Source organism: Balaenoptera musculus, chromosome 1, assembly GCF_009873245.2.
Source record: "Balaenoptera musculus isolate JJ_BM4_2016_0621 chromosome 1, mBalMus1.pri.v3, whole genome shotgun sequence".
Lineage (NCBI taxonomy): Eukaryota > Metazoa > Chordata > Mammalia > Artiodactyla > Balaenopteridae > Balaenoptera > Balaenoptera musculus.
The window spans coordinates 108,061,937-108,579,871 of NC_045785.1; the positions used below are offsets into that span (position 1 = coordinate 108,061,937).

A 517,935-nucleotide genomic window follows, 5' to 3' on the forward strand; every position below is an offset into this window, starting at 1 on the left:
GATTATACATAGTTTTGTATATGATTCCATTTTCTTGCCTTTGTTGACTTACTAGCTATAACTCTTGTTATTTCAGCAATTGCTTTAGGCTCTAGAGCAGACATCTGTAACTTACCACAGGCTGCCTTCAAGTAAAGTCATACCAGTTCACATTTCTCCCCTGCCTGCCTTTATGCTTTTGTTGCCATGCATTTTACTTTGCATATGTTATAAACCCAAGGTTTATAACCATCCAAATAATAACAATCCAAGGTTATTACTTTTCTTTAAACTGTCCCATGTTTTCACCAGCCCTGGGACTGGCTAGACCCTGGCCCCGCCCACTAGCAGCCCAACACAAGTATCAGGACACCCAGAACCCCCACAGTCAGCTGTGTCAGGAACCAGCCCCACCCACCAGCACTCTGACACCAGCTCTGGGACTCTTGGGCCTTGCAGCCAAACCCCAGGACCCCGCTCTGCCCACCAGTGGGCCAGCACTAGCACTAGCCCTAGCACCTGGCTTCACCCACCACTGAGCCAGCACTAGCCCCCACCCCCCACCCCCATGGGGGTTCCACAGCCAGTTGCCTCTTGACCCAGCAGTGACAACTAGCGGCTGCAGATTCCAAACGAGGCAGGGCCTGACAACCGAAGAGACGGGGACCAACTAATCCTACCAGACCATGCACTGCAGTCAGCCAGGCACAACAGAAGGACCCATGCAGCCCACATACAGGGCACCCCTAGAGCATATAGATCTGGTGATGAGAGGGTAGTGGGCTGCTGGTACCCACAGGAAGTCCCCTACAAATGGCCACTTCTCCAAGGTCAGGAAATGTAACCAACGTACCACACACATGGAAATTAAAAAAGTACATTAGGCAAAATGAGGTGACAGAAGAATATGTTCCAAATGAAGAAACAAGATAAAACCACAGAATAACTAAGTAAAGTGGAGATAGGCAGTCTACCCCTGTAAAAGTTAGATTTTAGAGATGCAGAGAGCAGAAAAGAGTCGATTCCCAGAGCCCAGGTCTGAACGCAGCTCATCACCCTTCACCACTCCCCGCCTGGGCGACGCTTTGGGCTCTGAGGCCAAGCCACAAGGAAGGTATTAGGCTGGGTTCCATCCTACTCTAGCTTTAGCGCTGTGTGCAGCAGAGCCAAAGTCATGCTCTCTTTCTGAACCTCACTTTCCTTATGAGTCAGGGGCAGACTTGGTTCTCAGCAGGTGATGATGAGTGGATCCGTCTACTTCCTGATCTCTGACCTGGCTCCGGGGGCTCTCCTGATAACTGCACGTTACCAGCTCCTTTTCCTCCCGACCAGCTCAATTCGTGGAGCCTGAAATTCTTCATCTTCGTGTCTGGCTCGAGCCCCTGGTGCAGAGTTGAATTCATCCTCTTTTTTTCTGTCACGCAAATCAAATTGTTTCACAAGTGTGCTGGGGTGAGGGAAAGCCAAGGTTGCTTCACAGGGATACATTTCTTGGTTTTCAGAGACAATACGTGTCAGCGTGTAGAGGAGATTTAGGCGCCAGATGAGAAGGTGAAGGGATTTCCAGATTTAAAGATAACCTGAAGTCGGCCTTCTCCTGTGCCTTCCTTGGAATGTCTGTGGCCTGGTCTCCAAAGTGCCTCAGAGCAGAGAAAGGAGGGCTGTTTCCTAGTGCTGAGGAGGCTTCAGGTGGTAACGGAACTCCTCCTGGGTTTGGGGAGAGAGAAACGCAGCTACACATTCTGCCACAACCCATCCCACTCGCCCCCTTTCTGGTTTTTAAACGTGAATGTAAGTTTCAGGGAAAAAAAAAAACAAAGAGAAGTAACTCTTCGTTGTTTCCGCCCGGTTTCGAACCGAGGACCTTTCGCGTGTTAGGCGAACGTGATAACCACAACACTACGGAAACCACGAGAGAAGGGCCGTCTAAAGAAACTTCCAAGAAATGTATTATGTCTTGCCACGACTGGCTCACCAAAAAATTTGAAAGGGAAAGGATCCTGAGAGCACCTGCGATCTCTCAGGCAAGTACACTGCAGCTCCCGAGAGGTGTTAGCTTAGGGTTCCTCACCTCCCGCGAAGCAAGGTCCCTGGGGCCCCCACAGTCTAGCTTCGGGCTCCCACATCCAACGCAGGGTCTCCAGTTCCTCAGCCTAGCGCCGGAGTTCAGGGATCCCCCCGGTGACTCCCCAGCTCCCTGAAGCCGCAGGAGCAGGGGGTTAGGTGCGTCTAGGCCTCAGGCGACCCGCCTCACAGCAGCGTGGACACCGCCCCTCTTGGCTGTAGACCCGAGCCTTGGTGGCCCTTTTCACGGAGCTGGCGGTCAGTGCGCTCGGCTCTCGGAAATGAGCGGTGCTTCGAATCCACCCAGGACCCATAGGAGTCGCCCTCCCCTCCCCCTTCCTCCCTCCCCCTGCCCCCTCCCTCCCCTCCCTCCCCACCTCCCCTCCCTCCCCTCTGCTCTGGTGCGCCTGACCCGCGCGCTCCTTCTTCGCAAGCCCTTTCGCAGCAGCGCTTCTCCAGCGTTGTCCCCGGGCAAAGGGGCTTCCTCAGGTTCCTGCCTGCCGCTGTGGCTTATTCTAGTCGTCTAGTTGAAGTCCAGTACTTTAATCACACTTTCACGTTTAGCAGGAACCGTAGCAAAGGCTGACGTCTCAGGTCATTTGGCTGTCAGAAAAACATCGAACATCAACTCAGGGGAGAGCCGAATAAAACACCACCTGAAGCTGCTCTACAGCCTGAAGAGAACAGATTCCAGGTTTCTGAAGTGGCAAGAGGGGCCTTCTCACGAAGACAAAGCTTCCTCCTGTCCTTGGAGGACAGGTCCCGCAGAAGCTGGTTTTGAAGGAGATGCCAAAGGAAAGGAGCAACAGTGGCCCAACCAGTGATCTTGAGTTGAGATGTCTGTAAGTTACTCTCAAATGGTGTAGCAAATCATGCATATGGAGAGAGAGTGAGAAAGCAAGCGTGGGAAAATGTTAACTGTGAGATTAGGTACAGAATAGACAATGTTAGTATTTCAACATTTTTGTATATTTAAAAGGTTTTATGTTTTTGTTTTCTTAATGAGTTTTTCGAAGTTAAGTCCCAGGTGCTCTTTGGATGAAAACTCTATATGTGAGACACTAGGTTTCTGAAATAAAGGAAGAAAAGAGTGGAGGGCAGAAGCCCTGGTGGTTCATCACATTTCCCCTCCCCCACATGAAGGGTGCCTGGCAATAGGAACCCTGAGGAGGGTCTTGCATCGCCCTTCTGGCAAACTCCCTCTGTTCGGGAAGAGGAAGATTTAGCACAACTTAGAGCTTTCCTGACCTGGAATCGAATCCGGGCCGCAGCAGTAAAACGCCAAATTGTAGCTACCAGGCAACCAGACATAACAAACCTCCATAATTTGGCTTCTCCAGTTGAGAACTGTAAGAGTAAGGTTAGATTTTTGAGAATGGCAGAGCAGAAAAGGAGGCGATTCCCAGCGGCCCAGGGCTGAAGGCAGCTGTGCCAGGCTCCCAGCCCTTGCGCCGCTGCTCATCACCTTTTACCTCTCCTGTCCTGGGCGACGCTTTGGGCTCTGAGGCCAGGCCGAAGGGTAACAGGCTGGGTTCCATCCTGGTCTAGCTTTAGCGCTGTGTGCGGCAGAGCCAAGGTCACGCTCTCTTTCTGAACCTCGGTTTCCTTATGAGTCAGGTGCTGACTTGGCTCTCAGCGGCTGATGAGCGATTCCGTCTACTTCCTGATCTCTGACCTCACTACAGGGGCTCTCCTGATAATGGCACGTGTAAGGACTCCTTTACGTGCCCCTACCAGCTGCAGTTCTGGAGCCTGAAAGTCGTCTACGTGTCTTTGGGTCGAGCACCCGGTGCGGAGTTGGCTTGGTCTCTTTTGTTCCGTCACGCAAATCAACGTGTTCCGCAAGTGTGCTGAGGTGGGGTAAGCAAGTGAGCTTCACAGGGATAAACTTCTTGTTTTCAGAGACAAAATACGTGTCAGCGTGTAGAGGAGATTTAGGCGCCACATGAGAAGGTGAGGGGATTTCCGAATGTAAAGATAACCTTAAGTTGGCTTTGTCCTGTGCCCTTCTTGGTCTGTCTGTGGCCTTGTCTTAAAGTGACACAGAGCAGACAAAGGAGGGATGGTTCCTAGTGCTGAGTAGGCTTTCAGGCAATAAGGGAACTCCTCCTGTATTTCGGGGGGATAAAAATACAGCTGCACGCGCTACCTCCATCCATCCCACTCGCCCCGTTTTTTGGTTTTTAAACGTGAATGTTAGTTTCCGAAAAAAATCCACTTGTTTCCGCCTGGCTTCGAACCAGGGACCTTTCGCGTGTTAGGCGAACGTGATAACCACTACACTACGGAAACAGCTCCCTCTTGCCTTCTTAAAGACACATCCAAGAACTGTATCTCTTGCCACGACTAGGCACAAATATTTTCGCAAGGAAAGGACCCTGGGAGCACAGGCAAGCCCTCAGGTAAGGAGGCTGCAGCTCCCGAGAGACCCTGGCTTAGGGTTCCTCGCCTCCCCCGAAGCGAGCTCCCTGGGGCCCCCCCAGCTTGACTTCCCGATCCCGCATCCAACACACAGCTATGCACCGAGTGCAGGGGTCGCCCCCGCTGAATCTCCAGCTCCCGGAAGCCGCAGGAGCCGGGGGTTAGGTGAGCCTGAGCCCCATGCGACCTCGCATCTCAGCAGCGTGGACACCGCCCCTCCAAGGCTGCGGACCCGCGCCTCGGTGGCCCTTTTCACGGCGCAGGCGGTCAGTGCTCTGGGCTCTCGGAAATGATCGATGCTTCGAATTCACCCAGGAGCCATAGGACCCGCCCTTCCCTCCCTCCACCCCTCCCTCCCTCCCCTCTCACCCCTTCCTCCCCTCCTTCCCCTCTGCTCTGTTGCGCCTGGCCTGCGCGCTCCTTCCTCGCAAGCCCTTTCGTAGCAGCCCTTCTCCGGCGTCTCCCGGCAAAGGGGCTTCCTCAGGTTCCTGCCGCTGTGGCTTATTCTAGTCGTCTAGTTGAAGTCCAGTACTTTAATCACACTTTCACGTTTAGCAGGAACCGTAGCAAAGGCTGACGTCTCAGGTCATTTGGCTGTTGGAAAAACATCGAACATCAACGCAGGCCGAGCCGCGCTTCCCGGCCTGTATTGACTTCGTTTGAAGACCAGGCCCAGCAGAAAGCCGCGAAGGACGCAGGAGCGGTCCACGCCGATCTCACGGTTGTGCATTCCTCCCTCATCGTACTTGACATTCTTCTTGAGGAACAGTTTTGTTTTACCTTTTACAATGTCTGAAACGTCTTTTATTTGCCTTTTATAATTTTCCACTTCAACAGGTCATGGAGAGCGATTTTTAACCTAGGAAGACAAAGAGGTTTTAACCTAGGAAGACAAAGAGGTTTTTCCAGAAAGCCGGTGTCTGGAGGGGGTTTCGTGTTCACCTCACAGCACACGGCCAGCAGGCAGAAGACTTTCTTTTTGCTGAAAGACTTTAATGCAATGTTGTCTGTCTGTGTGTCTGTGTCTCCCTGTCTGGTTTCCTTTAAAAGTAAAGCTTTACAAGTTTGGGGAAGCATGTGCCATTTTCTCCAGCGGTTGCTTTTCTTCTTTCTTAGTGTGGCGGTTACCGCGTTTCCTTCACACGTGAGGTTCAAGTGCTCCGACCCCGAGGAAGGCGCGGGCAGCGTGCGCACTGACCCCCAAGCCGTGGGGCTCTGCCTTGTTCCGCGTCGATTCCAAGTGCCGTCGAGGGTGCGACCGGACTGCAGCATCCTCGCCAGCGCTGGAGGGCTGAGTCCCCAAAGAGGCGGACTTGAAAATAGCTTTAGATCAGGACATTTCATGAGATTTCCCCCCTTTTCCCTCCCCTCCAGGTTCCAGTTTTCACCTCCCACGCGGAGCCAGAGGAACGGAATCGCCGTCTTTCAGTCGCGTCCGGCGCGCTGCCGTCCCACGTGGACAGGACGAGAGGGCGGTCGTCCTTTCCCCGACAGGGGCGGAGGGACAGCGGGCCCCCGAGGGACCACAAACACACGCCCGCGCCGCTGGGGCCCCCAAACCCGATCAGGCGGCCCCTGGAGCCTCCCTGCAGCCGCAAGGGAAGGCGCGGGGCTCCAGAGCCGGGAGAGGAGCGCGCTGAGGGCACCCGGCCTCGCCCCTGGCCTCGAAGACGGGCCCGGAAGAGGGACGCAGCCCAGGAAAAAGCGCAAGGGTCGCCCAACGCCCCCATCCGAGGTTCAGGGTGAGGGAGCCGAGCGTTACACTGATTTCCCCGCCTTTATCAGGAGAGTCGTTTGCCCAAGTCCAGAGTCGCGAAAAGGAGGGACTGTGTAGGCCGAAGTCCACCTGACCGAGAAGCAAACACGAAGTCCTAACTAATTGCATGTGGGGTCTGAGGAAAACGCTGCGTCACAGACAACCCTTGGTCGGAGCCTTAGGACCTGGAGTTGGCGTCATCTAAGGCGGGAGAACGGCAGGCGCCGCAGGTAGTGAGGGGAAGACCCGGAATCCAGGTCTGGGCGCGCAGCCTTGCTTGAAAGCGTTTTCCGTCCAGCCGTCCCCGATCCTGCATCCGCCGGGTGTCTTTTATGGTGTTGGGAATCCCGGGGTCTCACCCCGCCCGCCTCCCCTCCTGTCTCTACAGCCCCTGCCCCGGCGGCTGCTCTCCACACGCGGTCGCCTGGCAAAGGCGCGGCTCCAGGGCAGTTCTGAGGTGCGGCCCAGATGGGGCAACTCGCTCGGGACTTGCGGCCCCGGCGGGCCTCGCGGGCGCGTCCACTGTCCCGCAGAGTGCTCGGCCTTTCGTGTGGGGCTCCTCTTTTGGAGAAAGCAGGGAGGGAACGTTCTTCGGGTACAGTTCCTTGGAGGGAGGTGCGGCACTCGGAACGGGAGGGCGGGAGATAGCAGACACTCATTGTAGGCTTCCTATCATCACTTACAAGGAGTTTGCATGCAGTTCCCTGGTCGTCTAGTGGCTAGGATTCGGCGCTTTCACCTTCGCGGTCCGGGTTCGATTCCCGCTTAGGGAAGCTCGTTTTTGAGGCGTCACACGCAGCCGCCTTTACTTCTTCCGCAGAAGTGTGCTGTGCCCCAATGTCCAGATGCAGTAAAGTCTCTGTACAGAATCCTTAGGCCATTGAGGTCGGTCCCCATGGTCCAAGGCATCTCCCACGCTGGGAGAGGGGAGATGTGATGAGCAGCCTGGGCACTCCCTCGCCTCCACTCCTCCGGTCATCTCAGATACCTACAGCCTCACTTTCAGTGTCCATCTAAAGAGAACTTGGGACTTGAGTACCAATAACTCCTTTAAAAAACAAGCAAAAAAAACCTACTTTGAAACCTCCGAAAATTTGCAAGAATAGTAACAGCATATGTTCTTCCCCTAAATGCACCATTTAACATTCCCTCATATTTGCATTCTAACTCTCTCTCCATGTACATGATTTGTTACACCATTTGAGAGTAACTTGCAGACATCTCAACTCAAGATCACTGTTTGGGCCACTGTTGCTCCCTTCCTTCGTCTCCCTCAAAACCAGCTTCTGCGGTACCTGTCCTCCAAGGCCAAGGGAAGATTTTGTCCTGGCAAGGAGGCCCCTCTTGACCCGTTCTCTGCAGGCCATAAGAAGCTTCAGGTGGAAATTTATTTGGCTCTCCCTGACAGTGCAGGCCAGAATGGCGTTGAGCTTTTAGGAACACAACTAGGCTGTAATCCGCCCCCAGAACCCGCTGGCCTGCAGACTCTGCTTGGTTGCCTTGGTGGGCAGTGGGGTCTTGGGTCAGCCCGAGCGCTAGAACCGCCTACCTTGGGAGAGACCCTTCAGGGAAGTGCAGCTGCCCCCTTGGCTCTTGCCTGGCTTTCTGTGCCCTGCCAGGATATCATTTTACTCATTTTTTTGTTTATAACATTTTTTATGCATACAGTATTATATTTCAACTTCTGTATACACTACAGTGTGCTCACCATCAAATATTTACTTTCCATCTCTTGCCGTACAGTTGACTCCCTTTATTCACTTCTCCCTCCCCCCTCCACTCTTCCCCTCTGGTAACCATTGCCCTGTTTTTGTACCTATGTGTTTGTTTTTGTATGGTTCAGCTTGTTCATTTATTTTAAAATTAAAAAAAAATATTCCACATGTGGTGAAATCACATGGTATTTGTCTTTCTTCGAATGACTTATTTCACTTAGCATAATACCCTCAAGTCTATACATGTTGTAGCAAATGGCAAGATTTCACCTTTTTTTTTAAGGCTGAGAAATTACATGGCTGCCAAACCTCTAAGCATTCCCGTGATTTATCAGTATGAAATACCTTCATTTCTTTCTGATTTAATGGTTTTTCTGCTCTCTGAATGTCCTATGCTCATGGGTATGTGCCAGGTGACTATAAGCTAATAAAGGTGATCAACACAGCACCTTCTATGTTTATGGGCTTAATAAATAAACTACTAATTATAACAGTGCACAGACTCCCCTGTGGCTGTGAGGCAGGGTGAGGAAAGGGAAGCAATATCAAGACAGTTATGTCTGGAACAAAGCAGAGTTCAAAGTGCCCACAGCACATAGCCATAGAAGGGGCTGGCAGGGTGACAGCTATGTTATTCCAGATTCTCCAAAAAGCAAATGCTGAGCAGGATTAAATATACACGGACTATATTAGGGAAAATACCTATGTGAAAGGAAATAGGAAGGTACTTAGGAAGGATGGGAGACACCTTAGAACATGAAGCAAATCTGACTCTGAATAAGGAAGACAGGGAGAGAAAGTATCCAAGACTGCCTGCCATGAAGTCTAAATTCATCAAAGTTATTGTGGAGTCACTGAGCCAAAGTCAGCCAACAGAGAGTCCTATGTCTCCCAGGAATGGGTCTGCCTTTGCATCCTCACTGCACTCAGCTACTGGCAGGGAGCAGCCCTTGGGAGATGTGGCCTCAGAGATAGATTTTAAAGCATAGCTGGGTCCTTCAGTCAATTAAGATCTGTGTATTATGAAGGTCTATAAGGCAAATTATCATGGCCATCATAGCAGCCAAACCCAGAATAGATAGATGTAAGACTACACAAAAGTACTAGTGATTGGCAAGTATGGGGAACAGAAATAAGTACAGTGGTAGAACTGTCACCTCTCCTTCCACTTCTGTGAAAGCTACTGTCACTCACCTTTTGTTTTACCTTCAGTTTGAGCTATAAGTGGCAATAAGGAATAAGTGGACCCAAGAACCACAGATGTGATTACTTCTGTGTCCTGGGCTGATTTCATGAGACAAGTCATCCTGTTGACAGCATCTTGATTAAAACTATTCTTTTTCAAGTACGGCATTGTTTCTTGCTCAAGCCAGCATGGAATGTAAGCATGTACAACAGTGACTGAGACAGAGGGCTGGCTCTTATTGTGGAAGGCAAGGAGAGCAGGAAGAATGGATACAGGGAAGACATAACTAAACACTACTATATATATATATATATATATTTGGCTGTGTTGTGTCTTCGTTGCTGTGCGCGGGCTTTCTCTAGTTGCAGTGAGTGGGGGCTACTCTTCGTTGCGGTGCACGGGCTTCTCGTTGTAGCTTCTCTTGCTGTGGAGCATGGGCTCTAGGTGCGCAGGCTTCAGTAGTTGTGGCTCACGGGCTCAGTAGTTGTGGCTCGCGGGCTCTAGAGCTCAGGCTCAGTAGTTGTGGCGCATGGGCTTAGTTGCTCCGCAGCATGTGGGATCTTCCCGGGCCAGGGCCACTGCGCCACCAGGGAAGCCCACTATATTTTTTTTAAAAAGAAACTTGGGAATTCCCTGGTGGTCCAGTGGTTAGGACTCTGTGCTTTCACTGCTGAAGGCCTGGGTTCGACCCCTGGTTGGGGAACAAAGATCCCACAAGCTGCCTGGCACAGGTCCCCCTGCCCCCATCCCCACCCCTATCCCCCCAAAAAACTAAATATGTAAGGAGATTGGGTTGCTGAGGGCAGTATCCACATTTCTTTTGAAGACAGGGGAGATTAGATTGAGAAAGAATACTGAAAGTATAAGAGAAGGGCTAAGAATGCCCTCCTGAGAAAGCAAAGAAGATTGAGCCCAGAGGGATGTGATAGTGCAAAAAAATGGACGCACACCACATGGAATAAAAATTCATGTGAAGGCACTTTGTACATTTCAATGTACCCCAAAACAGGATAGATCTTATATATAATGAATATGCATTGCCATTAATTCAGTGATTCTTATGTTGCTTGGCATTGTCTCACTATCTCACTCACTTAATGCTTCCAGCAACCACATGAGGTAGATTTTGTTATTATGGTGTTAGAAATGAGGAATTTGGGACTGGCTTAAATACCTGAGAGCCTACATTGTTTGCCTAAAGCAAAAACCAAAAAAGTAGTGGCAAACCAGAACCTCCTGCAGATAGTGGGGACAAGCAGCTGTAATTAATACAGCAGAGGCTCATGACACCTTATTTGAATCTTTGGGGCCAGATGTTTTTAAGATGTCGGAATTTGTTATTCTTTTAGGAAAATAATATAAAGCACAGCCTTTATATTGCACAACCCCTCCAGTGAGTACTGGGATCGTATCCCACAATCAAATACATGTATTGGATTCTAAAATTGTAGGCATCACTTGTCTTGCCCTAGTCACTTCCAGCTCATGAAATGAGGGCCACTTCATTTGGAGTCTTCATCTGGAAGGACATTCATCCTGGAAATACAAGTTCTCCTGTTGCTTCTCCTTCCAGTTCTATGAAAGCTACTATCACTCCACCTTCTTTTGCTCTACCTTCCATTTGAGCCCTTGAAGCTGGGACAGAGAGGATAGCAGAGCCTCCTCAGGAATTCCATCTCCTTGGAGTGTTCTGGTGAGCCCAGGTTGGGAAGGGGTAAAGGAGGGGGAATTCGGGTTCTCATCACTGCAAAGCAGTCAGCTGGAAGGTGAGCCCAGTCACACCCACACTGATATTGAGATCTAAAGCAAAGGTGGAGGGAAGCAGCACTATTGGTATCTGAGGTGAGCTAGGGCCATATAATGGCCCCTGGGGTGACCTGCACTTATCTGGGTTCAGTGAAATAAGAGTGGCATCTAAATTCAGGGAAACTGAGCTTAGTACTGAGGCATCAGGGGATGTGCCAGGTTTATTTGTGGGAGGTTGACGGGGGTTGAAGAGAGCTATTGAGATGGTGTGAGTGCCTTTGTGATAACCTACCGAGAAAGGTAGCATCCAGTAAAGACAAGCACATAAAAACTATGCAATAGAACTATTTAAAAGACCAAGCCATGAATATCGATTAAAGAATCATAGAACCCTACAGTTGGATTGTGCCTTAGGCATCTAGCAAGCTCTCCTTTCAAGGATTCACTCTCAGACATTCTTCATGAGGAAACATCTACTCTGGTTTTGAATACTTCCAAGGACAGAGAGCTCTCTCCACTATGAGGCATGCTACTTCTGTCATTGGACAGTTCTAGTTGGTAGAAATGGCTCTCATCATCAAGTCCACCTTGGCCTTCACGTCACTTTCACCTACTGGTGTTCATTCTGCCCTCTAACTCCATAGTCTAATTTCATTTCCACATGGCAGCTGTTCCAATATTTGATGATATACTGTATTCAGAATCTTTTCTTCTCATGTACCTTTTTTCATGAAATACTCTGTCATCCTCTGAAAACCAGCAAAACTATGTCTCTTAGTTGGCAACTAGAAGTTCTCTTAAAACCGAGTTATGCCATGACCAATATAGAGCACATGGGCCTAAATTTTATCCTTGACTCAGCTCTCTGGGCATTCTTCTGACCTGGTAAGTTATTAATATGGCTTAATTTGCTCTTGGTGAACCCATTCTTCTTATCAGTGCCCATCTTTTCTATGTGCTTACATGTCATCTAATTAATACCAATCCATTTTTAGTTTGAAAAAGATCAAAATAAAATTTACTCTTCTATATATATTGAAATATATTATTTCTACCATTCTGAAAATTGGACAACTGCTATTTTCCAGGCTTGAGGCAACTCTGATCTTCATGACTTTGAGAAGCAGCTTCTGTCATTCTGTTGAATGGAGTGCACCCGGGTCTGGTAAATGGTCTTCATTATAAACGTTCAGATTTTATCCTACTATATTTTCACATGATAGTTTCTCTGTTCTTTCCAAGCATGTAATGGGGGGTCAAGGAGTCCCACGGCCCCACTCTTAATAGCTCCAACCTTTTCCCAGCATTGGCCTTTCTGGTCTAGTTCTCTGAAATAGAGATAGCTAATAGAGAAAATGTATTTTTTCCTTTAACCTTTGCTATGAATTTCAGGCCATTCTGGGTTTTATTCTTTCCTGCCCAAATTTTACTTTTTATAGACACTCAATAAATATGTGTAAACAATTTTTAAATAATAATTTATTAACTTGATCCATTCATTTAAAGGTAATGTCTGATGCCTCCAAGTTTACACCCACGAATGCTGTTGGATAGGGCTGGAAAATCTGGAGAACATATCTCTAGACCCTCCTGTTGTCATGTCACAAGATGTCCTTACCAGAGCCAGAATAGTGACTCTCAGTGTATGAATGAGGGGTTGCGAGGGAGACATCTGGAGCTGGCTGTGCAGTGCCTGGGGAGGGAGAGACAGAGCTGCAATGAAGTCTGGAGGGACTTAGGGAACTCTCTTCACTGACTGCTCCAAACAGAAACTGACATTCTTTTCCCTCCTTATTCACACTCAGCTGGAAATGGGAAAGGGAGAGAAAGAGACACCAAGCTGGTGTTCAGTTCACAGCCAGCGATCCTCTGGTTATCTGCAAAGATGGGAGAAGGGACTTATACATGAAATGTGAATTTCTCAGTGCTATTCACACCTAGAGCTTGTGAGTCTAGGGACTTGTAGGTGGGATCTCACAAGAAGTAGCCTTATCTAGATTGGGCTGTGTGGGTTTGGGCAATTTTTGTACTCTCCACCCTCTTCTCTTTGATTCTGCAGCAGAGTATTGCTGTGGAAAGGAGGAATATGGAAGTGCCCTGAAAACTCCAGCTGGCTTCCCTGAAGGCCCTTTTCTTGTTATAGAGCTGAGGCATGGACTCTGGGTTCTAACCATGGAAGCCAAAGGTGGATACTGTCTCAGGGAATAAAAACAACCCAGTCAAGTCACACATTTGGGTAACAGATTCTTTCAAGGATATAGTTCCTTGCATTCACCAAAGTTTCAGCCCTAGCCAAACAGAAGACCTGGGAGCCTCATGCACTGGGACAATAGTATGATGTGGCTGAGTCCATGACGGGCCACACACTCATGTCAATGGCTGCAGTTGTAGAACAGGGTCTTTCCCCCTAATTGGCTGCTGCTGTGATGTTGTAGGGGCTCTGGTCACCATTTTTCTGATCATGACAAGGGAGAAGGAATGTGGAAGTACTGGTCTTCCAGCAAGAACATCTGGGTGGAAAGTGTGGAAATATGGGCCACTTGCATGGGGCGGGGGAGTGGCAGGTGCTATCCAGGGCATGTGGTAGTAACATGAAGGTGGGATGTGGTCCTCCCTCTGCTGAAGTGGGCACCATGGAAGCCTTGGCTCTACCATTTGACAGTCAGGCCACAAGCCCAGGGGCAGCACCAGGTAGTATAGGGAGTCACAAGAAGGGGCATCACATCAGACAGCCCTGAGGATGAAAACTAGCCCTGCCTGGGGCAAGCCACTTGGGGTCAGTATTTATAAAGTAGGGACAATAGTGCCTGTCCTGCTTCCCTCTCTGGGCTGACTGTGAGGAAGAGTGGAGTACTGCACACCAATGTGTTTTATAACTGCAAACCTATATGCTCTCTTGAAACTCCCTAGATGTGGACAGAACCAGGAGGTTTTGGTGCCTTTCTTACTTTTTCCTTGGTGAGCATTGCTGAGCACATATTCCAGCCTCTCCTGCAGGCGGTCATTGATGAATATGGATTCCTCCAGGCGCTGGCGCAGGTTCCGGATCTCAACAAGATTCTTTTCCAGCAGGTCGGCCCCTGTTGCATACCACCAAGACATGGGAAAGGTAGGAAATGGGGAAGGCTGTCACGCATGGGCAGGTGGGGGGTTCTGCCCAGGGTCTCCCTGCAAGATCCCTGCCCATATCTATACTTCCGTCAACTTCCTCCTCACACCTGGGCACCCAGGAAACACCAGGCAACTTCGTTTAAAGAGCTCCTGGGCTCTCAATCACAAGATAGCCCTCTGTTAGAACTCCACAAGGCCTCCTCCCAGATAGAAGCTGAGTACACCTGAGGGAGATGGACACTGGGCTGGCGAACAATGGTGAGAAGCCGCTAAAGTCCTCTAGGTAGGACTGGCCTGACGATGAGAAAGTGTGTCTACTTCCTTAGGCAGCAATCCAGAGGGCCTCCCTCTCTACCTCAGACCTCTCTTACCCTATGATCCATGACTGAACAACCTTTAACATCCACTCACTGATAGAAAGACTAAGGTAAGTGGAGATGAAATTAGATCAGGCTGTGAATAATGAGTGACACTGAGTGTTTTCCTTTGGTGAGAAGTGACAAGGAAGAGCCTGGGGAGGTATCAGGGCCTGAAGGAGGAGTGAGAGAAAGGAACACCTTCAAGGAGAGAAAAAGATGTACAAAGGAAAGGGTAGAAAGACCAAAATTAGCTTCATCCACCAGGACATCTTGCTTAGAGCCAGGTTTTTCTCTGAGAATTTCAAATGTTGTATTGTTGCACTGTCTGCATCCCAGAAACTGAGCTGCTTCAAGGCATTCCTCTACACAGCTGTACCCCTAGCCACTGGGTGCCAGCATGCCTGGCTCCAAACCCAATGGCAAAGTTTGAGAGGCAGGACTGGCTTATAGTTGTATACAAAGTGTGTGTGTGTGTGTGTGTGTGTGTATAGAAATAGTCTCCCATCCTGCAATAGCCCTTGACCTAAGGAAGACCTACCTTCCCCATGGAAGGGAACACACAAACGTGAGGCAACTCATCCTCCCTACAGAGTGCCTCAGAGTGCGTTCCTTTATTGTCCTGCCCAGAGTGAGTCCCTAGGTAGGGGAAATGGGAGAGGCATGTAGAAAGGACCAACACTGAGCTGGGACTTCATTCTCTGGCTGACCCACGGGATGTTGCCTTTCATCTTCTCACCCATTTCTGTGAGCCAGGGTCTAACAGAGGAACAAAACAACATATGGCCAGGAAAGGAATGTGTCATTCCTGTCAGTGGGCTCTATTTTACCAACTGCTCCTTTGTATTTTACCAGAGGGCTTGGAGTTGGGCTGGTATAAAGAGGAGAAGGAGGATAGGTTCCCAGATGCATTCATCTTCTGAGGCCTCATCTCGTCCCATGGGCCACTGCTGCCATGAAGCCCAGGGTCTGGTGTCCCACTCAGCTGTGTGGTGCCACTCAAAGGATAGAAGGGCTGAGCAGACATGGCTTCTGAATGGTTGCTGGGCAATGAACCTGAATCAGCAGGAGTGGCTGGGCTGACATCTGTCCAGAAAGGAATATGAGTGAGAAACAAACTGAGAAGTCAGAAATGAAGTGTTTTAAAAATAATTATACTGGGTTGAATAGTATCCTCCAAAAATTCATGTCTACCTGGAACCTCAGACTGTGACCTTTATGGATATAATTAGTTAAGATGAGATGATACTGGATTAGGGTGGACCCTGAATCCAACATGACTGATACACAGGGGAGAAGACCACATGACGGTGGAGGCAGAAATGGGAGTGATGCATCTTCAAGGCAAAGGATGCTTCCTGCAACCACCAGAAGTCAGGGAGAGGCAAGGAAAAGGGAGCATGGCCTGTTGACGCCTTGATTTCAGACTCCTAGCCTCCAGAACTGTGAGAGAACAAACTGCTGTTGTTTTCAACATCCAGTTTGTGATATTTTGTTACAGCAGCCTTAGAAAACTAATGCAGTAATTCGTGGAATGAAGACTAAGGTGGATATCAGTGACCTCCAGCCTAGTGCTGAATATCAGCTAAAAACTCATTTCTCAAGGACCATAAATTTCACCCCAAGGTTACTGGCATTCCTGGCCTATGATATCAAGAAGTAGTTGTTAGATGTAGTGTCTGAGGGTCACAGTGCACACACAGGAAAAGTACAGGGGCCCCTCTCCTAGCTCCCTCTATGATCCCCAAAATGCTGGAATGTTCCCAGGGAGGTACTTCAGAAATGTCTCCTCCAATAGCAGGACTCATTGCCAATCGTATAAGTCATGAGACTAAGGAGATGAAGCAATTTGCTGGTCTGTGAACAGGTGATCCACTCACCCAACAGTCTATGCTCTTGCCAGCAACAGAGCAGCTAGTCCTTCCTGAGGTTGTTCTGTACTGCGGTTGTTGGAAGAGGATGAAGAAGGGAAAATGGCCTCTACTTCTGGCGGATGTGCAGAAAACCTAGACAGGGTGGCTCACTCCTGGTGGCTCCCGCTCCTCCTGCCTCAGCTTACGCTGGACGCCTTCTGAGGCTGAGGGAGTGTCTGAGGAAAGCAAGTGGTGAGTTGCATCCCACCCAGAATGGCTCATGAGACTGTAAAAATAATTCTTAAATATAGCTGATTGTCTGGCTCCTGTCCAAAGAATGACTGGGGTATTTCTGCATGGGGGATTGTAGAACCAAACAATATATGGTATCTTACGGCTCAACGATGCTATGAGAACATCATCCTGTCCTTTGCTGGCTCCCTTTAGAAAAAAACCTGGCTAGGTGGCAGGGCCATAATTCAGAGAAAAGTTCAAGAGTCGCCGCTTTCAAGGATTATTATCAAGGTCCACAGAGTAGTCGGGTTTCTCCTCTAAGCAGGGAGGAGTGAGGTCCTATTTCCCTCAACCAAGCCAAGTTCCTCTAGGGAACTGCCTACTTAAGTCAGTATCCTTCCCCAGTTTACATAATACCAGATGTAATTAACATCACAGTGAAATAAAGAGTAAAGCCTTCAGTTCAAAGCCTCACTTAAAGTAGGAACTCAATCAAGATGTGATTCCCAACCCCTTTCAAAGCCCCTTTATCCCCTCCCCAGAAAATCAGCTTACTCTCAGCTAAGAGCGTAGGAGGGTTCAAGTCTGTCAGTTAACAGTGATCAGCGTTTTCTTGTCCCATTCTCCCCTGGCCACACAACACAGGGAACGTGCCCTACACGGCATGTGGAAAGCAGCAGAGAAGAGCCTCCTGTGAGAGGAATTCAGCCTCACGGTGAAGCTGCCACATCTGCCACACACCATTTGTTAACTACCCTAGAAATTTTGACCCCAAAAGCAAAGAAGGAGTAGTGATAAGCCATTGCCCCTCTGAGAAAATAATGACTTCAGATGGGAAAAAGAAGGGCTTCAGTCTCCCTCAGAAAAGATAGGAATAACAGAAAATAAGGCTGATACTTTCTGAGAGTGCCACTCCAGCGGCCACATTTTAATGTGGCCATTCTTACAAGTAGTGGCAGGAATTGCAGGTAAGGAGAAGGTGTACTTGCCTTTCTCCTGCTGTCCCTCAGGGCAGTGCTGAGGTGGAACCAAGTGCCTATGGGCAACTGAGTCCAAGGATGCACTCAAAACTCCCATTGGCCCTTGGATGATGTCACATACATATCAAGGGCAGCCTGTTCATTTATAAATTCATGGGTGGAAGTGCAATGTGTCTAGGGTCTTGTCTCCTTTGCAGAGGCTAGGCCTTAGTGTGGGGCATAGGGGCAGAAAGAGTGGAATGGGGAAAACCCTCGCTCCAGAAGCCTAGAGAAAAGAGGTGTGCAAAGGAGTGACTCCCTCCCTGCTTGGTCCCTGAATGCTCAGGCTGCAGTTCAGTGGACAGTCTAAGCTTTAGGGTCAGGCAGGCTCACAGTGAACGTTACCCCAAGCTGGGCTGTCTTCAGTAAGTTCCCTTACTTCACCAAGCCTCAGTGTCCTTAGCTGTGCTGTAAAATCAGAACACCAGCACCAACTTAAGAGGACTGCTGTCTTGATTAAATGAAGCAACATATGTGTAGTGGTCAATAATACAAGCATAATAGGTGCCCAATAAAGGTGTACTTCCTGTCTTCCCTCGGCTGCTATACTCGTGAGGAAACATTATGCTGCTTTGCTTCTCAGGGTAAAATGAGAAACAGGAATAGTACCAGGTCAAAACCCATTATGGCTTATTCATGCCTAAAATAGTCAGTTCAGATAAATACAAAAAAACAAAAAAAAAAAGCAAAAAAACCCCAGATATAGCCAGGGACTAAGGATGGTTTCCTGGTCCCTGGTTGTTCACACCAGAATCTGACTCATACAGTTGCCTAAAAATTCAAATGCTTTTCTCAGGAGGGAAAATAAAGAGAAGGCTTAGCAGGAGAAAATGAAGGTTTGATTTTAAACTTACTCTCCTCCTCCTATCCCTAGCAAGGCTACCTAAGAGCCCTCCTTGGGGAATTCTGGAGAGGGGCATGCTGGTGATGGATTCAGCCAGTCCCAGTTACTGATGGTTTAGAGGATATTACAGCTGAATTATTAGAATGATGAGTGGGATCTGTAAATCCACAAATGATAGAGAATATTTAGTGGTGAATAGAAAATAGGAACTGTGGCTGTTTACCCAAAAGACTCCAAGATCCGAGGCCCAATGTTAATGATATTTGCATCCGTAGTCTGAAACATGACGCGACTGTGTTGCAGTGATGAGGAGCATTTGTCCCCTCCCGTTCCCAATTCATGACCCCTCCCCTCAAGTCCAACACCATGTATGTGCCTGATGGGGTCTGGGGGCTGACGACGTGTGGGACTAGGAATGGAGAAAAGCTATCTGACACCCTTGGGGCCTGTGCTCAACACAACACAACACAGTGGATCTGCAGGGTCTGGCTGCCAAGATGCCTCCTCTTGGTCTAGACAAATAAGTGGGCACCCAGAAACTGGAGGCTCTCTGGATACTTACTGGCCACATCCACTGCAGGGCGCACTTCCTGCTCATCAGACAGTGGGGACGTGCTGCTAGAGGAGCGATGGGCAGCGGACTGGGCATGGCTGCTGGAGCGGGTCTGGGGCCTAGTCTGGGGCCGGGCATCCTGCTTGGTCTCTAGGACTTCCGTCATTTTACCCTTCTTCTGCAACTCCCTTAAGATACTAAGGGGTAAGAAAGACAGAAGGAAAAGTGAAAGTCACCCGAACACCACAGCTGTATTGACCAGGGGGCTCACAGGAGAGGCCCCAGGAGTCAAGGAGACTGTTCCTTTAGGGAAGAAGCCAAACAATCCATTTCCATCTGGGGGTAGAGAGTTGGGAGGCAGGAGAGAACAACAGTGTCCAGTGCCTTGGCCACAAACATCCTGAGAAAGACAGAAGACCCATCAGGCTCTTTAACACTTACGGTTCCTTCACAAGACACCCAGAGGCACGTAAGATTTCAACGTACTCTGTGACATAATCCATTGAATAGTATTTAAAACTGCTTCCTGAGGCAATGTTGCCTTCTGGGTGTCTTGTAGTTTCTAGACCTCTTTCCCTAAGTATAGTTATACACAGTATAAATCTATCTATGTCATATTTATAGTATAAAACTTTTTTCTTTCAAAGAAAATTTGTAGCCATTTAACATCTGCCAGCACTCGTTGGGTCACACTTGAAGATATCAGATATAATCTCACTCCAGTTTTTAAAGATCTAGGGGAAATCAGAGGTGATCCCTGGGAGTACAGGAGACTCCTAAGACTGGAGAGTTAGGCTAGAGCAGCTCTATATTACTAAATTAGTGAATTAATACGAGACTTGGAACCAAAAGAAAAATAAATTAAAAAAATAGGAAATGAGACCACTTTGTCACTAAGGATACATAATGGTGTAATGGTATAATCAGCTGTTTGTTTTTTTTACAGAGGGTGAGAGCTCCTGCTCCTTTGATCTTCTGGCCTTTGCTCTAGATACTTTACCAGATTATATCTTTCATAGCCCCTGAAAATTTGGAGTTACCTGAGGTTCCGCAGCACCTGTTGTCTTTGATTCTTCTTACTTATACAGTCATCTGAAAAGCAAATTAAAAAAAGGACCAGTCATAATTTAAACAGCTCTCATTTACCAAATACAAACACACACTGGGTTCTCTCTCTGGGATCAGAGACACATAGCTGCTTGACACTCAAGTCCAGGATACTCTGAATTTTCTCAGGAGACACTGGGTTGAGTCTTTAGAGAACTTGTCTGGCAGACTTTCCTGAACCCACCATGAAGATCATCATCTCTACTCGCTCTGCCCTGAGTCAGAGTAAAAAGCTGAAAGTGTCTCTTTTCCCACAGATCATGGGATACTTGTCCAGCTGGCCTCTGGACCACCCCAGCCAGAGCCTCCAAGTCCTGCCACAAGGCTGGTTCCCAGTCCCGTGTCTGTGTGTCCCATCACAGCTTTCACGCAGAACCTACTCCTGCCTCTGTAGAGGTGACAGACATCCCTGTCCCACCTCTGCATCTGCCACCAAGAGCCTGCACAGTGGCCTCAAGCCTGCTCTTACTATGTGCCCTCAGGTCTCCGGGCAATTTTCTATGTAAAAGGCTCCTGAAATAAATATTCCACAAAAGGTACTAATACATAGAGCGCCTAAACCATTCCCAAATCAGCATGATTCTTTTATCAGTCTTTTGAAGTACTTTGATTCACATTGTTTATTTGATCCTAAGAACAATCATGCAAACTTTAGGGGCTGGTATTATTTGACCTAATTTTTTAGGTGAGGAAACAGATATCAAAAGGAATATGAATATGTCCAGAACTAGTAATGATCACATACAGGCTAGAGCAAGAGTCTTTAGATTCCTAGTTTAGGGCTCTTTTCACGACAACCAGCTGCCCCTACTACACCTCTCTTTCTGCCAATTAGTTTCAGATAAATGCTGTCCCCCCACTGATACCTCCTGCCATAGCAACCATATTCCATGAGAGATGGAGGAGCTGGGAATCACCATGGCCTCCTCAACCCTGTGTGCCTCTCTGCTGCTCCTAAACAGCCAGTCCTGACTCTGGCCCCAAGATGGTGATTACAAAGCAGGACCCCAGATTGAAAAGTCACTTGTGGATGAGTGTGGGCCTGTGTGAGCGTAGGTCCTTGAGAGGGACGAAAGGCCCTCCTGAGCCCTGGGGCCCGATTACCTGTGTTGAATTTGCTGGCCAGGCTCTCCGCCAGCTGGCTGCCCTTGGCCAGCTGCTCACGGAAACGCTGCTCCATGTAGTAGTCGATCTTATTACTACTGAGGAGCTCTTCAAAGGTCTTCACTGTGTTCTTGACATGTTGGAGGAGAAGGGAAGAGACAGCCCTCCCAATCCTCATCTTTTCCCGCAGGTGGGTCAACTCTCGAGCCTGATCCTGGATCAAGGAATATTTCCTAAGGTGGGAAAGAAACAGTAAGGGTGGAGAGGGGTGACTGATAGATTATGGCACTTCAGCAGAAGGTGCTTTGAGAATTTCACCGGAAGAGCCTCCACGCTGAACTCTAGCACGTGTTTAGTGACCGGAATGTGGTAAAGAGAATGATGGAAGGAAAACAAAAGAGTTTCTCTGTGTAAAAGACCCCTTCTCAGATCATCTTTCTCCCTACCCTATACTTCTGAAAATGGCTTTCTTCTCTAATTCTACTGCAAAATCTGCTCCCAGTTCCTCTCTTCAGCTTATAATCCACTTCAATACAGTAAACAAAGCTAGGTGTTAACTGAAAAGTTGAAAGGAAAATCATTATGTGAGAGAAGAGACCACTTGTCTAGGCAGCGGGATTCTTCTTTCACCAGAATGGACCTATCTGTGTCTTTTCCATAGACAGCCAAGGCTTGATTGGCAAGACATCCTCAAGCCCTTAATTTAATCACTATACACTATTGCTTCTGTATTCTCCAGTGTAACTGCTACAGTTTTGCCCGTAGGGTTCAAAAGAATGATCTGAAAAATATGATCTCCAAAAAATGTTCTGAACTAATTTAGAATCCCATGATATCTTGGCCAATATAACTACTATTTGTTACATAGAGTAGAAGAGAAGGTTTTAGTTTATCTTGTTCCTGAGGGAGGCAAAGTGGTTAGATGTATGAGCAGGAATCAGCAAGCCCAATGCACTCTGTCCTCCCACTGCAAACTTGAGAAGTCACTTTACTACTTTGTGCCTCAGTTTCCTTATCTGCAAAGTGAGAGTCATTTAACTTCTTTGCCTTTTTAGAAATACGGTCAGGATTGAAATTTATTTTAAATGTTGGGATGAGTAGAGCAAAGCCTATAAAGCATTTAACTTATCAAAATGAAGACAGATTATCATTCATTACTTTGGTAATGGTGAACTTATAAGACCAACTTGACATCCTCTGTGTTTCTACAGATGTGGCAGAGCAGAACCAATGGCTTCTGATTTCACCATTTTCTCTTGGAGACCTAGGCAGTGTTGTCTGTATCCTGCCAGCAGGAAGCACAGGTGCTATTTGTTTTCTGAGAAGCGGAAATCTGCCTGAGGCCCAGAGTCGCTGGTCTGGAACAGGCAATCCAGGTGTTGGAAGGAGCCTGAATGGGGATCAAGGCAGGTCAGGTAGCATAAAACCCCCTTTGAGCCTTTTAACCCACCCTATACTTTATTCACATTTCTGTCCAACAATTCTCATGTCATTAAGCAGCTATACTGGTTACTAGGCTAAGAATTCTTTCAGTGCTGGGAGTTTTTTATTCATCTTATGCACACAGGCAAACACAGAGGGGGCTCTCAATAAACAGTTCTTCAATAATGGAAAAAAGAAGTGCTTGCAAACCTCCACTCATCTCTCCCTGTGTTCCTGTCCTAAGTGTCCTCTCAGGGAGCCTATGGATTCTCCATTGACGCAGAAAACCCTTCCCTTAAGAAGAACCCTGCACTGGGCTTCCCTGGTGGCGCAGTGGTTGAGAATCTGCCTGCCAATGCAGAGGACACGGGTTCGTGCCCTGGTCTGGGAGGATCCCACATGCCGCGGAGCAACTAGGCCTGTGAGCCACAACTACTGAGCCTTGCGCGTCTGGAGCTTGTGCTCCGTAACAAGAGAGGCCGCGACAGTGAGAGGCCGGCGCACCACGATGAAGAGTGGCCCCCACTCTCCGCAACTAGAGAAAGCCCTCGCACAGAAATGAAGACCCAACACAGCCAAAAATAAATTAATTAATTAATTAATTAAAAAAAAAAAAAAGAAGGACCCTGCACTCACTTGTGCGGAGGTCTGTGAAATGGGATTGTCCTCAGAAATTCATCTCAATGGGTGACAGCTTCTTAGGAAGAGATGGCCTTGTCCTACACTCTTTTCATCTGGGCTTTCAAAACACCCAGAGGTTAGAACAGTTAGACTGTTCTGTTGAAGCTATCTAATTCGTATAATTTTCTTCCCCACCGGTTTGAGTTTCTCCATGGAAGAGACCAGATCTTATTGATTCCAGGTGCCTAATATGGTATCTAGAAAATGATACATTCAGTAAACATTTATCAGCTATTATGTATAAAAGCCTTTCTCAAATGTAATATAAGTACAGAAAAATACTATTATTACTGCTGCTTCAGACGCATTAAGGATTTAAGCACACTGCAAAATCTCAGAAATTCTACTTTGATTCAATAAGCAGATGACTTACTTCTGTGTTCCTCATCTAGAGAGAACTCAGAAGTTAATTCAAAATATTTGTTACAACTGGTTTATAAAGGCCATAAGGCCTCGTGAGATACACTTCAGTTTTCACAAGGAAAGGTACATTACCTAGGTCATGATTTATCTGTAAAAGGACACTTTCTGTCTCCAGAAAGAATAAGTACCATCCCAAGTAACCCAACCTATGACTAAGAACTTAGAGGTTTCCTCAGACCTGCAGGATATTGACAAGCCAGGATCCCTAACTTTTCCTTGTTAGCTACTCCACTCTATGTAGGAATTGACTAAAAATAACACTCAGGAACCTCTTCCTTGGGAAACAAAATACGAGAAAGGCTTTACTGAAACTAACGGGCTTTACAAAATCCTCCTGCATTGGGACCGGCCACCCCCCCAAACCCCGCCAACTACACTAAACCTTTCATGCTGTTTGTTTAGGAATGTAATAATCAGGCTTTAGAAGTTCTTATGCAAAAAACCTGGAGGAAAAAAATAGACCTATAGCCTACAATTGGGTCCAGTGGCCCGGGCATACCCAAATTGTTTAAAGGCAGTAGCTGCAGCCTTTAAATTCCTTTGTGGAATCCTCCTTGAAACCTGTTCAGGGAAGTGAATTAAATTTACAGGTTCCTCATGTTGTAGAAAGTTTGCTAAACATTGAGCATACACACCATTTCTTAGCTAGTAGATTAACATGAGATTCTACTTCTGTCTCCTAATCTGAGCATTCTTTGCTGCCGCTCTTTAAACCCTGTTACCTGCCTACGCTTACCTGACAGAGAGAGACTCAACTGTGCTGAATTTGGCTCCCCAAATCTAACTCCTAGATGAGTGTTACAGAAAACCCTATTAGCCAACCCAGATTTAGTACTCCGTGTTGGTGGCTCCTATGCCACAAATTCTGAAGGGGAACATCAAGCTGCATATACTGTAACTACTCAACACGAACTGTTAGAAAGAGGAGTCCCTTCCTCAGTTTAATTCAGCTCAACCTACAGAACTGTTTACCCTCATTTGAGCCTGTGAATTGGCAAAAGAAAAAACTGCAAATATCTACACTGATAGCAGGTATGCCTTCAGAGTAGTCCATGGCTTTGGTATGCTCTGGGAACGGAGGAGATTTTTAAGTCCAGTGATACACCTATAAAAATGGACCTCAGGTTGCTGACCTCCTCTCTGCACTATTATTGCCCTCACAAGTTGCTATCATAAAAATTGAGGCTCATACCCACTGATCAGACCCTGAATACCAGGGAAATGTGATGGCTCACTTTCATGCTAAGGCTACTACTCAAGAAATTACTAAGGTACCAAAACTTTGTAATTTAAATGAACTCCATAAAATGGCACATAGCCATTTTTCCTGAATTTCCACAACCTACCGTCCGCAGTAGAGCCAAATCAGATTACTTAAGACAATTTGTGTAATAGGCAAAAAATTGTATCTGATGCTGAAAGATACAAAAGTGTCATGAAGAAGGATGAATATTTAACATAAAAAAGAGGACTTTCGGAGGGCCCAAATGGCTGTCTGGTGCTTCCTGAATCCCTCAAACTACCACTCTTGCAAGCACTTTACGAGACTACCCACAATGGAATTGACAAAATGACTCAAATTATGAAAAAATATTAGTGATATGGTTGTTCTACATTAGTAAGACACGTTTATAATAAATGTTTAAACTGTCAATCATATAACATGGGTAAAACCATTAATGTAACTCCAGGGGCTGCTCCCCCACTGTCTGGACCATTTGAATATTTACAATTAAACTTTTTCAATTGTCTCCTTTAGGGGCTAGCAATATGTACTTGTAATGGTGTGTCTAGAGGGATAGAAGCTTTCCCATGTTGGAAAGGTGATGCCAACATTGTAGCCAAGAAATTATTAGAAAATGTTTTTCCATTGTGGGGAATCCCAAATGAAATTTCAAATGTTAGAGGGACTCACTTTACTAGACAGGTTTTAAAACAACTAACCAAGGTTATTCAAACATTATAGCATTATCATTGTCCCAATCAGCCTCAGTCTTTAGGGAAGTTGAATGTACCAATGGCATTCTAAAATTTAAATTGGCAACACTGACTGAAAACACAGGAATACCTTGGCCTAAAGTGCTACCCTCAGCCCTCATGACAATGAGGTCAACACCTTTTGGGAAACATAAACTACCACCCTTGTGAAATCACCACTGGACAACCAATGCCTTTGATAAGAGAACCCCATGCACATCCTGCCCTTGTAAATTCTAATATGACCCAATACTGTAGGGCACTAACACAATATTCAAAAGCTTACAGTCAACAGGTCAAGGAGACTTTCAGAGATCCTTGGTCTGATAAGGACTTTGTATCCCTTACACTGGAACCTGGAGACTAGGTATTCTGGAAGAGACATCAATGCAAAACACCACCTGAACCTTGATGGAAAGGGGCCTACCAGGTTTTTAAAATTTCTCACACAGCAGTTAAATTACAGGATATTGAAACTTGGATCCATGTCTCTCAACTGAAGAGAAGCTTCCCCGTACCACCACCAGACTCTTGAACTTGTCAACCTTCATCTGACTTAAAATGAAAGATTTCCAGGAAAAAAAAAAATCTTCCCTCAAAGCAGATGACAACACAAGGTAGACAGCTTACACCCAAGATCACAGAACATGATTCTGCTGGATTCCCCATTCTCTTCCAGGACTTATTTTTATAACAATTATTGTGATATTGCTATTTTACAAACACAAAACATTCAAACTCATTTTCCTTTTTCTGTTAGGGATTTTCTCCACCCACTAAGGTCCACCATTCAATGCATACCCTACTTTACTAATCAAAATGATTGTTATGTTATTATTATTTAAGTGTAGCCACTTAAATGCTCAGGGAGCCCTCAGTTAATATTAGAACCAGGTTTTACACACACTTGGATGACAGGAAAAATGGCCTCACAGAAAGATTTAGTATCCATCCTTTGGCCATTCAGTTAATACTGATGGCCAATTAATCTGCCATTGAGAGGAAGCTTCAGAAGCCAAAGGATGGCTGTAATCACTGTAAACTTCATTGCTGGCAATCTGTCCCTATGCATAGAAAACCTTAATGGTACTGGACTTGATTTAGGACATGTTCTGGACTCACTCTTTAATCACACCCTTTGGTTTGACTCAGATGATGGAGACTGAACTCCTATATATAATGACACAGATTTTAAAATAGATAATGACAATGAAATCTTTGATTATGCTATTAAGAAAATTACTGAAGCTAAACTCAACCAAATCTGCAAAACAAGAAAAAATTACATTGGGCTGCATCTTGTAAGTGCCTTTGAAAATCATAAACAAAACTTAAGCTGTTCCCCCAAACTGGCATGAGGTGGCCAGTTTTAACCAAACCTCTATCATTAGGAAACTCTAATGCTATAACAAATCACTGTAAATAATAAACAGCCTCTGCATTCTTACTATATAAGCTATCTTATAACAATATACCTCTGAGCCTCATTCTAACTGTCCGTTTAAGAGTTCCCAGTTCATGAACTGTTTTTATGTGCACAATAAACTCTTACTAATCACTATTTTTAGTGATCCAATAGTTTCAATGTTGTCATTTCTGGATTTTTAACACTCAGTTCCCTCTAACTTTCTCATTCACACCAACTTTGGCTACCCATTCCCACCTCACTGCCATCATCTCCATCCTTCTTCTTGTTATTCTCTTTTTCCAGCTAAGAAGGTGTTTCTTCTCCTATCTGCTCTTTCAGCTCTATCTCAGGATATAATATTAGCATAGTGTTCCTTGTAAGAAACACACACACGACACACAGATATACATCAGAGGCCAAGGCCCAGTCCTGGCTGCATTTACTAAGATAACAGACCCTTTAACATCCTAGTCCATCAAGAGGTATAAAATACTAGTTCAGGAAGGGACTTCATCTTATTTTACAGATGAAGACATTGAGGCTCACAAAGAATAAGAAAGATATTTGACATATGTCAATAATATCTGAATAAAGCTGAGGGGGGATATATCTGAACCCCCATAATTGGTTGGTGAAAGAGCCATCATTAAAAATTTTGGCTTCAAACTCCCAACCTAGTATCTTTATCAGTATCATGCATCCTCTTCTTCTGACTTTCAGGGGTCACTGAGATATAAATAAAGCTAATTCTACTTTTAAAACAAGGCTCTTTTCTGAAACACATTTATTATTCTGGATTCTATAGGTCTATTATTTACTCTCAGCCAGTTCCCAAATAATAAATAGCACTTATCACAATAACAATTAAAATGTATCTAGGTAATTTTTTTGCATAAAAGCTGTTTTTTTAAAAACATCAATAAAATCAATAAGCCTCTGGCCAGGCTAACTAAGAAAGAGAGAAGACACAAATTACTAATAACAGAAATGAAAGAGAGGACATCATTATAGATCCCATGGACATTAAAACGATAATACAGGAATACTATGAATAACTCTAATCCCAGAAATTTGATAACCTAGATGAAATGGGCCAATTTCTTGAAAAACACAATCTGCCAAAACTGACACAAGAAGAAATAGACAATCTGAATAGAACTATATCTATTGAAGACATTGATTCAATAATTAATAACCTTCCAAAACAGAAGGCACCAGGGCCAGATGGGTTCACTAGTGAATTCTACCAAATATTTAGGGAAAAAATTACAACAATTCTCCACAGTCTCTTCCAGAAGATAGAAGCAGAGGAGATACTTTCTAACTCATTCTATGAAGCTAACATTACCCTAATATCAAAACCAGACAAAGGCATTATAAGGAAAAAACTACAAACCAATATCTTTCATGAACACATGTGCAAAAATTCTCAGCAAAATATTAGCAAATTGAAGTCAACAATGTATAAAAAGAATTATACAACACACCAAGTGAGATTTATTCCAGGCATGCAAAGCTGGCTCCAACATTTGAAAATCACCTGATGTAATTCATCACATCAATAGGCTAATGAAGAAAAATCACATGATCTTATCAATAGATGTAAAAAAAAAGCATCTGACAAAATCCAACACCTATTCATGATTAAAACAAAATAAAACAAAACAAAAAACTCCCAGCAAAATAGGAATAAAAAGAAACTTTCTCAACTTGATAAAGAATATCTACAAAAAAACATACAACTAACATTACACTTAGTAGTAAGAAACCAGAAGCTTTTCCACTCAGATCAGAAACAAGGTAAGGTTATCCCCTCTCACCACTCCTCTTCAACATCATATTGGAATTCCTAGCTAATGCAATAAGATAGGGAAAAGAAATAAAAGGTTTACAGAATGGAAAGGAAGAAATACAACTGTCTTTGTTTGCAATGACATTATTGTCTATGTAGAAAATCTGAAAGGATCAACCAAAAAACTCTTGGAACTAATAAGTGATTACAGTAAGGTTGCAGAATACAAGGTTAATATACAAAAGTCAGCTTCTTTCCTATATACCAGCAACATATAAGTGGAATTTGGAATTGAAACAATTCAGTTTGCATTAGCACCCCCCAAAATGACATATTTAGGTATAAATCTAACAAAATGTGTACAAGACCCATGTGAGGAAAACTACAAAACTCTGAGGAAGGAAATCAAAGAAGAACTAAATAACTGGAGAGATATTTCATATTCATGGATAGGAAAATGCAATATTGTCAAGATGTCAGTTCTTCCCAACTTCATTTAAAGATCCAAGGCAATCACAGTCAAAATTCCAAGCAAGTTATTTTGTGGATATTGGCAAATTGATTCTAAGGTTTACATGGAGAGGCAAAAGAACCAGAAGAGTCAACATAATATTGAAGGAGAAGAACAAAGTCAGAGGACAGACACTACCAACGTTAAGACTTACTATATACCTATAGTAATCAAGAAAGTGTGGTAGTGGTGAAAGAATAGACAAATCAATAGAACAAAATTGAAAGCCCAGAAACAGACCCACAAAAATATAGTTGACTGATCTTTGACAAAGGAGTAAAGGCAATATAATTGAGAAAAGACAGTCTTTTCAACAAATGGTGCTGAACAATTGGACATCCACATGCAAAGAAAATGAACCTAGATACAGACCTTATACCCTTCACAAAAATTAACTCAAAATAGATCATAGACCTAGATGTAAAACACAAAACTATGAAACTCCTAGAAGATAATGCAACAGAAAATCTAGATGATCTTGAGTTTGGTAATGACTCCTTTTTTTTTACTTTTTATTTATTTATTAATTTATATTAACATCTTTATTGGCGTATAATTGCTTTACAATGGTGTGTTAGTTTCTGCTGTTGGTGATGACTCTTTAGATACAATACCAAGTTTTAAAATTTAAAACTTCTGCTTTGCAAAAGACATGGTCAAGAGAGTAAGAAGACGAAGACAAATCACAGACATGGAGAAAATATTTGAAAAAGACATATATGATAAAGGACTGTCATCCAAAATACACAAAGAACTCTCAAAACTCAACAATAAGAAAACAAACAATTCAATTAAATAATGGGCAAAAGACCTGAACAGACACCAAAGAAGATATACAGAGAGTACATAAGCATATAAAAATGCTCAATATCAATGTCACCATGGAACTGCCAGTTAAAACAACAATAAGATACTACTATACATCATTAGAATGGTGACCATCTAGAATACTCACAACACTAAATGCTGGTGAGGATGTGGAGCAACAGATACTCTCATTCATTGCTGGTGGGAATGCAAAATGCTATAGCTACTTTTGAAGACAGTTTGACAGTTTCTTACAAAATTAAACATATTCCTACCATATGATCCAGCAACCACACTCCTCACTATTTACCCAAATGAGTTGAAAACTTATGTCCACATAAAAATCTGCACACAATATTTATAGCAGCTTTATTCATAATTGCCAAAACTTGGAAGCAACCAAGATGTTCTTCAGTAGACAAACAGATAAATAAACTGTGGTACATCCAGAAAATGAAATATTTTTCAGTTCTTAAAAGAAATGCACAATCAATCTATTAAAAGACATGGAGGAATCTTAAATGCATATTACTAAGTAAAAGAAGCCAGTTTGAAAAAGCTAGATAGTGTATGACTGCAACTATATGACATTCTAGAAAAGGCAAAACTATGGTGACAGTAAAAAATCAGTGGTTGCCAGGGATTAAAAGGGAGGGAAGGATGAATAGGTGGAGCAGAGTATTTTTAGGGCAGTGAATAATCATTCTATATGATACTGTAATGGTGGATGCATGTCATCATACTTTTGTCAAAACCTATAGAATGTACAATACCAAGAACGAACCCTAATGTAAACTACTGACTTTGGGTGATAATGATGTTCATCAATTGCAACAAATACCAACAAATATACGACACTGGTGCAGGATGTTGATATTGGGGGAAGAGGCTATGCATGTGCGGGGTCAGGGATAGGTATGTGGGAACTCTTTGTACTTTCCACGAATTTTGCTCTGAACTTAAAACTGCTCTAAAAATAAAGTCTATTTTTTAAAAAGAATGATCACAAGAATATAAATTTTTAAAATGAATGATCACAAGAATATAAATTTTTAAAATGCCTTTGACAAAGTGAGTGTAGGCTTTGTGAATTGAGAGTCTAGGATTCTGACATTATTTCTGCCAAAGGCTACTGTGCAACTGTGATCAAGCAACTGTATCTTTGGGCCTGAGTGTTCTCAGTTCTAAAATAACTCTCAGGTTATTTTAGCTCTAACATTATTCTCTGGGTCAGTGAAATTTAAGTGGTACATATTGACAGTGACCCAATGGAGCATGAAGCAAAATCTAACCACCTCCAAAGCTGCACTTCAACCACTAAGCAAGTCAGTGATGATCTAGTATTTCAGTAACTGGTGCTCACAGGTAACTGTATAATAGATTATCCCCATATTAATTGAATGCCTTCCAAAAGTTACAGGAAAACAGCCATTAAAGACAGACTGACAAATCTAGCCAACAGGCCATTATTTGGCAATTTTGTAAGCTTATTTTTAAAATTGAGCTGATCACACTGTAGTGTATACAGAAGTAGAAATATAAGATTGTACACATGAAAGTTATATAATGTTATAAACCGATGTCACCTCAATAAAAAATAAATTTAAAATATTGAGTTTATCCAAATTGCCATTCTAGAAACCAGGGACATGAGCTTCCAAGAGAATGGGGTGGAGATGGAGGAGCCTCTGTGTAAGTCTACCTCCTCAGGCACTGATGTGGGTCAGCTTTCACCACCAAAACATCTCAGGTAACAGGAGATTCGTATGTGCTCCCATCAATGCAGAAAAGAGCATTGACTCTGACTGGAAGAGTTCCATGAAATCTCAAGCACCCATGAGATCATATATTTGGTGAATACATGCATTGTTAGTTAGAATAAAACCAAATTACTCTGAATAATATAAAGTAATTAATAATAAGAATACAGGGACTTCCCTGGTGGTCCAGTGGTTAAGACTTTGCTTTCCAATGCAGGGGGTACAGGTCTGATCCCTGGTCAGGGAGCTAAGATCCCCCATGCCTCACGGCCGAAAAATCAAAACATAAAACAGAAGCAATATTGCAACAAATTCAATAAAGACTTTTTAAAAAAATGGTCCACATCAAAAAATCTTTAAAAAAAATTAAAAAGTCAAACACAACTTGGTTCCGTGTTGTGGACCTTTTTTAAAAAATAAAATAAAATAAAAATACTACAGAATTTTCTTTAAAGAATTTCCAGGAAGGTCTTAAGAGAAAGCACTACAGTTAAGGTACAAAGCCTGAATACAGACCCTGAAAGCTGCTACGATAGCAATGACTTAATTCTGACAGAAGAAGTCTCTGAACAAAGAGTCTCTTACCCACTGTGGGACACAGAGGAGAATCCTGCTTTCTCAGGCTGAGTCTTCCGCTCATTCACTCCCCTCTCAGCAGGTCCCTTCTTCTCTAAGGGCTGATGCATCACAGTCTTCAGTTGGAGCATTTTCTCACAAAGAACCCTCTTACTGCCTCCTTTAAAAGGAAAGATAGAAAAGAAATGCATCTGGGTCTCCACAATGGCTAGACTTTCCTCCAAAGCTACCTAGAGGAATCAAAACAAAATAATGGTTTAAAGAGGCTGGATTACTATGAAGGGTCCCCTAGGAGCATAAAAATCACAAGAGCAGAACCTACAAGAAAGTAAACAATGAAGCCTACAATGTGCCCCCTGGAACAGTTCTTTATCAGCCATGAAGACCCTGGTGATCCACTGGGTTGAAGGAAAGATGCAGCAAGTAAGGGGAGACGCTGCTTGCTATGAAGAGGAAGAGGAGGGTCCAGAGAAGCTTTAGAACTAAAAACAAGCAAGTAAACAAATGAAAATAAATGGGCTTTAAACTGGGCTAAAGGATGAGTATTTTTGATTCTTACAGTTGAGATAAAACTCCCTGGGAGTGTCCCTTCAGAAATCAGAAAGCCTTTTTATCATCCCTAAGTTTTTTTTTTTTTTTTTAAACATCTTTATTGGAGTATATTGCTTTACATATCCCTAAGTTTTGACAGTCATGTAGGCAGAAACAAAGTTTGAGATGTCAGAATTCAAATCTCAGTAACTGGGACTCAACAATAGCACCATGGGAAGGACTCAGAGTGTCTGGTCTCAAGTTGTAATCCTAGAATTGGAATGTGGAGGTAGCTACAGAACCTGAGGAAGCCCTGCTTTCTGATGGCCCGCCATACCCAACACAAGGCTATCTGTTTCTCCCTGGATGTCCCTATCAATAAAGACCACCTCTCTTACCAGCCAGTTTTAGTATCTGTGTATTCTTTTGCTCATACTACCAACCAATCAATTTCTAAAGAAAAATCTAAGCATATTTTCCTTGTTCAATCTTGCTGTTGCATAGAAAACATCAAACAAATAATATTTTCTTAACACCTTTTATTTTCTTGAAGATAGTTTCAATAAAAACAATTCTTGTGGCTTTTCGTAAATGAATTTTTTAAGGCTTCTAGTGATTCTCACCATTTCTCTTTGGGAATTCTCCAGATTTTGCTCCTTATATTCTTTTAAGAGCATAGTGATCAAAAACTGGAGTATATGTTCTAAGTATGACTAATAAATTTAGCATAATGATTTTTCATTAATCATAATCTTTTCATTCCATAATAATTAATATATCCCAATGCAATGTTGGATTTCTTTCCCTTGAAGTAGGGAAACACGTAGGGATTTCATTTAACAAGTCAATTTTAACTTTCTGAACTCCCACCCTCACCCAACTTTGCTACTTAACAGATGATTGTTTTTGCATTGCTTTTTAAAAAAATCTGTATAAACATTATACTCTACTAATGTCTGTTTTGAATTGAATTCTGAATCTACAATTTACTTTCCACTTTGTCAAAGCCCTTAAAATATTTTATCTCCTTTAATATGATTAATGGATACTTAATGTTGGTGCTGATTTTAAAAATCTAACAGATTTATATATTCTTTCACTCGGGTCTTGATAGAGTTGCCTGGGCTGCCAAAAAGCCATTGGAAATGGCCCTTGACAGAGCCCAGTAAGACCTAGGCCATGGAATGGAGGGAATGGATGGCAAATGCAAGCAATAGTTTTTAGTGACACAGCAGCTGAGACTATAAAGAGAGTCACAGGCAGAACAGGAGTGAGAGGGATTACCTTGTTTCCCACTTCCTAAGCCTCCATTTCAATGGTGTGCTGATAAGTGTTTAACAACAAGCACTCCTGGGGATAAAGTCCTGATTTGTAACATTTGCCTATCTCTGTGGAGTAAATACTCTCACTGTGGCCAATTTTAAGCTCCCAATGAGACATCACTGAATACAGAGGTGGGAAGGGATGCTAAGTAGCACACCGTGATATATATAGATATTATATCCACCACATAAATACTATAGACATACCACCTCACATCCATTAGGATGGCCACTATTTAAAAAAAAAAAACCAAGCAAATGTCAAGGATGTGGAGAAATTGGAACTCTTATGCACTGCTGATGGGAGTGTAAAATAGTACAGCTGCTATGGAAAATTGTATAACAGTTCCTCAAAAATTTTTTAAAAATAGGATTACCATATGATCCAGCAATTCTACTTCTGGGTACATACCCAGAAGAACTGAAAGCAGGGATTCAGAGATCTTTGTACAACCATATTCATAGTAGCATTATTCACTATAGCTAAAAGGTGGAAGCAACCCAATTGTCCATTCAGCAGAGGAATGGATAAACAAAATGTGGTATATAATACATGCAATGGAATACCATTCAACCTTAAAAAAAGGAAATTCTAATGCATGTTACAATATGGATGAACCTTGAAGACATTTTGCTAAGTGAAATAGGCCAGTCACAAAAGGGCAAAAGATTCTACTTCTATGTGGTGAAATTCACATTTTTTTTTAAGTGGGTACGATTCCACTTACCTGTGGTACCTAGAATAGTCAAACTAATAGAGTCAGAAATAAGAATGGTGGTTACCAAGGGCTGGGGGGAGGGAGATATGGAGAGTTATTGTTTAATAGGTAGAGAATTTCAGTTTTGCAAGATGAAGAGTTCTGTGGATGGATGGTGAGTTGTGATAGTAGCATAATAACATGAACGTATTTAATGCCACTGAACTGTACACTTAAAAATGGTTAAGATGGTAAACCTCAAGAGCATAGATAATAGCAAAATGCAAAATAATTAGGAAGAAATGAGTTTTAATATTCACAATTTAATATTCACAATAACATGAATAAATCCCTCCAACACACTATGTTCAGCAAAGGATGCCTCTGGACAGAATGTTTTTGAATATCCAAAACATAGCTATTTTAATATTCCTCTGTGTTACTCATGTATGATTCCAGTTAGTTCCAGGCCGGCAGAAGAGGCAAAGCTAAGTTGTAGGCATAGAAATCAGAAGAGTAGTTGTTTCTTTGAGGTATTTTCACTGGAAACTTACATGAGGGAAACTTCCTGAGTTGATGTTCTATAGAACCTGGTCTGGCCAGTGGTTAAAAGGGTATGTACATTTGTCAAGATTCATCAAGCTGCGCACTTTATATACATGCATTGTACTATTTGTAAATTATATCACAATAACTATTGTTAGCAGTTCTAGAATTTCCATTTGATTTTTTAATAGATTACTAATCTCTGATGTAAGTTTCCATCTTGTCACCTATGTCCTTGAACACCTGAAACATACATATTTTAGTGTTCCTATCTGGTAACGCCAATAGCTTAATCATATTACGAGTCAGTTTCTATTGTTTGCTTTTTTCCTCTTGGTCTTATTTCTTTCTATGCCTGGAAAATGTGATTGGATAATGGCCCGGATGTGTGAAAAACAATGGAGACTTTGAATAAAGTTATTGGTGAGGGGATATTATAGAGGGGCAGATTGCCTCAATCTATTCCATGACTAAACTGATTTACAGTTTGTTTGCCCTCATGGGAAGTCTTAATATACATCTGGTTTTTCCAACACACCTAGGCTGCTGCTTTAGGGCTCCCATCTGAGAAGCACCATCTCTTTGGAGGGTCCTGAACTTCAATTTATATCTATCTCCTTTGTACCATGGTACCAATGAAAACTGCTCTTCTTTCAGCTGTACTCTGCTTTCTTTCATAGCTTCTTGCCGGCATAGAGCTGCATTTGCAAATGCTTTGAGGGGAAAGCCTTTACCAAGTGTCCAGCTCACTTCCCAATGCACTCCAGGATCCTGGCTCCTCAAGTCTGAATACTTGGACAGCTCCACAAGCCTTCCCTGCCCCCTCTCCAACCCCCTACTCCTCAATTCCCAATCCCTGATCCCATGAGATTACTTAAAGTGCTACTATTTTTTTCTGACTCTTAGCAGCTGCCCTCTACCCAGCTTCTCAGCCTCTTGTTCCTTGCCAAGAACTGGCAAATGCCCTGAGGGGAAAAAGCAGAGAATTGGTTTCATTCCAATGAGCTTCACTCTAGAACTGGCTCTGTGTGTCCTAACTGCATTGGTAGCTTTCCAAAGACTTCAAACAGAATTCCTTTAAATCAGATTTTATCTACTTGTTTTCAGGGTGTGTGCTGGTTTGCTACAGATACTCCATCATAACTGAAAGAGGAAATCTACAAATTCCAGGTAAACTAAAATTTCCTACTTTGATTTCTTAAGGACAACAAAAAAGAAGGGGTCACTGATACATACCTGGATTTTTCTTATAATATTTGCGTAAGTCTGGTTGGATATTAAAAGCACTTCCTAGAATCACGTGCAAAAGACTTTCTACCATGAGCTGAAAAATCGTCGTGCCTGCATAAGGTCCAAGGATTTGATGAAGTTTGATCCAGTTCCCTGCTGAACTGTCTGCACTTCAGTTAGATCAGTATCAAACCTTGCCAGTAACCAGTTTTCCAGATATTGGTCACTAATATGCGGGAGAAGAGGCCAACCAAGCCACTAAACATCCCTAATTTATTCTAGGGAATGTTGAAAGTCAGCAGTGGTACAGTTTGAAGTGGAAATAAACGGCTTAATAATAATAACAACAATAACAGCTTTCTTGGAGCTTTACTGTGAGGCCAGCACTGTTCCTCAGTGCTTTACTAGGTAATAACTTATTAAGTTCACATAACAATCCTAAAAGATAGTGTAGGATATTACCACCCCTTTGCTGCAGATGAGATCGCTGAGGCACTAAAAGACTGAGCTAATTTTAAGGGTCCCATCCCTGTGACAGTGAGAGCCAGCACTCAGACCCAGGCAGTTTGCCTCCAGAGCCCCTCCCCTTGGCCACCATGCTCACGGGTAACTGAGAAGACTTCACTAAGATTTGCATCCCCTCCTTCTTGTTCAACCTCCAAGATTTCAAAGAGAAAAAGAAGATTGAAAGGAAGGCTTACAAAACACTCAGAACCAATTAATGAAAGAAGGAAGAAGAGGAGAGAGAGAATAAAAAAACCCATTTAATCTTCCCCAGAAACAGACTCCATGGTTCCAGAGATGATGCAATCACATCTCCCAACCAGAAGTGTTTATGGGCCTTGATTCTTCTGGTCTGAACTCGGGAGTTCCCTTAGAGGGGCTCCTAAGGGTAACAGTGCATTTTGTGTTCATAGGACAGAGGGGACAGCTGAGCACCCCCATCTTCTTGACTTAGGGACGAGGGAGTGCTCCTGGAGGGACAGTGAGGAGGGAGGACATCTCATAAAAAATGAGACAAAATCATGCTTTTCTAAGTTCATTAATGAATGTAACACTTTCATATTTAGCCATGTTCATGTACCTTTATCATTGAAAACAGTGTTTTCTTTACATTGATTCACATTTTTTTTTACTCACATGGGTTGCCTACTTTTTTGTTTGCTAGGTCATTTAACATATTTCTTATGTTTATTTTCAAGCCCTTGTATAATGGTCCAGCATCTAGGCCACCCGGGGGTTGTCTCTACTGACTGATGTTTTCTTTTGATTATATGTCACTTTTTTTGCTTCACTGTGCCTCTTGTAACTTTTTAATATGTGCCAGACAGTGTGTTTGACAGTGTAGAGACAGAAGTAAATATTTACTCCCAGGTATAGACATACCCATTTTTCTATCAGGCCTCTAGTGTGAAGGGCTGAGTCAATCTAATGTGTCTGTCTTGAGTTGGGTTTGGTTTTGTTTGATTTATTAGATTTGGTTTTTCACTGGATTCAAATGTTTTTGAGTAGGATCAGAATTTTTTTTCCAGCTGGGTTTGGGATCTGAGTACCAGAGAGACTCCGGACATTTTTAAAAATGCATTTCAGCCCAGCAACCAGCTTTTCTGAACCACGAGAGATATATTTCTCCTTTACAGCCTGGCTTTTCACTTTCTGGCTCATAGCAGAGATCTTTTTGCTCTTCAGTTCTGCTGTCAGCTTTCTGCAATCTGCTGCTTCTTCCTGCTAGTCTTTAGAGGATCCAAGGTATATGAATGTAAACTCACATTTTCATTTAAAAAGTAAATCATGAGTATTATAAATGTGTGTGTATGTATTTGTATGTTATGTGTCCATATTAATAGATAGTGTTAAAAATAACTCAGAGACAGTTATGAGTACATAATTTACTCTCATATATGAAGGAGAACTGTTGATCTTCAAATAAAGCCCCCTCCCACCCCAGCCCACCAAATATATTAAAACAAAATAGGTGAGGGGGAGAAAAGAAAACACAACCAGGGAATGATGGATTTCTCTCTCTCTCCCCTTCCTTTTTTTCATAAGCTGATATTCTGGAATCTCTAAAAGGACAGTCTGAGCAGTCTGCCTTAGGAACAATTTCACTGGTCCATGGGAGAAACCAATATCAGTGATTTTGGGGTTTTCTGGATAGCATTGAAAATTTAGCTAAAAATTGTGCATGACAAGTTATATCTGCCAGTGCCGTCTGTTGGAACCTCTGTATTAGTTAGACCAGGTTTGTGCCATTTTCTTCTTCAGAATTTTTAACCTGCCAGCGTTTAGTCAAAATTCTGCTTCTAATGGAGCCAATTTGACTATGGCAGCCTCAGTCTCTTTTTGATACATAATAATCAGTAGGATGTTACCACAGGATAATGGTTCTGTACCAACATTTATACACATGAATATTAGTGGAAGAAGTATGAGTAAAATCACAAATATCATAAGTAATTTGGAATCAACTTCATACCTAATTTTCCAGTTCGCCTAGGCCTAACTAAGAGAATAGGGCTCCAGAATCAGTTTGGTCAACCTTAGCTAACAAGGTAAACTTTTTAATTGACTGATTGATTAATTTTTTTAAGTCCTTAGTTCAAAAAGGTAAAATAGCATTTGTGTAGCTGGCCAGTAAATAGTAAAGGGTAATTTCACAATTATGGACTCTTCTAGGTAACACATTTATGCTAATTTGTAGAGTATCTAAAGCTTGAGCTGTTTTATTTATTTGAACCAAAGTCAGTGATAAGTTATGGGTCACGTGTTCTAGTTTAAGAACAATGAGCCAGAGTAGAAATCCTCATAAGTCACAAACTGGTGAAATCTATAGAGTCTCAGATCATATCTTTAGCATGTTAGGTTCTTAATTTTATATAAATAACTGCTTTTTTTTCTGTTGTTAGAATGGCCAGACGACAATGGTCCAGGTGGCATTTTTGATTTGGTGAGCATGGGAAAGTCATCTCATTACTCAAAATAATTAATAATAATAATAATAGTAATAATAACTTCAGGGATACACATAGAAAAGGCACAAAATAATTATCTATGAAAATTGAAAGGAGCCAAATACTCTCTGAACTTATAAACAGTAACATTTACCTTTTAAAAAAATACTTAATTTCTCTTATTTTCAATTTATATAAGTGATTGTTAGTATACATAAACCAACCTAGGCAGTACATCTTTTGAATTTTTAGAGACCTAGTTTGTCTATTTGCTCCAGAAGAGAATAAATTATACCAATTTGTTTCCTAATAGTTGCACAAGTGACAAAAGATATGTGTACAAAAATGATGACTACAGCATTATTTGTAATCATAAAACCATGAAACCAACCCACTTTAAAAAACAATGTGTAGGGCTTCCCTGGTGGCGCAGTGGTTGAGAATCTGCCTGCCAATGCAGGGGACACGGGTTCGAGCCCTGGTCTGGGAAGATCCCACATGCCACGGAGCAACTGGGCCCGTGAGCCACAATTACTGAGCCTGCGCGTCTGGAGCCTGTGCTCCGCAACAAGAGAGGCCGCGATGGTGAGAGGCCCGCGCACCGCGATGAAGAGTGGTCCCCACTTGCCGCAACTAGAGAAAGCCCTCGCAGAGAAACGAAGACCCAACACAGTCATAAATGGAATAAATAAGTAAATAAAAGAACGTGAATTTCTAAAAAAAAAAAAAAATGTGTAAAAAAAAAAAAAAACAATGTGTAAAGGGTACAAACAAAGGTACAAACAAAGGAAGAAATGCCTTCATCAAAAATAAGGCAGAGGATAATAACAATGATTGAGCAATTACTAAATCCAGGCACATCTGGCTGGTAAGGTACTATTTATACAGTTAAAAAAAAATGAAGTACATAAAATTTGTTACTAGCTCAAAGAGGAAAAAGATGATTTCATCCAGAACCAATGCTCTTAAACACAGGTTACATCAGGCCTCTCTTGTTCCTGTTTCTAGGAAGTTCGTGTCTCCCAATTGTATATTTCTTCCCAACAGATCTTCTGGGAGGATATGAGAGGACAAGAAGTCGCCATTAGATGACAGAAAGGTAAGTGAGCAATTCGTTGATACCAGTTTGGATATTGTAAAAGATTTACACCTTCTCCTGGTATGATGGAATGACCAAACTTTGGGTAATGGCAAAATGCACTTACGCCACAGAGACACAGTAAACTTCCTATTTTCATTGTAATAGAGAGTGATCTCTCATTTAACACAAATGGATTCCACCCACTTTCTGCAATATGACTAGGCAGGCTCCAAAGCCTCATAAAACTAGGGAGATTAGATCCACAAATTAAGTTGTTTGTCACATTTGAAGCTGTTGTGTAGGGTGATTCTGAAACCAGGGCACCTGAATGGTCTCACCCTGCCTTGACCCTCACCAGCTTCAGAAATCAGTACCCCCCTCTCCCCAGATGCCCAGGGAGGGCACTCTCCTCACCCAACCACCAGCCGAGTGGGGCCCAAGGCAAGCTTAACACCCAAGGAGCTCATTTAGGACTTGTGGAACCAATGCAGTTTGAGAGTCTGAACATACAAATAGACAATGGCTAGATGGTAGAGAAATATAGAACTCTGATCCACAACCTGCAGCCACCCGCCCAGGAAACCAACACTTTCTATCTAACAATAAACCCTCAGGAAGCTAACCTGCTATAAGTCAGATTTGTAGGAAGTCAGACTGTTATCTCTAGTAACAATCCAGGAAGCTAAACAATAAGTTCTGGAATAATTGGCTCAAAACGGCCAGGACTTCATTAATAAAGGATAGTTTCCCTAATTTTTATTCCCATTGCAACTTAGAACCAACTAGAGAAAGCCAAATATGCACCCCCAACCAGTCATATAGGATGCCTGGCTTCCAGTTAGTCCACCTACAGCTTCTCCATGCTGACAGCCTCCAATCAGGGCACACCTGAAGCCTTCCCTTTTTTTCACTATAAAGCTTTCCTACTCCTCCGCCTTTGAGCCTCTGCTAAAATGCAAGTAACCCTGGCTGACTCCCTTGTAATAATAGCAAGCTCTGAATAAACTGCCTCTGCTTTTCTCATTTGGTTGGTATTTGTTTATTTCCATACATTGTAGCCTTTAAGCTTTTAGTCCTTTGAAGAACTCTGAGAGCAGAAATAGAAGAAAGGTTTTTCAAAACGGAGAGTCTTATTTTAAAGGGCTCTATTTTGGTCAATTGATTTTGAAGTGTGCAATGTCCCACAGGTGGGACAATGGAGGGGCCTACAGGGCACCATCTGTGCTGCTTGAGCTCCATGCATTCAACTCAATTGCATTCAGTCTCAGTGGGTGGTGGGTCAGTGGGTGGGCATGGGGAAAGGTTCAGGGCCAAAAGGGAAACTTCAGGAGGAGGAAAAGAAGAAGGGGAGGCATGGTCAAGGACAACAAGACCTCCCAGGAGGCTTGTGTAGAGACCCAGGCCAGATCCTGAGAGAAGAGAACTGTTTTTATTCTGTATCAGAATGGGGAGGGAGAAATGGAGAGAGAGGACCTGAAAGAGAGAAATGTACAAGAGCCTGTAGTTGTTTAAGAACAAAGTTGGAAAACATTGTGGATGTTTTCACATCAAAAATATTAAAGGACAGGGAGTGGTCAAGATGCTCAAGGAACTCGGGAGAAGAACTGATGAACACAGTGAGAAGTTTAACAAAGAGTTAGAAAATATAAAGAAGAACCAAATAGAGCTGAAGAATAACTGAAATAAAAATACACTAGAAGGAATCAACAGCAGATTAGATGATACAGGGGAATAGAATAGCAAACTGAAAGACAGAGCAGTGGAAACCACTCAAGCTGAAGAGAAAAAGGAAAAACAAATTTTAAAAAATGAGGACAGTTTAAGAGACTTCTGAGACAATATCAAGCATACTAACATTTGCATTATACGGGTCCCAGAAGGAGAAGACAGAGAGAAAGGGACAGAGAACATACTTGAAGACATAATAGCTGAAGACTTCCCTAACCTGGGAGAGGAAACAGACATTCAGGTCCAGGAAGAACAGAGAGTCCCAAACAGGATCAACCCAAAGAGGATCACACTAAGACACGTTATTAAAATGGCAAAAATTAAAGATAAAGAGAGAATATTAAAAACAGCAAGGGAAAAACAAGAAGTTACATATAAGGGAACTCCCATAAGGCTATCAGCTGACTTTTCAGCAGAAACTCTGCATGCCAGAAGGGAGTGGCATGATATATTTAAAGTGATGAATGGGAAAAATGTAAATACTCTACCCCACAAGGCTCTCATTCAGATTTGCAGGAGAGATCAAAAGTTTTACAGACAAGCAAAAGTTAAAAGTGTTCAGCACTATGAAACCAGTTTTACAAGAAATGTTAACGGAACTTCTTTAAGCAGAAAAGAAAAGGCCACGACTAGAAATATAAAAATTATGAAAGGAAAAATCTCATTGGTAAAGGCAAATATACAATAAAGGTAGTAGATCAACTACTTATAAAGCCTAGTAGGAAGGTTAAAAGACAAAAGTCGTAAAATCATCTATAGCCACAATAAGTAGTTAATGGAAACACAGAAAGATGTAAAATATGATGTCAAAAACAGTAATCATAGGAGGAGGGGAGTAAAAATGCAGGGTTGTTAAAATGAGTCTGAACTTAAGAGGTCAGCAACTTAAAATAATCATACATAAATACACATATAAAGATTACTATATATAAACCTCTGGTAATCACAAACCAAAAATCTATAATAGATACACACACACTGTTATTTTTAAATGGGTATTTGATACATGTAAAAGAAATAAACTCAGTTAGAATCTATTTTAGCACTGTAAACTGAATTGGTTTAAAATCAACATCACCCAAAGCTCAATGAGTATCCACAGTGTCCAGGTTTTGGTCTTTAATACCATTGCCCACAAAATGAAGCAGACTTCTTAAAGAAATGACTACTTCCAGGAATGGTGCAGGGGAATTACAAGGTGAGCATGGGAAAGCTTGGACCAGAAAGCAATGCTCATTAACAAACTATTAGGATCTTTTCAAAAACACATAGCCAGCTTTAAGGAATTCCCAGTGGCATAAGTTGTGATAATTTGAGCATGAAAAGGAATTGTGATTTTTGTGCAGGGGTCAGTAAACTATGGTCTACTGGCCAAATCTGGCACACAGCCTGTTTTTGTAAATTTTTTTTTTTTTTTTTGGAACAGAACCAGGCCTATTCATATATGTATTATGTATGGCTGCTTTTGTGTTACAATGGCAGAGTTGAGCAGTTGTAACAGAGACCATATGGCCTGCAAAGCCTAAAATATTTACTATCTGGTACTTTTCAGAAAAGAGTTTGCTAACCGCAGTCTAGTGGATTAAAAAACAGAATATTGGAGTCCATAAATGATAATCAAAGAGATGAAGTCATTTGCATGTTGAAGTACTTAGGTTCAATGATCATGATGTCTGTAAATTCCTCAAAATGGTTCAACAAGAACATATAATTAAGTAAATGTAAACCATCTGATTTCTATCTTCATAGATTAGTGTTGACTGTTTTGAAATTCACATAAATAAATATACTTTTTGTGTGTGTCTGGCTCTTTCTTTTCATGCAACATAATGTTTTTGATGCATCTGTGTTTTTGAGTGTATTATTTTGGTGTTGTTCATGAAGGTTATTCCTGTGTGTGTCCGTATCACTGTTGATGGATAATTGAGCTATTTCTAGTTTTGGCTATTGTGAACAAAGCTGCTATGAATATGCTTGTACAATTCCTTTCTGTAGACATGTGCATTCATTTTTCTTCAGTATATACTTTGTAGTAGAATTGCTCAGTCACAGGGTAGGTGTACTTTATTAGAAACTGCCAAAACAGTTTTCCAGAATGACTGTGCGAGTTTACCTTCTCAACAGCAGCAAGATATAAGTTATTCCACGTTCTTGTCAGCATTTGCCGTTCTCTGTCTTTAAAGTTTTACTTATTCTTATGGGTGCATAAAGGTATCTCATTGTAGTTTTAATTTGTGTTTCCCTAATAAGTAATGATATTGCACATCTCTTAGGTCTTTTGCCCATTTAGAAATTCTCTTTTGTGAAGAAAGTCTATTCCAGTATTTTGCTCATTTTTATAAGGCTTGGCTTTTGTTATTATTTCTATGAGTTCTCTATACATTCAATACTAGAGTCATTTTCAGTTAAGAATATTGCAAATATCTTCTCTTAGTCTGTGGCTTGCCTTTTTACTTTATGGTGATTTTGGCTGAGCAAAAGTTTTTAATTTTGATGAAATCTAATTTCTTTATTTTTTCTTTTATTGTTAAGGCATCTTACCCTAAGACATCTCTCCTAACCCTAGGTTGTGAATATATTTTCCTACATTTTATTCTAGAAGCTTTAATGTTTTAGCTTTCAGCTTTTACATATATGATTCATCTCCTGACCTCAGCATAATACTTAATCACTATAGAATCCATAGCTTGCTTGCAGACCACCAACCCAGACTCCCCAAAATTTTTACAACCTTTGATGTAAAAACATTCACAATAGTTTCCTGCTCTGCTCTTTGATAACTACAGATCCTTGTACTTCCATCTCTCACTCTTTCTTTGGCCCTCTCTTTCCTTCTCTCTCTTCCTCTTATCCCTACAGCTGAGAAAACCAGAAAAACCTAAAACTGAGAAGAAAGACCTGGTCAATCGGTGCTCAGGAGCACAGGTTCCAGTTTGTAAAACTGATTCAGCCCTTGTGTGGCCTTGGACAAGTAACTTAAACTTTATGTGCTTCAATTCTTTCTTCTGTAAAATGGGCCTAATAGGAGTAGTCTACTTCATTCCACCATTGTTAGCTGTGCCTGAATTTAGTAGCTACTCGATCAATAATGTTATACTTAGTAGAATCATCATTTTCATTGTCATTATCCTCTGCATTATTTTTGAAAAACACTGTGCTGATATTTTGCACCTTAGTTTTACGTCTTCGAGAAGTTATTGTAAATGGAATAATGGAATATGAACGCTGTTGTGTTCTGCATAATGGCTCTGAGTTTTATTCATATTGTTGAGTATATCAAAAGTTTATTACTTTTTATTGCTGAGTAGTATTCCGTTGCATGGATATACCACAATTTGTTTACCAGTGTCCTGATAATGGACATTTGGGTTGTTTCAAGTTTTGGCTATTGTGAATAAAAATGCTATGAACATTCTTGCTACAATTTTTTTTGTATGGACATGTGTTTTCATTTCTCTTGGAAGAATATCTAGGTGAAGTGTTTCTGGGAACAAAAGGATATTTATGTAAATTTATGTTTAAATGTGTAAGAAATTGTCAAACCAAAGTGGTTATAACATTTTACAGTCCCACTAAAAATGTATGAGAATTCCAGTTTTTCCACATCTTCACCAAGATTTGATGTTTTCAGATATTATAATTTTAGCCATGCTACTGAGTGGAGTGGTATCTCAATGTAGTTTTAATATCTGTTTCCCTGACAGCTAATGATATTGAACACTTTTTATGTGCTTACTAGACATTAATATATCTTCCTCTTTGAAGTGTGTTTAAGCTTTTGCCTGTTTTAAAAACTGGGTGTTTCCATTTTTAATACTGAACTGTAGTAGTTCATTATATATTCTGGAGACATAGTCTTTGTCAGATATCTGACAGATATCTCTTGTAACTATTTTCTTCCAATCTGTGACTTGACTTTTCACTTACTTAATGGTATATTTTCATGAAAAGACTTTTTAATGTTGTTAAAGCCTAATGTTTCATTGTATTTTTTACTTCTTTCTGTGTCATATTTAGAAAACCTTTGCTTACTACCAGGTCATAAGGATAGTCTCATGTATTTTCTTATAAAACATTATAGCTTTAGTTTGTATGGTTTGATCTATGATCCAACTCAAATTAGCTTTTGTGTATATTGTGAGGTAGGGATTGCAGGTTTTTTCACGACATGGATATCCAGTTGTTCCAGCACTATTTATTGAAATGATATTCCTTTACCCATTGAATAGCTCTAGGGTCTTTTTAAAAAAATAATTTGACCATATAAGGTGGGTCTGTTTTAGGTGTCTCAATTCAGTTCCATTTATCTATACATGTATCCTTTTGCCATTCCCATACTATCTTGTTTGTAGTAATAAACAGCTTGATAGTAAATCTTAAAGTCTTCCAGGTTTGACTTTTTCACACAGCTCAACAAATTTTGAAATGTGTATATACTAAAGTAGCCACCATGCACATCAAGATATGCTGTCACTTAATCCCTCTCATTTAATTGTAGGATACATGCCTTCACGTATTATGGCTGACCTGTTAGCCAAAGATCCTCTATTGCAGCCTCCAGAGAAAAATCTCCAGTTACCTTCAGAGCTGATTGAGAGACAAAATATCCCCAACATTCAACAATGAATCTAGATTTTTTTTGAAAAAAAAGTTCATTTTCCTTACACTCATGAATACAATGTTTGATTTGCAATTTTCTATTCTTTGTAGGGACAGTCCCCTGGAGGGCCTACCCTAATTTACTAGGCTGATTGTTGAGTGTGGGGTTGCAAATTAAAGGCTGAAGTAGAATTTACTTCTATTGTATAGAAAAGATGATGGGGAGATGCTGAGGAAAGGCTTAGGGAAGAGTAAGCTGGAACTAGAAAGTTGATATTAGGATCTTGCAGTGATTGTCAGATTTCGTAGAAAGAGGAGTTAGATGCTACCTATCCAAAGGCGGAAAAAATGTTGGTGGAAAAAAACAATATTTAAAGGCATTTTATTAGGCCTTGTCATTTATATATCATCTTTCCTTTTCGTTTTTGTAAAATTGGCATAAAGCTGGCCTCATGTGTTTGTTATATGACTTCTGGAATGTGTATTTTCACTGAAATCTATTAAAATTAAAATATTCATTGTGAACGTCCTAGATTTATCTTTTTTTTTTTTTTTTTTAGATTTATCTTAAGTTCCACCAACAGTGCACTTAAAACAAAGTGGTCCCAACCTAAGGGACAAACCTACCTGGCTGAAGTGCCGTTCCTGGGTCTGTGCCATTAACAGTAGTTGCTTTCCCTAGTGTATTGGTTTTCGTATTTCCCCCACACCTGAAAGTCGTCGTTCAAAACCAGCCATAAACCGTTTCCTTTGCTAAAAGATTTTAAAGTACTCTTACCCCAAGTAAGTGCATTTAAAAAATTGACGTATCTGTTGCATCCTTGGAATCCATCAAAAGCCAAGGGAGAGACGTTCAAGTGCTACCAGTTCAAGTGCTGCCCATCTGGGGAGGCAGAGGGACTGCTTACTCGCTGGCCGCCTGGCCAAGGTTGTCGGCTTTGGCTCCAACTGCTCACGGGAACTCGACTCACCTTCACCAGCGCCGGGAGGACCGGGTCCCTGCGGACGCCGACTTCATCTTCAGGGTGCGTTTAGATGAGGAATTCGCATAGGATTTCTTCTTTTCCCTTAATCTGTTTTCTCCTCTCCCTCTGTCTCTTCAAGACCGTTTTTGGATCCTGACTGGACAGGACTTAAAGGAGAGGCTGCCCTTCTCCTACAGGTCTCTTCCTGCCCGGACGTTACTGCCCGCGAGGGAGAACGAGAGGAGCCGGGAGGGCAGCGGGTGCCCGAGAACCACAAAGTCGCCGCGTGCGCCCGCGCGCACCGCGCCTCTGCGTCTCGCGGGCCGCGGGCAAATTGAATCAACACCGCCGGAAGCTTCTCCGCCGGCGCCACGCAAGGTGTGGGGCTCCCGACCGGCGAGAAGGGACCCCGCTGAGGCGGCCCGGCCCTGCCCACGGCCCTCAGGACAAGCCCGGAAGAGGCCGATTTGGACCGGCGGAGCCAAGAAAAGTCTCAAGCGCGGCCCGGCCCCACGCTCCCGAGGTTAAAGGTCTCAAACCCCGAAGCCTTGGCGGACCGAGCGTCGCGAGTTGAATCGATTTCCACGCCTTTATCAGGAGAGTCGAGGGCCAAAATCAGACCAAGAATAAGATTGTGTGGATCAAAGTGCGCAGTTAATCAGAAAGGAAAAACGATTTCTTAACTGATTAGGTTGTGGATTGTGAAAGACCGGCATCAAGTTTTTTTGGCGTGAGCACACGAAGGATGGAGTTGCCCTCAACTAAGGTAAGAAAACTGCAGGTGCAGCAGGTTGTATGGGGAAGATCCGGAATCCAGTTCAGGGCCTTGGAGCCTGATTTGAAAGCGTTTTCCATCCAAGCCGTCTCCGTTGCTACATCCGCCTGAGTACATTTGGACGATGGAGATGCCGGGTCTCGGTGCGCGGCCCCTTCTCACCCCGCGCACATTCCCTCCCGCCTCCACCGGGCCCCTCGCACGCTCCCCGGTCACCGGTGACCTTCTCTCCACACGCAGCCACCTCGCAAAGACGCGTCACCAGGCCAGATCTGAGGTGCTGCCAGGATGAGGAAACTCGCTCGAGACTTGCAGACCCGGCTGGCCTCGCGGGCGCTCGGAGCGTCACCTGCGGGCTCCTTTTTTGGACGAAGCAGGCAGGGAACGACCTTAGGAAAGGATTTCTGGAACGACGGGTGACCCTTCCGGCAGACTCAAGGCCTTCCAGAGCAAAGGGAAAAGGTCCCTCTAGTCAGAAGCAAGGAGAGGAGCTGTCGACTTGCAGTTCCCTGGTGGTCTAGTGGTTAGGATTCGGCGCTTTCACCGCTGCGGCCCGGGTTCGATTCCCGGTCAGGGAAGGAGGTTTTGCTTCCTACGAGGTTTGGCTTTTTCTAACTGCTATCATTCGTTTTTTTCCACGACTGGAGGAGACATGGGGTTAACTGTTTACCGAGAATACATTCCAGAAAGTGAACAGCTAGGTGAAATGTACTATGAATTTAAAACTCCCATATGCGGGGACCACCAAAGTATAAATCCAATTACATGCCCCAAATTGTATGAGACAATTTTCTCCCCCACATTTAAAACCAACACTAGAAATTATCAATCTTTTAGATATGATTTTGAACTTTATTTACCATCAATCTCTTCACACTCAATTTCCCCATAGTCTTTTAAGTCCACAGGAGACAAACTAAAAGAATTCAAGACTCTTTCTCTGTTCTCTTCTGTTTTGGTGTTCACCCTTCCAGGTAAGATAAGTCGCAATAAAAAATGTAAGCCTGGCCTTTTTGCTTGCAGCGGTCTCACTGGTTCTAAATTTTGTGGATATGGAGCTGTAGCTTGGATAGTTTCATGCGTATACTTCACCTTTAGGAACTTCACAGACGTGGTACATCGGAGGATCCCTAGGTCCATCTTTGGAAGTGTTGGCAGAAATAAACACCAGAAATAAAAGTAACAGCTTCTGAAGACCAAAGACTGGTTGGAACCACAGCAGACTTTTTTTGTTGTTGTTGAAGTGTAGTTGATTTACAATGTGGTGTTAGTTTCTGGTGTACAGCAAAGTGATTCATTTGTACATATATATACATATTCTTTTTCATGTTCTTTTCCATTATGGTTAATTATAGGATATTGAATATAGTTCCCTGTGCTATACAGTAGGACCTTATTGTTTATCTGTTTTATATATAGTAGTTTATATCCACAGCAGACTTTTTAAGACTAGAGAGGAGTTGTTTTCATAATTTAATTTTCATTTTGATGGCCACTTTATCTATTTTGATGAGGACATTAGTGGAGGGAAATTTCTTTATTGGATCATTAATTTTTCTATATTGTTATTTATCTAAAGGAAACAATAAAAAATTTTACTATAATGGTGATAATAACAATAAAATTTAATAATAAGATTTCACATCTTACATTATTCACATTGATGTAGCTGGCTTATGCTGTCATGTATTGCCCACTGTATAACATTACCTGATGAGTATATTCAAATATGTAGTAATACGTACTATTTTGTATATATTTTACATATAGATAGATAGATAGACAGATAATGCAATTATTTATAATTCAAGAAGGGAAATATAATGGGAAGGTGTTGGTAACCTCTTAGGTAGTGTAGCCCTGAAATTAACTGATTTTATGCCATGTTCTCACATACTTTAGAAGGCTATGCTATAATATTAAAATGACATTCCTTGGCCAGTTTTGTTGCCCATTTCCTGACCCAGCATTAAACACAGGAGGGGTGACAATGGGAAGAAAATGGCCTTTTGATGGACTTACCTAATCTCTCTCTTTTATTATTACTTAGAGTAACATCAGAAAATCAAAGGGAAGTATTTATGTAGAAAAGGGACATTCTCTGCTCTTCCTCTTCCCCAACCCTTAATACCCAATGGGGGAGCAAACACTTCTCATTCTTCACAATCCAGGACAGATATTGAGCTTCCTTTTCTAATTGTTGAGGTCACAGTATATTAAAACATCATACCAAAGGGTGTGGTTATTACTGCTGCTTTCTACCTGAGCAGCAAAACTTCTAACCCAACTGGTGTCAGGGAGAGGTTCCAACCATGCATCCGCATTCCATCTGCCTTCTTTCTGGCCCTCTCATAGGACTTGCACCATCAGATTCATTTGGGGAAGTTTGGTAAAGGTTGTTTTGTGCTTAGACAGAAGGAAAAACCTCTAAGACCTCGAACTGACCCTTATGTTCTGGTCTAGTTTACTGGAATTCCATCTACTATGGCACAAGCCCTACCAATGGAAGTTTGTTATTGGTAATAACCAGTACACTTTGCTACTTTTCTTTGTGTACATATCTCCCTCAGGGACCCCCCACACCAACCAGCAAACCTAAGTTATTGGCAGGTTGAGATTTGGGAATTCTTTGGTCCTCTAGCCAAACACCACCAATTAAGTGCTCTAATTCCACCATTTTTTTAAATTACACCCACCATATTTTAAACACTTTATTTTGGAAAGTCCAGTTTGTAGGCAATGGAGATTATTACTTTAATGTTATTTCTGTATTTTTCAAATTTGAGCTATAATGGAGATTTCTCATCAAAAAGCATGGAGGCCAGAAGACCGTGGAACAACAATTTTTACTGTAAAACAAACAGGTCAAACTTTGGCAGGAGTTATAAGTCTAGCATGCAGTGGTGGCTTCCATATCAGAAATACAGAGTTCTTTACTTTTTGAGAGAAAGCAGTTTTGGTTTTTTTGTTTTTGTTTTTTTCTTTTGGCTGCCACAGGGATTGAGAATGGCCAGAGGGATTGATCCACCTAGTTCCAAGTAACTTTACTTGACAAGAAAGCTACTTGCATATTGGGGTTTATCAGTCACTCCTGCTAGTAGCAGTCTGATAACACTGCAGTCAGAGCTGTTGATATTTAAATTTTTGACTCGTCAACCAAGAGGATATTATTTACACGGTGAAACTTTGGACATTAGAGGGTACAGGCACTCATGCTAAACTTTGACCCATCCACTGGTGGCAAACCCCAGGGGAGTTTATCCCATTAGCACTTTTTTTTACACATGACAGTACCCTGAACAGAAGAATCTCCTTTAACACTTTAAGATCATTCATAGTATAAGCATGTAACTCACTAATTTCAATTACACATTTTCACAGCTATGCGTTGAATTGACTTAAAGGCCTCACTCATAACTTTAACTTTGTTTTTCTCTTTAATGCAAGTTGTACCCAAACTCTGTCAGTTGAATTCACACTCTCTTTTGCAGGAACACAGACCAAGGAGTTTAACACTTGCACTTGATGAGTTACAGCAGCAGCCAAGAGACCATTTTACGCCCTTGACAGAAAGTTCAGGAAGTGCAAGGAGGTGTGACCAGTCTGTGAGGTCAGTTGGAACAGTGGGAGGCTTCTTATTATCTGAGGTCAGGAGGAGGAGAAGAGAGGGACTGGAGAGCATGAGGGTGGCAGCCCCACAGCAGTAAGCACAGCTCTGCATTTTGGTTTTAAGAGGCTGTCTACTCAGTCTCAACAAATTTTTAGAACAACTAAAACACTGTTTAGGTGACTGTTTTCGATCCTTCCTTGTCACTGCCCAGCCTCTAAATGTTCATTAACTCGTGGGATAGTTGGAGGATCCTTATTCCCTCCCCACTCCTGCTCATACCCACCACTTGGGGGAGAACATCCCGGGGAGCCTTCTCATATCTCCTAACCTGGCTTACACAGACCCTTCTCTCTTTTCTCCAAGAAGGTACTGTGACCTCACTGGCCCTACCCTGGGCACCAAATTAGTCAGGCAGTCTAGCAGTCCCTAGACAATGGTATAGTGGCAGCTGCTAGTCACACTTCTGTAGAATTGGTCAGTAAGGAGACAACAATCTCAAATGAACTGAAGTAGTTCATTATTTACACACACAGCATAAGCAAATGTAGCACGTTGTCAGCTCCCCACATCCATAATTCCACAAAATCACACCACACTGGAGGGATCAGATGACAAGAAGACACAAGTGATGGCTTGCTCTGTTACGAAGGAGCCAGTTTCCATGTTACAGCTGAGTGGTTTTACAGCTTGTAGTTGCGCCCTAGGAGGGTGGGGGCAAGGTTGGAAATTTCTGTGTCTCACAAAAGCAAGGAGGCAGGTGAGAAACTATCTGCTGGTAGCCTGTCCCAAGGTAGGGAACCTCCTATAAGAGATCAGTGAGAAATAGCCTTATGATAGCACCTCACAAGACTGCCTATCTTTCCATGTTCCGAGGCATTCAGCCAAGACTTGGGTCAGACTCCAGTTGAGCCTTGCCTATGTGGCCTATGTGGAGAAGTATAAGGTCACCGGAGTACCATACCAGAGCCATTCCCCTGTACCATGAACCTTGAAAACGAGGTTGACTGGACATGACATCTTTGATTTGCACTTTCTTTACATAAGTTCCTTGAAAATACTGCTCCACTCTTGCCTTGCTTTGTACGTTGGTGCTCATCTAATTCTGTTGCTTTTATAACTTATTTCACAGTTTTGCCTGGCAAGCCTAAGGATGTTTTCTTTATTTTTGTTTGTTTGTTTGTTTTCTTTATCTTTAAAGTCTAAGAGTTTTACTATGATATTGTCTTGGAGTTGATCATCCTGGTTCAGTTTTCCCCGATACCTCATGAGTCCTTTCATTTTGCCTCATCATATAAGTAATCTATCATTTCTTTTTTATAAATCAAGTCCCCTAGTTTGTTCTGTCTAAAGCCTGATTCTTGTATGTAACACATTACAATTTTTATTCAACAAATACAGAGATTCCCAAACAAGTTAAAACAAAATAGTAAAACAACCCTGATGATTTCAACACAGTATGCCAGTTTAAGACTTAAAAAAAAAAAAAAAACCCATCAGTTTATAAACAAAATGTAGAAAGACATAATGTCAGAATAAGGAAACCTTTGAATATGAATAATTTATTATTAAAAAGAGAAATGTAGCTGGCTTGAAAATAGGTTAAAAAAACTTAAATTTTAAGCTATTCTTAGGTAAAAAAATTTTGGAAGATTAATCACCAAGTTGTCTTTCTAACACATTAACACCCATTACTTTTAAATGGCAGTCTTTCACAGGAGCTTCCTAATGTGTCAAGAGCTATAAAACAAAACCCTATAAACAGTTGCCAGATTCTCAGTTCATTTTCCCTTTAAAAAAATATAATTTTCAGGCTAACACCTGTTGACACACATAATCAGGTACACGGGATCCTTCCCTGTGTTCGGGACAAAAATTCTACCACTGAACCACCAATGCTTCCCTTTTGTTACACCACAGGCAGAGTAATTAGAGTGTCCAGAAAGACCCAGCAGTAGTTCCAAAAGAAGCTTTTTATGGTGCTAATAGCTAACAAGGACACCAGAACAAAAGGTTTTTAATAGGAGACTTATCGTAGACAAAACTATAAATAACAAAATATCTGATTTATCTGATCAGACTCTTAACTCTGAAAAAGATTCTGTCCAACTGCACAACAGATTCTGATAGAAGAACATCAGAAATTCATCCAGGTTCTTTGTTTCTGTTCCTAAATCTTCAATTGTCAACCTCAAACTGTTGCCTGAGAAGGTAAGCTAACTTGTAGGTTAAGTAAGGTACAATTCTAATCCAGGAAAGAAATAGGAATCAGAATCAGAATTACAATTAGAAGAAAGAGGGGGAAAGGGGACAGAATCAAGATAGAGATAGTGAAGAGATCAATTTTGGTTCTTGGAGTTGGTCCTTTGAGGCTATTTTTTTTTTCGTGAAAGAGTAATGATCAGTCTTACAATAATTATAATAATATGTGTCTGTTTTTTAAGGTGCATAAAACATTTGAATGGGTATATAGTATGAAAAGATTAATATTGTTTGCAATCAATATTTAATTTTTTGGGAGAATTCAATTTCCTAAATTAATAGGCTTTGATTTATTAGCTGTATGAGGCATAGACTATTTTAAAGAAATATTGATTGTTAAAATATTAGCATGGTGATCTTTTGGTGAAGTTCAAATAGTATAGAGGTTTCTTTCCTCAATCTTCCCTGGGGAAATTAAACTGATGAAAGGAGCCTGGGGAGCTCCCCCACATTTTGGGACTTAGGACTTTTTGAAAGACAGGAGCTATGACCTGCAAGCATGCTTCTCCTGCTGGGAAGCCAAGCTAGTTCCAGGCTGAGTCATAAACTTGTTTTCAACAAGGAAAACAACCATCACCTTGACCTTGAAGAGCTTTGACTCTATCTGCCCTCTGCTCAACACCCAAGACACACACAAGCTCTGGCCAACATGCTTTCAGTTACCACCTACATCAACCAGATCTACATTTATTCCCACATCCCTTTCTAAACTACAAACCTATACTTCCAACTCACAACTCCTAATTCACAAGTCAGTGCCTCATATGCGTCTTGGAGTCACAAATGCTAAAACTCAACATACCAGTGAGTTCCCTGTCAGCATCAGTGAGTTCCCTGACACCACCCTCTGCCTCAACACTCTGTGATCAGACCCAGGTACGGCATCCCCAAAGGAGTAGTATACTGTCCCGTGTTTCAATCCGTCAGTAAAACCATACCCAGACCTCTTCCCATCCCTGCCTAGTACATTTATCCTCACCACCATCCAGCCTGTTGCCCATACCAGATCTTACTATCCTTTTTGGATAGACTCTCTCATCCTCCCAGCACAGAAGTTTATTTCCAGTATAATTAATAAATAGTGCTTAAATTTATAGGATTCTCTACAGATTCACCTCCACTTCATTACTATACCTTTCCTCTATCACCTCTTACCTCCATTAATCTAAGCAGATCAAAAACTGGCCTCCGTACAGCCAGTCTAGTCTACTCCAGGCCCTTTGCCACACTGCATTCTGATTGACCATTCCGTGGCATAAATCTGGACATACCTGTACCTAAATCCACGTCATCCAAGACAGTAGCCAAGCAACAGTAGTCCTCCCTCCCTTGGTCATTAGGGCCCTGGAGACTGTGGGAGGTGCTGCGAAAAGAATTGCAATAGGGGTTTCCCTGGTGGCGCAGTGGTTGAGAGTCTGCCTGCCGGTGCAGGGAACGCGGGTTCAAACCCTTGTCTGGGAGGATCCCACATGCCGCGGGGCGGCTGGGCCCGTGAGCCACAATTACTGAGCCTGCGCGTCTCGAGCCTGTGCTCCGCAACAGGAGAGGCCGCGATAGTGAGAGGCCCGCGCACCGCGATGAGGAGTGGCCCCCGCTTGCCGCAACTGGAGAAAGCCCTCGCACAGAAACAAAGACCCAACACAGCCAAAACTAAATAAATAAATAAATTAAATTTAAAAAAAAAAAGAATTGCAATAGATCAGCCTCTGAAGTTAGTGGTTTCTGGACTTACGTTGGCTTTAAAACATTTACATATTGGAGAAGCAGAAGTCTCTGACAGGGCTTGGAAATTAGGAAGCAAGGATAAAAATGAGTCACTGTGCTGGTACACCTGGCCTTTTGACTTTTCAGTTTCACCAAGTCAGTTTCCTAGCAGCTGGAGTAAAGGCCTCCAAAAGGCCCCTGTAGGAAGTTCTCTGGAGGAAACATTCTGAAACTTGGTCTTACGGGAATTCTTAGTAGTAAAGATCAGAGGTGTCCTAGAAGCACAGAGGTCTTCACACAGGGACAATTTTGGGTTCCTCAGGGGAGAATTTTTATCCTTTAGAGGGAGCTGGGTCCTACCTGCAGTTCTCTTCCATCCCAGACCAAGCTCCAGAAACAGTGGGCTGCTTAATGTGCTGGAATCTGTGCAGTCACTGAGTCCAGGGTGTGGACAGGTGGCTCCATTTCTTTGAAGAATCCTGGTAGATGAAGTCCTAGGACCTGCTGTTGGTTGTGGGAGGATCAATCTCATGAATTACTGGATGTGTTATGATCTGTGAAGAACACCTTAAACTAAGAATACTGGTGCTTCAATAGCAAGCATTTTATCTCCCACCTGAGTGACCCAAGTTTGATTGCAGGCCAAAACGTACAACTGTTTTTCTTCTTCTTTGTGCACCATAGTGGCTTCATTACTACCTCTATTAAGTCTTTATTGCAAATGCAAGTCTCATCTTTACAAAGATCCAACAGGCAGGGGCAACACAGTCAGCTGAGGTAAGGGAGGGAAAGAATAAAATGGACAGTGTTTTGGGAACAAAAATTGTTGAAGACCGTTTCTAAACAGTAACGTGACAGCCTTGGGACTGGGATAGGGCTATGATCATGGAAAGATTAGTGCCTGGCATGAGTTACACAACTGTTCCTCTGGGGTGCATCTTCCAAGGCAGGAAGTAAGTTCTGGTGTGTTGCTGGGACATGTAACATTTGGAGCTAAAATCCTTTCTACACTCATGTGTATAACCTCTGACACCATGACATCACCTACTAACAAATGAGTGTCCTAGAATATGAGGAATAACTTTACTGTGTTTCTGTCTTTGGAAGTTAGCTTTGGAAAAAGATCAGAAGATTTCCCTCCCTTGTCATGCCTATATTATTCTGATTTTCTCTTGTCATGATGCATGTAAATGTATCCCAAGAGATTTGAGGAACATAGAGGAAGTCTCACCCTCTCCTTTAGGTTGCCATTCCATAAACTTTTCTTGAACCTCCTGTTATGTTACACTGGACCAGAAAGATGAGGAATTTGGCCAATAAAGACATTTCTCTCAACAGGTCACTGTACAGGTCACCACAATATCACAAATGGTCAAAATCGTACATTAAGTTAACTTTTGGAACCTACTATCTGAGAAGTCAATTGTTCATTTTGAATTCTAATTATCTACCTCTTCTAACAGCCTATCAGACAATTACAGTCAACTTAACAGAGGAATATTCAGAACTTCTGACTTAGGTGGGCACAGCAGATACAGAACAAAAGCTGTTTAGAATGAGAGAGAAACGGAAGTGTAGCTCTAGAAAGTGCTAAAGGCAGTCAAAAGCCAATCAACTTTGACTGCCAACCATTCAATTAACAGCATAACTCCCTAACTGACTGACCACATGGCCAGTCCTCACAGATGAGACTACATCAAGTGGTAATGTGGACAGTTCACCTGCTGAAACAGAGAACATGTCCACCTTATCTGTACTCTGTCCAAATCTGCCAGCTCCAGAAGGCTGAGAGTGCAAGAGAGTGTAAGACCTCTGCTTCTTTGGTACATGCATAGGAAACACAGGAATTTAGGGGATAGCCAAACAATAAGGATGGGGAAATTGGCCTCACCAGTTTTGGTGTTATGAAGAGACAAAATTAAGAGGGAGGAAGGGATAATGTTTGAAGTTCTGTGGGGTGGTGGAAGACTATTCTGGTCCAAATACCTCCTGCTATTGGCCCAGTGATAAGTGAAGCAGTTGGCATCAGAGAAGCCACAGAAATGGGCATTTGATTTACTATGGGAGGCAGAGACGAAAGAGCAGCAGAAAGCTGGACAAGAGCAGGCAAGGAGTTTGGCACTACCATCCATCCATCTGCATGCCAGAGACAGTGTCATCCTGGGTTTTTCCCTACAGTCTCCCCTGACCCTGGACAGTTGATAACCTAAGATTTGCCTAGGGAAGAAATTCTGAGGGCAGGCTGTGGCATGGGAATCATCCTAAATTATAACATGACTGTAATTACATACACAAATTTTAAAGATAAGGTATCTTTAAAGGTTTATTAGTTTATTATGCCTTTATAGTTGGAGGGTGAAGAAGAAAATATCAAAGTTCTTTGTCTAACAAAATGACTCATGGAGATTAATTTATATATCATTACCCGTAATAACCAATTAGCATAAAAGGCAATTAGAAATGGATGGTTGTATTCCACAAGAGACATATTCTGAAGTCATGTTTTTTGCCTTAAAGTCTATTAATGTAGCTACTTTTTGGTTAATATTTTCAATAAAGCTTCTTTTTTCTCCTTTTGTTTTCAACCTTTCTTTCTGTCACTTTATAGTTTTGGTATATCTCTCAAATACAGCATATAGTTAATTTTTAAATCCAGCCTAGCAATATTTATTTTTTACTGTATAACTTAATCTCCTTAAATTTATGTAATTGTTGATATATTTAATTTAAAATCTATCAGCTTTATCTTTTTCTATTTGTCCTCTTTGTTCTGTGTTTCTATTTCTCTCTTGAGTTTTTTTTAATTGGTTATCTTTTTAAACTATTATAACATTATGTTTTTTATTGTTTTATATATACTTTGCTTCAATTTTTTCCTTCTAAATTTTTAATTGTACTTCACTTTGTTTCTATTCTTTTCATGGTTAGTTTAAAAATTACAATCTTAATCCTTAGTTTATCAAGCATAGTAATAATTATGACCCTTACCGTCATACTGAACAGTATAAAGACCTTGGGATACTTTTATTCCATTTAGTCTCACTCTGCATATATTCTGTTATCATTTGTTATAGTTCTAAGCATTTTTAAACCCCAGAAGACTTTTTATGTATTTTTATATGGCCAATGTTAATTTAGATTTATCTATGTATTTACTATTTTTCTCTTTTTTTGTGTCTGTCTTTCCATGTGGAATCATTTTCCTTCTGCTTGAGAAACGTCGTTTAGAGATTTCTTTTGTGTGGGTCCCTGGTGAAGAACTGTTTCAGCTTTTTTTCTCTGAAAGAGTCTTTAGTTTTCTTTAATTATTGAAGACTATTTTTATTAAGTATAGGAGCCTAGAAGCAGTTACTATCAGAACATTGAAGATATTTGCATTTGATTTTTGCTTTTCAAAAGTCAGTCAATAGTCTAATTGCTGCTGATTTTAATGTAACCTCTCTTTTTTCTCTGGGTGTTTGTATAATTTTTGTCTTTGTTTTTGATTTTCTGCAATTTTAGTGTGATCTCTCTAGTATTGATGTCCCTTTATTTACCTTATATGGAATTGGTTGGCCTTCTAGAATCTGTTGGTTTGTGTGTTTCATGTTGTCTCAAACATTACTTCTTCTAATATTACCTTTACCCTGTTTTCTCTCTCTTCTACTTCTGAGACTAACTAAAAAATAAGGTAGACCTTCTCACTCTATTTGCTATTTTTTCACTTATGTTTAATATTACTGTTTTTCTTCTTGTTCTACATTTTTAATTTTTTCTTCTTCCCGATCTACCACTTTACTAATTCTCTTTTCAGCTATGATTGCTCTCCTGTTAAATTCTTCCACTAGGTTTTAAATTTTAGTTATTTTTATTTTGTTTCAGAATTTCTTTTTTTTCTACCAAGTGAAGAAATCGTTTCCAGGAAGAGGGAAGGATCAACTGTTGTTGATAGATTAGATAAATGTTGATAGATACATAAATGAAGGTAAGAATTGACCACTGGATTTAGCAAAATTAGTCATTGGTGACCTTGCAAGAGCAGTTGCAGGGGAGTGATGGGGATAAAAGCATGATTTTAGTAAGTTCTAGATCAGAGACTGAATATGCAAATGGACAATGGCCAGATAACAAAAATAGAACTCTGACCCACAATTTGTAGTAACCAGCCTAGAAACTGACCCATTATCTACACTAACCAGCCCAGGAAGTCAACCTACTATCCATAAGTCAGAGTTGTAGAAAGTCAACCACTTTCTCAGCAAACAATCCAGGAAGCCAAACAAAAACCCTTGTAATAGCCCCAAATGGCCAGGACTTGATTAATAACTGACAGCTTCTTTAATTTTTGTCCCTGCTTCCAACTTAGGACCAACCAGAGAAGGCCAAAAATGCACCTTTAACCAGTCATATAGGACATCCTACTTCTACAGCTGGATTCTGGAAGCTGTTAGCCTGCCTACAGCTTCCCCATGCCAATAGCCTCCAATCACAGCATACCTGAAGCCTTCCCTTTTTGCCATAAAGCTTTCCCACTCTTCTGCTTGCCTTTGAGTCTCTACTAAACCCAAAGGATGGTGGCTGACACCTTCGCTATAGCAAGTTCTGAATAAATAGCTTTAGCTTATTCTCATTTGGATGGGTTTATCATTTTAGAATTTCTGTTTGACTCTTCTCTAAGGCCATTCTGTCACTTTTTATAGTTTCCATTTTGTGGTTAAAATGTTAAACCAATAAAAAAAACAAATGTTTCCCCTTCTGCATGACAATTTGACCTTTAATTAACCTTCTAGGTCTGTTTTCCTGGAATCTTATAAGGGTGAAAGATCAACTATATTACTAAAATACATTGCTGATATAAAAAAAAAAAAAGGACTCCTGATTGACACCTGGACTTGGAAAAATAAGCATCTGGTGAGAAGCTATACTTTGAGCTTCCTTGAATGCAGTGACTCTTGTAACTTGCATAAACCTTGCATGGACACTGGAAACTATGATATTGTTACCTGAAAACTGGGTTCACCTCTTGGTGAGTGTTGAGTCAAAAGACACAACCAAGCTAAAGATTGAGAGAAGGAACGGTTTGTTACTTGCAGCAAGTAAGGAGAATGCCAGGGATCCTTCCCAAAGCAGTGTCTCCCCTCCCAAGACAGCAAAATTGGAGAAGTTTTAAGCTAAGGGTATATGCATATTCATAAAGGAGGTTGGGCAGCCAACAGGATCCAAGCTTTAGTTTACTGAAGTCAGGAAGGTCAGAAAAGGCCAACCTCATCATCTCTTAGGTTCCTGTTGAACTGGTGGTTGAGCTTGGGGGGTAGGGGGGTGGTAGGGGGTGTTAAATTCTGCAAATCAGCTCAAGAAAGTGCTTCAGGCTAGTCTTTACCATAGAAACAGAACTGGGAGTCTTTCCACAGATTTATTATCTTTGCTATTGTTACTTCTCTTGCTTGATATAACAGTTTGTTCTTTTGTTCCCTTAAGATCATTATTACTGAGACCTGTTCAAGGGCAAGCAGTGTGGCCAGGCTTAGATCACAAAATGGCTTAGGCCAAAAATGGCTTCTATTATGTCAAGAAAGCCATGCCTGGTTTTCTTTCTCCAGGGACCCCCCTACCCTATCTGCTTACACTGTGAAGTTTTTGCAAGAGATACTGGTTCCTGGGACATGGAGTTTCAAAGCCAGGGTGGCTCCACTATATCTTTTTCCCTTACACCTCACTCTTCATCTGTCCTGGAATGGAAAGTGAGGGCCAGAGAACCAAGATAATATCTCCTGGGTGGCAGTGCAGACTGCTGCAAGGACTACTCCCACAGAAGAATAATGCCTGAGACTGCCCTGCCAGGAAGCTGTAGTTCTTATCTTTTATCTTTCTGAGTAGACTGGTGCCATGTGTGGCCTATGAAAGTCTTGTGATTCTGAATGTTTAGTTGAAGCTAAGAAAACTCCCTAATAGGCAAAATTCTTCTAAATTTTCAATTAAAACAAAATTTTTTATTGAGGTATAAGAGATACACAACATTGTATTAGTTTCAGGTGTACAACATAATGACTCAATATTTGTATATGTTGCAAAATGATCACCACAATGTCTAATTAACATTGATCACAGAATTTTTTGTCTTATGATGAGAACTTTTAAGATTTACTCTCTTAGCAACTTTCAGATATGCAATACAGTACAATTAACTATAGTTGCCATGCTATATGTTACTCCCCATGACTTATTTTATAATTGGAGGTCTGTGCCTTTTGACTCCCTTCACCCATTTGCCCATCCCCCACTCTCCACCTCTGGCAACCACCAGTCTGTTCTCTGTAACTATAAGCTCCGTTTTTTTTTTTCTATTGAGATTCTACACAGAAGTGAGATCACATGGTACTTGTCTTTGTCTGACTTATTTCACTTAGTATAATGTCCTCAAGGTCTATCCATGTTGTTGCAAATGGCAAGATTTCATTCTTTTTTATGGCTGAGTAATATTCCTCTGTGTGTGTGTGTGTGTGTGTGTGTGTGTGTGTGTGTGTGTGTGCACTGAATTTTCTTTATCCATTAATTTGTTGATGGACACTTATGTTGTTTCCATATCTTGGCTATTGTAAATAATGCTGCAGTGAACATGGGGGGTGCACGTATCTTTTTGAGTTAGTATTTTCAGATTTTTCACTTGTTTCATGAACAATGTAGACATCATTGTTTACAGTCTTTATGATAAGTCCAATATCTCTATTATTTCAAGGGTCAGTTTCTGTTGCCTGAAGTGTCTGCTGGTCCTCATGCATAGATCTAATTTCTTTGTTTTCATTATCTTTGAATATGTGCTACATGTTGTATCTGAAAAAACAGTTTTGTAATAATTTGAGACTTACAGTGAAGGCTTTCCTGCCAGGCACCTGGGAACACTCCCAGCCTAGAACAAGCTTAAACCAAGTAAAATGTGTGAAAGATGCTCTAAAGTTAATTGTATTACAGAGGGGATGTTTCATTTCTAGCTCACCTTCATCCTAAGATTATAGCCTTTGGGGTCCTAGCTTTTTATAGGAATGCATTTCTGGTAGACACCCCAACTTATGCAGAGCCTGATCTTTTATTTCTGCTCTATTAGCCACAGGAGGCTGTCACACCAAATTTGCAGGATCAGGAAGTGCCCTTAGCAAAAAGTGTGGCTTCTATTCTTGTTTATGTCTCTGGCTTCCAGTTTTTCCTTACTTTAGACCTGGTGATTATCGTCTAATCATGACCTTAATGCATTTAAGAATATGTTTTCTGTATTTTATCCAACACTTATTTGTTTTCAGAAGGAAGGTTAATTTAAATATTATAGCTACTATTACCAGAAATGTATCATCAACTTTTAAAGTATACTAAATGCCTCAAAAAATAAGGTCATGTTTTACTGCTATGGCTCTGACTTAAATCTAAGTTGCTAACACCACAAGATGGAGTACAAATCACAGTTCAACCATTGTAAAAACTATCAGGCCACTACAAATACAGATTTTATTACAGGAAATTACTACAGAATTTTCTTTCCCCTCTTTTTCTTAACTCATTCCAGCTATCAGTCTATTCTGGGCCATGCAATCGAAGGCTTCAGTCTCAAAATCTAACTTTTTTTCCCCTGTGGATCCCCCAGATGGCAATCCTATACATGTTCAGACTTTACTTTGGATAAGAAAATCAAGTCACATCATTTAAAATTAAACTGTTTATTTTTATTATGTAATTAGAAGAGTGTAGTAGACAGATGCACATGTATATGTTGGCTAGAAATTGAGATAAGTTTGCACAAGTGAGAATCAAGAATGCCACCACAGAACCATCGGCCTCAACTTCACTTGTCTGAATAAGATGGCATAGCCTAGTTTCACCACAACTGAGAGCACACTATTTGGCATCTTCCAGTGTCCTTGAAGTTTTTAATTACCTGCCAGAGGACAGGCCATGTAGAAATAACGAATGGTGCCAGGTTCCAAGTGCCTTCAAGTGACAGAAATAAAGATTTAAATAAACAGAAGCTGAGTTTGCAAAGGAAAGTGGGTCTGCTGTCAAAGGATTCTAGAGTACAAAAGTAGAGGGTTTACTTAGGATTTCAAGGAAGCAATAGAGAAATCTTCACCAGTTTTTATCCTTGAGATCCTTTTGGTGGTTGTGACCCTACAGTGGGATAATCCTAGGATCGTTTCCAACCCTAAGGATATCTTAGGACCCAAGAAACCTAATTTCTGGCAATTCTGACTATCATAAAGCCTATTCAATACGTCATTATCTAATGTTGTATCTGGAAATTGTTATTACTATTGTTTCCTATTTGAATGGTCATCTCATTTCCTGCTTCAAAATGGTATCTAGAAATAATGGCTTAGGACCACATTCTCAATTTTTAGGTGAAAAGTAGTCTCTGGAGACATCAGACACAATAAAATACTCCCTTAAATGACAGTGAAGTATATGGATTGGGAATCAGGAAAGCAAGAGTGTTCTCTTAGGAGATAGAGAAATTGATAGAGCAATTGAAATTATGCCATCCACCCCTTATGTGCTATGTAGGAGGGAAATTCTTGCCTTACCTAACCAGTAGATGGAGCTACCAAGATGAAAAATAAATTTTGATCTGGTTCAGCTCTTTTCTGACCCATATGCTCTTGAAAATTTGAAAACATTTCACTCTTTTTTCTTTTTGTGTTTCAATGTAGATAGTTTCTTTTGATTTATCTTTAAGTTCATTTTTAAGTCAAAATCTTTCAAATATTGGCAATTTCATATGGCTCAATATAATAGATTAACCTAATGGGCAAAATTCAGATTTGCTTATACACAGCTTAATGACATTTTTTTTAAAAAAGACTTTTCCAATTTACTTACATTGACAGTGTGTAAAAGTATCCATTTTCTTTCATTCTTTCCAACCTGATATTATCAATAATTTTTACAAACCTGAAGAGGAGGTTGTGGGAACTCAGGGGGCAGTCTTGTGGGACTGAGCCCTTACCATGTGGAGTCTGCGCTTTGAGTAATTAGTATCAGAAATGCTTAATGTGCGGGGAAAACTCATACATTTGGTGTCAGAAGTGTTGTGAGCAGAGGAAATAATTTTTTTCTTTTAATATGTGTGAAGGAAAAACCACCCTTAAACTCATTTATCTTGGGGAAGAGGGGGGGTGCCACAAATCTGACACTGGAAATGGCCTTTCCCCATGTGAGTCTTCTGAACTGAACCAACTGCCATCCATTTGAGCTAGGATAACAATATTCCTAACCAAAACAGGGAGAATAGTGATATGATCCCAGGAAGTCCTTGTACTCCTAGACGTCTAATCTTATCTATTTCATTTGGTCTTATAGTTCATAGTTTTTGAAACTGTAGAGACAGAACTGAAGACTGGGCCATGTTTGGGGCAGTGATGTCTCTAAGATCAAAAGAACCAAGACTTGGATCTAGAAGTGAGTAGTGGAAAGGGAAAGTATATGGTTGTAACTTAAGAACCATCTCAATCCTCCCTGAGTTAGTATTTGTCATCCTCTTACTTATGCTGCTCCTAAGAGATTCCATTCAAGCCTCTGTGGCTCAGCAGTGGGCACAAACATAGCTCTTCTCCTTCCAGGAATAGTGTTCAACAGAAAACCTTGACATAAACCATGCACTGTGTCTATATTATGCCATCTTCATGGAGTCAGGTGAGAAGGCCAGAGGATCCAATCTGAAATGCTGTGACTTAAACAGGGTCTTTATTGAGTTCTACTGTAATATCTTAAATTATAGCTGTAAAAAGAAAAGCCTCCCTATGTCCCTTTTGACAACAATAAGGCTGTGCTTACCCTCTGAAAAGTCAGAAGAAGATTAATACAACATTTACTGTTACCAAACCAAATGAGTCCGCTCACCCGCACGCAGTAAAGCCAATCTACTGACACCGGGTTGTGGTGAAGGAAAGTGCACCATTTATTGTAAGGCACCAGACAAGGAGTCTGGGACAGCTAAAGCTCAAAAAACCTGAACTCCCCTATGGGTTTCAGGGAGACATTTTTAAAGACAAGGGGAGGGAGGGGGGTCTCAGGGTATGTGATCAGCTCGTGCACAATTCTCTGATTGGTTGATGGTGAGGTAACAGGGCTGTGTCACAGGGGTTAACATTATCAATCCTCAGGCTCCAGTAGCTCTGGGGGCTACGGTGCTCATGGTCATCAAGTAGTTAACTTCTTCCATTTGGTGGGGGTTTTAGCATCTGTAAAACAACTCAGGAAATGTGCGTCAGATACTGTTATCTATGTACTTCAGAGAAAAACTAAAGATTCTGTGACTGCCATATGGCCAATTTACTGTTTAAATTCTTATCAGTTCTCCTGGCCTAACTGCTATTTTTGCCACTACATGTTCACATCCTTTCAATCATTAACTCTTGAGCCAGGATTTTGTGACTGAGGGGAGGCCTGGGAAACTACAGCTTTTCTACAAAAAGGAGGCAGGCAGAGGACAAGGTGGTGAGGGGTCTGTCCCAGGAAAGTTCTATAGGGTCCTGCTCTGTTACGTGCTAAAGAATTTGGAGTTCATTTCTGAAGGTGACAAGGAGCCACTGAAGAATGTTAAAGGAGGAGTGAGTGACTCTCCCACTTACCAGCTGCGTGGCTCTGGGAAAGCCATCTCACCACTGTGAACCTGAGTCTCCTAGGGTAAAATAGGGATAGACGCCTGTCGTCTGGGCTGATGGCAAAGAATGAACTGGCTCATGACCATGAGGCATCCAGCTCAGCCCTGGTATGCAGCAGCTTCTGGGCAGCAGATCAGATTCTGTGTGATCCCTCCCTGCAGAGAAGAAGCTTTAAGGAGGCCAAGCAGGGCTGTTCTGTGGCCCAAGGTCCCTGGTGTGGGATTTGTGGGTGAACACCTTTGAGCAGACTTCCTTCTAGGGCACTGGGAGGACTCCTTTGAGGCTGTGCTTGCTGTGCTAACTTATCTCTTGGAGCAGCAGAAGATGAAAGCCTTTTTTTTTTAACACAAGAGAACTCTTAGCTTGGGGTTGGAAACCATCTGCTTTCTTCTATTGGTGAGCTGCAAATTCTAATGATTATAATCTATTAAATACTTACAGAGCACCTATTAATACCTGGAATCTTCTGGCTACTGGAGATATGTCAGGGACCAAGACAGACAAATTTCTGCCCTCATGGGCCTTTCATTCTAGTGGGAAAGGCAAATAAAATACAAGTAAAATGAAACTAACAAAAAATTTTTGGTAAGTTGTAATGAGTGCCTTGATGGGAAAAACAAGGATCTGAGTGAGAGAAGAATCGAAGTAGAAAGTCAGGGAAGACTACACTGAAGAGGGGACATTGGAACTCAGACCTAGAGGAAGAAGAGGAACTAGGGTTGCAAATAAGGGAGGGACTAGGAGGAAGCTTTCTGGGTGGAGGGAAAAGCACATGCAGAGGCTGGGAGGTGGGGAGGGGCTTGGTCTGGGATGGGAATTGAAAAGCACCAGTGTGCCTGTAGCAAGGGGAGCACGGGGGAGGGGGACTGGACATTCGGAGAGACAGTTTGGCTACATATCACAGGAGTTAAGAGCGCAGGCTTGGGGAGTGAATCATATTTTCTCTGCCGCTCATTAGCTATGTGATCTTGGCCATGTCACCAACCTTTCCAAACCTCAGTTCTCATCTGGAGAATGGACTCAAAAGGAATACCTGCCTCCTAGGAATATTATGGCTATAAATGAGTAAATACTTAGCAGAGTGCCTGGCACATAGTAAGTGCCCCACTCTTGTTAACTATAATTATTATTAATAAGTGGAGGGTGGGTTGGAGCCAGACAGACTTGTGTTGAAACCTGGCTCTGCTGCATGATTGCTTTGTGCCATAGGCAAGTAAGCCTCCGTGTCTTCTGTTTCCTCATCCATAAAATGGACTTCATATTCCTATCCTGGGTGGGGGTAGGTTGTTATGGGGATTATATGAAGTGATTTATGTGCAGCCATCCTGAAGGTAGGAGCCAACCTCTCAAGGTCTTTTAATTATTTTAAAGTATTTTCCCGAATATATCCAGCCTCTTTTTAAACACTCAAAAAAGAGACAGACAAAACCTTAATGAGGGAGTTCCCAATGCAGGGGACATGGGTTCAAGCCCTGGTCCGGGAAGATCCCATGTGCCACGGAGCAACTAAGCCCATGTGCAACAACTACTGAACCTGCACTCTAGAGCCCGTGAGCCACAACAACTGAGCCCGCGCGCCACAACTACTGAAGCCTGCGTGCCTAGAGCCCGTGCTCCACAGCAAGAGAAGCCACCGTAATGAGAGGCCCGAGCACCACAACTACAGAAAGCCCGCGTGCAGCAACAAAGACCCTATGCAGCCAAAAAACAACAAAAAACAAAAAACAGGGAGGGCTCATTTGACTTGGAGTTTGTTTTTACCAGCTATATCACTGATTTGCACATATGTGAGTATTCCTATCAGTTTAAAAGCATATATACATACACCTGGATATGTTTGCCTTTCTGTGTGTTTGTCTTAGTACGTGTGATCCCATTAACAAATTAGTCAGGAGTTAGAGTGTATTCGTTTCTTATTGCTGTGTAACAAATTACCATAAATTTAACAGTTTAAAACAACATACATTTATTATCTTTCCATGGGTCAGGAGTCTTGGCACAGCTTGGCTGGGTGCTCTGCTGAGGCTGCAGTCAGGGTGTTGACTGGGCTGTGTTCATTCCAGCAGCTCTTCCAAGTGCCCATGGTCATTGGCAGAGTTCAATTCCTTGTGGTTGTAGGACTGAGGTCCGCACCTTTTTTGCTGGAGGCCAGTCTCATTTGCTGGAGACCCCCTGCCATGTGGCCCTCACAAAGGCCCTCTTAACAACATGTCAGCTCATTTCTTCAAAGCCAGCAGAAGTCTCCTGCAGTCCAGTCAGCTAAGACAGTCTCATATAATGTAACATCATCATGGGAGTGACATCACATAACCTTTATCATATTCTGTTGGTTACAAGCAAGTCATAGGTTCCAGCCACACTCAAAGGGATTATACAAGAGTGTGACTCATTGGGGACATCTTAAAATACTGCCTACCACATAGAGTAAGCTATTTTTGTCCTAACCAACTTCTGAGATCTGGAAAGGAAAGATAAAAAGGGGCTGTGTGCATGGCTGCCGGTAAAGATTACTTTTCTTCCCAGCAAAGCTAAAGATATTTGAGGAATGGGAGATAGGCCTCAAATTCAGCAGAGCTCTGAAGTTGGAATGTTACAAAGAGAAAAAAGATAAGCCCCTAGGGTCCAGCTTTGGCTTCCTTGTACCTCTGCCACCATATACACATGTTTTGGGTCCACATTTTCCAGATTGGCTACTACTCCAGGTCTCGCAGAGTCTTCACTGAAGGGGAACCTCTGGCTTGAGGTGTCATGGATGGAAGAATAAGCTGGTGTACAATGTACTTTTCTACCAAAATGGCAAAACCTTTAAGTTTTCTCCTCAGAATTCTGAATTCACCATTCTGAAAACCAACCTGAGTCACAGTGGCATCTAGCACTGTTCAGGCATGGGAAGGCATCGCTACACATCAGCAGGAGTATCTATCACTTTATAAAAGGTATTGTATCTGAATAGTCATAGAGCTATAGTTTTAAGAACCAGAGTAAACATCATAAATTATCACTTCAATTTACAAGTGAAAAAACTGAACTCCAGAGAGGTAAACCGCCTTATGAAGGCCACACAATGACCAGTGGCCGGACTGGGATCAGAACTGAGGTCTTCTGGGTCCTTGTTCATTGCTCTTTCCAGTACACTACTGTGCCACATCAGTAATTCCAGGAGCTAATGTCAAGGCCATGGCATAGTGAGAATCCATTTCATCAATTTTATTTTAGTTGCAAGGAGTGGTGACTCACTCAAGGTAGGTAGGAGAGTTATTAGAAAATAACTCAATGGAATCTCATAAAAGCTCCATAGCCAGGAAGACATTAGGATGTGGTTATACTTTCTGTCTATCTCTCAAGGACCCCGTGGCCTCTCTGGTTCCACTTCTCTCTGAACATCTGCTAACTAAGCAGTTTCCTCTGTCCCAGTTTGCATGTGGCCCTTGTTGTTACTCTCTCATGGCCTTTTATCTTAGTACTCATAACCACTAGCAACTTTTTTCTGTCTGAAAAATAGTTCATTCCTATGGGAAAGAAATTCTTGTCCCAGATTATTTATTTATTTATTTATTTAGCCACACTGCGTGACTTTCGGGATCTTAGTTCCCCGACCAGGGATCGAACCTGGACCCCCTGCAGTGGAAGCGCGGAGTCCTAACCACTGGACCGCCAGGGAATTCCCCCAGATTATCTTTTGAGGTAGAAACAGAAGTAATGAGTCACTGAACTGGCTAGTGTAGGGGTCAGTGTCCACTCCTGGTCAACCATTACCAAAGGGCATGGTCATATAATAACATGGCTATTCAGGGAAGCATGGACTGTGTAGAGGTGTTCTCCCCAGTAGAATAAGGGCAAACTGTCAACTGTAAGTACGTCTATGAGGAAACCCCAAATGACTCTCTGCTAGAAGTGGGGAAAATTATGTCTTATAGATGCATTCTCTAGGGGCAGGTTTCCCAAAGGGGGTGGGAATGTATCTTCTATTAGAAAACAAACAAACAAACAAAAAACCTTGACACTGAAGCAGGCCACCCTATCCCTATCAACTTTTTCTTTAGAGCTATTTCCAGCCCCAGTGCTGAGATCATCCTTGTCATTCCCCCTCCTAGAGGGGAATCTGGTCAACCTGAGCTGTGAAACAAAGTTGCTCCCACAAAAGCCTGGTTTGCAGCTTTACTTCTCCTTACTTCCCTTGTGGGAAGCAAGACACTGATGAGCAGGAACATATCCTCTGAATACCAGATACTACCTGCTAAAAAAGAAGACTCCGGATTATACTGGTGTGAGGCTACCACAGAAGATGGAAATGTCATCAAGCACCGCCCTGAGTTGGAGCTTCAGGTGTTTGGTGAGTGAGAATGATGGGAGCTGACTGGCACATGAGGAGATGCTCCCTTAACTCCTATGGGACTGAGGTCTCATGACACCTTTTTCATGGCTCAGCCAGGAAAAACCATGAACAGGTCTTTCCACTCTTGATTCAAAACTTCAGCATTCTCCTAATAAACTTCCTTAAATTTCCTTCCCTTTCTTTTTCTTTGTTTTCTTTCCTTCCTCCATTTATTTCCATCCTTTTGTCCTTCCTTCTTTATTTTCTCCTGCCTTCTCTCTCTCTCTCCCACTCCCTCCCTCCCTCTTTCTCCTTCTCCCATTCTCCTCTCTCTCTTCCTCCTTCTTTCCCTCCCTCTCTCTCCTCCTCTCTCACCAATAATCTAATCAACAATATACTGACTTCCTCCTATCTCTTGTCATAGGTATGGGGATATAAAGACATTGGGGTGCAGTTTTTACATCAGGGAGCTCATACCGTAAATTAGTGAGATAGGGATTTTGTGGATTGCACATAAATACTTGCCCAAGTATCTCTATATGGCTGAGGTGGAGGGATTGTGAGCTCCAGAACAAAGACTGTCTGGGAAAAAAAGTTTATCTTCAACCTAAATTCTAATGATTAAATGGCATAGAAATAGCAGTTGTCTCTGAAACTAGGGAGTAAGTCCACCGGCAAGGCCCTGGCAGTTAAGCTCTTAGGAGGAGCCCGCCGCCTGTCTATAACCATATAGCCCAGCTGGAGCTCCCTCCTGCGCCTAAAATTACCAGTCTCTGCCCTGGGTACAGACATATCAGGTCTCAGCCAAGCTTCTCTTCCAAACATAACTCAGCCAGATCCCTCTGGTTTCTAAATAGCATTTACTCTGTCATTTTCTTTTGCAGGCCTCCAGTCACCTACTCCTGTCTAGTTTCGTTTCCTTTTCTATCTGGCAGTAGGGATAATATTTTTGGTGGACACTGTTTTCTGTGTGATAATACATAAGGAACTACAAAGAAAGAAAAAGTGGAATTTAGACATCTCTTTGGGTTCTGATCATGGGAAGAAGGTAACTTCGTACCTTCAAAAAGATAGATATTTAGAAGAAGAGCTGAAATGTCAGGAACAAGAAGAACTGCAAGAAAGGACACACCAGGAGAAGCCCTGGGAGGGTAGGCAGTGGCAGCAGCGCAGTGGGTCCCCACAGATTTAGACAGTCCCTACCCCTCTTCTCTGTGTATAAGCGCAGGCCACAAACGTCCAAAAGTTGAAAAACGCTAGAACTGTGAGTCCCATGGCATGTAACTCTTAAATAAAGCAAACAAATGAGGTGACTTCAATGGAGATAAACTTGAAAATTTGGTAATCAGGGATGATTTGAAGTGAGACCTACTCTAAAGAAATTTTTTGAAAACTTGGAAGTCAAGTCTAGCCTGATTATCCTATTAGGGTAGTCTGAGCAATAATTTATTTCTGGGGACAGGGTGGAAAGGTAAGTGTGTGTATATGTAAGAGATTAAGACAGAGAAAGAGAGACAGAATGAGAGGGAGAGAGGGAAACAGTAAGAGAGGGAGGATATGAGGGAGACAAGAGGGAATAGTATAGGAGGAAACATAACCCATAAATGGTTCTGAGTGACTGAGAATGAGAGAACTCACACCTCTTGGTGCTCAGGATGGTCCTTTCATGGCTTTTCTCTTTAGCACACTGGCGTCCATACATCTTACAGAGATACAAGGGAGTAACTCATGATGAGAAATGAGTGCATTATTTTTGCCCTTTCATTTGAGGTTTTCTCATAACCTCTCTGTGTACAGAGACACCAGGGGTCCTGCTTATCTGTCCGAGTCCCCTGCCCCATATGAAGGCAGAATGTAACCGCTGCTTTCCTTAATAAATTAAACCCAGCTCTCCAAGTATGGCACTGCACATGGGGGAGGGGCAGTGATATCATAAAGCCCCAGCTCCTACTTCCAGAGAGTTATTTTACCCTCTGATTTTATAGATGATTCAAGATCTACTACTCTTCCACTTGGACAAAATATTTTCCTGTTACTCTATAACACAGCTGAGAAAAAAATGAAATATGTGAATAAGACTTTGCTAAAGCTTAGGAAAAAAACAGAAAGGGTATAAACAAGCCTAGCAACATAATTCTTAGATTATTTGGTTTAATAAAATGTAGCTTATCTGCCAAACAACGATGCGTCCCTGCCCAGCCTCTGTCCTGGTTCCACATGGCAGGACTCACCTGTAACACATCCCCTCCAACTAGAAGCACCTTCAAGCAACTTGGGACTTGAAGCAGATGGAAAAGCACGTTAACCCACTGCTTTCCTAGTCTGTGGACAATGAGAATGTTCTTTTCCCCTTCATCTTAAGGAAAAGTACAGAGGAGACCTTCAAGATGGCAGAGGAGTAAGACGTGGAGATCACCTTCCTCCCCACAAATACATCAAAAATACATCTACATGTGGAACAACTCCTACAGAACACCTACTGAATGCTGGCAGAAGACCTCAGACTTCCCAAAAGGCAAGAAAACCCCCATGTACCTGGGTAGGGCAAAAGAAAAAAGAAAAAACAGAGACAAAAGAACGGTGGGCGGGGCGGCGGCGGAGCTTTGGAGCCACGGAGGAGAGCGCAGCAACAGGGGTGTAGAGGGAAAAGCAGAGAGATTCCTGCAGGGAGGATTGGTGCCGACCAGCACTCACCAGCCTGAGAGGCTTGTCTCCTCATCCGCCAGGGCAGGCGGGGTCTGGGAGCTGAGGCTCGGGCTTCAGAGGTCAGATCTCAGGGAGAGGACTGGGGTTGGCTGTGTGAACACAGCCTTAAGGGGGCTAGTGCGCCACTGCTAGCTGGGAGGGAGTCAGGGAAAAAGTCTGGAACTGCCTAAGAGGCAAGAGACCATTGTTTTGGGGTGCGCGAGGAGACGGGATTCCTTCCCGGTGTGCCCACAGAAGGCAGAGCACCGCCTAAACGAGCTCCAGAGACGGATGTGAGCCACGGCTATCAGCTTGGACCCCAGAGACGTGCATGAAACGCTAACGCTGCTGCTGCAGCCACCAAGAATCCTGTGTGCAAGCACAGGTCACTATCCACACCCCCCCCGGAAGCCTGTGCAGCCCGCCACTGCCAGGTCCCGTGATCCAGGGACAACTTCCCCGGGAGAACACACGGCGTGCCTCAGGCTGTTGCAATGTCAAGCCAGCCCCGCGGTGCAATTATAACTACTGTGCCCCTCCCTCCCCCAGGCCTGAGTGACCCAGAGCACCCTAATCAGCCGCTGCTTTAACCCCGTCCTGTCTGGGTGGGAACAGATGCCTGAGGGTGATCTACATGCAGAGGCGGGGCCAAAACCAAATCTGAACCCCAGGAGCTGTGCAAACAAAGAAGAGAAAGGGTAATTTCTCCGTGCAGCCTCAGGAGCAGCAGATTAAATCCCCACAGTCAACTTGATGTTCCCTGCATCTGTGGAATACCTGAATAGACAACAAATCATCCCAAAATTGAGGCTGTGGACTTTGGGAGCAACTGTAGACTTGGGGTTTGCTATCTGCGACTGATTTGTTTCTGATTTTTATGTTTATCTTAGTATAGTTTTTAGCGCTTGTTATCATTGGTGGATTTCTTTACTGGTATGGTTGCTCTCTTTTTAAAAATTTCTTTTATTTTAACAATTTTTAAAAATTTATTATTATTAAAAAATTTTTTTTCTTTCTTTTTTTTCCTCCCTTTTCTTCGGAGTTGTGTGGCTGACACGGTCTTGGTGATCTGGCCTGGTGTCAGGCCTCAGCCTCTGAGGTGGGAGAGCCGAGTTCAAGACATTGGACCACAAGAGACCTCCGGCCCCACATAATATCAATAGGCGAGAGCTCTCCCAGAGATATCCGTCTCAACGCTAAGACCCAGCTCCACTCAAAGACCAGCAAGCTATAGTGCTGGACACCCTATGCCAAACAACTAGCAGGACAGGAACACAACCCCACCCATTAGCAGAGAGGCTGCCTAAAATCATACTAAGTTCACAGACGCCCCAAAACACACCACCAGATGCAGCCCTACCCACCAGAAAGACAAGATCCAGCCCCCACCCACCAGAACACAGGCATCAGTCCCCTCCACCAGGAAGCCTACACAAGCCACTGAACCAACCTCACCCACTGGGGGCAGACACCAAGAACAACAGGAACTACGAACCAGCAGCCTGTGAAAAGGAGACCCCAAACAGAGTGTGTTAAACAAAATAAGAAGACAAAGAAATATGCAGCAGATGAAGAAGCAAAGTAAAAACTCACCAGACCAAACAAATGAAGAGGAAATAGGCAGTCTACCTGAAAAAGAACTCAGAGTAATGATAGTAAAGATGATCCAAAATCTTGGAAATAGAATGGAGAAAATACAAGAAACGTTTAACAAGGACCTAGAAGAACTAAAGAGCAAACACACAATGATGAACACAATAAATGAAATTAAAAATTCTCTAGAAGGAATCAATAGCAGAATAACTGAGGCAGAAGAACGGATAAGTGACCTGGAAGATAAAATAGTGGAAATAACTACTGTGGAGCAGAATAAAACAAAAAGAATGAAAAGAATTGAGGACAGTCTCAGAGACCCCTGGGACAACATTAAACACACCAACATTCAAATTATAGGGGTCCCAGAAGAAGAAGAGAAAAAGAAAGGGACTGAGAAAATATTTGAAGAGATTATAGTTGAAAACTTCCCTAATATGGGAAAGGAAATAGTCAGTCAAGTCCAGGAAGCGCAGAGAGTCCCATACAGGATAAATCCAAGGAGAAACGTGCCAAGACACATATTAATCAGACTATCAAAAATTAAATAAAAAGAAAAAATATTAAAAGCAGCAAGGGAAAAATAACAAATAACATACAAGGGAATCCCCATAAGGTTAACAGCTGATCTTTCAGCAGAAACTCTGCAAGCCAGAAGGGAGTGGCAGGACATACTTAAAGTGATGAAAGGGAAAAACCTACAACCAAGATGACTCTACCCAGCAAGGATCTCATGCAGATACGATGGAGAAATTAAAACCTTTACAGACAAGCAAAAGTTAACAGAATTCAGAACCACCAAACCAGCTTTACAACAAATGCTAAAGGAACTTCTCTAGGCAGGAAACACAAGAGAAGGAAAAGACCTACAAAAACAAACCCAAAACAATTGAGAAAATGGTAATAGGAACATACATATCGATAATTACCTTAAATGTAAATGGATTAAATGCTCCAACCAAAAGACATAAACTGGCTGAATGGATACAAAAAAAAACACCCGTATATATGCTGTCTACAAGAGACCCACTTCAGACCTAGGGACACATACAGGCTGAAAGTGAGGAGATGGAAAAAGATATTCCATGAAAATGGAAATTAAAAGAAAGCTGGAGTAGCAATTCTCATATCAGACAAAATAGACTTGAAAATAAAGACTATTACAAGAGACAAAGAAGGACACTACACAATGATCAAGGGATCAATCCAAGAAGAAGATATAACAATTGTAAATATTTATGCACCCAGCATAGGAGCACCGCAATACATACGGCAAATGCTAACAGCCATAAAAGGGGAAATCAACAGTACCACAATAATAGTAGGGAACTTTAACACCCCACTTTCACCAACGGACAGATCATCCAAAATTAAAATAAATAAGGAAACACAAGCTTTAAATGATACATTAAACAAGATGGATTTAAATTGATATTTATAGGACATTCCATCCAAAAACAACAGAATACACTTTCTTCTCAAGTGCTCATGGAACATTCTCCAGGATAGACTATATCTTGGGTTACAAATCAAGCCTTGGTAAATTTAAGAAAATTGAAATCATATCAAGTATCTTTTCTGACCACAACACTATGAGACTAGATATCAATTACAGGAAAAAAACTGTAAAAAATACAAACACATGGAGGCTAAACAATACACTACTAAATAACCAAGAGATCACTGAAGAAATCAAAGAGGAAATCAAAAAATACCTAGAAACAAATGACAATGAAAATATGACGACCCAAAACGTATGGGATGCAGCAAAAGCAGCCCTAAGAGGGAAATTTATAGCAATACCCTCCTAGTTCAAGAAACAAGAAAAATCTCAAATAAACAACCTAACCTTACACCTAAAGTAATTAGAGAAAGAAGAACAAAAAAGCCCTAAAGTTAGCAGAAGGAAAGAAATCATAAAGATCAGATCAGAAATAAATGAAAAGGAAATGGAGGAAACAATAGCAAAGACCAATAAAACTAAAAGGTGGTTCTTTGAGAAGATTAAAAAAATTGATAAACCATTAGCCAGACTCGTCAAGAAAAAAAGGGAGAAGACTCAAATCAACAGAATTAGAAATGAAAAAGGAGAAGTAACAACTGACTCTGCAGAAATACAAAGGATCATGAGAGATTACTACAAGCAACTATATGCCAATAAAATGGACAACCTGGAAGAAATGGACAAATTCTTAGAAAAGCACAACCTTCCGAGACTAAACCAGGAAGAAATAGAAAATATAAACAGACCAATCACAAGCACTGAAATTGAAACTGTGATTAGAGAATGGACTTGGGGATGTGGGGAGGGGGAGGGGTAGGCTGTGACAGGGTGGGAGAGTGGCATGGACATATATACACTACCGAGCATAAAGTAGATAGCTGGTGGGAAGCAGCTGCATGGCACAGAGAGGTCAGCTCGGCACTTTGTGACCACCTGGAGGGGTGGGATGGGGAGGGTGGGAGGGAGGGAGATGCAAGAGGGAAGAGATATGGGAACATATGTATATGTATAACTGATTACTCTGTTATAAAGCAGAAACTAACACACCATTGTAAAGCAATTATACTCCAATAAAGATGTTAAAAAAAAAATCTTCCAACAGGACCAGATGGCTTCACAGGCGAATTCTATCAAACATTTAGAGAAGAGCTAACACCTATCCTTCTCAAACTCTTCAACAATATAGCAGAGGGAGGAACACTCCCAAACTCATTCTACGAAGCTACCATCACCCTGATACCAAAACCAGACAAAGATGTCACAAAAAAAGAAAACTACAGGCCAGTATCACTGATGAACATAGATGCAAAAATCCTCAACAAAATACTAGCCAGCAGAATCCAACAGCTCATGAAAAGGATCATACATCATGATCAAGTGGGGTTTATCCCAGAAATGCAAGGATTCTTCCATATACGCACATCAGTCAATGTGATACACCATATTAACAAATCGAAGGATTAAAAACCATATGATCATCTCAGTAGATGCAAAAAAAGCTTTCGACAAAATTCAACACCCATTTATGATAAAAACTCTCCAGAAAGTAGGCATAGAGGGAACCTACCTCAACATAATAAAGGCCATATATGACAAATGCACAGCCAACATCGTTCTCAATGGTGAAAAACTGAAACCATTTCCTCTAAGATCAGGAACAGGACAAGGTTGCCTACTCTCACTGCTATTATTCAACATAGTTTTGGAAGTTTTAGCCACAGCAATCAGAGAAGAAAAAGAAATAAAAGGAATCCAAATCAGAAAAGAAGTAAAACTGTCACTGTTTGCAGATGACATGATACTATACATAGAGAATCCTAAAGATGCTACCAGAAAACTACTAGAGCTAATCAATGAATTTGGTAAAGTAACAGAATACAAAATTAATGCACAGAAATCTCTTTCATTCCTATACACTAATGATGAAAAATCTGAAAGAGAAATTAAGGAAACACTCCCATTTACCACTGTAACAAAAATAATAAAATACCTAGGAGTAAACCCACCTAAGGAGACAAAAGACCTGTATGCAGAAAACTATAAGACACTGATGAAAGAAATTAAAGACGATACAAACAGATGGAGAGGTATACTATGTTCTTGGATTGGAAGAATCAACATTGTGAAAATGACTCTACTACCCAAAGCAATCTACAGATTCAATGTAATCCCTATCAAACTACCAATGGCATTTTTCACAGAACTAGAACAAAAAAACTTCACAATTTGTATGGAAACACAAAAGACCCCGTATAGCCAAAGCAATCTTGAGAAAGAAAAACGGAGCTGGAGGAATCAAGCTCCCGGACTTCAGACTATACTACAAAGCTACAGTAATCAAGACAGTATGGTACTGGCACAAAAACAGAAATATAGATCAATGGAACAGGATAGAAAGCCCAGAGATAAACCCATACACATATGGTCACCTTTTCTTTGATAAAGGAGGCAAGAATATACAGTGCAGAAAAGACAGCCTCTTCAATAAGTGGTGCTGGGAAAACTGGACAGCTACATGTAAAAGAATGAAATTAGAACACTCCCTCACACCATACACGAAAATAAACTCAAAATGTATTAAAGACCTAAATGTAGGCCAGACACTATAAAACTCTTAGAGGAAAACATAGGCAGAACACTCTGTGACATAAATCACAGCAAGATCCTTTTTGACCCACCTCCTAGAGAAATGGAAATAAAAACAAAAATAAACAAATGGGACCTAATGAAACTTAAAAGCTTTTGCACAGCAAAGGAAACCATAAATAAGACGAAAAGACAACCCTCAGCATGGGAGAAAATATTTGCAAACGAAGCAACTGACAAAGGATTAATCTCCAAAATACACAAGTAGCTCATGCAGCTCAATATCAAAAAAAAAAAAAACAACCCAATCCAAAAATGGGCAGAAGACCTAAATAGACATTTCTCCAAAGAAGATATATAGATTGCCAACAAACACATGAAAGGATGCTCAACATCACTAACCATTAGAGAAATGCAAATCAAAACTACAATGAGATATCACCTCACACCAGTCAGAATGGACATCATCAAAAAACCTACAAACAATAAATGCTGGAGAGGGTGTGGAGAAAAGCAAACCCTCTTGCACTGTTGTGGGAATGTAAATTGATATAGCCACTATGGAGAACAGTATGGAGGTTCCTTAAAAAACTAAAAATAGAACTACGATATGACCCAGCAATCCCACTACTGGGCATATATCCTGAGACAACTGTAATTCAGAAAGAGAGAAGTACCACAGTGTTCTTTGCAGCATTATTTACAATAGCCAGGACATGGAAGCAACGTAAGTGTCCATCGACAGATGAATGGATAAAGAAGATGTGGCACATATATACAATGGAATATTACTCAGCCATAAAAAGAAATGAAATTGAGTTATTTGTAGTGAGGTGGATGGACCTTGAGTCCGTCATACAGAGTGAAGTAAGTCAGAAAGAGAAAAACAAATACTGTATTCTAACACATATATATGGAATCTAAAAAAAAAAAAAAATGGTTCTAACGAACCTAAGGGCAGGACAGGAATAAAGAGACAGACGTAGAGAATGGACTTGAGGACACAGGGAGTGGTAAGGGTAAGCTGGGACGAAGTGAGAGAGTAGCATTGACATATATACACTACCAAATGTGAAACAGATGGCTAGTGGGAAGCAGCTGCATTGCACAGGGAGATCAGCTCAGTGCTTTGTGACCACCTAGCAGCATGGGATAGGGAAGGTGGGAGGGAGACACAAGAGGGAGGAGATATGGGGATATATGTATACATATAGCTGATTCACTTTGTTATACAGCAGAAACTAACACAACATTGTAAAGCAATTATACTTCAATAAAGATGTTCAAAAAAAAAAGAAAAGAAAAAGTACAATAATCATCATCTCAATAGAAATACAACAACTCCAACATTTGTATTAAAAGAAATGGTCATATATTATAGTAGGAGCTTTATTGATTGCCCATGTTTGATCTTATAGACTGCGGAAACAGAAATGAGGAGAATTGCAGATAATTAGTTCCATAGGAAAGAGGCCCAAAGACCCTCTATAGAGGTACTGTTTGTAGAAGACTCCAGCCTAAGGAATTGGGAATTGAAGCAGGAGTGACAGTCACACTCAGAGGAGACAGTTATATTCTACCCACACTGGGTGGATAGAATTTCAGGAAAAGGGCTCCCTGGGGACAGAAGGCTTGGGGCAGACATGGATATAGACCTGGGGTAAACTGTAATGGAGCCAGTCATCTCTAACGCATCAGGAAGTACTTCCTCTTTCCCCATGCTTTTCTTCTGTGCTTCCTCTCCAGATTTTTCTACACTTGTATCTTTGTCACAGTATTTTCTCATGTGTACTTTAATATACTTTAATAATTGATTTGATTAAGTCAGTTTCTTGATTGAACAATTTGCACCTCCATCTACCCTTACTTCTGGCATATAGCTGTGCCAGAAATAGGTTCTTGGGGTCCCCCAAATTGAGGCCTACCTTCCTGTTCCCCAAGGCTTGGTGCTGCGTCTGGTCAAGGCCTGGTACCACCTCCTCCTTTCTTCAGGTGAGTGTCCAGCCCTCCTGTTTCCCTACAGGGGTTGAGTGCCCTCTCCCTGGCACTTGCCCTATCTCTCTAAGAGCTCACTCCTCTTTATTTTTATTCCATCCAGTGCGTGGAAACACACAGAAATCACAGGATCCTGTTGAGGAGAGAGGCCCAAAGGATCCCTGATCCCTTCTTTGCTCACCATACTCCATCTTTGGGGAAAGCCTGTGTATGTGGGCTGGGGTGGGGGTGGTAGACTCCATGGTGGGACCAGGAAACCATGGGAAGGAAAGTGAAAGGTTCTCTAGGTCTGCTCTAGAGACAAATTAACAGGTACCCACAGGGAAACTTTACCTCATGGTCTCATTTTTTGAATCACTAAATCCAATTTGTTTCTGGCACAAAGACAATGCACTGATTAACCTGAATCTTCACACCAGTTTTTCAGTTTGCAGACAGGGGCACAGCTGAAAAAAGTCAGAGATGGCTGCTCCCCCCAGCCTTCGGAGCAGGCATGATCACTGGAAGAGAGCCATTCTGTTTCTTGTGCTTTGTGTGCCACCATGTCAGCCCTGTGCCCCCTCTGCGTACTCCAGATGCCACCTGCAGGCAGTTCTCCAAAATGCCTCTGATTCTTGAAGGCTCCTCTGCTGTGTGAACTAGCATCCAGGGAAAGCCAGAAGTGCTTTTGTAAAAGCTGGTATCAGCTTTTACTTACTGGAGGCTATGAGAAGTATGTTTTACGAATCCCCTTTGGGAAATGCATTGAAAACCAAGTTTAGGCTCCAGATTATGTGCAACAAATTCATCTGGCCACCATCTTGGCCACTAATAATAACTTAATGCATGGTTATATGTTTTAGATTTATAATCAGATGTATCTTGTTAAACAAGCTTAATTGGTCTTTTACCATCGTAAGAACAAAAATTCTAATAATATTACTTAAATCTTTTAAAACGTAATATTTAAACAAAAATATCCATCATCTTAATATCATCAGGACAAATCAAGCTCTTACATGTTTTTAACACAATGCTCTTTTCAGAATAGCTGAGCACATTTATTGAACATTTAACATCACATTATGTATTTTTAAGAATGTTTTTGTTTTTGAATATACGGTCAAATCCAAAATGTACAAAAAACATATACAGTTAAAAATTTCCTTCCATCTTGGACTCCTAGCCCTCTGTCTTAGTCTGTTTGGGCTGCTATAAAAGAATACCATAGGCTGGGTCACTTGTACACAACAGAAATTTATTTCTCACAGATCTGGAGGCTGGGAAGTCCAAGATCAAGGTGCCTACAGATTTGGTGTCTGGTAAAAGCCCAATTCCTGATCTATAGATGACTATCTTCTTTTTGTGTCCTCACATGCAGAGGGTGAGGGTGCTATCTGGGGTCTCTTCTATAAGGGCACTAATACCACTCATGAGCGCTCCACCTTCATGACTCAATCAACACTCACCAACGACCCCACTTCCCAATACCATCACTTTGGGAACTAGATTTCAACATATGAATTTGGGAGGAAACACAAATAATCACTCTATAGCACCTTCTAATGTCCCTTCCAAAAGATAATTACTATTGGTTGTTTTCTGTCATCTCAGAGATTTTTATGCTTTTATAGGCAAATAAAGGGAGACATCCTTCCCTCTCTCTCCCTTTGTACACAAATGTTAGCATAATATACACACCATTGCACCTTGCCTTTTTCAAATAACTTATCAGGAGCAGTATTTGCTCCAGAGCTCCTCAGCAGGTCGATCAAGGCTGTCAGGCCTTCACTGCAGTCTGATTTCTTCCTCTGCCCAATCCTATGTCTTCATTCTTCCTTTCACAAGGGTTCATCCCTAATAATCATCTTGTACCCTAAACTCTATCTCAGCCTCTGCTTCCAGAAAGTCCAACCTGAGCATTTTGTATGCCACTGCAACAATTTATAAAGTCTTTGGAGTCTTATAAGACTTTTCAAATAACACTTCTAGGGACACATTTATTTTAACAGAGAACAAAACAAGTTGTTAACATTAGAAAATATGCACCACGGCTCCACTGTGCACAGGAGAATAAGCTTGATGTTCCTGTGAATGTTCTTGGTTTAACACCTTATTAAATCAGATTTTCTTGAGCTGGTTTATGATGCAAAATGTTCTCTCTCCCTCTGTCTGTAAGGGAGAGGGAACATCTTCATTTGTTTCTAATTGTACTTTTATGAATTATGAAGGCTTGCATTTTAAGGTCAGGGTTTGCAATTTCACTAGTTAACATTAGAAGCAAAATGCAAGCCTGCTAATTTTATTTGTAGAATCAAGAAATGGGTCAGTAAGATTTTATTCAACACTGGTGAAACAAGCACCATACAGCATTTTATTCTACAGTCACCACCACTCCCTATTGTCACACATATCAATTGCTTTACTCACCGGCATAGGTGTCCCCCAAGAGTGTATGAACCCACAGGGATATATAAAGATGTTCTAACAGGTACATTGGCAATGATAGTTTAAGGGAATCAACCCCCAAACATCAACTTCCATAAGCACTCTTTCATTACCTTGTGCAGCCTAAGAACATGCCTGTTGTAAATGCTTGAAGCTGGTTCACCTTTTCCACCTCCTCTTTCCCACTCACCCTTCTCCCAGTTTACAAAAGAAAGGCATATCTCTCACCCATCCCAAATCATGATACACTACCCTGGGGATAAAAAAAAAAATCTCTGAGTGTACCAAAGAGACAAAGGAACTATAAACCAGAGGTAAGTTTTTGTGTCTTTCTCTATTTTATACTTATGGGTGTTAGGGGAAAAGTCAGGTATTAGAAATGGATATGTTAGCCCATGTTGAGATGTTCTGAGTCCTAGTATACTGTAGAGAGGTAGGGCAAATTTCATGACAATTTTTATTTAAAGACCTTGCCTCTTTGCTCTGTTATTTAAAAAAAAAAAAAAAAAAAAAGATGCTTGGCTCTGAGGTGAAAGTCCTCTGAGAGCAAGGCAAAGAAATTGTAAGTAAGAAATATTGATAACAACCGCACCTTATCTAGGACAACAAACATGCACAGCTCTATACCTGGTCTGTTCATCTATGAATTAGGCTGTATAAGAATAGGCTAGGGTATGTTAAGGCTCAAACAACTCCAAAATCTCAGCACCTTACACCAACAAAGTTTTGTTGTTTATATTACACTGGGGTCAGCTGAGAGGGAGGAAGAAGACCAGGCGTTGTGACAGAGTGAAAAAGAGTTCTGGAGCATCTCAAACCAGAAATTAAATGCTCCAGCCAGAAGTGACATGCAACACTCCCACTTCCAACTCACCGGTCAGAACTGGTTACATAGCTCCACCCAACCACAAAGAGGATGTAAAATCCTAAAGTAAGCTAAGGCAAGAAGCTGGAAATATTGTGAGAACAGCATAAATGCCATCACAAAGAGTGATATGCAAAAAGCATGCTGGGAAATATCAACTGACTTCAAAGAGCAGTCTTCCTGCATTATCACCATCCTCAGTAAAGAGGTTGATCTCATTCATCCATGACTAAGTCTGTTTCTCAGCTGAACAGTCTGCATGATTTCAAAAAAACCTGAAAAGCCCTTTTACTTCTAACAGATCAACATTATATCTTCAAGTAAAAGGAATGTATTGAAGGTAAATTGGTGTTTTCCATTTTCTGGAACAATTTAGAAGGGATTGTCTCATTAATTTTTGCCAAAAAAAAAAAGGGGGGGTGTACTAGATAGCGTAAATCCATATTTATATTTTTACTTGGTTGCAAATCTGCTTGTTATCACTCATCAGTCATTTCTCTTCCTAACTGGGGCGTGTTAGTAGATTCTATTGTAAATCAGCTACTTACCAACGATCATTAATACACTTTTTTAGCTCCACACTTACTGGCTATAACCGGGCTCCCGGATGGACAGACCATGGCGGTAGCTCTCGGATCCGACGAGGCGGCAGCGTTGTGCGTATCCCACGGAAGGCCGCTGGCGCCACCCTGTGGTGTCCTGTGCACATTACGACCTTAGCTCTCCACAGAAGCCGCAGCTGCCAGTGAGCGTGGACTCAGCGGCGCGGAGGCTGGCCGGGTGCACGCTTTCTGTAACCTCCTCCCAAAGTCCCGTGAGAAATACTTGCTTCCCCAGAGCCGGCAGTGGCAAGAAATTAGCTCTGGTCAGGTCGGCGGCAGAGGCGGCGGGCGGGTAGAAGAGAGAAAGGGGTCGTGAGTGTCAGATTCGCCCCGGTACCCAAAAAAGCACCCAACTCGGGGCCTGCTCCTTAATATCCGACGTAATTGTTTGCTCGGGGCCGGCAGGTGTGAGAACCCGACTCCCGAATGAGCCGGGTGGGCACCTGCAGCGGAACCGCGCAGCTGAAAAACCCCTTCGTAGGTCAGGGGGGATGGAGGGAGGGCTCGATCCTGCTCGCGGACCTGGCGGCGGCGCCACCCCACGGCCGCTTGTTGCGGTTGCAGCCTCGGCTGCCGCCTAGCGCAGGTGCTGCCGGGAGGCGCGGGGGGCGCGGGAGTTTGCGGCTGGCGGTGGCCTCCGCGGGGGCCTGATTAAGGGGAGGGTCGCTGGCCGTCTGGGCGAGACCCCAAGAATAAAGGCGGCTGGAGGCGGTGGTAGCAGCAGGGAGGGAGCAGGTGGAGAGTACGAGACGGCCGTCCAGTCAAGCCCTGATGACTTCCTTGCTGGTTCCACCACCATCAAGAGCCAGGAAGGGACCCCGGGCTGGCAGAACCTGCAGACCTGTGGGCAGGGAGCCCCCAGCCTCTTCACGGGCTGCTCTGAAATGCATTTGGGAACCATGGAGCTTCTCCCTCAAGGGTCCAAGGCCTGTCCTATCCCGGAAGACAAGTTTCCAGGACTGAGAACAAGGGCCCAGAGGGGACTGATGCAGCTGGCTGGGAGAGAGGAGGAAGGTGGGGTTTTCCTTCCTTCGCTCTCAGACTCAGCAGGGACAACACCCAGGGCCTGCTGGACCTATCGAGGCTTCATCTTAGAAGTTTAGAGCTTCATCTGAGAAGCTCTTGGGCCCATCCTGTAATCCCCAGGTCTGTTCCAGACCTAAGCACAACTCTCCAGAGTAGACAGTTACGGAGCTGAACAGGCAACTGGGTGTGAGGAGAGTGGTCATTTCTCACCTTCCAGGCTCTGTAGGATGAGCCCTAAACTCATTTGGGGACCACGGGAGCTTCTACAAGAGTCCAGGCCCATTTCAGAACACTCAGAAGGTTCCTAGCCTGAGAAGGAATCCCCAAAGTGGATCGACTGGTTTTGGGTAAAACAGGAAGAGTTGGTTCCATTCTGGGTCTTTTCTGGCTCCCAGACTCAGTCGGGAGAAAAACCAGTGCCTTCTGGATTTAGAAATTTTCCGCCAAGAAGCCAAAGATAGCCAGACCTATCCTGTAATTCCAAGTCTAAGAATTAGACACTGGAGGCATAGCTGGCTGGAAAGTGTCTGGCAGTCCTCACTGCCACCAGAGTTAGTTGGAGACAGACCCTCAGGGGTAGTAAGGGGACAACAGTGGGAACAAGAAAAACAGTTAGGAATCCAGGGGAGAGAGAACTGGACTAACGTGGTAGCAGTAGAGGTGTTAAGTAGTCATATTTGGAATGTACTTTGTAGGAAGTGCAAAAAAAAAAAAAAAGCTTGCTGATTGATTACATGTAGGGAATATGGGGAAGAGAGGAATCAGATACAAATCCTAGATTTGGGGCCTGAGCAATAAACTGATTCCATAGACTGAGCTGGGAAACAGCAGGAGCAAATTGGTGGAGCAGGGGAGAGAGAAGTAGCAAGAAGCAAAACTTTTGTATTGAACATCTTAAGATTCCTGTTTGACATTTAAGTGTAACTGTTGGGAAAGCAATGGATACATGTGTGGAGCTTAAGGATCCTGAACTAGAGATAAACTTTTGAGAATCATCATATATATGTGGTATTCAGAGCCATGGGACTAGAGAGACAATCTAAGTGGAAAGTACAAATAAAAAACAGAAAAAGGTCTCATAGCAATAGTAGTATAAAAAATGAAAGACCCTACCTAAGAGAGCTGTATATTAAGGTTAGCAATGGAAAGCAGGATGTCAAAAAGAAAATGCTAGTACGTTGAAAATCTGGACCCCCATGAGGTCTTTTAGGTATAGACTTCTTTGTTAATGCACACTGGCAGTAAAATTGGAGCCAATAAAATTGTTTGCTGCCCTTTATTCCTCATATCTTTGTTTGTTTCTAAATATGGTGTCAAAACCCCAAAAGGGTAAGAAGTTCATCTTCCTGCCTTCCCCTTTCATCTTCATGTCACACTAAGCACATATTATTCCTTAACCCTTTGACTTAGGATACAAAAGAATAAATTGTGGAGAAGGAGCATGTGTAAAAGGGAAAGATGCCAAAACACGGTATGTGAGTTAATAGAGATAGAAAATCTCTAAGAAAGGCTAGAAATAATTGGTTTACACATTCTAGAGAAATAAATTCCCCAAATATGGTGTTCTCTGAAAAGATAATTTTGAGGAAGCAATGATCTCCAGTGAAACAGCAAACATCTGGAGTCTGGCTGTAACTTTGAGGACAACTTCTGCACGGGCAGGAAAAAAGCCTTGAAGAAAAAAAATAGGTATGTACAATGGGATTTTAAGTATCATATTCATTTTAGAAAATAATATTTTCTAACTTTAAAGCAATAATTTCTTGAAATTTCACAGGCTTTGGGCACAATAAACTAGAATTCAAATCTTAACCTTACACTTAATAACTCCTTGTATTGCAGTTTCTTATCCCAATTACCTCTCTTTCTACTTTGAAATCTATATTCTGGCTCATAATATCTAACTTTTATGGATTATTTTTATTTACCAAATACTCTTTCATTTGCCTTGCAGGGGTTATTTCACTTAATCTTAATAATATTTGTTGCTCTCATTGCCTCATAATATTAGTAGGTGGCTTTTAATATTTTTCCATTATCATGATCAATTTATATAATAAGTATTGTCTCTTCCCCCAGTGTCTGGTAAAACTGTCTGGGCCTGGTGCTGTTTTTTTGTTTTTTGGTTTTTTTTTTTTCTGGTGCTGTTTTTAAGGGTAGATCTTTGCCTATCTTTTCAGTTCCTCCTATAGCTAATTTTTTATTCAGGTATTCTACTCTTCTTGAGGCAACTTTGATCATTTGTACTGAAAAATGAGTTGTCTACATTTGTAAATATCTGTATCAAAATATACATACCATTTTAATACTTCAATATCTAATTTCGCTGATGTTATTTGTGTACTTTTTCTTTCAATATTAAATTTACCAAAGGATTAACTTTTAAATTTTCAAAGAACCAGATTTTGGTTTTATTGATTAATTCTGTTTTGGGGGAGTGAGTGGGGAAGTATGATCTATTCCAGTGATTTCTATCCTACTTTATTCCTTCTACTTTCCTCAGGTTTTATTGTTCCTTTATTAGCTTTTAAATATAAAGTTTAATTCATTATTTTTAATAGTTCTTATTTTCTCATAAATGCATTTAAAGCTATGAAGAGGTCCTCTGACCTCTTCATATAGGTTTTAATATATAGTGCTCGCTTTGTTTATTTCTAAAGACTCTATAATTTTTATTTCGATATCTTCTTTGACTATGTGCTTTTCCCTAACAGTATAGATCAAGGAGAGTATTTTTAGTTATTTCATTGCATTATGATTAGTGAATATATCTTGTATGGCTTCAGCTTATTCAACACTTGTTGAGTTTTCATTTGTCATCTCACACATGGTCAGTTTTGAATCAGTATTGCATGTGAATTTCAGTATAATGTACTTTTTCCATTTTGGATACAAGATGGTGTAGGTATAATCTTATACTTATGATTACTTTTGTTAACTATGTTCTTCAAATCCTCTATATCTTCAAACAAGTTTTAGTCGATTTGGTCTTTTAATTCTTGAGAAAGATGTGTCTGTGTTAACATAATCACCACTATGACTGTTGACTTATTAAAAATCTTTGTTGTATGCACATGCGTGTGAGTCTATGCATGTGTGTGTACCTGTGTTAGATGCAAACAATTTTTTTTACATTGTATAATTTTAAAGCTTTATTTCCCCTCCCACAATTAGCAAATGGGTTTCATATTAGTTCAACTGGAAGTTTTCGTCCTACAATTGCCTTTCAAGTGCAAACAATTCTTGATCACTGCTTAATGGATTTCTGCTTTTCTGAATACGAAATATCCCTCTTCTAGTGCTTTATAGTCAGCATTTATACATATACATTTTGTATATACATATATATTTAAACTTACACTTTTCTAACAACTTCTAGAATAATAATATCTATATCCTCCTAAATATAACATAAATATTAGTTAGCTTATTTTATTTCTCTTCATTCTCGCCATGTCAATATCATCTGGAATTTGAAGTCCAGATTTTCTTTTCAATTTTTTAGGATCTACACCAAAAGATGTGTATATTTGAAATCACTAACAGTTTTGAGCTCTTGTTTCTTCAAAACAGTAGACAAAATGTGGAGCAGAAACCATAGATGTAAAAAACTCTGTAATCACAGAGATACCTAAACAAAAATCTTAAAATCCAAACTTGAGTCAGTAATCAAAACAGAGGGAGATTTCAATACAGACATGATGGATAAAATAAATTAATGCTTCTTGTATGACCCAGGATATCACGAACAATGTCACCTGTATCTCTAACCTCACAGTACTTTGTATCTATCATTTATAGCACATTTCTTTTTAAATTTGTATTTCAGGTAACTTGGTATATGTATTATATTGCTTTGTTATTTGAACCTTTTCTGCTTCATTTATTTCATCTCTCTCCTATCACCTGATTTCTAATTTCTCAATAAATTTATTTAATTATGAAATTAGATAGATGAATAAATACCAAGTATTCTAAGCCTTAAAGAAATTTTTCTAGAATCTAAACTTATTTAGACTTAGCAATATATTTTACTGGGCACATGGCCCCCTTCTGGTATCGCACATCTTCCCCTTAGAATCTTTTCTGATTCTTGCAGGAATACAACTCCAGAAATTCTTTCAGGGAGGGCCTGAAAAGTCACCCACACTTAGATGATAGTTTGGCTGGATAGAGAAATTTAGTTTCAAAATTATTTTCCCTAGATTTAAAAAAATACCGATTCATTGTCTTCTTATATCCAGTGTTGTCCAAATGAAAAGTCTGACATAATTTGATTTCTGTTTCTTTGTGAGAATTTTCTCTGGGTGTTTCTAGAATCGTCTCCTTAACTCTTGTGTTTTGAAATTTTATTGCCATGTCTCTAGGTAAAGATACTTTTAATTCATATCTATATGCTCTACATTTAATGGGACCTTGCAGTCTGAAGATATATATTCTGTGAAAGTCTCCTTTTCTTTATTTCCTCAGGACCACCATGTATGACACTTGGGTTGTGCACTGCACAACTGCAGGGGATACCATTCACAAAGATTATAATTTAAATGGTGCTCCTGAAGCTGTGCAGTGTACAATCAGCAAACCTTATTTGGTAGACCTGTATTTTTTTTTTTACATTATTTCTATTCTCTCCTTCTAAACTCCTATTGGGTGAATTTTGGAACATCTGAATCTATCATCCATGTCATTTAACTTTTTTTCATATTTTCTATCTTTATATCTTTTTATATGGCATTGTGGGGGAATTTCTAGGCTTCATCTCTCAGCTCCCCTATTTTCTCCCAGCTGTATTGATTCTATTCTGGACTCAGTCCTACTGTTGAATTTTTGTGTCAATAACCAAATTTTAAATTTCCAAGATGTTTACTGTTCTTGCACTCTTCACTCTTAACCCATTTGCCGTCTTTTTTGTCAGTTTTCTATCATTTAAGGAATTTGGGGTGCAAAATGGGAAGAATGCAACATATGTTTGGAACACTATCTTGAATTAGTAGATATTTCACTGTACATTAGAGATGAAAAACTTACATAGCACTCAACAGGAGTTCCCTACTATCAACGGCAACTAACAGTTATTGAAATGTTGTGTCAAGCATCAGTCTAAGAATTTTTATATGTATTTACTCATTCACCTTTCAAAAAAACATTATAAAGTAAGCATTACTATTATTCTCAATTTAAAGATGATGAAACTAGGGAATTCCCTGGCGGTCCAGTGGTTAGGACTCAGCACTTTTACTGCCAGGGCCCAGGTTCAAACTCTGGTGGGGGAACTAAGATCCCACAAGCCATGCTGCGCGGCACCCCCCCCCCCCAAAAAAAAAAGATGAGGAAAAAGCATAGAAGGTTCAAAAACTTGGCCTAGTCACACTACTGATAAAGAGCAGGGCTGGGTTACAAACCAGGTGATCTGTTTTATGAGCCTGCGCTCTTTACTAATACAATGGCATACTCAGATTTTAAGAACACATCATCCTTCTACACTGCCAGATTATGTATTTACTTTGACACCTCTGTGCTGTTGTGGGGCCCTGCTACATGGTTATCCACCAACTCAATCTAGAAGACTCAGTCATGCTTGTAATTCATGTACGTATATATTACTGTTTTCTCCTGTCAGGAAGAATAGTCAGAGTTGTTTTGTTTTACTCTTATAGTCGCTGGGACTTTGCTATTTCCCATTATAAATGATTTGCATATACTAATCCAGAAAGATTTATCTATTATGCCCCTTCCTGCCTAAACACATCCCACAATCATAAATACAATGAAATTCCCTTAGACAAATGAAAAGATTCCTTCCTTTTTTTTCCCCTAGGCTAAGAATTGAAATTCCAATTCTACCTTGGTTAACTTTCCTGCTAATCCTAAAATTGTGTTCTCTATGCATACTTGCTGTTTCTGAAAAAAAATTAACTTAAGAATAATTTCTGGGGACTTCCCTGGTGGTCCAGTGGATAAGACTCCACGCTCCCAATGCAGGGGGCCCGGGTTCGATCCCTGGTTGGGGAACTAGATCCCGCATGCATGCCACAACTAAAAAGTCCGCATACCGCAACTAAGAAGCCTGAGTGTGGCAACTAAAAAAAAAAGATCCCCTATGCCGCAACTAAGACCTGGCACAGCCAAAATAAATAAATAAATAAAATTCAAAAATAATAATTTCTGTTGCCCAGTTCCTTGATATTAATGTGAAAAAATTGTGAAAATCAAAATTCAAATACTTAAAAAGACATCACAGGAAAAGTTCCCTACAAAGAAGCTTATATAAGCAAAATCATTTGATTTTCATATTGCAGCAGGGAGGAGAAGGAAGAAGCCTATGAAAACAAGGATATGCTCCCTCGCTGGAAGTAATCTTATGGTGGATGCATATACAAGTTAATCAGTATGCCTTTCTCCTGCTTATTCTACATGTTATAATAGGGGTCTTGAGTAAGTAGACATGCCAAACTATAGGAAATATACATCTCCAGAGAGAAATTCAAGTAATTTAAGGCCCATCCCTAGGATTGGGAATTTTATTAAGAACACTGAACAACCTTTGTCCAGGGTTATATCTGTGGTGTGTCTGAACTCTGTTTCACATTCCCTCTTGGCCTAAGGAGTTTTCCTTCAATGCATTTCAAAATGATAATCCCACTAACTGGAAACTAAGACCTACACAAAGCTCAAACATCATTGCCAACAACAAAAAATAAAGCTGATATCTTTAGGTATTTTCTGTTCCCCTGAATGTTAAAAACACTGATATCAAAAGAGTGATATGGATTTTCCCCTACCTTCTGATAATTTAAAATTATTGCCTTTGATCTTGTAAAACAACAGAGATAAATTGTTCCTTATTTCATTTCACAAATCTGCATCCTCCATTTTTTGCCACAAGAATTCCTTCTTCTGGGTGCCTTGTGCTGCCTCAGTCCCAAGATCAACTGAGATCTTGATCTGTCAATCTCTCTCTCTCTCAAAATACTCAGCCAGTCCCAAGCCATTACCTCTTTACCATCCTTGGGACAATAGATCAGCATCCAGGTTTGGATCCTTCAAGGCAAAATGCTAAAGAACTGCTCAAGCTCTATTAGTTCTCTTACTTTGCTCTGTTTCTGGTTTTGGCCATCTAAAGCAAAGTTCCTTGGATTGGTTGATAGTGATACTCTCTAGATTCTTATGCTTCTTTTTAGCAGAACCATCTGAAATATCTCATCTATTGTGTAATGAGTTCTTGGTCAAAGAAAAGAAATATTGAGGTCTTGGGACTGCCATCTTACTTGTTTACCACTCCTTGGACTGTAGTTTGAATAAGAAAGTCTTGTATTCTTGGGGAAACTTTCATTCCTGAATACTGACAGGAACAGGAGCTTCATCTTGAAAATACTGAGAGGAAAAACATGAAGTACATTAACAAGCAGAAATGAAGAACTCAGAAGTCATCAACCTGACTCCACCAAGCCCATTTTTGAATTTCTAATTAAACATTTCCCAAATATCTGCACATTCTCCTTTTGGTTATAAGGTGTGTCCTTCTCTGTGCTACCTGATAGTATGCCTTAGATCATTTCTATTCATTTGGCTTGCTCTTGTGTTAAATCCTCAAAATTCAGAGCTTTCAACTCAGAAATCAGAAAGAAGTATTGAGATGAAAGTATTTCATTTTTTTCTGAAAGCATTGATGGGAAGTATTGCAAACATCATCTGATTTTTTTTTTAAAGGTATTTGCCAAAGATTATATTGGTCTTTACAGAGCACTAGTAACAGACACTAGAAATAAGGTATTTTATTATTTAATTCTTTTTTTTCCCTTTTGGGACACATAGCTGATATTTAAAGATTCTACAGTATCAGAGGCCCAACAAGTAAATTGTGGCATTGCCTTCTTGGATGTTTTTAAGATAAAGAAGGTCTTACTGCTCTACTGCAAGATGCTTAGAGAGTTGACTCTCAAATCACTAGAAATCTCTTAAAGCACAACTTGTTGGGAAGGAAATGTGCTCTGGAGGTACAAGGGTGCTCATGCAAGGGCCTTCCCAGCCACAATAATGGGAGAAACACTGATCGAATATTTGCCATGTTCCAGCTGCTGTACTAAGTGCATTAAGTACATTGTCTCATTTAATCTTCACAAGTCTTGAGGGTAGGTTCCATTATTTTCCTCATTTTACAGATGAAGAAATTGAGGTTCAGAAGAGTAAAGAAACTTTCCCAAGGTCATATAGCTCTTAGGTGGGTTAGCTGGGACTCAAAGCTAATGCCCATCACTACTACAGTACACTGCCTTTCAGCCAGTATCTTTTGACTTTTATAATTGGTTTGCTATAAGGGGTCCATGGCCAGAGACCAGGGGGTGGCCTGTGACATAATAAATGTATGTTTGATCTCTTCCCCCAGTTTCTACCACAGAGCTCCTAAAACTCTTGTAATTCCCTGAGTGATAGGGGTGCTAAGAACATCGTTTGTTCTAATATTTGGTCTTTGACCCCAATTCCTGACATAGAGCTCCTAAATCCCTTGGAATTTCCAGGATAATAGGAGCATATTTTGTTCTAATGAGACGACTCTTGGTGGACTCCTGGGTAGCTTCAGGACAGGGGCTGGTCACCAGAAAGGCCAGGCTATGATTAGAAGATTGAAGCTGTTAACCCCACACCCCCCATCCTCCAGGGGAGAGAGAGAGACTGGAGGTTGAGTTAATAATGCATCATGCCTTCTTGATGAAGCCTCCATAAAAACCCCTAAACTATGAGATTCAGGAAGCTTCTGGGTCAGTGAACACATCCACATGCCAGGAAGCCACATGGACACCCCAATTACACGGGGAAAGAAGCTCCTGCACTCAGGACACTTGCCCTATGTACATCTTCATCTGGCTGGTCATCTGTATACTTTACTATATCCTTTATAATAGACTGGTAAACGTAAGTGTTTCCCTGAGTTCTGTAAGCTGTTATAGCAAATTATTGAATCTGAGGAGGGGGTTGTGGGAACTCCTGATTTGTAGCCAAGACTGACAGAGGTGTGTGTAACCTAGGGACCCACTACTTGTGATTGGCATCTGAAGTTGGTATAGAGGGTGGGGGGGCAATCATTTTGGACTGAGCCCTTAACCTGTGGGGTCTGTGCTAACTCCACGTAGTTAATGTCAGGATTGCTTGGTGTGGAAAACCCACATACTTGGTGGCCAGAAGTATTGAGAATAGTAGAGGAAACAAAAGTTTTCCTTTACCCTCTTACTGCTTCTGAGTTAGTGTAGGTAAGTATCCGTAAATACCCAACAACTTACACTATGAAGCTTCTAAACTGATTTGTGGACCAGGTGTCTGCAACTGCACCTAGACCTTCACTCTGTATTGTGCTGTTCCCCATTCAGAGGGCAAAAGATTTTTAAAATCATTTTTTGTTAAAGCCAACTCTTAGAGTTCTGCATCTCATAAATGCAATCCCACTGCCCTCCCTCTCCACCACTCCTTCCCTCATCAATCTATTCATCCCATCAGTATTTACTGAGTGCCCACTCTATTCCAGGTACAGCTCGAGATGATGGGCATAGAGCAGTGAACAAAACAAAGTACCTACCTTCATAGGACTTACTCTGATAAGGTAGGAGGAGAGTCAGACAATGTATTGGTCGGAGAACAGTCTAAATTATTGTGCCAAATATTAAAAAAAAAAAGTGGCTTAAACAAAATACAAGTTTATTCATCTCTCATGTCCAAGGTTAGTAGAACAGTTCTGCCATTCTCATCACATGGCTTCTGTTTCTGGGCCCAGAGTGGTTGCCATAGTTCCTGTCATTGTATCTGTAACCCAGCCAGAGGAGAGGGTAAAAAGGCAAGGGCAGCACATATCTATTCCTTTTTAGGACACAAACTAGAAATAATATGTATCACTTCCATTCATATCTCATTGGCTCAGAACTTTGTCTTATGAAGAAACCCAGATGCAAGAAAAGCTGGTAAATTAGCCTTTAATTGAGAAGCCATGCACCCATAAAGCAGGGGGTTAAAGTAAGCAGAGAAGAACAGCTTTTATGGGTAGCAGTCTCTGATTCAGTAATAAACAAATAATAAATACATTAGTATTCAGATGATACACGGAAGAAAATTTAGCAAGGTATGGGGACAAGGAGTACCAAGAAATGGGGGGAGAGAGGGAGGTGGGCTTGCTATCTCAAATAAGTTGGTCAAGGAAGGACTGAAGAGTGATGGAAGTTTTGAGCAGAAGCCTAAGAAATGAGGAAGCCAGTCATATAAATATCTGGGGGAAAAGCTTTTCCAGAAGAAGAAATGGCAAGCACAAAGACCCTGAGATAGGAGGGCCTTGGTGTATTCGAGGTAGAGCAGGGAGACAAGTGTGATGAAACAGAACAAAAGGGAGAGTGGTAAGAGAGGAGGTGGATGTGGGCCATTGTATCAGTGTGGACCTTCTCTCTGAAGCCATATGGGGATTTTCAGTTGGGCAGGATGGTGTGGGAGTGACATGATCTGACTTAGAGGTTTCAGAAAGTTTACTCTAGCTGGTTTGTGGAAAATAGAGTGAGGGTAGAGGCAGAAGCAAAGAGACCAGTCAGAAAGTCATTGCAAATACCTGGGAGGTGTGATGGTGGCTTGGAGTGGGAAGACAGCAGTGGAAGTGTCGAGTATGGTTGGATATGGGACATTTTAAGCCGACAATATTTTCTGATAAATTTTATTTGGGATGACTGAGAAAAGGCTTATTCCCATACTTTACTATAGTTATACCCTCTGCAAAAGAAAATGAATCTCACAGGGAACAAGAAGATAAAATTTCTCTCAAGCTAGGACCATGGTGAACAAAGAAAGCTTCAGCAGGTTTGAGATGCTAGGAGCCAAGTACAATGTGACTTAAATTGCTTTGTGGGCAAGAGGGTGGGACAGCCAGAGCTTTCCAATATAATGAAAAACCCTAAAAAATAGTCTATGTGAAAATTTTAAGTTTAAAGAGACATATTAAAGTGAAAAGAAAATGTTACAACCTGGATGAGGAGTACAGAAATAATGACACCTAGTCACAGATTATAAAGGGAACGATGAATTCCATCTACAAAAATCAGATGATTAAAAAGTTGAAAGATGTTACAGTGAAAATTGGGTAAAACTAAAACTTAAAAAAAAACTTCCCAGAGGACACTTGATATAATTGGTCACAAATAAAATTCCAGGTGCACTTCATGGACTTGGGAAGGAGAGCACCTGTATATCCCCATCACCTAGCACAGGGTCTGGCACATGTAAGTTCTCACTTATAGAGTGATTTTTCCTACCATAAAGTGTGTTGTATAATGATTTCTTTTCTTTCAACTAGAAATTTTAGATTCTCAGTTGAGTCATTTTTCCCTGGTCCCTTGTCTGATAGTCTCTAGGGAAAGATGACTCACTGAGAATCTTAATTTCCCAGTGAAAGAAAGAAATCACATACAGCCCACTTCATGCAACTTTTAATTAGATGTAAATTTGAACTCCTACATTATAAATGAATAAAATTCATTTTAAGCACAAAGTCATGTAAATTCCCCCAAGTTTAACCAGGAATGGCTTAATTTCAAAACTTGATTGTCAAGTGAATTGGAAGCTAAGATTTTTCCTTTTGCCTCAAGGGTATATTTTATTTGGTAAAATATCCAGCCTTTTTCGGGATTGGTCTTGAGTTATGCAAGTTTTGAACTGAGAGGGCCTTAGAAATTCATCCCACATGTTAACTGTGCCCTTTTGTACACCATGCCCCCAAAATCTATTCTAAAAAAATACACCTGAGAACACTAAAAACCACCTCCCCAGTCCCCCACCTCCAACGTGACCTTAACAGGGAACTTCAGGAGAGGCACCTGGAAGTATGTTTAGCAACCTTGGAGGTGGGTCCTATAACCAGGAAAGTTACAGAACCAAGACAAGGTCCTTGCCCTGGAGAAGATAATTTTCCAGTGGAGGAGTGTAAACAAGCACAGTAAGTTAAGTGCTGCTCAGTTTTCACCAAAAGCAGGGTAGGAGTGGGGAAGGGTTTGACCTAAATGAGGATTAAACCCAGAAGGGAAAAAATCCTGAAGGAAGGGAAGTCTTTGGGCACTGGGTCTCTCAACCTTGGCGCAGGGTCAACGTCATTCACCAAATAATTCTTGGTAGTGGGGGCTCTCCTAGGCATTATAGGATGTTTAGCAGCATCCCTGGCATCTACCCACTAGATGCCAGTAGCACCCCTCTCCCCAAGTGATGACAATCAAAGATGTCTCCAGATATTGCCAATATCCCATGGGGGGGGGGTGATGGGGGGTGGGGGGGCGGAGGGGGTGGGGTGGGAAATCTATCTGGTTGAGGGTCACTGGGCCAGGTTGGGATTTACAGGTAGGCCAACATACTAAAGCATTTGGCGATGTTGAAAGTTTGTGACAGACACCTAGAGGTATATGTTAAAAATAGATTAAAACATTAAGAAACAGCGGGAACTGGGGAAACTATAGGACTCTCTATCTGTACTCTAGAATAAAATAAAACCCAACTCGCTTACTGGTTTAATAGTAAGAGACAGCCCTTCCCCGCCCCTCTGTACCTAAGCTCCCATTGAGGACTCAGACTAGGTAGGAACCATCTTAAGGACCAATCACTTGTTACCAGCAGCAAGACACATACCACTAGCTGGCGCCACTGGACCATGGGAGGTCCTAGACTTTAACAAGGCAACCTTCAATCACTGTCCCAATCTAGCCCCAAATCCAAAAAGCACTCGTGATCACGGGCCCAACCTACCCAACCAACAACTAAACCCACCTTTTATCAAGTGTTTACAGCCACTTTCCCCGATAACTTAAGTGGCTCTGAAAAGAGCCTTTGGGGTAAAATAAGATGTTCTAGTTCGTCTCTTGCACGCTTACTTCGAACTGGTGTATTTGGTAACCGCCTTGGTACCTTCGGACACGGCATGCTTGGCTAGCTCGCCGGGCAGCAGAAGGCGCACAGCTGTCTGGATCTCCCGGGACGTGATAGTCGAGCGCTTGTTGTAATGCGCCAGGCGCGACGCTTCGCCCGCGATGCGCTCGAAGATGTCGTTCACGAAGGAGTTCATGATGCCCATGGCCTTCGACGAAATGCCGGTGTCTGGATGAACCTGCTTCAGCACCTTATATACATAAACAGAATAGCTCTCCTTCCGGCTGCGCTTGCGCTTCTTACCGTCTTTCTTCTGCACTTTCGTGACAGCCTTTTTAGAACCTTTCTTAGGAGCAGGAGCAGATTTTGCTGGATCCGGCATTTTCGCACAGAAGAATCCCCACACGCCAGTAGAAGTAATCCCGACTACACCGAAACAACCTGGTTACGCGCTACTTATAGAGCCTGTATGCAAATGAAGACTAGCACAGTATTATGTTTTTATTGGTTAATATCCAACAGTGTCGTCATAGAGGGGCGGAGTCCATGTAAATAAGGTTCTGCTCGCGCTCCCTTAGTGGCCCTTAGAACAAATGTCTTGTTAACCAATCAAAATGTTCCATTTCACACTAACCACTAAATTATGTAAAAAGTAGTTTCACCTGTTTGTGGTCTTTTGTTGTTAATTGGTTTTCACTTTTACTTGGAGATCTGAAGCGCCAGCTAAAGACAAGTTAACTTTCTCTTATTTTTGCATCATTTTACTCCTCTGTACTACTTTGTGGAAGTTTGTTTCGTTCTGGTTTTTGCAACAATACCTCAGCCCACATTTTCTTTTTTTTTTTTTTTCGCGGTTTGCGCCTCCTGTCTTAGGCAACGAGGAAGATGGGTTCTTACACATCTCGGGACTCTTGCCCCCATTCTTCTTAGTTGAAATCCCGAGGAACTACTTGGGGATCGAGGATTTTACCTAACATCCTGCCTAGTTCTAGTAACTGTACAATCGGGCTGAAAACCCAGATTGCCATCCCAACAGTTATCACATAATGACGGCCTTCTAAAGTGTCACTTAATTTCAGTATTCAGATTTGTGCTAACGTTTTGTACTAGCACTTTGGAACGCGTTACAAACGACTGGTAGAGCAGATTTTATCCTCTTGCAAAGTTTAGTAAGGTTGGCGCTCTGGACTCAGAAATCAAGCCAGCAAGTAAAAGCAGTACTTGACCGACACGACCCAGACCTTGCCTCTGGTGCTCCCTCTAGCGTCTGTCTGCCTTAAAACTCCATAACCTCACCACCCAACACGGGCGAGACTCCCCGACCCACTTTACCCTTAACACTTGTGCATTAGGAACTCACCAAGCTTAAAGCTGGCACAGCTGCTCTTTATGAAAACATGGGTGGCTCTGAAAAGAGCCTTTAGATCGTCTAGTTTAAAACGCGTGCCTTAAGCCCGCTCCCCGCGGATGCGGCGGGCCAGCTGGATGTCTTTGGGCATGATGGTCACTCGCTTGGCGTGGATAGCGCACAAGTTCGTGTCTTCAAACAGCCCCACCAGATAGGCCTCGCTCGCCTCCTGCAGCGCCATCACGGCGGAGCTCTGGAAGCGCAGGTCGGTCTTGAAGTCCTGCGCGATCTCGCGCACCAGCCGCTGGAAGGGCAGCTTGCGGATCAGCAGCTCGGTCGACTTCTGGTAGCGCCGGATCTCGCGCAGGGCCACGGTGCCCGGCCGGTAGCGATGCGGCTTCTTAACGCCGCCAGTGGCCGGCGCGCTCTTGCGGGCCGCCTTCGTGGCCAGCTGCTTCCGCGGGGCCTTGCCACCGGTCGACTTGCGGGCAGTCTGCTTCGTACGGGCCATGATATCTCACTCGTTTTATTCAGCGGCCCCTAGGCAGTCTTATTTATAGACATAGCCTCGTCTTGATTGGGCCAGAAAAACTAGGAATTTCCGAAAATGTAATCTCATTGGATAGAAATCAATCCTATTTACCGGGCAGAAGATTGTTATGCTAATCTTTTATAACCTCCCCTTTCCAGTACTTTTCTATAATCTTACCGATCACAGATTTTTTTTTTTCAGACCTTTTCTTTAAACTGCTGTAACGTTTGTAAGAGTAATTTATAAAGTGTTTTTACACGCTTGGGATTTATATATTAGCAGGTTCTTTCGAAATACAAGCATGCCCTAGGTTTCAGCCTGCATTTCTACTTACTAGTTACTGTAACTCCTCTCCCATAGCTAACATTTATTTAGCTCCTGACACCGAGCCAAGCAAGTTAGAGTTACATTATGACTGAGGTTCAACAAAATATGTGGTTGAAGGAACCAAAAACTAAACTTAACGTTTACCTGATTCGGATCTCTGCCAAAGCTGCGTGCTGACCGGTACCAATTTACAGAGTAGAGCCTTCAGCCTTTTCCCCTTGGAATGCGGTTTCCTCCTCCTCAATCCATCAATGGCTAATTTGGTCCTATAGATGGAACGCTTTAAGTAACGGACGATAAGACCAGAAATATTAATTTCTCCTTTACAGTGGTGAAGAGTTTTAAATAAAGTTGCTTATCAGTCAGATTTAAATTTAAAGTGTGAAAGCAAATAAATGTTTCGTTGATTACTGAGTTGCTAGCATATTTTCTTCAATAAAGTGTTTTCTGATGCTTAAAGTTTCATATCTTTTCTATTCTCTGTAAGGAAATTGAAGATCCTTTGCCTTTTATTTCATATGCTTTGAAGAATTTCTCGGAAAATTACATGTAATAAAACAGCAGTTATGTAAGGTTACCAACGCTTTAAATTGTAATAACTGACATAAAAACTTTTACTCATATGCTTATTTGATTAGAAAAACATTACTGCATCCAAATCTTATAAAATCTCAAGCCTGAGAACAAAAGCAGCCCCAAGAAGCTCAAAACTTACCTCTGTGGTGTCAGTATGAATGACCATCTTCCTGAAGTCAAAATAAAATAAAAGTGATTTTGAAAGGATTTCCTGAAAATTAAACACAAGATAGAAACTTACCTTTATAACAATCTGTGATGTATGGTTGCCTTAGAAGTCACCTTTAATAAGAGGATTCTGATTCATATTAGAAGTCTCCTTAGGCAGCAGCAATCTCCTGCTCTAGGGAGAAGAGCCAAAATGTCAGCACAAAAGTGTAGCTGATGTGAACAACTGTTACCCCCTCCTGTGGTGGTTTTGTAATGATGTCTTACATATACAGAGCACTACTCAGTATTGTAAAACTCTCTACATACACTATCTCAGTTAATCCCAACTCTGTGAAATAGATGTTATTTTCCTCATTTTACAGATAAATAAACTGAGTCTCAGAGAAGTTATGGCTCATCCTGGATAAGCAACAAGGCCTGCATAATATACTAAAGCAAAAGAATGAAATTATAATGGATTTCCAGTTTCATCAGGCTTGGAGTATATTTTAAAGCACTGAAGAATCTTCACAACATACGATCGAATTACTCAACTGAACTATTCCCATCAGAAGAGGAAACTACCCCAGGGCAGGTGTCGATGACAGTCCAAAGCTGCCCAAACAAATGACACATTTCTTTGAAATGGTCTTTTTTTTTTTTAAGTGTATGCACTCTTGGCCAAGCTGTATGGATGTGTTCATTTAAACAAGAAAAAGATTCTCAAGCTATTTATATAGAATCTAACAGTAATGGGACATATATTACCTTTATAATGTAGAGAATAAGAAAATTCCAAGAGTCTTCCTCTGGCTTAATAAAGAAATTGAATAAGAATTTCTACTCAAAAACAGTGATGCCAATTTAAATATTAACTCCGGGGCAACAAATCAAATAAGATTATCAGGATAGTATATCATTATGGGTCGTAGGTAACATTTCTCTGAATATAACAATCTGATATATGGTTGCCTTAGAAGTCACCTTTAATAACAGAATTCTGATTCATATTAGTTCAACTTCACCTATTCTCCACATTGGACAATAGAGTGATACTCCTGTGAGCATTCTCAATACACCACTTTATCAGAAGCAAGTTTATAATAAAGAAGAACCTCTTGGGCTTCCCTGGTGGCGCAGTGGTTGAGAATCTGTCTGCTAATGCAGGGGACACGGGTTCAAGTCCTGGTCTGGGAAGATCCCACATGCTGCGGAGCAACTAGGCCCGTGAGCCACAACTACCGAGCCTGCGCATCTGCAGCCTGTGCTCCGCAACAAGAGAGGCCACGATAGTGAGAGGCCCGCGCACCGCTATGAAGAGTGGCCCCCGCTTGCCACAACTAGAGAAAGTCCTCGCACAGAAACGAAGACCCAACACAGCCAAAAATTAATTAATTAATTTTAAAAAAAAGAACCTCTGCTTTGCTGCAGCCGTGAGGAAGAGGGAATATTTTTCTCCTTTAATATTTCTGAAGTTTCTTTCATCAGAAATAATAAGAATCTGCAGTTTTGAGACAGCACTGAAATTTCACTATTTAGTACTGAGGAGGGGAAGAAAAGTGATGAGAAGCTTAAATTTTACCATAGGGAATAAACAGGCAAAAGAAAATGTTAGTAAGTGAATTATTAGGCATATAATGTTTTGTATGCACATGTGTTTCTTTTTAATACAAAAGTAGTGAACTAAATTAAAATATATGTTTCAGAAAGACAGTTTGTATTTAGTTTTTGACTTCAAGCACCGCCAGGGCTTCAAGTACCCCATTTTGAGACTGAATCTTTGGTTTGTGGGTTAGTCAGGCCATGTGCCTTCTTCCCTTTCATTTTGAGTGGCCTGCAGCCCTAGACCAAATTGAGAAGCCATGATTTTGAGCTTTTTTTCTTACCCCATTCTGAGCTAAACTCATTCCCCCAACATCCTACTCATTGATAAACACTTCCTCTTTTCTACCAGTCCTTAACACTACTGCCTATACTGTACAGTGAGGGGTTGTGTAGGGGAGGAAAATTTTTCCTTGAACCCCCTTAGGGTCCCTGGCTGGGTCTGAAAATTAACAAAGATTAACAGGAAAGAGGGGTCAGGTAGGCCTCTTAGGGAGAGTAAATGATTTTTAGGAAAGATGAATGGACCCTTAGAATAGATGGGAAGTATGATACTTTGTGACAAAGTTTGAGTGTGGTGTTGACTTCTAGTCTCCTCTCCTGTGACAAGAGTCAATCTTCCCTGGTTGATGAAACCACCTGGGGACGGGATTTCTGTCAATTGAGTTCCTTTCCAAAGATCTGTCTTTAGGCAGATAAGGGGAGTTCAAAGAAAGTCTGTCCCTGCATTTGCTGTTTTTCAAAGTATTACGGCTCAAAATAATCAATACACCAAAGCAGCATATTTTGAGGTAGCATGTCCTGAATTCCTACAGTCATGTTTTGGGGTGGCATATGCTACTACCCTTCAACATCTATTGTGAATTCCAGGGTGTTGATTTAGGCATGTGATGCATGGTGGCACCATCCAAAGAGCAGAGAGAGAACCCCATTCTTATGGGGTGGGGGGAGGAGAATATATTCCCTCAGCCCCCACGAGATTCATACCTTGGAGATTTTAAGTTTAAACATTTTGATTTTTGGAGATTTTGAGTTTAAAATGACTAAAGAACAACCAGGAGAATCTACATGTCTGGAGCCTGGAAGTTTGGATAAAGATATAGATTTAAGATTCATTAGCATATAGAAGGTTGAGCTAAAGGAGAGCTGAAAGAAGGAACATAAGTTGTTTTTTGTTGTCGTTATTTTTTTAAAGATATCAAAAAAATAATAATGTCTCAGAAAAAAACATAATTATTTCTGATGCAGAAACCACATCTCCTCCTGTATTCTACAGAAGGCCCTGGTAATGAACGTGTTATCAGTAGAACCCCGATTTCATAAGGAAGTTTCTGGTAATGACTCTCAATATGGAGCAGATGTCCTCTTGTGAAACCCAATCCAGCAAACTTTGCTAGCTCCATGTAGGGCCTCAGTTTGGGCACTGAATTCTGGCTGAAAACAAGGGTCGGATTTAGAGGATCTGTAGAAACGGAGGTACAGAGGCCCTTCAGTCTTCTTTCTATATATATATTGCTTCTTTCAGCAGAGCTTTGGATGACAGTGAGTTGGATTCACTGACCTCCATGTTAGAAGTCTTGCAGTATACAGACCAATTTTCCTAGGATCTGATTTCTTCTAGATGAGGTGAAACTCCATGCCTCATATCAACAAAACAGAGACGAGACTCGGGAATTACGGCGCTCTCCCTGCTTCCCCCTCCACGCACATCCAAGGTGCCGCTGCTCTTGAGATCGCCTACCGGGTTTGTCAGTCTAATTGTGGGAAACGCCTTTGCTGCAGTTTTATGTAACCGTGGTTCCGAAGCCTGGGATCCTTCTGTCGGTGTTGTACGCGGCGCTGGTGCTCTGTTCTCCTTTCCGTCTCTGGATTCCATTTGCTCTTCCTCTGGTCATCTCCACTATTCCTTTCTTCCTAGCCTAAATTTAATGCCTTCTGGGGGCACACAGGGAGAGAGACAGAGGCGAAAACAGCGACGGGATCCGGAAGCTGGGATCCGAATTCTCCCGGGGACTCTGGCAAATAGATCTTTTAAAAGATTGGAGTCCGAGGGGGGAGGCGCAATATAAGAGTAGGGGATTAAGAGATACAAACTACTATGTATAAAATAAATAAGCTAGAAGAATATATCGTACCGCACAGAGAATGTAACTGGTATTTTATAATAACTAAACGGAGTCTAATTTATAAGAATATTGAATCGCTGTCGATACACTTGAAACTGATATAAAATTGTAAGTCAACTATACTTCAGAAATAAATAAGTTAAATATAAAAATAAACGGTGAGAGTCCATTAGAGGGAGCTGTGGAGGGTGAAGGAGGGATAGGGAAACAACAGAAAAGAAATGACGAAATGTCGAGCGGGCTGGGCCCATTTGGACAGCTTCCCGCCCGCGCGCTTTCGGTTTCCAATCTGGTCCGCTACTCTTGTATATCAGGGGAAAAGCCGACCTTGCTTGTCTCAAAGGTGTTTTCAGACCTCATCTGCTATGTCGGGGAGAGGGAAGGGCGGGAAAGGCTTGGGCAAGGGTGGCGCTAAGCGCCACCGCAAAGTTTTGAGAGATAACATCCAAGGCATCACCAAGCCCGCCATTCGGCGCCTTGCTCGGCGCGGGGGAGTCAAGCGCATCTCCGGCCTCATTTACGAAGAGACCCGAGGTGTGTTGAAGGTGTTCCTGGAGAATGTCATTCGGGACGCGGTCACCTACACGGAGCACGCCAAGCGCAAGACGGTCACTGCCATGGACGTGGTGTACGCGCTCAAACGGCAGGGACGTACCCTGTATGGCTTCGGAGGCTAAGCTGCAGCTTCTGTGCTACGTGACAATCTCAAAGGCCCTTTTTAGGGCCAACCACACAGTCATCAGAAGAGCTAGACACTTGCCTGAAGTATAGGTAACTTTGAATTTGGGGGTTGGTTAGTAGTGGGACCAGGAGTCTAGGAGGTACCGATGCCCAACAAAAGTGCTAACAGCCCTGAAAACCCGAGTCACTTACCAAAAGCTGCCTTTCACTTGCCTGCCTCAATTTTTGCCAACCTGAAAGGCTATACGTGCTCCAGATTTAAAGCGTTTTTCAGTTTGCTTTTGGGCGTGTATCATTTGTAATCGTTGGGCCAGACTGCGGAAAGTGGTGTGTGGGGGCTTCACTTACCAGGTCTACAGTGAGGGACTGGGCTGGGCGGCTTAACGCTGTGCTCACATTGGGTAACTGTGTCATTACAGTCTCCTCACTTCGAAAGGTGCAAAAACACTAGCAAAACCAAATCCACTCACCAACCATTCAAAAATGAAACAAATATAGGTTGTTAGACCAGAGATGAGCTCATTAATACAATGCTTAAGTACATCTGGAAATTATCTGGCTAGCGTATGAAAAGTATTTTTGGTTTCCTGTGTTTTTGGTGTTAAAGGCCCCTCACAATTATCTGCTGAGAGTAGTGCCTGTGCGTGCACGCGTATGCTACATTTAAGGGAGAATTTAGTTTATGAGGTTTGTCGTTCAGTGATAACATTACAAAGAGACAAATGCAGAAGCAACTAAGTATGAACCTTATATAAAATCTGAGCAAACTATATAACCTTAATGTGAAAGCAAGTCTTCAAGAAACAGTTCGGGTATGTGACTTTTCCATTAGGGCCTGTTATAGCCTAGAGTAAGAGACCGGCAGAAACATACCCACCATCAATACAGAAAGCACAATTTAATTTTTGACAAGGCAAAAGCAAATTCTCCTTTATATATATATGTGAAGCCATTCTCTATACTATCACTTCTAAATCACCTTGATTTGAATTGAAATGTAGGTCCACGCCTCTGGTCCTTAAACCTAATTATAGTTTTGCAGCTATTACATTTGCAAGTAAAAGATTTTTTTTTGGTGTTCTATCTAGGCTTATGATTTTACAGCTAAATTTGGCTTGTATGTAGCCAAGAAAAAATCCTACAGAAGAAGTTCTGTCGGCTCCCAAAAGATAAGCCAGCTATTGCTTTATTGGTCTCCACACTTGGCAGCTCTCATTAGCATCAAACACTTGGTGAGCTAGGTTTAAAACATGGTGCTTAGCAATGGAAATGCCAGAAAGTCAAAGCATGTGAGACTTGCCTGTAAGAGCTTATTATCAGAATAGGGGATAAAAATAATACATAAATACATACATATACAATACATACATACTAACATACACAGCCCAAAAGTACATGGTGGCACATATTCGGTATGATGAGAAATGTAGCCGATGATTACCATAGGACTCTTAACACTACAGAAGTCACTGGCTGCTGGGAAATGAGCAAGCTTGGCTGTGGAAGTCGGGCTTGTGTCAGACTGTTAAGAAGGAACCGAGGGACTTCCCTGATGGTCCAGTGGTTAAGACTCGGCGCTCCAACACAGGGGGCCTGTGTTGGGAGATCCCTGGTGAGGGAAATAGATCCCACATGCCGCAACTAAGACCCGGCGCAGCCAAATAAATAAATATATAAATATTTAAAAAAAAAAAAAAAAAAGGAAGGAACCGAATGCCCGGCATCCTATTAAGAGATACAGTAAAGGGGAGGGGGAGGATCAGGGGGTGAGAGGCAAGAATAACATTTGTGAAGATGTCCAAGTGAGAAATAAATAAGAGGATTCAATGGTCAAGATGTTTCATCTTCCCTTTAAATCAAAATCTCAACTGCAACTGATGGCATTTGTATTTCAAATATCACTGTGATTTTTTTTTTTTTAACTTTAAAGGCAATGCAGATTGAATATATCTGATCCTCACTGAGATGCTCTGGAGAAGGAGATATCAAAAGTTTGAAGAGAAACCAAAGAATAAAGGAAGGGGGTGGGGGAACATGTCCATTATCTAAACTAGTGGTTCTCAAAGTGTGGTCTCTAATCTAGGAACATCAGATCACCTGGGACTTGTTAGAAATGCAAAATCTTGGACTCACCCCAGACCTATAGCATGAGAAACTATGGGAGGTGAGGCCTAGCAATTTGTATTTTAACAAACCTTTCAGTTGATTCTGAAACACATTAAAGTTTGAGAACGACTGATCTAGGTAACAGTTTTTCTTTAAATCAAACAAAAATATTTAGAATCTGGGTATATATTGCCCTAATTTTTTACCATAATGTTAAATTTTGCTTTCTTTGATGGAAAAGAAAAACATTAGGTGAATGATCCTAATAAAATTTTTGTAGGACAAAATATTACAGGAGGAAAAAGTTAAAATAGCTTATTTCCTAAAAGCATTTGGGGCAAAAAAGAAGTATGAATAAAAAATGTAGTTAGCTTGTTTTACTAAATATTATTGGTTTGTGGGGTTTTTTTAAATTTTATTTTATTTATTTTTTTATACAGCAGGTTCTTATTAGTTATCCATTTTATACACATTAGTGTATATATGTCAATCCCAATCTCCCAATTCATCACAGCACCACCCCACTCCTGCTGCCTTCCCCCCTTGGTGTCCATACATTTGTTCTCTACTGGTTTGTGTTTTTGACAGTATCGAATTTTGTAATCAGTGGATATGTTTCTTTTTTTACTCCTAAATTTCTCCAAGATCTTGTCCTTTAACCATTAATTATTAATTAATTAACCATTAATTATCTTCTTTACCGTGATTTTAATAATGATCCCTGTTCCCCCCTCGTCTACTCCATTAAATACTATTATAATAGGACATGACTGAATCCTCTGTTAGTCATATCCAGCCTGTGAATATTGCCGAATTACAGTATATGCATTATGCATATTTTTGTGTTAATAAATGGCTTTTTTGTTGTTGTTCTTAACTATCTGTAACAGTGAGGAATTAATGCTCTGATTTGCTTTTTTGTTTTGCTTGTTTGTTTTTTAATTTTATTTTATTTGGCCGTGTTGCGGGGCATGTGGGACCTCAATTCCCTGACCAGGGATTGAACCCATGTCCCCTGCATTGGGAGCACAGAGTCTTAACCACTGGACCGCCAGGGAAGACCCAATGCTCTGATTTGCTAACAAAATAATTTCCTTCCCATTTCTACCCCTGAGTGGCTCAAATACTCTCTGTAAGCCAGCCCTGGCTGCCAAGTCTTTCCTTCCCTGGGTGAATTCAGGACTTCCACTAGGATATATGTATACAAATGATTCTTGCCCAGTCTGCATGTCTACTTCCATGACCATGGTCACTTAAGTGTCCCACTGGCTAATCAGACTTCACAATGGACCAGTTTGAAGTCTTACCTTTCCTTTCCAGGCTCCCTGTTTCTCTGAATAGCAGCATTATCCTCTAGAAGACTGGATGCTCCTGTCATCTTTCACAACATTCTTATTTGCTTCCTTTGAAACCTTTTACTCCGAACTTTATATTCTATCTATTGATGAACATGTTATTTCTCTACTTGAGCCAAAAGGATAGAATTATCATTAATGCAGAATATTACTAGTATATATAAATATGTATGGATGTATAGAGAATTATCAGGAAGAATGTTCACAAAAATTTGAGTGATTTATGGATGTTGGTTTTTGTTATAGTCATTGAACATTTTGAATTCTTCGGATGTCTTAAAATAAGAATGTACAATTCCCCGCACCCCAGACAATCAGAAGATATAGATAGATAGATAGATAGATAGATAGATAGATAGATAGATAGATAGATGATACATAGATAGATAGGAAGATAGTCTGGGCTATATGAACCATGGCAAATCTTAACTTTGCCAAAGTTCAATTTTCTCATACGAGTGGCCACCAGCCCTTCATTTCCTTTTCTACCACCTCACAATGCAATAAGACTGAATACAAAAACTTCCCAACCATTAAACACAAAATCCAAGTAGCAAAGGAAGAGAAGAGGGGGGAAAATCAATCAAAGAAACACAAATCCAAAATCAAAACCTGACTGAGGAAAATTCAATCGTGAGTTCACAAAGTTTAGCCCTGAGCAGGGATTCTGATTGGTTGGAGAGGGCCCACGGCCTTAAGAAAGAAACTTTGCAGGAAGATCAGGAAACACTTAACATTTTGCTCATCCTGTCTAAGAGGGACTGTGAGATTCAGAACTAAATAACAAACTGACCAAATTTAATTGCTAATGTCCAGAGCCAGTTGTACCAAAACTTTTAGATTGGAAGCTTACAGTTTAGCAATACCTATCAAAAAAACCCTTCAGATATACTGAAAATGTACCCCAATTATATGTACAAGGATAATAAGTTGTAACAGTGTTTTTAGTGGCAAAAATCTGGAAAATACTTAAATATTAATTAATATGAGTCTGGGTAAATAAATTAAGAAATAACCATTAAATGAAAGCTGTGCATCCTTTAAAAAGAATAAAGCAGATTGATTCAGAGGCACTTTTATATCTGTAAGAGTTGAGATAGAAGGACTTCATATATATATCTCAAGGTCATGCCCCTTGCTTTTTTCACTTTTATATAAAAAATATATATATATACTTTTTTCACTTATATATTTCACTTATAGATAAAATATATTTTTAAGGAAAAAGAAAACAGAGGGCAGGATAGTGTGTCTTCTGTGTAAATTGTCTTAAAAGAACATTGGTAAATAAATAGAACTGTATTGGTAAATAAATAGAACATTTTTCTGGAAGTACATATAAGAAATCTGTAACAGTTGTTACCATTATGAAGAGGAAATAAAGTAGGAGACTGGGAAGAGGAGGATTTTGCTTTTCATTTTATTCCTTTCTATACTGTTGGATTCTCTCTCGAGTAAAGTATCACTTTTATTGTGTGTGTGTGTGTGTGTGTATCAACAGAAGTAATCTAGAGAGTAGGATTATGAGCCATGTTGTTTTTCCTTTGTAAGTCTTTATTATAAAAAACACTCAATGTTTTAAAAATATAGGAAGTGGGATAAACCATCTCAAAATGGCTAGCATAGTGCCTGGCACATGGCAGACAATAAATATTAGTTAAATCTTAAAAACTAGAGTTTCATAAATTGAAAAGGAAAAGAATTCGCTAAAAAGAATTCAATTTTATAAATTGAAAAGGAAAAGAATTCACTACACATATGTCTATTTTTCAGCAGGCAGTCCTCTGGGTGATTTTCCATACCAGTGTTTTTTTTTCAGCTGGGCTCACCACACCCTAAAGAGATGAATCTTGGAGAACCTTGAAATCAGGCAGAGGAGATTAGACACAGTAGAATAGAGCCTGGAGATCTCTGTTGATTCTTGAGCAAGTTGAGAGTGATATTTTGGGAAGTTTGGTCTGGCTGAGGTGTGCAAGGTGGACTGAAGGGGACAGAGAATTAGAAATTGAAATGAGTTAGGAGGCTGTTGCAAGCCTTATAGGGCCCTGGACAAGAATGGTGGCAGCAGGATTGAAGGAGAAAATAGATGGAGATGGAAGGAGGCACAGCAACCTCTGGTTTCTCTAACCATGAAGTGGCCATTGGAGTTGAATTTAGATACCACTCTTTGATTTGAATTAATTTTTATTTTTTTAAATTTATTTATTTTTAATTAATTTATTTATTTTTGTCTGCGTTGGGTCTTTGTTGCTGCGCGCGGGCTTCCTCTAGTTGCGGCAAGCGGGGGCTACTCTTCGTTGCAGTGGGCGTGCTTCTCATTGCGGTGGCTTCTCTCGTTGTGGAGCATGGGTTCTGGGCATGGTCTTCAGTAGTTGTGGCGCGAGGGCTCAGTAGTTGTGGCTCACGGGCTCTAGAGCGCAGGCTCAGTAGTTGTGGCGCACAGGCTTAGTTGCTCCGCGGCATGTGGGATCTTCCCGGACCAGGGCTCGAACCCGTGTCCCCTGCATTGGCAGGTGGATTCTTAACCACTGTGCCACCAGGGAAGTCCCTGAATTAATTTTTAAGCAAGAGAATAATGAGTAATAGTTCCCATTTATTGAATACCTACTATGTACCATTTATATAGTTTGCATAGTTTACAAATCTTCAGAACAACCCCAAAAGGTAGTTATCCCCATTTTCAAAGCAAGAAACTGACGTTCATGCAGTTTAAATAACTTGGCATTCTCTGATACATTATGATGCTCCTGAATCTTACTAAAATATTTGTCTAAAATTTCAAAACCCCAAATAATCTGAGGATCTTTAATACATTTGCTACATTTATTTAATAGAACCATATAATATTGATTCTGGAAAAGACCCAAGAAATCATCTGATCCAATTTCCTCATGATATTTTTCCTCTGCTTTTAGGACAAAACTCTACTCTAGCTTCCCTTCCCCACCAGATCCCTAAGTGGTGTAGATTCCTGAGAGGCCCCTTCTTTGATCTCCCTATAAGCTCTTCCCAAGCACTCCCACTGGTTCTTCTAGCTCCTCTGGGCAGATAGGAAAATCCAGCTGGTCTCTAGCTCCACCTCCAGATCCACAATCCCAGCTGCCTGAAGGACATGGCCACTTGCCTCTGCCCGGTGCCAGCTCTGACCCAGTGTGGCCTGAACGCTTCAGCAGCTCCCCGTCCCAGGCTGCCTGTTCCTGTGATGGTGGCCTCATCCTCCCAGTCGCTCAGGCAGGAAGGTCTCGAGACACCTTTGATTACTTTTTGCCATAACCACCTCCTTCTATCCCCATCCAGGTTCAGGTGATCTTCTACCTGCGATAACATCAAAACTTGCCCTCCAGTCCATTGCTGTGGCTGGTTGCCTTGTTCTCCTCATGCTCAGCACCTCTCATCTGCGACATCCCTGAGGCCTGGGACTTGGCCGCCTTCCTTGGCTGCTGCTCACTTCTGACTCCTTTTGCACCTCCACTACAGATTAACCCTCCATGTACACAGCCCTGATTATGTTACCCACCTGCTTAAGGCATTGCCCCGTTTGGGCGTTCCCCACTTTTCTTACTCTCTTGTCTCCATTTCCCTATCTTTTCCCCATCACCCCCCACAGAAAACCATTCTACTATGTTTAAAGTATCTTTTAATTTCTATGTGTGATTGCAAAATCTATTAATTTTAAAATTTTCATAAATAATATTCTTTTAGATCTCATGTCCTTATTTCTCTCAGAACTATGTTTTTAAGATCTGTCCTTATTGTTATGTATCCATATAATCCACTGTCTCTTACTGCTGCAGAGCGCTCCATGGAGTGTGTCTACCACATTTTCTCTATCAACTCTTCCAGTGATGAATGCCCACATTGTTTCTAATGTTCCATCATACTTGTCATGGTCTCTGATAGACCTGTGTGAGAACTTCTTTTGGATGAATACCCAGAAACAGAGTTGCTGGTTCCCATGATGTATAACCTTAATTGGCCTAAGAAGTACCAGGCTGCTCTTCAGAATGGCTGCCCTAGGTCACACCCCACCAGCTGGGCACCAACCACCTAAGCCCTCCATCCTGGCCAACCCTTAGCATTATTCAACTTTCCATGACTGGCCAGAGTATCAAGTATAAAGTGATTATCTCATTATTGCTTTAATTTGCCTTTCTCTGATTACTAGTATTTATGAGCATCTCTACATAGGTATGTTAATTTTGTTGCTTCCTCTTCTATAATCCCTCCCCCTACACTGTTTACAGAGTGAAATTTACCCCCTCCCCAGTTTGGCATTCAAGACCCCCAATAAGCCGGCCTCAAAATCCCACCCCTGAAAAGTCATTTCCCATTTCTGGCCTTGGACCCTGTGGACCAGCCACCACTCACAATTCTCCTTGTCTTTTTCTTGAACCCCACCTCAAGTTGTCCTACAAGAAGAGCTCCGTGGGTCCCTCGGTTAAAACTGACCTTTCCCTCTGACCTTCCAGATAATTCATCTGCACCTTTCTCCACTGCCTACCACGGCTCACCTTCATTACAGTGCATGTCTGCTCACAGAGCCTAAGGACCTGGTTCCCATTTCTGCAAACTCATATACATGCTTCCAGCTATGAACAGTTGCCAGGCTTCTGTTTAAATATTTATTTATTTATTTATTTATTTATTTATTTTGGCTGCACCGAGTCTTAAATATTTATTTATTTATTTATTTATTTATTTATTTCTTTATTTCTTTCTTTATTTATTTATTTATTTATTTTGGCTGCACCGAGTTGTGGCATTCAGGACCTTTTTAGTTGCAGCATGGGAACTCTTAGTTGCGGCATGCATGTGGGATCTATTTCCCCGACCAGGGATCTAACCCAGACCCCTTGCATTGGGAGCACGGAGTCTTACCCACTGGGCCACCAGGGAAGTCCCAGCCAGGCTTCTTGTTGAACAAAACAGTAAGAATTTTTTAGTTTGAGTGATGATTTTACTTTATTCTTTGTAATTTTCTCTATTGCAGTGGTTTTCAGTTGCAGGGTGTAACCCATGAGCAGGTGATAAAATCAATTTAGACTGCTGTGAGGGTAGGTCTCTACAGTGACAGGAACACAAAATTTTATTCTATTCCTGACTGGATATCAAAAACGCCACTAAACTTCCCTTGAGATTCATACAGAAAGACTTCCTGGATGTTAAGGGTGCCCAGACTGGTAAAATAAAGCAATGTGATCTCAGAGGCAGGCAGAGGATGTGGAGCATTGACACCTGACACGAAATTGCAGTTTCCAGGGTCTGCTCAGCTGCTCCTGAACCTGAGATGCTGGACAAAGTCACTCACCAGAGAACCTCAAGCTGTACCTCAGAGAGCCCTATGTCTGTATGTCCCTGAAAGTTTTACCGTGAGGATGGATGAGATGACGGGTGCAAAGTTGGTGCCCCACACAGCCCTTGAATTCACTACTTCTTAACTCAGAGTACAGACCTAGGCCCTGGATCCACCCTGCATTGGGGGCCTAAGCAGGTAATAAGGGTCTAGGCAGAGACCCAGAGGCATGCTCTGGAAATTGCTGTGACCCTGGAGCAGAAACACACAGCAACCTGTAGCAGGAGGGGCCGCAGTCCCTACACTGCTCCCCCCTTTTCTGACACATCTCAAAAGACATAACTAAAGCTTAAAATACAAACAAACAAACAAAAAGTAAATATCCTTCCTTTTCCCTCTCCCGTCTGTGATTTCTCACTATCTCTATAATGAATGCTTTTAACCTGGTACTGTGCTGAGACAAAGCAGAAAACATAAGTCTTGGCCTTTTCCAAGTTCAGATAAGTGACTGAGAAGGTTAAGAAGAGGTGTCACCTAAGACCTGTACAGCCTTTGTATCTGAGCTCCATGGGTCAGAGCCTTTGTATCTGTGGGGATGGGCTCTACAAGACCTTGCCCCACGCCACTGCCCACTAGAGGCCTTGCACTTCCACCTCCCAAATGGTACAAGAATCATCTCTAAGGCCTCCATTCTCATTATTTCCTAACAGTGGGTAACTTCCTCTCCCCAAAGGAGGACCATGTTCTGCCTGTTTGATCTCTTCCCCAAACTTGAACTCAGAGCCCCACTTCTGTTCTTTCGCTGAGTAATCCAAAACCTGAGGACCGACTTCCCACATGTCTGAATAAAACATGTAGAGACACTACCAAGTCTGGGCAGAGAATCCAAACACAGGTTGAAGCTTTTAGAGATTACTTCACGGAGTAGAGTGAGTCTCACTGTGAACTCGGCAGGAAAGAAGCAATCTGTTTAACGCCCAGCTCACGAAAGTGGCCTTAGGACCTGTACAAACACCCTTCCATCCAACACCCGGGTTTTGATTAGAAGCAGAGGGTGGGAGTGAGGCCCCAAATTACCGACACTTGAACCCCAAAAATGCCACATTTCCCCCGGCAGAAACGGGGCGGGACCGACCGAGGTGGCGATTTCCCTCCGGAGCTGGAGAGCCACGCGGGGCGGGGCCCTTTCCGGCGGGGGTGAGGAGGTCAGACATGCGCGCGGCTCTCAACTGCCTGAAGGCCAGCCCCCACGCGCTCAAGTCCTCGAATCCTGAGCGCCCCCTAGTGACTCCGCCTGGTCTAACCTCCCCCACCCCCTCCCCCTCCCGGGACAGATTACAGTTCTGGGCCACGGTCGACTAAGAAGACGCCCTAGAAGAGCTCGACCCTACGGGAGGACCCGTGGTCGCCTCCAAGAAGCGAAACTGGGCGCCCTGGCCGCGCCCAAGAACGCAGCGACAACCTCGCCAGTCCAGAGAAGCCGACTGACCAAACTCACTCAAAGATCTTGACACCCCGGAAGGTGGCCAGCAAGCAGGGGACTAGGCCGGATACCTGGCCTTTCTTTAGCCTATCTGTTGGAGCCTAACGCTCTGCCCGCTCTAACGGCCTCTCCTCCCGGGGTATGCGAGGGCCCGCCGGGAGAGCACGGACAAGTGGCACAGCTTCTTCCAAGTGCAGTTGTGGGTGGCTCTGAAAAGAGCCTTTGGATATGATGGAACCTCGAGCCGAGCGCACACTGCTTAAGCCCGCTCCCCGCGGATGCGGCGGGCCAGCTGGATGTCTTTGGGCATGATGGTCACGCGCTTGGCGTGGATAGCGCACAGGTTCGTGTCTTCAAACAGCCCCACCAGGTAGGCCTCGCTCGCCTCCTGCAGCGCCATCACGGCCGAGCTCTGGAAGCGCAGGTCGGTCTTGAAGTCCTGCGCGATCTCGCGCACCAGCCGCTGGAAGGGCAGCTTGCGGATCAGCAGCTCGGTCGACTTCTGGTAGCGCCGGATCTCGCGCAGGGCCACGGTGCCCGGCCGGTAGCGGTGCGGCTTCTTGACGCCGCCGGTGGCCGGCGCGCTCTTGCGAGCCGCCTTGGTGGCCAGCTGCTTCCGCGGGGCCTTGCCACCGGTCGACTTGCGGGCAGTCTGCTTTGTACGGGCCATAGCGAAACGAGACACGAGCTCACCGGCGCAACGCTGCACAAGGGACAGGAACCGGGATCCAGCCCGCCGCAGCGGTCTTTATAGGCACAGTCTTTTCCCGATTGGGCGGGACAATAATTGAAAGTCCCGCGCTGGCTGTCCATTGGCTGTGACGTCATCGGCCCTAGCGCCACTGATTGGCTTGGGCAGTATCCCCCCCACCCCCGCCCCCCCCGCCTCCCTGCCTCCCTTTCTACTGTCCAGTTTGCCAACAGTTTTCCCTGCCTTGTTTTTCCTTTCTTTCAGGGTGAGAGTCAGTTTTGAGCGCAACTGTGTCAGAATGTTCCTCCTCAGCCCTTCGCTCCCTTGGAACGCGCTACCCGCGAAACCCTCTTTCTACGCTTTCTAGCTCCCGAATTGAACCTCAACCTTCTGTTTGGCCCCGCCGCCCCCGGAACGCCTTGTTGCCTTTTCCGAGCCCCCTAGCTTAGTTGGCATGACGGATCGTTGTGTGGTTTTTGGTTTGGTTTGGTTTCCGCCTTTCCGTGCTTTTCGGATCGGAAAGTTATCTGCGCCCCCCTCCGGCGCAAGACTCCGCCTCCGAAAGCCTAAGTGGGGACCTGTATCTCCGCCGCGAAGGCGCCTTTTTTTTCCCCTTTGAGACAGTCGACTCACTTAAGCCAAACTCCAGGTCCGCCACACTCCCGAAAACTGTCCGTTCCCCTAACCGACTGGGGTGAACCGGGCGTGGACGTGTGTGAGAGAGGGAACGTCCCCTTGGTACTAGACCTCAAGTGTTGGGCAAAGGCCTGGGGAACAACTATAGAGTTGCTCACTAGGCATCCGACTCCGAGTTAAGGCATCGCGGGTCGCCTGACGGAGTACTTAGAACTGAGTCGACCCTGGCGCCTAAGAGGCTTGCTACCTTGACCTGAGCTAATTAATCTCCTGGATTTACAACCCGTCCCCCCCCCCCTCAAGCAAAACACCGGTAAGGTACTCAAAGATTCCAGAGGATGGGCGAAAGGTACTCCCTCCCCCTCTGTACCCCTGGGCCGCACGTCTACTACTGAGAAGGGTGAAATTGAGCAAAGCAGGTGCTGGAACAACTCTTTATTTGAAAAAATGGGTGGCTCTGAAAAGAGCCTTTGATTTCAGAGGTGCCCCTTCGAGTACGGGGCTTGGGAGGGCTTCCGGAGACCGGCCTCACTTGCCCTTTGCCTTGTGGTGGCTCTCCGTCTTCTTGGGGAGCAACACAGCCTGGATGTTCGGCAAAACGCCGCCCTGGGCGATGGTGACTTTGCCCAACAGCTTGTTCAGCTCCTCGTCGTTACGAATAGCCAGCTGCAGGTGACGAGGAATGATGCGCGTCTTTTTGTTGTCTCGAGCCGCGTTGCCCGCTAGCTCGAGGATTTCAGCGGTCAGGTACTCAAGAACTGCCGCCATGTACACAGGCGCGCCAGCCCCCACCCGCTCGGCGTAGTTGCCTTTGCGCAGCAGGCGATGCACTCGCCCCACCGGAAACTGCAGACCTGCGCGGGACGACCGCGACTTCGCCTTGGCGCGGGTCTTACCTCCTTGTTTGCCACGACCAGACATGACGCCAACAGGCACTGCAAACTGCTCCCCTTTGATGGCTAACAAAATCATCCTCCACAGCGCCGCTTCACCCTTTTATAGGCAGAACGGCGATTGTCTACGGAGCAATTTGATTGGCTACAGCACAGCTTTGTCCTGATGACCAATAGGATAGCTCAACCAGAATCCACTCATTTACATAACCTCGTCCCCCTCGCAAGAGAGCCACTGAAAACTCGCGAATCGCAACGCGGCGTAATCCGAACCTTAATTTGCGTACAGCCTCTATAAGTACCGAGTCGCTTCCGGTAGCCTCGGTGCGGCTGTTGTGTTTGCGTTCGTGGTGGTCTCTGCAGCTCGTGCTTGCCGTTATGCCTGAACCGGCGAAATCTGCCCCGGCGTCCAAAAAGGGCTCGAAGAAAGCTGTCACCAAAGCCCAGAAGAAGGACGGCAGGAAGCGCAAGCGCAGCCGCAAGGAGAGCTATTCCATTTACGTGTACAAAGTGCTGAAGCAAGTGCACCCGGATACCGGCATCTCGTCCAAGGCCATGGGCATCATGAACTCGTTCGTCAACGACATCTTCGAGCGCATCGCAGGCGAAGCGTCGCGCCTGGCGCATTACAACAAGCGCTCGACCATCACGTCGCGGGAGATCCAGACGGCCGTGCGCCTGCTGCTGCCCGGCGAGCTGGCCAAGCACGCCGTGTCCGAGGGCACCAAGGCGGTCACCAAGTATACCAGCTCCAAGTGAGTTCCTGCCGGGATGCGGCGCTCGGATGAGGCGCCGAGCCGCTTGACTTTCCAAAGGCTCTTTTCAGAGCCACCCACTCTCTCAGTGGAAGAAGCTGTCATGTTGTTTTACACAGGTTTTTTGTAGCTCTACTTTGCTTTTTTTCCTCACCTAGTTAACGTTAAGAGCGTTCACAGTCGTTAAGTACGAACACAACCATTTCTTTCAGAAAAGTGACGGAGTATTTTTACCTAGTTTGGGAGAATCTAATGGGGTATAGATGTGCTGTGTTTTGTCAGAACTCTTGAAACTGTTTCAATGATGTTGCTTTTTATGAACTTATGTATGCAAGATAAAGTTCGAATATCAAAGGTGCTACCATCTGGTGTTCCCAAGTGGTAAACAGTCGTGGTACTTAATTTTTTGTATTGTGTGGTCGGTGTTGTTTACAAAAAAGGGATAACTCAACTTTCACTTGGTGCTAACAAATTCCTTGCGTTTGTGTTATTCACAAGCACCTGCGTACCCAGTTTATGTGTAGATTCCCCAACAGGGAAACTGGAGCTTGCTTTTGATACCTAGGAATTAACCATTCTGGTGGTTTTTGTCTGCCTCATCTTAGGTCAAATCACATAAAACTTGACTAATACTCGGTGATAGTGTTCTCTCCAGAGAATTACCTCTTAGAAAAGCTTACCCAATTTAAAAGATATGTCCATACAATGGAAATAAGATATGCATAATTTCCGAAGCAGGAAAATATTTGAAATGTTCAAGGAGCAGAAAGCCCCAATATAGCTGGGAATGCAAAGGAGACTGGCTTCAGAGGTTAGTGTCGGTGCTTTGGGAACCCTTGGATTGCTTTCTGTAGGGACATGGATAACAAGACTTCATTAACCTTAAAGTAGATCACTGGTTGCTATGGTGAATCATAGATCCTAGATTATCCATAGAAGCAAGGGAACCAATTAGGAGGGCTATTACAGTGTTGCAGGCTAGAGCAGTGACTCTTACAGTGGCTTCTCTTGTTGCGGAGCACAGGTTCTAGGCACGTGGGCTTCAGTAGTTGTGGCACGCAGCCTCAGTTGTTGTGACTCACAGGCTCTAGAGCGCAGGCCCAGTAGTTGTGGCACATGGGCTTAGTTGCTCTGCAGCATGTGGGATCTTCCTGGACCAGGGCTCAAACCCGCGTCCCCTGCATTGGCAGGCAGATTCTTAACCACTGTGCCACCAAGGAAGCCCCTAGAGCAGTGACTCTTAATTAAAGTCTCTTCTCCAGACCAGCAGTATTAGCATTACCTGAGAATTTATTAAAGGCAGAATCTTCAGACCCTAATAGTTTGTGTTAACGAGCCCTCTGGGTGATTCTGATGCATGCTAAAGTGTGAGAACCACTGGGTGGTCTAGACATGCTGGATTGGAGAACAGTGACAGTAATGGAGATGGTGAGAAATGTTGTGATTACGATTATATTTTGGAGGTAGTACTGTGGATAGGAGCAAAACCCCTAGATTTTTAGCCTGAGCAACTGCGTAAACAGTGGTGCTGTTGATTAGGATTGAATACTGGGAGGAGGGATAGATTGGGGCATTGAAGGGAGATCCAGAATTCTGATTTAAGATTGAGAACCTTTAATATATGGAGTTGACATTCAACATTCAGCTCGATAAATGGAGTTGGCAGTGTGAGAGATGCATCTAGGGCTCAGCGAAGAGAACACGAACCTGCTTTTAAAAAAAGTGCACAACCTAAAAATTGAGAAGTATGTTTTATTCGGTGGACTTAGCTGAGGAATTAAGCCTGGGATACAGCCTCTCAGATCCAAGGGACTGTTCCAAAGAGGTATGGGAGGAGCCAGGATATATAGGAGTTTCTGATGAAAAAAATAACCAAACATATAGTCGAACATCAAAAGATTACTGCTAATCACAAAAACAGACATCTCAAGTTAATGATTTTAGTGCTTTCCTAGGTATGGGAAGATACAAGAGTTTGGGCTTATTGAAACCATTTCTTTGATAGGCACCTTAACTACGTAGGGCCATTATTTTGTTTTTCTGCATCCTGAATCTCCTCAGGGTGCACCGTCAGGGGTGGCTGCAGTGGCTGAGGGCTTTTTGGCCACAACATCTTTTGCTTACTGAAATGGCAGGCGACATTCTTTGTCCACACTCTAAACACAGCAGTGGGGATGAAGGCTATCACCTTATTCTTCTAGACTTTATTTTTCCTTATATGTTTCCTTAACGTATTCTTTGAGATTTGATTTCGTATGTGTTTATGTAGTATAACTTAGTAGTTGATAGCCCTATAATGTATGTTATTGACTATGTAGCATTTTTCTTATTCTGTTTTTCTAATTTTATGCTGATTTTCATTAAGGAACTCACCTTTCTCAATCCCTTATGTAGGTGGAGCTCAAACTTGACTGCCCATAGGTACCTGGAGAACTTTTAGAAATACTGATGTCTGGGTGCCATCCCCAGAAATTCTGATTTAAGTGATTTGGGACACAGTCATCACTTGGAATTTTTAAAAAGTTCCCCAGGTGACTCTAATGAGCAGTCAAGTTTGAGAACCATTGCCACATGTGTTTCCCAGAAAACAGATCTTATCTACAGTTCTTAGTGTTGGCATGATTGGTTTAAATGTAGTCCCAACCACTTCCCACACTGATTAGCTCAGGAATCTAGACCAATCTAATCAGCACAAACATTTCAGAAATTGAACTACTGGGAATGTAGATTGCTCTTATCTTTTGGTAAAGAATCTTCTTTGCTTTCAGGAGGCTGCAGCAGAATGTAGTGTTATGTGGGTGTGAAGGCAAGAATGATTGTAGACAACAGGAGGGCAACTGCTGAGAGGAAGAATTGGAAAGCTGAGCCACTCATGGAGTTCAGCCAGCCTCAGAGCCCTACTTGGATCTTGAAATATTTGAGAAATAATAATTTCCCAGAATAAAAGGAAAGATGATAGACCTTTTATCTTGGAAGGTCTCAAAGAGACCAAATAGGGTAGATAAGGAAAAATAGAGGTGCTCCAACTACACATTTGGACTAAATGTCCAAGTTTTAAAATCAATATTTGACCAGGGCCAAAGATTAATATTGCCATTAAAATGAAGGACAGTCTAGGATTTTTAAAAATCTGAAATTTTATTTAAAAATTAAATAATTCTATTATTAAAAATTTTAGTTTGCATTAGTTTCTTAGGGCTGCCATAACAAAGTCCCACAAACTGAGTGGCTTAAAACAATGGAAATTTATTCTGTCATCATTTCTGGAGGCTAGAAGTCTAGTCAATGTGTTGGCAGGCCCCTGTCCCTCTGAAGGCTCTTGGCCAGGATCCTTCCTTGTCTTTCAGCTTCTGGTAGCCCCAGGTATTATTTGGTTTACGACAAACCCTGACATTTGTCTCAATTTTCTTCCTGTGCATTTCTATATATATATATTTTTTTATTATAAGGACACCTGTCATACTGGATTAGAACCCACCCTAATGACCTTATTTTAACTTGATTACATCTACAAAGACCCTATTTTCAAATAAGGCCACATTCTAAGGCACTGGGGAGTTAGACTTCAACATATCTTTTGAGGGGACACAATTCAACCTATAACAGTAGTCAACAGCGGGGGGTAGGCTGAATAGGGCTCCTAAATATGCCCACATCTAAATCCCTAGAATCTGTGAATATTACCTTAAATGTCAAAGGGGACTTTCCTGGTGTGATTTTGAGATAGGGAGATTATGCTGGATTATTTGGGTGGACCCAAATGTAATCACCAGTGTCCTCATGAGAGGCAAAAAAAAGCCAAGGGAGGAAGAAGGTGATGGAAGCAGAGAGATTTGAAGATGGTACGATGCTGGCTTTGAGAATGGAGGCAGGAACCATGAGCTAAGAAATGCCTCTCTAGAACCTGGAAAATGCATGGAAAAGGATTCTCCCCTAGAACCTTTGGAGAGAGCAGTTTTGAGACCCACCTGGTGAAACTGATTTTTGTGCTTCTGATCTCCAGAACTTTAAGAGAATAAATTTGTGTTTTAAGCCACCAAGTTTATAGTTATTTGTTACAGCAGCCGTAGGAAATGAATGCAACACCTTTATAGCAGGGGTCCCCAACCCCCGGGCAGCAGACCGGTGGGGGTCCACGGCTTGTTGGGAACCGGGCCGCACAGCAGGGGGTGAGCGGCGGGCGAGTGAGGGAAGCTTCAACTGCCGCTCCCCATTGCTCGCATTACCGCCCCCCACGCCTGTCTGTGTAAAATTGTCTTCCACAAAACCGGTCCCTGGTGCCAAAAAGGTTGGGGACCGCTGCTTTAAAGGATATTTTTTTGACAATTGGAGAAATTTGAATATGGATTGCATATTGGTTAATATTACTGAATCAATATTAAATTTTTGGGGGGTAATAATGGTACTGTAGTTATATAGGAGAATGTCCTTGATTTTAAGAGAGACATGTAAATAAAGTAGGGAAAAGAATGAAATTTTGCCATTTGCAGGAACATGGATGGACTTGGAGGGATTATGCTAAGTGAAATAAGTCAGAGAAAGATACTGTATAATATGACTTATATGTAGAATCTAAAAATTACAACAAACTAGTAAATATAAAAGAAGCAGACTCACAGATACAGAGAACAAACTAGTGGTTACCAGTAGGAGAGGGGCAATTTAGGGGTGGGGGAGTGGGAAGTACAAACTACCGGATGTAAGATAGGCTCAAGGATGTATTGTACAACACGGTGAATATAGCCAATATTTTGTAATAACTGTAAATGGAAAGTAACCTTCAAAAATTATGTAAAAATTTTAAAAAATGTTAAGTAGGGAAAAATGTCAAGATGTTTACAACTGATTTTCAAATGGTTCAGAAAATGCAAATGCAGCAAATAGTAACAATTGGTGAAACTAGATGAAGATAATGCTGGTCGTTGTACAGCTTCTTTCAACTTTTCTATAGGTTTGAATTTTACAAAACAAAAAATTGAGAAAATTTTAAAAACTTGTAATCAGACTTAATAAACTAGTACAGAAAACTTTCATAGATGTTAATTATTCCATTTTATTTTTACAGTATGTTAACTGATAGAATTTCAACATATGAACATATAAGATTTTTTTACTCCATTATATTTAAAAGTCTTATGTATGTTTGAGAGTGATCATCTATATATTAACTAGAACTCTGAATGATATCCTTTGTTCATACTTTGCTACAATTATTAGAGGTAACTGATTTATGTGGTTGCACTAGCCAAGGGATGCCCAATTAACATTGATTTAGACATTCATTATTCTGCCTTCTAAGGTTGGAGGTTGAAACTGAAGTTGGATAGGGGATTTTAGTGAAACACTGAGACCACAGCTAGATATGGAAAAAACCATATCTAGACATGTTATAACGATTCTAAAAGCATCCAGAAAAAAAAGGATAGATCACCTACAAACGAGCAAGAATCGGGGTTTTAGAATCTACCCCTTTGTCCTTTCTCTTCCTTGAACTCCAGTTCTCATATTTCGTATTCCCAACGTGGGAATTTGGTATTTCCTATTTGATATTTCCACCTGGATAGCTACCAGTAGTCTCAAAATTTTGTCCAAGACATTATTCTAGGCTTTCCCCCTCCAAACCTACTTGCCTCTCGTATCAGTAAGTTGCAGCTCTTTCCAAGTGCTCAGTCCAAGAACCTGCAATTAATCCTTGATTCCGGGCTTCCCTGGTGGCGCAGTGGTTAAGAATCCACCTGCCAATGCAGGGCACACGGGTTCAAGCCCTGGTCCGGGAAGATCCCACATGCCGCGGAGCAACTAAGCCCGTGCGCCACAACTACTGAGCCTGCACTCTAGAGCCCGCGAGCCACAACTGCTAAGCCCGCGTGCTACAACTACTGAAGCCCGTGCGCCTAGAGCCCGTGCTCCACAAGAGAAGCCACCGCAACGAGAAGCCTGCACACCGCAACAAAGAGTAGCTCCCGCTCGCCTCAACTAGAGAAAGCCCGCACGCAGCAACAAAGACCCAATGCAGCCTAAAAATAAATCAATAAATAATTTAAAAAAAAAATCCTTGATTCCTCTCTTTCTGTCATAACCTATATACAGTTCATCAGTTTCATTTGAACTATGTCTTGACTACTTTTCATCATCTCCACGGCTACCACCCATCTCTCTCCTGAGCTATTACTGTAGCCCTTTTGATATTCTCCCTGCCTCTACTCTTGCTCACCTATAGTCTATTTTTCAACATAACATCCTGGGTGAGCTTTAGCTTAAGTCGAATAATGTCATTACTCTGATCAAACTCTCCAAAGGCACTCTAACCTACTTAGAATTAAAGACAAAATCTTTGCAATGCCCTAGAGGCCACTCAATGGCATACATAATGACTCTCAACTACCTTTCTGATCACATCTCCCTGCAGATCTTTCCTTTGCCCACTGTGCTTTAGCCACAGTGGCCTTGCTTATTCCTTGAACTCCTCAAACTTGTGCCTGCCTCAGGGCCTTTGCACTTGCTGTTTTTTGTTCTTAGAATACTCTTCTCCAAGATATCCTATGGCTTACTTTCCTTCTTCATTCAGGCCTCTGTTCAAATATTAACCGAAAGGAATAGCAAAGTGAGACACGACGTGTGTCTAGACTAAAAATTGTCTAGATGAAATGTGGATGAAAAATGTCACCTGCCATATCAGTAATCAAAGGATGTTGTGGCCATCAAGCCATCAGCCGCTGCAGCCACCTCAACTGTACACCCTGAGGGGATTCAGGATGGAGAAAAACAGGAGGTTAAGGTGCATATCGAATGAATGATTTCAATCAGCCCACTCTTTCACCTTCCCATAGAGAAGTGCTAAATTTATTAACTTGAGATAGTTTGGGTTTTTTTTCATTAATTAGAATTCTTTTGATGTTCAACTACCTGGTTTGTTTTTGCAAAAGTGGTATATATTCTGGTTCCTCCCATACCGCCTTGGAACAGTCCCTCAGAGCTATCTGAAAGGCTGTCTCTTGGGCTTAGTCCTCAGCAAGTCGCCGAATAAAACTTGATTCTTAACGCAGATTGTGTTTTTTTTAGTCGACTTATAGATTTTCTATACGTGCTGGGGCCTGGTCAAGGTATTGCTTTTTTTTTTAAACAGTAACATTACATTTAGTTTCCTGAGCTCAAGAAAAATGCATTTACAAAGTATTGACCCAATGTAATTGCTGCAGAGCAACCACTGCGTAACTTTTTACCCCATCCTCCTGAGTAGATTTACAGTGATCATCACCCATCGCTAACCGTTTCACTGGAAAAGGCAAGTTACTTGCATGAGAATGAACAATTACTCTAGCTAGTTCTTAACCGATCGACACAATCTGGTCCTACCTTGGGTTTTTTCCTTTATCCTAAGGAAGAGAGCAAATTTACACTACGAAAGGAGTAAGTGATACGGAAAAGAACCATAACAGAAAATGAAAATAAATTGGATAACAGCTTCTTCCACTGAGAAAGTGGGTGGCTCTGAAAAGAGCCTTTGGAAAGTCAAGCGGCTCAGCGCCTCGTGCGAGCGCCGCATCCCGGCAGGAACTCACTTGGAGCTGGTGTACTTGGTGACCGCCTTGGTGCCCTCGGACACGGCGTGCTTGGCCAGCTCGCCGGGCAGCAGCAGGCGCACGGCCGTCTGGATCTCCCGCGACGTGATGGTCGAGCGCTTGTTGTAATGCGCCAGGCGCGACGCTTCGCCTGCGATGCGCTCGAAGATGTCGTTGACGAACGAGTTCATGATGCCCATGGCCTTGGACGAGATGCCGGTATCCGGGTGCACTTGCTTCAGCACTTTGTACACGTAAATGGAATAGCTCTCCTTGCGGCTGCGCTTGCGCTTCCTGCCGTCCTTCTTCTGGGCTTTGGTGACAGCTTTCTTCGAGCCCTTTTTGGACGCCGGGGCAGATTTCGCCGGTTCAGGCATAACGGCAAGCACGAGCTGCAGAGACCACCACGAACGCAAACACAACAGCCGCACCGAGGCTACCGGAAGCGACTCGGTACTTATAGAGGCTGTACGCAAATTAAGGTTCGGATTACGCCGCGTTGCGATTCGCGAGTTTTCAGTGGCTCTCTTGCGAGGGGGACGAGGTTATGTAAATGAGTGGATTCTGGTTGAGCTATCCTATTGGTCATCAGGACAAAGCTGTGCTGTAGCCAATCAAATTGCTCCGTAGACAATCGCCGTTCTGCCTATAAAAGGGTGAAGCGGCGCTGTGGAGGATGATTTTGTTAGCCATCAAAGGGGAGCAGCTTGCAGTGCCTGTTGGCGTCATGTCTGGTCGTGGCAAACAAGGAGGTAAGACCCGCGCCAAGGCGAAGTCGCGGTCGTCCCGCGCAGGTCTGCAGTTTCCGGTGGGGCGAGTGCATCGCCTGCTGCGCAAAGGCAACTACGCCGAGCGGGTGGGGGCTGGCGCGCCCGTGTACATGGCGGCAGTTCTTGAGTACCTGACCGCCGAAATTCTCGAGCTAGCGGGTAACGCGGCTCGAGACAACAAAAAGACGCGCATCATTCCTCGTCACCTGCAGCTGGCTATTCGTAACGACGAGGAGCTGAACAAGCTGTTGGGCAAAGTCACCATCGCCCAGGGCGGCGTTTTGCCGAACATCCAGGCTGTGTTGCTCCCCAAGAAGACGGAGAGCCACCACAAGGCAAAGGGCAAGTGAGGCCGGTCTCCGGAAGCCCTCCCAAGCCCCGTACTCGAAGGGGCACCTCTGAAATCAAAGGCTCTTTTCAGAGCCACCCATTTTTTCAAATAAAGAGTTGTTCCAGCACCTGCTTTGCTCAATTTCACCCTTCTCAGTAGTAGACATGCGGCCCAGGGGTACAGAGGGGGAGGGAGTACCTTTCACCCATCCTCTGGAATCTTTGAGTACCTTACCGGTGTTTTGCTTGAGGGGGGGGGGGCGACGGGTTGTAAATCCAGGAGATTAATTAGCTCAGGTCAAGGTAGCAAGCCTCTTAGGCGCCAGGGTCGACTCAGTTCTAAGTACTCCGTCAGGCGACCCGCGATGCCTTAACTCGGAGTCGGATGCCTAGTGAGCAACTCTATAGTTGTTCCCCAGGCCTTTGCCCAACACTTGAGGTCTAGTACCAAGGGGACGTTCCCTCTCTCACACACGTCCACGCCCGGTTCACCCCAGTCGGTTAGGGGAACGGACAGTTTTCGGGAGTGTGGCGGACCTGGAGTTTGGCTTGAGTCGACTGTCTCAAAGGGGAAAAAAAAGGCGCCTTCGCGGCGGAGATACAGGTCCCCACTTAGGCTTTCGGAGGCGGAGTCTTGCGCCGGAGGGGGGCGCAGATAACTTTCCGATCCGAAAAGCACGGAAAGGCGGAAACCAAACCAAACCAAAAACCACACAACGATCCGTCATGCCAACTAAGCTAGGGGGCTCGGAAAAGGCAACAAGGCGTTCCGGGGGCGGCGGGGCCAAACAGAAGGTTGAGGTTCAATTCGGGAGCTAGAAAGCGTAGAAAGAGGGTTTCGCGGGTAGCGCGTTCCAAGGGAGCGAAAGGGCTGAGGAGGAACATTCTGACACAGTTGCGCTCAAAACTGACTCTCACCCTGAAAGAAAGGAAAAACAAGGCAGGGAAAACTGTTGGCAAACTGGACAGTAGAAAGGGAGGCAGGGAGGCGGGGAGGCGGGGGGGGGGGGGGATACTGCCCAAGCCAATCAGTGGCGCTAGGGCCGATGACGTCACAGCCAATGGACAGCCAGCGCGGGACTTTCAATTATTGTCCCGCCCAATCGGGAAAAGACTGTGCCTATAAAGACCGCTGCGGTGGGCTGGATCCCGGTTCCTCTCCCTTGTGCAGCGTTGCGCCGGTGAGCTCGTGTCTCGTTTCGCTATGGCCCGTACAAAGCAGACTGCCCGCAAGTCGACCGGTGGCAAGGCCCCGCGGAAGCAGCTGGCCACCAAGGCGGCTCGCAAGAGCGCGCCGGCCACCGGCGGCGTCAAGAAGCCGCACCGCTACCGGCCGGGCACCGTGGCCCTGCGCGAGATCCGGCGCTACCAGAAGTCGACCGAGCTGCTGATCCGCAAGCTGCCCTTCCAGCGGCTGGTGCGCGAGATCGCGCAGGACTTCAAGACCGACCTGCGCTTCCAGAGCTCGGCCGTGATGGCGCTGCAGGAGGCGAGCGAGGCCTACCTGGTGGGGCTGTTTGAAGACACGAACTTGTGCGCTATCCACGCCAAGCGCGTGACCATCATGCCCAAAGACATCCAGCTGGCCCGCCGCATCCGCGGGGAGCGGGCTTAAGCAGTGTGCGCTCGGCTCGAGGTTCCATCATATCCAAAGGCTCTTTTCAGAGCCACCCACAACTGCACTTGGAAGAAGCTGTGCCACTTGTCCGTGCTCTCCCGGCGGGCCCTCGCATACCCCGGGAGGAGAGGTCGTTAGAGCGGGCAGAGCGTTAGGCTCCAACAGATAGGCTAAAGAATGGCCAGGTGTCCGGCCTAGTCCCCTGCTTGCTGGCCGCCTTCCGGGGTGTCAAGATCTGAGTGAGTTTGGTCAGTCGGCTTCTCTGGACTGGCGAGGTTGTCGCTGCGTTCTTGGGCGCGGCCTGGGCGCCCAGTTTCGCTTCTTGGAGGCGGCCACGGGTCCTCCCGTAGGGTCGGGCTCTTCTAGGGCGTCTTCTTAGTCGACCGTGGCCCAGAGCTGTAATCTGTCCCGGGAGGTGGGGGGGGGGGGGGGCTGGGGGTGGGGATGGGGGAGGGGGGCTGGGGGTGGGGCTGGGGGTGGGGGGGGGAGGTTAGAGCAGGCGGAGTCACTAGGGGACGCTCAGGATTCGCGGGCTTGAGCGCGCGGGGACTGGCCTTCAGGCAGTTGAGAGCCGCGCGCATGTCTGACCTCCTCACCCCCGCTGGAAAGGGCCCCGCCCCGCGTGCCTCTCCAGCTCCGGAGGGAAATCGCCACCTCGGTCGGTCCCGCCCCGTTTCTGCCGGGGAAAATGAGGGACTCCTGCAACCTGGCTGCGTGTTGGAAGTCGGTAATGCCCGGGCGTCACTCCTCAGCGAAGAACTTAGCGGAGGCCATTCATCCCCTTACTCCACCCTCTCTTTCTCAAAACTCCCGCGCGGGCCTGAACGATTTCGCCTGTTATTTTAAGCCCTTGACATTCTCACTTTCCTCAGCCTTGCTCCTTTTCTTTCAAATGCCAACCCCACTCAGACAAGTACCGGTAGCTCTGTGCAGGAATAGACCAGAGGACAAGGAAGGATCTGGTGTCTGCGGCATGGCATTCAGTTCAGACAGTCGGGTGGGTTTGACCGGCCTGAGCCCAAAGGAGCAGCTGTGGGGAAGAGGATGGACGGCCGGGAGCTCAAGGGCCGCCATAACCTAGGCCACTCCCCGGGGACTCGGTCTTGTCGGTATTGTTCTCGGCTCCACGGCAGGAGACTGATTCTTCCTGGAAGACATCCCGAGAGGCATAGGCGTGAGGTCTGTGTGGTTATATGAGACGTTATCCAGGTCAAGGCGCTCAGAGTTCAAGCTGTGGGAGGCACTGAACCAATGGAAGGCAGAAAAGACCCTGCTCCTCTCCCTTGCACCCATTTGCTGGCCCCAGGATCTGTAAGGGCAGAGATTTGACGTTGTCTCAGAGGGGCAGTTCCTGCACCAGATGAGAGCAGAAGTCTAAGGTCTCTTACTGTCTTTTAGGAATGAACCTGTTCAACTGGGGGAGTGGGACAGTATCTTGTAGAGCCCACACTACACAAGACTCAGATAGGAGCTACTATGTGGGTCTCAGATGACATCTCTTTTTAACCTTGATCATTGCTTGTTTGCACCTGGAAGAGGCCAGAGTTTGTGTTTTTGTTGTCTCAGCACAGTTGATAGATAAAAGCATTACCAGAGATGGGTGAGAATTCACTGAGGGGAATAGAAACTAAAGTAGACATACTTTTGAAATCTTTTTTGCCCTTTGCAAGGAGTGTGGGGAAAAAAAGAGCAATGTGGACTGCAGCTTCTCCTGACAGTGGGTCCCCAGTTTGCAGCCCCAGGCTCACAGAGATTTTCAGAATAGGCCCTGTTATGGGCTGAATTGTGCCCCCCAACAATTCATATGTTGAAGCCCTAATTCCTTGTACCTCAGAATGTGACTGTATTTGGGGATAGGACCTCTAAATAGGCAATTAAGTTTAAAATGGGGTCATTAAGATGGACCCTAAATGAGTCGTGTCCTTATAAGAAGAGGCAATCAGGACACAGACAACACGGGGATATCCACGTGAGGACACAATGAGAAGGCAGCCATCTGCAAGCCAAAGAGACAGGTCTCAGAAGAAATCCAACCTGCCGACACCTTGATCTTGGACTTCTAGCCTCTTGAACTGTGAGAAAATAAAATTAGTTGTTTAAGCCACGCAGTCTGTGGTATTTTGTTATGGCTGCCCTAGAAAACTAAAACAGACCCAGGGTCTCATTCCCTGCTCAGACCAACACTGCAAGATGGGATCCTCAGGATCTATACTCTGTGAGATATAAGCAGAAGCAGCAGTGACTCAGGGCTGTGCAGGGTTGGCACATTTGCACCCAGCATCTCATCCACTGAAGTTTGTTTTCAAAGAGGCAGCCTGAAGTTCTCAGACAGTGAGTGACTTTCCAGTATGTCTGAGCCATTAGTGGCTCAGCAGACCCCTGAGCACATAGATTTCCATGTCAGGGCTCTTCCTCCCCAGGATCATACTCCCTGAAGGGATACTACATCAGATTTAAAAGCAGATATCTAAGATCTCCCTGTGGCCCTGAAATTTGCAGTCAGCCTGGGCATCTGTCATGGCTAAGGCAGGTCAGGCGTTCCTAGCTTAGCAGGAATGTCTATATCCTGCCTTCACCCCCTCCTCATTTTTCTACCCACCTCTGTCCTCCTGCCACAGCAGTGGATTGCTCACTCACCAAACTCAATGCTTGCAGGGTGTGGAAGGATAATGATGAAAGAAAGCAGAGAGGGAGGAGCACTGGTCTCTTGCTGGTGGAACAGGGGAGGCCCTCCCTGGTTGGTCTTTCCTGGTTTCCTGTCAAAGGTGAGCCCCTTAAGGGCAGGGCCTTGTCTGCATCATTGATCCCTCTTCCAGGGCTGCTACACAGCCGGGCTCTGGGCCTCAACCATGGAGGTGATCTCTACTCAGCTGACAGCCCCCTGCCCTCACATGGGGCCAAGAAACAACAGGCAGTGGAAACAGGTGTGTACACACTCACTTTCTGAGGAAGTGGGCCTGTCTGACCCAATCCCTCTCACCCAGTGGAGAGTCAGGCCTTAGCAAGACACTGCTGCCTCACCCATCAGCAGCTGTTTGGGGGATTTGCGCCACAAGGCCAAGACAACAGAATCTGGTTCTCACTGTGAGCCTGTTCTGGGAGGAGTGAGGAGTTCTCCAGTGCCTTCAGGGCTTCCCAAACTGCCACAGGCATTTTAGCTTTGACACCTTTGGGGTAATAGGACAAAGATGATATTCCTGCCACTGTTGTGTGAAGGTCAAACTTCCTAGGCCTAATAGAAAACTTCTGGAATGTCTTCATTGGTTTGAAAACCTAGGGTGAAGTAGTACCCAATTTTTTTTTTTTTTTTTAATTTTTTATAGCTACTTTTATTTTTATTTATTTATTTATTTTTGGCTGTGCTGGGTCTTCGGTTCGTGCGAGGGCTTTCTCTAGTTGCGGCAAGTGGGGGCCACTCTTCGTCGCGGTGCGGGGACCGCTCTTCATCGCGGTGCGCGGGCCTCTCACTATCGCGGCCCCTCCCGTTGCGGGGCACAGGCTCCAGACGCGCAGGCTCAGTAGTTGTGGCTCACGGGCCCAGCCGCTCCGTGGCATGTGGGATCTTCCCAGACCAGGGCTCGAACCCGTGTCCCCTGCATTAGCAGGCAGATTCTCAACCACTGCGCCACCAGGGAAGCCCAGTACCCAATTTTTTTAATGTCAGTATCAAAATTTAATTATTTTAGGTACTTAAGTAATTTTCCGCTTTCAGATTACAAAAAAGAAAATCAAGCAAAAAGAAATTCACGTTCTTTTTAAAAGTTTCATCATGTCCAGCCTGTTTCCAGAAAAAGTTGGTCATGGAACTGGATTGTTTATTGGACTTTGTGTCCTTTAATCAGAGCTGTTGGTGGCCTCAGTTAAGGCAGTGGCTAGGAGTGGACAGAGATACAGTGATGGACTTGAGGGAATTGTAGAAAGTAAATTTGATAAGATTTGGTGATTTAGGTATTTGGAGAATGCAAGTAAAGGAAGGAGCCTCTCCTTGGCTTGAGAAGCTAGGAGATAATGGTAGTTTTTCACTAAGGTGGAGAATGTAGGGAGAAGAAATTGCTTTTGGAACCAAGAAGCTGCATAAAGGCCCTTCCAACATTGAAGTTGAGATTCCTGTCATCCATCTAGGACACATTCACTAAGAGTTAGGAATATTAATTTAAACAGCAAAGGGGGTCAGCTGGAGCTACTTTGGGGGAAGCAGATAGATAAGGGTAACAGAAGGCAAGGAATGAGATGAGATCTACCCAGGGGTCAAGGAGAAGAGAAGAGGACTGAGGCAGTCATCCTGGGCAAGCAGGACCAGTGGTGGGGCTGGTAGATGAAGAGAACACCAAGAGGCAGAAGGAGAGCTGGAAAGAGAAGAGGACCACCAGGAGAAAGTATCCCAAGGGGCAACTGTGGTCATCATAGGGACATATTGTACACTGAAGTTCAGAAATAACAACCACTTATGCATTAAGCTCAGTCACTTCTGACTATGCTTTATATTTTGTATCTCTTTTAATCACCATGACAACCCTGCAAGGCAAGTAGATGTTTTATCATCCTCATTTTAGACTGGAAAGCTTTGAGTATTTTGCCCAAGGTCTCACAGCTAGTGAGTGCCAGGACCAGGGATTCTGACCAAAGTGCTGGGACTCCAAAGTTCATATTAAGCAGAAAACACCAAGTAAAGGGCACATACTGGAAGCTGGGAGGGGAAATGACAGGAGGTGCCTGACTGAACACAGGGTTGAGGGCCTCATTGCTTCAGTGGACTCTCTTCCTCCTGCTTACCCAGAAATCCTGGCTTCTGAATCCTCACTCAAAAGGACCCAGTATCCAGGCCCCTCCCAGCTCTCAGGGAACTCTCAGGAATTTGCAGGCCAACAGCAGGTCTGGAAGGAATTTACTGCAGGTTGGCTCCAAAAGAGGGCAGAAGGTAGCTTCCCTGGGCTGTAACCCTTGCCCACAGATGACTAAAGCCAACCATTAGCCTGCTTCTGGTGACCTTTGCTGAGGGCAGAGTTCACCACTAGTGACCTGCTTAATAGGATCAGTGCTTGAAGGGAGGTGCTTTAGAGAGGGGTTCATATTTGTGGTAGACTGAATAACAGCCCCCCATTAGCATGCCTGCATCCTAATCCCTGGAATCTCTGAATATGTTACCTTATATGGCAAAAGGGACTTTGCCAATGTGATTAAATTAAGGACCTTGAGGCAGGGAGATTATCCTGGATTATCTGGGTGGGCCCTAAATGTGTCACAACAGACCTTATTAGAGGGAGGCACAAGGCTCAGTGGGGAGAAGGTGATGTAATGACAGAAGCAGGGATGGGGTGATGAGGCCAGGAGCCAAGAAATGCCAGCAACCTCTAGAAGCTGGAAGAGACAAGGAGTGGATTCTCCCCACAGAGCCTCCAGAAGGAATCAGTCTTTCTGGCACTTGATTTTAGCCCCTTAAGATTCATTTTTGGCTTCTGACCTCCAGAACTACAAGAGAATAAATTTGTGTTGTTTTAAGCCACTAAATCTGTGGTAATTTGTTAAAGCAGGAATGGGAAACTAATACACCATCCTGTATTCATGAAAGACACTAGGTTCTTTTTATTTGTGGGAAGGGAGATTTGAGTGTGATAAGAAGCAGAGTATACAGTGTACTTGGAGGGAAGGTGGGAGGGAGGGAAGGGAGATGGCAGTGGAGAAGAAAAGGCCTCAAGAATGGGAGACTTGGTACTCCACAGCTATCAGACTGGCCCCTTCATGAGCCCCTTGACCTGCTCAACCCAGAGTTCCTCAGGGCATCTCCATCTTCGCAAGTGGCACTGATGGCCTCTAGACACTGGTTGACCTCTCCCAGCCATGGACGTCTGTAGGGCTCCCTGAGGCCATACCAGGGCAGGAAGAACCCAGATTTACTCCACTGTGGTCTGCAGCACTGGCAAACTCTTCTTGCTCTTCAGGACAGCTCACACCCAAACTGCTGCAAGGATGCTGTGTTCGTTTCCTTAGGGCTGCTATAGCAAATTACCACAAACTTGCTAGCTTAAAACAAGAGAAATTTGTTCTCTCACAGTTCTGGAGATCAGTAGTCTGAAATCAAAGTATCAGCAGGGCCATGCTCTCTCCAGAGCTTCTAGGGGAGAATCCTTCCTTGCCTCTTTCAGCTTCCAGTGTCTCCTGGCGTTCCTTGGCTTCTGGCAGCATCACTCCAATTTCTGCCTTTGTCTTCGCATGACCTTCTTCCCTGAATCTCTGTGTCCAACTCTCCCTCTCCTTTCACTTATCCCACCCTCAATCCAGGATGATTTCATCTCAAGACCCTTAGTTACATCTGCAAAGACCATATTTCCAAATAAAATCACATTCTGAGCTTCCGGGTAGACATGAATTTTGGGGGAGGACACTATTCAACCCACCACGGATGCTGAGCCCTGAGCCCCTAGGGCCCTCTGGAAGCAGGCCCAGACTTCCCCTGGTTTCCCTCTGTCTAGGTGCCCATGAACTCTCCACCTCCAAAAGGCCATCTGTCAGTCGCTTGCACCTGAGTATTAAAACTAAGAGCAACAGCTTTGCATTTTTACTAATGCTCTCTGTGCCCATGAGTGTGGAGGCTAGAAGAGAGGCTGTATCTCCACTTGGGGAAGTCCAGGCTTCAGGGGCAGTGCAGGGAAATGTCTTTGGCCCTTGGTTAGATGCCTCTGGTAATCATGAGACAGCCTGAACTGTCTGGGCAATAGTAGAATGTTCCCAGGTTCATTTGTCTGGGAAAAGCTGGAAGAGAAAAGATATGGAGCTAGAATAGGAGTTCAATGTCTCAGTTTCAATATCTGTAAAATAGTGACAATAAATGTAGACACCTCATAGGATTACCATAGGGATAAAATGAGATAAATACAAGTAATGCAAAATACTTAGAGCAGAGTTTCAACATGGCAATAAATTAATAATTATTAGTCAATTTAATTAACATTATGATAAACACTAATTGATACAAGTCCTAAATCTTTCCTTTGGGAACATTACAATAATGTTGTAGAAAGAAAGACTAATACATAGGAAAAAATTGGTACATTATTTAATCTCTAGATGATTAGCATCTTGAGATTCTGCTAGACTGTGGCCCAGACATTAAGAATACTTGGGTTCCTGAGTGCCTTATGAATCACAAAAGCCATTCACTTATGTCCTCTCATTTGATTCCACAAGAACCCAGGAAAGGAAGAAGAGGTTTGTTTCCCTGTCTTACAGTTAAGAAAATTTCTGGTGAAGATGAGGCACCTGGATACGTGGGTCACCCAGCTAAAAAGTAGCCAGGATGGAATTTGAGCCTAAGTTTTGTGTTTTAAAATCTTAAAATTTGTATGGAGACACAAAAGACCCCAAATAGCCAAAGCAGTCTTGAGGGAAAAAAACGGAGCTGGAGGAATCAGACTCCCTGACTTCAGACTATACTACAAAGCTACAGTAATCAAGACAATACAGTACTGGAACAAAAAAAGAAATATAGTTCAATGGAACAGGATAGAAAGCCCAGAGATAAACCCACACACCTATGGTCAACTAATCTATGACAAAGGAGGCAACAATATACAATGGAGAAAAGACAGTCTCTTCAATAAGTGGTGCTAGGAAAACTGGACAGCTACATGTAAAAGAATGAAATTAGAACACTCCCTAACACCATACACAAAAATAAACTCAAAATAGATTAGAGACCTAAATGTAAGACTGGACACTATAAAACTCTTAGAGGAAAACATAGGAAGAACACTCTTTGACATAAATCACAGCAAGATCTTTTTTGAACCACCTCCTAGAGTAATGGAAATAAAAACAAAAATAAACAAATGGGACCTAATGAAACTTAAAAGCTTTTGCAAAGCAAAGGAAACTACAAACAAAATGAAAAGACAACCCTCAGAATGGGAGAAAATATTTACAAACGAATCAATGGACAAAGGATTAATCTCCAAAATATATAAACAGCTCATGCAGCTCAATACTAAAAAAAAAAAAAAACCCAATCCCAAAACGGGCAGAAGACCTAAATAGACATTTCTCCAAAGAAGACATACAGATGGCCAAGAAGCACATGAAAAGCTGCTCAACAGCACTAATAATTAGAGAAATGCAAATCAAAACTACAATGAGGTATCACCTCACACCAGTTAGAATGGGCAGCATCAGAAAATCTACAAACAACAAATGCTGGAGAAGGTGTGGAGAAAAGGGAACACTCTTGCACTGTTGGTGGGAACGTAAATTGATACAGCCACTATGGAGAACAGTATGGAGGTTCCTTAAAAAACTAAAAATAGAATTACCATATGACCCAGCAATCCCACTACTGGTCATATACCCAGAGAAAACCATAATTCAAAAAGACACATGCACCCCAATGTTCATTGCAGCTCTATTTACAATAGCCAGGACATGGAAGCAACCTAAGTGTCCATCAACAGATGAATGGATAAAGAAGATGTGGCACATATATACAATGGAATATTACTCAGCCATAAAAAGGAATGAAATTGAGTTATTTGTAGTGAGGTGGATGGACCTAGAGACTGTCATACAGAGTGAAGTAAATCAGAAAGAGAAAAACAAATATCGTATATTAGCACATATATGTGGAACCTAGAAAAATGGTACAGATGAACCAGTTTGCAGGGCAGAAATAGAGACAGAGATGTAGAGAACAAACGTATGGACACCAAGGGGGGGAAAGTGGTGGTGGGGGTGGGGGTGTGATGAATTAGGAGAATTCCAAAAAAAAAAAGGAAGAAAGAAAATGAACTAAGCAAAGAAGCAGGTTTTGAAAATATTATTCATGAGTTTGCTTCCATTAAAACCAGGGGGAAAAAAAAGTTTTGTGTTTTACTTTTTTTTTTTGGTATTAGAGTCAGTGTTTCAAGGAAAAGTGATATACACAATAGATACAAATAACATCAATACATGTACTGTAGGGGAGGAAAACTAATTTTCCCTCTGACCTTTTGAATTTTTAGGTGAGACCCCCATAATAAAAGAGAAATTAACAAGAAAAAAGCAAACAGAAGTTTACTAACATGTATACCTCATGTATACATGGTAGATACTCAGGAAAAAAATGAGTAACACACCGAGGTGGCTTAGAATTCAGACTTAAATATCTTTCTTAATAGGGAAAGAGGACAGGGGATACAAGCCTCTTAGGGGAGAATAAATGACTTTGAGGAGAAATGAATAGGCCCTAGAAGAATAGATGGGAGGTATGATAGTTTGTGACAAAGTTTGTCTGAGTGTGGTCTCGACTTCTGGTCTCCTATCCTGTGAAGAGTCAATGTTCCCTGGTCAGTGAAACTCTCCAGGGAGGGCATTTATGACAATTGAGTTCCTTTGGAGAATCTGTCCTTAAGCAGATAAGGGGAGTTCAAAGAAAGTCTGTCCCTGCATTTCGTGTTTTTCAAGTGCCTACAGCTCAAAATGATCAATATGCCAAAGTGGCATATTCTGGGATGGCATGTCCTACGACCCTTTCAGTACAGTAGAACAGACCTCTCCTGACCTCAACCCCCAGTAAGAAACACATTTTACATGGCCTCCTAGTCACATTCACAAAAGAATATAAATTGCAACAGGTTTCACAAAATAATACTTACTATTTGTGATATACTCTGATATTTTCTCTTCTCTTCTTCTTAAAAAAGGGAGAAAAATGTGCTCTCTATCAAGTAAATCGATTTCATAACCCACTAATGAGTTACAACCTATAGTTAGAAAAACACTGGCTAGAGGAAACTACAAAGAATAAAGTATAAATCATCTTACTTATTCTTTAAAGTCAATATTTCTCTGAACATGCCTTCTGAATCTTTCTGTTCTTGCACACATAACCTGATGCCTGTCTTTATGGGGAGGTGATACCCACATGAATAGCAAAAGTGGAAGGCCTATTGTGGTGGATGATAAAGAGAGTGCAGGTTGAGCTCTGTGGGAGCTGAGAGGGAAAGGTCAATTCCAGCTGAACAAACAAGGGAACCCTTCCTGTAGGAGGTAATATTTGAGGTGGGTTCTCAGGAATATTTAGGATTTGAGATATGTTTAGATTGGGGGCTAAGGAAGGTGGTGTAACCCAGGCAGAAGGGAGAGTGAAAACAAAGAAGAATTGTTGTTGGACCACAGGTAGCATGGACAAAGGGCAGTAATGAGAAATGAGCTTTTCATACTGGGGACATCAGGGACCAGTTTTAGGGGTCTCAAATGCCAAACTATGGAGTGGCTAGGTTTTACTCCATAAACAATGTTGGGAAAAGTCTATAAGTAAGCAGTATACAGAAAAGCAAACACAGAAGCTATCAAACTCATGTAGAGATGCTTGAACTCATTAATAATCAAAGAAATGAAAATGAAAGCAAAGATGAGATATCACTCTACACCAGATAGTCTGGCCAAACTTAGAAAGTTGGATGACCCAAGCGTTGACCTGGAAGTGGTCTCATGGGAGTCCTGATGCCTTGGTGTTGGAAGTCTGAGCCTTCCATTCTGGAGGGGAGCCTGGTACTACTTCGTTCAATAAAGAATAAATAGACCCTAGTAATGAGAGTTCTTATCCAAAAGATATTATTACATAGGTCCATAAGGGAAATGCACAATGATGTTTATTTATAACAGCATGTTTGTGGTGATGGGGAACTGGAGCAAACGTGGATGTCTGTCAGCGGGAGAGTGGGGGGTAAAATGTGGTGTTTGCACATCCTGAAGTTCAATGCAGCACTTCAGTCAACAGAGTGCATGTTCACATCACAACATGGATAGCAAAAGAGAGATGCAGGTTTTTTGTGGGAGTTGAGAGGGAAAGGCCAATTTTTAACATATACGTTAGAAAGGGGGAAAGTAAAAAATAGAATAAAATATAAAACACAATACCACTTACATGCATTCTGAGAAAGTAGACATTTGCTAGGACTGAGAAAGTAAAAAATCTGTTCTGCCATTCATCAGGCTGCAATGAACTGCAAAGAATTAGTGACAGAATTAGCAGGAAACACAAGTCCCAAGGACATGCTGTAGCTATAAAGAGTCAGAATCCCCTTCTTTGAGGGACCACTGCTTTCTTATTCACTGAGAAACTTTGTTCTCTTAAAAATCATAGATTATCAGAACTTTTGCTGTGTGAAATCATATCAGTAAGAATGAAATATCCCCCTCCTGCCCAGAGGACCTAAGTCACTCTGACACAGAGAAGCAGCCTTGGTTTTCAACCCAGGTACAAAACTTCAAACAAGAGATTTCTAAACACAACATTCCACCTTTATCTAAACTTTGTAGTTTCCAAGGAAACAGGACCCTGAATGCACCTGAAAGCCTAGTTCTGATGTCCATCCTTTCACACAGCCCTGCTTTGCTTTAAGCCCATCAAAACTCTATAGTTTATCCTTCCCCACAGCTTACAATAACTCTATGTTTTTCTTTTGTTGGTGAGACACCTCACAGTTTTTGGTGTGTGCTCTCCCTCCTTGAAAACAAGTCAATAAACTGGGCTTGTTAGACTAAGTCTAACTGCTAACTTTTTTTTTTCCCTTAGAGTTGATATAACTTATTTTAGCATTCCTAAATTGTTGATTATTTCTAATATTGTTAACTGCTGTAAATGCTGCATCAACATCTTGCTTCTTTGACATTAGTGGTGTAGTATAGTGACTAAAAGGAGACTGAATTTTTATCTTGGCTTGGTCACTTGGCTGATAGGATATGATTCTTGCTGATATGACTGTGTGACTATAGGCACATTACTTAACCTCTCTGTGGTTCCATCTCTACATCTGTAAAATGGAAATAATAATACTACCTACCTATGGGGTTATTGTGAGGATAAAATGACTTAATACATGTAAAGTGTTTAAAACATTGTCTGGTACCAAAGAAGAGTATATAAGCAATAGGAACGGAAAAAGCATATGCCATTCTAGTTTAACTTTGCATCTATTTAGTTAGTAGTAAAGTATGTTCTGCAGCTTTTTAAAATGTTTGTTTTGAAATAATAATAGATCTACAGGAAATTGCAAAAATAGTAGAATCCCATGTACCCATCACTCAGCTTCCCCCAATGGTGACATGATTTAGAGTTGTAGTACAATATCAAAACCAGGATAATGACATTGGTACATTACCATTAACTAGTCTACAGACCTGAATTACTTTTCACAGTTTCTTTAAACTGCATTCATATGTGCGTGTGTGCATGTAATCCTGTGCAATTTTATTCCATGTATAAATTCTTCTAACCACCACCACAATCAAGATACAGACCTGTTCAATCACCTCAAAAGAACTCCGCAATTTACTCCCAACCACCTCCTACCTCACCCCCACCCCCTGGAAACCACTAATCTGTTCATCTCAGTAGCTTTGCTATTTCAAGAATGCCACATAAGTGGAATACATAGTATGCGAGGATAATTATTTTTAATGCATAGAAAGCAATACACTTTTTGCAGAAACACAAAGAAGCGAAATTAGAATGATTGTCTGAAAGGGAGCAAATAATGAACATAAAAAGGAATAATAAATAAGAACAGGGGAAATGGTTCTATTAAATGCATACAGCAAATATAGTAAGAGATCCTCAGATTGTTTGTGATTTGCAAATTTTAGAAAAAAATTTTGAGTAAAATTCAGGAGCATCAATTTATTCTGCAAGTCTCAGTCAGGATAAAGATTTAAAGGTCAGAATAATCCTCCCAAAGTACTGCTCCTGACTTGCTCAGTAACCCACACCAACTCTCCCAGGCACGTTCTACACATTGTCTTCTCCACCTGATTTTGTTTTGCTCCGTGACCCAGTCTCCTAGCCTGGCTGAGGACCAAATCTGTAGCCGAAGCCTCATCAGTGAAGTTGACCAGTCAGGAAAATCACTTCAGAGAATACCTTCTTTAAAGTGGATGTTCACAATTTAAAGTGATTGTTTTTTTCACAGGATTGGGACTAGTGGAGTCCCAGCCCCAGAACTGTAGGTCAGCTCATAAATCCCAAGGACTTTTGGAGTGTGTTGTTGTTGTTACTACTGTTTAGGTTATATTATTAAAGATTTTTAAAACTGTTTTTCACAATTAACTAAAACAAGTTAAGGATCTGCTGTGTGCCAGGCACTAGGATAGGTATCTGAAATACATTATTTTCACCAGAAATATTATCACATCACTCGGGCTTTTTTTATGGCCAATAATCCCACATTGCCCAAATAACTTACTTCTGCTGACAGTGTTTTTAAGTGCACATTGATCAAAAATTCAAATGATACTGAAAGATGTAAGGAAAAAGTAAAAGCCTCCTTCTGGACTAACCAAATTCCTCTCCTGATGAGTAGCCACTATTATTAGCTTTAATATGTGAAATTCCAGAAAAATGTTGTACCTCTTTACCAGTGCAGACACACCAATACGTACACACATATCCTTTTTTACTTATACCAAAAGGATCCTACCACTTTCTTTTCACCTGCTAATAGATATCTAAGTAGTTTCTATGTGTTTATTATTAAAAATAATACTGCTTTCTCTTAATTCCAGCTAATAAAGGAGAAGTGCTAGAATATTATTTTGCAGCCCCTAGTGATTTAAAGGATCTAAGTATTAAGCAACAATAGGTGTTGTTATCACAAAAAAGAAGCAATTAGCCATTATGTCCCCTGATATGAAAAAATATATATATATATGTGTATATATATATATATATATATATATATATATATATATATATATATATGGCACTATCTATGAAGTACTCTTGCCAGGGAGTGGAAAAGTGAACCTAAATCTAATCAAGCCTCTGATCCAACTACTAATTTACAGGAAATACAGAGACAGAAGATCATGATAAACTACATCAGGAAGTAATTGGCAAAATCAGAATTGGGAAAACTCTACAGGAAAAACAACCCAGTTTCTTCAACAAAGAAATTACAAGAAATAAAGAGATGGATGGGAAACATACATTAGAGTTGAAAGGCATCAACCAACCACGATGTGTAGATTTATTTGGATTCAGATTCAGATAAAGTACTTTTAAAAGATATAAATTAGATTAGATAGGTAGATTAAAATTAAAAATTTGAGCACTAACTGGATATTTGACAAATTAAGGAACTATTGTTAATTATTTTAGACATGATTTGGTACTATGGTCCTTATCTTCTAGAGACACATAAGGAAATTTTTATGGATTAAATAATATGGTGCCTGGGATCTGCTTCAAAATGACACAGGATGGATGGCCTTGAGTTGATAATTGGTTTGAGCTGATAACTGACCTTGAGTTGACAATTGTTGATGTTGGATAAGGGGTACATTGGCATCTGTGTATATGTTTTAATTTCTCAATTATCAAGAATTAAAAATACGTTTTTTTAAAGCTGCTATTTACAATCCCTGCACAAATATCTTAGAGTGATTTGCTAGGGGGGTTTGTTTTGTATTCGTATATGAAAAGAGAATTTTGATAGTTATTGTGAAGTTACCCACTAAAAAGTTTGCACCAAATACTTCTCTCACCACTAGTGTATGAGAATACCTCATTTCTCTAGCCCAGCCAGCTCTGGGTATTGGCAAAGCTTTGCATTTGGCCAATTATGAATCTCACAGTCCCCCTCAGGACCTCATGGTCCCCTCAGAGCATGATGGTGGCTGGCATCAGCTTGGATGGCCTGATGAAGTCATTTCCACATGAAGGGAAGCCACTGAAATGAATGGACACTCTTTCGAGGGTCAAGGTGTCATCTGCAGCAGAGGCTGCTTGAACGGATACAGATGTTTCCACAGTCACGCTGGCCCAGAAGCTAATTGGGTTCTTTAAAGTCCGTTTCCATATGTCTGGGCTAATCCCTCAAGGTCTGGCTCTACCTGCCTACCTCCTCACCCTCTAAATACTACCCATACTAAATTTCTTGCAGTTCCTCCTATCTTCCTGAGCTTGCTGTCTTTCACTCTCCTTCAAGTCCTTCTTCAGAGAGGCCTTCCTTACCCCATCGGTGTTAAGTTAGGCCTCCCTCCATTACACTCTCTATATCTGTACTTCTCCCATCTTAACACGTGTCACATTTTATTATAGTCACTTGTATAATATCTATCTTCCCTTCTAGCCACTAAAAGTCCAGGAAGGCAGAAGCCACTCTGTTCGGTTTAACCTTAAACCAGATTGCCTGCTATCTAACAGATACTCAATAAATCACTGAATGAAAGAATGACTTAATTATATCATACCTAACAATGCTCAGGAGTCAGAGGAGTGGTCCTAGAGAGCCTTTCTTACAGAACTTTATAATAATAATAGATACTTGGTAATTATTTATTAAATTAGCAGATACAGATTTTTCAATCACCCGTATTAAATGAATGATTAAACCTATTCTCCCGAGCCACAGGGACAGTCTTCCAGTTAAGGGTCATTGTCTGAAACCTGAACAGAGCTGCCCCTCAGGCTTCCTCCCTGTGCCACAACCACTGATTAGCCATATTGTGAGTTATGTTAGCCCCCCTTTTAAAGGAGCGGAGCTCCCCAGACCATGCTGTGAGACCAAATATGGTATAAGAACTGCTGATAGTTTTACATTTTTTACTCTCATTTTTTTCGTTTGAAGGCCAAACTGAGTCAGCGAGGTAGGCCACCGTCTGTGCTTTAGATGACTACTCTGGCCACAAGACATAAAATGGATTAGAGACGTTCTGAGCCTCGGAGAACAGAAGTGAAACCCTAATACTTTCTCCCACTTGAATAGAATAAGTATTTGTGTATATGGCTCATCCACCATCTGAGTTCCTTCCCAACTGAAGGCAGAAAGTTTAATGTGCTCATCCGTGGAACCAACACGACACGAAGTTGGAGTGCATTAAAAAGTGGAGGGCTTCCCTGGTGGCGCAGTGGTTGAGAATCTGCCTGCCAGTGCAGAGGATACGGGTTCGAGCCCTGGTCTGGGAGGATCCCACATGCCGCGGAGCAACTGGGCCCGTGAGTCACAATTACTGAGCCTGCGCGTCTGGAGCCTGTGCTCCGCAACAGGAGAAGCCACGATAATGAGAGGCCCGCGCACTGCGATGAAGAGTGGCCCCCACTTGCCGCAACTAGAGAAAGCCCTCACACAGAAACGAAGACCCAACACAGCCATAAAAATAAATAAATAAATAAACCCAAAAGTTTAAAAAAAAAAAAAAAAAAAAAGTGGAGGAAGGGGACTTCCCTGGCGGTCCAGTGGTTAAGACTCCACGCTTCCACTGCAGGGGACGCGGGTTCAATCCCTGGTCGGGGAACTAAGATCCCTCATGCCATGTGGGGGCAGCCAAAAAAAAAGAAAAAAAAACTGGAGGATGGACTGGGAACAACACAACTATCGATTAACAAGTAACTGAATGACCAATTGCGGCTATACAATGGAATACTACTCAGCAACAAAAAGGAATGAACTACTGATACATGCACCTAAATATATATGAATCTCAAAACAATTATGCTGAGTGAAAGAAGCCGGATACAAATGATACATTGTATGATACAAACTACCTATAATGACATAAAGCAAACCAGTGGTTGCTTGAGGGCAGGGATGGGGCCAAAGGAGGACATTGGTGAAGGGAGCAGGGGGGAAGAATTATAAAGGGGCACTAGGAAACCTTTATTTTGGGGGGGGGGGGATGGATGGATATGTCCATTATTTTGATTGTACTCATGTTCTCATAGGTATATATGTATGTCTAAACTTAAAGCATACTTTAAACATGTACAGTTTATTGTATGCCAATTATACCTCAGTAAAGTTTTTTTGTTTTTGTTTGTTTGTTTGTTCAAAGAAGAGATGAGGGTGGTAGAGAAATTAGTTGAGAGGTGTCATTTGAGGTGGAAGATTATGGCCTTGGCTTGAAAGAAAGCTCTGGCCAAGCCAGAAAGAAGGGGCAGTCCAGTCTAGCCCTGAGAAAGAGCAAACGGGTTTAGGGGAAGGTGACTGGACCATGTTAACTAGAGCAGAAAACCTGTATAGCAGTAGGAGATAGAGCTGTGGAAGAAGGAAGAGGCAGATTATGGAGGGCCTTGAATATCAAGCTTTTTAAAAGTGTGCATTGGGTTGTAGTTCCACCATTTACTTCCTAAACAACCCTGGACAAGTTATTTAACTTTTCTGAAATTCAATCTCCTTTACCTATAAAATAAGGATGGAACCCACCTTAAGTGGTGGCTGTGAAGATTAAATGAGGCAATGCTTGTAAACCACTTAGCAGAGGACAAGGTAAATATTTATGTGCTCAATAAGTAGAAGCAATTATTATTATAACAAGTATTGTTATTAACTCCAACTTAAGCAAATGTATACAGATGTTTGAGAAGGAGAAACATCAAAGAGGTTCTTTAGGAGGATAAGTCTCACTATCACTAATCACCTCCCCTCCAGAGTTAAAATACCAAACTCTAACACCTCCTTCCCCATTCTCACTCTGTAACTTCCTTCCTAGTAAACACCATGCCCAGGAGGAGCCCGCTATCAGTAACCAAAGCTCTCTCACATTAGTAAAAGTATTTCAGCTGGTGAGCCCTACAACTATGGGGACAAGTTAAACTGAGCTGAACTATGGTCTCTGGAATGGAGAATGAGAGCACCCCACCCAAGACTTTCAGCCACCACCACCACCACCATAGACTTATATCCAGGGTGCATGCTGAAAATAAAGCAGGCGGTGTTTCTTTTTATTTTAATTTTAAAGCATAAATATTTCCCCAAAAATCCAGGTTTTTGGAGAGGGATCTTACTTTCTCAAGTCCGTTAAAAATTGAACTAAGAGTTTATTCTCTGGAGAGTTTCCGAGAAGCCTTTCTGTGCCTCAGTTTCCTCATCTGTAAAATGGGACATAATAATGGTAACTATTTCATAAGGTTCTTGTGAGGATTAAATGAGTCAATATGTGTAAAAGACCTAGAACATCGTCTGGCATACAGTAAGTACTGCAGGTGTTATCTGAACTTTCTTAAGGACTTTATTTCTTCTATCTTGTTTATAGTGCTTCTTCTTTGTGGTGATTTTTGTTTGGTTTTGTGGTCATGTATTTTTCAATTACTGAGCATTAACAGTGTCCTCATAACAGGCTATTTCAGCTCCAGTACACTTCTGGAGTAGAAGTAAGTTTGGTTGAATGGTTTATAAATATTCATCTTCCAAGTCAGAGGCACTCAGCTTTTCCACAGACCCAGTAGTGGTTGTATCTGTTCGTTTCATTTAGTTAAAAACTATATTGCAGATACAATAATCCAGCCAAGCTTTTAAATTAACTGGTAACTTTATTAATAACAATAGCATCTACACACATCTGAAAACACACATGTAAGAAACATAAGATTTATTCAGTCTCTGATAATGTCTGGAGTCCATTTGGATTCATGAAACCCCTGCAATTAACTACAGGACCCCTTATCCAAAAGCAGAGTTGAATAACTCATCAGACCATCAGTGTCTTTATCAGCAAAATCAAGGCTTGTACAGAAAGATTCAACGTTCTGTAATTACATGAAGTAAAACTAAAATACAATTGTCCTCGCATCTGAGGATACAAAGGTGGACAAGGTTAGCTGCATGATCAGTGGACCAATCACTTTGCTTCTCTCAATCTCGTTTTTAAAGGGATATTAATCTTGTCTATTGTACAGGGTCTCCTGAAAAGCAAATGAGATGGTGAACATAAATTAAAAGCTCATCTCCGTGAGGAACAAAGGATCAGGATGGAAGGAGGATGTCATAAATAGAGAAAGGAAAATAATTTCCAGTGACCAATGTTCTGAATTTAATGAAAATCCAAGAGATTAGGCCAAACTGAGAAGCATAAAGGAAGGACAAAACTGCCACCTCCCCCTTAGCGCAAAAAAAAAAAAAAAAGAAAAAACTCTTAACAAAGTCCTCCTCCCAGCTGTTGCCCTGAGGTGACCACGGACAGACTTGGGGAAGGAGCTCCAAAAACATTTCCATTTTCATCACGTCTTCACATACATCTAATGAAAATGAACCGCACCCATCCATCCACGGAAGCGATTTAAAAAAGGAGTGGGAGAGAAAAATTAATTCAACAAATATTAATTCAATAAGTATTGAAGTGTCCACTGTGTGCCCAGTACTGGTTGGCACCGACGATATAGAGGAAAACCAGACCAGCAAAGTTTCTGTTAAGGGCTTGAGGAGAAAGACCGTAAACAAGAATATAAACGAACAAGACAATTTCTGACCGCTGCTAGGAGGAAGATAAAATAGAGTGAGGGACCAGGACAGGCAGGAACGAGAGGCACAAACTCCTGAGTGGATGACTTGGGAAGGTTTCTGAGAGGTGACGTTTGAGCCCAGACTAAAATGACTAGTGCCTTACAGTTACTTGAGACCGAAACATTTCAAGATAAGAGAATTAAATGCAAAAATGATCCACAAACCAAAAAATAACAGGGATTTCAAAGCACCAAAGTGAGCGGTGGAAACCAGAATCTATGAATTCTGGAGCGGCGCGAGATTTTGAATATTCATGTCGTCCAATCAGGGAAAGGCTGAGACCAGGCAGCGCGGGTTCCGTCCTAAATACCCCGAACTACTGGTATCCACAGGTCACGTCGCAGGGCATAACTGGTGACTGGGCACCCAAGCAGCTGCCAAACTCTCGGGAGAATTCTTCAGGGCTGTGATGCAGTGTTCGCAGGACCCGGGCTTACTTATGTTCTGGGGTCCTTTCTTAAACGAGGATGGCCGAAATCACTCACTTCGTTTTAGAACACCGATGAAACGTACCCAACAGAGCCACCAGGACACAACAGTCTACGAGGAGAGGGTGGGAAGGAGCAGTCTCAGTGTCCTAATTTAGAACTGACTCATAGGAAATCTAAGCAGCACAGTGAGGAGTTAAGACTCGGCCTAGATTCAAAAGCAAAGCCAGTCACGCGCCGGGAACCTCAAGTCATAAGGGCCTAAAAAGCTTCGTGTGCCATTTGCCATTACTTTTAACCAACTAACGCAACTTACTTTGTGAGAAGAGACTGAGGGCAAACAAGTGAACAAAGCTCTTTTCTGGTGATTAGGTGGGTGGCTCTGAAAAGAGCCTTTGGAAAGTCAAGCGGCTCGGCGACTTGTGCGAGCGCCGCGTCCCGGCAGGGACTCACTTGGAGCTGGTGTACTTGGTGACCGCCTTGGTGCCCTCGGACACGGCATGCTTGGCCAACTCGCCGGGCAGCAGCAGGCGCACGGCCGTCTGGATCTCCCGCGACGTGATGGTCGAGCGCTTGTTGTAATGCGCCAGGCGCGACGCTTCGCCCGCGATGCGCTCGAAGATGTCGTTGACGAACGAGTTCATGATACCCATGGCCTTGGACGAGATGCCGGTATCCGGGTGCACCTGTTTCAGCACTTTGTACACGTAGATGGAATAGCTCTCCTTGCGACTGCGCTTGCGCTTTTTGCCGTCTTTCTTCTGAGCTTTGGTGACAGCTTTCTTCGAGCCCTTCTTGGGCGCGGGAGCGGATTTTGCCGGCTCAGGCATTGTAGAATACAACACCCGTTAGCAAAGAAAAGTAGTAGGAGAATGGGCGGGCCTGATCCTTTTATAACCACCGTATGCAAATTAAGGCTCCAAAAGTCTTACGTTTCCATTGGGCCATGTAGAGACCTTGCGTTATCAGTAATAGCTACGTAACAACACCGACTCTTGACCTTATTGGCCATTTCTGGAGCCAATTTAGGACCAATGAAAAATTCGTTCCTGACCCCACCCCTAGGAAAGCTTATAAAGGCTTTCCAATTGCTGATCTTTCAATCCTGTTTGTTGCGAGAATCTGAGCTCTAGGCCTTATAGCGTGATTTTTAATTATGTCTGGCCGCGGAAAGCAAGGAGGCAAGACCCGTGCTAAGGCCAAGTCGCGCTCGTCCCGCGCTGGCCTGCAGTTCCCGGTGGGGCGAGTGCACCGTCTGCTGCGCAAAGGCAACTATGCCGAGCGGGTGGGGGCCGGCGCGCCCGTCTACATGGCGGCAGTCCTCGAGTATCTGACCGCCGAAATTCTGGAGCTGGCGGGCAACGCGGCCCGAGACAACAAGAAGACGCGCATCATCCCTCGTCACCTGCAGCTGGCCATCCGCAACGACGAGGAACTGAACAAGCTGTTGGGCAAAGTCACCATCGCCCAGGGCGGCGTTTTGCCCAACATCCAGGCCGTTCTATTACCAAAGAAAACCGAAAGCCACAAAGCCAAAAGCAAATAAATCCAGACAAAGTAAACCAAAGACCAAAGGCTCTTTTTAGAGCCACCCAAGTTTTCAAAAAAAGAGCTAATGCGCTGTTTCGTGATCAGCCCTTCATTTGACACTTTGGTGGCTCTTAAAAGAGCCTTTGGGGTGAATGGGGTTGGTGTCAAGCCTCCTAATTACTTATTCTTGCCAGGCTTGTGACTCTCCGTTTTCTTGGGCAACAAGACTGCCTGGATATTGGGCAAGACGCCGCCCTGGGCAATTGTGACACCCCCGAGTAACTTGTTGAGCTCTTCATCATTTCTCACGGCTAGTTGCAAATGGCGAGGGATGATGCGTGTCTTCTTATTGTCTCGGGCCGCGTTGCCGGCCAGCTCCAGGATTTCCGCGGTCAGGTACTCCAGCACGGCCGCCAGGTACACTGGCGCGCCGGCCCCCACTCGCTCGGCGTAGTTGCCTTTGCGCAGCAGGCGGTGCACTCGCCCCACGGGGAACTGAAGGCCAGCACGGGATGAGCGTGACTTGGCCTTGGCCCGAGCTTTGCCTCCCTGCTTTCCGCGTCCTGACATTACGGCTAAAAATGCAGTTACAGCTTCTTTTTCAAAGAGAAGGATGTGGCGAGGATAACCCATTTGATGTAATTTATAAGAGCTACCGGGAGGGGTGAAGCGAAGTGGTTTGATTGGCTAAAAGCTGAGTCCGATCGAACAGCCAATAGGAAAGCGGAAAGCAGACTCTTCGTTTGCATCTTGTACTACGAGGAAATGACGGCCTTGGTAAGTACCTACCAATCGCTGTGAGCCACATTAAAGCCCCTTATTTGCATGCCAGGATTTTTAAAGCGAAGGCTTTCAAACAACACGCTGTTTTGTTTTTTAGTGAGTGGCAATTTTTTTCCAGCTTAAGAGTGGTAGGTTTTTGTCCACCAAGGGAAATCCCAAGAAGGGCCCAAAAGGACTGCAGAGAGCCTCCGGCAGATGCAGAGTTACTCCCACTCAAGGGTACCGAATTCTGAAGCTGATTACCCCCTTGAGCCCTAAATTACTCTCCAAGTCCCTCCCTTTCTGGCTCGTCAAAGCCAAACTTCCTTAGAGACTATGGTACTACTAAGGCCTTCGCCTTTCAATTTACTCGTTGCCTGCGGCGTGGCTTAGCCCCATGCCACCCGCCACTGCTCCTCGGACTCCAGTTTGCCTGAGGGCTAGCATAGAATTAGTCATCCTCCTCTTTACCTCCCGACGGCGTCCAAAACGGCCTTGAACCTGAAGGCGGCTTTCCCTTGGCTTTCAAAATGTCGCCCTTCGTCTTTCCTCATCCTGCTTCTGTTCCTTTGCCCTTTTTTTTTTTTTTAACCTATTTATTTATTTTATTTTATTTCTCTCCACCCCCACCCCTCAACTCTGGCAACACCAAATTCCTCTGCCGGTCTTTAAATCCCGGTGTCCAGCTGAGCTCTGCCTCCCTACTCGCCTCTCCCCCACACTCCTCCATTCTTCACTCTTCCCGAAGAGTCTTACCCAACTCCATGCTTTCAACTAACATCCAGATTTGTTTCAGAAGCTCAGACCCATATACGTAACTGCTGACTGGATACTTCAACCTGTTTGTCCCAATAACTCGACCTATCCAAAAGCAAACTCATCCAGACACCCCCCACCCTCCTCTCTTTGCTCTCTTTACCTGAATGGCACCAACAATCTTCCAGGTACCTAAGCCAGAATCCACTGTTCCCTGCATCTCAACAGCATATCAAGTGTTACTTCTTTAACTTCAGCCTTATTCCTCCGTGATCCTCTTGTTTGCCTCTTAGACTTCAGCAACAGCCCCTAGAGACTCCTTTGTGTAATCCTCCACATAGAAATCATTCCTGAAAGTTCCATTTCTTTCTCCTCAGCTTCCCATCCCTGGGAGTTCTACATCCCCACCCCATTTTCACCCTTTCCTGAATATCCCATAAAGCTGAAACCGCTGAAATGCGTCTGGGGGCTCCGAGGAGCTTCAATTCTTTATGTCTCAGCGCAGAAAGAATTCAGCGAGAGGCAAAGTAACAGAAAAGTGATTTATTAGAATGGGACACTTGTGAGACTTCCCAAGCGGCTGGGTGAGAGGGTGCCGTGCTCCGAGAACTTAGTGGGCTACAGTTTTATAATCAAAGGAAAAGTGGGGAGGGGGAAAAGACCACCTTCTTCCTCATTCTTGAGTAGACGTCAAACTTCCAGCATCAGCTCCTCCTCCACGTGGGGGGGGGGAGGGAGGTTCTTGTCCCTACTTGGTCAAGTCGGGACTGTCATGGTGCAATGGAAATGAGCAAAAAGGCGCTCATTTACTAAAAATGGTAAATCATCTCAGGTTTCAGTATAATGTCACCCTTTCCTTTTATTTTTTGTTTTTAGTGTGTGCAGAGAAGCATGTCCTTGGAATCAGCTTACTGAGCTCACTGGGCAGGATGTGGGTCTCATGCCACCACTGTTTTATTGTTTTGGGGCACGTCTCATGCTTCTGTTGCATAGTTTTGTTGCTACGCAGGCCTGCTTGATTGAGTGATCATTAACTTAGAGTGGTCTCGCATACCTTCTTCTTTACTTACAATCCCCTAGTGGGATTAACTGTTTAATTACCTACTTTGTCCCTTCACTATGTCCCTATCAAAGACAGGAGGTAGAATGCTACAGAGAAAAGAATAGACTTAAATTTTTCTCCTTGAGCTCTTTTCTAGTGTTCCTCTTTTATCCTCACCTTTGTTCAACTGACATTTATTGAGTACATGCTACCTATCAGGCAATGGGTATACAGATAATTGAGACTAGTACAAAGAGGTCTGTAATGAGATGCCTCTGGAAAATGGAGGAAATCTGGTGAACTCTGTAAGTTAAAATTAGTTAATATCAGCTATCTGTAGAGCTTACCCCTGGTAAGATGCTGGTATAGATTTGTGAAGCACCCAAGTACAGTCAAAAGTAATGGGAGTGTTTCCTCAATAGTAGGATGCAACTGAAGATAATTCTAGCCAAAAGGATTATAGCATTTCAGAAGATGCACGTGTTAATAGAAAGATATGGTCCACATACCATCTAAATGGGGCAATTACAGTAGGAATGTGTTGTGCTTCTCTAACACTAAGAGTATGTGTCTGCTAGACACAAAGGTTTAGGCTATTACAGAAGGTTCCTTGGTGAAAGCATCAGCTTGTTCTCATAGTCTGGGTGAAATGTTTCTGAAGACTATCCAACCCTCTTAGCTCAGGTTCTGCTCTCAATTAACAACTTTCCAATTATTCTACTTTAGGATAAAAATATGAGACTGAGAAGGGGAGAACCAGTATGGGAAGATATATCTATCACTAGAAGTTAATTAATTTGCATTCTGACCTATTCATCAATTTCTTGTGTATTTTGTTAGTGTAACTCTCTCCCCAAGAAGCTCTGGAAGTTCTAATAGTGTCAAATTTTCAGCCCTACAGAGCACAGAACAAAATACAGTAGTAGGGACCCCACAACAACTCTGGTACCCTTCGAGGCCCTGCATGAGGGGCCAGCTGACCTCCCGCTGTCTTTGATCTCTGATCTCCTTTTTACTTCTATCACAGTGACCCTGTGCTGTTAGGAAGGGTAAAGGGAAAAGAGATTATATTAAACCTTTATTATGAGATAAGCCCTATGTTAGGGGCTACCTATGAAGTAGACATACAGTCGTACCTCGTACCTCGGTACCAGGACCCCCAGTGGATACTAAAATCCAAGGATGTTCAAGTCCCTTATATAAAATGGTGTAGTATTTGCGTATAACCTAAGCACATCCTCCCAGATGAAGTGTCTCTAGATTACTTTTAATACCTAATACAGTGTAAATGTTATGTAAATAGTTGTAAATACAATGTAAAACTATGTAAATAGTTGCTAGGGCAGGGCAAATTAAAGTTTTGCTTTTTGGGGACTTTCCGGATTTCTTTTTAGAATATTTTCCATCTACGGTTGGTTGAATCCTCAGATTCAGAACCCATGGATACTGAAGGACGACTGTAATTCCTTCACAGATAAGGAAACCAAGGCTCAGAGGCGTTTAAGCACTTGCTGAAGGTCACACAGCCACTTACAAAGACATGATTAGAACCAAGGTCTGCCTGACTCAAAGACTGTGTTCTTCATCCCTCCAAGCACACTACTTCACTAACTAGATTATGGGTTTCATGAAGTCACTTAATTTACCCAGCCTTGCTTCCTCCCTCTGTTGCAGAGAGAGGGAGAGCTGGAGAGCAGGAGAGTTAGAGAGTGAGAGAGCATGAGAGAGGGATGGAATTAGACTTAATACTTTAAATTCCATCTAGCTATAAAACCTTATTAGGTAAGTCCAGATAGGCCAATATCCTACAAATTTTATCAGGCTCAATTATTATCTGTTGCTCCCCAGACCTCCCTTCCCAGCATTCTTACCAGAGCTATTAAAATATATAACAGAGCAGGCCATTTGTAAATGTCATACACCATCACAAACAGGCTGGATCTTATCTCCTTTAACACCTCTGGGATTTTTAACCAAAAGCAACTGAGTTGGGCTTCCCTGGTGGCGCAGTGGTTAAGAATCCACCTGCCAGTGCAGGGGACACGGGTTTGAGCGCTGGTCCGGGAAGATCCCACATGCCACGGAGCAACTAAGACCGTGCGCCACAACTACTGAGCCTGCGCTCTAGAGCCCGTGAACCACAACTACTGAAGCCCACGCACCTAGACCCCGTGCTTAGCAACAAAGAGAAGCCACCACAATGAGAAGCCCGTGCACTGCAACAAAGAGTAGCCCCCGCTCACCGCAACGAAGAGCCAACGCAGCCATAAATAAATAAATAAATAAATAAATAAATAAATAAATAAATCTATTAAAAAAAAAAAAAAAAAAAAGCAACTCAGTTCCTAACCAGGCAATCTAGTTAATCAAACATTTAGGGCATTCTAGGTCCATTCTATCATTCCAGCCATACTCCTCTCCCTTCCCCTTTTCTTACACCTTTCCTCAACTCCACCCCCAGCCCCCTCCGTACTGAGCTGCACATCATTCATAAGATGAGCAAGGCCTTTCCACAGCTCCCTGCCATTGCACATAAAGTTGCCCTTGGCTAGAATGCTTTCAGCCTCCTCTGGACCTGCAAAATCCTCCCCATCCTTCCAGTTTCCACCCAGATATCACCTCCTCTTTCATGAAGCTTCCCTACTGTCAAACACACAGCCTCAGTGTACCCACATCTCTTTGTTCATATCCTGCTGATAGCATTTAAGCACTCTGCCCTGTGTTTTGACCTTGGTCTCACTTCCTTTCTGTGACCACTTCAAGGGAGAGACCATGTCTTCTTCACCTTTAAATCAGGAGTCCTTTATTCCTTCTACCTGGCTCTTGGTAGGGTAATTAAATGTTTTTTGCATAAACAAATAAAACTATACTCTTAGAGAATTAGCATCTTCTTCTCTAAAATATTTCTCTTTGGTCAACAAACCACTCTCCAAATGCTAGCTAGCTATCAACAGTAGACTGTGGTAGCCAGAGTGACAGAAAATACAACAGAAGCTCATCAATCAAATAAAAATCATATACCCTACCATAATAGAGTTGTTAGAATAAATGAGAATTAAATATAAAGAACCTAGTACAGAGATGGAACCTGAGACGCCCAAATGCTGGATTAGGAGGCAGAATAGCTTAGTGGTTAAGAGCTCAAATTCTGCAGCCTGACTCTCTGGGTTTGTTTACCAGATCTGTGACCATAGGCAAATTACTTACCTAACCTCTAAGGGTCTCTGCTTCCTCAATGGTAAAGCGAGAGTAATAACAGTAGCTACTTCATAGACTTGTTGCAAGAATTAAAAGAGTTCATAAATGTAAAACATTTAGCATAGTACCTGTCGCCAACAAAGCAGGGGCATCTCAAAAATTTGAACGAATTTGCCATTTCAGAAATAAATATTGAGTTTATCCTATGACCACTCCTGGATATACACCAAACAGAAAAGAATGTTTACATCCAACAAAAAGCACGTACAAGGATGTAGTATATTCATATAGTGCAATACCACACAATGAAAATGAAAAAATTACTGCCACACACACGGATGAATCTCACAGACAATGTTGAGCAAAAGACAAACACAAATGTATTCATACTATGTGATTCTATTTATAAGAAGTTCAAAAACAGGCAAAACTTATCTATGGTGCTAGAGGTTAGAATAATGATTAACTGTGGCAGGGTGGTATTGACCTCCTTGGGAGCCTTCCAAGGTGCTAGAAATTTTCTGTATCTTGATATGGTGTATTCCCATGTAAAATTAAGCTGTACACTTAAAAAGTGTGCATTTCTTATGTGTAAATTATACATCAGTAGGGACAAATTAATTTTTTAATGAACAAATAATGAAGTAATATCATAGGAAAAAGATGAATACTTTGTTGGGCATCTTACTCCTCACATTACAGATTAGTGTTTATTAGTTTTCGTTTTGTTTGAGGCGGCCACCATAATGTCTCGGTGCTTAAAGCCTCTAACTAAGACTCTTAATCTGACCATGACAAACCTTCACTAAATAGTAAATATTGTCATGACTATGTTTTTATTAGAAACAAAGACACTAAACTTGCCCTAGGGAGCTTGCAACTTACAAAGCTTTCATTTATTTTTGCAACAGGAATAATAATGTCGGCCCTCTCTATTCACATACTAGCTCACTATCCATCCGGTACATTTTACCGAACACCCAAGTATGCCAACAGTGAGCCTGGCATAACACATGCAGTGAATACATTGCCTCTGGCCAGATCTCTCTTTCCACATGATTGGTTTCCTCTAGTCATTCAAATCTCTGTTTAAATGTCCCCTCCACAGCAAGGCCTTCTCTGACCACAGCCTCCCACCATTCCCCGCCACTGTCACTGGATTAGCAAATTACAAGGCCGTCACCAAAAACAAGTCCTTCTTAGAGATTCCATCTCTTTAACAGCACTCTAGTTGATTTACTTCTCTCTAGCCTGTCTCCTGCCTTTACTCAGATTATCTTTCACCAGACTACTGCCAAAGGCTTTTCTCCTCTTCTCCCTGCTTCCACTCTTCCCATTCCCTTAATATATTCCTCATACACTAGCCAGAGTGATCTTCTAATAGAAAATCTGATTCTTTTCTCACTTTATTCTTTTTCCCAGGTGATTTCACTCCCCTCACTCACTTCCCCACCTTCCCCCCGCCCACAATCTCATTTCATCTTCAGCAACTCTTGCTTCACATGCGCTTCTCAGATGCTAAAACTAGTAGACAAAAGCTTAATGAAAAACAGAATAGTACATAGACTCAAAGTATCTCCTACAACTACAAAGGGAAAAAGAAAAATTTTACAATTGAGAAAACTGAGAGATACCACCTTAATCAATTAATCAGAATTATCATTAACAATGAGACAAATTGAATTATATGCCCCCATATGCTTCAGTGAGAGGATTCAATATCACTTCTGCAGTTTTCCTGCCAAAAATGTATAGCCTAAATCTGAATCAGAGTGAAACATTCGACAAACCCAAGTTGAGGGATATTTAACAAAATAAATGGTCTGTACTCCTCAAAAATGTCAAAGTCGTGAAAGACAAAAAGACTAATGAACTATTACAGATTAATGGAGACCAAAGAGACATAACAACTGAATATAGCATGTGATCCTAGATTGGATCCTGGCCCAGAATTTTTTTTTTTTCATTCTATATAAAGGACATTATGGGACAATTGGCAAATTTTGAGTAAGATCTGTAGATTATACTACTGTATCAATGTTAATTTCAAGAATTTGACAATTACGTTGTGGCTATGCGAGAAAATGTCTTTTTTTTTTTTTTTTTTTACTAAATACATATTAGCAAATATATATTAGAGCTCTTCAGAGAAATAGAACAACAGGATATATATGGAGAGGGCAAGAGCAAACAAATGAGAGAGAGAGAGAGAGAGATTTATTATAAGGAATTGGCTCACATGACAATGGAGGCTGACAAGTCCCGAGATCTTCAGGGTGAGTCAGCAAGCTGGAAATAACAGGAGAGCTGATGGTGTAATTCCAGTCCAAGTCTGAAGGCTTGAGAACCAAGAGAAGCAATGCTGTAGTTCCAGTCAAAGGCTAACAGGCTGGAGACCCAGAAAGAGCCAGTGTTTCAGTTCAAGTCTGAAGGCAGGAAAGAAGCCAATGTCCCAGTTCAAAGGCAGTCAGGCAGGAAAGAACTCTCTTTTTCCAGGAGGGTTAGCCTTTTTGGTTCTATTCAGGCCTTCAACTGATTGGATGAGACCCAGCCACAATAGGGAGGGCAATCTGCTTTACTCAGTCTACCAATTTTAATGTTAATCTCGTCTAAAAACACCCTCACAGAAACACCCAGAATAATGTTTGACCAAATATATGGGCACCCTGTGGCCCAGTCAAGTTGACACATAAAATTAACCATCACAGGTAGTTAGAGGTAAATGGACTTATCTCTGAAACTTACTCTCAAATGATTCAGAAAAATAATTATATATGTGTAGTTAGATACATAAAAAGAAACAAAGCAAACATGATAACTTGTCAATATTTGGATAATCTGGGTATCAGGGTGAGGGGTATACAAGAATTATTTGTACTATTTTTGTATTTCTATAACTCTGAAAGCACTTAAGAAAAAGTTAAAAATAAAATACACACATATAGAACCATACATCCAACATGACATCTCTTCTTGGATATCATAAAGACACTTCAGACTCAAGTCCAAAACAGAATTGGGCACCTAGTCTTTCCCTTCCCCACCCTTCCAAACCTGTGCTTCTTCCAATATTCTGTATCTTAGGGAACAAATGCCATCCATCCAGATGCACAAACCTGATAGTTATCCTTCATACTTTCCCTCCCATAACTAGCCCATTACCACATCCTGTGGGTTTTACCCTCCCAATGTATATCTTATAGCCACAATTTCTTTCCATCTCCACCTGCATGACCACCAGCGTGGTCCAAGTCATCATCATCCCTCACCTAGACTGCTACACTAACCTCCCAACTGGTCTCCCTGCTTGCACTCTTACCTCCTCTACAGTTCTCCACACTGCAGCCAGGGATCTTTGCAAAATAAAAATTTAAAGATGGCTAAATGCAATGCATGATGCTTGACTGGCTTTCGAAAAAGAAAAAATTATAAAGGCACTAATGAGACACCTGGGGAAATTTGAATGTCAACTATATATTAATAATAGTATTGAACAAATATTAAACGTCTAAGTTGTGGTAATGGTATTGTGCTTATGTAGGAAAATATCCTTGTCTTAGGAGATATACGCTGAAGTATATAGCAATGAAATGTAAAGATTTTCGCAACTCTCAAATGGTTCAACAAAAATGATAACAATATTTTTATTATATACACACATTCAAAGAGAGATTAAAAAGCAAATCTGGTAAAATGTCAGTAAATATAGGTGAAGAATAAATGGGGTGCTCATTGTACTAACCTTGCAATTGACATTATGTTAAATTTTTTGAGTGTGATAGGGTATTGTAGTTATATAAGAGAATATCCTTGTTCTTAGGAGATACATACTGGAGTACCTAAGGGTGAAATGTCATGCTATCTGCAACTTATTTTCAAAAAAAGTATAGAAATACATTTTTAAAGTATATAGGTATAAAGTACTTAAACATAAAAGTATATATGTATAAGTATATAATATATAAATGTAAAAAACAGTGAAAGGTAGAGGATGCTGTTTTGTACTATTCAACTTTTCTGCAGATTTGAAATTTTTCAAAATTAAAAGTTGGGGAAATACATATATGGAGAAATCTATAAAATATTAGGATACAAAATAAAATACTGGTTAAATTGACGAGTTATATATCATCTTGGAAAAATCTCATCCTGTTATATCCCCGCTGAAAACCTTCCCTAGCTTCTTACTGCTCCTAGGATAAAAATAAAACTGCCTAACGAGGCCTTCTCCCCACAGGCCTATACATTCACTCAGCTTCCCATCACCATCATCTCTGCTCCGTGGGCTCCAACCATATCTAACTACACCCAAAGGAACCACTCCCCCAAAGTTCTCTCTCCTCCTGGCCTTTGCGCGTGCAGCTACCGCACTAGGAGGGGCTGAGAAAGGGATTTTTGTGCCTCTTGTAAACTGTTTCCTTAAGTTTTCTCTTCTCCCCCAAGTCTGGATGACATGCCTCCTTAGCATCCTGCTGTTAGTCCCATCACAGCCCTTAGCACACAGTATTGCAACTGTCCGCTCATTGGTCCATCTTCTCCAATGTTCTGTAAACTGCCTGAGGACAGGGCCTGTCTTACCTCCCCAGCCTCCAGGACTGGTCTGGCGCACAATAATTATGTATTCAATAAATGAAACGGACTTCCATTTTCTTGTATGTAAAATAAAGGTGTTGGGCTAGATGATCTACAAGATGTATTGTCAATAAAATGAATCGAATAATCTCAATATCAATTGCACAGAAGTTCCCGTTTTCTTTACAATTCCTCAGGTTCAGAGCCTCCCACGACCTCACGAGTCGGGCGAAGTAGAGACTACAGTTCCCGTGAACCCTCAGGGCACCACGTGGTGCCTGCCGGGTCTGTCGCGTAGCGAGGACTCCATTTCCCAGCGTGCCTCAGGACGCGAAGTCTGCGTTTCGCCAGGAACGTCAGGAGTTCCGGTCCTGAGTGGGAGCTGCGGTAGAGAAGACTGAGTGCAAGGTAGAAAGGGCCCAGCCTGGGGTTCAGAGGGGACACAGGGACATTGGCTCAACCAAAAGCCCGGAGTTGCACATACCCTAATCTGCAACCTCCAGCTCATTCTTTGCGAATCCCCTTAGTGAGGAACGTGCCTCGCGCGCGGGCTCTTTCTAATCCACCGCCTCCCTTCAGCTGCTCGCGGCTGGAGACCAGATTCCCCCACGTCACACAGGGGAAAGAGGCGGTGCCTCGCGTCTCACTGTCGCGTCTAGGCGGGCTCCCAGTGTGGACGTTGGCCGGGGGGCGGGGGCTGGGGTGGTTGAGAGACTGGTCTCTCACAAAGAGCGAGGCCCTGACCCTCACTGCTCCCGTCCTTGTCTCTGCCGTAGCTGATGTTGAGTGGGCAGCTGGTCGGAAGCCTGTTCTCCATGGCTGGCCGCGTCTGTGTGTCCCGGGGCAGCGCCAGATCAGGGGCCATCGGTCCCGTCGAGGCCGCCATTCGCACAAAGTTGGAGCAGGCGCTGAACCCCGAGGTCCTGGAGCTGCGTAATGAGAGCGGCGGCCACGCGGTCCCACCAGGCAGTGAAACCCATTTCCGCGTGGCCGTGGTGAGCTCTCGCTTCGAGGGACTGAGCCCCCTGCAACGGCATCGGCTGGTCCACGCGGCGCTGTCAGACGAGCTGGCTGGGCCGGTCCACGCCCTGGCCATACAAGCGCGGACCCCCGCCCAGTGGAGGGAGAACCCTCAACTGGACACGAGCCCCCCCTGCCTGGGCGGGAGCAAGAAAACTCGAGGAACTCCCTGAACCCTGAGAGAGAGGGAGGACCGGGATCCAAACGGGTTGGGTGAGAATAAACTACTGGGGCCTTCTTCCCTTCAATACAGTCTGGTATTTGTTAGAGTTGAGGACCTGGGCCCCATTCAACCGGCATATACAGGTTCTCTGGAGACAGCAATTCATTTCACATCAAGGTCAACCTAAGGAAAGCATACAATCACTCACTACTGCTCTTGCCCTGGACTATTAAGGAAAAGCTGCCCAGTTGTTTCATGTTAAATTGTGACTAAGGAACCACCAGACCTTATGAGTTGCAAGTAATCCTGTACATTAAAAGAAAAATTATCATATGAGGTGAATTGCTGTGTTGTTAAAGGCCTGTTGAACCAGGGCTACAGATGTTCTTGGGAGAAGAAAGATACTTGAAGCCTAGCATAGTCAGGAAGGGCTTCATTAAACCAGAAAGAAAAGGAAAGTTGTTGCAGGCAGGGGGAAGAGCCCAAGCAAAGGCATAGAAGCTGGACTGGGCAGAGAGTTACTGGACAAGACAGCAGTTACAGACACATTTGAACTTCAGACTTGGGGAATGTTTGGCTTTCTATCAACCTGTCCATTTCCAAAAGGATTTACATTTGTTTGTGAGAAAAAAAACGTAAAAAAAAACACTAAAGCAGTGAAAAGATTATAATCTGGGAAATGAGTATAGAAGGGGGAGAAAACTGTACATAACCCTTTTTCTTATGAGTCTTCCAAACGTCATAATTCTGAGGGGAGCTCAAGTAATGTCTAGATAAGCAATTTTCTGATGATCTCAATGTGGAGATGGAACTTAGTAAAGAGAAAGCTTGGTTAACATGTATCAACCATTTCTGGCTAAAGAGTTTAGACTGCATCTGGTTGGGCAGTAGGGAGTCATTGAAGGGTGTTGAGGAAAGGATGCCAAAGAGCATTTTGGGGCAGATTGATCTGGCAGTGACGTGTAAGTGGGTTGGCATAGGAAATAGGCACAGAGATTAACCAATGGTGAAGGCAGAACCCTGACCTAGAGGTCAGCTGTTGAAATGGAAAGGAAGGAGTCGATTTGGGAGCTACCATTTTTTAATTTTTTTTTTTTTGGTAGTAGTCTTTTTTTTTTAATTTATTTATTTTTGGGTGTGTTGGGTCTTCGTTTCTGTGCGAGGGCTTTCTCTAGTTGTGGCAAGTGGGGGCCACTCTTCATCGCGGTGCGCGGGCCTCTCATCATCACAGCCTCTCCTGTTGCGGAGCACAGGCTCCAGTCGCGCAGGCTCAGTAGTTGTGGCTCACGGGCCTAGTTGCTCCGCGGCATGTGGGATCCTCCCAGAACAGGGCTCGAACCCGTGTGCCTGCATTGGCAGGCAGATTCTCAACCGCTGCGTCACCAGGGAAGCTGAGAGCTACCATTTTTAAAAAGTCAGAAAACGGCTTGATTACAACAGAAGTGGACTAGAGTGAGAGGAGAGTCAATGGTAAACCTCAGGCAGTACTTTTCAGATTTCCTCACAGATAAAAATTCCCAAGGGAGCTTGTTTAAAATGTGGATTCTAGGTCAACTCTCTTCCAAAAAAGGATTCTGATTCCACAAGTCAGGAATGGAATCTGGAATCTATATTTTTAAAAAACACACAAAAGGATTTGGAGGAAAGCTGGTTCTATTCTCAAGAAATATTACTCCAAGTTTTTGTTTATTTGTTTTCATTTTTGGAGTTTTTAAATTTTTTAAATGTTTTTGTAAATATTATTTTATTATGGCAAAAACTCGAGATCTGTCTTAACAATTTTTTTTAAGTGTGCAATCAATACATTATCACTGACTATAGGTACAGTGTCATACAGCAGATCTCTAGAGCTTAATCATCTTGCTTAACTGAAATTTTATGCCTGTTGATTGGCAACTCCCCATTCTCTTCTCCTCCAGCCCCTAGTAACCAACATTCCACTCTGATTCTATTTGACTATTTTAGATAAAGTGGAATCATGCATATTTGTCTTTCTGTGACTGGCTTATCTCACTTAGCATAATGTCCTCATGGTTTATCATAGCAGAATTTCCTTTTTTAAGGCTGGCAAGTATTCCATTGTTATGTACATACTATATTTTCTTTATCCATTCATTCGTCAGTGGACGTTTAGGTTGTTTCCACATCTTAGCCATTGTGATATTTTGCAATGAACATGAGTGCTAATACCTCTCCAAGATCCTGATTTCAATTCTTTTGGATAAATACCCAGAAGTGGGATTGCTGGATCATATGGTAGTTCTATTTTTAATTTTTTGAGGAACTTCCATATTTTCCAGAGTGGCTGCACCATTTTGCATTCCCACCAACAATGTGCAGGGGTTCCAATTTCTCCACATCTTTGCCTACACTTTATATATATATAATAGCTATCCTGACAGGTATGAGGTGGTATCTCATTATGGTTTTGATTTGCACTTCCTTGATGATTAGTGACATTGAGCATTTTTTTATATATACCTATTGGTCATTTTATGTCTTATTTGGAAAAATGGCTATTCAAGTCCTTAGCCCATTTTTTAATTAGGTTATTAGTTTTTTTGCTATTGAGTTGTAGGACATTACCCCAAGTTTTCAAATCTAGGCGACTGAGGGGGCGCTCCATCTGTAGAAGTGGAAAGGTCAAGATAGAGAGGCCAACTCAGGAAGTAAATGTGATGCATCATGTTATTCTGGCCTTCAGTTTAGAGAGAGAGGAGTTGTTTTTCCATCTCACCGTCTTCCCCTCCCAGGACTGTCTCAGAGTTGGACGTAGGTAGAGGCAAAGAAGCAGACATAGATTTTAAGGATTTGTTTCCTTTTTATTTTTCATCAATATTTTCATTTTTTACATCAACAGAGTTGGGTTTAGGGTTCCCCAGGAGAGTAAGGGAGATGGATGGGTCCCTCCAGGGGGTTGCAGGGGAGAGGGCTGCGTCCAGAAAGTGAAGGGTGAGGAAAGAGGGCACACACTCGTACACTGGGCACTGGAGAAGGCAGTCCTTTGAGCACAGACATCAAAGAGTTAAACAGTCACCACCTGGTTCAGTGTTACAAAATGGGAGTGACCATAGGGTGGGGGGCACCAGACACGGCATGAGGAGGGTGAATTTGGATTTTCTTTTTTTATTGTTGTTTTCACTTTTTTCCTTTTAACTTTTTTTTAACATTCACAAACAGCTAAAAACTACGACACATCACAGCTACGGTGGGGGAAAGGGGGCACCAAAGAAAGCAGCCACACAGAGTAGGGTGGGGCAGGGGCAGCTTAACCTACAGGGGCTATCCTGTGGAAAGGGTGAGACGGGGAGACTGAGGCTTCTGGTCCCTGCATTAGGAGTCCCTGGCTTACTGCCTAAACTCTTCCCACTTTACAGGAGTTGCTGGGAAGGCCCCAGTTCCTGCCCCGCCCCAGCTCCTTGTGCTTTTGATCTGCTGGTTGGACCATATGACTGGTTTCTTTCCCTCCCCCGCTCCCCTGCCTGTGAGGGGACAGGCTGGAGGTGGGAAGGCTGCTGTGCTGTGCCTGTCTGTGCTATAGCGGGTAGAGCCTCTCATTCCAGAGGAGGCCTGTGCTTCTTGAGAGGAGGGGAGGAGATGGACCTTGTCAGGTGCCCTCAGCTCTCCCTAGACTGTGGGACTCTTATCCCAGCCTGGCCTAGGGCTCCTCCCACCCAGGCCCGGCACAGAAACAAGATTAGGGGAGGTACTGTGGGAGGCAGGGTTGTGTGTGTGTCCACTGAAGTTACCCTTGGCTTGTATCTGAGGACAGTATAACGACACCCCCACCTCACAGCACGCACACACACACACACATAAATGTACACAAGCACTCACACACACAGTCCTGCTGAGCTGCCTCAGAACTTAATATATAAATAAATAAGAATCAGAAAGCTAATTTCATAAAATTCAGGCTTCTTGTAGCCCAAATTGAGAAGGAAATGGAGGCCAGGGGGCTGAGGTTTATTGCTACTCCCCCAGCATCCAACAGGAGGCGTGAGAGGGCACTTTACGCCCTTACGACTCTAAGTTCTTTTGGTCTGTGGTCTACACTAGGCCCCCGCCACCGTCATAGCCACACGCCTGTGCTTTCACCAGGGCCCAGGCAGAGGGAATGAGGGGGAAGGCAGGAAGCCTGTTCTAGAGTCCCAGGCGCCGGGAAGAGCAAGGGCCTCTCACTAACACTGGGGAGAAGTGTGGGGCCAAGCCTTCTCTTGGGCGAAGTCAAGGGCAGGAGGAGGTGGGGACAGGACTGCACCCCAAACCTGGGATGGAGGAGCCTTCCCTGTAGTCCCTGCCCACGGGGTCACGCACGTGCACACACATACACACGCACACACACGCACACACGGCTAAGACACCAAACGGGAGCGGGGAATGAGGGCTCTTTGTGGCCAGGATGGCAGGGCAGGGAAGGGGAAGAAGGAATTGTTGGTCTCACAGTGTGCCTGCCACCTCCGAAGCCCCAGAGACTCTCACTGCAGCACCTGCCCCCGCGTCTCGGGCAGCTTCAGGGCCAGAGAACTACCAAGGGCAAGAGCAGCTGAGGCAAAGAGGATGGGGGCGGCCTTGGTGATTCCCACAAAGGATGTGAAGATGCTGATCCCCAGCACAGCTGCCAGCTTACACAGAGCATTCAGGAAGCCGAAGGCTGTGGTCCTGCTCAGGAGTCCCCCAGCACAGCACGCAGGATGCAGGGGCCCGGCCCAGGAGGGAGACAAAGGAAGAGGCATGGGAGGGTTTGTGGGGGAAGGGTGGGTAGGTGGGAAAGTGAAGGAGAGACGGCAGGCAGTGTCAAAGAGGGAGAGGAAAGATGGAGAGATTAGAGAGGTGAGGGATGCACATCAGGGAATACAGATAAATTGGGAGGCAAGGGGGAAAGGACACCAAAAAATTAGGTTAATAGTTAAGACTGCAAGGAGTGAATATAAAAGCTACCAACTTGTAGAGGAGAAACTCAAGGGGAATATGTACCCTTTTACCCCTAAAGATGCTTTTCCCAATCAGCCCCCTTCCTCACCCCATTTCTGTCCTGTCCTCTGAGCACTAAACCTGCTGCCCTGCCCCTACCACACTCCAACTACCTCTTGTCCGAGGGGTAGAGTTCAACAGTCAACACGTCCAGCGCATTCCAGGATGCAATGCTGACCCCCCCAAAAAGGCAGAGCAGAGCGATCATGGCTGACTCGCTGTTCCCAAAAGACAGGAAGAAGCAGGAGACACAGGACATCACGCTGGAGCCAGCTAGAGCCGGGGAAGGAGAAAGTAGCATGAGCCTGGCCACAGCCCACACTGTCCTGTCGACCAGCGTTGAGCGCAGCCCAGGATGAGACTCTCTTTTTGCCAAGGTACCCAAAAGAAAGGCTTTCCACTCATCCCCAGCCTCCCTTATAATTGTCTTATTAACAATTCAGTACCAACCATTTCTTCAGTGCAGGCTATGGGCCAAGCAACTTGATGGTTTATACGCATTGCTAATAAGTCAACCTCATGAGACAGGTACTATCATCACAACCATGTTGCAGATGAGACAGCTGGGCTCATAGAGGTAAAGTGACTTGCCCAAGGTAGGCAGTGGAGCTGAGATTCAAAACCCATGACCTCAAAGCCTGTGCCCTGAACTTGCTATTCTGCCTACCTCCTACCCCCAGAAGAGCTTCCCCACCAGACCCCTCCCTGTCCTGCAGCCACCCCCAAGCAGAAGACGTGAGAGACAGAACCTTCTGTCTTAGCTTCTGGCTAAGCTTTCCACAGACTAAGCTGAGAAGCCCAGTGACAGCCTTCCCCTTCCCCCAGCCCCCTAAACAGTTCGGACACACCACCAGCCAGCCTCCCCGCCTTACCAAGCATCCGGAGCCTGCCAATCTTGTCCATGAGCAGGGCAGACACAATGTTCCCAGGAAGCACAGCCAGCGTCCCCAGGAAGCTGACGAAATACACCATGTAGGCGCCTTCACCTGTCCCTGTCACGTCCAGTGGGCAGCCCTCCTTGTTGTGCAGGAATGTGCTGTTCACGAGACGGCTGTTCACAAACTTGTACTCAAACAAGTCTGGGGGCGAAGGCCAAGACAGGCGGACAGGGCAGATGTGAGAGGGAGCTGCTACTGCTATGCTCAGGGCTCTGCCTTTGAGGGCGTTAGCGGGGATGGCTCTCAGAATCATTCAGGGCGCTCATGGCAAAGCATCAGATAACATCACCATACGAACTAGAACTCTTTACAGCACAAAATGACCATGGTCTACCAAATGAAACAGTGTGGCTGGCTGTTTCCCAGTTTTCTCATTAATAGTGTCTGCTTCTTTCCCGTTCATTCTTTCTGTCTGCTCTAGCTGACTATAAGCAGTAGCAGTGCCATGAGTTTAGGATGAATTACTGAGCAAAATATTAAAAATCCTATCCATTATTTTTTCCTGCAAGGTGGGAAAACTCACCCAGTACTCCATTTAGAGGTGGGAAACCTCAGTCTAGCTCACAAAACCAGCCTTTCATGTGCATACAATTTGAGAATCACTGTTAAAGAAATGGATTAAGGCACTGACTCCCTTTTCTCCACCAAATATCCCTCTTATTGTTTTTCTGTTTCCCAAGGACACTGTTTTGAATGATTTTTTCCCTCTTCAAAAATGCATTAATATCACCACACTGAGCTGTTTCAATTCTAGCCAAAGGCAAAGGAACTTGATGTTTTTGTCAGATGTTCTATTTATCACAGAAAAATGTTCAATTTCCATTAGATTTTTGTAATTATTGGTAGTAGCTAATAGGCCCCCATACCGCCTCCAAGGCTCCAGAGAGCTCAGCTTGAGAACACTCAGTTAGGAAATAAAGAAGGCTCCTTTTCCCTGGCTCAAGATCCACCCAACCCTTTAGTCTGTCAGCCACTAGCCACCCCACCTTACCAGTGTTATAGAACACGGTGTTGATGAACGTGCAGTTGCGGAAGAAAGTGTTGCTGGATGTGACATCCTCGAAATAACACTCCTCAAATAGGGAGTCCTCAAAGGACACTGACTTCAGACGCAGCCCAATAAACCTGTAAGGCCAGGATGATGAGAGCCACTTTCCCCTCATCCTTATACCCTCCTCCAAGACTCAGTTGCTTAGTGAAGTAACAGGAAGCTGCAGCGCTGAGGAGAACCACGGCTCTTTGCCCCCAAACACCTTGTCTCCAAATCCCCAGACTCACAAAAGAGGCAAAGGGTAGAAGGGATGGAAGGAGTGAAGTGTAAAGGTCCCCACATACTTGTCATTGAAGTACTGTCCCCCTCGGTGGATCTGATTCTCCAGGGTGAAGTTAAAAGTCACATGCTCTACACGTTCCCCAGGGAACACTTTGGTGCGGGCTGCATAGTCCACTGCTTGGAGATGGCGGATCATGTCGGGAAACCAGACAGTCAGGCCATAGTAGCTGAAGAGTCAAGGGCAATGGAATCAGACAGGGCTCAAGGATCAGAGCCACGCAGTCCAGAAGGAGGGCGAAATAGAGGAGTCAGCTCATGTTAGGACCTTGCTCACCTCCCCAGCGTCATCTCTCACCTCATCTCATCTTTCACCAATTGCTGTGATTCTGGGGGACTTCAGATTCTTCTAACCCTCCCACCATATTATTTCTTACCTCCCAGGCATTTGCTCTTCCTTCTGTTTAAAACAGTCTCCCCATCCCACCCTCAGCCTATCTAACTCCTATTCATCCTTTAGGACTTAGATCCCCTCCCCAGCCCACCCCAGATCTGGGCTGGAAAGCCTGCTCATGTGTTCCAGAAGCACTTCCCCCACCATGGCACCCATCACACTGCTTTACAGCTAGTTTTCTCTAGCTCCCGGACCAAAATGTAAACTCCATGAAGACCGGGACCATATCTATTCCATCCCATCAGAGTACCTGGCACAGAATAGAAACTAATACTGTTCAGCCTGTAATATAAGTTTGTTGGATTAATGAGTGAAGTATAGGGTGGAGGATGAGAGGGGCTCTGAAAAGCACCTTCCTCATTATTCATCCCCTTCACTTCCATTTTCTCCACCTCTCTCCCAACCCACAAACCATCACATCCACCACATACCACCCGCCCCACCCACCTCCTCACCTGAACGACATGGTGAACCACACACCCATCATCATCAGAGTGATGCGGCGATACTCTGGACCAAAACAGGAGAGGAAATTCCCCCAAACCTAGGTGGAACAGGACAAAGTCAGACAGTGGCTGCTAGCCAGTAGTTTTAGCACCTAAAGATCCCCATTCTTCTGCCCTACCACCTCCCTTCAGTTCACGCATCACCCCCACACCCAGGCTCAAGCTCTGCCTTCCTCTCCATCTCTCCCACTCCCTTCTTTCTCTCCACCATCCCATACCCCATTACCTGCCCTCCCAGGCTCAAGGCCCGGACCCCCCAGCGCTGGTACCAGGTCCCTGTGTCTGACTGGATCTCAATCAACTCATCCTCCTGATGAATTGTCTTAATATGGGTTACCTAGGGTCAAGAGAAGGAGCGAGCAGTCACACAGTCTGTACTTTCCACCCCTTCCAGGTACCTCAGTTTCTCCCGCAGTAGCAAAATGGGAGGCAGGAGGTGGACATGATACCCTGAGGGATCTCGTTGAGGGAGAGTGTGGCCAGAGTTGCCTAGGAAGGTGGGTGGGGACTGCGGGAGGTATCCAAAGAGGGGCCAGGTGGGGGCTTGGAGGACTGAGGGGGAGGACTGTGGCTTACTGAGAAGACTCGCTCAGGATGCCCCTTGGCTCTCATGTTCGTGTCATGGACCTGCTTCAGTACCATCCAGGCCTCATCATGTTTCCCGTTCTAGAGCCACAGACACAATCCCCATATCCAGGTTAGCCCCTCCCTGACCCAGGGTTATAGACTCCCTCCCTCAACCTGGCTTATGGAATCACAGGACACAAAAAGGCTCCTACCCCCAACCCCTATGTGCCCCTATGTGACCTATGTGCACATCTATCATCCACTCTGCAAGAGCCCAAGCAGGAGTACAGCAAGATATCATCAGACTTGGGCAAGAGTGGGGGCATCCAGGGTCCTAACCCAAGTCTTAGTGAATCCCCTGGTCCAATGGAAAGAGAAAACTGAAAACAAGGGAAATGATGATGGTGGGCAAGTATGTAGTCAGAGAAGGGGCAGCATCCTAACCCTGCTGGATCAAGATAAAGTTGGAGGGGGAAGGGGTAGGCAGTAGATCCTCTTTTGAACTGTAAAGTCAGGGCCAGGGCCAGGACCTCTGCCTGCAAAACCTTAAGCCACCCATGGTTGAGCAGGTCCCATGGTTTCTCCACCCACAGAACTCCTCTGGAAATACATTCTAAGACAAAGGAAGCAAGATAAAGTCCCCCAGACTTTGGACCCTGTGAGGAAGGAAAGCAGCCACATGGACCAAACCAAACCCACAGTGGGTGTTTGAATACAGGAGCCCCTGCTGCCCTTCCCCCAGCCCACCCCCAGCCCCATTCACCTCCAGGAAGAAACGGGGGCTCTCAGGCTGTGTGGTCAGAGCCCCAATGGCAAACACAGAAGGAAAGGCGCAGACGAGGACAAAGACCCTCCAGCTGTGGAACTGGTAAGCGGACCCCATCTGAAAGCTCCACCCTGGCAGGGACAGAGTCACAGCATCAGCAGAGAGGCCAGAGGCTGGAAGGTCCTACCACAGGGAGCACAGGAGAGGAGGGAGTCTGGGGTGCATCTTCTGGGGGCTGCTCACCGTAGTGGGGGATGATGGCCCAAGCCATAGCAGCTGCGTACACTCCACCAATCATCCAAAACATGCAGAGCCAGCTCAAATGCTCCCCACGTTTCTCCTGGGCCAGAAACTCCGAAAAATAGGAGAAGACGATGGGGATGGACCCTCCAATCCTGGAGGGCATTGCAAGAATTCAGCATTGGAAAATGGCCATATTCTTGATCCCCTCCCTGCCCCAGTGCTCTGGATCCCCAAGTCCCTTTCATCTTCCAGACCTTTTAAAGAGACTCTCTCTCACATGTGCCCTATAAGCTCCCTTACCAGCAGCCATCAAGCACTCATCCTTGGGAATCTGGGAAACAGGCAGGCAGGTCTCGGGGAATGGGAAGGAACAAACATTGAATCTTGAAGATGACTACAGAGTTGGAAGGGAGGGAAGATAATTACAGAAAAGAGGGGAAATCCCCAAAGGAAAAAGAGCAAAGAGGCATCTGAGGGCACATATACGGGAGCAGGCCAGAAGACAGCTTGGAGACAATGCAGAGAGTACATGCAGGTGGCTGAGGAAGTGTAGGAGTTGGGTGGGTCAAGACTTCAGAGTTCTGGCAGGTGGGGGTATTAACGAGGTCTGTTATTGAACGTAGGAAATATTTAGACTCTGGGAAGGGGATAACTCAAGGGTCCACAGGTACCCAGGGGTGAAGCTGAGACCCACTAGGCCTCTGCATGGAGCCAGGCTCAGAATGGAACTAAAGCATAGGGTGGAAGACTCAGGAGTGAACCACGCATGGAACGGCATTCTGGACAGGCAGTAGACAGGTCCTGGACAGGGAGAAGCTGGCCCGAAGATGGTGGGAAGAGAAAGGAATTCATTCATTCAACTCACACATATCTGAGGTGCGTCTGGTGTGCCTGGCACTGTGCTGGGCCCTAGAGATATAACAGTGACCAAGACCCAGCCCTGCTCTCCAGGGGCTTAGGAAGTGGACACTCACCCGACGCCAGAAAGGAGGCGGCAGAAAAGGAAAGTGCCATAACCCTGGACGAAAGATGAGAAAAAGGCGAAGACGCTGTTGACTGAGAGTGATATGAGCAGACACTGTCTTCGACCCAGCCGATCAGCCAGCCCTCCCCAGAGGAAGGCTCCCACCATCATGCCCAGGTAGACAATGAGGCCTGCAAGGAGGAAAACAGGGGCAGAAGAGGTATGAGCAGACACATTTCAATTCTCCCACTTGCCAAATATTTAAATGAGCTGAAACTGCAGGAGCATGGATGGAGGATCTGAAGGACTTCTAGAAGCTAAGTCTACCCAGAGATGAGAGCAAGTGAGAGAAGATGAATTATGTGAGCAAAAATGGAAGGCCATCTCTGCAGGCCAGGGGTTCAAAGGCAGGGGTGCAGGTATGGGAGATCCCTAGAATTCTCTTTCTTTCCCTCATTCCTTCTTGCTCGCTCTCACTTCTCACTCTCTTGCTGTCACACACACACATGTACATGCACACACATACATGACACCCCCATCTCTGGCTTGCCTGGAATGAGGAATGGATCTGCCTAGATTCCCGGACCCTCCCAGGGTCCCCTCTATTCTTTCTGCCGTGATGCCCTCAAAGCAGCAGGAGGTGTCTCTTATGTTCCCTGGGAAAGAGGCTCCATTGCTTCAATCTTCCCAGGAAATCCCACGCACAAAATCCATCCTTTACTCTTTCCAGCTCCAATACTTCTGGTCTTAAAACTCTCCTGTTTCTTACTTCCTTCATAAAATCAGAGTTGGAATTGATCTTAAAAGTCATCTACTCCAAACTCTGCATTTTATCCAGGCCCAAGCCAAGCCCCAGGGAGAAGGGAACTGCCCAAGATCTCATGGCAACTTGGCGACAGAGCAAGACCTGATCCCTTCTGAGTGAATCTAGGGGATTTCCTCCCTCCAGGTCCCCATCAGGAAGGGCCATTAAGGACCACTCGCTGGCCCCTGAACACTCCCAAGGCTAACCAAGAGCAAGTGTGACCAGCTTCTCTGGCTGAAGGCAGAGGATTCTTCCCCCACCCCCACCACCCCAAACTGACTCTCCTCATGTAAACCAAGGAATTTGGATACTGACTTCTTGTTCCCCCAAAAGGGGAATGGATCAGGATAACAAGAGGGAAGGCTCTGAAGAAACATTAAATGGGGGCCCATCCCACCATGGCCACCTCCTGCAGAACTAAGCAGACCACCACCCAACCACTGGCCCCAGCCCAGCTGCCCTCCCTCAGGCCTCTCTTGCACAACCAACCTCACCATGACCCAACCTCCAGAGGAGGGGGCGGGGGTGGGGAGTTTGCAGAGGAACCCTGAAGCCTCTGGGGCATCCTGGGAGCAGGGTCCTTAGGAGCCCAGTGGTGAGGACAGGAGCAGTTCTCAGGAACAGGAGTGTTTCCAGAGTTTGGGGCAGGACGGGGCTAGAGTGCTCGTTGAGAATCTTACCCAGCATGCCTTTGTTGGAGTCAGACAGGCACATGTCCTTCTCAGCACTGGGCAGCACGAAGCCCACCACAAAGACCTCGACACCATCAGCCATCAGCGCCAAACCAAGCACGAAATACAGTGTCCACTGGAAGCGGCCGTGGCCACACTCCCGTAGGATGGCTTCATACTGCTGGGCCAGTTCTTCCCGTTCTTTACGCCGCTGTGCCTCTCCCCGGCCCCCAGGGGGGCCCTCCCCGTCACCCAAGCCCCCCCTCACTCCAGCCAGGGGTGCCCCATCTGCCATCCGCTCGCCTTTGCCCCCAGACTCTGCCCGGGGGATGCCCTGATATTCCCCCTCGTAGATCTCGTCATCCTCGTCATGGCCCTCAGTGGCATCACTAGATGCGCCACCTTCCTCCTCATCCTGGGCCCCTTCCCCGCGGTAATAGCCGTCAGCAGAGGCAGGGAAGTCATCATCATCGTCCTCCTCCTCAAAGCGGGAGTAGGATCTCCGGGAATATTCATCCTGGACTCTGTCCAGGCCCTTCACCACCTTCTTGGCTGCATGCTTCTTGACTTCCTTGGCAATGTCTTTGGCCCCACGGATGAAAGCTGCCCGGTCTCTGAAACCCTCTTCCATGATGGGGCTTTGGGAATACTTCACCAGATCTCCCACACTCCTTATTCAGATTTTGCTCAAGGACTCGTGGAGTCAGAAAGACCCTGTCCCCCTGTTACTTAGATGAAGTGTGTTCGAGTATCTTTGAGTACAGAATAGGAGAATATAGGGCCCGGCCAGTGTGTGTTTAGGAGGGGAAAGGAGGGAGAGGAGCTTTGGCCCACACCCAGTTCAGTTGGGTGCATTGGGAAGGGAGAAGGGGAGAGGGGGAACAGGAAGGGGAGGGGGAGCCAGGTTGCGGAGGCTAAGCTGGGGAGCCAGGATAACTCAGAAAAGGCTGCTACTTCTCTTCCAGGAGCCTCTGGAGATCTAGAAAAAAATAAGAGGGAGAAAAAGGAGGTTGTGAGGCCTAAGACACTGAAGAAGGCCAACATAGAGCTCCTGCTGACACAGAGCCCCACCTGGGCCATGTGTGACAGAGATGGTCTCCTTGCCTCAAGTCCCACTCGGTAAAAAGGGATGACTACCTGGGCCTACTATGGGCCATTCAGTATAAGCCCCCTTACTTTGACCTTGGAGACTAGACCCATGGGATTCGCTCCAAAGTCACAGTCATCTACCCAGAGCCCTTCTCCCGACCCCCTGCCCCACATCAAGATCAGACTTTTTGCTTTACCACCAACCTGCCAAGAACACCAGAGGAAATAGAGAAACCAGAACTACCTACTCCAGTCTGGTCTGGGTTTCTTACTGAGGGCGGAGCTTGGGGAGAAGGTAGAGAAGGAGCACTGCGTCCTCCAACCTATTGCCTTCAGCCCACTGATGGCATCTGAAGGTGGGGCTTCCACAGTCCTTCCCTCAGGTTTCATGTTTATAGGCCTCACAGGGAGGGGTCTTCTCCCAACATAGCTCAGTGGGTGATAGCTCAGCTTCCAGAGTCAGACAGACTTGGGTTTGACTTCCTGCTTCAGCACTTACTAGCTAAGTGACCATGGGCATGTCTCTGAACCTCCAAGCCTTAGTTACCTCTTATTTAAGCAGGGAAAAGTAAGGATTAAATGACATAATGTATGTAAGCTCTTTACCATAATACCTGGCACATAAAAATCGATGAATAAATATTAGTTATTACTCTTTGTGGTGATAATAATGTACGGAGATGCCCTCTACTCCTTCACAAGATGCCAGAACAAAAGCCCTGTGGATGCTCTTTAGGGTGAGCAACAGAAAAGGATACTGGCAAGGAGAAAGCTGGTTCAGGGCAAAGCACAGGACAGTTACACGACATGCGTTGAAATCCCAGCTCTGCCATTTACTAACTGATTTTGAGAAGGTCACTTAACATCTCTAAGCCTCAGAGTCCTTATATTTAAATTGGGGATAATAATCTCTATTTCTCCAAGTTGATGTGAGAATTTAATCTCACAATAGACATTCTATTAGTTTCCTTCCTTCCTATTAGATTGAAAAATGTGAAAGAAGCAGCAAGCAGCAAGGGCAAAGCAGGGGAGTCATACTTGGATGCTATTGTATCCTCCCAAAACAGAGTCCCAAGACCCCTCTGTCTGTGTTCAAACGAATTCCAGCAGCTGGACCCACATTGTCTCCCTCCAGACAAACAATGGAAGACTCACAAAAAGGGAGACCCGGAACCTAAGGTCATGGAAAAAAAGGCACATCAAAATCTAAGAAAGAGGTGATGACTGGCTATTGCCACCTTCCTTCAGGATGTCATAAGTAGGCCCCCCTTTCATTGGTGGGGGTGGGAGTGGCAATGACTGATCAAACACATACATTTCCAACATGGGGGTCTAAGGTCTATAGTTGCACCTCATTCCCCCATGGCCTCCCTTCCTAATCCCCCTTAATCCTTTCTGCTCCTCCTCCAGGAGTCAAGGAAAAGGGAGTCCATAAATACCGCATTGCGTAGGAGGCTGATGTAGAAGAAAGAGGGCCTTGGACCTCCCCACCACAAAAGACATCCTCCAGAGGCAGGCATAGGAGAACCCCCTCTTTCTTCACAGAAGCAGAGGAAGCAGGACTAGATTCTGATCAGAGATCATTCCCCGAAAAACATCCTGCCTCCTTCTGCTCCCACCCATCCAGGGCCTTCATTAAATATCACACACACACACACACACACACACACACACACACGGTGGCCCTGGCAAAGGGGGTAAGTAATGCTATGTAGTTCAGAAAGAAGCACTGGCAAGCAGAGTCCTACCCCTCAGGTCAGATGTGGGCACTGGACCACGATGACCAGAACCAGTGACCCCTACATCACCTTCTTTTCTTTGTGGTTCAGGACCCAAACCATCCCCCACGAAAGAAAGGGAACAGTGGAATCCCCTTCATGCATGCAATTTGCTTGCCTCTCCTTTCTTTCCCAACTAGAATCTCCCTCCAAACTCTGAAGGAGGCAGATGGACCCACCGGGAGCCATGCCCCTTGTTCGTTAACACTATCCACCCCTGAGAGGTACGGGAAGGGTAGAGAAGGCCCCCAGAGCCACAGCAGGATACGATGGCTCAACAGCCGGCTCCCCCAGGGCCAACAAGCCCAGGAGGTCAGGAGGGACAGAAGGAAGACAAATTCTTTGAGCTGGTGAGGAAGTGGTGTTATTTTTAGCCCCCAAAGCAGCACAGGGTGGCTAAGCCTGTGGGAGAGGAGACAGGACTCGGAGAGGTGGGGGTTAAAGGAGACAAGATTCAGGGTTACAGGGCCCTTTAAGGTTGGCTGGCTTCACCTGACCGGAAAATGTGCCCAGGAGATTTTCTGCAGAGGATGGAGGGAGGGGGGAGACTCTGAGCAAAAGCTTCCTTTCAGGATAACTGAATCAGCCCTGGATAAGTCGGGGAGGGTCCAGAAGCCCCCTCCCCCCATCAAAACCCCTGACTTTGGAAGCCACCTGGATTCCCCAACCCACCCTAGCCCAGGTGACAAGGTCGTTAAGAAGCAGTCACTTATCAAAACATCCATGGAGGGGGAGGCTCTGGAGCACCCCTCCCCATTACAACTGGGTGATTGAGCCTCGGTCCCCACCCCAGGACAGCCAAGGCTGCACCTCCCCTCCCTACATGCTACCCTAGGGTTAGGAAGATGGAGTATCTGAGGGAAGAAGATCAAGGTGTCAGCTGAGAATGCCCAAGACGGAATACGGAAAGGCAGGGGCGCAGGGGGAGAGCTCCACGCGCACACGCGCAGAGACTGCCCCTGCCAGCATCTGCGGCGACCGTCCCCATCCCGCTCCGCTCTGGTGTAAGAGACGAGCCCCTAGAACTGACTGAACCGATTCTCTGAGCGCCTCCCCTCACCCTTGATTCTGCTGCTGGACGAGTGCCTACTCAACACCCCTTCCCCCCACCCCGGAGCAACTGCCCCCATCCCCCGCCATCCGTGCCCCTAAGCCTATTCATCTACCACCTCTACCTACCCAGCGTTTCCGTTCATCATTCCCTCCCCTCCCTCCTTCTCCTGCCCTTCCTCCCCCCCCCCCCCCGGGCAACTCAAGTCCAGGCGCACAGACTGAGGCAGCATCCATTCTCTGGCCCCAGCCAAGGTCATTTATCACTCATGGGGGGAGGCAAGGAGGCGGGGGAAGATGAGTTGGGAATTGGAGTTTGAAGGAACCCTGTTCCACCATACAACCCCCCAGCCCGTTAATATCTGAGGAGGGTAGTAGGGACTTGGTTAAGGTAGAGAAAAACACCCCTCCTCCGTATATATATATACATATATGAAATATATACGCAATGTTTTTTTTTCTCCTTCTCTGATCAGCACAGCAACCACAATAAACGTCCATTCAAACCACCACCAATTCCCTCAGCCTTAAAGAGGGACGGTCACCCTTCCCACAAGCAAAGCATCGGAGGATAAAATGGCTGCAAGGCAAGGCGAGGATGCTTCTGCCCGGGGCGGGGTGGAGCCGAGAGACTGAGAGAGGGGTCTTACCTGGGCTGGGTCCCCCGGATAAGGGAGTCCGGGTGAGGGCGGGGGTCCTGGCCGTGGGGCTGGCGGCAGCGGCGACTGCTCCGGGTACCAGGGGAAGCGGCAGCGCAGACCTGCCCCCCAGCAGGCTCCGGCCCCGCCTCCGCCCTCCCCCCCCACCCCCCAGCGCCACTGAGCATCGGGAGAGACCATTGTTGGGGGGGGGGCGATGGAAGAAGAAAAGAGGATGGGGAGGGACTCGGGGCTCCGCGGAGAAGTGTTGACGGGGCTAGGTGGGCTGTCACAGGGACAGCTGGAGATGACACACAGCCCCTTCCCAGCCCCTTCTAGTTAAAGACTAAAGGATCTAAGGAAAGTAAAACTGATATCAGGGAGGCAAGTGGGAAGACAAAAAGGGAGATGGTGAACGAGGCAGCCCCTTCCTCAGCGGCCCAATCCCAGAATGGCAGGACCGACGAATTTCAGGGGCTCTCTCTTCCTTCAGATCGCCTCCCTTCCCCTTCCTCACGGTTCCTAGCCAAACTCCTTTGCACAACCCTCTCCCAAATCCGGAGTGCTCACACTCCAAGTTTACCTGGCTGTTTTAGAGGAAGCAGGAATAACAAGGTGTGGTTTCTATCCCTAACTGCCAGAGGCAGAAACTCCTGGATCCCTGCCATCTCTTTCCAGAAACAGTCCAAATTATTTATTTCCAATGCAGACCTCCCTGTCCTCCATTCTGCTGGCGACAGCAGAGTTTGGAGAAGCTGAAGCGGTTTAACAGGCCTGACCAAGTGGGCATCTCCCCTTCCATTTATTTGCTCCAATGACTCAAAAAAGAACTCCCTCAGTACTCTTCCCCACTTTCTCTTACTACACACACGCGCGCACACACACACACACACACACACACACACTTCTGCTTCCAGGGCAAGGAGTGAATTGGTTTCAATTCTTTCCTTTATCTTTCCTTTGCCCCTGTACCAGTAACCTGGGCTTAGAGATCTAAGACATACCACTTGGTGAAATCTTTGCTCCAGAGGTGCGGGGTGCAGGGTGCTTCGGGGATGTTCATACTGAATGTGTCTACCTGTTCTAGGTAAGGTCTTGGGTTATCTGCCCAGAGCACTGACCAGGGGCTCTGACTTGGGTTCTCACTTCTGATAAGCTGTGGGCTCTTGGTCCAGTTCTCTGCCTCTCTGAACCTCAGTTTTCTCATCTGGAAAATGAGGGGCTTGGACTAGATGCTGTATCAGATCCCTGTGATTCTGTTCTCCTAAACATGGAGGTTTCAAAATGCTGGGATATGTTACATGGAGAGGGCTGGCAGGCTGTGTCCCAAGCAACCTCACAGATGGCATTTGTGGTGTTGAATTTACCACTGACAAGGATGTGGGCCTTTGGAGTTTCGCATACTCCAAAGCTACATCTTGGAAATACTGTTTTGTGCCACCAAACTTTACAATTTACTAAAATATAAAACCATAATACATAAGCATTAATTTACAGTGAGAAATTTAACTGTCACTCAGACTGAAGGAAAACTCATGTCTGCATGTCCAGCACATTTTCTCCCTTAAACCAAATCAGAATAATAATGTCAACATATAAATGCACAATGACATAACTGACTGAACAGGAGTAGTTGTATCTTTAATGGCATCTGGCCATCCCCAGCAAGGAGTCGTGCCAATGGGTTCAGAAAACTCTTCTTGGCTACAGTTCTCCACCCCCATCTCTAAGCTATGGGCAGCCTTGCCAATGCTCCTGGACTACTCTAACTCTGCTGGTTAAGGCACTCTTTCCAGGATGGCTCTTGGAAAGGCTGTGCCCACGTGGGCCTCATGCACTCTCCCTTTACTGGCTAGCATTCACTGCTGACCTCTCTTCAGGTTGACATATTCTTTATTGAAATATGTTAATATTTTCAATTAGGTTATAGCCAAGTCCTGCTGGCAGGGAGCCATCTCTTCTCTTTAAGGTAACTTTGCATACTCTCTACTTATCCATTACTAAAATAGAAATCTTGTACTCTTAGAGAAAGGTTGTATATATTTTTCAAGTTCTGAGGAAAGACCATCATTTTTCCCTAGAACCAAGGACCCATGCACCTCACCAGCTGCTCCTTCACATGTCCCTTTTCTGGGTTCATTAACATTAGAGTTCCTTAGGGGCTCAGTCCCGGGCCCGTCTCTGCGTCCACCTACTCTCTTCTCCTTGATCACTTCAGGTAGACCCATGACCTTAATGCTGCCTATATGCTATTAATTCCCACATTTCTATCTCCAGTCCAGACCTTTCCACCAAGCCCAAACTCAGAATCACCCTCTGTCAATTCAACATCATCACATGGGTATCTAAAAAGCATCTCAAACTTAACAGACCATAAACAAACTTCTGAACGAGTTCCTCATCTTTTTACCAAGGTGTTCAGGCCAAAAACCTTACAGTCATCCTTGTTTCCTTTCTTTCTCTTATCCCTACATCAGCAAGTCTTGTCGGCCCTACCTTCAAAATCTATTCTGTATCTACCACTTCTCCACCACTGCCCCCTAGTCTAAGCCACCATCATCTCCTTCCTTAGCTACTGCAACAGCCTCCTAACTGGTTTCCCTACTTCCAATCTTGCTTACTTAAAACCCATTATTCTCAGCAGTCAGGGTGATCCTTTAAAAACAAATCAAACCTGATCTAACAAATACGCTCCCAAGAGAAATGAGTGCGTATATCCCATAAAAAGACAAGTACAAGTATTTTTATAGTAGCTTTATCCATAATAGTCAAAAACTTCAAATGTCTATCAGCCAAAGAATGGTTAAACCTGGATAAACAAATTGTGGTATATTCATACAGGAAATACTATGTAACAAACTTTTAAAAGACAGAACTACTATACACAACTGCATAAAAAGATCTCACAAAATATTGAACAAAAGAAGCCAGACCAAGAGTACACACTTTATGATTCCATTTATGTAAAGTTCAAGAAAAAGCAAATCTACTGTGAGAGAAAATAGTGGTTACATGGTGGGAATGTGCTACATTTAAATCTAAATGGTGGCTAAAAGGGTGCATACAGATGTAAAAATACACTTAAGAACTGTGTGTCTTTCTGAATGCATTTTATACTGCAATTTTTTTAAAAAAGCTTTAATGAGATCTTTCCACTCTCCTTTCCTCAAATCCTCTAATGGCTTCCCATTATAGTAAAAATTAAATCCACACTCCTAACCAAGATCTAAAAAGCTGTGCATGTTCTGGCCCCTACCTGCTCCCTCCAACCCTCTTTCCTAGGTCTCTCCCAGGTTTCAACTCTGCTTTACCTTCACTGGTCTCCCTGCTGTGCTTCCAACACGCCCACATCTGCGGACCTGGGCACTGGGGGTCCTGCTGCCACTGATGGGAACTAGTCTAGACTTGTTCTTACCTCCCTCCACCAGACAGCTCTCCTCCACAAATGGCTTAAATTGGGTGTGGGAAATAAGATTATGGAGCAGGAGGTGATCAATGAGTGTATAGTAATGATGGTTAACATTGTTAGAGCATTTACCTGACTTGGGCACTTTTCTGACCACGTTACATTGATTAACTCACCCCACCTCCTCATTAACCTATGAGATGATCACCATTTACAGATGAAATTGAGGCACTGATTAGTTAAGTAGTAACTTGATATAATCACACAACTCAAAAGTGGCAAAACTAGGATTTGAACCGAGGCAATATAGATGCAGAGCTCTTACTCTTTTTAAATGCATCCATTTTAAGTGTATAGTTCCATGTGTTTTAACAAATGTATACATCCATGTAAACAACCTTTTGATCAAGATAAAGAACATTGCCCCTAAAAGTTCCCTTGTGCCCTTCTGCAGTCAATCTCCCCATCCTTGGCAACCACTAATCTCCTTTCTGTCACCGTAGATTAGATTTGTCTATTCTAGAGTTTTATATAAGTAGATTCATACAGTATATAGGTCTCTGGCTTCATAGCTCTGGGTTTCAGCGATTTCCAGGGTTTTTAACCACTGCCTTATACTACTTCCTGGTGTAGCTTCTTTCACCACTTACCTATCAAATTGGCTACTCCTCAGGACTTCCCTGGCAGTCCAGTAGTTAAGACTCCATGCTTCCACTGCAGGGAGCACGGGTTCGATCCCTGGTCGGGAAACTAAAGATCCCACGTGCTGCGTGGCATGCCAAAAAAAGTTTTTTTAAATTGCTACTCAACATCAGCCACCCATCTATATCCTATCACTGCTTTTACACACCCCACTCCAAGGACACGAGATTGTCAGAATGGGGAGTGTAAAGAGGGACAAAACAGGGTCAGTGACAGCTCCTCTAAGATACCATAAAGTTCCAGTGAGAGATGCTAACAAGTGAAGCACCAAAATTCCTATCCTTGAAGAGCTTATAATCCAGTTAAAGAGAGGGGATAGCTTATATAGAAAGCCAATAAGTCGCAAGGCAAAACATTCATTCATTCAACAAGGACTTATTCAGTAAATATAATAGTATAATGTGACTAAGCAATTGACTCTGGAGTTCAGACAGATCTTACTTCATCTACCACTTCTTAGCATGTGACCTTGGTCAAGTAAATTAATATCAGTTTCCTGATCTTAAAATTGGCATAACAGCAAAACCTACCTAAGGGGTTGTTTTGAGGATTAATTGAGATAATGCATACAAAACACTTAGTACAGTACCTGGCACATAGTAAGAGTTCAGTAAATATTAGCCATTATTATTTTTACAATTATTGTATATGTCAGGCACCTTTCAACACTCTCGGAAGATACAGATTAATAGAATGAGATTCATTAAAGGTTCTTAAGGGATTCAGTTTAGTGCAGGGATACTTAGACTGGGATCCATGAAACTTCTGGAATTTTTGCTTCAGGATATTGGATATATATGCATGTATGTATTTTTTCTTGGGTAGGGTCCACAGTTTTTATCATATTCTCAAAGGACTGTCCCATGACCTACAAAACACTGAGGACCCATCGTCTGGCGCATGCATTCTCAATGGGGGTGGTATTGCCCCCCCCCACACAAGAAGTCAAAAATTGGTTCAGGGATGGGAATCTTAGATATTACAATGTTTATGTCCTTCCAAAGGGCCATAGTACATATGCAGAGACACAGCATATTGGTGATATTAAAATTTCACGCATAGGGGGAGGGCAATTAGGAAAAAATGTCGGGTGCGCAAAAACTAAAAAACAAACAGATGTGCAAACTGAAGTACCTAAGTGTACAAGCAATACTAGCTCTGTTCAGAGAATTGCTGAGTACTAGAGTCTGAAAGAACCAGAGGGCGGAGAGATAAAGGAGAGTTTAGGGGAGTCAAACTCAATGAGTAGAGGAGGCACTCAAGAATCATTGAATGAAGAAAAGCTCAGAGGTTCTGAGAATGAATGCCTGAGAAAAAAAGTGGCTCCACAGAGAGAAGTAGAGAATTCAGCAAAGGCACTAATTTACTCTATGATGGTGTGAATTCATCAACATGATATCAGATAACAGCAGAAAATACCGCATGTGGGAGCTCCCTGGTGGCCTAGTGGTTAGGATTCCGGGCTTCCACTGCCGTGGCCCAGGTTCAATCCCTGGTCGGGGAAGTGAGATCTCAGAAGAGTCCATTCATTAGATAGGTAACCTGAAGACAGAAAGGACAGAGACTGAAACAAAGCCTCCCACCACCTGGGGCTGCTTCAGTGCTGTGCCAGGTTCCAAGTGCTCCTGGGACCTCAGCTTATGACCACATACAGCAGAACTCTGTTTGAAATTAAGAGGTCAGTTCGTCCCATTATGACTCAGAAGACTGGCATCCAGTCATGATGTGAAATATCACGTCTAATCTTCCCCCAAGCTTTTTTTTGGCTGCGCCACGCGGCATGCAAGATCTTAGTTCCCCGACCAGGGACCGAACCCATGCCCCCTACAGTGGAAGCGGGGAGTCTTAACCACTGGACCACCAGAGAAGTCCTTCCCCCAAGCTTTTGACATATGGAATCAGACATCCACTAGACGTCGCAACCTGCATATCTCACAACACACCTCAAAGTCGACATACCCAAAACTGAACTTACCGTTTTTATCCTGCTCCCCTAAATTCTTCCTGCTGCATATGCCCATCCTTGATGCCACCCTCCCTTTCATTCACTGTACCCAATCTAATACCAAGTCCTAATTTGCCTTTTAAATATCTCCCCACTGCATCTTTCCCTTTTCTTCCCTACTTGTCACAGCCCTCATTTAGCCCTCTTCTCTCCCCTGAATTGTTGCCAGATGCATAACTTGTTACCTTGCCCCCAGTCTTCGTCTCCCCCATATCTACTTTCTACAGTGCAACCATGGTTCTAAAACACCAATTTGTCATCCCCTTGCTTAAATCCCTACTGTGGCTTCCCATCATGGATAGCAGCTTCCCAACCAGTGTGCCTTGACAATGATGCTCAGTTATTAATTCCCTCAGCACTTTGGACTGCTAGGCAGAGCCTGGGATAGCTAGAATTCTTAAGCCAATAGCCTCAAGCCTAAAGAACACTCCTCTCTTTACCTAAACGTGTTGTTTGAAATGGTTCTGTGCCCTGATGTGAAAAAGGGCTGAGAAGCACTGATCTTTGGGAGCTCCCTAACTGGCTCTGACCTCATCCTGCCGCCAGCACCAAACAGCGTTAGCTTTAGCGAATTATATACCATGCTACTCGTCAATCTCCGCTTCTGCTTAGAAACATCCCATCCATCTGGAATGAGCTTCCCTTCATCTTTGTCTGAGAAGCTTATAACCGTCCTTTAAGATTATATTCAAGTATCACTTTTTTTCCAGGAAGTTTTCGTGGACTTTCATGCCAGGTTAGATACCCTTCCTTACGCTCCCCAAAATATTTTGTTCCCTATGTGTCAGTCTACCCCCTCGGTAATGATCAGACAGCAGAACCGCCTTGCTCATCTTTGCATCTTCAGCGCCACCAGCACAGAGCCCTTGTATGTACCATGTTACATGAATGGGAATGATGCAAGAGAACAAGAGAGCCAGGCTCACCTTTTCTCTCCTAGAGTTTAGTTCGTGGTTACATAAGAGCTTCAGAGAAGGGGGTGATATAACAGGATTAAATGTGGCAAAGAACAGAATAGGCCATTGGATTTGGTCTAGTTACTGCTCTAGTTACTGAAAGTCTGAGCACAGATTTAAATATGATGGAAATCAGGTCTGGAAGGACTGAGAATGAGAAAAAAAAATAGGAATAAGATACAAATCCCTTACCCAAGATACCTGATGGTATGAAGAATGAAAGAAAATGACGGCTTACTGAGTTCCTACTGTCCCATTTCAGTTGTTTTGCAATCATTTAAGACATTTATATGGTTCCAAAGAAAACCACATTAACACAGTACACTCAGAGAAATCCAGTTTCCTCCATATCCCTTCCCTTCCCCCAGTGGTAACAACTTCCAATAGTTTTTGGTTTATCCTTCCATTTTTAAAATATAGACAAATGTATATATTACGTGTCACCCCTTAGATAAGGAAACACACTATACATTCTGTTCTGCATGTTAGTTTCTTCACTTAACATATCCTGGAGCTCTCTCCAAACAGTATGTAGTCTCCCTCATTCCTTTTCTACTGCTGCTCAGTACTCTACTGTATAGATTTACCAGTTTATTCCACCATTCCCTTACTGATGGATACGTGAGTTGTTTCCAATCTACTGTTATTACAAATAGTGCTGCAATAAATAGCTTTGTGCATGTTACTTTACATTTTTGCCATCATATCTCCAGGAACTTTACTTCTGTTCTCACTTAATACTCACAATAACCGATGCCATGGATACTGGGTCTCCATCTTATGTATAAGCTTGATGTAAGGAAACAACTGCTGTAGTACACAGCAGTCCAGCAACTGCAACAGCACATTACAGAATAAGCCCTTAAAACATGGAATAAACACCCTCACTCCTACCTTACCGTCTTCTCCCAATATACATCTCTTCTTAGAGAAAAAGAAGTTATTTTGCCAAGTTAAACACCACAAAGAATAAACAAGGAGTTTAGTTTTATTTTCTCTGTGCATTTGCAAAACACTCAGGACCAACACAGAAAAAAATAAAACCTCCTGTGAAAAAAATTACACTTACAAAAGGAGGCCTGAGAGGGATTAGCGCCTTAGCCCCTGGGAGCTACAGCAACTCTGATTGGTCCAAGGAAGTGAACAGATATTGGGAGGCTATAACAGGAGGAAAGGCAATGAGAAATCACTGAGGGAGAGGGCCTCGAAGTGGGCCTCGAGGGGGAACTGGAGGCCGGGGAGTGGGTCTGGGTGGAGGGAGGGGCCCCCGCTGGTAGCCGTATGGTGGAGGTCGTGGAGGGCCAGTGTATCCATGAGGGGGCATCAGTGGAGGAGGTCCACGCATACCATGAGGAGGCATAGGCCCTGGGTGACCTGCAGGAAGAAAAGAAAAATTTAGTAAAAACAGGAAACAGGAGACAGTTCACACTGGGACAATGCAGAGAGAGGACAGACAGGGAGACAGTGAAAAGAAATCTAAGAAAGAAAAGTAAGGAAGTGGAGGGGATAAGAGGTGTGACAAAAGAAGCTGCAAGAATGCCACGTGAGGATGAGGGAGGTGGCTAGAACCTACTCACCCATGGGAGAGCCGAATGGAGGCCCTCGGGGGGGCATGCCCATTGGAGGAGGTCCAGGATGAGGCATTCCAGGTGGTGGTCGGGGTGGTGGCTGCCCCCCAGAGCCAGGGGGCCCAGCATGGGGGTGTCCTAAGCCATGAGGGCCATGGTGGGCCAGCTGCATCTGAGACATCCCTATGAGAACAAAACAGACACAAAGAGAAAGGAGACAAAAGGAAGTTAGACAAGAGGGCAAAGAAAACGAGACAGGAAGAGAAGTAAATGGAGAAGCAAGTGACATCAGGGAGAAGAGCATGGAAAATAAGGCTGGGAAAAAGTGCCCTTATCCTTGACTCCATTCCAAGAGAACAAACCAACCAACTCCCTGCCCCCTGCAGCTCACTTGCTCCTTCCATGATTTAGGCACTGTAATAGTGCTGCAACAGTACATGACGAATGGCGTGATTATTCTACTGAGTAGGATTTGGGAAGGTAACAGAGATGCTGTCTGAGCGAAGATCTAATTCTAAAGGATGAATGGGAATTTTTCAGGTGGACAGCAGAACGGGAACAGAACATTCCAGGCAGAAAAGATTAGCATGTGCAAAGCACGTGCATGATCAACAGCATAGTATGTGAAAGGAAAACCAGTAACTCAGTAATCAGGAGCAGCGTGCAGTCATAGGAGTAAGGGGCAGGAGCCAGATGGTGAAAAGCCTAGAATGCTATGGTAGTGAGTTTGGGTTTCACTCTGTAGATAAAAGGGAGCAACAGAAGAATTTTGAGCAAGGGTGTGTGAACATCTGTATTTTAGAAAAATTACTCTGTGGAAGTCGATGAAAGGTAGAGATAATTAGAGTCAAAGTGTCAGGATATTACTACAATAAATTAGGTGTGAAATAATGAGGATATGAGAGCCTGAACTAGGGCACTGGCAGTGGAGGTCGATGCCAGATATAAATAAGACTTGGTATTAAGAGTGGGGTGACAGGGAATAGTCAAACATAGCTCCTAGATTTCTGAATCAAGCACCTGAAAACAAAACTAAAGAAAGAATACGTTTGAAGGGGAAGGGCAGAAGAATGGAGCTGTCCATTAAACAGCAAGATTAAGGTTATGGAATGTTAATAACCATGGAACAGAGATACAGATCTAGGAGGCATCAGTGTACAAATAATGGAACTATGCAGAAAAGAGAGCCAAACACAAAAACCTAGGTACAAGCAGAGAAAAAGGAGCCTATTAAGGTGGATGAGATTGAGGATTCAGAGAGATAGATGGAGAATCCAGAAAAATCAAAAGAGACAAGATTTTCAAACAGGAGGACATGGCCAGTTTCAAGTATAGCAAAGGTCAAACCAGATAAGGAGCAGAAGTGTCCCCTAGACCTGGCAATTAGGTCACTGCTTTTGGGTGGAATTCAGAGGAGAGAATGGAAGTAAAAGTTAAAGAAACAAAAAATAGCAAGTATAGTTATACTCTTTGGTAAAACTGAAATACGAAATGAAGACAGGATGGTAGTTGTTAAAGTAAATAAAGTATCTTGTATTTACTTTTACAAAAGAATGTCTGAAAGGAAGGAGAACTCTGGGACTATTTATTCTTGCTGAAGGACAAGCAGCAGCAGCGTAGTGCTGACAGAGCTCCTCTACCAAGCTCACCCCGCTCCTTCCCAGCAAACAACACCCACCTGGATGGGGCATTCCACCCGGTGGGAATGGGTGAGGATGTGAGTGTCCATGTCCAGGATGTCCAGCCCCTGGGGTTCCTGCTGATGGGGGGCCATGTCCTCCAGCTCCAGGAGGCATAGGTGGTGGGGGCATGGCTGGGGGTATCCCAGGTGGAAGGGCTCCAGGAGGCGGTACTGGGGGTGGGAAGGAGCCAGGAGGAGGCATGCCTATAGAGAAAATATAAAAAGAGTTAACGACAGTGAGAAGCGAGTGCCTTTAGAGAGCCTGTTCCAATCTGGCCTCTCCAGGAAGGATGATCTTTCTCCCTCCTCCCATCTCTCTAAAGTCAGAAGCGATGCTAGATGACTCAAACAACACCTTCTGGAGAAACTCAACAACTTGCTTCCCTCCACAATCATCACCCCTCAATCCTTTTCTTATCACTTACTGACTCAATGTCCCTCCCTTTCCAGGTTCTGTTTCCTTCTCCCTATCTGCCAGCCCCCCAACCCAAGACAAACATATTTTTTATCAAAAGCTTTACCTGGTGGAGGAAGCCCAGACCCCAGTGATGATACCACAGGATTCGGAGCAGAGGGTGGAGGGGGTGCATCTGCAAACAGCTGATGAGGGCGGTCAGCCTGGGAGAGTGGGTTCTGTGCTGCCAGAAGTCGTTCAGCGGCTGAGCCATGACGCTCGCCCTTGGAGTCCTTCTTGAAAGCATAGGACACGGTGATTGGGCGGTTACAGAGGTACTGCCCATTCATGGCCTCAATTGCTGCATCCGAAGCATCAAATGAAGCAAAATTAATAAAGGCATAACCTTTGGAGTTGCCTGTGTCAGGGTCCCGCATAATCTTGGGGGTTTGTAAGATGACCCCAAAGGCGCTAAAAGTATCATAAAGCAACTTCTCATCGATCTCTGGGTCCAGGTTCCCAATGAAAATGTTGGCCCCCACATCCAGGTTTTTGTTGTGAGCTGATGCCTTGTTCACCCGTATTGGTTTCCCATAGAGTTTGATCATGTTCATGATCTTAATGGCATAGTCAGCATCTTCCTCACTCAAGAATTCCACAAAGCCATAGCCTGGGGAAGCGGAAAAGAAGAGATTAACAAGTGATTCAAAATGAGGTATAACTCATTTGCCTTCTGAAGCACAAAGAACGAGAAATAATAACCTCACTTCAACTGAGAATGGTTCCAGAAACAAACTGTGAGTTAGGCTTAAGAGAAAAAAATCTTTAGTTTGCTCATTCCAAAACAGTTATGAATACTGCTGGGGGCCTCCTGGAGCAGCCTGTCCCCTCAAAACATAACTGCAATTCTTGCCATGTACTCACCTTGGTGCTGACCAGTGACTCTATCCTTTGGCATGTGGGTGTTGACTACTGGCCCTGCCTGGAGAAATAGCTCCCACAGCAGTGGTTCGCTAACCTTCTCATCGAGGCCCCCCACATAAACAGTGGCATCTGGAGGACAGGATTAGGAGGTTAGGGCAGATAGGAGAGGAAATAGGGAGGTGACGGGAACATGAAGATGGAACCCAGGCGGGGGATTTGGGGGTGGAGACAGGGTATAGGAGCAAAGAGGGAAAGAGAGAGAGAAAAAAAAAGACGTTAGCTTAAGCCCTGACACCTCCTCCTTTCCAGAAAATAGATAACCTTCTTAAGTCTAACTTAGAGTTCTAGTGCAAATTCACTTCGTAATTTTTCTTTTCCTTTTTTTTTTTTGAGTGGGAAGGCAGCAGGGGATTGGACATAGCATCACACCTACAGGCCTCAGCCTGCACCCGTCCATCCCGTCCCCAGCAAGCATCGGGGCAGGTCCGGCACCCTTCGGAACGGCCCAATCTCCCGCCCCGGAGGAAACACTGCTGGCCCTAATCGGAGCCCCCCAAACTCCCTGAGTTCATTCCGGGCGTGTCCCCTCCAGTCACCCTGGTTCCGCTCGGAGATCGGCCCTGCCGCCATGGCGAAAGAGCTCCCGCCGTCTCCAGACAACGATCCCACCCCCTGACCTCAGTCACAACTTCCACTTCCGGGGCGAAGGCGAACGTAGAGGCGGTGGGCGGGGCCTAGGCAGGGGAGGAGCCGGAAGCGGCCGCGGCCATCTTAGGAGCCGCTGATATTTGAAGCGGCAGAGGCGACGGTGTTTGAAGTTCGTCTGGGAGTTGTTAGGGCGGGGCAGGCGAGCGGAAACGCTCAGACCCTCCTAAGGCAGTGCTGGACGTTAAAGGGTCACACTGCTCCCGAAAATGTCAATTCAAAACCTGAGAGAACAAAACTTCACTTTTCATGTATTTTGTAGCCTTCTTTCGTTTCCCAGAGAAGGGTGTACTGAGGAACCCCCCAACGCAAGGCGTGGAGGCAGCTGTCCACCCCGACCCGCAGCCTTTGGACAGATACGGCCTCACAGCCCCGGCCTGGGCTTGAGGTATTTCGTTTTTCCTCAGCGAGGGGATTGCGGAAGGTCTGAGCTCGCCTAGGCGTTATTGCATAGAGAGTGAGGGGAACCTGAGGCTCAGAGGTGGAGTGATAGCAAAGCTGAAGGGTCGTTGACACTGAAGCCCAGAGTCCTCCGTCTCAACGTCCAGAGCGCACCCTGACGCCCAGCAACGTCTGGGTGTGTTTTGCCCCATCTGCACGGAAGAGAGAACCCAAATTGCCTGTGAATTCTGCAGAGCCTCCCCTGACCCATCCCCTTATTTCCTTAGTAATAATATGGTCGGTACCTTCCTCTCTTGGGTCACACCCCCTTCGCCCACCCCCACCACCACTCTCTTACCTAGGTTCCTTTATTCAGACACAAGAAACAGTGCCAGCAGCGTGTATAAATATTGTGCTTTAATGAACTCCTTAAATAGAAATGTCACGACAAAAATATACAATTGGAAGAGACAGGGTGTCTCCCATACCCATAGAAAACTGTAAAGGAAGAAGTAGAAATCGGAATTAAAGGAGCAGCAAGAGGAGGTGAGTAGGAGGTCTGTAGGCCATCTTGTTGACACTGATATATGGTATCTCTGATCTCACAATTTACCAGCTCAGTATCCAAAATTTCCATCCAAAAGGGATGGCATTGCCCTGAAAAAAAGATGCGATCTTATTCTGGATTGTTTTGTTTGTTTTTGTTTCTTAATTCTTCAAATCACAGGAAACTATTTAAACCAAGCAGGGCAGGGTAAGAGTTGGATAAGGTTAGCACCACCCATCTGCAATGGAAACTCAAGTCAGTGAGCTTGTTTAAGGGCTGGTGTGTGAAAGCTGAGGCAGCAAGACCAGGTAAGAAAAATGGAAGGATTAGACAAAACTCTCCCTCACCCCAGACCACCCTCTGCCCTGCCCATGAGAAAGCCAGCAATTTCAATGGGACTGGGAGAGAACGGTATTTGGATTTGTTTTCTTGGAGTGATCCTCAGGAGATATTCTTGGTGTCCATTTCCTTACTAACTCCTGAAGATGGGCTAGCTCAGCCTGAAGGCCAGAGATCGTGGGAGCTGAGAGTCCCATCTGGGGAGGGGGTGAAGAGAGGCAGAGAGGAATATTATTTTAGCTGTAGCTCTCTGGTCCTGGCATCCTTAATTCTCTTTCCCCCTCCCTAGTTTCCGCTTGATATTAGTCGCAAGCAGTTTCCCCACACTCCCAGACCTATCCACTTTGATACCAACAAGAATGGTACCTCACTTCCCAGACCCCCAGCCCTTTCCCCTTCCAGCTCCTGGAAACATCTGGTTTCTCCTAGAACTTCTGGTTCAGCAGTCAGGCCCCTTCTCCCACTCCCAATCCCTGTTTTTCCTTCTCACCTGGACCTCAGGCCTTCCCCTCAGGTAGCAACGTCTCCAGAGCCTGATTTGGGGTCCCAGATATCCAGGCAGCAGCAGCCCCGGGGGTAAAGGGCAAGCTCCCCAATGTGAGGGGAGCCCCCACTCCTGATCAGCCAGGCTTTCAGAGGAGATAGCAGGTCGAGGGAGCCAACGGGAAGAGACTGCCAGCAGGGAGGGACTGTCCCGCCAAGGACAGAGCTGATTCAGGGGGGTCAGGGCCCCTCTAGAGAAGAGCCACAGAGAACTGGGGGGCCCAGGAACCATGAAGCTTGGCTAAGGAGGAAAGGGAAATCAACTGGCAACCTAGAAAACTGATGACCCCAGTTTCCCCAAACTGGCTCAGGAAGGAATGTCCAGCTGCCACCCACTCAACACTGCACGTGTGATCAAACTACAAGCCTCCCCCCGAGAACTCTTTATCTGCTCTCCTTATTAGCCTTCAGACTAGGCCTCAGGACTGATTAAAGTTGATTTTAGGGAAACAAAAATGTTTGCGTGAGACAGGAAGACTAATAAGGATGGGGAGGACAAAAAAGATGCCTTATGTTAACTTTAGGATTTCTGTCTTCCTGGGGACAGTCAGGGACTATAAATGACAGCTAACAGAAGGGGAGTGAGGAACTCAGACACTGTGTCTTTTCACTTCTCATCTAGTAGGATGAACCTGTGAGAGAGTCAGAAGAATTTAGGAACTTTAGACACCTCACCTGCTGTCTAGGGAGCCAGGAATCTGGGCAGTGTTCTGGGTCATAGCCAGGATTATGGAATTGTAGTATCTGTTCCTTGCTATAGCGTAAGTCCCAGTCCCAGACAGATAGCTGTGGGTTAACAGAGTTCCCAGCTGGGGGCTGGGAGTACCCCGCAGTATAGACTTGTGTATAGGTGTTGAACTGGATAGAGGAAACAAGAAAAGGATGGTTAAACAAACAAAAATATATAATCCTTCTCCCAAGTCTAGAGAGAAATCATGAAATTCTCATCTCTTAAGAATCAGATACAGGGTGAAAGTCCAGTCCTGAACGTGAGCACCAACCTCCCCCTTTCCCATCCACAGACCTCACTTTTCATAATCAAGACTAAACTTCAGAGAGTAGTGGGTTTTTTGGGGGGGGCCGCACTGCACAGCTTGTGGGATCTCAGTTCCCCAGCCAGGGATTGAACCTGGGCCACGGGAGTGAAAGCCCAAAATCCTAACCAGTAGCCCACCAGGGAACTCCCAGAGAGTTCTTCTTAATGGGGGGAAAAAAAGACAAGTCAAAAATGGAAGTCACTGACCTGTCTATTCTGCTTTCCACGCTCCCAGGGAGTGTCTCTCAAGAATGTAAGGGTGTCGGGAACCCTGACACTGTCATGAAGAGCAAGAAGGAAGAACTCAGAGAATTCAAACTCAGCTGGAGACTGCTGGAGGAGCTGCCAGACGCAATCAAGGAAGAGGAGAAACACTGGGGCCTGAGAAGAGGGAAATTAAAAGAGGTTGGAAGGGGTTATGGGGACCTAAATGGGGAGGATGACAAAATAACAGGGGATGAGGGGCACAGGAACAGAGGACACTAAGGAGGTCAGGGAGTGGAAATCTCAGCTGAGGTAGGGGGTTGTGGTCCCTCACTCACCTGGGTCTCCCTTCAAGCTTAGCCCAACCTCAGAACCCTTTGGACCTAATTCACCTCCGATGGATTTTACTATTTACTTTTCTCATCCCCGTACTTCTTAATAATATTCTCCCAGTACCCTCCCCAAACATTCTCACCTCTTCACTGGCCCCAGTTCCCCCAAGTCGGGTCAGGAAAGGATGTCCAGCTGCCACCCACTCTCGCTGCACTAGTGATTGGAAGCCAAGCAGTGTTCGGGCTTCAGGGGCTGAAAGCAGCTGGACGAGTGAAGAGAGGAGGCCATTGAAATCACGGTCACCGCGCTCTGGGTGATAAAGAGGGATAAGGGACAAAGAAGGAAGGGCAAGAAACTAGGGCAAAAGAGAGTGAGAAAAAGAAACATGGCAAGAGGAAGTGAGCAGCACAGAGGAGGAAAGTTTGGGGTAAGTAGGATTGAGAGGGCACATAAAAGTGAAGAGAAAACAAAGACTTTGAGTGATTCACTTCATACACTCCACTGAGTTAGAAATACCCAGCTTCACATGTAGGAAGCAGAATCATAAATGTCCAACCAGCTTCCACATTTTCCTTCCCACCCCAGCCCCAATCCCCATCCACTGATGGAAGGACAGGAAAAGAGGGCTGAGAACCCCTCTGTTAGGGACCACAAGCTTAGTGGGGAGGCAGAGGTAGCACTGAAGGATGAGTTAGAGCTGATGGGTAGTTCCTAGCAAAACGAGAGGATGCTAGCACTGGGAGGGGACAAGGAAGCTTTATAGGTCTCCCTCCCTGAGCAGAATCCAGTCAGGTGAGTAAAGAAAAAAGGCGAGGAATGGAGTGGGTTGGCCCAAGAAACTCACCTTGAAGTACTACAGAGCGAACCCTGGATGTCACTAAGACTGAGATGTCACTGGCCTTTCGAAGACAAGACCTGGAGGGGTGGGTGAGGAAGAGAAGGGGAGAACAACAAGCCTGGAGGAAGGGAATGATGGGTCATGGGATACAATAGAGACAGACTCCCAATTCCTGCCCCCTCTCCTTCTAAGGAGCAACAAATAACAGTCTTCTTGGTGAACCAAGGAGAAGAGTTAATGGAAGACCATTTAGGAGTCAGAGGGAGTACCTGACGTAGTCCAACCATCGTGTTCCATCCAGAGCTGAGAGCCATTTATCCTCAGCCACAGATGAATCTGAGAGAGAGTAGAGGAGTCAGAAGGGCAAAGAGATCAGGAGAACTGAGGGTTCAGGATCCAGAATTAAGAAGGGTTAATAATAAGTTGGGTAGTGGTTGCTTAGGTCTGGGGATAGGAATGAGAAGTAACTATAAATGGCTATGAGGTTTCTACAATTAAGTTGTGGCGATGGTTGTACAACATTGTAAATACAATGAAATGCATTGAATTGTACACTTAAGATGGGTGAAGGGTGAATTTTATGGTACATAAATTATATCTCAATAAAGCTGTTTAAAAAAAAGAATATCTTGGGGTCAAGAAGACAGGAAATCAGTGAGTCTGTGGGAGATGGGAGTTGAGTAGAAAACTAAGAATTATTGGGTTGAAGGGGTACTCATCCATAGCAGGCAAAAGGGTAAACCAGGTTAGGGTCAGCAGACCTAGAGATGGGGTAAGGGGTCAAAGTTTATCTCACCAGGCAGGCAGAGGGCCCTCAGCCTCAGGTGGGCAAGTTGGACATCTGCAAGACTGGGGAGCTCATCCATAGTGTCTACCAGGACAACGTCTGAATGCCCAGCCTGGAGCATCGACTCCACTACTCTGGAGGGGAGAGAGTCAGAAAGTAAGGGAAGGTGTCTGCCCTGAATATCTAACGCTTGATTCTTCTCATCAAACCTCCCCTCACCTGATATCCTCCTTGTTGGGGTCACTGGCTGTATAGAAGCCGCCACAGCGGAGAAGATCACTACCCCCAGGGTGATGCCAGGACAGGCGCTTCACGTGGATGAGAGAAGGATCACTGAGGGAGAAACTCCTAGCCCCACCCTACCCTTGCCCCCACACTGACCTCACAGGGATCCCCTCCCTCCACAATGACCCGTAACCTCCCACGACCCTCTAATTCCCAACCGTTACCCTCACCCTCACACTGACCGGTCCACGGCCCTGATGGAAGTGGCCAAATGCTCTCCTGACCTCACTGTCCAGAGTTCGATTAGGGACCCAGAAGTAACGAGGGAGGCTGTGAAATTGAGAGTTATGTCACAGCTTGGCTCAGTGACCTCATTATAATGCAAACCTGTTATTACAAGGAAGCTGCTTAGGAGGGGATCATTCCAAGGGATCTCAAGTTTAGAGATCTGGGAGTTAAAGGGGATAGCTTTGCGGATGTCCTAGGAGGCTGGAGTTTGTGGGAAGTCCTAGCTTTAGAGGATCGGAGAAGTGTGGGAAGATTGAGGGGGCAGCAGGGGTTGGGTGGACTGGGGGATCACCTGGTGGCTACGTCGAACCTCTCGTTGACAGTGCTGAGCCTCCAGCCCCTGGCCCCCTGCTTTTTCCGCTCAATCTCCCAGTCTTCTGATGTCTCCAAGAGGGGAATAGGTGGTTTTCTGGAAACAGAACTCTGGCCTAGGGCAGGAGGGAGGCACAGAGGAGGAGGAAGAGGAACCAGAGCCAGCTCAGCTCTTTTGTCTTCAGCCAGCTTCTGCTTTTTCAGACTCTTTACCCTTTCCTTATCCTAAAGCCCCCACACTCACCAGCCTTGCTCAGGGTTATCCCTGCATACTGTTGGGCTTGACGGTTCTGAGCTCTGGCTTGGACAATGGCCATGGTCACCTGTAGAAGAAAGGACATCCCATCCTTTGTCTCAGACTGAAGTGAAAAGAAGGAAATAGGGCTCATGTGTTGCTCCACTGTCTCTGCCGCCAATAGAGAAGAAAAGTGAAGGCAATCCCCAACGAAGGGAGCTTCCACAGGTCATGGGGACTGGAGTCAGGGGACACATTTAGGACCACAGAATGACAGAATGGTAATTCTGGGAGGAATCTTGGGGATAATCTTATGCAACCCTCCCTGTTTTTCAAAGGCAGAAACTTGTCCGCAGTTACACTCCTGATAATTGGCAGAGCTGGGCTAGAATTCAGGCCTCTTACTCTCACTATACTATCATTTTAGTCACTCCTTGAGGAGAGAAGCAGAGAGAATGATGAGAGGGATCTTGGGAGACAGGGGACTATTGGGAATTTCCAGGGAAAGGATGCCAATGTTCTAAGGGGAAGAGGGGTCCTTGGGCTGGAGGCCTCTTACCTGAAAGGCCTGCGGCTCTAGTCCTCCAGCCTCGAAACCAACTCTGAGTAGCCGGAAGTCTTGGCCATGAATCAGAATCTCCTCAGGGATAAATTTAAGCAGGGACCCGGGACGGAGGAGCTGGACTCGGGACAGGCCATTCACTGAAGCCAAGAGTTAGAGAGCGGTATAGCCATGGATCAGGGTCCCTCTAGGAGGAACTCTTCCAGCCCATCCCACTCCATCCACTCAGGCTGTCGTCTGAAAATAAAGGAAGGATGAGGAGGGGTTCCGACACCGCCAGTGAGCCCCTTCACCAAACTCCCACACTTACCAGCCTCTAATCGCCCAATGTTGGCCAGGGAAAAATCATACTCACTGCTCAGGGGAGTCTCCTAGAGGAAGCACATGAACTGATGCTAAAGACATCTGAAGTCTCATTCTTTGTCCTACCTTGGCAGCCCTAACCTCCCTAGAGATGGTCCCCATGGACAATCCCTGATACTCTCAGAAGACAGCCCTTAAGCATAACTCTCACTTTCTCACTTCCTGTAATGTTTTATCTCCATCTTCTAGACTCCCCTACCCACTTCCCACTAGTTGTCCTTTGCACTGCCCTAACCTTCTCACCTCACTCCGCTGCCATCCACAGGGCTGGAAGGTGACTCTCAGGTTGCTGCAGATCAGGGTTCCAGGCAGTTCAGGTTCCAGCCCTTTCCTCACCCCTGGGGCCCATGCTAGGATCTGCTCCCCTGCAGGGCAAGAAGGGAAGCCAGGTTATGACTGTTCCCAGTGTTGCACACACTCGTATACACCCACTCCTCTCAGACAGGAGAATCTAAAGAGGGAAGATTAAGATCCTCCCCTAGCCCCACTAGAATGAAAGCTTAGGAGGAGAGAATTTATATTCTTTTACTCTAGAGCCTAGAAAGTGCCTGGGGCATAGTAGGCACTCAAATATTTATTGAATAAGTAAATGAGAAGAGGAGTAACAGGGTCAAGAAAACAGAGGGACCATCAAGGTCCAAGCTCCCAGCCAGCCCTGGACAGAGAAGAGAGCAAACCTCAGGCAGAAGCACTTTGAGCCAGGAGAGGAGTACAGAGGTACCTTTGGTGAGGTTTGAAACAAGGTCTGAGGAGCATGAAATTTGGGGGAGTCTTTGGAGATCAGAAGTATTGGAAGGGCATTATTACCTGGGAGGCATCCAGAGGCCAGGCAGCTGCCAAGCTGATGACTCCTGGGCTCTGGCATCCCACTCCCCTGGACAGACTTTGGTCCAGAGAGCTGCGAAGGGTGTAGGGTTAATCCCTAGGCCTCTCCAATCCTGGGGTCTGGGGTTACTTCAGCAACCACTTCTGGAGGCCTACACTCAGACACTCAGGAGAAACTGAGATCAGTGGCTGTGGGGAGCTCAGCACGGGGGGGTTGGCAGGTAGTTAAGGGAGGGGCTGGTTAATGGATAATGAGACAATGAACTTGAGACTGCAAAAAAGACCAAGCTCCATCAACTGAGGTTGATATGAGACACACCCTCCTCCTCCTCTAGATCCTTTTCTTCCCTCTTTCTCCACACCATTCCCATTCACACCCTCTTGCCAACGCCCCCCCTCGCGCGCAAGCCCGTTTCCTCTCCTTACCCCCATCTCTGGCTCCTCCTCCTGGGGGGCGATGTTGAAACTCTGGCCCCGGCCCCCCCACCACATTTCTCTGGCTCCATCCGGGGATGGAGCCGTCAAGGGTGGGAAACCTCGAGGATGCTCAAGCCCCTTGGGGAGAGGCTGAATCTTGTATATGGGAGGAGGGAAGTCAGGGAGAGGGGCAGGAGGGAGATTCAAGGGAAAGGAGCATTTGAGGTGCAAGGAGCACGCTTTGGGGTCTTTTGAAAGGTGTGTCCAGCCCAGCTAGAGAAGGCTCCTCGGAAACTTCAGTCGACTCTGGAGAGGGCGGGAGAGATGCCCAGCCCCTTAAAGGAGAATACACACAATTTTGGAAAAGTGGAGAGGAAGTGGAGGAGCCTAAGAAAGGTGAGGAAAAAATGAGGAAGTGAGAATATACCCAGATTCCCTGCTTTACCCCAAACCCAGATCCTATTGTCTTCCTGTTCATGAGCATTGGAGACTGTTTGAGGGGAGCAGTAATGCCAAGTATTAAACTGGAATCATTGGGCCACTTCCCTGGACTCTCACTAATGGCTTCCCTGGGAAGCTGTTTTTGTTTTTTTGTCTTCTTAAAGGGGGTGGGGGTGGGGGGAATGTTAAAGTAGTGCAGACTTCCTTGCTGCCTCCCCTTACAGACCTAACAGAAGTAGTTGAGAAGAAATTTATTAATGGAAATTGGCCCTCAGGGGATTTTTGCCTGGGGAGGGAATTAGGGAGGGGGGTGAGTTAAAGTGTTTTTGTGTATCCTTCTCCAGAGAGCATGAAACATATCTCATGTGAAGGGTCCAGTGGAAAAGTAGGGAGAGAAATTGAAACATCTGCAGGATACAGACACAGGTACAGGTATGTTTACATGCAAGTTCTGGTGGTGGGGGTGGGAGGCCCAAGGAAAAGATCTTACCACTTAATCCAACACACACACACACACACACACACACACACACAACCAACCATCTGGAAACTAGAGCCCATTCCAGGTACAGGAGCCCTCCCTCCAGCCCAGACATCAGATCTCCAAGTTAATGATTCATGTTAAGGACTTTGAAGGCTGAGGGTTGGAAACCTCTGTTAAGTGCAACAGTCCCATCCCCCCACCCTCCCCCTTGCAACCCAAGAAGCAAAGATGGGTGGGGAGGGCACTAGGAGGGAAGTAAAGGAACTGTAGGCGATGGTGACTGGGGGTAGGAATGCAAAAATCTACCTTTAGGTATGAAAAAGACAGAAAATAAAATACAAAGTAATGAATTCATGAGCTGCTGTTTTATTGATTTTGAGTTTGTACAGAGGCAGCAATTCTTAGGTGGGGGCCCCAGTTTTCCAGTGACAACTCTCTCTTTCCCCCCCAGCACACACACCCTTCCGGCCTCAGCTTTAAAAGTTCCCTGTCTTGGCTGCAACTGTGGAAATAGTGAAGATATTCCGAGGCAGGGAGTCAGTCTGGAACAGAGAGGCATACACCTGCTAGGAAGGTAGCCCAGAAGCCTGATTCTAGAAGTCTTAAAAGCTACCAAGCCCCGCCACCCCCACCTGCATTCTATCAGCCTCAATCTCCTGGGGGGAAGAAAATATTTCCCAAGGTCTGTGGCAATAGGAAGAGCTGTGTACCACAGTTTCAAAATCCATTAACCACTTTCCTTCTCCCCACCACCCTTCATTCAAGAGCCTCATTCTATTCTTTAATACTTGAGGTGTAGGAGCAGCAGAGGAATACAGAGAAAAAACAGGGGAATGGTGGAAGGTCAGAGGCAGAAAAAAGATGGGTGACTTGGATCAGCACCTAACCAGGAATGCAAAGGGGGCAGCAGCTGAGGGTTAAGTAACAGGAGGACCCCCTCTGTCCATTCTACACACACCCAGTAGAGGTTTAGTGGATGAAAGGAAGGGTGAAGAGGCAAGGGGCTGTATCAGATTTTTCCATTTTCAGAATCCTGGTCTGGTTGCAGGTTTGTGCCAGGAGTGAAGGCTGCTGGGAGGGGCAGCTAGAGGAAGGAGGTGGAGCTGAGTGACTCACAAGATGAGTCACAGATCCAGTTATAAGCACAGAAAAGAGGCCAAGGTCCTCCCCACCCCCGCTCCTCTCTGCGCCACTGTCAGCCAGCTTCCCTTTCTCTTTTCTACTGCCCCTTACCCAAGTGGCCAGTGAAGGGAGGTGGCATGGAGAAAGTCTCCATGGGGGATGTCATGATATTTTGCTAGTCAACTTAAGTTCAGGGGGCAAAACAGCCTGTAATTTGCAGACCAGGTATCTACAAAGTGAAAGAGACAGACTGCCTACATGAGTCACTGAATCTGTTGTTGAAGGGCCTGGAGGGAAAAGGAAATTAGAAAAATCTGGGGTGCAGGTGATTCCAGGCCGAGAAGGGGCTTCTGATTCTGCCTTCTCACCTGTGGTTGTGTGTCTGGGGCATTGACTCCTTAGAGAAAGAAGAGGACACAGAGTCCAGAGGTGTCTGAGTAACTGGGGACAATTATCTTTGAACCTTCTTTATTGGGAAAGATAAAATGTGACTGGAACCTTGGACATGTGGCTGTTTAGAAAGTAGTAAGAATAGCAAAAGCTAGGTTCTCAGAAGTCATTCAGAACCAGCTCCATTCTTTTCAGCTCAGTATCATTCCCAAATATGCAATAAAAAGTCATTGCTAATTTCTGTTGTGTTGGTCTGTGAGCTTTAGTTTCACTTGAGAAGAAACAGCCAACAGGAGAGGGAAGGAACTTCCCTCCAGGCCCTGTACAGCACTGAGTTAAACACCATCTGCACTCCATAAAGAGACTGAATCTTTAAAAAAAAAAAAACAACAAACTTTTAATATAATCTTTTACTTTTGTGGTAGAATCCAGTGTGAAGGAAAAACGTTTGGTTAAATCTTGTAACTCTCAATAAAACCAGCATAGATTAAGGGAGGAATTTGGAGGCCTCTCCTATAGTATACTTGCTCCATCAGGGCTGAGATGGAGAACTTAGGGTGGAGGGGTAGCACTGTCTTAAATCAAAAGGGGAAAAATAAGAGCCCTGAAAAATCTTCCCTCTCCAATAAAAACCTCAGTAGGTTCCCCAGTGCCTGGATTAAAGGAACTAGGTGCACTTATTTAAGCCTGAGAGATGATATCATCCCTCAACTAGGGTTGAGGGGTCTGCCTCCCCCCTTCACCCACACCCTCCTTAACTAAGGAATTTGGCTCATTTTGAGTGCACATCATGTACCCTTCTCCTCCCTTTTCCCCAACACAGTAATTGCATGAGCTTGCCTCTTCCACCCCCTCATCCTCCCCAAATACCATAAACCAACCAGAGTCTGTCTTCATTTTGCAGGCATTATTTTTTCACCACCCTCCCATTCCACAGCCCTCTCAAAGGATGAAGCAAAACAAACTTTACTCATCCCTATGGAAAAACATCCATTGACTCAGGGTCCCTCATCTTTAGAATAGAGAGGGTGTTGTTTTTTTTTTTAATGTGTCAATAAATAGTTACCTTCCCAAATTAAAAAAAAGAAATTTATTTCTTAATGAAAAAGCTAGAGGGCCTAAATAAAGCCCTATTTTACCATATTCACCCCTAGGCCACCCACCAGAATTTCCACCTTTTTTATTTGAAAAGAAGTCAAAAGCAATTGGGATTGGTTCACTTATAAATCAGAACAAAAGCAAACATGACACAAGGTTTCAGTTTTTGTTCATTTGTCCTCAGTTTTTAAAAACAAAAGTATTAACTAGAATCTAGTAACAGATCAAATCCAAACACAGCAGTCCAGTGGAGAATCAACTTTCCTGGTTTTATTCTCTGGGAAAGTCCCTGGTCTGTTTCCATTTCTATTGGTCCAGGCCAAAATCCTATGATATAGATGGATGCCTATGGGAAAGCTAGGTGAGCTATGCAAATTCTCGGTGTGAGTCTGAGCCACCTGTTGTTTGGGTGCATGTTAGGGGACGAAGTTCGTAAGGTGGTGGTCTCACCAGTGTTGTTCTAACCCCAGAAACAGGGTAAGGTGAGCAAGGCACTCACTTTGGGCACAAAATTTAAGGGGTGCCCCAAAACCCAGTAACCAAGATACTATTTTAACACAGTATATTTTGAAAATCAAAACTAATGTAAAAAAATCCACAATGAATAAAGTATCAAAATTTTAAATAAAGACAGGATTCAACCCGTACTTGCTCAATTCAGCGTTCCTTCCCTCACTCTAATCCCAGTCCTGTTGGATTCTGTCTTTTTTAAGATTCTGATATTTTGCTCATCATGGATTTTTTGCATTAATTTCTTAAAATACTGCATTAAAACAGTATTTATCTTGATTACTAAGTTTCTGGTATCTCCTTAAGTTTTGAACCTGAGGGGCGTGCTTGTCTCACACTAGTCCCAGTCCTGCCCAGAAATATATACATACCCTCCTTTGGAACCTATCTCCTTCGACCTCATTGCTTCCTTAACACCAGGTTTGTTTTCAAATAAAAGCCTAAGAATTAACAGCCATGGAAATTATTAAATCAACAATCAGATTTAGAAAATAAGTGACTTTTCAAGTTTGTTGAGGAGAAAGGAAACTTTCTAAATTGTGAGCAGTTCCAATGAATAGGACAGTCTTGGCTGGCTTTGTTACCAAGGGGGAGATGGGATGACAACTTTCCTGATTGGGCAGAAGCAACACAGGGCAAACACGAGTTCCCCTAACACGCACACCCAGCCCATGTCTGCCTTGGATCAAATGTGGGGATTACATTCCACAGGATGGTTTATGAGTACATACCTCAAAAGAGAAATCCAAATACAGAAAAATAGCCCCAATTAACACTCTGGACACTTAAGTACACTTATTCCCCTTCCTCATATGCACCCAGGAGTGTATACAATTGCATAGTTGAGTTTTTTTCTTCCCCCAGAAAAAAAAAATTTAAAGAAAAGGGAAAATTGGCCCAGGATAGGTCCTCCAGTTTAAAGCTCTTAGAAATGGTGCTGGCCAGAGCATAGGCTGTCCAGACTTGTGCTTTGTGCAAAATGCAAAGGAGCTCCCCCCTACTGTGTCCACAGACCCACTCCCACCCTCCGGGGAAAAGGATGGGTTGGGGGGCGGGGGAAGGGGGAAATCCAAAGACAGATCAGCTCATTGGGAGTAATCTGTGATCTGTGGTTATAGTTCACTAAAATATATTTCTCTACCTTTTTATAAATTGCCCCTAACCCCTACCCAAGTTTCAACATCAGTCCTATTATCAAAAATATCTCTTCTTACAAAGTATTTTTATTATTTTAATAAACTAACCACAGATTAAGGTCAGCTATGGCTTAACAAAAGAAGCCAGGATGTTAAGTTCATTCTCCAAAAGTAGAGAGGAAGGAGAAAGAATCACTTAAATAGGAGGAAAAAAAAAATTTTTTTTTAATGTTTTTGCTTGCTGGGGTCGTTTTGTTTCTTTTCTTTAAAAAAAAAAAAATTCCAAAAAATAAGTTGCTTTCTACAGAAACACAGCAGCAGAGGATGGTAGTGCTCTATTTAGGTTTTTGGTTTTGTTTGAAACAGTCCGGCCAAAAGTCTGTCCTCCTCCCACCCCCCTCCCAAGGCGCACTCAAACCCCAACATGTGGTTATTGCTAGTAGTTAAAAAAAGATCACCTCTGCACCAATTCACCTGGAGAAAATTCAACACACACAGCTGCTCTTCGCATCATTCTCTTGCCTTCCCCAGAGGGAACTTCTTTTGTTGTTGTTGTTTTTTAATAAAATTAAAGTCTTAAAAAAAAATCACAACCTTCTTAGCTCAGCCCTCAAAAAGGATGAGAAAAAGATAGGGGGCAATTGGCAATCTCCTCTCGAACTAGAAGGGATGACAGATGGCTGTTTAGAAGGAAATCAGACTCAAGAGGAAGAAGATTCCCCTTTTAAGTTCCTCCCTTTCCCATCTCACTAAACTGATTTAAGCCAGCCCCCTCCTAATAAGCATCCATAAGCACACATTACTGCCTTGTCTTTCCAGATCCTTCAGGAGGAAAAATTTATCCAACACTAAATTTCTACCTTAATTCAACTCAATAGCAAATTTGACTAATTTCCCAGTTTCCCTCCACACTCGCAACTCCACCACCATGTGCTTTTTTCCAACCTAAAAGAACTTTGGTCTGTTTTCTCTTTTATTGACTGAGAACCTCCTTTGCCAGTTCCTCCCCCAGACTTCTGCCCACCTCCCCACCCCCTCACATCAAATCTTCCCTTACACTTTCCCTTAGGTCCTGGGATGGACCCAAGGGGTTATGACACAGAATTACGATCTTTCCCCCCTTGTACCTCCTCAGTACCATTAAGTCAAGATGGGCAAAGGACCAGTACAGCCCTTGAGGCACCATCCAGCCCTGACCTGCTCTTGCCAGCCTGGCAGCTCTCCAGAGCATACACTTAAAAGTTTCTGGCCAGGCTCACACAAACATTACTGCATTTGCCCCATCAACATGGGGGCTGGGTCTTATGAGCCAATTAATTAAGCTTAACTTTCTTTGTTTAGCCCCCTTGCCCTCCAAGGTTTCCCCATTCAGAACCTGTGCACCAGCAGCTCCCCACCCAGTTCACGTTCCCTTCTCCTCAGTTCTTCCCTGTAACAGCAGGAGCAGAAGTTGTTTGTCTCAGGGTGTCCATAGAAGCTGCAGTTCGGTTGTTTGCATTTGGTCTGGGTTGGGGGAAGCCCCCGGGGACCTCCAGCCCATCCATCTGGCTCAGGGGGCTCTCTGTAGCCGTTGCTATAGGAATCAGCCACGCGGAAGTGGGGTGGTAACAATGCACCCCTGTGAACTCCATCCTTGGAGTGACTGCCTGGCTCCAGAGAAGGGATGCTGTCCTGATGGGGGTAGGGTCGCCCAGGAGGGCACTGTCTGGGGAAGGTGGCATATGGTGGCAGGCCCCCCCCACATGGCCCCCCTGCCATCTGCCTCCGGGGCTCCTGGCAGTGGACTCCACCCCCAGAAGGCCGAGGGATAGTAAAGCCACCAGGGTAGCCAGTAGACAATGCCACCGCCTTGGACTCTGCTGGAGGAGCAGTCAGCAGCTCCTCCCCGCCATCTGGCTCTGGCTTTTTGGCTGGAGGAGGCCCACTCCCTACCCCTCCATTCATGATCTTCCTCTCTGCCTCCTTCTGCTTCTGCTCTGCCAGGAATCTCTCCTCAGCATCAGAAAGGTAGCGTTGGATCATCTCCTCCTGATATTGGTGACGGTGACCCATCTTCAGGGTTCCAACAAAAATAAACTTCCCCTCCCCTTGCATTGCAATCCTCAAAATGCTCAGGCTTTGCATCACCTCCTGGCTATACTTGCTCCCTCCATTACCAACAGACTCAGATGTGGGCTTCTCAGTTACAGGCCCATCCCCAGCTGCCTCCTCCTTGCCACCCTTCCAACTCTTCAGTGAGTTTTTCTTCTTCTTCTCCAGTGTCTCAGTGCCACTGCTTACCCCCGACCCTGTTCCCATCCCTCCAGGCTTAGAACCCTTGCTGTGCATCAGGCCTCCCATGTTCTTCTTGAGCTTGCTGCCCAAGGTTTTGCCAAAGCTGCCCAGTTTGTTAGCCACAGAATCTGCTCTTTTCTTGTCCTTTTCCCGATCTCGTTTTGACTTCTCTTTCCGCTTGCTGCCCTCATTGCTGGCAGAACTGCTGCCAACTGACTCCTTGTCTGATTCCCCAGACTCAGGAGTGGACCGGGGCTCATCTCCAGCTGAGGCTGTCGGGGACTCAGGCTGGGCCAGGGGAGCCTGGAAGAGACAAGAACGTGGCTGACAGATATAGCATGGATAAACAACAAGGTCCTACTGTATAGCACAGGGAAGTATATTCAATATCCCGTGATAAACCATAATGGAAAAGAATATTAAAAAAGAATGTCTATATGTGGATAACTGAGTCACTCTGCTGTAGAGCAGAGATTGGCACCACATTGTAAATCAACTATACTTCAATTAAAAAGAATTTTTTTTAATTAAAAAAAAAAAAAGAACGTGACTGACAGTTATCCCATTGGTCTGGGTTGAGGGAAGGCCCCAGGAACCTCCAGCCCATCCATCTGGCTCACGGGGCTCCCTGCAGCTGTTGCTATAGGAATTAGCCATGTGGAAGGGGTGGTAACACCCCTATGAACTCCTTCCTTGGAGTGACTGCCTAGTTCCAGAGAAGGGTTGCTGTCATGACAGGGGAAGGGTCACCCAGGAAGGCACTATCCTTCCCCAGCTCATCAGCTCTCCCATGAACCAGGGAAAGAGGTATCTAATATCTAACTTTTATCTCACCCCCTGCAATTTGATGCCCTTCTGTAATAAGGAGATACCAAAATGAAGCCTGGATTTTGCTCTTCTAGAACAATGAACAACTATACAAATACATGGCCTCTGGGTGAGGAGGGAGAATATTCTATAGACACTAGAATGGCCTTTATTATAAATTTCTCTATGCCAAATTCTGCTCAAAATTAATCTCAAGGAAGTCTTGAATAACCACCCCAAGTCTTAACCATTCTGCATCCCCTCAAGTTCTAGACATTCAGCACTGGAGTCCATCAGTTGGCCCTTGCTCCTGTGTTCCTGTTCTATGGATAATAATGACATCCTCAGAACCTACTGTATCAGGAGCTCTTTAAGCTATTCTGTCTCCTCTGGTGCCCAACACAGAGGTCTATGTACAGAGGGCTTGGAACAAAGTAATAACAATCTCAAGTTCACCAAAAAGTTCAGAAAACTTTTCTTGAAGAATGTGTTTTAGTATCAGAAAGAAGAGCCTGGCTGGTGAGAAGATATAGAAAACAAAGGGCACTAACAGGTAGAAAGGCAGGAAAAAGTGTCGTTTGGAATTTATCTGATATTTTCTAGTTATTCCTAACCTTGAATCATAAGCCACTACTCAGAAGAGACTCAGAAGGAACCACCACCAGATTTCCTTGTTCTCCCTGACATGAAAATGAGGACATGCAAGGGTGGGGTGGGAGGAGTCCTCACCTGTGCATCCGAGGACACTGGGATCCACTTCACATTCATGTAGCCATGCAGCAGATGCAATTTGACCTCTAGGGACAGGATTACACTGTGAAAAGGAGAAAAAAAGAATTTCAAAATACTGTGACCTTTAAAAAGCAGAGCAGTGTAATCCATTTGGGAGGTAGGGTGGGAGAGGGCTACATGGCTGGGAACTCAGGGTTGAGTTTGAATTAGGGCTCCACCAATTACTAAGCTTTATGACCTTGAGCAAGTCACTTCAACCTCCCTGAAACCCAGGGAGGGGTTGATAATGGGTATAGATAATAATATCTATCCTGCAAGGTTGCTGTGAAGATTAAAATAGTATTTGAAAAGGGCCCAGCACAGTGTCTGGAAACTAGGAAATACTTCCTAAACAGCAGCCACTATTATTGTTGTTGCTGTAAGTATTACTCATAAGGAGCTTTTCATAATTAGGTGAGAACTTATTTAAAAAGCCATAAACGCTGGGTTTTTAAATCAAACCGTCTCAGTGGGGTTCAGTTTTAGGAGCCCGAAGAAGGCGGCACTGGCTAAGAGGTAAGGGAGGAGCCTTTACATTCGTAAGCTCTTATGGGAAGTTTGGAGGCAAGAGGAAGCCAACTTCTGGGAGGTGGCAGGGGGGCGGAGAACATATTTTTCTTGCTGTTTAAGTTCCAGAAAGGCAAAAGCCCAGAGCAAACTGTTTTGGTCAGCTATTTAAAACCCTTCTCATTTGGGCTGGGAGAAGTGTGATTTGATCATCTTGATTTTCTGATCACTGTTTTGGGGATTCTGCATGAACACTCCTCATACTGTAAGGAGATCCCAGGATTCCCTTGTCTTTCACAGGGAGAAAAGGCAGCTGCAAGAGTCCTGGTGCCCAATCTGTCTCCCTCCTCTCCATCTTCCCAAAGACACTGGAACTAGGATGCGACTGTCTTTGCCTCTGAGCTGAGGAAAAGTCCCCGGGAGACAGACATCGTATGTGGAAGAGATCGCAGCTACAAGGCAGATAGAAAGGCTAGGCTTGCCTCACCTGGCCAATCGGACATTGTCATTGTCATCTTTGCCCCACTCCCAGCCCTTTCCAGGGTCCACAGCAAAGTGCAAGGGCAGCAGCTTATTCTCTGAATCTGTAAGTGGGATCACAGCTGGGAAGGAAAGAAACATGATCAAGGAGTCTCTTTGAGAAGAGAGGAAGGCAACTGAACACAGACTGACTTCAGTGAAAAGGAGGCTGAACCATACCAAAGGTCTCTAACTGCAGTCACTTCTCAGTTCGTAACATGTGAATTACCTTAGCATTTAAAAACTTAACAGGCAGGTTTTCCCTTGTAACCCAGCACACAATTTAGGCCACTAATCTCCATGACTTCCCACCAGTCAGCTAGCACCCATGATGTTCTTGCCAGTTAACGGAGATTCAGGGAATTCAAAGTCATTATCAAGACAAATATAGCAAAGCATCATTTGGAAGGTACTATGAGCTTACTGTATAAGCTCTTTACTCCAGAGCAGGGAATACAGGCTGTGTTTTTCTCCAAACCTTTTTTTTTTTTTTAATTTTAAAACCTCTGTATATCTTATAGCTTAGTAAAACCGTATCAACATGCACTGTCTGAGCTTGCATGTCACTTAATTCTTTCCTCCTACATTCTCTCTCATTTCAGTTTTTCGAAGTGAAAATAAAGCAGACCAAAAGACACCAGAGACACAGACACTGCATTCCGCACCTTGTTCCTTGGCATTCTCCTTCTGTTCCATGGACACAAGTGCAGAAAAGTGGGCCTGATCGTAGGCGAGCACCAGAGGGGAGCGGTGACACTGGCTGGCTGGAACCTCCAAGGGCAGATAGATTCCCCCAAAGGGAATAGGGGCGAATGCTGCAGGAAACCACGGAGGTTATTATTAAGGCTATATTCTTGCCTAGTGGGAAATCCCTCCACCCCACTCTGCCAATTGAGCCCCCCTCTCATTCCAACCCATGTTTAATAATTCTTTCCTAAGAAGCCACATCAATTAACCTCAGCTGCTTTACTCTGAATCTCATGAGAATTTTGCCTTGCTCTAATTTATACCTTGTTTTTTCCCCAAGGGTCTATATAACCCCTTTCCTGCCCTCCTTCCAGTGCTTTGCCCAAGGCTCTGCAGATAGGGCTGCTCAGGGTACAGTGAGGACTGACTGACTCACCTTCCCCGCCAGAGTCCCTCAGCATGGTGTCTGCCACAACGACTATGGGCCTCCTAAGCACATGGGCAAGGACGAAAACATGGAATTCTTCTAGGCTCTCATACACAGGCTCTTCTGAACTCTCCACCCTAGAGTGGCAGGAGGCGAGAGAGAGGAAGGAGTGCAGTGGAAGGGAGAGGGAAGAAAACAAAACAAGAGACCCATGAAGACCAGCTCTGCAAAGAAGAAAAAACAATGTCCCTTCCTTGTTTTCCAGTCTTAAGGCTGCCACACACACAGCTGATTATTTTATGCTACCATGGCTGTTTCTACTTTCGTTTCACAGATGGGGAAATACAAGAAAAGAAATATGAAGGTTCAAGTAGTTTAGGAATCGGCACGTAATCCCTCTCTTAATACCCATCTTGTTCAACAACCTTCCCCAATTCTTTGTCCAGTAGCTCAGTGTACAGCTGTGTAGCTTCACCCTGCTTATCACTTCATGCACCACAACCACCCAAACATCACACTCCCCATGTCCTATCAAAAAAGGACAAAACAAAACACAACAGGAAAGAAACAAAAATCCCTCCTTCTATGTTCACTTACTTGAAGAACAGCCTCACCCATCTGCTTAGTAGCCTAATCAGAAATCTGTGAAATATTTACTGTTCTTTATATTTCATCTTCAATTAATCACCTGGCTTGACCAATTCCATCTTTTAAGTGTCTCTTGTAACTGTCTCCTCTGGCCTATCTGCAACCCACCACTCTTGCTCACACCCATTACTACTACTCCCCTCCGCTTCATCATCCACTCTGCTGTCAGTGTGTTCAAATACATGAATTTGCTCCCGTCACTCAAAAACTCACAATTTAGTGGCTTCCTGCCCCCTAAAGCAATGTTATTCAACATTGGGTGCTTGCTACAAATGCAGATTTCTGGGCCTCACCTCAGTCCAACTCAACTGGACTTCTTTAGGGTGGAAGTCCAAAAATCTGCATTTTAAACAATCCTCCCAGATTATTCTTATGCCCAATAAAGTTTGGATAGGTTATAGTTTTTTAACTTTTTAACTATAGAAAAATTTTAAATTTTAAACATATTCAAAACTAGAAAGAATATTATACTAAACTCTCATGTATCCATCACCCAGCCTCAACGATTATGAACACATGGTCAATCTTGTTTCACCTAGACCTTGATATATTTTCCTAGGGATGGCCTCCACACCCACGCCACCCCACCAGATTATTCTGGAGCAAATCCTAGACATCATATAATTTCATCCATGAATACTTCAGTTTCAGTCTCTAAAAAGTAAAAGACTCCTTTTAAAAATGACCACAATACCATCAATACCACACTTTAAAAACTTAACAATAATGTAGATATTATTCACATTTCCCCAACTGTCTTATAAATGTCCATACATTCCAGCTGGTTGATGTGTCTCTAAAGTGTCTTTAAACTTAGGTTCTTTCTCCCTTTTTGTTTTCTTTGTCTTTATTTATTGAGGAAACCACGTCATTTGTCCTGCAGTTTCCCAAAGTCTGGATAGAATACAATTTTAATTCCTTAGCATGGCACACAAAAATCTGGACTGCCTAGCCTCATCTATCATTCTGCGCCACATACTATATATTCTGGCAATACTGAACTACCTGTATTTCCTAGAATGTACCATGCTGTTACACCCTTCTGTGCCCTTGCCATGGCTTCTCTCCTCTCCTTCTAACATCCTCTTAGCACAGAGCTCTTTGGACACAGAACTCAGCAAAGATTATTTCCTGCTCCTCCAGTTAGACATACTTACCCACCACAGTTGGCTCCATTGGTACCTAGATGCATGCGGGGTTCACTTGAGGCAAGCTTGATCAGCTCGTTCCATTCCTTCTGCCACTCATCCTCTGTGTATACCAGCCCCGACTGTGTGAAAGACAGGCAAGGAATATCAAGCAATTAGAGGCTAGGTTCAAGAGGCAATAGCCATTCCAACTCACTCGTGTTACTCTGCTCCCTATTCTCTTACCACTTGGCTAACAATTTGTACTACAAAGTCCAATCTCTTCTCCCATTTATAGTCAGGATCCATGAAAGAATGTCTATGATCACTCACGCTTCTTCCATTCTTTTCTGACCCATTGCAGTCTAGCTTCTGCATCTGCCCTCCAGCCTATGCCCCCTCCCTCACCCCCACAAACTACTTCACCTAACTGACTCTAGCAAAGACAATGACCTTCTAATTGCCAAATTCAGCAAACTCTTCAGTTCTTATCTTTCTTAGCCTTCATGTGGCATTTGATCTCCTCAAACTTTCTTTTCGTTTAGCTCACACAACACTACTTTCTCTTACCTCTCTGAACTCTACCTCAAAAATATTGATGTTGTGTCACTGATTTTAGCCTTGGTTCTTTCTAGGTTATCTTTTCTACTACTATAATCTCCTCTACTGCTATCTACATGCTCAGGATTCAAAAATCTTCTTCTCCAGCCCAGATTTCCTCTTAATTTCTATGTTCACATCCAGCTGCCTACTGAAGACTGCCACCTGCCCATGACTACCTCAAACTCTGTGCAGTCAAAACTGAACTTCTACCTCTTCAAAAACCCTCTCTTCCTTTTTTCCTACCTTTGTAAACAACACTATCACCCAAACACCCAACTAGAAACCAGGGGGTTATCTACGACTCCTCTCCTTTCACCCATCCCATACCTGGATCCTTTAGTCAACAGTTATTAAGCATGAACTACTGCAATGGACCCTTAATTGGTTTTACTACTTCCAGTCATACATTCTTATGATCCATTTTCTACAATGCTACTAGAAAGATTTTTCTAAAATTAAAATCTGATGATGTTTGCTTCCTGCCACAAATTCTTTTAAGACCTGTCATTACCTATTAGATACAGTTTAAACTCCTTAAGCATAGCATACACACTCCGCTTCCTGGCTCCCAACCCACTTCTCTAATACCATTTAATTAGTCATAGTTCCTTGAATGCACCGTGTTGTTTTATACTTCTGAGCTTTTGCCTAGGTTGTTCCTTCTGCCTGGAGCAGCCCACTCCATATCCACCTCGTGAACAATTTCTCAACTGTCAGGAAAGAACTCAAGTATCACTCCTCTATGAAGCCCTTCCTAAATCTCCCTGGTACATCAACCACTCACTCCTTCCTTTGTGCCCTCCCTCCTCAACTGCTATGTAGACTTCTATCTTAGAAGTCATAACCTGTTACTTTGTTGCAATTATGTATTTACATGTCCATCTCCTACTACTACTCCTAAGAGGCAGGACCATGTTTTATGCAATATGCCTAGTACCTACTATGTGATCAGTAATCAGTAAATACATGCTCAGTAAAACTATTAATTTTTATTAAAGGAGCGGAAGGCGTAGTACAAACAATCTTAAAATACCATATTGGCTTTAGGATGTATATGATGATTTGGAAGAAAATCTGTATTATTAATTATATTTGGCCTATATAAGTGTTAAAATGAGTTTATACTTTAAACACACATTGACATAGTAGAAAGGATCACACTGGAAACATGAGAGGTATCAGAACAAATATAACAGGAATTAAAGAGCTATTGTGACCACATTTTACTTTAACAATAAAAAAAAAAAGACAACGCTATTTTCAATGTGTAAAGTTCTATCACAGATTTTTTCAACTAAAAATACAAAAGAACAATGCACAGGTTATATACGGGGTGCTCCGGTCACTCTGATAAATGGTCCCTGATACACATTCATGAGGATCTGCCTCCCTCTTGCTCTCACCTATTTTTGTTTGCTGTTTTCATACACACAGCCACTAGGTGGTGTGCCCTCCTAGGCTGAAAATGTTCTTACTGTGTTTTACCACCATTTTCAACAACAAAACAAGGAGGCCTGGGAAATCAAAACCAATTTAGTTTGTTTGGTGTTTGGTACTGGCTAAAAGTAGCTCCCCAGTCCGTCACCCCCTTCCCCACCCCACTGTAATGCTATGAATGGTCTGAGCTAAAACAATTATCTCGTTTCCATATGGAACTTTCAATGTGCTGAGAAAAGGAGGAAAAAGATAGCTCCTTCAGTATCTACTATCCTCCAGGCATGTATTTCCATTTGAGGACTTTGAGAGGGAATAGATGGCTGACCAAGAATAGAACTTGGGTATTTCTGGGTCTCCTGGCTAAATACCATCATAATCTAACCCCACCTTTAAAATAGTAACTATAACAGCTTAATATAGCTGGAATTGGGCCTACCTATCCTCTGACTGTGGCTATCATGTCTACTTTACTAGCTGGCATGACCTGGTTTGGTCTTTTCCTGTCTCTGAAGTGGTCAAATCTAAGGTTCAGATATAGCCTGAATTCAACAATGAGGAAGGCAAACTCTAGTCTGGCTCTAGCTCAGGCAAAAAAAGCTCTCCACATAGTCCAGCTCAGCTCACCAGACTGCCAGGGGGTTTGGTGGCAATAAAGAATGCTGTTTACTTGGCCTTGCCCCTGTGCATTTCTTTCCCTCAGGAATCTTCTGGGGCAGACTGGCTGATCAAAGACCGGATTCTAATCTTAATATCATCCTAATTTTAAGGTTGAGTTCTTTATTTTTGAGAAGGAAACATAACACATTCTACTTCCATATTTTAAATCTTGAGAACATAAAATTCTAATAACTGAAACAAACAAAAATCTGTTAGTTCTATATTATGGCCAGTTATGATAGAGCAATAAAAAGAGAGGGAAAAGAAGCTGGAAATTAAGTTTCTGAAGAGATATTCCCATATCAATGCCAGAAACACCCAGCTTTATATACATGGCAAAAATAAAAAAGATATACACGAAGAGCAGGAGATAAACATAGAAGACAGAGAACCAGGGCAAAAGGAAATAGGAAGATTCATTATCTTTATGTAACTGTATAACGTCATTATTAAAGGGAAGGGAATCGGCAAACTTTTTTCTGTAAAGGGCCAGACAGGAAATATTTTAGGCTTTGCGGTGGGGCAATGTGCAGCTTCTATATTCTGCTGCTGTAGCACAAACACATGTAAATGAATTGAGTTGGGGAGGCTGTGTTCCAATAAAAATTTTTTTTTAACAAAAACAGTTGGTGGGATTTGACCCACAGGCCATATTTTGCCCAGCCCGTAATAGGGATGGAAAGTACAAACAGTCCAGTGTTGCTTTTTTTCTTTTTTTTTTTTTTTGGCTGCGTCGTGGTGGTGGGGATTGAACCTGGGCCATGGCAGTGAAACCGCCAGAGTCCTAACCACTGGACCACCAGGGAACTTCCCAGTGTTGCTTTCTTATACGAAAGCAGCCTCAACATTTACTAAATCCCTGAGAAGTACCAATTAAACTCAACTCAACATCTGCTGAACTTCTAAGAAGTACCATTCAAACTCATGCTTTTACAATTTTTTAACAAATAAACTGAACATATGAAAAACAAACAGTATATATGGCCAAAACTATTTTTATGCATTTACATTTCTATAATGGTTGAAAACATAAGTCCTTAAAAATTGGTCTACCCTTATTATAAGCAAAAAAACCAAAACAACACAAAAATCCTACGAGCATGTCATATTTCATTTTGCAAAAGACTGCCACTAAAGGCTTATTGAGTGCCTATTGGATAGAAAAGCACAACGTTAGGTACCTCCTCTACAAATCTCCACTTCCCCACACCAGTTCTCATAACTCTATCAGAAGGCATGTACCCTATGGTGGTATCTGAATTTTCAACCATTTCCAGGATTACAAGAGGAGTAACACTGACCTAAGCACCTAAGTAGGAGACATTTCCTACTGGTAGGCACTGAGCGTTTCCACTAGGTAACTCTGGGAAACAAGGTGCTCCTGCCCAAGCTCCCTCACCTCTTTATTCTGCTGAGTTTGCTGCCACCTCCAGCGCCGTTTTAATGCTTCCTTCTCCGCTCCCTTCTCCATTAGTGCATACAAAGCTTTCCGTAGCATCAAGTCCCGATCATGGAAACCCCACATCCCTATGGCAAGAAAACATGATGGTTAAGACACCCTACCTTGACTCAACTCCACTTATTAATTATGATACACAGACCCTGGCATGAAGGAAATCAGGCTGAAGCCCAGGTTCAAAGAAACCCCTGCTGTGACTTGGGGGAAAGGTAATCAAGAAAGAAAAGATGTTCCTATTCTGGAGGTTCAGAAACTTTGAGAACCTGAAAGTGGGGGATATACCACATCCTACAAACTCCTGACAAGAAGCCTTTACTCGTGATACCAAGTCTAACAAATTAAAATACAGAGTGGGAATTCCCTGGCCATCTAGTGGTTAGGACTCCTCGCTCTCACTGCCAAGGGCCTGGGTTCGATCCCTGGTCGGGGAACTAAAATCCCATAAGCCTCGTGGTGCGGCCAATTAAAAACAAATTTTTTTTAATAAATAAAGTAAAATACAGAGTAGCAGCAGATAAGATGGGTCTGGCACATAGCAATCAGCATCAAAGCTTGAGGGGTGGTTGGAAAATGGGGACTTTTTTTAAAAGCTAAGGCAAATAATATATTGAATTATAAATAGGCACAACAATTTAAAGAAAACAAGTCAATAATTATGTAATATTTTTGTATGGTGACAGATGGTAACTACACTTAACATGGTGATCATTTTGAAATGTATAGAAATATTGAATTGCCATGTTGTATGCCAGGGTATAACAGTGTTGTAGGTCAATTATACTTCAAAAACAGACAAACTCATAGAAAAAGAGATCAGATTTGTGGTTACCAAAGGCAGGGGGAATTGGATGAAGGTAGTTAAAAGGTACAAAGTTCCCATTTACAAGACTATTGAGTACTAGGGGTACAATGTACAACATGATAAATATAATTACACTGCTGTACGTTATATATGAAAGATGTTAAGAGAGTAAATCCTAAAAGTTCTCATCTCAAGGAAAAAAGAATTTTTTCTATCTCTTTAATTTTGTATCCATGAGATGATGAATGTCCACTAAACTTATTGTAGTCATCTCATAATGCATGTAAGTCAAATCACTATGCTGTATAAAACTTATACAGTGCCGTATGTCAATTATATCAATAAAACTGGAAAAAAAAAAAGAAAGAAAAAGAAAAATACATTATTCTAGATTAGACATACATTAAAAAATAATAATAAGTTTCACAGGGGACTGATGAAAACGTATCTTTTTTATATACCAAAAGAATAAATACTTAGTGGAATTATATGCATACACATACAGTATACTGCTTGCTTACTGCTGCGCATTACTTCTGGGGGCCAGTTCTCAGAGTGGCCTATGTACTCCATACGATTCCTCAACAAGACTGAAAAACCGGGGCAGGGCTCTCTTCCATCTCCTCCTGCGCCAGTGAGCGCGCACGCACACGCACACACACAGCCTTGCTCTGAGCCATCACTTCTGTCTGAGATCAAGAATGGTTGGATAGGGCTTCCCTGGTGGCGCAGTGGTTGAGAATCTGCCTGCTAATGCAGGGGACACGGGTTCGAGCCCTGGTCTGGGAAGATCCCACATGCCACGGAGCAGCTGGGCCCGTGAGCCACAACTACTGAGCCTGCGCGTCTGGAGCCTGTGCCCCGCAACGGGAGGGGCCGCGATAGTGAAAGGCCTGCGCACCGCGATGAACAGCGGTCCCCGCACCGCGATGAAGAGTGGCCCCCACTTGCCGCAACTAGAGAAAGCCCTCACACGAACCGAAGACCCAGCACAGCCAAAAATAAATAAATAAATAAAAATTAAAAAAAAAAAAAAAAAAAGAATGGTTGGATCAAGTCCTTCACATGAGATTTAACTACTGCTTCCTTTCTATGAGGGAATGAAGGACCATTTTCAAGACTCACCAAGAGAGGCTGCGTGCAGGAGGCAGTTTCCATCTCCAGTAGTTGCCAAAGGAAGGAGCCTCTGACAGGTGGGGTCCACACTCACCCACCAGTTCAAACGCCCTACAGAAACAGGAGGAAAAGGAGAGGAGCAGATGATGCATGAAGTTCTCCCTACTTCCCTATTTCTAAAACAGACTCCAAATGTGCCTCCTCTAGGAAGCCTATCCAAAATCAAACCATCACTCTATTACTCTGTGTATCTTCTTCACTTATATCTGGTTCATCAGAAACTGGTGAGCACAATTGGTTAGATCAGTGGTTCTTAAGTAGGGACAATTCCGTCCCCAAAGGGACATCTGGCAACGTCTGGAAATCTGTTTGGTTGTCACAGGTGGTGGGGGGATGCTACTGTCATCTAGTGGGTAGAGGCCAGGAAGGCTGCTAAACACAATATAATGCACAAGGCAGCTCACATAAGAAAGAATCATCTGGTCTCAGGTGTCAGTAGTGCTAAGATTGAATAACCCTGGGTTGGATGATGAGGCCTAGGTCATAGGTCGAAATCTGTGTTGGCTACTTGGTCTGGCTCTGATTTCTTCACTCTGGTCAGGAGACCAGCAGACACTGTAGCAATAAAGGTCAGCACAAATCTATCATCAGTAAAAGAAAAACAACCCAACACGTATATTCAAAGTGTCATGCAAGTATCATCTGCATATATGACAGTAAGCATGTCACCATGTATGTGGTATGACTTTAAAGACATGAGCAATAAGACAAAGTACTTAAAATACCCAAGAAAATGAGTCTCAATTCTGTAGTCATCCTACAATTGCTGATCCATTACTTATATAAGGAAAATGTTTTATGAATGATGCTTAAAAGTTTTCTTAAATTACTGGACGTCTACTGAGAGAAAAACTGGCCTATAATCACAGCAGTCAGATAAACTGCTTACTACTTAAAAAATTGTAAATAGATGCACACGATTAGTATAGAAGGGCACAAAATGAAAAACAAGACTTTCCTTTCTGTGCCCCCACCTCCCACCCCCCGTCCTTCTTCCATGGGAGGTTTTTAATAACTGACTAGCTTTCCCAGAAATCCCAGCTGCCTCACCCATCATACCAACAAATTTTAAATATAATTTAAGACAAACATAATTGTATAGGTAAATAAATCTTTTGGGAAAGGTTCGTATAAATAAATGTGACTTAGTTTAATCATCACTGTGCATCATCTACAGCTTTGGTTCTTTCTGTCTACAAGGTGTTCCAGAGCCAATTATAATTCATTTGTATTTTTTTCATGTACTGATTTTTAGGTATTGATTTGTAGGCCTTTCACATGTGTATCTGGTTTTCCTTCAATCAAACAGGAAATTTCCAGAGGAAAGTGTCTTATTTGTGTCCTTTCTTTAACTTGAAGAAGCACCTAGCTCAGTACATGTCTCTCTGACTGACTGCCGAGTTTGACTGCAATCAGTCAGATCGCAGGCTTAGACTGGAAGCTGCTTGTCAAGCCCAGCCCCTCCGCGTGGCTGCCTAGAGGTGGAGAGCAGAGGGAAGAGCATGGGAAAGGAAGTGCTCACTGACCTGCCTGCTCCAAGGCAACCAGCATGGACTGCTCAATGAGGTCTCTCTCTATGAAGCTGCGAAAGTCTTCATTGTACACAGTGAGATCTGGAAGCTGGAAGGCACAGATGGGCATTTCCAGGGGGTGCTCACTGCTCCCCCCACCCCCACCATTGGAGGAGACATGGGACCGGGCCAGGGAAACAATGCTGGAGCTGGCGTGGGAGATGCCCCTAGACAGGCGTTTTTCTGCAATGAGAAATGGAGTCACCTTAGAACAAACACAACCCACTCAGAGAACTTTCCACTCATGAGGTGATGGTTACCTCTTTACAAGATTTCCAGTCAGGGAAAAACTGTAAGTCTAACTGGCTACCAAATGTCATGACCCTCTTTCTCATGCCAAATACAGTTGGAGAAACATAGAAAGTGGCATTTTCACAGGCACTCACATTAGCACCAAATATACGTTCCTCTTCCTACCCTTTTGCCTGAACTTCTCTCCACGACACTGTCTTGTTCCACTTCCATTTCCCAACATAATAGGGACCCTTCATTTGGCAACTTAGTCATTGTTTGGTGGGAGGAAAAGGGAATAAGGGAAATGGAGTTTCATTTGGCTAGACTGAGTGAAATAATCTCTCTGATAATTTTCAGGGCCTTGGAGAATGTAGAAAAGGATTTCCGTTATAGAAAATTAATGACAAATCTTACACATTCAGGAAGTTTCTTATCTACCATCAATAACATTTATTTACATTATTTACTATAACTTTTCTTGATACTCATATTTATCAGAAATTTATAGGTAGTCAATTCTTACTTAACATACTACAGAGGAAGGCGGTAATGTAGATAGTGCCCCAAATTATTTCATTTGTTTTGAATACATGGCACTTATAATTCTCTAGCAAATATTCCATTGTGATCATAATTTGCTCAGTATAGGATTAAAATTCATTTGCATGGCTTGAGTTATATATAATGACTATCAGAAAGAGCTACAAATTATATTGGGTATCAGGTCTTAACCCAATATTTGCCAGGGATGATGCACAAAGTAAGAAGTTAGTCTAAAGTTATTTTATAGTGTTATTTTTTAAACTCTTTTTAAAGGTATTTTAAAAGTACCACATGCCCATGGTAAAAAATCAAACTACTACCAAAAGGTTTGAAGTGTTACAAAGAAATGTCCCTCTCATTCAAAATTCCTGATCCCTTCCCCAGAGGCGACGTTTTGTATCCTTCTAGAATTTTTTTGCCGTGCCGTGTGGCGTGGTATGCGGAATCTTAATTCCCCCACCAGCGATTGAACCCATGCCTCCCTGCAGTGGAAGCACGCAGTCCTAACCACTGGACCACCAGGGAATTCCTAGAATTTTTTATGCACATAGAAGCACAAATAACTTTTATAATAATTTTTAAAAACATAAACAGGAACATGCTATATATACTGTTCTGCATCTTACCTTTCTCAATAGATTTTAGAGATTTTTCCAAAATAGCACATCAAGTTCTACTTAATTCTTTCTAACGGCTGCCAAGTATTCCATAATATGGATTACAATTTATTTAACCACTCCTCTACTAATGGATAATTAAAAGTTGTTTTCAAGCTTTAACTTTCAAGCTTTACACTACATGTCTTTGTGTCTATTTATGAATTAGGTATGTATGTATTTATTTAAAAGTATACACACCATACACAGACACACACACACACAACACATATATGATAAATTCCTAGAAACAAAATTGCTGAGATAGAGTATACATGCATTTAAAAATTTTGACAGATACTAATAAATATGAACAAAATGTCCTCCAAAGGGGTAGATGATAGTGATCCTTTGAATTCTATCTTTATGTGTACCTTATCTCAACAATTAGATCGTTATTCTTCTTCCTCTGTCTCCTTGAAGAAGGCATTTATACAGGATGGCTCTCAAGATGCAGAAAGTGAGGGGTTCCAGCATCTGGACAGACTGAGGTCACCTCTGAACATTTGGCTGGGGAGGTGGGGGAGGAATGGAATCATCTCCAAAGCATCACTAAATTCTCTGACTGGTCAGCAGCTGCCTCCCTTTCTTTCTACTCCGCATACAGAAACAGCCCTCAGCACCCCAATACCTTGAACGATGTCATCCTGCCGCTGTAGGGTGGGTCGGGGAGGGCGAGTAGACTCTCTATCAGAAAACCCTTTCTCAGGGGTCCTGGAGCCACCACTCCCCTCACTAAACGGTGGGGGCAGGTTCCCAGCATGGACCTGACGTAGCTGTTCAAAATCACTGAGGGCGGCACTCACATCCCAGTTCTTTCCTGTCAGGACACAAAGCAAAAAGTGAATTGGGCGCTGAGAGTATAGAAAAATTGAGGAAAGATACAGAACCATCATTCTAAGCATCCTATCAAAACCAGCGAGCATATACTCATGCGCACTTCAGTCATTCTCCTTTTCCTTCCCCTACTTTAATTTCCTTCATAACAAACACTTCAATCTGGAATACCACAACTTCTTTATTTACTTACTGCCTATTTCCTAAGAAAGCCCCGTGTGCATACAGAATTTGTCTCTCTGAACTGAAAGGGCCCTTGGAGACCTAGTAACCTCATTTTACAGATAAAGGAAATGAAGCCTAAAGAAGTAGAGTTACTTGCCCAAAGTCACAGCTACTTCACACCAGGGCCTCAGCTGGACTCAAGCCCAGGTCTCCTAATTCTGAGATCCAGAGAGTTCTGAGCCTAGATGTGCTCTGGGGCGTCCTAAACCACCTGAAACTGTATACAAAGTTATAGGTATGTGCATTTTTCTAAAGAAAGAGCTTATAGCTGCCATCAGGTTATCAAAGGGAATTGTTAATTCCCCTCAAATTTAAGAATCACTACTCTGCTGAAGAAAACACCTGAAGGATAGATTTGTCACAGCAGATTTTTCAGTTGCTTTCTCTAGTTAAATTAGTCAATAAATAACATACTGCATAATTGTTCACACTTCTTTTTGTTCTATTCCATTTGTCACCACCTTAATTCAATTCCTACATCACCTAGTGTCCCACCTCCAATCTACTCTAAAGGATCCCATGAGATTAATCTTTCTACAGCACAATTCTGATCATTTCAGTTCCATAATCAAATTTTTAGTGGCTTACCACTGCCTACAGAATAAAGTTTAGGCTCCTTTGTCTGACGTTCAAGGCTTTCTATGACCTAGCCTACTTTTCTAACCTTTCCTCTGTGCTTCAACTTCCCTGGCTATGAAAGTGGAGGTGATACCACATAGGATTGTTAAGAAGATTAAATTAACTGAAAGCACTTAAAACAGTGCTTGGCACACAGAAAGCATTATATATGTATTTACTGCCATTGCTGTTATGCTTCTTGTTATAATTCTCCAGTTAAGCTGTATTAATCATCCATGCCAGATGAATTGACTTCTGAGCCATTAGATTCACCACTTGCTCCAACTCCCTTTGCTCACTCTGCACTCTGCATCAGTCATACTGGCCTCTTTGCTGTTCCCAGAAACGTGCTAAGACTGCTCCCACCTACAACCTTTCCACCAACTATTCCCACTGCCTAGAAGGCTCTTTCTCCAATATATCTACACAGACAATTCCTCATCTCCTTCAGATATTTGCTCAAATGTCACGCTCTTAATAAGGCCTACCCTGACTACCCAACTAAAAATCACAACCTACCTCATCATTCCCCTTACCATTTTCCACAGCACCTAACACCTTATACTATGTACTTTACAATTTACTTGGTTATCATGTTTATTGTTTATTGACTATCTCTCAGGCTAGAATGTAAGGGCAGAGATTTTTGTTTGTTTTGTTTCGTTCAAGCATCTAGAACCTAGTACGTAATAGGTACTCAATAAATATTTGTTAAAGAATGGAGGACTTTTGTTCTGAACCAATGAATGAATAAATGATTTGTCTTGAGCACTGGATAGTTATCTCCAACTGTCTGCTAAAGTCCTTAAAATCAGGTCCTCCTAACAGTCAACAGTCTAAAACTGAATGTCCATCAACTTCCCTCCTAAAGCTTGCTTCTTCTCCTTCTTCTATATTCCCTAAATCAGTAAAGGCATCACAACCCCTCCAGGCCAGAAACTACAGTCATTTCAGCTCTTCACCATTCCCCAGACCCCACTCCTCCTCTTCCCTCACTACCTATTCAATTCTCAAGGTTGTCTGTACCCTTGAAACATTTCTCAAATCTATTCTTTCTTGTCCATTTTTATTGTCACTACCCCAATTCAGGTCCTCCTATTTTCACCTGGTATTTTGGGAGGGGGCTCCCTAGTCTCTCTACTCTTAGTCCCTCCACTCTATAATTTGTTCTTTACACTACAACCAGAGTTAACTTTCAAAGGAAAAAGCAAGAGACAGAAAGATAGAGACAGAAAATGAGGAGCAGGTCCTTTGGTTCCCTTTCTAAATTATACGTTAAATCTACCCACTTCTGTTACCACTGTAGTCCAAGTCACTATCACCTCTCACCTGAACTATGGCAACATTCTTAACTGATTTTACCACTTCATCTCTGGCCACCTTCAAATCGGTTCCATATCTTTTATCAGTGCACTGTTCAGAAACTCAAACCCAATCATTTCACTCCCCTGATTAAAATCCTTCACCAGCTTCCCACCGAACATACACTGAAATGCACAACCCTTACCATGGCCTACAAAGGACCCCCATATTCTGCTTCCTGCTTATCTAACCAGCTTCCTACCACTCTTTCTTGTACTACTCTTCCTACCTCACTCACTGTCAGTGCCAAACTCTCTCCCACCTCAGGGTCCTTGTATAAGCTACTTTTTTTACATAAACACTCTGTGCTACATCCCTTTGTCTTGCTACTCCTGTGCATCCTTCTGTGTTCAGTTCACATGTCACCTCTTCAGAAAAAGCCTTTCTGCACTCTATATCCAAATTAGGTTTCTGTCTTAAACTTCCACAGCACCCTCAACTTTTCTTTCATAGTATGAGGGTGTGTGCACATGGGTGTGTGTGAGAGAAAGGGAGACGACATGCAAGCATTAACTAGTAACACACTTGTTAAAAGTCAGACTCTGAAACCAGATTGCCTAGGTTCAAATCCTACTTAACTTCTTGGACCTCAGTTTTTAAGCTGTAATACTGGGATAATAAAACCTATTTTACAGAATGGTTGTGAGAATAAAGTAATATATTTCAAGTGCCTCACACATATTGAATACATAGAAGTGTTCAACACATGTTACAAGAGGAGGAGAAGGCATTTGAGCTGAATCCGGAAGGAGGAGGAGAATTTCAAGAGAATAATGGAGGAAAGGACACTGCAGACTTAGGAGATAACTTAATATGATCAGGGAAAGGAAACAGGTCAGGCCTGGCTGGAGCACAGGAACTGTGGGAGAAGGTAGTAGGAGATGAAACTGAAAATACAAGTTAAGAGCAAAGCCATACTGAATTAGCAAACTAGAATTTAAACCCTGATCTTCTGTTTCCAAACCAACACTATTCTCACAGGTGGCTAAGTAAATGTCATATTGCCACACCTTACTAAGGGCTAACAACCTAGAAAATTACCTATGTGTGCTAAGAACTTGCTCCTTTCCCCACAGGCTCACCTATTTGCGTCATTATATATTTTCACCAAAAAGCATCTGTTAACTATGACTCCAAACAAAGAATCCTACTGACATGATGCCAAGCCTAAAGGACCTTAAAATCTAGAACATTCACACTTACGTATACATACAGATATAAGTAAACAAAAGCAGCTAAATGAAAACATTAAATTAATCCACTCTATATAGAATGACCCATACAAGTTAGGGAAGGAAAGACAAAAAACATGAAAATCTAATCATTTATACATAAAAAGGAAGTCTTACAGATGTAAAACTATGGTTTTAGTGGACTAATATCAGATTTCACTTGCATTACCTGAGCTTAAATTGACAGTGGAGAAAGCTACCCAAAAATTCAAGGTGAAAAGGGAATTTTGCATTTTAAAATTATGGTGGGTCATACACAAAGTAGATTATTAGAAGTAACTTAAATGTAAGGCCTACCATACACAAAGTGTCTTTCTGATCACGTTAAATGTTCCAAATCATCCTAACAATAAATATCACATCTTATTTTCTCTCTTCTCATTCTCCCCCAAAGACTCCTTACCTTCCAGGAGATCTCGGGCCAACCCTGGCTCTGCTCCTGTGGAACGGACAAAATCTGACAGGACAGCATCCATGTCCAGGGTCATGTGATCATTAAGTACTTTCAGGCAGCTGATGTAGGGAGGACATAGATCAAAATTCAGGCCTCCACCTGAGGAGGAAATAAACACATAAGGCCCAAATTACACTGGAACGGGATGATCATAGCCCAATTTCAGCAGCTTCCTAACCAAATGGGGAAACTAACTATCCTAGCTCATTCATTTCAGTAGAATTTATTATGAAGAGTAACATTTAGTTTCCTAATTTCTCATTAACATTAGTTTTTTTTCCTTTCATTATATAAGTTTCAGGTGTCTAGCATTACAGTTCAACATCTATAAACACTACAGTGATCACCATCACAAGTCTAGTTACCATCCATTACACACAGTTCACCCATTTCACCTATATTAATTTCTTAACTACTATATTAACCACAAAACCATAATACCACTCCAAATAATGCTCTTCCTTACCTTTCTAGAGTATTACATTTCTACCCATCAGTTTGCTTATCCAAACTAATGGAAGGAAGCAGCAGACTACCACCCTGAAGAATTCCCCACCTGCATTATTCTCTTACATAGCGCCTGTTTATTTCCTTCTTGGCACTTGAAATACCCTGAAATTATTTTAGTTGGTTGCTGTCTAGCCTCCTCCTCCAACATAAAAGTTTCTTGAAAGTACAGAGCTTGTGTGTTTTGTCCACTAATGTATCCCCAGCATGTATCCCTTGGCACAGTGCTTGGCACACAGCTCTCAGCAAACATTTTACTGAATGAATGAATACTATACACTGAATAACTTTAGAGTTGACTAGTATTCTGATGCTAGCTGAGGAAATGGGAGGAGCAAACTGATATCTAAACTCACTCAAAATAGGGACTTCCCTGGCGGTCCAATGGTTAGGACGCTGCGCTTCCACTGCAGGGGGCATGGGTTCGATGCCTGGTCGGGGAACTAAGATCCTACAAGCCAAGCAGCGCGGCCAAAAAAATTAAAAAAAATAAGACCACTCAAAATAAAACAATCTGCGATTATGCAAAGCAGAGTGGAGATCCCAAAGGTTCATAACAAAGGTCAATCTTTGTCCACTAACTTCATGAACCCAGGAAATATGCCTTTCTCCACTCAGGACAAATGACCACCAAGTAAGTTCACCTGAAAAAGATCGCTTCTTTCAGATTTGACTTTGGCAGAAACTATGTCCCTGACCTGTCGGCCTGGCACCAATCCACATTCCTCTGAAGTTAGCAGTCCCAGCGGAGGGAGCAATAACCGAGTGAAGAACAACTTCTCACCAAAATCTGCCATTTCAGACAGGTTTACAGTTCTCTGTAAAAGAGGACTTGCTGGTACAGTCACCAGGCACATACCTGCCCCACCACACCCACCAGTCCCCTGCTTTGGCGGAATGCCAGAAGTAGAGTTCTCAAAGGCAACAGGGTGGCTCAGGTGACTGTCTCTTCAGAAGCATCTCCTTCTAAACAACCTAAACTCTAAGGGTGATTCTCAGGTACTTTTTCATCACACCTCCCCTGACCCCAAGACACAGCTTCTTTAGTGGTGTGATCAGATCCTAATTATCTAAATTCCTTAGAAATAGTAAGGCAAATAGACAGCAGTGATTTGTGGGTTATAAAACCAGCAGGCCACTAACTTAATAACTTCATGTAGAATTTTTTTTTTTGGAGAGAGATGGCAAAATAGAAAGTTCCTTCTTGTACTGTTCCATGAGTACAAGAGGTCCAGGAGCAGAGGGACATGTTTAATTCCTATTTGTAGCCGCAACATCTAGCACAGCATCTACATTACTGTCGACAGTCAAGAAATGCCTGATGAATAAATGATTAAATGACTAACTGAACCTCCACATCAGCCACCACCAAACCAATCAATTTGAGGCTTAACTCAGAAGATCAGAAATGTGAGGGTGGGACTTCCCTGGTGGCGCCGTGGTTAAGAATCCGCCTGCCAATGCAGGGAACACGGGTTCGATCCCTGGTCTGGGAAGATGCCACATGCCGCGGAGCAACTAAGCCTGTGCGCCACAACTACTGAGCCTGCACTCTAGAGCCCGCAAGCCACAACTACTGAGCCTGCAAGCTGCAACTACTGAAGCATGCGCACCTAAAGCCCGTGCTCCACAACAAGAGAAGCCACCGCGTGAGAAGCCTCGCGCACCACAACGAGGAGTAGCCCCCACTCACCGCAACTAGACAGAGGCCGCACCCAGCAATGAAGACCCAACGCAGCCAAAAATAAATAAGTAAATAAAAACAAAAATAAAATTTTAAAAAAAACATAAAAAGAAGAGAAATTCAAGGGTACCTCATCTTTCACATCACCCCACTATTTCTAATGGTCTGTCCCAGTCCCAATCCATCTCTCAAAGTTTTACAAACTCTCCTTTCTAGAGACATCAACATACTGTCACTTCCACCACCCTCATATCAGAAGAGTTCTACCTACACTTATATATTTAGCTGGGTGACTTTGGTCAAATTACTTACAGGGTGTCAGTTGCTTCTCGTGTATCCTAGACTTGGATTCGATGACTTCTAAGATCCTTCCCAGGTTTAAAAAATGAACTTCTTTAGTTCACTATAGCCTCAAACTATGATCCTTACATTCTCTTTTGGTCTGCATATTATCAATGTCTAATTTACTTCCATTTTAATATCACAACTGTCAGAGAAGACTACCATTACATAAAGAACTTTTGGCCTAAGATACCTCAAATTCAAAATGTTGTTATTAAACAACTTAGTTCCTCAGATAAAATACTTAAGAATTAAATTCCTTCAAAATTCACAGATGAATGAGTGGTTTCCCTTTCCTCTAATACAGACAAGAATTCCTTCTTCAAGCCCATTTTAGTCACTGTCTTAGGTCACAGGGCATGGTAGCAGCCCAAATAACTTAAACACATGAATAATCCAAAACCAAGAGCACAGCTACAAAATGAATTTCAACCTTCTCTCTTAAAAAAACATGCAAAGGAACTTGCTAAAGCCACTCTAATAACTTACTGAAAGGATGTGGGAAATATACAGTAAGTACACAAATAACAATCAACAAAAAGGTACTCAGCAGAAGAGAGGAGTTGATTAAGCCACAGGCTTATAGGCAATTTCCCAGCCAGCCAGAGGCTTTTGAGTGAGAGAAGCCAATGAAAACCATCAATGTCATGGCATCGTAGACCTCATATGTCAACATAGTAGGATATTCTTTTAAAAAAATATTTTTTAAAAATAATTTCCAAAAAACAAGAAAGAATTAATTCTGAGTAAGTCATCTGCAAAATAAATAAATAAATAATTTCAAGGTCCAACATTATCTAGAATGACTTGCTCAAAAATTTGAAGCACTAAACCAAACTTCTGGGCAGCCCATTCTTATATTTGATGTCTCCAGGTGCATGCCATGGACTCCACTCTAACCCCACCCAACAGGTGAGGACTGCAGCTTTTGTTACATCACTACCAACACCTGGCTTGAGCTTCTTAAATTCCAAATGGGAATATCCAAGGCAATGACTAAGACTCACAGTCCTTGACTCTCAGCACACAGGAAGGAAAAAAAAGAAAACAAAACACTGGCTTTCAAACTTTCAAATGAAACAGAAGAGGTACTCAAACATTTTTTGATTGAATGGTGTTTAGACAAATCTAAATTGGAGTCAAAATCCTCCAACCTTCCAATTGGTGGGACTTCAGGGATTATTTAAACCAATGTCTGCCCCAATGCAAGAATCCTTCTATTACATCTCTGACAGATAAATCATCCAGTCTCCACATGAATACAAGCTCTGATGGAGACTCATTTCTTTGCCACAATGTCCATTTTATTGTTGGACAGCTCTAATTGTTAGAAAATGCTTTTTTAAACTAAATCACCAGCCCCCCTCTCTCTAACTCTCACATAATGGTCCTTGATCTCTTCTCTAGAACAATAAAATCTACTCCCAGGAATGATGGAATTTTCATGGAAAAGGAATAGATATAGCATTTCTTTCCGTAAAAATTTGTTGTAGGTCAACACTGCAATGTTATCATAAGCCAGCCAGTGCCTTTTTCTTTTCTTTTACAAAATTCTTCCTTATATCAATACTTGCTTTTACCTGTATTCATTCATAAATGTTTATGCTGACCCTACAGTACAAACTCAACAAGTGGAATAAATGAAGTCATGTACCTTGTTTAAAATTCAATTCTGCTGCTATCTTTGCCTCTAATCCCTACTTCCACACTCCCATGCCCTCTTGAAGTGATGACAGCAATCAAGAATAAAAACTAGGGCTTCCCTGGTGGCACAGTGGTTGAGAATCTGCGTGCCAATGCAGGGGACACGGGTTCGAGCCCTGGTCTGGGAAGATCCCACATGCCGCGGAGCAACTAGGCCCATGAGCCACAACTACTGAGCCTGCGCGTCAGGAGCCTGTGCTCCGCAACAAGAGAGGCTACAATAGTGAGAGGCCCGCGCACCGCGATGAAGAGTGGCCCCCGCTTGCCACAACTAGAGAAAGCCCTCGCACAGAAACGAAGACCCACACAGCCAAAAATAATAATAAATAATAAATAAATAAATTTTTTAAAAAAAGAATAAAAACTAACAAGTTAATATTAAGTAAGCACTTTCAAAAACACTATCTTATTCATTAACAACAAAACCCCTAGAGCAGGCTTATTATTCCCAGTTTACAAGTAGAGAAAGGTATAAGGTTTGAAAAGTCAGGTGGGTTACCCAAAGTCTGAACCCAGATATTTTGAACACATGCTCTCTCTACTGTACCATGCTGCTTCCCTAGGGACTAAGTCATTACTGATTCCCAGAACTGCACTGATTCTTATCCATTCAATTCTTTCACCATAGGAAAGGGCTGTGCCTATCTCTCAGTGTTTATTAATGACTTAGACACCTGCCTTATATTTTCCTCAGTTCAAATCCTACCACCTTCCTGAGCAATTTCAACACCCACCTGCATAATCCATCCAACATTTCTGCCTTAGAGTTTCATAATCTCATCAAATGCAAAGACCTCCATCTCCACTTCAACAACTCAGTCCTGGACCCTGCCATGCCCTGAAACCATTCCATCTCTAAATCTTCAACTCCCAACATCTTACTCTGGCTACAACCTCATCTCCCTCCAGCTTTTCCTTACTACTGAACCTGCTATCTCACCTCAAGACATCCTCACCTCAGACTAAGACATCCAATTCCTTAACCACCTTATTCATTGACTCAACAAAAATTCATGGAGTGCCTACTCTGTGTCAGGCACTACGGTCAGGACTAGGAACACAACCATGAACTAGACATAATCTCTATCCTCACAAAGCTTCCAGTATGGAGGAAAAAAAACCACAAAATTTCACAATTACAATCATAATAGGGAAAAATATTGGGGGGAGGGGTGTTATAGCCTATAGGGAGTCAGGAAAAGCTTTCCCAAGAAAGTGACATTACACCTAAGAACTGACGAACGAGTAGGCATTGGAGACAAACTGAGAAAGAAAGAATGCTCTTAGCAGAGGAAACACATATCAATGTTCTGTGGCAAGGAGGAACACAGAAGTGAAAATGGTGCAAAATGAGGATAAAGAAAGGGCCTAGTGGACCCTAATGAAGATTGAGATTTTATCCTAAAAGTAATGAGAAGGCTTTGAAGGGTTGTAGGCAGGGATAGGACATGATCAGATTTATATCATTAAAAGATCACCTTGGTTGCAGTGGGAAGAATAGTTTGTAGGGAACACAAGTGGATTTAGGGAGACTTGTTTAGAAAACTACTGGAAAAGAGATGATGGTGAGCTAGACTAGGATGAGAGCAGAGAAGACTGAGAAAAACAGATAGATTCCACTTTGCTCCTTCTTACCTACCTGAACATAAACACAATGAGTGATGACTTTATTTTCCTGTAAAAACTTATCCTTATCCTTCCATTTCATTGGCCCAACCTGGATGGACCCCACATTCAACTTCTCTGCTACTAAATAGGGCTACTGCACAAGACAAGATCAATTATACTACAGAGCAACGTGACTACAGATATATGGTGTTCCATCTCATTCCTTTCAATGAAACACTGCAGTCTTTTGCTTGACTTCGCTACCTAACCAGTCTTCTCAGCTACTACCCCACACCTTTGCCATTCTCCCTGAGCCTCCCACCAAAACCTTATTACCTCCCTTACTCCTGGTAGATGACCTTCCCTCTGACTTCACAGAAAAAATAATGAAACGAAGCAAGAGAAGTTCCTTCAGGTTTCCTCCTCTGCCCTACCTGCTGGCTGCTATTCTCTTCTTCCCTGCAAAACTCCTTAAATTAGCCTACAGTCACTGATGCTACTTTCTCATCTTATGGTCAGTCCTCGACCTACTAAAATGGGCTTCTATAGAAAGACAATGGCACCACTGTCTTATAGATAAGATCATCACCATCCTCCTTACTGCTTATCTAAAGTATCTCTTTGTAGGGACTTCCCTGGTGGTGCAGTGGTGCTCAAGCCCTGGTCCAGGAAGATCCCACATGCCGTGGAGCAACTAAGCCCATGTGCCACAACTACTGAGCCTGCGCTCTAGAGCCCATGAGCCACAACTACTGAGCCTGCGCTCTAGAGCCCGCAAGCCACAACTACTGAGCCCGCGTGCTGCAATTACTGAAGCCCGTGCGCCTAGAGCCCATGCTCCACAACAAGAGAAGCCACACAATGAGAAGCCCACACACCGCAATGAAGAGTAGCCCCCGCTCAATGCAACTAGAGAAAGGCCGTGCGCAGCAACGAAGACCCAACGCAGCCAAAAATTAATTAATTAATTAATTAATTAATTTTAAAAAATGCATTCGCAGTCCCCAACTCTTTCCAACTCACCCAGGAATCCCACAGGTACTTCAAGCTCAGCATAAAAAAACATGAGCCCATTCTCTATCTCTGTCCCCAACCCTTACAAGCTATTCTTCTTCTGGTATTGCCTGTTCTAGCAAGTGGTACCACCATCCCTCCTATCACTCAGGTCACAAGCCTGGGAACTACCCTGGATTTCTCTGTGCCTTATCCTCGCTCACAAATAGTCCTTTACTAAGGTTTACTAATTTTAACCTTAAAAAATTCTCAAATCCATCCAACACCTTCAGACGTTCATAACCTGGACCCCAGTAAGTAGCTTCCTAATTTCTCCCTCTTCCTCTCTCCAGCCACTTTTCACAGTGGTTGCTTGTAGAGGCTGATCAATCTAAAATACAAATATGATAGTATTATATCCCACTGCTCTGAATTCTTTATTGGATCCTCAGTGACTAAAGCTTAATATCCAAATTCCTATACATGACAAACGAGGCCCTTCATGATCTGGCTCTACCTAACCCTCCAGCCTTATCTACCTCCCATCATTCCCCTCCTTGTACTGGTAGTTCCCCAAGCATATACTATGTGCTTCACATTTCAGTTCCTTTGTGAATGTTGTTCCCTCTGCCTGGAATGACTCCTGGCCTAGCAGGTGAATTCTTATTTCTTCTCTAAGGCTAACTTAAGTACTACCTCATCTGCAAAACCTTCCCTGGCTTCTCAAGTTAAAGTGCCTGCTTCCTCCTTGGTGTTTCATCTTGTACTCTACCTCTATCATATTCTTTATCACACTGCACAGTATTTGTGTTTATTTACATGTCTGTCTCCCCACTAAACCATGAGCAATTTGAGGGCAGGAATCTTGTCTTGTTCATCCTGTATTCCTAGCATCCAAGCACCTGGTAGGTACTCAATTTTTGTTCAGATAAACTGAATTCTACTTGTACAATTTCCCACTACACACACACAACAGTATTGTCGATAATCAGATAATGTGTTGTAAACAGGCAAGTCATCTCAAAGTGTTTACAGTGTTGTAAACGCTGCTCATCTCAAATACATTTGCTTAAGATTGTAATATGATCTTATTTGCAACAGATTTCTCTCCCTAAACGTTTAGCTCAGATTAATATTAAAACCAGTCTGCATGATCTGAGTGCCCAACTACTTAGTAACAGAGAAAAGTGACTTAAAATTAAATACCGACTGTAGATAATACAGCTATGTTAAAATGCATGAGAAACTACTGACCCTACATTCTCTCATCTACAACATCCCCCAAAGTGTCCACATTCTCACACTATACCCACTCTCCTGGTCCCACTGATGCATTACAGCTGTGTCTGAGTACTCTCCAACTCCTCCCCAAACTCACTGGAAAACCACAACATTCAAGACTGTCAAGAATTTTCAAAGGTCAGCAACTCCTCCACGTCTATGATGTCAGTCCCAAGGAATCCAGACAGGGAGAAAGAGAAGGGACAGAAACCCTTAGACTTTCACACAGTTCTTGACTAGGTGGGCGGGAGAGATGAAAGACTGTCTTGGCAGATTGTTTTTAGTTAATATACATCCTTCCAAGTGAAAGAAACAGAATATAACCTTCTTAGAAAAAAAAGAATTGACCGAGTTCCATACTAAAGAGACCTATGTATCACTAAATGTTATAACCCAGAGATAATAAGATGGGTCTAAGTGGAAGAAAAGAAGGAAAAGGAAGTAATATGTGTTAAAGTTTTAGACACTGTTTTCATTTAAACTTCCAAACAACTCTTAGAGGTTTGTCTGTATTAACGCCATATTATAGATGGAGATGCTAAAGCTCACAAAGGTTAGATAATCTACCCAAGGTTATACAGTTTGAAAAAGTGGTAGAACCAGAATCTTTACGAGTCCAGCCAATCTGACTCCCAAGACCAGACACTTGCACTAAATCACACTTAGTCCAGGAAGGAGGACTGAGGAAACACAGGCAGTCCACCATGTGCAAGTCTACCCTCACTGCTTCAACTCCTTTCAACTCCACCTGGAGAGAGAGAATAGGCTCTGGATTCAGACAGATCTAGGTTCAAATCCCTGATCTACTACTAACGGTGGTGCAATCATGGGTAAGTAATATGACTGTTTTGTGCCTCTGTTCCTTGGGGGAAATACCTACACTTCAGACCTCTTGTTAGGATTAAGTAACTTAAGATATGAAAAGCCTTTAGGGCAGTGTCTAGCACACAGTAAGTCCTCAAAAAATGTCAGTTGCTTTCTTGCCTAATTCCCTCCCACACGCTCTGCCTCACTCCACTGTATGCCCAACACAGCCTCTGTATCTCTCCTTCAGAAGCTCCCCCTACTTCTCCAAACAAACCCTCCAGTCCTACAACTGTTTCCAAGGCACAGTCTTAACACATACACACTGTACGTGCTCTATCACTCCCATTCCAGTGTCTTTCAACTCCTCAAGTCCTCAAGAAAACGTCGTAAAGGGAACTCCCTTAGTTGCATCTTCTACCAGATGGTCCCTCAAAAAAAAGAGCAAAAGAAAAATGTCTGTCCTCTCCTAGAGGTACAGACATAGCTAAATAGCTCCTTCATCCCCAAATCTCCAGGAACAGCAATTTCACACATATTGACCGAAATTCTAATGCCTTAATCTACCAGCCCTATCTCCCCACCTTACTATACTCTCCTCATTCCAGATTCAAAGACTCTATAATATTCACCTAATCTCATGCACAATGTCTATTTTTTGGATAACTGGAAGGAATAATCCTACTCACCCTGCACAATTCTGAGATGTTTTCTACCTCCACTACAGTGTATACTTGGGGAATGTCTATTTTCTCCCCCAAAAACAAACTTAAGAGAAAAAAACTTAACCCGATCATATAATTTACCACTCCCAAAACAATGCTATTGTGTATACACACCAGTAAGGACTCAAGAATTGGCCCCTGGACTTTATCACTACAACTGGTATGCGTATGAGTCAGAACAAGATTTAACTATTTCTTTTCAAAAGTTTCTAGTTTTTTATCGGGCTACAAACAGCAAAATAAATTTCTAAGAGACAAATCCCATAAATAGCCAAATGCTAATATACAAATGAGACAGAAGTTCACAGAGAATTCCTTATGAACTGGTATTTATTTGTCTTTTCAGTGCTACTGATAAAAGGCTCCCTGGATTACAGTTATTTGGGAAATTTAATAATTTGGAAGGCTTGTACAATGGAAGTGACCTTTGGAAAAATAAGGGCAGAGACAGTCACAGAGAAAGTCTATTATTATAATATTGGCACAAGAGTAACTTGAATAGAAACAGAAACCATGTTAATGTTTATTTTTTTTAGTTCCAGACCAGTATGTCTATTTGCCACACACAATGAATTTTTTCTTTTTCCTTTCAGCTAAGGTCGAGGATAGCCCAAGGTTTGATTCTCAGTAAGTTCAACTTTTAAAAGAATAGCCTGTAAAAACAAAAGTTCTACTGAGCCCTTAAAAATAGGACTTCCCTGGTGGCGCAGTGGTTAAGAATCCACCTGCCAGTGCAGGGGACATGGGTTCAAGCCCTGGTCCAGGAAGATCCCACATGCTGCAGAGCAACTAAGCTGGTGTGCCATAACTACTGAGCCTGTGCTCTAGAGCCCACGAGCCACAACTACTGAGCCCGCATGCCACAACTACTGAAGCCTGTGCACCTAGAGCCCATGCTCCTCAACAAGAGAAGCCACCTCAGTGTAAAGCCCGTGCACCACAACAAAGAGTAGCCCCCACTCGCCGCAACTAGAGAAAGCCCGCGCGCAGCAATGAAGACCCAATGCAGCCAAAAATAAAAAATAAATACATAAATTTATAAAAAAAAAATTCTCATTACTGAACTTTTGACATGAGAGAAAAATAAATACTACAAATCAACAGAGGCTAGTCTAATAGCAAAACACACTATTTCTCTAGAATCAACCCTCAAATATTCAGTAGCTGACAACCTTCTCTCCCCTTCTTGATTCCTAACTACTGGTCATTTCACTGTCAATTACAGAACTTCCATTCAAGGGTAGAAATAGCAGAAGGGAAAAAAATTCCAATTACTATCCTATCTGAGATTAGTTATCCACAGGAAATTAATTCACTTTGTAAATTCCTTCTGATAAATCAACTTCCTTCAGAATACAACTACTAATTTTTACAAAAGCCTCAATCAGAAAATGAAATTTGCCTTTTATAAAATGATATAATTCAGTTCAAAGAAAGACACTTTTTATTACTATTATTATTTTTTTTAATTCTCCACCTGCAAGTTCCACTGTTCCATCTTTCCTGGCTGTATCTAAACCTCATTTGAACTCCCATAGGTACAATATGTGAAAAATTCACTGGCACTTGCTGTTATCATATACTGCCTTATCATATTAGTTGGCCTTCGGGGATACTTATCTCGCCAATCTGACTAACAGTCATTCATTCAAAATTTACCAAGACTGGTCCACCACCGCCTGGGGATACAAATGAAGAACAGAAGCCAGAGTCCTACCTTCAAGGCACTCCAGTCTGGTGTGAGAAATCTAAACACGTTTTCAGTGCCCAGTGGGGTAGGAAGAGGTATTAGAAGCAACTAGTTTACCTTGATGGGTTAGGGAAGTTTCTCAAACTGAGTCTTTAGGATGTGTAAGGCTGGAGGACAAGATACATTCTAGGTAGAATTAAGATCCTTGAGCTTCAATAACAAAAAAACAAACAACCCAATCCAAAAATGGGCAGAAGACCTAAATAGACATTTCTCCAAAGAAGATATACAGATTGCCAACAAACACATGAAAGAATGCTCAACATCATTAATCATTAGAGAAATGCAAATCAAAACTACAGTGAGATATCATCTCACACTGGTCAGAATGGCCATCATCAAAAAATCTAGAAACAATAAATGCTGGAGAGGGTGTGGAGAAAAGGGAACTCTCTTGCACTGTTGGTGGGAATGTAAATTGATACAGCCACTATGGAGAACAGTATGAAGGTTCCTTAAAAAACTAAAAATAGAACTACCATACGACCCAGCAATCCCACTACTGGGCATATACCCTGAGAAAACCATAATTCAAAAAGAGTCAGGTACCGGGCTTCCCTGGTGGCGCAGTGGTTGAGAATCTGCCTGCCAATGCAGGGGACACGGGTTCGAGCCCTGGTCTGGGAAGATCCCACATGCCACGGAGCAACTAGGCCCGTGAGCCACAACTACTGAGCCTGCGCGTCTGGAGCCTGTGCTCCGCAACAAGAGAGGCCGCTATAGTGAGATGCCTGCGCACCGCGATGAAGAGTGGCCCCTGCTCGCTGCAACTGGAGAAAACCCTCACACAGAAACGAAGACCCAACACAGTCATAAGTAAATAAATAAATAAATAAAATAATAATAATAATAATTAAAAAAAAAAAAAAAAAAAAAGAGTCATGTACCAAAATGTTCATTGCAGCTCTATTTACAATAGCCAGGACATGGAAGCAACCTAAGTGTCCATCATCGGATGAATGGATAAAGAAGATGTGGCACATATATACAATGGAATATTACTCAGCCATAAAAAGAAATGAAATTGAGATATTTGTAGTGAGGTGGATGGAGTTAGAGTCTGTCATACAAAGTGAAGTAAGTCAGAAAGAGAAAAACAAATACAGTATGCTAACACATATATATGGAATCTAAGAAAAAAAAAAAAAGGTCATGAAGAACCTAGTGGCAAGACGGGAATAAAGACACAGACCTACTAGAGAATGGACTTGAGGATATGGGGAGGGGGAAGGGTAAGCTGTGACAAAGTGAGAGAGTGTCATGGACATATATACACTACTAAACGTAAAATAGATAGCTAGTGGGAAGCAACCGCATAGCACAGGGAGATCAGCTTGGTGCTTTGTGACCACCTAGAGGGGTGGGATAGGGAGGGCGGGAGGGAGGGAGATGCAAGAGGGAAGAGATATGGGAACATATGTATATGTATAACTGATTCACTTTGTTATAAAGCAGAAACTAACACACCATTGTAAAGCAATCATTCTCCAATAAAGATGTAAAAAAAAAATTAAAAAAAAAATAAAGATCCTTGAGCTTGGCACCTTTCTTTTATACCTTTAAAAATTCTAAACAGGCCTAACAAACTGCTTGGCACATAGCAGATGCCCAACAAATATTTGTGGTTCTAAATTATTCATGGTAGTCCATGTGTGTAGTTAACTAAGAGCTCATCTATACCTAAAATAGGCTGGTGAATATTTACGGGTTTCAAATGTCACCATTCACCCCATAGATATGTAAAATAAAGGTCTATATGAACAAATACATTTGTACAGCTGTCTGTTCACTAAGAATAGCTTCTCTTTCGCTGTAATTTTTTGTTTTTAAAGCACTTTCACAAATATGGCCTCATTTAATAACAATTTTAAAAATTATATACCCTTTGAGATTTTTAATCCCCTTTTCTGATGGAAAACACATACACAGAGAGAAGCTTACAAAGCTTGCGTGATACCCAGATAGCAAGGAGCTTGGACCTACATATTCTGAATTTGAATACAGGGTTCATGTCAGTTCTCCAGGGATTTATAGCAAAATGAAATCAGTCTAGCCATGCAAAGTCCACAAGCTGAAGAACTCTTTAATACTTTGCTTTTATAACTACTATCCACATTCACCCACACTGTCTACTAGCCACCACCATCCTCCCCATCCCCCACCAATCCTGCCAACACACACCTATTTCTATTTCCAGGTTAGAGTTAAGAAGCAGAGGAGCTTCCCTGGTGGCGCAGTGGTTGAGAATCTGCCTGCCAATACAGGGGGACACAGGTTCGAGCCCTGGTCTGGGAAGATCCCACATGCCGCGGAGCAACTGGGCCCGTGAGCCACAACTACTGAGCCTGCGCGTCTGGAGCCTGTGCTCCGCAACAAGAGAGGCCATGATAGTGAGAGGCCTGCGCACCGCGATGACGAGTGGCCCCCACTTGCCGCAACTAGAGAAAGCCCTCGCACAGAAACGAAGACCCAACACAGCCATAAATAAATAAAATTTAAAAAAAAAAAGAACACTGAGAACCAGGTGGGTGAGTGAGATTAAGTGACTTGCCCAAAGCCACACAGTTAACTAGCAAGAAAACTGTGTGTAGAACATAAATCTGTTAACTCCCATTCCAGAAATCTTCACTTGACTTCATATATATTGATAACTTTCAATTCTCCATGTAATCTGCACTGTGGATTGATATATGAAAACATCTTTTCCTCCTGCCACCCAGATAAATCTCTTACTTCTACAGATGTATATCAAAGAAAAAAATGTGTACCTGGGAAATTTAATCACTTAAGCAAACCATATTGGAGAAGGGAAATCATCTATAAAGAAAATCATGAAAACATGCTCAAATCATCATTTTTGTTTTGATCGTCACCACTAAAAATATAAGTTGGATTTGAAAATACTGTATTCTTCTAGCCTTATATCCCTAAGGTCTGAAGTTCTGTAAAATTTAAGTTTTATAAAATTATAAAATTATGTATGACATAGGGAGAGATTTTTTCTTTTTCTTTTCTATTGATAGTTTGAAGCTATAATACACTTCTCATATGTTAAGAAATCACAGCAATAACTAAATTTTGAACAGAATAAAACATAAAAACCAAGAGAGAAAGCACCAACCTTTAACACATTACTTCTCCTTGTCCAAAAATGTAAAATGCCTGGAAGCATCAAAGCAATCACTTTCCTCGCATTCACATTTATTCACGTTTATTTGCAGAAAAGCTACATTTCTTCTTCCTCTTAGGAAGGGCCACCATCAGCACAGCAGCACCGAGGTCACACAATTCTCCCTTATGAAAACTTTAACCTCCTGACTCAATCATTCAATAAGCACTTATTAAGGACCCGCTCAGTGCCAGGCAGTCTGCTAAGCGGAGGGGACACATCATGCATCAACTAGTAAGGCATTATCCCTGCTTTCTAGAAGTTCATCTAATGGGCTGGTTCCAGAGAAAACCCTAAGATCGGTATCAGCTAACTTCCTTTATTCAACAAAGATTTACTGAGTGCCAGGCACTAGAGACAGAAAAGGATGGCAAGGAAATTTTTAAAAGTAAGAGGTCTTTTCAAAATTTACTGAACAAGTTGCTCTTTTGGATTATAAAAATCACATGTTCTTCTCTAAGAACACCAATCATCAGAAGTTGACTGTAAAGGCTTTTAATGATAACACCTAACCAAATATTTTGGTCAAAGGCACTGTTTCCTCAATCTTCCTACACTGGGAGGCCAGACAGATACTATCCTGGACCAACATAATTTTGTTATTTATTATAAGATCCATAATATAGGAATGTGGTTGATCTTACCAATAAACTGGGATAAGTTGTTTCCTATGTAGACAGATGGTTCCAGTAAAATGTACTATAAGCCTCTAAGGTCAAACAGATGATAAATCCTGTTAAATTTTCTTGCCACCACAGAGCACATCAAAGTAGTATAGGTAACCCTTCACGAAGACATAGCACCAGGCCAAGTTTTCAGGGTGTCAGGTCTCTGCTTTTCCTTCTCCCTTCCACAAAAACTACAAAAGGTATCAATTAGTACACAAGTCATCTGGCAAATATCCCATTGTCCTCTGAGTTCTTCTCCTTGAAATTAATCCAGGAAACCAACCCCTGTAAAAATGAATCCCATTCCATTAATATTTTTAATGTTATTATTAGTAATGATGGTGGTGGTGATAGCAACCACTAGCTTTGTGGTTCACAAAACACTTTCAAATATATTATCTTATTTACTAAAAAAAATGGAGAGGGGATAAAAGGAAACATCATAGGCAACTATCTCAAATATCAAAAATCAAACCCCCCTAGATAGCTCTAGGGCTTCTGGCTAAAGCAAAGTTTAACTGGAATTGAAAAGCAAGCATTTTTAATTCTACCAAAGAGTCAAGAAGTTATTTCTATCAAAAAAGCAAAGGGTTGACTCTAGCAAAGCAAAATCACAAATAACCCCCTTAAATGCTAGGCCTAACTGATTCAATTTATAAATGTTAAGTCTCAGCAAGAATCTGATATTATAAATCTTTGTTACCCCAATCCCTTTCCCAAATGCTTTACCCACAGTTAAAGGCTCAACAAATACTCTTCTAAAGAAGGAAGAGTTAATGATGAGGCAGCTGCCCTAGGAAGACAAAGTGACAATACTCAGCATTCAAGTATCTTTTTAAGATTTAACTAACGTTTATTGTGCATCAAATCAAGTATCAAGCACTAGGCTAGACACACCCACATAAATCATCCATTAACCTCATGAGCCATGCCCAGATATTCCTGGAATCCAAATACTAAATTGACTGGATCCCCAATACTAAATAGTTTTGACACTTACAACCTTGATCCCACCTTATTAATCCCTAGAATTCAACTCCTACTGGAATTTAGCTCATCACTCTCACAGACTTAAGCATCTTTTAATGCTTTCTGCTAGGTAATGCTCATGAAAAAACTCCCTGTGCCTGTTTTTAAGCTCCTAACTCCAGAATACCACTCATTCCAGATATGGCACATGGCGATAATGGCCATAATCTAACAAGTATTCTCTTGGATCACACTTGCTAAAGAATAAACCTAAAATGCTAACAAAACTGGATTTCAGCTGGGCAGAAGACATTGAATATTAACAGTCTTCTCAACCTCGAGACTATTTTCTAATCCTCTGAATACAGAAAGTCTTCTCTGTTTGAACGAACTGTGGAAAGCAAGTGTGACCCAAGAGTCACATACTCATCAGAAAGAACCAAGGGAAAAAGAAAAAAATATTCCAACTGGCATGACCACATCACAAGGTTAACAACACATTACTCATCATTGTGCTACAAGAAAGAACTTGCAAGCGGGCAAGGAAGTCAAGGAAACAAACAAAACTCTCCCAGTGCTCAAAGCATAAACACATCCAAATGCCAAAGCAGGTCTCACTGTCCAGTTCATGCCCAGGTATGACTGGGTTCAGAGAGAGTGGGTAGAGGGGAAGAGAGAAAAAGCATTACTGTGCAGGTGTGCTTGCCAGCACCAAGGCAGATTTCTTTCTCAGATTCATCAAGAGCCTTTTTAAAAAGAAATACTGGGGGAACCCACCTATTTTTATAGCTTGATTTGTGCAATTACAGAGAACATGTAGTATATGTAAACAGCAGCATATTGTATTGATAATAATTGTTGCAGATATTCCCTTTGGAATCCATCGGTTCTATACCTAAATCCTAGCTCTGCCACTTTCTTGCTATGTGACTTTGGGCAAGTTATTTAACTTCTCTGTGCCTTAGCAGGGACCTCATCTGATATTCATTGTGATATCCCTCAGCACCTTAAACAGCGCCTAAATATTCTGGTGAATTAATATTTTATTAACATAGTAATAAATACTTTGGATGAATTACCTGCAAGCAGGTATAAGAGTATCTACCTAACTTACGGAATTGTTATCAGTATTAAATGAGGTGATTATATAAAACACTTAGTATAACTCAGGGTAGGGTCTTCATCATTAAATAGCCAAGTTTTCTTCCCTTTATTCCCCAGGCAGGTCAAAAGTTATAAAAGAAGAGTCATGGCAAGGATTAAAATGGGATAAGAATTGTAGAAGCCAAACATTGGAATATGTTGACTACAAGGGAGCTAACATAAAATCCAGGAATATTTAATCTTGGCTGATGAAATTACATAACAGTGTCAGACCCTTATAGTAGATACATAGTGTTAGCTGATCCAGAAAATGCTATTTTGCATCTGCAGGTATCTGTTACCAGACAGATAAAAGCCTGGTAGAAAGGAAAAGAAAAGGAAAGGAAAGGAAAGGAAAAAAAGGGAGTAAGAAGGAGTCACATCTTAAATATACCTGACTACATATTTAAAAACAAAACATAAAGGATTCTTCAGAAGGCCATTCAATTCTCTAAAAACACACCATTAGCAAAAATACCCTATTGATTCACAGTATTTACTGCCCTTTTTAGGTAATAAGATCTGTGTAAGGAAACTGTTCATAACTGCTGACAGGGTAAATAAGCCTGAAAGATTTGGGTCCAAAACTCTCCTCCAAAAAGACTAATGTGGCCTTTGAGGCTACTTCACCTATAGTCTGTAACCAAAGCAACCTATCTACATGCAGGGGGAAGGACTATTTTATCTTGAAAATTGGGGGTCAGGGAATATATGCAATTAAATCCAAAATCTGAAAGAATCTTTTTCCTTGACTGTGAAGAAGTGAAACTCAGAAGAAGATAGCTCTAAGAAACCTAGATCACTGTTACATTAAGTATACACATTTAGTGCCTAAATATAAGGAAAATCTATGCAGAACTGAAACAGCTTGTGGTTAAACCTCATCATAATGTGGTCTTCAACTTCCCATTTCACTTCCAGGCATTTGCTCTGTGTTTTTAACCACCTGACCGACCTCCTCTTAAGCCGTATGATATAATAGAAAGAGCACTGAACAACAGTCAAAAGAATGGGCTCTACACCAAGTTCCACTACTTACGAGGCATGCACACCAGCCACTTAAACTCTCTGTATTCAGTATTTGAGTGTTGGGCTAGACTCAGTGCTTGCTTCCACCAGGGTATCCCTTTGGAGAGTAGACCAGAAACCAACCAAACCCAGCTCCCCTACTGCTATAACCCAGAATAAAAACATGAGCATTGTTCTTATCTATCCCTTTCCCATAAAAGCAGTTACCAAATTCTATTTAGTTTTCTTCAAATCACTTGAATCTCTCCCCTTTCTCCATTCCCATCACCCCTGTAGAGACTCTTTTGTAACAGTCCTCTAACTGCTCTCTCTTTCTCCATTTCACACCACACGGCTGAATCAATTTTCCTCAAATACTATTTATATATACAATTCCCTGCTCAGGAATTTTTCACTGTAAGAATAAACCAAACTCCTCGGCCTGAGATTTAAGGCCCTCTCCAATTTACCTAACTCTCCAACTTTATTAATCTCATTGCTCTCCTAGGTGAAACACTATGTCTACTTGTTCTGCCCCCCAAGCAAGATGGGCTCAGCTCAAAGTTCTCATACTTTGAATGTTTCCCCTCTATAATCACCCAGTCTTCTCTCTTCTCTAAGGCCTAGATTATCCTAAGGGTAAAAATTTTCCCTACCCACTCCCTCTAAACTTCTGTATAACTCTATATAACTGTACCCCTCACTTGACACGTAATGCCCATGACTCTGTGTTACTATTTATCTTTTTATGCAAACATTCAGTCTTCATAACTTATTAAGTTCTTGATGACTTTAACTCTTTCTATACCTGAGGCCTAACTTTTCAGAGGGCAGATATCTAACAAAATGTTTGTTGTTGAGGGTAACTACCTTGAACAAGTCATTTAAATATTCTGGGCCTCATTTTCCTCACCCAGACAATGATGACAATATGTAAATTTCCTTTCCATTCTAAAATGCTATGTGAGATTATACATAATACTACATAGCCTGTATTTCTTTTTTTCTAAATATGTGTGTGTAAATATATAACACTATGTCCTATTTTAACCCAGAATATAAATTCCCAAGGGGCCAAGTCTCCTACTACTTGTTTAGTTTATTTACTGGGTAACACTTCCTTGGCATCTCCTTAGAGCATCTTGTCCAAATTCCAGTACACAGCAGGTGTTCAGTAGAAAGGAAATTATAGTCTCAGCCAGACAGCAAACATCAAGGGAAATCTGCGTAGATGATTTTTTTCAATCTTAATTTCCATAATGAACTAGTATATTACCAAAAATTACAAAGATGATGTGAGAGAGAAGGAACTTAATATTAAAACGAGAGGTCATCTTGTGTCAAACAGCTAGGAATTTATTTTAGGCAACCAAAGAAACTAGGATGCAGCAAATCTTAAGTCTAACTCTCAAATTCTATTTTCAGAATTCTGAGGAGTGTGGGAAGTCTCTATCCCTAGACAGTAAACAGGGACCAAGTATTCTTCATATCAGATAATCTTGTCCTTAGTACTGATGGAAATTTTCAGAAAATGAAGAGTCCAAACACTCAGCCAGGTGAGCTCCTAGTTCAAGGAAGATGAAAGCAAACACTCACAAAGGAACTCATTAGAGCAGCAAAGTTTTTAAATGAGAGCATGCTATCCAAAATATTTTTGTTAGTAGCATTATATTTTCCCATTGTCTTGCCTCCATTCCTCACTTAGGACTATCTTCATGTAAATATCAAGACTTACTCATTCTAAAGCCTCAGAGGAATTCTTTTCTTTTCCTTTGAAGTCAGTTATTAATGATTCAAAAGGCACTAGTAGACCAACTCATTTAAAATGACCTAACTTTTCAAAGAATTATTTTAGAACACAAAGCTGATACTTTCAAAGCTGACGTCTATATATGATGTTTTCCAAGTAGGTATGTGGCCTGGATACAACTTTGATATAGTTTAGGTACAAGGTTTATAAAGAATTCTGAGCCAGGTTTTGAACGATGAGAGGAAACAGAATCTCTTTAAATTTTTATACGTATCCCTTTTTCCCATTTCTGTTCCTCAATCCTATTCTATAATATCTGCTAACTCTCGCTCTCTACTCTGTTTCTTTGCTCTTTCCCCTGACTTCTGCATTCCTCCTCGCTCTTATCCTAAGAACTGTTTGGAGAACCATGGGTAAGAATCTGGTGCCAGCAGCGAGGGCTCTTACCCTCTTCCCTGTTAAGTCTCCAAATATCAATAAAATCAAGGGCCACAAGCAATTTTCTCTTCCCACCACCAGATCTCCCTTATCAAGACTAGAGAAGAGACATGGGGGTGGCAGGAAAGGATAGTGGGGCAGTCATTTACTCAAAGGAACTGTAAGCTCATTAAAGCCAATTCAATCAATTATAGGTAGCTACTGACAGCCTAAGTTTTCATCTCAGCCTTATCTTCCAGGTACTCTGGCCTATAACCTTCACACATTCCCCTACAACCTTCCCAAATATACTAACTGTGCTGAGAAATAAGAACATTTTATCAAAAATTTGAGCTAAAGATAACTACAAAAGATAATCGGTTGTAAATTAAAGTTCAGAAGTGCATTTTAGAATTATAAATAGATTTGGGATTAGCCCTCAAAAAGGTCCATAATAATGTTCTTCAGAACCCCCATAGGAAATCAAGACGTGACATGTTAAGTTTAATCACAGTTTAAGCAATAACTATTAAATATAAGCTTAAGCAATAACCATTTAACATAATAACCATTAAACATAATAACCGTTTAACATAACAACATAAACATAAGTTTAAGCAATAACCATTGGTGATATTTTACTTACTTTACCTCTAAAATTGCAATTTCATTATAGTTCAACTTAACATTTAATTTCTTCCTGGCGGGGGGAGGGAAGGGCTTCCGTGAGGCCTAAACAATGTTATACTGATACTACACATTCCAGAATTAAAAGCTTAAAAATATTTTGCTGAGATACAATCTGGTCTCATCAATAAAAAAGGTGCTGTTAAAAGTATAAGTACATATATATGTACAAATGTGTACATTATTTAGGCTTTCTTTTTTAGAGGCCTAAGAATTCCTGTTTCTCAGCAGTATTTATTAAGTGAACAGATAGGCTGCTTTTTCCCAATGCCAATATAAATCTCCAGTGAAGGTGTCAAGACCTTGATGACAATAGCAGAATTTGATAGCTAGTGAAATGAGTCTGGCCACAGGAGCACATTGCCTCAAATGCCATCAGGATCAATTCCCAGGAGTTTCCTCATTGGGATGATATCACCAATCAATTCCTATTTCATTTCTCAGGGAATGTTTGCTCTCATCTCCTACAGAAAGTTAGTCTTGACTGCTCTCAACTTTTATGTGCATTTCTATATAATTTTCAGTGCTGAATGTTTCTTTATAAGCTTTATTTTTCATCAGGGTCACTATACCGCTCATAATTAAACAGTTCACCAACTCAAAGGACTGTATTTTTTTATTCATTAATTAACCATTTAGTCACTAATAGCGACTAAATGCCTACTATATTTAAGTTACTGTGGCAAGCCCCTGAGGGATACAAAGATAAAAGAAACTACTTATCTGCTTTCAAGGAGCTCACAGTATAGTAGAAGAGCCATGCTAAGGGCACAAATAAACTAAAATACAAGAATATACAACTACCACCAGATCAGTACCAATAAAATGATAGGCAGATTCAGAAGTAGGAAAGATCACAGCCTGCAGGAGAAAAAAAAAATCAGGAAAGTTTTCATGGAAGACAGGGTTTAAACTGGGACTCTGATGGGTAGGATTATTTCATGAGGCAAGTGGGGAGGGCAGTGGAGGAAAAAGGCTTCAAGATTACGTGATTAAATGAACTAGATCTACATGTACACAAATGTGAAAAACAATGTTGAGAGAAAAGGTTGCAAAAATATACATGCAGTATGACTCTATTTATGATTTCAAAATAAAACTATATGTTGTTTGTGTCTATATTACACATTTTTTTAAAAAGTATAGAACATGAAATGGAATGATACATAACAATTCAGGCCAGGATTCATTTCCCAAGAAAGAGGAAGGGGATAAGGATGCAGAGTAGGACTCTGGCTATATCTAATACCTAACAGTTTATATCTTAAAGAGAGTGAGAGATCTAAAACAAATGTGACAAAATGTTAATATCTATTAAATTTGGGTTGTGGGCTCAAAATTGTGTTAGGGTTTTTTCCCCTGAACTTTTCTAAATATTTAAAATATCTTAGTATTCAAAATTTTTAAATTAAGAAAGGGCTGGGTGGAAGAATAGGGGAGTCATTAACACAAAAATAATCAGGAGCAGGTTGGTTCCCCTAAACTTTAAGGGAACAGTTGATAAGCTCAGTTTTAGACTGAAGAGGGTCCTTCAGATCCCCCACATAGTGTGCACAAAAGGCACTTAGAACAGAGTGAGGTGGAGGCTGACATATATGGACAGAAAGGAAGTTTTTATTGCCATCCTAGGTCAGATAACTGAAAGGAGAGAGAACCACCTTCCCACGTAGCTTAAATGCCGTGTAACCAAGTTATCTGCCCCAAAACAAAGCCAAGGAAACTTCCAGTTACATAGGAATTCAGATAAAGACTCACTGTGAGTAGCTATTCTATGCCGCCTCTCTCCCCACCCCTCCCCCAAACACTCATAAACAAAAACGAAATGTACCCTTGCCCACTTGAGAAAGAATTAAGAATTGGCAGCTCTGCTAAAGTGGACAGTATCCAATCCAAGGCCCTTCTCTGGAGATGTTGACAGAGCCCAGAGAAAGGAGTAGAGAAATCATAATTCAGTTAAGTTTCGATGAAGACTTACCAATGGAAGGCATCCATCCTTCCACATCCCCTCATGTCCCAACTTTCCCCAGGGGAATCTAAGGACCTCTAAGATGTCCTCTAACCTGTTCTGTCCTTCTCCAGCAAAAAAGACTAAAACACAAAATCCAAACTCTTACTTCACACTTTAAACCCAAATAATTTACCTTCACAAAAATCCAGTGAAATTAAAAACATGGGGAAGAAAGATTTAGAATCCAAGTATAATGACAAATCTTGTTTTTTAGATATACTTTTTGTCAGTGCCCAATTTATCATAGCTTATTTCTTTTACCAAGGTTTCATTGGTACAATTTAAAACTAAGTTTAAAAGAAAACTTGAAGGCAACTTAGCAGGAGAGAGAAATAATACATCTGCACACACAATAACACAAATACCTTGACATTCTTCTACATCTGAATCACTATCGCTGAAGAATCCTAACATCCTATTCACTCCACTCCAGGGCATCCAACTGCCCCAGGTCAAAGTCCCTATTCTCCATGGTACTCTCAGGACAGATCTTCCTCAGTCAGACCTGGGAAAATACCACTGTTCACTTCGGGCTAGTAAAAAGGACAATGGAGTGAAACGACAGAAGTCCTTCTGTCTTCTAGCTCAATGCAGTGTGGCAGAATGGAACAAACACTGCAACGGGACTTGTGAGGGAATGAGAGAGGTGAGCTAACATTTATTAATCACCTACCACATTACAGCCACTGAAGACTGAATTCCAGACCAAGCTATCACTTCACTACTTCTGTGATCCTAAGTAAATCTCAGGTATTCCATTTGAAAATCAATGAGGGAGACTAAGAAAGCGTAACAGTCCCTCTAGTCCTCTGATTCCATGATTCCACAAACATGATCACTCAACAACAAACGTATTACTGTTAAACATAATAAAGTTATTTTAAAAGTCTTTTGCTTTGTTCCTCTCCAATCCACCCTCTATATACCACTAACAAAATCATCTTTCTAGAACATGAAACTTACTTTATCACCCAATGCTTAAAAACCCTTAAATGGCTTATCATTTAGTGTAGCACAAGATAAAGCTCTCCATGATCAGCCTTACCTACTTCTCCAGCCTCTTCCCTGCCCTCCAACCCTGTCCTCCAGCCATAATAATTACTTAAAAGTTACCTGAAGAAGTCTGACTGTTGCATTCCTTTAAGCTTTTGTTCATGCTGTTTTCTTAGCCTGGAGTGTACTTCTCTCTCTCATCTGTAGGGTATATCCTTAACTCATCTTTCAAGACTCAGCTCAAATATCATCTCCTCTGGGAGGCACTTTCCAACCTCTGAATGTCCAAGGCAGAACTGACCTTTAGGCCCCCACTCTGCCCCCTACATACCTCTATCACAATACCTATCACACTTCATTCCATCTATATACTGACACATCTCTCTCCTCCCACTAGACCCATAACCTCCTTGTAGATTGAGATCTTGTCTGACTCATCTGCTTCCTTAGTGCCTAAGACAGTGCTTACAAGAGACATTCAATGGATATTTGATGGAGTGGGGAGCAGAGGAACGGAAAACATGAAAGGAGACAGAAAAACTCAATTAAGATGGCCTGAAGAGTGGAGAATAGTAGTATTTATCAGTACCACTATCTTTGGCCTTCTGCTCTTTCCCTACACTCTAGTCTTCAGAGAGCTTATTCATTTTCTTGGCTACAGCTACCACATCTATGCTGATGAACTGCAAAACCACACTTTCAAGCATTATTAACCCTCACCTCTCCACCAGCTGTAGGTTCTTCTCTAACAACTGGAACAGCTTTCATTTGGACGTTTCATTGCCACTATAAATCCAAAACATCTCAAACTGAACTCATCATATTTCCCTAAGAAATGAGGAAACCTCCCTAACTTCTTTACCCCAGTCAGTGTCTCAGAAACCCAGGCTTAAAATGCTATCGTTATGTTTGATTGATCACTCTCCATCATCTTCCACATCCAGCCCGCACTGATTTCAATTTTTTCCTTCACAATCTCTTTGTCACTCTTTCCCCTCCTTAACTCACCCTCCACAACTCTAGCTCAGGCCTCATCACTTCACACATCCCAGCTGCTAATCTCCCTTCCCTCCAAGCCAATCTATTTCCCAATATCATCATATTACAATCCTAATAAAAAATTCTCAGTGGTTAGCTATTTTCCATCGTTTAAGATCTAAACTTATAAGCCTGACTTTTAAGACCCTCTACAAACATAGCTCCAGACCATCCTAACCACCTGTGTTTTACTACTATTCACTGCGACTCAGGTCAGTCTCATCACTGCCCCAAGAACATTCCAAGTACATTCCTGCGCCCAGGCTTCTGCTTGATCCCTCTCAGCTCCAAAATTAAATGTTTTTGTTATTTGCTTCATTTTCATTTCTTGTACCTAATACATTTTCTTTTTAAGATCTGGAGTAAGTTACAATTCCTCTGTGACATCACTCATAACTACCTGAGTACTCTTCTCCCAAAATACCTATGGTATGAGGTCTGTATTATGAAAATGATAATACACTTTCACATTTTAAAATTTTCTCTGGCATAAAGAGGCTCAATAGGTATTCATTCCTTCCTATTCCCCTTACTCCCAACTAGGCTGTAAATTCTTCAAGGGCACAAAACTGTCATTTTTCCTAATCCTCCGTACCACTTAGTAGAACTAAATTCACAGCAGGTCACTAAAGATAACAGCTTAGTAGTCTCTCCTATCAAAAACTATTTCTTATAGTATAAGGTATGAGATAATCCTAAAAAACACAGTTAAAAATAATCCTGAACTAAACTGTATAAATTAAGATGCCTGATTTTTCCATCTCTGAATTTTAGCTCAGTAATACTTCAATCTCCTGACTTAAGTGGTAAATAATAATCCTGTGCCCATGACATCACAAGCACATAGTTTGGTAATGATTATGAGAAGGCTGGGGGTAGGCAAGGATGAAGGAAAGCAAGTCAACTGAAAGAACAAGGATGGAAGAACAGCTGTGTGATTTTTTTGTTTACTTCTTAAGTGTGGACTTCTCCCCATTCCTTTTTCTTTTTTTTTTTCTTAAATTGGCCACATTTTCAAACAAGTTTACTTCAGGAGGAAAAATCTAATAGATTTTCAAAGGAGCTAATATCTGAAGACCCTCTACAAAGCCCAAGTATTTCGAAAAAGCCAGCTTAATCTTCAACAATGCAGTATCACGCAGTAGGACTCTTCCAGATATTGTGAGTAAAGACTTATTCAGGCTGCAACATAGGCATCTTCTACCAATAGCTCTTAGGAATAAGGCAGACAGCCTGAGGCCACATTGGACCCACACAGATTTTGAAAAGAAATTGGTCTTCATTAACATACTCAGTATAGCCCAGTCTTAATTACCCTCATATGGACTTCTCATTTTATGGATTTCTGAGGCAAAATCTTTAATTCAAGACTGACGTTTCTTCACCATCAGTATACTTTCCTCACTATCAGGTAATTCAGGCTTAGAAATGCAAATTCATTTCATCAGTATGATCCCCAAAACACTAAAATAAGTCTGGTTTTTAAAAATAATGCATTTTCAAACCAAGAAATTTCTTTCTGAAGTTCTGAATTACCTAAACTAGTGCTCCCTACAATAGCAGAGATAACTGAAAGTTCAATGCACTGGAAACATGACACTGTCCTTACCATAAGCTCTTGAAGAGAATCCAGCCATAGCCTTGAGACTTCCCCACAGGTTGGTACATCAGACAGTCACAAGCAGAACTCAACATGGTGAGTAAGGTGTGTAAATACAAAAATTTCTACAAGGAATCTTATGTCTCCTGGCTGATCTCTTTAGGCCAGGATGGTCCAGAAGAGAAGTACGAGAGTCACAATTTACCAAGAGTCACAATTTACCGGTGCCTGACTCCTTGTCCCTGAGTTCTTGGATCAGAGGGCTCAATACTTCTCATTAAATTCATCCTTTGTTCAAGGACCTACAATGACTCTATTGACCCTTTCATCAACACCCAACAGAGTCTGGCCTCTGAGTCCCCTCCACCCCCTCGCCTGCTCTACCCATGACTTGACCAACCCACATTTTCTCCAGTCACTCTCATTTATTCTCCCCACAAACACAACTTAGTCATTCATACCATCATTGCACACTGTACATTCTATACTTTCTGCCCAGAAGATCTTTTATCTCCTTTTACTCCTAACACAGAACAACTATTTTATTTAGTTGAATGCTCACACCTATTATATAGATAAGGATGGAGAAGTAAATTGCCCTATATAGATAAGGATGGAGAAGTAAATTGCCCAAGGTCACATTAGTAAAAAGTAGAACCACAATTTGAACCAAGATCCATCTAACTCCATAGCCCATGCCTCATTATGACTCTAATCCATAGCCTCCCAAGTCCATTTCAAATTTTACTGACTCAGAAATCTTCCCTAATTTACTTCATTCATACTTTGTTACTTCGAATTTTCTAGTCTCTACATACTTCACTTGTAGCACATTAAACTTGGTTTTGTTTTTATGTTTTTTCTTAAATGTTAAAGCTTATAATAGTCTGCTTTCTCATTTACATACTGCCTTCCCCAACATCACCCTTGTCCCAAGGGCAAGAACACCTGTTTTTACACCTTTTATATCTCCCCAAAGCCTGTCACTGGCACTTGGAAACTGCCTTATCCACAGGAGTGTTCAGTCATTATTCAGCAAGGATTTATTACTTAAAAAAAAATCAACTTCCTTCTTCTATCATATTAAAAAATCAACTAATTTCAGGCATTCATGATAAAACTGTCCTGCATCTACATTCTAGTTACACAGATTTTAATTGTCTGATTTATCAGGGGCTGTTGAGAAGATTCCAGGCTGCCATTCCACAGCTCCTAAGTTTGCATAGGAAAGATACTGCTGAAGTCACACTTCAAAGCATTGTTTCAGGATTTTTCCCTTGATGGGATGAATGTCTGGGGTAAGAAGAACGCATGCTCCCTTATAAAGTCCTCCGCCAGCATACTTAGCATGCTTGAGACATTCAGGAGCTCTAAAACTTTAACAAGTGGCACTTAGTGCCCTCATAACAGTCTGAAAACTTATTTTTAATACTGAGTTATTCCATCATAATTCACTTGGTTACATATATATTGAATCTCAAAATTCCAAACAAAGCCTTCTGAGAACTGAAAACAGTGATGGGCTATTGGGCTGCCCTACACTTATTCCTAGAGTTTATTCACTCCTTCAATCCCCACCCCCAACCCCTGGAATAATATATGTAGTTCAACTAGGGGAAGTTGCTAAATACAGATATGAATTGAATTTGCCAGATATCATCACTAATATTGGCACGAACTAACTCATAAATTAAAACAACTATTGATAGTCAACAGACTCTGGAACAGCATGTGTGATTTTTAAAAATCAGATATTACCCTTCAAATTAAATCATTTTCAATAGGGGTCCCAAAAGAAAGAGATTAACGAAATGAAGCTTCAGGAAAATTTTCACGTTGTTGGTAACATAACTACACAAAGTCCAACTAGTAATTAACAATCATTACTGGTCAGCCTGCCTTATACAAGTCAGTAGACAGCCCTTTCTTTGGCAAAGGTTTACTTTTTTTTTTCACAAAGGAGTCTTTGGCATTAAATGAAAGGGATAAGTCAAAGCAGGCAACAACAACAACAAAAATAGTAATAGTTTGGAAACTATCTTCCTTCCATCTTTCCTTCCTGCTTGAATGCGTACTGTCCAAAGTGGATATCTGTTCAACTCTAAATTATTCATGTTAATGGATGATTATCGGTAGAAAGGTGCTGATAATCCGAAATGGAAAAAATCGAAAAATAATCTATTTCAGTTTTGGAAAATCTTTTCAGCGTATTTATCATCTCAATTATTCCTACCATGAGCTAATTTGTGTATTCATTTGTAATCTCTAAGTACATAGTAACTGGCCACTAACTCAGGGAGGTGCTCTGAGGCATGCTGGGTAGCTAGTGGAAATTAGAACAGACCGGTATTCAGCTTCCAGATGAGCAACATCAATTTCATTTATTTTACAGTTCTGTCCAGCCTTCAAAATATCAATAGACTAGCACAGCAGGTTGGTTACTAACCTTTAAAAGAAAGGCTCGGAAAAACAATGAGGACAAAGAGTATAACTGTTTGCCCATAATGTATTCATTTGTAAATTATGCACAGCAAATGTTTAATTACAAGTCTGATTCTCCCTAGGCACCCAGCATAAGCCCCTGCTGTCTTCTCCATCCCATCAAGAATGCAATCTCATTTATTAGGAAAGAAAGTTTCTGTTTTTTAAAGTTATACAGTATAGAAAATGTTTTTAAAAGATTTAGGACTAGCTATCCTTTTGGACCTGCCTTATCACTACCTCTTCTACTTTGTCCTTTCCCACTTTAGAAATAGGTTGAAAGACAAAGGGATCCAGCGTCCTCTAAGATCTAAATATACAGTATGAGAAGCCAAAGACTGAACAATTACCCGTTTCTGATTTTCTATAAAGTATTTTATACATATATGTACTAAAAGTCAACTAATTTTTGCCTTTGCATTCATGAAAAGAAAACTCCCTGAAGAGCTGGGGAGAATCTCTTACAGAAAATTTCTTTGAACTTAATTTTTATATCTGTATTGTGCCCAGAGAAGCCACCTGGGCTCCAGAGAGACTACCTAGACCGTGGCGGGGGTGGGGCGAGGGGGCAGGGGGTTGAGAAAAAGAGAGAGGAAGAGAGAGAAGGAAAGACGGAGGGGAAGAGAGAGGCGGAGAGAAGAGACTCAGAGCGCTGGTCCTTGTGAGCCGACAAGCTAAAAATACGCCGTCCCAGTAAACAAATCCCGTTCCATCCCGACCGGAGCCACACCGTTAACCTAGTAATTATGAGAAGAGGAGTGAGATCACGCAGCCCCCGGCTTACTCATCATCAGCTTCTAAAGTTTCCATCGGCTCATGGCAACTTTTCTTTTTTCTAAAGTTCATAAGCCTGCCCTAGAATCAATCTCTCTCTCTCACACACACACACACACACACACTTCTTTTTCGCTCCCTTCCTCCATTACTGGACGCACCTCAGTTTGGCTATCGACAGGGGAGAACAGCTTGTTTTCTTTTTACTTTTATATTGAGACTTTAAAATGAACTTTATCCTACAATGAGGGTAGTACCCTGCACTCCTAGCCACCTTAAAACTCCACCATCCCTCCCCGAAAGTCTAGCTGACAAGGGAGGACCGTCCAAACTGCCCAGCACAGCTGAGGAAGGGAGGCCACGAACGGGGAAGGGGGGCTGGGAAGGCGGGACGCAGGTGAAAGGGAGAAGTAACCGGGGAAAGGTTGGGGCCAAGCAAGGAACAGTCAGGGCGAAGAGGGGGTGCCGAGAGGAGATGGCTCAGGGTGAAATATAATCAGAAAGGAGATGGGGGACAGTGGCGATCAGAGGGTCAGAGTTTGGGAGTCTGAAGAGGCGGGAGGGGCGGGAGCAGACGGGGGAGGGTGACAAGGCGGGGGCTCCGTTACCCTCGCGGCTCCCGGGGCAAGGCCCTAGGCCGGGGCGGAGCGCGGGGCCCGGCTGCCTCTCCTCATTCCTCTGCTGTGACCCCGGGGTCCGGCCGGCCCCTCCCCCGTCGACGATGGAGGCGGAGGCGGTGGCAGAGACTGAGACCGCGGCTGTTGTTCCGCACAGGATCAGGAGCTGGAGCCAGACGGGAGTGATCTGGACTGGCCTCCCCCAGTGGCTTTTTGCCTGCTCCACACTCGGTCGCCACTCCGACTCCGGCTGCTGGTTCAGGATCGGTGGTTTTCGGCCGTCCGGCCGGAAACAAGCGCCAGTTTCCGGCCGGAGCGGGTTGGTGGTGACACCCAAGCGGCCCCCGGGCCTCCTCCCGCCCAGCCCCGCCCCGCCCCACCCCGTAGCAGCCCCGCCCTTAGCGCCACTCCCCTAGCTGCGGCCAGATTGGCGCTTGCCCCGCGCGTGACCCTGTGTTTTCCTGGCCCGTGTACCTAAAGCCCCTGTTCTGGAGAGTTCTTGAACCGAAGCTGGAGGGCTACTGGGTGGCCTCTTGAGACTTTGAGGTGTAGTCAGTCGGACACAGCCCTTTGGGAAGAAGCAGAAAGAGGCGGGGTAGTTCTAGAAAGGTGAGAGGGATGAAAATACTTAGAATGAGAAGACTGAAATTCTAGTTACTCTACATGATCATTCTGGACTGACCGGAGGAAAATTAACACTTCTTCCAAACCAATCTCCACCCAGTTAAGCACTCTCCCTCCTTCACTCCTGCAGTGAACATAGTGTAAGATGTTAGGGGGAAACCCGAACGAACTTTTTGGCCAACCGAATACTTTTCTCTGTAAATATTCAATATTTATTTACTTGCGTAATGATGATACCCTATTGACATATCTGCCTTAGACTGTTAGCGCAAGCAAAACAAGTTATGTAGTGCTTTTTTGGTAATGCCTATTAACAGCCTTGTACAACAACTATGCTGTAGCATAGTTCAATTCACAAATATTGAGTCCCTACTACGTGCAAGGCACTGTGCTCATTGATACTGGGGACACAAAAATGAATAAGACATAATTCCAGGCATCAAGGGTCTTACGCTTTAGCAAAACACATAAAACTGTATTGTATACGGCAAAACTCACATATGTGCTGTGTGATTTACAAGGACCTATGGCTATGGGAGCATAAGCCTTGCCTGGCACATAGCAGACCTTCCATATTTGTTGAATGAATAAATATTAGACGAACGTGGACAGTTTCAGGTAAGAGACATTTAATAAATACCTCTTTATGACAAACACAAAATGGAGCCAGCCCCTGCTATAATCTGACCAAAGAAATGCTAAATTTTTTTAAAGTTTATTTATTTTATTTATTTTTTTTTTTTTATTTTTTTTTTTTTTTAAAATAAGCATTTATTTTATTTTATAGCTACTTTATTTATTTATTTATTTATTTTTGGCTGTGTTGGGTCTTCGGTTCGTGCGAGGGCTTTCTCCAGTTACGGCAAGTGGGGGCCACTCTTCATCGCGGTGCGGGGACCGCTCTTCATCGCAGTGCGCGGGCCTTTCACTATCGCGGCCCCTCCCTTTGCGGGGCACAGGCTCCAGACGCGCAGGCTCAGTAGTTGTGGCTCACGGGCCCAGCTGCTCCGTGGCATGTGGGATCTTCCCAGACCAGGGCTCGAACCCGTGTCCCCTGCATTAGCAGGCAGATTCTCAACCACTGCGCCACCAGGGAAGCCCTATTTTATTTATTTATTTTTGGCTGTGTTGGCTCTTCGTTGCTGCGCGCGGGCTTTCTCTAGTTGCGGCGAGCGGGGGCTAGGGGGCTACTCTTCGTTGAGGACTCTAGGCGTGCGGGCTTCAATAGTTGTGGCTTGCGGGCTCTAGAGCTCAGGCTCAGTAGCTGTGGCGCTGGGACTGAGTTGCTCCGCGGCATGTGGGATCTTCCGGGACCAGGTGCTCGAACCCTTAGTCCCCTGCCTTGGCAGGCAGATTCTTAACCACTGTGCCACCAGGGAAGCCCAAGAAATGCTAAATTTTAATTCAGATTCCTAACATTGTGGCAACTGGTTTGCATTTTCAAAATGTTGTGCCCATTAGGCCTATTTAAAAACAAATATTACAGTCAACTTTTCTGTCCCCTCACTACTTTCTGAAGTCCTCAGTTTCTAAAGGGAAAGAGGGGAGCATAGACACTTTAGAATTACCCAGCTCAAGACTAGACAATTGACATCTGAAACAAGAAACTTCCTAGACAGCTATATTTCTTGGGAATATCCTGGATTTAGAGTTAAAGATTTAGGGCCTAGGGCTATACCAAGGCCAAGCAGATCAGAGTACCTAGCATGAGGCACATCCAGGACCAACAATACAGGTTGGCAGGCAGAGGCATTTGGGGGACAAGCATGTGGGGACTACAAATTTTGGATACTGTTCAGTGGCAGATTTGAGGAGGAGTAGGATGAGACTTGGTCACTGAACTCCATGGATCACACCCACCCCTTGCCAGCTAAATCTGAGGTAGGAGGAAAGGTCCACAGATGAGGAGCCTCAAAATTCTAAAGCTGTCTTGTTTCACCAAGGCCCTCCCAGGACCAGGTTATGCCCATCTGTTAACTATGTCTTTCTAGTCTTAACTCCACTACTGCAGACTTATTATGACCAGGTGTGACGTTCAAAGGCATTCTCCACCACTCAGTACAAGGCCGACTTTTACTTTTGGCAGTGACTACAAAAAGTTTCCAAATTTGAAAGCTGGGCCAAGTTGCTGGCCAAACTCATTTAAGTGACCACACTTTATAGGCTTGCCTGGAAATTTAGGGGCCAGGAAGTGATGGGGTTGCAGTTGCTTTGTGCCTGTTTCTTGCTCTGACCATCCATCACTCATTGTTGTTTGTGCAGTTGCTCAATGGGCTGCTTGTTTTGGGTCAGCCCAGGCTGTATGGGTAACAGTGTGGTCAGCTGGGCTGGGAGCCAGGCCACCTGGGTTCTGGTCCCAGCTCAGCCAGCCCCTAATCCATTAAGTGATTCCCTATTCCTATGTGTCAGTTTCTCTGCCTAGAAGCAGGGGACCTCTTTTGTAGTGATGTGCAGCCATTCAGGCTATCACTATGCTAAATGCTCAGAAGCAGCTGTCCAGTGTCATTGTGGGAAGTCAGAACACAGGTGATTATTTTTTGCTGACAGGTAGAAAAACAGTAAGGAAAGTAAAAACAGCAGAGAAAACCCTACCAGTATACACAGGGCCACACAGCCTTATCTGCCATTCAGTACAGAGTTCTCCTCCACCCTAAAGGCCTGTTTACTCATTTTAGCAATTCTAAGGGCTACTCCAAGGAGCTCCCTGAGTTTTCACTTCACTTTAAGCAAGAGCAGAAAAAACAGAGCTTTGCCTTTCAGCAGAGAAACTAAAAGGAGAGATTATTTCAACACCTGGGCTAATGGATAGAGTAGGGGGAAATGTTCAGAGAAAGCTATTTTGCAGCTAACCAGGAAAACAAAAAACAAACCAAAAAAAAAAAACACCCGGCAATTGTTTGCATTTATATGCTTTTGTGGTAGAACAGAAAACCAAACCAAAATAACTTCCTTTCCACTACCACTATAATTTAGACCAGTGGTTCTGTGGAGTCTTAAAAACTACATACCGTATGTGCCTAGGAACCTCAGATGACTAACTCAGAATTCTTAGGACTGAGGACCATGAATCTATATTTTTTTAAAATATCCACAGTTCTTATAAAGTGAAACGCTTTCCTACTCTGTGACCCAGCAATTCCACTCGTAGGTATTTACCCAATAGAAATGAAAACAGATGTGCACAAAAAGCTTTTACGTAAATGTTCATAGCAACATTATTCATAATAGACCCAAACTGGAAACATCTCATATGTCTACCAACAGAAAAATGACAAATACACTAATCAAACAATGGAATACAATTTTTAAAAAATAAATTCCCTTTAAACACAGCAACATGGATAAATCTTAAAATCATTTGTTGAGAAAAAGAAGCCATTTATATGAAATTCGAGAACAGGCAAAAGTAACCATGATGATAGAAATCAGAACTGTGGTTGCAGGGATTTCCCTGGTGGCACTGTGGTTAAGGATCCACCTGCCAATGCAGGGGGACATGGGTTCGAGCCCTGGTCCGGGAAGATCCCACATGCCGCAGAGTAACTAAGCCCATGTGCCACAAGTACTGAGTCTGTGCTCTAGAGCCTGCGAGCCACAACTACTGAGCCCGAGTGCCAGAACTACTGAAGCCTGTGCACCTAGAGCCCGTGCTCCGCAACAAGAGAAGCCACCGCAATGAGAAGCCCGCGCGCGGCAACGGAGAGTAGACCCTGCTCGCCACAACTAGAGAAAGCCTGCACGCAGCAACAAAGACCCAAGGCAGCCAAAAATAAATAGATTTATTAAAGAAAAAAAAAAGAACTATGGTTGCATATTGGGGGGAAGTGGGGATTGAATAGAAAGGGGGCATAAGGGAACTTTTTGAGGTGACGGAAATGTTCTATATCTTGATGAGGTAGCTGTTACACATGTACATCAAATTGTGTACTTAAGATCTGCACATTTCACCGTGTGAACTTTACCTCAATTTTAAAAATAGAAAACAAACATCTTGGGTTCCTTCATAACACTTAACCAAGTTATAAATTTACATTTACTTGTAGATTATTTCATCGATATTTGATTCATCAGTTAGATTGCGAGAAGCTCCACCAGATATGTTCACCGTTTTATCTACAGTACTTAGCATAGTGCTTTACCCATGGCAGTCATTCATTAGATATCTATTGAGTGAATGAATGAATGAATTGGCAGTTGAGAACCGTTGCTTTGGCAGTACATATCAGACTCTATTTTATAATAGAGTCACATCTAGACTCGTAATAATATAACTGGGTCTATTTCCAGGCCTTCTATCTGCTCGCATACCATTGCTAGATTATGCTTCCTAAAATGTTTCACTGATATTTTCTCTCTTTTCAAAAGCTGTAGCAGCATGTTGCTTGCTTAACCAGTGTCCATCCCCCTTCCCCGCCCTTGCTTATAGAATCCTGATCATGTTTAAGCAGCCATCCTTCCCTATGTGACCATGGGCTTCAGGGGAGATTGACTCCAGTGGAGGGGTGGGGGCTGAGTGGGAGGGAGATGGGTGAAATACTGATGGATCTAAACCAATCACGGGGTTCCATTCCCCTTGCCAGTACTTGGTTTAGGAATATGATAAAATTCTCTTCAATGTGAGATTTGAGGAAATCTGATGGACTTCCTTGCTCCTACAAAGAGACAAAGAGAAATAAGAAATGATTCCCTTTTGCTGCTGAGTGTTGCTGGATTTGGAACTGCTGTTCTGTTCGGAGGACAAGGTGACATACTAAGGATGGCAGAGCAAAAAAAATGAAAAGAATCTGGGTCTTGGGTGAACTGCTGAATTAGCCAACCCTCAGCTGTCCTCCTTGAAATTCTTATTATATAAGAATACGTCTTCCTTATTGTTTAAACAATTTTGAACTTAGCTTTTCTATTGCTTGTAACGAAAAGCATCTCAGCTAGTATAAAGCCATCAACAATTCCTCGATATCTATAGGATAAAGCCAAAATTCCTCAGTCTGCCCTGTAAGATCCTATACAATCTGACCCCAGTCTAGTACTAACTCCAGAATGTGGCTTGCTAATTTCCATCTCTCCAGTGGTGTTCTGCATTCTTTACCATCAATGGTAAATATTAACAACCAGCTCTCCAGGTGGAAAAGACCCTGATTTATAGCCTTTACCAATTTCCATTGTGTAAATATTTCTAGCATGATATATTTCATGCCACTAATATGATGTCACTGAACACAGAGTCAGGAAGAGACCTGCAATCAACACTAGCAAGCCAGTTAAAGCACTCTACCATGCTACTACCCACCTTCCTTTCTTCTGTCTATAAGTTTTCTCCCTAGAGTTCAAGGCCCAACCTGTATCATGTCCTTTTAAAGACTTCCCATAAAATCCTAAACTATAAATGGCTTTACCAGTCAACTGGAATCTTAACAATTGCCTTGAACTGTTAGTCTTCACAAGCATTTGCTCATCAGTCAACTATTTAATCAATTACTTTAAGAACCTAGGAATAATAAAACAGCAAGAGAGAAGAGTTCCGTGATACCATTTAAGTTCCCACATCTTCTAAAGGGTTCCTAAGATTAGGCACTAGGGGAACTACTAAGCAGAAAATCCTGCCTCCAGGCCCTAGAAGTAGTAAAGATCACTGGAGGTACATTGTTGTAAATAGAACCTATCAGCTCTCAATTATTGCAAGTGCTGGTCCCCAGGAGAGCTATGTTAGGACATTAACTACAAGGCTGTTGGCAAGATTTGGGCTTGTTCCTATTCTGGTCCTGACAAATCCCCTGAGGATGTAATAATGGGAGTTTAAGGCCATCAGAGGCCTAGCAACAGGTAGGTAAAGAAGAGAAGCCAGTTCCTGAGGCTTTGAAGAGAGCAAGTGCTACCTTACCTGATTGGAATGTCATCCAGGTGGGTCAGCCTCATCTCCACCTCACAGGTGACACACCCTCAGGTTTGGAGGAAAAGCAAATAATTAGACTGCCAACACATTGGCTGAGGCAATGAGGAGAGGCCGGGGAATGGAGTGACTAAGTCACTCTGTCCCCTGACTAGGTCAGCACTGGGAGGCAGGCCAAATTCAGGCTACTGGAAACTGACAGAGCATTCAAGGGATAGGAGATGTGAGACTGCCCCAAACTCTCCTTTTTTAATGAGACAAATGGCCCATATTGAGCTCTGTGGGTACTGCACACTAAGAATGTTTTCTAAATTATAAATATGTGCTTCCTTCCTGCCTTGGAGAGCTATCATCCAGCTATAAGTGGTATAGTTGAGTGACTATAGGTACCCTCTGACTATCGCTTTCCAGGTTACTGAACTGATCAGCATTAGGGTTTTTCCCATGTTGCTTATGGTCTGTAGACAAGCCTGCAGATCATAGCAGCTCCTCATAGAGAAGTAAATGGATGATAGTTTTTTCTGCTGGAAAAAAAAAAATCTGGATTTGAAAAGCGTCAAAATGTTACCTTAGGTTACCCTTACCCTAGCATGTTAGGTAACCTTCCTAGTCGAAGAAGAGATGAAATCCTGAGGTCAGAAGAAATGAGAACAAGACCAAGAACTAGGGAGATCCACGGATGAGTAAAGTACTCTAGGAGCACACAAGAGAAAAGTGTAAGGCCTGAGGGACATTGATTATGAGAAAACATTGACTATGGGAAAAGAAAGGAAGGAAAACTGAGGGGCTGAAAAATGAGACCTGCTCGAAGAAGGTTACAAGTGCTAATCAGGGATGCTGGCCCTGCAACAGTGTTTAAGTGGGCTAGCTTCCCCCAGGCGGTGCCCTTTTTCTCCTCCCCTGGGGCAGAGATCACACACAAGTGGCAGCTCTGCTCTTACTTGCCAGTAAATGATACTGAATATAGCGCCAGAACGCTTGCCTCCTTATTTAGATCCTCTACAGGAGCAACAAAATGGGAATTAATACCATTCAGTGAATTCTTCTGCTATTTTTAGGCACCCACCATGTGTAAGGCATGCAAAAATACAATCATAGTCTTTAAGGAGATTTCATGAGCAAGACCAGGCATTAGAAGTCCAAATCCTTCTCTGACACATAGCCTTCACCTAATCCAGAAAAAAAAAAGGAAGGTGGGACTTCCCTGGTGGCGCAGTGGTTAAGACTCCTCACTCCCAATGCAGGGGGCCCGGCTTCGATCCCTGGTCAGGGAACTAGATCCCACATGCATGCTGCAACTAAGAGTTTGCATGCCACAGCTAAGGAGCCCTCGAGCCGCAACTAAGGAACCCACCTGCCACAACTAAGGAGCCCATGTGCTGCAACTAAGACCCGGCACAACCAAATAAATAAATAAATATTAAAAAAAAAAAAGGAAGGTGATGTAGACTATAAAAGGACAATGTGGCCTTTGACTACAGACATTCATTCCTAAAAGAAGCTGAAAGGGCCAATTCTTACTGCCCGTACTGTACATTCTGTCACTGATTTCCTGCTTCCTACATGACTTCCTTTTGATCTTTAGTTTCGTCCTCGCCTCCTTCTCTAGATGAATAGTATTTATAGGCCCTTATGCAGCAAACTGCTTCTAACACTCAGATAATGGTGGTTACTTCTTAACACTGAAGCACAGCCCAGTGCTCTGGCCTATTCTGTGGGATACCCCTAGCACTGGACATACACACATCTACAGTTCGGTTACACCACAGACTCAGTTTGTCACTAGTGTCCCTGCTTAAACCTAGGTTAGTTTTCTTTTAATGTCTGAATCTATTGTCAATACCTCTACATCGAATCATTAAATCTATTGCTTTCACCCAATTCCCACTGCCATAATCCTAGCTCATGACCTCTGACCTAAGCTACTGTAAAATAACTCCACCACTGGTCTCTTGCCTTTCATCTCTCTCTTCTGCTACTATCCTTCATGCCCTGCCTAAAACTAAGGTCTGGTCACATCATTCCCCTGTTCAAAAACCTTCAATTGTCCTTGAGGCAAAATGTATCTACTGCCAATAATAATAATGATGATAATTATTATTATTATAGGTATATTATAATATTAAATTAAATATTATAATTCTATTACATATATTATTATATTATAATCATACTATCATATACTTATAGAATACGTTTTTTTGGTCAATGTGGTTGGCACTATACATCCCTGAGGGACCAAAAAAATTCAAAGAGCTCGTAGATTACTTTGTGATCATTGCGTAAACTGAGAAAGAAAATATGTAATGTTATTTAAAACCAAAATTGACTACAGCTGCTGCCTTTTAAAGGCAATGATGTAATTCATATAGCAAACAAAAATTTCTTCACACTGCCTGCTTCCCCTCACAGAAATGGAAGAAGGGAGTGGTGGCCTTTGCAAGCCTCAGTTGGTCCTTCTGAGTCTCAGGATGGGAACTAGAACTGATGATCCACAAATTGGCATGACACATTACTGAGTCCTTGACTCTAACAAAAAAAGGAAAATAAAATTATAAAAGGGGAGCCCTGTGGAAGGGGATCAGGAAAATGAGGAGTCTTTTTTATTTATTTTCTGTCTGTACCGTGTGGCTTGCGAGATCTTAGTTCCCCGACCAGGGATTGAACTCAAACCCTCAGCAGTGAAAGTGCAGAGTCCTAACCACTGGACCACCAGGGAATCCCCAAAGCACCTTTAAGGGAAGAGAAAGGAACAAGCAATATGGCAGTATAAAACTTCTTCATCACCTCCAAATCTTCAGCAAAGCTTAACACATACACAAATATCCTGTGCGAGGAGTATTTTCTGGGGAAAATGAAAGTGGTCATTTCACATCTTGGGGCAATGTGGTGGAAAACAGCAACAGCCCACTATAGATGGTGAACAGATCCATCCATTGAACCAATCAGTAACAAGCAAAGGCATAAGGCACACCCCCACCTCCGGAATTCCAGGAGAGACTGAGGGCTTTTACCATACAGGAGAATGGGCTTAAGGCAGTTTCATTTGAATCTCACTGGTATCTGTACAAAAGCACTGGAACCTTCACAGAAACATGGGTTACGATTTGATGAGAGATGTGTATTCCCTTTTGACTCCCGTTCCCTGTGAGTATTCCGGGGGCCCAGTGGGTGCTCAGTGCCCACCACATGAGTACTAAATAAATACCTATCTGATAATGGTGTTGACATTTTTCATTTTCCTTTCATTCAAAATGGTCTGCTCAGAGGCCTGTTCCATCATGCGTTTTCTGTTCCTCCAGCTGTGGTCAGCAAGCAGTGCTCCCTCCCTCCCAGTGTGACTGTTACAGGGGCCACCGCCCCTCTACCCAGGGGTGGAATCTGCCACGAACCCTGAGAACAGTAGTATTCTTAAGGCCTTCTCCTCAGTGAAAACAAAACGCCATGTCTCTTCCCCAGACTTATTGCCACCCACATTCTTTCTTCCCCTGGGTTAACTTTGCTAATAAGAAAGGTCCCAGATAATTAGTAGAGGGAATTGGAATCAAAGAGAGAAATAATGGAAGATACCATCCTTGTGTCCTATTTAGTAAAACTAGTATCTGAGCAGAATAATTGGTAACCTCTGTGTATTTGGAGGGAAGACAGTAGACAAGAAAGGAAGCAAAAGACAGGGGCTTTGTAGTAGAGTAGGAATTATAAAGGGTGGTTCCCAGGTGACAAATTATACCACCCACTGGGCTCATGCAAGGGGCCTCTGCTTTGAGCCCTGAACTTGAAAAGGTACCATTCTAACCTTCCTCTGATGGCCATAGGATTCTGTAGAATCAGGAGACATATGCATCTGGAGCCTAGGACCCACTTCTAGAGCACATTCTGGGTGCTTGGGAATCTGGAATTCTTGGCCCAAATGTCCTGAGCCCGCTTCCAGGGCCTGTGTGGGCCTCTTTCCGGGTCAAGATTCCTGAGGGTGATCACCAACACCAGTGGGCCAGATCCTCCCACGCTGCCGCACCCCAGGCCACAACCCCAGGAGTCCAATAATTCTAAATTTGAACCTTGCCTTCCAAGTTGTTATGCACATATATTTGTTAAGGTAGGAAGATAAAACATATTTTATCTAATAACTTGTTAGCTCTATGCATAACTTTTAAATATTTAGGCATATGGTATATGGGCCTCTATTTGTACTCTTGCCCCATGTCTACGAATGTTAAGAGTGACCCTATTTAAAATAAAGTGCTTGGGACTAGAGAACTATATATTTAAGAGAAAATATGCTTCCCTGCTATTGATTAAAACTTGACTACAAACCTAGATTTTTATTTACAGCTACTGATTTATCTGGAAATTCTTCTCTAAGGTGAAGTAGACCCCTATCAAATAATTGTCTGTATCTAAAAATTATACTTTCCCCACACATGTTTGGTGTAACAAAATAATTATGGGCACTTGCTGATTTCTTAGTTTCCAAACAAGGGCTTGGGTCCTGGCCCTAATCTGCCTTGTCTGGTCCTGCTCTGGTCTCTGCTGGGGCTGCTGCTCCCATCTTTTCTCCTCTGCTTGGCCTCAGTCTCCCTCCTTCCACTTCCATCAGCCTTCTAATAAAGGGAAAGTCACATATTTTTTAAGTACATAGATTAAAAGATTTTTATTCAATAGCAAATGAATCGACTCTTTTGTATTCCTTTCTCTCAAAAGAAAAAAAATCTAACAATTTTTTTTTCAGTGACTCAGAGTTTCCCCCTTTGGGTCATATACTTTTAGTAGGAAATGCTCTGTTTTGCTCTAATAGTGTATTGTAAGGCTTTTGATGTCTGATTTTTTTTTCCAGCGGGGGTGAGGAGGAAGGCAGGCCAGACTTGGGCAGGGTCCCAGAGGCTAGGAGGACTTGAGAAAGGTATTTACTCACAGCCGCTGGGAGTGAATGAAGCCAGAGGGTGAGTGTAAAACTATATTAGGGAGGTCTGGCAGGGGTTAATTATTAATCTGGAGAAGCAAAATCTTGTCATCAAGTCCGAGGGGCAAATTCAGAGCCAAAAACAGAAGATGAAGTCAGAGAGCAGGAACTCAGTAAACTCAAGTACCATGATTAAGGCAGGTATGAGGTGAAAGGGTCCAGTACAGAATGAAATAGACTGAGCACCAGAGCTCCCTGGTATGGGATGAGCAAACATGGGCTAAGCCCAGGTCAGGTTTAGTGAAGAAGACATGACAGCAGCAGCCCAATGGAATCCAGGCTCTAGTGCTCAATGGATACTTTCAGATGATGAAATCCATTTATTAATTAGTCAACAATATGTATGAAGAATATATAAGATGTATTAGAATAAGCATATGGCCAGCAAACTCAGCAGCTTTCCTGAAGAGAGGCAAAAGGGAGAAAAAGGTGTGAACGTGGACATTTAAAATTCACTAACATTATAGACACAGTGGTTACACTAGACTTTCTCTTGCCACCAAATACAACATCTGACCCAGTCATTTCAACAGTTTCGACTGTTGTTAAGAAACAACAGTTTCTTATTCCAAAATGAAGAAAAATCTAGCATATCTCTCTCTTTTTAAAAAAACTATTCTTCCTGCTTCCCTGCCCCAGCTTCTGGAACTCAGAATGGAAGTAGTAATGAGTCAGAGTTAGTTCCACAGTCTTCAACTGTAACCAATACTATAAAGCCTCATGCCTAAGTCTGAAGCAGCTGATCTGGCTGAGGGAGCAACTCCAGCCCTTGGTACCTGGAATTGTGTAAAAGAGCCACGCCCACACGTGCTCATGTGAACAGAGCGCGTACTTCACATGGTTCTCAGACCAGCAACAGCAATCACCTGGGAGTTCATTGGAAAGTAGACTTGTGGGCATAGACAGATTCCACAGGCCATATAATGACATCTTATCACCATGTCTCTAAAACAGGCTCCGCAAACCACAAACAATGGATGGGAGTCTGTCCCCTGGGCAAGTCAGTCAGGAGTCACTCTCCATTTACCTTCAGTTTTATTCAGCTATCTAATATTTCATCGGATTCACCTTATGTCCAATGGTAGGTATATTTTTAAGAACGTAAGAGAAAAAGGAAACACCTCAAAGTGCCCTATTACTAAAAAGTCCAAGGAGTCTTTTACTAAAAGGCCAGAACATTATCTGCAGGAGCCTCAGCTAAGGGACATTAGTATCCAATAAGATTTTATTGTTTGCCATCATTGTGGCAAGAGATTTATACAATTAAATGATACCTGGCTGTGGGGAACTAGGCACTAGAAAAGACAGGGAGAGTTCTCTTACCCGGTGTATTGTGTGAAAGCAGAATCAGGAAGGGCTATTGACTTTAAATACAGAAAGGTATAGTAACCTGACCTAGTGACATCCGTACTTCCTGCTTCCTTCTACACGTGTTAGTGAGTGATGACAGAATTTAACTACTTGAGCCGAGAACTATTTCCTTCCTAGTTGTGACACATCAGTTAGTGGTGGGTCCTAGGGACATGAAAGGCAATTATTTCTCAGTGGAGCACCACTACTTAGCATATTAATAAAAAACACTTCACAAGCATTTATCTGCATAAGGCAATGGAATAAATATTCCATTTTACAAGTCAAATCTAGTCCCTGCTTAGCTTTTCTAAGCCCCTATGATCTATTTTAGATCACAAATTATAAGTCCCTTCAAACAGAGCCATTTTCATTTTTATTGTCAAGGATGAGACCACAGCAAACAATAATGTCTGAGGTAACAGTTTTTCTGGCAGGAGCTTGTCCCTGATTATTGCCTCTGCACTCTGGGGAATAAAGGATCTCACAGGCTTATGAGGGAACATTAGCTTAAATAGGAGGAGACCAATAAAGAGGATAAGGGATTTGAGTACAAGGTGATAAAGCCTAGGAACAGAGGGCTTGATGAAGAACACTAAAGAGGGTTAAAGATATTGATCTGTATGCTGCTTTCCATGTTATTCACAAAAGCTAGAAAAATTATTTTTGATCTTTTAGGAGTTTAGCCTGAATGACATTATATGACAAGAATTGTAAAGACATAAATATAGCGATTTGAGAACAAATATCTCAATAAATAGAAATAATTGCAGCTATCATTTTAGAGTGTATTGTATGCCAGGCACAGAAAACTAAAGGACTGATGATGGTTTTCTCACTTAATCCTCTCAACAATTCTTCTTTTAACCCCAAGTCTTCAGTGAAGTTTTATAAAACACCACAACCTGGTCTGAGCTGAGTTGCGGAAGGTCCATCGTATGAGCGACCTCAGGAAGGAGTGACTGAAACCAAGGACTCAAATGTTTCCAGGATTCTCTGCAGCCTTCATCATGAGTCAAGTTCTTTCTACGTTTGAGCTTTACTCTCTCCCAGCACAGACTGGCTTCTTTCACACAAGAGGGAGTAACAACTCCAAGAGCCACACGTCTCACAGTGCTCCCACCACCAGAGAAGATCTGAGACCAGCTTTCTCTGGCCAAGTTAAAAAATCTGGAAGAAGGGCTTTTATTGAACCACAGTGGGTCTGGTGCCCATTATCAGACCAATGAATTATGTCTAGTGTTGGGGATGGTGAAATATTATGTTTGAGTCATGTGTCTGGCCCTAGACCAATGAGCATGGCCAGCTACATGGAGTTATATAAGAACATGGAAGCCGGGACTTCCCTGGCAGTCTAGTGGTTAGGACTCCATGCTTCCACTGCAGGGGACACTGGTTCAATTCCTGATTGGGAAAAGGGGATCCTGCAGCATGCAGTGCAGCACAGCCAAAAAAAAAAGAACATGGAAGCCTCCATAAGAATTACATGATTGGAGAAGGCAACGTGGTCAGGGGCTTATGTTCATACTTGGAACAAAACAGTATAGGGGAAGCAGAGTGGGGAGAGTCTTACAGGGCTGCAAGGGGATCTGGAGAGCTCTGGAGCAACAGTGGCCTTGAGTGAGAGCTTTCCAGTGTTCCTCAAAGGGAGGAGGAAAAAAATGAAGAAGCACATGTTCTTTTAGAATATTTCCTAGACACTGCACACAATAGTTCTGCTTACATCATTGGCCAGAATTTGGTCACATGACCACACCCAGCTGCAGAGAAAGTTCATAAATGTAAATATATTATTTATTCTGGGTAGCCATTTGCCAAGTTAAAATGAGAAATTCTTTTACTAAGGAAGAAGATCGGAAGGAATAGTAGAAGAAAACTAGCAATATAAGCCATCCAATGAATATTTACTATTTTGCCTGACTATAACAGTACTTATCTTCTTCGGGGAACTTTTTCTCTCCAACTGCAACCATGTGATATTGGAGGGGCTTGCCAATAATAGTATTCCACTTCCCTGGCCACAGAGATGAGCTGCTGACCCAAGTTCTTTCAAATGTAACATCGCCATCCACCTTGACCTCAGTGATTAGCAGAAAGATGACACATAACCCAAATTCAACGTATCAGAGACCCTCCCTGGAATTTTCTAGTTGGAATTTTCTTAGGTTGTGAGGTCATAAGAATATAGCTCAGGGCTACTTAAGGCTGTGCTTGAAATATGGTGACCGCAACTTAAAAGATTAAAGCCAACACAGAGAAAGAAGCAGAGGTGAAAAGTGAAAAGAAAGAAATGAGGAGACCCTGGATGATATCTAAGCTCTTGGAGCCAGTCAGAATGAGAACAACTCGACTCCTGCCCTTTCTTCAGTTTGGCAATACGAGCCAATACATCCCCTTTCTTGCTTAAGTTCATTCCATTTGGCTTTCTGTAATTTGTAATCAAAAGTATTTTTGTATTTAAATTTAAAATATTTAAAAATTTTTAATGTCTAGACAAAGCTGTACTGTATGCATATACAGTGTATGCCATTAATGGTGTGATGAGCTTCTGCTTAAATAATCTTTAACTTTCGGGCTTCAGATAATGTAAATCAAATATATTGTGTTCTATAGTATTGTACTGAGTGCCTTCTATATGCGATAGGCACCCTGTTAGGTTGGTTCCAGGGATATAAGATTATGCCTTTATCCCTATCCTCTGTAGGGCAGAGGAAATAAATAGTTACAATAGTATAGAGATAAGTAAAAGGTGGGCAATGGTACAAAGGAAGGAGTGATCAGCTGGACATTTCCAGCTTTATTTATCAAAGAAGATTCTTTATAATAATTAATTGACTACTCTACTAGTCTCCTCCAGTGCTAAAAGAGTAGTGCTAAGACAAAGTGCATCTTCTTAAAATTCCGAATTAGAAATAGTTCTTTTCCTTATCCCTTCCCTATGAAATATATAAATTCTATTCTATTCTATCATGAGAGATTTCAAGTAGAAAAGAAACTTCCTCAACTAATTTGATGAGTTCAAATTATTAAGATGATTAATTAGCCAAGACCAGAAGACATTTAAAATTTTTATTTATTTATTATTTATTTTTGGCTGCATTGGGTCTTCGTTGCTGCACGCGGGCCCCCTCCAGTTGCAGCGAGCAGGGACCGCTCCGTGCTGCGGTGCGCGGGCCTCTCATTGTGGTGGCTTTTGTTGTTGCGGAGCATGGGCTCTAAGCACGCGGGCCTCAGTAGTTGTGGCACACGGGCTCAGTAGTTGTGGCTCACAGGCTCCAGAGCTCAGGCTCAGCAGTTGTGGTGCACCTTGGCAGGTGGGATATTCCCAGACCAGGGCTCAAACCCACTGCGGATTCCCAACCACTGCGGATTCCCAACCACTGACCAGGGAAGTCCTCAGACATTTTTAATACAGGGAAAATGCAACCAGAAATTTAAGTTGAATTCCTTCAGATAGAAAAATTAAGTATTAGATAGTAGGTAATCTTCAATGATATTCATGTTTTCATTAGGTGACCTGTACATAACCATTCTGCTCAAAAGAGTTATTTGTTTAAATCAAACAGGTTTGGCAAGGCTCTAGGATACAGCTGTCAACTGTGTCCTTAATTCAACAGACACCGTGAAACTAAGCACAAGGAACCAAGCAGGCAGCAGCAAGCTCTAAAGAGTCTGGCTTACACTATAGTAACCACTGGAGTAAATCCTATCAAGATCATTTGGCCTAGTATAAGGTTGTGTGAGGTCTATATTTGAACTGTGACTCAGGTAAAGTCTTATTTCCAGCAGATAGGTAACTGAAGTTTGACCTATCCCTTGAGATTGCTTTAGATTTGTACTACTAAATAGCTTAGATAGTATTTTAATAAGTATACTTAGTTCTACTTATTAAGATACTTTAATAAGTAGAACTTATTAAAGATTCCAGGAGAAGTTTCAGAATTTAACCCAAAGCAAATCTAGGAACACATTTATTTACAGCTGCCTCCAGCAGAGGTTGTTCATTCTTTCAGGCTCCACAGTTCCTGAAGACAAGCAATTTGGTATTAGCATTCTTCTGGCTTCCCATTTTTCATATAAGGAAACAGAGGATCAGAGTGATTTAAGTAAGTCATCCTAGGCCAGATAGCCAGGAAGTTGCAATGGGTTCTCCAAAGCCTTTGCTCTATTTACTGCACCACATTGTCGTCTCTGAATTTTAATTTAATTTAATTTAATTTATTTATTATTTTTGGCTGCATTGGGTCTTCGTTGCTGCATGCGGGCTTTCTCTAGTTGCGGCGAGTAGGGGTTACTCTTTTTTTTTTAACATCTTTATTGTAGCATAATTGCTTTACAATGTTGTGTTAGTTTCTGCTTTATAACAAAGTGAATCAGCTATACATATACATATATCCCCATATCTCCTCCCTCTTGCGTCTCCCTCCCACCCTCCCTATCCCACCTCTCTAGGTGGGCACAAAGCACAGAGCTGATTTCCTGTGCTATGCGGCTGCTTCCCACTAGCTATTTTACATTCGGTAGTATATATATGTCATTGCCACTCTCTCACTTCGTCCCAGCTTACCCTTCCCCCTCCCCGTGTCCTCAAGTCCATTCTCTACGGCTGCATCTTTATTCCTGTCCTGTCCCTAGGTTCATCAGAACCATTTTATATTTTTTTTAGATTCCATATATATGTGTTAACAAACGGTATTTGTTTTTCTCTTCCTGACTTACTTCACTCTGTAGGACAGACTCTAGGTCCATACACCTCACTACAAATAACTCAATTTCATTTCTTTTTATGGCTGAGTAATATTCCATTGTATATATGTGCCACATCTTCTTTAACCATGCATCTGTCGATGGACACTTAGGTTGCTTCCATGTCCTGACTATTGTAAATAGAGCTGCAGTGAACATTGTGGTACACGTCTCTTTTTGAATTATGGTTTTCTCGCGGTATATGCCCAGTAGTGGGATTGCTGGGTCGTATGGTAGTTCTATTTTTAGTTTTTTAAGGAACCTCCATACTGTTCTCCATAGTGGCTGTATCAATTTACATTCCCACCAATAGTGCAAGAGGGCTCCCTTTTCTCCACACCCTCTCCAGCATTTGTTGTTTGTAGATTTTCTGATGATGGCCATTCTGACTGGTGTGAGGTGATACCTCATTGTAGTTTTGATTTGCATTTCTCTAATACTTAGTGATGTTGAGCAGCTTTTCATGTGCTTCTTGGCCACCTGTATGTCTTCTTTGGAGAAATGTCTATTTAAGTCTTCTGCCCATTTTTGGATTGGGTTGTTTGTTTTTTTGATATTGAGCTGCATGAGCTGCTTGTATATTTTGGAGATTAACCCTTTGTCAGTTGCTTTGTTTGCAAATATTTTCTCCCATTCTGAGGGCTGTCTTTTCGTCTTGTTTATGGTTTCCTTTGCTGTGCAAAAGCTTTTAAGTTTCATTAGGTCCCATTTGTTTATTTTTGTTTTTATTTCCATTTCTCTTGGAGGTGGGTCAAAAGGATCTTGCTGTGATTGATGTCATAGAGTGTTCTTCCTATGTTTTCCTCTAAGAGTTTTATAGTGTCTGGCCTTAAATTTAGGTCTTTAATCTATTTTGAGTTTATTTTTGTGTATGGTGTTTTTAAAAATAGTTTGCCCATTTATTTTCTTGTCTATGTAGATCATCATGTCATCTTCAACTAAAAACAATTTTCTTTTTACAGTCTGTATGCCTTTTATTGTTCTCATGTTATCATATTTGTTTGCCTCCCAATGAATGTTGAATAGTAGTGATGAATTCCCCTGTCTGGAAATTCTTCTAAAGTTGCACTATTAAGTATAATGCCTGTGTATACATTAAGAACTCTTTATCAAGTTAAGAATTTTTCTTTCTATTCCTTTTTTGCTAAGAATTTTTATTATTTATTCAGGAATGGGTGTTGAATTTTATCAAGTCATTTTTATCCATCTACTGAAATGATCTTTCCCCTTTTAGTACATTAATCTAGTGAATTATATTTATAGACTTTCTAATATTGAACTATTCTATAAACGTGGAATAAATCCTACTTGGTCATGATGGATTATTCTTTTAATACACATTTGGGCTTCCCTAGTGGTGCAGTGCTTAAGAACCCACCTGCCAGTGCAGGGGACACAGGTTCGAGCCCTGGTCCGGGAAGATTCCACATGCCGCAGAGCAACTAAGCCCATGCACCACGAATACTGAGCCTGTGCTCTAGAGCCCATGAGCCACACTACTGAAGCCTGTGCACCTAGAGCCCATGCTCTGCAACAGGAGAAGCCATGCAATGAGAAGCCTGTGCACCGCAAGGAAGAGTAGTCCCTGCTCCCCGCAACTAGAGAAAGCCCACGCGCAGCAACGAAGACCCAATGCAGCCAAAAATAAATAAATAAATATATTTATTTTTAAAAAATACGCTATTGACTTTATTTGCTAATATTTAAGATTTTGCACTGTGTTAATAAGTAAAAATGGCGGATAATATTCTTTTCTGGTGCTAATTTGTATGTTTTTGATATCCTGGCTTTGCCAGGTTATAAAGTGAACTGGAGCATTTTCTTTCTTTTTCTGTGCCTTTACACTAGGCTAAGTTATAATTACTTCTCTGTCTTCAATGTGGGAATATAAGCTCAGTGAGAGCAGGAACTGTGTTTGTCTTGTCATCTGCAATCTTCCCAGTACCAAGAACAGTGCTTAACAGCTGGCAGGGGCTCAAAAAAATTTGGATAAAGGAAGCTCTCCCTGCACATCTAATGTACAACGATGGTGACTATAGTTAACAATACTGTATTATATGCTTGAAAGTTGCTAAGACAGTAGATCTTAAGTGTTCTCACCACACACACACACACACACACACACACAAATGGTAATTAAGTGAGGTGATGGAGGTGTTAACTAGCCTTATTGTGGTAAACATTTTGCAACATATAAGTGTGTCAAATCATCACCTTGTATTCCTTAAATTTATACAGTTATATATCAATTATATCTCAATAAAGCTGGAAAAATATAATAAAGCTCTCCCCACTTTGACCTCTCAAGGTACATAGTATCTTTTTACTGTAGTGATCATCTTCTAGTACTCCCTAACCTCGCTTACTAAGTTATAGACTCCTTAAACAACTTTTAATTGTGTGCCTGATTGTGCCTAGCAAGGAGGAATCTAACGATTATTTGTTAAATACATCAATGAAAATTTTAAGTGATATGGAAGAGCACTGTAACATCATATTTTAGATGAGGTATAGGGGCAGGCCCAAACAAAACTGTTCTCCAGCAATAGCCCCCTGCACTGCATTCCTCATTAACCTAGTCTTGTTCTTTCTTGCTCAGTGCTCTTCTGCTGTCCCAAAGAACCTGTTACTGATGTGCTTTCCCTTTCACCTCCATAAAATTTACCTGTCCTATTTTTTATTTCCTCAGGGCCTGAGGTTTCAGCCAGCAAATCAGACAAACTAATTTTCATTAATGGAGAACAGTAATTAGAGAAGCCAAAAGGAGCACACGCTTAGGCAATAAATGTGCACTTTTAATAAAATATTGTGCTTTTTCTGATTATAAAATACATATATTTTTTAACATCTTTATTGGAGTATAATTGCTTTACAATGGTGTATTAGTTTCTGCTTTATAACAAAGTGAATCAGCTATACATATACATATATCCCCATATCTCCTCCCTCTTGCCTCCCTCCCACCCTCCCTATCTCACCCCTCTAGGTGACCACAAAGCACAGAGCTGATCTCCCTGTGCTATGCGGCTGCTTCCCACTAGCTATCTATTTTACATTTGGTAGTGTATATATGTCCATGCCACTCTCTCACTTCGTCCCAGCTTCCCCTTCCCCCTCCCGGTGTCCTCACGTCCATTCTCTATGTCTGTGTCTTTATTCCTGTCCTGCCCCTAGATTCATCAGAATCCTTTTATTTTTTTTTAGATTCCATAAATATGTGTTAGCATATGGTATTTGTTTTTCTCTTCCTGACTTACTTCACTCTGTATGACAGTCTCTAGGTCCATCCACCTCACTACAAATAACTCAATTTCATTTCTTTTTATGGCTGAGTAATATTCCATTGTATATATGTGCCACATCTTCTTTATCCATTCATCTGTCGATGGACACTTAGGTTGCTTCCGTGTCCCAGCTATTGTAAATAGAGCTGCAGTGAACATTGTGGTACATGATTCTTTTTGAATTATGGTTTTCTCAGGGTATATGCCCAGTAGTGGGATTGCTGGGTCGTATGGTAGTTCTATTTTTAGTTTTTTAAGGAACCTCCATACTGTTCTCCATAGTGGCTATATCAATTTACATTCCCACCAACAGTGCAAGAGGGTTCCTTTTCTCCACACCCTCTCCAGAATTTATTGTTTGTAGATTTTTTGATGATGGCCATTCTGACTGGTGTGAGGTGATACGTCTTTGTAGTTTTGATTTGCATTTCTCTAATGTAAAATACATATTTTTTATGGAAGACATTTTAACTACCAAAAAACATAAAGAAAATAAAAACCACACAAAAAATCTCAGAGAAGAAATCATAACTTTTTTGTGTTAGTATAGCATAGTAGTTAAGAGCCCGGACTCTACTGCCTTAGCTTGAATCCCACCTCTACTACTTTCTAGCTGTGTGACCTTGAGCAGGTTACTTAACCTCTCTGTGCTTCGGCTTTATCATCTATAAAATAGGGGTAGTGATAGAATCTATTTTTGCCCTGAGGATTAAATGAATTAGCATTTATAAGGTGCTCAAAAGAATCCGAGACAAATTGTAAGTTCTATGTAAGTGTTTGGTATTGTTGTTTTGGCAATCATTCTTCCAGATAGATAAGACCAACCAACAGACAAGAAAAGGATAGGTCTATAAAAACATGTTTTTAAAAAAATATTGGAATCATCCTTTACTATACCACTTTTCTTATTTGCTTTTGTCACTTAAAAGTATACCATGCATTGAAATAATGCCATTTGCAGCAACATGGATGGACCTAGAGATTATCATACTAAGTGAAGTAAGTCAGAAAGAGAAAGACAGGACTTCCCTGGCGGTCCAGTGGTTAAGACTCAGCGCTTCCACTGCAGGGGGCGTGGGTTCAGTCCCTGGCCAGGGAACTAGGATCCTGCCAGCCGCACGGTGCAGCCAAAAAAAAAAAAAAGAGAGAGAGAAAGACAAATACCATATGATACCACTTTATGTGGAATCTAAAATATGGCACAAATGAACTTATCTAGGTAACAGAAACAGACTCACAGACATAGAGAAGAGACTTGTGGTTGCCAAGGGAGAGGTGGGTTTGGGAGGGATGGATGGGGTATTTGGGATTAACAAATGCAAACTATTATATATGGAAGGGATAAACAGCAAGGTCCTACTGTATAGCACAGGGAACTATATTCAGTATCCTGTGATAAACAGTAATGGAAAAGAATATGAAAAAGAATGTATATATATGTATAACTGAATCACCTTGCTGTACAGCAGAAATTAACATTGTAAATCAACTATACTTCAATAAAATAAAAATACTTTTAAGTATGCCATGAATATTTTCCCACATTTTAATATTCTTCAACAGTAGGTGTCTCAAACTGGTAAACCTATGGGCAGAATTCAGACTTCACCCTTTTTTGGCCAAAAAGTATTGTTTTATAATTTGAATTTTAATGCCTTAGAGTGGTGCACGAACTCTCCAGTTTATCATTGTCCTCACCACTTGCTAGAGTCTCATACTCAGATGCTTCACACATTTAGTTTACTGGCTAAGCTTTTTATACCCAACATGATTTTTAGTAGTTACATATTCTTTCATTCTATGACTAGGCCATACTTTACATAAGCTGTTTCTATTGTTAGGCTTTTAACTTGTTTCCAACTCACTATTGTAAATAATGCTGTGAAGAACATCTATAAACACATATCTTTTTATACATCCTTGTCTCTTTCCCTTAGAAAAATTTCCTAAAGGATAGAAATGCTGGGTTAAAGATCTTTAGTACATATTGCTGAATTGCCTGACCAAAATATTGTACCGCTTTACCTTTCCACTGGCTCATTTCCTTGAACAGCTATTGATACTGCCCAGAAAAGGTCTACTAAACAATAATAAGCATCATTTAAATGTGGCCTTTTGAGGACAAAATATTTTTTCCTCCAGCTGGCCAACCTCATTCTTTTCCTTGCTGTCCAGACAACTAAGTGAAATGGTCAGAAGAAGATAAGAATCTTAGCTATGTCCTTAACTGATATCAACATTACCCAAATGTCTCTATGTCTCAAAGAACTTGCCAGTGGTAAATAATAGGAGTAAGATATGGAATATCTTCAGTCTCTCCTAACCTCTATCATTAAGGTATGAAATTACCATCAGTGTAATTATTATTGTAATCGTTAATAACAGCAGCTATCATCTACTGTACACTTTATTATGTTGAGGGGCTGTAATATAATTTCAGTAATCCTCACAGTAGCCCAGGAGATAAGTATTATTTTAAGTATTATAACAGATAAAACTGAGGGTCACACAGGTTAAAGAAACTCGTTTCAAGTTACATGATCATCGGTGGCAAAGCCAGAATGCAAGCCTTGCTAGTCTAACTCCAAAACCACTATACTAAAATGTCTCTAAGAATATTGTTATCAAAAATAAATCTCTTTCATTAAATGCTTTTAATTTCTCAAAAGGATTTCACATATATCATTTGGTGCTGATGATAATAAGTCTGTGGAACATAATGAAGAGACCTCGTGATCAGTTCACAGATTAGGTAACTGCAGCCGTCTGTTGCAGGATAACAAGAAACACAACATCTCACATGGTCATTACTCTCCATTAAGGTCATAACCAGTTCTATACTTGCATTAGAACTTAAAAATTACTCACATCAGCACTTTGAGTTAGATGTAGATGACAGCCTTATAGATCTCCCACACAATTAGGTTTCTCCTAGCGGCAGCAGGAATGCCAATTACAGAATTATGACAGGAGTTCTGGCCTACTCCAAACCATCCTCGTTCAGCAAGTTTGTTCTTTTTCTGTTCTCCAGCTGACAGAGCTACTTTAAAAAAAGAAATCATTTCTGCAAACATTCGAAGCAGCTCAGCCCTCTGGCTTTTAGCATAATAGGACTCTGTCAGAATAATCTAGAAATCTGTTTTCCAATGCTTGTATAAAAGTTCCTAAGTTTTTTACTATAAATTTTTGGGGGCTGTTATGGCATTAGATTAGGCCAAAAATATAAATATAAATGCAAGCTTTGACTTGTCCAAAATAGCATATTTTATTTTTTTTATTTACTTAGGGGCCTTTAAAAAATGTCAATATGATTTAGAGTAATAACAAGGTTCATTGCATACTTAATTTTAGCAGCTTTCTTCATAAGATCAACACACAATAAAATGTCATATTAAGCTTCTGTTTCAGTGCTCTCAATTTTTTGGTCTCAGGAACACTATACGCTAAAAAATTATTGAGGACTTCAAAGAGTTTTTTTATTATGTGGGTTATAGCTACTGATATTTACCATATTAAAAATTAAAACTGAGATATTTCAAAACTACTTATTTTTTTACTTTTATTTATTTATTTATTTATTTTAACGTCTTTATTGGAGTATAATTGCTTTACAATGGTGTGTTAGTTTCTGCTGTATAACAAAGTGAATCAGCTACACATATACATATATCCCCATAACCCCTCCTTCTGGCGTCTCTCTCCCACCCTCCCTATCCTACCCCTCTAGGTGGTTACAAATCAACGAGCTGATCTCCCTGTGCTATGCAGCTGCTTCCCACTATCTATTTTACATTTGGTAGTGTATATATGTCCATGCCACTCTTTCACTTCATCCCAGCTTACCCTTCCCACTTCCCGTGTCCTCAAGTCCATTCTTTACCTCTGCATCTTTATTCCTGTCCTGCCTCTAGGTTCATCAGAACTTTTTTTTTTTTTTAGAGTCCATATATATGTGTTAGCATACAGTATATGCTTTTCTCTTTCTGACTTACTTCACTCTGTATGACAGTCTCTAGGTCCATCCACCTCACTATAAATAACTCAATTTCATTTCTTTTTATGGCTGAGTAATATTCCATTGTATATATGTGCCACATCTTCTTTATCCATTCATCTGTCGATGGACACTTAGGTTGCTTCCATGTCCTGACTATTGTAAATAGAGCTGCAATGAACATTGTGGTACATGTCTCTTTTTGAATTATGGTTTTCTCAGGGTATATGCCCAGTAGTGGGATTGCTGGGTCGTATGGTAGTTCTATTTTTAGTTTGTTAAGGACCCTCCATAGTGTTATCCATAGTGGCTGTATCAACTTACATTCCCACCAACAATGCAAGAGGGTTCCCTTTTCTCCACACCCTCTCCAGCATTTAATATTTAGATTTTTTGATGATGGCCATTCTGACTGGTGTGAGGTGATACGTCTTTGTAGTTTTGATTTGCATTTCTCTAATGATTAGTGATGTTGAGCATCCTTTCATGTGTTTGTTGGCCATCTGTATGTCTTCTTTGGAGAAATGTCTATTTAGGTCTTCTGTCCATTTTTGGATTGGGTTGTTTGTTTTTTTAATATTGAGCTGCATGAGCTGCTTGTATACTTTGGAAATTAATCCTTTGCCAGTTGCTTCGTCTGCAAATATTTTCTTCCATTCTGAGGGTTGTCTTTTAGTCTTGTTTATGGTTTCCTTTGCTGTGCAAAAGCTTTTAAGTTTCATTAGGTCCCATTTGTTTATTTTTGTTTTTATTTCCATTTCTCTAGGAGGTGATTCATAAAAGATATTGCTGTGATTTATGTCAAAGAGTGTTCAGACCATGTTTTCCTCTAAGAGTTTGATAGTGTCTGGCCTTACATTTAGGTCTTTAATCCATTTTGAGTTTATTTTTGTGTATGGTGTTAGGGAGTGTTCTAATTTCATTCTTTTACATGTAGCTGTCCAGTTTTCCCAGCACCACTTATTGAAGAGTCTGTCTTTTCCCCATTGTATATTCTTGCCTCCTTTATCAAAGATAAGGTGACCGTATGTGCATGGATTTATCTCTGGACTTTCTATCCTGTTCCATTGATCTATATTTCTGTTTTTGTGCCAGTACCATACTTTCTTGATTACTGTGGCTTTGTATTATAGTCAGAAGTCCGGGAGCCTGATTCCTCCAGCTCCGTTTTTCTTTCTCAAGATTGCTTTGGCTATTCGGGGTCTTTTGTGTGTCCATATAAATTGTGAAATTTTTTGTTCTAGTTCTGTGAAAAATGCCATTGGTAGTTTGATAGGGATTGCATTGAATCTGTAGATTGTTTTGGGTAGTATAGTCATTTTCACAATGTTGATTCTTCCAATCCAAGAACATGGTATATCTCTCCATCTGTTTGTATCATCTTTAATTTCTTTCATCAGTGTCTTATAGTTTTCTGCATATAGGTCTTTTGTCTCCTTAAATAGGTTTATTCCTAGGTATTTTATTCTTTTTGTTGCAGTGGTAAATGAGAGTGTTTCCTTAATTTCTCTTTCAGATTTTTCATCATCAGTGTATAGGAATGCAAGAGATTTCTGTGCATTAATTTTGTATCCTGCAACTTTACCATATTCATTAATTAGCTCTAGCAGTTTTCTGGTGGCAGTTTTAGGATTCTCTATGTATAGTATCATGTCATCTGCAAACAGTGACAGTTTTACTTCTTCTTTTCCGATTTGGATTCCTTTTATTTCTTTTTCTTCTCTGATTGCTGTGGCTAAAACTTCCAAAACTATGTTGGATAATAGTGGTGAGAGTGGGCAACCTTGTCTTGTTCCTGATCTTAGTGGAAATGCTTTCAGTTTTTCGTTATTGAGAACGATGTTGGCTGTGAATTTGTCATATATGGCCTTTATTATGTTGAGGTAAGTTCCCTCTATGCTTACTTTCTGGAGGGTTTTTATCATAAATGGGTGTTGAATTTTGTCAAAAGCTTTTTCTGCATCTATTGAGATAATCATATGGTTTTTCTCCTTCAATTTGTTAATATGGTGTATTACATTGATTGATTTGTGTGTATTGAAGAATCCTTGCATTCCTGGGATAAACCCCACTAGATCATGGTGTATGATCCTTTCAATGTGCTGTTGGATTCTGTTTGCTAGTATTTTGTTGAGGATTTTTGCATCTATGTTCACCAGTGATATTGGCCTGTAGTTTTCTTTTTTGTGACATCTTTGTCTGGTTTTGGTATCAGGGTTATGGTGGCCTCATAGAATGAGTTTGGGAGTGTCCCTCCCTCTGCTATAGTTTGGAAGAGTTTGAGAAGGTTAGTTGTTAGCTCTTCTCTAAATGTTTGATAGAATTCACCTGTGATGACGTCTGGTCCTGGGCTTTTGTTTGCTGGAAGATTTTTAATCACAGTTTCAATTGCAGTGCTTGTGATTGGTCTGTTTATATTTTCTATTTCTTCCTGGTTCAGTCTTGGAAGGTTGTGCTTTTCTAAGAATTTGTCCATTTCTTCCAGGTTGTCCATTTTATTGGCATATAGTTGCTTGTAGTAATCGTTCATGATCCTTTGTATTTCTGCAGTATCAGTTGTTACTTCTCCTTTTCATTTCTAATTCTGTTGACTTGAGTCTATTCCCTTTTTTTCTTGGTGAGTCTGGCTAACGGTTTATCAATTTTGTTTGTCTTCTCAAAGACCCAGCTTTTAGTTTTATTGACCTTTGATATTGTGTCCTTCGTTTCTTTTTCATTTATTTCTGATCTGATTTTTATGATTTCTTTCCTTCTGCTAACTTTAGGGGGTTTTTTTCTTCTTTCTCTAATTGCTTTAGATGTAAGGTTAGGTTGTTTATTTGAGATTTTTTCTTGTTTCTTGATGTAGGATTGTATTGCTATAAACTTCCCTCTTAGAACTGCTTTTGCTGCATCCCATACGTTTTGGGTCATCCTATTTTCATTGTCATTTGTTTCTAGGTATTTTTTGATTTCCTCTTTGATTTCTGCAGTGATCTCTTGGTTATTTAGTAGTGTATTTTTTAGCCCCCATGTGTTCGTATTTTTTACAGATTTTTTTTCTGTAATTGATATCTAGTCTCATAACGTTGTGGTCAGAAAAGATACTTGATACGATTTCAATTTTCTTAAATTTATCAAGGCTTGATTTGTGACCCAAGATATGATCTATCCTGGAGAATGTTCCATGAGCACTTGACAAGAAAGTGTATTCTGTTGTTTTTGGATGGAATGTCCTATAAATATCAATTAAGTCCATCTTGTTTAATGTATCATTTAAAGCTTGTGTTTCCTTATTTACTTTCATTTTGGAAGATCTGTCCATTGGTGAAAGTGGGCTGTTAAAGTCCCCTACTATGATTGTGTTACTGTCGATTTCCCCTTTTATGGCTGTTACTATTTGCCTTACATATTGAGGTGCTCCTATGTTGGGTGCATAAATATTTACAATTGTTATATCTTCTTCTTGGATTGATCCCTTGATCATTACGTAATGTCCTTCTTTGTCTCTTGTAATAGTCTTTATTTTAAAGTCTATTTTATCTGATATGAGAATTGCTACTTCAGCTTTCTTTTGATTTCCATTTGCATGTAATATCTTTTTCCATCCCTCACTTTCAGTCTGTATGTGTCCCTAGGTCTGAAGTGGGTCTCTTGTAGACAGCATATATACGGGTCTTGTTTTTGTATCCATTCAGCCAGTCTATGTCTTCTGGTTGGAGCATTTAATCCATTTACATTTAAGGTTGTTATCGATATGTATGTTCCTATTGCCATTTTCTTAATTGTTTTGGATTTGTTATTGTAGGTCTTATCCTTCTCTTGTGTTTCCTGCTGAGAGAAGTTCCTTTAGCATTTGTTGTAAAGCTCATTTGGTGGTGCTGAATTCTCTTCGCTTTTGCTTGTCTGTAAATGTTTTAATTTCTCTGTCGAACCTGAATAAGATCCTTGCTGGGCAGAGTAATCTTGGTTGTAGGTTTTTCCCTTTCATCACTTTAAATATGTCCTGCCACTCCCTTCTGGCTTGCAGCGTTTCTGCTGAAAGATCAGCTGTAAACCTTATGGGTATTCCCTTGTATGTTATTTGTTGCTTTTCCTTTGCTGCTTTTAATATTTTTTCTTTGTATTTCATTTTTGATAGTTTGATTAATATGTGTCTTGGCATGTTTCTCCTTGGATTTATCCTGTATGGGATTCTTTGAGCTTCCTGGACTTTATTGAATATTTTCTTTCCCATATTAGGGAAGTTTTCAACTATAATCTCTTCAAATATTTTCTCAGTCCCTTTTTTTTTTCTCTTCTTCTTCTGGGACCCCTATAATTCAAATGTTGGTGCATTTAATGTTGTCCCAGAGATCTCTGAGACTGTCTCAATTCTCTTCATTCTTTTTTCTTTATTCTGCTCTGCGGTAGTTATTTCCACTATTTTATCTTCCAAGTCACTTATCTGTTCTTCTGCCTCAGTTATTCTGCTATTGATTCCTTCTAGAGAATTTTTAGTTTCATTTATTGTGTTGTTCATCATTGTTTGTTTGCTCTTTAGTTCTTCTAGGTCCTTGTTAAACGTTTCTTGTATTTTCTCCATTCTATTTCCAAGATTTTGGATCATGTTTACTATCATTACTCTGAATTCTTTTTCAGGTAGACTGCCTATTTCCTCTTCATTTGTTTGGTCTGGTGGGTTTTTACCTTGCTCCTTCATCTGTTGTGTATTTCTCTGTCTTCTCATTTTGCTTAACTCACTGTGTTTGGGGGTCTCCTTTTCACAGGTTGCAGGTTCATAGTTCCCGTTGTTTTTGGTGTCTGCCCCCAGTGGGTAAGGTTGGTTCAGTGGGTTGTGTAGGCTTCCTGGTGAAGGGGACTGGTGTCTGTGTTCTGGTGGATGAGGCTGGATCTTGTCTTTCTGGTGGGCAGGACCGCATCTGGTGGTGTGTTTTGGGGTGTCTGTGAATTTGTTATGATTTTAGGCAGCCTTTCTGCTAATGGGTGGGCTAGTGTTCCTGTCTTGCTAGTTGTTTGGCACGGGGTGTCCAGCACTGTAGCTTGTTGGTCATTGAGTGGAGCTGGGTCTTAGCATTGAAATGGAGACCTCTGGGAGAGGTTTCTCTGTTTGATATTACCTGGGGCCAGGACGTCTCTGGTGGAGCAATGTCCTGAACTTGGCTCTCCCACCTCAGAGGCTCAGGCCTGATACCTGGCCAGAGCACCAAGACCCTGTCAACCACACGGTTGAAACACCATCTGTAGGCAGCCTCTTCTTCTCCAACTTGTCCGGATGAGTGGCAGGAGAGATTCATGAGCTGAGATGCTTTGTTAACTGGTGGTCACACTGCCGGTACAAGTGGAAAATCTGTATCAGCCAAACCTTTAAAATAACTTGTAATAAGTTTTGAGCTCTATAAATATTTACCTATTTAGCAAATGCTGGAAAAAACATCAGAAACTTCGAGGATGAGGCCAACTCTCTGTAAGTGTGTCGTTTCTGTTCCACGTGATCATAGATCTTAGCAACCTCAGCATACGATTTTTTTTCTCTTCTTATTAAGTCGAGAACCTTCACTTTTCACTCAAAGGAAGCACTTTACACCTTCTCTTTGGCATATCTGAATTGCCAGCATCGCTACTCTTGCAGTTTGGGGCCATTTTTAAGTCAAATAAGAGTTTCCTGAACACAGTGCTGCCATAGTGATACCTCAACAGTTCATCTGGTCAAAACTACTTATTAATTCATTTTAAAATAAACCCATTATATGTTAACATAGACAACGTTTTAAGAAAAATAACTAAATTTTTCAAAATAAAGAAGAGGATGGCATTGTTTTACATTTTTGCAAATCTCTTTAATATATGGTTTAATAGAAGACATCTGGATTCTCTCTCATATCTCTTTTCCATTCAATTTGTTGGGATATGTTATTTTAAAAGGTTAAAATAGTTGAAGAAAATCCAGCCTCACACAGATGTATAGTTATAAAAAGGAGGAATATTTCAAGGGTTTCTTCAAATAATTGTGGATATTTTTCTTTGATACTACACCAAAACTCAACAAGTAGTAGTTTCTAAAAGGCTAGTTGCAATATGGAATCTGAAAGCATATCAATGAATTTTTCACACTCTGTTACATTAAAACCCATTACTCTATCTTGCACTTATTTTGTACTGGTCATTTGAAAAATACTGAGCCACTGAATTATGCAGATCTTCCAAATGTTAACACACTTCATTGTATAATATCAATATATTACATTTACGAATATAATCTCATTAGAAAATCTTTAAGTGTGGGAAGCTGTCAAGTTTACAATGGCAGATACAACTTTCCCAAAATTCCTGTATTTATTTGAAAGCCCAGATTTTATCATTGGCAACAAATTTGGTCAGTTGTTTTCCTTGAAGTGATGGGCTCAGTTTGCTCATTTTTGAGAAAATACCTGCCATATACCCATGTCTCAATATCCATAGACTGTCAGACATTCTTTCAAGTAAAATGGTGTTCCATGACCAAAAAAGTGGCTAGTTCAACTCACAATTCAAACAATTGCACAAATGCTTTTCCACAAAACAACCTTCATACCTTGGTATATAGCAGGAGTGCTTATGTTCACCTATTTCATCACCCAGCATATCAAAAACACATGTACTCAGTGGTCGAAGTTTAATAAAATAAAATTTCCTGCTTCATCAGCAGTCTTAAGTGAAACTGGCATTTCTTTCTTTCTCTTGCTTTCTCTCTTCCTTCTTTCCTCTTTCTTTTTTCTTTCTTTCCTTCCTTCCTTCTTCTTCCTTCCTTCCTTCCTTTCTTTCCCACCCTCCCTTCCTTGCTCCTTCTCTCCTCTCTTCCCCTCTCCCTTCTTTATTTCTGCAATTGCCTGGCAGTGAAGAATATAATGACTACAAATAGTATAGTTTGGTGCCATTGCTTAATTTGTGTTAAAGGACTAACGGTTTTATCCACAATTGCTTTTGCACCATCAGTGTAATATCAACAGAAGGGGGAAAAGGGTACATCATGTCTAAAAATTTTTTGAAAGTAGTTTAACCTTGCAACTCCTATAGTCACCAATATACTATACTACTATAGTAGTCACCAACTACTATTGTCAGTGATACTCTTGCTAACTAAGGTCTACTGATTAGCAACCTTAATTCCATCTGCAACCTTAATGCTCCTTTGCCATCTAACATGACATATTCACAAGTTCCAAGTATCCTAATGCTAATGAGAAAATCTTTCAGGAGGAGGGCATTATTCAGCTTACCATAGTGAGCTCCACCCTTGAGTTACCATCCCAAAGAGAAGCAGGCACCATAGCCCAATGCCACTATTACAAGACCTTCATATGCTTTGTAATTTCCCAGTGTTTGCTCTTTGTGACTCCCCAAAGTGGTTTGTAATAAAAATTTTTAAATGAAAAAGGCCTGGGAGGAATGATAAATACAGTCTTCCAATCCAGAGCTAGGCTTGGAAGAGATTGAGCCCAGTGGTGTTGCATTGGGGAAGAAAAAGGCAGCCTGAGTCCCCGAGGCCAAAGCCTCAGAGAGAGGAACACAGGGTGCAGGTGTGGGTGGCATGGGTGCCCTCACTTACAAAATACAGTGACATTTAGAACATCTAATGTCCTCTTACACGGAACTGTCAACTGCCTGGGTTCCAGTTTCTAGAAAAGCAACATGCCAACCATATCCCTAGCACTGGGGTTACCATATTTGTATGTTTCTGCTAGCTCCCTTAGGTTTAAGTCTTTTTTATGGTTGCAGTATTAGTAGGTGCTCAAATAATGTTACCACTGTGTGCCAAGGGCAGTGCTAGGTAGGGGTTTAATTCTCATCTTCACAATAAACTTGCAGAGTAGCTAACAATATCTCATTGGATAGATGGGGACACAGGTCCAGGGAGCCAAGCCACACAACTTGTGAGGGGGTTAAGCTGAGATTGAGACCTTGGTTGCTTTCGGTTCAAAGTCAGTGTCTTTTCATGACATCACACTGCCTCCCGCATGAAATATCTTTGCCTGCTACTTGCTCACACATTGTTCTCTTGTGAGAATTTACCATGTAAGTGTGTTCTTCATCACAACTTTTATGACTGCTCAGTATTCCAAGGAGGACAGCCATCATTATGTAATCAATCATTTATCCATTGCTGAAATTTTTATGATCATAAATAAAGCTATGGTGAATATAAGAAAAATCATTTCAATGGAATAATCCACAAGGGAATGAATCCAGAAAAATATTGTGAAATTAAGATATGCTTTAGGGTGATTTTCATATTGATAGAAATAATTAACTCATCTTACTTAACAAATATTTGCCCCACAACAATTTAACAACAACAGCCATAAAACTGAATCGTTTGAGCTCATGTATGTCTTTAATTCATTCCTAGAATTGAATTATTCATCAGGTAGATTTATACTAAAGCAATATAAATACTCTGTGGTCCAGGCCTTTAAAAAGTAATGGTAAACTGCTTTTCCAGTGCTAATATTCATACTATAGACACAAAATACAATAGCTAATTTTTACATCAGGTATTTTCTTTAGTTATGCATATTTTCAAGCATATATGAGAAAATAAGAGCTAGCAAAAATTAGGTCAGATATGGTCCAGTCAACTCAGAATTTTATCTAATGAAAGTGATACTGAAGATCAATCTCTAAGAACATATGCTAGCTACCCTTGGTAGAATAGATCTCAAAATGTTCAACAAGTAGCACAAAATACTACCACCTCCCTTTTAAAATAGAAGCTTTTTTATCTTATTGCTCATTTTTTAATCTGAAGAAAAAGATTATAGACAGTGGATTCAAGTGTTTACCTTGTGTAAACCCCACTAAAATGGCAATAAAAACATATGCGTTCCGGAACAAATAGAATGAGAGACAAGATGACAGCAACAAAATCTTGAAAGTTGGATAATAAGTATCTACTTTAACAAACTTCACATCTTATTTCACAAATTTCAGGCCTTATCATATATTTCCCTTTTTTTTTAGTTAAAAAATTACATGGGGGCTTCCCTGGTGGCGCAGTGGTTGAGAGTCTGCCTGCCAATGCAGGGGACACGGGTTCGAGCCCTGGTCTGGGAAGATCCCACATGCCACGGAGCAACTGGGCCCGTGAGCCACAACTGCTGAGCCTGCGCGACTGGAGCCTGTGCTCCGCAACAAGAGAGGCCGCGATGGTGAGAGGCCCGCGCACCGCGATGAAGAGTGGCCCCCGCTTGCCGCAACTGGAGAAAGCCCTTGCACAGAAACGAAGACCCAACACAGCCAAAAATAAATAAATAAATAAATAATTTAAAAAAAAAATTACATGAATACTTGCTAATTATAAAAAGTCAATACTCTGGGTATAATCTGGACAGTATAGAGTTTTTTGGGTTTTTTTTATTTTTTTATTTATTTTTGGCTGTGTTGGGTCTTAGTTTCTGTGCGAGAGCTTTCTCCAGTTGCGGCGAGCGGGGGCCACTCTTCATCGCGGTGCGCGGGCCTCTCACTGTCGCGGCCTCCCTTGTTGCGAAGCACAGGCTCCAGACACGCAGGCTCAGTAGTTGTGGCTCACGGGCCCAATTGCTCCGTGGCATGTGGGATCCTCCCAGACCAGGGCTTGAACCCGGGTCCCCTGCATCGGCAGGCAGACTCTCAACGACTGCACCACCAGGAAAGCCCAGTATAGAGTATTTTTGGGGTTTTTTCTAATTTATTTATTTTTGGCTGTGTTGGGTCTTCGCTGCTGCACGCAGGCTTTTCTCTAGTTGCAGCAAGCAGGGCCTACTCTTCGTTAGGGTGCACGGGCTTCTCATTGTGGTGGCTTCTCTTGTTGCAGAATACCAGCTCTAGGCACGCAGTAGTTGTGGCATGCGGACTCAGTAGTTGTGGCTCACGGGCTCTAGAGCGCAGGCTGAGTAGTTGTGGCACCTGGGCTTAGTTGCTCCGCAGCATGTGGGATCTTCCCGGACCAGAGATCGAACCTGTGTCCCCTGCCTTGGCAGGCGGATTCTTAACCACTGCGCCACCAGGGAAGCCCTCTAAGTGCGTTTCTAAAGCTATATATTTTCTTTTTAATACTACTTTCTGTATGCTGTAGGTTTTGCTATGTAATGTTCTCAGTATTGTCTTCAATTTCAATTTTGCTTTTTTTCAACCCAAAAGTTATTTACAAGAGTTCTTCTTACCTTACAAGCAGATAGTTATTTTTTAGCTGCTTGTTGGCAGTATACATTTTTTTCCTCCCACCCCTCCCCTCCCATATATCTGCCCAGAGAACCAGCACCCACTTCAGGGAAGACTGCCCCCAAGACTGGCGCCATCAATTTAGCTAAAGATCAGCAAGCTTTGTCCAGCCTGTGGTCCCCAACGTTCATTTCACCCTGTTCTGCCTTCTAAGGGTCATTTTACACATTCATCTTTCTCACCAGCTGAGGCCTTTTGGTAAGGAATTCAGAGATCTCTTAGTACTTCATTTTGAAGCAATATTTCTCAAAAGGAGGCCCAGAGACTTCACGCTTCAGAATTACCAGGCAGTACTAATTAAAAGCAGAGCTTCTACAGCCCCATCTCAGATCTAGTAAGTCAGAATCTCTGGGGAATAGGGTCCAGGAATCTACATTTTTTAAAAAAATAAATTCACTTATTTCGGCTGCATTGGGTCTTCGTTGCTGCGCGCGGGCTTTCTCTAGTTGCGGCGAGCGGGGGCTACTCTTCGTTGGGGTGCGTGGGCTTCTCATTGCGGTGGCCTCTCTTGTTGCGAGCACCGGCTCTAGGTGCACGGGCTCAGTAGTTGTGGCTCGCGGGCTCTAGAGCACAGGCTCAGTAGTTGTGGTGCACAGGCTTAGTTGCTCCGTGGCATGTGGGATCTTCCTGGACCAGGGCTCGAACCCGTCTCCACTGCATTAGCAGGCGGATTCTTAACCACTGCGCCACCAGGGAAGTCCTGGAATCTACATTTTTTAACAAGCACCCCATGTGAGTCTATTCTAGCACACTGAAATTTAACAACTATTGCTTTACATGAAACCCTGATAAACTTCAGTAAGTTCAGAGCAAGTCAACCAGGTAGGAAGGTCTTAGGAACCATGTCACATAAAGAATTTTGAAGAAACCTAGGATGTTTAAAGCTAGAAAAAAACTTGATAGGAAGAACAAAAGAGATGGCACTCATATGAAAGATACTTTAAATTTATGCCATATCATTTTTAGAGGGTAAGTCCAAAGGGCAAAAATTAGAGGTAGACAGATTTCTAACAATTTGAACTCTTCAAAAATGGAATAGCCTTCTTGTGAATTAGTGAGTTCACTTCTATTTGGACATATTCAAGCAGATCACAGATGATTTTGTGCCAGAGATGTTGAAGAGAGACTTTACACCAGGCCAGATGATTTCTACATTCCCTTCCAACTCCTAGGATTCTTAAGATTCTCTAATTTTAGGTTCATGATCTCAGTAAGAGTTATAATCATTATAACACTTCCAGACGATACTGGAAGCCTATTTCTCCATAATCAAGTATTCAAATACATTTGGTGGTTTAATACAATGTATACAAAAACTGGTCTGAGTAAATAAAATCTCACACTATTATATTTTTTTCAAATTTAAGAGTTGTTAAAGGTTTAGTTTAGATCATATTTCTGCATATATATATGTGATGGCTAATCCCAACCTAAGAGCTAAAAATACAAAACTCTTATCAAAATCAGGTATGCAATGAGCAAATAAACTCATTCATTGCTTACCTGAAAGTCAAGGAAATGTGGCAAAGAAAACTATATATAACAAGCCAATATTACAATCTATCTACACAATAACTCATCTACTCCTTCCATCTTTATAAGGTGAAAAAATGAGTTTAAAATTTAAAGCAGAGACAAGATGTATTAATCTGTGAAAATGGTTCTTCAATTGTGTACCTTTAATAGAAAAAAAAGACACTTAGTATTAAAATGGATAAATTATATATCACTATGTTTATGTAGTAGTTGTAGCCAAGGTCCCTAAACAGAATATTGTCCAACGGTGCCAAGGGGATCGTAATAGTATCAAGAAGTGTTAGATTCAGATTTCAAGTTCTAGTTGAAAAAAGATAACATTTTATTTGTTTTTAAACTAAGCTAAGCTCTTAAACTAAGCTCTTAAATCAGAAATATTCCTCAACAGTCACCCTCCAGAGTTGAGGGAAGTTTTTGGAAAAAGGAGACAAAAAAGCATTGAGAAAGATAACATTTTCTAGAGAACTCTGCTAATATTAGAATTAAATGTTTTAATTAGATAGTAATTTACTTGCTTTCTTGTACGTTATGTCATCTTCTCTAGTTTGTGTTGTTACAGTTCTGCATGTGAAATAACAAAAACATATCATATAACAAAAACTGATCATATTTTACATGATCAGTATGTTACAACATTAAGATCAGACTAATAATACAAATCCACTCCACTGCCAACTTTTAAACTCCCTGCAATCTTACAGCAGGTCCTCAAGAATATTAAAATGTGAACAACAGGCTTTATATTTATCTTACAGAAGGTATAAACATCAATTATAAAGAAGAGATGCAATCCTTTTTTAGTTAAAACATAATTAACATGATTATAAACCATCTCTAATAAAGCGGAGGCAATAATTATATTGCTTGTAGTTCTATTCAGCGTTCATTGAACAATTAAAAACTTCAAAAACAAATACAAAGGCAAATCCTTATTATAGAAACAAAATAAATGCATTAGCTATTGATCCAGCATTTGCTTTTCCCCAATCTAAACAAACTAATCTTAATTCCTATGGCATACAGGGTGGATTGGAAAAGGAAGAAGCTAAAAATCTGTTGTTGTAGAGTTCCTGGTGTGTGGCATGTGAATGATGTAGTCACAGTGAAATTGAAGGGGGAGGGGCAATCTTCCCTCGCAAAACCTCTTTTCCTGCAGTCTTCTCCATCTCAGTTCATGGCAGCTTCATCCTGCTAGTTGTTCAGGCTAAATAAAACCTGGTATCTTGCGGGGACTCCTCTCTGTCTCACATATCCTTCATCCAAACCACCAGCTAATTCTGTCACACTCTCCAGAATCCATCCACTTCCTCACCATCTCCATCTCCCTGGTTAAGACCTCCTACCTCTCACCTGGATCATTGTAAATGCTGCTAACTAGTCTCCCTGCTTGTTGCCTTTGCTCTTTGCAGTTTACTCGCAACCCAGCAGCTGGATTGATCCACTCCTTAAAGCTCCCCAGTGACTTCTCATCTCATTCAAAATAAAAGTCAACGCTCTCACAATAGGGTCCTACACAAACTGTTTCCCATTATCTATCTTTCCCCCTCCTGGCCTCAATTCCAGCTACACTGGCCACTTTGCTCTTTTATGAACAGGTGACTCTCACCTCAGGGGTTTTGCAATTGTTCTTCCTTTTACCAGGAAGTTTCTTTTCTTTCTTTCTTTTCTTTTTTTTAGAATTCTGTACCCAGTGAAAATATCTTTTAAAAAAATTTTTTTATTGGAGTATGGTTGATTGATACCTGGAAGTTTCTTCATTTAGATAACACATGGTTTACTCCTCTCACCTCCTTGAGGTTTTTGCTCAATGCCCACTTCTCAGTGAATGATTCCCTGACCACCCTATCTATAACTGTGAACTTTATAAAAAAGAGACACTTAGTATTAAAATAAATTATAGATTTATCTATAATTTATATTTTATAATTTATAGATTTATCTATAATTTATCTGTAATCTATAAATACTCCTCCATCTCCCTTCTTTAAACCTGTTTTGTTTTTCTCTATAGAATTTATTACCATCTAATTACCATAAATTTTACCTATTTTCTTTGTCTGACTATCCTCACTAGATTGTAAACTCCATGAGGTTAGGAATTTTTGTCTGTTTTGTTTAATGCTTGTTTCTTTTTTTTTTTTTTGGCCGAGCTGCATGGCTTGCAGGATCTTAGTTCCCCGACCAGGGATTGAACCCCAGCCCAGGGCAGTGAAAGTGCCAAGTCCTAACCACTGGACCACCAGGGAATTCCTGCAATGCTTATTTCCACAGCTAGCACATAGTAGGTACTAAATAAATGCTTTTTGAAAGAATGAATACACTCTACAAATCCTCTAGTAACCAGAGTTGAGAACTAGATGCTTATATAGGTGACCCAGACAATTTTCTCTAAGAACCACACAGAAAAATGACTTTGGGGAAGTTAAGTGTCATTCAATTTAGATGTTTTAACTCAATTAAAAATAGCAGCATTAAATAGTCACATAAAAATTAGACCATTCCCTTTACCGCTTTCCTATCTTAAGTCTGGATGCCATTACTTTACTTCCAGAAAGAAATAGTTCCTAAATATTCTGCAGGAGAAAGCAAAAGAATATTAATAGAGATACTCTGCCCTTACATTTACACAGTCTTTCTTCAAAAAGTTGATAAAATTCACACCTCCCTCCAGGAGTTTAAGAAGGGAAATACATCCTTCTTCTTCCCACACTTAAGGAAATGCTTTAACCAAAATTTAAGAAAGCAAGAACAAGCTATCCCCAGGAACCTATGCAAAGAAAGAAAATGACAGCATGTCCTAAGAAACGTCAAAGACAAATGACTGTATTTCCATGGCTAGTACATAGTAGGTGTTCAATGCTTGTTGATAGAATAAATACCCTCCACAAATCCTCTAGTAACCAGTGTTGAGAACTAGATGCCTATGTAGAACTATTCTGGGGGCTCCACACCAGTGCTAAAGCAGACGCATGACACTGTTAGATTTCTATTAATATACTGCTCCCAGAAATTGAATAACATGTATAATATGAAGATATAAAACAATGATTTCCATATGCAAAATATAAAACTCAAAGATTTATGAACTGAGGTTTTCTAATCCGTTTCCTTCATTTGAAAGACAGAGGTCTAGTGAGCTTAAATCATCTCTGAAACTCATCTAAATATTAGTAGTGAAACATGCTATAAATCAGATTACGTGGCTCCATATTCATTACTCTTTTCATTCTATCATGGTACTCTCTAAACTTGAGTGTTCCTTGACCAGGAGTTCTATAGCATCTGAGTTTAAATTACTACATCACCAGGAAATTAGAAGTCTAATTTCCCAATATTATGCCTAAATTAAGTTGTGGTGAGCCTGGATGTTGCTGTATTCTTTCAACAATAACTGGAAAAAAACCAGTTTCACAATTAATTGCATATTTCCTGCCATGAACAGAGGAAACTGTCATTTGCAGTATAGTTTTCTGGTATAAACATGAATTCTGGTGTTCACATCTCCCAGGTTCATATCCCAGTTCCGTCACTTTTTAGCAGAAATCTTCTTAATCTCTCTAAGCTTCAATCTTCTCATTTTTAAAAAGAAGTTAACAGGGAATTCCCTGGCAATCCAGGGGTAGGACTCTGCACTTTCACTGCCGAGGGCCCAGGTTCAATCTCTGGTTGGGGAACTAAGATCCTGCAAGCCATGTGGCAAAAAAAAAAAAAAAAATAGGATCACATGCTGTATTTAGTTGCAATGGAAAGTACTCAGCACATGGCCTAAAACATACATATTCATGTTGACAGATCTACTGTCAATTGCAGTCAGACATGAATAGAAGTTATAATCAGATTCCCACCCTTCAAATTTTAGACTTTATGTTTATTAAAATAATCTCCCAAACAGAATGCCTGTTGATTTGAACCTGGTAGTTATTAGCTTTATCTAGTTCCTCAAGAAATGAAAAAATTATAAAGCAGTGAATTCATGTAACAGTTCAATAAGATTTAAAACCAAAACAGATTATACTCAACATTAAAGCATTTTGTGATCTATTTTGGCCAAAACAATGCATTTTTCCCTCATTTGTGTAACCATTACTTGGTGAACCAGCACCCAATGTTACAAAGATCTTGTAAGTTTTTTGTGTGTGTGTGTGATATTCAACACTTTATTATAAAATAGGCTTTGTGATCGATAATTTTGCCCCACTATAGGCTAGTGTAAGTGTTCTGGGTACATTTAAAGTAGGCTAGGCTAAGTTATAAAGTTTGGTAGGTTAGGTATAGTCAATGCATTTTCAACTTATGATATTTTCAACTTACAATGGGGTTTATTGGGATGTAACCCCATTGTAAGTGGAAGAAGAAAAGATCCTGTAAATTATTGATACCTTCTTAGTGGTCCAAGGGCGCCCTCTGTCTGGGTGCAGAAAAAGTTCAATGCTAAATTACTTTTTTAAAGCTGATGCTTTTCAAGTAAATTCTTAACAAGTCTATGAAATTAATCTTCTCTTTAATCACTGCTAACATATTGTCAGAAAAGACAATGTCATTGTTACAAGAGTACCAGAATGGTCAGGTCTTACATCCCTATAATTTACCTGGGAATTGGAAAGAAAACCCATGCTATTTTCCCCAGAATTTATTCCACATCATTCAATAAAATTGTTGGCATGTATCACCTACATAAGTATATTGATCTCTTTGTTTGTTCTGTCCATGTAAAACTCTATACTTTATTTAACATGCCATTGTAGCCGTTTGCCCAGTAATGAGTATCACCAATGTTAAATATTTATTGGGCATCTCTGTGTACAGGACACTGCACTCGGTGAAAAGGATCGGGAAAAAATTCTCTATTCTCAAAGAAATGGCAATCTACTTTCTTAATAAGGATGTGAACAAAGAAATATAGGGTAAGATGTCCACTGAAAAAGATATGCTTCTCTCAGTGCTGCTTTCTGTGTTACCTCAGGAAAGTTATTCAACTTCTCTGAACCTCAGTTTATCTGTAATATGGAGATAATACTCACCTCAAAGGAAAGTTGCACACATTAACTGAGATATTTGCAAAGGACTCAGCATATAGTAAAAGCTCAGTAAAAGGTGGTTGTTTTTATTTATTAATATTAAGAGAAATCTTAAATAACAGCATCCTACATTAAATTTCACTTGCTTCAAATGGAAAGATGCGTAAACAAAATATTTTGTATCTCATTTTTTTCAACATTATTCTTTCTAGTGAAGAAAAATAAGTGATCCTGATCAAGTGCTTGATTAAATCAATAATTAGCCATTTCTAAAGGAATTATTTCAGTATAAAAAATATAGTTAAGACTCCTTTACCACTACCAAAATTTAGGATTCATAAGAACATGCATTTTCTGGTACTTACTTTCATATGCCTTGCCTATTCTCTTGAAATATCTAAAATGTTGAAAATAATTTCATTGTGTTTCATGATCAGCTACATTTCTAACATAAAAGCAGCCCAAGAACAGAATCATGATCATAAAAGGGATCTTAGCAACTTCTAGTTCAATCTTTTTTTTTCTTTTTAGAAATAAGAACTTATGCATCTCCTTAACATTACAAAGCACTTTAAAATTTATTTTGTGAATTTTAATAATTTCTCGGGGGGGCAAGCACATAACAAAAAATTTTTTATTCAGTTTGTAGGTGGGAAAACATAAATAGCAAAACTAAGCACAGTACAAAATATTCACTAAGAAAAAATAGTTAAAGCTAGGCTAAAGACTACATGTATTATCTCAATTCTCACATTAACCTGATAGAGGTGCTATTTTCTCCATTTACAAATGGGGAAACTGAGTCACTAATCACTTATGTAACTTACCAATGTCCTGCAACTAGTACACAGCAGAATCAAATCCAGGCTGCCTGATTCCAGAGTCTGCACTCTCAACCTCTATCTATACCTTTCTATTACTTAAAAGTGACAATTTTCTTAAATATCCATGAGTCTGACATAAATGATTGTATAAATAAATGGGGGAAAAGGATCACTTTTTTACAGAAGAATTCCAAATAATAACTATAGAAGGAATGAGGAAAATAATTATCATTCAGTAAACACCAACTGTTGCAAGGAAGAACCATCAACGGATTCCAGTTAAAATTAACAGGTGTATGATGAGAATAGGATATTTGCAACTCATCACGGCATCTCTCCATATGATATTTATTAATTATAAGGAGAAAAATAGTAAATTTACGGTGGAGAAACCCAGCAGACACAACCTAAATAAAGTGATCAAAGTTAACATCACCACCAGAAAGGTGGAATCACTGTAATTACTGAATGTACAGACAGAACCCTCCATGCAAATAATTTTTACTTAATGATTTAAAGCTCTTCAGTGTTTTTGTTACCATAAAGTTTGGTACTAAACTACCAACTGTGACAAAAACTCAACAAATTCTGTTTGATTTGAGGCTGGGTAGGCACTAAGTCTCTGAAATCACTTGAAGCATTTTTCCTAAGTTTTGTCTTCGTGAAAACTGTATGCCTTAAAGAAATTATGATGGAGCAGGCCAAATATTCCCATTAATATTTCTATTATCGTATAGCAATGCAAGATACAGTTATTATGGAAATTATATTTGGAAGCTATAGTTTACAAATTCTGAAATCCATTCTATTTTTAAATATTATTGACAAAGGAAACTGAAATATGCCATATGTAAAAAAATAAAAGGTATGTGTACCTTTTGATTTCAAATAATTAAAGCTGATATTTATTGAGCCTTTACTATGTACCAGGCACACTTTTTTCTTGCACATTATTTCATTAAATTCTCACAATTTCATAAGGTAGATTATATTACCACCACTTCTCAGATGAGTAAATGGCTAGAAAGGTTAAAAACACTGCATAAGGATGGGTTGTCTGACACAAGCAATACTGTCATTCTTTTTCTAAATATTTTTCCAATTGCTAACAAGCAGAAAATCTAGTTAATTTGAGTTTCATTGACTTTCATCTTCACTTCCCTCCTATGCAGGGCTATGTTAACACACAGCAACAAGGAGAATGGTAAATAATTAATAATCTAAGATAATTAAGAGTTGGCCATATTGTTAGTATAATTATACTGAACTTATTTACATATCCTTTGTTTTATATCAAACTTTGAGTTCTTATGGAGGAGAAACATGATTTTGATTAAATATAAAATGGACAGTTAAACCTCTAAATAGTACACACTTTGTAAGAAGCTGAAGCACATGTCATTATTAAGGTAATCATTCTTGATTACTTCATTTACACACATCTTCACAAGTCTAAACAAAATGTACAGATATAAACACCATAATTTTTAACTTCCTGTTTTCCACCCTTAAAGCACTGATTCCTTGAACCTAGTAAAAAAATTTTCAAGTAACTGCATTAGAAAGTTTATAATTAATGTAATCATTTATATTTGAAGTATTTATTTTTTAAATTTGAAGTTTCTATTATTAAAAATATTTCTTATTATTACAGTTTATTTACACCCTTGATTTTTAAAAAAATAAGTAAGGTGCTTCATATTGGCTTCTGGATTTGCTGTCTTGCCTACAACAAAACAAGTCACTGGGTTTATCCTGGATGAGTCACAGAGCAACAGTTTGGACTTGATCATTGGTTTCAGTCCTATTTTTAGAGGTATGGGAATACAAAATAAGTTCTTAATCTGGAGACATTTAAAATGGCTTTTTTGGTTTTCTTCAGAAAGGAAAAGGGCTGCCAAACTTCAGGACCATCAGAGAATCCATTAAATATATAATAAATATTTTGTACAAAATGTTTACACTCTATTCAACATTGTATCTTACCCACGTGTAAAATAACACTGCCACTGACATCAGTGGAATTTCATGGGCAACGGAATGAGTCAGTAAGTCTTGTCAAAATAGGCATTTTTCCTACTCCTCTAAAATGTTATAATTGTCCAAATATAAATACTTAAAAGGATGCAGTTTCCATGTATTACTTACAGATTGACAATTGTCTAAAAAAGCACAAAGTTCATAGACAAGCCTCTCTCTCCTTGTTCTTTCTAAAAAATGCATAAAATGGAAAACAACCTTATACTATACTGAAATCCAAATTATAGGTAAGAAAAAACAAAAACCAAATGACACGAGTGTTAATTAATTTTCAAATATTGGTAACTTACAGGATTTGCAGTTACTTAATTTTTCATTAGCATTGGTTTGCTGTTTTCTATATTTTAAATTGTAATATGCTTTAAAGAAAATATTTAATGTACTAAAAAATTTTTTAAACATTTTAAATGAATAAGAATAGAATTTTCAGATAACATTAGATTTTTCTCATTTGTATCCATTTAAAGATTCATTTTCATTTTAATATAACTTTTCTTGCAAAATATATCTCAAAAATAGAAAAAAATACCCAAAGTTTTATTTATGTGGTAGAAAAATTGAAAAGGAAAGAAAATAAACACATTTTCACAATTTCAGAGGTGACAAAAACCTATGGTATTTCAAGTGGTTTCTGATCTCCCTTAAAGGATTTGAAAATTGTATACAAAGTTTTATAAATTAATCTTAACAGCCCGATTCCTGTTGACGTGCTCTGGGTCTAGTTTTAACTGTAAACTTCATACAATGTAATGAAAGAAAATTGATTTGGTAATGCTGAACCTATTGATTAAACTGTGAACACAGCAAACACTGGTCATTTTTTGGGTAGAAATATTTACAAGCAATTAAAATCACTGATTTCTTGCAGCTGTTTCTTGTTGTCTTCCTGATTTTACAATTCCCCAACGCAAAGGTGCAGAAAACTGACATTTACCACCCTTTTCGAGAAATGGCATGATGGAGAGAAGACCTGCGGGTTAGAAACACAAATGCAGACATGTGGAAGTTGATGGCTTTAAGATTCATTTTGTTGCTAAGTTTTTGTCGTTTCTTAAATTAAAATTTTGAGTTTTTCCTTAAAATCCCCGCGCTACTTTGCTTTAGCCCCACCGAATACATGCCCCCTACCCATTTTTGACCCTGTTAACTCTTCTCCTGCCGCTGTTTAAGCATCTCAAGTCCCCAGCACCCCGGGAGAGTTGAAGCCCACGGAATCCAAACGCCCAGGGAGCCGAAAACTGGGTGGTTCCGGGCTCCGCTGGACCCACGGCCTGCGAGTTCGGCGGCAGACCCCACCTCCAGGCCCTCCTGGGAGATCCGAGGCCTCTCCCAGAACATTCCTAAAGGGCGTTCCCTCTGTTTATTCGTTCAATAAGTATTTGTTCAATTTCCGATGCCCCTCAGTCTTCGGAAAAGCAATTCGGGCCTCACCTTGCAGTGCAGTGTCCTCGTCTTGTTAATGACACAAATATGCCGGGGAAGACGAATCTCGGCCACTATTTAGCAAATACCGCATGAGATTTACCAAATGCCGTCCCTCCGAGTCCCTAGCATCTGCCGGGAACATAAAGCCACCTCCCTTCCCTCCATCCTTCACTGCCACCCAAGAAAGCGTTAATGGCAAATAGCGACCACGGCCAAGCTCTGCTGTTCTTGCCTCCGAGCCAGCATTATGCCAAGTTCCTCCACACCGCGAGGCGCCACCCTCTCCCCAAGCCAGCAGGAGGGGCGTCAGGCCGCGGCCCGGACCCCGGGCCAAGGGCTGGGAGAGATCTGAGCGTCCGGGCCTCAAACACCTCCGGGCTGGAGGTGGGTCGAGAATCAAGTCCGGGCGTGGCGGCCTAGGGTGTCTCAGCCGAATTCTTCCATGCAGCCGGGAGGCTGTATGTCCGAACCGCGTAGCTGAACTACAACTCCCAGGACCACAGCTGACCGGACTTCCGGAAGCCAAAGCCGGGCGGGGAGGAAGCTGTTGAGATCCGGCCAAGAGGCCGGGGGTTAATTTAGCAAGAAAAACGGGGGGCGGGAAGAGCTATAGGGCTAACCTGTCAATTCGCCACCATGAACGTGGTTTTTGCTGTGAAGCAGTACATTTCCAAAATGATAGAGGACAGCGGACCGGGCATGAAAGTACTTCTCATGGATAAAGAGACGGTGAGTTTGCTTTTGCTCGGTGTTTGTGAGGGAACCCTCCTCCCTTGGAATAGCTGGTCCCATTCCACTGTAGGACTTAGTATTTAATTAAAGATTTATAAGTGAGGGTCAGTTCAGTGTGGAACTGAAAGGTTGTATAAAGCTTGCCTAGAAGGATTTCAGTCTGAATGGCTCTAACCACTGCCAGAGGTTCTTGTACCCAGAACAATTTATTGAAATCAGAACTCGTTTTCTAAATGCCTCTGCCAAGAAATAATATATAAGACAGCGCACTTGGAGGACTTTGGGATGGTCCTGTTATTTCCACTCAGCATTATGTTTTTAAGGGAAAGCTGTTAGGGCTCAAACTGAGGTGACAGGTTATTATTTATTGGTTACAAAATTTAAAAAAAGAACTCTTTAAAGTGATGGGAAATTTTTTAGTTGGAAATTTATGGGTTGTCCGTGTTCAGAGAGAGCGTTTCATTGTGGTACATTACTTATTATTTTAGATGCTCAGTAAATGTTATTACATATGTTAGTATTTAAGTTATCCAACTAAGTAGTATTAATGAAAAAAAAATTTTAAGGCTTAGGTATGGCTGCTTGTTCTTATTATTCTGGACTAGCATAATATTAGTTAATTCTTTTTCTTTACAGACCGGCATAGTGAGTATGGTATACACACAATCGGAAATTCTCCAGAAGGAAGTGTACCTTTTTGAACGCATTGATTCTCAAAATCGAGAGATCATGAAACACCTGAAAGCAATTTGTTTTCTTCGACCTACAAAGGTACTACATAAACAGCTGCCGTCTGCCTAGGCAAACACAGCACACTATGATCTGGAAGTATTATTAAGGCAAAATAAATTTATATTATCATCATCTGGCATCATAATTATCCTGGTTTATCAGAGTTATAACCATGATTCTCCTCCTTTCCACGTCTCAGTCACTGCTTACAGCCAGTTTTTCCTTCAAGATGTCTTTAAGGTTCTCAGCTACTTCCAAAGCCACTAACTATACTAACAGAGACCCACATCACTTTATTCCTGGATTAACCTCCATACCTATCACACTGAACACCATTGCCATTTATTTATTTATTTATTTTTAATTTTTGAATTTTATTTTAATTATTTTTTTATACAGCAGGTTCTTATTAGTCATCAATTTTATACACATCAGTGTATACATGTCAATCCCAATCGCCCAATTCATCACACCACCACCACCACCCCCTACGGCTTTCCCCCCTTGGTGTCCATACGTTTGTTCTCTACATCTGTGTCTCCATTTCTGCCCTGCAAACCGGTTCATCTGTACCATTTCTCTAGCTTCCACATATATGCGTTAATATATGATATTTGTTTTTCTCTTTCTGACTTACTTCACTCTGTATGACAGTCTCTAGATCCATCCACGTCTCAACAAATGACCCAATTTTGTTACTTTGCATGGCTGAGTAATATGCCATTGTATATATGTACCACATCTTCTTTATCCATTCATCTGTTGATGGGCATTTAGGTTGCTTCCATGACCTGGCTATTGTAAATAGTGCTGCAATGAATATTCGGGTGCATGTGTCTTTTTGAATTACGGTTTTCTCTGGGTATATGCCCAGTAGTGGGATTGCTGGGTCATATGGTAATTCTATTTTTAGTTTTTTAAGGAACCTCCATATTGTTCTCCATAGTGGCTGTATCAATTTACATTCCCACCAACAGTGCAAGAGGGTTCCCTTTTCTCCACACTCTCTCCAGCATTTGTTGTTTGTAGATTTTCTGATGATGCCCATTCTAACTGGTGTGAGGTGATACCTCATTGTAGTTTTGATTTGCATTTCTCTAATAATTAGTGATGTTGAGCAGCTTTTCATGTGCTTCTTGGCCATCTGTATGTCTTCTTTGGAGAAATGTCTATTTAGGTCTTCTGCCCATTTTTGGATTGGGGTGTTTGTTTCTTTAATATTGAGCTGAATGAGCTGTTTATATATTTTGGAGATTAATCCTTTGTCCGTTGATTTCGTTTACAAATATTTTCTCCCATTCTGAGGGTTGTCTTTTCGTCTTGTTTACGGTTTCCTTTGCTGTGCAAAAGCTTTGAAGTTTCATTAGGTCCCATTTGTTTATTTTTGTTTTTATTTCCATTACTCTAGGAGGTGGATCAAAAAAGATCTTGCTGTGATTTATGTCAAAGAGTGTTCTTCCTATGTTTTCCTCTAAGAGTTTTATAGTGTCCAGTCTTACATTTAGGTCTCTAATCCATTTTGAGTTTATTTTTGTGTATGGTGTTAGGGATTATTCTAATTTCATTCTTTTACATGTAGCTGTCTAGTTTTCCCAGCACCACTTATTGAAGAGACTGTCTTTTCTCCATTGTATATCTTTGCCTCCTTTGTCATAGATTAGTTGACCATAGGTACGTGGGTTTATCTCTGGGCTTTCTATCTTGTTCCATTGATCTATGTTTCTGTTTTTGTGCCAGTACCATATTGTCTTGATAACTGTAGCTTTGTAGTATAGTCTGAAGTCAGGGAGTCTGATTCCTCCACCTCCGTTTTTTTCCCTCAAGACTGCTTTGGCTATTCGGGGTCTTTTGTGTCTTCATACAAATTTTAAGATGATTTGTTCTAGCTCCGTAAAAAATGCCATTGGTAATTTGATAGGGATTGCATTGAATCTGTAGATTGCTTTGGGTAGTATAGTCATTTTCACAATGTTGATTCTTCCAATCCAAGAACATGGTATATCTCTCCATCTGTTGGTATCATCTTTAATTTCTTTCATCAGTGTCTTATAGTTTTCTGCGTACAGGTCTTTTGTCTCCCTAGGCAGGTTTATTCCTAGGTATTTTATTCGTTTTGTTGCAATGGTAAATGGGAGTGTTTCCATAATTTCTCTTTCAGATTTTTCATCATTAGTGTATAGGAATGCAAGAGATTTCTGTGCATTAATTTTGTATCCTGCAACTTTACCATATTCATTAATTAGCTCTAGCAGTTTTCTGGTGGCAGTTTTAGGATTCTCTATGTATAGTATCATGTCATCTGCAAACAGTGACAGTTTTACTTCTTCTTTTCCAATTTGTATTCCTTTTATTTCTTTTTCTTCTCTGATTGCCGTGGCTAGGACTTCCAGAACTATGTTGAATAATAGTGGTGAGAGTGGACATCCTTGTCTCGTTCCTGATCTTAGAGGAAATGCTTTCAGTTTTTCACCATTGAGAATGATGTTTGCTGTGGGTTTGTCATATATGGCCTTTATTATGTTGAGGTAGTTTCCCTCTATGCCCACTTTCTGGAGAGTTTTTATCATAAATGGGTGTTGAATTTTGTCAAAAGCTTTTTCTGCATCTATTGAGATGATCATATGGTTTTTCTTCTTCAATTTGTTAATATGGTGTATCACATTGATTGATTTGCATATATTGAAGAATCCTTGCATCCCTGGGATAAATCCCACTTGATCGTGGTGTATGATCCTTTTAATGTGTTGTTGGATTCTGTTTGCTAGTATTTTGTTGAGGATTTTTGCAACTATATTCATCAGTGATATTGGTCTGTAATTTTCTTTTTTTGTAGTATCTTTCTCTGGTTTTGGTATCAGGGTGATGGTGGCCTCATAGAATGAGTTTGGGAGTGTTCCTTCCTCTGCAATTTTATGGAAGAGTTTGAGAAGGATAGGTGTTAGCTCTTCTCTAAATGTTTGATAGAATTCACCTGTGAAGCCATCTGGTCCTGGACTTTTGTTTGTTGGAAGATTTTTAATCACATTTTCAATTTCATTACTTGTGATTGGTCTGTTCATATTTTCTGTTTCTTCCTGGTTCAGTCTTGGAAGGTTATACCTTTCTAAGAATTTGTCCATTTCTTCCAGGTTGTCCATTTTATTGGCAAAAAGTTGCTTGTAGTAGTCTCTTAGGATGCTTTGTATTTCTGTGGTGTCTGTTGTAACTTCTCCTTTTTCATTTCTGATTTTATTGATTTGAGTCCTCTCCCTCTTTTTCTTGATGAGTCTGGCTAATGGCTTATCAATTTTGTTTATCTTCTCAAAGAACCAGCTTTTAGTTTTATTGATCTTTGCTATTGTTTTCTTTGTTTCTATTTCATTTATTTCCACTCTGATCTTTATGATTTCTTTCCTTCTGCTAACTTTGGGTTTTGTTTGTTCTTCTTTCTCTAGTTGCTTTAGGTGTAAGGTTAGGTTGCTTACTTCAGATTTTTCTTGTTTCTTTAGGTAGGCTTGTATAGCTATAAACTTCCCTCTTAGAACTGCTTTTGCTGCATTCCATAAGTCTTGGGTCGTCGTGTTTTCATTGTCATTTGTCTCTAGGTATTTTTTGATTTCCTCTTTGATTTCTTCAGTGATCTCTTGGTTATTTAGTAACGTATTGTTTAGCCTCCATGTGTTTGTGTTTTTTACGTTTTTTTCCCTGTAATTCATTTCTAATCTCATAGTGTTGTGGTCAGAAAAGATGCTTGATATGATTTCAATTTTCTTAAATTTACTGAGGCTTGATTTGTGACCCAAGATGTGATCTATCCTGGAGAATGTTCCATGCACACTTGAGAAGAACGTGTAATCTGCTGTTTTTGGATGGACTGTCCTATAAATATCAATTAAATCTATCTGGTCTATTGTGTCATTTAAAGCTTCTGTTTCCTTATTTATTTTCATTTTGGATGATCTGTCCATTGGTGTAAGTGAGGTGTTAAAGTCCCCCACTATGATTGTGTTACTGTCAATTTCCTCTTTTATAGCTGTTAGCAGTTGCCTTATGTATTGAGGTGCTCCTATGTTGGGTGCATATATATTTATAATTGTTATATCTTCTTCTTGGATTGACCCCTTGATCATTATGTAGTGTCCTTCCTTGTCTCTTGTAACATTCTTTATTTTAAAGTCTATTTTATCTGATATGAGTATTGCTACTCGAGCTTTCTTTTGGTTTCCATTTGCATGGAATATCTTTTTCCATCCCCTCACTTTCAATCTGTATGTGTCCCTAGGTCTGAAGTGGGTCTATTATAGACAGCATATATATGAGTCTTGTTTTTGTATCCATTCAGCAAGCCTGTGTCTTTTGGTTGGAGCGTTTAATCCATTCACTTTTAAGGTAATTATCGATATGTATGTTCCTATGACCATCTTCTTAATTGTTTTGGGTTTGTTTTTGTAGGTCCTTTTCTTCTCTTGTATTTCCTGCTGAGAGAAGTTCCTTTAGCATTTGTTGTAGAGCTGGTTTGGTGGTGCTGAATTCTCTTAGCTTTTGCTTGTCTGTAAAGCTTTTGATTTCTCCATCGAATCTGAATGAGATCCTTGCTGGGTAGAGTAATCTTGGTTGTAGCTTCTTCCTTTTCATCACTTTAAGTATATCATGCCACTTGCTTCTGGCTTGTAGTGTTTCTGCTGAGAAATCAGCTGTTAACCTTATGGGAGTTCCCTTGTATGTTATTTGTTGTTTTTCCCTTGCTACTTTCAATAATTTTTTTTTGTCTTTAATTTTTGCCAATTTGATTACTGTGTGTCTCAGCGTGTTTCTCCTTGGGTTTATCCTGTATGGGACTCTCTGTGCTTCCTGGACTTGGGTGGCTATTTCCTTTCCCATGTTAGGGAAGTTTTCGACTATAATCTCTTCAAATATTTTCTTGGGTCCTTTCTCTCTCTCTTCTCCTTCTGGGACCCCTGTAATGCAAATGTTGTTGCGTTTAATGTTGTCCCAGAGGTCTCTTAGGCTGTCTTCATTTCTTTTCATCCTTTTTTCTTTAGTCTGTTCTGCAGCAGTGAATTCCACCATTCTGTCTTCCAGGTCACTTATCCGTTCTTCTGCCTCAATTATTCTGCTATTGATTCCTTCTAGTATAGTTTTCATTTCAGTTATTGTATTGTTCATCTCTGTTTGTTTGTTCTTTAATCTTGTAGGTCTTTGTTAAACATTTCTTGCATCTTCTCGATCTTTGCCTCCATTCTTTTCTGAGGTCCTTGATCATCTTCACTATCATTATTCTGAATTCTTTTTCTGGAAGGTTGCCTATGTCCACTTCATTTAGTTGTTTTTCTGGGGTTTTATCTTGTTCCTTCATCTGGTACGTAGCCCTCTACCTTTGCATCTTGTCTATCTTTCTGTGAATGTGGTTTTTGTTCCACAGGCTGCAGGATTGTAGTTAGAAGAACTTCTGCTTCTGCTGTCTGCCCTCTGGTGGATGAGGCTATCTAAGAGGCTTGTGCAAGTTTCCTGATGGGAGGGACTGGTGGTGGGTAGAGCTGACTGTTGCTCTGGTGAGCAGAGCTCAGTAAAACTTTAGTCTGCTTGACTGCTGATGGGTGGGGCTGGGTTCCCTCCCTGTTGGTTGTTTGGCCTGAGGCAACCCAACACTGGAGCCTACCTGGGCTCTTTGGTGGGGCTAATGACAGGCTCTGGGAGGGCTCACGCTAAGGAGTACTTCCCAGAACTTCTGCTGCCAGTGTCCTTGCCCCCATGGTGAGCCACAGCCACCCTCTGCCTCTGCAGGAGACCCTCCCACACTAGCAGGTAGGTCTGGTTCAGTCTCCCCTGGGGTCACTGCTCCTTCCCCTGGGTCCTGATATGCACACTACTTTGTGTGTGCCCTCCAAGAGTGGAGTCTCTGTTTCCCCCAGTCCTGTCGAAGTCCTGCAATCAAATCCCACTAGCCTTCAAAGTCTGATTCTCTAGGAATTCCTCCTCCTGTTGCTGGACCCCCAGGTTGGGAAGCCTGACGTGGAGCTCAGAACCTTCACTCCAGTGGGTGGACTTCTGTGGTCTCAGTGTTCTCCAGTCTGTGAGTCACCCACCCAGCAGTTATGGGATTTGACTTTACTGTGATTGCGCCCCTCCTACCATCTCACTGTGGCTTCTCCTTTGTCTTTGGATGTGGGGTATCTTTTTTGGTGAGTTCCAGTGTCTTCCTGTTGATGATTGTCCAGCAGCTAGTTGTGATTTTGGTGTTCTCACAAGAGGGAGTGAGAGCACGTCCTTCTACTCTGCCATCTTGGTTCAGGGCCACCATTGCCATTTAATCTTACATACTTATATCAGTGTTTTGAGTCTTTATCATTTTATTCACATCTATGCTCAGGAACCTTTAATGGCTCAATTTTACTTCCATGATTAAATTTATATTTAGTAGCCCTCAGAGCCCTCCTTTAGCTGGTCTGGTCTGCCCTTATGTATTCAACCTCCTATGTCCTACCTCTGCTCCTCCACTGCGGCCAGATAGGCCTTTTTATGATCCCTCTACATGCTCATTCCTGTCCTCTGTTTGTTCTCTTCCCCTGATTAAAGATTCTTTAGCCTTCTGTCAGTTTTCATCCATCATCTTCTAAATCTAACTTGAGTCCTGCTTTAAAAATCCTTTACTATTTCAATCTTATTTTGTATATTCTCTTGTTTTATATTCATGTTCTTAACTCCAGTACTTGTACATTATCTACTTTCCAATATACAAATCTGACCATGTCACCACACTTGAAATCCTTGAATGATTTCTCATTGCTTTTATGATAAAGACAAAACTCCATTAAGTGTGGCCTGCAAGGCCCTGTATGGTCTAGCTCCTACTATTTCTATAGCCTCATTTCAAACCATTCCCCTTTTTGCTCTTAGCCACACTAATCTTTCAGTCCACTATATTCTGTCATGCTGCAGGACCTTTGCACAGGTTCTTCTCTTTGCCTGGAACATTTTCACTCCCTCAAGCAAATCTTTCCTGGCCTTGCTGACCAGGTCAAACCCCCCTCTCATAAACACTTATAGCACCATCTTCCTCTCCCTATTACTTGTTGTGGTTGAAGTCTCATATGGTTTGTGTGATTAATTAATATGTCTCACCTACCAGCAGTAAGCTCCAGGAGAGCAGAGATGATGTCCATATTTTCACACTGTTATGTCCCCAATGCCTGCCACATAATGGATACTCAATAAATAGTTCCTGAATTAATTAATACATCAATTAATTCTTTGATACAGTAGTTTCCAATTGCTTCATATTAGTCATGAAATTTTGGCTCTGGGAGGGATCTTAGAGATTATCAGTCCATCATTTCCTAACATTTTTTATTAGAGAAGCTCTTTCAGCGCCATACGTATGTTCTCTCAAACTCAAATGTGTTGTTAAAAACAATTTTTCCTTAAGATTACATTATAAAGTTAATTTTTAATGTGTTTTTTAAATTTAAATGACAGTTGTTAAAGTCTTTTTCCCATTTCACAAGCAATATGTATTGCTTACGTTACTTTTAATTCTGTAAGGAAATGTATGTTTTTTTAACATTCAAAAATGATATTTTATATCATGTATAATTTGGGGATCAACTTTATACTGAAATTTAACCATATGTTATAGTATCAAAAGTAGATAAGACCTGCATTATGATCGTATGTAATTGGAATAATTATGTTTTGACCATTTGAAAATCAACTGTTTTTTAGTTCTAAATTTCATGTTTTATTTTTAAATAATGTAATTATACAAAAGGTCTTAGCCTACTGTTTGCAAATACTTCACAAATATTGAAGTTCTGCAGCCTCTGGTCCCAATTAGTTAAAAGCCCAAGTGAATATATTTAACTATATTTTCTCTTTTTTTTTTTTTTAAATTTATTTAATTTATTTATTTATTTTTGGCTGTGTTGCGTCTTTGTTGCTGCGCGCGGGCTTTCTCTAGTTGCGGCGAGCGGGGGCTACTCTTCGTTGCAGTGCGCGGGCTTCTCATTGCAGTGGCTTCTCTCATTGTGGAGCACGGGCTCTAGGCGTGCGGGCTTCAGTAGTTGCGGCACGTGGGCTCAGTAGTTGTGGCTCACGAGCTCTAGAGCACAGGCTTAGTAGTTGTGACACACGAGCTTAGTTGCTCCGCGGCATGTGGAATCTTCCCGGACCAGGGATCGAACCCATGTCCCCTGCATTGGCAGGCGGATTCTCAACCACTGTGCCACTGGGGAAGCCCCTATATTTTCTCTTGAATGTTGGTTTTTAAAGGACTAGACACATTTTGATGTTCCACATAAGAATTTTGATCAGATGAATAAAATTTATAAGCAAACAGCTTGAAGCAAATTTGCAGAATTATTATCTATCTTATGTTATATTTCAACATCTATGTCCTTTATGTTTTTTAATCTTAATTTGGCCAAGGCAGTGCAGCTAGTTAATGTTACATATGATTCCTGATCATTATATTTAATGTGTCTCTTTTTTATCCCCAGCCCTCACCCCTCCCAACATACACACACTTAATCTAGACCTCAGCACACGGTAGGCACTCAGTAAATACTTAAATAAATCAGTGGATGATACGTATTTATTACTTTTTCACTTAAGCAGTTCTCATATTTTGTTGGTTTGTTCTTTTCTAGGAGAATGTGGATTATCTGATTCAGGAGCTCCGAAGACCCAAATACAGTATATATTTTATTTGTAAGTATGTTATTTCACCTGTTCAATCATGTAACTAAATCCTAGCTAATATGTTCTATTGGGTACTTCATATCATCAGTAAGTTAATTGAATCCATCACTGTAAGAGTCTGGTGAGTTTTTTTGTCCTTTCAAAGTATTTCAAAGTATTAAAAGTGTTGGACCGACATTCTGTTTCTGAGAGCTAAATGTGATTTCCACTCATCATAGACTGCTTAGGTTAAAAACAAATTTTTTTTTAAGTTTTACTTTGCCCTTCAAGTTTCTTTATAAGTCAAAAGTTATAAGTAGTCAACTTTCACATTCCATCTTTGCCAAAAAAGTATGTATACTTATTTCTATTTTACACTCTTATGAACTGAGGCATAGAAGCCGATTTATTTATTTGGAGGGAGGATATACTTGAGTTTGTTGGAAAAGCAGAGATTTACTTTACATACCAGATGAAAACAGTCTACTTCTCTTTGCAGCTTTATGTAATACTTGAAAGTACAAGTCATCAGGTAGATATCTCCTATTTGCATAACTTTTGGGGAGAGGAAAGGGGGTGGAGGCCTGGAAATAAACTGGGTTTGTGGTTACTATACAATTTATATGGATTTTTTTAATGTAATACATTCTGCTTTGGAAGTTACATCTTTTCTCCTCTAGATGTCATTATTGATCTTCATAGCATTTGTATTGTTTACTTGAAGGCTTTGGAGTTTTAGGGCTTAAACTATGGTCTAAGATATATACTTTCTTCCGCATATACTACAATTTAATAATGGTACAAAAAATTAACATTTGTGATAAGACACTGTAGTTTATAAGAACTCTCTCATATTTTATTCAGCCCTTAAAACAACCCCAGGAGGTAAAAACAGGCAATTTTATTCTTTTCTGTCATCCTACTTTTGTTTTTGTAATTGTTTTATTTTTGGCTAATAATCACGGGTTTTCTTTTTCAATTAAGTTTTTTTTTTCTTTTTTTCTTTTATTTTATTTTTTTAAATTTGTTTGATTTTATCTTTGGCTGCATTGGGTCTTTGTTGCTGCGCACGGGCTTCCTCTAGTTGCTGCAAGCGGGGGCTACTCTTCATTGCGGTGTGCAGGCTTCTCATTGCGGTGGCTTCTCTTGTTGCAGAGCATGGGCTCTAGGTGCATGGGCTTAAGTAGTTGTGGCATGCGGGCTCAGTAGTTGTGGCTCACGGGCTCTAGAGCACAGGCTCATTAGTTGTGGTGCACAGGCTTAATTGCTCCGCGGCATGTGGGATCTTCCCGGACCAGGGCTCGAACCTGTGTCCCCTGCATTGGCAGGCAGATTCTTAACCACTGCGCCACCAGGGAAGTCCTTTTTTTTTTTTTTTTTAATTACTGAGTAGTATTCCATGGTATGGATGTACCACAATTTGTTTAACTGTTCACCTGTTGAAGGACATCTGAGTTGTTTCTAGTTTGGGCTAATACAAATAAAGTTGTTATAAATATTTGTGTATAGGTTTTTGTGTGAACATAAGTCTTTATTTCTCTGTAATAAATAATACCCAGGGAGCAATTGCTGGGTCATATGGTAGTTGCATGTTTAGTGTTTTAAGAAACTGCTAAATGTTTTCTGGCATGACTATGCCATTTTACATTTCCATTAGCAGTGTACACGTGATCTAATTTCTTTGTATCCTCACAAGCATTTAGTGTTGTCCCTGTTTTTCATTTTAGCCATCCTGCTAGGTGTGTAGTCATTCCAGTATTTTTTAAGTCTGATTACAAGCTAGGTACTGAGGATAGGAAAGTATAAAAACTTTTGTATTCAATGACACACATAGACACACATACACACACATATATTTATAGAGAGAGAGAGATTGATTCCCCATGCTGTCAAATTTATCTGGACATCTAACAGAATTACTGTTTTGCTGAGTCTCTTAGCTAAAAATTGAATAGATCATGAGATGAAAGACTCCCTTTTCCTCTGGAAAGAGTTATTTGATGCAGTGGTTGAGATTAATAACCAATAATAAGTCTAATATTTACTCTTCTGGTTGTACAGTTTGTTTGATTTGGGCTGTAAATCTATGAAGTCGAAAAAAATTATATATGTTAAAGTAGTTAGCACTAAAGCCTAGGAAAAATGGACTGTTGAAATGTCTTGGGTGGAGCAATCAATTTCACAGTTTTATTTGATTGAAATAAACTAAAATGAGTTTATATATGGTGATTTTATTCTTTACAGACTTTCAGCACAATTTATATTAATTAGCACAAAACTGGCCTTCTGCTCATGTCATTTTTTAATAATTCTATTTTTGTATATTCTTGTATAACAGGCTCCTCCCTTCCTTTATTTAAAAAAAAACTTCTTTATTATGGAAGTTTTCAAATATGTAAAAATAGAATAGTCTAATAAATCCCAATGTACCCATCACCCAGTTTCTACAATTATCGTACCATAGCCAATCTTGTTTTAGCTATACTGCTATCTACTCCCCCATCAATATTATATTGAAGATAATCTAAGACATCACATGATTTCATCCATAAATATTTCCATGTGCATCTCTAAATGATAAGGACTTGTTTTAAAAAGTACCATTATTATATCCAAATAATGAAAAAAATTCCTATTTATTCAAATATTCATTCAGTGTTCAAATTTCAAATTCTTTCATGCCTTTTTTTTTCACCACTGTTTGTTTGAATCAGGATCATAGTAAGGTCCACACATTGCTATTGGTTGATATGTTGTTTAAGTTTCTTTAATCTTCTATAAGTCCTCTCTCTACCCCAACCCCCATGCAGTCTATTTATTGAAGAAACTACATTGTTCTATTAAAGTTTCCCACAGCCTGGATCTTGCTGATTGCGTCTGCATGGGGTATTTTAACATGTTCTTTGCTATTTAAAATGTTCCCTCTGTCCTCTAGTTCTTGTAAATTGGTACTTGGATACAGAGGCTTAATTAGATTCAGATTTGATTTCTTTTTGACGAGAATATTTCATAGGTAGTGTTGTGTGCTTCCACTGATTGTCTCTTACTATGATACTAGCAGAGGTCAATGCCCAATGCCTAGTTCCATCCATTGATTCATTAGGGGTTGAAAAAAATGATGGTGTTTTGCTTTGCTTTTTTTTTTTATAAATTTATTTATTTAATTTATTTATTTTTGGCTGTGTTGGGTCTTCGTTGCTGTGCGTGGGTTTTCCCTAGTTGCGGCGAGCAGGGGCTTCTCTTCGTTGCGGTACGCGGGCTTCTCATTGCGGTGGCTTCTCTTGTTGCTGAGCACCGGCTCTAGGCACATGGGCTTCAGTAGTTGTGGCACGTGGGCTTCAGTAGTTGTCACTCGCGGGCTCTAGAGTGCAGGCTCAGTAGTTTTGGCGCACGAGCTTAGTTGCTCCATGGCATGTGGGATCTTCCCAGAGCAGGGCTCGAACCCGTGTCCCCTGCATTGGCAGGCGGATTCTTAACCACTGTGCCAACAGGGAAGTCCCAAGATGATGGTGTTTTAATTCTATCATTATCATTCCTTCTTTGCTTTTTAGCTGGAAAATTTCTTAAAAGAGGAGTTTCCCCTCATCTACCGTTTGGTTATCTGGTGGTACAGTTTGCATATAAAAGGATAAAAGCTTACTTCTTTCCCAGTATTTGCTATTTTCAATATAATGATTTGGTTCCCTAGCATCCTCCAATGCCTACAATGGTGGTTCCCTTTTTTTTTTTTTTTTAAGTATTATGAATTTACAGATTTAAACGTATTTGTGCTGTTCATTCCAACGTGAAGGTGTTTGACATATACCACAATGTATACTAAATTTCACTTAGTCATTAGACTTTAACTGTCAGGCCCATTTATGTCTAATTGCAGCAGAGATGATCTCCCCTGAGTCAACCACAACTTATATGTCTGTTTCAGATTTCAGTAATGTGATCAGCAAGAGTGATGTGAAGTCATTAGCTGAAGCTGATGAACAGGAAGTTGTGGCTGAGGTTCAGGTAAAGGTATTGGTCCTCTAATACATATCTTATATTGGCCCTTTCTAAAGATTTGAGTCTAAAAATAAGGAAGGTGTTGTCTCATAAGAAAGGAAGCTATTGATCAGACACAACAAATGTGCATTGCACCAGACTATACTCATATTTAGAAAGTTTGGAAGAGGTATCAAATTGAGTGGGAATAGAATTAAAGGAGGCAGTGGGAATGAGGAGATTGGAAAGGTACTGGATTGGTAGGGAGGGTTTCACAGGGTTGGGGACAGAGTCAGATATGTCTTATGCTAGTTTTATGAGCTATACTATAAGAATATTCATCTAAACAGTTATAGTTTATGTCTGATTGGGAGAGAATAGGAAGTAAAGGATGTGAATGAGGTTTATTAAAGTTCTGTTTGTGATTATCTTGCTTTGGGAAGTAGTAAGCAGATTTGTCATTAGGTTAAAACTTGAAACTCCTAAATATTTATACTGCATGCTATGTAATACTTCACATTAGAACATTTCATGTTACCTTTTCCTTCTTAAACCCTTTAGTGTTCTTGAATACATTTATCACAGATGTTTGAATACATTTATCACCTAAGTGAAGAATATAGTCCTCAGGGAAGCAAATAAACAAGTTTTGGATTTTCAGGAGAATGTGCTAGGTGATAAATGAATGAAAAAAGAATGACCTATTTTAAATCATATTCTCCCTCATGAGAATACACTGGACAGCAAAGTTCTTATTCATCTAACTGAGTGTAACATTGTATATCTTCAGCAGTGTTTTATTTTTACTAATTGATAAATCTCCTTAAGTATGATATGTATATTTATACAACTTTGTTTTTTTGGTTTTTTGGTTAAAGATTTATTATTATTGCTACTATTTTATGATTATCTTATTAATTCGCTCACATTGACTATTGTTACTCAATTGTTAATTGATCAATTTTTCTCTTTTATACCTGCATTTCCTCAAATTTGATTGTATCACATAGTATTATATCACATATGAAAAATATTATTGCATGATACAGTTAGGAGTTTATGGAATGACTGACTGATCCTGGTGCTTTGTTTGCAGGAATTTTATGGTGATTACATTGCTGTGAATCCACATTTGTTTTCCCTCAATATTCTGGGTTGCTGCCAGGTATGGAAAGAAAGGATTTTTTTTTAAGTTTATTTATCAGGTAGGAGTTAATTCAGTAAGTAATTGGACTTGTAAGATAAAATTCAAATATTTTCTCTGAATATATGTTTTAACAAAAAGGGTCGAAATTGGGATCCAGTCCAACTATCCAGAGCAACTCAAGGACTGACAGCTCTCCTTTTATCTCTGAAGAAATGTCCCATGATTCGTTACCAGCTTTCATCAGAGACAGCAAAGAGACTTGCAGAATGTGTTAAGGTATGGCATTCTCTATCTCCAGTTCCAAAACATCAAGACCATTCATTTCTTTTTCATATTTCAGAAATTAAAGGAATGTTTTATCTAAAACTAAGGAGATGATGTGTTAGGTTTACTGGCAAAGAGGTAGGCATTTGTAATTCAAGACCAAAAGCAACAAATTAGAGCTAAGATTCTTAGGTTTAACCCAAGAAACATTTGCAAGCTACTTAACTTCTTTTGATCCTATTAAACCGCTTGTAAAATAGAGTTTCAAATCCTAACCCCTTAAACAGAATGCTACTAAACTTTGTCAAGCTTTTGAATCCTTTTATGGAAGGCCTATGAAAGTGCAAGAAACTATTGTTAAATGTGGTTTTTGTGTATTAATTTTCTATTTATATCGTCTCTATCTGCTACTAATTGGTTCACCAAACCGTCTTTCTCTCTTACCCACAGCAAGTGATAACTAAAGAATATGAACTGTTTGAATTCCGGCGGACTGAGGTTCCTCCATTGCTACTTATTTTAGATCGCTGCGATGATGCCATCACCCCATTGCTAAACCAGGTGCAGAGCCCTTTGTTAGCATAATGAAAGGATGATTTCAAGTGGTATTCATCAAAATGCAGATGTGGAAATGAACAACATGGTCCATTTATTTGCCTCCTTATTTTCAGCTATTCTTGTTTTTGCCTTGTGTTTCCTAGCATTCTGGTATCAGTGTTCTTCCAGCCACAGTCATCTTCAGCTCTTTCTTCTGCCTCATCCTTCCTGTCCCTTTCTGCCACCATCCCTAATTAAGGCAACTTCTGGGTTCTGTAGATTCTACTTTTCCAGTGTCTGTTCTTTTCCATTCATATTGCCATTATCTTGGTGTATCTAATCTCTTATAGGAATCCTCAAATAGTCATCTTCTTGATTCCCCACTTTTAATTTCTCTCCACTCTAACGTATCTCACGGACACAATGTTGTTAAATTACTTTTACTATAACACAGTTCTGATCCTATTACTCCTGGCTTAAAAATCTTAATTGTTTCCCATTTGCCTACTGGATGAAATACAGACTCCTGAACTTGGCGTCCATGAGCCTTCACAATGTAGGCTCAACGTTATAGAAAACCTGCAGCTCACTACTGTGTAGCTATACCTCAGGATTTCCTGCCATCATTTTATTCATGTTGTGACCTCTCTTTGAACTCTGGCATGTTTGGAATACATTCTCTTCCCATCTTCACCTCTCAAAATTCTTATCCTTTAAAACCACTTGAAACATCTTTTAAGTGTTTTTGAAACATCTTGTGTCTCATGCTGCACTTTCTATGTTGTACCTTTAATTGTTTTCACAGTCTCCTAGGTTATACATTCCTTCAAGGCAGACTGTGTCTTACTAATGTTTGTTCTTCTGTGAATACAAGCACAGTGCCTTACACTTTGTAGACACTTTATTAATAGTGACTTTAAATTTATAGGAAAAGGCACAGTCTATATTTCAGTTCCATCCCAGCTTATAATAATGTTAATGCTAGGGGAAATCTGTGCTGTGGAATGCAACTTCTCTATGATATGATAGATAGCCTTATATTCCTAAAATTCAAAGTAATATAACTTAATAATATTCTATATATTACATATTATATGTTACATATTTTATATACATTTTAATAATATAACTAAAGAAATTTTGACAATATAAAAAAGTAGAAAGAAAAATAATTGCTTATAATTTAGCTTCCCAAAGAAAAGCAATCATTCATTCAACAAATTTCACTGAGGACCTATTATGTGCCAGGTACTGTATTAAGTACTAGAGATAAAAGGTTAAAAGGTACAGTCTCTGCTTTCAAAGAGTTCATGATCCAATGAGGAGAAAGTAAACATCATTTTAATTATGAAGTATGTGCTAATGGCAAAAGCATGCAGAGGATGCTGTCTATGGAAGCATAAAACATTTTGTTGTACTTACTTTAAATGCTATAATGAAACTTGCTTTTTCAAGGACTCATTGGCAAATATTTTAGGAAATAAAGCACCTACTTTTATAACCTCTGAAGTTATTTTAACAAATCTAGTGTTTAGATTTAGAGGGTAATTTGCTGGAAAATACTTAGTTTTCTCTAATGGGCCTGTGACTAAAAGTAACCTGTTCTCCATAAAAGGTGAGAAGGCAAATTTGGGGGTTTCTCCTTTCCAGTTTTACGAAATAAGTTCCCATTTTGTAAGACTGGAAACTGGTCCTTCTTCACAATGCATATTAAGTAAAGCTATAAAGTAAAATGGATTCAGAGGCAAGCTTCTGAATATGTGTGTTTTGATCAACTCACAAGGTTTTTTTCTGGTAATATTAGTGTTCCCAGGATAAATATAGCACCACTCAGATCTGCAAGAGCACACTTCTCATGCTGCAGAAAACCACAGAAGTGTACAGGAAATGGTACAGCTTGTAACTGCAGTACCAATATAGCCCTATCTATGAAGCCAAAAATATACTCTTAATTCACAGACAAAAGTTGGAGCTAATGATAGATCTAATTTGTTTTCTTTCTATCAGGAATATTAATCTGGCTGCCCTTCTTCCAAAAGTGTGAAATCTAAAAGTATTTTGACTTTCAGATGTTTAACCAATTAAAATGACAATCTTAATGCTTAGTATAGCACAAAATATTAATAAAATTTGAGCTAAATAGAGAACCTCCATGTAAACAAGACTAGTTACTAAGAATGTTATCAGTTTTTATTTGTTTTCCTGAACGTTTACTATTTCCATGTTTTGTCAGTTACCAATTTCTTTTTTTGTCATAATTCTTTATTTAGTGGACATATCAGGCCATGGTCCATGAACTACTGGGCATAAACAACAATCGGATTGATCTTTCCAGAGTGCCAGGGATCAGTAAAGACTTGAGAGAGGTGGTCCTATCTGCTGAAAATGATGAATTCTACGCTAACGTAAGTGGTTTAAAATTCTTTTAAATTTTTTTAGTTGTTTTTATGTAAGAAGGTTAATATTGATTTGTTAGAATGAGAGCAGGTTTGGGATTTCATGTAGAAGGATGATAGAGGCATCCTGTAGATAAACTGCATCTCAAGGGAAGGCAGACTTTTTTCTGACCCTTTAACAGTATTTTTTCACAGTAATCACATACTTAGTTTTGTACTTTTAAAATTAGAACCCAATTTATTTACTTCCCTCCTGTCCTTAGCCCTTTGTGAAAATGGTAATGGTATTCATCACCAGTGTCCTGGCCAATATCCAGATTTGGTAATGATAATGAAATTTTCTTGCCCTTCAGTTCTAACTGTATTCAGTGTTCTTTTTCACTTCTTTTAAATTGTCTGAAAGTCAGACTTGTTGATAGAACTGTGTTTCCAACTTCCTTTTTCATAGAATATGTACCTGAACTTTGCTGAGATTGGTAGCAACATAAAGAATCTCATGGAAGACTTTCAGAAGAAGAAACCAAAAGAACAGCAAAAACTAGAATCAATAGCAGACATGAAGGTAAATTGAACATGTACATGGATGATTAACATGCAAGACTTTGGAACTATTCATGTAACCAGCATTTCTGGAATATTCTTGATCTGATTTCTGCCTTGATTCCTTTTGTTTGGTTTGAGATTATTTTCTGTAATACTTCTCTTTAGGAAAAAATATAGTGAAAACTTCATAATAAGCCATGTACTTCTTTCCATTCATCAGTCATATTTGGACTACTTGAAGACTCAGTCTACTGACATATACTCATTCTTCTCTTCTTAAGCATAACAAAATGCCATGTGACTGAAAGTATTACATGCCTTAGTCTGGGCAGAAGAATAATCTCTGCCTTTTTTTTTTGTTTTTTCCTTCTTCATACATGCCTATCCTCATCAAGAAATAACAGAACCCCCAATTGATGTTTTTCCCATGGCAGGCCTTTGTTGAGAATTACCCACAATTCAAGAAGATGTCTGGAACTGTATCAAAGCACGTGACAGTGGTTGGAGAGCTGTCTCGGTTGGTCAGTGAGCGGAATCTGCTGGAGGTTTCGGAGGTTGAGCAAGAACTGGCCTGTCAAAATGACCATTCTAGTGCTCTTCAGGTATCTATTCAATCCAATTTGATGAGCACCTACTATGTGTAAGGCACTGTGCCAGGCAGAGCAAGAGATACAAAGGCAAGTAATCCTTCTTAACCAACATGGAATTTACAGTGTAACAGGGAGTTGAGACAAGAACACAAATTAGTATTATTTAAGATAGATGTATGATAAGAGGGATAGTAGAAGAAAAATGTGCAATCTCAAAGGGTTCAGGCAATTAATTGTTTAGGAGGGCAGCCTACTCAACTAGAAAGAATGCTAGACTAAAATCAGAAGATCTGAATTTCAGTGTTTGATTTGCCACTGCTGGCTTTGTGACCTGGAGCTGTTGGCTTAATCTCTGAGCCATTTTCCTCATTTGTTAAATAAGTGTAATGATATTTATCTCACAGCGTTGTTAGGAAGATTTTAAAGATATAATATATTAAAATGCATTATCTAGGTTTTTATTATTGAACATCTGCTGTTTATTCCACAAACATATGAATGCCTGCTCCATGTTCATGGTGCTGTGAGGATCTAGTGGAACAAAAATGAATAAGATACCATCCTTTTCCTCAAAAAGTTCACATTTTAGTAGGGGAGAAAGAAATTTAAACCAGGAATTATAATATATGCAATAAGTGCTATACTAGAGGTATTACAAAGGGATATGGAAATACAGAGGAAGGACAACTGTTTTCCCTAAGGATGAGTCTTCTTAGAGCTTCTTAGAGACGATGATATTAGGTTTGGTTCCAGACAAGTAAATAAGTAGAAGTGCACCAACCAGAGAAAAGGAAGGAAATTCTCAGCAGAGGGAATGCAGGCATGGAGATGTGAAAAAAAAAAAAATTTTTTTTAAGGGAACAGAGACTAATTCAATGTAGCCAGTGCTGGATATAAGATGAGGAGTGGTCTTAGATAAGCCAGAAGGACAGATTGAGGCCTGTATGGCCATTGAAAGGAGGTTGGGCTTTAATCTTAAAATGATGAGAGCTATCAGAGGATTTTAGAAAAAAGTGACATAATCAAACCCTAGCCTCATGAAATTTACAGTGTAAGTTGAAGAGACAAAACTAAAGCATGAGTAACAATTAGGCAGTGTTTCACGTTAATATTTAATTAAGTCAAAATTGTGGTACTGACTATAATAAGATTTGAGGTTATTAGGGACAGTTTCTTAGAGAAGGTTATATTAAGATGGACCATAAATAATGAATAGAATCTGGAGGAGGATTTCAGCAAAGAAAAGATGCAGAGCTATGCAGAAAATAATAAACAGCATGACCTGTTGAGAGTGGGTGTGGGTGTGCAAGAGACATAGGAGATAAAATTGAATTGGTAAACAGGAACTAGTTTATGAAGACGCTTGTAAGGGGGATTTGTACTTGCTGAGATAGGCAAAGAGATCCAGTGTAGAGTCTTATGTAGAAGTTGATATGATGAAAGCAGTATTTTAGGAAATTTAATCTAGTAAGGATGCTTTGGAGATGAAAAAATTTGAAGTCAGAGAGGCTAGAAGACTCATAGTGATAGTAGTAAAAATGTACAGAAGGGCAAATATGAAAGACATTTCAAAGGGAGAAAATAACTATTTAGTGACAGATTAGATATAAGGATAACAAGACAGAACAAATCAGAGATAATTCCAAAATTCCTGAGAAGAGGCAAAATATGCTATCACTGACAGTAAGTAACTTGGGAATGAGAGTCCTTTGGGAAATAGCTGTTTCTAAGCCACTTATTATAAGAAGCACATTTCCTTATTAATAGGACCCTATATTCTAAAACTTAGTCTGTTTCTTTCCCTGCTACAATTCTGCTTTATAAAATAAAGCCAGCATGGTATAATGGAAACAACACAGGCTTTGGAGCCAGACTGTCCTGGCTTATGTCCTATCTCTATGTATCAAAGTTTCTCTGGGAAAATTACTTATTTTGCCCAAGCCTCAGGGATAATGATTTCAAACTTTTAGGTTGTTATCAGGATTTAATGAGATATAAAATGCTTCCCATACGGTAGGTACTTTGTAAAGGTTAGTTTCCTTCCTCTAAGCATAATTTTTTAAAGATATGGTACAATCAAAAGAAAGAAATTCACCCACCTGTGGTTGCTCTAGTTATACCAAAGTCTTCACTGTGATTTATGTTGATAGTTGTTGGTTTTTAATTTTTAAAAATGTTTATCAAGAGTTCCTCTGAAAACACCATCATTTTGAAAATCATAAAGATACTATTTGCTTTATATTTATGTAAAGTATTTCTGTCAACACTTAATTTTATCTCTGTGTTCTTAAATCTTCACAAAGAACTTTTAGGCTGACTTTATATTTTTAGTTGTATTAAATGCTAATTTTTTTTAATCTATTTTTTTATTGAAGTATAGTTGATTTACACTGTTGTATTAATTTCTGCTGTACAGCAAAGTGATTCAGTTATACATATATCAGCATTGTTTTATATTATTTATATCATTGTTATGATAAACCATTATGGTTTATCATAAATTCTAATTCTTAAATAGATAATATAAGTACTTGATGAAAGAGATACATAGTAAAAACTGAGTCTGTTAGTTTCACTTGCATCCTTACAGTTATTCTGTGTGTGTGCAAGCCTCTATGAGTGTGTATATTTCCTTCTCTCTCTTTTTAAAATTCAGATGATACCATACTGTACACATAGCTCTGCATTTTGCTTTTCACTTAACTGTGTATCTCAGAGATTGTTCCAGACCAGAACCTAAACACTCATTCTATTAAATCACTAAATAGTATTTCTTTGTAAAGATACATCACAATCTATTTAACTTGGCCAACTTAATTTAAACAGCACTATTAATAACAGTTTATAGTTGGTTTGTGGGCCTAATAGAAGTATTCCTGTGAAAACTTTATTTTTCTCAATAAAATGAATTTTTTTCTCTTATTAAATAAAAATACAATTGTGTCCTGTAACTAAATTTAAATTTCCTTATGTTTCTTTATCATTTTATTTTTCCCTTTAAAACAATAGAACCAAACTTAATCACTAGCCAATTTTAGTATCTTTATCTGTATCTCACCATATGGAAAGCAGTTAGAAAAGGCTACTGTAATTCCTTGCCTGAAATCTTATTTTTTGTTCATTTTAAAAGAAGAACAGATACTTTAAAATATGAATTCCATTTGTGATCCACTTTATATTTTTAAAAATTATCTTTTGAACGTTTTCTTGCCCAGGGTATTAGGGTTTTACAGTGAGCAGTTGATTTGGACTTCCCCATCATAAAGGATTTCTTTGACAACATGATTTAAATAGTCAATAAAGAGAACTTTTGTTTAATAATGAGTAGATGCCAGGGGCCTGACCCCTAGATGGGTTACAGCATTCCTTGGCTTGACCTTAGGTGATAATAAGCAATGAATTGACTTTTGAGTAAAGATGAGGTTTGCTTTATTGAATAGTAACTGTATCATGGTGAGGCAAAAAAAGCTCATACATTGCTAAAAATTAACCTATAAATTGCTGCCACTTCTAACCAGTTATCCTACAGGGTAACAAAAAATTTGATTCAGAAGAATTTCACTAGAACCAAACTGCAATGTACTATCATTGGGACATATGCATAGCCTTGGAAAAGACTCATTCGATTAGTAAGGAAGATTTTTTTTCATACCATAAAGAGAAAAATCTTCAGAAAGTAAATAATTTCTCCCCCTTTTGTTGTCATATTACAGTTTTTCATTTGGAAGGAGGATCTAGTCTTTTTATATCCTTCTTTCCTGACCTTGGGTAAAAGATCTCAAATCATCCCATTAATAACACGTAGTAAGGACAATAAATATTCATTAGAGAAATAAAGATAAAGAGTTCTGTTTGAAGCAGTATAGAATAGTGGCTAAGAGCTTGAATCTTTGATGGCTTGGGTTTGAAAATGATTCTTAACCACTCCAAGTCTTAGTCTCTTTGTCTGTAAAATGGGGGGAAATATCAGTACTTACTTCAAAAATTTTTGTGAGGGTGTAATGAGCTAATACATGTAAAGCACTTAATACGGTACCTGGTACTTATAACATTCAATGAATATTAACTATCACTATTTTCAGTATTATTGTTTGATGGTACATTCTCTTTTCTTTATGGCATCTAGGACATGTTTTTTAATTCACTCATGATCTTGGAACTCTCCCTGATTTTAGAAGGGTTTTTTTTGCTTCTCGTTAAAATTGTAAGAAAATTGTTTTGGATACATTGAGCTGACAATTTTACTTTTACCAACTAAGAGTAAAAATGATCCTTTTCTCTCTAAACTATCATTTGACTAAGTATTTCAGAAACAGTGTTGACCAGCAGAAGACCTACACCAAAGCTAAATCTGACTAGTCATTAAGTAAAAGAATACTGACTCATGTATTCACCAGTTAGTGGAATTGGGTCCTGCCTACTTTCTATCATTTTTCCTAGATAAGCTCTTTATAGTCCCATAACACTGTTCTCTCAAACTGTTAGATTAGACTCATTATTTTATCATATCAGCATGTTGAAGACGTCCACCAATTTCATCTTGCTGTTCTAATCTTTTGGCTTATAATGCTATTCATTGAGTGTTTTACTACATTACTGTGATAGTTGATAACAAGGTACAGATCCTATTCTTTAGGTTAAATTAAAGCAAAAAAAAAATGGGGACTATCTTTAATTGCAGACTTCAACTGTAATTTGTACAATGGTTTAAAGTATAGGTATGTCGTTACAAAAGTTTTTTCTTATACTGCTATATCATAGTTTTGGTAGAAGAAAACAGAAAAGTATAAAAGTAGTCAGGCCAAAATAATAGAAGAATCTCTAAATATCAGAAGAAAAGAATTGTTTTTTAATCAATGTCTTTTGAATGAACATTAGCTCCCTTTTGAAACTTGACCTTCAAAGATAGTGTTTTTGCATTTCTTTTCCTATTCCTTCATTGGGCCTACACTAATGTTAGAATTCAATGGAAGATTTTTGAGTCTCATCTTCATAAGTGGACAATAGTTTTCTGTTTCACTCTTTATTCAGCCATTGTTATTATGTAACAGTATACTTTTCTCCCTTGATTATCTCAAGGTTTACAGGAAATTTAAAGAGAAAAGAGATACCAAAAAGTTCATTATATAATTCAGTCATATTTCCAACATATAAATACCACTGTGTAACACATACCTCCTATGTAATTAAAGTCTCTCAGATTCTTTTTCTCCTCTTCTCTGGTTAGTACCCTGGAATCTCAATATAATGTATGTCACTGTCAGTCAAGTTGATGAGTCAAGTAGCCATGAGGGAAATAGTTCAAAATTAAGTCAAAGGATAATGTGGGATCCAGGCAGACAAAAAGGCCCTGCTTCTTCAAGTACTTATATAGCTGAAAAAGAAGAAAGAATTCAGCTTGTACCTACAGGTTTCTTTTCATGAGGGAATAGATAAGTCTAACTGGAACACTGACCTGAGCCATGGGTTGGGTCCTAAGAGCTCAAAAGTAAGTAAAGTACTCTACTCAGCGTAGTCTTGGACCAGATCTGGGCTATCGGATCAGAAGGCCTCCCATTGAGGGAGAGCTAAGAGTCAAGCCGGGGACTCTAAATACCAGTACCAAATCTCAAGGATTAGAAGTGGATTTTTTAAATGGGAAACAGAGCCAAGAGTCAAGATTCAAGGAAAGGTAATTAGAAAGGAGCAAATAGGAAGGGTATAAACTGATTGCTGCAAATAGTCTTTGTCCCCATACCAGTTTTTGTGGGTTTACAGTTACTTGAGTATCTCAGATTTGCTTAGAAGTACAGGGACAGGTCAGTTAGAAGTTGAGTAGATTTAAGGTAAAAAGAGAGTGACTGCAAGGGCAGAAAATGAAACATTGTGCCTGTAAGAAAAGCGACAACAGAGATCCCAGATGGATGTTTTAAACTTATGCCAGGTTGACTGAGATACATATGAAATTGTGTATTTTTACTTGATAATTAATTTGTATCCTGAACTTTCTCCATAATATAGTAGAAATTAGTGGAACATTTAAACAAATATTCTAAATAGTCTGTATTTAGTCACTGCTGTGTGGAAACGTTACCACAAAAGGAAAAAGAGGTAAGGAAAATTTTATGACTGCAGGGTTTAAATCTGTAGAAGAGAAATTTATTCCTTTTTGATCCTGTAAGGACGATGGTAGTGAAATGTTCACCTGAAAAGCAACAATAAGAATCCTACCCAGAGAACTTTCTACTTGAAAGCTACCTGGGAGGTTGCCCATTTCATCATAGTCCCTCTTTAGTGTGAAAAAAAGAGTTCTTAGTCATTAGACCTGGTTGTTGTGAAGTACTAAAAGGACAATGTATGTAAATGCATCTTGTAAGTTGCAGAGTACTATACAGATATTAGTTGTTATGTCCTCAGAATCCATTGCCCTCCAAGGCTCTTACTAGTCTTTCAACCCAGCTCATTTCTTTCTCTGATTTCCATATTCCTATTAATAGCATCTCTTTCAGTCTCTCACACTAATTCCAAAATTTAGTTTTTAAGACCTTTTATAATTGATCCCTCAGTAACCAGATGAACTTCTCTTCACTTTGTGTCCCCTGTCCCCCATTGCACTGATTTTCAGTTTTTGGTTTTTGCATGCATATGTTTCTGTTATAATACCACATATGTGTTCCTGAAAAAACCTCACATTCTGCAAAATCATGCACTAAAAATAAACAAAGGTTATGGGAAAATAGGATTATAAGCAGATCACTTAAAATTTATAGAACTAAGAAAGAGAAAGAAAAATCTATATAACTTTGTAATCAGAGCCCTGATAAAATAATAATCCTAATTAAAATGCTAGCACAGTTAAATTTCGCTGGCATTTGCACCTAGAAATGCACTCAGACCATCCTTTGTGGTTACTCCTGGGGCTCATGTTTTATTCTTCGACATATAAGGTCTCAAAAATATTTGCTTCTCATAGAGACTTGTGTCATCAAAATTAAAAATACAATATGGGGATATCAGTCAGTTTGGGGTTGTTGTTTTGTTTTGCTTTTTAACACAGAAATATCTTTGCATCCTTTTCATTTGCACTTGCCCTTTCCCCACATAGCTTAACATTGTGGAAAGCACAGCAGTTCTTAAAGCTACAAAACCAGTTACTTCTAAAAAAAACACTTCTGTAGGATTTTCATCTTTTTTCCTTAACATATTGGTAAAGCTTCCTCTTTAAAGAGGAAACTTGTGCCTGATCTTTTCTAAATATTAACTTGCTGAAAAATTTACATGTAAACCAATATGCCTTCTGTGTTATTCCCATAGTTACCAATCTCATAGAGCTAAGTGCATTAAGAAACATACTTTATAGCAGAATGGAACATACTTGTTTTATCCCCCTTTACCCCATTGTCTATGAACTCACTGAGGACAGAAACTGTCTCCAGCTCATCTCTGTATCCCCTCCAGTGCCTGGCATAGTGCCTTTTGCTTAGAGAGCGATCAAAAAAGTATTTGTTGGCTCTAATTAGTTTGTTCTGCTGCATAATAAATATAAATCTATAGTATAGGGAAGTCCCTTAATGTGAGGACTGATACAACCTAAACATGATTTTGTCCAGCTTCCTTTGCTGTCAGTACCTGCCCTCTTAAGATCTTACGTATTCAGTTTAGAGATTATATGCTGTTACACATTCATATCTCTGTCAGCCATGTTGAGACATATTGTTATATATGATGCTTCTTGGAGATTAAGCCCAGTCCTCCTATGTAAAATTCTACCAAATTGTCTCCATTTCACTGGTCGGTCACTGACACTAAAAAAGGCAGTAGAGTTTTACAAGTCAACTGGTCAGTTCTCTTCTGTGCTGTATTGATTGAAGTGGTAGAAATAGTGGTGGAAATAGTATGTGTTCCTTATTTCAGTGAGGAAATTGCAACCTTTCCTACATGAGACCCTGGACCATCTCAATCAAAGGAAAGAAAAGGGGAAATAACCATAGTTAAATTCATATTTGTCTTAAAGCAATTGCAATGAGAATTTATGTCCTTATTTAATTCTTATCTTTGGCAAAACGCATTTAATTTTCTGTAGTTGAAACAGTTGCTAAACCTATGACTTGTACATTGCCATAGTAGTGATCTTAGTCATATGTATTTTAGTCAGATGTATCACTACCATTCAATAATTATTAGAACTAAGATATTATACATCACCCAAGTGAAGGGAGGATAAATATTAGTTCTCTCTTTTTTCAGAATGTAAAGAGGCTCCTGCAGAACCCCAAAGTGACAGAGTTTGATGCTGCGCGCCTGGTGATGCTTTATGCGCTACATTATGAGCGACACAGCAGCAATAGCCTACCAGGATTAATGATGGACCTTAGGAATAAAGGTGTTTCTGAGAAGTATCGAAAGGTAACCAGATTTATATATTAATCCCACCAAACAGGAACCAAACTCTAGTATTATAGCCTTAACTCTGACAAATGATGTCATACTGTTTTTTTTCACAGAAATGTATAATTCTGTCCTCTCATGTTTTCATTTCCTTAATAAAGTTATTTTCTTCCTGTTCCACAAGCAATAAGAGATTGTTTCTCTTTTTTTTTAAAAAAAATAGCTTGTGTCTACAGTTGTTGAATATGGTGGTAAACGGGTCAGAGGAAGTGACCTCTTCAGCCCCAAAGATGCTGTGGCTATTACCAAACAGTTCCTCAAAGGATTGAAGGTATGATATTTCTATGCTTTCCTAAATGAGAAACAGTTGAAGTCCCTGAAGCTGAGAGTGAATGAATATGATCTTCAAAGTAACTTCAGGATTGCTGCTGATCTAGTACTATGTCAGTTAAAGGAAATTAAAGCAGACATCCTCTTGAAAGCTTTTTGTTTAAATACTTTCTGTATTGGAACCGCATCATCATTGGCCCAAATAGCTGAGAAGGGAATAATGAGATATTTCCAGGAAATACCCAAGAGTAAAAAGGTAGACAGTTCTGTTAGTCATAGCTATTTTACTCCATTTGTTTAAGATTTGTTCGGTTGTTTTTTTTTGACGGAAATTAAAGATGAAGCAAACAATTGTAGATCTTTTAAAAATACTAACCTATTTTCTTAAAATGGTCAAAAATTAGTTTTAATCTGCTAGCCTTTCTTATGTTTCCTGAAATTTTTCCATTTTCCTGAGTGTTTCTAGTCTCCTTTGCTACATAGTCCTTTTCTTTTATTTGCTCTACATATCATATAATATTTCCACAAAAGGAAGGGTGTCAGTGAAGAGATAATAAAGGAGTTAAGCAACTGCATTTAAAAAATTCCTTTATAATAGCTAACCTTAAATTACAGTTTTTCATAAGATTAGATCATTTCTAATTGATGAAAATAATTAACTATAAAATTCTCCTAAAATTCCTGCTGGACTCTTGTCCCATGAAATCTCTATTGAGTGCATGTCCTTTTCTGATATGAGTATCATTAACTGTTATATTGCAAGTTCCAAAAAAAATGACATAAGAACCATTTCCCCCTGTCTTAGGGAGTAGAAAATGTATATACTCAGCATCAGCCTTTCTTACATGAGACCCTGGACCATCTCATCAAAGGAAAGCTCAAGGAAAACCTGTATCCTTATCTAGGCCCCAGCACACTCAGAGACAGGTAAGATAACAAAGATATTAATAATAAAAACCAGAGACACTAAGAAAATAGGAAATTTAGGGTAATGTAAGAGACTACAACAAAGGTTATATCATTCTAATCTTCCTTCCCCAGTTGTTTCAGTTCTAAGATTCTTTTGGTTTTACATGTGTCAAAGTTAGATTTAAATTCCCCTACTAAGCCTGAAACATTATTTCTTTTGGAATAAAGAAACAGATATTTTGGAGAGCCCCAAATACTGTGTCCTGTCCTTTAGTATCAGACCAGTTTACTTATGCCATTTAAGGTTCAGTTCCATGGCATCTAGCATTTGGAGTTTCAAACATTAAGGCCGAAAATAGATTTGCTGCTTGATTGCCATCCAGAGCAGGTTGTTACTATTTTTGGTGAGGACTGGACTTTGCCAAATGTGGCCAGTATGTAAACTGAGACCTAATTGACAAAGGCCTTTTGTCACACAGGAGAAAAGGATGGCTTTCTTTTTGAGTATTAACTGAAGGAAGCAATTAATTGTCATTTTAATCCAGTGATTTGTTAGTTTTAATAAAAACAAAAGTTGTCCAGAACAACTTACATAGGCCAACCTGAAATTTTAAATATACACAAATTCTACCTAGTTATAAATTATATTCTTGTGTATTTTTTATTGGGACCATATATTATAAAGAGCCTAATATATGTAGCTGAATCCTATTGGATAGATTGATGTGAGAATTGTTACTGTTGGTATAATTCTTATATTATTTCAGCTAATCATAATCTAAGGCCTTGGAAGAATAGTGTTTTATAAATGTAATGAATTTCTGAAAGGAGAAAAATATTTTGAGGTACATAAATAACTCTTGTATGATAAAATATATTTTTTCACTTTTTTCCTTAAAAAAAAAAAAAAACTCTGTAATTTGGTAACAGAACAGAAAGAAAAAAAAAGAAAGAAAGAAATCTTTTTAAAAATCCAAGGTTGAGCAGCAGAACATCTGGGGTTAAATTCAGAGAGTATACTCATTTGGCATCAAAATTTAGAAATGTCAGCTAAGTGGTAAGAATGAAAACCAGCCCAAAGCTATTCACCTGCCTGAGAGGCTTTTTGAAAAACAGTATAACTCTGTTAAATAGCCTTCTAATTAACATGATAAAAGTAAAAATATTAATTTTCTTATGAATTTCATATAAGAATTATTGAATAAGAAATTAGCCACTTATTGCTAAAGGGACATAATAGACCACCAGAAGAATATTGTGGATGATTAGTTCATGACAGCAAACCTTTCTAATTTGGGGAATTCATTTCCAAACAAAGTTCAAAATGAGGCTCTTCCAACGAAACGCACATTTATCAGTTGTCAGCATCTGTTGGCATTTGTCACTATTACCTAAATATATATATAGTTAATAATTCAGTTACTTCATCCTTTTATATAACAAATATTTGAATGCCTTCAATATGTCAAGAACTGCTGGGGAAATAGAAGTGACAGGAAAGACAAGGTACCTGCCCTCAAGGAACTTACATGAAGGAGACAGACAGTAAACTAGTAAACAAATAAAGAATATAATTTGAATGAGATAAGTGCTATTGAGGAAATAAATAGGGTAATAAGCTACAAAGTAACTTTGTAGAGGTGGGGAGGGCTACTTTAGATGGAGAGAACCTCTCTGAAGAAGTGATACTTAAGATGAGCTTTGAATTACAAGAAAGAACCAATCTTATAATGATTAGGAGGAAAAGCATCACAAGTAGAGGGAACACCAGAACAAAGTCCTTGAAGAAAGAGAACTTGGCAAGTTCGTGGAACAGAAAGAAGTCCAGTGTGGTTGGAGCATAACAAGTAAGGAAATAAGAAGTTGAGAAGATAAGTAGGGCTGGATCACATAGGGTCTTATAGGCTCTGGTAAAGAGGTTTTTAAAATTTTTAAATGTCATAGGAACCCACTGAAGAGCTTTAAGCATTCAAGTGACATAAACTGAATTATGTATTAAGAGATCACCTTGTGGGGAGAATGGATTATTGAAGACAAAGTTAGAAGCAGAAAGACTACTTAGGAGGTGGCTGCAGTAGTCCAGGTAAGAAATGAAAGTGCTTTGGATAAGGAACCTAGGAGAGAAGGTAGAATCAATAGACTTACTTAATGGAGTAGAGTAATGGGACAAGGGTAAGAGAGAAACCAAGAATAACTCTCAGGTTTTGGGGGGAAATCAAGTTTTGTTGTTAAATTGCAGATGCCTGGTAGATATTCAAATGGAAATGTCTGACGCTAAATTGGGAGTCAACAAGATTTTGGTGATTTAAAGCCATGGGACTAGACTAGATCACTTAGGGGAAAAGAAGAGGACGCAGGACTAAGCACTGAATAGAGGATTGGAGTCAGCAATGGAGACTGAAGAAGAGACAGAAAGATAGGAGGAAAACCAGAAAAACTTGGTGTCATAAATATCAAGAAGTGAGTGGTTACCTGAGACCAGTCTTCTGAGACATAAAAAGGGTGAGGACAGTGAAAAATCCATCAGACTGTTCCCCAGGTTCAATGAGTTTGGAAGCCAAATTAGAGAGGGTTACAAGAGATAAGACAAAATGGAGATGACAAACAGTATGTAACACTTTTTAAGAAGTTTTGCTTGAAGGGGTCAGAGAATGGGATTGTAGCTAGAAGAGATTGTAGGCTCAGGGAAATGAGAGATTCTAGAGCATACTTATAACCTGATGAGAATTATCCTAAAGAAGGAGAAATAGGTAATGCAGAAGAGAAAGGGCAAGAGTTGCAGAAGTGAAGTCTTTATGAGATCTAGAACACAAGCGGAGAAGATTTTGATAGGAGCAGAGGTACTTCTTTCACTGTAACAGCTTTTTTTTTTTTAATTAATTTATTTATTTTTGGCTGCATTGGGTCTTCACTACTGCGCGTGGGCTTTCTCTAGTTGCAGCGAGCAGGGGCTACTCTTTGTTGCGGTGCACGGGCTTCTCAATTGCGATGGCTTGTCTTGTTACAGAGCACAGGCTCTAAGCATACGGGCTTCAGTAGTTGTGGCATATGGGCTCAGTAGTTGTGGCTCACAGGCTCTAGAGCACAGGCTCGGTAGTTGTGGCGCACGGGCTTAGTTGCTCCGCAGCATGTGGGATCTTCCTGGACCAGGGTTCGAACCCATGTCCCCTGCATTGGCAAGTGGATGCTTAACCACTGCGCCACCAGGGAAGTCCCCACTGTGACAGCTTTGATGTTGAGAACATGGGGGCCATCTTGTTTGATTACTTCTATTTTCTCAGCAAAATATGACATCAAGTTATCAGCTAAAGTACAGGATAAAAAGAGAAAACACTGTGAAATTGTTATCTTGTAGGCTTGTAATCAGATTTACTAGGGAAATGTAGTAGGACTTCTAGGCACGACTGAGTGCCCACTGGAGTTCTGTGGTCATTAATTTAAAATACAGCCCATGAGCCTAGTTGTGTGGTTTTCTCTAGCAACTTTTAGCTGCACTAGATTAAATGAGGAGAAGGCTGATAGCTGGGTCCAACCAGGATTTTAGGAAACAAAAAAAGAAGGAGGGTATTGGATAGTGAAAAAAATATTGTTGAATGAATTGGAGGTATTGATGAGGTCAAATAAATATTACAGTAGAGGCATTAGCATAAGTGAATTAAAAGTTGAGGGAGTGGTTATTAGAGAAAAAGGTCTTCAATTCAAGATTTCATATTGTGGATACTTGTAATGTAAAAGTTTATGTTATAATCATGGATGTTGGTGGCTGTGAGGGATGAAAGAACGAATCAGTGTGGGTGAGGAGACCAGGACGTGAGATGAGTAATCCACATTGGTGTTAAAGTCACTGAAAATCTTGAAAGGAGCAGGAATGAAAAGGAGGACAGTAAACCAGAGCTGAAGTCTTCAGGGAATAAGAAAGTGACCAGGAAAGGAGGTCAGGAGAAAACAGTGCAACTATATCATAAGCTTCTAAGATAGTGGAAATTTTGAAGAAGGCAGAGAAATGGTTATGAAACTATAGTAGGGGGCACAGAGGATACCTATGCCACCTCCTGGCCCTGTTTAACAGAAAGAAGACCACAGAGGACTTGAAAAGACCTACTAAACAATTCACTTCTTAGTTTGCCATGTAGATATACCGGCACAAATACACAAAGACATGTACACAAGGATATTTACCAAAACATTATTTGTAATGGTAAAAAAACAGAAAGAAGCTAAATATTTATCAATAGAGAACTGGTTACCTAGATTACAATACATTACTGTGCATTCTTCTTAAGAAATGGCATAACTCTTCATGGGATAATATCACAACTTTTGAAGATATATTAGATAGAAAATTAAGATGCTATAATATTCCTTTTGTGTAAAAAAAAAAAAGCTTTATATAAGCATAAACGTGATTGTGTACATATGTGTATATAAATGTCTGTGCTTGACTATACATATATATAATATATATGTGCAAGCATGTATATGTTTATGTATACAGTAAATATTTCTGAAATAATAAATAAGAAATTGTTAATAATGGTTACCTCTGGATACTGAGACAGTGGTTAGTTGTATACATATCTATCCTTCCCACTAGGTATTGTATTAAGTATTGTAATCTTGAAGTAAGAACTATGTTTTATTAATATTTGGGTTTTTCACAATATTTAACACAGTGCTTTACATATAGATGTTCAATAGATATTGTCAGATTTCTTATGTAGGCATCTGTAGTAGTTGATATGACAAGATTTACAGTTGGGAAATATAAACTAGAGAGTAAATTTGGTTGATGTTACCAGACAGTTTCGACTTTTGCAGTTTTCCTGTACGGTATTTTGGCTCTGTATTCACTTAGACCCACCCTCGGCTCTAGGCACCATCTTCACACTGGGTTATCACATTTAAAAGAGTCATTGATTTTAGTCATCTTTTTTTTTTTTTTTTTATAAATTTATTTATTTATTTTTGGGTGTGTTGGGTCTTCGTTTCTGTGCGAGGGCTTTCTCCAGTTGTGGCAAGCGGGGGCCACTCTTCATCGCGGTGCGCGGGCCTCTCACTATCACGGCCTCTCCCGTTGTGGAGCACAGGCTCCAGACGCGCAGGCTCAGCAGCTGTGGCTCACGGGCCTAGTTGCTCCGTGGCATGTGGGATCTTCCCAGACCAGGGCTCGAACCTGTGTCCCCTGCATTGGCAGGCAGACTCTCAACCACTGCGCCACCAGGGAAGCCCGATTTTAGTCATCTTTATGGTTAACTTAAGTCTCATCATGATAGAACTTCTTGGTTTTGTTGTTATTGTCATATTAGAAGATATCAAAGGAGATCTGGCAAGAACACAACTTTGCAAAACCAGGAACAGTTGTAGGAATGTTTTAGCCCTTAGCTTTAAGTTAGTGGTTAACCTGTTTGGCAGTATAGCTATATCCACAAATTGGGTTTGCTCTTTCTCGGCAGATGGGACTCCCACATATCCTATTTATCAGGCTAGATTTTTTTTTCTCACTCCAGAATTGCTTCTTACCCCTGATAAAAACAAGCAACTTAAACATTTGGTGAGAAAAGGGAGCTATCTGGTCATGCATTCCAGAATTAGTCAATTCAAAAAGGAAGTACTCTTTCACATTTATACAAATTTAGTAGAATCTTGTTGTTTCTGTTTCTATGAAAGCAGCAGTCCTTTCTTATTGGCCTTTTTTCCTACAGTCGATGCTCATATGACCTTTACTACCTGTAAGTACTAGATTCAAAAATTTGAATTTTAGCCATAAGTGTAACAGTCCACAAAGTAGATAAAATACTGCCTCTTAAAAGTTTGTTTTTCTGCTTAACTGAATGATTAACGATTAAAGTAATGATTTCCAGAAACACTATGTGTGAAAATATTTTTATTTTTCTAATACAATAGGATATAAATTGGTTGGGTTCTCAAGGTGTCCTTGTGTGTGTGTGTGTGTATGTATATATATATATATATATATATATATATATACATACACACACACAGCATGAACAGACTGCTGTTTTCTAATGTTTGCTATCTGCATTAATTAATGCTTTTGGTTGCTATGGTGAATTACAGAGCACAGGAAGATGTGTACAAAGAATTGAACTTGTGTATTCCACTTAGCTTCAACCATCATATAAAAATGATTTGCTGTATGTTTTACTGTTGGCCTCATCAGAACATCTACTTTTAAAATTCACCAGGGGAAGGAATTAAAAGGAAAAATGTCAGGGATGTTTTTTTAAATTTTTTTTTCACCAATGTTCCTCCTTAAGCCAGCCTGACTAAGTAGTAGGAGGCTCAGGAAAACATTTATTAATGTTTTCATAACCAAATGTGACATAGTCATCTTTGTTAGGTACACAACTGAGTCAAGCTCTAAGAGCCTATCCCTACATGTAAGTTTTGTCCTTACATTGATATAATCTACACCCACCGTTACTACCCGTGGCATCTTCTTCCCTCTCCATCAATACGAAATACTCTGGCACCCTGAAATTATAAGACTAAAGGATAGTGTTCTCTGGCTATGTTAGAAACCTGCTTGAATGTATTCCTTCCCAGTTCTTGCCTTTCTTTTCCGTAAGAAAGATATGTACTCTAGAGGCAGGTGATAGGCAGAGGGCAGCTATGGAAAAGCGACATCATTTTCCAGGGTGATCCTTATTACTCCACTCAGCTGCTTTTCTTTTTTTTTTAAGATTTATTTATTATTTATTTTATTTTATTTATTTTTGGCTGTGTTGGGTCTTAGTTGCGGCACGTGGGCTCTCTCATTGAGGCATGCAAGCTCAGTAGTTGTGGCGCATGGGCTTAGTTGCCCTGTGGCATGTGGGGTCTTAGTTCCCTGACCAGGGGTCAAACCCGCGTCCCCTGCATTGGAAGGCGGATTCTTTACCACTGGACCAGCAGGGAAGTCCCTCAGCTGCTTTTTAAATTGACTTACCAGATCAAGAGCTCAAAACAAACGTGTTACTGTCTAATTCTTCTCATCAGTCACTGTACCCCTGTAAGGGAGAAACCTACTTCCCTTCTTCTTAATGGAGTATTCTGTGTAATTCATGAGTATTTACTCAAGATAAGCTGCATAATGGGTCTCAAGCTAGATTTGTCCCTCAACATCAGGAGCACTGCTTATGGAATGTTACTGTAAAAAATACTCATTTTCTGGCAAAAAAACTCATTTCAGTTTTGAGGATTTTATTGTTTCTGAATACTGTAACAGCCTTTTTTTTTTCCTCCTGTTTTCCACCTAGGCTGACCCTAGATAGTTACAACACAGACCAAACTATTGGTAGAGTGTCCTCTGTCTCCTTGATGGCACATTCTTATAACACTGGAATTTTTTTTTCCAAAGAACTCATCCTTTAATGAATATTAAACCAGTTGGGACTGGACTTCAGAAGCCATTATTATCTCAGATCATTGGTACCTCTAGAACCAATATAGTGGGAAGATTTAAAAATATATGTCCTTAGAAATTTAGTGTATATTCTTGAGGGTAATACTATGGTAAAAGTTACAGGGACTCCTATCAGTTTTTAAAATTACAACCAATTGTAGTTTATTTGATCTCTTTCTTATGAAATACACCCCTAAAGATGCTGACAAGAACTGAACTTGAGTTTTAGATGTTCATATTCCCCTTCCCCTTCTGTAGAAATATTAGTAAGTATTGAAACAACACATATCAGATGTAGAAAAAGACAAGAACCTGTATTTTGCCTGAATATTCAGTCCCCAAATAATTGAGAGTTTATCATACTTGGTAGAAAAATATTGCTATCACAATTATACAACTCGTCCTAAGCAAATGACCTTTTTCAGCAAGAAAAAGCTGGCCAGTAACTGGAGGCAAATACTTGAAGGAAAAAACCTTGATAGTATAGAAAATTTTAGTCATTCGTGAACAGTGGTAATGCTTTCCTATAAGTTTATAAAGAACCTCTTTCCCTGCAGCCTAAAGCACCAGATTAATATTGGATTAATAATTTAGGCTTAAGGCTCATATCTCCTTTCTGTGCTACTAGAGGAAATCATACAAATTATAGATTAGGGCCACTACAAATTCATTGTTTCTCACTTCACTTGGGCCTTCAGGGATACTCAGTCAAACTTAGTAGTTCTCTTTCTGTCTCATTCACTACATCAGTTTAGAATGTTTTCCATAATGTCTAAGTCACCAAACCCACACCAGTGTTTCCTACTTCACAGTGGAAAAAATTGAGTCTGTCAGACATTAGCTCCCTCAGTGTCTAGCCCCCATGTTTATAAACTTAGTTACATATATCTACCTTAATCTCCTTCCTTCATTCTAAGGGAAATACATCCTCTTTTCCAATTCAGAACTAACCTCTCTGCCAACACTCGTTTTAGACTCCTACCATCATTTACTTGCACTTTCTGTAATTATTTGTAATTATTTGTACTTCCTCTCCTCTCTCTCTTTCTCTCCCCCTTCTTCTCCCTCTCCCTCCTTCCTTCTTCTGTATTTTCGGCTTGTCTTTCTCTAATTACTTTTCCACAGACTACACGCATACTCATGTTTCTCCTGTTAAGTAAAGTATTTAAAGCCCTTGAGCCTGGGTTCTCCTCTAACCTGTCTTCTCTTCAGTCAAGCTTCTTGGATAAAGTCACTATCTTCACTTCTCACCTCTTCAATCCATGTACCCTGGCTTCTTGCTCCACTATAATACACTGAAACTCTTCTTGCAAAATCACATTGCAGGAATGTGCACAGTGGTCTCTTTCAATCCTCACTTACTTACCTCACTACTGTATTTAACACTTAACCATTCTGTTCTTCTTCAAACTCACTTGTCCCTTGGCCTCTCCCTCTGGTTCTCCTCCTACCTTTCTGACAGTTTCCTTCTCAATTGCCTTTGCTAGCTACTCTTCTTGCTTATCCTGTAGATGTTAAAGAATCCTCCCAAACTCTGTCTTTTGGTTCTCTTCTCATTCTACATGATCCCCCTAGGTAGAACTCATCTATTCCCGCGGCTTCAGCTGCCACCTGTATTCAGGGACATCAGGTCTCAATGTCCAGATGTCTGGTGGACATCTCCATTGGGATGTTCCACAGGTATCTCAGAAACAGCATGTTTTTGTCTTCCTTTAAGTCAGTCAGTCTTGCTTTCTTTGTTCTCACACTTAAACCACTATACCTAGTCACCAAAACCAGAATACTTAAAGTTATCACAGATTCTTCCTTTATCCTCATCCTTCACATTTAATCATTGACCAACTACTGAATGAAGAGTCTACATTTTTTGTGTCTCCTATATCCAGTCCTTACCCCTCCACTTCTGGTATTTCTTTAGTTCCAACTTTTATCATATCTTCCCAAAAGTCTTAACAGTAGCCTTTTGTCCTCCAGGTTTTCCCACCAGCAACCCCCAATTCATTCTCACATAGCTGCCAAAATTATCCTTCAGAAAAGCAAGTTTGATCATGGTAACCTGTTAAAACCCTTCGGTGATCCCCCCACGGCCTATAAGATTCAAGATTCTCCCTCTCTTCCTCTCACTATATCTGCAGCCATAAAGGAGAAGTTAGGATGGCTCCAAAGTTTTGTCCTAAGCAAGTGAAAAGATAGGTTAGCCATCCACTAAGATGGGGAGAGCTATATGTGGAACAAGCTTGGGAGAGAGGATTAGGGATTTGGACATGCCGAATTCAGAAATAAACTAAACAGCCAAGTAGAAATGTCGAATAGACAGATGCTTAAGTCTAGCATTTAGGAGAGCATTCTGGGCTGGAGATAGAGATTTGGGAGTCATCAGCAGATAAATGTATTTAAAAACCACAAAACTGGGTGAGATCATGTAGGGAAGTGCAGTTCAATAGAACTTTCTACAATGATGGAAATGTACTATATCCATGCTATCTAATAAGGTAGCTACTAGCTACATGTGACTATTGAGCACTTGAAATATGGCTGGTTCCACTGAGGAACTGAATTTTTTATTTTATTTTAATTAATTTAAATTTAAATTTAAATTTAAATAGCCATATGTGGCTAGTAGCTACTACATTACACAGATACAGGGAGTAAGTGTAGATCAAGAAGAAAGGAGGACCAGTGAATGGATTCTGGACACTCTACCATTAAGAGGTTCAGGGAGGGACTTCCCTGGTGGTCCAGTGGTAGAGAATCTGCCTTCCAATGCAGTGGATGTGGGTTTGATCCCTGGTCAGGGAACTAAGATCCCACACGCCGCGAGGCAACTAAGCCCACGTGCCACAACTACTGAGCTCACGCGCCGCAAACTACAGAGCCCACGCTCTGGAGCCCTCGCACCACAACTAGGGAGAGAAAACCCACATGCCACTACTAGAGAGAATCCCGTGCGCCACAACTAGAGAGAAGCCTGCACACCACAACAAAGGGCCAGCGTGCCACAACGAAAGATTCTGTGTGCCGCAGCTAAGACCCCACACAGCCAAAAAAAAAAAAAGAAAAGAAAAGAAATAAAGAGATCAGGGAGATGAGATGAGACCATCAAGAGATACTGAAAAATGTCAACTAATGAAGTAAGAAGAAAACCAAAAGAATGTGATGTCCTGGAAACCAAGTAAAGAAAGTATTGAGGAGGAGCAAGTGATCCACTTAGTTTGAAAGGACCAGAAGCCTTGATAATACACAGTACTGACAGGATGTGGAAAAATAGGCACTTTCCTGAATTGCTGGTAGAATGACATCTGTAGAACACCTTGGAGATACCTACCAAAATTTAAAATGCACAGTATGTCCACACAACTGTATATAAAATGCAGTTTATAGACTGTATATAAAATATATGTTAAATATATATATACATATGCATGTATCTTATAATATGAATATGTAAATTTGTAAATATATGTATATACACATAGTATCTCTGAAAGGATATTCATAAGAGATGAGTAATAGTATTTGCCTCTAGAGAGAAACTGGGGTGCAAGAGGACTGAGGTGAGAAGGAAACTTACTTTTTTTTACAATATGCCCTTTTTTTATATTATACCATGTGCAAACATTTATCTAGTCAAAAACAGATATTTTACTTTATAATTTTTTTTTTTTTGGCCGTGCCACGCAGCTTTCAAGATCTTAGTTCCCTGACCAGGGATGGAACCAGGGCCCCCTGCAGTGGAGGCACAGAGTCCCACCCACCAGACTGCCAGGGAATTCCCCAAAACAGTATATTTTAAAGTAACAAAAAAATGATTGTAGAATATATAACACTATGGAACACTTAAAGCATCGTGATGCTAAATACATTGTTTCAGGTGGGTAGATTCGAATGAAGCTTACCTTGTCTTAAAAAGTAGCATTTCAAAGGCATGATTTTAAGTCCCAAGTTCACATAGAAATGTCATAATTGACTCTGCTAAATCAATTGCAAAATAACCACCCCTTCATTATTGGGAGCCTTTGTTGGGTATCTCTGCAATTCAGAGATTATCTGAACATTCTTATATTTATTTTTTAAATTCTTTTTTTATTGAAGTATAGTTGATTTTCAATGTTGTGTTAATTTCTGCTGTACAGCAAAGTGATTCTGTTATACAAATATATATTCTTTTTTATATTCTTTTCCATTATGGTTTATCACAGGATACTGAACATAGTTCCTTGTGCACCTGGTTGTTTATCCATTCTATATGTAATAGTTTGCATCTACTGATCCCAACTTCCCAGTCCATCCCTCCCCCATCCCCCCTCCCCCGCTTGGCAACCACAAGTCTGTTCTCTATGTCTCTGAGTCTGTTTCTATTTCATAATAAGTTCATTTGTGTCATATTTTAGATTCCACATATAAGTGATATCATATGATATTTGTCTTTCTCTTTCTGACTTACTTCACTTAGTAAGTGATAATCTCTAGGTCCATCCATGTTGCTGCAAGTGGCATTAGTTCATTCATTTTTATGGCTGAATAGGATTCCATTGTATATATGTACCACATCTTCTTTATCCATTCATCTGTCAGTGGACATTTAGGTTGTTTCCATGTCTTGGCTATTGTGAATAATGCTGCTGTGAACATAGGGGTGCATGTATCTTTTTGAATTATAGTTTTGTCTGGATATATGCCCAGGAGTGGGGTTGCTGTACCATATGGCAACTCTATTTTTAGTTTTTTGAGGAACCTCCATACTGTTTTCCATAGTGGCTGCACCAGAACATTTTTAAATAGCCACAACATCTGATTCTGTTTTCATGAAGTCCCACAAGAACAAATACTCTCTCAGTTAGTGATTCCTTCAAGGTGTTTTAGAAAGAGACAGAGAGACAAACAGAAAGGAAATGTAGGGTTGGTTGTTGGTTTTTTTCCCATGATTTATACATAAGCATGTACATCCTTTGACTAAAGATATTTCTATTTAGTTTTGTGCTATAACCTCCAAAATGGTTGCTTCTGCTTGATGTCATTTTAAATAATGGCCAGTAAGTGATTTAACAAAATTATTTGCCTACTAAGATTAAGTAATTTTATCTTCTCTTGGTGGCATGAGAAAAGAAAAACAAGGCAAACTTAAACAGTTTTGAAAATAATGTGATCTCCTTCTTGTTCATATCTTCAGAAGGATCTAATAGGAGGACCACTCACTTTTGTTATAAAGCTATTTTGATAAAGGTTGAAACACCGTAAAACTACACAGTGCAACCTAAATGAGGCTAGTGACTGAGCTGATGCGTCAGCATGTCCAGTATCAAAACTACACCCACGGGTTTTTTGTTTGTTTCCATGGTTTCTTTTTCTTGGTTTATCAAAGGATTCAGGAACAAAGATTTTAAGAAGAGGTGGATTTCTAGAAGCGCCATTAATTTATGTATCCCATTCTTTTTTTGCACTCAAAATACTAAGTGTTTCTTGTTCCTGTGTTATGGGGACATCCAAATATACCAGTACTTTCCAAAATACTTTGAGGTCCTTGGACAGAGGCCATTGTAATGACACTGTACTAAGTATTTGATGAACGGCTTATACATGAAAGGAGATGTGTAGTACAAGCATAAATTACTGCTATATTGATACCATATCACAGTGAAGTACTCTTCAGCCTCTTGAATATAAAAGAATATTCCTACATTTGGTTCCAGCAAATACTATTGTGCTATTCTGAAATCCACAGCACAGAAATTATGACATCCGCTCATAAACAGAAAGCAAATCACTATTCAGCATTTCCTGCTCTGTTTCCTGCCAATTTCAGATAATTAAAACTTTTTTTAAACCTTTTATTCTATTCTGCTTTAATTCTGCTTCCTTTACCAAAAAAGAAAGATTCAGAAATTAAAACTTTGTATATGATAGTAACAGCAAATTTTGCCTTTTTTCCCCCTTATCCTATGATATTAACTTCCTTCATTATTGTAGACCTCAGGATATCATTGTGTTTATAATTGGAGGAGCCACCTATGAAGAGGCTCTAACAGTTTATAACCTGAACCGTACCACTCCTGGAGTGAGGATTGTCCTGGGGGGAACCACTGTGCATAACACGAAAAGGTAAGGGAGAACATTCAGTCCTATAACTCTTTCCCCTTTCCCAGAGAGGAAGGCTTAAATTCCCTTTATCTAGGAAAAGTAAAGCCAGTGCTGACCAAACTGCTGTAGACCAAAATGCATCAGTTCATAGAATAATTTAGAGTTTGTGTGAGATGAAGGATGTATACTCTATTAAGTTCATAAATCACTTAATTCGGTCAAAGACCTGGAGAGTAATGACCAACCTGCACTGTTAACAGTTTTGTTTCCTATGTTCAAGGAACAGACTGGCATTTTAAAGATACCCAAACATAATACTATTGAATTCTGTGAGTTTTTCTGTTTTGTTGATTAAGTACGTTCATTCAGTAAATACTTAGTAAGAAGAATACAAAGATGAAGAAGATAAAGATCCTGCCTCAAGTAAGTCATTGTCTATTAGGAAAGATAGAACATAAAAAATAAGAAAATAAGTGCCTGGAGAGAGAGGTAAAAGAGCCATGGATTCTCAGAGTGGCTAAGAGAAACTAGCAAATGTTTCATGGAGAAGATAGTGTATAACCTGAGCCTTGGATAAAAAAATGGACATATGGAGGGAGAGTACATTTTAGGCAGATTTAGCCACATGAACAAGTTACAGAAAGCTACAGGCAACATACATAGAAAAAGAACAGCGAGTAGTCAATTAGCTGGAATGTGTGTAATAAGTGAAAATGTTGATTGAATGCCATAATTGTAGAAGGTCTTGAATTCCATGCTGAGGAATTTTTTTCTACTTTCTTGTGTAGAAAATGAGGAATCATTGAAAGTTTTAAGCAGTAAAATTACAAGAAGGTCATAGTATTTTAGGAAGATTAATTTGGAAACTAAGTAGGAAAGACAGGATGAGGAGGAAACTAGAGACCGATGGCATGATAATTGAATTTAATGATTGGGACCCTGAGAGATCCATGCTGAGCCATGTATACATAGATACACAGGGAGGCATTAGAGGTGTTTGTGTACTTTTCACTTTGTATTATTATTTGCCTCATTGTACATTCTGTTTTATAACCTGCATTTTGTAGTCTATGATAAAAACATCTTATAGTCTTAAATATATAATCATTCATTCATTAAACAAATATTAATTGAAAGGTAAGATTGGCTGGATTTGAATATTTCCCTCTTACTATTTTTGTGAATTTAGGCAGATTAGTTAACCTCTTGGTCAATTTCCAGAGCTCACTGGCCATTTATATATTTCTGTTTGTGAATTGCCAGTTCATATTCTTTGCAAGAATTATATCTGTATAATTAAGGATAGTGACCATTTTTCTAATATTATATATTTGCAAAATATATTTTCCTCTATTTGATATTTTTGTTTTATATTATTCACAGTGTTTTGTTGTATAAAACTTTTCTTTTTTTTACTTTTATGTAGTCAAAGTTACCAGTGATTTCTGCCTTTGATGTCATGCTTAGAAAGTTCTTTCCCAGTCAAGATTATATAAATACTAACCTCTATTTTTTCCATTATTTTTAGGACTTGTATTTAAAGTTATATATTTATAATCTATCAAAATTTTATTTTGGTGTAAACTGTGCAGTAGTTTCCTTTTATAAATTTTATAGAAATATTACATGTACATACTTCATTACATACAGAAAAGTATACAAATGATAAGCCATGAAATAGCACAAAGTGAATACATCTATGTAACCACCACACAGATCAAATAATAGAATGTTACCAGTACCTCTAGAAGCCTCCCTTATTCCTCATGTCCCCTCCTTTGCACAACTCCACACAAAATAATATTATGACTTCTGTTATTATAGATTAGTTTTACCTGTCCGTAAAAGGTAATTGTTGAATGAATGAAGAAACAGTGGTTAAAATTAATCTATTTCTACCTTTCTCGCAAACAGATCCTTAGAAGAATCTCTAATCACCTTCCTCCCAACTTACAAGCTATCATTGTCCAGCATATTGGTTCCACTTTGTTTTTATAATCCCCAAATGAATCATTATTATTTTCAATAGTCAATATTTGTTTAGATTTACCTACATATTTGCCTCTCCCCCCTCTTCATCCTGGCCCTTCTTTCTGATCCAATATTCTTCTTACTAAAGAACCTCTTTTAGTAGTTCTTTCAGGTTCTGGTCAACTTGACGTTTTTGTCTAAAAATATCTTAGTTTAGCTAAGTTTAGAATTTCAGGTTGATAGTTTTTTTCAGCACTTAGAAATCAGAAGACAGTGGAATACTGGTACTTCCCTGGCAGTCCAGTGGTTAAGACTCCATGCTTCCACTGCAGGGAGGCGTGGGTTCAATCCCTGGGGAGCTAAGATCCCGCATGCCAGTACCGTGTGGCCCCCCCCAAAAAAAAAGAAGACAAGGGAATACTATTTTCAATTGTTGCTGTTAAGAAGTCTACTCTCAATACAATTGTTTTTCATCTGTAGGCAATATTTTCTTCTCTGGCTCTTTTTAAGATTATCTTTTTGTCTTCGGTGTTCTTGTTTCAGTATTATGTATCTAAATGTGGATTTATTTTTATTTATGTTACTTAGTATGAAAATACATGTTTGGCATAATTTCTGGAAATTTTCCAGTTGTTATTTCTTTGAATATTGCATTTTTTTCCCAATTATTCTGTTCTCTCCTTCTGGAACTCCTGGGAGCTTTATGTTAGGCATTTATCTATTTTTCATGTCACTTAACCTCTTATTTATATTATCCACCTGTTATCTCTCTGTGCTGCCTTCTGTGTAATTTTTTTCACATTAGTATTTCAGTTCAGTAATTCTCTCTTCAGCTATGTATAATCTGTGTTTAATTTGTCCATTCAGTTTTTAATTTCAAAGATAATATTTTTACACCTGTAATTTCTATTTGCTTCTTTTTCAGATTTGCCTGATTTTTCATTAATTTCTTCTCTTCTCATGTTTTCAAATCCTTTTCAAATTTTTCTTTAACCACATTAATTCTGTAATCTGAAGTACTTGGAGGTCTAATTCTGCTGTTGTGTCTGCTGACATTAGCTCATGATGGCTCATTTCTGCATGTAATTTTGTATTACGAGTTATCTTAAAGAAGACTCGCAGGACTCATGAGGAGCCTAAGTTGAAGATATATCTCTTCTGCATAGTTTGTCTTTCATTTATGCCAGGTACCCAAAGAGTATTATCAGTTCAGAACTTTTTTTAATGTTAATTTCTGTACTGAAGGGTTCCTGAACCATGCAGAGCTTATACTGGTTTATTTTCAAGTTTCCTTGTCATCTTCCTGTGCAGATAGAAGATTTTTGTTTTTCTATTCTCTCTTTTCAGTGAGGGCCTCTACATTATGCGAGAGTCTTAATTCTAATTCCCTTTCTTACTGAGGCCTAAGCCCTGTCTCCTGACCCTCTGCAGCTGTTAAAATACAGTGCCCTTGTTTATGAACATTGGCATATTATGAACATTGGCATATACCTATCGGGTAGTCGCAGGCATTGGTTTATACTTATCAACCTAAATTTTGGTTCCCTTTTTGTGATGTCTCTTGGAGATTTCCCTTAATTTCTTAAGAGGTAAAGCTATTCATTTAAAAGTATGTAGGTCATTTTTTATCCAGCATTTCTATGTGTTTTATTTAATTTCGCCTTATCTAGTTGGCCTTGATTTCAGAAGTCGAAGTATAAGTGTGGTTATGATCTTGGAAAAGTTTAAAATGGTAATGACATTATGCGAAGTTTACTCTAATTTGAAAACTCTTAGGTAGTATTTGGAAGCTTAACCGTGCATCCTAAAATGTCAGACTGAGGATTCTGTACCTAATTCAGTAGTCTGTGGGGTACCATTAAATAATTTTGAGCACAGAGTGACACAATACTATCAGAACTATTTTATGCAAGTTTTTCCCTTTGTTCCTGCTGCTGCTAATAAAAATAATCATAATAAATATTTATTGAGCATCTACTATGTGCTAGGCACTTTACTAAGTACTTTACATATATTAAGTCATTTAATCCTCATATAAGGTATGTACTATTATTATCTCCACTCTGTATATGGAAACTGAGGCAGAGAGATTAAATAACTTGCCCAAGTAAACATGGCTACTAAGAGTTAGAGCCAAGACTCAAAGCCAGAGTCCATGCTTTTAATCACTATGCATTTCCTTCATAAGTATTACTTGAATGCCTGACACTGTATTGTTCTCTAAATAATATTTAATAATTTAGTGTTCAAAATGTTTTATTACTAGATAGGCATAATGGATTTTATTTTCTTAATCTAAATGAGTTCTCTCATGAATGCATATATAATTATCTGCTTTTAAATAGGCTTTAATATCACAATTCAGAAAGGCTAATTGACTTTTTTTTTTTTAATTTTATTTTTAGCTGTGTTGGGTCTTTGTTCCTGTGCGAGGGCTTTCTCTTGTTCCGCCGAGCGGGGGCCACTCTTCATCGCGGTGCGCGGGCCTCTCACTATCAAGGCCTCTCTTGTTGCGGAGCACAGGCTCCAGACGCGCAGGCTCAGTAATTGTGGCTCACGGGCCTAGTTGCTCTGTGGCATGTGGGATCTTCCCAGACCAGGGCTCGAACCCGTGTCCCCTGCATTGGCAGGCAGATTCTCAACCACTGTGCCACCAGGGAAGCCCACACTAATTGACTTTTAAATGATCTTTCTGCGAGTTAATATTTCCCACTGAGTATTTGTAGCCCCATGGCCCATACTTAAGAACTATAGCGGGCTTCCCTAGTGGCGCAGTGGTTAAGAATCCGCCTGCCAATGCAGGGGACACGGGTTCGAGCCCTGGTCTGGGAAGATCCCACGTGCTGCGGAGCCTGTGCACCACAACTACTGAAGCCCACGTGCCACAACTACTGAGCCCACGTGCCACAACTACTGAAGCCTGCGCGCCTAGGGCCCGTGCTCCGCAACAAGAAAAGCCACCACAATGAGAAGCCCGCGCACCACAACAAAGAGTAGCCCCTGCTCACCACAACTAGAGAAAGCCCGCGTGCAGCAACTAAGACCCAAAGCAGCCAAAAATAAATAAATTTATATTAAAAAAAAAAAGAACTATAGCATTTTCTCTTTAACTTGAAACAGACGTTTAAAACTAAACATCTGTATCTCAATTTTGAAAATACTTTGGATTTAGATGGAAAGATAGATTGGCAAAGATTTTTATATATTTCTTTGTAATTTAGTCATATTACATACAAATAAAAATGCATATATGTGTTTGGCTAATTAATAGTACTGTGAATAAAACTGCATTTTACTATTAAAAATGGGGGGGGGAACCTAAACATCTAGGTTTTTCCTTAAATTAGTGTCCCAGGTCCTGAGAAAATAATCTTTAATGTAAAATTAAGAAAGGCAGAAAAAAAAAAAAAAGTAAGGCAGCTTTGTAAAAGCTTTATACTAGATTCTTCCAACTAGCCAGCTCAGTATTTCTTTGTCTGACCTAACAATATGCTAAGCAGTACACTAAATTACACTTGAGCAGATATCCTTAAGCAATAGAAGGGTCAATAAAATCTTGAATGGGATTGTTCACTGGTCCCCGATCAGTGAAATTTTTAGGAAGAGGGTGTTGCTATGGTAATTACCAACCTGGAAAAAATTTAATGTTTGTGATACATAAATGTTCCAAAATCTGGTTTTTTAAATTTACTTTCATAAATATATAGCCTCCAGCAATAAGTAAATAGTGAAATTTTTTACTATCAGTAAAAAGATAGTGCAATTTGTATTTCAGAGTCCAGTTATTGTAAAGGCTTAAGTAATTGAAAGCAACAGTTTGAACTTTTAGAGGAAAGGCTCAATTTTCATGATGAATGTGGTTTACCTTGGGTATTACTAGACTGTTAAGTAATTAAGAGTTCACAACTCTTAATACATATTGAAATCCCAGACTCTCAGTAAATGGGAAGGTTAATATTTTTTAAAACTCAGTTTTATACCTGCATATAGTAGGGCTGCTGTGAGCAGCAATAAAATATGGGGGGAGAAGTTGAACAATTTGTTTCTGTGAATTGTTAGGGTTTAATTTTTGTGGGAGTCTGTGCAATTTCCTATGTAATACATGGATTATTTCTTAAAAGTCCAAAGGAATAAGTGACAAAGACACAGCCTTAACCTCAAAACTCTACCATACAGAAGTATTATTTTGAGAGACTATGGCAACCAGGAAACAGAGTATACTTTTAGATGTGCCATGATGAGTGCCCTCTTTTTAAGCTTTTCTTTTTTTTTTTTAATTTATTTTATTTATTTATTTTTGGCTGTGTTGGGTCTTTGCTGCTGCGCACGGGTTTTCTCTAGTTGCAGCTAGTGGGGGCTACTCTTCGTTGCAGTGCGCAGGCTTCTCGTTGCGGTGGCTTCTCTTGTTGGGGAGCACAGTCTCTAGGCACGTGGGCTTCAGTAGTTGTGGCATGCAGGTTCAGTAGTTGTGGCTCATGGGCTTAGTTGCTCCACGTCATATGGGATCTTCCTGGACCAGGGCTTGAACCTGTGTTCCCTGCATTGGCAGGCGGATTCTTAACCACTGCACCACCAGGGAAGCTCCGTGCCCTCTTTTTATACTTGGAATTATGTAAAATATGATATGCCCCACAAAGATCTGGATTGGTGAGCATTGCAATAAGCAGAAAAGAAATCATATCTTGGGAATTCCCTGGCGGTCCAGTGGTTAGGACTCCGCGCTTTCACTGCCATGGCCCGGGTTCAATCCCTGGTTGGGGAACTAAGATACCGCAAGCCCTGCGGTGCAACTGAAAAAAAAAAAGAAAGAAGAAATCATATCTTGTAGCTCAGAGTGTTATATGCTGATATAGAAGCTACTATCCTTCCAGAGTGGGAAATACCTATTGCAAGATATTTCTGTGATACAGGTCACTTGATTTCCCTGATGTATTAAATAAAATCTGCGATTATGACAGATTTATTTTGCAGTCAGATCCCAGCACTACCACTTACTAGTTTACGATTTGGAGCAAGATACTTAATGTAATAGGTAGATGGGTCAAAACTCATCTCTTGCATCTTAGAAAATCACATGAACCTCTCATGTAGCAATTTGAACAGCCTTCATCCTGGGATACCTTCTGTTTCTAAAATACATTGTGATTGCCTTCACTGTGAATTGAAACAAAATCTGTGTTAAACAAAACAAAAAAATGAAAAGCAATTCTTTCCTTCCCTCCCTGACATATGTATTTCCAGAAATGAAAGTAACTTTTGGTGAGAGAATAGGGCCTGTGTATAAGTAAGCTAAGTTTTAAGCCAGGAGGTAGCTGAAGATAAATGTCACTTAGAGGTTTTTTTTTTTATTATAAAATATCTGCTTTATTTTTAAGAATAAAGGACTATTATTCCATGTTAAATGTGGTTGCCATTCTCTGTGAAAGCATTGAAAATTCTAACATTTTTTATTTCTTAAGTTTTTTGTTTTACTTAAAATGTCCCTTAGATTTTAAAAGGAAATATACATTAGTTGAATCTGAAATTCAACTTGCCATTTAGAGTTCTAATTTCAGCTGCTCTCTCTTAAGTACCTTATTTCTTTAAAATAGTTCTTTTGTGACAATATTTTTCAGTGCTTCAAGCACTGACCACAGTGAAACAGAGTTCTACAGGCCTTTTGTAGTTATATGAGTTGTTTCTATAGGACCTGCTCTGATGATGTGTAATTGTAATTATCTTTGTTTAGCTTTAAACACTATTTAAAATAGATGGTGTGTGTTTGCTAAGACACCAAGGAACTTTGCAGAAACTAATTATCTCCTTAGCAACATTCTTAATAAAACTGCTTTCTGAATGGAGAGAGGTAGTCAATATTTTCTTCTCTCTCCATAGCCATATGAAGTTTAATATGAATTTTGTATTGCTTTCCCTTCTCCTTTTATACATAATGAAATCAAAGAAATAAAAGATAGTAACTGATCACAGGGACCTCTTTACAGGCATAATTTTCATGCCTTTTTCAAAGCAGAGAACCTGCCCTGAAAAAGGATCTAGGTAAATAGATTCAGCAGTGGCCTGAACACATGCAAGTGCTTGCCCTAAGCAGTTAGTCTGTTATGTCTCTGGGGTCCATGCAGGTTTGCAGTGTGCAGACTGTCATCTCCTGTGTCAGTATTTGCACATCTTATGGATATACTTCCCCCTGGCCCTTACTACTTCCCTCTTCATTTGTCTCATTAGTCATACTGGCCTAATAGATCCTCAGTTAGCGGGGAATAAGTCAAATTTCAACTTCTGAAATTATATATGACATGGGTGTTCTACTCACCACAAATATTTTCACCAAAGTCTTTGTGAAACAGTCAGAAGTAATATTGCCCTAGTTATGAGTTCTAGAATAGATAAACATTTATTGAACAAATGAGAAGAGCATAAAGTCAATAGTTCATTCACTCTTTCAGCAAATATTTACTGAATATTGGTATACCTCTGTGAATAAAAGCAAATATCCTAATCCTCAAGAAGCTTACATTTTAATGCAGAGACAGAAATAAACAATAACTTAATAAATAAGTATATTTTATAGTAAATCAGAAGATGATAAATTCTATGGGGGAAAAAAGCAGAGCAAGGTGAAAGGAAATCAGTAATGCATAGAGGCAGTAGGGTTCAGTCACACTACTCAGTATGGTATCAGGAAAGGCCTCATTAAGAAGAGATTTGAGCAAAGACTTGGAGGAGGTGAGGCAATGAGCCAAAAACAGATGCGGGGAAGAGAATCTCAGGCACAGCAGCGCTGTGTCCTAAAGCAGGATCATGCAGTGTGTTCAAGGAGACTGAAGAGTCTGGGGTTGCAGTCAGGGAGGTATCAGGCACCTGATCGTGGAGGGCCTTGTAGACTATTTTGAGGACTGGTTTTCACTATGAGTTAGAGAGCATTGTAGGACATTGGGGGTTTTTTTAACAGCTTTATTGAAGTAAAATTCATATACCATACAATTCACCCCTTTAAAGTATACAATTCATTGGTTTTTGGTATATTCACAGATATGTGCAACTACCACCACAGTCAATTTTAGAACATTTTCATCACCTCAGAAAGAATCCCCCAGCCTTAAGCAACCACTAATCTACTTTCTGTCTCTATAGACTTCCCTGTTCTGGACATCTCATATAAATGGAATCATACAATACATAGTCTTTTGTGAGTGGCTTCTTTTACTTAGTATAATGTTTTCAAGGTTCATCCATGTTGTAGCCTAGATCAATACTTCTTTCCTTTCTACGGATGAATAATATTTCATTGTGTGAAATGAAATACCATATTTTGTTTATCCATATGTCAGTGATGGACATTTGAGTCATTTCCACCTTTTGGCTATTATGAATAATGCTGCTATATACATTTGTGTACAAGTTTTTGTGTGTATTGTAGAGTTTTGAGTAGAACCATGGCATCTGACTTATATTTTAGCAGAATCACCCTGGAGATCAAGTTAATATGAATTGAGAAGTATTATTTATCTTAAAATATTCAGAATGAATATAGGTTATTATAAAAATGCAAGTTTCCTAGACATATATAAATGAACTATACCCATTACGTATTCACCTACTGAGTCATTATTCTTGTTGTGTTTCTGAAGCACATGATCGTACCTTGCAAATAAATGAGCATCTTGGTTTGGGTTTTGAGCTGGCTTGCCTTATCACTTCACAAGTCAATCAGTGTTAAAGAGTTCTGGTCCTTGCTGGCAGCAGTTGACATGTTAGGTTAGCTGTGTGAGCTGAGAGGCCAAGAACCAGATCAGTACGGATGGAATTGTTCTCCCAATAGAAGAAATCCCTCTGTCTTCTCAGAAACAGGATAGAAGTGGAGTAGAAAAGGGAGGTGAGGTGAATGTATTAGTCAGTAGTGCTGCCAACATTACCTGAGCCCTGCCTGAACTGTGGATGAAGAGAGCTCTTTAGTCTTTCCCAGTGCTGTCAGTCAGTTCAGTACTTTCTTAAGACTTTTGACAAGGAGGAAAAGTAACCCTAGATCAACAATCCTCTTACTGCCAGATTCCCTTTCAAACCAATAATAATGACTACACATAGTAGGTTCTCTATAACACTACTGGATTCAAATAAACCCTCATTAACAAGCCTGCACAATAATTAATGGTCTCATTTTTCAGTTATTTTCTCTCTAACTAGCAAAGACAGATGAAGAAAAATAGGCACCCCCCCAAGTAATTCATGCTCATTGTAATAAAAAAAATTAAATATAATAGTCAAAATCATTCATACTACCACACAACTCAGAGCTAACCACTGTTAATATTTTGGTATATTTTCTCCTAGTGTTTTTTTCTTTACCTGAAGGTTTTTGAGTTTTGTGTGTGTTATGTTTGTTTTTGACATAATAAGGATCACATTACATTGTCTATAAAGTTTTGTACTTGTTTTGCCCACTTTTAATTATACTGAGAACATTTTACCATGTTATTAAAATTACTTAAAATGATCCTAATGGCTCTATAGTTTCAATTTTAAGGATGTATCTCTGTTTAACCATTACCATTTGACATTTAGATTGTTTACAATTTTTTGCTTGATATAAATACCACAGTAAACATCTTGTATATTGATAAACCCTTGTCCTATCTCTGAATATTTCCTCAAGATAAATGTACAGTGAGACAGTCTCAAATATTGCTAGTAGAAGTGTAAATCCATAACTTTTCTGGAAAGCAATTTGACATTATATATTCAAGGGCATGGGGTTGACTTCATGGCCCTTGTTGTTACTGAGGTTTTTTTTTAGTTTCTTGATTTTTTAGAAGCCCTAACTCAGGTGTTGGAAGTGTTCTATATCTTGATCAAGGAGATGGTTACATGACTGTATACATTTGTCAGAATCATCAGATGATATCCTTAAAAGTGGTACATTTTATCGCCTATGAATTATATCTCAATTAAAAAATTAAAATTTTAAAAAACAAAGCACTGTAGTACCAAACTGACATTTTTTCCTTGATATGGTTAGAAAGATAGAAAGCTAAAGAGATAAAAAGAAATAGTTTTCTTACTATGTATTTCAGTGTTATTTAGTGACATGCCCTAGAACCACCAGATAGTAGCTGGTGTTACGAGCACATGATTTGAGAAACACTGATCCATAGCAGCTCCTAAGAGGGGATTATGATGACACTAAGAAGGAAAATTTATTTAGCATATACTATGTGTTAGACACGGTTTTAATACTTTATACCCGTGCTATCCAAAATGTAGCCACTAAGCCTTTGTAACTACTGAACACTTGAAATGTGGCTAGTCTAGTTTGAGGTGTGCCACAAGTATAAAATACATATTGGATTTCAAAGACTTAGTACACAAAAAGTGTAAAATATCTCATTAATAATTTTTTAAGTTGATAATGTTTTAGATATATGGATTAAGTCAAATATGCTATTAAAATTGATGTTACTTATTTCTTTTTACCTTTTTAATGTGCTTACTAGAACATTTAAAATTACATAGCCACTCACATTTGTGACTTGCTTTGCATTTCTATTGGATAGTGCTGCTTTATTCATTAAATTTTTATTTAATTCTCATAACAACCCAGTGAGGTAGGTATTTTTATTATTATCATCAACCTTATTTTTCAGATGAGACTTAGAGTAGTTAAGTACTTTGTCCAAAGTCATAGAGCTAGTAAGTGGCAAAGCTGGAATTGAACTCAGTTTGTTTCCAGTCTGGGCACTCAGTTGAAATAATATTTTAGGAAGATTTATCTAGCTATAATTTTTTTAAATCCCTTGCTTATAAATGTCACTTATAAGATAGCAAAATATGTTTTTACCTAATGGAAAATATGTGAAGCTTTCTGCCTACTAAAAAATATTGTAAACCAAAGCAGGGAAAAAACAGTATAAAAGTAAGGAATCATTTAGTTTTGTTTAAAGATTTCTGTCATCCAGAGATAATTAAGAATGAGATTTAAGACAGTGTTGCCCTTTGGATAAAAATGACTAACTTGATTAACTAGTGGCAGCTGTTAGTTTCATTACTATCCGAGATGATGCCTGAGCTTTGGTAATAACATAATTCTGACAAAGTCAGGACATTAGTGTTTTTTTGTAGAGAGTACAGTTTAGAGCTTAGAAAACAGGTGGCATTTTGAATTTCTGTAGATAGATTTGAAGCTGGGAGGATGCCGATTCATATTATCAACAGGTTCTTTATAGATTTCTACCTAAACAAGTAACACTAGAAACTTGGACCTTCTCCTATAACCACAAGTTGGTTTGATCTCTGAATTATTTACTGAAAAATTAGGATCCTGTGACAGAATTTACATTTCAAAGGAAGAGGAATTCAGAGGACACTTCTTCACTTGTAGGTATTTCAGAATCAGTTTTGAAACTGTTGGAACCATCACCATCTACCATCTCTTGGTAGAGATTTTTGGGAGAGTTTACTTTTCTCCTGTAACCAAAGTGTTAAAACACCATTGCCAAGAGCTGTGATGGAGTGCATCACCTGTCACTGACAAGCATTTATTGAGCGCTGTTATGTGTAAAGTTCTGTGCAAGGTGTTAGAAAGATGAAGACATATTCTATGTCGTTAAAGATCTCAGTGTCTAATGGAAAAGTAGGCATATAAATGAATAACTCTAACAAGATGCTTTTTAAAAAAACTAAATTTAAGCCAAGATTCAAATCTGTGTCCCCTGATTCCAATTTATTTGTACATTGAAACATATTTTTTAATTAAAAATAGCTTTTTGTTACAAAATCAATACGTAATCCTTATAGGAAAAAAATTTAATACAGTTAAGCAAAAATAAGGTAATAAAAATATTCATACTACCACCATCACACCATTGGAAATGTCAACCATCTTGATGTATGCCCTTTTAGGTTTTTTCCTATTAATGTATACACATGTATGTTTAAATAAAGTGGAATATACTATACGTGTACTTTCAATGAAAATACGTATATATGTCATTTTTAATAACTGAATAGCATTCTATTGTCCAATTATGCTACAACTTATTTAACCAATCCTGTTTTTTGTTCACTCAACAAGTACTTATTGAGCACCTATGATATATGGCAGTGAACAAAACAAATATTTTTTGATATTCATTGTTTATAATTTTTTTACTCTTATAAACAGTGCTGTAACAAACATGATTTTATATACATCTTTACACACTTGTCCATTTGTTCACTTGGGATAATAGTAATTGGGCATATACTATATGCCAATCTGCTGACTTCATTTCATATATTATCTCATTTAATCTTTGTGATTCGAAAGGTAATATTGTTGTGGTTCCAATTTTCAAGTGAAGAAACTGGAACATTAAGAGAAGACAATTAAGTAGTTTGCCTTAGGTCATATAGCAAGGAAGTGCAAAGCTAGAATTCAGGTTCAGATTTTTGTGGTCCTAGATTCAATGCACTACTAGCAATGTTGAGATGAAATTACTGCATCAGAGAATATTAACATTTTTAAGATGCTTAAATACTAATTTGCCAGCCAGAAAAATTTTACGTTTATAGCTTCACACCATGCCCTTTCAACCCTGAAGTTAACTGCTCCTGATTCTTAAAAATAAATTTTAAAAATCATCAATTTGGGACTTCCCTGGTGGCGCAGCGGTTAAGAATCTGCCTGCCAATGCAGGGGACACGAGTTTGAGCCCTGGTCCAGGAAGATCCCACATGCCACGGAGCAACTAAGCCCGAGCGGCACAACCACTGAGCATGTGCTCTAGAGCCTGTGAGCCACAACTACGGAAGCCAACGCACCTAGAGCCCGTGCTCTGCAATGAGAGAAGCCACCGCAATGAGAAGCCTGTACACTGCAACGAAGAGTGGCCCCCGCTCACCGCGACTAGAGAAAGCCCCGCGCGCAACAACGAAGACCCAACGCAGCCAAAAGATAAACAAATAAAACTAATAATATTTAAAAAATAGATTAAAGAAAAGAAAAAAATCATCAATTTGTATGGAGAAAATTAGTTAAAAAACATTTTACTTCAACTCAAAAGAAAGAAGAAAAAAGCAGATAAATAATGCGAAGTTAAAGAAGAGACCAATAAATGAAAAAGTCAGAAATAGAGACAGAGTCAGAGAGGTAGTACTGTCTGGTTTCAAAGCAGCCTCCAGTTCCAGATTCCAGCCTCTTATGAGGCACTGATCTTACACTGGTTCAGTGATAGACCCCCACCCCCATGTCGTTGAGTCCTTTTTTTCTTTTGCTTAAGCTAGTTTGAATGGGTTTCTGTCTCTTGCAGCCAGAAGGTTGCAGTTTAGGAAAATGATATTATCTTTTACAAGTTTGTAGGATGTGCCTTTTTGTGTAGTATGTAAGACCCTCTCCAGTGTTTGCATATTTGTTTCAGGATTTGTTGGGTTAGACAAAAAACTTTAGGGTTAGACAAAAAACTTTAAATGAAAGGAAAAGCTCAGAAATGCTAATTCTGTGTAGTGACACACGAGTGACTCGTTTACTCTTTATTTCCTATGTTATCTACATTTTAATGTTTTTTAATGATGAGAAAAATATTAAGATGTTCTACAAATCTTTAAAGGTCAATTTGATGTCCCTTGGGATTATTAAGTAGTAAAGTATGTAGTTGATTATCCTCTACACAGTCCTGCAAAACTGTATTACCTTCCCCAATTGAATGATGCATCCTTTAGGACATAAGTTCTTTCACTAGGATTATCATTAGAATTTCTGGGCTTGAATGAGACCTGTTATTTATAAATCACCTTATTGTACTCTTTGCTCTAAGAGGCAGTGTAGCACGGCAATTAAGAGCAAGGGCTCTAGTGACAGACTGACTACCTTTTTTAAATCCTAGTTTCGTCATATGTCCACTTGTATGAACTTAGGCAAATTATTTAACTTTTTTGGGCCTCAGTTTTCTCAACTGTAAAATGGAGGTAATAATAGCTCCTTATATCATTGTTATGATAATTGGGTGATATATATAAAATATTAGAGGAGAATCTGGTGCAGGGTAAGCACTTAATATGTGTTGCTTGCTGCTGCTGTTGTTATTACTGTTACATTTGGGGGAAGTAAAGTAAAAAAGACTTTGGATACTCATTGTCACCACCTCTATTGTCACCCATACTTCCAAATCACTTGTTTTGAAAGCTACTTTAACGTAATTCAAGAGCAGAATTATATTATTATGCCAGGTAGGAATATACTGGGGCAGTGGTAAAATTTACTCTGACGGTAGTCCAATTTCCAGGTGACTTTTGTGGTCTTTGGAGAAAAAGCTTTAGTAGCTTGATTTCCATTTGTGCTCACACAAATTTCCCCTTTGAAGCCTCCAGACTCAGTACCTCTATAATTAATAGACTTGCACAGAGTCTTCAACAATCATGTTTGCTACAGATAGGTTATTTGGAGCTTTGTTTCTTGTTGGGTTTGGGGGGGTTGTTTGTTTGTTTGTTTTGGTATGGCGGTCACCATTCTACTCCTCTAGTTGTGGTTGCTCTGACAAATTGACGTGGTCTTGAATGTTCCCAGTGGTGAGAAAGTACATCTGTAGCTCTCTTCATTCTCAGATGATAACCTCCTTTCATATCTTTATGTAACTGATATGACAGGCGGTTCAGTCTTTGAGGAGTCCATCTTTTGCCCTGTGGACCATGAGGATAATCCTTTCTCCTCCCATGACACTCCAGTGAATGACACATGCACGGTGCTGGATACATGCAGAATCCCATTGGTTGCTTTTCTGTCCTGTTTCTTAACAGGGGGAGAGGAAGTAGGACCAAGGGCTCCTATTTATTTGTTTTGCTTTGCTTTGCTTTTTGTTTTTTCATAAATCAGGTGTCCAGTACTAAGGTGGGAACTGGGAAGGAGTAGCTACATTTTTTAATAGGCAGTTACACTGTTTGTAAGAAAGTATCATGGGGTAAAGTAACCTCAATGGAATTGGTTATAATCAAGGAAATATCTTATATCTTAATTCAGTGTTTCCCAAGGTCTGTTCTATAGAAAATTTGTTTGGGGAGATATTGATAGATATTCCATTTAAAAAGATTCTTAGCCAGCTAAGTTTGGAAAAATCACTGTATCCTCCTGGAAAGGAGAGATATTCACATTAGCATGCTAAAGATTGTGAGAAACTTCAGAGTATAGAAACCCTATAGATATAGAAGCTTTTTTTCTTAATTCTATCTTAATATGTTTTTATTAAAGAGTATGTGTAAATATAAGTTAGAAAATATAATAATATAATGAATACCCTTGGATCCTTCACCTAAGGACTAGAAAACTGCCAATAACATGGATCTATCTGTGTGATCTGCTGAAATTACATCCTTTATCTCCCTACAACAAGTAAGCACTATCCTAAATTTTGTGTTTAATTCCCTTGCTTTGATGGGGAGAGTCGTATTTTTATCACTAATTCTAAACAATGCGTTGTTTAGTTTTACTTATTTTTGAGCTTAATAAAAAAATTATGTCATACTTTTTCACTCAACATGCTTCTAAGATTCATCTGTATTGTTCCATGTAACCTTGTTCATTCCTTTGTAGTGCTGTGTACCATTCCACTGTGTGAACATACCACAGCTTGCTTCTCCATTCAGCTGTCCATAGATATTTGAGTTGTTGGTTTTTTGTTTTGTTTTGTTTTGTTTACTATTGCTATTACTATTGCTTCAGTCAAAGAGCAGCAAGAAAAAACATGTGAGCCAAGGATATTGACAGAATGTTATGATTATACTGTTTGGGAGCAAGAGGGAAGATATTTATTAAGTAGCTGCTTTATATAAAGTACACTTCCAAAGCAGGGCCTAAAAAACAAAGAAAATAAGATGTCCCTATCTTTGATGATCTTATGTCCAGATGGGGGACTTAAACAAATCTGTATTTCTCAAATTAGGATATGATTAGTACCAGGGACACACAAAGGCACAAAATAAACATGACACATCTTTTGGAGTGTCTGTTTTCTTAGAATTGCTGGGGGGAGGGGATGTTCAGGGGTAGAATTAAATAATTTAACTGGTAAATTCCTTATCAAAAATATGTTTATGTTGAAATGTAAAAGGTCCTTTTATGAAAAGTAACAAAATCGTTATGTATTTTTAAAACAAAATACCAGACCTCAAAGAAAGATGTAAGCTGGTAAACCAATTTGGACTGTACCCTCAGGACTAATAAATTCATTGTCTTCTGTTGTTACGGGTTCTTAGGAACAGAAATTTGAGAAGTGTTAATGTATGTAAGTTAAATAAAATGCATCCAAAATAGATATAATTAATTCTGGCAGAGTAATCAGGAAATGCTTCACAGTGGAGATAGCATTTGTGCTAGACCTTAAAGAGTAAGTTGGATTTCCATAGGAAGAAAGAGCATTCAGGACTGAGAAAACAGCATAATTGAGGACAGGAGGTGGTGGGGAAATGTGCCGCCCATTTGAGAAATAATGAGTTCTTTCTGGGTAAAGTATATACATCCAGTGAGGAGCAAGATGATCTGTGTATGTGAGATTCCTAATATTTTCCGACATAAATGTTGAATGCCAGCCTTTTTTGCTTACTCCTGACAAAATTGCTGTTGAATATTTAGGAAAAGTGTAGCACGATAGGTGACATTTAAGCTGAGGTCTTAACTTCTTTAAAAAATATGAATCTGATTCATGTATTCCTTCAGCAAATACTTAATTCAACATCTACTTTATACTAAGGATACACACATTAAGAAGCTATTACTTGAGGTGTACATTAACTGGTAAGAGAAGTCATTAGAAGAGAACTTCCACGGCTCCCACTACCGCTGCTATCCTCTGCCTTCACATCACAGTGGAGAATGCTCCTGGCTAAGCCCAGCCCTCCTACTGGGGCGCCAGATTCCATCCCCTCACCTACCCCAGGGCATCACTCCAAACCTGCTCCTCTCTCAATCCTGAATGGGTTTTTCCCACCCTATTGGATCATTCACAGAAGCGTAGAAACATGCTAGGTTTTTTCCCCATCTTTAAAAACCTTCTATTAACCTCCTATCTCTTTCCACGTTCTGTACTATTTCTCTGTTCTCTTTTATAGCAAAATTCTTCAAGACTTGTTTTTACTCACTGCCTCTGATTCCTCTCCTTATATGTTCTCTTAAACCTCCATCTTCTTTTAAACCTTACCTCTTCTCTTAAGCCACTCCATTCAGGCTTTCATGCCCATCAATCCCCAAAATTGCTTCTGTAGTGGTTCCAGGGATCTCCACATGGCTAAAGTCAGAGTCAACTTTTAGTACTCATTTTACTTGACATACCAGCAGCATTTGACACAGTTGATCAGTTCCTTCACTTTGAAAGACTTTTGTCACTTAGCTTCCCAAAACTGTACTCTCTTAGTCCTCCTACCTCACTTGCCATTCCTTCTCTGTCTCTTTTGTTCATTTCTCCTGTTTTTGGAATCCCTGGAACTCTGTCCTTGGACTATCTCTCTTCTTGTCTGCACCTCACTCCCATCTAGTCTCATGGCTTTAAATTTTATCCTCTAATGACTCCCAGATTTACATCTCTAGTCTAGAGTTTTTCAACTTCAGCACTGTTAGTATTTGAGGACAGATAATTCTTTGTTGTGGGGAACTGTCCTGTGCATTATAGGATGGTCAGCAACATCCCTGGCCTCTACACACCAGATGCCAGTAGCACTCCAGCAGTTATGGCAACCAAAAATGTTTCCAGACATTGCCAAATATCCTCTGGGCATAAAATCACACCCTTCCCCATTGAGAACCTCTATTTTTAGTCTGAGCTTCTCCCCCAGACTCCAGATTTATATATCCAACTATTTGACACTTCTACTTGAATGTCTAATAAACATCCATATTTAACAATGATCAAACCAAGCTTCTGATATTTCTTCTTAAATATAATACCCCTCAGACTTATACATTCTTCTAGTTTCTTAGGCCAAAAACCTTGTTGTCTTCGTGACTCCCCTCTTTCTCTCACCTACATCCTGATTTACCAGTAAATCTTGTGATCCTTCCCTTCAAAGTGTGTCCAGAATCTGAGGCCCCCTCACCACTACCACCCTGGTTCATGCCACCATCACTTCCCATCAGGATCATTACAACTGCCTTACCCTTAACCCCTACAGTCTGTTCTCAATACAGCAGTAGAGCGATCCTGAGAAAATATGTAATTCAGGGCATGTCACATCTCTGCACAAAACCCTCCAGATGTTTCCCATCTTACTTAAAGTAAAAATCAAAATCCTTACAATCCTTACCAGGCCTTACATGACCTCATCTTCACACTCCCCTCCATCCCCTTCCCTTAATCTCTCTAACCTCATCTCTTACTACCCGACTTCACTCCAGCCACACCAGCCTCCTTTCTGTTCCCTGAACGTACCAGGCCTTGGACCCCTTGCACTTGCTCCTCTCCCAGATATGCCTTCCATTGCCTTATTCAAGTCTTGGCTCAAATGTCAGTTTCTCAGTGAGGTCTTCCTTGACCACTAGATTTAAAATCTCATACCACCACTATCACCTCCAAGTCTCCTTCAAACCTGCTTTATTTTTCTCCATAGCATTTTCTTCATCTAACATACTAGAGAGAGTTCTCTTGAATAAGAGAACAAGATTGTCTGGGTTTGCATCCCAACCTGGTCACTTTCAAGATATAAGACTTGATTCCTGTGCCTCAATTTCTTTGTAAAGTAGGATAGTTTCTATCTCATTAGAATAGTACCTCGCATATAGTAAGTGATATGTTTTCACCATTATTATTATTATTATATTTTACTTATCAATTTTGCTTATCTTCCCTCCTCCCCCAGTGGAATATAAATTCCATGAGAGCAGAAATTTTTTACTTCACTTACTGCTATATTCACAGCTTCTGGAACAGTGCCTGGCACATAGGTGCTTAATAAATGTCTGTTGATCAAATTGTTATCTCTAGAAAGACAAATGGGGAGAAGAAGAGTCAAGGAAGACTTGAGCTTTATGTATACTATTTAAAACTTTTACAAAAAGAATGTATTCATGTATTACTTGCGCCCTCAAAAAACTCATAGGCTTACATGGAAAATAGACATGTAAACAAATAAATTCCTAGAGGAATATTGTGAGAGCGAGTTGGGTTTTAAAAGATGCATCGTTCCACTAGATAAAATGCGAGAGGGGTGGGACAGCTTTCTAGACAGAGGGAGTAGTATGTGCAAAAAGCAAAGAGGTATAAAACACAGCGGTAGCTCTGACAACTGTAATCAGTATTTTGATGTATTAAAAGTTCCATCTTGGTGAATGGATAAAGAAGATATGGCACATATATACAATGGAATATTACTCAGCCATAAAAAGAAACAAAATTGAGTTATTTGTAGTGAGGTGGGTGGACCTAGAGTCTGTCATACAAAGTGAAGTCAGTCAGAAAGAGAAAAACAAATACCGTATGCTAACACATATATATGGAATCTAAAAAAAAAAAAAAAAAAAGTTCTGATGAACCTAGGGGCAGGACAGGAATAAAGACACAGACATAAAGAATGGACTTGAGGACACGGGGAGGGGGAAGGGTAAGCTGGGATGAAGTGAGACAGTAACACTGACATATATACACTACCAAATGTAAAATAGGTGGTTAGTGGGAAGAAGCTGCATAGCACAGGGAGATCAGCTCGGTGCTTTGTGACCACCTAGAGGGACGGGATAGGGAGGGTGGGAGGGAGATGCAAGAGGGAGGGGATATGGGGATATATGTATACATACAGCTGATTCACTTTGTTATACAGCAGAAACCAACACAACATTGTAAAGCAATTATACTCCAATAAAATGTTTAAAAAAAAAAAAAAGTTCCATCTTGGGACTTCCCTGGTGGTCCAGTAGTAAAGAATCTGCCTTACAATGCAGGGGACATGGGTTCCATCCCTGGTCGGGGAACTAAGATCCCACATGCTGTGGGGCAACTAAGCCCACGCACCACAACTACTGAGCTCGCACGCCCCAGCTAGAGCCTGCGTGCTCTGGAGCCCGTGGGCCACAACTAGAGAAGAGAAAACCCGCACGCCACAACTAGAGAGAAGCCCATGCGCCGCAATGAAAGATCCCGTGTGCCGCAACTAAGACCCGACGCGGCCAAAAATAAATAAATAATAATAAGTCTTAAAAAGAAAAATAAAAGTTCCATCTTATCCTTCTCTCTCACTAATTCCTATGTTCCAGCTAAGTATTTGGCTGTAATTAGAAGCTTTTTACTCCATTAAGGCAAATATCTTGGGTTATTTTCTCATTATTTTCCTGTAAGTCTTTTTCTATTTTCCTGCTCCCCAGAATGTCCATTGATTTTTTCATCATACCACTCTTCAGATTTGATTCTAAATTCCTCCAATGTCTTTGTTATAATAAGAAACTCACATGTAATTTCTATCTGTGGAGTATAGTAAAAAAAAGAGGAAATAGATAAGATAGATAGATAGCGTTTTGTTATAAGATGTAGCTTTGTTTAGGAACACAGTTGTTCAGCTCAATTATTTTAGTAATTAAAATTTAAAATCCTATAAATGTTAGTGTCTAGTCCCTTACCAAAGACTTAAAAGTGAAGAAACTTGTTTTTCAATGTGTGATGCAAGACTTTTTGAGGTTGACTTTTTAAAATCAGGGATTTTTTCTGCCCACCTTCCTTCTCTGCATAGAGCTGGGAAAGCACCCTTGATGACAGCACAAACCAAGGCAAGCAATAGCGCTAATCCACTAGATTAGCTCCTGGTACCATCACTGTTTATACCATCTCTCATGTTGCATTGTGATTGTGTATCTCTCTGAGAGCCCCTTAAAGTTAGGAGTCATAACAAGTGTTCATATGTACACCTAGTTCAGTGCCTACCGCATAATGGATGCTCAGTAAATACTTGTTAAATTTAATTGAACTGAGCTGAATTGAATTGGATTATAGTAACACAGGGGAAGGGGATTTTTGAGTTTGCTTTTTAAGTAAGACTGATTTAAAACAATTCTAGAAAAGAAAAATCATTCTTTTTTGTTGTTTTTAAACATAGTCTAAAGTTTGGGGTACAGATACCAATATGTTCATCACCTATAATTTTTAAAGCATTCTGCAATGACTCATCAGAGTCCCCAAATAGATACTTTTTAAAAAGCCACAATGGCCCTGGGAACAAAATTAGGCCTGGCAAATATAAATAGTGTTTTCTCTTTGCAGTCAAGAATGTGGGGTCTTGGGCTTCCCTGGTGGCGCCGTGGTTAAGAATCCGCCTGCCAATGCAGGGGATACGTGTTTGAGCCCTAGTCCGGGAAGATCCCACATGCTGCGGAGCAGCTAAGCCCATGCACCACAACTACTGAGCCTGCGCCCTAGAGCCCGTCAGCCACAACTACTGAAGCCCATGTGCCTAGAGCCCGTGCTCTGCAACAAGGAAGCCACCCCAGTGAGAAGCCCACGCACTGCAACAAAGAGTAGCCCTGCTTGCCGCAACTAGAGAAAGCCTGTGCGCAGCAACAAATACCCAACGCAGCCAAAAATAATAAATAAATTAAATTAATTTTTTTAAAAAAGATACCTAAAACACCTAAAATTAAAAAAAAAAAAAAGAATGTGGGTCTTGTTGATACACAGAGGAGGATCTTTAAGTATAATTTCAGGAAAGTTACTCCTTTCCTTTGCACATGTAGGAGTCTCATGTGAAGCAAAGATCACCTCATAAATTCCTATAGGGTTTCCCAGCATGTTTGTTTCATTCTTACTAAAAGTCCCTAATCAATAACTTCTTGTGTTATCTTTCAAAAATAAAAGGCAATGCTGCCTCATTTCCTGACACTTGTTTTCTGACCTCAAAGTGTCTCCTGTCCAACTGGCCAAAGAGCCAGGCTAGACAGAGGTGCCAGTATAACAGAGGTGTTCAGTAGAGGAATAGATGAATTTAGCTTCTACTCCTTTCCCTCTACTTCACCATTTTCTTCTTTTGCAAAGGAGTTTGGAATTTAAATTTTCTAAGCCTAGAATCTTCCAGGTCTAAGACTGCACAGCTGTGGTAATAATAAGGTACCTGGTCATTTCTCCAACCCTCAATCTGCTATAGACCTGTATCCTGAGAACGAGTCCAGCATACTTATAAGTAATGCCCCCAAAACTCCTGTGTTATAGAGAAGGCTTTCTTGCCAATGGATAGCTATTTTAATTACTTCATTTATTCCGTATACCTTTATTGGGTACCTACTAGGTGTCAGCCTCTGTGGTAAACCCTGGAGATCCAAGATGAGTAAGTGTTAGTCCCACCCTAAGTAACTCAGAGTCTATTTTGGCATCAGTAATGTATAGAGCATCTAATTAATAATAATATGGTGCTAAAATAGCACTAGGACAAAGTGATAATAATGATGGGGGTGATTAGTTCAGCATGGAGGAGAGTTTGGGACGGCTTCACAGAAAAGGTGGCTTTTAATCCTCAGCCTTAAAGGATAAAAGGGATTTCATCAGACAAAGAAGGGGTAGTCTATCATTTCAGACATAGGACATAATAAGAGCAAAAGCATAAAGGTATGAAAGCTCAAGACATGTTTAGGGAACAGTGAATGGTTGGGCATGGAAGGCACATAGGCTGCATGGTTGGTGGGAGATAGAACCAGACAAGTGAGAGTATTGTGTGGTACTGAAGGGCACGGATTCTAGAGCTGGGTTTGAATCCCAGCTAAGACACTAACTAGCTGTTGTGACCTTGGCTAGTCACTTAACTTCTCTATAGCTTGGTTTCTTCATTTTTTAAATGAGGATAATAGCATATATACATATACTACGTTTTTATGTATACACACACAGCTTAAACCAGTTCTCAGAACAAAAGAAATACAAGTAGTATTATGAGACCACATTATGAAGGGCCTTGAATTTTAATCTGTATATTATTCTGTAAGCAAAAGAAAGGTTTTAAGGCAGAAGAGGGGAGAGTATGCAACAGGATATAATCTGTATCTTAGAAAATTGGTGCCACTTTGGAGAGTAGACTGGATAAAGAAAAGCTAGAGGCACAATACAAGTTCTGAGGCAGTTTCAAGAGTTTAGATAAGAGGTGCTGATATAACATGGTTCTGAGTTGATGTACAATAGTAGCCTTGCCCTTAAAAATTCTGGGTTCCTGACTAGAAATTTCAAACTTGAAATATTAGTCTTAACAGAGCTTACAAGTTTAACGCTGAAAGACATAGTGAGAACCCTGGGGAAGAGCACAAAGGGGTTCTCCTTCTAGTCTGGATGTTTTAGTGCTCAACTGATGCTTCTATTCTGCACCCAAATATCAGACCAGTGCTTCTTCCGTTCTATTCATGATATCTTTTCATCTAGTTAAATGTCATGAGCAAGACATTCTGTTTTGGAGATGCTTTTTTTTTTTCCCTTGAGTAACCTCAAGTCTACTGGTCAGTTTCCTAGAGGAAGTTCTGGCTTCTGGACTGCACAGCCGAAGCAAGGAGAGCTCCCAAGTTACATCAAGGTTAGCAAGCAGAAGATGAAATGGTGATGGAGAGGTGAGAAGAATGGCACAACTTCCCCTCTTGCCTCGCCGCAGGCTTTCTCCACTGACCAGAGGGGTGTTGGAGAAGAGCCTTGGGTTTTGTGCTTCTTGTTATAACCCATCTCCAGGTAGCCTGCTGATTCCTGAACTGTTGGCACAGACACCAAGACTCCAGTGGTGAGTTGAGAATAAGTCTGAGCCCATTCCAACCCACTTTTCTCATGTTTTCTTTATCAAATAAATAAATGTATTCCTTGTATTTGATAGCACAATCACTTCAGTTTCTGGCAAATTTTGTTGGGATCTTACTTGAGAAAAGGGTTATCAGAGCTTAAAGGAGTTTTAAAAAGTAAAAATTAGATGCACATACTATAGACTCTTCTCTTAACCCCTTTTATTTTACATTAACCACATTCCTGAACAACTCATTTCTGAAAACCCATCATATTTCTGTAAGAACCATCCAAAAATTGTCCCTAAATTGCAATTTTCTGTGGAACTGAGAAACCATGTATGACTACAATAAAAATCCATTTTGTGAAAAGACACAAGTGATTTGTTTTTGTTTCTTTGGGGTTAATAACTATTTATGGGAATTTATGTGATGAGCCATGAGCTGGCTTTACACCAAACTTAGAGAAGGCATTGCCTCTACCCAAAGGATATTTAAAGTATGTCAAGGCAAATAATAAATTCTGGTGTCAATGGGACTTCCCTAGTAGCACAGTGGTTAAGAATCCACCTGCCAATGCAGGGGACTCGGGTTCAATCCCTGGTCTGGGAAGATCCCACATGCCGCGGAGCAACTAAGCCCGTGCGCCACAACTACTGAGCCTGCGCTCTAGAGCCCGCGAGCCACAACTACTGAGCCCACGTGCCACAACTACTGAAGCCCACGCACCTAGAGCCCGTGCTCCGCAACAAGAGAAGCCACTGCAATGAGAAGCCCACACACTGCAACGAAGAGTCACCCCCACTCGCCACAACTGGAGAAAGCCCGCGTGCAGCAACAAAGACCTAATGCAGCCATAAATAAATAAATTTATTTATTTATTTGTTTGTTTATTTTTTTAAAATCTGGTGTCAATTTCACTTCTCTTGAAAGCAGTGGAAAGTGATAATGTCATTAATACCAGGAAATTATGGTGTGCTCAAGTCATATCACAGTCCCTCCTTGGTGCTCTGTAATAAATTTTTTAAACCTTTCTTTTATGTTGATTAACATTCTCTAGCGTCAGATAGCCTAGGCTCAAATCTGTGTCAAGTTATGTGGCTTTGGGAATGTTACTAAGTCTCTTTGTGGCTCAGGTTCCTCATCTATAAAAAGAGAGTAATAAAGTACCTCCTCATAGGAGCATAAGGACTAAATGAAATGAGAGAATACATTTAAAACACTTAGAACTTTGGTACATAGTAAACCACCCAAGGAAATTTGACTACTAATAGTAAATAAGATTGATTGCTGTCTCCAAGTTGGGGATACAAAATCACTACACAAAATGGTTGGATCCTGTCATCCTCCCACTACATTAATCAGCAGTTCAAGAAGTAGAGGGAAGAGCTGAAGGGTCATCTGATCCATCCCCCCTTTCCCCATTCCTCTCAGCTCTCGGACCACTGTTTCTTCGCCTTACACTCATGCGAAGCCCTAAGCCTTTTGTCTATATTACAGCTAAGAGCTAAGATCTAATAAGTTCTGTTTTGGTTTTTTTTTTTTTAATAATAAAAAAAAGTGAGGCAGCCTTACTTTTAAGGCTAGGGGAGACAAGTTTGAAATGCAGCATTTTACAAGTTATGTAGTCTTTTCAAATAAACAGAAACCTCCTTCCTCCAAGCAGGATTACCTGTGCTTGCCTTTCTCTTGGCAAGATAACTCTGGAATAAGAATAAGAACAGAGACTTTTCTAATATCATTCTCCTCATTCACCTGCTTCCATTGAGCCTACTCAGCTAACAATATCAAGAAGTCTAGGGACGTCCCTGGCCGTCCAGTGGTTAAGACTCCTTGCTTCCACTGCAGGGGGCCCTGGTCAAGGAACTAAGATCCCACATGCCGTGCAGTGCAGCCAAAAATAAATTTTTTTTAAGTCTAAGAAATGAGCCTTACCTTCAGGATGTTTTATGCCAGAAGTTGGCATTTCTTTTTTAAGGATCAAAGATTCATATTTTTATTTAAGATTTACAGAGCTGATTATATTATTACCGGTCCTTTATTTTTTCTTCAATCTTTCGGCCACACCACGCGGCATGTGGGATCTTAGTTCCCTGACCAGGGCCCCCTGCAGTGGAAGCGTGGACTCTTAACCACTGGACCGCTAGGGAAGTCCCTAAAAACGTCATTTTAATTAAGGTCTCATGCTTTTAATGACTTCTCTTCCAGAGATTGAAATGCCTAGTCAAAACCTCCATGTCCCATTTACTCTACAAAAGCCAAGGTGCTTGTTTTTAGGTAAACAACTGTTTGGATAACAGTTTTTGCCCAGTAAATATGCAGGCAGCAATTCAAAATCTTTATCTCTGATGGCTCACTTCTTCGCTTAAGTGGAGTTACTTATAAAATAGTCAATTTAAGAATAAAGCTACTGACAGTTGTGTCTTATCCATGGTGATGCAGTTAGGGAGGTAACCCCACCATGAGTACCCCCAGTATCTTATCTCCACCAAAGAAGGACACTGAGTTATCTGAGTTATTTTTGTGGTTTGTATGTGCGGTAATGTCAAGCTCACTGAGGAGACAGTGCTGTGAAAATGAGAAAAGGAACCCATAAGCTGTTACTCTGAGATTTCTCACTTACGAGTTGGTCTTCAGAAATAGTCTCAATTCACAGATCCCAAGTCAGGTGCCACAAGGTTCACCTGGTGGAGAGAAGTAAAGCTTGAAGGACAGGCCAGGGGAGGAGTATGGCTTATGGGAAGAGGGATGAGTAGCAAGACAAAGGGAGACAGAGTAAGGGAAGGTAGGGGCAGGATGATAAGATGAGGCAGTGCAGCGGTGCAGGTTAATGAGAGAGAAAACCAGAGATTTATGTAACATCTCCAGGAGCAAATAGGCAGGGAAGGTTCTCCAGCCCACATGCATCTGTTCTGGAATCTGCAAATTACTTTGGAGGGTTTTGATTTTTTAGGAGTCCCTCTGCCTGATGTTCCACAAAGCTCCAGCTCCTGCCTGATACAGCACATAGGACTCTAGTACCTTGCATACAGGACATACTCAAATGTTTGCTGACTAAAGGAAGATGGGGCAAGTCATGAATTACTTTTTTCCTCATAAACCGGAATCTATTTAAACTAAAAGTCCAAACCACTCCTATCTACCTGGCAAGCAAGCCCTCAAAAGATCAAACAGTGTAGTGTTCTCACCAGTACGATGGGACATTTTGCTTCCTTACTTATGAAGATACCCTGGATTTTCTCATTCTTTTTAAATCACTTTTTAAATAGAGAGGGTGGGAAATAGAGATGGTGGGAAGGGGAGTGTGTGTGTGTGTGTGTGTGTGTGTGTGTATGAAACCTAAACAGAGTGGAGTCAGAAAACCTGGATTCTAATCTATTTAGCCAGTAACTTGCTGTGTAAACTTGGGCAAGTCCATTGATTTGCCATGCCCTGTTTCCTCATTTTCCAAGTGGGAATAATATTTATTCTATTGATATATACCTCACAAGGTGGCACTAAAGATTTAAAGAAATGATATATGAGAGCATTTTGAAAGGATACATTTCTATATGAGTCTAAAATACAGGAATTAATTAGTATGGTAAATGAAAAGAGGTTAAGAGGAATATTATTGGATTAGGGGAAAGGGGGGCTTGGAAAAGAGAGAAGCCCCCTCCTTTATTTGACAGATACCAGAAAAAGCCAAGACCACTCCACTCCTTAATTTGGCCAACATTTTCTTTTATCTTGAGACATCTCCGAAAAAAGGGGTTCTTTCTTTTTCCTGCTTCTCTGTGCCAGGGATTTTTATTCATTTTGAAGTTACTGCCTGCCTACCATATGCCAGGCAATGTGTTCGTTAGCTCATTATTATTTAGTAATTAGCCCTAGAGGGCAATACTGTATTTTTAAAGGACTTTCATGGGTTATCTCATATAGTCCCCTATCTTTCCTTGTTGATGGAATTGGCAGTCAGTACTTAATATGTAGAGGAACTGAGGCCCAAAGAAATTCAGTGACTTGACCAAAGGCCACGGGGCAGTGATGAAACTAGTACCCAAACCTAGGTTTCCTGACTTTCCTCTTCCCATTAAATGGGTACTGGGGAAAAAATGAAGTTACCAAGATGCTGGTGTGTGGGCTCTGAGGCAGATCTGGCTTAGGGGTGATCAGCAGAGCCTTCCCCAGCCAGGGCATCCTCTGGGCATTGCGGTAGACAGGATGGAATTTTTACACGTCAGTGCATCAGGGAGAGGTACCAGGTAGTAGGAAGTTTAAGCCTCACCTGGAGCTTGTCTTTAAAGCCACTTGGTCTAACAGACCAGGGCTCTGGAGACAGACAGTTCTATTCCTGCCAGCACTTACAGTGTGTCTGCAAATCCCTCAGCCATTCTGAATCTCACTTTTCTCTCTGTGCAATGGAGATCATAATATGTACCTCATACTTATGGCTATTCTCCTGAGGCTCAAATAAGGCCTGAGGCTTTGTAAACTGTAAGAAATGTGTATTAATATTAACTTCTCTTCCACGGAGTCGCCCTACACATCGGTACTCTCCGAAGCATAAAACTTTTCCCCAACGGTTGACCTGCCCAGACCACTATCTGTACCACCTAGGGAGTGTGAATTCCAGTTGCCAGTCCTGGGTAACGCGCCCTCCCAGCTCACGTTCTTGTTTTTGTTTTGGCTTTGAGGGGGAGAGGATCCCGATCTAGGTTATCGCCGGTCTTATAAACCTCCCTGTCTCTCTATCATCCGCTCCATCCTCCCCTGCCGTCTGTCTCGGCAGGTCGGCCCGGGCTGTCTTTTCTGGCTCCACCTCTCGCTCCGGCGGTCTGTGCGAGTCTCGGTCTCCCTGCCCCTCCAGACGCCGTCCTTCGGCGGGGTTTAGGTCTGTCTTCTTCACCCTCAGTGAGTCAGAAACAAAGGAGGGGGGTGGAGGGAGCGCACTCTCTCCGGCTCGGCGATTCGCCCTTTATTCTGAACTCACAACGTCAGCGGGCGGGTGGATGGAGCTGCGGGGCGCGGGCTGGGCCGCCCACAGCGCGCCGGGCCGGGGGAGCGGCCGGGCCGGGCCGGGCGGGCGGGCGGCGGGGGAGCTTTCGGGGGCCCGGGCCGCGTGGGCGCCGGGATGGAGGGCGCTGAGGGGCGGGGAGCGGGCGTGCGTGTGTGTGCGAGCGCGAGGGAGGCCGGCCTTTAGTGTAACCGGAGCTACAAAGAAGGGGAGAGGGAGGGAGGGAGGAGCGGCGGCGGCGGCTCCGGGGGCCTCTCCGCACCCTCCCCCTGGGCAGGAGCCCCCTTGAAGCGGCCTCGGCCCCCGACGCGGGGCCGCCCCTCGGCGCCCGCGCCCGCCCGCCCGGAATGATGAAGAAGAACAATTCCACCAAGCGGGTGAGTGCGCCCGCCCGCCCCGTGCCCGCCGCTGACTTTGTGCCCCGAGGACCCCAGCCCCGTCGGGGCCGCGGGCGGCTGGGTTGGGGGCCGGGGACGCCCCGCGCCAGCCCCCTCCTTCCGGCCCGTGGCCCGGTCGCCGGTCCCCTTAGCCTCGGCCTCGGCGCGCTGGGCCCCACGACGAGGCACCGGCGGGGGCTTTTGTTTGTTTACTTGGGCTGGGGGTAACTTGGCTGAGTTTCTGCCCGACCCCCGGCCTCCCCTTCCTCGGGCGGCGGGCGGCCGCCGGCATCGCGCTCTGCAGCGGCGAGAAGACAATGAGAAATAAAATAAAATGCCGTTAATCCCGGCGCGGCGAGGAGGGAGGCTGGGGGAGGGGGCGGGGGGCCCGGCGGAGACCCGAAGGCCACCCCTCGGCTCCAGCCCGGCCCTCACCCCTTCCACTGGCAGTTCCAGTTGTTTATTTGGGAGAAGGGGGAGGGGAACGATGGGGAAGCGAGTTCCTTGGAGTGAAAGGCTTTGAAGAAGTGGGGAGCGAACGCGGGTCTCCCAGACTCCAGCTGCGGCGGGGCGGACGCGGGAAGGAGGGGACCGGGGACTGAGGGGGGCGCCGGGGACGGAACGGGAGGAGGAAAAAGCTGTGATCACCTAACCGTGTGGTTCTCATCTGGCTCGGGGGGCAGGGGCCTCAGGATGGAAATCATCAGTCTGCACCGCCTGAGAAGGTCGGCTGGGTCCGGAAATTCTGCGGGAAAGGGATTTTCAGGGAGATTTGGAAAAACCGCTACGTGGTTCTGAAAGGGGACCAGCTCTACATCTCCGAAAAAGAGGTAGGTGCCCTTTGCCGCTAACTATCCTTGTTTTCTCAGCCCCCACTTTGTCTCTCCGCAGGGGTCTTATCTACTTCTCATCTCCCCCTTACCTCATCCCTCATTTTGTTCCAAAAGCTAGTTCAGCCGTCGGGTTGGTCTCTACCCCCATCTTATCTGCAGAGAAAGGTCACTCTTTAATGAGGAGACCGGAGTTAGAATTAGAAGTTGAGTTTGCATCTTATTTAAAAATTTTTCTTTGGAAATATCTTTCTGACAACCATGATAACTCCCTCCCAAGAATGTCCCAAAAGTTTTAAGTGTCCCCTGCTGGCCCCTACCCTATCCTGGCCTCTAGCTGATCGTAGGATTATTTTTTCTTTGCTGTTGCTGCTGAAACACTGTTCAGCTTATTCTCCACTCCTTCCTGCCCTCCCCACCCCAACCCGGCTAGCCTCCCCTTTCCTGTCTCTCACAGGGACATATGCAAGTCATATCAGTAGTACAGCTGCCCTGAATCACAGAAAACACACATACAACCCAGGGTCAGTGTCACATGACCTCAGGTAGAGTATTTGTAAGTGGCAGTTATTTCTGTTGAAGCCAATGTCCCTAACCAACATGTTCTCTGTTCCCCATCCCCACTCCACTGAAAAAAAAGAAGCAAGGAACTCATTCTCCATTCCTTCCTGCCCAGCTGCCCCCCACCAGTTATATCAGAAGGGAGAATGGAGTTATGAACCCCTGTGTGTCTCTGTGTCTTTGGGGCTATAGTTAAAATGAAAACCACAGTCCACATTGGGTCAGAACCTGCGCCCACATATTGAATCCAGATTATTCTCTCCGTTATCTCTAATTCTTGGGATAAATGACACATAGTAATATTGAGAAACTGAAATTGCCCCTCCGTGGGTTAGAAGTCATTCCAGTCCCTACCTCTGTGACTGTGTCAGCATCGCCTAGGAGACTGTCCTGAGTTCCCCTGGTAGGATGACCCTCCACCCGCCCCCATTCTGTATTCCCTCACCCAGGGCTAACTGGGAAGTCCTCCCTGAGTTCTAACCTCTTCTGCTTTCTGCATAGACTATATTTAGGTAAATAAATCCTTTTATGGTATTGAAATAGACACATGCGCAGTCCTAGAGAAAGTATTCATCTGAACAGGACATCTACTGAGGCAGCTAAGAAAGAACTAAGTTGTGCCAGGGCCAAAGAGATCCCTCATAAGGGTATTTAAACCTTGCTGTTTACACTAAGCTGAGAACTTGGTGATGGAGCGAGGTGAGAAAACACTTTGACAGGAGAATTTATTTTTAAGGGTCACCTCTACCCAACCCCAAATCCTACCCAAGGTTTTTCCACAATTTGTGGGCTTTCCAGGGTTTTTTTCTGGCTTTTTTTTTTTTTTTTTCTCCTTAGGCAAGTGTCAAAGTGTATCTCCTGTCTTCCCTGAACTCCATAATGGCAGGATACTCTAGTGAGCAATCAGGGAGAACTTCCCACACGTCAGTGGGGAAAACATGTGATCAGGGAAAGGGTAGAAGGAACAAGACATCTTTTTCTTGTTTGTATTTGTTCAAAGAACAGAGTCAGGGGGCAAAAGAGCGTAGTTGACCCTTGTTTGTGGAGGAAGGGGTACTGAGACAGGGGAAAGGACGGAATGACCTCAGCTTAGGATGTCTGGTGTCCTGTGAGTCAGGGGCATCTGACCGATCATGGGGCCAACTGCCCACTGCTGAGAAAGGCATAGGAGAAGAGGGAACAAGCCTGTTGGTAGTACTCTTCTTTGGGGCCAGTTTCCACGCTACAAAGGCCTAGGTTAAAGGTGAAACTGATCAAGGACTATAGGCTTTATTCTGTCCACTTCCCAAAAGCTCCAGAGCCAACAGAGTCAAGATTTTTTTTAATATAGTATGATGTTTGTAATTTACATGGGCTTTTTTTTTTAATATTTATTTATTTATTTTGGCTGCACTGGGTCTTAGTTGCGGTGCGCAGGATCTTCGTTGTGTCCTGTGGGATCTTTAGTTGTGGCATGCGGACTCTTAGTTGCAGCATGCACGCAGGATCTAGTTCACTGACCAGGGATTGAACCCCGGCCTCCTGCATTGGGAAGCTCGGAGTCTTACCCTCTGGACCACCAGGGAAGTCCCAGTAATTTACATGTTAATGCAGGAAATCCCTAACCCTCTCCCCTAGAATTTGCGATAGTCTTTTTTTGCAACTGCCCCCACCGAAGAAATCCTTCTGTATTTGTTGTTAATAATCGTTTTCTTCATTCTTAGTCAAAGGGCACGTTATGATCATGGAGCTGATGTATAGGAACAGAAACTAGACCTTAGGGAGACCTCATGGTAGAGGAAATTGAGTTCAGGGCATCTTTTTTTGGCAAGCATGGGAAAAATTCCTTTCTGTGGGCTAAGGAGAAAGAATCAGGGGAAAGGGTTGACTTTTGTGGGTGGTAATTATAAATGAGACTGTGGAAATTAGATGGGCAAAAACAATACAGTGGAGAACTAGGGTCTTGGAGTTGTCCATCTTCCCTGGGCACTGGAATATGCTTGTTTCACTGCTTGCCTTACCCCATCTCCTACCCCTGCCTTATGAGGGGCTAACCACTGTCAATGTCTTCTGCTCCCCAGAGCTCCTTATCAGTCGTGTCCAAGCCAGAATATCTCCCTTTCCCTTCCCTTCCCCTCTGTTCCCCTCCCCTTCCGTTCCCCTCCCCTAAGGAAAACAGAACAAGTAACTCTCTTCCCCTGGCTACATACACACACCCAGCACTTTCCTCTCCAAGATTTCTGGCCTCTGCTGATAGTCTCAGCTCTGAGGGAGGAGGGGAAGAGGAGTGATGCATCACCCTGCATCCCTGCTTCCATGTTTCTGGGAATTGTTCTGGGACACCCCTTGCCAGCATCTTGTCCACTTTCACCTACAAGCCTTCAAGGCTTCTGGTCACTTCCTAGTCCAAAACCCGGGAGCCCAGGATAGGGGAGAGCCCTGGAGGAGCCAGACCACGTGGAAACAAAGAAAGGTGGGTGTATGAGCAGCCATTCACCTGAATGAGTCTGTGTCAGCCCCCTGGGTCCAGCGCCAAGTCAGAAGGATAGGCAGATACAAGAGCAGAGATTGGCTGGGGGATGGAAGAGAGAACCAGGTGGATAGATGAAGTCACCTCCAGGCACACAATTCCTATTTCAGAGCTTGAGACGTGGGGACTCTTTTGTGAAGTACCTCCAGTCAGGGAGGTCAGATGTCTTCCAAGGAACATATGAGGCTACTTTTGACTGTTTGTTTAGTTTTAACAAGACAAGTGCTGGTGGTTTCCATCCTCATCCCAGGAAAGCCTGGACAGCTCATCCCACAGGGTCTTCCAATCCCAGGCGTAAGTAGCAGAGGGTGAAAGCGTTTTCTGATCACAGGCTGCTCCGTCCAGGCCAGTGATGAAGGCTTCTTTCCTCTTGCAAGCCAAATCACAGCTTCAGAGGATCAGGGCTATGGGACTACCTTAGGGGAGAGGAGAAAAAAACCCTGAGAAGTTTAAAACGGACCTTGGCAGAAATGTTAGTAGAATTTGCTTTGTGGCACTCATAAAAGGCTGGTTGGGGTTGGAGGATGTAGATGGAACTGTGGTCTCTGATTAGACATTCAACAAGAGAGTTAAGAGCCAAATGATGGATAGAAATGCTGAGAGTGGAACCGGGTGCAAGATAGATTCTACAAGCAGGAAGGGCTCAGTTTAGACACAAGGAAGAACTTCCTGGCAGTAAGGGCTCAAACTGGAATCATGGAAACTGGTAGCAGAACACTTTTTTCCAAGTAGTCCTCCAGGGAGAGTATAAATGCATCTTTGCCTAGAGAGCAGTGGATGATTTAAGTGGCTTCTCAAGCCCACAGGAGCTAGGTTGGGTTGTCACGGTACCTTGGAAGGAAGAAGGAGGGGTAGGAACTACAGGTGTATTTTTCACCCTGTCTGAACAAACTCAACAAACTGAACACAGGGGCTGCTGTTCCTGTGGTGCTGAAGCTTCTGAAAAGAAGGAGATAGATCAGTCTCTTCATAATAGTATATATTTAAGGAAGGAGCCAAGGGATAATGGGATAAGAAAGCAACAGCATAAACAAAAGACAGGGAAGGGCGGAGGCAGCCCTTTGTTCCCTCCAGACATCCCCTGATATTGGCCCTGCCTTTACCTCCTCCCTCTGGACAATCAAGGGCCATCCGGGTTTTGCTTACTTCAGGATGACAGGATTAAACTGTTAGCCCTGTAACCATGTCCTTTGAAGGACAAAGTGGGAGTCACAGTGAAGAGAGACCTCCTGGGGCTCTGGAAACAGTAGCTTGGCTGAGGGGAGTGGGGACAAGGGGTTTAAATGGAAACCCACCTGAGGAATCAGGACGTGGGGGCTGCCCCCCACTGTCAGGCCTCTGTGGGCCTTGGGTAGGACAGCCTTTTCCTAACCTATGGTCATCCCTCCCCTCTCAGGCTTCTTCTGGTTCCCAGGACTGGTCTATAACTAACAATTTGGGAGAAGGGACTAAGTAATTTCATCCTCAGCACCTCACCTCCAACCCTCCCCTAGGTAAAAGAGGAGAAAACTATTCAAGAGGTGTTTGATCTGAGTGACTACGAGAAGTGTGAAGAGCTCCGGAAATCCAAGAGCAGGAGCAAGAAGAATCACAGCAAGTTCACGCTTGCCCGCTCCAAGCAGCCCGGGACCACGGTATGCCACTCTGCCGCCTCGGCCACGGGGACGCTGACCAGCTCAGGGTGTGGGGAGCAGATCCTTCCCCTTCAGGACCTCTCTCTCGGCTCTCTTGGCTCAGAGGCCCTGAATGATTGCTCTCCTGCCAGCTTTTATTATTTAACCTGAGAATATCATGGCCATTTCCTTCCTTCCAGGCAAGCCAGCCTTTAAACTGTCCAGCCACAAAGACCATATCTCTCTCCCTCTCTCTGTCTCTCTGTCTCTCTCTCTCTCTCTCTGTCAAACACACACACACACACACACACACACACACACACACACACACACACACACACACACACACACACACACACACACACACACACACACACACACACACACACACACCCCTCTTGGGAGACAGCCACTTTTCCCTGGACCGTGATAGGTGGTTGAAATTCTGAATCTAATTTCTCTTGTCTGAGGAAACCCAGGGAAGCCATTCCTGTCACATTCTATTTCTTCAAACATTTAAAGATCTTTATTTTAGTACCTGTCCTTTACCAAACCTCCTCTCATTATCTCCAGTGCCGTATTAATATCTGGTACCCTTCTAAGCTCCTCATTGGTCGTTTCTAAAACAGCCTCCAAGCAATGGCATTTTGCAGGAATAGAGGCTGATTTCCTTAAGTTACGGATGACTCCAGAAGTAGAATCTCTCTCCTTCCAAGAGCTGGGTCTAAGAGAATGAGATTATAATTTCTTATTTCTTCACTGTCAAGGTGAGGCCAACTGTAAACCCCTGACTGAAACAAGAATCTTCTCCTCACAGGCACCCAACTTGATCTTCCTGGCAGTGAGTCCAGAAGAGAAGGAATCATGGATCAATGCCCTCAACTCCGCCATCACCCGAGCCAAGAACCGCATCTTGGATGAGGTCAGGAGGCTTACTGTGGGGAAGGGGACGCTGAGGCAGAGGGAGCAGAATGACTCACTGAAGAGGGAAGAGGATGGTGTGGGCCCCACTTACTAGCTCCCCACCAGCTCTGCTCCTTTATTTCCCTTTTGAAACCCTATTCTCCTTCTAACTTCTAAGTCTTTTCTGCCAACTCCTCTTTCCCTGCTTTCTGATGCATGGGCCAGCTTAAGGAGCTTAAGCTTCATGTCCAATACATCCCTTGCCCTTGGATTTGCTCAGTAACGGTTCATGAGGTGGGATTATTTCCCAGTCCAGGCATGTTCAGGCCTCAGGGGAAGCTGGGTTGGGACAGAGTCTCCAAATAGCACCTATGACTCACAGTGCATCTCTTCAGGTCACCGTTGAGGAGGACAGCTATCTCGCACACCCAACTCGAGACAGGGCAAAAATCCAGCACTCCCGGCGCCCCCCAACTCGGGGACACCTAATGGCTGTGGTATGTAAGACTATAAAAAAGTAAAAATTGCTGAAGGGCCAACCCCATGTCAGTTCATCTCAGACAGGACTGTATCTCAGACAGCCCACCAGAGGCATTTGTGTACCAAGGTCAAAGGCTAGGGAAGTCCCTCCGCCCTGTTCCCTTTCTTGATTCCTCCAAACCAAAAATATTTAGTCAGCACCTACTGTGAATTTGAAAGTCCTGCCCTCAATAAATGTATCATCCTTTGGGGGAAATGAGATATACCCACAAGGGAAGTGAAAAGTAGAAGAGATGAATACAGTACAAGGCAACATAAGCTACTGTCTGGTGGCTAGCTATCCTGACGGATAACAGCATTATGTATCACAGGCACTTAGAGGAGCAAGGGTTTTCTTTCATTTGTCTGAGCGCTAAGTGTCTAGGGAAAGAGGTGCTCAGGTATAGTAGAAAGAACATGGGGGCCTCCCTGGTGGCGCAGTGGTTAAGAATCCGCCAGCCAATGCAGAAGGCACAGGTTCGAGCCCTGGTCCGGGAAGATCCCACATGCCACAGAGCAGCTAAACCCATGCTACTGAGCCACATGCCACAACTACTGAAGCCCGTGCACCTAGAGCCCATGCTTCCAACAAGAGAAGCCACCACGGTAGAAACCTGTGCACCACAATGAAGAGTAGGCCCCACTCACCGCCAACTAGAGAAAGCCCACACACAGCAACGAAGACCCAACACAGCCAAAAAATAAATAAATAAAATAAAATTAATTAATTAAAAAAAAGAAAGAAAGAAAGAACATGGGCTTTGGAATCAGACAGAGCTGGGTTGGAACCTAGCTTTGCAGTGTACTCTGAAGCTGCCCGCCTCCAACTGTAAAGTGGGGCAGTAATCATGCCCACTTGAACGGTTGCTGTGAGGAATGATTGAAACAACATATGTATCAATACATATAAGGTGCTGAATACCCTTATCACTTTTCTAAAAATTACAGTATTCTGGAAATAGAACAAGTTTTATTTTAAGGCAAGAGGTTCTGAGGTCAGAGTAGCAGAGGGGGTTGAGGTGTGTGGCTCAGAGGATACAGATGGAAAAGGACAGTTACCCTGCCATGCCAGGCATCCTGTATGTGTCAAACCCAACTGATGCTTAGAGTCCACAATACAGAGGAAAAAAACACTCTTCAGGAAGCTCGTAGTAAAGTGGAAAATACGGGAAACAAGCAGGATAAATTATTTTTTTTAATAAACTGGTAATTTTTTAAAAATATTTATTTGCTAACTTACTTTGGCTGTGCTGGGTCTTAGTTGCGGCATGCAGGGTCTTTAGTTGCGGCATGCTGACTCTTAGTTGTGGCATGCTGACTCTTAGTTGCGGCATGTGGGATCTAGTTCCCTGACCAGGGATCGAACTCAGACACCCTGCACTGGGAGCGCGGAGTCTTACCCACTGGACCACCAGGGAAGTCCCCCAGGAGAAATTACTTTAAATCACAGAAAAATAAAAGAAAGAAGTTAAAGTCACTATCAAAGGAATAAGAAATAGCAAACAAAGTCAGAGGGCTGTGTCAGGAGTGGGGGCTTCTCATTCAGGGAAGGCATGTTGAGGAGGGAAATGACCACAGCCTGCTTCTCTTTCAGGCAGTCAGTCCTGAAATGCTCACTGACGACAATCTTCCCCCTTCATTCCCTCCTTCTCCCTCTCCAGGCTTCAACCTCTACCTCGGATGGCATGCTGACCTTGGACCTGATCCAGGAGGAAGACCCTTCCCCTGAGGAACCAACCTCCTGTGCGGAGAGCTTTCGAGTCGACCTGGACAAGTCCGTGGCCCAGCTGGCAGGCAGCCGGCGGAGGGCAGACTCAGACCGCATCCAGCCCTCCTCGGACCGGGCAAGCGGCCTTCCCCGACTTTGGGAAAAGCCAGGCAGAGGGGCCACCTACACCCCCCAGGCACCCAAGAAGTTGAGCCCCTCAGAAAAAGGCCGCTGTGCCTCCCTGGAGGAGATCCTGTCTCAGCGGGACGCTGCCGCAGCCCGCACCCTCCAACTGCGGGCCGAGGACCCCCCGACCCCCATCCCACCCCACCCGGGGCAGCTGTCCCGGATCCAGGACCTGGTAGCGAGGAAACTGGAGAAGACTCAGGAGCTGCTGGCAGAGGTTCAGGGACTGGGAGATGGGAAGCGAAAGGCCAAGGACCCCCCTCGGTCTCCTCCCGATTCTGAGTCAGAACAGCTGCTGCTGGAGACAGAGCGGCTGCTGGGAGAGGCGTCATCAAATTGGAGCCAGGCGAAGAGGGTGCTGCAGGAAGTCAGGGAGCTGAGGGACCTGTACAGACAGATGGACCTGCAGACCCCCGACTCCCACCTCAGACAGCCCAGCCAGCATAGCCAGTACCGGAAGAGCCTGATGTAGAGGAAGGTGACAGAGTCTGGAACGTGTGGGGGTGGACAGACCCTTATCTCCAAGTGTTGCAGGATACAGCTTTTTTATTTACCTCAGTCAAAAAAGAAAACAAAAACACGATCAAATTCGTTGCTCTTGCTGCTGCCCGACCCTCCTACAGCCCTTATTTCCCAAACTCCTTTCCCCCCATCTATCTCTCTGAGACCTAAATTGCCTCAGATCTGGGGAGGAGGTGACCCCTACAGCAGTATTAAGAAGCTTTCACCTGGATGAAGAGAGAGAGGGTAACGAAGGCACAGTCTGACCATGTTACACGCACCAGCCCTCTGGGGTGTGGTGAGGAATATACTGCTGCTCCCGAGGATGTATCTGGGCTCCTAAGTTTAGAGGGGGAGGTGTGGGGCGTCTCTCGTGTCCCATTCCAAGTTTTCGATCTGAGGGTGAAATTTCAGCCACTCAGCCGTAGCTCGAGGGATGTGGGAGCCAGTGCCACCTCTCCACGCACACACAAGTGAAATTTATCCCAGCCCCGAGGAGGGTTTGTGCAATTAAAACACCCCCAGCCCCGCCGCCAGGCACTGGCTTCTCACGCCTAGCAGCCTCTGATTGAGATCAAGCTGCCTGGCTTTCTTGTATGAGGTGTTTCTTCCCTTCATCTCTCACACCCTTCCCAGCACTGATTCAGAGATACAGCCCTGGACGGATGGGATGGATTTGGTCATTTGGCTAGGGGCGCCTAGCACAGGGGAACCGGGGACAGTCAGCCCCACGGAAGAACCAAACTAAAAAGGAAACTGATTTGTGATGCAAGCTGGGTAGGATGAAGGGGAAAACCAAATATATGCCCAGGTTCCTCTTTCGGCCAAGCTAGGGTTTCCTGTAGCCTCTCCCTCTCTGTCCTCGAACCTTGCTTCCAACACTAATCAAGCCCCAGCTTTAGAAAACCATCTTTATGCTCACACCACCACCCTCCTGACCACCTCTGGAGCTGCCAGACACCCCGACATTCTTGTCTGTGGTAGATACTACACAACTCATTTTGATTGCTTCTTCCCTCTGAAGTTTCTAAGATCAGGTTTAATAACAGTGATAGTGTCCAGAGAAGAAGGCGACATATGAATGATTTTTGGAAAGAAGGGGACAGCCCCATGAATCAAGTAATGAAGGGTTAAAAAAAACACTTTGAAGTACAGTTGACCCTTGAAAAGTGCGAGGGTTAATCCACCTGTAACTTAACAGTCAGCCCTCCATATCCATGGTTCCTCTGCATCTGAAGGCTCAACCAACCGCAGACTGTGTAGTACTGTAGTGTTTATTGAAAAATAACCGCATGTAAGTGGATCTGCGCAGTTCAAACTTATGTTGTTCAAGGGTCACTTGTAGACCCCTTGCTTGCTTCTTGATCCTCTTCCCTAGATCCCCTCTCACCTCCAAGAGCCAAAACCTAGAGTTCACCTAAGGGTGAGAGGGGAGAAGAGGAGAAAATGGGGACAAACTGTGTGTACATCCTGGCCACAAAGCTGCCCTCGTGTGACATTCAGGAAGGTGGGGTAGGAGGGAAACAAGGAAAATCCTTCGGGCAAAAACACAGACCCTCAATTGCCACTCTTCTGCTCTGACGTTACTCCATAACTCCCGTAAGCAAGATGGGGGAATCTGTCCAAGTTGAACATCTGTAGGGAAGAGAGATTCTCATGCTCTTTCGGTCCCCACCACTCACAGTCATGAAGATTTTCCCTAGATATATACCCTGTAGTTAACTAAATCACATGTATCCTTGAGTGAGGAGAGTACACCAGAGTGCCACCTACATGTCATTCCCGGAGTCTCCTGGGGTAGGAGGGGAGGGAGCCTGGGTCTCCAGACTTCCTGTCCTCCAAACAAGTTTTGCTCACCTAAACTCTAAGCACGGTCAGCAGAGCTACCCTTTGTCAAAAACATTGACAGTCTAGGTTAAAATGATATTTACTTTCTATATGTAAGTCTGCATTTTTGTATTAATTTATTTTACCAGCATTTTCCCTTTTCTCTCTTTCTCTTCCTTGTCGCTCCCACATAATGAAGAAAAAGGCAAAAGCAAGAATGACATGTATATCCCAACATGCCAATTATCTGTGGCTCCCAGGGGAGCTAGAGGATGGAGGGAGACACCGGAGAGGAGAAAGGTGAGGGGAAGCAGAAAAGATCAGGGACCCCGGGAGACTCAGAGTTGGGCACTGGGCTCCTGGAGTCTTAAGGCACCAAAACCAGGCCACAAGGTGGTAAAATGAGGCCAGCTTTGGAACCAGACCGATCTGGGTTCAAATTCTGACTTTTTAGTTATGAGACCCTGGGCAAGGCACAAGCTTTCCAAGTGTCAGTTGTCTCATCTGCAAAGTGGAAGTGTAAAGACAATGTATGGAAAATGCCTGCCAGCTGGTAAGTAGCTGCTGTGGCAGCTGCTGCTATTATTAGTTTGACTCAGTGGGCTATTAACAGTAGCTCAGGTGGTAGGAGTACAGTTTGAATGAGGCTTAGGGGATGGGGTTACTGTCACTGTGTTCTGGTACACGAGCTGATCCAGTCCACGGACTGTGCCCATAAGCCTTTCTTCAAGGAGAGAGAATACCAGGTACTGGGCTAAAGGCCAGAGATAGAAAGAAGGGGGAAAGCTTGATCTCCTGTCTTCAAGAATTTCAGAGCTTAGCACAAAGCCAGGCTCCCCGCTAGAAAAACAGCTTAGAGCGTACGCTGGTGGTGGGCTGCTAGCGTGAGCTCTGTTAAGGAAGCATGAGCACAGGCACTGTGGCTGGAGGATAATCATGCTGGAACCCTAGCTTTTCCCTCCTCCCAGATCCCTCTTCCCTCACTGCATCACTCCAGTTTCTTTACCTGAAATATTTCCCTTACTTCCTCTCAGTCACGTGTTCTGGGGCAAATGGGTGGATTGAGTAGGGGTGTGGGGCAACCTGCTTACTACACAGCTGCCGATAGACGTTTTTCAGGATGTGTATTTTTCTTCCTCCTTTCCTCTCTTCCAACATCTTTGCTATATTCTTTTCTTACACAAATGAACTGGAAAAGGGAGAATCTTTTGGGAGGCGCCAGGCAAGGGAGATGAGGAAATCCAGTACACAGAGTTGAAATGGGGTGAGGGGTAGAGACAGGTAAAGAACTAAATGCCATTTCCTATTTCAATGACATTTTCCTCAACTTTTCCTGTTCTTCCCCCATTAACTTGTAGAGGTTTGGGGAACAGAGTGCGGTACAGTCCTGATTGGCTTCCATTAGGAAGAATATCTGAGGTGTTGACCTGGAAAGCTGATGAATTAATTTGCATGCTACTTCCACAGCATAGCTGTAGGTTGTTTAGGGTGAAAAGAAAAGGAAAAAAAACCAAGTTTCTCTAACTCCCGCTCCAGCCTTCACAAACCATGCCGTGCCGACCCTAGGGAAATAGCTTTGCCTCCTTCCCTGCCCTCTCCCAGACCCTCCGCCAACAGTAAGCTCTACCTCATTACACACAAAAAGCAGTCGCAAAGAATCTCTCCCCTTTCTAAACCTTACAGGCAAGGGGACCCAGCCCCATTCTGCAACCCTCAAAGCTCGGCTACAGCCCCTCCCCTTGACACTCCCTCCCCTTGCTGGGTTCGTTCTTTTTTCTGCTTTCTTCCTACCTCCGAGTCTTCCAACAACAGCAGCCAATCCCCAGGCTGCTCTAGAGCCACACCATATATGGAGAGGTTGAAAAGAAACCAGAGTAAATGCGGGAGCGAACACACACACACACACACACACACACACACACACACACACACACATCCTAACACACACACACACCCTAACACACACACACGCTAACAGTTTTTGAGCGCCTCTCTGCACGTGACCCTGTGTCTATTTGTCTGTGTGTTTGACACAAGTCCCACCATTCCCTGCCCCTGGCTCACCCCACCCAAGAACGAGGAACCTGTTTGCTATTCCCGGCCTTTATTCATGCCCCCTGAGACCATCAATCCAACCAGTTGCCTCTGACCTAGATTCTCTGCACTAATTACAATCCTAACGAGATCTAACAAACACACAACTTAGCACAGCTGAGACCCTCGAGGTCAATTAGTACAGCCCAGCTCAGCTTAGGAAATGAGAGATGGAGCCAGAAACTCTTGTACTTGCCTCACCCCGGCCCCAGCCCCAGCCTGGGCTTGAAAGCAGGCTTGAGGAGAATGCAAAAATTAGCAAAACCAGCTTAAAAATAAGATCTTGGAGAGTTAACGAGTATGGAGAGAACTGCGTTAAGGTTGGGGAGAATTGGAGAATATAGATTCCCTGCTCTTCCTAAGTTATCAGGAGGGAGAGGCTGATGCAGCTACAGAAAGGAGGGACATAGGCAGTTTTCATTTTCGTAAAGACAATACGGAGAAGAGTAACTTAGAGAAGAGCAGGTAACATAGAATTCTTGATCTGCATCACAGCCTCTGACTTATTCCCTCCTTCTCTTTGCTTTCTCCTTTGGACAAGTTGGATTTATCTCCCCTGTCTTTCCTGCTGGTTTGGAATAGCTCTGAAATCACCTCTTTCTTTCAAACATACTAGACTCAACCTCATTCTTGCTTTTCCTCTTCCAGATAGTAAAACCATGACAGCAAACAGCCCCTTCCTCCTAAGAAACACAGAAAAATCTAAAATAAGGGTAATCAGTTTTGGGTTAACAAAGTGTTGTCGGACATTTGGGGATGATGCCTAAACTGTCTTCTAGATGAAGAATGAGAGGAAACGGCCAGAAGTGGTAACAATGGGAATGCAGTTGCTTTTGCAAATTTGTCCTACCTGGCAGCAAATGCAGCGCAACAAAAAGAAGATTGAGCAGGGCAATGTGGCTCGTTCCCCGTTTTACTGGGTTCCTTTCTTTAGATGGCAAAACAAGGCAGTGGAATGGTTGCCTGTCCTATATCCTCTGCGTGCAGACCAGTTGTCCTAACCTCATCCCTAGCACCTGTGGCTCTATCAAGGTGGGAGGTGGAAGGAGAGGGCTAGTGGAATCCTCTACACCCGAGTGGGGAAGTGGACTTGGAGGCACCACAAGAGCAAAGTGTTCTTCTTCCCCCAGCCTTTACCCAGCCTCGTTCAGAGCGCTGCGCCCTGCTAGCACCCCGACTCCTCCACAGTCCCCTGCCGCAGCAACCAGGAACCTGCAGGGCAGGATGATTCACATAAGCATCAGGTCTGTATGTTGATGATTCCCAATTTCCTTCCCTGGCCTAACCCCCGGCTCTGGGATCAAGGCACTTACAGCTAAGTACCTATTTGGCATCTTTACTTGGGTGTCTAACAGGCATCTTTTTTTTTTTTTCTTGTGATGAGAACTCTTAGTATCTATTAACTTCTTTTAATACAATTTTAAAGGTTACACTCCATTCACAGTTATAACAAAATATTGGCTATATTTCCCATGTTGTACAATACATCCTTGAGCCTATCTTATACCCAATAGTTTGTACCTCCCACTCCCCCACTCCTATATCCCCTGCTCCACTGGTAACCACTACTTTGTTCTCTATATCTGTGAGTCTGCTGCTTTTTTTGTTAGATTCCCTGGTTTGTTATATTTTTTTAGATTCCACATATAACTGATATCATACAGTATTTGTCTTTCTCTGTCTGACTTATTTCACTTAGCATAATGCCCTCCAAGTCCATCCATGTTGCTGCAAATGGCAAAATTTTATTCTTTTTTAAAGCTGAATAGTATTCCATTTTAACAGGCACCTTAAATTTAAGTGTGGTAGATCCTTAAATAATGGCCCTCAATGAATCAACCTCCATCCATGCTCTTGCATTGTGAGTTTACTGCTCCTCCCACTCAAGAGGCATTGCTATTTCTCCAAGTGCTGTCTGAATCTGGGTTTGCCTTGTGACTTGCTTTGACCAGTAGAATGTGCAATTGTGTAAGTTCCAGAGTTTAGGCCCTAAGAGGTCTCACAGTGTCCTCTCTGGCCCTCTTAAAATTTAGCTGCAAGTAAGAAACCTGGCCAAGCATCTTTGGGATATGCGACCACATGGAGAAAGAGGCATTGAAACCCGCGAAACCATCCCAAACATCCGAGCCTCTGGGCAAACACAAGCTAAATGCAGCACAACATGCAAGACCAAAGACCAACCATCCAGTCAGCCCACAGAATTGTGAGAAATTAATAAATCATTGTTGTCTTAAGCCACTAAGTTTGAGGGTGGTTTGTTATTCAGCAGTAGAAACTGAAACACTGAAGTGGGAAACTGCCATACTTAAAACCCAAAACACAGGACATTGGCATTGGGACCAGGCAGCAAACAGAGGCTAGAAGGGCAGCCAAGAGACTATTAGTAGATGCTGGATGATCGGGGAGGAAATTACCATTGGACACTGGAGAAAGGGTTACCTTGTGTTAAATAGTGGTGGAATAATTTATGAAACTGTCACCTATGGTACTTTGTACCAGTAAGCTTTTCTTAGCTGTAAATGATAAGGTATTGCAAGAGAAAGGAACCAAAGAAGGAACCATTCAGTTTGCAAGCAAAATTTATTGGAAAAATAATGAGAGACAGGAACAGTCTCCAGCCGGAAAAACTTTCACCAGTGGTAATTCAGGAGAATGATCTGATGGAGGAGACCCTCCTGGCCAGTGAAATGATTCAGGTATTTGAAAAGTATAGGGAAATGACTCATACAAGGACATGAAAATTGGCTGATTGTTACTAAACTGCTTTGGCATCTTATGGGGAGACAAGGAAAAGCAATTACCGACCAATTGAAATTAAGTGTGAAAGCCTGAGACTTCTTTGGTAGCTTACAAAGAGGTTCTTCTCTCCTGCTGTTAAGAGAGCAGTAGAGAATGAAGACCCAACTCAGAAACTAGTAGAGATGCAGAACTTCAAAGACAAACTTTCACCTGAGGCAGGAAACTAGAACCTTCAGACAGGGTAGATCTGTTGTGCCAGGGCCAGGGCCCTAGTTGAGAAAACCTGTACTGGAACCCTGACACATGGAGTGGGGACATCTGGTATCCTCGGATGGTAGATGTCCCTGAAGATTTTGGTTTCCCATACAAAAGTGAGCCACCCCTCCCCATTAAGAGCTAGCACCACCTGTCCCCAGTAAAGGCCCCTCCCTAAAAGGTGGCAGAGGTCAGGATCTGACCCCACCTCCTTTTCTGGCTGCCAGGATGATAACTGGTGCTAAGTCACAACACAATTCAGCTGAGAACATGCTGGACCTCAGAAGGAAGAAAAGGAACTAACACCCAGCATGTAACAGCAGGAGCAGGAGAGGATGCCATGGATTAGATTTTGAGTGTGCTTGATGAAGGGTACCGAATATAAAACTGGATAAGAAAGAGTTTACTAACTTAGGGGCACTCTCTTGGGATATAGGGTTTACATTCCAGCAAGGACACCAGAGGTGGTTCCAATGTGTTCTTAGAGTGCTCCTAGAAGCCTGGAAAAAGTGATGTCCCACACTGAGCAAAGTTGGAATGGCGGAATTGCCACATCAGACAGTGGAGGAAAGGATTAAAAAGCTTAGGGAGTGGGCATAGTGGAATGGATCTATTATTTGAGGCCTGAAGGCCCACCAAAGGATTATATTTCATGGAAGGTCCAGAAGACAAACCATTCACCACAGCCATTAGAGGGGCACCAGCATCACTAAGTTCAGTGGTGGATCGTCTCTGCAGAGCAGGAGAGGCAATCACAGAGCTGGGATCATTGATAGCAATAGAGATAATCAAACACGCCTCCCTGTCTCCATCAGTTGAGGCCAAGTGGCAACAGTAGGAGCCAGGGGGTCACAATTATCTTAATGAACAGCAAGATTGAAGGGCCAACCAAGGGGGCTTAACCCACAGAGATTTGAGTTGGTTAATAGAACACGATATCCCTAGGGACAAAATAGATGGGCAATGTTTAATATATAAAAAGAATGCAAGACTAGGTGAACAGGGAGCTGAACACTGTTGCCCCAATAAAAAAAAAAATCATGATCCCTTGATGTGGAGAAATTGGAACCCTTGTGCACTGTTGGTGGGAGTGTAAAATGGTGCAGCCACTATAGAAAACAATATGGTAGTTCCTCAAAAAAATAAAAATAGAATTACCATATGATCCAGCAATCCCACTCCTGGTATATATCCAAAAGAATGAAAGCAGGATCTTAAAGAGATATTTGCACATCCATGTTCATAGCAGCATTATTAACAGTGGGCCAGAGGTGGAAGTAACTCAAGTGTTCACCAAAGGATGAATGGATAAACAAAATGTGGTATATACATACAATGGAATATTATTCAACCTTAAAAAAGGAAGGAAATCCTGTCATATACTACACCATGGATGAACCTTGAGGACTGCTAAGAAAGCCAGTCACAAAAAGACAAATACTGTATGCTCCCACTTATATGAAGTATCTAAAATAGTCAAAATCATATAAACAGGAAGTAGAATGGTGGTTTCCAGGGGCTGCAGGGAGGGGGAAATGGGTTGTTTTTTAATGGATGCAGTTTCAATATTGCAAAATGAAAAATTACTGGAGCTGGGTTGCACAACGTTGTGAATATGCTTAACACTACTCAACTGTACAGTTAAAAATGGTTAAGATGATAAATTTTATGTGTTTTTTACCACAGCTAAATATATTTTTTTAAAAACACTTTATAAAAAAGTCATAATCCCTTGTCCAGTTCAAAGACCTGAAACTGCTTTCAGACCTGAAATCTATTGAATGAAAAAGTGTCCAAGTCCCCAGGAGAAAGGAGCCTGCAATGTCACAGCAAGTATACACTGTAATAATTCTACCAGTCCTTCTTGCAAAGGGACTCACAGCCATTTTACTTGGGTGACTGTAAACTAGGAGGTTGGGGGGGAATATCCAGCAAGACACAGGCTCTGAAGTGATACTGATATTCAGAGACCTAAAATGTCATTGTGGACCCCATTAGAGTGATGGGACATGGGCCAGGTCAAAATGGAGTCCTGGCTGACGTCAGCTTAAAGGGGGTCCACTGGGTCCATGGCCCCACCTAGTGGTCGTTGCCCCAGTCCCTGAACGTGTAGCTGGGATTGCTATATTTGGCAGTTGGCTAAGCCCCCACGTTCGGTTATTGGTTTATGTGATAAGCGCTTTCACAGTAGAGAAGGACAAATGGAAACCTCCAAAACTGTGCACTTCTCCCCACTCCTCTGCTCTCCAGACAAGATGGTAAATAGAAAACAATATCCCATTTTGGAGGGAAGATAGAAATCAGTGCCACTCTTTAGGATATTAAGGATGCAGAGATGGTGGTCGCTACCATACCTCTGTTTAATTCACCAGTCTGGGCCCTGCAGAAAACAGATGGATCCTGGAGAATGACTGTAGACTGTTGCCAGTTCAACTCAACCCCGATTGCAGCCACCATGCTGGACATGGTTTCATTGCTAGAGCATATAAATATGACTTCAAGTACATGATATGTGGCCACTGATTTAGCAAATGCATTCCTCTTTATCCCAATCAGGAAAGAGGATCAGAAACAGCATTCAGGTGGACTGAACAGCGTTCATTTAGTTTTTTCCCCAGGCTGTGGTAACTCTCCAAATCTATGTTGTGATATATTCAGAAAAGATCTAGACCATCTCGACATCCCACAGAATATCACATCGATCCATTGCATCAATGACATTATGCTCTTTCAGGAGACTGAGCAAAAGGTGGTTAGCACCTTAAAGCCTTGGTGAGACACAAGCACTCAAGAGGGTGGGATATAAACTCTATGAAGATTCAGGGAACTGCCCCTTCAGTAAAGTCATTTGGGGTCCAGTGGTAGGGGTATGCTAGGACACCCATCTAAAGAAAAGGCAAATTGCTGCATCTTGCATCCGCAAAGAAGGAAACACAATCCCTGGTGGACCTCTTTGTTCTGGAGACAGTATGTTCCACCCCCTAAGAATACTGCTGTAGCCCATATACTGGGAGACATACAAAGTTGCAGCTTTTTTCTTTTTTAGAAGAGCTTACACTTTTATTTATCCTAAACCTGATTCCAGTCTAACTCCAGAAAGTAACTATTCACTTCAACTAATATTTTTTGAGTACCTCCTATGTGCCAGGCACTGTTCTAGAAGCTTGGAATACAAAAGTTAGACAAAAGAGACAGCTCCGAGCCTTCCTGGAGTTTGAGGTCTAGCAAGAAGAAGTATTTCCATGGCCACCTCCTTGGCCCCAACCACCATCTCTCACCTGAACCACCACAGGAAGCCCTGCTTGTCTCCAGAAGAGAGGGAGAGTGGAATTTAGAGTAGATAACGGAGCAGGGAGACAATAAGTTACCAGCTGTAGCCCCAAGACCAACCACAGCAACAGCCAGTGGTTGTCCCATAGACCTCCTTTTTCGAAGTCCCTTAGGACCCTGGAGAGCTCCCCCTGCTTCTCCTCTTCCCCACTCAGCAGCTGGAATTCTTAGAGCACTTCATGTTACTTGCCTACTTAAAACCATCCAAGGGACTTCCCTGGTGATCCAGTGGTTAAGACTCTGAGCTGCCAAGGCAGGGGGTGTGGGTTCTATCCCTAGTCAGGGAACTAGATCCTGCACGCGGCAACTAAGATCCCGCATGCGGCAATGAAGATCCCACGTGCTGCAACTAAGACCCAGCACAGCCAAATAAAAAAATTTTACACACACACACACACACACACACACAAAGCCATCCAAGCTTCTTGTCACTCTCAAAATAAAAATCCAAACTTCTTCCCCTTCATCATCTGACCCATGCACATCTCCCACTTTATGTTGCCCAGAAGCAGCCACACAGACTTCATTTCTGTTCTTCAAACACACCAACCTCTTTCCTACCTCAAGACCTTTGCCCTTCCTAGTCCTTCCGCCTAAAAAAGCACTAGTTCTCTTCCTTAAAATCTTTTTTCAAATGTCAGCTCCTCTGAGAGCTCTTTACTGGCCACTCTGTCTCAAGAAGCACCCCTTCCAATGGAACTGCTCCCTATCACGTCACTCTATTTGCTTCTTTCACATCAATTAGCACAGTCTCATTATTTGCCTCATTTACTGTGTTATTATCTCTCTCCCTGAGTAGAATATAAGCCCCATAGGGGCAGGGCCTTGACTTGTTCACTGTTCTCTCCCTAGCACTCTGCACACAATATAAATGCAAAAATTGTTTGCGTAATGAATGACTGAATAAAATGGTGCCTAACCCGTGCACACATCCACCAAATTCATCACAACCATTTAGTTCCATTGTAATAATATTAATATATTTTGATGACCCATTACAGTTTTTAAATAGCATATTCTTGTTTGCTATTAATAGCTTTTACATACATTACTTATTTTGATCTTAAGAATTAACCCTGTGAGGAAAGTAGGGCAGAGATGACACCAAATTAAGGATAAAAAAAAAAAAATTTGAAGCTGAGAGAAGTAACCAAGCTAGAAAGTGCCAAAATCTAAATCTAAAATCAGGTTTTGGGAAAACGCAGTGATGTCCAGCACCAGCTACCAGGTTTAGGCCAAACTTCACAGGTTATGGGCCCAGCCCTCCACAAGGCTGCCCTCACTTCAGATACCAGTCACAAGAGCAGGAGTCCCACTACTCCGTCAAGTTTAAGAGAGAACTCAGGAAAGCACTGTACTTACTATTAAAGTATTATTACCAAAGGATACAAATCAGGACAAGCTGAAAGAAGAGACAGATGGGGTGAAATGTGGGAGAGACCCAAACATGAAGCTTCGGGTCATCTCTCATGGAGTCCTGGATAGCATTACCTCCTCCCGGTTACACCGTGTGCCAACATTCAAGAGTGTTGCCAAGCAGAGATGTTTACCCAAGTCTCTGGTGCCCACAGTTTTTATTGAGGCTCAGTCACACACTGCCCACACCTCTGACCTGTAGTCTCCTGCTCCTCTGGAGGTCAGAACTGATACAGCATATTCCAAAGCCACCATCATAAATCACATTGTTAGACTGGTCAGTGGCCAAAGCCCCCAGGCAGACAAAGACACTCCTATCAGGTAGGACATTTTAGGGGCCTAGATATTACCTCCCAGTAGCTGAGGGCAAAGGCCAGGCCTCTCTATGGGTAAAGTTAATTCTTCATTATACAAGGGAGATTTACTCTTCCTTTTTTTTTTTAATTCTAAGCCTAGTGCTCTAAACACACTGCTCTGTTTAATCTTGAATCTCTAAGTCTGACCTATCTTTCCTCTTTTAGAGTCTGCTTCAGGTCACATGTTGCCCTGGAGAACTGAGAAGGATGAGCAGACCTACAGCCAATTATGGCCCCGAGAAAACAAGAGGACAGAAGTAAGCAAAGTCTTTATTATCAAACAAGAAATATGCTGTTTATAAAGAAAATTATTACAAATTCTCTTTTTTTTTTTTACATGATGTTGCTGAAATAAGATCTAGCAAATGTAGCTGTTAGTAAGGAAAAGACTAAAACAATGCTGGGCAGTGACATCAAAGTAACATAATACTGTAATCTAGTTGACATTCTCTGATGATACACTACTACCCTGCAGCCTGTAATTCCCTACAGATTAACATGCCAAGAAAATGCCAGTTACTTATTGGAATGTAAAATTCAGATGATTTTCACTGATATCAGGGAGTGGGGGCTCGTTATGGGTATGTGTATGTGTGGCTTCTTTCTCCCACTCTTTACAAAAGTCAATAGTGATCATTAACCTTCCAGGAAAAGTTGTCATCACGCTGTCATTAAAAACCACTTATTAAGTCTCCAAACTGCAAAGTATATTTTGTCTTTGATTGTAACCATTTGTTTATTTACCGTTCTCCCAACTAGATAGTGAGCAGTTTACAAAGGTACTCAATAAACATTTTTTTTTTTTTTTTTGGCTGTGTTGGGTCTTCGTTTCTGTGCGAGGGCTTCCTCTAGTTGCGGCAAGCGGGGGCCACTCTTCATCGCGGTGCGTGGGCCTTTCACTGTCGCGGCCTCTCTTGTTACGGAGCACAGGCTCCAGACACGCAGGCTCAGTAGTTGTGGCTCACGGGCATAGTTGCTCCGCGGCATGTGGAATCTTCCCGGACCGGGGCTCGAACCCGTGTCCCCTGCATTGGCAGGCAGATTCTCAACCACTGAGCCACCAGGGAAGCCCCCAATAAATATTTTTTAAGGGGCTTCACTGGCGGCGCAGTGGTTGAGAATCCACCTGCCAATGCAGGAGACACAGGTTCGAGCCCTGGTCCCAGAAGACCCCACATGCCACGGAGCAACTAAGCCCGTGCGCCACAACTACTGAGCCTGCGCTCTAGAGCCCGTGAGCCAAGACTACTGAGCCCGCGTGCCTAGAGCCCGTGCTCTACAACAAGAGAAACCCACACACCGCAACAAACAGTAGCCCCTGCTCGCCGCAACTAGAGAAAGCCCACATGCAGCAACGAAGACCCAATGCAGCCAAGAATAAAAATAAATAAAATAAATAAATTTATTTTTTTTAAAAAGGCATTGAAATTGCTGGCCAGAAGGCCAGGTTCCCATTCTGGCTCTTCTCCTTACTGATTGTTTGACCTTGGGCAAGTCTCAATTCCTAAATCTATTTCTGCATCTGCAAAATGGAATTACTCACATTTTCTCTACTTACTTCATAGGGTTATTGTAAGAATCAAATGCATACGTGGATTTTTAAGGTATTTTGCAAACTGTAAAATATCTTACTAATACAACTTTTTTTTCCAGTGAGAAATTACTTTTAAAGTGACATGGGGGCACTTCCCTGGCGGTCCAGTGGTTAATACTTAACTTTCCAATGCAGGGGGTGCTGGTTCGATCCCTGGTCGGGGAGTTGAGATCCCATATGCCTTGTGGCCAAAAAACCAAAACATAAAACAGAAGCAGTATTGTAACAAATTCAATAAAGACTTTAACAATGGTCCACATCAAAACAATCTTTATAAATAAATAAATAAATAAATAAATAAAGTGACAAGGGGACTTCCCTGGTGGTCCAGTGGTTAAGACTTCACACTCCCAATGCAGGGGGCCTGGGTTCAATCTCTGGTGGGGGAACCAGATCCCACATGCCACAACTAAGAGCCTGCATGCCACAACTAAGATCCAGCGCAGCCAAATAAATAAATAAATAAACAAATATTTACAGTGACATGTATTTTACTAGGATGTAAAATATGATTGGGGAAACAGACTCAAGAATTCCAAGCCTAAGCAGATTGAGAGCAGGGAAGCTACCTCTCACCTCATCAGTCCTGTAGTAGTCTAGAGGGACCTCTTCCTGCTCTCTGCTATTTATTACCAATGTGTCTTCTGTGAGTCTCAGTTTCTTTATATCAATTTCTCTGAGCCTCAGTTACACCATCTTTTACATGGGAATAAAACATGCCCTATTTACCCCAGATGGTTTGATGGGAGGCTCAAATTAGATCATTGTTGCTAAGGTCTCTTTGCCAGCCATAAGTGCTATAGAAATATAAAGAAATCTGGTAATATTTTCCTAAAGGTGATGAACTTTCAGGAATAGCTTCAATAAAGCATAAAAGCCGAGGGTATGGGAGGCTTACACTGCGAGGCACATCCCAGGAAAGAACAGAATATGCTTCACTGTCTTGGGTTGGATTACATATTGCTTTACAAACTCCATTCTGGCAAGGTCTTGGAAAAAAGTAAAATGAAACACAGGCCCTTTCACATCCATTGGCTTATTAAATCTTACCAACACCGTGCCAACCAGGAATTATTATACCCATTTTGCTGATGGGAGAACTGAAGTTTGGAGATATTGAGACTTTCCCAAGATCACGCAACTGGTAAATGGTTGCATCTGAAACTAACTCTTCCAACATCAGTGGGAGAGGACAAAGTGTGCTTAAACCAAAGGGAAGAACAAGTGGGCGGTAGCCTTACAAAATGGCCCATTTCTCATGCCTCCCAAGCTATCAGACCTACTCTCTGTCTTTTACAAATACTTCCTGTTTCTCACGATGGCTAGGGGGCCCAGATAAACAACTGTGACAGCAGGTAGATTTAGGATACAATACAGTGACTGACAGCCATGGGTGGACAAGAGGGCATTTCTACTGGAGGGAAATATGGTCAGTGTTCACAGCTGTGGCAGCCTCCTCCCCTGAAAGATCTTTACTTGGTGAAGAAGTGACTATGCCAGCTTCAATCCATCCCTGTTAGACATGCCCAGTTCTTAAGTCACATAGATTCAAAGGTCTGCATAAACACTCACTACTCTCCCACCTCCACCCTCATAATTACATTCACCCTAAGGCTTAGGCAAGTCAAGAGTAGTTCCTCAGTCACAAAAATGCCAGGGGTCCCTGTTTATATATAAACCTTTTTTCATGACCTGAAATTCTTTCTTTATTAATTCATGTCTCTTCTCTTATGTAAAAATCTAATTCAAATACCAAAAATTGGAAATAGCCCCAATGTCCATCACTTTGGAGACCAATTTAAATAAATTACGATAACACATTCGTTCAGTGGACTATTTTTTTTTAAATGCATCATTCTTTTTTTTTTATAAATTTATTTTACTTTTTATTTATTTTTGGCTGTGTTGGGTCTTCGTTGCTGTGTGCAGGCTTTCTCTAGTTGTGGCGAGTGGGGGCTACTCTTTGTTGCGGTGCGTGGGCTTCTCCTTGCGGTGGCTTCTCTTGTTGTGGAGCATGGGCTCTAGGCTCACAGGCTTCAGTAGTTGTGGCACGCAGGCTCCGTAGTTGTGGCTTGTGGGATCTAGAGCGCAGACTCAGTAGTTGTGGCGCACGGGCTTAGTTGCTCCACGGCATGTGGGATCTTCCCGGACCAGGGCTCAAACCCGTGTCCCCTGCACTGGCAGGTGGATTCTTAACCACTGCACCACCAGGGAAGTCCCCATTCAACAGACTATTAAACAGTCGTTAAAAAGAATGAAGCAGATGTGGCAAGACTGCCACAATATAATGTTAAGTGAATTAGTAAAGGGAAGAGCAGGGTGTATGGTATGCTCCCATTTTTATAAAAAGAAAAATATTAAATGTTTTAATAAAAAGAGATATTTTTAATGAAAATACTAAAAATTTAAGCTTACAGTGGTACAGAAAACTTCTAGAAGAATACACAAGAACTAGTAACAGCCAAAGCAATCTTGAGAACGAAAAATGGAGCTGGGGGAATCAGGCTCCCTGACTTCAGACTATATTACAAAGCTACAGTAATCAAGACAGTTTGGTACTGGCACAAAAACAGAAATATTGATCAATGGAACAGGATAGAAAGCCCAGAGATAAACCCACGCATATATGGTCACCTTATCTTTGATAAAGGAGGCAAGCATATACAGTGGAGAAAAGACAGCCTCTTCAATAAGTGGTGCTGGGAAAATTGGACAGATACATGTAAAAGTATGAAATTAGAACACTCCCTGACACCATGCACAAAAATAAACTCAAAATGGATTAAAGACCTAAGTGTAAGACCAGACACTATCAAATTCTTAGAGGAAAACATAGGCAGAACACTCTATGACATACATCACAGCAAGATTCTTTTTGACCCAGCTCCCAGAGAAATGGAAATAAGAACACAAATAAACAAATGGGACCTCATGAAACTTAAAAGCTTTTGCACAGCAAAGGAAACCATAAACAAGACCAAAAGACAACCATCAGAATGGGAGAAAATATTTGCAAATGAAGCAACTGACAAAGGATTAATCTCCAAGATTTACAAGCAGCTCATGCAGCTCAATAACAAAAAAACGAACAACCCAATCCAAAAATGGGCAGAAGACCTAAATAGACATTTCTCCAAAGAAGATATACAGATGGCCTACAGACACATGAAAGAATGCTCAACATCATTAATCATTAGAGAAATGCAAATCAAAACTACAATGAGATATCATCTCACACCGGTCAGAATGGCCATCATCAAAAAATGTAGAGACAATAAATGCTGGAGAGGGTGTGGAGGAAAGGGAACACTCTTGCACTGTTGGTGGGAATGTAAATTGATACAGCCACTATGGAGAACAGTATGGAGGTTCCTTAAAAAACTACAAATAGAACTACCATACGATCCAGCAATCCCACTACTGGGCATATACCCTGAGAAAACCATAGTTCAAAAAGAGTCATGTACCAAAATGTTCATTGCAGCTCTATTTACAATAGCCAGGACATGGAAGCAACCTAAATGTCCATCGACAGATGAATGGATAAAGAAGAAGTGGCACATATATACAATGGAATATTACTCAGCCATAAAAAGAAATGAAATGGAGGTATTTGTAATGAGGTGGATGGAGTTAGAGTCTGTCATACAGAGTGAAGTAAGTCAGAAAGAGAAAAACAAATACAGTATGCTAACACATATATACGGAATCTAAGGGAAAAAAAAGCCATGAAGAACCTAGTGGCAAGACGGGAATAAAGACACAGACCTACTAGAGAATGGACTTGAGGATATGGGGAGGGGGTGGGGTGAGATGTGACAGGGTGAGAGAGTGTCATGGACATATATACACTACCAAATGTAAAATAGATAGCTAGTGGGAAGCAGCCGCATAGCACAGGGAGATCAGCTCGGTGCTTTGTGACCACCTAGAGGGGTGGGATGGGGAGGGTGGGAGGGAGGGAGATGCAAGAGGGAAGAGATATGGGAACGTATTGTATATGTATAACTGATTAACTTTGTTATAAAGCAGAAGCTAACACATCATTGTAAGGCAATTATACTTCAATAAAGATGTTTTAAAAAAAAAAAAAAAAAGAACTAGTAACAGTGGTTGACTCTGGTTAAGGAGACATACTTTTCATTGTACAGCTTTAGTACGGTTTGAATTTTGCCGTGGCATGTATTACTCTTTCAATTAAAAAACAACTTTAAAAATGAACTCAAAATTTTTTCCCGCAAAAGATTTCCTTGTCCATCCTACTTTTCAACTATCTCCTAAATCTGATCACCTCCCTCCCTCCCCCTGCCTCTGCCCCAGACTAACTGCTAGGGATTGACGGTGCTTTTCCCTTGGAGACAAAAATGCAGAGAGGGAGGTTTTTTTGTTTTGGGGTTTTTTTTTTTTTTACACAATTATTTTAAAAGAATAGCACCTGGTTATCCACAATATTTAGTTAAATTGAAAGCTATTGGAATGCACATCACAGTCACACCCACTTACAAGCCATATCTTGAATTACAGAATTGTTTGAAGGTCAATTTTTAGCTGTTTGCCTTGAGTGCCAAAATTGCTTTTCACAGTTCTGTCCCTGCAGGTTCAGGCCATCAACCCTTCTCTCTTCAACTAATGCAACATTCTTCTAATTAGTCTCACTGATTCTACTGTTTCTCATTCTCCCTCTCCTATAATCCAACCCAATACAGCAATCAAAGTGATCTAAAATTTAAATCTCATAGTCATATCCCCATTGCCCTTGAGTTAAAGTCTACTTTCTTTAACACGGTTTACAAGGCCCTCCAAATCTGGATTCTTCAGCCTCAATCTCCCTCTCCCCACTCCCTTTGCTAGATGCCTCAGGGCCCCGCCCCCTGCTCTATACTCCAGCCATATTGCATGTGCACTAAACTTTCTGTTCCCTGAACCAGCAGTGCTCTCTCTGGCCTTAAACTCTTGTATCTGCTGCTTGCACTTTGGGGAGCACCCCACACACACACAACTTGACTGCAGAGCAGTGACCAAAATACATGTGCTGTCACAGGCTTTCCTCTCCGAGGCATACACTTCTCCTGTTGGAACAAGTATCCTTTCGATTAAAAGTAATAAATTTCCTCTTGTTTAAGTAGCAGATGGCTAAGATTGTTACTTTTGCTTTTAGCAATGCTCTTAAATGGGAAAGGAAACCTATAGGCATAGGCATAGAGTGAGAAGAGATCAAATATTAAGGCCAAGAACTAATTCCTAGCAGCCAGGCAGAAGTTCCAGGGGGGTCGCTCAAGTTCTTTACGTCAAGGCCTCCACAAGACCTCCACAAGGGCCCCTCTTGTCATAGACTCAAAGTTCTAGCAATGAACTCAAAATTCATCCTCCAGTGTGTGATGGCCAAGTTTACTCAGAAATCTGTGAATCCTTGGACTCCAGTTCCCCTCCCACCTCCAACCTCCCAATCCTCACCCAGCTTTCATTTTGATGTTTACTAAGGGAAATTCCTGTGTGCACGTGCTCCAACAGAGAGAACATTTAAAGGCTCGTACTTGAACTGAAGGATGTAAATATCCCCCAACAACACAGAACAGAGACCAGATTTTTCTGGTTCTTTTGTAATGTCCACACCATACCCATTCTTCAAAATCTGTCACACTTCCAGATAACACCAGGTAACAATGAACTCTCCCCATGTGCAATGGCAATTGATTATTCAATTTACACTTCAGTATATCTCGTCTTGAATTGTTCTCTGACAACAATAGGCACTTTCAACAGTAGTCGAATGGAAAAATACCAAACTGGGAGTAAAATGATCTAGCTTCCAGTCAAAAATCTGCCACTAACTCCATGTAATCTCGAGCAAGTCAACTTTCCGGGCCTCAATGCTCCCTGCAGAAGAAGGCTGAACCGCTTATCTCTAAGGCTCTTCCACAGTCTATGGGTCAATGACTCTGAGCTCCTCAAAGTTCGGGAGCACAGGCCACATCCTTTCTCAAGGCTAGACACATAATAAGAGCTCTATTAATACTTGAATGAAAACCATTGATGAAAAGGTTGCCTGGCCTCAGCCCTTCCATACCAAACCAACATGCCACAGATGATTGTGTCTTCCTTGAAGCACTCTCTCAAAGTCTACAAGTGAGTCTACAACTTCACTGATACAAATCTAACAGCTTTTAATACCTTGTTCTACTGGAAAGTTATTCCTTAGCATAAACTTAAATCTCTCCAGATCAACTTTCAAGACAGCTGAGAATCATCAGCTTCAAATTTGTCTTATTTCCCCCACCCAAGGACTCCTTTTTGCTGCAGCACTTAGATTCTAGTTCAGAAAGCAAATACTAATGCTGGGCCACTAATTTGTTAGGGACAACTATTTGGCCCTACTGCCCAGACCCCCAGTGTTACCACTAAGCAAGCCAAGAGATTATGTGAATCATTGACTGACACTCAAAGGCAAAAGATAAACAAAAACAAACTCCTTTTCAGTAATTTCACTTAGAAAACCAAGTATAGTGGCAAAAAAAAAAAAAAAAAACCCACCAAAAATAAAAAATAAAAAAGCCTAATATTTTAAGCTTTTGGGGATGTCGGGGGTGTAGAGATCTGAAGAGCTGGTTTCCGAAGGGCACTGCATACCAGACAAAGTAGTACAAGAGCCTCCCGGCTGTTGTGTCAATGAAGCCTTTCAGGCCTTCCACACTACTTCACTTGTTCCCCTAAAGTAGCGGTTTCTAGAAGCTAAACTCTCAGCTGGCGAGAACAGTGAACCCTGTGCCATTTGTCTATCAACTTCTTTAAAAAGAAAAACCTCCTGCACAGCTGTCTTGTTTTGCATTTTCTATTCTGTACTTCAGTACACGTAATGACAAACAGAGGAGGCAAGGGGCTCTTTTAAAACTGTGAAGAAAGAAGAAATAAAACAGTGCCCAGAAGTCTCTGCTTCAGCTATTGGGAAAAGTTTGCAGCCCATAGAAACGAGCACTAATTTAAAACAAAAAAAAAGTCAGTCCTGAGCACTAGGAATTAACAATAAGGCATACTTCAGGTTTTGGGGTACAAAAGAAGAGGTACACAGTCCATGCCTCCTTTCTAAATCAAACAATATAGCCTTCCAAAATTTGAAGGTAAAAATCTTTTCACATGTGAATTTTATCTCAAAAGATAAACTTAAATAAATAAATAAATAAATAAACTCAAAAAATCTTTTCACATACAATCTACTCTATTGGCACTACCGTAGGAAAATAGTGCAGATAATTCAAAGTAGTAAATATTCCCCAAAGCATTTTTTTCCCAAAAACATTTTTTTACCACACTTTGGTATGCCCAATGTATGTTTTACAGAAAATGTATCTTTGTAATTTTATTTTTCTTAATTGCTTAGTATAAGTAGTTTACACCACTTGAGCCCACACCCATTGACAGCATAAGAAAGCAGTTCAAAGAGTGCCTAAAAAGAATGGAAACTAAATGTTTTCCCCAAATAATATATTTTTTAAAACCCAAAAACCCTACATGTTGAAAACTGGTGTTTAAAGGAATATTATTTTAAAAGAACTATCAACACTATCCATTAAAAAAAAAAACTAGCAATGTCATAACACATCAAGAACTCAAACAAACTGATAAAACCTGAGAAAATTACAAAGTATATAATAATATAAATAAATAAGAAATAACCATAAATATGAGGAATTGTTCGTACTTAATAGTAGTCATCAAAGAATTGATATTAAAACAATAAAATAACATTTTTTGTCTCCCAACTTAGCAAATGAAAAACAAATGAGACTACTTCAGTGCTGTTGACTGCCGTGAAATGGGCCTCACTGATGGGGACAATACTTCCAGTAAGCAATGTGTCAAAATATATCAGGAACCTTAGAAATGGTATACTCTTTAGCTTGGCAGCTCAACTTCCAGGAATTGGACCTAAAGAAAAAAACCTAAATACAAAAAAGAGTTTGTTTACAAAGATGGTCACTGAAGCATCAAATGGGCATGGCTGAACAAATGATGACACATCTCACTATTGTCAAGTAGGTATTTTAAATGATATATATGAACATTTTTAATGCTTGTGATATAATTTTAAGGAAAAAAACAAAATAAACAATTCTATTTCATGATCACAAGTATTTTTAATGTTTTTAAAAGACTTGGAAGGAAATATACAGAAATAGTTGTCTTTAGAATTATGGATTAATGTTTTTCATTTTTTCATATTTTCAGAATTTTCAAAGGGTCCTTTTCATAATGGAACAAAACAGATTAAGCTTAACTTTAAAACATACTGTCTCTATAATGTGTAAATAATGCCAGTGTGACTGCTAGGATGAATATGAAATTGTTTTTGAAATAACTAGTTATTTCATTTTAACTCAGAATCCATGATGAACTCTCTCTCTTGTGTTTCTGGAACCATGAATTTAGTACTTTGGGAGTTTAGCACTTTAGGACTATAGTTTAAAATTTAAATCTCTATACTAATATTACTTTCCCACTCGATTTCAAGCTTAATGAGAGCCAAGATCATAAGTTTTTTACGTAGTGAACCTACCACCCCACTCCCCAGCTCTTCTGCATATAATCAGAACTTCGTGATGATGACTGTTTGTTTCTCTAATTGGTAAAGAGCTAGTAAGTAGAGTGCAGCTAGCGAAATGATCAAATATAATTGAGACCAGTTTCTATAATTGACAGGTAGTTACTAAAAATGCAGTATATTAATACTACTCTCGCCATATTAGGCAGACAAATAAATGCCAGACGACTAAATGAACCTCAATTCAGAATGTGAACAAATAACCTCTTGGCCATTAAAATCAATCCATTTGAGACCTACTTAGTGGTTCTAGAGGACTTCACATTAGCCCTGTATTTCTACAGGTCTGCCCTGGTCCCAGTCCATTTCTCAGAGTTTTAGAAACTCTCATTGGCCATCATCCCTGGCATTGCTCCCACAACCTCCAAAATCATAAAATTTTTACCTTTACCTGTGAGCCACCCAACTAATTGCATGACTTTGGACAACTTATGTGCTTCCAAGGTTTACATTCCCTCTTCTATAACTTAGAGCTACACTGTTCAGTTAAAGTAGCTATTAGCTACATGTGGCTATGGAGCACTCGAAATGCGCCTCCTGCAAACTCAGATATGCTGTAAGTGTAAAATACATATCACATTTTTTAGACTTGGTATGAAAAAATAATGTAAAAATATTAACCGTCTTTATATTGATCATATATTTAAATGATAATATTTTGTTAATTAGGTTAAATAAAATATATTATTAAAATTAATTTCACCAATTTTTTAAAAACTTTTTAAACGTGGCTACTAGAAAATTTTAAAAGTAAATAACGTGACTCAGGGGCTTCCCTGGTGGAGCAGTGGTTAAGAATCCGTCCGCCAATGCAGGGGACACGGGTTCAAGCCCTGGTCCAAGAAGATCCCACGTACCGCGGGGCAACTAAGCCTGTGCACCACAACTACTGAGCCTGTGCTCTAGAGCCTGTGAGCCACAACTACTGAGCCCGTGTGCTACAACTACTGAAGCCTGTGCGCCTAGAGCCCGTGCCCCGCAACAAGAGAAGCCACTGCAATGAGAAGTCCTCGCACCGCAGTGAAGAGTAGCCCCCGCGCTCCTCAACTAGAGAAAGCCCGCACACAGCAATGAAGACCCAACGTAGCCAAAAATAAATTAATTAATTAATTTTAAAAAAATTGGCTCACGTTATATTCCTATTATACAGCTTGCCCTGAGGGACTACAGGACTTCAAAGACCCCTCCTCCTGGATTTAAACAGTCTTCCAGGGAATTCCCTGGCGGTCCAGTGGTTAGGACTCCACGCTTTCACTGCGGAGGGCACGGGTTCAATCTTTGGTGGGGGAACTAAGATCCGCAAGCCATGTGACTTGGCAGAAAATATATATATATATTCTTCCAAAATTTGTTTGGCTTCAAATCTCTGTTTTACCACTTACTAGCTTTATAATCCTAGGCAGTTATTTAAACTCTCTGTGTTTAGTTTCCTCACTGGTAAAAATGGAGATGACGATAATGATAGTACCTAGCTCCTAGAGCTCTTATCAATGTATGGATTAAATGAGTGTACACATGTAATGCACTTAGAACTGTGCCTAGCACTTACAGACTAGTGTTAGCTATTTTCATCATCATTATTATTCATCAAGGAGAGCAAAGTCACAAACAATGCCCTTACTGTTTAAAATACCTAGATGAAAACAGGAAATATCTTGTATAATTCCAAATATAGTGTTGCTTAATATTAAGGGATGTATTATAAATATCCAGGTCGTTCAATGAATTTCAAGCTTTAATTCAGATGGATTATGTTCTCTATATCCATTCATTCAACTACTAAGTATTCCTTGAACATCTACTATGTGCTAGGCATTTTTACAAGTATAAACAAAAATAGACAAAAATTGCTGTCTTCATGGGGTTTACATTCTAGTAGAGGGCAGTAAAGCCAGTGACCAATAAAGTCAATCTGAACTACTTGGGTTTTTTTAAGATCACATATTCTTGGATATTTAAAAGAGGCCTTAAGGGACTTCCCTGGTGGCACAGTGGTTAAGAATCAGCCTGCCAATGCAGGGGACACGGGTTTGAGCCCTGGTCCAGGAAGGTCCCACATGCCGCGGAGCAACTAGGCCCGTGCGCCACAACTACTGAGCCCACGAGCCACAACTACTGAGGCCTGCTCGCCTACAGCCCATGCTCTGCAGCAGGAGAAGCCACCGCAGTGAGGAGCCCACGCACCACAGCGAGGAGTGGTCCCCCCTCGCCACAACTAGAGAAAGCCCGCCTGCAGCAACGAAGACCGAACGCAGACAAAAATAAATGAATTCATTTTTACAAAAAGGCCTTAAAAGTAAGCTCAAAAATTATAAAAATTTTCCTAGTCTTTTCCCCATTCCCAGCACCCTTTCAAAAGAATGATAAACCTAATTAGTATTCTGTACCACTGCACCAATTAGTACCTACCCAGAGCTAAGGGGAAAGAAGCTACAACAAAGATGTGTTTAAGCTCATTACTTAAACCAAATGAAAGCATAAGATTCAGAGAATTCTTTTCATATCTGTTTCAGAGTTTGAGAAAATATACAATCTGATGCAACAGATTATAGGATTTTGCATTTTTTAACTTAGATTTAATTGATAAGAGAGCAAAATATGAATATGTGCCACCTAGCAATTCCATCCTATGTGTACACACTGGAGCAGAAAGCAGCAAACTTTTTCTATAACGGGTCAGATAGTAAATATTTCAGTCTTTGCAGGCCATCCAATCTCTGTTGCAACTACTCACTGGGCCTGAAAACAGCCATAGACAATATATAAACAAAGAGCATGGCTGTTCCAATAAAATTTCATTTATGGGCACTGAAACTTGGGCACTGAAACTTGAATTTTCATGTAACTTTCATGTGTCCTAAAATATCAGTGTTTCTTTTTAAACTTTTAAAAGCCATTCAATAATGTAAAAACCATTCTGGATCATAGCTTCTGGATCATACAAACACAGGTGGAAAGCCCTATGGGCCAGGTCATAGTTTGCTGACTCCTGCCTTAGAGAACTCTCACACATGCACAAAAGCAGTTACATATGAGAACATACATAACATCATTATTTGGATTAGCAAATAATTGGAAATAACCTAAATAACTATAATAGGAGGATGATAAATAATATTGGTATAACTGGAGATACTTGTATCAACATGGATAAATCCTATGAACATAATGTTGAAAGGGAAACACAAATTACATTTTAGTTACATGCCATTTATAGGAAGTTTTTAAATATGCAAAAATTATATATTACTGTGCATATTTAGCATATATAATAAAACTATGAAGAAATAGATGGGATTGTTTAACATCAAAGTCATTTACCTGGGCACCTGAGCATGATGGCAGGGTGAGAGACAGGAAGAGAAGGATGCAATTGGAGAAGGGTGCACAGAGGGTTTCAGTTGGATTGGTTCATAAATGTCCATTCTTTATACGGTGTTGTATACCTTGAATGTTTAATAATAAATAAAAAGGAATGTGTAGGTTTAATGTGAGTTTAGCAAATGGTTTGTCCTGTTTAGGGGAGGGAGGTTCAATTTTTATTAAAATACCCAAAATCTTAGGCTTCAGCCTGGATGTCGCACACTGAAAAGAGAAAATATTGTTTCATTCTAAATACGCGGACTAACCCTTAGGAAAAAAAACAGAAAATGGTATTGCGTTCTTGCATAGTTAACTAATGTAAATACCTTCAAACAAACTGGTTATTATTTATCTGTTTCGGAGACTCAAAGAGCTGAGTCAGACTCTCTCTACCTCATTTAATGGGTTCAATCAGCTCTGCCTGTCTGCTCTTAGTCCCCCTGTTCCAGACACATCCTCCACAGCATTACAATGATCCACATGCCCTAGGAACAGCGACTTTCCACCACCTGCTTTGACAGAGCAAATAGACGTGTAGGTGGCAATGACGTTAGTGTTTCTGTGTGTGAAAAACCTAGCGTGAATTTTCCCCTTTCTCTGGCAAAAGTTCACAAGGCATTAGTTATAAAAAGAAGAAAAAAAAAAAACGCTTGCTCTGCTTTTACTGATTTCAGAAAGAGTAGTCATTAAAACTGCCTTTTGGTCTAGAATTACTTAAATAATTCTTTAAGGGTCTCCTAAAGTCACTTATCTTCAAGTAACCTAAATCACGAGCTCCTTTTTAACTTCAAAGACCCCCAAAGTAAAGTAATATCAGTCACAACTGTTGGGCAGGTACTGCCCTCTAGTGCTTACACTTTTAGAATAAAATTTTTAAATACTGACATATCAAAGTCTGTCAAAAATTAGATAGCGTCCTCTTGACCAAAGATTTTTCAACTTCACACTATTGACATTTGGGGCCAATAAGTCTTTGCTGTGGGGGCAGCCCTGTGCAATGTTGGATGTTGAACAGCATCCCCAGCCTCTCTACCCGCTAGATGCAGTAGCACCCCTACCTCAATTGTGGCAAACAAAAATGTCTCCAGGCATTGCTAAATGTCCCTTGGGGAGCAAAATCATCCCTGGTTGAGAACTGCTAAAGGCTGTCCAAAACGTTCATATTAGTCCTGAAAACTATAAACAAAAATAGTCTCTCTAGATTCATTCATTTGAGTGAAATAAAACTTTCATTTCTGCATGAAAAACAAAAAAAAATAGAGAATTAAGATTTTCAGCTCTTCTCCCCACCCCCAAAATCTTGGCTGGTGGGAAATTCTTTACAACTTTATGTTCCAGCTTCACTTCTTAGATCTATTCACTTCCTTTCAAAGTGCTTAGAAAATAAAGCTTGCACTTCTAGCTGAATATAGGGAGCATGATCGGGAAAGGGTGGGGGGAGGTATGAGTGTCTGTACTGTGTTCTAGCAAAATTTAGAGGGCCAGGCAACAGAGAATCTGTATTGATCGCAAACATAATGTGAAAATTCTTATAAAATACCATAGGATGTTTCAAATCTGGACTTCAGGAAGGTTAATTAGGAGGGTTTATTCAGATCTGCTATGAATGACTTTTTCCTCATGTAAGTGCTTTATGTGTGTAAGTCCTGATTCTACTAATTTTAAAACCTACAAATAACTGAGGACTAGATATTTTAAAAATAAAAAATAGTTTGGACTGACATTGAATGAAACTTCCTCCCCTCATCAAATTTCTCACTGGCCCAATTGGTTTTACTGGAGAAATAAACAAGAAACAAGAATCAATAAACAATTTTAATTCACTTATATAATTAAAAGCATATCATTTTTATTAACACATTCAGATCTAATATTTTATTTATTGCTTAGTGAAATTGAAAGTATTAAAGCTCTACAATTGTCAAGCTCTTATTAGCAGAACCTTGGAGTGGATATCTATTTTAGCTGCACAGAGCAGTTTGTGATCACTCCTGACCTCTTCTTAGAGGCTGTTGCTTTGCTGAATGTTCATATTGGTTTCATTCTATACTCTCTAATTAAATTCACTTAGAAAGTCTTCTAGTCATATAATAAAGCCAGGGACAAAGAGGTTTTAGGCTCTGATCTTTTAAAGGACAACCAAATGATTTAGAATGTATATTGTTTAAATACAATGTACATAGAAAAGTTAAAAACAATAACATAGAAAAGTTACATGACTTGGATCAAAGTAAACAGCTAAAGGAAGGGATTTCCCTGCTGGCACAGTGCTTAAGAATCTGCCTGCCAATGCAGGGGACACAGGTTCGAGCCCTGGTCCAGGAAGATCCCACATGCCATGGAGCAACTAAGCCCGTGCACCACAACTACTGAGCCTGCGTGCCACAACTACTGAAGCCTGCACACCTAGAGTCAGTGCTCGGCAACAAGAGAAGCCACAGCAATTAGAAGCCCGTGAACTGTGGGCAGAATAATCACCCCACCTCTCCTCCGAAGTCCATGTCCTAATCCCCAGAACCTGTGAATATGCTACCTTACATGGCAAAAGGGATTTTGCTGGTATGATTACATTAACAATTTTGAGATGGGAAGCATATCCTAGATAATCTGGCTGAGCCAAATGCAATCACAAGGTCCTTATAAGTGAATGAGGGAGACAGGAAAGTCAGAGGAGATATAATGATGGAAGTGGAGGTCTCAGTGATGCAATAGCTGGCTTTGAAGATGAAGAGGCTACATGCTGAGGAATGTGGGCCATGTCTAGAAGCTGGAAAAGGCAAGGAATGAATTCCCCACTAGAGCCTCCAGAAGGAACACAGCTCTGCCGACACCTTGATTTTATTCCCATAATACCCATTTCAGGCTTCTGACCTCCAGAACTATACAAAAAGTAATTTGTATTATTTAAAGTGACTAAGTTTGTGGTAATTTGTTGTAGCAGCACTAAGAAACTAATACAGGAACATTTCATTACTCTTTTAGTACTTTTAATATCCTGTTAATTCAGAATTTCAGCATTTGAGTAATTACCTCTCATATTATTACCATGTTAATAATTTTTAAAGGTACAGGTGCTCTCTTTCTCTGGTTGCTAATAACTATCACATTTTACTAAAACATACTTGCTATTTACCTTTAAAAACATGAATCTCAAGATTAAAACCTGGAGGCTAGTACACGTACAATGAGGAGAATCTACTCTAGCACTGCAAGAAAAATTTAGTGGACATGAAACATGCATTTAAGTATGTGGCAACAGCTACCTATCAAATCTCAAGAGATAAAAAAAGTCCAGTAGCCCAACTATACTGGCTGTTAAACAAGTTGAAATTTGACTCATAAAATAGAATCTGACTTCAAAGGACAAAAATGGCAAAGTTAACAATGCTACTTTGATGTGACCCTTTAGCAGAAAGCTGACCTTTGTAGCAGTTGTTAAAAACAAGTAAAGTCATTGTAGGAGAGAACTGAGCTTGATATATTATGAAAAATAGGCCTATCCGTTTCATGTAGGTAGAGAGAACTGGCTGAAATTTTATTCTCACCTCATTTCACTACTGTTTTAACAGTGAAAGCTGTCACTGTGAAGGCTCATTGCACAGCACCTGCGGTGCCTCATTCTGATATAGTAATTCCCAATAATCCTTTTGATGGCAAGCATCGATAAACTCTTCCTTTTCATGGAGAAGTATTATTCAGACACTCTTTAAGGAATTATAATTACAATCTTTAAGGGTTACAATACCTTCAAATAACTAAACAATGGCATATACTCCCAGAAGAAAACAACTTTCCTACCTTTGCCAACCCACTGACAAATTTGGAAAAGATACAATTCCAAACAATGTTCATTACTGCTTATGATTTTGACTCCTGAAACTTTATGAAGAAAACTCTGTATACGGATTATTTTCTCATCTTTTCCAAAGTACTTAAGAAAAACAAGAATTTTTCATCCAGATGCTGTTTCCTAAATTGGCCAAAAGGTGTATTCCTTGATTTGAAATGGAAGAAATTATTTTAGCTTAGCACTTGTTGTTTAAGAAAGTAAGCTTCAGAAATTCTCTTGCTTCATCTCCTCCTGTCAGGTCTCAATATCATCTGGTGAGTTAAACTTTTAAAATAGTGTCTACAGAGTAAATTAATTCATTACAGAATATTTTCTTTATTTTCACCTGGCATCACTTTGGGCATCAAGGTGTCCTTTGTACTAAGCAGTTTAATCTGAATTGGCAATATATGGATTACATATATATATAGTAATTTAGAGATTTTACTGTATTTCTCTTATGGAATGCTTTATACAATTTATTTTTTCTCCTTCTGTGATATGGTAAAATGCCTCTAGAGAACTTTATGGTTTATGTAACATAAAGTTACATAAAAGTGCAACAAGTAAAGTATGAGTTTAAGGAAAAATATTTCAAGAAAAGTAAACTCTAGCCATTTTTAACCTATACTTGAAATTTTTCCCTTCTTGTGCTTCTGTAATGAGGCAACTGATAACTAAGGGAATTCTAAAAATCTAAACAAGCATTATAAACAAGGCACTGCTGCAAAAGGTGGAAGATGCAAAGACAATTCCTGCCCTCCAGGAGTTTTCATTTTGGTGGGGACCAGAAGAATGATAAGAGACTAACAGCCCCATCATGTGGGAGCTCTAGACAAGCAATCCAAGGATATGTTAGAGAAAGACTGTACCCAGAGGGATCCATAAAAGAAACTGCCCTGACGATGGATAGGATCTTAGTGAATAGAGATGGGGGACATTCCAGACAAAGGGGAAAGTGTGACCAAAACCAGAGAAATATGGTATATTGTTTTCCAAGGGGTGCTGTAACAAAGTACCACAAATTAAGTGGCTTGACATAACAAAAATCTATTCTCCCATAGTTCTGAACGATAAATATAAAAAATCAAGGTGTTATCAGGGCCATGCTCTCTCTAAAGGCTTTAGAGGAGAATTTTCCTTGCCTTTTCCTAGCGTCTCATGGTTGCCTGAAATCCTTAGTGTTCCTTGGCTTATAGACACATCAGTCCAATCTCTGCCTCCATCATCACATTCTCCTGTGTGTGTCTCTCTTCACATGACTGTCTTCCATGTGTGTCTGTGTCTCTTCTCCTATTCTTATAAGGTTACCAGTCATATGGGATTAGGGCCCACCCTAATCCAGGATGACCTCATCTTAACTACATCTACAAAGATTACATCTACAGAGACTCTATTACCAAATAAGATCACATTCACAGGTACTGGGGGTTAGGACTTGGACATGTGTTTTGGGGGGACACAATTCAACCCACAACATATGGTAATGAGAAGTTCAATGTGGCTAGAAAGTAGACTACATCTTGGGGAAGAACGAAAATAACACAGGAAAGAGTTGTAGAAGACCTTGATGAATAAGCAATGGGTTGTGCCACAGAATTGTTTTCTTCGTAAATTTATTTATTTATTTATTTATTTATTTATTTATAATTTTTTTGGCCACGCCGTGCAGCTTGCGGGATCTTAGTTCGCCAACCAGGGATTGAACCCGGGCCCCAGCAATGAACGCCCAGTATCTTAACCACTGGACCACCAGGGAATTCCCCCACAGAATATTTTTAGGTAAAAGAGTATTACTAATGAAACTATCCATTTGGGAAAATTAAGTTGTCATTATTATGTAAAACTCATGTGAGAAAAAGACAAAATAACATGCAAAGTCAGAGAGTTACTTTAGGAATAGAACGTGTTTGTGATGCCTCAAATAAAATGGTCTCATAAGGTCTATAAAGAATAGCACATACGAGAGAGACTGGTTATAGGAGATAAGAGATGAGGTAAGACTGAATTTGAGGACTCGGAGAATAGTGGTACGATTATTATCAGTATGTTAATTGTATTGCATTTTAACACCAATTCTCTGACACTAACTGGGTGTCCTACAATTCGACTCTGACACTATCTACTGAGAGTTAGTGCAGGCCACACAAGTAAAGGGCAAAGTCCTTCACAAGACTGCCCTCGCTTCAGACACCAGCCACCTGCACATCTGCTGACTACAAATTCTCAGGTTTCTTACAACCCCTCAGGTTTGATAATTTGCCAGAACAACTCACTGAATTCACTGAAAGCACTGTAGTTACAATTACAATTTTATTATAAAAAATACCATTCAGGAATAGCTAAATGGAAGAGAAACATCAGACAAGGTCTGGGGTGGGGGACGGGAGGAGGGGGACACAGAGTTTCCATGCCTTCTCCTTATGCAATCCAGTGCAGCACCATCCTGGCACATTAATGTGACTATGAACCAGGAAGCTCCACTGAGCCTCAGATCCAGAATATTTATTGGGGTTTCACCACATAGGTATGATTGACTAAATCACTGGCCACGTGACTGAATCCAATTTCCAGTCCCTCTCCCCTCCCAGGAGGTTGGGAGTGGGGGTTAGGGGAGTGCGGTTGAAAGTTCCAATCCTTTAATCACGTGCTAGGTCTTTCTGGTATGGCCAGTCCCTCACTTGAAACTATCTAAGGGCCCACCAAGAGTCATTTCATTAGCATAAATTCGGTATGGTAGAAAGGGGCTTGTAATGAATAACAAAAGATACTCAGGAAATTCCAAGTTTTTGAAGCTTGTGCCAGGAACTGGCGACAAAGACTAGATATATTCTTTATTATATTACATGCATATTAATAACAAATATTTATTAAGGACTTGATCTGCAACAGGTACATTTAACTCTCACAAAGCCTTATTATTATCATCTCCATTTTACAAATTAGGAGATTAAGTCTCAGGGATCATATGAGCCCCAACTTCATAACACTAGTAAGTGGTAAAGATTCGAAGTCAGGTCAGTTTACTCCAGAGCCCATGCTGGTAACCACAATGCATACTTCCTTACTGTGTACCCTTGGGCAAATCACTTTACCTCTCCAGACTATCTAGTAAAATGAAGAGGCTATGATTACCAATGTTCCTTTCAACTCCAGTGTTTCCCTTTTTCATTTAAATTGTTTCAAAACACCACAATATCCTACTTACGAGTAAAGAATGATTTACTATTACTCTGCTGTTGGACATTTAGGCTGCTTCCAGTTTTTCCTTAATATAATTAACCCTGCAGTGAACATCCCAGTGCACTCACTATCTGCTTTACAGATTATTTCCTTAGAATAAATTCTTAGAAATAATCCTATGTAAATATATTTCAGTAATAAGGATTTTTTTTAATTTTCTTAATCTAATGAGAATTTTAAATTATCATTTTAATATACCTGCTTTTAAAAAGCAATATTATGGGGCTTCCCTGGTGGCGCAGTGGTTGAGAATCTGCCTGCCAATGCAGGGGACACGGGTTCCAGCCCTGGTCTGGGAAGATCCCACATGCCACGGAGCAACTGGGCCCGTGAGCCACAATTACTGAGCCTGCGCGTCTGGAGCCTGTGCTCCGCAACAAGAGAGGCCGCGATGGTGAGAGGCTCGCGCACCGCGATGAAGAGTGGTCCCCGCTTGCCGCAACTAGAGAAAGCCCTCGCACAGAAACGAAGACTCAACACAGTCATAAATAAATAAATAAATAAATAAAAGAACGTGAATTTCTTAAAAAAAAAAATAATAATAATAATTAAAAAAAAAAAAAAGCAATATTATGCTATAATAGGAATTTAGTAAGAAAAAAATAACACGTTTTATTTTAACTTGATTTCTTTAAAAATTTTTATCACTAATTTTTTAATATCAGGTCTACGTCTTCTTATCTTCATAAAATTACATTTGTTAATGATAATAACAATTCATAAGAAGAGAAGAAAACACATTATACTTACACCTGATTACTTTTAAATTGTAACACCTTATTCACAGATGTATCCCTAGGGCTTAGAACATAGAAATCAATAAGTACTTATTGAATGAATAAACTTGTCTTGGTCTTTTTGTTTATTCTTTCAGACTAACTTTATAAAAAATTTTCAGTTCCCCCCTAAAAAAAACTCCATAAGGAATTTAAATGGGAATTGTATTGAATTTTTAAGTTGACTTAAGATGGTGTGAAATCTTCAAAATGTTTAGGGTTTCCATCCAAAACTTAGCCTTCCTCTCCTTTCATTCAGTGGTGAAAAACTAAGGGTGTTTCTATTAAAGGGTGTTTCCAATATTTTTTCTCTCTGGTAATAATTTGATAGTTTAGATTATATAGGTCAAACACATTCCTCAATAAAGGCATGCCTATGAATTTTATTTGTTGATACAGTGAATGAGATATTTTTCATTACATTTTCTACTTAATTATTGCCAGAATAGTTGAGTGATTTTTTTTCCTGAACTACTTTATTAATTCAAATGTTCAGTTTAACATAAAAATTCTATCATCTATTTCCCCCTAGGATTTAAACCACTTATTTATTTACTATCTTATTGCATGAGTCAGAAATTTCAAAACAATTTTAAATTATAGTGACTGAGAGACTAAATATAAAAATGGATAATGGCCAGACCATATAGAAAATAGAAACCTGACCCACAAGCTGCACCCACCTGCCCAGGAAACCAACCCCTTATCTACAATAAACAACCCAGGAAGCCAGCCTGCTATGTCAGACTTGCAGGAAGCCAGGTTGCTATCTATAGTGACAATCCTAGAAGCTAAACAATAACTTCTATAACAAATGGCTCAAAATGGCCAGGACTTCATTAATAACTGACAGCTTCCCTAATTTTGGTCCCCACTTCCAATGTGGGACCAACCATAGAAAGCCAAATATGCACCCCTAACCAATCACACAGGATGCCCCATTTCTAGTTAACCTGCCTACAAGCTTCTCCATGCCAGCAGCCTCCAATCAGCACACACCTGAAGCCTTCCCTTTTTCCACTATGAAGCTTTCCCATTTCTGCACCTGATTTTGAGTCACTGACAAAACTCAGGTAACAGAGGCTGATTCCTTTGCTATAGCAAGCTCAGAATAAATAGGCTTTGCTTTTCTCATTTGGTTGGTCTTCATTTATTTGCACAGGCAATAGCAGGCTTCCTTAATTTTGCTCCTCATCTTAATGGAAACATCCTTAATTTTTTTTTGCCATTAAGGATAATACTGTTATTTTAAGAATGGATAAACAACCAGGCCCTATTGCATAGCACAAGGAACTATATTCAATTTCCTGTGATAAACCATAATGGAAAAGAATATAAAAAAGAATGTATATATATGTATAACTGAATCACTTCGCTCTACAGCAGAAATTAACACATCATTGTAAATCAACTATACTTCAATTAAAAAAAGAAAGAAGAATATTGTTATTTTGAAAAATATTTTTATCATATTGAAGTATTCTTCTATTCCATTCCTAATAAGTACTTAAAATAGAATGTTTACTTTTTATCAGATATCTTTTCAGCATCTGAAAAGATCTTGTATTTTTCATTTTCTATGTTTTAAGATTAGATTTCTTATTATTAAGCCATCCTCAAATTTCTGAGATAAGCATTTCTCAGTTGTGATTAATTATTCTTTCAATATATTTTAATATTTATTTGCTTGTTTTTTATTTAAGATTCAAAGTCTATATTTATAGGCAAGACTCATTTTTAGTATTCAGTATTAACCTTACTAGTTTTATTTTCCAATGGATAATTTTATTTTCAGACTGAGAGGGCATCTTTTAGGTACTTAAAAAAGATAAACCAGAATGTTAGCAGCCACCTATAATTATAAAGGAATAATAAACAAATGCCTCACCTTCAAGAGTATAACAACATGGGGCTTCCCTGGCAGTCCAGTGGTTAAGACTCCGTGCTTCCACTGCAGGGGGAGTGGGTTCGATCCCACACACCAAGGGTCACGGCCAAAAAAAAAAAAAGAGTATAACAACAATTCAAATGTATTCAAAAGTGAGGTGAAAATAAACCTACTTACAAATATCTGCTTTAATTAAATAGAAAACCATCATTTTAAGCATTGTCTTTATTGGAAAATTCTCTACTGTAGAGAACCATAGCACTCAAGCTAAAGAGAAAAGTCTATTGATATTAGGGACAAAACTTAAGACTTCTCAGAAATAAGAATAGTAAATACATAAAATAATGCTTTCTTTTAACGCTAACCTGTTCCTGTATTAAATGAGAGTATATGCTTTGCATATCAAATTAATATATGTTTGGGCTTCCCTGGTGGCGCAGCGGTTAAGAATCCGCCTGCCAATGCAGGGGACACGGGTTCAAGCCCTGGTCCGGAAGATCCCACGTGCCGCAGAGCAACTAAGCCTGTGTGCCACAACTACTGAGCCTGCACTCTGCACCCCGTGAGCCACAACTACTGAAGCCCGCGTGCCTAGAGCCCGTGCTCCACAGTGAGAGAAGCCACCGCAATGAGCAGCCCGCGCACCGCAACGAAGAGTAGCCCCTGCTCACCACAACTAGAGAAAGCCCGTGCACAGCAACGGGACCCAACACAGCCAAAAATAAATAAATAAAATAAATTAATTTTTTTAAATTAATATATGTTTAAAATCTGACTTCATGAAGTTTACTATCCTGCTGTTAATGATATTAATATTTTTAAATAATTAGACAAAAGTAAAATATAACCATAAAAATTTAATATATGCTAAAAAGGAGATATCAAAAATCACTGGCAAAGGGATAGATGATTCAATAACAAATAGTGCTGGAAAAACTAACAATTTGGGAGCATGGAGAGACCAAAAAGAGTGTCCAAAGAATGGGCCCAGGGGCTCCCCCAGGGTTGCCTGACAATGAGCTGGCTGGTATCTGGAGATGCCTGATCTCACCTTCCTCCAGTCTCCAAGTGCTGGACAGCTAGTGTTTCCAGCAGCTCTCTAAAGAGCTGGCACCCAAGCTTAGGCTATTTGACACCCAAATTCAGCTCCACTCTCAGGCCACTCCCATGTTTGACCACAGCACACCTGGTGCTCTCAAGCAAGTACACCACTCTCCTGGAGAGTGAGTGCATGGCCCCTTGCATCCTGCTGACCCTTCTATTTATGAATTCCTGCTTGAACCAAATAATACTTGGTGTTGATTGCCTGAGTCCTTTGCTTGAGGAAATGGGTTTAAACCCTGACCTCACATTATGCACCAAAACTAATTCTGGAAGGTAAACAAAATAAGGTCAGTAAAATAAAGTTAACAACAACAACAAAAAAGGTTAATAAAAATAAATAAAGACAATGAAAAGCTAGAATAAAGTAGAATTAAATGATTTCCAAATCTCTGGAGGGTGAGACAAATTTCTAGGCTTCATAAGAAGATAAATCACAAATAAAAACACTAATTGATTTACTGCTTACTACATAAATATTTTAAACATTCATATAACAACAAAAAGACAAAGAAGAGAAGAAATATTTCATCTAATATGACAAAAGGTTAAAATCCCTATTACATAAAAAATTAATACAATTGATTTTTTTAAATCAAATCATTGAAGCCTAATTGATAAAGGTTATAAACAATCTACAAAGGACCATGCAACCAGTAACCAAAGAAATGCAAATGAAAGCAACAACAAGGTACCATTTTAACCTACTTTTCCTCCTACTTTTCTGACAGCTCCTTCTTACGCTCTTTTGCTCTTTATCTCCCCAACCTCTGTATGTTGAAGTGCTCTAGGAATTCAATAGTATTTAGACTCATTACCTAATGACCTCAACCAGTCTCATGGCTTTACACAGCATCTATTTATCACTGATTCCCAAAATTTATATCTCCAACTCAGACTGGAATATCCAGCTGCCTACTTGCCATCAACACTTGAATTTTTAACAACAGACTCAAACCTAATGCAAATATATCTCATTCTGTACTACTGATAATGCCTCTCTCTCCCAAACCAGCTTCTCCTGCAGCCTTCTCCTTCTCAGTTGATGGCAACTCCATTCTTCCTGTTGCTCAGGCCACAAGTCTTGGTACCATCTTGACTCCTCTCTCTCATATGCCACATCTCATCAGTCAGCAATTTCTGTCAGCTCCACCTCCAAAATACACCCAGAATTCAATTCACTTCCCCGACCCCCACCAGGATCCAAGCCACCATCATCTTTCACCTGGATTATTGCAATAACCTCTTAACTGGTGTGCTGGCTTCTGTCCTTGCCCCCCTTCCTCTGTTCTCAGGAGAGTAGCCAGAGTGAACCTGTTAAAACCTAAGGCAGATGCTCTCACTCCTTTGCTCAGCTCTCCAATAGTTGCCCATTCCCATTCAAAGTAAAATCCAAAGACTTCACAAGCCCTACATGATCTATTCCCTTCTTACCCTACCTCACCCCTTATCACCATGACTTCATCTAATATTGCTATCCCTCTTGCTTACCTTCTTCTAGCCACGTGGCTTTGGTGTCCCTCTAACCACACAAGCCATGCTCCTACCACAGAGCCTTTGCATTTGCTATTCTTTATCTGGAATGCTCTTACCAAGATATCAAATAGCTCACTTTCTAATTTCCTTTGGGTCTTTACTAAAAATTTGCCTTAATTTTCCTCCTCCCCTTTCCTTCCTTTCCTGGCAATTCAGTCTTAAAGATATTCAGTGGGGCAGAACAAGGTACACTGGCCCATAGTGGTATGTCAGAGCCAAGCAGGACCAAGAGGGCACCCATGCAGAGGGATGGCCTGGCATGGGGTGTCAGACCTGAGCAGGGTGAAGATCTTCTTACATGGAGTGGGTGGAGCCCATATTGAGCCCATATTCAGTCAGAAGGGCATCGAGGCAGGGGACAGGGTGGCAGCAGAGGAAGAGATTATTTATACACAGAGGGTTTGATCAAATAAGTAAATACATTGAGGATAAAGACAGCTAATTTCTCACTAATAGAGTATAGAGGTACAAAGATGGAAAGGGATACAACTAGAATGAAAACTGAAGTGTTGGATTGAAATTGAAGTGAACTCATGGTTTTCAATATAGTTATAGTATAAATAAATATAGTATAAATAATATACTTATAGTATAAATAAATATATGTGTATATTGTTTATATATATGTATATGTAAATGTATACATACACAAATATTCTCGGTCCACTGAGAGTACCTGGAAGGAGCAAAATGCCAATAGCAATGAGCATACCTAGCACACAGAGTGTGGCTTCAAGACAGCATTCTCAAGGGCTCCTTGGAGAAATGCCTGATTCCAGGGTTGGGGCAGGAAAGTACAAGATAAGCCTGGAACATCTTGGTATGCCAGAAAGCAAGGACATGTTCAAAGAATGATCGGGACATGATGAAAAGACACAGAAGCTTAGCTTGAAATGTTCCAACGGGAAAATGTGAAAATAGTTTTACCACCAAAATAATGATACTAGCTCACTGATTAAAATAGGAAACTATGAGCTCATATAGACATAGACAAATAAACTGAAAATTTGATGAGAAATGTCATTAAGTATCTCCCCACAAAATACTTAATTACAAAGAGAAGAAGACTAACTTTAAAGTGGAGAAGTTTGGAAGACACCATTTAAATCAAGTGATCAAAGTAAACAGTATCAGTAATGGGCCAAATAGAAATTATGTGCCATCTGATAAGATACAACAAGAATACAGCATTGCTTCTGTGATATTCCTGCCAAAAATGCATAACCTTAAGTCTAATCATAAGGAAACAGCAGACAAACCTAAATTAAGGGCTATTCTACAAAGTAAGTGGCCTGAAATTTTCAACAGTGTCAAGGTCATAAAAGTTGAAGAAACACTGAGAAACTGTTTCAAACTGAAGGAGACTAAAGAGACAAGATAACTAAATGTAATAAGTCATAATGGAGAACTGGATCTTTGCTACAAGGGCATTATTGAGACAGCTGACAAAATTTGACGGGGGTGGGGGGGATTGGGGGTGGGGTGGAGGGGTGGGGGGGTGGAGGGGTGGGGGTGGGGGGGTGAGGAGGATAAGACAGTAATAATGTATCAGTGTTAATATCCTTATTTTGATGGTTACATTTTGGTTAAGTAAAAGAATGTCTTTGTTTATAGGAAAGACACCCTGAAGTATTTGGGGAAGGTGGAACATTATATAGGTAGGTAACAGACTTTCAAATGGTTCAGGAAAAAAAAGGTTTTGCTACTATGCTTGCAAGTTTTCTGTAGGTTTGTGATTTAAATTTAAAACATTTTTTAGAATTTTGTCACTTATTCAATGAGACCTTTACTAGCCACTCTAAAATGCTCACCCCAATGACACTTCACATTCTCCTTTCTGCTTTATTTTTTACCTTTAGCAAACATATTTCATTTATTTATCTAGTTGATTGTTTCACCCAGGAGGATCTATGAGGGCAGGAATTTTTGTCTGTTTTATTCACTGCTGTGTCATGAGCGCTTAGAACATTGCTGGAACACAGCAAGTGCTCAATAAATAATGAATGAATAAATGGATAAGCCTGTTAAATAAATGTTTGAAGAAAGATATAACCATTACAAGGACCGGTGAAATAAAACTGTTACTCTCATCATCAATGATAGTTTGTTAAAAATCCTTTTGGAATTGAAAGTCATAAAAATATTAATATCCTTTAACCTATAAATTCCACTTCTGGGAATTTAGTCTAAGGAACTATCCTAAAATATGGGGAAGTAATCACAATGTCAAGGTGTTCACTAGAGTGTTATTTATACAAAAAAAATAATAATAAAAGAGAGAGAGAAATATTCAAAAAGAATTGTATAAATTATGCCATATCCACAGATTAAAATTCTATTTCAAATTCCGCCATCCTCTGAGCCACCTCTCGCAGTCAGCGCGTCCCAGCCCATTCTCTCCGTGCCCCGTCTGTACCCACATTTACACCTCCACACACACCCGAAGCCACAAAGTATACCCTGTGCGCTCCAACTGCACTCTGTTTTTACCTTCCTGGGAAACCCCACACTCCACCCACCCGGACCAGGCCCTGGCCCTCGCCCCGGCCTGCAGGCGTCCCCTATGCTGTTGAAAAGAGAACATTTCCGGATGGAGGGGCTTGGGTAAATGGGCCAGTTTCCCCATCGCAGGGTGCTGGCAGTTGGGCTGGGTCCAAGAGACCAGTGCCCTGAATCTGTTCTTCAGGGGAAAGGCTCCAGGTACAGGCAGCGATGGTCTCCTGAGACGAATTCTAGACACCTCACTACTGCTGGGAGGAACAACCGGCCCCAGCGATGTGCGTTCGGGTTGCTTTGGCCTTGGACCTTGGGGCACCATGGTTCCTGGCCAGGGGCTCACGTCACTGCCCCAGAAGAGACTTGCGCCCCTTGCGTGTGCAGTTTCTGGCCTCCGGCAGTCCTACCCCTGCACAGCCTCTGAGCCAGAGCCCTGTCCCGGACACCTGGCCACAGGCCCTGAGCCGAGGCAGCGCTGCGCTGTGACTCTGAGTAGGAGGGAAGGCACTGAGGAGGACCGGGGTTTGCTTAATAGGCGGCATGAGCCACACTCGTTACGGAGGAGTCTGGGACAAGGGGCCTCCAACACTGGGGCACCCAGGTGATGTAAAAGAAAAACAAATTAATTAATATATTAATTTAAAATAAGGCTATAGGTATAAAGTTTCAATTATGCAAGATGAAAAAGTTCTAGAGACCTGCTGTACAACATTGTGTTTATAGTTAACAATGTAGTTAAATTTTATAGTTAAAATTTTGTTAAGAGGGTAGATCTCATGTTGGTTTTTTATCACAAGAAGAAAAAGGCTATAAAATATATACAATTACATGTAAAGGATGTTTAAAAAAATCTATCATGCCAATCTGTGTATGTGTACAGATATGGAATTAAACACATTAAAAAAAATTCTATTTCATTTGAAATTCCATTTGTTTTGAAATTTCATTTCATTTGAAATTCTAATAATGCAGGAAACTGCTTTTTTAAATGTATTATTACATGAAGGGAAAAAACAAACAATATAAATTTACAGTCTATGAGTCCAACTAAATAAAAATATGCACTGTAATAAACAATTATTGTATTGGGGCAAATTTTGTTCTTCTCTATTTTCCAAATTGTTGGTAATATGGTTGTAATTTACATTCTTAAAATACATCTATAATAAATTTATATTTATTTTTAGAAAACACATCATAGATGAAATTAGCTAGATGTAGAAAGTATTAACGCCATGAAAGAATAACTGTTTGGCTGAAGAGATTAGGAACATACAAATCAAATATTGACTAGTCTGCATTCAAATATGACTAAATATAAAAGAGGTAAAAAAATTTTAAACCTGTTTGAATAAAATGTTAATAGAGGGCTTCCCTGGTGGCGCAGTGGTTGAGAATCTGCCTGCCAGTGCAGGGGACACGGGTTCGAGCCCTGGTCCGGGAAGATCCCACATGCCGCAGAGCGACTAAGCCCGTGAGCCACAATTGCTGAGCCTGCGCGTCTGGAGCCTGTGCTCCGCAACAAGAGAGGCCGCGATAGTGAGAGGCCCGCGCACCACGATGAAGAGTGGCCCCCGCTTGCCGCAACTAGAGAAAGCCCTCGTACAGAAACGAAGACCCAACACAGCCATAAATAAATAAATAAAACTTTTTAAAAAAATGTTAATAGAAAAAAGTGATTTACATAAAATCAAAAGAAGAATTTGGCAGTATCAGTGTATACTGCTGATGCAAGACATGTTAAATGCAACAAACTCTAAAACCACCAGAAAGGTATACTCTACTGGATCAGGGTAGGTTCATCATGCTTGTCAGGCCAATAAAATATCCTTCAAGACTATCCAGCACCCCCTGTTCTGATTCCATGCTCACCAGAGAGTCTTCTGATTATTATCTTGGCCTCCCAGTTAACTTCTTCTAGGAAAGGCATATCCTAGACCTTCACATAGCCACGTGAGTACTTGAAATAGGGCTAATCTGAATTGACATGTGCTGTAGGTATAAAATCCACCCCAGATTTTGAAGACTCTGTATGAAAAAATAAATAAATAAACCACCTCAGTAATAATTTTCTTGATTACCTGTTGAAATTATAACATTTTGGATAAGTTGGGTTAAATAAAATATGTTGTTAAAATTAATTTTACCTGTTTCTTTTTATTTTTTTAATATGGCTAAAAAGAAAATTTTAAATTACTTTTGTGGCTCACATTTGTGGATATTATTATATTCCTATTGAACAAGAACACTGAACAAGAATACTGCAGTTGGGACTTCCCTGGCGGTCCAGTGGTTAAGACTTCACCTTCCAATGCAGGGGGTGTGGATTCAATCCCTGGTTGGGGAGCTAAATCCCACATGCCTTGCGGCCAAAAAACCAAAACATAAAACAGAAGCAATATGGTAACAAATTCAGTAGAGACTTTAAAAATGGTCCACATCAAAAAAATCAAAAAAAAAAAAAGAACACTGCAGTCAATGTAATTATACCATCTCCCTATAAAGCAATAAATTGACCCTCTGATTTAGACATTAGCCTCTTGTGAGTTTTCATGGCACAAGCCTGTCCCTCACAGGCTGATCAACTTTGCGTTGACAAAATTAAGCCATGCTAAATGGAAGATGAGACCTTCACTGAAGTGAGCAAGTCAAGGTTCTGGCATCCTCTGAGCTTCCTGGGCACAAGCTGTCAGCTCAGTCATTTCTCTACCTTCCATCATTTTCTCTCTCAGGTCATAATCTTGTGTTTAGACTGTGTTTTTCAAAGGATAGGGTTGTGTATTATTTATCTTTGTTTTCCTAGCACTTAGGTGCTTTAAACAAAGATATTAAGAAGTTTGTTAAATGAACATTTTTCTACATCCTTTGCCTTTGATCATAGCTACAGGCCTCCTTGCCTTGAAATACTGTGCATAACCTCCTCACTTCTTCATCCGTTAATTGCCGCTTATAAAGATTGAACACATAAAAACCTGAAAGTGAAGTTATACAGTCATGTGAGTTAAAAATAATAATACCTAATGTGGAGTGAAAGCTTCATAAGCATCACAGCACACTATATTATCAAGGACAGAGCCTTAGAGACAGACTACAGAATTGATATTTCATCATTATGCAGTGACCTACATTATATGACCTCTTATTTGTCCCTGAACTCCAACAGCAACCTGAGGCTAATATAAAACAGTGGTGGAAGGGAAAACAGATGACACAAAAAGAAAAGGAGGTTTATTATGGGATCAGTGTAATGATTTGGCTTCATAACATAGACCAGATGGCAATAGCCCCTTTCTCAGCAGGTGGCTTCTCAATGTCCTATGGGTTGTAAAAAACAAATTCACTATCAACCTCCTCTGCTAATAATTATTTCTGAGTACTGTGGCAGTATCAAAACAATGCTGAAAACACACACAATCCCTCCACACAAGGAGAAATAAATAAATAAACTTCTAAATATTTACTTCTGACAAAAGGAAAATCCTTTTCTGAGAAATACTGTTACCCAACAGAAGATCTTGGCTTCTAAAAACCCAGGTATGTTCTCATCTTTTATTTTAAATGAAGAAGATGGCCTTTGTTTTACCCAATTTTTTGGCTGTTTTGTAAAAGCCATTGAAAATGCCTGAGAAACGATTGGCATCAGTTTTACTGAGGTTTAATATTTATAGTTGCTAATTCTGTAAAATCATGAACCTTTTTTTTTTTTTCTTCACCACGCGTCTTGTGGGCTCCTAATTCCCCGACCTGGGATGGAACCCGTGCCCTCGGCAATGAAAGGGCGGTGTCCCAACCACTGGACTGCCAGGGAATTCCCCATCCTTTAATATTTTTATAAAAATTGTGGGGCTTCCCTGGTGGCGCAGTGGTTGAGAGTCTGCCTGCCAATGCAGGGGACACGGGTTCGAGCCCTGGTCTGGGAAGATCCCACATGCCACGGAGCAACTAGGCCCGTGAGCCACAACTACTGAGCCTGCGCGTCTGGAGCCTGTGCTCCGCGACAGGAGAGGCCGCGATGGTGAGAGGCCCACGCACCGCGATGAAGAGTGGCCCCCGCTTGCCGCAACTGGAGAAAGCCCTCGCACAGAAACGAAGACCCAACACAGCCATAAATAAATAAATTTAAAAAAAAAAAAAAAAAAAAATTGTGTATACAAGAATTCGTTTGCCTTCATTTTCCATACCTCCAAAGAAACCTTTCTGTTGTACAAGACAAACTGAATCAAATAGTCTCTGAAAGGTGACTTACCGATTCCAATAAAAAGTACAATTTGATTACAATTTCTCTTCAATAGTTTGAGATACTTCTAACAAACTACAATTCAGTTGCCTTAACTAAAAGCCTGCAAACTGACCTTTACAAAATTTCCCCAATAGAACCGTTCTTTCCTTCTAGGAGAGAGAAAAGATCGTACATATGTTACAGCTCTTTATCATTTTACATATGGGCTGAGCGTCATTTTTTAGTGACTTCCCTCCGGTTAGTTGGTTGCTCTAATGTTTTCCAGAATTGATTCGTCCTTAGGTACCGACTTGACTGAACTATTAAGGCTCAGATCAATCCAGAAAGTCTGGCTTTAAGATAGGGAAAATGGGAATAGGAACCGCAGAGCAGGCTAACTCCTAGGGACAAGAAGCAAAGTTCACCACCAAACGAAGGTCACTCAAGTGCAAACTTGAAGCAGAAAGGCACAAGGAGAGGGAGGAACAAAGTGGCCTCAGCTCGAATCGCATTTAGAGATCTAGAAAACAGACATAACACATCTCAGTTTATAGTCGTTAAATCGGATGATATTCGTGAATGTGGGACTAAGAATCATTCAATATTTGAAAATTAGAAAGGAAACAGAAGCTCTGTAAACCGTTAAGCGAGGGCTGTAAAACGTGAGTGAAGAAAAGGAAGGTTGTAAGGACCCCACCTTCCGGGAGAGTTCCAGTCCGCGTTAGCTGGCGGACTCAGGAAGAGGAGGAGGAGGAGGAGGAGGAGGAGGAGGAGGAGGAGGAGGGAACCCTTCAGCGGGACCACTGGCGCCCAAGTTCCCGGCGCGACTTGCAGCAACTCGCTGACGCATGCGCAGCTCGCTGACCTAAAGACGAGGGGGCGCCCCGACCCTCGTTTATCTAGAGGCGGGAAGGGCGGGGCGAAAACACGTGACCGGGTTGCGGCATTTCTGGCCCAATCCGAGGCGTTTCGGAAAGCGCCCTTGCGGAGCAATTCGTGTGGCCCCTGTTTGTCCGTAATTTTCTGGCTTTTTGACTCCGCTCTTGAATTTAAGAATTTAGTTTGTCAGAACTTTCTGCCGTGTGTTCCGTGAATCAACTTAGTGGCACACTCTAAAGTGACTGGCGCTTTTTATTTATTTTTCTCTATAACTAGAGTGTATTTCTGTAATTTCAAATCCTGGTGCTCTCTCCCCAGCACGCTCAAGTCCTCTTCCTACTGCGTGAGACTCCAGAATCGCTGGAGGGCGCCTTTCTGTAAAATCAATCCCCTAGGAAGAGAAAAACTGCTTTATATCTCAGTGGTAGAGGATTAGGGAAATTAAGGTAAAAATTTAAAGAGGCAAGTGTCCCATAGGACTACCACAGATAACCTCAAAGACATACCCTAAAAGACTACTTTATTTCAATATAAGCGTTTAAGTAAAATCTCCTGCTCTGTTTATTCCAGGCTGCTATCAAGAATCTGAAGTAATGATACTGGGATAAGATTACCTGCAAGATGTGGTTGGTTCGCCCCAGAGGAGTGTGGCGAGAAACAGGCTTTAGAGAAACTCAGTCTTAAAGCTGGCGTCCTTGAAGTGAGAAGGGCATGGAGTAAAAGCAAGATGGATGGGGCTGATTTCTAGGGTTCTGATCCATCATGAACTGACTTTTACAGCCCAAGAACCTTAGCATTGGGAAATCAAGCAGTACTGCAAAAGGATAAAATGCCAAATATGTCGAAACAATAAAAAAAGGAAATTTCCCTCCACGTATCGCAATATGGATAGCTTGGTAAAAATAAGACCCCTCACCTGGAATCCTGTTCAGGAAGAGTTCACTCATTTCCTACAAATAATAAATCCTCAACACTGCAGAAATGAGTTTGTTCATAACTCAGAATATTCTCAGAAAACGGGGGCGGGGTGCACAGCTAAAAGCTCTGAACCTGCACTGGCTTTTCTGCTAGTTGCAGCGTGATGGTAATTGCTGCTTCCCTTGCAGACACTAGCTTCCTCTGTTGCTGCTGTCATTGGTTCTTAAGAAATATAGTTGCTCCAACTTCAGTTCCTTCCATGATACTTATAGATTCTTCTACCAACCCCAGTATTCCTCAGACACAGCTGTCTATATAAATGACATTGAGCTCCATTGAGTACACTGTTACTGGCTTCTTGGTGCCAAGAGAAGACGACTGTGGGAGAAAATGCCTTCCAGTGGAGAAACCCAATAGCCTCTGTGAGTTAATTCTGGAGCTGTGGAGTGAGTCTAACCAGGAAAAGTTACAACTAAAGTGGAGGGCACAGGTCATGGCCTTCATCTGCAAGATGGTGCAGTCTGAGTATTTAATAGGAGAATCAGAGAAAATAGGGAACTGTTTACAAAGTCACTTCTTGAACAGCTAGAATGAGTTGTTTTCACCAGTGTTGTGTGCCTATTTGGTGGCCTGTGTCAGTATTGACAAGTAATGTGGATGTGCCCATTTTATAAGTAACCAGGTACAGATGATGCCTCAACAAAAATCTAAATTATTTGTAAATATTCATAAAATTGAAAGTCATACTTGCTTCTGATTCCTACTCAAGCAGAACTGCTGTCATGGGATAACCCTGCTTCAGGGTCTTACCACCCAAAAAAGTGGCTAGATTTGTATAAAAGTATTTTACCAATATATAAAGCCTTTTTACAGATTCTCCTGGAAATCATTTTGTAATTTCCATTTTGTGGTAGAACCTGTTCTCCTTCAAGTTAGGGCTCTTCATTAGACTAGTAGTAACACAAGTAACTGCCTCAGGCCAAATTACCCAAGCCTGGTTCTCAAATCTTAGGCTGATTAGTACATGAAAAAGGAATACAGTAGTAGAATGCTATTATTAAGCAATAGCTGCAGAATATCATTGCATCCAGTACTAGGAACAACAGAGGGGAAATTTTCAGCAACAGGGAGAATAAATGTCACGTGTTCCAAAGCCTCTCTTTAAAATATAGAACAAGGAATAAACAATACTTAAAAGTATTTTTGAATCACAATCTGTCACAGAATTGCTTCTTTACCTAACACCTCCACCAAAAACTTTTAGTGTATTTCTACCATCTTCTTTAACCAAGAGGGGAAAGGCTTTGAATATTTTAAGCCATAAAACCAAAAAATACCATACTAATTTCAATAAATAATTCCTGCAGTTGAAATATACTTCAATATTTTCCATCTCTCAGGAAGCAGAATTCCATAATTAAAATACCCTTTCGATATTAAACTGAAAAGCAATCATGAAAACATTACTTAACATTACACTTACGCCTTGACTTTATAAATAGATTCCAGACTTGTCTACAAATGAAACATTTTAAAAATCACTCATCACAGGAAAGCCAAAATGAGAGCAGAAAAAATGTTTGATTCAGGTTGGATTTACTCAAGGTTAACATGCAAGAATTATTTATATTTACATTACCTAAGGACTCTGAAGATAAACATTATACAGTACTAATGGAGACTTTGGACTCATTTTAGAAAACTATTTGGTGTACAAGAGGTTTATAATCACTTTAGTTAACTATAGATATAGTTACTTCAACTGTAGGTAATAAGTTATTACTTCAAATCAAAATACAAAAAGTACTGGCTCAATTTGCAACTCCAAAAGGAAAATCAATTTTTTCTGCTCTTTGGAAAAAAAGTTAGTAAGCTGATGAGTTAAACTATTACATTGTAGTACCTCATATCACATCCAAGCGTTTGAATGTTAACTTTCAAGCTGATTCTGTTTCTAAAAAGACCTTCAAAGCCCCCAATGGTGGTGTTCAAAAAATGAATGTCATACAGTGAAACTAATCATTAACAACAAATCTTCAATTTATTTGAAGCAATTCAGTTTCAAAAACTTTAAGTTACAGCAGTCACAGAAAAAAAAACACAGAACAGTCAGAAATAATAAAAGAATAATCAGGAGTACTGCATTTTTTTGTTTGTTTTTAACACTGTCATGGCTTTATTCAAAACACAGTTGCACAAAAGTATTAACTTCAAAGTTTTTAAGGAGGGTTTTGAGGAGTTCAACACACTATATACATACTGCCATACAAAGAGCATTAAAATAGGACCAAAAACTTCTACAAAATATAAAACCCACCCTTACTTATTTGCATGAAAATACCACCCACAAAGCTAAGTAAGTCTTAAAAAGTTTTTTGGAGGCTCTAAGTGTTGTTTTCAAACCAAAGAACTCTCATTTTGATTGCACAATAAGATGATTGATAAGAAAGTCAATATATAGATTTAACTTTTAAAATAAGTATTTTATAATCTGGCATACTATGCAATGAGAACCCTTAACGGACTAAAACAGGGCATTATAATTGTTAAAAAGGAGTAAAATGTTAGCCTTTTGGAGATTCCAACCCCCCCACTAAACTTATCCCAACAGTTTTATTTCAATCAGTTATGCAACTTTTTTAGTTTATCCACAAATAACTTGATCATTTTTTACTTTAAAACCCCGTCATACATTTTAAACCAAAAAAGAAGCAATACTATATTCAGTAATTTAAATGTGTCCCAGTACGAAAGTATAACTTCCATTAATTTGCTGATACTAACTTTTGAAAAACTTACAAATATTCAAAACAAAGGGGGAAAAATTTTTAGATAGCCAAAATTAAGAAAGCAATTGCCTTGAACATGGAGCCTCCACAACAAAAAAAGGAGATGTACTTGCCTACTCATAATATTATATTTAGTAGCTGTATAAGGAAACACACACTCACAGTTATCCCAAATATTTTTCTATTTTTAATGGACATCCACCTGAAACCAAATCTTAATTTTAATATTGATTTAGTTTCAAATATTTTTCCAACTGTCCAGTATATTTCAATTAAATGCTATATCTGGTAATGCTTTAAAACTATAGAAAGAATAATTAAAGGTTCTACTCAGGAAAATTAGAAATACTTTGCAGAGTGGTATCTAAATCATTTGGGAAGCTAATCTGATTTGAATGTCTCATTAATTATCAACAGGCAATTGTTCTGACTTTTGAGGAACACACATGCTGCTTCCAAGAGCCTCCTCTGCTTCTTTTCTTTCTTCATCCTCCTAATACAGTCTGTACATCTTGTCAAGAAAGAGATTTACAGTAAGCAGAGTCTGTTGCATAAAACTGTATTGATAATAATATTCGTATTTCAGAAAATACTCAATTTCTTTCACTTAGCTTGTTTAAAGCTAAGACAGGTCTGAAAAGGTGGTTGAGGTATAAGACAAAGTCATCTTGGGTATCCATAAGTTTTCCAACTCTTTTTTGAGAAGAGGGGAGTGAAACAAGAAAGGAAGGTGATCATAAAAGAAACACTGAGAGGAAAACGAAGAATGCACACTTAAAACAAAACAAAATAACAACCGTTGGCAGGTCATGATCTTCGACTTGAAGAAGAAAGGGCTCCCCTACATGTCTCTGAACTCAGTATAAGCAATTTTTCCTTGAAAACTAAAATCTTCTTAGTCACCTGGCTTAAAAGGTTTTAGAAGCCTTCACAAAAGCCATGAACTATATTGTTGAATAGAACCTTTACTATTCTGCTTCTACTTTCCAAGCTACTCATGTGACAAAAAAGCACCCAAATACCCTCAGCCAAAAAAAAAAAGTCACTGCCTTCAAACTAAAGATCTCTGGGTTGCCTCTAAAAAAATAACCAACTTATCATTCAAGAGACTATTTTCGTTCCAGATTCCAGCCAACTGTGATTTCAGTTAATTTATAAATAACTTTAAAACCCTATGAATGAAATGCACCATATTACGCCTGTGTAAAAGCAATCATGTTTTAATTATGCTAAAAATGACTAACACAGTGAGCTTTAATTAGAAAAATTAAGATTCTAAATAAATTGCTAGGGAATTTCACAATGGGGTCAATGAAAAATTTTCTCTACATACAATATGATCATTAACAGACTAGTTAATCTTATTTGGAATGGTAAGGCAAAAATAGTAAAACCACACTTTTCCTATAAAAAGTTACACATTATCTTCTGTAGGGATAGCTATCATACATGAAGAAACAAAGAAGATGTGATCACTCTATTGCACACCCAGGAACATTAGGGAATCTGGTCTTAGAATGATCTAGTCATCTTCTTCCTCTCCATCATCTTCAGCATCTCGTTTCCTCTTTTCCCCTCGAACACCTTCTTCTTCTGAAAGAGTAAAAGGAAAACTGTAAAATACTTAATTTTAACAAATGAATATTTGTTAAGCTACAGAATTTTGAATCTTAGTGAAAAGTTAATGGCGTAAGAAAATTATAGGTTAAGTTTCCCCTCTGCATTACTTTCAATTTCAGTATTGAAACAGCCTTAATAGACTTAGAAATCCATAAATAATGACAGCTTGCTATGCACCCTTGTGGCCAAATCATGAAGTACAGATCAAGAAACCAAGGGCTTGACATCATTGGAATTGTTAGTGAATTTTTAAATTTCTTGAAAAGCCTAGGTAAAGAGAAGCAGAGAGCAAATCTAAAATGGGCATTATCTGGAGGTCAACTGTTCTTCTCTTATAAATAAGGTTTCACACCCTCCAAAATGAAAGGCCTTAAGAAAATAATAAATTGAGCTTATGGTTCCATTATCTCTTCATTACTGTTTAGAAAATAAATGTTACAAGCTGTTTTTTTATTTTAAATGGAATTAATGAATACCCTGAGAAGACTCCTCTTTAAAAAAGGTTTTACACCTTTCAAGGAATTCTATTATATGTTACCAGCATCAAAGAGATCAGTGATAATTTGAATTATAGACTCATTCTTTAAAATCCATGAATAATAGCTTTTTAGGATTTTTGAATGGCTAATGTAACTCACCCTCTTCTTCTTCTTCTTCCCCTTCTTCAACATAGTCATCATCATCTTCTTCATCCTTGAGATTCAAATATTCAGTTTGAATATGATGCAAATGAACTTATTTTCGAAACAGAAATAGACTCACAGACATAGAAAACAAACTTACGGTTACCAAAGGGGAAAGGGGGTGGCGGAGGGATAAATTAGGAGTTTGGGATTAGCAGATACAAACTACTATATATAAAATAGATAAACAACAAGGTCTTACTGTATAGCACAGGGAACTATATTCAATATCCCACAATAAACCATAATGAAAAAGAATATGAAAAAGAGTATGTATATGTATACATATATATGTATAACTGAATCACTTTGCCATATACCAGAAACTTACACAACATTGTAAATCAACTATACTTCAATTAAAAGAAAAAAAATTCAGTTTGAGAATAAATAAGCCATGACATGGGCTATTCACTGTTTGATAATAATACATTCCAACAGGAGCAAAAACTATGGTCATCCTGTGTTCTGACAACCTCTGCCTCACTTACAGAGGTCTTTTTAAAAACCCAACTAAATCTAGTTTCTTCGTGAAAACAAGTTATGTTTGAAACCAGAAATGTTCAAAAGAACTTTCTGCAACAATGGAAATGTTCTGTATCTGTGCTGTCCAATACAGTAACCACTAGCCACAGGTGGCTCCTGAGCATTTGAAATGTGACCAGTGCAAATAAGGAACTGAATTTTAATTTTATTTTACTTTAACTAAATAAACAAATGTGCACGGTGGCTAATGGACAGAGTAACTTTTGACTATTTCAAAGACACAGTCTTCTGTTTTATAGACTGAGGAAGGATCACCTGAATCTTAGCCTGAACACAGCTACACGTGTTGAATAAGTCACTTAATCTCTCTGGACCTTAGTTTTCCAATCAATGAAAGGAAGTATTCATATAGAAAGATCTCTAAGTTCCTTCTACATCTAAAAATCTACACATCAAAATAGCAAAAGTCAATAAAAATCACAATAAAACTTGATCTACAACTCCTGTGGAATGAGTTGTTCTGGATAGCTAAGATTTAAACATAGCTTTGAAACATCATAACCATTTTTTTTTTACTTTAGCCAACTGGGATAAAATCTCTAAAGTGCATTGTACACTTCTACCATTTTATGCTAAACCTAACAAATCTTTTTCTTGAATTGTCATAGTCACCATTGTGACCATGAGCAGTACACTAATTAGTATATGCCAATTCTCTCAAAGCCTATTAATATATATAAGATGGTTTTCTCCTTTTTAAAATGACCCTGGCCTCTACTTTGAGTTGTATCTTCCCCTAGTTTTTATGCCTTCTCTTTTGCAGTTAGTTACTATTTCAATTTTAATCTGCTACTGATTCAGAAAATAGATCAACAAGCTTACCAGAGAACTGAATATAAAAGAGAAAACAGGATTAGAATAATGGCTTGAATAATCTCCTACAAAGAAAATGTCTTTTGTTACGTATACCTTTTACAGTTACCGCCTTGTGCTTGGTTGTGTTCCAAATGGTTAAGTTCCAATATATGTTTGAAAAAACGGAATCAAGCTAGGGTCCCCCCTCCAACCCCAAAATAGTTTACTCCTTTAAAATAGTTTAAATGGCAAATGTTAAGAACTGCTGGGTAGTTAGGAAAAACTTGGACAACCCACACTTTTCAAAGTATCCACAGCTCTATTTGTGTCTAGAAATGTTAAACAGAACCTATGATTTCAGCATTTAGCTTAAAGCCCCTGAGAAACTAAACTGCATGACACTTATATCAGAAATCATTCTTATACAGTCAATTCAAACACTAAAACATTCCATACCAGAACACCCAAGCTGCCAGGAGCATAAGCAATAGATGGGGTAGCAAATAAACTACGGAACTATAGTAAAAATCAGGAGAACGTGTGGGCTTACATTTAAAGAAGAAAAGAAAGGAAGAGAAGAGGGGTAGAGGAGAGAGGGGATGGAAGAGTGGGGAAAGAGAGAGGAAAAGAAGGAGAAAGAAAAGGACATTTTAAACATTTCAAATCTGTAAGGAATGATAAATGAGGGTATTTAAATATTTATAATTTTTTAAAAGCCACTTGAAATACTAATCACATTTATTCATGATAATTTAGAAAAGCCCAAGTCTAAAAAGCAAATTACTTCTCTGGATTTTGTTTTAAACAAAACATGATTAATCAATTCATGTTTTTATGCCTTTTTAAAAAAAATATCATCTATTAGATTACCAGAGACTTGCTCTGTAAGGATTATGGTCTTAGTTCCTAACTAGTGGGTAATAAAATGTTTCCTCATTTGTACTATGAATAGTGCAAGAACACCATAATTCCCAATTCTTCTAAAGCCCCCATCTCCATTTTTAATGAAGTATACTACACATACATAAGTCCTTCTTTATACATATTAATTCCTTACCTCTGAAGAGCAGCTGAAATAGAAATAAGACTCAAACAAAACATAACTAATCAAATACCATTTCTACCTCCTTCTAATTTCTTTTTTAAATCTTATAGTCTCTGAAGTTTCTTTGGCTCTTAGCTTCTAAAAACAAGGCTTCGGGCTTCCCTGGTGGCACAGTGGTTAAGAATCCGCCTGCCAATGCAGGGGACACGGGTTTGAGCCCTGGTCTGGGAAGATCCTACATGCCGCGGAGCAACTAAGCCCGTGTGCCACAACTACTGAGCCCGCATGCTAGAGCCCGTGCTCCGCAACAAAGAGTAGCCCCTGCTCGCCGCAACTAGAGAAAGCCAGCATGCAGCAACAAAGACCCAATGCAGCCAGAATACATAAAAATAAAATAAATAAATTTATTTTAAAAAATAAAAATAAAAACAAGACTTCATTTTAAAAAACATCCAAATTATCTCATCATGATTGAAAACTTCTGGTCCCAGCTACTTGGGTACCACATTGACTTAATGTTGTATGTATTATCTTAGAGATGTTTCCTCTATACTCCACTACATCATTTTTAGTTAATATTTCCCAGTACTCAATGGAATGATAAACATAAACATTTGCAGTTAGCTGAAGGTCATTTTTAAATGACTTAATACTATTTAAAGAAGAATTACTGGCAGAGAAAATAAAAAGTCAATTGCAGGGAATTCCCTGGTGGTCCAGTGGTTAGGACTCCATGCTTCCACTGCAGGGGGCATGGGTTCGATATCCGGTCAGGGAACTAAGATCCCGCAAGCAGTGCAGCACAGCCAAACAAACAAACAAACAAAATAAAACAAAGTCAAACTGCAAAATAACAAGTCCATTACTTTACTAAGTAAATTAAAACTTAGGGGAAAAATATTCAAGTTGTATGCTGATGTAAACTGAATAGGTTGCCTTTCTCCCTGAATACTTAAAATACTTAAAAGTTCTGTTCTTCACTATTGTAAAGCTAACTCACGAAAGCCCCAAACAAGTTTAAGTCCCATTTTTTCTACACTAGTTTCATATTTAAAATGGTATCAGAGGGCTTCCCTGGTGGTGCAGTGGTTGAGAATCCGCCTGCCAATGCAGGGGACACAGGTTCAATCCCTGGTCCGGGAAGATCCCACAGGCCGTGGAGCAACTAAGCCGGTGTGCCACAACTACTGAGCCTGTGCTCTAGAGCCCGTGAGCCACAACTACTGAGCCCGTGTGCTCTAGAGCCCGTGAGCCACAACTACTGAGCCCGTGTGCTCTAGAGCCCGTGAGCCACAACTACTGAGCCCGCGTGCCGCAACTACTGAAGCCCGCACGCCTAGAGCCCATGCTCCACAACGAGAGAAGCCACTGCAATGAGAAGCCCGTGCACAGCAACGAAGAGCAGCCCCCGCTCACTGCAACTAGAGAAAGCCTGCGCGCAGCAAAGAAGACCCAACACTGCCAAAAATAAATAAATAAATAATAAAATAATTTTTTTAAAAAATGGTATCAGAGAAAAATCATCATTAATCAGTGATACTGTCTATCTAACTAATGTAAAAGTCATTAGGAGAACAAATAAAAATACAATTTCTAGTCTAAATAAGAGATGTTATTTTTAATAATAAATATTACTTTATGAATTATGAAAACAAAACTCAGTAATTTAACATTAGAAGAAAATAACTTATCTAAACTCCCAGGGACTAAAGATCATTTGTTCAAGTCAACTGATTTCCTATGAACCTACTATGTCCCAGTCAATGTACTGGATGCTGAGATAGTAAAATGAACAGCCCTCCCCTGAAGGAGCTATCTAGTAGGAAGTGGCCAAATAAACAAGTTTTTACAGAAGTGTCTACAGGCAACATACACCTAATCAAGGTTCAAAGGTAACAGAGGAAGGAGTGACTGTCTCTTAAAAATTACAGAAAGCTTCAATAATGAGGCAACGCCAGAGTTGAGTGTTTAAAGATAAGAATCACGAGGCATGATTTGAGTGGTAGTTACACAAGTATGTACATATATAAAATTTCATGGAGCTGTACATAAAATCAGTCCACTTTACATGCTTTAGTACATTTATGTTTACCTGAGAAAAAAGAAAGTAAAGTTCATTAGAAGGCATGGGTAGAAAGTCATTTCAGATGAGTAAACAATGTGTATACAGAAAGGCAATAATAGCTTCGTGTGATGATTTAATTTGGTATTGAGGGAGATGAAGCTAGAGAAGGTAGCAGAGGCTAGATAATGAAGGGCCTTGTATGTCTTGGTGGCAACAGGGAAACATTAAAGGGTTTCAAGCAGGCTACTGATATGATCACATTTGCATGCAGACTACACAGGCAAGCACTATAGAGGATACAACAAAGTGGTGACGCTGTTCTCAAAGAGACCATTTAGAAAACTACTAGAAAAGCATAAGCAAGAAATAATTAGGGGAAAGGAAAGTTTTCATGAGTGCCTATAACGTGCCAGCAACTAGATACTTTACACATATTAGTTTGTTAAATCCTTAACGACCCTATGAAGTTGGTATAATCTCAGTTTTATAAATGCAGAAACTGAGGCTCAGAAACATTTGTAAAATGTTTCCACTATCCCAGGCTGCTGAGGGAAGAACGGATTTGAAAGCTATCTAGGAGGTAAAATCATAGGGTTTATGATTATCTGGATATAATATGAACTGGGGGGCAGTGGGAAAAAAGACAGGCAGACACACACACACAAGTTAGAAACAACTCTCAGATTTCTACACAACTTACTTTTTATATTACTTAACCCTATGCCTAAATAGTTAATTTTCAGTGCACATAAGAAGGTCTATTCACCTGAATTTCTTCTTTCATTAAGTATGACAGGCCCACCTCCTCTTCTCCCTCTCCCAGTTCTGAGCCTGCTTCATCTTCATCCTCATCCTCATCCTCATCCTCCTCTTCTTCTTCCTCTTCCTCATATCCTTCAGGTGGACCAGCTTCATCTTCCTCTTCCTCTTCATCATCTTCATCTCCATCTTTAAAAATATTTTAAAAGATAAGCAAATGTCTGGGCAAATGTTTTTGCCTTGGCCCCTCAAACTCATAAGCCAATGGGTAGAAAGTATCTCAGGGTGATTTTTTTTTTTTTTTAAGATTTCTCTTTTATAACATCCCATTTACTGTTTGAGAAATATGGTGTCTAAATATTAAAATGTTCCCAACGTATAGATTTTTCATCAAAACATTACATGGACTAAAGTTTATTTTACTTCGTGGACACTTCAAAACCTGCCTGTCGGGGCTTCCCTGGTGGCGCAGTGGTTGAGAATCTGCCTGCCAGTGCAGGGGACACCGGTTCGAGTCCTGGTCTGGGAAGATCCCACATGCCGCGGAGCAACTAGGCCCGTGAGCCACAATTACTGAGCCTGCGCGTCTGGAGCCTGTGCTCCGCAACAAGAGAGGCCGCGATAATGAGAGGCCCGCGCACCGCGATGAAGAGTGGCCCCCACTTGCTGCAACTAGAGAAAGCCCTCGCACAGAAACGAAGACCCAACACAGCCATAAATAAATAAATAAATAAATAAACCCAAAGTTTAAAAAAAAAAAAAAAAAAAACCTGCCTGTCCATCATTCCATCATTTTATAACACTGTTTATCTATCAAATTTCTTCTTACATGTGAAAAACTTTTCAACCAGTAGTAACAGTGTCCCATTACTGACAACAGCTTTTCTGTCATCTGATCTATTAGTCACCCATTTATCCAAAAATGTATATTCAACTCTCTAGAGCATTTCCATCATCCCCCCCCCAAAAAAAAAAACATATCCATTAACAGTCACTCACCATCCTCTCCCGCAGCCCTGACAACCGTTAATCTACTTTCTGTCTCTACGAATTTGCCTCTTCTGGGCATTTCATATAAATGGTATCACACAATATGTGGCTTGAGTATGGCTTCTTTCACTTAGCAGAATGTTTTCAAGGTTCACACACTGTAGCATGTACCAGTACTTCAATCATTTTTGTGGCTGAATAATATTCCATTGTATGGATCTATCACATTTTGTTTATTCACCAGTTGATAGACACTTGGGTTGTTTCTACTTTGTGACTTGTATGGATAATTATGTGATGAATGGTTCTTTATTTTTTTTAGTACTATTTTAAAAGTTACCACTTTTACTGGGTGGTGGTTAAGTTTACACAAATATAAAATATCATGGAGCTTAATATTATAACAATCATTAAATTCCCCAAAGCTATCAGAAATCTGAACGAATACAGGACTAGGGCTATGAGTTTTTAAATTTTTGTCTTACTAACGTCTTTTTTTTCCCACACCTAAATACCCAGGCCCAATCTAATTTGCCAGCTAGACTGGAGGCTATAACTGTGACACATTTATGTGTATTAAGAATGATTACCTTCATCATCCTCTTCTTCTGAGTCTGGTGCTTCATTATCCTCCTGGTCAAATCCATCTAAGTACGTGATTTGCTGTAGCAGTTCAAAAATACTTTCTCTATAATCTTCCAGGTTTGTGATCTCACAGTTAAACAAGTCAAGACTCTTCAAATTTTTAAGATTTTGCTGGAAAAGTAAAAAGTTAAAAATTACATTCAAGATTTAAAATCTCATGTTATTTATTTATTTATTTTTAATTTTATTTATTTATTTATGGCTGTGTTGGGTCTTCCTTTCTGTGTGACGGCTTTCTCTAGTTGCGGCAAGTGGGGGCCACTCTTCATCGCGGTGCGCGAGCCTCTCACTATCGCGGCCTCTCTTGTTGCGGAGCACAGGCTCCAGACGGGCAGGCTCAGTAATTGTGGCTCACGGGCCTAGTTGCTCCGCGGCATGTGGGATCTTCCCAGACCAGGGCTCGAACCCGTGTCCCCTGCATTGGCAGGCAGATTCTCAACCACTGCGCCACCAGGGAAGCCCTATTTATTTTTAATTCATGAACATATATACAACTTTAAATCAAGAGAATGATTTTTTTGGATTTTTAGAATTTTATAATGAAGGGTTATTATATCAAGCACAGCTAATTCTCTTAATGAGGCCCTGGCACGTAAACTCCACAGGAGTAGGAACTTTGTTTTGGTAACTGCTGTATCTCTAGCACCTGGCTTAGTGCCTTACTCATAGTATGCACTCAGTATACTTTGTTGACTGAATCTCTGCCTAAATAGGCAACAACAATAACATGGTTAGTTTAAATCCACAGTCAAGCTTATTTTCAACAATTTCAACCTCCTCCCAAGCTTTTTTTAAAAAATCAGAGCAACGATTTTCAGAGTTTCACTTCATCTCCTTTTCCTTCCCTCATACTAGGAAACAAAGGAGCAAATAAAAATAATCAAGAAGAACGAAAAAGGAATAGAATTTAAGAAAATATTGGAAACTTTAAAACCAGATATTCAGCTCCTGAAGTTGATGATAAAATAAATTTCTCACTGATTTAAAAATTTATCTGGGGCTTCCCTGGTGGCGCAGTGGTTAGGAATCCGCCTGCCAATGCAGGGGACACAGGTTCGAGCCCTGGTCTGGGAAGATCCCACATGCCGCGGAGCAACTAAGCCCGTGCGCCACAACTACTGAGCCCCCTACAGCCTGTGCTCCGCAACAAGAGAAGCCACCGCAATGAGAAACCCACGCACCGCAGAGTAGCCCCTGCTCTCCGCAAGTAGAGAAAGCCCGTGCGCAGCAACAAAGACCCAATGCAGCCAAAAAAAAATAAATAAAATCGTAAAGTAAATAAATTTATTTTTAAAAAAATTTATCTGAATGTTTTACTCCAAAGGAAAATAAAGCAGTATCATCTAGATCACAACATATAAGAAATTCAGAAGTTTCAAAAGAGTGACATAAATACAAGTCAGTAAGATAAAATTCAAGCAAATCTCAGAAAAATTCAACCAAAAATAGCAAGTCCAGAGACAAACCTTTCCACTTACCAGAGCTTCTACTGTACTGAGATCTTTGATTTTGTTTCCACTCAAATTGAGGTAGGTAAGGTTTGGACATTTCTCTGCCAGGACTTCCAAGCCTCCAGAAATTATATTGTCACTAAGTTCCAACTACATATTCAACATGGGGAGAAAACAAAGAATGGTGAAGGCTTAGGACAAATCAAAGATTTCTCAAATGTATCAATTTAAAGAAAACAATTGTCATTCTCTCTGGCTTCAAGGGACTGTCACAGTCTTTAATTTCCAAAATCCCACCTATGACTGCCAAATAAAATATTAGAATCTCTATATAACAGACTTCTAACTCAGGTTTGGTTCCAGTTGTATAATAGTTGGATTTTATGTTTCAAAGAAAAACATTTGGTAGATGTTAAATTCATGCCATAAGCGATTTCATTAGTCAATTTAAATTTCCAAAAGTAATATGACAGCTGATTTCAAAATCCTACATAACCCGTTTTCTTACCTCTAGAAACTTAGAACCTTCTAATTAAAAGGCAGAATGGTTGTTTCATTTGGGAAAAAAATATACATAATAGCCCACGGCATCAAAATCATGATGCTTTCACGCCTAGTGCCAGCTTACCTTTCGAAGTTTATTTAAGCTGGGCAGCCGGGCCAGTGAACTTAGTTCCACATTAGCCATACTCAGAAACTCTAGTTTTTTAAAAGTATCATTCAGGCCCTCAATTTCCCCATTGACACAGAGGCAATTATCAAGGACCAACTCTGTCACCTATAAGAGAGAATATGAATGATTCTTTAGTTTGCAGTCTGTTTAGCAAAAGACCTGGGTCCTGACACTCTGGAAATGTGAATATTAAAACCACCAATTCCCTCATATAGATCCTTTTCATTCTCCCCCCAAATTGAAATACAGTCTTAAGTCATCATTATAAGTTAACTTTTTAAAATTTAAACTTGGACTAAGAAGTTCAATGCCTGCTTCAAATCACTAATAAAAAAATTTTAATTGCATAAAAAATAAGACTTTGAAAAAGGTCCCATGTGAAAATAGTTTCTGACCCTCATGAAAAAGACCCTCAACATCAGGGCATATACTTATGCATGAGGGGATACCAAGGCTACTGAGAAAGGATTTAAGTGAGTCCTAAAACAGCAGGGAGAAGAAAGGAAATTGTTTTATTCACTTTTTCAGATTAAACCCCCTTATTTTGGTTGATAAATGTCACCATAACTCAAAAATATCTTGTTACCCTTAATGAAGAAATGTTAGAAAGCTCCTTCTGAGACAGCCCAGCGTTCAGATGTTATTTGTTCTAATATCAAGGCGAAACAATATCACCCAGAACAACACATCCTTGACAAAATGTTATTTTTCCCTGCCACCCTGGTAGAATTTTTGTGACTTCTCCCCAGTCTTGGGAAGGGGGTGCTGGATCCTCTCTTAGGTCAGAGTTGTAACAAAACTTCCTGGTGTGGGCCTAAATGGACTTAATCTTAAGAGGGAGGCAGGAAACCTTGGTTCTCCATTCTCAATGCAAAAATATGTTTGAGGTATTTTGAGAAGTAAAAATTAGCAACAAGGAATGCTACCTTCTCTATTTGAACATGACATAATTATTTCAGGAAGCAAAGAAGGCATCATAATCTGTTTAGAGAGGAGGAAGCCAAGGCCCAGAAGGTAAGAATGACTGCCTAGGGTCAGTCACAGTATGTGGCGGAGCTGTGCCTCCACTGTAAGTCTTCTGACTCCTAGTCTAGCTGAGTGGAGGAGAGAGGGCCACTAGGTTTGGTGTCAGAAAACCAGTTCTTCCACTTGAGTAAGTAACTTCACTGCCCTGAGACTCCGTTTGCTAATTTGGAGTCTACAACAATACCATCCACCTTACAAGTCTGTCGGAAGGAGGAAACAACAAACAGGAGAAGCGCTTCGTAAACTGTAAAGGACTATACAAATAGGAGACCGTTATTACACCACAGGGGAAGGAGGAGAGGCTGCAAAAAGGCAACATCCGGCACTCCCCAAAACTGGCAAGGAAATTACTAGGGATAGGATAGGTATAAGAATGGGAAGGAGGGGCAAACCCACTTTTCCAACCCAAGACATAAAAGAGTATTCGAAATGTGTGCTTCTTCGAGACAGCATTTTAACTTTGATTTTGTTTGTTTTTTCCTTAAGCCCCTAAAGACTAGGCCCTAGGAAACTTCAAGTTATCTGTGGGATGATAGTACTGACTGTTTCCTCCTCCCTGCTATCTACCAATTTCAGCGAAACAGAGACTTTTTTAAAAGTACATAAAGACCTTGGATTCCCACCCTTCACGCCGCCACAGCCCACCGAACAAACCCTACTCATCCTCCACGCTGGTATGCACAAGCACCACCTCCACCCCTGCTGGAAAAAAATTATATCCCTTATATTGCAATTCTGGGGTTATTTCAGAGGCCGCAATTAGCAAGACCCTATAGACATTTTCCTCTGCGACCAGAAATGCGAGGTTCCTCGTTGGCCATGGGCCCCGCTCTCGCGACCTGCCGCTCCGACCGACGGGAAACCCCACAAGGGGCGGGGACTCCCCAAGGAAAAAGGGGGTCGCCTCCCAGCCCGCGTTCCCCTAGCGACTCCGGCCCGGGCGTGGAGAGCTGGGTGAAGCCGAGGAGGCGCCCGCGAAAAGGAGGCGGAAACGCCTCCCGCCCGACCCCCGAAAAGTTGACCACGACCCCGCCTCACGTGGCCCCTCCCAACCCCGTCTCTTTAACTAAGGCGACAGCAGCGAGAGCGCATCATTTAGTTCCGCCGAGCCCATCTTGAAAACACGAAACTTCTACGACCCATTTGTTGAGTTTTGTGAAACCGTCTCCAGGGATCAAAATTGGAGTTGCAGCCACCACGATACGACACGCCGAATTTCGTTACACCGCGGGGGGACGAAGGGGATAAAGCCTCGTGTCCTCTCCCCACCTCCGGTCACTGCGACGAGTCCCAAAACTTACCCGCGGCCGAAGAACGGGCCGCTGACCCAGATTCCGCCTGGCGGCGGGCGGCGCGCGCCGCTTCCCGGGGGAGTGGGCGCCGCCAGCAGTGGGCCGTCCGCGGACTCCGCGAGCGACCCCAGCCCGCGCCCGGCGCGACGTCGTCCAACGCCCAGGGGACTCGAGGCCGGAGACGCCCCCCAGCCCAAAAAAAAGAGTTGGCAGCACTGCAGAAAAGTTGGACTAACTTCTCAGGCGACGATGGCTGCGGCAGAGGCGAGTGGGACTGGGGGATCGCGCCCACGCCGCCGGCCCCAAGGAGCTGGAACGTGAGGAGCGAAGCGGCCGAGCGGCCCCCAACACCCCGCTTCCCGCCTCCACGAGGCCAGGACGCCTGACTCGAGGAGAGGAGAAGGGGCTAAGCCCCCAAGCACACACAAAAACGCCCCTAGAAACTTAAACCCTTCGCCATTTTAAGTAAAAGATTTTAATGATTTAAAAGTTAAAATTAAATATTTTCCCCCAGTCCTACCCCCAGATGGGGGTTAATTCATTACCCCGCCCCACACACCCACCAGGACCCCCAGAAACCCGATCCTCCGAATACAGGGCTGGTGAGGAAGGGGAGGGGGCTGAGTCATCTCACCTCCTCCGGGGCTCTGTCCCTTAACTCCAGGTTAATCCTCTTCTTCATCTCCATGTCCTCCTCCTGCTCTTCTGCTACTACTCTCCTCCCTTACCTTTTCCTGCCTTTCCCACTACCCCCAACCCTAAAATTTTAAAAGATTTGGAAATGAATGAAAAGAAACGCAAATATAAACGCCCACCACCACCACCAGATAGGTGTGGGGGAGAAAGAAGGGAATAGCAAATGGAGTCCAAGGAGTTGGGACTCTAACTCAGCTGCCCCCACCTCCTTGTCCACACACTCGCGCGCGCACTCACACGCACACACATACACACACCCGCAGTTCCTTCCCCTTCAATGGCTGCTCGGAGACTGAGCCTCCATGACACGGCACCGCCAACCCCCTGGCCTACACTCCACCCACCTCCCGAATGTATTGGTTGATTCTTCAGCATCTCACTACTCCACTGGGTTACATAAATGTCTATCAGTCTTTAGGGTGGACCTGAGCCAGAAACACTGTGCCTATTGGCTACGACCAAGCGCGCAGTTAACTCCGATAGGTCCAGGAAGGTGTTCGTCCCGGGGAAATGATTTTGAATCCCAATAGCCCCCCTCCTTTTCTTTGTGTGATTGGCGCGCTTTCCCTAGGCGATCGGACGGTTTTGAAGCCTGTCGGGTTTCTTTTTGTTTTTGTTTTGCCTGTTTTTAGTGTTAAAGGAAGGAAGAAAGCATCCTTCTTACGTGTGGAAGTTGCGAGACAGATAATTTACCACACGGCACCCACCCGCTCTTGGCGGTTTTAAAGCACAGCTCCTGCTTTGCAGCCAAAGTGTACAGCAACGTGCACATCACATAAAAAGGACGCCTTCGTGGCACTGTCCTGCCGGAGATAGGCTTCTGGTGCAGAACCAGAGCAGGGATAAAGATGGTAGTTTAACTTCCAGCAGGAAGTACTGAACGATTTTGAAAGCAGTTGGGTGAGGTATAAGTTAGGCACCTTTAAATAAAACTACCCTGGAGGAATTGTTACTGAGGTAATTGTTGCTGTAATAAACACTAAGACGTTGGAGGGAAAACAGTGCTGGCCTAACGAAAATCAGACATCAACGCGCATAGAAATGGTACTGCAATGCTTCTCCTTTCTAAAATCCCTTTGGTTGGTTTCCATGGAAATCTGTAGTTTAAATGTGCTTTTAAAAGTCTGTCAATGTGGAATATAAAAGAGGTGTAAGAATGATTTTTAAAAATTTTGTCTTGAGAGTCTAGTTTTTCTTAGGTCTTGCTTAAATTCTGTCCTTTCCATTCCCTTATACCTTTCTCAGGATAAATACCCAAAGAAATTCCATATGATTCGGGGAAGGAAGTGGGTGACTTAGTACAACCTCTCCCAGAGCTGAGTGTTTTATTTGCTATTTTTCCAGTTTCTCAAGTTAGAGACCTTAGGATTTCCTAACAGATTTCTAACCACTCCACATCACCCCTCCTCCCATACCGAGACACACAGCTCCTCAAATAGGCTTACATTTAAAATGTAAATATCTGGTATTTGGCATGTTAAGTACTTTAAAGGAAAACAAAATAGTGATTGTTTTTTCCTTGCCAAGTGTTTCCTTTGAATTCCCTGAAAAGGAAATTTTATGAAGATGAAAAAGCGGGAGAGGGAGAGCTTTTGGTATAAAATGACATGGCGGGGGTGGGGGGGGGCGGGGGGGGCAGGTATTTGGAGTTAGTTTAGTTTGTTTGTTTGTTTGTTTGAATACAGGCCAAAGGAAGCCAAGATGATATAAAACTGAACCAAAATGAACTGAGGAACAGTTCAAGGAAGAGTTTAAAAAACAAGAGAAGGAAAAAAAGGGTACAAAGAAACCTGGAAGCACATTTTAGTACCAGCTTAGGAAGAAGTCCTGTGTTCTGATCCCACTAGCCATTTCAGAGTCTGGAATTCTGGAATGGAATCTCAGAGAGAGTTCAGGGAGGGAGATTCAGATTTGGGAGTCATCCACATATGAGTGATAGTTGAGGGCATGAGAACAAAATAAGATGTCCACAGAGAATGTATATAAGAAGACTTATCAGGCAAAGGAGAGCAAAACATGGTTGAGGGGAAAGAGGAGAGAGAAGTTAAGTTGTCTACCATAGTTGTCAAAGAAATTGAGGAGCAGGTAGAAAAGGAGGTGAATTTGTGAAAAAAAATGTATGGAAGCCAAAGAATTTCAAGGGAGAGATGATTTGGGGAGTTAAATGGTAGGGCTTTTGTAACAGAACATAGTAGACAGAATGGGAGAGTGGGCTAGAAATAATGAATGTGAGGAAAGGCCATGAATTCATTTCACCACTGGATAGTAACTGCACAAAGTACACCATAGTAAGCATAGACAGGGATCCACGAAAGTGGGCCTTACCCCCCATACCCATTGTCCCCACCCTCATATCATCTCTTATCTCCATTACCTCAATACCCTGAAACTTTCTAGTCTTAATCAAGAAGCCAGGATAAATAAGATGCAGGGGAATAAAAATTCCCCACAGGGCTAGTACACAGAAAGAAAGGTGCCCGGAAAGGGGCTGGATGAAGAAGAATACTACCAGGCTAGCAGACAGGTGTATGGAGCTAAATGAAGGATAAAAGAATGAAATACAGTCAGACATGGAAACAACCTAAATGTCCATTACTGATGAATGGATAAAGAAGATGTAGTGTGTATGTGTATGTATGTGTGTGTGTATATATATATATATACCATAAAAAAATGAAATAATGCCATTTGTAGCTACATGGCTGGACCTAGAGATTATCATACTAAGTGAAGTAAGTCATAAAGAAAAAGACAAATACCATTTGATATCACTTATATGTGGATGCTAAAATATGACACAAATGAACTTATCTATGACACAGAAACAAACTCACAGACATAGAGAACAGACTTGTGGTTGCCAAGGGGGAGGGATGGATTGGGAGTTTGGGACTAGCAGATGCAAACTATTATATATAGAATGAATACACAACAAGGTCCTATTGTATAGCACAGGGAAATATATTCAATGTCCTATAATAAACCATAATGGAAAAGAATATGAAAAAGAATATATAAATAGGGACTTCCCTGGTGGCTCAGTGGTTAAGACACCACGCTCCCAATGCAGGGAGCCGGAGTTCGATGCCTGGTCAGGAAACTAGATCTCACAGGCATGCCGCAACTAAGAGTTCGCATGCCACAAATAAAGAGCCTGTGAGCCGCAACTAAGGAGCCAGCCTGCCACAACTAAGACCTGGCGCAACCAAATAAATAAATAAATAAATAAAAGAATATATACATATATATATATAACTGAATCACTTTGCTGTACAGCAGAAACTAACACAACATTGTAAATCAACCATACTTTAATTTTTTTAAATTTGTTTAAATTTAAAAAAAAAGAAATAGAGTCAGGAAAAAGGCCAAACTCGTGAAGTAAAACATGTTTTAAGCTGAAGTAATGAGGCAGGGTTTAAATGGTAGAATAAAGAGTGAGGTTAAGGATTCAGGAGCAAAGGAGCGAGGAGTGGAATGAATGAGAGGACGGTTCAGAACATTCCTTTAATGAACCAATAAGAAGCATGCATCAGGATATTATTAACTCAACATCTTTAATGTTCAAAAACTAATCTTCTGCTGCCGAATATCTTCTGTTGCCTCTCCAGATCCACTCTTCACCCTTCTCCACCCTGCTCTGCTACCCAAAACCCACATGAACTGCATCAAGTCCTATGACTTCCTGCATTTGGTCCATGGGGGAGGGGCACTGACAGGAAATCGGAAGTCTGCAGGAGACTGAGGTTGGAGTATTTTTTCCCCAACTGCCTCTGTGTCAGGTGGGTACAAGAGCACCAACTCCTTCTACTGAAAGCCACAGATCTGTTTGGGGCTATAGCCAGCACTGTGATGCACCACCCAGATTTTCCTTCAGGAACGAGGACTTATTCCATAGTACTGGGAGTACTGCCGGAAGATGACCTTCAGCTGTCAGTACTTGTAGGGGTTGTCTCAGCTGAAGAAAGTTGCCTTGCCCAAGGTTATACCTCCTTCTGGGGGCATCCTACATCCAGTGAGTGATCAACACTGAGGTATAAAGACCCAGCCAGCCCTTTTGCCCTGACTTAAACAAACTCAAGACTCATTCAGGGCTTCCCTGGTGGCGCAGTGGTTGAGAATCTGCCTGCCAATGCAGAGGACACGGGTTCGAGCCCTGGTCTGGGAAGATCCCACATGCCGCGGAGCGACTGGGCCCGTGAGCCACAATTGCTGAGCCTGCGCGTCTGGAGCCTGTGCTCCGCAGCCAGAGAGGCCATGATAATAAGAGGCCCGCGCACCGCGATGAAGAGTGGCCCCCGCTCACCGCAGCTAGAGAAAGCCCTCGCACAGAAACGAAGACCCAACACAGCCATAAATAAATAAATAAAATAAATAAAAAATTAAAAAAAAAAAAAAAAAAAAAAAAAAAGACTCATTCATCCCAGCTCTAGAGCACCCCCAGGGGTTGACTGAGGCCTTTGTTGGACTGCATTGCCATTCAGTTTCTCCCACAGCTTAATCCTGCTTCCTTCTCCTCCCTTCCACAGGTATTGGTCCCAAGAGCATTCCCCGGTAAATATCCTGAATGCTATTTCCATCTCACAGTTGAGTTCCTAGGGAACCAAACATGTGACAGAGCCCCTCTCCCCATAGCTACCCTCTGAGAAAGCCCAAACTGACCTATGGGAGAAACTACATGGAGAAGCCCCCAGCCTACATGAAGAGGTGAGAGGTGCCCAGCCAGCCCTCAGTTTCTCCAGGCCCCACTGTTTCCAGCTCCAGCCACTGTCTGATTGCAACCACATAAGAAATCCGGAGCCAGACCACCCAGCTGAACCCGTCCCCAATTCCTGTCCCACAAAAACCACGAGAGAGAATAAAATGATCATTAGAGGTTTAAAATGATCATTTAAACCTCTAAATTCGGAGTTGTTATACAGCAATAGTAACTTGAACAACCCCCTCGATCACATTTTTCTGATCAAGTCTCACTAGTGCCCTTTTGCTCTGTACCGGTGATAGTCATTCTACTCTTTTTAGTTTTGCTTATGCTGTTCTTCTACTTTAACCAAAATGATTTTTACCCCCTCTGAATCCTTAGGACTTATTAAATGTATTCAGTGTTTATCCTATGCTGCCTTGCAATGTCTCATAGGTGTTATCTAATTCAAGTTTGCCCAACCAGATTGGAATTTCCTAGAGAAAAACCAAGTCAGTAACTTGGCTTCCTCTGGCATCACTCACAGGCCTTAGCACAGTGCTGAGCACACAGTGGGTACTCAAGACATGTTCAGTAATTGATTATGTCTCAAATATCTCTGAGATGGTAGTTTAAATTCATACTTCCATTAGGAAATATAGAGTTTGGTTGATGCCTTCTTGAGGAATAAGTAATAGGAGTTAAGGATAACTTCAAACTTCTCTTCCTCTTAACTTTTTACCTTTCCCTTTTCCAAACTAGTTAATTTGCAGTCTCAAGACAAAACTAAGCTGGTGCCAGTGCATTTTCTCCAGAGTTCAGACTGATTTAGAACCACGAGAAATTTTTCCTACCCATACCTCTGAGAAATCCCAGAAACCATCCAACAGGGTCAATACTGCCCCTCTTGGCACCAGGATGGATGATCAATACTCAAAGAATATGAACAATTCTACAGGCTCATCGTGTTAATATTCTGTGAAAAGCTTCCAGGTCAACACCCGCCAAGGCAAAGTAAGTTGTTATGTTTGTATAGGATCTTAGAGTTAAGGGCTATATATCTCTATATCTATATCTATATCTATATCTATATCTATCTAAAATGAGCTACCTTTCCCAAGGAAAAAACCCTGAAGTTTATTACGGCTAAATGGTAGGGTAAATTGTCTCCAAAAATGGCCATGGACAATTTCTCCCACCCTGTGCATATATGGCACTCATCCCATCAAGAAGTGGAGTGTATTTGCCCTCCCATTGAATCTGGGATAGCCTTGTGATTTGCTTTCACCAATAGAATGTAGTGGAAATAACACTGTGCAAGTTCTGGGCCTAGCCCTTAAGAGGACTGGTATTTTCTGTTTTTCCTCTCATAGGGATCAGTTCTCAAATATAGAAGTTCAACTAGGCTGCTGGAGAGAGAGGCCATATTTAGAGAGAGGCCCTAGAGGATGAGAGACTATAAAGAGAGAGAGAGCCCAGACATCCCCCAAGCTGTCCCAGCCACCCCAGTGGAGGCCCCAGCCATGTGAGTGAAGCCATCTTGGATCATCCAGCCCTTGTCAAGCTGTCCCAGCCAACATCATGTGGAGTAGAGATGAGCCATTCTACCATGCCCTGCCCAAATTTCAGAATCTGAAGTAAATAAAGCATGGTTTTGGTTTTGGTTTTTTCCGGCCATGTCGCATGGCTTGCAGGATCTTAGTTCCCCGACCAGGGACTGAACTTGGGCCCAGCAGTGAAAGCACCAAGTCCTAACCACTGGACCACCAGGGAGTTCCCAGCACGGTTGTTGTTGTGGGATTTTTTTGCTTTTTTTGGTTTTTTTGGCTGTGTTGGGTCTTCGCTGCTGCGCGCAGGCTTTCTCCAGTTGCAGCGAGCGGGGGCTACTCTTCATTGCAGTGCGTGGGCTTCTCATTGCAGTGGCTTCTCATTGCAGAGCACGGGCTCTAGGCGCGTGGACTTCAGTAGTCACGGCATGCGGGCTCAGTAGTTGTGGCTTGTGGGCTCTAGAGCACAGGCTCAGTAGTTGTGGCGCATGGGCTTAGTTGCTCCGCGGCATGCGGGATCTTCCTGGACCAGGGATCGAACCCGTGTCCCCTGCACTGGCAAGCGGATTCTCAACCACTGCACCACCAGGGAAGCCCCACGGTTGTTGTTTTAAACTACTCAGTTTTGAGGTGATTTGTTAGCAATGGATAACTAAACAATAGCAAAACTAGGGATATACTCAAGGTCCTGTGATTAGTGCTTTGTGAAGATGAATCTCAAACCCGGTTCCTCTGATCAAAGTTCACATCTTTTTCCGAGGGTGACCATTATAATCCTGTTTAATTCATGTGCACAAAATGTTCTGCTCCCTAAAATATTCTTACCCCCATTAATGCCCAAAATGCCACACATAGATGTTCAATCTTATGACCCCTGTTGAGATGTAAGCACTCCACGATAATTAATAAGTAAACTTAATTATTCTATTAAAACTTAGTTGAAGATATTTATCAGATTTTTTTTAAGAAAAGGTTTTGATTGGCACCATGAATACTATAAAATGATTGAACTGCCACACATTTTCCAGGTTTTTTCCAATCCCATTCTTTCTTTAATTTGAGAACCTTTTCTCTGTAGGGATTTTCAATGAGTGGCGAAGAGGGAAGCATACCATTAAAATAAACTCTTGATTTTTGCAGTATGAATACCAAATTCTATGAAATATCTGCAAAAGGTTAAAATTCTAGGTTGATATTCCCCAGTTTGAGTCACCTCTTTATATGCTAAGGGAGTACAAACCAGTTTTAACATTAGTCAAAGTAAAACCAAATTGGGAGAGTAAGTCTCCTAGAAATACATCTATATTGCAATATCAAATAGAAATGACTTAGAGATTTTGCACTCTAAGAATTATTACATCATTGCATTTCTCCAGTAGCACAGATAATAGTTACCTTAAAAGAAATGTATAACCTTGATAACAAGGTAACTTTCAAAAAATAACTTGAAACTTCTAGTTAAACATGGAGAATTTAATACAGTACATACTTACCTCCATTCCTTCCCAAACCTACTAAAATGACGTTGAAGGAATAAACCTAAACCCAAAAGGACAAAGAGACTGAACAAAGAGAATACAGTTGATGAGAGAGCTCAACAGAATTATGGAATCTGTAAAGCTGATGAACCGTGTAGTTCAGAAATGCTTTCTCCTCACTTCTGATGTTTTCCTTCTTGAAAAAAAGAGCTCAGTTAGTACAGCTGGGCCTCTCCCAATCCTTTGTTCATCCACCCTAAGTGGAGTATTCCACTCCCCTCCATCCTCTGTGCTCCTGGGAGAGGGAGCCTGTTCATTAGAACACACATTCTGCTGTGCTCCTCCACACCGAGGTCTGCCCCAATCCAGGCTGCTTGATTCTGGGGTACGTTAGCTGGCCCACTGACTCTCAAACCAAGCTGCATGCTCCAATCTGGCCTCCAACAGTAATAAAGGAGATATGTTGACCTCCATATTTACTTTTTGCTTTATTTCTCAACTTGTTCAGGATGCTTGCACAAAGAAGGAATGCTATTATTGAGACCCCCTCAGAGACCCCATTAGACTAGAGGTAATTGTCTTAGCAGAGAGGAGAAAGTTGAAACCTTACTGCCTGCAGGAGATTGAGAGACAAATTGATTTACACTGTAGAACCCCACAAAGATTTTGAATTTGGAAACACTAAGAACCCTTGAAGATGAGGGTGAGCCTAGGGCTAAAACAGAAGAAACAGGGCTTCCCTGGTGGCACAGTGGTTAAGAATCCGCCTGTCAATGCAGGGGACACGGGTTCGAGCCCTGGTCCGGGAAGATCCCACATGCCGCGGAGCAACTAAGCCCATGCGCCACAACTACTGAACCTGCGCTCTAAAGCCCGTGAGCCACAACTACTGAGCCCGCATGCCACAACTACTGAAGCCCGCACGCCTAGAGCCCGTGCTCCACAGCAAGAGAAGCCACCGCAATGAGAGGCCCGCACAACGCAACGAAGAGTAGCCCCTGCTCGCCGCAACTAGAGAAAGCCCACGCGCAGCAACGAAGACCCAACGCAGCCAAAAATAAATAAATAAATAAATAGTACACACCCCAAATTAAAACCAAAATGAAATATCACTACACACCTATTAGATTGGCTACTTTTTTTTCAACTGACTATCAAGTGCTGGAGCAACTGGAGCTCTCAAACACTGCTGGTGGGAATAAAAAATACTATTAAGAACAGTTTGGCAGTTTTCACAAAGTTAAACATACACTTACCACATGACCCAGCACTAGGTATTTAGTTAAGAACAACAAAAACATATGTACACTCAAAAACCTGTACTTGAATGTTTATAGTGGTTTTACTTGTGGTTACTGAAAACTAAAAACAGCCCACATATTCTTCAACTAGTGAATGGATAAACCAACTGTGTACGTCTGTATAACGGAAAAACTCAGCAGTAAAATGAAGCAAACTCCTGATGCGCAACAACATGAATGAATGCTGAGTGAAAGAAACCTGACTCAAAAGGCTACATGCTGTATAATTTAATGCATAAGACACTCTGGAAAAGGCAAACTTATAGGGTCAGAAACAGATCAGGAATTATGTCTGGGACAGGGTGATGTCCTGATTATGATGGTGGTTACACGGCTTTATGCATTTGTCAAAACTCATAGAACTCTACACTAAAAAGGGTGAATTTTACTCCATGTAAATTATACCTCCAGAAACCTGACTTTAACAAAAGGAATGAGTTTGAAGTTTTTCATAATAAAGAGTTCTTTTAAAAAGTATACACCCTCTTTCAATTCTACTTCTGGGAAAGAGTTGGACAAATGTGTAAATATATATGAACAAGAATATTCTGATTGAAGTATTGTTTGTCATAGGTAAAATTTTTTTAAAAAACAAAAAACAAAGAAAACCTACCAGTCCAAAGGCAGAGGATTAAACACATTGGGTTTCTACTATACAATACTACGCAGTTTAAATTGCTGACAGGGATATATATTTATTGACACAGAAGAATGTTCACAAAACAGTGTCAAGAAAAAAAGGTTATAGGCCCATTATGTATATAGCTTGGTCCTATTTTTGTAAAAAGAATAATATTTATACACACAAAATATATGCATTTAGATATAGCATCATAGAAAAAAGATTGTAAGTTAGCAGAATGGTAACAGTGGTTATCTCTAATTGGGAGAATTTTGAGTGATGTTATTTTTCTTTTTTGCTTTTTGGAATCTTCTCTTTTCCTTAAAATAATCAGGTATTATTTGTATATTGTAAAATAATAATTAAGAGGAAAAGTGACAAGCCATTGCTAAGATCTGATATTCTCTACCATTCTGGAGCCAACTCCAACATTTCCTTTTTATTTTTTAAAAAAGGAACAAAAAGAAATTCTTGCCAATGTGCATGGATTTGTAACCAGCCAGTGATGGTGCTATTTAAATAAAATATATGTAATACATGAAACAATAAGCATGTTTGATGGTAGAAAAATGGGGAGAATACAGGATCTATGAGCTCATAAATAATTGCATTTCACTTTTGCAGGTATTGCCTTAGAAATGACTTGAACCTTTAAAAAAAATAAATAAATAAGGTTTGTTGGTTTTGTATTTGTATTTCATCCTCAAAGCAATGACTCCCCACCAGCTACAGGGAATTAACTGAGGTTAAGAGAAGCAGCCAGAGTCAAAAATGTCTGTTTCCTTTAAAGGTTTTTGGTTTTGTTTTTAAAGTATCTTACATTTTGAGTGGTGGGTCTGTCAGAGCCTGCTGCTTTGTCCTAGTAATATTTCTACATGACCCCAGCCAAGTCATTTTACCCTTCAAGACTCATGCTCTTTTTTAAAAAAAGTATAGATATTTTGAAGCAAATAAAATGTCAATGAAAGCACAGCAAGCTCTTTTCCTTTAAGGTTTCAAAGAAAACCCAAATCATTTGTCACAATCTGATCTGAGAACAGACTTCTTATTTGGGGGATGATTAAACCAGTAATAAGCTACCATCGTCACAAGATTTTGCTATATTATCATCTGATTTCTATTCCTATAGCAATTCAGACATAACAATTCTTTAAAAAACAAAGAAAAAGATATCTTTAACTAGAATCTTCTCACTATTAAAGGGAAGAGGCATAAGTGTTACTGTCTTTTGCTTGGGTTGGAACACAACCTTCATTTGAGTTAGATGAATGGTAGAGAATAAAAAGAAAAGGGAGAAGTCAGGCAGAATGAGGAGGCCACCAGAGCAGATGGAACAAATTATTATAATTCCAGGGCGCCATGATATCCTTCCTTGCAGAGGAAGCAGTTTATTAAATATATTAAGGAGAATCCTGCTTTGACATAACATATCCTTTGGTGTCATCTCAGAGACAGTGAAGCATGGGTCTGCCTGCTGTGGAGTGGCACTTTTTATGTTCTCATATATAACTATAGGCCCTGGTTATGCACCCATCCTGTGGAAAGATTGTTGACATCAGCTAAAGAAAATCTCACTGCTAATTGCCCACCCCCCTTGGTTCACATAACACTTCGTTCTACCACTATTTAGAACTTCTCACTGTTGTATTCTTGTAATTGGGTAAGGTATCTGCGTCCCCTAAAGAGATTGTGAAGTTCTTGAGGGCTGGGATTATGTCATTAATTTTTTATTTCTAGGGCCTGCCATGTTGCCTAGCACCTAGAAGTACTCAATATATGTTTGTAAACTAGTGAAAGTATTGTTGCTAACCTTTGCAAAAGGGACTGCAAAGAACAATTCCAGATGGCTGGAATCTCTACAAAGAATGGCAAACTCCTGGGAATTCCCTGGCAGTCCAGTGGTTAGGTCTTGGTACTTTCACTGCCGTGGCCCAGGTTCAATCCCTGGCTGGGGAACTAAGATCAAGCCACGCGGTGCGGCAAAAAAAAAAAAAAAAAAAAGGCAAACTCCTTACCATCTCTGCTCCTCCAATAGGTGTAGAGCACTGATTCTCAAGCGTGGGCCCTCAGACCAGTACCATCTAACAGGTCACCTGGGGACCTATTAGAAACGCAAATCTCTGGGCCGTTCTCACCTTCTGAGAAGGACCACATTCTGCCTATGGAATGTGTCTCTCTGCTTTCACTTTACTATGGCTCTCTCTTGAATTCTTTCCTGAGTGAAGCCAAGGACCCTCACTTGGCAGCCTGTCCCAGGAACTTGCCCAAGACCTGGGACATGACCATCCTCTTGTGCCCCACTTTTCTCCAACCTCTTTACAAAGCGTTATTAATAAATCTACTTTTTACCTATCAAAAAATGCAAATATCTGGACATACCCCAAAACTACAGAATCAGAAACCTTGGGGCAGAGGCCCAGAAATCCGTATTTTAACAAGCTTTCCAGGTGATTCTGATGTACAATGACGTTTGAAAACCAAAAAGAGAAAGTTCAATGGCGCCTATGTCCTTTTTCTGGTTTAGCTTAGCAGCTCTATGACTAGCCATGGGAGAATCCATAAATCCCTCAAAACTCAGTCTTTATAGGGTATAACAAGGGAGTTGAAATGATGCCTGAGGACCCTCCTGGCCTAAAATTCTGGGAAAAGGCAGAAAGAAAGTAAATAAATATTCCAGTGACTAGACTCATTCATTCAATCAGCAAATATTTATGTACCAGGCAGTGTTCTGAGCATGGAATCAACGCATGACACAAAGTTACTCCTTTTTAATTAAAGTTGCAACATTTCAGACCACAAACTTTGACCTGTCTTCTGTCTACAAGATTCTCATACTGCATCTGTCATGCGATGTGAACTGGAAAACTGAGAAAATGATCCAGAGTTCTGACCAGACCCTCCCCCAAATTACTTTGACTTTAATTCTTGAAAGCTTTTGTGTTTGCTTAAGGGACTTCAGTACCAGTGTGTTAGAAGACAAGCATGTGATAATAAATGTGATTATCAAAATAGACTATCTCTGGGTCTATGTTACTCACGGTGCAAACTTGCTTGCCCTTTTAGGAAACTGAATCCATCTAATTCTGTCTCCTCATCGATTCTCTCTTCTAGGCAATTAGTCACCACCTGTACTGTTTGAGCAAATTCCTGTGTTGACCATTCCTCTTTCCTTTTGATCTGCCTCCCTGCCTCACTGAACTCTCATATTCCCCACCACACAAACTCAGAGCACTTAGTGGGTTACTGTAAGGTGTTTTAGACTATTTACCATATTTAGTAAGTTTAAATATCCTTTTAAAAAAGGACCCTTTAGGGCTTCCCTGGTGGCGCAGTGGTTGAGAGTCTGCCTGCTAATGCGGGGGACGCGGGTTCGAGCCCTGGTCTGGGAGGATCCCACGTGCCGCGGAGCGGCTGGGCCCGTGAGCCACAATTGCTGAGCCTGCGTGTCTGGAGCCTGTGCTCCGCAACGGGAGAGGCCGCGATAGTGGGAGGCCCGCGCACAGCGATGAGGAGTGGCTCCCACTTGCCGCAACTGGAGAAAGCCCTCGCACGGAAACGAAGACCCAACATAGCCATAAATTAAAAATAAATAAATAAATAAATAAATAAAATTAAAAAAAAAAAAAAAAAAGGACCCTTTAAGGGACTTCCCTGGTGACGCAGTGGTTAAGAATCAGCCTGCCAATGCAGGGGACACGGGTTCGAGCCCTGGTCCGGGAAGATCCCACATGCCTCGGGGCAACTAAGCCTGTGCACCACAATTACTGAGCCTGCGCTCTAGAGCCCGTGAGCCACAACTACTGAAGCCCTCAAGACACAACAACTGAGCCTGCGTGCCACAACTACTGAAGCCCTCAAGACACAACAACTGAGCCTGCGTGCCACAACTACTGAAGCCCATGCGCCTAGAGCCCGTGCTCCGCAACAAGAGAAGCCACCGCAATGAGAAGCCCACGCGCCGCAACGAAGAGTAGCCCACGCTCGCCGCAGCTAGAGGAAGACCCAACGCAGCCAAAAGTAAATAAATAAATAAATTTATTAAAAAGAAAAAAAAGGACCTCTTAAGAAAAAACAAACCCTTGGGACTTCCCTGGTGGTCCAGTGCTTAAAACTCCACGCTCCCAATGCAGGGGGGCCGGGTTCGATCTCTGGTCAGGGAACTGGATCCCACATGCATTCCACAACAAAGATCCCACGTGCCACGACTAAGACCCGGCACAGCCAAATAAATAAATAAATAAAACAAGGCAAGAAAAAACAAACCCAAAAGTCACCACACTTGGATACCTTTGACTCTCTGACTGGTTCACATTTCACTGCATTTGGAAGGACAGGAGATGGCGCCAGAAGGCAGCAGAATGCCTTGGTTTTAGTAGGGTTTTAGCCAACCCCAGAGTGAGCAAAGGGCTAGAGAGGGAGAAGTAGGAATTAAAACAAAGGCGTCAGAGTTTGAGTAGCAACTGGGGGGGGCTTTTTTTTTTTTTTTTTTAACATGTAGGGATCCTCCTGACACTACTGCAAATCAGCCTGGTGACAACAGAAATATCCACAGTAAAGCCAAAGGTAAAAATAAAGGCAACTCCAATAAAAATGTTAAAAAAAAAATAAATAAAGGCAAGACCCTGGAGTGCGCCTCCCTTCCCCCTCTCCTAGATACCAGGGCCTTTGTCCCTTTGGGAAGCATGAGGGCCTGGAGGGGCTGCTCACTCAGAAGTGGGAAGGTGCTGATTTGGGGCTAAGACATCTTTGTGAAACATTATTCAGTTGTGTAGGCAAAATCCCAAAGCCCACCAGCAGTGAAACACTTCCCAGGAGGAATCACACGCAAAACATTTTGAACTGAAACTTTAAAAATTAAAAACTTCATAGACAACCAGGAGGTGGTGCCTGGTAAGACACATTACCTACCTTGGGAGGCTGCATCACAGCCCCAGACACTCCAGGGGAACTCTGTCCTGGCAGAGGTCATTCTGTACGGGACTCTTCTTTCCTACCTTGCAAAAGATGTCTCTGCTTTCTTCCTTTTTTCTGTTCCTCTGTGTTAACTGTCCTGATTCCCAGGAAGTCTAATTTACACTTTAAGCCTTTTCTTCTTCTTAGATGGGATGAGTGGGGCTTTGGGGGAACTTCAAAACATAAAACTTATCTGTAAGGGAAAAGTAATTCGGAGGGTGATGAAAGAATTAAAAAGGAAATGACATCTGCAAAATGGCTTTGCTTTGCAGATCAATCACAGTGGACAGAAAAGCATGGTAGACTCCTGCCTCTGCAGGGGCTGATGATCTAGCATATGCATTACTCTGTTCACTTGGCTTTTATCCTGCACCCTTATTTAGCTCCCGCTCCCTTTGTTTTGGCTATTTATTGCTACTTGGCAGAAGCAAGGAGGGCAGAGGGAGCTCAAACGGGTGCATCCTTCTGGCTGTGACTCCGGTGAAGGGTATGGAGGAAAAAGAGGTTTCGAAGTCTGGCCTGAAGTTATCTTTGGGTTTCACATTCTGTAATGAGGGATTTAGGATGTACATTCCAATCGGGATTTCCAGTCCCGTGGGGGAACAAGCACCAGCCCACATTCCTGAGACTCGGCAGCCTCTATGCTCCACTTGCCCAGCTCTCTGGTGGCAGGTTTCGCTCAGTCCCAAAAGTCCTGCCTCAGCCCTTTGTTGGGCAGGAGGGAAGACCCTGGGCCCCTCTTCCACTCCAGCGGGATCACATGGTCTCTCTCTGCTCCCTCCCCTCTCTTTCCCTGGAGTCCGCCTTTTTTCTGATGGTGGTAGTGATTGTTTCTAAGGTCACCCCGTCTCTCCTCCTGCCCTGGCCACCGTGCCAGGGGTCAGTGTCCTCTTTGGTGACAAAAGCCGCCCTGGATCTGGGCTCCCTGGGGAGGGAGATGGCTGGGCCTGACAGTTGGAGCCGCTGTCTCTCTATGGTGTTGCTGCAGCCCCTCCCCCCGCTGGGCACACAAATGGGCTTTATTCAGCAAACAAAACCACCCCCCCTCCCAGGCCACACAGGCACGTGGACCCAACCTCACCGTGGGAAGCGGGTGGCGACAGGCGCAGGAGAAAGAGATTGCTCCAAACAAATTCTCTTTGCCTCACTTCTCTTCCTTATTTTCCACAACCCAGGTTCTGGTCCTTGACTTCCTCCCCTCCACCCACACCCTGAGTCTCCCAGCTCCTTCTGGTTTACCTCTCTCCTAACTCTGCGCTCTTCCTATTCCAGGGCTGCTCACATTCTGCAGGGCATGGGGAACGGGTCCTCCCACCATCTGCCCTACACCATCCAGGGAGGTGCTCCTCAGAGGAGAAGCCAGATGGAGAAGAAGAACCCCTGAGGGAGCTGGATGGGACCCCAAAGGATCGGACCCCCAAACCCTCCGTTCCTGCCCCAGCCCATTCCAGGGGACACCCTTCTCAACAGTGTCTGTGTGAATAGCAGAGGAAGGAAGAGCTCACCCCAGCTGGGCTCCTGAGCCAGGGCCAGGGCTCCTGTGAAACCCGCCGTGCTTCGCTCTGAGCAAGGCCATCCTGCATGCTTAATCGGCTATTTAAGGAGCTGTTCGCCAGCAACCCAGACAGTCCCCACTCCCCACGTACACCCGTCCAGAGCCACCTTAAAAGCGGGAGGCAATTGTGAAGTAGCTGGCCAGCAAGTGGAGTGAAGACTGCAGAGGGAGATATAAAAAAGAGAGGGCAGAAAGAGAGGCAGAGAGAGATTTATCCTGGGGACCCAGAAACTCATGGTACCCCACTGAAAACCAAATCCCCTGGAAGCCCGCAGAGACACAAAGAAAGCAAGAGAAAAAGTTAAATATACGCAACTCCAGGAAACTTCTCTTCTCTCTCCGCCACCCCTCCGCCTCTCTCTCTCCCCTCCTCTCTTCCCCCCTCCCCCTGCCCTAGTCCTCTAGTCCCCAAACTCCCAGTACCTTGTGTTCCTTCCAGGGATACCATGTTGTTCTTCACCCTCCTGCTAGAGGTGATTTGGACCCTTGCTGCCAACGGGGGTAGGTACATCTGGATGTCTGTGTGTGTGTCTGTGTGTGCTGATGTACACATGTTGCCATGCATGCTTAATGGAGGAGGAGGAGTGTAAGAGGAAGCCTAGGGCTAGAATAATAGGCTCAGGGATGCAGGGAAAAAGACAGGACTGGGGAGGAGGCCACTTTCCTTCTTTTCCCTTTGCCATTCCAGCCTTGCTGTTCGTGGGGATGGGGGCAAACTAGCCTGGGTCAGGATGTGTACATACACTGCGGGAGTCACTTTGCAGGCTACAAATTCTCTCCGGAGCTCTTTCCCCCACTGCCCTGGTCCCAGGCAACCCTCCTGTTCTTCTTTATTTACAAACTCATCCAATTAGGGAGCCAAAGAGGCCTGGAGTGCAAGGATAGAGGACTGATGGGGTGGGGGAATACTCCTATGCCTCCTGCCAAACTCACACCCTGATCCCTGACTATGAACCTCATGGCCAAAGTCCCCTCTCCGTTCTATGGGGCGACTAATTTCCTGGTTTTTCCTGAAAGCTGTAGCAATAACAGTCGACACTGTTGGGCCCTTTACAACTTACACAGGACTTTCAGGAACTCCCAGGAGAGGAGGAAGGACTCTTGGGGGGAACAGGCCGAGGTGCTCCAGGAATGTCCCCAGAACCCCTACTCCTCATTTTTGTGATCCCTGTGCCTAGCACATAGCAGGTGTGTAATTAAAATTTGTTGGAAGAACAGGATGAGGGGGGTATCCAGAGGGCAGAAGGGGAACACAAAGAAGATGATGGGGGGGGGGGCACCCAGCCGAGGATAGTTGTAAATTGCACCTGAGGAGAAAGGAACACATTGGGAAAGAGGAGGAAGAGATGTAAAACTACTGTGTTGAGGATTTGGTGGGAGGGGAAGGGCAAGGCTCTCAGCCTGCCCAGAACCAGGGAATTCGAGTTGTTGAAGTGTCCCACTGAGCTGGTGAGTGAGAGGCTGCCTCCAGCCCTCCCTTGCGCTCCTTTTCAGAATTGTCTGAACGAAGGGATGGGCCAGCAGAAAAGCCCAACGATGAGATCAAGGATATCTTGGAAGTCTGAGGGATTTATTTAAGGGAATAAGAGAGAGAGAGAGACAGGGAGGAAGTTAGAATTTTTCTCCAAAGTTTCTAGCAATTTGAATAATGCAGAGACAACCTGCAGGAAGGCCTCCCTTTCCCCTTGAAGCAGTTTGGCCCTGGGTGAGAGCTGGACCAGCAGACCCCCGACCTTTTAGCTGGAGACAGGACTGCACGAGAGCCTGGCATGTGACCCAGCTGGCAGTGCTCTTTTCCACACACAACGCTTCACCTTGATCCTGTCCCTGCCAGCCTGGCAGCCTGTGCCCACCCACTACCCTCAACGTGGAGCGGACCCTGCCCGATTCCCACCTTCCCCAGCCACCTGGGAATCTAGGGAGCAGAGCTTCCTGGTGATGGGAAAAGTTTCCTTTAGAGTTCCTGGGACCAGAGGAGGAACTTAAATGTTCATTTACAGCTCAGTGCCTTCTTCCGTGCAATGCTTCCAAGCAAAGGAATAATCGCCCTCTTCCCTCAGCAGCACTGCCCGCCCACGCTGAACTTCTTGCCCCTCTCTTTGTTCCAGTCCCTTTCCTCCAAACCCTACACCGTCACCTCAGCCCCATCTTCTAAGGGTTAGATTGGTTTGGCAGAGGCTGTAGAAAAGTGAGGGTTGGGTATTTTGCACATTTGGATCCAGGTTAATTTTAGTCTCCTGGATTTATCTCTTTTCATTTCTCCTCCCCCTTTACTCAGCGAGCACAAGCACAGCCTGGCTGGTGATTTTAAATAGCCCCCCCCCTCGACCTTTCCACTGAGGTGTCCAGTTTCAGGGCTTCCTTTGGGAAGTGCTAGAGCAGAGGGAGGAGAAAGGGGGGCGGTGTGGAGGAGGGCCCTGCCCCAGGCTGCGCTGGCTGTAACTCAAATTACTCTGCCTTGCAGGTCAACACTGGACATATGACGGTGAGAGCAGAACCCAAGGCCTACCGACACCCCTTCCCCACTGGGACCTCTTCACCTGGCGGGAAGACTTAGCCACGTGGGTGGGGAGGTTTCCTCCAGCTCCTCACCCTAGCTCCTCCCTTCCCCGACTCCCCATGCCCCAGCTTTCACATATATGATTCCTAGACCCTGTTCTAACAATCAAATCCCACACACCCTGATTCAGCAGAAAAGCCAGTTATGTCCTCAGTCAATCTGTGCGGGAGTGAGGGAGCTGGAGTGGAAAGGGAACTGGGTGGGGAAAGGCGCCATAAGCTTAGCTGCCAATTCTCCTCCTGGCTCTCTCTCTATCCTGATGGATCCTACCCCCACCTGAATCTGGAATTGGGACAGAGCTTGAGGTCAGGGGTGAGGAAGAGGCCGGCAGGACAGTTTGTGACCCTGGCAGAAGTGGAACCCGATTCCTTTGCGTTTCTGATTAATAACTTAACCCAATTCCAGAGTCAATGCAAGGTCCAGTGCGAAAGCAAGAAGTGAATGATGGAAAGTCAGCAGATCTGAGTCTTAAGGCCACCTGATAGGGGGGGTCCCAAGGAGACCCTACCTCTCTAGGATCATTTCATTTCCCCAGTTTTCCTGCTCCTACTCAAATCCCACCTTCCTGGGTATGCGGGCTTTCTATCCATCCCCTCTTCCTCTCATTTAGCTTTCTTGCCTTCCAACAAGAGGACAAGTAAGTAAAAGCAACTCTCCCCGTTCATCAGGAGAGCTGGGGAATCATCACTGCCTCTGCGTAGGTGAAGGGACTGCAGCAGCAAGTCCAGCAGGGACGCCTTGCTCACCCAGCCCCGCACAACTGGGAGCTTCATCTGGGGTGGAGAGAAGTGCATTTCTGCCTCCACATGGGTGTATAGCTTGGTGGAGGGTTGCTGAAGGGTGGTTAGGGGCTGGAGGACAGGACAGATGTCTGTGGTAACCCCCACCAGGTCCACATGGTCAAGACCACTGGCCAGCCTCCTACCCTGAGTGTGGAAGCAACGCCCAGTCCCCCATCAACATTCAGACAGACAGTGTGACTTTTGACCCTGAGTTGCTACCTCTGCAGCCCCATGGATATGAACAGCCTGGCACCGAGCCTTTGGACCTGCACAATAATGGCCACACAGGTAAAAAGACCAGGCCTCCAAGGAGATATAAGCTCCAGTTCCAATCTTAGGAGTCAGAGGTGAAGAAGCATTCTCCTAACTTCTAAATTCTCAGAAGGTTTCATCTATAAATTTGGAGACATGAGAACGGGGATCAGGCTCCTGTAGCCAAAGGCGGGAACTGAATGTGTATGATCAAGCTCTATGGGTGGGTTAGCATCATAGCACTGACTTGATCTTTACTAGAAAAGCAGTGGCTAGGACTTCCAGCCAGTGGTCCAGTGGTTAAAACTCCAAGCTCCCACTGCAGGGGGCACGGGTTTGATCCCTGGTCGGGGAACTAAGATCCCACATGCCGCACGCAGGGCGCGGCTAAAAAGAAAAAAGAAAAGCAGTGGCCTATGGGAAGAAGTGGGTGCTGTGCAGGGAGACAGAAAAGGCTGGCCAAATCTCCCAAAAGTGGTGGCAACCCAGGGGTGGGAACGTATCCACGTTCGTCCACCAACCCTAACTCGCTCTCTTTCCCTCACAGTGCAACTCTCTCTGCCCCCTACCCTGTATCTGGAAGGACTTCCCCGAAAATACGTAGCTGCCCAGCTCCACCTGCACTGGGGTCAGAAAGGATCCCCGGGGGGGTCAGAGCACCAGATCAATGGCGAAGCCACAGCTGCAGAGGTACCAGGGAGCAAAGCCTGGATTAGGACACAGTGGTAGGCACTGTCGGTGCCGGGGGAAAGGAAGGATCTGGAAACTGGGAAAAGTCATACTTGTGGGGAAAGGGCAAGCTTTGTGGGACAGATTTAGGACATGCTAGAGGTGGTGGTGGTGGCTAGGATAAAAGCTTTTGGGAGGGGGTAGTGGAGAAACATTAAACGATTCAATTCCCTCTCCCCTCCCTCAGCTCCACATCGTACATTATGATTCTGATTCCTACGAAAGCTTAAGTGAGGCTGCTCAGAGGCCTCAGGGCCTGGCTGTCTTGGGCATCCTCATTGAGGTCAGTGGCCCGCAATCCCTCCTTGGTCTCTCTCCACTTCCTCTGCATCCCTCAGTCCTATTTTGCCCATGTCTGTTGCTGGTCGCCGTCTCAAGACAAGTCAGCAACCCATTCTGACCATTTATCCTATACACAAATGTCTTACTCCAAACATGGACTCATCCCGAACTCTCTCGCCCTTTCCTCCCCGTACAGGTGGGTGAGACTAAGAATCCAGCTTATGAACACATTCTGAGTCACTTGCATGAAATCAGGCATAAAGGTGAGCCCTAAAAATCTATCTTAAGACAAAGTAACATTAATTAGGCTTCAGGGAAATTTCTCACAAAGGCCTAAGAGGCCTGGAACGAGGCAGTGAGTTGGGGCCGGAGGTGGGCGGGGTGTTCGCTTCTAGGAGCCCTGTCTAGGTAAGCGAGGGCGCAGTGAGAGGGAGATGAGTCCTAGTCTGTTCTTGCCCAGATCAGAAGACCTCAGTGCCTCCCTTCAACCTGAGAGAGTTGTTCCCCCCACTGCTGGCGCAGTTCTTCCGTTACAATGGCTCGCTCACCACACCGCCCTGCTACCAGAGTGTGCTCTGGACAGTCTTCAGTCGAAGGGCCCAGATTTCAATGGGACAGGTGAGTGGTGGAGAGGTGAGACAGCAAAGACATAGTTGTAACCTCAAACCCTTTCCCACTCCCGAGAGCGAGTGCCACTTGTCCCTTAATCCCACTCTTCTACTTCTCAGCTGGAAAAGCTTCAAGAGACACTGTTCTCCACAGAAGAGGAGCCCTCTAAGCTCCTGGTACAGAACTACCGAGCCCCCCAGTCTCTCAATCAGCGAACGGTCTTTGCTTCGTTCATCCAAGGTAACTGTACAGGGCTCGGAAAAGGAGACGGGAAACTGGGGGACTCAATGGCAGGAACTAGGGAACCCCTGGGAAGGAAAAGAAGGCTAACAGGGGAAGGGATTTCCAGGACTTGCTTGGACTGGGAACCACGCCCCAACCCCGAGTACTGGTACAGTGTGCTACTCCCAACTGGGGTGGGGATCTAGTCTCACTGACCCAAGTTTTCTTCCCTTACAGTGGGATCCTTGTATACCACAGGTAAGACAGGCATACCCAGGTATCGAGGGGTGGAGTGCGGGGTAGGGTTCTCCTCAGTGAGTTAGGGAAAAGCTCAATATCTATGTTAGTCTTAGGCTGACACCTTCTATCTTTCTCTCTCCCAGGTGAAATGCTGAGTCTGGGAGTGGGAATCCTGGTTGGCTGTCTCTGCCTTCTGCTGGCTGTTTATTTCATTGCTAGAAAGATTCGGTGAGGTCCTATTCTCCATTCCTCCAGTCCCTTCTTTGGCGTTGAAAAGCATTCGCCTACTCCACCTCTAACCCATTTCGCCTAGGACATTAGTCATTTCCACTAACCATTCTCCCTCTTCCAGGAAGAAGAGACTAGGAAACCGGAAAAGTGTGGTCTTCACCTCAGCACGAGCCACCGAGGCATAGACTCCTTCCCAGTCACCACAGATGCCTTCCCCTCGCCTATCAGGGAGCTTCTAAAGTGGGGCGCAGGGACTGGCCAGAAAATACTGTAGGAGTCGGCTGACATCCCTCCTTCCTCCAGACAGCCCCTACACAGAGGTATGGACAGGCTCTCATTCAAGGAAGAACAACAGAACCTTCAGCCTCTCAAAACATGTAGATCAGGACAGCCCTATGTTGACAATGCAGAGGGTAAACTGTGTTTAGTTGTAGGGGAAGCTGGGGATGTGCCCCAAAGTCCCCCACCCCCTCATCCTTATATCCCTGTCCCTAGATATAGTACAAGATCTCCCCTTAGGAAAAAGGGTTGCTGCTGTTATATTTTTTTCCCTCAATATATTAGGAAATTAAATTTGCCGACCCCGCCTCCGGCCTTACTTTGGGGGCTCTTGAGAACGGGAGAGTTCCTTAATGCCTCAGATGGCAGAGGTGGGCAAAGGGTAGGGAAAAGGAAGAATGGGTGAATAACTCCTTTTACCCCAGTTCTGGAGAAGGGGAGATCCACTTCTGGAAAATGCTTAACCCAGAGCTTCTGACATGTTAGACACCCAGCCCAGATTTCTGCCCTGTATCGAAGCTATGCTTGGAGGGAACCAGAGGTTGCCAGGTTAGGAGGGAGGTTGGAAAAGAGACATGAGAGGGCAGAAACCTCAATTAACATGTTATCCCCTCCTTTTAAAGCCAAGTTCCCCCACAATTATAAAGTCCTTTTTATTAGTCAAAATCACAATCACCTTGATTAAAAGGATAGGATATGCCATCCTCAGCAGAAAATGATACAGTTTATAGAAAACCTCCCCGCCCCCCCCAACACCTCCCAATTAAAAACTAGAAAAAAATCTGCCCTCCTTCCCTGCGATGTCACGGTAGGCTGACTCCCCAGTGGCACTGCGGCTCTGGGGTGGGCCAGCTCCCCGCAGCACCCTCCAGTACACCTTGGGGAGAGGAGGGATGCTGGTGGTCAAGGAGGTTGAAACAGTAGTTCCAGTAATACCAGTTCCCAAACATGCACTTCCTTCCTTTCCCCCAAAGCCTGGGACCAAGGGGAAAGCTGGATAGATATAAGCCCAGCCATAAGGAGCAATTTGAGGAGGGAAAACATAGTCCAAGGACGTTAGGAGAAGAATTCCAACATACTTCCTCCCTCCTCCCGCTCAAAAAAAAAAAGGCAATTTGGGGGTCTTTATCACACCAGAAATGGTTCCCCTCAGACCTGAGAAAAAGACTAAGATATCCAGTCTGGGGAGGGGGTACTGGGAAACTCAGAGCTCGTCTACCCTTGAACCTCCAATTGACTTCATCTCCACAGCAATGGCTAAACTAGGTCCCTTTTCTTGGCAACCTGCACTGTCCAGAACAGGAGATGGAGAAATACAGGGCGAGGAGATCAGGAGGGCACCCCAGGCCCAGGGGTCCCCCCCAAGGTTCCCTCAGTCCTCGGGTGGGATGCGCAGGGCAGAATACACCATCACCCGACTGTCCTCCTGCCGTCGGCCTGCAGAGGGGAATGGGGGTGAGTCTTGGGCAGGGTGAGAGCAGAGCACTGACACATGGGGAGTCCTGGACAACAAGGGGAGGGGGTCCCCAGATGGTGGGGATAAGTGCAGATTCAAACCCACCAGTCACTGACTGGCTGAACCCAGACTGCTCCTGGTAAAGCCTAGAGACTAAAGGTCATGAGTGGACAAAGCAAAACCCTGAAGGTGGTGGAATAGACCGACGAGGAGACAGAGAATGGTGGGCAATGGACCCGGGCTAGGGCTGGGCTCAGTCATGGGCAGTGGGCAGGCAGGTGGGATCTGTCAGGCGATCAGTCCAGGTAGTCAGTCCTTACACGAGAGACTGCGCTGGATACTTCGGAAGGACCCTCCAGCTGTGATGAAGGCCCAGAGCCCCATGGAAACAGTGACTGCATAGATGGGCAGCAGGCTGGCCTCGTACCAGGGGTTCAGGAATGTCTGGGGATGGGGGGAAGAGTAGAAAAGAGGTTAGATTCCTCCTCTAATCCCCATATTCTCTTTGTGCCTTTGACCCAAATCTCCCCAAGATATCTCACTCATATCTCCCAGTCCTTCAGAACACCGATATCTTGTGGTTAAGGGCATTTGTGATTTTTCAGCCCCCTCAGAGGTTTCTGCCACTCCTGCTCACCTCAGGCCATCTGCATTAGTTTGACTAATCCATTCAAACTCCTCCCTAGAGCATCCGCAGAGCAGGTTATACAATTGATGCTGAGGTGAGAGACGTCTAAAGACTCACCTTTCTGCCTCCTCCCAAGATAAGTTTTTAAATGTTAAGAAGTTAGAATATATTTCCCCTCCATCCCACTCACCATTAAGTTCTTTTCTCTCTAACTCAGGCCCCTGTCCCCAACTCACCAGTCCCGATGTCAGTAGGTGACTCCCAACCACCAGGCCCAAAGCCCAGTACCGTCTCCTCTCACAGGCATCAAAGAACACAACTCCCCAAAAGGTATGGAGCAGGATAATGGCTGCTGTCAGAAAGGCTGCAGGGAGGGAGATGGGGATGAGATACATCCCTCATCTTCTCCCAGCCTCCTGAGATGTTGAGCCAAAGAAGTCTCCCAGGGAAGGCCAATAAATCAGATCAGGGTCAGGGATGAATGGGGCATGAAGGCAAGAAAGAAAGTGGATCTTACCTGAAGTCAAGAAGTAATAGGGTGAGTCTCCATGGATCCCAACCACACCTGGCCCAAGTGCATCGGCCAAAATATTGATAACAGAGAAGACACCACTGATGATACCGAAGGAAAGACCAGAAACTGGGGGGAGGGAGGGTTTCATCAATGTCAAAGATCACTGTAGCCTTATTACCAGTGATCCCTCCCCATTCCCAGTCACAGTTCCCCCACACCTACTCTCCCTCCAGACCACCTCTCCTTGGAAGTCAGGTATGAAGAAAAACAAGAAGCCACTTAGGACATGTGGATGTTTAGAGACTTCCCTGGGAGAGAGGAGTGTCCAACTCCCTCCTCCAGTCCCTCTCCCTTGGCTCACCATAGGCCATCTGGCGGATGGAGATGGGTGATCTTCCGTCCTCACTCAGCGATGCTAACCCCTCATCTGCCTTCCTGGGGTGGGGTGGGTGGGATAGGGGAAACATGAGGGAGGGCAGGAATCGCCTTCCCCTCTAATATCTGCCCTTAGTACCTCCTCGTCCAAACCACCACCCAGGGCTGCCCCACTTATAGTTCAGTCCTCTGCCCTTCTCCCCTCCAGACCACCCCATCTTCTTACTTAAGCAGCTTGTAGTAGGCAAAGCGGAACACCTCCTGTAGAAGGACAGAGACTGCAGCACCAAAAATCAGGAGGCCATACTGGAGTCGGGCATCTGACCGGTCGGTCACATGGACCAAGATGAACCAGACCACAGAGGCCAAGAGCAGGGAGACCAGCCAGAAAAATGCCCTGAGGAAAGACAAAGGCAATCAGACAAGCAAGGGTAGGGGGCATCCAGGGAAATCAAAGAGGGGAACCAACCAAGGCTGCAGCATAAAAAGTGGAAGTTAGACTTCCGGATTGTCCAGGGAGACAGGGAGGAGATAGAATAGGTGTCTCCACCAAGGGAGTTTGTAGGGATCCGAACGCAGGGAAAGGGTAAGAAATCTGATTAAAGAGTCTTCAGAGTGATGAGAGCCAGAGTGTAGGAGGACAGGAGGGCGAGGTATCCATTCCTGGATACTCCCTTAGGGCCGGCCGAGGTCAGCACAGCCCCCTTCCAAGTCTTCGCCTTGGGCCTCCTCGGACGTCGCGGGAGGAGTATAGGAGGAATCTGTGCGATCTCTGGAAGGCGGAAACCAACTGCGGGAAAGGGCAAATCACCCAGATCCCTGACTCGACCCTCTCCAATCTTCACCTCCGACTTGTCTCCCCCTCTCAGGCTTCCAGGCTCGCCCCAGCTCCTCCAGCCCCTTTCGGATCTCTCTCTTCGGCGTCCTCCCGCGTCTCCCCAACCCCTTAACTCACCCGGCGACCAAGATGATGACGCGAAGCGGGTCTCCTGCCACAGTGATCAAGAAAAGCGCAAAGGCCGGGCCGAAAGCGACGAAAGTGCATCCGAAAAACACTGCGGCCCCCATGGCTGGGCAGCTGGGGGCGAGGTGGGGGCCCGGCCAAGAGAGGCGAAGGGGTGAAGCACGCCAGCCAGGGAGTCCGCGTGGGGTGGCGACGCGACCCCGTGAGGGGCGCGGTGCAATGTCACCCCGGACCCCCGGGAAGGCGGGGACACCGAAACCCCAGATACAGGTCGGCGCGACTTCCTCTACGGAAGCCGAGGAGGGGACAAACCCCTGCCGCGGCCCCATGGCCACCTCCCATCTAATCCCCACCCCCTGGAGGCCAATGGAGAACCCGCGGGGGCGGAGCTGCGGAGGAGGGGGCGTGGCTTCACGACGTGCTGGGAGTTGTAGTCCTGCCCTCCTCCTGGACCTCGGCCCTGGGAGTGGCTCCAGCCGGTTAAACCAGGTTCCTGGGTTCGGTTCGACCTTGGTCGCTGTTCCCTTTCGTTATTTTATGGGGCAGGGTGGTAGCAATCCTACGCTTCTTGAAGAGCTGCAGAGGGGGGAAGATCCTGTTGGAACCTAAAGGACAAATACAAAGAAAGTACAGGATAGAGGGTGCAGGGAGATAGGGACGGGTATTGTTCTTACTTGAATGAGAGGAAATGAGCTAGAGCTACTGCCTAAGAGATGAAGGTTGCACTTAAAAGTAGGAGCTCTTTGAACAGGCTACTATAGGAAGCATGCAATACAGTGTATCGCTAATGAAGCCTTCATCCGTAATGACAGGAGAATCAGAGCGAAGTAAAAGGAGCCTGGAGAGCAATGTTAGGAGGGTTAGAGGGGATTATGAGTTAAAATCGAGAGTTAAAGTTGTTTGTAAAAAGCAATTAGAGCTATGGAGTTGGAAAATGACACCCCCCCACCCCCACCCCGCCAAGTTACTCAGTTCCTTTTATGTCATACTTCCTCCATTTATTTTCTGAAAATGAACCTCAGTGGTGTCTTTTCCTCAGGCTGGGGGGAAGGGTAGGCGCAGGGGATGCATATTAGAGCGAAAGAAAGTTAAAGTATGAGAAGAGGGTATTGTATCCTCATTTGGATGCAGGTGGGGTTAGTCCTTAGGGAGGATGTTTAGGAAAAAGAGTACCAGGATGGGAAAGTGAGGGAAACTGGAATATTGTTCTTGAGAGAGTAATCAAAGTACCCAAAAAAACTATAGAAATTCTTCAGAGAGAACCAGGCTTACTTTCCTTCCTGGAAATGATTTATGTCAATGCATAGATGTACATCCACATAAGAATTTTACATTTTTTCCCAGAAAATTCTGGAAAGGAGCTGAAGGAATAGATTAGATAGATGTACGTGAGAAGTCACCATGCAAATCCTCCCCCAATAAGGTTAAGAGGGTGGGAACATCCTGGCCAGTGCTCAAGACTCTATTGTCTTGCTTCTGAGCATAGCAAACCAGAAGAGATAGGGATAAGACAACTCTTCTCATCTCTCCTTTGAGCTGTTACCACAGCATTTGCTGACTTAATAACGGGAATCAAACCTATCTTGTTCATTGGTAGTTCCACAGAGACTTGCATAGTGTCTGACTCATAGTAGATGTTGAATGGATGTTTATTAACTCCCTTAAAAAAAAATACCTACATTCTTTTCTTATTCCCTTGCCTCTGAACCCTGAATTGCCTATCAGACTAGGCCTAGCACACTGTGCCTAGCACATACGTTATGTTTGATGTTTCTAAATTGAATTGAATGAAAATGGGAAATATAAAAGCAGAGAGAAAGATAAGATGAACTCCACCCCTGTAGGCTAGAATGAAGGGAACATACAAAGTGACTGAAAGTGGGAGAAGGGGTGTCGCATATACAGCAGGGAAAGAGACTACCTGCTTCCTCCCTTTTCCTATCCTGTGTGCAGAAAGTTGAGAAGGAGGTGAGGTGAGATCAGTACTTAGCAGAGAGGAAGTAACTAGTCTTGACTGAAAGTTGTTTTTTTTTTTTGAAATCAGAAACAATGCAGCAGGTGCTTGGAGAGTCAGACAATGATGTTGATGTTGTTCCCATACTTCGTAGTCCGAGACACGCAGAGAAGGGAGACTATTTTCAGTCTAGGAAAAATGCTCATCCCTTCCTCAGAATAATTTGACTGTGAAGAAAGAGATTGTGATGAAGCCTCGGAGAGAAGGGCAGTTCTGGATAGTGATAGTAAGTCAGGGACAGCGAGAGGGAGGGTGAGCTTTTTGTGAGGACTGGGAACAAGGAAGCAAAGTAGGGGAGAGGGGAAACTCCTTGGTAGGCTGGGGTTTTTGTTGTTGTTTGGTTTGGGTTTCTTTGGGTTTTTCGTGGGTTTGTTTGTTTGTTTTGTTTTTCTGGAAGTGGCAGCAGGAGGCCTGAATGGATCTAGTCTAGAACCAGAGGGTCTCAATGAACATGTTTCCGTCAAAGTTCACTTTGCCTCTCTTGATCTGGGCAGCTGTGGCTGAGGACCGCACTGGTAGTAACTGATGGCCCAGTCAGTCAGCAAGTGGGCGGGGAATTCCCCCCCCTGGGAGAAGGGTTGCTGCAGCTCCTTCCCTGCTTTGGAGGAGGGCAGAAGGCGGGGTAAGTTTGGTGGGAAACGCTGTAATTTCCTTTTTTACTTTCAAGGCACTAGTGCAGAATCCAGAATGGATGTCCTCTTTGTAGCCATCCTTGCTGTGCCACTCATCCTGGGTAAGTACACGTCTCTCCGTGAGCTTTTGAGCCAGGTCTTCTACCATAAATGGGGTGGGAGAAAAGAAAATGAGGAGAGGGCGAGAGGTGCAGTTCAAAAGGAGTGATAACACTTTCTCAACTGTGTTAGATGTCAGGGGCAGAGGGGGAACCTGGAAATTAGGGCCAGGAAAAGGGGAGGAGAGCATAGTCCTGTCAAAGAAGAGACAGCTGACGGGGATGGAGCCCCAGCCATGGGGAGGTCCTAACAAGAGTGAACTCAGCTCGCCATCACCACAGAGTTGAACAAGATGAGAAGGACTAAAGTGAGAGTGGAGAGAGGTGGACTCTTTGAAGGTGGGGCAGTCTGAAACTAGCGAGGGAAGCCAGGGTATCTTCTTTCCCAGCGAGTTGGAGAAAAGCTTTGTATTAGTAAAGACACAGAAGGGGTGGCCTTTAGGATAGTGAGTACTGTCTGCCTTCAGGGACAAGGTCCCAAAAGTAGCTTGGCTCCTTCCCTCCTTTGTTCCCAGTCTGCCAGGTGCTCTCATTGTTTCCCTTTCCTCCAGACTCTGTGTCATTGCTTGGGGTTAAGAGAGAGCATTCAAGGAGCTTAGGGAAATATTTAGCAGGAGGCCTAGAATTCCTGACCCAATCAAGTCCAAGCCACATATTTTTAATCCTGGAAAGGAAGAAAAACTAATGCAGATGGATCATTTAGTCCAGCTGACTCATTTTAAGAGAGCGGATGTTAACTGGCTTGTTCAGAGATATTCTACTAGTTAGCATTGAAACTGGAACTAAAGTCCAAGTCCAAGAGGCTGTGTGTGTGTGTTAGTTGTGGGAGCCACTGCTAAGAGAACATCTCTCACAAATAAAGTAGGTCTAGAGCATACTGAGGAGTGGATTTGGAGGTCTTAATTTCTGGTGTCTCTCTGCTTCCTACCTTTTTAAGGCTTAGTTTGGGTTATAGTATGTGAAGGGACCCATTTTCTCTTCTGGGAGTTCCCGGATTGAAAGGGCACAGTGTAACAGGTCTCAGCAGAGTTATGGAGCCCAGAAGACTGAGAAAGGTTTAGAGGTGCAGAGGCAGGGAGATAGTAGAGGGGAGGCAGAAGGAAAGGAAACTGATAGAGCTGAGGTCAACGTCAGGTGTCCTTCTATTGCTAAGGAGTTCCAGATGCCCCCTGACCTCTAGTCCTTGTCCCCCTAGGACAAGAATATGAGGATGAAGAAGGACTGGAAGAGGATGACTATTATCAGGTGGTCTATTATTACACAGTCACCCCCAACTATGGTGAGTATGTATAAGGTTCTGACCCTTCGCAGGATGGAGAGAGGTTTGGGAGTGCTCACTTCTGACACTTTGACTTTTCCTTTACAATGGTATAACTAGGTCAGAGAGAAATGTGGCTATGAGCAAAAACTATCAAGCTCATGATGTCATGTCTCAAACTAGTGATTTTCAATCCTTTAGGAATTGATTGAAACAACTTGAAAATTTTCAAATTTGTACATGATTTTAGACACCAGATTGAAAATATAAATGCATACACATTCACAAACATTTTTTTTTAAATGGTATAGTGGTATAGACAGTTCAGCAATTTCTTTTTTTTTTTTTAAGTTTTGGGTTTATTTATTTGTTTATTTATTTATTTATGGCTGTGTTGGGTCTTCATTTCTGTGCGAGGGCTTTCTCTAGTTGCGGCAAGTGGGGGCCACTCTTCATCGCGGTGCGCGGGCCTCATTATCGCGGCCTCTCTTGTTGCAGAGCACAGGCTCCAGACGCGCAGGCTCAGTAATTGTGGCTCATGGGCCTAGTTGCTCCGTGGCATGTGGAATCCTCCCAGACCAGGGCTCGAACCCGTGTCCCCTGCATTGGCAGGCAGATTCTCAACCACTGCGCCACCAGGGAAGCCCCCACAAACATTTTAACATCAAAAGTTCATTAGAATTATACCAGTAAATTTTACAACTTGAGCAAATTGAAGTATTCTGAACAATTTCTTCCTCTTCTCATTTCCAGATCTAGTGCTACCTTTGTTACTACTGATTTTTTTTCTCCTCCCCAGATGACTTTGGTGCAAACTTCACTGTTGATTACTCTATGTTTGAGTCAGAGAACAGGCTGGTGAGTGATATCTACATGACCCTCTAGGAGGATCAGGATAGGTAACAGTTAAAAAGAAACTGGGCATTGTTGAAATGTAAATGATGAACAGGAATAAAAATTAGTTAAGTGAAGTGAAACTAGGTAGTGAGCCCAAAACAAATTTGTCAACCAAAGCTGGGGGTGAAGCCAGAATGCAGTAGGTTTGCTAAGACACTGAAAGGGAGGAACAATCCTTGAGTCAAGGGAATTGGTGAATGGGATGGGTACATAATCCATGCAAACATGAAGTAGGGAAGATCCCTGAGTTTAAGTCTTGGGGGATGGGGAGGGGGGAGAAGAGGTGGTGAAGGAGAAAAGAACTCTAAATAGAAAATCTATGAGGATGTTGAATGGAGGCAGTGATAACTCTGTGTTTCCTAATCCTACTGAGGGCAGAACAAGTTGGATAAGGAGGTAATGGAAGCAGTAGAGACTACCATTAGTCGTGAAACAGACCCTGCAGACCATCAGAAGCCTGTAACAGAGAAACCAGTGACAGTGGAACCAGTGAGTGGATTGGGGATAAGGGGGGAGGGAGACAGACAGCCCTTACCCTGGATAGAGCCCAGGGCTGGTGACGTGCAGCAGAGGGAGGCTTTGGTGGATGGGGGAACCAAATAACTAGTACTACAATGCAGGTGTTCATCTCAGCTTGGCCATCATTTCTTTCACTGAGATTTAACACTAACCCTGTATACAGAACACTGGGAAGATTTGGTGCAGTTAAATTTCAGTTGAATAGTATTTAATGTGTAAGTAACCTGCCTAAAGCTGCTGATGATGCTGATGATGCTGGAAAAGAAATCTGTGATGTTGTTATTGTCCTCAGAGTATTCATAAAACTCAAGTTTACACTTATGAAACATTTAAAACAAAATGAAAAGATTTGTCACAATGTTAAATTGCATATACATTTGACAGCATATGACAAACAAGTGCTTTAGGCTGTGGAAGGAGAGAGATTAGCACAGGCTGAAGTTGTCTGGAAGACTTTTAGGAGGTAATTGTGCTTGAAATACACTTTGAAGAATAGGTGAGCTTTTGATTGGCAGGAAGTTATGAAAGGATGAAAGCAATTAGGGGGAAGAATAGTTATTCCAAGAGTGAAAGAGCTGCATAGACAAGGGGGATAGAACAAGCAGGGTATGTTTAGTGGATGGAGATTGAAGGAGAGGGTATATGGAAAGGAACAGTGGGAAATTAGGAAATGAAATTTACAATGCTCCAAATATTTGCTTGGTAATCTCACATATGGGAAGATAGGGCCAAATTACAGAGTCTGAAGTATCAGGGTAAGGTTCAGACTTATAAGCAATAGGGAGCCTAGTAAGTTCTTCAGTGTGGTAAACACACAATGAAAGTGGTATTTTTGAAAAATGATTTATCTGGTTGTATGAAGGATGCAGTGGAGTGGAGAGAGACTCATGAGGTTTGCATCATTCCAGAAACAATCCATTAAAGGTCTGGACTAGGGAAGTGGCATTTTGAATGGAGAGGAGAAAAATAAGAAACATTTTGAAAAAAATGCCTTGCTCCAGTGATAATTTCGTATGGGCAATAAATGAGGAGAGAGTTAAAATAACTTAAAAGTTTTAAACATGGATATCTGGGAAAATGGTTGACCAAAATGGGAACTGTGGGAGATCAGAGTGATTTAGGAGTGAAGTTACAAATTTGGTATTGGCCAAGCTGAATTTATAGTGACAGCCCTATGAGGGTGTCGTAAAGGTAGCTGAATTAAGTCAGTGCTACAGTTCTAAGTGCAAAGTCACAGTTACAAAAGTAGATGAGCTCATTAGAGCCAGTACACACAGAAGACCAAAAGGCCAATGACTGTGCCGGTAGCTAGTAGAAGAGGAATCAACCAAGGAAATGGAGACAAGCTGATTGGAGAGGTAGGCAGATAGCCAAATTTGTATTATAAAGTCTAGAAGAGAAAGCTTAATACAATCAATCAAAAGCTACCAAGAGGCCAAGGAGAAGGAGGTGATTGATAATCACAGAGAAAGCAGTTTTAATTGGGTGGATGTAGCAAAAGCTAGATTTTGTGGCGTTAGAGCGGCAATACATTGTGAGGAAGTGGAGGGAGAGGATAGACCAACCATCTGAGAAATCTGGTAATGCAAAAAGAGAAGCAACAGCTAGAAAGGGCAACAGGATCAAAGTGCAGTCTGAATATAGTTGAACACAGATGGGAAGAATTAGTAGAAATGGAAAGCTGATGCTTGACAAGGACAGATAAATATTTTAAAGTATATAGTAGGCTCCCTTTAGATTGTAAACTCTGTGAGGACAGAACCACTGTCTTAATTATATTTATATCCCCCCTATGGCACCTAGCGCAGTGACTAGCATAGTGTCATGCACATAGCTTAAAAAACAAAACAAAAAACATCTCATTGAATTGAGTCAGGTCTCCCTGGTATGGTCAATGGCTGAAAGGCACAGAGGAAAGGACTTCTTATAGTGATGGGGAGGAGGACTGGATCTTTCTCTAAGCTCAGAGGAAAGAAGACAGAGATTGGTGTAAAGAGATGGTTATCCTTCCAGAGTGGGAGGTGGGCAGTAGGAAGGATGACACTAGCCTACTATGAGGGGATGTCTGTATTTTAGCAGAGTCCAGATCTGAACAATGCTGTATCCAGTCTGCAGAGTCCTGGTGCACTCCTCCTGTCCTGGGCCCTCGTTCAGGGGGGGATGTATTTCATGTAGAAGGTGAGAGTGCAGCCACTGGCCTTGGGGGAGTCTGTGAAGCAATTTTACCAGTATCTCTGGCTAGTGTTTCCAGCCTGGTCAATTCTCTCTCAGCTGCTTAAAGAGGGATCACATATAGAAAAATCTTATCTAACTTTAAGGAGGTTTAGGAGATGTTGAGGCAAAGGCCTTTGTAATAAGAGTCATTACTTTTTCTGAACTGGGAGGATTTCAGGACCTCCTAGAGCAGAAGCAGGTGGAATGGAGAAGAAACTTCTCCAGGTTTCCAGTCTGCCTCGAGGAATCAAAGCTGGTTCCAGCTGGCCTGGTTTAAGGCTCTTCACGTGATAGAGGGCAAAATGGGAGGGGCCCTACAACCTGGCAGAGTCAAGAGGCAGAAGTGGGGGTGGTTCCCTAGTGTAGGGGAGAGATGGTGGAAAGGGGGAAGGAAGAGAAACCTGTATTATAGGGAAGGAATTTAAGTTGGTAATCTAAATAACTATGGGCATGAAGGGGTTTAGCAGAAGGAAGGAGTGAAGAGGGGAGGGGGACACATCTAGTGGATGTCATGGGGAAATCTAGCTCAAAATAAGAAATCTGGGGGGTTTCCATAGAGGTGGGAGGGGCTTCCTGAGTCCCCTGACCTTGTTTTTTTGTTTTTTTGTTTTTCCCTTTCTTCGTTTTTTTTTTTTTTTTTTTTTTTTTTAGGAGAGGGAAGGCTGCTACGACTCATTGGATGGGGATTTGGGAAGAGGAGAGTGGAAGATTAAATAAATAAATGAAGTAATCTGGTTACTCTCTACTCCTTTATGAGGGTCAGTTCTAAAGCTGCAACACTGAAGAGAGCACCAGGATATAGGTGTGGGAAGGGTAGATTAGAAAGGGAGTTAGGCGACAGTAGAGTTAGAGGGAATTATTAGGGCTGTGAAAAAATAAACCCTGAAATTTTGGGAATAATGGAGAAAAACACCCACAAACAACAGGTTTATTCACAGCCTATAATTCCCTCTAATTCTACTGTTTTGCTTTATCATATATGGTGTTGAGACAGTATGTTTGCAGAAAGAAAGTTGAAGTGGAACCCTTTTTTCCTTTTTATAAAATAAGCACATTGTTAAACATACGTAAAATATCAAAACTACTTAGAATAGATTTTTAAAATTCACACCCTCCTCCACTTATCTCCCCACCGCAGCTCCTAACTATGTACCCTTTTCAGTTAGTAATTAAGGCATTCGGGGACACACTGTTTTTTTCTTCTTATAAATTTATTTATTTATTTTTGGCTGCATTGGGTCTTTGTTGCTGCCCGCGGGCTTTCTCTAGTTGCGGCGAGAGGGGGCTACTCTTGGTTGCGGTGCGCGGGCTTCTCGTAGCAGTGGCTTCTCTTGTTGTGGAGCACGGGCTCTAGACGCGTGGGCTTCAGTAGTTGTGGCTTGCGGGCTTTAGAGTGCAGGCTCAATAATTGTGGCACATGGGCTTAGTTGCTCCGCGGCACGTGGGATCTTCCTCGACCAGGGCTCTAACCTGTGTCCCCTGCATCGGCAGGCGGATTCTTAACCACTGAGTCACCAGGGAAGCCGAGGGACAAACTTTAAAAAGAAAAAATTTTTTTTCCTTTTATCCTTCGACCCTAATCAGAACTGGGCTGCCCCCTTGCGGTCTCTTGGATGTTTTAGCTTCAATTAGCCCACAGTCCCTGGGTCCTGTCCCCTTCTCTCCACTGTGCTCTCAATACTGCAAGGGGGAGTTCCCCGGTGGCTTAGTGGTTAGCACTCCGGGCTTTCGCTGCGGTCACCTGGATTCAATTCCTGGTTGGGGAACTGAGATCCCGCAAGCCTCCCGGCACAGCAAAAGAAAACAAACAAACAAAACAAAACAAAGCACTGCAAGGGCCAGTGAATAGTAAACTCCGGACTTGCCACCCTCCGTCCTTCAAATCTTCTCCAGAGGACAAATGAAGAAACTGAAGCTGGACAAGTACATAATCTAGGAGATCAGAGACCTACCCACTCTCCTTCTCTTGTGCTAAGAAACACAGAACTAAGGGTACAGGGCTCGGGGAACCAGGGTAGAAAAGTCAGGAACAACCCAGCGGGGCTTTGACCTCTGGAGTCGTGGCGGGCTGGCATCTGAGCTGGTAACGTGCGTGGCGGGTTACATAAGGAAAGGGCTGGTGGAGCCGCCCCAGCGGGAGCCGGGGAGAGGACGCGGTGTTCTCGGCAGCAATCCCCACCCTCCTCACCCAGCAGGGCAGGAGGCACCCAACTTGAAAGAGAAGGAGGAGGAGGGGAGGGTGAAACAGAGACGGGGCAGTCACGAGAGCTGGGCCGCCGAGAGGGGGAGAGTATACATAGTGGCACACATCCATTCTCTCACACACGTTGCAGACGCAAGTCGCTGATCGTTTCCATGTGCTGCACTCGTGAGCGGAGGCGCTGAAAGAGGGGGCAGAGGGGTCGGTTCCCAAGGAAGAGCCAACAGTCCCACATCTCAAGGCTCACCCCTTGGGTCACACAACCAGTCTGCACACTCCAGCTGCGCGGCTCCGGCACACCACCATCCTATTTAAAGCCACAGGCTCCGCCCTTTTCCTCCCCTCCCTTCTTTTCCACTCTTTTTCCATCCTCCTCCTTCTCTCATCACCGGGTCCTCCTCGCTAGCCGCATGTAGGGGCGGAGCACGGAATGCTTACCTTCCAACCAATCGTCACCTGACTGCATCTTTATTGGCCGAGCCCCTGTATGCTGTAACAAATGGAATGTGAACTTCAGTAACGAGAGTCACGTGCCACCGGCTAGACAACCAATGAGGGTGCGAGGTCTGTGTACGCCGGGGGAAGGCACGTGCGGAGCTGCACGTGTCTGGGAGGGGGAAGGGGCGGGACCCAGTGGGAGGGAGGCGGAGGTGGGTAGCCCTGACCCGAGAGTCGGAGTAGGAGCTGGAGACAGCCTGGGCTGAGCCGACCGACACAGGTGAGGAGACTCAGGTCAGGGAGCGATCCGCGCAGGAGGATCAGACCCGGTGGGAGTGGGCTTAGGGACTCAACGCGGATATTGGTATTGCGAGGGATCGCATCACGTGGCAGGCGCGACTGGAGATGGTCCGGCGCAGGGATCCTGGTCAGAAAGATTGGCAAGAGGAGGGAGGTTGCTGCCGGGTCCCTAGGTGGGTTCGGGTGCCGCAGATTTCCGGCTTGCCGGTGGCGTGATCTCAGGTAGGGAGGCTCGCTGCGGGGTCAGGATGAGACCAGAAGAGGCGAACCGGGGAAAGGTGTCAAATCATTATATTTACTCTGAACTGAGGGAAAAGAGTCTGTGTCAGGCTAAGAGCTGCTCTGCGGAGGCCAGAGAGGCAATCCAGGTTCTTAATGGAGGAGGGGAGGCGGGGAAGATGACTTTTTTTATTGTCCCTGAGACAGGTAATATTGGGGAGGGAGAGAAGAGATATTATGATCGCAGACAGTACACCCTAGTCTCCCAGTCCATTTCCTAATACTCAGATTCTGGTTTCAAACTCCCTCGCTTTGCTCTTCAGTTGCAGGTCCCGATGTTTGGGCACTCCGGGAGCTGCTCTCCAGCCCCTGCTTCTGAACCTATGGATTCTCCATCTAGCGTTTCTTCCTACTCTCTTTATTCCTCTTTTTCCACCTCCCCAGTGAACAGTGACTCTGGCTTCCCCTCCGATAGTGAGAGGGAGGACAAGTGGGCCCATGGCCCCAGGCCAGACACTGTTGGTCAGAGGGGAGGTTCTCGGCCCAGCCCTGGTCCTATCCGCTGCAGGCAACGACCCAAGGTTTCCAGTAAGCAACCTACAGCATCTCACTCGGAACAGCGGGGCTTGGCTTCTTCTATGTCAGGATCTGGGGTCAAAAGATCAAGAGGTGGTGAATTGGAGACCGGTCTAAACATCCAGGGTTGTACCACAGAAGGAGACCTGCTGTTTGCTCAGAAGGTAAGAGAAAGCTGGGGAAAGGAGATGCGACCAAGTGGCTTAGCACCCAGTTGGTTGGTAAGGACCCCATGAGGATAGTATTGGCTCTCAGATTGGGAGATGGAAGAATAAGTACTGGTGTGGGCAGTTCTTGGTCTTCTCATACCCTTTGTCCTGTTTTTCTACAGTGTAAAGAGCTCCGAGGATTCATACCCCCTCTCACAGACCTACTGAATGGACTGAAGATGGGTCGATTTGAGAGAGGTAGTTATCTGATTACTTGTATTCATTTGAGCTACATTCATCTCTCTGTCTCTCAAAATATGTTTTGAATGTGTATTTCTCTTAAGTCTTTGTTTGGGGCCTGGATGATTCCCTTTTTCTCCTGTGACAATTTCTTTAGGTGAATCCATTTTAAGCCCTTCTGTCTTTCCTTTACCTGATTAAATTCTTGAATCTCAATCCTTGATCTCTCTTTCTCTTTCCTGACCCCAGGATTGAGCAGTTTCCAGCAGAGCGTGGCAATGGACAGGATCCAGCGCATAGTAGGTGTTTTGCAGAAGCCACAGATGGGGTAATTGATTCTTGATTCTTGATTCTTTCCTCAGTACTTCATAAAAAAGGAGCTATCTCCAATCCTGTCCTGTTGCTTTTTTCACACCTAATGGCTTTTTTTTCCCCCCCACAGAGAGCGTTATCTAGGAACCCTGCTACAGGTAGAAGGAATGTTAAAGACTTGGTTTCCTCATATAGCTGCCCAGAAGTCATCATTGCGTAGTCAGCTGACCAAGGTGAGAACTTATAAACCTGAGGAAAAGGTGGGGAAATAACCAAAGAAATGAAGTGGACACGCAGAAATGGGCTCCCTCTTCCATTTTCTTTTGGATCTTTTCATCTTTTCAACAAGTTTTCTTTTCAGGGAAGGGAATGCCTAAACTTCCTTCATTGTCTTGATTTCTAGGTGTTTTGGGGTTCTATTTTGTTTTGATCATTTCAAGGAACTCCATGGAATTTAGCCCTGTTCCTCATGTTGTAGCTTATCTGCTTTCTGCATAGATACAGAATGCTTTTTACCTGGACAAATGAATCATGCAGGAAGATTCCTCAGCTTCTCTCTGCAAATCTTTTCTCTTCTGCTGCCCCTAAACCCCTTTTCCTCTCCCTCTTTTTACTCCTTCCCAAGTACCCTTGTATTCCTCTGGAAGCATGGGTTTTGAGGACTGGTCACAAGAAGTACATCACTGGGAGGGGTGAAGGCACCCATGGGGCACCCATAAGGAGAGTGTTGCAAAGATTCTTTTTTTTTTTATTCTTTTTTATTTATTTTTGGCTGCGTTGGGTCTTCGTTGCTGCGCGCGGGCTTTCTCTAGTTGCGGTGAGCGGATGCCAGTCTTCGTTGTGGTGCGCGGGCTTCTCACTGCGGTGGCTTCTCTTGTTGTGGAGCACGGGCTCTAGGCGCACAGGCTTCAGTTGTTGTGGTATGCGGACTCAGTAGTTGTGGTGCACGGGCTTAGTTGCTCCGCTGCATGTGGGATCTTCCTGGACCCATGTCCCCTGCCTTGGAAGGCGGATTCTTAACCACTGCACCACCAGGGAAGTCCCTGAAAAGATTCTTAGATCTAGTGTGGAATGACCTATTTTCTGTGCCTTCAAATAATAGAGTATGTAGGGGGCACTCAAATGAGAGGGAGAGGAAAGTCTCCTGTAGCTAATGGACAGTCCTTGTTTTCAACTGCTGTGGGAATAATTGATTTAAAAATAAGCAGGAGGGGACTTCCCTGGTGGCACAGTGGTTAAGAATCTGCCTGCTAACGCAGGGGACATGGGTTCAAGCCGTGGTCTGGGAAGATCCCACATTCCACAGAGCAACTAAGCCCGTGCGCCACAACTACTGAGCCTGCGCTCTAGAGCCCGTGAGCCACAACTACTGAGCCCACGTGCCACAACTACTGAAGCCTGCGTGCCTGGAGCCTGTGCTCCTCAACAAGAGAAACCACTGCAATGAGAAACCCGTGCACCGCAACGAAGAGTAGCCCCCGCTCACCACAACTAGAGAAAGCCCACGCAGCAACGAAGACCCAACGCAGCCAAAAATAAACAAATAAATAAATTTTTAAAAAAAGCAGGAGGGGGACTTCCCTGGTGGTGCAGTGGTTAAGAATCTGCCTGCCAATGCAGGGGGCACGGGTTCGAGCCCTGGTCCGGGAAGATCCCACATGCCACAGAGCCACTAAGCCCGTGTGCCACAACTACTGAGTCTGCGCTCTAGAGCCCGTGAACCACAACTACTTACTGAGCCTAAGTGCCACAACTACTGAAGCCCGCGCGCCTAGAGCCCATGCTCCACAACAAGAGAAGCCACCGCAATGAGAAGCCCGTGCACCACAACAAAGAGTAGCCCCCGCTCGCCGCAACTAGAGAAAGCCCGCGCGCAGCAACGAAGACCCAAGGCAGCCAAAAAAATAAATAAATGAAATAAATTTATTTTAAAAATTAAAATATAAATACATAAACATAAGCAGGAGGATCTTGCCTGCATATTAATCTACACTTCTTAAGGAACTCAACATAGGAAATTAGAACTTAAAATACAGAAGTTGGGAAATGATGATTCCAGTTAAAAATAGACTTTTTAGAAAGAAGTTCTAAAATAAATCAGTTTATAAATAGTGAGAATCTATGGGACTGTTTGTTTTATTTTGTATACATGTGCCTATATAGTGTGTGGTACAAGAATTTGTTAAATAAATGAAAGTACAGTTTGGTTACTAAAACTTTTACTTAATCATGGCCTGACAGGAAATTATGTATTGCATAAAACAAGGTATGTTAGCATTACAGAGTTCCCAAGGAAAGCAAATGTTTAAGCAACCAGGTGGAGTTAATCTGAAAGCTTTCTCACATAATTTTTTCTCTTTTCTCCCCCTCCCTAGCATTCTCCAGGCCACCACAGTTATCCAGCTGCTTCCTCTCCTGCACTTTCTGTGGAAAAGATGGACCAGACACAGCTAGGACAGCTAATATTGAAACCAAAGCAGCCTTGGCACCTCACTGAATGGCCAGCTATGAACCTCACTTGGATCCACACTACTCCAATTTGCAATCCCCCTCTCAGTTCCCCAGGTACCATCTCCTTTAGCCATGGTCCTTTAGGCACTGGAACCAGCATTGGTGTCATCCTTTTCCTCCAGCATGGAGTACGGCCCTTCACCCACTCAGCCCCAACCACTCCAGTTCCATCTACTACTACAGCATCTCCTGTCATCCCTGGTGATCCTAAGATACTCTCTGGAGAGGGGCCTTGTTGCCACAATTTGCCAGTAACTCTGCCATCAGACTGGAGCTGTACCCCATCCCCTCCTGGTGTACCCACCATGACCAGAGAGATGACCGTGGGAGACCTAGAACAGATGAGAAGCCACCCTTCTGTTGCTCCTGATGTCCCTCCTCTCAATCCCTAATGCAGGACTTGAGACTGTAGTTTCTAATTTGTGTAAATATATGTCTCTATATATACTTTTTTAACTGTTAATGTGTGAATTTGTGTTGAGGGAAGAGAAATCCTTTCTGATTAAATAAATTTTATACCTAAACAGTTTGCTGACTGGGGGAAATTGAAACCTTCTGCCTCGAATTCCAATATTTATCCTCTGAGCTGCAGGAAAGGGATGGGAATGTTTGTGAACCCGAGCTCCACCAAATTAGAAGTCTGGATGGGACAATATACGTCCTGCGGGAAAGGAAAAGGGACTCTCTGCTGCTATCTTCCTAGGGAACACCCTTGGGACAGTTACAGCGTTCAGAGTTGGGTTGTTTTTTCATTCAGGCTCAGAGACTAGTACCTTTCTGTTTGTGTCTCTCACTCTTGTAACCTTCCAGCTGGCCCAGACTAGCAGGTTCTACTGCTCTGGGGTAGCTCTTTGCTTTGTTGGGAGCTGTTGATGCTTGTGGCTAAATGCATATGTAATCTACTGCTGCCAGAGGAGGGACACAAAAGCCCGAACAGCCACTGTGGTTGCCAGTTTTGAAGAGGAAGCAGTGCCCCAGAACTGTCAGAATGGGAAGTCCCCTCAGATGCTGGGCCTCCTTATTCAAAAAACTGCAGCTGCTAAATGTATGCTACCCAGTGTCATCAAAGGGCAAAACTGAAGTCTGTGAATTTACCTGCATCTACCCTTCTCCATGTATTACTCTTTCTGATTTGTCACAGTTTCCATCAAAACCATGTCCTCTCCCAGCCTTGGCAGTGTTTCAGACTACTTAGTCATTTTAGTTATTGCATATTGGCTACTTAGCATATTCCTCATAGCTGGTTATACATCTTTCACCTGTTTCTCAAGTCCTCTGTTCTCAGTGAATTATTGTCTCATTTTATTTCAGACAACATGCCCTCCCCCTAAGGCAAACTTCTCCAGTTGTGCTTTTGATTACCTTGCACCTCTGGAACTTTTGCTAAGTCACTTATGCCCTCTTTACCTTGTAACTTCCATTTGTTACTGAATTATTTATTCTTTCGTTCTCCTACAAGTAATAATTATTCCTCCCACAAGTATGATCAGGTACCCCCTTCTTGAAAATATCTCTCGAGGGACTTCCCTGGTGGCACAGTGGTTAAGAATCCGCCTGCCAATACAGGGGTCATGGGTTCGATCCCTGGTCCAGGAAGATCCCATATGCCATGGAGCAACTAAGCCCATGCGCCACAACTACTGAGCCTGTGCTCTAGAGTCTGTGAGCCACAACTACTGAAGCCCACACTCCTAGAGCCCGTGCTCTGCAATAAGAAAAGCCACCGCAATGAGAAGCCTGCACACCAAAACGAAGAGTAGCCCCTGCTCGCCGCAACTAGAGAAAGCCCGCGTGCAGCAATGAAGACCCAACGTAGCCAAAAATAAATAAATAAATAAATTTAAAAATAATTTAAAAAAAAAGAAAATATCTCTTGAGCCCAATTGCCCTCTTTCTCATCTTTTCTCTATAATTCTTGACAGAGTAGTCTAGGGACTTCCCTGGCAGTCCAGTGGTTAAGACTCTGTGCTTCCACTGTAGTGGGCATGGCTTTGATCCCTGGTCGGGGAACTAAGATCCCCCATGCCGTGCAGTGCAGCCAAAAAGTTAAAAAACAAAAACAAACAACCCCCCCCCAAAAAAGAGTAGTCTAATCATACTCTTTCTGACTCCTTTCCACCACTCAGTCCTTAAATTCTTGCAGCCTAGCGTCCACTGCTATCACTCTACTGCACCTTCTTAAGTCACTAAGAAGATCTTATAGAATTAAAGTATTATAATGTAGCTTCCATCCAGTCAATAGCTAGATCCAGGGGCTTTTACAAAGCCTAGGTACTCCATGCTCTCGGTATCATTTGACACTCTTGGTAATGCCTACTGAAACTCTCCTCCCTTGGATCCCATGTCAGCACGCTATCCTAATTCTCCTCTTACCTATCTGGCAACAACTTCTATATCTCTTAATAGCCTCACTTCTGCCCACTCCAGAGTATGCATGTTCCCTTAGGCTCAGCCCTTGGCTCTTTTCTCTAACTACATTCCTTCACTTCAAGGTTTCATCTCCTTTCATGGTTCTAATTATTGCCTCAAGTAGAAGACTTCTGAAGCTTCATCTCCAGTCCCAGTCTTTCCCCTGAGATGACATACTGAATGTCTACATTTCTGCTGGACAGTTCCATTTACTTATTACTAACCCTAAAACATTGAAAATTTCAGCATTTTAGAGCCAAGAGGGTACCATCTGTATCTAATTCAACCCCTTCATTTTATAGATGAGAAAACTTAGGTAGCTTGTGTAAGACAACACAATGTGTCATACAGAACTCATTTTCCAGTCTGGTAACTTTTCTAGTGTTCACCAATCAAACTATTATCCTTCTTTTAGAGATGTCCTGTTCTGCCTTTTTACAACCTCTTTTTCTTCTGTAAATGATGGTACCATCATTCTTCTTTTAATTCTTTAAAATATTTATGTATTTATTTATTACTTATTTATTGAGGCTGTGCTGGGTCTTAGTTGCGGCACACAGGATCTTCGTTGCCGCGTGCAGGCTCTTTATTAGTGGCTTGTGGACTCTTAATTGCGGCATGCAAACTGTTAGTTTTGGCATGCGGGATCTAGTTCCCCGACCAGGAATTGAATCCGGGCCCCCTGCATTGGGAGCACAGAGTCTTACCCACTGGACCACCAGGGAAGCCCCAGTACCATCATTTTTCTATATAACTAGGCTTAAAACGTGGTGTATTTAATCACCAAATCCCTTTTATTCTGTATTTGGAATGTCTCTTGAAATCTGTTTCTTCCTATCCATTCCATTGCCACCTCTCTGGTCTAAACCTTGACTATAGCAATAGCCTCTCTTACCTCTAAACCCTTCTCACTGATAACAAGATTAATCTTCTTGGAACAATGCTTGCATGTCATTACCTATTCAATGGCTCCCTGGTATTTTGAGAAGAAAGTCCAGAACCTTTAGTCAAGGTCTCTGTTTCTCCCTCTGCTCCCCTGTATGATCCCTCTGTTCCACGTTTTTGTTTTTTGTTTTTGTTGTTTGCCCTGAACACTGTAAGCCTTTTTGCCTCTAAACTCTTGTTCATGCCATTCACCTTGCCCAGCCTTTCCTGCTTCTGTTAACTAAGCCCTACCCTTCTTTCAATGACTAACTCAAGTCCTTCTCCCAATTATTCACTCCATTAAAGATATATATGCTTAGTCTTTGGCCCTTTACTCCATTAAATGAAATCAGGTACATAAACTGCTTAGTACAATGTTTGGTATATTGTAGGTTCTCAAAAATGCTACTTTTCCTCTTCTTTTCTTTCAAAGTATTTTTATATTTTATCCCATTTGATTCCCATGACGAATTTTGTGTGATTGACAGCAGATATTAGTTCCATTTTACAAATGAGGAAATAGACTGAGCGTTTAAGTCAGGGGTCAGCAAGAGCCAGATAGATATATGCTTTGTGGGCCATACATCTCTGCTGCAACTACCCAACTCTGCTACTGTAGCCCAAAGCAGCTATACCTAATATATAAACAAATAGCACAGCTGTGTTCCAATAAAGTTTTATTTACAAAAGCAAGCGTGGAGCTGGATTTGACCGGTAGGCAGTACTTTGTAGACTACTGGTTTAAGTGACTTGTTCAAGGTCATATGCCTCAGTATCAGAATTTGCGTAGAATCCAGATCTCCTGACTTCCAATCCAGTGCTTTACACTATATTATGCTGCTGCCTATATAATTTATTTTGCATTCACTATATGCTACCTTGTTTTACTATTTATCTTTTATGGCTACTTACTGTCTTTTGGTAGTCCAAGAGTCAGTGGCATGACACAAAGTAGGCATTCAATAAAAGTTTGTTGATAAGCATAATCATGTCCCAGTCTAGCTCTATTTTGGTACTTTGAACCTGGCTTACTCTAAGGCAGGCTTCAGGGTTTTTTTGTTTTTTTGTTTTTAGATATTTTTTAAAATAAATTTATTTATTTATTTATCTTTATTTATTTTTAGCTGCATTGGATCTTCGTTGCTGTGCGCAGGCTTTCTCTAGTTGCGGGGGCTACTCTTCCTTGTGGTGCGCGGGCTTCTCATTGTGGTGGTTTCTCTTGTTGCAGAGCGTGGGCTCTAGGCACGTGGGCTCAGTGGTTGTGGCTCGCAGGCTCTAGAGCGCAGGCTCAGTAGTTGTGGCGCACGGGCTTAGTTGCTCTGCGGCGTGTGGGATCTTCCCAGACCAAGGCTCGAACCCATGTCCCCTGCATTGGCAGGTGGATTCTCAACCACTGCGCCACCAAGGAAGTCCAGGGCTTCAGTTTTTGTGTGAGTTCTATTAGCATAATTGATGAGGATGCATCTGTGTGTGTGTATGTGCCTCTGTGTTTTAGGGGAGGTAGCCAAAGAACCTTATTACACAAGTACCTGGTTGGGACCTACTTTCTTCTGCGCCTTTCCCTACTGTTTTCCAGTAGCCACTTACAGTAGATCCGAACATATGTGAATAACCATAAAACGATATATATGTAGAAGTAACATACAAATAAAATAAAAGGAAAGCTGTTTCCACAATGAGGAAGAAATAAAAAAGGAGTTGTTTATACTAAGTGTCACTAGGAGACAAATGGGATAGAAGCTGACATAAAAGAGTCTTTGATTCTAAATCTTGCAGGTGTTTCCCAATTCTTTTTTTTTTTTTTTTTAATTTATATTTTTGTCAGCGTTGGATCTTCGTTGCTGCTCGCAGGCTTTCTCTAGTTGAGGCGAGGGGGGACTACTCTTTGATGTGGTGCACGGGCTTTTCATTGCCGTGGCTTCTTTTGTTGCAGAGCACCGGCCCTAGGCGCGGGCTTATTTGCTCCGCGGCATGTGGGATCTTCCCCAAACCAGGGCTCAAACCCGTGTGCCCTGCATTAGCAGGCGGATTCTTAACCACTGCGCCACCAGGGAAGTCCCTCTCAATTCTTTCTTCAGTGATTTCACTTTATTTAGTGAAATGTCTGAGAAGGTGATGTTATAGGAATCTGATAGTATGTTCATTTCATTTTTTCCCTTAGTTTTCAGGCAGATGAGGGGGTAAAGCTCTTTTCCATCCGGAGAAAAGATCTCAAGGAATCTGTCCTTGGCGAAAACAGGAAGCATGCTCAGGAAGCTTCGCCTATTTTTCTTATTTTCCTTCCAGAAAAAGAAATGGATTAAATATCTATTTAAGGTTTAATAGGATTACAGCAGAGATTGGCACCACATTTTAAATCAACTATACTTCAATTGAAAAAAAAAGATTTAATAGGATTAAGTGGTACGGAATCGGGCTGACCTCTGAGGCCGAAGGACGGCGACTCCACGAGAAAGCGAGGAATCTGTTTAGGGCGGAATTTAAGGCAACAAGTATTTCGCTTTGTCAGGTGTTGAGTCCAGACCCGGGGGTTGGCGGTGGTGGGGGAGGATTAGAGAAACAGCCAACCCCGGCCAGAAGGACGGTTGCCATGGTTTCCACGTAGCTTCATTTCCCTTTCAGCCTCGTTGTCTTCGCGCGGCGCTGGAGAACACGCAACTTCCGCTTCCGGTCGGGGCGGGCTTCCAGTCGGCCGGGCGCTGAGGGGTGAGGACCTTGTGCGGGGGTAGGATAAAGTGAGGCGGGTGTGGCGGGAGGGCGCGGTTCCTCGCGATTCCCCCCTTCCAAGCACGGAGAGACTGTGTTCCCGACTCCCACCCCAAACCGTCCTGGGACGAGGAGCGGTAGTTGGGAGGGAGAGGGGGCGCCTGCGGCGCGTCCCGGTCTCCCGTGACCGGCCAGATAAATCTCCATGGGGACGCCCTGCTACCGTCTGTCTTCTTCCCTATGGTAGGGTTTGTATTGGCAAAGAGATCGGGCGACTCTTGATAACAAGTCGCGTATACTTTCTAGGACATGAGGACTTGCACGTGCCCCTGTCGCGCATGTTCCAGAGCCCGTTGCATTTCCAGGCCCTGAATAAGCTACGTCGTTGTGTATTCTGTTGTGTTTCTCTTTATTAGCTGGTCTTTATATTTTACTGCCCCTTTCTCCGTCATACTTTAGGTCCTGCAGACTGAAGACTTAAATCCAAGGTCATGGCAAAACATTTGAAGTTCATTGCCAGGACTGTGATGGTACAGGAAGGGAACGTGGAAGGTGCATACAGGACCCTAAACAGGTAACTGGTTAGGGACCAGAATCATGCCTAGACCAACTCTTGAGAAGTGCGGTGGTTATTCTCTCACTTCCCCTGTCGTAGGTTGTCTCAAACCAGTGCCAGCCCAGGTGTTCACAGCCTTGAAACTTCTCAGACCCTCAGTTTACTATATTAAAAATGAAATTCTTTCCCAAACCTAACTGTGAGGCTTACTTATCAGCAGTCATTCCTTTGATAATGAACCTGAATTCTATCCAAGACTTTAAAAAGAGCCCAAAGGGAAAATCAAGTTATAAAATTGTTAGTAAGTGAAAACATAGTACATGATATATAGAAAGCTTAGTGAGGGATTGGTATGGGACAAGGCAAATGGAAAAGATGAACTCAGATTTGGGATCTTAGAGAAGCAAGCAAGAGATAGAAAAGTGTTACAGGTTCAGAGAAAGGTTAACACGAGCAAAAACATGAAGATGGAAATGAACTGGCTGGAGTGGAGGAGCTGTATTGAAAGGTTTTGAATGCTAGGGTAAGAGGTGTAGAATGACTCTAATGAAGAACGCCTCACAGTTGTGGTTTCTCAAGAAAATAGTTCCTTAAGCTTCCCTTATCACTAGTTGTAAGGATTTTGACTTTCATTTATCATTTTCTCTCCCCAGTGAAGCAGAGTTTGGAGAAACAAATGCTTGTTGAGTTGAATTATCAAATAATTATATGAAAGAGATGTTAATATATGAGCTGGTCCTCTGCCTTAAGGCCACTAAGGTGGTAGCTTTATGTCAGAAGTAAGAGAAGCCTAGGGAGATGAAGTTATATTCCTTGGGTTACAATTGTTGAATGGTGGAAAGAAGCATAAATCACATTTTTCTAGTGCAGTGTTCTTTGCTCTGTTCCTACATTATTGACTAGTTTCTCTGGAAATGGAGAGACCTATGGCAGTCACTCTCCAGTTAAGAATCCGTATTTGATTGGGTTTAAATATAAGTGGGGTTCTTGGGGACTGAGAAGGTAAATGAAAGAGAACCAATTCTTATCCAAGCAAAGAGTTCTAGGTATGGAGGGCTGGATGGCAGAAGACCATAGTAAATGAGGACAAAGATGCTGTCAGAAGCTATGTAATTGAGAAGCAGTTGCAGGCTGAGGATGATTTGTATGTCTTTTAAAAGGATCTGGTCTTGGGTCAGCCTCTTTACTTTCAATGACTGTGCATGCCAGTCATATCCTTGGGCAGAAGCTTTTCCCTCTGCATTTTCACTTGCGTTGAAAGTAAAGATAATCAGTTAAGTACAGGGCAGTAAGATAATCCTATTTCATGTTTTTGTATTGCTGCTCATTCCCTACTCTCCTATTTAAACCTTTAAGTGGCATGTCTGTGGGAGGGTTGAGATGTCTAATGATCTTTCTTTGCCCATATACTGGAAGCACCAAGTGAATGTCTTTATAGAATCTGAAGTGAATTAGCTAGTGAGATGAAATGCTGAATTTGGGGAAAGGAAGTCTTGTAGATTACCTCACCCTTCTTCTGACCTCTTCCTGTAAGTTTTTTGTTTGTTTGTTTTTTGGTTGTGCAGTGCAGCTTGCAGGATCTTAGTTCCCCGACCAGGGATCGAACCTGGGCCCCCTGCAGTGCAAGTGCAGAGTCCTAACCACTGGACCGCCAGGGAATCCCCAATTTTTTTCTGTATGATTTATTTTGGTGGATTTAGATGGGTCTTCTAACTAGGGTGACTGTGATGTTTGTATCGTTAAGGGATGTCAAAGGGCAGCTGTTAACCTGATGGTAAAACAAATTTCCAAAGGCTCAGCTTTAGCTCCCCTCACCTCTTTTATTCTTAAAGAATAACAGAAAGCAAGAATTTTGTTTTTAGGAAATTAACTACTCTGATGAAGAACCAAAAAATAATTTGTGCAGCATTATTTATTGAACCATTTCTTACAGTTGTATCAAGAAAGTAGCTACAGGGAATTCCCTGGCAGTCCAGTGGTTAGGACTGTGCCCTTCCACTGCAGGGGGCACGATTGGGGGTGGGGGGGGTGGGGGCGTGAACTAAGATCCCACAGGCTGCACGGCATGGCCACAAGGCCAAAAAAAGAAAGAAAGAAAGTAGCTACAACTTTAATACTTTTGACCAAAGCCAGGCCTGAAAATAGTTTTCTCACATAAATGAGGCAGCATAACTTAGTGGTTTAGAGCACAGAGCCAACTGACTGGTTCAGATCCCTGCTGTGCCATTTTTTGGCCTCATAATCTGTGATTAGCTACTTAATGTCTCTGCCTCCGTTTCTTCAGTAAAATGGAACTACTAATAGTGCCCCCACCTCATAGGGTTGATGTGAGGATTAAGTTAGTAGTATAAATAAATTGCTTAGGACAGTGCTTGGCACATAGTAGGCATTATGTGTTAGCTATTATCATAATTTGGAAGTAAATGTAAGGGAGTTTTTACCCTTTCGGTTTTACTTTGTGGGTGATTTGTTTATTCATTTGTTTTGAGAGATTGACAGTTTGCTTTAACTGTTTTTTCTCTTATGCTCCCTGATCATCAAGTTATGCTCAAGGCGGCCTGGAGGTGAAAAAATGAGAAAATAATTTAGCTTTATTTTGTCCTGAGGCTCTAGTTGGCTACTGGTATTGGAATGACTTTTCCTATATACGCTGATACCTTCCAACCAAGGCTTCTTCTCTATATGCTAATGCTAATCTCATTTTGAAATAACAGCATTTATTCCCTCTGTATACACTGCTCCCTCATCCCCCATTTCCACTTACAAAAATTTAAAACCTGAAAAACAAAATATTTCTAACTTCCTGCCTAAAGGAGTTGATCATCTCTCTATTGATGCCAAGTCTGCAGAAAGCATAAGGCCAACTCACCTTCTGAGAGAAGACTGTTCCGCTATTTTTTTGCCTGGGATTGTTCTAATTAACCTGGAAACAAATCTCTGTAGCTCCGCCTCTTATGAAATCCTAATTTAGCAAATACCTTTTTATTTAAGCAACATGAGGGTTTTGCTTTTCCTGTTTTTTTTCTTTTTTTTTTTTTTTTTTTCATTTTATCTGAAAATCTTTCCTGATCCCAGGTGTGGAGTGGGTGTAGGTGAGAAAAAAAGAAATAAATGACAGAAGGTGAGGTGTGTTTGGATACCTTCTGTCATCTGGCCTGGCCTAGTACTATCTCATACCTTCTTGTTCCTGAGAATCTGTTTTCAAATATCTCTAAATTGATTTCTTCCTTCTTTCCTTTCTTCTTCCCTCCTTCCTCCTTTTTGTTAAACAAGAGCCCCATACTTTTAAGATTCTCTTTTTATAGGTGAATTGCAGTTTATGCATACTTTTTTCCTGGGTAGAAATGCTTATTTTAGTCAGAAACAGCAGGAAACTGGTCAGTATAATGCTGTGTGGTTTTTGACCCTGCTGCCAATCACCTGGGGGAATCTTTATTTAAAAAAAAAACAAAAAACAGAAACCCTCTTTATGTCAGGGCCCAACCTGAGACTAAATCAATCTCTCGGTGGTGGCGTCTGACCAGCAGCATTTTTTACAATGTCTCATGAGATTTTAATATTCAGCTAGGATTTTAATAGTCTTAAGGGTAGAGACCTATGCTTTTTCATTTGTATATCCCTTGCATTTACCAAAGTGTCGGGTGCATAGAAAGCTCTCAATAAATGTCTACTTAATGAATATAAATGTTCCTTTATCTTCCGTCACTCCCTAAATTTAGTGTTTGTCAAACCTTTCCACTGAAGTATACTTAACAGGAGAGGAGAGTGAAGGAACTATAAGGGGTTCTTCCACCACAAGCAAACATGGAATTTCTTTTTTTAATCTCTTTTTTTTAATTAAAATTTTAGGTGATTTTTATTTGTTGTCTTTACGTTTGTTTTAGGGCTAGCACCCCCACCTCCACTGTAGTTAAAGTTGGTCCTCCAGGCAGATGCATTGAATTTATCCAGAGATTTCTGTCTTTGGATAGTACCCTTGGCATTCTATCAAGTATCCTAGGTAAGAAACGTGGTATTACTTTTTCCTCACTTCAGGGATTAAAACACCAACATACGAATAGATTTGGGGGGAAAAACAATTTACATTGCTGAAAAAGAAAAGAATTTGATCAGAAAGGAGAGGCATGGTCAGGCAGAAAAAAAAAAAGAAGAAATTCTGGTCCCAGACACTCAGGGCCTGAGGTGTGATGATCTCGTTTTAGGCTTCCTTATGAATTTGGAAAATTCGAACTTTGTGACTAAGGTTATCCAGGAAAACAGTGCAAGAAGTGCGTGGTTGGAAGAAGCCAGCTTGGAGCAAGTATTATGGCAGTGATTTTTATAATCTTTGGGGAGGATATGTATTTTGTCAATGTAGATTTATTCTTTAGGAAGCTGCACTTATGTTCCTTTTTACCTTGGAGTGTTAGATATATATCCTTAAATTGTATTTTAGCCTCAGGAGAAAAAAGTGAACAAATATTTCGTTCTTAGGATAGGCAAGGACTTTTAAGCATCCAAATGTGAGCAGGTTGGTTCTGGAGTGTCCCAGCCTTCCTATCTGTCAGTCTGTCAGACACAGTAAACACAGTATTTTCTTTCTTTTTTTTATAAATTTATTTATTTTATTTATTTTTGGCTACACTGGGTCTTCATTGCTGCGTGTGGGCTTTCTCTAGTTGCGGGGAGCGGGGGCTACTCTTCATTGTGGTGCACGGGCTTCTCATTGCAGTGGCTTCTTGTTGTGGAGCACAGGCTCTAGGCGCGCAGGCTTCAGTAGTTGTGGCTCACGGACTCTAGAGTGCAGGCTTGGTAGTTGTGGCGCACGGGCTTAGTTGCTCCATGGCGTGTGGGATCTTCCCGGACTAGGGCTCGAACCCATGTCCCCTGCATTGGCAGGTGGATTCTTAACCACTGAGCCACCAGGGAAGCCCAGTATTTTCTTTTTGTTTCATTTTTTTTTTTTTAATTTCTTTTTTTTATTTATTTATTTTTTGGCTGCGTTGGGTCTTCGTTGCTGCATGTGGGCTTTCCCTAGTTGAGGTGAGCGGGGGCTACTCTGTTGCGGTGCGTGGGCTTCTCATTGCGGTGGCTTCTCTTGTTGCAGAGCACGGGCTCTAGGCACACAGGCTTCAGTAGCTGTGGCACTCAGGCTCAGTAGTTGTGGCTCACAGGCTCTAGAGCGCAGGCTCAGTAGTTGTGGCACATGGCTTAGTTGCTCCACAGCATGTGGGATCTTCCTGGACCAGGGCTTGAACCCGTGTGCCCTGCATTGGCAGGCGGATTCTTAACCACTGAGCTACCAGGGAAGCCCTTTTTTTTCTTGTATTGAAGTATAGTTACTGTATGATATTATATAAGTTACAGGTGTACAATATAGTGATTCACAATTTTTAAAGGTTATACTCCATTTATAGTTATTGTAAAATATTGGCTATATTCCCCACGTTGTACAGTATATTCTTGTAGCTTATTTATTTATTTATTTGGCTGTGCTGTGCAGCTTTGGAGACCTTAGTTTCCTGACCAGGGATCATACCTGGGCCCTGGCATTGAAAGTGGTGATTCCTAACCACTGGACCGCCAGGGAATTCCTCTTGTAACTTATTTTATACCTAATAGTTTGTACTTCTTAATCCTCTACCCCTATATTGCTCCTCCCCTACCCTCTCCCCACTGGTAACCACTAGTTTGTTCTCTATTATCTGTGGGTCTGCTTCTTTTTGTTATTTTCACTAGTTTATTGTATTTTTTAGATGCCACATATAAGTGAGATTATACAGTATTTGTCTTTCTCTATCTGACTTATTTCACTTAAGCATAATGCCTTCCAAGTCCATCCAAACACAGTATTTTCTGACACTTTACTTCTTTTCCTCTGGTTTTCCATAATGTCCTCTGGCTGCCTTTTCTGTATATCTCTCTTAAATCCCAGGCTTCTCCTCGTTTCTCTCAGCTTTCTGATAGTTGGTAGTTTAAAAATAAGTTGCATGTTCTGCGGTCTAATTACAACAATAGGTATGAGAGCAAATGAGAGGAGAGGGTGGTTAAAGCTTTAGCATGTTTGGAGCACAGATGTAGTCTTATAAAGGAAACAGCCTATGTGTCTGCACAGTGAGACCACCACAAAATGCTTTTTATATAACCAAGGGCCCTCATTGGTGCCCTGGGATGAAGAGATGGAGAGTGGGGGTCGCTAGGAAGCCCTGCCTGATTGGCTGGCGCCCAAGTAAAGAAAGGCAAGCACACTGGAAGCATGCCCAGTCGACCCCTTTTATTCCTGGTAGGTGAGCTTCTGGGCCCATTGAGTTCTTCTGTGTACATGTTGATCCTGATGTAGGCTGGCTACACTGACATGTGAGTCTGCCACCCCCAAATTCCCCAGCCCAGGCAGCTCAGCTCCTTTTACATAATCTGTTGAACTGGCAGCTGAGTTCTCCTTAAATGTTAGGTTGCCAGGTGCCCAAACTCCAGGCTGATCTGTTTACTCTAAACCTCTTGGTTGACTAGTCCTTGAACTACCTGTGAAAGCAGAAGCATCATTAGTAACACCCTGTTTACTTCATGAGTTCTACAAAACTCTTCCTACATCCTTTATTAGAAATGAGTTGAGTAGATGCCTCTACTGTAGGGATTCTGGAACATTTGAAGATAATCTGTGCTTTTTCAGGATACCTAGAAAGTGCAAGGTAAGGAAGGAGATCCTCACCTGGCACCTTGGAATTTATTTGGTTTGTGTTTTGGAAATAGAACCATCCAAGGAACACCATTTAGCAACCCCATCATTATGTTGGGGGCGACCGATCTTTTCATTTTTTTCCCCTCCTCTACTCTTATATTCCTTTGGTACTTTTTTCTTGTCTGTCTTTTCTGCCTGACCACACAGGCACTTACTTGGTAAGATGATCACTTCTGTTTCAGAACCCTTTTGAAACTCCAGTAGGATACCTGAGTATGTTTCTAAACTCCTCGTCCTTTTGCTGTTTTCTTTCATACTACTTTAAACTGTCTTTGTCATTCCAGTAGGCTCTTCTTCCTAGGTGAAGTCATATCTAGGGTCTCTGTTCTTTTCATAGTCTCTCCTCAAATCCAGTCTCCTTGCCCTTTTTATATTTCCAGTCTTTCCCTTTCAGGCACTTTTTTTTTCTGTTTTTTCTCTAATATACTAGTCTCTAGTCCAAAAAGTGGCCTTCATTAAATAGCAGTAAACAAGGTCTAGACAGAAATAAATACTTAATTGTTTGGATCAATTCTTTTCCCTTAGTGTGCCATGTCTTCTTGGCTTGCATCTTTTTACTCTAATTAAGGAGCCTGGCCCAGCTCTTTCCTCCCTCATTTTTCGCTTTGCCCATGGGCACCGCAGTAATTTGTCTTTCAAACCTCAGTGGTTTTTGTTTGAGAAGCAGAGTGCTATTATAGAGCACTGCACTAAAGACCTGAATTCTACTGCTAGCTCCATTTTGTGATCTTGGGCAGGTCAGCCTCTCTAAACTTCAGTTTTCTAATCTGTAAAGAGACAACGGGAACTCCCCTGGTGGTCCAGTGGTAAGATCCCGCATGCCGCGTGGTGCGGCCAAAAAAAAAAAAAAGATGACATTACCTGTTTAATCAGTTTCATAGGATAATGATTAGGATCATGGATATGAAAATGCTATCTAAAGTCTAATGTGCCATTTTAGTAAAGGTAATATTGAGCCCTTCTGAGCTAATATTCCCAAGAACTGTGTCTGTTAGAAAGTAACTTAATCCCTTGAGCTGTAGACATTTGTCAGTCACCAAGAGGATTCATTTTTGTCATACATTTACTGATATTTGCTCTTTGCCAAGTATTATATTAAATGCAAAAATGAAAGACTTAATCTCTAACCTTAGAAAGCACACAACCCAGTAAGGGAGATTTTAAAAACTAAAAAACCAAACATGACTAAATATGATACTGTCTGATCAGTGCTTTAAAAGTGTGTACTGGGCTTCCCTGGTGGCGCAGTGGTTGAGAATCTGCCTGCCAATGCAGGGGACACGGGTTCGAGCCCTGGTCTGGGAAGATCCCACATGCCACGGAGCAGCTGGGCCCGTGAGCCACAATTACTGAGCCTGCGCGTCTGGAGCCTGTGCTCCGCGACAAGAGAGGCCGCGATAGTGAGAGGCCCGCGCACCGCGATGAGGAGTGGCCCCCACTTGCCAGAACTGGAGAAAGCCCTCGCACAGAAACGAAGACCCAACACAGCCATAAATAAATAAATAAATAAATAAAATTAAAAAAAAAAAAAAGTGTGTACTGTGGCATTGGTTCTCCCTGGACCATTAGCAGCAAAATCACTTGGGAACTTGTTAGAAATGCAGATTCACGGGCCCCACCCTAGACCTATGGAATCAGAAACGAGGTGGCACAGCAGTCAGTGTTTTAACAAGTTTTACAGGTGACTGTTGCATGAGTCTCAAAGTTTGAGAACCGCTGTGCGTTGGGAACAGAGGGAAGGAGTGATTAATATCTCCTGGACCAGTTTATAAATGTCGTTATCCATTGATTTGTGCCTTTGAAGAATAAATAGCCTTTCATAAAACAGAAAAAGAAAGGAATCATATTCTCAGCGAACATCATGAACAAATGTAAAAAATAGATGTGTAGTGTGTTTGGAAAACACCTAGTTCAATATGACTAGATGTAGGCTTTTTAGGGCAAGTTATTAAAGATAAAGCTAGAGCAAGAGGGTGAAGCTCAATTGTTTAGGACTTTGAGCTTAGACTAGTGGTTCCCAAATTTATCTGCACATTGCAATTACCTAGGGAACTTAACAAACCCTGCCCATGTCCCTCCCCACTTGTGACTTAGTTGGAATTTTTAAAAGATCCCCAAGTGATTCTAATGTGCAAACAAGTTTGGGAACCACTGGCTTAGACTATTTTATTTACTGGGAAAGATTTTTTAACATCAGAGTACACAATCTGATTTATTTTTTATAAATTTATTTATTTTATTTATCTATTTTTGGCTGCATTGGGTCTTCGTTGCTGCGTGCAGGATTTCTCTAGTTGCGGCAACCGGGGGCTACTCTTTGTTGCAATGCGCAGGCTTCTCATTGCAGTGGCTTCTCTTGTTGGGAAGCACGGGCTCTAGAGCGCAGGCTCAGTAGTTGTGGCGCACAGGCTTAGTTGCTCTGCGGCATGTGGGATCTTCCCGGACCAGGGCTCGAACCCGTGTCCCCTTCATTGGCAGGCGGATTCTCAACCACTGCGCCACCAGGGAAGTCCCACAATCTGATTTATGTTTTAGGACAATAATTGGTATAGGGAGGGAAAATGGAAATAGGGAACCTGTTTATCCTTCACAATTCAAATAAGGTATCCTTTAGGAAGCTTTCATAACCACCTTCTTAACAAGTACAGATTATATACCTCTCCTGTGTGCTTCCCTTATCTTTTCATCTATCACATTCTATTGTATTTCTTACATAATTGTCTTCTCTACTAGACTGCAAGGGTAGAGAACTATGCCTAAGTTTGTTTTCTGTCCTCGGCATTTAACACAGTGTCTGGTACAGAGTTGGGATTCCATAAATACTTTTTGATTAAATGACCAGTTAGATGATTATTTCAGTACAGGTATAAGGACCATAATTAGAGCTGTAGCCATAGGGAAAGGAGAGAAGGAAAAGATCTAAGAACTATTTCAGGTTATACAATGTATAGGATATTGTAAATGTGTGTGTAGGAAGTAAAGGAGAAGGCCTAGTCCAGGAACATGGTGAGATTTTTAGCTTGACTAACTGGTGATGCCATTAACAGAGAGAGTATAGAGGAAGAAGAATGAATTTTAGGAGGAGATAATAAATTTGGTTTTTGTGGGGTTTAAGGCAATTGGAAACATCAGTCTAGCTCTAAGATAAGATTGGGGCTAGAGATAATGATTTAAGAGTCAACCAGTGTCTGGGTCCATTCGCAAGTATGGCTCTACATTAGAATTACCTGAGGGGTGTTTTAAAATATACCCAGTGTATAACCCCACTGGAGACCAATTAAATCAGAATCTCTGAGGAATGGGACTGAGGCATGAATACTTTTTAAAGGCTCTTCAGGAAATGATTCCATTGTGCACAGGGTTGAAGCCCATGGTAAAGTTTAAGGGAATCATGGAGAACCAAAAAGGAGGAGGTTTACAGTCAGAATCTGGAGGGATACCAACAGTTAAGGGTAAATTAGGAAGAAAGCCAGCAATGGAGACCCTTTTGTGGGCCAAGATACTGAGTCTTTGGTGCCCTACTTTTCTTTGGCTGCATTGGGTCTTCGTTGCTGCGCGCAGGCTTTCTCTAGTTGCGGCGAGTGGAGGCTACTCTTTATTGCGGTGTGTGGGCTTGTCATTGCGGTGGCTTCTTGTTGTGGAGCATGGGCTCTAGGCGCGTGGGTTTCAGTAGTTGCAGCATGTGGGCTCAGTAGTTGTGGCACGTGGGTCCTACAGCGCACGGACTTCAGTAGTTGTGGCATATGGGCTCAGTAGTTGTGGCTCACGGGTTCTAGAGCGCAGGCTCAGAAGTTGTGGCACGGGCTTAGTTGCTCCGTGGCATGTGGGATCTTCCTGGACCAAGGATTGAACCTGTGTCCCCTGCACTGGCAGGTAGATTCTTAACCACTGTGCCAGCAGGGAAGTCCCCTGGTGCCCTACTTTTCTATTGTACAACTCTAGTGTTGGATCCACATGACTTCTGGGCATGACTGTGTTTTCAGCAGAAACTGAATTATCTACTCCTCCCACTTCTGGGAGTTGGCAACAATTCCCTTGCCTCCCATCTCCCTGCCACTAAAACCTAGACAAACTGATCTTACAAATCAGCAGGAGCCTAGGAGAGGATCCCAAAGGACAGTGGTTCCCATGTCTATTCACATTTGTAATGTACCCAAAGCTCAAATCTTTTCAAGTACATGTTCAATCTATTATTGTTATCTTGGGCTTTTGGTATAACATACCAGCAATAAATAGTGTTTCCCACTGAGCAGAAGTAGCTGGTAGTTTCTCTTATTTTTATTTCCTTCTGCTGTCCCCCTTCCAGTTATAATAGCCATGTCTCAATTTCTCTACCTCCAATTGTGTTTTTGACTTACTTTTTACATGTAATGAAAGGAAAGGGTAGGCAGGAATGGGGTCATGCAAACAGTGCCAGGATGGAGGGCAGTAGCAGCAGGTGCCTCCAGACCTCCTCAGGACCAACTGATGATGGGTTGAGAGGGAGAGACAAGTTGCAGACTGGAGCCAGAGTTCTCAGGAGCCCAGGGATAAGGTAGGTTATAGAATAAACCCCCGTGTCCTCTTGGCTCAGTGAGAACAAAGAGGTTAGTTTGAGTTAAGCGTGTTATGAATCCAAGAGAAACCGTGTTGTAAGGAATTAGGTGGGCAGGAAAAAAACAAATTGAACTAAATTAAGATTAATAAAATACGGTTTCTGCCTTCAGGGGTTATTAGTCTAATGAGGGAGACATTTGTATAAATAACTAACAGAATGGCAAAATGAAATAATCTCTAAATAGGTATACAACAAAATAAATTATTTTCTCTAAGAAGATGAGAAAGCTTTTGTGGAGAGATGGCATCTGGATTTAGCATCAAAAAGATGTGGGAAAAAAAAAAAAGAAAAAAAAAAAAAAAAGATGTGGAAAATCTCAGGTTGGCAGCTACAGGTTGGGGATGGCATTCTAGGCTGAGGAAGCAGCGTGAGTAAGGACTTGGTATTAATGTGTGTTCAGGGAGTAGTCAGTAAAGTAGTGTGGTTGGAGCATGTGGTACATGGAAAAATGATGGTTGAGGCTGTTATTTTAATGCTCCCATTTGTGTCACTGGTGTGATAAGGGCCTCTTCTTTCCCTGTATTAAGTGGGTCCAGATATTTCTCAGACTTACAGACTTCAGCTGCATCAGCTCTTAAACACAGTAGGGGTGGAACTACATTCTCCACTAAGGACCACGTAGGAATCACCCCTAGTTATTTTTTCCTACTGCAAAAGACTTACCCCATTTGAAAATTCTGAAATGGCCCCTTGGTTGAGACTCACTGCCATAGGGAGCCACTGTTCTTTTGGGACTGTGCCATATCCCTCAGGTGTGTTGTGGTAGAAGAAAAAAAAGGTTGAGAACATGACCATGACTATGAACTCTCCAAGAGCAAGGACTATATAATTAATTGCCTTTTTATTTCCCCACATATTACTCTTTGGTGCCTGGCCTCTATATGTTGGCAGTTAATGCTGTATTGTCACCATTTCACACCATTCTTACAGACACCAGTTATTTGGTCAATTGACTTCTAATCATTGTGAAACTGGAAAAGAACAATAATGAGCCTAAGCCTCTAACTTCGTTTCCTGTCTTTATACAGAATCCTTACCATGGATGGGCTCATTGAGGACATAAAGCGACGGCGATACTACGAGAAGCCTTGCCGCCGGCGACAGAGGGAAAGCTATGAAACCTGCCGGCGAATCTACAACATGGAAATGGCTCGCAAGATCAACTTCTTGATGCGAAAGAATCGGGCGGATCCATGGCAGGGCTGCTGAGGCCTGTGGATAGGAGGCCCCACGTGAAAATCCTTATCCAGCTGTCTCCACCTCTTTTCTTTCTCCCACCCCATTTTCTCTTACCTTTCTTACAATAAACTCAATCACATATATGCAAGAAGGCCTGCAGATATAGAAGCAATCCCACTAGTCAGCAATGGACACTTTCTTGTATTAAGTCAAAGAGAAACCGAATCCAAAAGTAGTCTGGGAGTAGAATGGTGGTTGCCAAGGGCTGGTGTTGGGAGGAGGGGAATGGGAAATTATTGTTTAATGAGAGCAGAGTTTCAGTTTGGGAAGATGAAAAAGTTCTGGAGGTGGATAGTGGTGATACTTGCACAACAACGTGAATGTACTTAATGCCACTGAACTGTACACTTAAATGATTAAAATAAATTTTATGTTTTGTATATTTTACTGTAATTTTTAAAAAATATTTATTTATTTATTTGGCTGCGCCAGGTCTTAGTTGCAGCACACAGGATCTTCGTTGCCGCATGCGGGATCTTTAATTGTGGCATGAGGGATCTAGTTTCCTGACCAGGGATCGAATCTGGGCTCCCTACATTGGGCGCATGGAGCCTTAGCTGCTGGACCACCAGGGAAGTCCCTATATTTTATTGTAATTTTTTAAAAAGTTGTCTGAAGTGGGAAAGTTTTCTAAAATGTAGTGGAATATATCTACCGTGTCTAATTTTTATGAAACCCAAAGCAAGATCTTATTATTGGAAAAGGATCTATTCCTCTTTACTGAACTGCCTTCCAACTATTAGGTAAAAGGAAGAGGAAACATGTATATATTTGGAATAAATTCTAATTCAGAAACACCCATCAACCAGGGTAGAGAGCTGAAACCCTTCCCCAAAGGAATCCTTAAGACAATCTAACATTCACCCCTGTTTTGTCTTTCCTGTGGTTTTCCTAAAGGAGGCTAGTGGAGGGTTGGTGGAAAAGAAAGCAGTAGATGGATGGTAGGAAAGAGAGAATGGGGGAGTGTTAAGAGAAAGAAGGGCACAGAGCCTGAAATACCTACAGCAGTGGTTCTCAAAGTGTGATCTTCAGATCAGTAGCATCACCTGAGAAACTGCTAGAAATGCAAAATTTGGGACCCTACTTTAGACCTTCTGAACTGGAAATTCAGGTTGAAGCCTGTCATGGCAATCTATTTTAACAAGCCCTGCAGGTGATTCTGATGCAGGCTGAAATTGGAGAACCATTGCCCTATAGTACTCAAAAGAGATTCCAGGTGGAGGTCTCAGCTACCACCCCTACCTCTCCTTAACAGGCATTCCTGGGCATGGGACTCTTGACAGCTGGGGCATCTCACCACTGTGGGAAGACCAGCTGCTCTGCTTCCTCTCCTGCTGTGTTTCCTCTGATCTTGGTCCCCTAACAGCCATGCCTGCTAGTATAAGGAGAGTTGGTGCCAACCCCTGTAGGAGAATGCAGAGGGTAGGTGGAAGTGGCTAGCCCACCTCTCCTCACCCTGAGTGGAGCCCACTCAGCATAGCGTTAAAAAAGGAAGTAAACAGAGCCGACTGCCAAGCCTCCTATCTCTCCAGATTACTAGTGTTCAAATATTGCCCCCTTGTGGTACAGTAGCGTGGCTTCAGATTTCTTCTAGTCTTAATTCTGTCTGCAGTGTCTTTTTCTCTCTTTCACAGTAACCATACTTACTGATTAAACAGCAGATACGATGGAACCAGTGTACCTTGTTTCTCAGGGCTTGATTGTCTGTCTTCCACTCATCAGGAATAAGGCCCATGGTGAATAAATCATATTATTGGGCACAACATAGAAACAGCTTATAAATTGAAGATGTGGTCCTTGCCCTCTAGAAACTTACATTGTGGTTTGAGAAATTCTATATACAGACTGTCTTCAACTCTGTTACTTTTGTACAACCTCATTTTAATAAGTTAACAAATTAGACATTGATACTTCTGAATCACCTTTCAATCTCTGAATTTGGTCTTCAGTACATTACTTTTGAATGATTTTGAGCCACAGCATGGTATCACCTGTTGCCAATTGCTGTTGCTAAAGAATAAAGACCTGGCTTCTGCCAAAATGGTAGGGTATGTTTGTGATAGCAGAACTAGGTCTGTTACTTGGCAGCTTTTCTCTGAGGCTAAAGTTGCTTCTGTCTTCTCTCCAAAATACTAAGGGGTGGCTAAGGTCTGGAATTCATCTCTGAAATTATCCCCTGCTTGTCCTAATCTCCAGTCCTGACCACTGTCCATGTTCCCTGGAGCAGTGAACAATGATGGGTTGTAGCAGGTAGCCAGCTGAAAAGGCCTCGTGTGTGAGAAGGGGGTAGCTGGCTGGGTGAGGTCCCAATCAGCTTGTGCTGTCATGGAAGGAAGAAAAACCTTCCACTCCCTGCTCTGGGAAGCTAGAAGATACCTGATGGTCACTTAATGAGTGGGGATTGCCCTGATCTTTTTATTCCTGCATCAGCTTCAGGAGAGGGGTGCTTTAGTATTTACACAGTTACAGGGCAATAGATACGATACCTCCTACCTTGATCTTAGGCACCTATGACATCTCTTAGATGTCCACTGGATTACCTCTGTCAGGCACATTTAGTACTCTGGAAACAGGTACCCCTTTAAAATTGGACTCTGTTGAGTAACTTTGACATTGTACTTTAAAGTTTTCAGAAGTGCACTAAGTACAAAATAAGTTTGCCTATATGTTAACTGAAAATACTAAGGAATAACTACTCACTGTATACAGTAAGTCCCCTACATACAAACCGTCAAGTTGCGAACTTTTAAAGATGTGAATGTGCGTGCCAGGCCCTGTATGCCAGCTGTTGTACTGTACTACTGTACTTTTCAAGGTACTATACTGTAAGATTAAAAATGTTTTATTTTTTGTGTTTATGTACATATTATTTGTGTGAAAAGTATTATAAACCTATCACAGTACAGTACTATATAGCTGATTGTGTTAGTTGGGTACCTAGGCTAACTTTGTTGGACTTACGAACAAACTGGACTTACGAACGTTCTCTTGGAACGGAACTCGTTCATATGTAGGGGACTATTACTTCAGACTGTATTAAATGTAGGTAGTTGAAGGAAAAGGAAAAGACTGGAGCTTCTAGTATGTGCCAGCTACCTTATATGCATAGTTTTTTACAGTCAAAAAGATCTAGATGCAGGGACTTCCCTGGTGGTCCAGTCGTTAAGACTCCTCACTCCCAGTGCAGGGGGCCCGGGTTCGATCCCTGGTTAGGGAACTTGATCCTGCATGCCGCAACTAAAGATCCCACATGCCACAACTAAAGATCCTGCATGCTTCAGCTAAGATCCCACATGCCACAACGAAGATCCTGCACACGGCAATGAAGATCCCACGTGCTGCAACTAAGACCCAGCACAGCCAAATGCATAAATAAATAAATATTTTAAAAATATATAACATGAAGTTTACCATTTTAACCATTTTTAAATGTACAATTGAGTGTTGTTATGTAACTATTACCACTATATATTTCCAAAACTTTTTCATCACCTGAAATAAACTAACCATTAAGCAATAATTTCCCATCCTCCACCCCCTGCCTCCCCATAGCCCCTGGTATTTGTCTATTCTATTTGTCTATTCTAGATACTTCATATAAGTCAGATCATATAATATTTGCCCTTCTGTGTCTGGCTTATTTCACTTAGCATATTTTCAAGGTTTATCTATGTTGTACCATGTATCAGAAATTCATTCCTTTTTATGGAGGAAAAATATTCCATTGTGTGTATATATATATATATATATATATATATATATGTATATATATATATATATATGTGCACCATATACATGTGTGTATATATATATATATATATATATATATGCCACATTTTGCTTATTCATTCATGTCATCGAACACTTGGGTTGCTTCCACCTTTTCACTAATGTGAATAATGCTGCTATGAACATGGATGTACAAGTATCTCTTTGAGACCCTACTTTTAGTTCTTAGGGTATATACCCAGAAGGAGAATTGCTGGATTATAGAGTAATTCTATTTTCTGAGAAACCACTGTGCATTTTTCCATAGTGGTTGCACCATCTTACATTCCCACTAACAGTGTGCAGGGTTCCAATTTCTCCATATCCTTGTCAACCCTTGTTATTTTCTGGGTTTTTTTGATAGTAACCAACCTAATGGATGTGAGGTGGTATCTCCTTGTGATTTAGATTTTTATTTCCCTAATGACTAATGATGTTCAGCATCTTTTCATGTGCTTTTTGGCCACCTGTATATCTTCTTTGGAGAAATGTGTAGTTAAGTCCTTTGCCCATGTTTTAACTGGGTTATTTGTTTTTTGTTGAGTTATGGGAGTTCTCTATATATTCTATACATTAATCCCTTATTATACATATGACTTGCAAATATTTTCTCCCATTCTGTGGATGACCTTATCTCTCTCTTGATGCTGTCCTTTGATGCACAGAAGTTTTTAATTTTGAAGTCCAATTTATCTATTTTCTTTTGTTGCTGTGTTTTTGGTGTTATGTCCAAGAAATCATTGCCAAATTCAATGTCATGAAGATTTTCCCGTTTCCTTCTAAGACTTTTTATAGTTTTTGCTCTTAAGTTTAGGTCTTTGATCCACTTTGGGTTAATTTTTGTATATGGAATGAGGAAGGGGTCTCATTCTTTTGCATGTGGATGTCCAGTTTTCCCTCCACCATCTGATGAAAGACTGTCCTTTTTCCATTGCATGGTCTTGACACCCTTTAAAAAATTCAACTGACCGTGGACTTCCCTGGTGGCACAATGGTTAAGCATCTGCCTGCCAATGCAGGGGACACGGGTTTGAGCCCTGGTCCGGGAAGATCCCACATGCCGCGGAGCAACTAAGCCCATGTGCCACAACTACTGAGACTGCGATCTAGAGCCCGCAAGCCACAACTACTGAGCCCACGTGCCACAACTACTGAAGCCCGCACGCCTAGAGCCCATGCTCCACAACAAGAGAAGCCACCTCAATGAGAAGCCCGCGCACCACAACAAAGAGTAGCCCCCACTCGCCACAACTAGAGAAAGCCCACGTGCAGCAACAAAGACCCAACGCAGCCAAAAAAACAAAAACAAAACAAAACAACAACTGACAGTATGTGTGAGGTTTACTTCTGGGCTGTCTAATCTATTCTGTTGATCTGTATGTCCATCCTTATGCCAGTGTCACACTAAATATGTTTTGTTTTCTGTGGTTGTTTTTTTAAATCTATTTTATTTTTGGCTGCGTTGGGTCTTCGTTGCTGCGCGGGCTTTCTCTAGTTGCGGCGAGTGGGGGCTACTCTTCGTTGTGGTGCGTGGGCTTCTCAATGCTATGGCTTCTCTTGTTGCGGAGCACGGGCTCTAGGCGCGCGGGCTTAGTAGTTGTGGGGCACGGGCTTAGTTGCTACATGGCATGTGGGACCTTCCCAGACCAGGGCTCGAACTTGTGTCCCCTGCATTGGTAGGCGGATTCTTAATCACTGCGCCGCCAGGGAAGTCCCTAAATATGTTTTATAAGTTACATTTAATCCTCACAATATTCTTTTAAAGTAGAGACTTATTCTCATTTTATAATTGGGGAAACAACCTCAGAAAAATTTATTACCTGAAGGAATCACAGAATCACAGCTAGTAACTGAGAGACTAAGATTTAAACCCATCTGATTCCAAATATTGGAAATAAAATCAGTTCCTAAAAAAAAAGAAAATCCCTATGGGGAATTGAATCCAGGTAGTTAAAAGCACTGAAACTAAATTTATAACTCTGCAGAGTTGGAACTCATTAACCCATTCAACAGACTTTCTGGAGTGACTACTTATGTGAGACATTGGTTTTAGGTGCTGTAGATACAATGAGGAAACTGAGGCATGAATTAGTTGAGCAAGAAGCACCCTCAGTTTGCTACTCAAAGCCAGGATTTATTCATTGTTTCATGCTGCACCATCAGGGAAGGTAGATTTTGGTACATACTTCTCAAGCTTATTAAAAACCAGATTTTAAATACAAAAATCTGGTGCTCCCTGGGAAATTCTAATAGCCTCCCTAGAGAATAACTGCATTTTCCAGTGAACCTACTATCTAAGAAAACGTCTTAGAATTTTCATTTCTGTCATTTGTAATCTGGAAATAACACTTTTTTGTTAATTTTCCATGTATAAAATTGTGTCAATTTTGGGGCATGCTTTTTCCAAACTATACTTCACCCACACACAATGCTTTTCAGAAACACTGGTTAAAAGGGCATTTAAAGTAGGTTTAAAGCCTCATTTTGAAGAAAGGGAAAAATACAGGCTTATTGGTAGAATGAGAAAAACATTGAGCCCTTACTATGCCTGGCACTATCCTAGGTCCTGGAGATACAATGTAGCACAATTCCTGTCTGTAAGGAATTTCCATTCTTTTTTTTTTGCAATCACATTATTATTTCAGGCAAGATCATCAATGAATGCTAAAATTAGAAGGTGAAAATCTGATGAGAAACATGACATTTATGTAGTCGCCAAGCATCTCCCCCATATTCATTTTTTTTTTTTTTTTTTTGGCCGCATCTTGTGGCATGCAGGATCTCAGTTCCCTGGTCTCAGTTCCTGGACCTGGGATCGAAACTGCGCCCCATGCAGTGGAAGCATGGAGTCTTAACCATGGACTGCCAGGGAATTCCTAGGAATTTCCATTCTTTAGGACACCAGACTTCAGCAGGTTCTGAGGCCTGTAAGATCCACTGCTAAAAAAGATCTGTACTTTAATTCAACAAATATTTAATTGTGCCAGGTGGTATTGTAGGCATTTAAGATATATCAATGAACAATGATTCCTGCCTTTATGGAGTTGACATTCTAGCAGAGAGAGTCAGATGATAAGCAATAAATATAATAAAATTACCTAGTACTAGTACCATAAGTGGTGATAAGTACTATGGAAAAAGAAAAAAGGAAAAAAAAATGGGATAGCTAACTGTGCCAAGCAGACTTCGGAATTAAATAGGGTGGTTGGGGAAGACTTCTCTGAGGTTAATTTTGAATAAAAATCTGAAGGAGTGAGGGAGCAAACCATGCATATATCTGGATGAAGAGCAATTCAGGCAGAAAGCAACAAGTGCAAAGGCCTTGAGGTGAAATTATGCTTGGCATGTTCAAGGAACAACAAGGGGTAAGATCCTGGAGGTGAATGAGTGAAGGAAAGAGTAGTAGGTGAGATCACAGAGATAATGGAGTGGGGCAGATCTTGTAGGGCATTTTGCTCTGAGTGCTATGTAAAGCCAGTGGATAGTTTTGAGCAGGGAAGTGATATAACCTTTCTGATGTGTTAACATGATGATGGCTACTGTGATGAAACTAGACTAAGTGAGGACAAGGTGGAAGCAAGAGAAAGCAGTAAGACTACTAAAATAATCCAAGCATAAAGGTGATAGTAGTGTAGGGTGGTGAGAAGCAGATGGTTTCTGTATATATTCTGAAAGTAGGGCCAATGGAACTTGCTGATTGGCTGGAGAAAAAGAGGGGTTGAGGATGACTGAGATTATTGGCCTGCATAACTCTCAACTGAAAGAAAAATGCACAACATGAGAGTTGTGAGTTTAGTTTTATACAGGGTCTTACTGAGGGAGACACATGTTCAAGAAGCACTTGAAATGTGTTCCACCAGACTACAAAATGGGGGAGGCTTATAAAGGCAAAAACCACAAGGTTACAGTTAGTTACATGAGTTCTTTATCAAGAATTATAATTGGAGCTGGCAAGAAGTAAGGGTGCTTGTTTTGGGGGGGGTTTTTTTGGCTGCACCACACGGCTTACACAATCTTAGTTCTGAACCCAGGCCCTGGCAGTGAAAGCGCCAAGTCATAATCACTGGACCGCCAGGAAATTCCCAAGGGTGCTTGTTAAATAAGGGTTGGTTGGGGTCCGAATTGGTTGCACAGTTACAAGGGGAGACCTTGAGACCATAAGGTTGCAGTGGCATGTGTTGTTCTGAATATGACCAGTGGTGTCCTTGGGTTCTGTACAGTTCAAAGAAAGTTCAAGTTCTCAGTGGGGCAGAATTGTGTCTGAGACCAGATCCTCAATGGCCTCCCAACTCCATTTTTGTATACCTGAACTGTGGTTACTCCATTATAATTTCAATTTGTCATCAACTGTAAGAATATGGTTGCCATTAACTGAGATGAGGAAGACTGTGTTGGGAGCTGGTTTTTGGGGATGGTGGTGGTTAGAATCAGAAGCTTAGTTTTCATCATGTAAGTTTAGGATGTCTACTATACATTTATGTAGCCAACTGGATATATTATTATATACCAAGTAGCTTTATTGAACTCTGTGAGAAGCACTGTCACTCTTGTCTTCACAGCAACGCTATGAGGTGGATTTTTTTTTTACAAGTGAGGAAAGAGGGCTTAAGTAACTTGCCTAATGTCGCAGCTAATGAGTGGGAGAGCTGCAATACAAATACAGACACTTTGGCTTTAAAACTCGTGCTCTTGCTTAATCATTAAGTAATACTGAATCTCAGTGGATGCCTGACACATAGCAATAGACACTCGGTAGTTATTTGTTGCGTGAATGAATGGAAGAAAAAACAGTAGAGGAGGGGCTTCCCTGGTGGCACAGTGGTTGAGAATCTGCCTGCTAATGCAGGGGACACGGGTTCGA

At 41.9% G+C, this 517,935-nt stretch overlaps 26 protein-coding genes, 1 long non-coding RNA gene and 3 other non-coding genes across 47 annotated transcripts; 14 read left to right on the forward strand and 16 right to left on the reverse strand.

Annotated features, from left to right (window-relative positions):
- Positions 1-1,815: 1,815 nt before the first annotated feature.
- On the reverse strand, positions 1,816-1,888 carry TRNAV-AAC. Its single transcript has one exon. It is a non-coding gene; the product is annotated as a tRNA-Val (tRNA).
- Positions 1,889-4,262: 2,374 nt separating this feature from the next.
- TRNAV-AAC lies at positions 4,263-4,335 on the reverse strand. Its single transcript has one exon. It is a non-coding gene; the product is annotated as a tRNA-Val (tRNA).
- An 8,020-nt stretch (positions 4,336-12,355) lies between these two features.
- LOC118901745 (myomegalin) lies at positions 12,356-86,128 on the reverse strand. 3 transcript variants are annotated; one of them, XM_036865277.1, is made up of 8 exons: positions 85,586-86,128; positions 32,415-32,565; positions 21,049-21,281; positions 19,878-19,929; positions 18,847-19,034; positions 15,187-15,420; positions 13,816-13,947; positions 12,356-12,560 (listed from the first exon to the last, which is right to left on the reverse strand). In XM_036865277.1, exons 1-8 carry the CDS (start codon positions 85,617-85,619, stop codon positions 12,469-12,471), a joined length of 1,116 nt encoding a protein of 371 aa, XP_036721172.1. In that variant the 5' UTR covers positions 85,620-86,128; the 3' UTR covers positions 12,356-12,468. The 3 variants fall into 3 exon arrangements, with proteins under 3 accessions (XP_036721172.1, XP_036721181.1, XP_036721190.1); XM_036865286.1 differs by having other exon boundaries at positions 85,548-86,128; XM_036865295.1 differs by lacking the exon at positions 85,586-86,128 and adding an exon at positions 47,870-48,020.
- FCGR1A (Fc fragment of IgG receptor Ia) lies at positions 32,784-82,344 on the forward strand. The gene is given in 9 exon segments (XM_036863606.1): positions 32,784-32,828; positions 48,072-48,116; positions 48,222-48,316; positions 69,773-69,965; positions 71,075-71,200; positions 71,203-71,362; positions 72,280-72,495; positions 81,654-81,704; positions 82,283-82,344. Coding segments are annotated over 9 exon segments (993 nt in total).
- A 13,317-nt stretch (positions 86,129-99,445) lies between the features above and the next one.
- LOC118886895 (histone H2B type 2-F) lies at positions 99,446-100,360 on the reverse strand. The gene has a single exon (XM_036837247.1). It carries the CDS (start codon positions 99,883-99,885, stop codon positions 99,505-99,507), a length of 381 nt encoding a protein of 126 aa, XP_036693142.1. The 5' UTR covers positions 99,886-100,360; the 3' UTR covers positions 99,446-99,504.
- Positions 100,361-100,483: 123 nt separating this feature from the next.
- On the reverse strand, positions 100,484-117,769 carry LOC118902183 (histone H3-like centromeric protein CSE4). Its single transcript, XM_036866288.1, has 3 exons — positions 117,348-117,769; positions 102,569-102,629; positions 100,484-101,367 (listed from the first exon to the last, which is right to left on the reverse strand). The coding sequence occupies exons 1-3, from the start codon at positions 117,750-117,752 to the stop codon at positions 100,952-100,954; spliced, it is 882 nt and encodes a 293-aa protein (XP_036722183.1). The 5' UTR covers positions 117,753-117,769; the 3' UTR covers positions 100,484-100,951.
- LOC118894353 (histone H4) lies at positions 106,520-106,899 on the forward strand. Its single transcript, XM_036850569.1, has one exon. It carries the CDS (start codon positions 106,530-106,532, stop codon positions 106,839-106,841), a length of 312 nt encoding a protein of 103 aa, XP_036706464.1. The 5' UTR covers positions 106,520-106,529; the 3' UTR covers positions 106,842-106,899.
- A 1,051-nt stretch (positions 117,770-118,820) lies between the features above and the next one.
- LOC118894405 (histone H2A type 2-A-like) lies at positions 118,821-119,517 on the reverse strand. The gene has a single exon (XM_036850698.1). The coding sequence runs from the start codon at positions 119,379-119,381 to the stop codon at positions 118,938-118,940; it is 444 nt and encodes a 147-aa protein (XP_036706593.1). The 5' UTR covers positions 119,382-119,517; the 3' UTR covers positions 118,821-118,937.
- Positions 119,518-119,543: 26 nt separating this feature from the next.
- LOC118894679 (histone H2B type 2-E-like) lies at positions 119,544-121,086 on the forward strand. Its single transcript, XM_036851138.1, has one exon. It carries the CDS (start codon positions 119,681-119,683, stop codon positions 120,059-120,061), a length of 381 nt encoding a protein of 126 aa, XP_036707033.1. The 5' UTR covers positions 119,544-119,680; the 3' UTR covers positions 120,062-121,086.
- Positions 121,087-126,104: 5,018 nt separating this feature from the next.
- Positions 126,105-128,133, reverse strand: LOC118894613 (histone H2B type 2-E-like). Its single transcript, XM_036851024.1, has one exon. The coding sequence runs from the start codon at positions 127,994-127,996 to the stop codon at positions 127,616-127,618; it is 381 nt and encodes a 126-aa protein (XP_036706919.1). The 5' UTR covers positions 127,997-128,133; the 3' UTR covers positions 126,105-127,615.
- A 26-nt stretch (positions 128,134-128,159) lies between these two features.
- LOC118894475 (histone H2A type 2-A-like) lies at positions 128,160-128,856 on the forward strand. The gene has a single exon (XM_036850801.1). It carries the CDS (start codon positions 128,296-128,298, stop codon positions 128,737-128,739), a length of 444 nt encoding a protein of 147 aa, XP_036706696.1. The 5' UTR covers positions 128,160-128,295; the 3' UTR covers positions 128,740-128,856.
- A 1,050-nt stretch (positions 128,857-129,906) lies between these two features.
- LOC118894554 (histone H3) lies at positions 129,907-130,356 on the forward strand. The gene has a single exon (XM_036850897.1). It carries the CDS (start codon positions 129,924-129,926, stop codon positions 130,332-130,334), a length of 411 nt encoding a protein of 136 aa, XP_036706792.1. The 5' UTR covers positions 129,907-129,923; the 3' UTR covers positions 130,335-130,356.
- An 18,238-nt stretch (positions 130,357-148,594) lies between these two features.
- On the reverse strand, positions 148,595-150,872 carry LOC118881292 (histone H2B type 2-E). Its single transcript, XM_036826043.1, has one exon. The coding sequence runs from the start codon at positions 150,840-150,842 to the stop codon at positions 150,462-150,464; it is 381 nt and encodes a 126-aa protein (XP_036681938.1). The 5' UTR covers positions 150,843-150,872; the 3' UTR covers positions 148,595-150,461.
- A 90-nt stretch (positions 150,873-150,962) lies between these two features.
- On the forward strand, positions 150,963-151,579 carry LOC118906492 (histone H2A type 2-C). Its single transcript, XM_036874073.1, has one exon. The coding sequence runs from the start codon at positions 151,169-151,171 to the stop codon at positions 151,556-151,558; it is 390 nt and encodes a 129-aa protein (XP_036729968.1). The 5' UTR covers positions 150,963-151,168; the 3' UTR covers positions 151,559-151,579.
- Positions 151,580-151,585: 6 nt separating this feature from the next.
- Positions 151,586-152,199, reverse strand: LOC118906484 (histone H2A type 2-B). Its single transcript, XM_036874063.1, has one exon. The coding sequence runs from the start codon at positions 152,173-152,175 to the stop codon at positions 151,720-151,722; it is 456 nt and encodes a 151-aa protein (XP_036729958.1). The 5' UTR covers positions 152,176-152,199; the 3' UTR covers positions 151,586-151,719.
- On the forward strand, positions 152,187-163,391 carry BOLA1 (bolA family member 1). Its single transcript, XM_036874086.1, has 3 exons — positions 152,187-152,319; positions 162,070-162,280; positions 162,649-163,391. Exon 3 carries the CDS (start codon positions 162,652-162,654, stop codon positions 163,063-163,065), a length of 414 nt encoding a protein of 137 aa, XP_036729981.1. The 5' UTR covers positions 152,187-152,319; positions 162,070-162,280; positions 162,649-162,651; the 3' UTR covers positions 163,066-163,391.
- A 2,461-nt stretch (positions 163,392-165,852) lies between these two features.
- On the reverse strand, positions 165,853-179,910 carry SV2A (synaptic vesicle glycoprotein 2A). Of its 2 annotated transcripts, XM_036829773.1 has the most exons (13): positions 179,781-179,910; positions 175,223-176,192; positions 173,748-173,928; positions 172,774-172,925; positions 172,528-172,661; positions 171,774-171,863; positions 171,424-171,534; positions 171,147-171,235; positions 170,303-170,467; positions 169,959-170,092; positions 168,902-169,108; positions 168,143-168,302; positions 165,853-167,717 (listed from the first exon to the last, which is right to left on the reverse strand). In XM_036829773.1, the coding sequence occupies exons 2-13, from the start codon at positions 175,842-175,844 to the stop codon at positions 167,534-167,536; spliced, it is 2,229 nt and encodes a 742-aa protein (XP_036685668.1). In that variant the 5' UTR covers positions 175,845-176,192; positions 179,781-179,910; the 3' UTR covers positions 165,853-167,533. The 2 variants fall into 2 exon arrangements, with proteins under 2 accessions (XP_036685668.1, XP_036685669.1); XM_036829774.1 differs by lacking the exon at positions 171,774-171,863 and having other exon boundaries at positions 165,879-167,717.
- Positions 179,911-187,807: 7,897 nt separating this feature from the next.
- Positions 187,808-192,129, reverse strand: SF3B4 (splicing factor 3b subunit 4). The gene is made up of 6 exons (XM_036844383.1): positions 192,001-192,129; positions 191,405-191,533; positions 190,608-191,150; positions 190,084-190,290; positions 188,415-188,588; positions 187,808-188,211 (listed from the first exon to the last, which is right to left on the reverse strand). Exons 1-6 carry the CDS (start codon positions 192,032-192,034, stop codon positions 188,024-188,026), a joined length of 1,275 nt encoding a protein of 424 aa, XP_036700278.1. The 5' UTR covers positions 192,035-192,129; the 3' UTR covers positions 187,808-188,023.
- Positions 192,130-192,889: 760 nt separating this feature from the next.
- On the reverse strand, positions 192,890-200,665 carry MTMR11 (myotubularin related protein 11). The gene is made up of 17 exons (XM_036844369.1): positions 200,354-200,665; positions 199,910-200,000; positions 199,346-199,467; positions 199,050-199,110; positions 198,737-198,879; positions 198,187-198,265; positions 197,923-198,058; positions 197,585-197,672; positions 197,337-197,425; positions 197,127-197,251; positions 196,600-196,666; positions 196,337-196,407; positions 195,635-195,801; positions 195,163-195,336; positions 194,595-194,777; positions 193,867-194,160; positions 192,890-193,573 (listed from the first exon to the last, which is right to left on the reverse strand). The coding sequence occupies exons 1-17, from the start codon at positions 200,417-200,419 to the stop codon at positions 193,427-193,429; spliced, it is 2,103 nt and encodes a 700-aa protein (XP_036700264.1). The 5' UTR covers positions 200,420-200,665; the 3' UTR covers positions 192,890-193,426.
- Positions 200,662-210,359, forward strand: LOC118890938. The gene is made up of 3 exons (XR_005018863.1): positions 200,662-200,740; positions 201,130-201,217; positions 210,185-210,359. It is a non-coding gene; the product is annotated as an uncharacterized LOC118890938 (long non-coding RNA).
- Positions 201,616-258,153, reverse strand: OTUD7B (OTU deubiquitinase 7B). 2 transcript variants are annotated; one of them, XM_036844355.1, is made up of 12 exons: positions 257,870-258,153; positions 227,108-227,257; positions 223,062-223,250; positions 220,953-221,180; positions 219,376-219,477; positions 217,389-217,516; positions 213,323-213,435; positions 211,527-211,654; positions 211,069-211,218; positions 210,372-210,486; positions 209,336-209,420; positions 201,616-208,102 (listed from the first exon to the last, which is right to left on the reverse strand). In XM_036844355.1, the coding sequence occupies exons 2-12, from the start codon at positions 227,190-227,192 to the stop codon at positions 206,894-206,896; spliced, it is 2,532 nt and encodes an 843-aa protein (XP_036700250.1). In that variant the 5' UTR covers positions 227,193-227,257; positions 257,870-258,153; the 3' UTR covers positions 201,616-206,893. The 2 variants fall into 2 exon arrangements, with proteins under 2 accessions (XP_036700250.1, XP_036700242.1); XM_036844347.1 differs by lacking the exon at positions 257,870-258,153 and adding an exon at positions 242,370-242,524.
- A 46,153-nt stretch (positions 258,154-304,306) lies between these two features.
- On the forward strand, positions 304,307-371,461 carry VPS45 (vacuolar protein sorting 45 homolog). Of its 4 annotated transcripts, XM_036867213.1 has the most exons (17): positions 304,319-304,513; positions 305,153-305,287; positions 313,873-313,933; positions 317,826-317,905; positions 318,975-319,043; positions 319,164-319,301; positions 319,740-319,850; positions 322,097-322,231; positions 322,671-322,784; positions 323,200-323,367; positions 331,582-331,740; positions 331,946-332,053; positions 332,858-332,979; positions 338,664-338,690; positions 346,334-346,465; positions 370,826-370,928; positions 371,044-371,453. In XM_036867213.1, the coding sequence occupies exons 1-16, from the start codon at positions 304,421-304,423 to the stop codon at positions 370,911-370,913; spliced, it is 1,740 nt and encodes a 579-aa protein (XP_036723108.1). In that variant the 5' UTR covers positions 304,319-304,420; the 3' UTR covers positions 370,914-370,928; positions 371,044-371,453. The 4 variants fall into 4 exon arrangements, with proteins under 4 accessions (XP_036723118.1, XP_036723108.1, XP_036723100.1 ...); XM_036867205.1 differs by having other exon boundaries at positions 370,826-371,453; XM_036867223.1 differs by lacking the exon at positions 338,664-338,690 and having other exon boundaries at positions 304,307-304,513; positions 370,826-371,461.
- Positions 371,462-376,141: 4,680 nt separating this feature from the next.
- PLEKHO1 (pleckstrin homology domain containing O1) lies at positions 376,142-385,767 on the forward strand. The gene is made up of 6 exons (XM_036852268.1): positions 376,142-376,460; positions 377,144-377,290; positions 381,854-381,994; positions 382,791-382,895; positions 383,272-383,373; positions 385,057-385,767. The coding sequence occupies exons 1-6, from the start codon at positions 376,431-376,433 to the stop codon at positions 385,759-385,761; spliced, it is 1,230 nt and encodes a 409-aa protein (XP_036708163.1). The 5' UTR covers positions 376,142-376,430; the 3' UTR covers positions 385,762-385,767.
- A 50,471-nt stretch (positions 385,768-436,238) lies between these two features.
- On the reverse strand, positions 436,239-449,662 carry ANP32E (acidic nuclear phosphoprotein 32 family member E). Of its 2 annotated transcripts, XM_036852274.1 has the most exons (7): positions 449,259-449,662; positions 446,262-446,411; positions 445,661-445,783; positions 444,128-444,293; positions 442,555-442,736; positions 437,293-437,347; positions 436,239-436,627 (listed from the first exon to the last, which is right to left on the reverse strand). In XM_036852274.1, exons 1-7 carry the CDS (start codon positions 449,310-449,312, stop codon positions 436,557-436,559), a joined length of 801 nt encoding a protein of 266 aa, XP_036708169.1. In that variant the 5' UTR covers positions 449,313-449,662; the 3' UTR covers positions 436,239-436,556. The 2 variants fall into 2 exon arrangements, with proteins under 2 accessions (XP_036708169.1, XP_036708178.1); XM_036852283.1 differs by lacking the exons at positions 436,239-436,627; positions 437,293-437,347; positions 444,128-444,293 and having other exon boundaries at positions 442,572-442,736; positions 449,259-449,636.
- Positions 449,663-464,978: 15,316 nt separating this feature from the next.
- On the forward strand, positions 464,979-472,797 carry CA14 (carbonic anhydrase 14). Its single transcript, XM_036836082.1, has 13 exons — positions 464,979-465,077; positions 465,175-465,757; positions 465,897-465,958; positions 467,922-467,942; positions 468,908-469,087; positions 469,599-469,741; positions 469,968-470,063; positions 470,259-470,325; positions 470,523-470,680; positions 470,791-470,911; positions 471,131-471,151; positions 471,277-471,361; positions 471,486-472,797. Exons 3-13 carry the CDS (start codon positions 465,904-465,906, stop codon positions 471,547-471,549), a joined length of 1,011 nt encoding a protein of 336 aa, XP_036691977.1. The 5' UTR covers positions 464,979-465,077; positions 465,175-465,757; positions 465,897-465,903; the 3' UTR covers positions 471,550-472,797.
- On the reverse strand, positions 472,753-475,918 carry APH1A (aph-1 homolog A, gamma-secretase subunit). The gene is made up of 7 exons (XM_036836068.1): positions 475,572-475,918; positions 474,843-475,013; positions 474,603-474,676; positions 474,245-474,367; positions 473,964-474,091; positions 473,420-473,543; positions 472,753-473,080 (listed from the first exon to the last, which is right to left on the reverse strand). The coding sequence occupies exons 1-7, from the start codon at positions 475,907-475,909 to the stop codon at positions 473,016-473,018; spliced, it is 1,023 nt and encodes a 340-aa protein (XP_036691963.1). The 5' UTR covers positions 475,910-475,918; the 3' UTR covers positions 472,753-473,015.
- An 85-nt stretch (positions 475,919-476,003) lies between these two features.
- Positions 476,004-483,967, forward strand: C1H1orf54 (chromosome 1 C1orf54 homolog). 5 transcript variants are annotated; one of them, XM_036836118.1, is made up of 7 exons: positions 476,004-476,069; positions 478,262-478,327; positions 479,520-479,603; positions 480,382-480,440; positions 480,858-480,968; positions 483,078-483,176; positions 483,864-483,947. In XM_036836118.1, exons 2-6 carry the CDS (start codon positions 478,282-478,284, stop codon positions 483,171-483,173), a joined length of 396 nt encoding a protein of 131 aa, XP_036692013.1. In that variant the 5' UTR covers positions 476,004-476,069; positions 478,262-478,281; the 3' UTR covers positions 483,174-483,176; positions 483,864-483,947. The 5 variants fall into 5 exon arrangements, with proteins under 5 accessions (XP_036692013.1, XP_036691990.1, XP_036692024.1 ...); XM_036836095.1 differs by having other exon boundaries at positions 483,075-483,176; positions 483,864-483,942; XM_036836109.1 differs by having other exon boundaries at positions 476,059-476,077; positions 483,075-483,176; positions 483,864-483,942.
- Positions 483,968-486,058: 2,091 nt separating this feature from the next.
- CIART (circadian associated repressor of transcription) lies at positions 486,059-490,689 on the forward strand. Of its 4 annotated transcripts, none has more exons than XM_036836034.1 (6): positions 486,059-486,130; positions 486,693-487,109; positions 487,277-487,352; positions 487,584-487,662; positions 487,777-487,879; positions 490,022-490,689. In XM_036836034.1, exons 2-6 carry the CDS (start codon positions 486,705-486,707, stop codon positions 490,547-490,549), a joined length of 1,191 nt encoding a protein of 396 aa, XP_036691929.1. In that variant the 5' UTR covers positions 486,059-486,130; positions 486,693-486,704; the 3' UTR covers positions 490,550-490,689. The 4 variants fall into 4 exon arrangements, with proteins under 4 accessions (XP_036691929.1, XP_036691947.1, XP_036691920.1 ...); XM_036836052.1 differs by having other exon boundaries at positions 486,088-486,323; XM_036836025.1 differs by lacking the exon at positions 486,059-486,130 and adding an exon at positions 486,140-486,428.
- Positions 490,690-496,117: 5,428 nt separating this feature from the next.
- On the forward strand, positions 496,118-509,696 carry MRPS21 (mitochondrial ribosomal protein S21). 3 transcript variants are annotated; one of them, XM_036836140.1, is made up of 3 exons: positions 496,118-496,196; positions 496,656-496,770; positions 509,096-509,696. In XM_036836140.1, the coding sequence occupies exons 2-3, from the start codon at positions 496,688-496,690 to the stop codon at positions 509,274-509,276; spliced, it is 264 nt and encodes an 87-aa protein (XP_036692035.1). In that variant the 5' UTR covers positions 496,118-496,196; positions 496,656-496,687; the 3' UTR covers positions 509,277-509,696. The 3 variants fall into 3 exon arrangements, with proteins under 3 accessions (XP_036692035.1, XP_036692055.1, XP_036692046.1); XM_036836160.1 differs by having other exon boundaries at positions 496,190-496,215; positions 509,096-509,609; XM_036836151.1 differs by lacking the exon at positions 496,118-496,196 and adding an exon at positions 496,233-496,439 and having other exon boundaries at positions 509,096-509,609.
- Positions 498,338-498,410, reverse strand: TRNAA-UGC. The gene has a single exon. It is a non-coding gene; the product is annotated as a tRNA-Ala (tRNA).
- Positions 509,697-517,935: the final 8,239 nt, after the last annotated feature.

Excerpts from the sequence above, each read along its gene's own strand:
- LOC118901745 (XM_036865277.1), bottom strand. The coding sequence starts at position 85,619 with ATGGTCTGTCCATCCGGGAGCCCGGTTATAGCCA. Across the intron at positions 13,948-15,186 it reads GCCCAACTCCAAGCCCTCTG|GGGCCGACCTGCTGGAAAAG; the intron begins GTAAAATACAAA and ends GGTATGCAACAG. Across the intron at positions 12,561-13,815 it reads CAATGCTCACCAAGGAAAAA|GCACTGCACAGCCAGCTCCA; the intron begins GTAAGAAAGGCA and ends CTCCCTCCCCAG.
- LOC118886895 (XM_036837247.1), bottom strand. The coding sequence starts at position 99,885 with ATGCCGGATCCAGCAAAATCTGCTCCTGCTCCTAAGAAAGGTTCTAAA.
- LOC118894353 (XM_036850569.1), top strand. The coding sequence starts at position 106,530 with ATGTCGGGGAGAGGGAAGGGCGGGAAAGGCTTGGGCAAGGGTGGCGCT.
- LOC118902183 (XM_036866288.1), bottom strand. The coding sequence starts at position 117,752 with ATGGCCCGTACAAAGCAGACTGCCCGCAAGTCGACCGGTGGCAAGGCC. Across the intron at positions 102,630-117,347 it reads GCCGCATCCGCGGGGAGCGG|AGCAGGAGATTGCTGCTGCC; the intron begins GCTTAAGCAGTG and ends TCTTCTCCCTAG. Across the intron at positions 101,368-102,568 it reads TCAGAATCCTCTTATTAAAG|ATATCATGGCCCGTACGAAG; the intron begins GTGACTTCTAAG and ends AAAACGAGTGAG.
- LOC118894405 (XM_036850698.1), bottom strand. The coding sequence starts at position 119,381 with ATGATTTTGTTAGCCATCAAAGGGGAGCAGTTTGCAGTGCCTGTTGGC.
- LOC118894679 (XM_036851138.1), top strand. The coding sequence starts at position 119,681 with ATGCCTGAACCGGCGAAATCTGCCCCGGCGTCCAAAAAGGGCTCGAAG.
- LOC118894613 (XM_036851024.1), bottom strand. The coding sequence starts at position 127,996 with ATGCCTGAACCGGCGAAATCTGCCCCGGCGTCCAAAAAGGGCTCGAAG.
- LOC118894475 (XM_036850801.1), top strand. The coding sequence starts at position 128,296 with ATGATTTTGTTAGCCATCAAAGGGGAGCAGCTTGCAGTGCCTGTTGGC.
- LOC118894554 (XM_036850897.1), top strand. The coding sequence starts at position 129,924 with ATGGCCCGTACAAAGCAGACTGCCCGCAAGTCGACCGGTGGCAAGGCC.
- LOC118881292 (XM_036826043.1), bottom strand. The coding sequence starts at position 150,842 with ATGCCTGAGCCGGCAAAATCCGCTCCCGCGCCCAAGAAGGGCTCGAAG.
- LOC118906492 (XM_036874073.1), top strand. The coding sequence starts at position 151,169 with ATGTCTGGCCGCGGAAAGCAAGGAGGCAAGACCCGTGCTAAGGCCAAG.
- LOC118906484 (XM_036874063.1), bottom strand. The coding sequence starts at position 152,175 with ATGGGTTATCCTCGCCACATCCTTCTCTTTGAAAAAGAAGCTGTAACT.
- BOLA1 (XM_036874086.1), top strand. The coding sequence starts at position 162,652 with ATGTTGAGTGGGCAGCTGGTCGGAAGCCTGTTCTCCATGGCTGGCCGC.
- SV2A (XM_036829773.1), bottom strand. The coding sequence starts at position 175,844 with ATGGAAGAGGGTTTCAGAGACCGGGCAGCTTTCATCCGTGGGGCCAAA. Across the intron at positions 171,535-171,773 it reads ATCCTGAGCGAGTCTTCTCA|GTAACCCATATTAAGACAAT; the intron begins GTAAGCCACAGT and ends TCTTGACCCTAG. Across the intron at positions 167,718-168,142 it reads CTCTACCCCTCGGACAAGAG|GACCACAGCCTTCGGCTTCC; the intron begins GTAGTTGGAGTG and ends ACTCCTGAGCAG.
- SF3B4 (XM_036844383.1), bottom strand. The coding sequence starts at position 192,034 with ATGGCGGCAGGGCCGATCTCCGAGCGGAACCAGG. Across the intron at positions 190,291-190,607 it reads GTCTGGGCTTCCTCCACCAG|GCATGCCTCCTCCTGGCTCC; the intron begins GTAAAGCTTTTG and ends TTTTCTCTATAG. Across the intron at positions 188,212-188,414 it reads TCCATTCGGCTCTCCCATGG|GTCACCCAGGGCCTATGCCT; the intron begins GTGAGTAGGTTC and ends TTCTTCCTGCAG.
- MTMR11 (XM_036844369.1), bottom strand. The coding sequence starts at position 200,419 with ATGTGGTGGGGGGGCCGGGGCCAGAGTTTCAACATCGCCCCCCAGGAG. Across the intron at positions 198,880-199,049 it reads CATTGGGCGATTAGAGGCTG|TGAATGGCCTGTCCCGAGTC; the intron begins GTAAGTGTGGGA and ends TCTTGGCTTCAG. Across the intron at positions 198,266-198,736 it reads TAGAGCCGCAGGCCTTTCAG|GTGACCATGGCCATTGTCCA; the intron begins GTAAGAGGCCTC and ends TTTCTTCTACAG.
- OTUD7B (XM_036844355.1), bottom strand. The coding sequence starts at position 227,192 with ATGACCCTGGACATGGATGCTGTCCTGTCAGATTTTGTCCGTTCCACA. Across the intron at positions 213,436-217,388 it reads AAACTCAGCAGAATAAAGAG|TCGGGGCTGGTATACACAGA; the intron begins GTGAGGGAGCTT and ends TCTTTCACACAG. Across the intron at positions 211,219-211,526 it reads GAGGGACTCTGGCGGGGAAG|CATTCGCCCCTATTCCCTTT; the intron begins GTGAGTCAGTCA and ends GGTTTCCTGCAG.
- VPS45 (XM_036867205.1), top strand. The coding sequence starts at position 304,421 with ATGAACGTGGTTTTTGCTGTGAAGCAGTACATTTCCAAAATGATAGAG. Across the intron at positions 319,044-319,163 it reads ATATTCTGGGTTGCTGCCAG|GGTCGAAATTGGGATCCAGT; the intron begins GTATGGAAAGAA and ends TTTAACAAAAAG. Across the intron at positions 319,302-319,739 it reads GACTTGCAGAATGTGTTAAG|CAAGTGATAACTAAAGAATA; the intron begins GTATGGCATTCT and ends TCTTACCCACAG.
- PLEKHO1 (XM_036852268.1), top strand. The coding sequence starts at position 376,431 with ATGATGAAGAAGAACAATTCCACCAAGCGG. Across the intron at positions 376,461-377,143 it reads AGAACAATTCCACCAAGCGG|GGGCCTCAGGATGGAAATCA; the intron begins GTGAGTGCGCCC and ends CTCGGGGGGCAG. Across the intron at positions 382,896-383,271 it reads AGAACCGCATCTTGGATGAG|GTCACCGTTGAGGAGGACAG; the intron begins GTCAGGAGGCTT and ends GCATCTCTTCAG.
- ANP32E (XM_036852274.1), bottom strand. The coding sequence starts at position 449,312 with ATGGAGATGAAGAAGAGGATTAACCTGGAGTTAAGGGACAGAGCCCCG. Across the intron at positions 444,294-445,660 it reads TCAGTACAGTAGAAGCTCTG|CAAAATCTTAAAAATTTGAA; the intron begins GTAAGTGGAAAG and ends TTACTTTTCCAG. Across the intron at positions 442,737-444,127 it reads AGAAGAAGAGGATGATGAAG|ATGGAGATGAAGATGATGAA; the intron begins GTAATCATTCTT and ends ATATTTTTAAAG.
- CA14 (XM_036836082.1), top strand. The coding sequence starts at position 465,904 with ATGTTGTTCTTCACCCTCCTGCTAGAGGTGATTTGGACCCTTGCTGCC. Across the intron at positions 465,959-467,921 it reads GACCCTTGCTGCCAACGGGG|GTCAACACTGGACATATGAC; the intron begins GTAGGTACATCT and ends TCTGCCTTGCAG. Across the intron at positions 470,681-470,790 it reads CCCAGATTTCAATGGGACAG|CTGGAAAAGCTTCAAGAGAC; the intron begins GTGAGTGGTGGA and ends TCTACTTCTCAG.
- APH1A (XM_036836068.1), bottom strand. The coding sequence starts at position 475,909 with ATGGGGCCGCGGCAGGGGTTTGTCCCCTCCTCGGCTTCCGTAGAGGAA. Across the intron at positions 474,677-474,842 it reads GCCTACTACAAGCTGCTTAA|GAAGGCAGATGAGGGGTTAG; the intron begins GTAAGAAGATGG and ends ACCCCACCCCAG. Across the intron at positions 474,092-474,244 it reads CTATTACTTCTTGACTTCAG|CCTTTCTGACAGCAGCCATT; the intron begins GTAAGATCCACT and ends CCCTCCCTGCAG.
- C1H1orf54 (XM_036836095.1), top strand. The coding sequence starts at position 478,282 with ATGGATGTCCTCTTTGTAGCCATCCTTGCTGTGCCACTCATCCTGG. Across the intron at positions 478,328-479,519 it reads TGCTGTGCCACTCATCCTGG|GACAAGAATATGAGGATGAA; the intron begins GTAAGTACACGT and ends TTGTCCCCCTAG. Across the intron at positions 480,969-483,074 it reads AACCAGTGACAGTGGAACCA|CAGAGTCCAGATCTGAACAA; the intron begins GTGAGTGGATTG and ends TCTGTATTTTAG.
- CIART (XM_036836025.1), top strand. The coding sequence starts at position 486,399 with ATGAGACCAGAAGAGGCGAACCGGGGAAAG. Across the intron at positions 487,353-487,583 it reads GATGGGTCGATTTGAGAGAG|GATTGAGCAGTTTCCAGCAG; the intron begins GTAGTTATCTGA and ends TCCTGACCCCAG. Across the intron at positions 487,880-490,021 it reads TGCGTAGTCAGCTGACCAAG|CATTCTCCAGGCCACCACAG; the intron begins GTGAGAACTTAT and ends CCCCCTCCCTAG.
- MRPS21 (XM_036836140.1), top strand. The coding sequence starts at position 496,688 with ATGGCAAAACATTTGAAGTTCATTGCCAGGACTGTGATGGTACAGGAA. Across the intron at positions 496,771-509,095 it reads GCATACAGGACCCTAAACAG|AATCCTTACCATGGATGGGC; the intron begins GTAACTGGTTAG and ends GTCTTTATACAG.